General features: G+C 41.1%; 1 protein-coding gene and 1 long non-coding RNA gene across 29 annotated transcripts; both read right to left on the bottom strand.

Annotated features, from left to right (window-relative positions):
* Positions 1 to 131,300: 131,300 nt before the first annotated feature.
* ptprda (protein tyrosine phosphatase receptor type Da) lies at positions 131,301 to 549,586 on the bottom strand. 28 transcript variants are annotated; one of them, XM_085267046.1, is made up of 46 exons: positions 549,464 to 549,586; positions 549,146 to 549,261; positions 548,936 to 548,971; positions 431,135 to 431,158; positions 378,840 to 378,912; positions 375,674 to 375,783; positions 362,320 to 362,363; positions 338,411 to 338,458; positions 298,098 to 298,135; positions 236,386 to 236,571; positions 207,642 to 207,787; positions 205,440 to 205,581; positions 185,801 to 185,989; positions 184,625 to 184,633; positions 183,861 to 183,878; positions 181,768 to 181,878; positions 177,852 to 177,863; positions 174,705 to 174,974; positions 172,995 to 173,576; positions 172,521 to 172,666; positions 171,982 to 172,126; positions 169,948 to 170,253; positions 168,841 to 169,034; positions 168,473 to 168,499; positions 167,321 to 167,438; positions 166,373 to 166,960; positions 165,808 to 165,908; positions 165,417 to 165,673; positions 164,251 to 164,344; positions 162,395 to 162,604; positions 160,941 to 161,101; positions 158,203 to 158,214; positions 157,348 to 157,460; positions 154,458 to 154,499; positions 153,779 to 153,876; positions 150,966 to 151,089; positions 147,665 to 147,840; positions 145,894 to 146,013; positions 145,239 to 145,393; positions 138,511 to 138,796; positions 137,385 to 137,563; positions 137,131 to 137,257; positions 136,498 to 136,623; positions 135,400 to 135,554; positions 135,042 to 135,177; positions 131,301 to 134,639 (listed from the first exon to the last, which is right to left on the bottom strand). In XM_085267046.1, the coding sequence occupies exons 10-46, from the start codon at positions 236,486 to 236,488 to the stop codon at positions 134,571 to 134,573; spliced, it is 5,847 nt and encodes a 1,948-aa protein (XP_085123172.1). In that variant the 5' UTR covers positions 236,489 to 236,571; positions 298,098 to 298,135; positions 338,411 to 338,458; positions 362,320 to 362,363; positions 375,674 to 375,783; positions 378,840 to 378,912; positions 431,135 to 431,158; positions 548,936 to 548,971; positions 549,146 to 549,261; positions 549,464 to 549,586; the 3' UTR covers positions 131,301 to 134,570. The 28 variants fall into 28 exon arrangements, with proteins under 28 accessions (XP_085123172.1, XP_085123174.1, XP_085123181.1 ...); XM_085267048.1 differs by having other exon boundaries at positions 165,808 to 165,905; XM_085267055.1 differs by lacking the exon at positions 154,458 to 154,499.
* Positions 471,062 to 473,739, bottom strand: LOC146580357 (uncharacterized). The gene is made up of 4 exons (XR_014891685.1): positions 473,581 to 473,739; positions 473,040 to 473,118; positions 472,566 to 472,661; positions 471,062 to 471,802 (listed from the first exon to the last, which is right to left on the bottom strand). It is a non-coding gene; the product is annotated as an uncharacterized LOC146580357 (long non-coding RNA).
* Positions 549,587 to 576,716: the final 27,130 nt, after the last annotated feature.

Genomic DNA, 576,716 nt, shown 5'->3' with positions numbered 1-576,716 from the left:
GTTACCAAGAGCTCATATGTGTGAGTGGTTGTGTTCCCCTTTTAATATTTCCTCAATGAACATCCAAATTCTGAATTATTGCAGCATATTTTATCAGTTTTTTTCAATTTTTAACTGCACCATAAAACAGATTCTTGAGGAGTGCAGAGTAATAATGACTATATTATTATAAAAAACACAAGCAAAATGTTCCATGATCAAATTTACATTATTATCAATATTAATTATTTATCTGCGCAGAAAATAATTTAGATGGTCATTACATGTCAGGAAATCTCTGATGCACTGCATATAACTCTGAATATTAAATGGTCTGAATATTAAATGCATGCAGGTACACATAAGTGTATTTGCTAAAGGACAAAAGAGGAAGATCTGCAGGTGGGCTAAATAAAAGTCATATTATTGGCAACAAAAAAACACACACCAAAAAAAACAATCAAATTAAAGCAAATGACACCTTTTCAGAAAGCCAGCAAGGGGTCTGTCAGCCTGATGGAATCCTCATTTCTCTGGACCATTTGGCAGAGAGTTGCACCCCTCTTTTCCTCGTTCTGCCTTAATGGCCACGCTGACAGTGACATGATATTCCACATAAAAGGAGCCAAGAGGAGCGAGACCGGGTGCAAAACTTCCATTAAAGTGATCAGAAGTTGTGTTGCTTCGAGGCCTTGACAGGGTTGCCCATTATCGCCTTGTCTGTTTTCCCCCCAGTTTAGATTTGGCTAATGCTCAGATTCTGCGTTTAAGTGCAACACGCTTTGCTGTGAGGTTTCCTGGATCTTTATATGAAAAATGGGTCCCAACCACTGAGGCCGTAGCCACTACAAGTACGACTGACACTTGCGAAACTTAATGAGGAACCTTTTCCCCGTGTCTCTAAGTATTTGACCATTTATACCTCATGTTTGTGTTAATGATTTTATTAATTTCTTTGCAGGAAGAAAGAGAAGAAGTTAAAGTCTTATTTAACTAAAAGTAGTAGTAGTTGTATTGGATTTTTGTGTGTGGGGATATTTAAGAAACCATTTCACAAGTGTGTACTTTATGTCCATATATGTGACATTTGTTTGCAAAAATGAAGGGGGGGGGGAGGAGGGAGTTCGTTCCGTCGGCACAACTTCAGCAAGCTAATTATAGCCGTCAATCACTGCTGTCTCCCCATAGTTTTTTTTTTTTTTTTTTTACCCAGCAGCCCCTTTGTGCCCTTGCCCACTGCCGCCCACACTGCTTACAGCCAGATTAGCTACAGCCAGGCGCCGCAACGAGCTCCACTGCATATGAGAGCGCGAGAGAGTGTGAAAAGAGGAGGGAGGGGATTCGAGGTGCTGTTGATGGGTTTTGCTGCATGCTTTGATGGAGATAGTTGCCCAACATCCATTTGGAGCCCTGTTGAGCTGTTTCTATAACAATGTAAGGTGGAGAATGTCTTAAATCTAACGACACGAATCTAGGAAAAGTTGTGGCAGTGAATGAATGTTCGACCTTTTCTTTCTTTTTCCTCTCATTAGCCTGTGTCGCTTTCATTTACATCAAAGTCACCTTTCCTTTGAAGTTATATCTAAAAGCACTTGTCTCGAGTTATGAAATCACTGTTTGCTTTTTCCTTTGTTGTGCTGCTAAAATTAATTAAAGATTTGCCACTATTTGGAACGCTAGATCAAGTTCAGTAAAGACCACAATATCGTTAATCAGCGCTGATTAAATGCTAGGCGCTATTAATTAAAACAAAGGCAACAGAAGTGGATTATTATAGGTCTCTGTAGGTATACTTGCCTGCTGAGATCTCCTCCCTCTCACCCTTCTTTATTCCTCCAGCTTGTTATTACATTTTCTACACCTGGGGGGCAGTGTTGTCTTTCCTTGTCTCAACTCACAATTACAGTTGCAGTGATATACACAGAAGCATGCTGCTGGATTTCATTTTCATATTACCATATTGGTTGGCCCTCGCTGTTGGTGAGAGGGAAATAGTGAGTCTCCCCCTGACTTCAACATCTTTAGAGTATGTGATGAGAGGGATGTCTGACCCCACTGAGGTAAGATGAGGTTTCAGACAGATGGAGGCAAAACGCGTGCATACATGTATTCAGGATGTGCATCCGGTATTTAGTAATTTCACGTAGCGCTGAAGCTTGCGACAGCCCCCCAGATTTTCTCTCATGCTTTATTTTAAATATGTGTTACTTTTTAAGGAAAACCACAAAAAAGTAGTGGCGAAAAAAGAGAAAAAGAAGGGGGGTTTGGACCTCTAGAGAAAACCAGAAAGTTTTCGATTTTGAAAAAGGGACTTTTTTGAAAAAGGACAATTGCATTTGAATGTGTTTCCACGTGACTCGAGCAATGAATCGCCGCCGTCCTAACTTGTCCTAGAGGGAGCAAGATGAAGGTCCAAGAACCGTCTCTCCCATCTTTAATCACAACAACAACCATTATGACTGCTGGAACAGAACTGATCTGAAAACAGCAGCTTGCTATCTGCACCCTGCAGTGGCTCCACTGTGGATACCATTACATGATAAACACCTTTCACTATCAGAACCCAGGCGCAGTGCAGTACTCGGAGTCCAAGAAAGTTGGACTCAGAAATAGCAACAGGAAACTTGTTGGACTGATTCTGTAACTAACTTAAATAGAATCACGCATGGACCTAAAATCAAATTCGCATTTAACGCGCTGTGAACACATCAAGCTCCTGTTATATACTCTTTGAAATTTACTCTGGTAACAACAATAATAGGAGTGCATTTTTGTGATTGGAGGACCCTAATGATCAAATGATACACATTTAGAGAAGGACCATCTAAAAGCACCTGGATTTTTTGTTTTGTTTTTTGGGGGCCTGGAATATGCCAGACAATTTCAAAAATGTGGTTTAGACCATGACCACGCATATGCCATTACTCCCCGAGAGAGAGAGACACCAGCTTTTAAGTGTGATTGGCTCTTTGGCCACCGTGGAGACCATTTTATTACCCTCACTGGTCTAAATCTCAGCAGGCTCATGACCATGAGCAAATGAATAGATAGTGATGTTCTGTTTACCTGCTGGGTGAAGAACTTCCACCATCAACAATTCAACAAGGCTCTGCTTGTACCTACTGTGAGATTAACTATGCATTCAATTTCTATTAGAAGAGAAAGTGATTCCAGCAGTTCATGTGCTGTGAGTGCAGGAAAAAGTTGCAAAGGTGTGCAAAGAAGCAAACTAGGTTCCTGTCAAACATAATATTCATCCCCCGGTTGATGAACACGATAAATCCGACTCACCTGTCAGCTGTTATCAAATCCTCGAATGAACATTTTGCCACTTGCAGACATTATTTGCACATCTTTATGACCTCTTCGCACGTTGCCAACAATGACATCATTTCGAATACACTTCCTATACAGGTTTTCGCAGGTGCATGGCCAAAGATCTTTGTTGTAAAAATAGCCACTGATGGTTAAATCAACTAATGCTTTAACTCAAGGAACTAATTCAAACCATAGGTATGATATAGTTTGTGTTCCTAGGGTGAGAAGGGAGGTTTTAAGCAACAACGTTCCCACTCTGTTACATTATAGAGGAATATAAAGCCTTAATGTGTCTTTGACATGTAAATTTTAAAAGAAAGAACTAATGATTATGAAGCCAGTGCATAAGTTTAATAAGGCTGATCTGTAGCTACTCAGCTGCCTACATTCTCAAGTGTTTGGGCTGCTGGCCTATTCTTTATATCACTTTTGCTCTCTGCAAGCCAGATCCTGAGGATCAAGGTCCTCTTTAAATCCAATGGATACCAAACCTTAAAGCTGTCCCTTCATAGCCTGGACTCCGTGGCATGCTTTAAAAAACATCTTAAATCTTACCTATTAAGAGAGGCATGGAATGTTTTTGTGTTTGTGTTGTTTTTCAATGCGATGCACTTTGTGACTAGTTTCTTGTTAAAAGGAGCGAGGTCTCCTGTGAACAACCCAATAGAAATACATTTTAATTCACTGATGTTTCACACTTTCTCATATCTATCATCATTGCACTGCCCCAGTCAATTCCTCATCCAATGGTAAACGGACTGCTTCTTTTCTACTCTACCTGCTTTATATAACTTGCCTCATTTTATATGCTTTAGAGCAAGTGTTTCCTATCGAAGGTTCACACTTTGACAGATGCATTGCAGAGCAACTTGTGGATTGAACCACCAACCTTGTGATTAATAAATAACCTACCTCCGGAGCTACAGCCCCCCACTATAATTAGCCTCTATTCCATGTGCTTTGTGTCTCAGTGCTCTTCTGTCATTCTGCCTTTTAGACTCTTGCTCAATACAACCCACGTCCTTCACATCTGTACCCCATCCTGGCCAGTTAGAGACCTTTTCCAAGACTCTGCCACTTGCCACTGCCAGCAAGTGGATTTCAGGGGGTTCTGTGATACTTCCTACCATCGTTGGACAACATCTGGTTTGTAACAGAGCTTCATCAAAGTTTAATCACCAAATTGTTTAATTTTTAAACTCAGTTCTTCAATAAAATAAGTTCTTTCAAATGAGCTTTCCTCTTTGAACTGAATGCAATCCAATAATCAGTCAGCAGGAAGGTAACAGGGTAACACAACACCCAATTTTCAAATGAGTATTCATGTTCTCACAAAGAACATATACTGTCAAAATAAAAGAATTATATCCTCAGTATAGACAATAAAGGTTTGTTTTATCAGTGTGTTTAAGTTTATTAATAATTAAATAGCCCAACCAACCCTGTTTTTTTCCACAAAATGTACAATATACTTGGAAATGAGTGATATCATACACTACATTTGAACTTTAAACCTTATGTGTGTGTTAGTGGTTAAAGTGTGAGCACAAATTAAAGCCAAGAGGATTAGAAAGTATAAAAAAAAGTACATCAAAGTTCTTAACATTGTAAATCTTAACTTTTAACATTGTTCTTGAGGTTCCATTACATGAAAGCATGTGGTAGCGTTCCATAGTGCCAAATACTAATGCCTCTACTGAGTTTTATCTCTTGAGCAGTGAGGTTCTGTTACTCTTGTGTGGCCCTGGCAGTTAATGAAGGTGCCAGGTCCGAGCCCCGACAGGTAAAACAGTGGTTTTTACCAAGATGAACATAAAGACGTTCAGCCAGAGGCTGTGTACTGTTACAAAAAGTGACATTATTTTAAAGGTTCTGTTCTTCAGCTTCTTTTCCTTACATCTTTCTCTCTCTCTCCATTTTCTGTCTTTGTCTTTGTGTTTTTGTGTCCCTCTTGCAGGCTCTAGTGAACACAAACAGCTTTTGTCAAGGGATTTGTGGATGTGTACGACTTGAGACTGAGACTTGGGAGCACTGGGCGTGCCTTTTGTTAATAGAATACGCATGGTTGGGTCTCCCTGGGGCTGTTAGTGATGAGGGGAATGAAAATGTTAATGTTTTTGGAGCTGTCGTGGGTTCTCAAAGAGCTCTTAAATTAAACCTATGTACATATACCCTGCCCGAGAGGAAGCATGCATTTCTTTAGAAGTGAAATATCTACGTTTCAACCCATATTTAATTGTTTTTACTGCAAAACTAACTCAAGTCATCGTTGCAAGTTCTACTGAGACTTTGTAGGTTAGGCTATTACTAAGATACATACATCTATGTAGATCCAGAGAGGAAATATATTGCGGTCAGATACATAGGTTAGACCAGAGAGGCTTCAGTGGTGCAGTCGAAGAATGTCTTCGATTTTCTTGTCTTCATCAAAAGCAACACTGGCGTGGACACACCGGACTGCAGAAGTTGACTTTTTATTTACGGTCTCACGAACATCATCCAAAGAGGACCTGGCAGATATTCAAGTAGTGTCGGGTTCCTCAGTGTTTAGTGCTCGCTATAAATAAACATGTCACATCAGGAAGATATTATTACTGTTGACCACTATAGTCGGGTAGTGTGGTAAACAGAGTGGCCACTGTTTAATGATCATGTCAGGCTGACAAAAACGACAAATCAGCACAAGGCTGACACTAGTAGCTGCTGTTAGAGTGCAGACAAAGACGAGGGGAATGACTGCTGTGTGATTTGTGAAGAAAATGCAGCTGCGTTGCACACATTACTCCAAAGGCACAAGCTAACCACTAGATATCTCTGTACTTTCCTGAGTGGAACAAACAGATAAAGTGGCAGTCTGCTTTAAGGATGTACTCTGAGGTTAGCCTTGTATAGCCAGTATCCACTATATGAATCATCTTTTCCAATACAACGATCACACAATCATCCAAACATGCACTTGGAAAAAAACAAAAAAACCCTACCATTCGGTCATTTACACCCGGCTGATACTCGTTCACTTCCCCTTTTCCATTTATGCGCCCTCACCAAAAGATTTAATTTATACACAGTCGAAAAAAAGAAGAGTTGTGTGGTTTCTCTAACTCCCTCTTTCCTGCACCAAGTGTCAGAGGCAGTTCATATTGGTGCGGCAGAAACGGGATAAAGTATTTCTGCAAATATCCATCTTGACAGTCCATAGATCAGAGAGGGAGGGAGCACTTCAATGCGTGTTCACCAGAGTGAGCGGCAGTGTCACAAAGGACGTTTTCCATGCTCTCTCCTCTTTTCACCTCAATTTATTATTGTCGGACAGGTTTTTCTATCAGCGAGTGTCCTGAAATGGAACAATGTAGATTTTCAAAGCTTTATTTAAAGCTGTGTTCTATTTTCCCCCTAAGCTGCTAATTTGTTTAGCGTATATTCATCAATTAATCAATTTCTATCTCATGAAACCACAGGGAAATGTCTTTGCTGTTATATGCTCTTCCGTTGCAATGTATGGGAACAGAGTCATGATTCATGCAAAATGGTTGGGCTGATGCCAACTTTATCTAAAGCCGGATCATCAAGGTGAATAAATGATTACATACAAACAACGATTTTGGCAATGCTGTCGTTCTTTTTAACCATTAGTTCCAAAAACCACAACAGTGATAGAAAAAGGAACATCAGGGCAGAAACAACATAAATTGGTAAAAAATAAACAACAACAATAGAACAGGTAGATGTTAGGATGTGATTGTGTGTGATAAGTGTTGCATGAGCATGAGTGCTGTGTGGGTGTGTTGCCTTTTAGCACCTTAAATACCACGCCATTGTCATCTCTGAGTACCAATAGGTGGAGCTGATCAATCTCCAGGCCCTCCACACACCAAAGTGCACCCCCAGCATTTGAGACGCTAACCCCCTAGTTGCTCCCGATGGCGGCTGAGCATTTTGAACGACAACTGTGTCGTCAGACGTGAAAGTCTGTACGTGAATGGTTGAATGGCAGACATGCTTTAAAGCACTTTACTGAGCTGAGGTTAAAAGTGCAGATTGCTTAAAAAAACAACCAACTACATTATTGACCACAATCAGTAAAAACCCTCTTTATGAACCCTGAAGCAGCTTTCTTTTCTTCTTTTTCTTTTATGGTCTTTTCTGTGTAATGCAAACCAATCTGAGCAGCGTTAAGGCACCAAAGCACCAAGACCGGGGAATTATTTTATCTATTTGTAATCAGTGTCTGATCCTCACTTTTACAAACATTCAAACAAGCATCGTTACTTGTGCCTATTCTCCAGTGAGCCATAACTGTTCCACAAACAAGCTTGGAGATAAACTCAAATCTCACATCAAATTTTACTCAGCATTTCATCAGTGCAGTCTCACCATCAAGTTCCCAAATCCTGAAGAGAATGCCAGACTGTGTCCTGCTGACATGTGCAGTCGTTTGTAAAGTATGCCACAGCTGAAATGGTAGGATGATGCCAGGATGTGGCTGGTTTATCTTTCTCAGTCATTAAGCAAGTGTGCAGTGCTTTCAGCCCACCATAATTAGACTAACAGTTGTAAAAAAAATTTTTTTCCTGAACTCTAGAAATTCAATATAACATCAAATAGTGAGGATACTTCAACGGAGCTGCTGGTTGAATCAAAATGGCAGTGAGTGTCCAATTAGTTTCAGATATCCTATTCTTTTCCGCTTAGTATTAATGCCATGTAAACCAACAAACTGATATCAAAAGAGACCGTCTGGAGTACCACACATGACTGAACACAGTGGTACAGTAATTCTACTTTGAGAAAGCACTTGCTTTACTTACTAGGAAGTACTTGCAATCGACCTCCAACAGGAAAAAAAACTCAACGCCATGACTGTGTCACATTCCTGGGTCTATTGACCCAGCGTTTTGAGTTTTAGGTTGTTTTAAGTTCTTTAGGGTAGCTAAGTTCATTTGTTTATTAGTTTCTCTTTGTGTTTTTCTACCCCTGTATTTAAGTTACCTCACCCTTTGTGTTTCATGCTGCGTGTCTTATGTTATCAAGTTTGTATTATCATGTCTGTCTCATGTTTCCTGTTTTATTTTGAAGGAGTCGTGTGTTCTTTGTGGAGTTTCACTTCCCTTGTCCTGTCATTAGGCTCATGTCAGTCAGCTGTTCCTCCATGTGTTCCCACTTCCCCTAATCACCTCCTGTGTATTTAAGTCCTCTGTTTTCAGTGTGTCATTGTCAGGTCGTCTGTTGTTCACGCCAAGGTTTCCATGTCATGTTTCATGTCTAGGTTTTTCTTGTTGTTTATTTAGTTCTCCCAGTTTAGGTTGATATTAGTTTACTTCAGTTTGCCTTGCCCTTTCTTTGTACCTTTTTACCAGCCTTATTAAACGGCTTGCTTTTTGTTAATACTCAAGCTTTGGTCCAAGTTCCTTCGTGTCTGCATTTTGGGTCCACTCTTCACAATTAATACAGTCTGCCACCGCCAGACTGTGATAGACTGAGCAACCACCAATTTTCCTTAGTCGCACGTAAGCTGCCATTCTAATTTACCTCTAGTGTCACTGAGCAAGTAAAGACACTACGACTATTACAAAATGATCGTGTATGCTATCATTTATAGATCACAGAAAAATGAAAACGTAATATTCAAAAAAAAAACAAGTAACCAATACAGTACAATGATATGGTGTAAATTTCTTGTATTTTTCATGTGTAAAATCCCTGCAGTGAAGCAGACTGTATGTTTGCTGGCACTGGAGATGCATGTGCTGCCTCATGCAGTCACTTCATCTGGCACATTTTCACCGCCTGCACATATGGATTGTCTAAATGAACAAACTCTGGAAGTAATGCCTAACATAAAGTGACAGGTCTCATTACACTTCATATCCTCATTAAGAGTCCCAATCACGATTCAGCCCAGGTTCACATCACCAAACTCAAACAAATTTATTTCCTTCACTTATCATATTCCATTCCTAAATGATATCCCAGGGTCGGAGATATCGCTGATTATCTATCTCATTTTGGCAAGTTGTGAAATAATCAGCCTAATTGCTGTAAACTTATAAATGCTGTGCAGGTAATGTTGCATGATGGATGCACTGACTCTGACAGAGGTGAATAAAAAGAACCACCGATGAGTAGGTTCAATATACATCAACATTCCTCAGGGCTCCACGTGCACATTTCCATATAAACTGTGACTTTACAAAGGGAACATTGCCTGCAGATGCATGAGCAGTTTTATTAGTCTGATCTTTTAGTGCAGCCCTTTTTTTTTTTTAACTTTTGGTCCACATACACAATTTTTGGATAGAGCAACAGTTCATCCTTGATTCCTCTGCAATTAACAAAGCTGTCTTCCAATGTTTGTATTTGAAAAAGACTTTAGCTTAACCTCAGAGAAGAGCCCTTTGGATTTTACTCTATGAGTTATGTACAACTAAAAAAAACAGAACCAAGGTGGGTGAAAGGTGATAAATATGTGCAGTCTATTTCATATTTTGTAGCTATTTAGTTGGTGTGTTTTCGGTGTGAGTTCAACCAGTTAGTTTAGCTGTTCTCCATCTATTGCACGACCAACCAAAGTGACATCCAGAGGTGGCAAAAGTAAAGGCATTATGTACTAAAGCAGAAGTACAGTACTCAATATGTACTCAAAGTAACAAAGTAAAAAGATAGCTCTTTGGATTTTTCTGCCAGCCATTTTTTTTGCAAAACTAACTGAACCTTGTACAATATTGGTTTGATAATAAAATGATATTAATAAATGAGAATACAAACTTTACTTCAGTTTAAAATTGATTTCTAATGAATGTAATCCACTTGAATCTGTTAAGTAGAAAATGAGCAGAGAAAAAGAAGGAAAATTTTAAAATATCTCTATTTTCTGTTGCCAACATTGTCGAGGGTGACTTTGCCTCTAAACAGAAAATGAGTAGGCAATGGTTTAAAGTGGGATTGAGCAGGTGGGGGAACTCTAAAATCGGTCGTTGTGGCTCAGCAAGAGGTAAAGAATCTCAATTTCTATTCAGAGCTCTGGTAGTTTTTCTTTGTGTACAGGCTGTGATCAGCTGATCTGGGCTGCTGGTGCTCTGAGGTTTATTCCTCTTTGTCGATTTACACATCTGAATTTAACAAGATGTAAGCTGGTGTTTTATGAGTTGTCTTGGCTGTTTTCCATCATCTACATCGACAGGACACTGTTTATGCTGTGTTCACACTGTTCACATCTCTGAGTGAAGTTAGCTCTCCTCCTTTTCTCTCCCTGTGAAAAATAGCATCTGGACGCTTAGCTAGCAACACAGCTAGCTACCATGTTGTGCGAGAAAACTGCACACAAAGTTTGTGTTTGCTGATGTTTGTTGAGCTGATAGAAACTCTACGTTTGAAATAACCTGCAACTTGAAAAACATTACGCCCTTTACGCTTTCTCGCTCCTCACCTCTCTTTCGCAGTATTTTAGCATCTGGCGCTAGCCAAATGCTAAAATACTGCAATACTGTAACCTATTGACACCAGAATTTAAATACCTTGGACTCCCTATCAGGTTTTGGAACTGAAGAAGCCTTTCGGATGAGTGACGAAACATCTTCAGGAATATAAAAAAAGGAGTTCAGTTGGCTTCAACCATGACCTGAATGTCTGAAAGCCTCACAGGCCATCAGACACCATATGACTTATTGATATTTCTGTGACAGTCTGATATAAGCCTATAATAACCACTGATTTCATTTCCAGTAACCTTTTAACCATGCACTTGCACATTTCCATGGAAGTCCATCAGAGAGATTAGGGGCTGTGGTCTGCACAGGATTTTATCATGATTTTATTCAATCATGGCTTTTGCTGCAGGCTGTCTTAGAAGTGTGTTGTTTTAGTTTAAAGAACACACTTTGAGTCTGCAGGAAGTGGAATAGTAAGACCATGAAATTCCAGATATATCGGACCAGTTGACCACATACAACACTGTAACTTCCAAACCTCAAGACATACTTGCCAAGCAAACCACAAGAACGACATGACTGCTCTCCAGTGAGCACAGGCCTGCTATTTGTCATACATACAAGTAGTTCCCACGATCAAGATCAAACATTCATTATAATATTATAACTATGTGTGGGGTACATGTTATAAAGAGTTGGATTTCAGTTCTTTTTCTGTCCATACCATACTTTGTCAAGTGGTAAAATTATCTATCATTATATTCTGAATGTTGTGTTTTGACATGAAGGGCCGTTACACATGATATGTGCTCTTCGTACCAGTTTTTTCTCCTGTTGATGTAGAGGAGATGTTGGATTTCTCCATAGCGGATAGCTGAGACGAGGGGATATCAGATAGCCTCAACACTCCAAGTGATCAATATGGGATGGTGCTATGCGATAACAAATGACTGTCATGGGGCACTCATTCAAGAAAATGAAAGCCCATTCTCCAACCCTGAAACAACAGAATTCAGTCATTTTTCATCCTTGGGGGGGGGAATGTGTACCTGTTATGGTTTCCTTATTTTCTGTCATACTGTTACAATGGTAAATGTTTATATTAATCATGAACAAAGTTTCAGATAATAAGCTCAAGCAATTCCTTTGACCTAATAGGGAGAGAACTTGTTTCGGACATACGATGAATAGGAAATATTTGAACTGTTAAATTAACCAAAGCTACTCCTCTGAAGTTCAAGAAAAAAATATAGAGCTGGAAGTTACCATAATTTTTGCTTACTTAACAATTGTAGCTTTTATGAAAGCCACAATACCAGAGGTTTAGTAGCTAGTACCAGTACCTGTAGAATTCAGTTCTACTAACACCTGTAGCAGCTTTTGCCTAAAACAGAAAATGAAAACCCCCAGTGCATAGGCCTAGTGGGGGGCAAACTGAAGCTGCTCATGCGGATAGCCGTAAGCAAAGGAGACGATTTTTATTAGCTTTCTGGTTTCTGTTTGTAGTTCTCTTGTTGTCTAAGCCATCGGTCTAGTAGACTAGTTGACAGATTCCGAGTTTGTACCAAATAGACTTCATTGAAGGCAAACCATGATGCATGTTGAAAAGAATAAGTGCATTTTGCTACTGTTAGCAACAAAAACACTGAGTTTGGACCATTTCCTACTTGGGCAACAGAAGAAAAGATTATGGCCTTAACGGGCTAAATAGAGACGTTTTTGTGGCTCTTTTTGGCCCCCTTTTCTGTCATAAAAATTGTTGCTTTTAGGTGATAAAGTAAATCATCATGCCCCTCCTTCTTCTAGCTTCTCACCAAAGTAAATGTTTTCCTTGTACAGTTGCACAAACAATAAATCAGTAGTGGTGGGCTGATGTTATTTGCCCTCTCGTTCCTCTCGCTCACGCTCTCATATATTCACACACGCACATCACAGACACAGACAGTAATCCTCTTAAACTGCTTTTTATGCAACCATTTGTCATCCCGCTGTTGCATCTTGGGAAAATTGCAGCCCTACAGGAAAAGAAGGCAATGAAGAAAGACAGAGAGATAGCAAACAGAATCACATAGCAACCTTTTGTAAATGGCCACTTTTCAGAGTCATTAAAGAGGATCCAGTAGCTCAGGACTCATACTGGCAGTGAACGTCTTCCCACGCATCTTTCCTCCTAATAATCACTGTTAGCGTCGTGTAATCTCTTTCAGCTATTGACATCAGGGGGAATAAGGTGGACCTGAACCAGAAAGTAGTTATCCTTATCATTATTCTTCAATTAAAGGCCATGGGCATTAGTCTACAAGAAAGACTGGGTAAATAAAAGCCTTTTTTTCCATTTCAGTTGACTATAGAGTTAAATCTATCAGATATTTGTAACACAGTATGGATAGATCATTTCTAATTTTGCAGCCTGCTATTATTTTATTTGTCTGTGTTGGTAAATCCACTTGATTAACTATAGAAGTGAAAAACTGAAACATACACAGTACAGTAGATCATAACATTACAGTTAGAAAACCAAACCAATTGTGGCTTGTTTGGAAGGTTTCCCAAGAGAAAGTTTCTTCCCTCTTAAAAGAACGTGGCAGCATAGCTTACATTTGCAAAGTTGCATCTGAACAGACCCCAAGACTTCTAGAACAATGCCTTTTGGACTAAAGTGCAGATATTTAACCATAATGCGCAGAACAAGTATGGCATAAACCAAACACAGCATATTGTCACAAACATCTCATATCAAGCAGGATGGTAGAAGGGTGATGATTTGGGCTTGTTTTGCAGCCAGAGGACCTTGACAACTTGCGATCTTTAATTCGGCCATGAACTCCAATCTGTCCAGCAGCTAAAGATTGGCTGAAATTTGGTCATGAAACTGGATGGTGAGCCCAAGAACAGCAGCAAATCCAAAAGTGAACAGTAGAAAAGAAAAGAATCAAGGCGCATTGATCGAATCAAAGTTCAGACCTCAACCTGACTGAAATGCAGTGGTGGGAACCTAAGAGGGCTGTGCATGAACAAATCTCGCAAATCTCAATGAACTGAGGCCACATGGTAAAGACGAGAGGGCAAAAATTATTGAGTGACTTATAAAGTCATGCAGAAAATGATTACTACAACTTCTTGCTGCTAAGGTGGTTAGCCCTTAACAGCAGTCAGTTTTTCAGGGGAGCCCTGTGAAAGCTTTCTTTTTCTCATGACTGCATGCTGCTTTGCTATTTTCCTTTTTCTCTACCTCAGGCCACCATACAAACTAATGGCTGCAAGTATGGCGATGTTGGTCAGCCACCATGTTGGTCCAGATGGAAATATCTGAAGCCATTAAATGGCCCGACATAAAAGAAGTGTCCAGAAAATAAATCCTAATGACTCTGGTGATCTCCTGACTTTACCTCTAGCACCACCATGAAATGGTGATTTGTCATATTGGTTAACTACCATGGCCATTACCTCTTAATTTTAATGTGAGTTTGGCAGACTGCAGGGGCTCTCACAGCCTGAAGGGTCTATAATTATGTGTGCTTTGGTATTTCAGTGTTATTTTTCAAAATAATTGACAACCTGAGCATTTATTTTATGTTTTGGCAGCCCCACTAAGACTCTAGTTGACTGGAGACATTCAGGTAGTATAAATGGATAGACTCACACGATGCTTCATTAATGCATGCCAGCATAACAGCTGTACTTAAAGGGCATTCACCGAACAGACTTGGTTAGTGCAGCTATCAGAGTTCTCCAGAGAAAGAATAGCACTTTTGTCCCTGTTTTAATGCAATGTCAACACACTTCTTTTTTTCTTTTTAAATCACCAAACTTCTTTACCGATAAGCCCGAATAATCTAAAGCAACAACAGAGTGAGCTGCGACTTAACTCAATTTATATGCAAATGTAATATTTTCTGTGTAATGAGCTTATTGTATTATGTCAGCACTGACTGGTGTTGTTTTGTGTCATTCGGAATGAGAACCGAAATCAATATCGGTACCTTATTATTCCTGTTCTTCAAGATGGTCAGAGATTTGCATTGTGCGCTCTGCGTTGGCCTTAAATCTATGACAAGAGCTAGCAGTGCTGAACATAAAGGGGTGAACATAAAGGGGGATTATGTTTGTTAGCATTCAGTTCACACAACAGTTTCCTTCGGTGGCTGTGAGTTGCAAAGCATTGTGCCAACATGTGCTGTTTAAAAGTGTGGATTATTTGTAATGTCATCAATACACCTAATTGAAAAGTCAGCTAAAGTAGATGAAAACTGTTTGGAATGATACCTTTATGCAGTGTGTGCGTATGTGTGTGTGTGTGTCCCTTGTGGTTGTACAATGCGTAAATGATCCATGATGCATGTCGAACTCTTGTGTCAGCACTTTGCAGCGAATAGGTGTGATAAAAAGTGAAAGAGTTGTGATTAGTAAATGTGCATTCTTTAGATCATAGCAGGTACTGTGCACGTTTGCCTGAAGTATCATCAGTTATCACTGTATTGTTCTTTATGGCGTTGTCCTTTCATCCAATTCATAACTAAGGTTCAAATGCTATTAACGTTATTACAGTGATAGAACACACAAGAGATTTAAAGACGCATTTTCATCTGTTAACTAGCTTGATCTTGGTGTTTTGTCTTTTATAAAGGGAGGCTCACTCAGGCAGTGTTTTAAATGTTTTTAATCCAGGAGCCTGGCAACACAGCCTTATGTTAACTGTAAAGCAAAGCAATTAAGCTCATTATTGTGTCTTCATTTTGCTTGCCAACACAGGAGTGCAGAAAACGCCACAGAGCTGTGACATTTCTTATGGTAATATTCTCACTTTGTACAAAAGTGAAAATGGAGATTGAAGGTGTCAGCAAAATGTAGGCGCACATCGACCACTTAATGTCTTTGCTCATGACAGCAATATTAAAGTAATACCTGGTATACTTTTGCCATTTCGTTTTAGCAGAGTTCTGTCTATGTGGTGTTTTTCACAAGTGCGATAAAATGTCTAACAGGAAAAAATGCAAATAAAAAACGACATATTTTAGATGTAAGGAACGACTGCTAGTAAAGCGGGGTGGTGTATTAGCCGAGCTGTTACAGGAACACATAGCGTGATGACTGTATTGACTTTTAGTGGGTAAAAATTCTGATATCAATAACTACATTTACTGCAGACAGTGCAGGGAGAATTTTAAATAGTGAAGTCAGGGCTGCTTTGCATACAAACACGATTGATTGCACGAGCTGTGTTCACAGTTCCTATTTCTGTTATTTTATATAAAGCAAACATAACTACATGGAATAACATAGGTGGATGATACCTGCTGACTTTTTAAAACTTGTTTGTAGTTTAAGTCATACTGACTTGCCCCTTTTAATAGTGGTATCAGAGACTGTCCTTCTCCAAGGGTCATTAGTCAAAGCTGTTATTATGACCTACTGTTTTTTATTATTAGTGCTCTTAATCTCGTTAAAACGACGTTAACGCCATAACTGCATTAACGCGGCAAATCTCCGTTAGTGAGTTAGCATGGATCGCCCCTGTGTGGGGGTGCACAGTGTCAGCGCGTTAGCTCGGTTAGCTCGTTAACGTGTTAGCGTCGTGCAGCCCCACGTCATTTTAACGAGATTAACGCTGGCAGCACTAATTTTTTTGTTCAGTTTCAAACAATCTTAAGATTAAGAGAGTGAAGTTGTATACTTAAAATGCACGTGTGTTATAGATAAACGTGCTAACTTGCCAAGCTAATTTGGTGACTAATGCTAACCAAACAACTAGTGAAAAAGGATGTAGTGAGTTAAAGCAAAACTTAAAAATCATCCAAAATGGGCCTGAAATTCAACTTGTTCCAGTCTAAAGTCTGTTATATTTGTAGCTCCTGTAGCTTCCTAATAGACTTTTTTGCTTTATGTTTTTTTAAAATGTATTTTATGAAGAGAAACACATTTACATTGTTTCAGAAAATGCATACTTAGCCTTATCTTGTTTCAGAAAATCAAACAAACAACTGAGATATACTACTGTGCAAAGCTCTTGAGCCTCGGATGGTGTGTCCAATGGACTTGGACAGTTACCCAAGTCCATTCTGGCTCCTTGGGCAATATTCTGGCCTGAAGGTCTTTCAAATTTTGTTTTTGGGCATTGGCTGCTTTCGCTTAAGACTAGAACAATACTGTATAATGTCTGTCTGATGGGCACATTTGCCCTCCTACCAGCAGTACTGTGACTTCAAGGACAAACAACATTATTGGTGATAGGCGCAGATCATCTGTCAGCTACTAGCAAGAAAGAACTGCTGGTGCCACAAACCTCGTGAAAGTTGAGTGATTTTCCCTCAAACTGCAATCAGTTTCCCCAGTTTGAAGAATCTTATAGAGCTCAGTGATACCAATCCTCAATCCCCCACTGTTACAAGGCTTACAAGACCACCCGAACCACGTCAAAACATACTTTTTTGTGCTGCCTGTCTTTATTTTTTATGCTGACCGTCTCCTTCATCTTGCTATACTCTGCATGGAGGTCATTGCCTTTCTGCCATCATTCCTGGTTGAAGATTTGTAAATTATTATTACTTCTGCAGGTATCATCTAAATATTTATTATTACTTAACAACGATGAGTGGTGGAGGACCTTTATAGAACTATTCCTTCAGGAAAAGTACTGATAAAACACCTCTTAGGTGAGAGGTGAAACTTATGCACGAAACCTAAAGAAGTCCAAAGGCTTTCTTGTCCTGTGAGGACCTCATATCGCAAAATCTCGCTAAATAAACAGCTTTTAATTATCTTGCTTGCCCTAACAGAACACTATAGTTTACTATATGGAATGTTAACATCATGTTAACAATTGTTTTGCACACTCACCCTGTGTAACAGTGTGCAATACAAATACACTTCTTCTTTTTTTATTACTAAGTTAATATACTGTGTTGTGTTGTTTGTGTTGCGTTGTGATGTGTCATATCGTGTCGTGTTGTGTTATATGTAGTGCTGACGTAGGACAGTTTTCCAATTTCATTGTACTACTGTACTATGTATGACTGTGCAATGACAATAAAGAGTTATCTTATCTTATCTTATCTTGTATGAAAAATCTACTTCACGTAAGAAGGTCTGTACTTTGCTGAATCCAGTAGATGTTTAAGTAGGATGAGATTCTGAATGTGATGCTTGTTTTTTTGCTAGCGCGCCTCCATAGTATAGTGTTTAACATGTTTCATTTGACAACCAAAAGATTGCTATTCTTTAGGGTTGCACCAGGACAGCCATTCAGTGTGAAACTCTGCCAAATCAAACTTGCAGAGTAACCTGTTGTGACAAGGAAGCAGCTGAAAGTAGTTTTATCCCAGTTAGTTCTTCTACTGACATAGTAGAAGTACCAAAAACATTTTGCCATCTATTTCATGATTTTATGTTTTTTGGATAATTTTCTGGAGATCGTGTGAGTAAACCGGAGCATTATATCACAGCATAGTTCCATTTCCCCCCCAAAACCACTTTGTGAACATAACCACTCTGGAAGCTGTGATTCACTCCTTCCTTAAGCTGTTGCTTTTGCAACTCCAGTCACGAAACAATAAACATCTCTGACAAAAACTGACATGTTGGCTTACAAAATGCAAACAATAGGAGTTTATAGAGGCTAATTTAGTTGTTTTCAACAGCAGTGACACATTGGAGGTCTGGTTCCATTTCTGCCAACAATGCTGTAAACAGCTGGTACTGATTCAAGAGGAAAATTTAGAGATTTATCTCAAGTGTGTGATGTTTAGAGAAACATTGCTGGGAGAGGAAGAAGCAGAGAGAAGAAAGCTAAAATAGTGCTGAAGAGTGAAAATGAGGCAACAGTAGAGGTGGACGGACAGAGCTGGTCAACAAACCCTTAGTTTCCTCTTCACCTGACACTGTCACGATACAGGCAACATGGAGGAGGCTGAAGATGGAGGGCTGGAGGAATAGCAGTCAGGGGAAAGGAAAGCAAGCGCAGGCCAGACCCTGATAACGGAGAGCTGTCGGGGCTCAGGACAGGAGTGGGAGACATTAGCCAAATCCGGACGGATCACAAGCCTCTGGATGCAATCCAGTTTTGCGGGGCTGCGATAAGGAGGCTGATTATGTGTCACCCATCAATTCGCCCACCTCCTGCCGCTGTCTCCCTAGCCATAAATCCACTCATGACAAGCTCTGCTCCTCGGCAAATCACCCCTCTCTGCTTCGTCATTCTGTTCACTTCTGTCTGTAGCATCCTCTCAATGGTTTGCTGCTAAGAGAACGTAAAGATGGGGATTAAGCAAGTCTGGAAGTGACTGCAAGGATTGGTTTCAATGTAAAAGAGATTAATTGATAGATCCTTTCTGAGGGAGTCAATCTTTCTGATAGGCAGGAGTGGAGTTTCTGGTTGTACTGAGAATAACACTTTATAAGCAAAGCATTTAATAAAATGTCAGAATCAGTAAAGGCACTTTCAAATGTATGTACAATAAGGTTATGAATCTTAAAATCTGATCCAGTGGGCAAATCACTGGAAAGAAATGTTAAACAAGAACTGATTATAATCGCTAAAGATAATCCTTTATTTCCCCCAAATGATCAGACAAATATTAACAGATCTAGAATTAGTTTTTTCTTTTTTTTTCAGCAATTTCCAGATGTCTGAGTTCTGCATTATTACATACAGCTTTTTGCGTTCCTATCTCTTGGCAAACTAATATTTTTCCTTCCTGTTCACACAAAGTTTTCCTTAAATAGTCACTTCAAAGTGGCATCCGCAAATTACAGCTGGTTAAATGCTTTTAGCACTTATTAATTACATTAGGAAACCAAATTGGGCAGCCGAGCTTTGATTTATTACTCAGCTAACTAGTTTTGTCACTCTGGGAATATGCAGATGGGGGCGGATGTTAGGATGTTCGCCATGAGAAAGATGGAGAGAGACAGCATGGCCAAACTCGCCCTGACCCTTAAACACATCCCCGTGCTAACCTTCATCTAAAGCAACAGAGTCCTCTCGACCCCCGCGGGGTGAAGATGAACACATTCTAGAGTTGAATAAAAGCAGAGTGATGAATAACGTGTAATTTGTCCCTCATGGGTCACTCGTTTAATCCCTCCTCACTTATGATTTACCAGGTCTTGCAGGCCTACATCCTGACCGTGGCATAAAATGCCAGTAATTATTTGCAGAAAATAAGCACAAGAGCTTTATAATTTCAGTTTGCTGTACTATAATTTATCAGCACACTAAGTGTAATCAGACACCAGTTAGATTTAAAACTATACTCTAACCATCAAACCAGTGATGCCACTGATGACATAAAATTTAATCAACCATTTAGAAGTATACGTATCTTTTAAATTAATTAATTTCAAAAGTTTCACCTCTTATCCGAGAGGTTTTTTATTAGTACATTTACTGATGGAATAGTTCTATAAAATTCCTCCACTGCTTATAATTGTCAGCTAATGATAAATATTTAGATGATACCGATTCAGATTTCCATGCAAGTCTTGTAACATTGGGGGATGTGGGAATGGTATCACTTAGCTCAACGAGCTTCTTCAAACTGGGGACACTGATAAAGAAATGGTTAAAATTCCTTTGATTTTAAGTAGATGTCAAATCTAAGGTCCAGTACTTCACTGAATGACATGTTTTTGCAGTATAAGGGAAAATCACTCAACTTTCATGAGGTTTGTGGCACCAGCAGTTCTTTCCAGCAAGCAGCTGACAGATGATCTGGTCCTATCACCAATAATGTTGTTTGTCCTTGGAGTCACAGTACTGCTGGCAGGAGAGTAACTGTGCCCGAGCAGAGTATCAGTGATAAGTTTGGTTTAACCTGTTGATTCAACATAGACGGCTCATGAGGAAGTGGGTGGATACTGTGCACTTCTAAATCATTTCTTTATTTTTTGCAAGGAAAATAGGAAAAAAATGAAACAGGAATTCTGATATTTGACCCAGACAGACATTAAACAATACTGTGCAAAAGTCTTGAGCCACCCCCCACTTCCTTCTATTTAATGCATGCGGAGATTTAGGAAACACTTGTAAAGATGCATGTATTCAGTGTATAAAAAAAAAACCTAGTTTGTACAGTTCTAATGAGGTTTATTTGGTATGACGATCACTGCCATGCTGAAAAATGACGCTCTTGCTAATCAGATGCTTTCCAGATTATTTTCTATGGTGGATCAAAATCTGATGGCAAAGATTTTACTGGTATAATTTCATCAAGTTTGTTAATCACCACCTCTGGCTTAAATGCAGTCTCAATGGCTGAGTCTCTACCATGCTAAACAGATCCCTGTCCACTGTTGTGCCTCTCTCCTGACTTCATCTGTGCATGTACAGTCCAGAATGGAAATATTCATTTCACTTCTGGACTGATAAGACTTGCTACCATTAATTTTACCCTTCTTGTGCAGTTTAGCAGAACTCAGCCTTTTCTCCCCTTTTCTCTTCCTTAAGAAAGCTCTTGGCAGCCACCCATCCACTGAGACTATTTCTGATTATTTCTTTGACATGCAGTTGATAGAATAGCTCAGATATGCTGAGAATAGCTGAGATATGCCCAGTTTTCAACTAATATCTCTTTGGAAATCACCTTGTTGGTGCAAAAATACTATTTTATGTCTGTCAAACTGTGTGATGTGACTCCACTAAAGGAATAAGAACAAATTATGTGTTTTTATGGCAAAGTCCTTGAAACAAAGTGTCTAAAGATGCAATTTAAGTTTCTTTCTCCTAAGTCGTAAGTTGTCTGTTGCTGTGTATGTAGACACAACACTGGTTCCTCGAATTTTGTGCTTTTTGTTATGCTTGATTCATAGGTCGGTAGTAAGTGGCTTAACAAATCCCCCCAAAATTTGGTCAGCTACAAGGACGGGACTGAAAATGAATTAAAAACAAACAATATCCAAAGAAAAAACGATATCTGGGAGTGCTATTGCTCAAGACAGCTTCAAAAAATATCAAGAAACTTTGACTCTTTGGATGCAAAATAAACTGAAATGGGGTGGCTCAAGACTTTTGCACAATACTATATAGTAAATCTGAGTCATAGACTTGGTTAAGGCTCTTTTGCTGAAGTACGGAAATATACACATATGTCAGGAAATTGGCATATATTGGTTTCTGTCATCATTATTTTGCTGTATCCTCACTATACATATTTGTTATCCAGAAGCAGTAGTTTAATTACCAAAATCACAATGTGCTCTAAATTTATCAGCTCTGATTATGGGACTTCCAGCCTATGTTTTCTTAGACTGATAAAAACATGATTTCTCTATGTGCATGTTTATTTTGTTTAAGGTTACAGTCCAATGAGCTCTCTCAGCCACTGATGCTAAGGCACCCTTGTAATGTTAATAAGTGAACATGCTTTGCATTTGAAAATCAATTTGTCAAGTTATCGCTGGTCTTTCCATCCCAGCGGTGCTCTAAAGGTTGTTTCACATTCCATGCCACTGAAGGTGAAAAAATCCCCAAGATGATCAAATATCCTAAGTGCCGTGCTCGTTCACTGACTGACCCTTCTGTTCTCTCTTGGGGTTGTGGTCAGCGAACATCCAGACTGTATTAAATAACTTTAAAATGCTCTTATATAAACTTTTCTGAAACCATTTTTAGTTTTTTAATGTTACCTGAGCCAGAGATAACATTTCTTACAGTGCTGTTTGAGTATGTGCGTTGGGTTTCACAGGGGTTAAGTGCCAACGCCGCCAATAATTTTCATTAACTTTAGGTGATGGCTTTAAAGAACAAGTGCACAACACAAAGCAGAATAGCTAGATTATATCTGATAGATAACTTAAACAATTTTTCATTGAAGATGTTGTTGTTGAAGTTGTTGAGGTGCGTGTTTATCAGCTAAAATATGCTATGAGTGTTTCCGGACCACAATAAACCTTGTGAATGGTGAAATCTTCTTAATGGACTGTGAGTTTGCTGTAGCCTTGAATTTCTCATACTACCTCTGCATGGATTCTTGCATCTCTTTCTCAGATTTGCTGTGATAAATGGCTGTCAAACTCCACCCCGTTTCTCTGCTCAAATGCTGCTTTATGCGCAGCCCCCAGTCACCGCTGCCCCGTCTAATAACTCTTCCCATGTTTAAGCAAAGCGTGTGCCTAATAGACTGATCTCAAATCACACATTAGGGGACGCTGGAGTGAGCTGAACGTCACAGTGCATTTATCTCCTCCTTGCCCCCCAACCAACCCATCTATGCTGGGACCATTATTTAACCTAAGAGAGGTCAGATCCTCCCTGTGAGGCTCGAACGGAGCATGAATTAAGCCGAATAGTGTTTCCATCATTAATGTAGCCATTGGCTGCTTTAAAAGCTCTTGGAACGCTACCGTCCTGAACTGCTTTATGGGTGTCACCGACCAAATGGAATGACGGCGGGTGGGCCCGACAGCATGTGACTCCCTCACCTGCCAGGGGAGGGGGTTGAAGGGCAAGAAGAGGGTAGAGAGCTGGGATGCTGCTAGGTCAGCACTTGGCATTCTATGAGGAGAGTAATGATCCTTAGAGAGAGATCTTCCCCTCCCTCCTTCCCTCTGCCGTCTGTGCCACATTATATATTTAGCAGAGTTCTCTTGGAGGTATTTTTTAAATTTCACTTGCTGTTGATTTAAGTTTTTCTTACAGTTTCCTTAAAAGAAGAAAAGGGGTTGTTTTTTTCCCCAAGAAACACCTAAAGCGAGTACAAAAGAAGAATAAACATAGCTCGGGGCATTTCAGTCCATCAATAACAGAGATTTTGACAATAGAAATGTTTTATAGACATGTTTGGTTTTTCAATCAACCCTAAAATGTGCATCAATTCAATGCACTTTGGCAAGAAGTTTGGAACTGGAAAGAGAGCGAGCTACAAAAGGGATATTTTTTTATTTGACGCTAAAGATGTTTGAGCAATGAAAGGAACAGAGAAAAAAGGCTTTTGTATTCTGACTTAGAGTTTAGCGTTCAGTCGACCAACGGGAGTCAACATCAAGTGGAACAACCTGAGAAATGTACAGGTTGCAAAACAAGGCAAGTCGTGTTCTTCCTTTATCGACATTAAACTGGGTTTCATTGTTAAATTTCATCAGGCTTATAACATAATCGGTGTACAACATTCCTTAGCATTTTGGCTTCTTAGTGAGAGAATTATGCTGCAGGCTAGCTTTCAGGAGCCAACTGGACAGCTAAATTTGGATTTACCCAACAATGAGACCAAGATCCACAGCTGTGTGACCATATTGCATAGAAGACATGGCAAGACATGGCTTATTTCATATTCCCCCAACCATCTGTGATGCATAAATAAAGCTCCAGTTTTCTGACATTCCAGCAACCAAGAACTTAGTTTGTAAAGACAAATGGATTAAATAATGAAAACACACAGAAACCTCAGTCAGGTTTAGTGACTGCTAAAAATAGTGCAAATCTGATCATAAGCAGACGACTTAAACAGATGTTCTGGCCTCTGTTTTTTCCCCCTTTCTTTGTGTGCGTGTGTGGTTTTGGTTTAATTTCCATCTGAGTGTCATGGTGTAAATTAAAAGTTTATCTGGGAACACAATGTTGCAAAATTGAAAAAGGAATTATAACACGGAATAAGAATAAGAATAAAAATGCAACTATGTTGGTTCTTTTGCAACTTTGTAATTAGCTTGGCTGATATCCATGTCTCACGGTCTACCAGGGTATCTGGATGGTATTGTTTTTAATGCACTTTTGACAGTAAAGTGACTTGGAGACACTGTATTGACTTCATTTTTTGTAGTGCACTGCATAGCTTAAACCAACAGGGGTCATTCTCTACCGGCAGATGAGGCCAGCTGAGCTCAGCGAGCTGTGAAAGATGGCTGTCATCAATGTTCCCTCTAATTTTTCATGTGTCTGAGCGAACACACAAACTCCCTGAGCGGTCCCTTGGACCACTGTGAGCAACAGCAGACGTGTGCACTGTGGTCACGCCAGCATCGAATCCATCCAAGTTAATGGTTTATTAAAATAATCAAATTACAGCATTTATGTTAGACTACTTTTCATTAACTGCTTTAGCCCACATACAATGAAAATTTTAAAAAAATCTTGTTCATGACTTGTGTAGTATGTTAACACTATTGGAAGTAAAAAAATAACTTGAACTCCAATTTTGAAAACACAACTTTCTTTCTTTCTTTCTTTCTTTTTTTTTTTTTTATAAAGATCTGACTTGTATTATGAGTCTGTGGTCTGGGAGAGAGTCCTTTATCTCTGTCTGCAAAATACAGTATATAATGACCAATGCTGGGCAATTAATTATATAGTTACTTCTTCAAAAAAAGTAACTGAGTTTTGCAAACAAAGTTTTTTGCAGCTGTTTACCTAAAAACTATTAAAACTATTTACAGAACAATCAGCTGTTCTGCATCAAATCTGATGCCACACAAATTATTTGTGCCACTCCTGTTGTTCTCCTTTATCTCATATATGAGATAAAGGAGAACAACAGGATGTATCACTCCTGTAACACCTGTAACATTCAGCAGTCGCCTCATTGTTCTGACACACGCAACAAAACTACTGACTACACTACACACTAACTACACAAGATTTGCGCTAAACGTGGCAAATCTCTCACATCTCAAACCACCGCCGTCACTCCTAAAACTTCCCCCCGTTTCTTAACAACTAAATGCTGCCGTGTTGCTATATCATTTTTTGATTGGTCGATATGGTACATTTTTCGCCCAATTGGAAAGGGTGGGGGTTTATTTGGTTTTGTTTTTTGTTTTTGCTCACAGGTGGAGAGTGCTTTCAAGCGCTTTCCTTATAAAACGCCCTTTTTACCGTTTCTTCCCGCAGTAAATATAAACAACGATAGTATTCAGGAAGAAAACCAAACATTGCATATATTTTTATCATAACTGTTCCGTCTGTCCTGCTTACATCTCCAGTGGTTGTACACGTTGTCATTAACGTGGCTTCACTCCACATCAGCCACGCCGCTTTGCCAGCTAAAACAGCGGTGTCGGCATATAAGGACGCTGTCATAGCCTGTCAACCACGTTGATTAGCTGCGTATATAGCTTATACAACACTTTTTTTTGTAATGGTGGACATCACAGCGTTTACTATGTCATCTGTCCACATTACACCCTCCTGGATTACAGTAACCATTATAGGTCATAACCAGAAGCTGTCAGGACTCATATTTCTGGTAAGGTTTAATAAATTTATTTAGCCATACACTCACATCCCTAAATATGACAGAATCCGTCATCTACCAGGATCTCAGCCTTTTCATTTTGTTTATTTTTTTTCTCTCTTTTTTCCCCACACAGTCATAGCCATGTACTCCATGGTAAGTGGCAAAGCAGTATGATGGCATGAAGGGATAAAAATTACACACTAATTCAAGCATGAATAATAATTGGTTCTTGTTACTCTCTTCTTTGAACAAAGCTTTGCTTTGTTGGATCAAAAACATGGATTCTTGTGCTGATTTAGGGCCAGTGAAGCTAAAGCATCATCCATTCTGACTTGTCTGAGTTAGCTGTCACAATGGATGTTGGCAGTGTCAGCTAAAAGCTCAGCTAATGTTTGGGGATGAAATAAAGCACCAAATAACACAGCTGCAACATAATAATCAAACCACATTATGCCCCTAAGCTCGAATCTCTGAGCAGGTCTTTAGAAAACGCTTTGATCTAGTTTGTCCAACTAGATGTTTTTAAGCTTCATGTGAAAGCTGATAAAACTGGTTCAGGGGGTCATCTTGGATCTTTGCATGTGATGGATCTTTACGAGGGTCCTTTGAAAGGAAGTTATTTATTATACTATAACACTTCACTGGTGACCTGTGAAGGTCTAGCTTAACAATGATCTACACATCAGCTGATTCACATGCAAGTAGAAAAAGGTTTGGATACAGAAGCAGTAACATCACTGAGGAGAATCAGAACATAGGGAGCTGTAAAGGTTTATCGATGAGTTAAAGGAGCTAAAGGACCTGTTTCCATGCTTTGCATTGACTCTGAAAACCAAATAAAAAACAGAATAAAAATACAGACTAAATGACATATTGGCATATGTATGTCAGCTTTCCCAATGCAATTTTGCTTTTGCAGCTGCTCAACAACAATAAGATCTGGCAACCTTCCATCCAGCAAATGGCCCTATTATTTTTGCTCCTCACTCTCCAGTTACTCTGAATAAGCAGAATTTATCTATGTCAAACAGCCTTGTCTGTGTTGTTCCTTATTTTACCTCTTCTCTTGTTGTCGCTCCACCGCTACTGCCACCCACGTACACAGACAACCCAGCACAACCCCACCACGTCAGCCTTTGCTCTTTAGAACTTGCCTCTCCCTAATGTTGTCTTTGAATTTGCAGTTTTGACTTTTGTTGTATCTTTACCTCTCCACAAGTTTCCTTTCTTCCTATTTTCAAAAAATAATAATGAAATAAAACCAGTTTCAATGTATTTGCCAGTATTTGGTTGTATTGTGGTGTACCACAGTATTCGATGAGTTTGAAAAACAGCACAATAAAAATGGGGACTTGGACTGTTCTTTTAAGTAACGGGCAGTTTTTCGATGCCCAATGTGTGGTTTTAAACATTGTACTAAAGTGTATTCAAATTACTCATTTCCACGTCTCTTCCCTAGTTGACTTTTACATCCACAACACACAGATAGACCATGCATTTGTTGCATAAAACCACAATATAGTATAGAGACAAGACTACTACCCCCAATACTTAGGAAAATACATTAATGTAATGAAACACATATAGAAAAGATACATATACATTTAAGTACATTACATTATGGAATTATAGTATAATTACTTTACACATCTCTGATCTGGCCAGTCCTTGACCTTTGCTTACAAGGATTTAACATCTGTGATTAATTTGATTTCTGCTGGACGTGTGTTCCACAGACAGGCTTCCTATGGATAACGCCAATTATCCTATTTCAGAGCTACAGCGTGGTATTTCACAATCACCATGCTCGGTGTGATGCCATCACTATCTTGTCTGTAAATGGAAAAAGGCTCTCTGCAGCAAAGCTGTTTATATATTTGAAAACTAATAAAAACTCTCAAAGATAAATATTTTGGATTTGACATTTATATCTGACAATGTGACAAACAAATGGGCTCCGATGCCACCAAACAGGCTTTTGAGTCATTATTTTCAGACTGGCTGTGTAAGGATGCCAGGTGCTTAATTGTAGACGGTGAGCCCATGCTGTCACACAATATGAAAAATTAGAAAATATCATGGGGATGTCTAAATAGCTGTGCTGCTGGAGCGAACGTGCGGTGTCACATTAGTGTAGATCACCTTATGTTGCAAATTCTCAACCATATTTAAAAGCAACTTCACGCACTTATCATATTTGAGTTGTCTTAATTTATTTCTATGAACTATGAATCTTAACTTTTAATTCTTCATTCTTAAGTTAATTTTAAAACCCTGAAGTGGGCTCTGTTTCTAATGGAGAAAACTTTTTCGTTTGTTTTGTTTTATTCAAATTACATTCAAGATAATTATTCTGTAGCAATCGGTGGACATCATCCAAATATGCAGTTACAGTTGCCGCTGCCTTACTAGGAACAAGTACACATCATATATGTGTGCATCATCTGCATAAAGCTTACAGCCAGTGTTGAGACGCTGACAGGCAGGTCGTAGACAAACACTAACAGCGGTGAGCTGAGATCCTTGGGGAATACCCATTCTGTTTTTTGGTAAAGATGACTTCTCTTGGCCAAACCTCAGACACTGTTCCCTTGTTTAAAGATATGACTTGCAGTACTTACAGGGAACCACAGGTTTTGAGTCACGGCTACAACAGTCCCACTCTTTAGATGATTGTTGGCAAGGTTTTTTTCTTGTGTTTTTTGTGCCTGTGTGCTCAGTTTGAACTTGATGATGGTTTGAACAGAGCAGCTATCGAGTGGTTTTAGTCTTAATGGATTGCATTTATATGTAGCGCTTTTCAAGACCATCAAAGCGCTTTACAATTCCACTATTTATTCACACACTGGTGTAGCCACAGCTGGCGCACAGCTGGGGCAGACTGACAGAAGCAAGGCTGCCATATCGTGCCATCGGCATGCCAACACCAACAGAAATTCTCTTGCTCAAGGACACAACGACCAAGACAGACAGAGCTGGGGATCAAACCAGCAACCTTCTGGTTATAAGATGAGCTTCCCAACCCCCTGAACCACCGTTGCCCCGAATTTATTTCTCAGTTTATACTCAAGAAGTGCTCATTGCTCAAACTGCTTTATTTTCTGGTTTCCTATAAATTCATCCCGAAATTGTAAAATAATGTTTGAACAGCTGCTTAGAAAAATACACTTTTATGTACAGACCTGCCTTCGTTTATTAATGAGAATCGGATGAACATCAGTGCATGCTTATTCTTCCAGTGTGGACATTCGAATGACTTCATATCTGTGAATTTAAGCAGCAGTGTGCAGTGATGTGTTTGGTGGCGAGGCAGCACCGTCTGTATTTTTGCAGATGCGAGTCTGTTGCACGCTCTTTGAAGATAAGACATGCTCCCTGATCTAAGCTCAGTGATTATTAAAAAGATACCTCAAGTCGAATTTGGCAGCGCACATCACCATCTTCATAAAACTACTCAGCAATGTATAAGCACGCATAATTTAAAATGTTCTAACTGACTGTGACAGTGGTCCCATTTTCCCTCTATAGCTTAACAGTTTTATTCATAAACCGACTATAAAGAAGCAGATCAATGTGTGATTGCTAAGTAATCACAACGCTTTTATATTTTTATACTTTGTCAGTGTGTGCGCACCTCGAGTCGAGTGCCTCCATTTCACTTTTTACCAATGCGGTGCCTGTGACTGGAGAAGCAGATCGAAGCTAATGTCTGTTCCATAAACACTATCCGAGCGACGTTCCACTTGATGGGTTTTTTTATATATATTTTTTCAGACAAGAAAAGTATTTTCCTATGCTCTGTTGAGTTGATGCATAACTATTATGAAGAAAAGCAAAACCACCCAGTATAGCCAACCACCAATCAAAACTATAATGCACATATGAGTCATTCATTCTTCCTCCCACACAGTTCAGCCGAGGTGAAAACAAGTAAGGTCAGATGACAAAGTCAGGTCGCGCACGCAAAGTGAAAACCCCAAAATTAAACATAAGATCATTCTCTTTGTTTTCCTCTCCTCATATTTTCCTTTTTATCTCTGTCCAAATTTACACACAAAAACACTGCTTGAGTTTTATAGAACTGCTTCTCACTCAGATCAGAAGATGAACACAGAGTTGAACCCGCACAGGCTTCACAATTGAAATTGACGTATAGTTTCTCACATTAGAAGGGAGGTTCAAAGGCATCCTTCCAATGCATTCATATTTTATTTTTAAGGCGCCCATGTTGGGCTCACTTAGAGGTTCAAAAGCTGTTCTCTCCAGCTCATATTTTTTATTGCTGTTACACCATTTTTCACACATGACAGTTTGCTAATTCACCTAATTTTCCTCCTTTCCAACTGTTTACGTATCACCATCATCACATTCGAAATCGATTGCAAAAGCCAAGGTAAAACTTCTTTGGTTCAAACAGCTAAAGTCTAACAAAATGGGAATGTTTCAGTATAACTAAAAAAGGGCGATCGTGGCTCAAGAGTTTGGAGTTCGCCTTGTCCTTGGAAGGTTGCCGGTTCGAGCCCCGGCTTGCACAGTCTCGGTCGTCCAAGCCTTCACCCGTTGCCTACTGGTGGTGGTCAGAGGGCCTGGTAGCGCCAGCCTCGCCTCTGTCAGTGCGCCCCAGGGTGGCTGTGGCTACAATGTAGCTTGCCATCACCAGTATGTGGATGACTGGTTGTGTAAAGCGCTATACAGGCCATTTACCATTTTAAAAAAAAAACCAAAAAAGGTCCTCAATGATAATAGAACAGCAGGTTTTAAGGAGGGTAAGACCAACGTTATCTGAATAGACCTACATGATCAGTATATACTACGGGTTTTGTGTTTGAACATTTATATAAGTGGCAGGTTTTCTGTGTTGTCCAAAAACAGCTTTTTTCTGCTCATTGATGTTGAAAATGAAGGACTGCTTATCAGCCAGCATGTAGCCTATGGAGCAAACTCTTAGCTCACATGTGTAGAATCACATGAATTCACAAGGCTACAGCATAAAAATCTCCAATCAAAAATGGTCCAGATTATGATTATTATTACTCCCTAGGATGCTTTCTCCTAGACTAATATTTCCTTCACTCAGCGTCCATCAAAGTCCTGAAAGTACCACCAACGCTATAATTTGAATACAGGAACTTCTTGCTGTGAGGCAGCACTACTAATAAATGAGTCACTTTTCTGCTTTGGGAACTAACTTTTTATATTTTGCATCCAGTAGCCTGGATGCACAAAGTGTTTGCATACACATTCTTTCCATGTCTTTTGTTTTAAAACAGCTGTATAATATTAAATTGTGGTAGATATTCCCACCATTAAAGCTTCTCCTTCTGCCATATTTTCACAACAGCAAAGAAGAAAACTTGTCTGCAATTTGATTTTTAATTGTTTTAACAAAACCATGCATCTGCTAATCCTGTAACTATTCCGTCATATCCAGGGCATCTGCACTCATGACTTTCGTTTCCATTCCCTAAGTCTTTCAACCAAAATGAAAACTACAACCCAGTGGAATTTGTTCCAGTCAATGCACTTGCTTGGTGTTTTAACCATACTAGGAAAGGTGGTGTAAATGTCTGCATTTTTCATGGGTGATGCAGTAAGGAATGCTGTGGAGAATTGAGTGTTTAGTGGAGTAGCTGGCTGAGAGGGTTAGATCTTCTCTGGCGAGCTGTGGCGACGTCGCTGAAACAGAGTAACCATTTATCATAAACTAAAAACTTGTGCCATTCTGCTGACTCTCAGCATCTTACCATCCAGCCAGACTTGGGAACGTCTTGCTTCATTTTTATTTACTTATTTCTTTAGATATCTTGGAACCCACCCCCCACCCCACCCCTATTTTTAGTTAATTAGGTAAAAGTCCTCTGATTGGCTGATATTCAACAGGACACGCCTTCTTGAAGCTTGGTGAAGTGAATCAATGAAGGTCATCCTTTTAGGAGAGGCCATTATTACAGTATTAATTGTTAGTGAATTAAGTAGCAGTCTGCCTTCAAGTTCTCGGTGTGTTATAGACAAAGTGACGGCAAAATAGAGATAATGAAGCTTGTCTTACACTGTAAATTAATATTAGTCAAGTTTATTTACACTGCTCATTTAAAAACAACAGCAGCTGATCCAGTCCACTTTCCCCATGTTTTTCATATATGAGTGATACTGTTAGACTTGTGACAGTAGAGTAAAGATGTTAGCCAAACTCACCCACATGATTGAAAACCTTCCATCCCACCAGAGATTCTGGTCATGTTTGTATAAAAGTGTTATATGTGTTATTGACATTTCTCTGTCTCAATGCATTTAAAGCAGAATTCTTCCTTATTTGCTCTCTTATATTATATTACAATCATGAACACATGTTAAACTTGGCCAAAGTTTCAGATGATTATTCAGTAATCAATCGTCGTTATGAGGATTCGACCAGTGTAAACACTCTGGCTCTGCATCGTGTTAAAGAATATATGCATCCTCCTTAACGTAGCCATCTCACACACAGTTCAGGCCAATCCAACTGCTATTCAGACCTTCTGTTTATGAGGAGCAGCCAACCAGAAAACAATGTTTAGGAGAGGGTGTAAGGCATGTAAGGCAGTGTTTGTCAGAGACCGCTATTAATGATTCAGTTCTGAATCATGCATAAACGTGCATAAGCAATAGAAAATGAGATACTTTTTTGATGAGGACTGTAGGTTTATTTTGCACAGTTTAAATTTAGTGTACAGTGATTGGTCTAATGAGCTGTTATCCATCTTCATTTATATGTAGCTAAATTATGGTTTACATGAAATGGCAATAATTACATTGTGTGAGTAATCACTTTATCTTTGAAGTAGGGGGAAAGATACATCCTACTGATGTGCTGGGATGTGGCCTCCATGATGTTTCCGGGGTTCGTGAGGCTTTTTGGGTCGTAGCAGCACAGAGCCGCAGCGCTTGATCCACTGTGTTTTTACTGACCAATCTTAATGACTTACTTTCTGAGTAGGGTATAGGCTCTGTAAAGACAGATTTCCACTGGATAGATGCTTGCCATCACTTTCTACTCCAGAAGCCTGTATTTGGCCAGCTTCCTTTCAACAACTTCCTCTTTAAGATCTTCTCAGGGCACAGTGCGATCTATCAGGGCAGAATGACAATGTCTAGTTGCAATGATGCTGCTGTGATATGTGCTGGAAACTTAAGTTACTTTCCCAGGTTTACCATATCTGCCGTTCCTTAGCAGTGGAAAGGACCTGCAGCAGTTCTAGGCTGTGGTTTTAGTCACTCTCCTGCCTTGACAAATGTTATGTGCTTTCTGGGGGACAGCCTGGCCTGCTTATTGTTATGGCTGAGGTAACACTCTCAGCAACTGCCTTTAGCTTCTGGTCATGGCACCATCAGTGCCAACTCTCCCTTAAAGCTTTTGGACGGCTGCTCAGGTCGCGTTCGAGTGTCCTCTCTCCAACAGTCTGAGGTCTACAGGGCTAGGTATGGTGTCTTATATAAAGTATGAGTAAATCTTCATGAAATGAATGTAGGTCAATGTAGTCTTTAAAGTGAAAGATGTTAATATGCCTGTCACACAGTCAACATAAACTTAAACTGCTTGGTTTACATCCTTCCTCCCAAATCACCAATCCCCCTTCACACAACTTGCAGATGATATCCAGCACCACTTTCCCTGGACTCTGCTCTTTACATGTATGCCAGGTTTTCAGTGACCATGCGTAGACAGGTATTCTATTGTCTTTAGGAAAACTGACATTTTGTAACTCTTGTATTGGACCATAAATTGCACAAGGAGTCATCGCATTATTATTATTTTTATTTTTATTTTTATTTCTACTCCACCTCCAGCGTCAAATAATATGTTTTTACTTTTAAACTGGCTTTCATTGTCTTCTTCATTGCAAGATTTGCACGACTGAATCTGCAAACAATTCTTAAGCAGATTTGTCTGCTTTGGGTTTTGGGTTAGGAAGAAGGAGACGATTCAGAAACGAGATTCATCAGGAGATATTACACATGCCTCAGTGAAACAGGGTAATAAAAGAATGATGAATTCCCGGCCTTAGGTGGACCATAGGCGTAGCTCAGGACTGTGACCCTTACAAATCACAGTGGTTAACACTACCTCAATTTGAAGTGATAGATTTGAAATAAGGCCTTCAGTTCTGCAGATGAGGCGAGTACAGCTCTTTCAGTTGACAGATGTGGTCTTCACGCTCAAGCCTGTAGCATCAAACATATCAAGAGAATGTGAAATAATTCCAGGTGAATTGTGATGGCTGTCATTTTGAAGTAAATTAAACAAGAGCAAATTACCCTTGTGTGTATTTTATTGTGTGTTTCCTGCAATAGGAGAATTTCGACGGCAACAGTTTACAATGAATGTAAACTGTTGTGCTGAAAAAGAGCGTAATTATCTTTGTGCTTACAAAAAGTAAAGGAAAAAAAGAGAGAGCTGTTTCAACATAATCCTGTTTTTCTCAGCTTTTACTAACTTCATGGGGGGTCTTATTGTGAACAGGCAACAATCTGCAGTGACACTGATTTAAAGTGTAATGTGATGTAGGTCTATATACAGAAATGATTCACGCAGTTTACATCCCTAATTGCACATTGTCCGCACAAATTCATCCAAATCCACGTCCTAATATCTTGCATGATTTTCAAAGGCATTGCATTGAAATTGCAAACATTGTGGGATTGGATATCTATGTTTAGAACGCGGTAAATACTGGGTGGATTATTAGCTCGAGGAGCCTGCTGCAGCAACCACCTACATAGGGTGGATTTGAGGCCTATCTTTGGATGCCACCCTAGAGAATACATTGTTTCTATTTCCCTGAGTGTTAATGATATGCTTATGCTATGCAAATTTTTTTGCACTGTTTTTAATTGTAGCGTCTGCAAGAGCCCACCTGATGTTCCACCCCCACTTAACTATAAAAAGCTAAAAATTCAATATGATAAACATGTCTGTCTCCTTACTTGAAAACTTCAGAGAATGTGGTACTTTTGAAGTTTGTTTTTTTTTCTCCTGGGCTGTGGGCTCGCTTCATTTAGTGCCTTTCTAATTGCACACGTCTAAACTTTCTTGTCTTCAGTTGGCTCTGCTACAATTTTAGCTGTTGATACAATTCAATGGTAAAAATGTGTTTATTTTCTGAGGATTCTGGAAGATGTCATTGTCCAAAAGCTGTGCCGCAATTCCTAATAAAAGATAGCTACGTCAAAATCTTATGGTGTAGTAAAGCCACAGCACAGTGTAGAGACACAGTAACTTATTGGCCAGGCTGGGTAAACCAAGTGTGTGGTTCCCAAAAGGCTTCCTCTATAAGCAATGTCATGAATTAGGATTGTAAAAGCTTTCCAAATAATAAACCTTCAAGCAGCAATGAAGAGGCCCAGCAGTTCAGCAAGGTACAGTCACCATGGCAACTTGATCTGATTATGTTAAAAGCATGGCTGCATGAATTGAAAGGAGAAAATATGTTTTTGCTGATTGCAGCGCCACCATAATGTTCAAATGAAAAGTTTGGAATTAATACATGAAACAGTGGCTGAGGTGCTGTATAGTATAATCCACAGTCTGAAGGCTTCCTCTGTGAGTTCAAGTGGCTATAACAACAACAAAAAATCTTTAAGGTAAGGCGCCGGTGTAACACATGCCTATTTCACTATTATATGGTATCAGCAATGCAAGCATAACAATAAAACATATTAAATATACTGCCAATAATGCAACAGTACATATTTACTAGGGGTGCAACAATACTCGTATCGATATTGAACCGTTCGATACAGTGCTTTCGGTTCGGTACGCATATGTATCGAACAATACAAAAAATTTTATTTATTTTATCAACTTTTCTTCTGACGATGCTGTCTGTGTTGAGAGCTCAGTGGATCTGCGTTCGACTACTCCGCCTAGGCTGCACTGTCGAGCGCAGATCCACTGAGCGCAGCGCAAGCTAGCAAGACAGAAGCTAAGCTCGTTGCAACATGGCAAATTTAACCTCCCCCACCCTCATTCAGATCTGGCCTTTGGAACTATTTTGGTTTTCATGTGACGTATGACCCTGATGGTAAGAGCATCATGGACAAAAGTAAAGCAGTATGTCGGATGTGCCACGCAATGCTCAATTACATGGGTGGGAACTACTGCGTTAGTGCAGTTTGCTCGTTAATGTGTTGACGCCGTCCAGCCCCACGCATGGGGTGATCCGCGGTAGCTCGTTAACGGAGATTTGCCGTGTTGTGGCGTTAACGTCTTTTCAGATTAACGCTGACAGCACTAGTGGGAACACAACGAATATGACTGCACGTTTACTCCGACATCATCCTAGTGCAAAGACAAGTGGAAGCAGACAAAAACAACAAGCACGCATGCTACAAACTTTACCTGAGTCATTTAGACAGCCGTTAGCACAGGATTCTCCTTATGGGGACCTGATATGTTTAATATGCTGCTGAGAATATAGCCCAGAAGAAGCGTATAGTATAGCTTTTATTTTGGAAAGAGACATTTCTCTGTAATAAACTGTCTTTTCCAAAGATGAGTGATTCCTCAATCAGATAGATTTATTATTTTATCCCTTTGTTGTTTCAGCAACATTAAATTTAAAAACTGTATGTTTGAGTTAAAATATATATTTATAATTTTAATAAATGACAAATTAAAAAGGCATGAACATTTTTTTGCAGCGAAAAAATATCGAACCGTGACACCAAAGTATCGAACCGAACCATGAATTTTGTGTATCGTTGCACCCCTAATATTTACTGGAATGTCAACAAACATTACACTCAGTTTATACAAGTCTCTATTGCACACATTGTAAATAAATGTTTTATAAGGGCATATTTACTTGACAATGCGAAAAAATAATTTGGTCCATGCCAGAAAGATATGAAATTTATTTCAGTTACGGTGAACAACTCACCTTATTGAGATACTAAACATGCAACCTAGCTTGATATACTCACTTTTGTTTCATGTTATATTATGTTTCCTCCCTCATCCCAACCGGTTGCAGCATATGGCCGCCCCTCCACGAGCCTGGTTCTGCCGGAGGTCTCTTCCTGTTAAAAGGGAGTTTTCCTCCCCACTGTCGCCAGAACACTTGCTCATAGGGGGTCATATGATTGTTGGGGTTTTCTCAGTTTTCTTTGTATTATTGTAGGGTCTTTACCTTACAGTATAAAGCGCCTTGAGCCAACTGTTGTTAGGCGATTTATAAATAAAAATGAATTGGATTGAACTGTTAATTCCAACATATCTTCAACACTGTATTTGTGAAAGGTGTGATTGCCAGCATGAATCATTATTTGACTCTGCGTGTTATGCTTAATTTGTGCCAATTTGATTGTGTCCATTTGTGGATTTCTTTGAACCTACAGAAAAACCTTTTCAATCACAGCAAGCGTTCTACTGAGCAGTCCTCCGAAATGCCAATATGGATGATGTGGAACTGTGAGAATGCACCCATTTATTACTGGATATTTTTGGCAGGTAGACGGCCACTCCAAAGCAGCCCACCCACTGCCAGCAGACTCCCCATGTTTCCACCATAATTTTGCCTTTAGCCCTGCAATAGATTTGCAGCCTGTCCAGGGTGTACCTTTTGTCCTATGTCAGCTAGGACAGTCAACCCTAAAGCGGACAAGCCAAAAAAAAAAGAATGGTGCAAGAGCTCCGTGACCCCTTGGTGGCATTAGAGAGCTAAACAGGGCAGAAAGAATCAGGGAAATGCTCAAAAAAATCAAAGTTCTAGAAACTGTTTTTACAGTACGATAGCACAAGATGAAAGAGGGTAACAGAGTTTTACCTCAAGTTTTTGTTATTTATGTTTTATCAGTAGTGTAAACCACATGAAATTAGCCAAACTTTTATTTTAGGCTTATTGCAGGTTACCGGTAACTTGAAAGTTCTGCTTTTGTGGCTCATAAGTGCACTTCAGTGTCAGCGTTCTATTCATGCTGAGGCTGAAAAGAGGCTGTCAAAAAAAAAAGAACCCTTTCCAAACCTCTTTACATATGTGCCAGCACTCCTTTCTCCACATGCAAACTGCTGTAACACATCATTCACATTATATTCAGAAGAAGCTGTAAAGTTACGCTTAAACGTAACATTTAATGCAGTTTGAAGATGATGTACAATTTTTTTTAGCTTTTATAATCATAAGAACAGTCATGGTGTTAAAATGACCTTATGACACGTGAGAAACATGGTGACACATGATTTCATATGTACAATTACATTCATTCAAAAGCAACCGATTGTCCCAATAGTAATCTCAAATTTGTACAGAATGTTCCTCAAATTTGAATTTTCCAGACTAAACTGATCAATCATTGGTTGATTACACACTGTTTGTAACAGCATGCTACTTTGAGATGACCTTCTCTTCAGTCCTCTGAAGTGATGTTTTAATGATGCATGAAATGTGCAGATTTGCAGCGTTAGTTTTATTTCAGTGCCCTGCGCCAGCGTCAAAATTGGTCATAGGTGCTTCTATGTCATATTTATGAGAGCCGAGCTGTCTATTCAAAGAGGACCTTTTATACTCTGCACATGGGAACAGGTCAGCAAATGTCAATTGCAGTGATTCATATTTCATGTCAGGATTGAAATGTCTCCCCCTTCCATCATACCGGATCCAACAAAGTGGTAGAGAGGACATATTTTTTAGATATTGGTTTTTTTAAAGGAAAATTAAACTCCAGTTTTATCAGCTAAATGCATGTAAAACACGTCGTGCTGCATCAATTCTCTAAGGAAATTCTCTCCACACCTGACTTGCTAGGGGTGGGGACAAAAGGGAAAATAATTTTCTCCCATTTACGTAAATTAGAAATCCAACAAAGGAGGTGCCTTCTGGCAATATCAACAATTAGAAAAGAAAGGAGGTCTGAGTAAAGCCATAAATTACATTTTCCTTAGAATTTCAATGAGGTGAGCGGTTACTTGGAAGTTATCCGTGATTGTATCTTTAATATTTCGCTGGGGCCACGAGGGTTCATATTTTTATGGTCTCTTGCTCACCAAGAAAAAAATATTTAGCAAATTAACTTTACATGTTATTCCACTGCCGTATTTTCATTAGACTTTTTAATGAGCTTTAACTACAGCCCTCAGCAAAATCTTTGGAAGGGGAAGTCTGAAGTCTGTCGTCTGTTTTGCACCCGGCGTAGAAAAGAGTTCAGCAACTGTGAATGGTTTCTATTGGCATTTCGGCAAAACAAACAAATAGAAAAATAATATGTGATATTTTTAGCCTGATAAATATCTAATGTTGGCTGGAAGGGCTTTGAGTTGTTTGGGAATTGTCATTGGTCTTTTAAGCTTCAATAAATTTAGGGACGAATGAATAGATAGATGGGTAAAAAGAAGCTATTTTTCTACCAACCATATTATAGACCATGTTTATTCACTCCAACAAGATATGTGAATCGATGTCCCTGAGTTTGTGAACCACACCCCTCAAAACAGTGTAAGATTTCATGCTGGGCAGCTAGACGCAAACGCGACCCTGTGAAAGAGAGAGATGTCTCTGCTGCTGCTGCTGGAGTATTGGCACCTGCTTAATGGATGTGTGGTAAATGACCCTCATTCTGCAGTGTTTGTCAGCATTAACTGCGTTCCTCTCTGCTGAGAGTAATGCCACAAAACTGCTTGGGTGACACCCTGCAGTGATTTGTCGCTTTCCAAACACACAGCATCATGACACTTCAATAATGGACCTGTGTGTTTTACCCAACAAATGGCACAATGACTGCCACGATGGATAAAACTAGCTTCATTTTTATTCAGGCAGGGCTGTTCAAGGCAGTACAACGGGGCAAGAAAAGTGCAGGTGTGCCGTCATCAACACGAGATAGATCCACATTGATGACGAATTAATGAAGAGGAATGGAGCACTATTGGAGTGCACGCACCTGAAGGGCCTGACTCCTCTGAAAGCCTGCCAATACCTGCTCAATAAGACACAAAGAGGACACAGGCCTGGAAGTTTTCATCAGAGCTGTTGTTGAGAGCTTCCTGTTTGACTTTAGGGTCATCTTAAAGTTGCATTTAAGATCTTTATAGTGACAACGTAGCAAAGTATGACGAGTCATTTTGCAATTGCTGTTGCTTAGATGTGCTGTGATTTAAAATATATAAATAAATGAAACAGAGAGGCATGACTTCTAGATTCCGTTTTGGATCTGCTCCAATAAATTACCCTGATTTGTTCGGCTCCGTGGCCAACAAATCCATTACTGTTCCCTTCACTAATCTCTTCGAGTTAGTTAGTACTTTTGCCTCTTTCTTTCCGTAGACACAGTGACAAAGGACTGATGACATGCATAAAATTCTCGCTTTCTCAGCAACTTTAATAAAAGAGCGCCACGCTTTAAAATAAGCATGCTCTTTATGCGCATGCAGGAACAACATTTGCTGTCAAATCTCCCATTCCACCACATCCCAAAGGACTGAGTCAGTGAACAGTGAACTCAAGAAACAGCAGGTTGTCTTGACCATGTCTACAGTAGTAGATGCACTGAGTTGCTACCATGTGACTGCAAACAGCTGAAAAGGCGTACCTAATGAAGTGGACGGTGAGTATACATAGTGTAAAACAAACATTTCAATACATATGATGAACATTCAATTCATTAGTGCTATGTTGAAGTTGATGTTGTTTAGCCTTCATCTCAAAATTATACACAATCTGGAGCCATAGTGATCACATTTTAATGCACTTGGTAGCCCCTTTAATATAGTTTTTCTACATGCATGGTAGTTCGAGAGCCTTCAGTAGACCCCTGAGTCAGACACCATGGCAGTCAAAGCATATATATATATATATATATATATATATATATATATATATATATATATATATATATTAACTGCCATAAATGTAAATTATGTCAGTTTGTTTAATTTATTGTGTTCATTTATGTTATTTATTTTCTTTATTTATTGTTCCTTTTGGGGTAGGAACTAAGGTTCATTCTGTGTTGCACACAGGCCTTTTTAAGTGACGTAAAGGGAAGTAAAAAGCATGTGCAAGAAGCTAAGTTAATAAGTTAACTAAGGCAGAAGAAGGAATAAATAAGCAGTTTAAAGTAAAAGAAAGCTGCAAAGAAGAAGAAATTGGGAATTATTTTTGTTAAGTTTTGTTCCTGAAGCGGACTCATTCCCTCACGGTTACGTGCAGCCAGCGAGGTACGTTAACTGTGTTTGTTTATCGCGTATTTGTTAACTTGGGTTTAAATGTTTATTTGTAATATTTATGTTGGTCATTCTGTACTTTTATGTAATAACTGTTTGACGGTGGATTTTATGGTGTTTCTGAGGAGAAGTGTGACAGAAGAATAAATCCATCTGTGAATGAAGAACCGTGGTGTCGTGTATTAACTGGAGGGAGTGATAGTCAAACTCGGACCTGCCCAGACTCACCCTATCAGCGCAAATTCGACAGCTCATCAAGACGGGAACACAGATAAGCCACTGTTTAGGACACACAGGTTCATAAGGTTTTCATGAAGAAGTCTATAAGCCAGACTCTAAAGTTTTTGGTCTGAAAAGTAACACAAGAGTTGGAAACTAAAAGGAACTGTGTATAGCCTGGCAGCCACGCTGTTTCACGTATATGAATGTGCATTTACGTAAGAGATGTAAATTCATGTTCAGCTGAATAATTATAGTTGGCTCTGAAAGGGCAGAAGTAAACTTTGGACATTTTGACAGAAATTCAGTTTGTATTTATGGTTCAGTGTCTTTTAAGAACTCTGTTAAGTGTACTTACTCTGTAATATTCTACATGTATGGGCTAATTTGAATGAGAGTGACTTCATTTAGTTAAGCTCATTCTTTCAGTATTCACAAATGTTGTTGCAGCTTGCTCTTCTATGCTGCCTGTGTATATCTGTGTCTAAATAATCAAAATGTCACATACAAGTAAAGAAGCTCAGGGTGCAGTAGCTGCTCCGGAAGAAGAGACTGAGTTAGAACAGACAGGTGAATCAAATATCGGGCAAAATATAGCACCACCTGAAGAGCCTCGTAGAAGTGAAAGAGCCCGAACATTAACAGAAAAAGGAAAAGAGTTTCAGAAAGAGCAAATCAAAGGGCTATTGCTTCGCTTTGACAGCAAATATGAACGATGGAAAGCTCTGATTAAGTTAGCTAAAAGATCTGTATTAAAACAGGATCCTAGTGACATCCTACAAGAACACATCACCAGTATTCAAAGGGAATTATCTGAGTTGAACATTGCTTATGATGATTACAGAAGAATTGATCAACCAGCCCATGACATGCGTCGCAAGATGGATAACTGCATCTCGATCACAAAGACTGTAGTACAAAATGCTCAATCTGAAATGCAGGGAACAGCGGAGGAGTTGATTTGGCCAGATAATAGTTCTGTATTCTCATCGTCAGCCTCCAGTGTTTCACTTCCTGCCTCTAATGGTTCTAAAGCTTCTTCTATTCACTCAAACGTATCTTCACTTAGAAGACAAGAAGCTGCTGCCGAGTATGCAGCTACACAGGCTGTACTGCAGATTATGGCTGAACAAGAGGGCCACCAAGAGAAACTGCAAAACCTTGAAGCTGAAGAGAGGTTGATCATTGCAGACCAAGAAGCAGCAGCATTAGCTCGTCGTCTTGAAGGAGAAAGGGAAGAAACTGAACGTAGGCTAGAAAGAGAGAAACAAGAGGCTGCTCTCTTAAAGAAACAGCAAGAAGAGAATGCTGCAAGAAGAAGGTCTGTAGAAAACCTAAAGAGAGAACTTGAGCGTTTGGAAAATTTGAAAAGGCTGAATGCAGCCAAAGCAAGGCTTCAAGTATATGATGAGAGTGAGCTCAGTCCAGCCCAAGGGAATGCTGCACAGAGCCTGGATCTACATAAGGTTATGCAGCCACTCAATCAGGTGAAGCCTGAGGACCAGCACTCACAACCACCAAAGGATGCAGTGCTAACACATGTGCTCCACGATAGCACAGGAGAGCTCGTGAAGGTCTTAGCTGAGGCTATATCAGCAAATAGGCTACCCATTCCAGAGCCCACAGTTTTTAGTGGTGATCCACTCAAGTTTAATCATTGGAAGTCATCCTTCCAAACTCTTATTGAAAAGAAAAACATTCCAAGCTCAGAGAAAATATTCTTCCTCCAGAAATATGTTGGAGGAGCAGCTAGAGAGGCATTAGAAGGTTATTTTCTGATTGGTTCAGATACTGCATATGTTGCTGCATGGGAACTCCTCAATGAGCGATACGGCCAGCCTTTTATGATTGCCAAAGCCTGCCGAGACAAATTACATGCCTGGCCAAAGATAGCATCAAGAGAGAGCGCTGACTTAAGGAAATTTGTGGACTTTTTACGCAGTTGTGAATGTGCCATGGCTCACAATGAGAGTCTGCGTATTCTTGATGATGGCATTGAAAACCAAAAACTGACAGCCAAGTTGCCTGATTGGTTAAGCAGCAGATGGAACCGAAAAGCCACACAGTATCAGCTAGAGCATGGAAGGTTCCCAGATTTCAAGTATTTCGTAACTTTCCTGACTTTGGAGGCTAGTATTGCTTGTAACCCTGTTACATCTTACTATGCTTTGCGGCAAGGGGAGCCAGAAAGGACAAGATCTAAACCTCAGAATGTAGTGACCTCTAAGAACCAAGCAGCAAATGCAAGGATTTTTACAACTAACACCACTGAGAAGAGCATAAGCACATGTATGTTTTGTAAGAAAACAGGGCATGTCTTGCACAAGTGCCGTAGACTAACTGCAAGGCCAGTTGCTGACCGAGTGAAGTTCATACAAGGTGAGAAACTGTGCTTTGGCTGTTTGAGTCCTGGCCATCAATCGAAGCATTGCAGCAACCGGATGGTCTGCGACACCTGCTCAAAGCGCCACCCCACATGCTTACATGAGGGTCGCTCAAAGCAAAAGGAAAATGACGAGACAAGTTGCAGTAAAGAAAGAAAGCCACAATCGCCGCAAGACACCACTCACGAAACCACATCCAATAGAGTTGTGCATGATGGTAACAGTGCTCAGACTTCAGCAATAGTTCCTGTTTATGCATCAATGCCAAGTGATTCAAACAAAGAAGTCCTTGTCTATGCTCTGTTAGATTCACAAAGTGATTCTTCATTCATTCTTGAAGAAGTGGTAGATGCTCTTGATGTTAATGCAGAGCCAGTCAAGTTGAAGCTGTCTACAATGTCTTCCAAGGAGACAATTGTACCATGCAAAAGACTCAAAGGTCTACAAATAAGAGGGTTATCTTCTTCTAAGAAGATCACAGTGCCAACGGTCTACACTCGTGAATTCATACCTGCCAATCGTACACACATTCCAACACCAGAGACTGCAAAGGCATGGTCTCATTTAGAGCATCTTGCGGAACACATTGCCCCGCCGAAGAAATGTGAAATCGGTCTTCTTATCGGGTATAACTGTCCACAAGCACTAATGCCTAGAGAAGTTGTATGTGGTGAGGACAACCAGCCCTTCGCACAGAAAACTGACGTAGGCTGGAGCATAGTGAGCTATGGTGATCCAGGTGAACACTACAGTGATGCAATAGGAGTAAGTCACCGCATCATTGTAAAGCAAGTGACCCCTGAACCCAAAGTAACAAGTAAGTTGAAGAGCGAAGTTCATTATGTTTGCAAAACAAGAATTAAGGAGATGACTGCTCCAGAAGACATACTTAAGGTGCTGGAATCTGACTTCAGTGAAAGGCTTGGAGAAGAGACAAATCTCTCGCAAGAAGATCTCCGGTTTTTGACTAAAATGAAAGAAGAAATTAAGCACAAAGAAGACGGACGTCTTGAAATGCCTCTGCCTTTTAAACAGAGCAGGCCAGAGCTACCAAATAACAAGCCAAGTGCTGTTCAACGCCTCATGTGCTTGGAAAAGAAGCTCAAGAGAGACCAGAAATATCGGAGAGACTACATGAACTTCATGGAAGACATTATCAGTCGTGGTGAAGCAGAAAAGGTCCCAGAAAAAGAGCTTGATAAACGATCAGCTTGGTATATTCCCCACCATGGCGTATACCACCCTCAAAAGCCAGAGAAACTGCGAGTGGTCTTTGATTGCTCGGCAAGATTTCAAGACATGTCATTGAATGACTACCTTCTTACAGGGCCAGAGCTCACAAACACCTTGGTGGGAGTTCTTTGTAGATTTCGAAAGGGCCCAGTCGCTATTATGTGTGATGTGGAACGAATGTTTCATCAATTCCATGTAAAGCCTGAAGACCAAGACTACTTGAGGTTCTTATGGTGGGAGAATGGTGATCTTGAGTCTCCGCCATCAGTTTTTCGGATGAAAGTCCATTTGTTTGGAGCAGCTTCCTCACCTGGCTGTGCCAATTTTGGACTTAAACATCTAGCCACAGAAGGTCAAGATCGATTTAACCAAAGCACTGTCAAGTTCATCCGAAGAAATTTTTATGTTGATGATGGACTGGTGAGTGTAAGGTCTGATGCTGAGGCAATCAAGCTGATCAAGGAAGCAAGAGAGCTTTGCAGCACAGGCAAGCTTAGACTACACAAGTTCATTTCCAACAGCAAGAAGGTATTGGAGTCAATACCAAAGGAAGAGTGTGCAGACAGTGTCAAAGAACTGGACATAGATTTAGGGGAGCCACTCCTAGAAAGAGCACTGGGCGTGCAATGGTGCGTATCCTCTGATGACTTTCAGTTCAGAGTAACTGTCAAGAAACACCCAATGACGAGAAGGGGAGTGCTATCCACAGTAGCTTCCATCTACGATCCTTTGGGTTTCGTAGCACCGTTTGTTTTGCGTGGGAAGTTGATCTTGCAACAGTTGAGTCGAGAGAAAGCTAGTTGGGATGAACCACTTTCAGAGGAGTGCAGATCACAGTGGCAGTCATGGTTACAAGATCTCCATAACTTGTGTCAAGTAAAGATTAAGAGGTGCTACATACCAGCAAGCTTCATAGATGTCAAGCAGTATGAATTACATCACTTCTCAGATGCTAGCTTCACAGGTTATGGGGAGTGCACTTATCTAAGAGCAGTGGACTCTAATGGCAGCGTACACTGCTCACTTGTCATGGGGAAAGCACGTGTTGCCCCCACTAAGGTCACAACAGTTCCAAGGCTTGAGTTGTCTGCAGCAGTGGTTGCTGCGAAGATGGGTGCCATCTTAAAACATGAGCTCGAAATAGACAACCTTAAGGAATATTATTGGACTGATTCAAAGGTTGTTCTCGGGTACATTAATAATGATTCCAGACGCTTTCATGTTTTCGTGGCAAATAGGATCCAGAGAATCAAATCCACCACAGATGTCAACCAGTGGTATCATGTGCAGTCCGAAGACAATCCGGCGGACCATGCTTCGAGAGGGTTATCGGCAGATCGGCTCGTTGCTTCAAATTGGTTCACTGGCCCAGACTTTCTGTGGGAAAGGGAGCTACCCACAAGAGATGCTAAGGTGGGAGAGGTTAGTGATACTGATCCAGAACTTCGAAGGGCTCAGGTGCTCAACACCAGCGCAAGGATAAATAGAACATTGTTGGACCGCCTGACTAAGTTTTCTGACTGGAAAAGAGTTGTTAAGGCTATTGCTTGTCTTAAACGTCATGCTAAGCAAGTTAAGGGTCTTAGTCCCAAACTCAATGGAAGTACAAGTGTTGAGGAAAGACAACAAGCTGAACTTTTCCTAATCAGATTGGTCCAAACAGAAGTATTCAGCAGTGAAATCAAGAATTTACAGCAATCCAAGGACATAAAATCCAAAGACAAATAATAAGCATGTGTTAAACTAAATGCTTATAACTTGAAGATGCAAATCTGTGAAGAAATCTCAAGTTGAGATTTGGTGGGAGTTTAACTGCCATAAATGTAAATTATGTCAGTTTGTTTAATTTATTGTGTTCATTTATGTTATTTATTTTCTTTATTTATTGTTCCTTTTGGGGTAGGAACTAAGGTTCATTCTGTGTTGCACACAGGCCTTTTTAAGTGACGTAAAGGGAAGTAAAAAGCATGTGCAAGAAGCTAAGTTAATAAGTTAACTAAGGCAGAAGAAGGAATAAATAAGCAGTTTAAAGTAAAAGAAAGCTGCAAAGAAGAAGAAATTGGGAATTATTTTTGTTAAGTTTTGTTCCTGAAGCGGACTCATTCCCTCACGGTTACGTGCAGCCAGCGAGGTACGTTAACTGTGTTTGTTTATCGCGTATTTGTTAACTTGGGTTTAAATGTTTATTTGTAATATTTATGTTGGTCATTCTGTACTTTTATGTAATAACAGTTTGACGGTGGATTTTATGGTGTTTCTGAGGAGAAGTGTGACAGAAGAATAAATCCATCTGTGAATGAAGAACCGTGGTGTCGTGTATTAACTGGAGGGAGTGATAATATATATATATATATATATATATATATATATATATATATGTCATCATAGAGTTTTTCAGAATCACTCTTTCTCTGACCTCTTAGACAGGACCAGTTTGCCTTGAGAGACCTGATCATGGGCAAAGTGCTCCCTGGGATCAATGAAATGCACAAATCCTCAGGGCATGTCAGGAGTACTACCTGGGACAGACCCAGAACTTGCTGGAGAGATTATGTCTCTCGGCAGGCTCAGGAATTACCTGGTGTTCCCTCTGGATGATCTGGAAGAGGTGGACAGATTGAGGAAAGTCTGGACCTCTGCTTAGGCTGCTTCCCCTGTGAAGAAACCTAAATAAGCAGTACGAATGGATGGATGGATGGATGGATGGATGGATGGATGGATGGAACCAGGTGAGCGGAATCTGCCCTGAAACAATAGTTTTTATATTGTAAAATGCTGAATTATAACTTAAACTAACCTATTTTCCTAAACATAATCAAGTCAATTCAGTGCCTGGGCCTAACCAAATAATAAGAGAAAAGAAAATGTGAAAAAGAAATGATCAAAATTATAGCAAATGATGATCAAATGATAGCATAAAAATAGCAGCCCCAGAAAAGGGAGGATAAAGTGATAGTCCCCCTGCGTAACAGCGCCATTGGGGGAGTTGTTTTGGTGGGACATTTGCATGTTTTCAGCGAGCACTGTCATTAAAGTGGTCAATTACCCAGAAAAGAAAACGCCATAAAACCGGGAAAAGATGTGTGAAAATAATTTTACCAATAAAAATGGATAAATGTGCACACTGTTGAGGCTGTGGCTGTTGTTTTGTATTTTAGGAAGGATTTTTACAAAGGCAACACACACACATGCATATATATACACATATATAGTGAAAGGTATTGAAGGAATACTCCATGCAAACATCAGCAATTTATTTCATAGTTAGCCAATAAATTTCCAAGTAGAATGAATTAAATTTTTACTGTGTTGTTTTTACTTTACTGCATGACATGTAGCCCCCAGTTGTGGAGTAAATAAAATATGATGCACTTTATTTTTCCCAAAAGTTTGGAAATACTTTTGGTTTGTTTGGTTGCTGTTGTTGACTCTCTCCAGAAAAACAGAAAAGAGTCAGGAATGTCAAAAGTTGAGTTTGTATTTGGGAGCTAATTAGAGTGGTTTATAGCCGATGTCATGCTAAAATAAAAACACAAGCTAATTATACAGGCAGCAGAAACCCAGAGAAAGAAGAGGAGCAAGGAGAAGAACCATCATGGAAGGACCGGCTCCTGCACGGTGTGTACCACCGGCTGATAGAAGAAGTCGCTGACATCCAGCTGGACAAAGCTGGACTGGAAAACAGCACAGAGGCACTAATCATGGCAACACAGGAACAAGTTAAAAGGACAAGATCCATAGAGGCTGGGGTCTACCATACAAGGCAAGATCCCAGGTCCAGGCTGTGCAAAGATGGCCCACATACCCGCTATAAATATAAACCCAATCATCTTGCAGATGCAGACTTGTAATATATGGCACAGTATGGTGTTGTCCTCATGGCGAGTTTAATCAACGAACCAGAGTGGAAACTTCGTCAACATCAGCAGATCTCAGTCAAGTGAATCCAACGGCAGGTAGTTAGAAGGACACACATGCCTCGTCTACTGTCACTCCTGCAGACGTCTCCTGCCATTATGTCAGACATCTTCCTCTGTACATATAACACACTGCTGCTTGTGGCAGTTAGACAATCTTTGTAGGCTTGGGTCAAACAAAAAACAAGGTATTTGATTAAATCATCACATTAATAATTAAAAGTAAGTGACTGACTAACAGAAAGGAGAGCTGCCTTTCACACATCTTTCTGCTGCCTCAAGACGATACCGGCATACTTTTTTGAAGCTTTGAAGTGTGCTTGTTTATTATGTATTAAGTGTGCAGGAAGATCATTTTATTGCAGGCCAAAAGAAAAATGCATTTAAAATGATATTGTTCTTAAGCACAATCTTCAAGCTGAGACCGCTTCAAGGCATTTAGCTTAGTAGCTATCAAATAGAAGGACAACAATATTTACAGCAATTATAGAAAGACTCTATAATCAGTGTTTTTTAACTGAATTTTTATCATGCAGAAAGTGCGCTCAGTATGTTCTTGAACACCTGTAAATGATGATGAAATGCTGTTATAGGAATCAAAGGAAACAGTAATTCTAAATGGGTGCCCACACAAGGAGAAATTAACAGCAATCTACCAAACAGAAACTATGAAACATCAACAGAATTCACCAGCTTGTAGCAAAAACAGACAAGATCACTTTTAGTGACACAAAGGAGGCGGGGCCTGTGTTATACTTATCTCAGCTCTGAGGCAAGCAATTATAGTGACTAAGAATGCGATCAAAGAATACCATTGATATGACAGGAAGGTAAATACATTAGAAGGTAACCTATGCAGCTACAGGCTGAAATGCCCACTATTGACCAATTGACAGCAACAAAGTAGCACTCAGTGAGTGAATCACTTTATATTGGAATGGGGGGTTTCACACTATTTACCTTCAGGAAGCATAGAATGTACATAAAAGATGGAAAATGCTTTCTTCCATTTATGCAGTATCTCTGAAATTAGAAATATCCTGTCTCAGAGTGACGCTGAAAAACTAGTTCAAGCATTTATTACTTCTAGGCAGCACTACTGTAATTCATTATTATAAAATTGTATCAAACTGAATTGAAAGTAACATTTCAGTGTGAAAAGTGAAACCAGTGATGAAGTGCCTTACACCTGTATTTTGTCAACCATTGTTACATAAAGACTTTTGATTATCTGTGTTAAATGAGAAAACAGCTCCTAGATCCCTTGCACGTTGAGCTCTGCAAGCACTTTCCTGATGATTTTATCAGCTCAGTTGCGCATTTTCTAAAATTCAGTCCTTATTAGGGTGAGATCAATCAAACGGAGTATTCTCATTGGTTAATAACCAGCAGTGTTGGGAAGGTTACTTTTAAAATGTATTCCATTACAGAATACAGATTACATGCCCCAAAATGTATTCTGTAACGTATTCCGTTACGTTACTCAATGACAGTAACGTATTCTGAATACTTTGGATTACTTAATATATTATCATGCTTTTTACAACTACGTGAATGTACTATTGCTGTGTGATTTATTACTATTACTGAAGGTCCGCGGCTCCGAACTGTAGTAAAGGGACCTCTGACTAATACGGCGGGGTCCCTGTCGGCTTGTAGCCGAAAAATAGCTTTACTTTGTTGTGTGACCCACACAACCCGCGCAAGAAAAGTTGGGTCAACTTTTCTTGCGAGAGACAGAGAGAGGCATTGAAAGACTGCTCCAACGGAACTTATTGTTTTCGGAGGAAAACACGAACACGGTGTACAGTCGAGTCTTAATAGCTTACTTACAACTGGGCTCGTCAGGCACTCTTCTTGGCTGCAGTGGTTATTATTATATTTACATGCTTCCAGCTCCCGTTTTTTCTCGATGACTGCTCGTACCTTTCCATTATCCTTTTTTCTCCCTCCTCGCGCTCACAGACACATAACGTGTATGGCAGTCCATTCTCCCTGCAACACGGACTACACTGCCCATGAGGCTACATTCTTTAGAGCTATTCTTGTAGCATTCTGCCTGTTAGCTTAGCACAACAACAACAACAACAACAACAAAAAGGTGCTCTCTCACCCAGGAAACACACAGCCGCGCGAGAGATAGAGCGTCGCCCTGTAACCATGGCAACCGTAACGCTGGCGCCTGGAACAACGGAACGTAGCTGTCAAACAAAACCCAAACAGTCCTGACCCGCGACAAAATGAAACAGGAAAGTACCGCAGTGTAATCCATTTATTTCAACAAAGTAACTGTATTCTGAATACCACCTTTTTAAACGGTAACTGTAACGGAATACAGTTACTCATATTTTGTATTCTAAATACGTAACGGCGGTACATGTATTCCGTTACTCCCCAACACTGATAACCAGTCTATCACAAGTCCCTCAGTTTCTCAGTCAGATCAACTCCTCACTTCTAGTTTCAGAACACCAAGATCTGTATCCCCTGAGCTAAGGTTTTATTTTGAATAGTTCTCTAATGTAGTTTTAATGATGGATTGTATCAGATACAGACAAATGGACTTTGAAGACCGGCCTGATCGTTGACATAATGCCTGAGCAAAGAAAAATGCAAATGCAACCGATTTAAATATAGCTAGATTGTATTCATTAAAAACTCATTTGAGGGAGAGAAATAAAAGAAAACATTGGCTTATCAACGTGACAAAGATGGGAACTTTTCAGTGACATCAAATTTTTAGATCTTCATTGTTTGTGGCATTTTTTTTTTTTACTAGTTACAAATGTTACACAGAGAAAGTAAAACTCATCCTGGGGAGGCCTTGACAAGTTGATTTGGCTGCCTGTAATGGAGAGCCTTTTTATACCTGCATTTTCTCTAGCTTGCATTTCGTCTGTTCCTTTGCATGTTAACGCAACAAGAAATCTTGGTAATTTTCGGCTTTTAAGTTTCTTTAAACTATTCTCAAGACTCCTCTTTAAAGATTGCAGTGACCGTACAGCATACATCTTTAATGACTTTAAAGAACAAGAATTGGGTTTGAATTTATTTTGTATCAAAAGCATACATACATGCTCAAATTTATACATTACCAAGGTGCACCTCGATAGACACTTTTGGTAGCCATGAACAAGCATCTAGCATAATTCTGGCTGGATATTTGACCAATCTCCTTAGCAGAATTGGCAGAGTTGATTTAAATTGGTTGGTTTCCTGCCACAGACCCATTTCACAAAATTTCAACAGGGTTGAGGTCAGGAAGGACATTCTAGAAATGAAATGTCTGCCAAACACACATGATCCTAAATAAACATTAAAACCAGTTTTGACGTGTGTTTGGGATCACTGTCCTTTTGAAATATCCAACTGTGTCCAAGTTTCAACCATCTTGTTGTTGATTTGAGGTGACGTTGAAGAATTTGTAGGTAGCCCTTCTTTGCCATTATTCCATCCACTTTATGCAATGTACCCATACAACTGGCAGCAACACAGCCCCAGAGCATTAATGCTACCACCAACATGCTTGGCTGGTTCAGTGTTCTTCGGTCTGAAATCCTTATCTTTAGTCCTCCAAACACACCTCTTGTTATTGTGGACAAATTACTCAGTTTTTGTCTCATCTGACCATAAAACTTTTCTCCAGATGACATTTGGTTTGTCTGTGTGGACGACTGTAAATTTGAGTTGAGCTTGAAGGTGTCCATTTTGAAGTAAGGGCTTCTTGGTTTGCACCCTCTCTGTTCACGGCGATGTCAAACTGGCCTCACTACGGGTAGTGATGCCGGTCTTCTAGCATTTCCAGTTTATGGCAGGCTTTAGCCTTGGTGGTTGTTGTATTGTTCCTGAACATCTCTCAGTGGCTGGACATAGCTGGACTGAAATACAGCACAGAGGCACTAATCATAGACATAGACAGCACAGGAACAAGCTCTGAGCACAAGATCCAAAGAGGCTATCACACCAGGCACAACCCCAGGTCCAGGCTGTGTAAAGATGCCCCTGAGACAATCAGGCACATAACAACAGGGTGCAAGATGCAAGCTGGCAAGGCATACATGGAACGCTATAACCAAGTTGCTGCCATAGTATACAGAAACATCGAGTGCCGAGTATGACCTGGAAGTCCCGAGGTCAAAATGGGAGACGCCACCTAGTGTGGTCAAGATTTAAACCAGATGTTTCAAACTGGTGGTGGCTAATCAACTGGACACAGTAGTGGTACACAAGCAGAGGAAGACAGCCGTAGTGATAGATGTATCGATACCGAATGACAGCAACATCAGGAAGAAGGAACACAAGGAGCTGGTCTGTTTGCATGAAAGAGTAGAATTGACTTTCACTCGCTGTTTTTAATTAAAAAGGCAAAGTAATATCTAATTATAGAGGGATTCACTATCATGTGTATCATTTTATTGAGTAGCACAATGATGGTTTATGGTATTGAACACTGAGCTTAGATCCATAAATAACAGCCATTATAATAGCTTATGCACAAAGGAATTATTTAAAGCCCAAAATTACCATGACATTCATTCCCACGATGAGTTTATGTAAACTTTTGACCTCAACTGTAGTATTTGTGGGCTGTGGTAAAATGGGTGGTATTTTGTTAAATACTGTAATGCAACATTTTGATACTGCACCCACTGCTTTTGGTTCGTGTTGACTACTGATGTTGACTAGTGTTGCCTTACTAACAGACACTGAAATGAGGACAATTTTCCAATTGGAAATCTATGTAGTTCTTCCTGCACTTTTCATGGAGCATTAAAACGAACAGCTAAATGCACAATTTTCTTATCCTTCAATACCTTTTTAAAAGTCTCCGTGCTGCCAACTCAAACTATTGAACAGGTTGTATTCTCTTTTCTTTTTATTTCTTGTAAACAAAATAAATCCTCGGATACAAGGTTTGCAGAACTGCAGCGGAGCTCAGACTCCCGCTGGCCAGTAATTTGTATTTGACAACTCAAGCAAGCAGCGTACTTTGTGTACTCACTTTGTACGAGCAAACATGTTGGCCGAATGAATGTATAGAAGCCAGATGCTTTGCCGGCACCCGGAACATTGTGCGTATGTGCCCTCTGTGGGAGCGAGATAGTGAAAGTACGGAGGGAAAAAAAGGACCTGAGGAAAGGGTAAGACAGAGGGGAAAAAGTGAATTAAATGAGGTCGAGGAGGAACATATGAACTGCGGCAGAGGAATAAAAGAAGGATCAGTCAAGAGAACAAAGTCAAGCTAACAAGGTGGGAGTAGAGAAAAATGATTAGAAAAAATATTTTAAAAACTAGGACCAGTAGTGAACATTGTCAGCTTAATACCAGTGGAAAGCAAAAGTTACTATGAAAATGTACAATGAGGAGTTGATTAATTTAATTGTTTATAACACATTTAAGTGCTTCATGTACTTTTATGTATTTACTCGATGCAATAATCGGGTAGCCGGTGGTGGACAGAGTGTCATTCTCTTAGCGAGGTTTGTTTGCCAGGTGATCAATTATCAGTACTTTTGCTGTATAATGCAGAACACTTTTCCATTAGGCCTTAGCTCCTGCATAAAGATATACAACTTTAATTTAAGCATAGGTCTCATAGGCTAATGTGAGTGTAGGAGTGATGTTCCTGCACTGTAACACTATTTTATTCCCTTTTTCTCAACACACATTACATATCTATACGGGTCTTTGAGGCCAAATAGCTCTCAAGCAAACAGAGAAAATGCATTTATTATGACATTCAGCCTACATGTTAAAAGTTCCTCAAGGTGTTTTTGAAGGCGAGTTGTGCTCTGGGGTGTTTATGTGTGTGGGTCCTAGCTTGGTTATTTAATGCATATACACAGAGTGAAACAACACAGTCTAACAATGGAAGCATTTCAGCAATAAATACTAAACTTTAATGCTAAGTAAGTATGTAAGGTTTGTAAAATGTTTCGGAGAATCAAAACTGAGCATTCACATAATCCATGTAAGTAAATCAAAATCACACGTAACGTTATTTAACAGTACAAAGGGGAGTTGTAGCACTAGCACAACTGTAGTTTCACACTGGCAATGTGCCGCCACCTTGTTTGATTTTTGAGCTACAGACAAAATGAGCTTAACATTCATTATAATAGTTTTAAGAGTTTACTAGGGTGTTATTTAATCTGTTCATCAGCTCAGTGCTACAAAGTCTTTTTGGATATAAATCTGATTTATAATTAAATGACTTGGTGTGCAGTCAATTAGACATGTTTCTCCTTACTGGCCCAAAGATACAGATATTAATTTCACATTTCAGAGGGCATCGACAATGTCTGCTAGCAAGTCTGTCCCCTTTAACAGGCTTTGAGATAGGGAGACAGAGCAGCATCTGATGCTCCTTAGTGGCTTAAATTAGATTTCTTTGTATGAAGCAATATTAATAAAATATCCTCTTCATTCTCTTTTCTTTTTTATTCTCAATTCACTTGACAAATAGCTTCTTTTCAAGGATGGCCTGGACCACGTTTGTGAAATACTGCTTCAGGCATTGCTGTGTATGTCACTGTTCCTGTTTGCTCTGCTGGCCATTCTATTAGATTGCATACAATCGCGAGACAGTATATAATTTGATTTCCACTATGCTGACTGCGCCATTAGAGTCTTAGATCAATAACATAGCAGTAGAATTATTAAGAATAAGAATAAGAATGGCAATGTGTGCTAAAACTGACTAAAACAAAAATAGCAACGCAATGAACAGAGATGTTCAATAAGTAAAATTTCATCGGTCATTTTGTTTCCTCCTTTTGGAAGACTTGTTGCACACAGGCAGTGATTCTCTGATGGTAGAATGCACTTTTATAATTGTTTGTTTGTAAACCAACACTAAATGCATTTCTTTGTTGGTGATAAGTGCATCAGAAATGCAGAACAGTTATGCCACCGAACTCAATCATATTCCTCATCTATGAGTTCTATTCATTTAGACACTTTGGGCTCCGTCCCTAAAGATGGTCTAATGCTATCCATTCTTTATCCAGGCAGTCAAATGTCATGTCCTTCCACTAAAATCCTAACGATTCACTGACTGATTATTCTTCATTATGCTCTCACGCCTGCCTGAAGTCTGTCCCATCATCTTCTTTTGGCAATTCCTATGATTAATTGAATCTATTTTTGTTTTACATGGCGGGTGACGTGGTACGACCGCTTATCAGTTTCTCGTCATTAGGTGGTAGGGCTTGACAATAGGGCCGCTGGCTTGGGTCGACATGACTTATCGGGATAATATATGGCCTCGGGGTTTCAGGTTCAGTATCCTTCCCCACAGGTAATAAGTCTTCGTTTTTGCAGCCATGGTTGGCCCGTCAGTCTGCCGGGTATCCGATCTTGTAGCGCTATCCCGCTGGGCCGCAAGACGGCTGATGACATAATGTGTAATTTTCTGACCTTAGTATAATTATAATTTTAAGCGATATCCCTGAAAAGTTTCACTTTAAAATTGACATTTTGTGCTTTTGAATGCGTTTAAGAACGAATACTGATACTTGAGTTATGATGATGATACTATGATGCTAAAAAAAGATATCTAGATGTTAGTTCATGTTTTTAAAGACATTTCAATTAATTTGAGCATGACAGCATCTGCCACTCCTCCATCCTGGACTCTATGGAAGTGACTCTGTTTATGAATTATTTATTTACGTTAAATTAATTTCAAATGATTTTTCTTTCAAAGCAAGTAGTTTTAAAGGTCCATTTCTAATTTGACTTCTCCTTTGTGTTTCAACACATGCCACACTTTCATTGTTGTGAAAAGAACTCGCAGTATGTGGCTTGTTTTAAACGGGAGGCCTGTTTTACCTTTTAATTCGCATTTTAGTGCCTTTATGGTGATTTTTCTTTCATATGCCTTTTTCTTTCTTAATGTTTTAGTTCATTATGTAAAGCACTTTGAATTGCCTTCATGTAGGAAATGTGCCATACAAATAAACTTCCTTCCTCCGCCTTTTAATGAATAAACCTGACAGCAGGATCAGACTTCACATTCTCTTTGTACTCTCTCTAATGGCATAGAAGTTGTCCCCGCACCAGCTCAAAGACCTCATGACAAGCCTCATTCGAGCCAAAGTACAAAGTGACTGTGAGATTAGCCAGACATGACATGCCAGGGAAGGTGGGGAAGCTGGTGATAATGCCATCGGCAGCAGTCTGGGTCAGCTTAGTGCCAGAATAGAAGTTGGCAGGATTGGCATCCCTTACATCCTGCACAGAGATGCCAGGTACCTGTGGGACAAGTGATGTGTGACCAATGTCATGTCTTCAGTGTTACAATTTGCATTTAGCACGGGCTGTCTATTGTACTGCATCATCACAAAGGAATGGTAGGCATAAGCACATTGTCATTTTTTACTGTCAGAGATCTTACAGAGGCAGAAACTGGTTAAAATTGAGAAACAAAGGCAACTATTGCAAATATTTTAAATGTAATCTTCCTATGTTTGTGTGAAGGGAAATATGCAGCTTGAGCTCCATCATGTCCTGTTATGTCTGCTTGTAAACTGGGACGAGAAGTGCCACTGGCTTCCAGCCTCTTACCCCTTTACCATACAGAATGTCCAAAAATAATCTAGCACTTTATTTTCCAAGTATTCCTCTAAACAAAACCTGTGCATATGTGACTTGTTTGAAACCTCTTGTCATGTAGCAGGTGAAAAATGTCACACCGATCTGTGCATCTCGCACTTCCCAGCTCACATAATCCAGTGAGGTTTTTGAGTGGTTTCACTTGAATTTTCTGTGCTACACAAGATGAGTTTACTGGGCTGCAGATAACTCGAATGGATTGGTGCAAGGCATGCCAAAGCTCAAGTGAGCAGCACTTCATTTTGCAAACTATTTCACCTTCTCATTCACCATCAACAGGGAGATTTCTAATGCTTCTGACGTGGACATTAATGGTTAGATGTTGATGATGATAATAGAATAACAACACTTTATTTCATATAATGACAAGCCATTGTTAGGGGGGTTTTTTGTATTCTCTTCACCACAAACACAATGTACACAGAACATAGAACTACTTCAAGCAACTGACTAGCATGAGTTTGAGGTTCCTGCTCAGTATCTAGGACTGAACTCTTCTGCACAGATATCTCAGGTGTTGTTCTTAGGATCAGTTAGAGCTACTCGTCCAGTTTGGGGTCACTGCCACGAGTGTCCGCTGGATTACTTTTGCCCTAACCTTCCACATCTTCTGTAGGTCTTCTTGCTCAGCCACTTCTGCTGTCTGCTGGTGGGAGGTAGCATGCATTGGCTGCTTTGAATGATGATTCCTCTCCTTGCTCTTCTTCTTTCTCGAGTTTCTGCTGCCTGAGGTATTGACTAAGCACACGACCAGTTATGGCCATCTTCCTGATGTACTGGATATTAGCTGCTTCATCCTGGACACTCACTAGTCCTTGGCCTCCTTCCTTCTGCTTAGTGTACAGTGTCAGGGTGCTGGATTTGAGATGATACCCTACATGCAAACATGTGACCTCTCCATGGTTTTCCTGTGGGAATCCAAGGTACCAGGTAGCTTTCCTCAATGTCTGTAGTGTTGCCTCCTTGCAGTGCAGTCCCCTCATTTCTGACTACTTTCCCTTTTTGTTACCATCTGACTAATCTTCTCCAGTCCAAATGACATTACAGTGTCATTGCTATAGATCCTAGTGGTGTGGATCACTGAGTCGATGTGTCATTCACTCATGGCACACAGCTTTATAGCATCCATGTAGAGGAGGTTGCTAATAATTCTTCCATTCTGTAATTGGTATCCGTAGCCAGTCTTGTTTATGATCTGGATGAGGGGTTTAGGCTTATGCAGGACCCCAGTAGGGACAGAGCATCTCCTTGGTAAATCCTGCACTTGATGGTGACTTGTGTAACTGGCCTGCAGTTGGCCTTTAGTGTTTTTCTCCACATTCCCATCGAATTCATGATGAAGGCTCTTAGGATCTTGTTCATCTTGTACAGTTTTAGGCTTTCCATGATCCATGTGTAGGGCATGAGTCGTTGTTCAGTCTGGTCTTACAGTCTTGAGTGACTGCTCTATCTAAACTGCCCCTCTGGTGTTTCTGCCAATACCTTTTTAGACCCCGCTCATGTGCCTGTTCATTTTAGTCGCTTTGATGCCTGACAGGAGCTTCCATGTTGTTCTGAGGCAGGTTATTGCCCAGTAAGTTGATGAGACTGGCCCCTTATGGAGATCCTTGGGGATCAGGACTGTCCGGCCTTCGGTTACCCATTCCAGATGCGTTTAATCCATTAGCAGCTAATTCATTTGTGCCACCAGACATTTCTGAAATGCAGTTAGCTTTTTAGCCAGTAGGTATGAAACATGCCATGTGTCAGATGCCTGGTGCTGTCCAACAGTTCATGCTTGAGGCACTTTCTTGGATGTCTGCCACTGTGATGGTTACTGAATCTTTTTCAGGGAGGTTGCTGTGGTCAACTCCTGTAACCTCTAGCTATTGACCACTGTTATGTGTACTTCTCCTGTATCCTTTTTTAGTATTACTCAGTTTCCAACCTTGGTGAGCTGTATGGGCTCAAAATGTGGTCATAAATATTTTGTACTTGTAAATCAGGATTTGTATGTGTAAAAAGAATTTGTGTATGTGTAAAAAGAATTTGTGTCTGCGTAAAAAAGATTTGTGTGTGGACCAAAAAAACCGTGTGAATCTCTGCAAGTTACAATTACAGATTTTGACCCTATTTTTCTTCCTTTCATCTGATTGGTCAATGTCATGTCAATCACAAATGTAACAATCCAATCAGAGAACAGATGGGTTTGGCTGTCGGAGGGGAGCTTTTTTGAACTGCAGGTCCTTGAAGGGTAATACAGTTTGAAGCTGGAGGATCTCTATATAAATATCATATAGCAGCTAGGTCCGCTACACAACACAAAGTCAGGGTTGACCAATCAGATGAAAGGAAGAAAAATAGGGTCAAAATTCGTACTTGTAACTTGCAGAGATTCACACGGTTTTTTTGGCTAAGTCCACACCAGGGTTTTAATAGTTTTGCAATTTTCATTAGTTTTTATTTTTATTTAGATTTATTTTATTCAGATTTTCAATTTTATATCAGTTTTAATTAGTTTTTACCAATTGTTTGCTAGTTTAGTTTTTATTTTTTTGAAAATCCTTAGTTTCAGTTTAGTTTTGATTAGTTTCAGTTATAGTTTTAGTTGTGTTTGCAATAATTAAGTGTGACAAAATCCCAGTTTCATCATATCAGTCATGCTCTTCTGCTTATCCTTGGGTATGTTGCTATTCCAGCTACCATACCCTGCACCCTGGACAGGTCGCCTGTCTGTTGCAGGGCTAACACGCAGAGACAGACAACTCACATTCCCACCTATGGGTTCTTTAAATAAATAAATAAATTAGGGCAGATGAACAACCATTGATACCAGGCAACTATAAAATTTATATCTTGGCCCCAATGAGACTATTAACTCTTACAGCACCGGGTGTTCGTAATTTTGTTTCAAGTGAATTGATAAACTTTTTGAAGGCAATTGACTCACACAGTTATGTAGATATCCCAGTCCTGTTGTCTCGGGATGCATCACGCTGCCTTGCCTGGGGTTAGCTTCTGTTTTCTGGGGATGAGGGTTGAGTGTGCTCCCTTCTCAAGGTAAGCTAGGTTAGCCTTCTTGTGTGAACTTTTTAAGTGCACTTTAAGGTTTGTGGGATTTTTTTCCCCCTTTAGAAATGTCCCTCATAATTTGTCTCTTTCCACTACAAGACACTTGCTTTATCCAAAACACAGTCATATTCAAAGTAATCCCAAATTGGACTCTGGCGCTTTCTCCCGACTTTTCCTGACATGATTCTGCGCGTGGACGGAGCAGCAACACAGACGACTCGACTAACGTACTGCCACCTGCTGGCATAATGAGACACAGCAAGAAAAAAATCTGGAAACTAAACTTCATTTTCACCCTTGACTATTGTATAACACACACACATCTACGAAAACTAAACACATTTTTGCTATAAATTCAGTTAATTTTAGTTAGTTTTGTGAACACTCATTACAGTTTTAGTTAGTTTTCCTTTTTTTGTTTTTATTTTTATTTCCGTTAACGAAAATGTTTTTTCACTTCTAGTTTTCGTTATTTCGTTAGTTTTCGTTAACGATAATAACCTTGGTCCACACACAAATCTTTTTTACGCACACACAAATTCTTTTTACACATACAAATCTTTTTTACACACACACAAATTCTTTTTACACATACAAATCCTGATTTACAAGTACAAAATATTTATGACCACATTTTGAGCCCATAGAGCTTTGAGCCCAAATGTTGTTCCCCTGCCACAGAGCGTACACCTTGGATGGTTCAGTGGACAACAGCTGGTTTATTCTTCTGGCTTCTATCTCTCTAGTATACCTCTTCAGGCGGTTGGGCTTGGCAGTTTCTGAGACCTAAATAATGGACAGTTTGCTGTATACTTAGGCATCCCTTTCTGCAGCACCCCATATTTCAGACCCCTTGGGGCTCAAGAGGTTAATATGATCTGTTTATTGCCTATGTAAGCAGTTTACCTTGGGTTTCTGAGTTTTTTTCCTTTTTTGCTATTGTTCTTTGGTGTGTGTGTGTGTGTGTGTGTGTGTGTGTGAGTGAGAGAGAGAGAGAGAGAGAGAGAGAGAGAGAGAGTTTCACGGTATATTTCTCTACCTCTACTTTACTTTTTAAACGGAGCTCAATAAAGGTTCTTTGGAGAGGATGAAGCAACACACACACATGTACACACAAACACACACAAACACTTTTACTTTCCCATTTCTGTCACTAATGGCTCAGTCCCACTAGAGTAAAAATAGCATAGCAACCTTTTTGTGACCAGGGAAAATCAGTGGTTGCCAGGTAATTGCATTTAATTTTTTCTTATTTGGTAACAGAGGTAGTTTTGGAATCCTGAATAGTTTCAGAATTTTTGTTTCAAATCTATGAGGTTCTGTCTGGACTCTGCATGTAAGTAGTTAATATAAATTTATTTTTAATGTGAATTTTTGACAACAACAGAAATGCAGCAAACAACAAAAAAATTGCAGTTTTTATCAGTTTATCCCTGTTAATTGCTGTATTATCACAAATACATTAGAGCTAACTGGCAAAGCAATTATTTGACTGCATTCAATTATGAATTGATGTCAGACTTATTGCATTTTTCAGTGAGTTATTGTCGTCTTGACTCACCCGAGTTGCTTTGAAGATGGTAACTAACCATGATCGGTCATAGACCTGGTCCCCATCTTTAAGCAAACATGATCACAGTAATTTTGGTTGTGCCACAGTCACTGTTTTCACTAGTGTAACTCCTGCATGAAAAGTTAAGATTAGGTATATTTTAAAACCCCTAATTTAAAAATATATATAATTATATATATATATATATATATATATATATATATATATATATATATATATTTTAGTTTAACCTATGATCTATGATCTACTCACCTCACAACTAACCCTGTGCTATTAATTTAAATTTATTCAGTTCAATTGTATTTACATAACACCAAATCACAGCAACAGTCTCAAGGCGCAGTTGTAAATATATGAATATTGGTTTTTGAAAATTATCGTTTTGGCAATCAGGGATCAAAATAAATTATTTTAGGATCACTTCTTATCAGTGATGATGCCTTAGCTCTCACAGGGTTAAATAACTTGATATAATCTACTTCATAGTTAATGAGTTTATATGATACATAACATTCTGTGTTTTCCAGTTATTAGACTCTCTTCTCTTGCATGTAAAGACATAGCCACATAGCCACAAGCTTCAGGGTCAGTATTTCAGGAAGTGAGTGTAGAAAAACCACACAGTCCATACATTATGCATTAAGATCTCACAGGTTCCTGGCATGAAAAAAAAAAAAAGAAGGATTCAAAATTCATTCACAGCTGCAGCAGCCTGGTCTGCTTTTCTCAAGGTGTAGAGTGAGTTAGGTTGCTGGTTGGATAATGAGACAGATGGACAACACAGATTGCTGACATTAGCTTGCTCTTGATCTAGATCATGATTCCTCATCAAGCTAATCATTTATCAGAAGAGTCCATCTTGTTTTTTTGGAGGGGGGGAGAGGACAAGCTGTGCAGCCCTGGCTGCTTCAACACTTGACCGCATGAAAAAATGGCTTCATGGAGCGTGTTGAAATGACAAAACATTAGGGGTCTGTTGCAAATGCTGCATTCATTGAACACATCCTAACACACTTTGGAGCTCAAGTAAAGTGGCTGTTTATAAAAAAAAATTCCAATTTTCCACTGATGTGTATATATACATAACTCAATGACTGACTAATGTGCTGATGCACTTGCATCTAACTAGAAAAAAAAACCAGATAGAAAATAACACTGTTCATCAAAGACTGCCCCTCGTAGTTCTTTTAAAGCCATTCATTGAAAATATTTAAATATATTTAAATGTATTATTGCAGCTTTAGCAATATAAAGAGCTCAAGATTTCCTTACTCAAGTGCTGTCACTGCAAGCTCAAAGTCTGAGAGTCAAAGTATGAATGAGCCTTCATTTAAGTTGCAGGGAGTAATAATAATATTTCTCTGTGTTCCTCCATGATATGTAATGTTTTAAGTCGACAGGTATTTAGATTAACATTATTCGTTTAGGTAAATTTTAATCAAATAGCAAATATTTGATTGAATATATAATTCAGCAAAGATGAATAGCTGCTAAGTTAGCTAATAGTTACACCTCTATGTACGCTTCGCAATTCAATAGCTGTAGAACAGCAGCCCTAACTTGGACTAATCATTTTCTGTTTGGCTTTATCAGATCATTTTATTACATTATTATGGAGGAATTTAGGCCCACTCAACTAATTGTTGATTAGTATCAATAACGGGCTTAGCTAATAGCTAACCTAGCTGTTGTTCATCTTAGCTAATAGCTAAATTAGCTGTTGTTCATCTTAGCTAATAGCTAAATTAGCTGTTGTTCATCTTAGCTAATAGCAACAAGAAAGACTCTAAAATGCAAGTAAATGAATAACAACTTGCCCAGGATTACAATACCAGAAGTCCAATGTCCTTTCAAACTAAAGCAACATGTGCCATACTGACTTAACCTGCATCTCTGGCCTTTGTGGCTAGAAACTTTCTACTGCCTGAGGATGACAGAATTATTATTGAAAGAAGGAAACATACAACTACTGCACTCACCGACACTGAGTGAAGGACCTGGTGTGCCTTCACCTTACTGAAGGTTTAAAACTCAGCAAGATAACTGTTGTTCAAGTCTATACGATAAATAAAACGTGCTGAGTATGATAGCATCTGAAGATAATTTAAGACGTCATTACCGATTTTAAGGTATCATTAAGGATAAGCACTCAGAGATGGATGGTTTTTATTGGCAACAGGCACAATGAGTAGCTCTGCCCTGACTTCTAGCCTATATTGACGGGGTTCAGACAGACCTGGCATGCATAGTTTGTTACAGTGGCTAAGCCATGAATAGATAATCACCCTTTGGGAGAAGGGTTTAGCAAAGGGTCAATTGAGTTTATTTGATTTCTTCAAGCCAAACAAACTTCCAGCAATACATTATTCAGATTTTAGCACATACTGTTGTTTCTGTGGAAACATATTGGGGTTGTGGTAAGAGACCTGAAAACACTCCACATACTGTACGCTGTCACTGAAGGATAGATGTGGTATATTTATCAGTCTCTCTCTTAGACGTGGTTCACCAGAGTGATTTCGACTTGGGATGTGCATAGCATGAGGACATACACTTTAAATTTTTTCACCAGAAATGGATTTTATTTTATTTTTTGGGCAATATTTTGATTTCAGCATTCCACAATTTGTATGATAGTAAACACTGTGCTATCAAAGCAGTTCTCTGGGTGCTCACTGCATCTTTACTGTGTTTATTGAATCTGAACAGAGTACACCACAGGGCATAATCTTAATATTTCTTGAAATACGCCATCAGGCCTGACATATTGGCCTGCTCTGTGCCACCCATCTGTTCACAGCTGGGCATAGTGGCAGCAGCCAGTGCAGACCATAGTCAGTGCCACAGGGGTTAGGGCTGGAAAGGAGGGGAACTGTTCTAATGAGAGGCATCTGCACAGACTCCCCATCTATGGAAATATAACAGAAAACAGACCAGTGTTTCCCCTCTGAGTTTCCCATCTCTTTTCGTGACCTAGTGGGAGATGAATGGCTTCATTTTCTTTTGCCCTCGGTTAAAGCAGCATCTTGTCCACTCATTGCCTCTCTCGTCAACTGATGTTGGGAGAGTAAGGAGAAACGTGCTGGTAACATGCCAGGGATTGCTTTTTATGTGTCAACAGAAAGACACATGAGCAAAGCAGGCAACATAAAGGCTTGCAGGCAAATTGGATTTGAGTAATGACTCACACTGTCACAGCAGACAGAGACGTGAAATGAACACCCGGGACTTTACCCGGCTGTAGCAAACTAAAGCAGACCACAGTAGTCAAAACAAAGCTGGGTTATTTAGTTATTGGTCTGAGTTTCTTCAACCTTAAGGTCAGGAGTATAAATGTCTTGATGATGCTGCGTGTTGCGCGCTGCAGTGATCAGTTAACCACTGAAATAGGACAATAGCTTTCTGAGTCCTAGGAACATTTAAACCAAATACACTCTAAATATGTTTGAAAAAGCCCACACCGGAATCTCAATACTTGTCATTCAAGCTTTGTCCTTCAGTGATCACCAAGCTTAAAAAATGATAACGTATTCGTAACAGTAACTAAGAATACTGTTTTGTTGTTACCCTTCTTGTTCAAAGCATTTCATACAGAAAAAAAGGCTTCACTAACAAGTGACACCACCATCACAGCCCAAAGGAGAAAGCTGCCGATCCTGCCAGTGTTACGATGTGGACAAACAGAATTTAAGATTAAAGAGTCACTCTAGCCTGGTGTCATTCTGAATAGACTGACTTCTATGTCACGGGAGAAAGTAATTGCCATAAACAAAAACAACAGTACAGACCACAGACTAAACCATAGCTTACAGCTCATTTCAAAGCTTGGTTTTGCCTACATTATGAATTAAAGCTGTTATATAACTATAAGCTATATGTAAAGAATTTCCATTACTGTAGGAGAATTTCCAGTAAATATTGTGTTCTTTAAATAGGCTCGATGGCTGCACTCATCCTAATCGCTTCATCTCTACATCTCTTCTTCACTCAAATCAAGGATCCAGACCTAACCCCCCACCCTCACCTCTTTCACTCAAGTGCGGCTGGCCGAGAGCTGATGAAGTGGTGGCCATTTTTATGTAACAGATACGAAATGGGGAAACTCCTCTGATGCTATCATGGACTGTGTTATTATCAAGTTCACTGACACTCCAGGAAAAGTGGAAGATTAATGTTTTTCACACGGAAGTAGCACAACTTAGACAGTTACAAAGCAAACAACAGCTCGAGGATTCCCTAGAATATATCTGTGGGACTTTAAGATATGTTCTACTGCACCTAACCTAAAAACCTAAAACATAGCATTAGCAGTGGATCATAGCTACCGTGAGCTACCTACATACATAAACCCTTGCCTGTGAAGACATCTGTAAAAGAGATTTGATAAATAAAGGGTGATAGGGAGTCACATTGTACTGAGGCAGCATAGACTCAGTAAATACAGAATGGCAACTACTTGGGGAAAGGCTTCATTTTCATTGGCAGCTCACTGAAACTTGCCAGCATTGATTAGTCATAATCACCTCCAACCACACAAAAGAGAATAAATGGCAAAAGCTCCTTACTCCATCTCTTCTATTCTTTCTGTAGCAACCAGCCTTCTAATCCAATTATGGTCACACGGTGCTCAAGGAATCTCGTCTGAAATCAGCCTTTGTTGTTTCATCCTCACGAGCTGCATTTACTCAGCAAATGTGAGTACCACATTTCTAGTCTCTCACATTCAGCTGAATGTAATATTCTAGGAGACTAGCACCAACTGTTAAGTAGGTTTTTGTTAAGACCAGTTTTGTAAATGGACCAACCAAGCATAAGCCAGGCTTTGTGATGCAGTTGTATGAACATGCACACATCTCTGTGCCCATTGCCTAGTAGCCTGCTCACTTGTAGCCACTATATACAGTAGCATCAACTGAAAATACGTCATTGATCCACTGGGACACATTTTCAGTGATGTACTCGAGGTCCCTGGGTGTTTCTGGTCTTTCAACATCTTTCGCCCTCACTCAGACAACCTAGCCAGGTGTTCCGGCAGCACTAGCCCACGGGAATATTCTTCCTAATCCAAAACCAACTTGAGGCCCTTTTTCACCTCCATTGTGAACTTGTGAGCCATAATGCTACTCTGCATTACTTTAATGCAAAGTAGCATGTAGAATACAGGAGAAGGATATTTGTTCTGCAGATCCTCTGCTCCTCTTTTCAATAGGTTTGCAGCGTGACTCCCGGCCTCTTTTCTTGCAGAGCTCCATGAGCTCTTGGTATGTGGATTACTTCCTTTCATTCACTCCCTCCATGCGGTCCTCCCTGGAAGCTGGAAGCTCTAATGAGAGCACCTGCTTGGAGGAGATTGATGCCAGCACCACATCTGGCTTCAACAAAGTTTCCACACATGGTCTGGGAACTTTAGCTGCCCTCCCAGATTGACTCATAGCTCCCACCCCAATGCTGAGGTAAGCAGCCCCACTGCTGGTCTGCGCTGTGGTTGTGACAGTTCCTCATGATGAAAGCAATATTCCTATTTAGGAATACAGCAGACATGTTTGTTCTAGAATAGCTTTGGAGATAGTATCAGCAATTGTCTTTAGCATCTGGTCATGCTACAGTAATGACTTTCCCCCCTTGCAGGATCTGTCTGTCAGATGTTGGTCCACAAGATCTTCTCCAAACTATAGTCCCTGCTTATCCATGCACTCTGCTTCTACATGTCCACCATCCTGCTGTTCCTCCTTGACTCCAGCCCACACATCCTCCAGGACTGGATGGTACCGGTCCTTGCCAAAGCAATCACTTTCACCTGGGAAGCTGCTGTTTATCATAAATGAAATCGAACACAGTTATGGATTATATTTAGTCCCATAGATTGGCGATGAAATGCCAACAACTGCTCCTATTAGAAAGCACATTATCATTTATTTTGATTTATTGTGATTTTGTGCGAATAAATGCAGGTAAAATCCAATGGAGTCAATAGATTAGTAACCTAGAAAATGGAGCTTTCTAACATGTTTTTTAATGTGCACACTTTGAGAGCTTATTTTAACCCAAATGCTGATCTTTCCCTAAAACAGTAATTTTGGTGCTTAAACCTAAAACCAAATGTAGGTTTGCATGGAAACAAAACTAAATAGCAAGTCAAAACATTTACCTGTGCTGTTTTACTTCCTTATTTATGCAAATCATTTTTGAGATGTGGAACTACACTCGCAGTGTTCTAAGCTGTAAAGCCTACAGGGCCAGAAATGCTGCAAACTTGATTACTTTAATTGATTTGTAATTGAATGTTTTGGCCCTAAGTGGGATTACTAAGAGGGGTCTTTGGCAGCCAGCCAAAGTAGTAAGTGCAGCAAAAACTCATGTAACTAACCTTTTCACTGAACGATAGCGCTCAGCAAAGATACACAAGAGCCATTAGAGGGCCAGAAATTACGTTTCGCAGGCCAACAACATTTGGAACAGTTTGATGCACTGGCAGCATCAACCAGGACTAACAAGAACAAGAACTAACTTTTAAGGAAGTGTGTGCAGGAATTCACACTTCTATTTACGATGTGTGTGCTTCTTTTGGCTGCTCTCTTATTCACAAGGGGTCACCATCGCACATGGCTCCACATATTTGACTTGGCAGATTTATACGCCGGATGCCCTCCCTGACACACCTCCCAAGGGATTTTGGTCTCCTCCTGATCTCAAACCAGGGATCTGTCATGTGTTAGGCAAATGTAAACCACTACACTATAGAGATGAGATTTTATCCTTTGGTCTTTAGAAAATGTCTGTGGAGATCTAAGAAGCAATTTAAGCAGAGGATTTTTGTTGGGTATTTTTGGCCAAATCCAGTCTGCAGTGCTGAGGGTCAACACACCAAGGGCCCCCATCTTCACCTGCTGCCTAGCTCACAATGAAGGTGAGCACAATGCCCGTCCACAGGGTGGCGGATTCATGTAATTTCTTCAGGCTGTGCCGGCCAAATTCCTTGAATCCAGGCCTGGCCACTAGATGCTCACCTGTGGGTTCCTCTCCTGGCTCTGGCTCAAGTAGGAGGACCCCGTATCCCATTTCCAGGTAAGGTTAGAGTTCCATTTCATTGGGGTTTGTCAAAGTGCTCTTAGTCTGGTCCCTTCCCTGGAACCCGTTTGTGTTGTGAAACCCTGCTAGGGGTTATTGCCCGGACTACATAGCTCCCAGGAACATAATGCCATGTAAAGAAGTTGCAAACTCACTAAGTTAGCGATTCATTGGAGTGAGGGGGTAGTTCATCTGGAATGCCTCACAGTCACCTATGAGAAAGTGGAAATTGCTGGGGAGAAGAATGTCTAAAATAACCTGCTCAACCCGGTGCCAACACAATCCAAATTGGGATAAGTAGATTTTTTCCCTGCAGCTCTAAACCAAGAGAGGTGGAGTTCACGCTAGGAGGGTTGCCAGTCCATCACAAGGCTGGAACAACAAGTCAGACCCACCAGTTAACCTAACATATGGGCGATCGTGGCTCAAGAGTTAGGTGTTCGTCTTGTTCATCGGAAGGTTGCCAGTTCGAGCCCTGGCTCCGACAGTCTCGGTCATTGTGTCCTTGGGCAAGACACTTCTCCCGTTGCCTACTGGTGGTGGTCAGAGGGTCCGGTGGCGCCAGTGTCCGGCAGCCTCGTCAGTGCGCTCCAGGGCGGCTGTGGCTACACTATAGCTTGCCATCACCAGTGTGTGAATGGGTGGATGACTGTGTATAGTGTAAAGCGCTTTGGGGTCCTTAGGACAAAGTAAAGAGCTATACAGAACATTTACCATAACATACATATTGTTGCACTGTCTTTGGTGAAGGCCCTAGCTAACCACTGCACCACCATGCCATCTGCCATAAGAATCCATTAACATTTTTAGTGTCCCAGTTATCTTTGAATGCTCGGCACTGGCCTGTAATGCTATGCTCTTAACCCACAGCTTTCAGATTTGGGTTAAAGGTGCGAATATACGAAAGATCACAGAGACCCTATGTGTTTGGCCATTTTTTCAATTCCAGCCAACAATCAATGAATATTCACAAACAGTCCCCCACATAAAAATCTGAGGCTCCTTCCAAGATCAACTCCAATTCAACAAGATGAGAGTTGAAATGTACTGTATTTGCTGTCGCTCAAAGTGATGCTCGCACATGCTGAGTCATTTTGACAAACACATTCACAAATAAACTGAAACATTTCTTGTAAGAATAAACTGTAAAACTGCTTCTTCTCTTCCTATCTTCTTCTTCCAATATTATTTTTTCTTTAGAGAAAAAATTCAGTCTGCTCAAAGCTGAATGTTAACTAATTATTTTTGTTATCTTTCACTATGGCTAGAGGCCCTATCAGACTTATATGCATGCAGTACAGATAAGGGCTTATTGGCAGAGAGAAGCGGACGGTTTTTAATCATAAATACAGGCTGCTCTGCTCATCAAAGTACCACTGTCTGTAGTTTGTCTAATCTGGTCTTTCCAAACTCACCCTACTTCCTCTGTTTTACCAACAAGATTTTATTCACCTACTACTCCCCTCACACTGTCACTGTTCTTCCATCTTGCTCAGTGTTTACATGTCTTTACCACAACAGATGCTTGTAAGTGAATTTGGCAACACTGATTTAAAGCCACCTCCTCAGAAATGACAGCTGTTATCCATAACCAGATTAGGATAATTTTGTGCGCATTCATGTTTTTCGGGGTGCTATTTAATTCAAGACACACACAGGAAACTAATGGCTTCATAACTCATGGACAACTAAAATAGTGATTTAATTCTTCTAAAGGGCTTTCAAATAACACATGTTTTGTTTCACTCTTCTGTTGAAGAATGCATCCACTTTCATTTATTTATTTTTTACTTGTGTGCTATGTTGTGTTTTTGCTTCCTGTCTCAATTCTTTCCCTGCCCTTGTTTTTTTTTTTTTTTTGCTCCAACCACATTTATTTCACTTGTATTTGTTTATTTGGGGCACAACGAGGTCTTGTATTAGAAATTAAGAATATCTTTCTGTTATCTTGATCCACTCACCCATACATCAAACCAAGCAGTGCTAGAAGCTGGCTATTAAGTTAACCGAGGGTTTCTCCTATGCGTTTACATCTAAGAGGTGGCGTTGGCAGCATCTGACCAAAGTTATGGATAAGTCTGCTGGCAACAGAGCAGCAACAAAGGAAAATAAAATTATACTGTGGGGAAAACAGGAGGTTAAACGCATAACACAGACTGAAAGCAACAAAGCTGCTGCAGACAAAGCAGCACGATGAGTGTCTTTAACAGGAAAAGAACCTAACAGTAGCATTGTGTTAAAAGTTTTGCATGAATGTATGTACACTGCAAGCGCTGTGGTCAGTAAGACTGGAAAAGAGCAATTGGGCAAGTTAACTTACTTAATAGATTGTAACCATGTATTTCATTGAGTTAATGTTTCTAAAAGAGTTTCAGCTTTCGGTGTTTAAGAGCCTGAGAACAAATAAAGAATACAAATAAAATAAAGTGCATTCAAACACTGTAGGCTTATAGTCTATGTGCAAATTTGATATAATGTCAGCCAGCACAAACTACATGCTGTTTTAGAATGATGTGTTATATTGCTGTATGTAGTTCCAACAGGAAAAAAAGACATGGAATAAAATCGCATCTAAGAATTTATATTTATTACTAATGCTCATCAAAGACACACAAACACATTTGATGTGATTTAAAAAATACCCAAAACTTTAGCCACTGCTACTCTAAGGCAGCGCTCCCCAACCCCCAGGCCACAGCCTGTCCGTGAGTCATTTGGTACCGGGCCATGAGAGTTGAAACTCGGGTGTGAAATTTATGGTTTTCAGGGTTTTTAGTCATTATTTTTTTATCGTTTTGATCGTTAACTCGGTTTCCCCAGGTCTTTTCCCGTGTGTTATGAATAAATCTTCTTCTTTTTGGTACTTGTACAGGGTTTTTTTTTTTTGTTGTATTTATCCACGACATCTTAAAGGCCGGTCCATGAAAATATTGTCGGACATACACCGGTCCGTGGCGCAAAAAAGGTTGGAGACCACTGCTCTAAGGGATCTTCCAGGTGTGGGCGTCAGTATTTTTGGAGATTGGTCAGTAGATGGTGATATGCTGCTGATCACTAAATCACCTAATCTGTTCTGGAGCACTTAAGTTACCATGCAGAATAAATTACCATGGTGATATGCCTGAGTAAGCCCAGGGTTAACCTTGACATTAGCTGGACACGAAATCCTGCTTCGTAGCACAGGCCTCAGGTCTCCTCTCCTTGCTTTTCCTCTAACGTCTCTGTGCTTATTTTCAAGACCCCGGTAAGTTAAGTGCACAACCTCACTAACGACAGGTACTATTTATTGTCAGGTGTCAGGCCGTGTTTAACCTCTTCTTAAATTCATTAAAAATTATTTGATTTTCTATCAACCACCTGACAGCTGTTGGCCAGTTTCAGTATGAAAACCCTGGTTTGGGGGCATCATGAAAACAAAAGTATATCCTCTGAGGCTGGTCATAAAACTTAAAACACAGTTAACCTGCACTTAAAGCATTATCATTTCTTCAATTATGTTTTATTATTTATCATTACAACACAGATCTTAACAGTATATGAGTTAGCGATGATCGCTCAGTGGAAGGAATGTTTTTTCTTTTTTATGAACACGTCTTAGGTGTAATGTACATTCTCTACAGGATATTGACTTTAGGTGGAGTAGATTATTTCTCAGTTAAGTCATTAAAAATGATGACAGTGCTTTATTTTATTTCTCTTACACTATTACGGTTCTTTTATCCCACTCCTGGAGGGCATATGAATCAAACGACAGCATCAGTTATTGAAAAATCTGCATGAGGTTGCGGTCTGAAGGATGTATTAAGGATACAGTAATTCATTTTCTGTTTTTAATTAGTAGTTTGTTCAGAATACAATTTGTTGAGTCATCTTTCAACAAATTATGCAAAATGTAGGATTAATAAAGAAAGCATCCTTTAAAACCTACATAGTCAGTTACTATCAGCCCATTTTTGTACATTTAAAACAAATGTTTTCATAAATTTTTCATCACATTCTTTTTTTAACTAACAACTAGTGTAAGGGACTGCTTAGAAAAGAGAATAGCTTTGGTTTGCCTTAAAAAGCCTTAAAGGTGATGTGGGATGGTCCGTGATTTCTCCTGCTCCTGCTTTAGTTGTAGTTTAGACATTTCTGATATGAACTGTAGGTGCTGGTGGCAGGCCGGTAAGGCAGATAGGATGGAGCACTGTAAGCCTACACGTCTCGGTGTGAAAGTCTGTCAGTGAGGCTGCGCGTTTTTTCTTTTCGGTGTGCTGATGCTGACATTGGGCTGAACAGCACTGAGGATGCAGACACTCTTCCTTGGCTTGCATGTGCACAGTGTCACTGTTGTCTTGCCAGCTGTCAGCCATGTTGTTGAATATAGTTTTCACAATATGCTGGTTTTTGCGAGGAGGTGACAGCTCCTGTCTCGTTTTACTCGTGGTTGTGAGCAGACCTGTCTTTTTGGCAATTAGCATGTTGGCCAGGGAGAGTGATGTAAAGAACTTATCCATGCTGACATTTTTCCCTTTTCCTGTGACACACATTCTATGAGATACATCATGATGTCTCGCAAACGCCTGTGTATGTGAGCATATCTCTAATGCCTTTGTATTACTGACTTTTTCTGTATTTTGTACTTGTTTTTGGTTTTGTGTACATAAAAATGATAACAAAATAAAGATGATGGATCACAACAGTCTTTCATTGTAGTACAATAGGGTATATCCCCAATAAGCAGCGGGCTTCGGTGAGTATTTGGTGTCTAAAGTTTGACACCTAATTTGTCTGTGATGCTGCTTCCTAACTGTAGTCAGTACTATATACTTGGACACAGTTTGTTCCAAGTAAACGTCATGTCAATTGTCTCTGATTTTAAAAAGCACCAACTTTGTTTTTGTCCTCGTCCAGTGTCTTCCCATTTAAATAGTGCAGGATGTCTACTGCTGTACATATTATACACTCAACAAATGGGAAGAGTTTACAGCATGCTGCTATTTAACAAAACTGGAGTGGGGCTCAGCATGACAGGCTGGGTCAGATGCACATCATCCCACACGCATCATCTTATTTCTTTGTAAGCCCTTTGATACCGCTCGGTATCACCAAATGAAATCAATGTTTTATTGTTCGGGCTTTTCAACAGTGGCTGGCTTCGCTGAACATGACAAATCTCTCATAAGCTTCCTCTCAGTTTGTGTGATAAAGGTTCTATTAAAATGGCCTTTTTTTTTGTCTCCTGTGCTAAAACTGCCTTTGCTTTATTCTGCTGGCATAAACCTTGTGAAATGAAAAAGGTAAAAAAAATGACAGACACAACCTGGCGCTGACGTCTGGGATGACTTTGCTGGTGAGTGTTGTCACCTCTCGCTTCAAAATTCTGCTTCTGCAGCACTGTACTGCAGGGATGATGCGCTAAAATAGCTTACAACAATCACAAACTGTATGTAGATGTCGCCGTGCCTCCCTGTTGGTTTATGCCATAGTTTGCACTATGGCATTATTTGCTGAGTATAACGTTATGGCTGTTGCTTTTATTTTATTTTTATGAATTTATAATATTTGGATGAGAGACTGCTAAGCTCTCAGCAAACCCAAAGTAGGTTGGCTAGCAAGGTGCAGCCATAGACTGTATGGACACAAAAACGTGCTAATTAGTGCTAAGTAAGTTATACACTTACTACTTCAATAATTTTACCTTGCTAATACAGCGTTGGCCCCATTTTGCCTTCAGAACGCCTTTAATTCTTCAAGGCATCGATTCAACAAAGTGCTGGAAAGATTCATCAGAGATTTTGGTCCATTGTGACATGCTAGCACATGCTAGCGTCACACAGTTGCTGCAGATTTGTCAGTTGCAGATCCTGTTCAACCAAATCCCAAAGGTAGATTGAGATCTGGTGACTGTAAAATCAATTTGAGTACAGAGTACTCATTGTTATAGTTCTGCTCTAAGTAGCCATCAGAAGATAGTTCACTGTGGTCCAAAGAGGATGGACATGGTTACCTACAATAACCCAGCCAACATTTATATGTGGGGCCCATATGGTTTGGAAATGGGCCGAAAAATGGGCCCCATGGTGATAAGTTGTTACTAAGGGCCAGAAATGTGCAAAGAAAGGGTTAGGGTTAGGCTACCCTTAGCCTTCTCAGAACTGAGGTTATGAAGAGTCTTTAAGGGCCCAGTCACACAGTAACTCCTGAAGAAACCCCTGGGGAAAGATGTGTATTCCCTGACTGGCTGGTTCCTGGCAGTCGTTATGTAAAGTTGGTTGCTGGTCCAAATTCTTCCTTGTGACTGATTTGCTCATTGGCAAAATGTTGCAGGTGCCCGTGCTTTGCATACAATGCAAACTCTCACCAACTACTAGCCAAGTGGTAGTAAAACTTAAAAGTTCAAAACGAGAAAGGGAAACCATTCACCTTGAAAGGAAAAGCTAAAGCTCAGCCAACATGTTTCAAAAGGCGTAACAACCAGTTTTTGCAGACAGCTCGGTATGTTACACAAACTACAGGCAACTGGAGGACTCTGCAAGTGATCAATGCAATAGATCTAGCCTAGCATAGCTTTAGTATAGCTTAATAAAACACAGTTGGTGGTGCCAGGGATTAATAACAAGATACTTATATTCTGTCATTACCCAGAAAATACCATATTAGAATAGAAAGATTAATTTCAAAATGAAAGTACTATAATGTTTGAAAAGCTATTTGGATGCTGTCAAACAAAAAGTGGTCAGAAGTTTTTTGGGGGTTTGGAAACCTCCTGTAGTTCGGCAATAGTAATAGCAGCTATGATGGTGGTGATAGTGCATGAACTCCCGCTCACCTTTCTGGTTGTCGCTAAAAACCTATTCATTGGCAGCGGGCGCAGATAGGACGGACACACACTCTCACTCACTCTCATGCATGGCTCCCGTGGATCCGCTGGAATTGGTAATGACACAATCCATCTCTAACCTATTTCCAATTCAGCTCTGGGAAATGAGATAGGATGGTAATGGAATCTCATTGATCTGAGTTTGCTCTCATGTTTATGGTCCATAAGTATGAAAGTCATTTCTAATGTTCTTTCCCACACTGGATCTTTTTTGCATGCCATTACATTTATGCGAGGTTTCGGTCAGCATTAGAGTTGAGGGCAAAGTGCAAAATGATTTAATTTGGACTACCTTAAATTGTGTAATTTTAGAATTAATATTCAGCAAAAGGTAAAATGCTAACAAGCATGTGAGGTGTTTAAACACCCATAAGCTAGGACACATATATGACTTTTTATAGGTTTGTGATACAAAGTAAGATGATACAGAGCTAGCGCTAAAAGGGCTGAATGCAGTAAATCAAGTAAATCCCTTTAACTGGAATTGTGAGCAGTGGATAGCGGGAGCGCTGTAGTGTTGATTTTCCCCATGTTTGGGTCTTACATTTCAGGATGATGAAAAAGCTGCATAAATAAGAAACAAAGTGAATATTTTGTTTGACTGCTGTATTTCAGATATTTTTTCCCTTTGGTGACAATCAACAAGTTCCACTGCTGTTTGCAGTGACAACAAGCAGCGACTCTGTGACAGCACAGGCGGATTGATCTTCATATTTTCCTACAGTATTACCACATCTGACGCAAATCCAATCAGAATATCTAAGCTTAGCATGAAAAGATGTATGAGTCATTTTGCATGGCATGCATTTCACCTGTAATGTAACATCGTAGGATTGCCAAAATGTCACGTCATTAAGACTGGTACTGTATTTTATTACTGCATTAAAATTAATAAGGAACTGGAAAATCCTTGACAACTGTATGCCATGGTGGTTGCTGATGTGATTTAAAATGCAGGTTGTAATCTTGACTTGGCAGGATGTTGCAGTGGTCAGCACACCAAGAAGGTCCTTGTTCAGCTCCACCAGCTTGAGTCTTGCTATGCCTGTGGTTATTGTGTCTCAGTACTCCGGCCTCCTTCTACAGGTAAGTGTTAGGTTATTTCTAACCTGTCCATAGGTGTGACTGTGACATCTCTGCAATAGATGGGCAACCTGTCCAGATCGTACCCTGTCTTAAAATCTTTGGCAGCTAGGATAGGCTCCAGCACCTCTCCAGCCCTGAAATGGGTAAGCAGAAAGAAAATTGATGGTGGATGATTGTCATTTAGTCTTCACTGAATGCTAAATGTCAAATGGATAAATGCATACAAGTTAATACAAGTATGGAATAGAGCTAAGAAAAGTAGCATTCCCATGACCTACTTCAAAGAAGGTGCCATCAGAAGATGAGCCGGCCTTGCAGTCATAAAATCATGTGACTGCATGATAAGGAGAGCCCTATTACTTTGGATGTTTTAGCAGCTCCTCCGGATCATCCCAACCACCCCACACACACACACACACACACACACACACACACACACACACACACACACACACACACACACACAGTACCCTTACCTTATCTACCTCACCCTCAACTTGCTTCAGTCCAAAACTATTATGCTACAGTCCATTCACTAATTCCAGCCACTCTTTTACATACTCATCTGCTTCATATTCTTGGCGAATGTGATTGGGCTGACCGCGCAAGACCGCAGCAGTAATGCTTCCCATTGCATCACAAAGTATCAAGCGAAGTGTGAAATTAACTGATGAGATGACGTGTCTCGATTGTTCCCTGTACATGAGGAGTGAAAAGAATGGTCCGCATCAATCCGTGAAAGGTATAGACAGTATAGTCTGTATTAAATATGGTAAAAAACCTCTTTGAAAACCATGTGGATGCGATGCTGGCTCTGCAGTTTTATCCCATGGACATAATACTATAGTGGAAATGTATGAATACTGTCTGGTAGTCCATTTTTATTGCCGTGCCAGCTGGAAGTCACTCTATGTTGTGTTACGGGGAGTTGGTGTAGGCGTGTTTGTACATAGATTTCATTGTTTACCCCTCTGCGGCCACCTTTTGGCTGCTAGTTTGGTGATGTTTGGGCGACTATATTATATATTCCTTCCAACCCAGCACTGCAATAACAGCGCAGCACTTTGCAATGCTACGCGGCAACAGCATTACCCCAGAGAGCTGCATTAAACATAACAAATCCTAACCTGTTGACAGTTGTTTTGTTATGACAAATCAGTTTCACATTCTGCAGCGCAGTGTAATTTAAAATGTGCTGGCTGTGTGCTCCTGCCACTCAAATACACACACACACACATGCACATCGTCCCTAGATAAGTACAATCTGTTGTCCTTTCATGGTTCAAACCAATTTGTATACAAAAAGATAAGTGTGTTCAAATGGTCTCTATTGGCAGATTTGTCAGAATGGGAGGGCGGGGGGGTACCCCAGAGATTCAAGGACAGATGAATATATCTGAAAATATACAGAAGCATGTGAAGACTGTAAAATTGATGAATTTACAGTAATTTTACACTTTACAATTAAAGCCCAAAGCAGCTTTTCTCTCTTATGTAGAATATCTGAGATGTGTTGCTAAAATTGCACTTCTTTTTTTGTATTAAAATATCTCTAAACGTCTTTACGCTTATAGAAAGACACGTTTCACTGGTCCTGCCCACTTACAATCATACACGGCCCACAAGGTAAAATGAGTTTGACATCCCTGCTTTAACCTTCATCCATATGACAGCTTTTCCTCAACTACTTTTCTATTTTATTTTATTTATCTTCTCTGTGACTAATGACTTGCTATATCTACTTAATATAAAAAAATCAATGACATAAGCTACTTTTGCACACATCACTGCATTATCTGTGGGATGAATCGGAACACCAGTCAAAAATCACAGCTCAAAATCCCGACGCCTGCATGACCTCCCGTTATTCAGTTAGACCTTGTTTAATGAAGATTGTTCCCATCTATACGCTACTGGCAAAGTCTTGTTGGCTGTTTTAACTGAGCTCATCGATCCTGTTATGTTTAAGGGGCAAAGGTTAATGTGTTGCCCATCGATCTGAATCGGGCTTTTACATAACTCTGCAGGTAATGTGTTCAATAAAGCCCCGCAGGTGCCGCGTGCACCTTTAGCTCATTTTAGCCTGATATGCTGTTTTGGATCCAGTGCATGGCTTCAGGGAATTCTGCTGCTGACTTCATAGAGACTTCATACGCTCTAAGAAATGTACTGATGCGGCTGACATTTGTTGCATAAGGTTTCAAGCTGATTTGAGCCTTTTATAAATAACCAAGACTACGAATGAAAGAGAGGAATCACGAAGCAGAAGTGTTTCAGTGAATGTCTGTCTATCCACTGTGAGTCAGTGCCAGACAACGACCTTATGAATAAATCCAGTTGAGGTGGGTAGGGTATAACAAGAGTATAACCAAGATCAGCCAGCGTTTGCAATATTTTATTCAAGTAAGGACACTTGGATATTGATGTGGACGGTTTCTATTCTTAGGTGAGGCATTCAGAAAAGCTTGTTTGCGGTCACGGCAAGAGCACAAGAGTTCTCTCTTCAGTGAATACTACTCATACTGCAAATACACACTCATTGCGCTGCGGTTTGTATGGACAAGACTGCCATTGCTGACCTGTGATGCTGAATCCTTGACTTACCAAAGCTGGATATTACACTTTAATGTGTTTTTTAGTGCTTCGCTGGAGGATAAGCAATGCTGGTTTGAAATGATTTCCTGGATGGAAAATTAAACTGACCAACACCAAAACATCAAGCTGTAGGAAAACCTTTGAAACCGGCAAATCTAGTGAACAGATGACGGAACGGGATGTAAAAACTGTTATCACAGAAAACTAACTGTCAAGAATACAACATCAGATTGAGTTCTCTGTGGAGTCCTTTTCCCTATTACAGAAATGAATGGTTTCAATATCTGTGCAATGGTGTGTTAAGAACGAACGGAATATCATTAACAGGAAAAGAGGCTATTAAAACATTTTATTTCTCAGAAGACTTGGAAGTGAATCCTGCCACTGAGCAGAACTACTTTTGTTTACAGAAGTCATGCCATATTCACACCCCAACAACTGATCATAATTGAGATTATCATATTAAGTACTTGCAGATTTGATTTCATTAACAGGTACCTTGGATGAACGAGCAGCCGAAATTCTTTTGAATATGGTAACTGAAATGCAGGTTTGATGCCAAGCCAGGTCGCTGTAAAGATGAGGTATGGACATAATCCGGTCGTTAAGTGATGACGTGACGAATCCTACTTCCGGGCCTAAAGTAGTCTGCGTTTAATATGGCTTTTGTGTTGTTAACATGTTTAATGTTTTGTATTTTCTTCTATTTAATCTCAAAAAGCTCCTAAAACAGTCAGTGATCACTGTTGACCTCCCTTGGCTTTTATTACCGCTAATCATTTATTTAAGCTCAGTTTTTAAAACCTTACGATGTAACTACAGCCCAGCCCATGCAGCAGTATATGAATGACTAACCTTGTATTATGGATGGATTATCTCAGTTGTTCTCCTGGCTGAAGTTTGGTCCTTTTACAGCATCCTGCCATGCGATTACATTTGTTCCTGACCACCGAGAACACTCACGTTAACTTTTATCGAGTGGAAAAAAAGTTAGCTTGTTTATATTATGCTAACATAACTGTGTCACTAGCAGTCACGTAGCACATCATTATATACCAGCTAGCCAAACTTCAGTAACCCTACAAACGTCACTGCTGTTTAGTTTTCTGTCTTCATTTATGTTGGAAGTGATAACAAAGCTGTACGTTTTAATTTGTTTCCAAAACCCCGCAGTCAGGACATGCTATATTGTATTTAGATAGAAGCTAGCGAGCTAACTTCCTGCTAACTTCTAACTCCGTTAAATGTCATAAATTCCGTTTTCATGGATGCCTGGATGTTAAACTCAATTGTTACACCTAGTAGAGCAGAACGCTGATCATTTTATTAAAGATCAGTAATGCCATAGTGATCGTTTGATATGTGGACCTGCAGCGGAGTTTAGGCCCAGACACGGCTAGTGACGTCAGACTTAACGACCGGATTGGACCGACAACTGGTCAACAGTTACACTGCATATCTATATGCAGCTTGTGATGGTGCAATAGCTAATCTTCACCATACTGCAGGGCACATTAAGTTTGCTTTTAACATCTTTAGAACACGAGAACTTCCCTCATCCTCGTAGCTGAAGCTCTGAAAGTCTTTTCTCTATTTTTAAAATTAAAAAAAGAAAAATTAAATACAAACAAAAAAGCACTTCAAGAGAGCAAACCTCCACCAAGGCATCTTGTTCTCTGGGCAGTATTTACTTTTAAGGGATCAATATTATAATTTGTATATATTCATTTTGTACGTTAAGAAGGTTGTAGTGCCATAAAACAAGAAGAACACTTTTGCCCTGTTTAAACTCATTTTAACTTACAATTGACTGACATTTAAATGGTTGTCATTTGTTACTGTAATATACATAATAAAGCCATCGTAAAATAATGCAAAATCCCCACAAAGTCATGGTTTGTAGTCTCAGTGATTCCCTGATTATATATTAGGAACCTAACTAATAATTGTATGAGGGTTTTTTGGGGGTAATATACAATTTTTCATGCGTTTGAACCCCAAATTATTAAGAACAATAGAATTTACTAAATAAATGATACATTTTAATTAGAAATAAACATTAATTTACTAAATAATTCTTAACATAAATTCAGCTAAATTTTTATATAAAATATAATACTGTATACATTTTTTTAGTACTGTAGTGAAAACACAAAGCAATAGTAGAAAAACACATGGCTTGGGATGGTGAAGTACCCCTGTGCTCAGAGGGGGGAGCTTTGTTTGCAGTCCAGCATTTCCACGTCATTTCCATATGCAGCTATCTCGAGTGTCTTGCTGAGTTTTCTCATGTTTTTAATATTGTCTTTCCTAAAGCTCCAAGATGCCATTCATATGCATATTTAGGGTTTAAGCTATAAAAATAGGTATTTTTGTGACCGCATCCAAAATTCACAGTTTTTCCCAGTTCGTGGGTGCTCTAGTATACTCAAAAACATAACCGCCTTGGCAGAGGTAAAAATGATGAACTCATGAATAACCTGGATAACAGCTGGTATCTCCTTTGTTTTCAGAGCAGTTAGAAATATTGAATCAGATCTTACATCGCTAACTTATTCTGACTTAAGATTTCTTACCCATAAATAAACCCATGACCAAATATGACTTTGAAAGGCTGTGTTTCTCTGGCTAACTTTAATGTTCATGTTTCTTTGATTACCAGCTGTTAAACCATAATTGGCTTACCTGAAACCCTGATACAGATCCGGATCATCTCCTGCCTGCTCCTACTCCTTGTAGACTATAGTTGTGATTTAGTGTCTGCTTTGTGGTTAGCATTAGCTTTAAGAGCTGTTCTCTGAGAAACTGTAATTTATTATGGAGGGAAACTGTGAAATATTTAAAATATACTTGTTTCTACAATAATTAAAACTGGCTATGTATTTCATATTAAACTTATGTAGGTGTAAGTTTCAAAAGTTTTTAATGATCTGATTTAATAGGATTTTTAAAGAGTACTGATCAAATTAATAAAGTAAACGTGCAAATTATATTAATCGTGAATTATTTAGCTTTTGTTTCCTGCACACGGGAACAATATTATTTATTATAATGAACTGCCATAACATGTAGTTGGTTAAGATTTTTATTTTTTGCTGCTTGTGGGAGGGGAATGTTAAACCAAGAGAATCTGTAAAGCCGAATACATTATCATTTCGAGTAGGTGGTGAAAACCCCGTCTCTTACATTATTATGAGACACAGAAAAACACCTGTTGCTGAAATCAGCGAGGCTTGCAATTTAATTTTATCAGCCCACAAACAATCACTCATTAGGAAGCTGGAATGATGATAGAAACCAGTCAGCTGTGAAGCTCTGCATTCGGGGGGCACAGCACATAACAAGAGAGTGCTTTTTTACATGGGGGAGGAACCCGTTTGGCTGAATCCTCTTTGGCAGGGCTGCCCTTGTGGCAGCAACACTGGTTATTCACAGCTAATGTCATGGTCTTTAATCTTTTTAATACCTAATGAAAAAAAAAAGAAGCAAATATATGTCCAACATCAAAATTCCCAGAATAATTAACTCGGCACTTACTATTTAATCAAACAAGCATTTGAAATGAACTCAGCAGGCCAACTGTTTTGCAGACAGATACGGGATAAATGCTTGGCTTTCCATTATTATGCACCTCCCAGATGGGATTTGCCTTTGGCTGATTGGCAGATGTTTAACAACTGGGGCCCAAGTTCAAATCTAATATAGCTGAAGCTTCTTTGTTGTTTAGTTTGTTAATAATAAAGAACACCTTTGATTCTAGCCCAGTGTGAAAGCTCGTTTTTATACTTTTGTATATGAATTAATCCAAAAACACAGTCTGGAAGACCTTTGGAAGTCTGTTGATGATCAGCTAATTAGCTTCGGGGTCTTGATCGGTTCTCCATATTGGATTGTTAGGATGGTGTTGATAAAATTACACATGTACTGCACCAGGTTACTTCTTTGATTTTAAAGAGACTTCAAGATGCTCCAGATCAATCTGACATTAGACCTAAAGTCATGAAAATGAATAGGTATTAACTATGATAATGGTAGCACTTTCTATTACAGCTCGGTAATAGACGGGTAACAGTAGGGTAACAACGAGGAAACAAGATTATACAAATGTGGTAATTTAATAACCTAACGCTTCTTTAAGTTAATTTTAATAGGTTATCAATATGTTACCACTTTATTACAGAGCTGTATTTCAATATTATTACCCCCAGTTTTTGGGCTCTTATTATCCTGTTAGATAGATTTCGGGGTAATATTACTCAACTGTAACCATTGTTGCTACCATGATATTACTTGGATGTTACACGGTAATTGCTTTGGTAATTGCATAGTAATAACCTAGGAATTACCATATTATTACAATCTCCCCCCCCCCCCCCCCCTCGTTACCTTATTATTACCTCTGTATTACTGAGTGCTACCAGCACTATTAATCCGTGGATAGTGGAAAAAAAACAACAGTGTGTCTTTCAGGTATCATTTAAATTATTGATTAGTTCTTGCAGTATTAAAATCATCCGACCCTCCCTTGACAAATAAATCCCTTCCCAGTGGGGCTCGCTCACTGTTTCAAAGTACAGCCTGCCTCAGTGTAATATCTTCCTGCTCTAGGCTCACTTGACACCCACAAAGAGACAGCTGCACGTCCTTTGAATCTGCTGAAAAACACAAGTACACACAAATACTAAAGCGGGGTCTGTCAGTTTCCCTTTAGTTACTTGTGACAGCAAAATAAATACATGAGCTCTCTGTAATCTGAGCAGGGCGACTTGCCTGATTTCTCCCTCAAACACACAAACATACACAGCCCTCCCTGAAACGAGTCTGCGTGGCTTTTTCGGTGAAAAGTGGAGTCAGACTGAGCAAACTGCATGGAACATTTAAACTGTTGATATTGTGGCTTTGAAGTGCTCTGGATGAAGTAGCAGAATGGAAAAACGAGATTTCATAATGAAAGTCGAATCAGTTATAGTTTCTATTAAACATGCTGTCGTTAAAAGAGAGTTAATGTATGAGCCACACGGCAGCTCTTGAATATTAGCAATGGAAGCTGGGAGCAGCTCTTTCAGCTCATTATTGTTGTTCTTAGGTTAACTACAATATCACAAATAGCGTAATCAATCCTCACCATTGAAAATTAAAAGAAGTAATAGAACTTTAACCATTTAAGTTTATTTAATCACGTCGTCGCATTTACAATAGATGAAAAGACACCCTCTTATCCTGCTGAGTTTTAAAAGTGAGTTGTTCGCTTATTTTCTGAATAAACAAACTGTATTCTAATGTGTCTGAAAAAATAATAACGCTGTAAAAAAGAAGTCGGTGGGCAGCACGGTGGCACGGTGGTTAGCACCGTTGCCGCACAGAAAGAAGGTCCTGAGTTCAATTCCAACATCAGGCCGGGGTCTTTCTGTGTGGAGTTTGCATGTTCTCCCCGTGTTTGCGTGGGTTCCCTCCGGGTACTCCGGCTTCCTCCCACCATCCAAAGACATGCAGCTTGTGGGGATAGGTTGATTGGATAATCCAAATTGTCACTAGGTGTGAATGAATGTGAGTGCGACTGGTTGTCTGTCCCTGTGTGTTGGCCCTGTGACAGACTGGCGACCTGTCCAGGGTGTACCTCGCCTCTCGCCCTATGACAGCTGGGATAGGCTCCCGCGACCCTGAAAAGGATAAGCGGAAGCGAATGGATGGATGGTTTAAAAAAGAAGTGCAGTGTCTAATTTTGAGAATATTTCCTAAGATGAGTTAAAAAAGGAACAAATCCTTAGTTGGGATTCTTTTATCACAGATTACTGGATCCATATAATAGTAGACAGTCGTGTTGACTTTGGACTCAGTAAAACACAGTAGACCAACACCAGCAGATGACATGGCATTACATACTGACAAAACTTCACACTGGATTTCAAGCATCTTGGATTCTGTGCTTCTCCACTCTTCTTCCCGACTCCAGGTCTCAATTTCTAAATTAAATGCAAAATTTACTGTAGCCTGGAAAGAGGATTTTGGACCACCGAATAATAGTATGGTTCTTTTTCCTCTTTAACCGAGGTAAGGTACTTCTGACGTTGTCTCTTGTAAAGGAGTGACTTTATTTTAATGCAACAGTTGTAGCTCCTTTTCTGAAGATATCTGTGCATATTGGCTCTTGGTGAACTGACTCCAGCCTCCTTCAGGTTCGTGAATTTACTTTTCTTGACATTCCCTTCAAGGCTCAAACCATCCCTATTTCTTGCGCACTTTTTGCTAACACTCCTTTCCCTTCTACTCAGCTTTCCATAAATCTGATTCAAAACAGCCACTCTTTTGTGTTTATGTGTTTATGATGGTCACGTACCGAGCCCAAGAAATACGCAGTACTTATGGAGAATAATCTGTTCAAACCCAAAATGAAATATTCTAGTAATTTCAGTTTTTTGATTTTCATGAGCTGCAAGAGTTTGCCTTGAAATTCCACACATCGGCACACTGGATTCTCTCAAATATTGATCAATTAAATTAAAAACAACGTTGACAATATGAATTTAGCAAAAACACGAGGAAGACTGAGGCTGGCTATCCAAGAACTGGTCAAATGTGGTTTGGTGTCACAATCAACACAAAACTACAAATGACTGCACATGTATTTCCTGTTTGTCCACATTCCATAAAGTGCCTTGAGTGCTCAGGTAGACTGGAAAAGCGCTGTATAAGAACCAGTCCATTTACCATTTACCATTTAAAGCATGGCAATATTTCTAATTTTAAAAAATGTAGGTTATTTTATTGCCACATCTTCAACACATGGACCTTTTGAGTCAAAAACCTCAGATCAAATTCCATCTACGATGCCGATCACAACAGCCGCTGTCTGACATCCAAAATCCATCGTATTTTCAATTGTCCCCGCCAATCATCACAAAAGAGGCAGCCTACAGTGTGGCTGCGTGGTGGTCGATTGAAAGTGTAATTTCTAGTAATATGAGCCCCAGCGGTCGAGAAGAAATTGCCTTGTCTAGATTTCTGAGCAAATGTGAAGTAAAAATGGATGCTCTATTCCAATTAAGTAAGATGGGAATTACAGTGGGCAAATAACGTTGCCCTGAGATTAGGAAGGCCTCATTGGGCAAACCATATGGGAAAGGGACACTTAAAATATGTGCTTTCTATTGCCTTCCCATACTTTTGACAGCATGTGCCCTCTCATCTCAAAATTAATTGCCAAATAATGTGCATTTGAAAGATGGTTTTACTTGACAGCAAAGAATAAATATGTTTAAAGTAAAACAGCTACGATTGTGTGTAACTTAGGCTGGGCTGCTTGATTCATCCGTTTAAAAAACTACCAAACTACATCAGGGCAAGTTGTAAAACTTTCTACAAATCATTGAAAAAGGAAGAAAAATAGACATAAAACTGGAAGTTCCATCATTCAATATAACAAACAGTATTAAAAAGACATTTTCCTGATAAATACAGTAAATTTAGCTGTACTTCAACCCAATATTTATTTGTGAGTTTTGTATAATAACATTTTCATGCTAATTCCTGCCGACGAATTGGGTTTGGTTGAGTTTTTAGTTGTTAAGATTAATCTGAACATTCCAAAGTCATTTAACAACCCAACTGCTTTCAGCAACCCCAAATGTGGTCTTTGCAGATTTCTTCACAAATGGCTGTTGTCAAAATAATGGCATTCAGATTAAGACTTTCCATTTGTTTCCATGAGTGAGGCTGTGGCTGAGCTAATAAATAGCAGTCAGATTCTCCTCTCCAAACGCTTCATTGCAGTGCGTGCGCTCTTGAAGAATTTGCCTGTGCGGTTTTCTTTATTGCTTCATATGTTTCTATCGTTTTCGGAAAAAGGTATGTAGTGTGGTGGCATGACTCATCCACGGTATTGAAAGTATTCTTGATTAAAATCTGAATTATGTAGTAACACTCATTACCTCATGTACGGCAGGTGGCTGGAGCAACTTGCATAAATCGAGGCTGAATAAAGGCAGCGCCGCTTAAGAGAAATAATATTCTTGTTTACTAGTTCGGTTCCAGCCTTTGAGAAATGTAACAGCAGGTAAAAATCTCTAAAGACTGAAGTGCTCTCTGCAGCTGGATCCACAAGAATATTTCACATGAATAAACAGGAAATCATCTCATTTCAGTTGGTGTAAGCCCCAGGAGTAGATTGAGCCAAACCAACTAGTTACATGATTATAAAAAAAATAAAACAAAAGTAGAGTAGAGAGAAAGTGGGGCTCTAGACATCCATTTTCTGCTGCCTATTTGGATGTGAGCCTAAAGGGCAGTAATCTATGCAGTAACGCACAGATCTTCATCTCTTCAGCCACCAACTCCAGCTCTCAAACACCGATGTATTTCCAGGCCAGCTGAGAGATATGTTTTCTACATGTTCTGGGTCTGGCCTAGGTCATCCTCCTGGCAGGACAATGACCTCACCGAGGTGGCTTCCAGGGGGCATTCCAGTCAGATGGCCAATTCACTTCAACTGACTCCTTTCAATGTGGAGGACTAACGGTTCTATTCTTAAGTCCTTAGCGCTGGCTGAGCCCAAACACCCTTCAAGGAGACAAATTTCTGCCTATTGTTTAAATCAGCGGTCCCCAACCACGGGCCTCGGACCGGTACCGGTCCGTGAGTCGTTTGGTACCGGGCCGCGAGAGTTGAGGCTCAGGTGTGAAATGTATGGTTTTCAGGGTTTTTATCGGTTTTCAGCATTATTTTGTTATAGTTTTTATCGTTAACTCGGTTTTCCTTGGTCTTTTCACGTGTGTTATAAACAAATCTTTTTTTCGGTACCGGTACTGGTTTTATTTTGTTGTATTTATACGCGACATCTTAAAGGCCGGTCCATGAAAATATTGTCGGGCATAAACCGGTCCGTGGTGCAAAAAAGGTTGGAGACCGCTGGTGTAAATGGTTAATAGACTGGTTCTTATATAGTGCTTTTCTACTCTACTTGAGCACTCAAAGCACTTTATTCAACATGCTTCGTTCAGCCATTTACACCAATCCATACAAGCGCTTTTTCTATGCTTAAGTGCTCAAATGGATGCGTCAGAGAGCAGCTTGGGGTTAATATCCTGAGGTTGCGTGTTTGTGACACTGCCTCATATTTGCATGGACTGTTAGAACATGTGTATTATGTATTGCCAGCTGTGTCTGTGAAGGTTCTCAGTCATCCAGGTCATCGTAGTCAAAGGAGCTTGCAAAGAAAAGCGTCTGGACTTCTTTAAGTTGCTTGAAGACGTTTCACCTCTCATCCGAGAAGCTTCTTCAGTTCTAAGGTCAAATGGTGGAGAGTCCCAGATATAAACCTAGTGGGAGTGACCCCCACAGAGGGACAAAAGGACCCCCCGATGATCCTCTAATCACCTGAACCAAGGTGTGAAATTGGGTGTGGGACCCAATCAGCCAGAGTTTCGGGTGTGTTCATTGTGAAACCTGGCCCCACCTTGTCATGCGAAGGTGGGGCCAGGTATGCTGTACAGGTCATGCACTGTACAGCATACACCACGTTGTTAAGTTAACACAAACTTAACAACGTGGTGTATGCTGTACAGTGCAGCGAGGAATGCTCAGACCTCTACATTGGAGAGACCAAACAGCCACTTCACAAGCGCATGGCACAACACAGAAGAGCCACCTCCACAGGACAAGACTCAGCAGTCCATCTGCATCTTAAGGATAAAGGACACTCTTTCGAGGATGCCAATGTTCACATTTTGGACAGAGAGGACAGATGGTTTGAAAGAGGAGTGAAAGAAGCCATCTATGTCCACTGTGAGCGACCATCTTTGAACAGAGGCGGGGGTTTACGACACCAACTCTCTGCCATCTATAATCCAGTTTTGAGATCCCTTCCCAGACGCCTTAACGCCCACTCACATCCTGGGCCATCTGACCTCAGGAATTCGCATGATAAGGTGGGGCCAGGTTTCACAATGAGCTCACCCGAAACTCTGGCTGATTGGGTCCCACACCCAATTTCACACCTTGGTTCAGGTGATTAGAGGATCATCGGGGGGGTCCTTTTGTCCCTCTGTGGGGGTCACTCCCACTAGGTTTATATCTGGGACTCTCCACCATTTGACCTTAGAACTGAAGAAGCTTCTCGGATGAGAGGTGAAACGTCTTCAAGCAACTTAAAGAAGTCCAGACGCTTTTCTTTGCAAGCTCCTTTGACTATTGCCAGCTGTATTTTTGTGGCATTGTCAGGGACCAAGCAGTAAAGCATAAAGGACACAGGTGGTTTTAATTCAAAACGGGTTTTATTGACCCAAAAATATGAAAATATATTTAACAAAGCCAAAACTTAAACAGGCAGACCAATAAAAGAGGTCAACTCAATAGACTAAACTCAAGATAATAATTACCAAAACCTCAAACAAACATATGGTAAACTGACCTGCTGAAATGACACACAGGGGGACTTAAATACTGGTTTAGCTAAACCAAATGACACACACGGGGGAAAACAAGATGGCTGCCATATAACCAACTAATACAAAACATTTAAACAAACATGAAACACCCCCCAGGCAATGAAGCATGTGGTGCAATCCAATTAGGCTGTCAGTAGTACTTTAGGTCTCCCAGCCCTTTGCCACACCTTTTGCCAGACAGGAGGAGACACCAACCCCCAGGTAACTCAAACAAAGAAAGATGTATTAATATAACATAAAACAGAACTTTGACCTTGCAAGGTTAATATTAGTGATGGGCAGATGAAGCCCCATGAAGCACTGAAGCTTTTCATCCAATTGGTTCACCCCAACGCGAAGCTTCATGAAGCTTCATTTGCTCTAGCAGGACACCTACTGGACGTAAAAATAATAGCTGGCATGAATTTGAAGAGTGTGGCATTTTGCACACAGCCTGTAAATGTCAACAACAAAAGGAGTGTGTAAAACATGTATATTGTAGTGATGGCAGTATACTGTGTATATTTATAGTGGCAGTATGGGAAATGATTATTTGGAAATGCTTGAAATGGAAATGATCATTTACTGTGAGGTGAGGTGTGGTTGGGGTGTGGACAGTAGTTGTGCTTTTGTAACGTTGAGGTATGGACAGCTACACACTGAGGCTTTGAGCCTCAGTCCTGCCTGTTCACATTTTATTCTGTAAAAACTAAATTTTCACTGCTTTTACGTCCTTTTTAGTGGGGAGAACATAGCTAGGATTTAATGATTTAACAAATCTTTTGAATCCTTTGTCCTCCACAATGCTAAATGGCTGTGAGTCCTCAATCACCATGCTGACCAGGTCTTCATCTATTTGAGATTGTTCTCCTGAAGAAAGACAATAAAGACAAAGCACAAATATAAATATCACACACGTAACTTATAACAGTTGTATAATATTGTTATATTATTTAGTAACATTACTGCATGCTATATTATCATTGCATTTGATGGCTCACCTGGTCTTGCTCCACAATCGGTGTTCCCCTTATTCTCATGCAAAGCTCTGTAGTGCCTAAGCATGGATGAGGTGTTGTTGTTATATCCCAGCTCCCTGGCACATAGAAAACACTTCACCTTGTACAAAAGTCAAGACAGCTCAACATAAATTGTATTGCACCATCAGTATCATGAAAATACATCTTCTGTAGAAATTTACACACCTTGTTGGGAGGAATAAGATCAAAATGTTCCCACACAGGGGAGGACATCCTCCTCTTCTTAGCTGGCTCCATTCTCTCCTGACTTTCTCTCCTCACTCTCATAAACCTCCAAACGGTCTCCAAACTCTCACTAACCGCAACTCTCCATCAAACACCCACATTTTTGAATGAAGTCTGAGGGGTTTATATCGCTGTCATATCTCGCGGCAAAGTTCGAACCACTTCATGAACCAGTCACGTGGTACAGCCGGGCAGCGAGGCTTCGGACGTCATCATTTTCAGCTCCTCCCATAAATGAAGCAAGCCTCGATACGCGCTTCGCGGAAACGCCCCCTCCATTACTCGACACACGCTCCGAAGCCTCGATACAGAACGTCCCATCACTAGTTAATATGTGTGCACGCCATATAAACATTGGAAGGTGTGATGGAAAAATGAATACATTTAATAAAGAAACGATATTGAACAATAAATAGAATATTTTCAAGTAGTGACTGTAAATTAAACTAAAGTGAATCAACGGGTGGTGAGGTGTGGAGCTTACCATGTGTGGCATGCCATCACAGGCATGGTCTGCTTTAAGACTAAAAATTCTTTATCATTGTTTCAAAGTGCATTGTGCAAAATCAACAAAAGCAGGCAAAGGCCAAAAAATGTCCTGTTTTTAAAAATGATTTGTGTGAGGAGTTAGTGGAAGACCATGTAACTCTAGGGCAACACAATCTATCCATTTAGTGGGAGGATGACACAGTCCAAAGACTAACATCACTGTGATACAGCACTTGCCTAGTCTGTATGATATGATCCAAACAACTCTTTCTTCTGGTTAAATTTGCAATGTTTCTATTATTTTCTATCCAAGGTTACTTTCAGACTGTTTAGTCACTGTCCAGAGGCTGAGTCTCGAGCCACGGGCAGTGGTGTTGATTTATTTAACACTGAGCTGTGTGAATTTAGATTTATAGGTGTATTTATGAAATTAAAAACCTCTGAAATTCAAATAAAAATTGTCTTATCTAAAGGCATCCACAGGCAAGACATTTCATGGGAAATTAAGGAAACAGGAAGTGAAGTATTATAATGACCTCAAGTCATGTGTTCACGATTTATCATGGAGATTAGAATCATTAGCAGCGAGAGCAACGACGGCGAGATATGCGGAGGAGCAAATGGTAAATTCCAGTCCAGCAAATGGAGCAGGGACACAATCATTTGAGAGAGATATCAAACAGGATCTATTCTATCATGGAAAAACCTTAATATGTGTTATTCTTGGATGCTTTTTTTCCCCTAAAGCGACCAGCTGGATACATATGAGATAAATTGTCTTAAAGTGCTTTCTTTCAACTGCCAAAACCCAGTCCCTAGATTGGAAAACATTTTGAAAATTGATAAAGTGCAGTTATTTCCCAGTGCAATGACCCTTTTCAAAAGAACATCTCCGGGTGTCCCTCTCAATTAACATTTGTCCTCCTGATACCAGTGACAAGTTGTCACCCAAGGGGAAAAAAAAGTTAGTAAAGGAAGAAAATGGTTCTGTCCTCGCTTGCCTCCAAGGATCAAAAAATGCTACAGACAGTTTTTTCCCTTTTCATAGCAAACATACACACTTTCCCTCTCCCTGTCCTCTGCCAGATAGCCCTGAGGCTGCCAGAAGGGAAGCCATTGATTATTTAGCTCACAAGATTTACTTTGTGATGTTCTGAGTGAACATATAGCACGGGAAAAGACTATCTGACTAGAAAGATACATGTTTACCTCTTGGGTGCGATCCATTAAATATGGCGCTTTGATGGTGTCAGTGCGACGGACTCCACTCCATTTCTCCTCAAGTCAATCACAGCAGTGCAGACACAACAGCAGGGGACGCGCATTTCTCTTCTGGAGAGCTGGAGCTGGGATAAATTGTAGTTTAGTAAAATTATAAAGCTTTACAATAAGGCTTATCAACATTTCAACATGGGTAGGGACACAGTTGTTTTCCTTTTTTGTGTACTTTTACTATGGACACTTGTATTATGAGCCACAAGTCTGACAAGTACAGAGATTCATTGCATTGTTGCCACTAGAAGCTAGTTATTACTCCAGAAAAAGTATATATTTTTGAGCTTTTTCTGCTCTCAGCCATTACCCAACGAAGACTAATTGATCCCTGCAGATGGCAGACAAGGCAATAGGTTATAAAGCCCAGCCACTTTGCTTTCTCACAACTTGCTATCACTTTCCTCCCAAAGTGCCATCAGCGGGCGCTGGAGGAAAAAAAAAAATCGGGACATAATTTGAGGCAATACATCTTTGCAGACGGCTACTTCTGTCATCTTAAGTGGACAAAGGCAGAAGAAGAAAACACCAAGAGCCAGTTGTGAGATTCAGACAGAGAGCAGCTCTCTTAGAGCCATTGTGAAAATGTGCAGTGAAGAATAGGAGGCAACACGTGAAAGCAGCTTTATAAAGCTTTTAACAACTGACTTCTTAAAATTGTGGTTATCTACCACGGTCGCCTAAAACAAGCCTCTGAATGACTTGTAAAGCATACGCAGGACATTATGTTAAGTATTATGTGAGTCACTCATTTTCTTTTTTTTTGCAATAATTGTTCTGTATGTTCATGACAACCCAGAATTCATCTCGTGTCTGAAATGTTAAAAGTGAAACGGGGACAAAGTAAGCACGTGTTTAATTAGTACTTTCCTCACTCGGGCTGATTAAAATCGTCAGGGTGTTGGCAGTCAGCTGACGCATTATCAACATTTCTTGTGAGAACTTCATTTCATACTTTTTCACGGACCAGCTGATAAGGGTTTGATTTTCAAAGATGATTTAATGATAGGATGGGATGATGGGTAGAGGGGGAGCGAGAGAGAGAAAGAAAGATGTTTCCCTGGAGATGGAGACTTCTGGTTATCACACAGAAAAATGTAATTGAGATGAGGACTCTGTATAGATGTCAAGTTCCCAACACACAGCTTTTTCCTCCCTATCATCTGCATGTAGGGACATGTCCATCTTGTCACAAAAATACTCAAGGAGATGAAAGGATGCTTGAACACTTTGTTACTTGTCACCTGGTATAACTCTTATACATCTTTTGAGCTTTTATTACTAGTAGTTGGTGAATAAAGGGTATTTGCATCGAATCGCTGCATATGACTATATGCCACTGGTGTCTCCTTGGGTATTAGTGAGACCCATCTCACGCCCACTACATGCATGGCTGTAAAGGAACCCTTGATGCGACATTTAAACATGCTGTGTAAGCATCATATTTCAAAGTGCAGGGTTAAAGGGGATAATCTTTCATTTAAACCACAATGTTTTCCTTAACCTTATTACCGAGACGTTTTTGGCGCCCAATCCAAACAGCAGTCTCCTGGCTGGCAAACTTGTGATTTAGTGCACCTCCACCCCTACATCTTCCAAATATTGACTTTGTCGCTCTTTAAGCTGTTATCTCTCGGCAGCCGAGGCTAAGGTACACCTTGTGTATACACTGTTACCACTGTTGGGGTAAAACAAAAAGTAACGTCTTATACTTTTTTAATAAAAGTACATTATGTATTTAGTCTATGTGGAATGTAAATCAATACAGTACTCGTTACATTTCTTTTGTGCTATTGTGTGGCGTTGACTGAGAGGGGGAAAAAACCTTTTTGTAAAGATATACCCAATATCTTAATTATACTGTTTAAATACAGTATAACACAAGCCAACAGAAAAGATGTGAACCAGCACAAAGAGCATTTGACAGAAGAATGTGCCCACTGCAAAAACAGGTCAGGGGACAAATGGAGGGTATCCAAGCAACAAGCTTTAAAAGTGTATTGGGTCAAAATTCCATTTCTGCTAGCTTAGTGTTAGCGTGCTATCTTTACAGATCCAAATAGTGGATCTGCTGTTTCCAACCAATCCGGTCGTTAAGTGATGACGTGACGAATCCTACTTCCGGGCCTAAAGTAGTCTGCGTTTAATATGGCTTTTGTGTTGTTAACATGTTTAATGTTATGTATTTTCTTCTATTTAATCTCAAAAAGCTCCTAAAACAGTCAGTGATCACTGATGACCTCCCTCGGCTTTTATTACCGCTAATCATTTATTTAAGCTCAGTTTTTAAAACCTTAGGATGTAACTACAGCCCAGCCCATGCAGCAGTATATGAATGACTAACCTCGTATTATCTCAGTTGTTCTCCTGGCTGAAGTTTGGTCCTTTTACAGCATCCTGCCATGCGATTACATTTGTTCCTGACCACCGAGAACACTCACGTAAAAAAAAGTTAGCTTGTTTATATTATGCTAACATAGCTGTGTTGCTAGCGGTCACGTAGCACATCTATTAAATACCAGCTAGCCAAACTTCAGTAACCCTACAAACGTCACTGCTGTTTAGTTTTCTGTCTTCATTTATGTTGGAAGTGATAACAGAGCTGTACGTTTTAATTTGTTTCCAAAACCCGCAGTCAGGACATGCTATATTGTATTAGATAGAAGCTAGCGAGCTAACTTCCTGCTAACTTCTAACTCCTTTAAATGTCATAAATTCCGTTTTCATGGATGCCTGGATGTTAAACTCAATTGTTACACCTGGTAGAGCAGAACGCTGATCATTTTATTAAAGATGAAAGACTTTAGACAGTTTTTCAACTCTCAGTAATGCCATAGTGATCGTTTGATATATGGACCTGCAGCGGAGTTTAGGCCCAGACACGGCTAGTGACGTCAGACTTAATGACCGGATAAAAATCCGTGAATGTTCATATCTACACTCACAAAAAGCTTTTTGTAATTTTTGCTAATGTCTGTCAATCATCTGTTTTTCTTAAATGTAAGGGGGAAAAAAGACACATTTTGTATTTTATTTCTCTATAAGCCCAATACCCAGATAACTTATGAACTGATGTAGTGCAAGTAACAACATCATCTTTGTTTACTAGCTATGATTACTAGAACTAACTAATTTAAAGAGTTCCCAGTAGTTTTTATAACTTTGAGCAAAAACCCACCCTGCAGCTCCTTTTTTAAAAAATTTAAATTCAATCAACAAATTCGACCACGGATTCAAATTTTGGGTGACCATCAGGTTGACATGAAATTAATGCAAACCAAAAACGTAACATGACATTCACAGTGGGACAATGTAAAGAACAAAATATATAGGAGAATCAAAAGAATTGTGATTTACATATGTTAATAATTGCTCTATGTTTGACAATGTTCATGCAACTTGTCCTTAGGTTAAGAGGTGGGCCAATCTCACCGATCATCTCAAATAAAAAGGAGACAGTGTATGTATATATGTCTGTATGTACCCTATGATCATTATTGTAAAAATACCAAAACAAACACAAAGCTTTGAATGAATGCAAACCTCTTACTGATAAATCTGGAATTAATACCTTTAACCTTGTTAAGTGGACTTTGTAAGTTTTTAAAATAGGGTGATTTGCTCTAGCAGGACAATATTGCAACAAGACACCAACACCAAACGACTCCATGTGTTGACGCAGCATCTAACAAATTGGCATTATGTGACACCGTGTGATGGGAACATAATATTTGACCCCCTGGGATGCGAACACACGGAGGCCCACGTTTTTCTGTCAGGCAGGCAGGCAGCCAGGCCGTGTGCTACACGGTACTGTTTTCTGCATTTGCTGTCGCTCTCGCTCGTAATAAAGGCACAAAAATGCCCTAAATTTTTCTTCTCAATATATTTTGTTTTCTCTCACTTTGTCTCTACCCAACCTTGCAATGCAATTACGTACATCTCCCATTGCTGTATATAAAAGCATTTCCATAGTAACCAAATTCCTTCCATAAGGACAATATGACTTAAGGGCTGCCATAATTGTAGGTTGTGGTTGCTAACTGCTTTGGCTCTCTGTGTGTGATTTTTCATATAAAATTGCACCTCTTTCTGTCTGAGGTAAGTACTTGGCTTTTTAACTGTAGGGGGAAAAAAACGCTACGGGTTTTACGGATCTATCGAGCATCCATACGCTCATGCAGAAACCTAGTTATAGAACACAGCAGGAGGAATATTACTGTGTTTTTACAGACTGCAGAGTTTAAACTAGGGCGGTTGTTGCTTCCTTGCTTTGAACATAGATCCTAATGTGTAAAAAGGTTTGCTAGTGTATCTGTAATATAAGTTATTTGTGTCGCGGACAAAGGAGGCTAAAACACTGGTCTTTTATACAGAGAGTAGAAAATGTTACAGCAGGTTAGATACTAATGAGACCAACTAGCTCAGGGTTTCAACACAGGAGTCTGTTTTTCCAAGTTTAACTTAAAAGGATAAAGTATGGAATTTGCTTCTTTTTTTTTTTCATGCTTTCAAAGAACACTATCAAGACCGGGCTCTGAAAAGGCGCTCGGCTGCTGGAACGGCAACTACAGTACAGAGCAGCAGCCCCTGTGCTGTTGAACTCAGATAATTCAGCCATAGCCCGCCTCCCCTCCCTCCATGTTTCTCATCCTTTTCCTTCCTCCCTCCCGCTCCATTTCTCTCTCCATCCCGCTCTCTCCCTCTCACCCGTGCTGTCTCCCTCTTTCTTTGAGCAAGGCCTTGGAGGGTTCTGCAATTACTTTTGAGGCCGTTCAGAAAAGGGGATCACTCCAGTGAAATAAATCGCTCCATAACAGCTGCGGTGAAATGGTGCTAATTGCCGATTGATTTGAAGCAGAGGCAGCAGATATCTGCAATGCAGAGCCGCATCTGCCGCACTCTCCCCATCATTCCCCTCTCTGATTATCTATTGTTCGGGCTGTTTACTTTGTAGTGATGAGTGGTAAATGGCAGGTTAAGGAAGCTAAGGGGGCCAGACACCAAATTGGGTCCCTCTCAAAAAGACGGAGTGTAAAATTAGACATAATTAACACTCCCCTTAGGCAGATTCTCCAAACCTCACAGAGATGGCAGAGATGCAAATTAGCTGTAAAGATACACACTTTATATACAAAAACAGTGATTAAGCTGCCTTTAGTGTACAGAGGCTACAGCCTGTCTTGATTGAGAGCAAATTAACCATTGAGCAACTCATTTTGGTTTTCAGGACTCTGGATGTTTTGGTGCATTAAGCACCATGCCAACAGAGAAAAAAGGAAACGGCACTAAGTTAAAAGCTTTGCTTTTGTAATCAGAGTGAAAAAAGCTCCACTCTTTTTATTTCCATTTTTGAAAATAAAAAAAGAAGAAAGAAAAGAAGAAGCAAACACGTCCCTGCTAGGAGCTGAATGTGCTTTTCAGAACCTGGCTGATTCGACCAGATATGAAAAGTGACAAACTCACTGTGTACCTGACTCAAAGAGCAGCTGACACATATATAAACCAGCTGTATAATTGGTATGCTGTACACTTGAAACTTCGCAGTGTTTACTTACTACTTTATTTGATACAATAAGTGTTTTCTTGCTGATCTTTGCTGTTCTACAGTGACGTCCGATCTCTTTTAAATTTGTAGCAAAGCATATTTTGCACATTTTCTAGTCCGACCTGTCAAATACAGAGAAGATAGTAGGCGTTATCTCTCAGTCCAACTTGGGAAACATAAAGCTTCTAGTAAAAAATTAGAAAACTGAACACGTAAATAAATCTGAGACACAATTAAGCTGTAAGTGTAACTAATTCTTGACATACTCTCTTTCAGTAACACAACAGAAGATCTATTTTTCCTTGTACTTGGTCCAACAGCAAAAAAAAAAACTTTGATGTGGGGTCGAAACAAATCATGTACCGCATATATACTGTAAATGCTGCTCCTGCCCACTAAATGTATCCCATGCTTGAGTAGTGGTTGAATAAGTGGTGAGTACATGAGTCTTGCTTTGTGTTATGCCAAACAGAACTGCAGTGGCAACTGCTGGATACTCAAGACATGGACATGCTTCAGTTACTGTAAATTGAATCAAACTACAAATGTAGTACGTTTTAAAGGCCTAAAGTTTGATAACGCTGTCAACACTGGATGTTGTATTTCATGAGATATTTATTTAGAGGAAGGAACAGGAACATAAAACAGGTTTAGACCAGAAATAGCGTGATTTGGGGGGGGACCAAATGCACATGATCCTGATCATTAATACAAATGCATGTTCTCTGGCTGATTTGTCATCTTCAACTTGTGAACCATAAAAAGGCAAATAAGCACAGCCAGTAACTGCTGAGGCTATAAACAACATTTTTCTAGTTGACGTTAAATAGATTAAATCTTATGCTTAATAATGAGGTGTGGAAGTACTTATAAATAGATTAAATCCATCTAAAGTTGATTGGCAAATGTTATCAGTCTCAAAGTGTTGATTATACATTAACATTTTTATATTGAAATTCTATCATAAAAAACATATTTTATTAAGAGAGCTCATAATAGAGTGCATTGTGGATGGTGGCCCCCCGTGGAACAGATTGTCTTTTCACAGCAGGTGGACTGCCATTTGCTGCAAACTCTTGGAACTGACATCATTACACCTCAATTTTGTGATTCATGTTTGTTCGTAGGCGGCGAAATGTCTTATTTCCACCGAATTGGATACTGTTTCCCCAAAAGGTTTTGTTTTCTTTTGTGATCATTTTTATGATTCTCATTGTCATCAGCATTTAGAGCATAATGTCGCCTCTGCGATGACTTAGGCAAAGAGGGATCGCTTCTGTTTGAGCGAAGAAGTGTGTTTGAGCAGAGGGAAAAAAACGCAGCGAAACAAAAAAAACAATATGTTGGCTCTTCTCACTGTGACAGACTGTGGGTACACGTCCCACAGCTACTTCAAAAATAACATAATTCCTACAATCCTGCTTGACAATTAGATGAAATTATGACAATTACAATAAGTGAGGGGTTTTGTGTTTTGTATTATGATGTGGGCAGGTGTGTACCTTCGAAGGAGAAAAAACAAAACAACAACTTTTAAACCAAAGTAGTCGCACACTCTTGCTAAAGACATTGCCACTGAGACTGTAGCGTCAGCTGATTCTTTTGTGCATGTTAATGTTATCGTTCCCTGTTCTCTAACGTCACGTTTACATTAAAAAATGGTAAACTCTTGTAAACATTCATGGAAACAAGTAAGTAAATTTGGGTTTTTTGTAAGGTTTTTTTTTTTCAGTTGCAACTAATATATTTACTACATGGCTGTAAACAGACACCCACTTACACAATAATCTCTTTATAGAGTCTTTACGAATTTTTTAGCTCTAAATTCTAATTCATTTGTTGCCTGTTGCACTGTCAGCATCATAAACTCCAAAATACCACAGCTTACATGGAAAGTGAGTTAGCTTGGTAGGCTAGTTGATTGACCAACGAGGGGTGGAATGCAAGTTTTGAGTTACTGCTGGAGTAAAGTTTTTATTTTCTATCAAGAAACAATTTTTCTTTAGTTTTAGTCTTTTTGATGCAGAGAAAGTAGAAAAAAATACTATGCAAACCTAATCAATCTACCAACAACACTTAGATGGCATTCAAGACATTGTGCTAATGCCCTTGGTGTAGGTTCAACTTTTATTTTGGAACAATTTTTTAACCACTATCAGAACCTGAGTAAATAACGTTTATTTAATGTTAAAATGAAGCAATAATGGATTGCATTTATATAGCACTTTTCGAGAACCTGAAAGCACTTTGCAAATCTAGTATTCAGTCACTCTCACATTCACACACTGGTGGAGGTAAGCTACAGTTGTAGCCACAGGCGCCCTGGGTAGACTGACAGAAGCGAGGCTGTCCCTCTAGTCCAGCGGTCCGCAACCTTGTTTGCGCCACGGACCAGTTTATGCCCGACATTATTTTCATGGACCGGCCTTTAAGGTGTCGCGGATAAATACAACAAAATAAAACTAGTACCGGTACCGAAAAAAAGAAGACCGAAAAAAACAACGCTGAAAACCATACATTTTACACCTGAGCCTCAACTCTCGCGGCCCGGTACCAAACGACTCACGGACCGGTACGAGGCCTGGGGACCGCTGCACCAGTAGGGTGAAGTGTCTTGCCCAAGGACACAACGACCAAGACAGACAGAGCTGGGGATCGAACCGGCAACCTCCGGTTACAAGATGAGCTTCCCAACCCCCTGAACCACGGTCACCTACAAGTAGTTGTACTGGTAGTACCTGAGTACTGGGAAAACCCTCATGCAGGCCTGACTGCATGATATCTTTTGACCTCACCCCAACCAGTCGCAGCAGATGGCCCCACCCCTCCCTGAGCCTGGTTCTGCCGCAGGTTTCTTCCTGTTAAAAGGGAGTTTTTCCTTCCCACTGTCGCCAAAGTGCTTGCTCATAGGGGGTCATATGATTGTAGAGTTTTTCCCTGTATGTATTATTGTAGCGTCTACTTTACGTTATAAAACGCCTTGAGGCGACTGTTACTGTGATTTGGCGCTTTATAAATAAAACTGAAGTGAATAGAGCCAGAACACATTTTTCCCAATATTTTGAAGAAATAATATTCATTTGCTGTAGTTAATCATGGTTAACATACTGCTGAAGTCCTGTAGCTACTCAGTCATCTTTTTTATAGGGGTGCAACGATACACAAAATTCACGGTTCGGTTCGATACTTTGGTGTCACGGTTCGATATTTTTTCGATACAAAAAACATGTTCATGCCTTTTTAATTTGTCATTTATTAAAATTATAAATATATATTTTAACTCAAAAGTACAGTTTTTAAATTTAACCCTAACCCTTGTGCGTGTTTTTTATTTTGACAGCGAATGCGCACCTGCGGACCACTTATGTGCAGCCCTGGTTATTTAGCTCGTCATATTGCAGCCACAGAAATTCTTTTGTCCATGAAACCATAAAGCTGCACTTTCTTTTTGCCTTATAGTCTGATTTGTCATAACTTCTCCGTTTTGTGGTAAGCTTTTCTTTGGCTGTCACTTCTTCACCCCGACCTGTCTTATTTGGCTCAGCAGAACTAAAATATATATACTGCTGCTTTTACACACGGACTCACATAAGCTCAGCGATTCTCTGCGCGATCAATCTCTCACATGTTTAAGCTTGCTGCGGGAGATTTCACTTGTCATGTTTGCATAGTAAGCTAACGATTAATAAGACGATGTCAGAGGAATTGGTGCACAAATTATCATCACTCACAGATCAGTGCTGTCGCTCTCTATACACCGTTCGCACGATTGCAAAGTGAAAGCAAAAAAACAAGCGCAAATTCAAACGCGATTTCAATATGTTACATATTGACAGTGGCTCACCGATGCCAATGACATAATTACCCAGCTACATTTCTGAAAGAATGCAAAAGCATTGACATATATTTTTCCTTCCTACAATAGCCCGACGGGCAGGGAAGAGATAGATTTTGGTAGCCCGACTGAAAAAATCGCTAGCCCCAGGACGTCGGGCTAGCGATTTTGCGAGCCCTGTATCTGATTGAGGAATCACTCATCTTTGGAAAAGAGAGTTTATTACAGAGAAATGGCTCTTTCCAAAATAAAAGCTATACTATCCGCTTCTTCTGGGCTATATTCTCAGCAGCATAAGGAGAATCACGTGCTAACAGCTGTCTAAATTACTCGGCTAAAGTTAGTAGCATGCTTGTTGTTTTTGTCTTTGCACTAGGATGATGTCGGCGTAAATGTGCAGTCATATTCGTTGTGTTCCCACTAGTGCTTTCAGGTTAATCTCGTTGAAATGACCTTAACGCCACAACACGGCAAATCTCCGTTAACGAGCTACCGCCGATCGCCCCGTGCATGGGGCTAGACGGCCAACACGTTAACGAGCTAACTGCGCTAACACACTAGTTCCCACCCATGTAATTAAGCATTGCGTGGCACATCCAACATACTGTTTTACTTTAGTCCATGACTCGCTTACCTTCAGGGTCATACGTCACATGAAAACCAAAATAATTCCAAACGCCAGATCTGAATGAGAGTGGGGGAGGTCCATCTTGCAAGGAGAGCTTAACTTCTGTCTTGCTAGCTTGCCCTGCGCTCTTCCTTCTGACTATGCTGTCTGTGTTGAGCGCTCAGTGGATCTGCGCTCGACAGTGCAGCCTAGGCGGAGTAGTCGAACGCAGATTCACTGAGCGCTCAACACAAACAGCATTGTCAGAAGGAAAGTTGATAAAATAAATTACAAATGTTGTATTGTTCGATACATATGCGTACCGAACCGAAAGCACTGTATCAAACGGTTCAATATCGATACGAATATCGTTGCACCCCTACTTTTTTAGTGTTTGTTTTAATATTAATTGAGGGTCCAAAAATGATGAGGCGCCCACATCAGTTTAAAAATTATTCAGTGAAATTAAATTTGAAAGTGGAATTTTGATTTAATTTCAGCAATCGCTATCTGGGACTGCTCTCAGTGTTTAAGCTAAGCTAACAGTCTTCTGGCTGCTATCTTCGACAAGAAATCAAATAAACACATTTTCCAAAGATTGATTTATTCTATTAAAATTTAAAACGTGGCAGAAATGAAGCAAGCTGAACTAAATGAGCATTTGTCTTGAAATGGCTGTTTTTTTAACTCAAGCTTTAAACTACCCAACACAAAGCAAACACTGAGTTTCTTTTTGCCACCCTGGCACACAATGATTCACGTTTTCCTTGCTGCCAAAGCTGCCGCGGATCCAAGTTTGATCCCACACAGCTTCTCCCATTACGTAAGCGTGTCCCCAACCCCTGGCCAAGTCCGAGGACAGTGTGGTCAGGCAATAATAGTCTCTCACATAACCAAAGTGCTATGATGTCAACATAATCACATTGTTTGTACAGTAACCACTATTTGGAGAGGTGCAGTGTTAGGTTAGTCCTTCCCTGTTTACGAGACTCTCTGTGTGAGGAAAGTGAATGATGGCATGCTATATCCTGCATGCATCCAAATGTGTCCTGCTGTTCCGCGCTGAATAGTTTCACACACACAGCCCCTCCACCGATCATCGCTAATGGCCTCATGGTGAATTTTCTATGTGTTTCATCTCTCACAAATAGGCTAATTTTAGACCACCCACAAAGTGTACACACAGGCACCCACGAAACCAAAATATTCATCAGACATGATGCAATGCAACCGCAGAAGTGAACAAGAAATGTGGGAATTCATTCACACAATATTCCCAAGGCCCAAGTTTCACCCTTTACAATCTTAAGCCTGACACTCTAATGGCTCACGAGAGGCAGAGCCACTGAGTTGGCGCACCGCTTATGAGAAAAAGACAAACGTCCTGCGGAGAGCATTGAGATTGGAGCTTCTGTTTTCATTACTTTGGTTTATCGGCTCAATAGTCACCCCCTTTCTCCCGGTGCTAACTGTCCCCTTGATTTGCTCTTCTCGTGCCGGCACCTGAAACAATTCATTAAAAATGAATGAGAAGAAGCAAAACACAGAGGGCTGAGAGATGAGAGGTAGCAGTAGACAGGAAGAGAGAGCGCGAGAGCAAAAGAATAACACCTGCAGTCTGAGTACAGGTAAAGATTATTTAAGCTATTCACAAAAATCTCTCTCAGCATAGATCCTGTTCTATAGCTTGTTCTGAAATGTGACATTCCTATCATTTTTATGCCTTTCTAATGAATTTATACGACGCGTGCGGATTCAAGAGGAAGGAAGGCATTGAGACCCACGTCTACAGCTGAAGGCAAACCTAACTTATCATTCCCACAGCTGTTTCTGCCATTGAATGTGTGTTCTTTCTCTAAATTGAGAACGACTCTCAAGTACATTTTCAGAGAGGGGCAATCACAGCTTTCAAGTGACATAATTTCTCCAGTTAGTTCATAACTTCCCTTTCTGTCAAAAGAGCCCATACTTAATAGTTCCACAATGATTTTTTATGCTTATGTACCATTAAGAAATCACTGTGGGTGTTTTGAGAATTTATGGTTACATGTAAGTGCTATTCCACTCTGCTGGGGTATTAAGGTTAGAAGCATTATTCCACAAATGATGATTCATGGAAAAGAAAAAAAGGGGCCTTTTTACCTTTGAAGTTAGCGTTTCATGTTGTTGAGCTCCTGAACTCGATGTAGCAGAAAGTGTTTACTTTTGAAATGGCCAGTTGTTGATTTTGTGTGATGCTTTCTCCTAATTGTGCTTTGTCTCGTTTCCCACTAGGAAACCTTGAAAGCAACCACCAGACTAGCTTTTCCAGTGTCGTGCGAACTCTCGACGAAACATTTTCTTTGCTCTTTAACTTTGATCATACATACATGAATAGTTAAGGAAAACACATATGGTTATTTTAGCGACACTAAGACAGCCGTAGAAAAACAAAATCCTCTGTCTTTACATGAATAAGCCTGCAATTTTATGTCAGCACAACTCAAATCTGTTTTTGTTTTGTTTATCTTTCCCCATTTGCATCATTATGAGGAAGAAAAAAATCCATAGTAGGGTTTGAATAGCTCCGTAATGAGGAGGAGGAATCAATCATCCTTTCAAAGTAGGCCCACTGCAGCAATGAGAATATAAATTCATGCTCATAAATTCTACACTTTTAGGTCCCCACATCCTTCTTAATGTCTCTAGAGTTTACAGCGGCCTTGTGTGTGATACTCCACTGTAGATGGTTTGCTTGATTTATGGCTGGTTTTTTCCCTTCTCACTGGAAGGTAATGGTAGAGATGTCCAAGTTAGCCTCCCATGAGTGAGCTATAAAAGTGCTGTAATTACCGTGTTAATTTTGGGCCGAGCACAAAAAGATGTTCTGCCGATCCATCCAACTATCAATCTACCTATCATCTCAGCATTTGTTGTTTGGCGTGTCGGCACCATTATTACATATGTCACATAATTGGGCATAATTAAAAGGAAGTGCAAGTACTGTAATTAATGTCAGTTGTCAAGCACCAAAAGGCAGGAAGAGGATAAGATTTTTCAGAAGCTGGAGCTCAAAGACCTCTGAAATGAAGGCATTTCTGACTGACGGGTTCTAAACTTGGCACACAACATGAATGATGATGCAGATATTATTTGGACTTGGGTGTAGATATGCACTTAACTTGTGTTTTAAACATGCTGGGATTAAAAAAAAACAAAGGAAATGCCAAAGTAACAAAACATGGGCAGGGATAGCTCAGTAGGTAGAGTGGTGGCCCCATGATCGGAAGGTCGGGGGTTCGATTCCCCTGAACAGCTACCCTGAGGTACTCCTGAGCAAGGTACCGTCCCTACACACTGCTCCCCGGGCGCCCAGTGGCTGCCCACTGCTTCACTGAGTCAGTGGGTTAAATGCAGAGAAGGATTTTCCCCACGGGGACCAATAAAGTACACCTTCTTCTATGTAGTTTCTACAGTGTCACTTCCAAAGACTTTTGATGTTGCTCATGTAACATTACGTGCACATTGGTCTAGAGTTATCTGCCAGATACAGCGCTCCCTGGAGGTTGTAGCCTCTTTGTAGGTGAAATCAGCTGCAATAAAGGTGCTGTAACAAAAACATAATCACCATGATCGTCACATATTCAGAATAAATGTCGTTAGTGGTCACATGCTAATGGTTGAAGCATCCTATTGGCCTCTTACCTTTTTTAAAGCAGGCATCTTGATCATGTGATAGCTGATAGCTTACAACACACTTGCTAAAATTTGTGATTGATCCTGGAATTATAGAAACCATAATTTACAAAATGAATTTGCTACATTCAGTGTGACCTGAAACTAGTATATCATAAAGTGACCATTAAAAAGAATCCAGGTTTAAGGAACTTCCATACTGGCCCCAGTTAATGTGCACAGTTTTACCACAGAAATGATTAAAGTTAGTCTGATTTCTTAATTAGGAGATTTTTGTTTTATGTGATTCACCTGTTTCAATATTATTAAGCTTGAAGTCACGCATTATTAGGGGCATGGTTGTCTTTGAATCACAGGTTAGTCCAGGTTACTGGTCTTCTAGACCTCATTCATCTATTTAACCTTGTTTGATAACTATCGTCAGTGGTGACAGTCTAAATACTCCACATGTTTTAGTGGGTAGATCATCTTTTATGGTGTCTAGTGGTTTTTATTTGCCATTTCTTTTGAAAAAAGACAAAAAAAAAACTGTCTTTTGAATGAGGTGACCATTTACAAACCTTCTAACACTAGTTTTCCTGTCATAGGTTTCCAGACAGTGTGCATGGCACTATATCAAAAACAGTACTTGAATGCTAATAGTTTGTAAGATCGTGACTTTTTTTGGTCAACTTCTTCTAATTTGCTTACTTTATAGCTGTCATGTTGGTGTCAAAGCTGGTGCTGCAAACGTTGTGTGCTGACTATGAGTCAAGGGTGCCACAACATTTATTTCACATATATGTGCTATATACTTTTGATAACTTTTCAGCACACAGAGAAATATGCAACATGCACTGTACATTAACCACAATTCGTTTCTCACTATTAATCATATGTCCGTGGAAGCCTACAGACTTCCATGTCTAAATGTCTGAATTTAAAACACCTGTATAAAAAAATACATCTAAGACCTAGACTTAGAAACACTGTAACCTTAACACAGAGAAAGAGCAACCTAAAAGAAAGCTCGGTCATTTGTTGTGTTCTCTTTTTGATTAAAATCAACATAACAGCATTATATGCAGCAGACGCAACCATATCCTAAACAGAGAGGTTTTGGTGAGTGTTAAAGTATTTGACCATTCAGAGCAAGGTTACACGTGGCACTGAAATACTAAAATAGCTCAAATAAAATAAGAAAAGATATGGTGCCCATTATTTGTATTCATGCCCATGACCTGTAGGAGGCCAAAGAAAATAGGAAGGCTTGAAGCACGCAGTTCAAGGAATACCGTAAGAAGGGAACAAGCAGCAGGAAATCAGTTTAATGTGGAACGTGCTGTCATCACCGTTCGGTTTGTTTTATTTACTTATTAGTTTTCTTTAAACTGCATTTGACCCTTACCGCCATGCAAGCTGTGGAAAAACAACTTCACTTAGCTGGGTTCAAAAGTTTCAAGATTTTCTTTGCGAACAGCTAAGAGAGAGCTAATATTTTTAATGTACGTCTTCCAGCAAAAGTCTGGGGGCTGATAATCCAGTGTTTGATGATAATATTTGGATTTGACAGGCCAGTGAAGATCAAACCACATAAATAAAATCCACATTGAATAACATGACTTGATTGAGATTTTATTACCCCAAACTCGTGGTTTATACGACACTTGATGGGTGGCATTTTACTGTATTCAGGTGCAGAGAATTAGACGGGGGGGGGGTAACATTGGAGCCAGACTTTACCTCCTTTTAACATTCGTTATATCGGCGTGTTGCTGTGTGCAATCAGGATTCCCTGTGGAGCGGAGCCAGGCATCAGAATGATACTGACATTGCTTTCCCACATCATTTTTGACCCAGAGCTGCCTGCCACATTCAGTTTGTGAGTACAATGCTGGATAGCGCTCTCTATCGTAATATGAAGCAGCCTCTGCAGCCGATCAAGTGGTGACCTAATGCAGGGAAAGAAGAGGCAACGTCCTTTTTGAAAAAGAAAAAAAAATGCATCCCACATGGGATCTATTTCCTCTCAACATTAATAATACTCTGGAGCATTAAGGCATGCAGCTAAAGCAGATGTATTCTTCCTCAGGCTGATTCAACTTGTAAGCGTTTCCTTTCTCAACCCCCCGCCCCCCAGACCTGAGGCGAAGCATGATTACCCGATTTTAATGAGATTTTTAATGTGATTTTTTTTTTCAATTCCTTCAAGACAATCCGGCTCTCTGTTATGTACATATAATGGTTAATGTTTGCAGTTTGATGGTATGCAAAAAAGAGCTAATGTTGACATTCTTCCTTCTGATGCTTTTTCTCTATGATGGGGTAGGTTCTGCTTTCTACTTTTCTTTTCGTGTGTTGTTAATAATTAACCTGGGACTTTTCCATCACCTTGCTGCACTGGTAATTAATCAGTGCAAATACGAACAGGTTGCACATCACAGAAGACAGATGTATGATCATTAATTTGAGCCACAATTGTCTAGTGCAGAGCCAGTGGCATAGGTTATAATCTTGTGTCATTTGATTGTGCTTGAATCAGATTTATCAGACTAACTTTACTAATACTGTTGAACTATAATAACAAACAAAAAAGTCTCTTCTCTTTCTAAAACTATCATAGCTCGGTATCCAAGAATAAGTGAAACTCTCTTGTGTTTATTAAGCACCAAAAACATTAAAGAACTTAAACCTGGAATTGTAGAAAGGGAAACACCTCTGGTTACCGCTGAGGACAGCATTTCTCAACTTCTCCCAGCAGTGTAGCTCTCTCAGTGTGGATGTTATTACTCGTGTTTCACCCTCGAGAGTTTGCTCACTTAACTGCAGGAAACATTTTCTTGAGTGCATCTAAACTATAGAGGGGTCTGCTTGTATACCCCGTTTAAAAAAAAGAAAAAGGTACGTGCTCAGAAGTTTAACAGTCAGAGAAAATTCCTCAGACGTATGATAGTAAATAATGTTGGTAAAAGTCCAGAAAATCTTCTGTGTATTAAACTGACAAATTAAAGTGTTTTGTTAACCAGTCTAAGTGATTCCCAGACGATTGAAGTTACAGCCACTTCGTAAAAATGCATATAATCCAAACGGTTTCTTTTTTTCTGAACTTATTCACATAACCAAATGAAGTTGTACGCGTGGAGTGGTGAAAAAGAGCAGGACCCCTTCCAGAGGGGTGCACCAGATGCTGACAATCAAATGCCTTTGATGAACTGATCGCCTGAGCACCTGTAAGAAAGTTTTGGCAGTTTGCTGCTCTGGATAATCAGGTGTGTTAACACAACCCCACGGAGGAAAGACATCAGCTTCTTGATATTGAAGGAGTAATTCTTGCTGCCTATCAATATGGCAGCTGTTTAAAGTCCACTATTTTCAAGCGAGAACGATCATTCCCGAGTGGAAACATTCTAGCAAGTTGGGGTCACACAGGTGGTTGAGGGGTGATGACTGGGATTGTTTTGCAGTCATCGAGTCAACCATGAACTGCTCTGTACTGTATACCAAAGTATTCTGGGGTCAAATGTGAGGCAGTCTGTCTGACAACTAAAGCTCGGCCAATATCAGTCAGCAGGACAGTGTTTCCAAGCGCGGCAGCAAATCTACAACACAGTGGCTGAAAAAGAAAAGGATCGAGGTGCAAGTCCAGATGGTGCGGAGTCAGGAGAGAGCCAAAATTCCTCCACAGTGATGTGAGAGACAGACGAAGTACAGAAATACAGAAAACAGTTTATCCGGATCCACATGTTATTGAAACGTGAACTGTAATTTTTCACTGAACTACACATAAAACGTTCTTTTTCCCACGCCTTTACGTAGATTATGTCCTTGAAAGCCAAATTGGAAAATGCATATTGTTTAATGCATTAGAGCCTGGCTGTAGGAAGTATGTGTTCAGAGATGCTCGACAGTCCAGCCCATTTCTGTTTTCTCAAATCTAGCACAAACTGGGACTTAAGGATAAAATTGGTCAGAGGTAAAGGTCACTGTGGCAATGTGTCCATCCACCTCCTGTGAACAAAACACATTAAGAAATCGGGGTATTTCCAGATTTATTTTTGCAGAATTTCCTACAAAAACCCAATAAGATAAAATCATGGCACGGGAGAAAGGTCAAAAATCAGTTTATCTGTACTTACAGTGCAAAGATGTGGCTACAGAAGCTAAAACAAAACCGCTGTCTTAAAACTAAAATTCCATGTTTGCGTGAAGTGAATCCCTGTGCAATGATGCCTGCTGCACTGCCAAGTTTTGGGGTTTTTTTGTGGTTACAAGTTTGCTCAGAGGTTAGCCTTTCTTAACTGTACTTGCTCCCACTTTTGCTCTCCTCTTTCTTTCCCAGTCTCCATTCCTCGACAATGGGGTCACGGCTCAGTGTTAAGCACGTGTCATCCCAAATAACGGTGAGAGACGACAGACCTTTGGCTTCCCGTTCACATACTCGGCTTACATTTGGACTAGACCATGACATCACTGAGGCAAACTGCCTAGTTTCCGTGCCGGATTTGTCCTCCCTTTCAGTTTACCTTTTATTTCCCACTACTAAGACAGCAGCTGTTCTCGGTCCTTTTTTGAATGAAACCCAGGATTTCCTGTATTTCTCTTTAGACTAATGGTCACCATATGCTTGGACAACAGCCAGAGCAATAACAGTCACAGGATTTGAATTTATTTTCTTGAGATACTTCATCCATCAGCTCTAAAGTGGCGAGATCGAGCAGGTGCTAAAAGCACACCAAGACGGAATACGTCGTGCCGTAAGCCTGAATAAACAAAAGCCTGTCATAAATACAGGACTCAGTGTCACCCCATTAGCAGGTCATTTAATATTAATCTTTAAAGAGAAAGCTCGGGGTATAATACGGGTATTTTGTGCTCACATTAACTTTTTAATTAGATATTTTATTAAAATCCACTCTGTCCTATTATTTACAGTTTTATCTGCTCTAATTTCTACTCATGTAAATTGAGTTGCTGTTTTTTTTTCCTCTCTTTTTCCTCTCAATCAAAGATGTAACAACAAGCTATGCCGTAACACTGTAATAATCATATAAAAACGTTAAACACACAACTTTGGTTAAGATTTTTTTTTGGTTAAGTCTAAAAATGAACTAGTTACATTACTGTGGTGGTGACAATGAAGTTTAACAAACTGGTAAACAGTTACTGTAATACTGTAAATACTGTGTATCCGGTCGTTAAGTGATGACGTGACGAATCCTACTTCCGGGCCTAAAGTAGTCTGCGTTTAATATGGCTTTTGTGTTGTTAACATGTTTAATGTTTTGTATTTTCTTCTATTTAATCTCAAAAAGCTCCTAAAACAGTCAGTGATCACTGTTGACCTCCCTCGGCTTTTATTACCGCTAATCATTTATTTAAGCTCAGTTTTTAAAACCTTAGGATGTAACTACAGCCCAGCCCATGCAGCAGTATATGAATGACTAACCTTGTATTGTGGATGGATTATCTCAGTTGTTCTCCTGGCTGAAGTTTGGTCCTTTTACAGCATCCTGCCATACGATTACATTTGTTCCTGACCACCGAGAACACTCACGTTAACTTTTATCGAGTGGAAAAAAAGTTAGCTTGTTTATATTATGCTAACATAGCTGTGTCGCTAGCGGTCACGTAGCACATCATTATATACCAGCTAGCCAAACTTCAGTAACCCTACAAACGTCACTGCTGTTTAGTTTTCTGTCTTCATTTATGTTGGAAGTGATAACAGAGCTGTACGTTTTAATTTGTTTCCACAACCCTGCAGCCAGGACATGCTATATTGTATTTAGATAGAAGCTAGCGAGCTAACTTCCTGCTAACTTCTAACTCCGTTAAATGTCATAAATTCCGTTTTCATGGATGCCTGGATGTTAAACTCAATTGTTACACCTGGTAGAGCAGAACGCTGATCATTTTATTAAAGATGAAAGACTTTAGACAGTTTTTCAACTCTCAGTAATGCCATAGTGATCGTTTGATATATGGACCTGCAGCGGAGTTTAGGCCCAGACACGGCTAGTGACGTCAGACTTAACGACTGGATTGTTTAAAGTAGAACAGTATTTTAAAAAGTTGTAAATGATTTCTGCACTGCTGGTTTCAAAGGCCTTATAGAGTGAGTATGTTTAGGGTCTTGCATGTCTGGATACAAGGTGATTGCAAAGATCACGTGGTGGGAAGCAACCTGTCTCCAAGCAATCATGGTCCGAATTGGACAGACAGATGGCAACACATTGTAATCTCACGGCTCACAATAATAATTATATTTTAGAGTTAAAAATATTGTTTCGATTAAAGAGCACGTGCACGTTGGTGAACCAAGCATTACAGAAACATAAAAAATGATTTGGGTAATTATCAGTGCTGTTAATTTTGCATTGGTTGGCGGGCTAATAGATTTGTTAAGCACTGCAATGCCAAAGTTTGCGAGAGTCAGAAAGGAGGCAGGAATGTGACAAGGATTGTGACTCCCCCGCCACAAATTTGACGTGTATACAGAGGACGAGTTTTCTTCTGTGCAGCTTGGAGACACTGAAGCATGGAAAAAAGAAAAGTCTCCAAAGCAGACTCACTGTTTCTACTCCACTAACCCTAATTCCTTGCTCATATGTAAGATAAATGTACATACCATGCAGCAGTACACAGTAAGCCTTTGGGTGACAGTGAATTATTCTTAATTCTTGCTGAGGAATCTGTATACAATAAGCAGGTTTAGGTGCGTGGGGTTTTTCAACCCTATAAACTGATTTTTTTTTCCCACCACAGAGGATTTCCGGGAGCTGTCGTTGTAGCTCTGAGACAGCTCTGAATTTATCTGCAGGCTGTCGCTGGAATTAACACAGATAAGGTGAAAATATGACAAAAGTTTGGGAGTGTAGTCGAAAGGCAGCTCTCTGAATGCCTCATTATATCAAAGAGTAAGAGGGGGGTACACTATATCTTTAATGGGCCGCATTTGGAGGCTTAGAGTTTGGACGACACCCACAGCCAATTATATCTGCACTCCGGCCAAGCTTAATCAGCACCCCAAGCTCTTTGGGCTTATACATTAAATACTATAACACACTATAAAAATGTTTGTCATGACACAGTTTTCAATTCCTTTTTTTGTGTTTCTTGTGAAGGAAGACCCTAGTTGTTGGACTATTTTTTTTGCCTTTGTTTCTCTTATGTTAACAACTCCAGGCCCTTCAGGGTTTTAATGGTAGCAATAAAACGAGTGTCAAGTTAAAGGGCGAAAGCTTTCCACTTCAAATAGCAAATCCAATGTCCCATTCCCGGTATTTATTGCCATTACGCTGCCATTCAAATTCATGAGTCCCGGCGATCGTTTGTAAAGTTTGAGGAGAAAAACAAATGTAAATCTTGAAATATTTACATTTAATTGTAAAAGCAGGTCCTCCTGCTGCCTGATCATCCACTCAAATAATTAGAAAACTATTTGAACGTGTAAGGCTCACAGCAAAGAGGGCAGACTGTCAATGTTTCTCCTGAGGGGAGTTTGTGGTGTGTTTTCCTAAGCGTATAATCCAAACATCCTTTCTGCTGTACGTTGCCTGCTTGTACTAGATAAATAACAGTCTTGTTTGAAACCTCCAGCATTTTGGTCTCGCTCATATGTACATCACAGCACATGACAAAATCACTTCCTCTCGACGTATTTGTGCGAACTTTACCCATGACCTTTAATTTGAATTATTCTCTATGGCTTTTCTCCCACGAAGACAGAGACGTCTTCTGAGCAGCGCTTCGCAAAGGCAGCTCTGCAGAAGAGCGGTTTATTTTTAAATATGAAATAGTTGCCCTGACTCCAAATGTGACAGATGCCGTTGGGTATTCAGTGAGGCTTTTTACTGCGCAGCTTTACAAAGACTGACTCTTCCTACAGCTACCATGGTACTTTTATAGATACTTCTGGAAACACTTAACTGACTCATCTGTTCTGCGAGTAACATAATCCAATATCTGGGTGGAATAGCTACTGTAATCTTCACGGTGTTACACTAAGAAGACATGACATCACTTTCAAGTTCTCATTGTCAGCAATAATTCACTTCCTAAAAGATCAACGGATAGCTCTTGTTCATGATAACATGACTTTGTTGTATATTTCATACATATACATATACACTAGTTACTGTAATATATGTCTATTTTAAAGGCAGGATAATATCTTCCTGGAGCAAAGCAACAGACACATTTTTCTCAAAGAAGGCATTTCTTAATCCATATTATATATCTCTCATCCCTCAGATGGTGTGTTGGGAGGAGGAGGAATTGCCAAAAAAATCTATAAAATCAAATCCTATTAAAGCGCAATAAACAAGAAGACACTAATCCATCCCACGCGTGCCTCTGCCAACTCTCAGCCCGGCTCTCTTGGTAAGACACTGCCTACAGTTGTACTGAGTATTTACCACTCACTCGCCCACTCTTTCTCATCAGTGTAAATTAACTGTAATTTAGGTGCTAACGCACCGCAAAGTGGGCTTGATGCTCTCAGATAGGGCTACTAGATGGGCTTGATTTTGAGTGTGGCACCGTTGGACGTTGTCTGACTTTGATCAGCTCTGTTGTGCTTTGGAACACAAGAGCGCAAAAGCCATCGGTTTATTTTAGGATGCGGGCAGATGAAAACAGCATTTGTATGTGTTTGATGGTGAGCGGGTCCGAAAGCAGGTAAAATAATGTTTTATTCAATATCGTGTGATCGCAGCAGAGGGTGATGGCTCGGGCAACTTCTGTTGGAATTTCTTTGACACCAGGATGAGCTGACGTGTGGTGCAGAAGGACTCGCAGAGGTCTTGGCCTCGACAGCTGCCCCTTTTAGTGACGTCGCTGTTGGTTCCAGAGTCCCTACGGCAGCATTTAAGGCTGACCTCATCTTCAGGATCTCATGAGTCAGCAATATTAAATTGCTAGCCGGTCCTCCAATGGGGTAACCCCACTGTGGACATGAGCAGAGCTGCCAATTCCATCTCATACACATTAAGTAAATTGACTTCATCAGAAACACTCCAGGCTGTATTGGATGACATCATACCTATGCTTAGGTTATGATTTCCTCAAGCTCAGGAGGATGCAAATTTGACTGACCGTACACTGATGACTGATGTTGGTGGAGCCACAAATCTTTAATTTTTTTTTCTAATTGCAGATATTTTATAGTCTGGTCACGCGTCTACATAAGCATTATATAGATGCCGCAGACCAGTCTAGATAATTGCATCTGTCGTGTCTTAAATGGCTTTGCACAATATCTTTTATTGACTTTTAAATTATTGTCGCTGATGATGGCATTGATTCACCTTTCTGAATCTGCAGAGATGCCACATGAACTCCATTAAGGAAACCTATAGAAATGTTAGTTGTTATTCAACACGATCTTCTGTATTATAAACTCTCACTGCAGCAAAATGCCCTGTTATTTCTGCTCAGCTGGAAATAAGAAGGGGAAAGTTTCTGTTTGGCTCACATGTGCAAAAGAGAACGTCAGATTTGTCCGCTTGGCTTTACTGGTTGCTTCGACTGAGATACTGCACCGTACCTGCCTGTGCTCTGCTAAAGCCAGACTAATATTGATGGGCTCCTATGCACTCAGCTAATTCAGTAAGTGTGGTGTTTTTTTCTCAAGTAAACCATCTGTGACCAAGAGGAATATTTCACCAGAGAGCACATGAAATAGACAACAGTCAAGTTTGCCAGCAGAAAGGCATTAATCACAGATGATGAAATTTGCCACTAGCAGATACAGCAGCTCATGATATCCCCATAACCATAAGGTGGCCGTTTTTTTCTTTTTTTTCATCATGTAAAACATGTTCAGATGATGGGAAACAGCTAATTAAACAGTGTAGTGTAAATCCTTTACAGGTGCCAATAATAAAGCATCTTTCTGAAGCCCCTTCTGGGGGGGCTCTGTTTTAATATGGCAAACTGTAAGACTCTACAGTGCTGTGAAAAAACATTTTTCCACTATGTTTTTCCTATTTGTCACAGTTCCAAACATCAAACAAATGTAATAATAGACAACGATAACCGAGTGAATATAAAATGCAGTTTTAAAATGACACTTTCATTTCAAGGAGCAAAAAAAACTCAGTGAAAAGGTAATTGCCCCCTTTGTTAAGTCATTAATTAACTATAATGAAGCACAGATGTTTGAATCACTTAAATATAACATGCTGGACAAAGAGAAGTAGACAACAATCTAAAGAAACAGCTGAGAAGCAAAGTCACTGACATCTATCAGTCTGGAAAGGGTTACAGAGCCATTTCTAAGGTTTTGGGATTCTACTGAATCACGGTGAGGGCCATTATCAACAAATGGAGAAAAATTGGAACTGTGGGGAACCATCCCAGGAGTGGTCAACTCATCCAGGAAGTTACAAAGAACTCAGAACAATCTCTAAAGAACTGCAGGTCAGAGTTCATGATTCAACACTAACAAAGAGACTGGGGAAAATGTCCTCCATGGGAGAGATTCAAGGAAAAAACCACTGCTGACCAAAAAGAACATAAAGAAGACATCTTGATGATCCCCAGGACTTATGAAACTAACAGCGTTTCATAAAAGAACCTCGTGCTAGCTGACAAACATGGTGGTGGTAGCATAATGGTCTGTGGCTGCTGTGGTGGCATTCGACTTGCACGATTAAACCATAAATTCTGCTCTCTACCAGTAACCCCTATAAGTGTGTGTCTGCTTAGCTCATGGGCTAGCAGGTGATCAAGTGACACAAGGCTAAATTCTAGCAACCTAGGTTCAAGTCCAACCCACGGTTCTTTGCCTTCTTTGCCTTTTGCTTTCCTGTCCAATCTTTACTATTTATTGAAGGCAAACACCTTGCCCCCCCCAACCAAAAAAAGACTCCTGAAGGCAAATACCCAACCTGAAGCTCAAGTACTTATGTAGCAAGATAAGGACCGAAAATACAGCAGCAAGTCCAGCTCTGAAAGTTTTTGGAGTGAGTAATTAGGCCCGGTATGTCTGGATAAATCTTTTCTCCTAAAAAAAAATAAAACTATTCTTTTAAATCTGCATTTTGTATTTACTCAGTTTGTCTGATGTTAGATAAATAGATTAAAAAAAATCAGGAAGGGGGCAAATACTTTTCCACAGCACTACAGCTCATTTGAAGAATCGGTTATCTTTGGCAATGAGCTGGTAGAAGCAAATCTAATTCTGAAAAAAAGATATATACCATCTAGTTCTGCATCCGTGAAACTAAAAGCTAAAAAGTAGAGTGTAACAATGTGCTGGTATTGGCCGAAAAAAAGAGGGGGGAACTGTTGTTATGATGTGCAGGATACAGCTAACTTTTTCTTTCTCCTACAAATCTGGTAAAACCATTAAAGCATTCTTTTCTCCTGCATATGCTGTGAAAATGTTGAGTGAGACTTGTTTAAGGTAGTCATTTGGTTCATGCCTTGACAAGGCAATAATAGCTCTTGTACATACCCGCAATGTGTTGCTCGGCGGTATGGCTCCAGTGCAGCTTGTATGATTTTATTTCCCTCTCTGAGGTTCAGCATTAATTCACTGTTATCACTGTCACACTGACACATTTCAATTACCGTGACAATTACAATGATAGAAGCAGAGACAGGTGGCAAGAAATATGGTATCATTCAGCTCACACCACCTTAATGTCAGGTGTTAGAAAAGGCCAACGTATGTGTTGATGAGTTTGTTCACAAGTTTCCAAATTAATTTAACTGATCAAAACTGGTCCTGTGTTTAATTTACCACTGAGTTAACTTCAAAAAACTCCACCGTTCACCTGTAGTGAGTGCACTCAGGTAGTAAAGTTACTCCGGACCAGATGTGTCCTTGAGTTTTTCCTTATCTGTGTTCAGTTGAGTATTCAGTTATCAGTTGACTGTTTACCTCAGCTGTCAGTGTTGGGTGAGAATCCTGTAAAAATTTGTAGAAGTCCGTGAAGCTTACATCTGTCCAATGAAACTGATACGGACATGAGTTGTTGTCATGAAGTTTTCTGTCTGTTTTTGTCACTGTTAGCTGCTGTTAGCCTGCGTTAGTGAAACTGTATTTAAAGTGAATGCAACACTTGGTAAATAAACTGTTATATGACGTCTAATCAAGCTGTTCATTTGGGGGAAAGTGTGACTTTTAGAATACTCAAGCCTAGTGCCAGCTAGCATAATGTTAGCTCATAACTAGCTAATGTTGCTGTTTAGCCAGCTTGTCAGCTTTCAAGAAGGGAGGGTTGCATGTCTAATCTGAAAAGGAGAACCTTTTTCCCACCCTGTAGGTTGTGAGTTATATTAACTATACAACCCTAGCTCTCAAAATCCACTTTTTGGGACTGTCATTAATCAATTGTAGATCCATGGCGGCGTTGCCTAGCCATAGCATCGATTGTTTTGTTGCATCTAAAAAAAGATACACATGGACATTTTAATGAGGTTAAAACGTGATTTTAATTGAAGGGGAACTTTAATGTAATGGCTCAGTAATGACTGGAGCCAACAGCTTCCAACCCGCTGTCTCAGCATTACAATTCAACTAGATGGTACGTTTTCCAATAACCATCACCGTACGCTAGCGTCCATACTCACACTCACAAACACTCACATACAATCAAATGAGGCCTGCAATGATAGCCAAATTTCTCATCATCACTGCGAAGAGTGAAGCTTCTGCTATACCCAGACATTAACCCACACGCATCCGCAATTTTCTCAGGCTGACACTTCAATTAGGCTAATCCTGCCTGCATACAAAATGCTGCACTTCTTCTCTCTGAACCAGCAATGCTGGATACATGCCATATTCCTGTGCTTTCTCTCCTGCTCTGCATCACAAGTAGAGGAGCTTTATTCAGTGATGGAGGAGAGAATCCGGAATGATCGGTTCCACTTCCAGGCAGAAGCACGGAGAGGGAAGATGCAGGGAAGCAGAGATAGAGAAACAGAGCGGAGGAAGGATGAAGGGAAAGTGGTAGGCGGGTGAGGGAGGCCAGAAAGACTAAGTATCATTGCTACATGTTTCCTGCATCCATATATTCCACTGGAAAATGGAAGATATGGCGTAAGGAACAACTCAAGGGTGTGTCCATAGAGGCATCTACTGTCCTCAGTTGCTGTTAAGCACTTAAAAGAACTGCAAGAATAACACAGCCTTAATTACAAAGCCAGAAAAACCTGAAAATATGATCAACAATCCTCCCAGACAATGATAATCTCACTGCAATGCATTATTATTTGTGCTTGTGTGATTAAGCTGTGGTTATACTTGATTGCACCTGAAATTTGTTGATTTTTTTGAGAGACACAACACATGTTAATCTTGAGGCATTATTGATTACTGTGTGCAAAAAATGTCCAACTATGCTTGATATGGAACTGAAAAACTCAGTGTAACAGGGAAAAAAAAGTTTTCCCAGGAAAAAAAAGTAGTTTGCTCAGGTTCACTTCTGTAATTGCCTGCTCCGATGCCTGATTTTCAAAATTAACTCACAGTCATCTTAAAGTTGGGAGTGTGGGTTTTTTACCATTTACCTGGATGACTGCTGATTGCAAGGCACTGCAACCTTGGATTTTGTGTGCATGTGTGTGTGCCAGAGAGAGACTGACTTGAGTGAAACATATCATGCAGCATTATAACATGAATGGCAGTGGGTACGGCCGTGACGTTATGAAGGCTAACGAGAAATGGCCCGAGAAGATGTCACAGAAGGAATCAGGAGCAGTTTGAGGAAGTTCCACAAATATGTCCATCCGAGTTAGATCGACTGCTGTCATGTGTAGGCTTGGTCAAGACAGTGGGGGAAAATGAGAGACATATTTTGGGAGGGAATAAATTGACTTGTGAACACAGCTGCTGTGCCATTATTTTTAAAGTTTAAATAAGGTGAATTCAAGTTGAGGTCTGCAAAAGGATGTGTATTCCATCATTTTATTTTCTTTCTTTTTTTTTATTGTTATTCTCAATATACAGAAGTCATTAACACCATCCTCACCCACCAGGATTGAGATGATTTCTTGTGGCATGCAGTAATCAATATGACAAAATAATCACCACCTTACAGAGCAACTCAAATGGTCAAAACACATGGAGGCTGAATGCTTTTGTTCTGTTTCACCTGTGACTCTATAATGTCAAGTTTTCGAATCCATCTCCACGATATGAACACTTCACCCCACATCCCTCTTCTTTTAGGCCTTCCACCACTGTAGTGCTGGCATCGCTCCTCCCTGAGGTGCTACTCTAGGACATCTAGACTACCAGTGGAAATACAGTAGTTAATCTCTGCTAGTTAAATACTCTTGTATGGCCTCGAGCAGTAGCAGTCAACCGTCCACTCTTTTGTGTTTTACATTTTCTCTGGGGAATTTGCTCAGCCTGTTCTAAAGTGTTATATATGGAAACAAAGCAAACATTTTTCAGTCCTGTTTACGGTATCTGTACTATTCTTCTGCCTGCTTGATTATGCACAAAGGTGACCCCAGTGGAAGGAGCCACATGTATTTGATTTGACATAGAGCCTGACTGATATATTGGCGAATATTAGCTAGTTGCCAATCTGTCAGCATTGGGATTAGTAGGTGAAAATTTAAAAAGTAACACTGCACAACAAGAAGGTCCTGAGTTTGGCTCCATCATCTGGTCGGGGCATTTCTGGAGTTTGCATCTTCTGACAATATTTACATGGGTCCTCCCCGGGTACTCTGTCTTCCTCCCTTCTAAATTGCCCATAGATGTGGGTGTGAGTGCGTATGATTGTGTCCAGGGTATACCTGCCTCTCGCCCTATGGTAGCTGGGCTTAAGGACCCCACGACCCTGTTAAGGATAAGTGGAAGAGAATGGATGGATGAATAGAAAAAGAGGAAGTGGGAGAAGCACCCTTTAACCATGTTATGTGTGTTGATGTTGCATGATTCACCCAACAGAGGGGGTTTCCCAAGATGTGTATTACTAACAAAATGCGAACGAGTGATGCAATAGTTGTTGTGACAGTAAAAACAGGGTTGTTTCAACCTTCATTGTCATATTTTTAAATCACAAATTTTGGCATTAAAAGTCCTTCATGTTGAAGATTTGTACACCTGACACAACCCTCCCAGGGATACATGCCTGCTCTCAGGGATCTTTTGCAGTGACGTCACCCACTACACTACACTTACACTTCCAACTGTGCTAAACTGATTAAAAGTCATTTCAGCTACAAGTCGGTTTATTTTTGTTGCAGTTTTGCGACATTAATGACATTAATTATCAGTGAAATAGTTTCATTGTTTTCTGCATGATCCTGTTCTCCTTGTGTCACATTTTTAACAAACTAGACCCAAATTTTCATGACTTGTGAAACTAATTTCTGCAGTATTTTCTGCGCTCATTAGCAACCACCTATTGAGTCACCACTTTTGATCACCACGCACAGTAGGCTCACAGATGAAGGTGCTTCTGAAAGTTTTTTTCTTTTTGAAATGACAACAATCTCCATGCTTTAGCAACTTCAAGGGGAATCCAACCTTACTAAAGTAAAAACTGGAATGTGCCGTGCACTGTGATGAAGGCCAGCAACTCTTAGCCTTGCCCTGCAGTACTCGATATGCAGTGCAAAAAAGAAAGTATGAAAACAGCTGAACTAGATTAAAGGTTGACTCAGTAATCCTATTGAAACCACATTTTTAATCGGTGCTTTTTGTTCACTATTCAGTGTGCTCAAAATCTATGATAAACTGACTGAAAATACATTGAAAATACTTTTGAAAGTGAAAAACATTAGCAGCATTTGGACTCTGAAGTGCAGCATGTAGCTGAAGTTGCACAACCTTGACTTTTCTAGCAAGTGCCTTTTCCGTTGGCTCCAGTGTTTGGCAATATCGCTGACTGACTCTGTAAACCTTTATAGGACAGCATGACAGTTTCATATTATCCCTGATATAGCTTTGTGTAATGTCAAAAGCAAAGCTATTGTGAAAAAGACATTGGGAAGAAGATGGACAACGTGAAAGCCTTGTTGTGTACGAGGAGCCCCCTAAAAGCACTTATAAATGGGGAAAAAAAATTGTTCCCTCAAGCGGAACTGTCTTCACTATCAGCGGAAATTATATACTCCCTGACAGTGAAATGACTACCAGCTGGTGAAGGGAAAAAATGAGGGGGAAACGTCTAATTTTATGACTGCTTTTAATGACATCCCATTCCCCCACCTCCAACCCCTCACCCCACTGTGGATTGCTCAAGACCACACTAAGCTGTAATAATGCATTCAAGTTTGAACTTCTTCCACGTTTCTCTATTATATGCAGTAAGCTGAATTTTCCTATTACAGTGAGTTAGTCACAGCCACTTTCAGTTAGCGGAGCTGCCATATGCACAGCGGAAGGGTTTTATCATCAGAAATGTATTATGTAAGATTGACTCTAGGGTGCAAAGGGGGAGGGGGGCAAAAAAAGAAACCCCTGTTATCAGCTCCCGCGTCTGAAACGGAAGGATCCTGTGGAGGGTGGTGGTCAAAGGTTTCGAACCATTCAAATGGGCCAAGAGTGCTGATGCGTCCTGTTTACCTTGTGGTAATGGATTTGTTTGCAGCCCAAACCAGCCCTTCCACCCCCCCGTCTCGAAGGAATATTGAGGGCTTAGCTCCATTCACTTTCTGCTGCCCTGGCCATTTATTTTGATTAGGGAATGAAGTCCTCCACCCGGCCCTACCCCGAATAATTGACACTGTGTCCTCCTAGGTCAAGAAAAATATACCCTTAGTACTTATCCCCTTGGTGAAGTGGCAGTGTATGAAAAGATTGTGGCTGAGCACTGAACTGAAAGTGTATTATTGCTTTAGGTTGCAACAAAAAAAAGGAAAAAAAAACTGTCGGGGAGCTCGTAAATTATATTTCCGGCTCTTTTTGTCCCCCAAGCTTGACAGGATAATTGATGTGAGCTGTGAACTTCAAATTGGCTTCAACTAGCCTATATATTATATATTTTTCTTTTGTTGTCAGGAAGATCTAAAGTCACTCAGATGTTGACGGTTTAAATAAAGGACATTGGAGAAAATAGATGAAATATGTTAAAATATTTCTTATACTGGGCCTTGGTGCAGCTCCTCGGGTCATTTTTTCTGAAGCGAGATGCTTTAGCACTCTTTCCTCTTCCTTTCAGCAAGCTTTCTTCTGATTGGCTGCCCCTCAAAAACACAAACAGTAGGTGGGAGGAGCTTCTGAGGTGACCACATTGGGGATATCCTCTCACATTCATACCACACCAGAGCCGAGAGAAGAAAAAAGCTAACTTTTGTGTGCATAGTGATTACGTGTACCTATCCTGACCTCGTTATTTGAAACCGTTACTGTAAGAGAAGAATGCGTAATATGCTCCTTTTATATTTTCTTCAGCTTATGTACAAGCTGCTAACAGCAAGTCTAGAATTAACTCGCTGATTAAAAATCGGAGTTTTTGCCTAATCCCTTTCCCTTCCTTCCTTCTACATTGAGACATTAGTTCCTAAAACAGCACTGATGCATGTCCACTCCCTCATGAAGCCAACTAGGAATCAGCAGTGCAGGCAGAGAGAAAAGGGGAAGCAGATGGCTGGCCTACAGAGGTTCTGATCGCAGGGATATTGGCAAGATGCTGAGCTGGAGAAATTAACCTTCGGAGGTTTATACACTGCGGCAACTGTTGGCTCAGGCTGGATTGCTCCCTGGCCCTCATCTCACTACCGCCCCTGTTTTTCCAGTCAACCTTTTCACGGAAGTTGTCTCTTCCTTATCGGTCTCGATTTTAATCATTTAACTCCCTGTTTTCTCTGTTTGCTTGGTTTTTTCTCACTTCGTCACTCAGTTGAAGAAACCCAATCTGATAATATCTTTTCACTGAGATAGCTAGCAATAATTTACACTTCAAAAACAAACAAAAATTTGCAATCGCGCCGATAGCTGCAGCCTTTTATTTGTCTCCCTTTCCTTTCGTTCCTGCCGCAGTCGTAACTAAAGGTCAAACCTTCCGTCTGCCTCTGAAGTAGCTCTAATATGATGTGCGCATGAAGTCAAAGCCTTGGCAGCGGCGTCAACTCTTTTCTGGATTCGTTTCTTGTTGATCTGGGAGCTGGCTTGATTGAGGATCCCCATATGGATCGTCGTCATCAGTCTGCTGCGGGGCATGCTGCCTGTCTAGCTGCTGCAAAACAACAGTCTCCACCATTCTGCCGGCAAAAGGCCCCATAGCTGTGTTTCATTTGCAGCACACAGTTGGTCTACATTGTACCTTTAGTTCATTCTGTTTGCTCAGCTGTGTAGCTTCCAAGTTTAATATTGGTTTAACATTAGCTTTGCTGGAAGCCAGCAGCAACAGTGAAGTAGTATAGCTCTGGCCTTAACAAGTGTATAAAATCTCTGTTACGGTTTGGTAATCGACGTTGTACTAACAGTAACGATATGTAAAGTATAAAGTGACTTTAGTTTAATAGGGTAATCAGTGAGTACTTGGAAATCATTCCAAGTTACAGGCAGCAGTGCTCCATTTAAATTCACTGTGATCTTTCTGTTTGGCTATTTTTAACATGTCAAAGAAACTACTTTAAAGTGCTGTAGAAAGGGCTTAAAAGATGAAACGAAGACCTATCAGTTATTAATAAAACACCCAAAGATGTTGAATCAAAGAATGTGAAAAATTTGTTGGAAGTGCAAATGTGTTCATTGCCAAATCTCATCAATAAATGAGATAAGAAACTGAAACAATCCAGACACACATAAAGGAAGAGGTGGAAGAAAAACATCCAGCGTTTTTATATTTGACTATTTGAGTCCCCTTCAGATTCAGGAAATAAGTTCTGTGCATCATTACTAATATTAAAATGGAAAAATATTAATTGAACAGTGTTTCACCTTCAGGGCAAACATTTGGGAATGTTTTGCACTTGATAACTAGCATTGCGAGACAAAAGTCAAATATTTTGTAAATGAAAAATTTTCCCTAAGTAAATAGCCAAATCATGACTGGCTCTATATCACAGTTATTTCTGAACTCCTCCATCCATCCATCCATCCATCCATCCATCCATTTTCTTCCCTTATCTGGCTCCAGGTAACAGGAAGTCTAAGCAGAGAGACTCAGACATTCCTGTCCCCAGCCACCTTAATAATAATAATAATAATAATAATAACACCAGAACAGACCTCTACCTCCCAAACCACCTCTTCCACCTCTTCCGGGGGCCACCAAGATCTTCCCAATTCGGCCAAGGAATACAAATCTCTTTAGCATGTGCTGTGTTTACTCACCTAAGATGCACGCAGGAGGTGTCCTGGTCAAATGAATGAGCCTCAACCTTTCTTTACCTTTAAATACGAAGGAGTAGAGGCTCTACTCCAAGCCTCTCCTCCTTATCTCTAAGGGAGAGCACGACCACCCTTTGGAAGAAGCTAGTTTCTATCACAGGGATTTGCAGTCTTATTATTTTAGTCACTACCCAGAGCTAGTCCATGACTTGGAATAAGAACTCCACCCTCTCTTCTGACTGACGACCATGGTTTCAGACTTGCAGCCGAGGGTTCCTAAAGAGTCCAAAAGAGCTGCATTGTCTCTGGAGAACAAACACGTGATCCTGAGGTCAATAAAGTGGTGAAAACGTCCCAACTGGCTGTATCTTGAAATTCTGTCCATAAAAAGTATGAACACAATCAGGGCAGCCCTGATGGATACAAACTCTTAAACTCTCAAACCTCACCTGACCTCAAAGCAAGGTCTCACTACAGTTGTACAGGAACTGAATGGCCTATAGCATTGGACCCATCAACTTGTACTCCCCAATCACTCCTCACATGATGTCCAGAGGAACCTGGTCGAATGCCTTCCAAAAAACACACATAGATTGGTTGGGCAAACTCCTGTGTAGTTTTGCACAACCATGAGACAGACTCTTCTCTCCAGCACCCTGACATAGACCTTCCCAGTGAGGATGAGGAATTGGAGTATACCTCCAATTCTTCCTTCTTAAAAACCCTCAGCAAAGAGAGTAGACGCCTGTACCATGAACTTTAGTTTACCCTTGGGGTGTTCAAGGTTACAAATGTAGCTCACTTCTTTTTGGGGGTACGCCACCATAGTTAGTCATGCTGAAGACCAAACAGAGTAAGTTTTGTTTGAGCTGAAAGCAGCATGTGCTAAACTACTGCCCACTGATCAGTCAATCCTCTGGAAAATATAGTCACCGTTCATCTAAAGTCTTTGTCGTTTCTTTACAAACATCAATAAGAAATTCAGGTTATTAAGAGCAGCAAGATTAACACTTACGACTTAAGACTGCAGCAGAAAGAATCAGGCAATCTTTTCAACAGGAATACTTTTATTTTAAAAAACATGTTAATAGAACTGAATAAATAAGTCAGTAAATATGATCAGATTTTGCAGTCTGCAATATTTTTGGCAAGTTTTCCCTCCTGGCTTTAAATAGACTTCATTAATGTAACATTTTTACAGTCATAGTTACCACTGCACACAACATGCCCACACATTCATACGATGTTAATATGCATACTGTGAAGCACTGTCTTGTTTTGTTTTATTCAATCACGCTCACTAACACAGCACTACTCTGGCTGCTGCAAAGCCTTCTCTCAGTTGCTCCCTTTAAAGGTTACCACGTGGGTCTTGCGCCTCCATCTCATCCTATCCTTAGCATCCTCCTCTGTCACACAAACCCTTTGCATGTCCTCCTTCACCACACTTCAGTCAATCTTTTCTCTGGTCTTCCACTTGTTCCACATACATCCTTTGTCCAATATAGTCACATTCCCTCCTCTGGCCCAGTCTCCAACCTTCTCACCCTAAGCTGCTTTTCTGAGATATCCATTTCTACCTCATTTCTCATCTTTTTAAGTTACTTTTGCTCGTAAGACATCCTGCTACCAGACCTCTTTGTGATTAGCCCTACTCTGCAGCCACAGACAGGGAGGCGGGGTAAAGAGGGTTGCAAATTTGCATCAAACCAGAACACCAAGATTTAAAAGCCAGTGGTTTTTGGCAAAGGGTTGAAGAAGCTAAAGTGTCTTTTTGCACCTCGTTTGCACCTGCGGAACCTATATTTGAGAACTTAGCAATCCACAGCAATGTTCATATGAAAATAGATGCAGAACGTAGCTGCCAAAGTGCACATTACTGAAAACCACAGGAAGATGAGTCACAAAATGCACGAGTTGATGAAGTGGTAACAGGTGATTGTTTATCAGCACAGGGACGGAGCTCCGAGAACAGTCAGCATCTGAGTTCTTGATCGAACTGAAGTGACAATATAATTGAATTCTTTTAACACTCAATTATGTAGTGTTGCTGCAGTAGAATTAGGCACAGACGGCCTTTTCTTCTTTCAGAATTGAGAGAATTAAAATAAATGTCTTTCTTAAATCCCACTCAGTACTGCTGACAACAAAGCCACGCAGCATTTGGACATGTTTCATCAAATTTAGGATGTTGAAAATAAAGCACCAGGGGACTGAGGCAAGCTGTCGTCGTTGAATGTGTGTGTGTGTGTGTGTGTGTGTGTGTTGGAGTGGGGTGGTGGGTGGGTGTAAATGAGAAATGACTTGTGCAAAGTGTTGTGACTGGCTGGTTGGTTTCATAATTCTCCAAAAACTGCTGAGAGACGGAGACGGAACATCTGCTCGACACATCTGAAGTGCAGTCTCCGGTGAAAAATAAAATCTGATGACAGTAGAAGTTCCTTATTTTGTTGTACTCTTGACTAGTGTGAAGCAGACATCTGCACTGGCACGATTGCCCAAGAAGTTTGGGGATTCGTTTTAGCCAATTTCCACGAAACTGTCAGAAACAAGGTGAAGCGATAATCGCTCTCGCTGTGCAGTAATCTGCGATCGTTTCCCCCGCATGTCATGTGAACTTTTGCGTGCATGGTAATATAATACTCAAGCATTCAGAGCGTTCGGTTTGTTCGAGCTTTCATAACGTTGTCTCTAGTCTTGGCAGTGTTTTTCCTCCATAGGGAGTAATGTTCTAAGCATATGTGGGGGTTGCAAGGCTGAAATTAATGTAAATTTATGTGATTCCAATGCTTCATAACGCAGCAGAAAACATCCGAGCGCAGTAAACAACATCCTGTACATTATTCGTCTTGAGTTTTCAGGTGCGATTTGTAAAAACAAAGAGCGGAAGGCAACGTGTCACTCCTGTGGAAATCACTGCCGCACATCCGCTCTGCATTTCTTGTAGTATATCATTGTTTTTGACACATAATATACGGCGCGATTTTCTCTTTAAGACAGGTGCTTGTTATCGGTTGCATTCCAACTCTGCTGTGATCTGACACGTGGACGAAGGCTTTGTTAAGCTTGTTATCAGAAAACACGTTCAGTAGTAAACTCGGGAGTAATGTTTCTCCAGCTCACCGCCAAAGCTGACGGCATCTGTCATTTGCTATCATGTGGAATGATGTTTTCTAATTGAGCGCATGGAGAGCTTCCTGAGTAACTTCTCCCAGCAAGCAGTTATTGACTGTGCTCCCCAGCTGTCAAGTAGTTTAATACTGTTTTAAATGCTCTTTTTAGTTCCCGCACTTGCTTTTGCTTCAGGTTATTGACATTTTATTGTACTTGTGACATTCTAATTGATGGAGGAACATCCGCTAATGTTATTGTGACTAATAAGTAGTCTAATTATAAATAGATTTTGTGTAGTAAGACTTTAATTAATTCGCAGTGACTCAGTGAAGTTACTGCAGGTAAGTATTCTGTCTGTAATAGAACATTTGTGTCCAATTGTTACCAGTAAAACCATATTATGTGCACTTAAATGAATAGCTACTTTTTTGGTTGCTACTTTTATGCGTTTGCGTTTATTTTGGTCATTTAGGCTTCAGCCTTCTGTTAGTATCTACACAGGATGCGTTTAGGCTCAGTGCATTAGCAGGTCGCCTGTAATTGTGGCTCTTTCTAGAGCTCCATACATAATCCACAAAGTCATACATTTACATTTTAAGCCTGGAAACATGCTAAGCTTGGGACCCCTCCGCATCTAAAGTGAATAAATATTTGGGACTCTTATGTGTATTTAATGCATTTCTGCAATTTTACTGACTTTCAATATGCCTTCGCTTTACCATGTTGGGAAATGTCATCCAGGATAGAACAATGTCCAGCACGCACGTTCAACCCGACTGATGATTAAAACTGTCCTATTAGGTTTGATGCAGAGTAGCAGATATCCAATATATACTTTAGCATCATATAATATATTGTCAAAAACATGGATTCTCAAATTTTATTCGTGATATATGGATATCTCGTGTTATTAAAGAGTTCCAGCATTTAAAATTTATATAGCACCAATTCATAACAACAAAGAAACCCCAACAATCACACAACTCCCTATGATTTGGCGATTGTGGGAAGGAAAAACTCCTTTTCAACAGGAAGAAACTTGCAGCAACCAAGATTGTTGCACAGGAGGAAACATGTCACCAAACAACTGGTAGGTCTAAATTGGTTCGACTGCATTCATTCTCCGACAGATTGGTGAAGGTTTGCAACTAATTGCTCTGTACTTACAAGCTTATTGCACACAGTAAGCGTAATTTTGATTGTACCTTGTTTTCCCCAGTGTGACTGCAGCATTAGGTAGCCAGGGTCTCATACATCACCAATCTAAAATAGCAATCTTGTCTCTCCTCTGCTCACCGTTTCACCACGTGTGCCACCTTTGCTCCCACTCCTCTCCGTGTGTCACAGTGAAACAAACACACACAGAGCAGAGATGCTTCGTTTAGCTTTTGTACACAAGCCACTGTGGAGCTTTTGATGTATCCCATGACTTGCTTGATCTATCAGAACAGCACTCTGTATGTACTATGGGACTTGCAGATTTTCAGAATAGCGAAACATACACCTGGATAGTGTGGACCAGTGTGGATCTCCCTCTATGCAAGCAAGGAGCAGAAGGATGAAGCAAGGATTAATTTGTATTTTCATGGATATATGGACGCTAAATGAGCCAAAGGTAAAAACCATTTAAACATTTAAAGGGATTATAACCTAATAAGAAAAAACCCTAGTAAATATGTAAATTTGATGAAGAGGAAAGTGTTTTTTAGACATTTAATCAATGCCATAATAGACTTTAAGTTCACAGACACTTAAACAATAGATTAAATGCATAAACTTGGAGCAAAAACCTCAACGTAGCAACAGGGAGCTGCATTTTTATTTAAATGACCGAATTGAGGTTTTAATTCTGAGTAATAGTACCATTCCACCATGTTACTAGGGTGAACAAAGTCTGCGTTAAAAAACAAAGCAGCTTCGAAAACATCGCACTTCATTCGTCAAAGGTTCCCCCGATGATTCATTGTGGCTGACATCAGTGACAGAAAAACCAGAGCGATGGAAATCTATTCAAATGTGGTGAGGCTCAATTTCCCCTTTCATGAGAGAACTGTGGATAATATGTTGGACCCAGACCAGTAGGGGGTAAAATAGCTTCATCAGTCTTTTCAAGTCAAAGTGAGGTGGAGGGAAACAAGTGAAACGCCGATGCATAACACTGACATTTTTTAATAGAATTCATTTATAACAAATGGAACTCGTGTCAGCAAAGAACTGGTTTTCGTACAGACTTCTTCCGCCACCAATGTAACCTAAGTAAGAAAATAAAAAGCACTCCTTTCATTCAGAGAAAGAAACATTTTACGCTAACAACTAATCAGAGGTAATTGTATGATCTTTTTAACAAGCCATTTTTTTCTTCTTTTTTTTTACAATTTCATTATTTAATTTTCAGTCTATGCATCCAGACGAGAGATAGATAGAGAGAGCAGAGAACACAACGTTTATTTCTGTTAATGACACTCCAAGCTTGAATGGCAAAGCCACGAGAACAGATGGTCGGGGGGGACAGATTGTTCTGAAGTCATCTGCTGGAGTAACCATGGCATCAGAATGGATGCTCTTTTTGCCACAAACTTTTTTTTTTTGTCTTTTTCAAGAGTTGATACCATTTTGTGTTATTTACATACACACAAAGTGAACGTTTAAGGAGATTTTTTTTTCTTTTTATAGATGGGTTCAAGTAATATATTATTGGGTTTAGAATCAATAGGGCAGTGCATAGTACAAAGATAGAGAAAGTGCAAGTCTTCCTACCAGGCCAGCTTTGGCCGTTCTGCAACGTTTAACCATGCATATGAAAAACAAAAGAAAACAAATCGATAAAAAAAAAGGGGGGGGAAAAACACAACGTGTTCTGAGATTAACATAATGTAACATTAGCCACCATGAGGTTAAATAATAGCACTTTTATATCTCAAAACTATGACAAAAGTAATCAGTTAAGCAGACACAAATATAACACATAGCTGCTTCAGTTAACAAGGGAAAGAAAGCACCTGGAATGCACATCCACAAAGCCATCAGAGAGGGTACTGAGAAGTTATAGATGCTGCTCCACATGAAGACTGAAACATAACCCAGCTAAACCCCCTGTCTCGAACTGCTATGCCAGAAAAAAAGAAAAGAAAAAGGGGGCTTGAAACACCGTTTAGGATTGTCAGGATAACATAAATGATGTTTTGTTTGCAGTTTGTATTTCTCTACATATAAAGTAAAAACCTAAGGCATGAAGAAGAAACGCTTCGGTGACGACCTGTGCACTTGGCTTTTATTTGGCCTGATCGTTTTTTATTTAAAATCTAAACAATGTTGGGAAATGTGACTGTAAATGGTAAAGAATCGGTTAACCTTAGGTTGGGCCTTAAGACATGATGGATATTATCCTGTTTAGTTCTGACACCAGTCTCATCCCTGTTTAAAACCTGTCTGGTAATTGTTCGCAATGTTGCCCGTTTTCTATAAAGGCCAGTAGGCCAGTATACATGTTTTCCTCTAATTCGCTAATTCGCTTCACAGCCACAATAAGGCCACTGAAAATGACACGTATGACCTTTGAAACGTTCTTATTTGCATATATATAATCTCATCATGTGACAAATGAATACTAAAGGTAAATAAACTGTACATTTACACTAAATGCCTCGATTACTCAAAGGATACATTGACATGTTAAATGAAACATTATAAAAACAGGCATAAATATAAGGCACTCTAAATGCAAAAAGAAAGAAATGTCCTTACCACCGAACGCTTCGAAGAACCACAACAAAGTGACGTCTTTGTACCTTGCCCTATTGCGTGGAACGTGAGTGCGGCTGCGCGACCCCTCTGTCTCTGAATACAAAGTGTACGAGAGCTCGGAAAAAAACACCGGGGCGTTCCCACTCCCACGCCTCGCTCGCGGGGGGAAACGACAATGTCAATGAGTGAACAACATATCCACGTAAAACCCCTATCTAAACACACACATATTTATTGCACAAGAAAAGATGCACTGAATCAGAATACAGTTTTGTCCTACTGATGTGCATTCCAGTGAAAAATCTCTTCATTTCCCCCACAGCACACAAACTCTCAATTTAAAAGATTTCATAGATGATCCATATTTCATTTACATTTTCACTCATAAATTATGTACTTTATCAATATATTTAGAATGTTATTTACTTTAATATATATATCTATAATATATATTTATATATCTCACATATTTGACAATCTATACCATATATTTATATAGTCGTGTATGTCATCGAATTCATCAGGTTCTCTCTTATCATTGGAACATGGAAGAACTAAGATAATCGGTAGCAGCAACTTCATACTTTGCTCATCCCTGTTGATTCCACAAAGCCCCAGTTTATCTCATGGGAGTAATTAAGTTACCATGTAGGTGATCATGGACAGAAAAAACAAAACCAACAGAGGAAAAGAATCAATTGTTTTAGAAAAAAAAACAACAGAAAAATCAAGACCAAAAAATAACTCTTTAACAAAGTTACATTTTGGTTGTGTGAATTCTGTTCTGTGCACTAAGTGCAACAAAATGCGCGGGGGTAAAAAGAAAAAGCAAAGAGACCCTCTGCAAAACAGCACATACTGTACGTTAGAACAGTTCTACAGCTTTGAGAAAAAAATAATGAACCTTTACGTAAATACATTTTATCACTTTTTCCCCAAGCGATAAATTTGTGTAAAAAAAGGAAATTCACACAGTTCAAAAAAAGCACATCAGCTGTATAATAAAGTACTAAAAAACTAAATCAATAATTTGTATTTATTTCATAGATCATTTACCCTCTTCCCCAAAATTTAGATGATGAACATTGTGACAGAAAACGGGGCTATTTATTCATTGTTACTTTAAGTCTGTCCTGCTCTTGTGGACCAAGCATTGTCTTCTTTTGTGATGGGTTGTCTGTGTGTACTTGATTGTGAAACAGATTTTTTTCTTCTTTACAATGTGCATTCAGTTTTTTTTCCCTCCCCCGCAATACTGTGTTCTTCCGATGCCTCTCGTAATGGTTCATAATCACTGATGCATTTCTGACGATGTCATTATTGTTCATTTACTTTTTTGTTGTGTTGGTTTCGTTCAGTTTTATGAGCCCCAAAATGAATCCTTGAAGCAAGAGAAAAGGTAATTCCGTGTAATGCTTCAACAGTCAGGATTCCCTCACTCTGAGTCAAGGCGAGGTTTTTATCGGGGTTGGGGAAATACTTGGTCCTCCTGGGAATCATTTTTTTTTTCTTTTTGTTTTTTGACAAGTCATGTCGCACATCCAACATGTAATGAGTTGTTAGCAAGGAGTTAAGGAGTACTTTCTCAAGCAGGACTTTATGGCTCAGAAGAGAGGCTCACTGGGTTTTCTTTTTCCAAAGGGCCCTCTGCTTTTATCTTCCAATACTGGGTCTTTTACGTTGCATAGTGATCAAAGCTTCCCAAGTACTCCAAGCCAGCTCTGTAGCAGAACTGGTATTGATCCTGGAAACAAAGAAGAAAAGATGGTTACATAGAATCATGTTCGCTACATTTTCCATTCCAGCCAACCAAGAAATTGTCTGTACTGTAGATACAATTCATTTTTTCCCAAAAATAAACACAAACTACATTCTCAAAGCTTGAAATTTGAAATGGAGAAGTGGAGAACTGGCAAAACTACTTTAATTCCACTACTAAATTAATCATAGTCGCTTTAGTTAATCTGTTTGGCTAAAGAGGCTGCTTGGAATCTATCCAGACCTTTCAGGCAATTGGAGCTAACTATCAAATTAGTAACATAGTAGCTAGTTACAGTCAAACACCTATAGTACAGTATGTAGGTTGGGCTTTTCCTAGAGTGTGAAAGTACACCAATAACAAAGGATGGGGTTGGAGACAGCTCACCTCTGTCTGCACCATAGCTGGTCTTTGCGTCCGTAACATTTTCACTGTCTGAAAGATGTCTACTACTCCCTCATATCTCATTCGTTCCAAGACGATGCTGAGGGTGATGAAAACTCCGGTTCTACCGACGCCCGCGCTGTGGAAAAGAGATCAAGATGGCAAAGAGGTCAATGCTCCTGGCCAGAACCTTAATGAACCTACAAGTAGTGTTTTTTTTCTCCCTGAATGGAAATTGCTAATTTCATCATAATTTATCCCCTAATGTGAATATGTTCTTGCATGTTTTTCTTTTTTTTTTACATTTTATTTGCCTTCTGAAAAGACAAAGATGGTTTGGTGCATTATCCTGGTCACTTACCTACAGTGGACCGAGATAGGGCCATCTTGGCCGAACTGCTCTTTTGTTTTATGTACTTGGCCGATGAAATCAATGAACCCCTCTCCTGATTTTGGCACTCCTTGTTCAGGCCAGTCTGTGAACTGAAACTGCCTTACTGTCCGTGACTGGCCATCCTGCGAGAGAAATAATGTAGAAAAACGGTCATGACAATGAGAATTGAAGCTAGGAATGTAGCTGAAGGTATTTTGCAGGTAGCCCAGTTCATTCCATGATCGTTACAGTGCAATCGTGAAATCTTGAAGAAAGGCGGTTGCGCAGATGCCAAGAGTAAAGCATCAGAGAAAACGTTTTGTTATTAAACAAGACTGTAATTTTACCTGAATGTATTTAACATGAACACTAAAGATGCTAATTCCTTTGATGTGCTACCCTTGACAGGGTGCTTGGAGAATCGACTTTGAGGATGTGCATTACTTAAGTGATGTTGTATCCCCTTGATAAGGAAAGCAATCCCATTGACGAGACAGTGTAACATACTCTGCAAAGAAGGGAGTCTGTGCCATTTATCTGTGTAAGCCTTTGATGGAATTAAAAACTCTGGCAGCTCAGTGCTGCCGGCACCACATTTGTTTTTTTTTAAACACATTGACATGTGTCATAATTTCCATATATTTATATTTCTTCACATGTTACACTTAAGGCCATAATGGTGTTGTAAACAAATATTTGATACAATGGCAAAATTGGAGCAAATTACTGCTGCTGCAGAAAAAAAATCGAGTTAATTACAGTTCATCATCCAGCGTGTTCAACCCCATTAGTCAAATCTCCTTTCTTGGTAAATAAAATCATGTGATTAACAAATGGCATTATGGGATTTGAGACATTAAAATAACCTATTGTGTGCTCGAACGCTCACTTGGTTCTTTCTAAATTGTCTACACCTGCACCTCTCTGTAATCCACTCAGTGTCCTCCATGACCCTTGGGTAGGTCACAACCCAGACGTGGAGAAACAATAGCACTAGTCTAAACTGTAAACAGCACTGATCTGAAGCAATACATTCCCACAACCTTTGATCTTTAAACCATGTTTTATGAAACAGTGTCTGCTTACCCTGGCATCAGTCACTTTGAACTCTCTCAGGATATACTGGGGCATGTTATACTCGGCCATGGGGTCCACCACAAAGTACTGGTATCTGGCCGACCTTTCTGCTGGCCAGTACTGGTGGCACTTTTCCTGTGGGAAGTGAAAAATAGAATACCACAGTGAGCCACAACATTCTCTTCACAGACTAGCTTCATTGTGTTCGTTCCCAGAAATGTCTGTCTTTCAATTCACACTGTATCTGCTCTTTCAAAGCTTTTCTTCCCAGTTCCTGAATCTAAGTATAGCTGTTTTCACACATGCACTGCAGCCCTGAACTTTTTCTAGACTTCTTTAACCCGGCGGAGCTGCACGTGAGGACAAGATGCAGTCGGACCAGAAAATAACCTGTCTTTAACCTGCCGTCTCCCTAGCACCAAGTCTATATAATGTCTGTTTGTGTCAATATGAGAATGGCACAGGTAACAGCTGGGTCAGCACTGCTTGCCCCTACGTCTCAGCTGCTACGTTCTCTAAACTTAAACCAAACAGAGTATTTCCTAGAGGAAAGCACTGCTAAAGTGGACTATACAGCTTATTGTATTTCATTTCTTTCAAAGATTGCCAGAAGAAAAGAATAGCAAAACAGTGTTTCCGTACCCTGCCCATTTCTCTAAGCTTGGTTAGCATTACAACAATAGTAGAGTTATGCTCCCAGAGCATCCTCCAAAAGTCCTCCGTGGTCTCTGCCAGTGGTCCCTGTGTTGCAATGTAGGCTTTCTGTTGCCTGCGGAAATGAATCACATGACAAAGGGGGGAAATAATCAACGTGGACGCATATCTGAATGTTACACGGAACTACGTTTGCACTGACGTGAAGCCTTGTGTTGATTCACTTTCATTTTAGCGCTTACCTGTACCCATCAATGAAACTGGCATTGATGTAGTCAGAGCCCTCAACTCCTCGAATGGGCTGTAGACACACTCGTGTGGACTCGTATGGCATTATGTTAACAAGGCGGTTCTTGAACTTGTTGCAGGGGAGATTGGCACTGATGAATCGTGATGTATGGGCTTTAGTGTTAGCTAAACGCTGCAGGGGAAAAAAGGAGGAAAAAAAAGAGATACCCTTGAGTGTATGGGTATCAGGTAAGAACAATGGCATTCAGATGTTTCTGTATTTCCCCGGTGACAGATTGTGTTTGACAACAAAGGTATTTTGCGAGCGATAAAGATCTGAGCAGTCTAGCGAATTGCACACCTTGAAAGCGGTGAAAAAGAATCAAAAGTATAATATGCTGCACACAGCTGGGTCATGTAACCATAAAGTATGGAAATGGCATCAAAGTGATTATTATCACAGCTTGCCCTTTGCCCATGTTATGATGAAAAGACAGGGAAATGGATACACCAGGAAGATTTAAGTAGTCAGAAGAGCAGTGTAATCTGACCTGTTTACAATCTCTTGGTTGAATCAGCATCCATCAAAGAGAATGAAAGTAGGCGCGTGACAAGCAAGGCAATAGCATATATACAGCAACGCTGGTGGAGCCTTTCATTGTAAATGCAGAGTATATTGCTCAAGTTCTTCTGGCAACTGCTCTGTGGTGGGGAAAACCTGTGTTTGCTGTTTTCATGTAAACCAAGACCCCTGTTTTTGAAGGAAATGGAGCTATGGAAGGGGGAGCCAGAAAGGGGGGAAATTTATCCTATGTCATGTTACACAAGTGAGTCAACTAACTGGAATAGAGAGGAAACCACAGGCCCCTTGCTGTCTAGTGGGGCCTAATAGTGGCTGGAAAATAGTTTGGGAGTTGTATTGAGAATGGGGAAAAAAATTACAATGACTCCTTGGTGTGAAGTGGGGTACGGGATGCCAGTGGGGTGCAGGTAAATTCTAAATACTTTCAAATAACTTCATCAGGTGTGGTTTGAAAATGTAATATACGATAAAACCGTCTTTAGCATTATTTCTCTTAATCAGCCCTTGACCCAAGCCGTTTTGCTCAGTGCTTATCCTTTGGTAAAGAGTTAAGATACCTTGAACTCAAGTTCCATGCCGGTGACATTCTCTCCACCCTCTATCTGGGTCAGTTTCTGGATGTAGGCGTATAGGTTTCTGGCGGGCACTTCGGTGGTGCCGCAGTTGACGGCCTCCTGGAGCGCGTCATGTATGAAGACATACTGGTCCTCTGTCTGCACCATGTAGTTGCGCTGGGCACGCATTAGCGTGACGTGCCCGTAGATATCCACGGTCTTCTCGTGCTTGATACGTTCAAGCATGGCATCAATCACGATGAAGCAACCTGTGCGTCCCACGCCGGCACTGGAGCCACAAAGGAGACAGAGATGGAAGGATGGAAGATGGTTATTCATTTATGAAATAAGGCTTTAGACTTTATTCAGATGAGTTTTATGGCAAACTCCCACCAGGGTCTATAACGTCATGTTTTTATGACTTATATCATGCTGATGTTGGCATCACAAGCTTTTTATAAAACCGGGATAAAGCCACCATGACATCACCCACTGGTCTGCGGACTGGTTTTGAAACCTAGAAACATTTTGGCTGTCACCAGTTAGTTGTTAGAAACCATATGCCACGAGTCATGGGTTGATATGACTGACACACTCATTAGTGACACAAGCGCCTTGTCAATTACAAGATCTCCCCACCGCTAAATTATACTCTGGCTCATCACTTTTGAGACCAAATGTTTTTAAGCTAACATCATGCAGTACTAAATGACACTTGAAACCAGAAACTGAGACCACAATTTCATCAAGCGCTTACAAAGTTATTAAGCTGACTGATATTGTTTTTTTTAGCCCGATATTGGCCGATACTTTTTTTGTTTTAGTAGTTATTTATTTGTTTGTTTGTGCTCTGCTAAGATCGCCTAGTCGTTGTGTCTGTGGCGTTCCAAAAACAAGCGCTGCCAAGTAAGAAATTGCATAGTGCCCTCTGGTGGAAAAACTGTGCAATGTCAACACTCATATTACGTTAGAGGAGTGTTTTTCTCCATGTCTACTTTAGTTTAGTTTTACTTAGTTAGCCTAGTTTTCATTTATCGGCTGTTATAAATGTCGATATTGACAGATTAGAAAATAGCTATTATTGGCTGGTAACACCAACTTGCTGAGTATTAAAGTGAGAAGCCAGGTGAATTTTTATCTAATGAGGCATTTGCAACTGGATTTAGAAAGAATGCAGGTTTAAGTCATTTTGATCTGCATCAGCCCAGTGGAAGGAGAAGTGTCTTGTCCAAACAAGGACAGGGAGCTTGAATAAGTTCCCTTCTTCCGGTGATGAGGCCAAAAGGTAAACTCTCTTTGCCAAGTTTTCCACTGTAGGATGGACCATTTGGCTTGGAGTGTAATTAAATCTGAAGTGGCACTATGTGGAGAAGAGGGCCCGGTACTCACAGCCTTGAGCGAGCTCAACACTGGCTTTGCAATCCAGTCCTCCTTTGGACCCCACCTGCACTCTTCAACCTATCGGGACTAATAACTTACGCAACATCAACATTTAACCTTCATCTCGCAAATGAGAAAAGTGCCACTAGAACAAATGTGAACACAAATGTGGCTCCCGAGTCGCAAATTTGAGGTGAACATTTTTTATTAATGTGCCGGGCAACTTCTGAGAAGTGCAGCTGACTACAATTAATGCCATTAGATTAGTACTGTGCACCTAAATGGAATAAGAGCTTTAGAAGAGGCACTGAAAGCCAGGTCTCCTCATTAAGATTCACACAGGTACATTTGTGCATTAGTGAGCAAAATGCACACGTGGAAAAAAAGACATCCTGCCAAAAACAAAAATGTTTTACTGTTTCACTTTGACCTCTCCTTGCAGGCCAGCTTGAGACACGCTCTATAGATGTAGCGCGTTGGCAGTCTGCTGACGAATGCTCACCCCTGCACATTACATGTTTTAATATTGCATGGTTCAGCACAAAGATGTTTTCTGATGACAATTTATTTACCGCGGGGCGACGGGGTGGTGTTAAATCTTGTTCGTTAACTCTCCTCCCACCTCCCGCAAAGCTCGGCATTGACGAGACAAGTCCTTGCACTTGGCACTCCAAAGTAAATAGGTTATTCAATTCATTAAGCTGACATGCCTACGAGGTGTGAACCATGCTCTTGTGCCTCCTCCTGATGAAGCATTTGTTTTTCATTTGCTCTGAGGAACAGAGAAAGGCTTGAGAAGGAAAACTCAAGAGGGAGTAAAGTCAGTCCCCGGGGGCCAAGTCTGGTTAATGTGCCATGCTGCACTGGAACTGTGCTGCAAATGGAATAAAGACACGTATGGGAGTCATTGGCTTTAACAAATGATCTGATGATCACTTTCAAAATGGCTGACATTGGCTGAATGAGACTGAACTTTTTATTTCTTTCCTGACAAAACTCTTCACACCTTTAGGGCGGAAGGGAAAAAGAGTCAGTATGAGTGAGTGAGAGAGAGAATTGGGCTGCAAAGAAATGTGAAATGTGTCTCAGGGTTATTTGAAGAATGAATCACTTCCAGGTCTGAGAACACCTCAGCTCCTGGCCGTGGGATATAGAAACAAGTCGAGATTTTTCCCTCTACCCCAGCTGTTTCCAATCTGAAGGCATTTTACAGTGCAGACTTGAATGTGGGAGAGTGATGACCTGCAAGAGAGTAAGTGACAGAGTGACAGCAGAGAGCTAGAGAGAAGGAGACGGAGGACGACGGGGAGCGCAAGGGCGATGAGAGCGAAGGCAGACTTGTTTTAGCTAGAGATTCTCCTCGTTTGTCTCATAAGCATCTGGGATTGCTATTAATTAAAAAAACAAGCAATGCTAGGAAAGTGTAATATTTCTTTATTGACAGGTGTGTGTGTGTGTGTATTCAGGGTGGGGTGAGACGGTGCAGAAAGCTGTCGGTACATTTGGCAGTTGAAGGAGAGCTGGCGTACTGACTGCACTAATGACCTGACACTGCCTTTTCAACCAGTCAAAACCAGCTGCTCTGGACGTCGATACACATTAAGTGTCAGACTAATATGCTTTCCAGGAGTTTAGGGAATAAGGGATGGGAAAGAAAGTTCAGCGTGAAATACAGCTGCAACGAGTCCTGTGAAGATAAAGCGTGAGCAGCAGTGAAAGCAATTACATATGTATTGTTAAAAAATCTCTGGCTGTCAGCTAACCTGTCACCGTTCTGCTACTCTGCCTATAAAACATGCACACATAAAGCGCAGCTCACCAGGACCGCTGCACTGCTGTTAATGGGGTCGATAATCATTTCAGTCGCGTGCGTGCGCGAATACTTGGAAATGTGGAAAGTAAATCAAAAAGAAAAAGAAAACGCGTTGCTTACTTGGGGAGTATGGAAGGTTGGTCTTTTAAACCCAACCCACTGGCTAGTGTTGACTGTCCATTGGCTTGGCTATAATCCAAACCATTTGTATAACTGTACTGGAATCACTGGGAGACTCAGCTATAGCTTGAAGGAAAAGAGAGGACAAAGAAGCAACGTAGCTTAACCTAACAGCACCACTGACATTTCATTATGTCTTCAGTCTTTAACACTGGCTTCTCTATCATCAAAGAATTACTAGCTTTAAAAACCAGTACTGGTATTAGAGTATGACTCCGACCAGATGTGGTGTGGAGGAAAAGCACTGCCACACTGAGCGTTATAAGTCTCTGACCACGTGAATGCCACTGGGTGCAGTTAGGTGTGGACTGTTTTGTTTTCGCCACGCCCTGCAGCTGTAACACCTCGTCACAACTGCACAGACTGTGGTCACCACTAGTAAGCAACGCTGACAAAGTTGGTTGCCTGGTTTTTTACTATGAAAACTAGAAGCTTTTCAAGGCAAGCCTCAGACTTGTGCTCGATACAGCAATTGCAGTTTGTTATATGGCCACTTGAGGCTTGCCCTAAAAATCAGCCATTTATTATTGACCCCACAGATGTTGTAAAACATGGATGTAGCCACTAAGCGACCTCTGCAAACAGTATCCTTCTGATTTGATGGCCTCATTCATTCCATTTGGGTCATACTGAATCAAAAATAAAGTCTGTTTGGCAAATCTTGGTCATACCATGTTTCAAAATAGGGGAATTGGCTGTGGTATGTAAAAGCACCCTCATTGGCTAACGACTTGTCAATCACAAGCCATTAAGCAATAAGTGTGTTGTTTCACAGACAGACCCAACATCACTTATCACATCTGGGGGGTTTTGCAACAAAGATGGCGGTGGAACAACTCAAGGCTTCAAAACTGGAAAGCAGTGGGAGACTTCATGGTAGCTATGTCCACCTTTTAAACTTCTGAAATTACTTTAAAATGAGTTTGAATATATATACAGTTGCTTATTTATATAAATTACTATGAAATTTATAAAAATTAATCTGTCCATTGAACTTTTTTTGTGATTTTCTCCCTTCTATGGAGCTAAAAGAGGCCACCCAAACACATGAAATATCAATGGAAAGCCCAGGATGTTCTCTATTTAGGACATCAAGACTTTGTGTGGTAGCTCAAATAAGTCAAAAGATACAGACCATAAACAAATGTCCATTACAAAGGACATAAATGAATAGGCTGGTCCTCAGGAGGATATTTATATCACACATTGGCCTTAAAATTTTGCATATGAGCGGGTAGCATTAGCGATTTATAGCCAACAGCCTGTGTTGTTTCCGGTTTTTGAATAAAGCTTTCTTGGAAATGCATCACTTTCTCTTGTATTTTGATTAGAGTGAAGTTTTAAGATTGGATGGACCCCATGGGGTTCTCTGGTTTTTGGGTGGGCCGCAGTACTCTGATACATGGTAAAAAAAAAGAGGATTGAAATGGTTTGGCTGTTACTTGTAACTGTGAGTTGTTCTGACAGTTTTCCTTCTGAGTCACTGGGAGAGGCCAGAGATCACTGTGACATTTAATCATGTCCTTTTGACCTCTTCTGAAACCTCACAATGCCTGACTAGCCCTTTAGCTACAAGAGCAAAACAGCCCCTGACCTGTGGGTTACTGAAAACAGCAGGACCTAGGAAAGCAAGAGGCACGCTATAATGTCCCCGGAAGAAAATTCCTCTAGTCTTACCTTTTGACAAGTGTTCACTTGGCAGTGGAAAACAGATGAATGTATTTTGATTGATACTCTTAAATACTCCTGCGGGGGACGCATTAGCCACCCACTAAACCCATATTAATGATGTTTCATAAGCAAGCGCGACAAAAAAAAAGTGCTCCCTGTAGTGGACATTTCTTAGCCTAACTGCTTTATACAACAGAGGTATAGCTTACGAGCATGAATGCATTTCGCAGCGTCTGTATGGATTCATCTAGAATCCGAGAATGTGAGCGACAGGAGGAGAGAGAAACGTGCTTCTAATTAGCGACTCGTGAGGGAGGAAATCCTGTGCAGTTGATTTTTAAAAGTTCTAAACCCTCTCATTTAAGCTCCTATTCATTCCCTTACACAAAAATAAATAAAAAAAATCAAAAGACCTTGATTGCTTGTTTTTATGCCTTTATGGTCTTTACATAAGGCGCCTGAGCACATGCAAGCTGATTTTTTTTTTTGGGTGCACCAACTAATCAGTCGACTGCTCCGTAGACTGCACCACGCTGTCAGATGTGGATTTTTTTTTTTTATTTTGGCCTCTTTTCATGTGCGTAAACAGCTTCAGGAAAACAAAAACCTGCACAAACTAAAGGAGAAAATATATATATTTTTTAAGTATATCTGCTAAACTGCTTTTTTTCTTTTTTAGTGAGTGAAAAAATGTATTGGAAGTAAGTAAATATAAAAGATAGCTCTATTTAAAACTGTAAAACAGAAAGTTAGCTTTATAGGATTTGAAGCTGGGGCATGACTGTATCTGATAGGGTGCCAGAGGAATTAAAAACTCCCATCTGCACAGTGACATTAATTCCTGCATTCTGCTTCACTGTAAAAAAAAAGAAAAAAGTCAGGGTTTTCAATTGGAAGCGATTCGCCAACTAGCACTAATTAACTTCAGCATGTGGTAATTCTAATTCTTCAGTAATCCCCCTACCCTTTTTGTCGCTTTCTGACAAAAGTTTGTATCTGTTACACTCGCTATCGCTGCTTCTTAATTTCGACTCCCCCCCTCCTCCTTCTGTCACTTTTCTTTTTCTTCTTCTGTGCAGCGCCTCTGATGACTTCCTGAGTTAAAGGAAGCCAGAAGTCTGTGTTATAGCTTTGTGCTCTCTGCTGGGAGTCTGGCCTCTTATGTCGCCGAGGGAAGTGAAGTTGGCATGAAAGTTATTTGTTTCAGATGCAATAACCCAGGGGATGAGCCAAGGACTTGTGGGCTGCAGATGCGCGACATGTTAGCGGTGTAGTGAGGAAGACGACAGGTCTGCGTGTAGCTTTGTGTCACCGCGTGGGAGGAGATGTTTAAGTTTGCTGAGGGCAATGACACCAGTACACTTTGTTCTGCGATGTTGAAAACACCTTCTGATTTAAAGTGTTTTCTGTGAAAGCTGGTGGGCTGGATTATTTTCTTTATTTTTGGTTTTTCAGATGGGAGGAACAACAGTTTACATCCTATCAAACAGTCGTCCTTTCACTGATAGTTCATGTCTAATTTCTCTTTCAAGTGTTAGTCCAAAAAGAACTCAAACGTACACCTCTAAATAACCAAGAATATGTTGTGTTTTTGCCATATGTATTCATATATTCATTACAGCAAATGGAGAGAAGAAAATCAATTTCATGCTTCAGGATGTTTTTGCGAAGCCGTGTTGTTTTTTACCTGCAGTGTACCACCATGGGCCCTGCATCTGGAGGATTGCAGGCTTTCACCCGTCTCAGGAAGGCCAGGAATGGAGTGGGGTGCTCGGGTACCCCGTGGTCTGGCCAGGCCGTGAACTGGAACTGCCTCACCTCCCTCTTCTCACTGGAGCCATTCTGAATGTTAACACGGAGAAAAGCTCAGTGACCGAACACAGCTTACATCAAATGATTTGACCTGCAGATGCTGCGAGGTAGAGCTGCGCAATACTGCAAATCCTGGTATCGATCTGATACCAAGTAAAAATCGGGCCAGTATTGCAGACATCAATGTTAATAGCAATACTCATACTTTTAAGTTACAAAGGCAGCTTATGTAGAGCAGTGTGTCATGACATATGAGATGACACCTTTCAGCTTTTCATGTATTTTAAAACTGTGTTTTTTAGCCCTGGAATGTAAATGTGCCGGTCTCTAAAGCACTTTGGGTCAGCGTCTGTTGTTTAATTGTGTTATAGGCTATAAATAAAATAAGGAATTTAGAGGACAGAAACAAAGTATCGATCCTGTTACACTAGTATCGATCTGACACCAACATCGATGCTATATTTGCATAGATCTTCCCTCTACTGTGAGGTTTAAAGTGCTACTACACAGCATACAACAGAAATACTCACTTTAAAGAGTGCAAACGTCCTGACACAGTATGTGGCCAGCTCTACCGTGTCCAGCAGGGTCACTTGGATTAGACCGTATGTCTCTGTCCCTCTTGTAGGCCAGTACTGGTCACACTTTACCTGTAGTGGAGAGAAATATCGCATTAGGCGAGGAGTCAATAAAACCTTTATGTATTTGGTGTTTGTTCACAAAGCATGAAGGCTCTTTACAGCAATTCTCTGGATCTCAGTTACACACTCAGTACAAGTGCACCAAGTCAAATAAAGGCCAAATTCCCCTTATTCTTGCTGACTAGGTTTGATTTTCTAATCAATGAAATAGCTTGAGATATTTGTAGTGAACCAACAGGGCTATTAATTGTCCTGACGTACTCCATAATTACAAAGGTAAGCACGGTGTCCACTCATATTATCGTCTCAGCTTTATTGCTATTTGAGTGTACTCTTGTTTCACAGTAAACGGCCAATAAAACATTGCGTTGCAATACTGCTTAGCTGACAAAGAGAAGAACTATTGGCTTTGGGGAAAGGAAAAGCTGGGTTCCAGTGCAACTGTTTTTCTTCAGATTGCCCCCTAGCACTGATGTGGTTTTCGGACACATGCTTCACCAACATATCCTGCTGTAGGATTCTCTGCCACTGATTAATATTACAATTGAACAGCACTCTGGAATAATCAGGTTTTTAACCAGCCGCTAATTCAATTTCCCAAGCATCTGTTATAACATTAACACAAAGCGCAATGAAGTGTCTGTGACACCGGGAGTAATGTAATGATTCATAATATTGTTTACTTGCAAATAGTCGAGCTTTAGATATGCAAAACATACAAAGGCAGCATGAGTGAATGATTTGACTGATTAATATGAAAGACGCGCACTTTTAGCAGCAACAAAAGAACAATATTTGCAACAAATGTCAAACAATATAGGCAGATTTGAGGGTGGGGGTGGTCTCCCAGCAAACAGCATAGTAATGTGCTTACATAGCACTGCTTCTATAGGCCAATGCAGACACCTGGGCTCTTATTTGCTTTGCAGATTGTGTGAATGCTCAGTGAAACCCGCTCTCTCGATTGAGTCCACACTCCTGTTAACACTAGACCGGGCTCTTAAAAAGAGGCATAGAAGTGTGAAGGTCAGTAGCTGATGGAGTCCAAGGAAGCTTTCATATGCTCAGTCGAATATGGCAAGACGTTTGGGGTAGGGGGAGGGGGGATAATAGCTTTTGACTGTGTCAACCTTAAAGAACTAGTGTGTACTGCGGGGAGATGTGGCTTTACAGTCTGTCTTTTTTTTTTTTTACCACGGATTGTAATCCGGCGCCTTAAGCAGTATGAGGCCGATGAAGTAAGTCTGGATACTAATCAGTCAGGACTGTAAGACAAGAGTGTGTGTGGATCGAGGATATCAGTGGGTAACAGAATGCTGCTTGGCTGCTTCTTGTAGTGAATAAATACATAAAAACTGTCCCAGAGGAGACAGGACAGTGTCCCAATTAACATTATCCCTGCCAGTGATGAAATATTCCTGCAATCAGGGATTCCAGTGCATCAGTGGTTACAATCTAACAGTGAGCTGCTTCTTTTTATATATGTGGAGCTAAAATATTCTGGGAAGCCTTAAATGATTGATGATTCATGAGTCACTAGCAAAACAATTCTCTGGTGGGAAAAATGTTAAACGGTGTCACAAAAAAAGTTTATAGATGCTGATGAAAGAATATCGGCGAACTCTAGCACGGGCTTTAAAAATGATTCTTAAAGCTTTACCCTGGACCGCTCTTCTAGTTTGGTCATCATGACGATGGTGGCACTCCTCTGCTCCCAGAGCATCCTCCAGAAGTCCCCAAACGTCTCGGGTAAAGAACCCTGGGTGGCGATGTAGGCGTTCTGCTTCCTGTAGCCATCGATGTAGTTGGAATTAATGTAGTCGCTGCCAGGGATACCTGTACAAAAAGTTTACAGTGGGTGAAAATGGATTAAAATTTCAACTTTTGTTTTGTTTGTCAAGCAGACCTTAAATGTCACACAACAGTGGCATTTGTGGCTAGGTAAATTGGTCCAGGCCTTTATTATCCCTACAGTTTATTGGAGGTAATTCTCCCCCACCGTGTGTTCGCACAATGCCACGTTATCGTCCGTGGGTCCCAAATTTATGCCAGTAAAGCCACTGTTGTTTTGTATTAAAAAAAAAAAAGCACAGCAGTCAGTTTTGGAACCAGTGTTACAGCCCAAAAGGATTTGTATTTGCTATCAACAACACATTTAAATCAACAGCTCCACCCCCTCACCCACCCCTCACCCCCATATGTGCAACTGAGTTACAGATAAAGCTCGGTCCCTAGAAGTCTATCACCTCACACGGAGAAAAACAAACCAACAAAAAACTCGCAAAACAATTTCCCCCCACCGCTCCTCACTCCTCCTTTCCTTTGCTTATATTAAATGAAAGGCACAGCAGCCTTTTCCAATCCAGGGGAAAGAGACAGAGCTGACAGCTAGTCAATGCTTTAGGACTGGCAGTTTAGGGGCTTCGTGCACACATGGTCGACCAAGATAAGTCTCATCTGCATGGGCGCCACGTCTCAGAGAATCCCCTCACTCCAACCGCTTCCTCTCTCCCCCCCATCTCTCTCAGACTCCCTTTTACTCCCAGGTAACTTATTCAACAGAAAAAAAGGGAAAGAAAATGGAATATGAACACATTCAAAAACCCACACACATTATTTTTATTTATTCTTTCCCCAAAACTGTCCACCGCCCGCTCATTTTGCTGTTGAAGCTGTCCACGCAGCCAGGCGGTTGTGCATTTCTGTGATGGACAAGGGATAAGTACAATTAAGCCCAGTGTGTATTCAATTTGAAAAAGGGGGGGGGGGGAGAAAAAGCAAAAAAGGAGACATCACTGTGGTTTAATGAGAATGAAGCAAGTTGTTTAATGCACATTTGCAAATGGATTTTGCCTTTGTGCTTTCTGTCAGTCAGGATTTGTCTAAATTCGACCATTTTCTCTGTAAATAGTAAGAAATAAACATTGCCACGGTGTTGTTCCGGCACTCAGTCGTCGGGGAAAGGCAAAGTAATCTCAGAGAGCTTTTAAAGTACAACACTGTAATTACTGTATTAATGAGGAATAGTCACTACCAGTCGTGGTATAGTCAAGTTCAAACAGGTTAACGCGTATAACGTTTCCGTTAAATTTCGATTCCCGAGCTCGCTTATTATAGAACGTGTGCGTCCGGAGAAGTTTTCTCGTGAGAGTTCCACTTTATTTTCTTAATAAACGACCTCTTTGTCGGTCAGGCGGCGACGAAATCAAGAGCAGAGTATTTTTATTGCTTGCGACAGCTTCCGCGCTTGAAATAGATCAATGGAAAAACTAGCGAGCTCATTCATAACTTTGCTGTTGCGAAATAACAGAGCTGATGGGAAATGGAGCGCAGATCTTTTAGTTAGTCTGTTATATATTTTTTTTTAATTAACTTTCCAATTTTACATTTTTATTCAGTTACATGTACAAATACCTGACACGAAGTCACGCAGATGTCTTGTCACCGGTGCCTCCTCGCAGTGGCTGCACTGACAAATATGATCAAACTCACTAAAAGACTTAAATTAAAGGTAATTCCTGTAGTTCATCTATATATTTTAAAAATATGGTTTCACGAGCACGCAATGACACTACTATGGAGTAAACGCGACTTTCGGGTTTGATCTAAAACTTTTCTAAAACGCTAAAGTGAAAGGAAGAAAAAGTTTTAGGTTCCAGTTTAATCTTGCGAGTGTATGCTATGTACGGTCAGGCGAACGGTCAAGAGTCAGCGAAAGTGGAGCAAATTCAGCAACGTCACCGCAATTAAAGGGCCGCCTGTTTGCCAAAGATTCGGTTGATCCGTCCCCCCACATCAGTGAATTCCGTCTTCAGACTCTGATGTGAAATCCCAAATCCCTTTCATTCAAAGAACTCAATCAAAGTAAACAATAGACACATTGCTTGCCGAAAGGCTTTGTTTAAGCTTTAGCAAGAATAGAGGAAGTCCCTGATGTCCCCCTGGCTGAGAACTACTCACTTTCCGCAGCACAAAGTCTCCAATGTGGTTGTACAGATGTGTTTATACGTCTGGCTAATGGAGCTCCATCAGTGCTCAAGCTGTGTGCTGTTTCTGAGAGACTTGCGAAAAGAAGTGTGGGTGTGGGGGGCTCTATAAGGCTGTTTCTATCTGTTGTTGTCACATTATCCATTTACTAATTTGTTTATTTGCCTTCGCCCCCCCGAGAGCAGTTCAGTGGAAATGCTTAATTAATAGCTGTATGTGAAGTTGTGTTTAATCCAATAAAGTGGTGAAGGAGTCGGCACTTAACTGTCCATTTCAAAATGTGCTTTCATTCATTAGAAACTCGTGAGCAACGCGTCTTTAATGTAGTGAGCAGCGTACTGGTGGGGTTCAAATCGAGCCTGTAATGGGCTCAAGTTCGACTCTGAAAGTACAAAACCATGAATGAGTCCTTTCTGTATAACTCTGCACTAAATCAGCACCAGCAAGCTTGTGGGTTGTTGTGAGTTTGTCGAGTTCGACTAGGTTAAAAAAGGCACAAAAAAAGTCACGCTTGTGTGTGTATGCTGGATTCAGCGTGCAAATTCTGCTTAAAAACAGGCCTCGGCTTAATGCAAAATGTAACCCTGAAGTGTAATAAAGCAGCAAAGAAACAAATGCCGGTGAAACACACTTGTATCCCTAACTGTGGGTCATTGTTTAGTTTCATTTGAATGCTTGCTTCAGCATTTTAAGACAGAAGTGCCTTTTTTTTTCTCTTTCTTTCTTTCTTTCTTTCTTTCTTTCTTTCTTTCTTTCTTTCTTTCTTTCTTTCTTTCTCCCGAGGCCATTTTTTTCCCTTTTCTTTGCAAGCACCTGGGGTATCAAAACAAATAAGCAGGCTGCCATGCTCGTGAAGGAATATAATTTAAAAGTACAGTCTGGTTGCACTCCCGAGGTCCCAAAGATGAGGCTGCACCGGCTATCTGCAGAATCGATACAGCAGTTAGGAGCGAGGATGTAGGTGGGCGACATACCGTCAATAGCTGAGAGCAAGACCCTGGAGTGGTCGTAGGCTATCACGTTGGCATATCTGTTCTTTGGTTTGTTGACCTCTAGGTTGGAGTGCTCCCATGTGAACTGCTGGCCAGGGTCGATGGACTGTAAGAGAGAAGATATTTGTTTTGTGACTGCAGTGAAACTATTTGGCTCCGTTTGGCACGTAAAACAAGATTGAATTTCACTCTTTGGCGATTCCTAGCGCGTGTTGTCAGAATGCCCACTGAAAAATGCATTTCACCTCACAACGAGTGAAAATGAAAATCATATCTATTACATTATGCGGGTGTTTAAATAAACCGCTTTAAGAGTGTGCCTGGGGCTCGAGGTCACGTCTGGTGCTGTTGTTAGACCGGGGATGCTGAAAGGTTGAAGGGTACTGTTTTAACATCATGTGTGTGGAACACGGACTTTATTCCAGTGCGTACAGTACAACACCCGCTCTGCATACACAAAGATGTGAAGTTGTTGAGTCCATAGATCAGTCTTACCCACACATTTAATCTCCCATACTTGATTTGGGTACTACTATCCAATAGCCTTTTTAGAAAGTGGGGTGTCTACACACACTGGACACAAAGTTCACTCTTTTGCTGTGCAAATGTTAAAACAGAAATGTGGGAAAACTATTTGAACTGTGTTGTTTTTGGCATGAAATAACCTCTAGATATAAAAGATTAGATTAACAAAATAATGCATTCTGAATTGGTCACAGAGGAAATTGCTTGTGTTCACATCAGCTTTTCTTATTTGATTAGCAGGATTTTATGGCTCATAGTAGAGCGCTACACTCGAGACTAGTTCAGTTTTGATATCCAGGCCCTCCTTCAGATTTGTTAAGCAGGGCTTGATAACGGTCCCCTGTTGCAGAGAAATGAACTATAAAATGTAATATGACAAAGGGAAAACATAAAGACATGATAGATAGAGTTTCATTTCGCATTAACAGGAAAATATTGTTCCTGTGCTATTAATGATTTTTGTTTTTTTTGAGTTAATCTCCAATGAAGGCGACGATAGACCAAGTGCAAAATAGCAAAATATGAGAATGATCGTACTTTTTTGATCAATAAGATCAAAATCTGGCATTTTGGTGCAATTTATTGCTCATAGTTTCTTTATCTTTAACAAGTATAAACATATAAGCAGTTTAGGGTTAAACAAATATTACAGAGGTGTGTATGATTAACTTGGTGTTTTACATTTAAGCCCAATGGGAATTTATTTTAAGACCGAGTTCTTTGTCTGCAGAAATCACCTAAGCATAAATATGTGGGAGACAAACCGCAGGCTTAGCCTGATATTTTATCAAAATATGTTGAAACAGTGGGCTGCAACATTGCTCATAATAGGAATCTTTATTTCATTGTGCTCGCAAAATTGCTTTCCACTGCTCTCGAGTAAGCACTATGAAATTGGAATTCAATGTACTTAAGCTGCAATAATGATTGGGCAGCTTGGCAGGCACCCATGCAGTGACCTCATAGATTTTGGAGTTGTTGAAGGACCTGCAGAGAGAAATTGGCAGGGAAAAGGTGACCGTTCATATCTCGTACAGAAAGCACCTCTTGCTTGCATGTATTTTGAGGAACCATGAGTGTTCTGCCAGTGTAATTTCATCTACATGGCAATACGCAGGTAACAATTACAACTGCCTGAATACAGTCAGCAGGTAAGGGAACCCGAAGGCCTGATTGCATGACACTTGTTCATTAATGCACTTTTATCCTGATGATTGTCATGGTCAGTATGCATAGGTGACAGTAGTTAATGTTTAGATGGGAGTGTTTTCCATAGCATTGATACATGCACACATACAAGGAGACACACAGCTATGGCTTCTATTAACATGTTCTTATCATTAACTTTGTTTAGGCATCTCTCTGCAAATACGTTCATTGTTATGTACTTAATTGTGGCCTGCTATGCTCCACAGTCTGACTCCAACTACAACGTATAAACTGCAGCCAGCGATGGTAGCCCATGCTGCTCTGTAACCTCGGTGATCTTGGTGGAGTCGCACATGAGCCAGTTTTCCATGACTCCATGTTCTGGTGAGAGTAGCTCTGCAGCTCACAGCAGAGCAGAGCAGAGCCAGCGCTGCTAGCTGCAGTCCAAAACAGTGGAGTTGGAGTTTGTCTGACTGAGGATGATGAAATCTGATGAGTCAGCTGAAGACTAGAGACACCCCTTCAGCCCTGTTCATTATAAATTAATATTGGGTGACAAAATGAGCCACCAAACACAGGATATCATTTATCTATCTATCTATTTTCCCACCCACTTAGATACTGGAAGCACCAACAGCATAATTTTTAATGACGAGAGTTCACCTTTAAATCATAAAATGATATATGTTGTGGCTGCCGCCGTAACATTTTAGTCATGTAGGCTTACTTTATAGCATACACTTGTCAAAGCGGAAAAAAGCACAGGTGTTACTAATGAAATTAATAACCCATTCAGCTGCCTCGGGAAGCAATGTCACTGAGCCAGCAGGCACAATAGCAGGGTCCTGGAACTAGAAATGGAATGTGCCATTATTAGTGTTATTAATTATACCTGTGTTGACATGTCAAACAGCCTAAAGCCTTAGTTTGGTGATGAAAGTAGTTGCCAACACCCCTACCGGCAAGCCAGCCACCAAACACATGCAGCTAAATATCATTAATTTAATATTAATTAAGTAAATTTATGTGATTTGGCCAACACTCCCCCAAAAAGTTGCCGTTTAAGCAGCTGACTCACACTCACAGAGCTCAATCAACATTAGGAATTTTCCGACACTCACCTCGTACTCCTGTGAAAACTTGAGGTTATCGTTGGCTTTCAGGCGCTCCAGATGATCCGCTAATTCCATGACAGGGATTGGAGGGTGGCTGGCCATACCTGCCAATCACATTGGACCCAAGGTCAGTCCCCAAGTCTTTTGAGAGGGCATCACCCAAGCACAAGCAAATGGTGAATCATTAGATAAGCGGCATGTGGTTACAACAGGGAAAATGGAAGAGCGGATCGTTGTTAGGCTAGTTTGTTCACTCAAAGCAGTGACCATGCTGGTAAAGAGAATATGGGCACAGAAGCCAATGAGGAGTCACCGAGCACACTTTGCCCCCACTGGGACCTCTCCCTACTGAGAGAGAAGAACGTTATTCACGCTGCAGTGGACAGTTAGCATGACATTAAAGCACAGACACGAACGAACATCCCAAAACAAACAGAACGAAACAAAACGAAAAGACATTCAATGTTAGGCCAGATGTTGACGTCTGCTTTGAGTGATGACATGGTTTCAAGGCTGTCATTTCAAACTCCGCCTCCTGTGATGATATAGCGTTAACATAAGATGGATTAGATGGGGATGGAGATACAAGGCTTGGCAGAAAAAAAAAGAAAAGAAAGGAGTTAAAGCTGAAAAAAAAGTATTCCAAAAACAAGTCGTGTCAAATGTGTAATCGAGACCAACTAACTTGACAAATGGAGGTTACTGGGGTGACTGGGCGCACCTGAACCTGTGGAGGAAACGGCGGTGGAATTAAATATATTGCAGACGTCAGAGCAATGTGATGACTATTGTCTTTACAAAGAGAAGGTAGAAATTGAAATGTGACAAGAGGGAGCTGCATGATTATGTGTTTTCTAAATGGGACATTCATTAGTAACATACAAATCACCATGCCAGAAGCTTTGCTATGCCACCATGCTTATTTCATGGAAATAAGAAAGCATACGAGGAACAGAATCGCAAATCACTGCGAGCGCTTTATTTGCCACTGTTTTTACACTTGACCGCCGGCATTGTAATGTATCAGCTGATTCTCGATCCTCCCTCAAACTCTGCTTTTGTGTCTCACAGGTGGCCTTTGTTGTTAGTGAGACGACACTGGCTTATGACGATAGCTAGACCAAGCATTCATTCCCAGCTTGTCCAATAATGTCCTTTTTAAAACAAGCCTTTGGAAGCGGCACATTTTTCGACTTGCAGGGTTTGTTGTGGGGTTTCACACATTTATCCAAACTATAATCTCTTTCTCTTTATGGTATCGAAAACTAAGAAGCATAAAGCAAGTAAAAAGCAAAATGAAATCAAGCAACACAGAGTCCAAAATGAGATACAAACCGCTATCTCCTGGCAGGCTAACTTATGTCGGTACCATACTCTGCAAATGTGAGCATCGTCATTGCTTAAGATCCAGTGTTGCTGCAACCAGTGCATCAAGAGATCAATGCAAAATAACAGCAGATAACTAACTTTATTAAAGCTGATACTTTTGCCCTGCTGATATATATCGCCTGATATTACCTGTTTGCAGATACACCGATATCGCCATTTATAACAGCTGATGAATGAAAGTTAAAAAACTATAGAAGAGATTGGAGAAGCACCCTATTAACTATGTGGATAGCCTGTCCACCACAGAGCAACCTCTCTGTTGGCTACACTACTGAAAAGGGACTTTTTCCTTCCCACTGTTGCCAAGTGCTAGCTCATAGTCTGCCATCTGATTGTTGGGGTTTTCTCTCTATTAGTGTGGGGCCTTTACCTTACAATATAACACACCTTCAGGGGAATGTTATTGTGAATTGCTGCTATATAAATACAACTGATATGAACTGAAACGCTACAAACAACCCGCTAATCTGAGCAGTTTAGAAGAGCTTAAAGGAGTAGCTTTTTGTGACAGTACAACAAGATTATTTTTAAGCTGCAGTGTCACACTATCTTAGCAAGAACTCATCAATACACAGACGAAACGTCAGGGGATCTGCTTATATTTTATGTGTCTGAAAGAAAAAGAATATCGGCAGATTTTTGCCTCACCAAGTGTCTTAAAAGTCCTGTCTCTTTTGCTCTAGTGTTTGATGCTCTGGGGTGAGAACGTATTGAACATGCTACTTGGAGGCTTGTCAGTATAATAGCAATGCAATAGTTTATGTGTAGGTGTCAGTATATTTAAGAGCTTAGATAAAGGGAAAAAGATGAAAGAAAATTCAACAAGACTCCTTAAGAATTTATGTGCCATTATGACACACCAGCTGGGTGTTAGTCTGTCTCTGCAGAGGTGATATCTCATTTTGGTTTCTGGCACAAGTGGGCATTAGCTAATGGAAGCTGCAGCGTTTTCCCACCCACTCTCGCGTCTCTCTGAAAGACGGCAAAGGCCGTTTCTATTGCAACCCACTACTCAAAATCCATTTCCACCACTGGGGGACAATGAAGGTACCTTTTCCAACACACTGTCGCTCAAACATCAAGCGTCCTTAAGATGAAAATGTCCATTGACGGGGTAAAGAGCTGAGAGAGAGTAGGGGAGAGAGGTGGTCTAATGTAGAAGCTGCTTCAGGACTTGAGAGAAAGTGGTCAGGTGGTAGGAAAAAGAAATGTTTGGCCCTTTTTGAGCCAAGATATCAGCTCTCAAAAAGGCTGTTTGGGGGGAAAAGTGATGGCTTGAGAGGCGAGCGAAATAGTGGAAGGATAGTTGAGATCACTCTGAGCCAAAAGGAAAAATACCCCTCTGCTGGGATGAAACACTCTGTAATGGCCCCTAAAATCATTGAAGAGCATTCATAAATATGCATAATCTTTAGCAAAAATGAGCCTGCGGGGATAATTCATCCTCCTTTCATACTAGCCGACCTGAAAAATATGGCATTATTGGCAGCCTCTGAACACCTGTCCCAAAGCAGCGAGTGCCAGAGGAACTCAAACGGCAGTCAAGTGTGCCACTCTTGGTCAGCATGGAGGCAAAGATGCATGCCACCTTTCCAGGCGATAAATGGACTGTGACTCCCGTCTTTTCCCGAGGCGAGAAACGGCCGCACGACTGAGCCACGGCGCGACCGCTCACCTCAGCACTAAAGGTCGGCGTGAGTAAACATCGCTGTTTACAGCTTGTCACCGCTTTCGTATCCCTATGGCCTGCATACCGAATGAAACACACGGACGTTCTGTATTTTGCTCAACTTCCGCGATGTTCCTTGTCCTAACAGGACTACACCGCTACAGAGTGACAGGTCTGGATGACCTGGATAACCCAGGTGCAGAGGAAGATGACAGATGTCACGAAACTGTCAAGCTCACATTTCTGCCTCTCCATTTCCTCCCTAAGAAATGTCTCCAGGGAGGCCCGTGTCAGTGCTGACCCTCTGTGTCTTCTCAAGCACCTGTCCATTATCTACCTGCAAACTGCTCACACAGTCTGTGCCAATCTCACTGCAAAGATGATGTGTTTTCTTACAGTGAGGTCATATTAGGCTAGCTGAATTAATTAAAGCAAGCACTCAGTAGCACTGACATCCTCAGTCTTAAATTCACACCACACCAAGACGACAACATGTGGCATCGTTCGGGATACTTACCGGGTGTTTGGAAGTTGAGACGTCGCAGCTCAACTGGATCAGTGGGATGATGAAGTGGCATTTCCTTGCTGTTGGGGAGACTACCTTTTCTAGCTTCAGACTCGGCTCGTTTTCTGTGGAGCAAATTGTCAATTTTAATTAATTCCGGGAGATTATTTGACTAATTTGTACTCAAAACTCTTAATTGTTATTGTGTAACCTCAAAGCTTGCCTCGCGGTCTCATGAATAATGAAGGCACATATGTAATTAAGGAAGTGACAGGGCTACATTCTTGTAGTACATAGGGCTATAAGAGGTAGGCAAAATAACATCACGTTATAGTATAAAGCCATCAAGTACAATACGCCCTTAGACAGTAAATACTACCTTTAGCAAAACCTTTTGTTCACTTTTCACTACTAATGTCAGGCGAAGGTTTGGATACAACTTTTTAGTAATTTGGAAGCTGTAGCTGGGGTTGGTTTAAGAGTGCATTACATTATATATTGATAGTGTTTTTTGTTTCAGAGAAAACTTGCTCCACTCCCTTTTTAGTTTTGTTAGATTCTCGAATCAAGTGCCACTTTCACAGATGTAAATGTAGTTCATTCTTTAAAAAAGAAGCAAGTTAGGGGGCCATGTTGCACCACGAATACAAAGTTAATTAGCAGTTGGAAAGGTCAAGCTGCTTGTGCTTTGATCTCCTCCTATCATACACAGCAGATGTAAGCAACATGCTTCCCAGGTCATTTCAACTCCAAATGAGAGACAGCAGTTTCTATAGGTTTAGGTATCATATGCACAGCAAGGACGAGGGGGGAAAAAAAGGGTTTTGAAAGGAATTAGGTCTTTATCTATTTCTTTCTCACTCTTACCTGTCCGGCTTGCTGCTCCATTGGTGAGCAAGAAAAGAAATATCAACAAAACATTAGGTGGTAAGACCGTTGACTTTGTATACTCGAGAATGCCATAAACTTTTCCTTAGAATAAGTAAATGGCTGGCTTGCATGAGAGACAAACGATACCAATCATATCTCAGTTTTTGCTTCGCGTGCGAGATTAGTGATGCTTCACTTCAGAGATTATGCTCAATTATGCAGCCTTGGGGCTCTTTGTTTCAAATGCTACAGTTTCCCAGGTGCATCCAAGATTTGTACATTGTATCTCTGCTATTTCAAGCAGTTTCAGCTGATTGCTTCTTGTTCGAGCATAAAAGTCATCTCTTGACTCTTAATTGCTGTGTCTGCCTTCTCCTGCCTACCACTGTTGCATTTATTAAAGTCACGACGTCGGCACGTTCAAGTGGGATCAGGATCTCGGATGAATGTGTGCAAGTCAAGCACATAAGAGTGTTCAAATTTGTTTTATTTAAAACAAAACGATCGCGCTCTATTGATTCGGCAGTCCGACCATCCTGTCGTCCCCCCCTGCAAGATCGCTAATAACGATAACATCAGCGGGGGTGGATGTGCTCTCGTTAAGACTGAGATATCCACTCTCTGTAATGTATACGGTACACTGTGGCCCAAGCACACGAAAACAGAGTAGTAGTACTGCTGCAAGTCAGAGAGAGCAATAAATGAGCATCTCTGCAAACGCAGTAACGTTAAGCACCAATTTAAAAATCAAACAAACACAAATGAGCACTGCCCTTCTGTTCTATGTGTTAAATGCCCACATGAAACTACAGTGAGGCAGATTAATGTGATATGACTCTAACAATAATGATAATACTGATTTAAAGCACTGATGAGGATACCTTGCTTGCGATCGCACCGCAACCCTAGTTGGCCCTGACTTCTGTTTCTCTCTGCTCGTCATACCCGCGCCCTTTCCTATAGCTCAGCAGAACATGCTTGTTTCCATTTGTTTTGCACAGGAGGCGACTTTTGTCACATAAAAATTGATCTTGACAAGAGAAATATATGCTGGTTATGCACTAAATGTTCCCTAATGTGGCAGTGACACTGGCTGGGTAATCGATGTGTAAATCTGCCTGCCACGAATGGAAAGACCAAAGCCAGCCGCATATGCAGTCCATGCTCACTTTCAAGTCACCTTTGTATTATCTCAAATTTTATATGAACGAATGCCAAGGACAATAAAATGCAAGAGCCAGAATAAAGCTGTACCTCTAAACCTCTTTACATTACACTGATAGTATTGATGGATTTTTTTTTGGTCTTCGGTATTGGTACTGTTATGTGATTTGGGCTTGTGCTGACTCTTCAGTTACTAATCTTACCCTTCCAAAATTAAACCTTGAGGACTACTGTTAAATTCTGCTTAGGCCTGGACATTTGATTGAATGAACACTGCAGAAAATCTGCCTTATGTAAAAGGTGAGAAGGGACAAGATAGCAAAGTGTGTAGATGTGTAAGTGTGCACCTTCAATATGTGCCTGTCCCGGCAAAACAGGAGGGCAGCATAAGGTCAAAGCCTGGATCAAGAGCTGAGTCCCCCCTCCCGTGGAATAGGTAGTGGGATAAAGGAAGAGGCTGGGAAGCTATCCCAGGCCCCAGGGCCTTTCAAAGGCTGCACACACACATGCGGTGACATGCAGCAGATAGTCAAAGCTCTCCCCTCCTACGCTTGACTGATGAGCAGTGACAGCACGAGGTCTGACTACCACTAGGGGGTTTTATGCAAAAAAATAAAAAGAGGCTGTTTTGATTCAGTGTGAAAATGCACTACAGCAAGTGTTTTTTTTTACAGTGTTACATGGGTTTAAGAGTGTGTGTTTGTGCGTGCAGGGGGCGGAGGGACGTGTCTGATTAACTTTCAGTCAACGCACGTGTCTGTTTGAAGGATCGTGGGCGACTGCACTTCATGCCTTGACAGCTTGGGTAGCTGCATTCTTGAATTCACTTACAAGAGATTAAAAGTGTGTGTGTGTGTGTGTGTGTGTGTGTGTGTGTGTGTGTGTGTGTGTGTGTGTGTGTGTGTGTGTGTGTGTGTGCGTGTGTGCATGCGCGCGCAACTGGCTTTGACAGTCACGGCTTGTCTGAAGATCAATGAACCTTATGGTTTTAGCTACATTCTTACGTTTAGCATCTGCACTCAAATGTGCTAACTGCAAATTCATGTGTGGGGTTTTTAAAATACATTTAAATACTTATTGGTAACACTTGAATGCTCGGTGACTATAGATGACATGAATTTAAAGTGCACGTATGCGGTCTATGTAGTAAAGCGTGTGTACATTAGTGCATTGTTTTATACCGTCTCCTTTGCAGTCAATGTGCACTAGCACAGAAATAGAGTTCAGTGACTTCCCACCTACACTGAAGGGGGAAAAATACATGGCTCTTTATTGGCTTTGTATGCAGCTGGTATTTCCAGTGGAATGTGGAGTTTAAAGCTACGGCTAACTGCCTTAGCTAATCACAGACATTTGCTAAGAAACACATCCCTAACATTAGCTGTTTGACAGCTAACTAGATACAGAGATATGGCGCCAGAAGTTAGGCCAACCCCATTAGCGTGCGTTGGTATCAGAGTCTGACGTGTTTGCGTGTTAGTCTGTCTTTTCACGCTAAGCTAGCTGTATATTCTGAATTGGATTCTCATGCTTGTGCTCCCTGTGTGTTAATTAGCTTTTTAAATCCTCACCTCTTGTAAAGGAGGATGGCAATAACGATGCATATGATGAAGACAACAGCTAGCACAGGCCCCACCACCCAGATGAGGCCCTCCTCCTCATCGATGATTGGCTGGGGATCGATGTCGGCTGAAATGACCGAGTCCGAGTAGGGGCTGGTAGCATACATAATCTGAGCCAGGGAAAAACAAATTAAAGGTAAATGTTCTGAAATACGCGCCATTTTTAAAAAAAATGAAAGGTTTGTCCAGTTTTCTGTGCATCATTTCGACATCAAAAGTGTTGGCGGGTACAACAAACCCAATCTAAACGCTTTCCAGGGTGTCAAATGTGCTACACGCAGTCTGATACCCTCTTATATCCGGATTTAACAGTTTGTTTTGTTTCCGCTTCTTTTTACTCTAACTCTCGTTGGTTAAAAAAAAGTGTTAGGGGGTGTTAAAAATAACATTTATCCACAGAGTGGTCTCTAACACGCTCCATATGTGGGTAAGGACCTTCTCGCTTTTCTCTGACGCTAAATGACACCTCATGCGTGTCTTTTAGATGCCAGCAGCTTTGACAAAGCGTCAGTATTTGACGCCCTGGGAATGAGAGCGGGCTAGTACATCTAGACCTATTTTTGGGTGCCTGAGGTAGTTATAGGTATTTAAAGCAGCACTGCAAACCTTCAGTTAATATACGGCCACTGCTGAGCATATCTTGGCGAAGACAGACATGACCAACAATACATATTAAAAGCCAATTCAAAGTTTTTCTGTGTAGTTCATTCTAAGCCGGACTTTGACCAATCAGAATTATCTTTAGTATCTCTCCTATACTGGAGCCTTGATTGAACTATTCCACAGTCCAAGTGAAGATTAAAAAAAAAGGTCCAGTGGGAAGAAAATATATGCTTCAGTGGGCAAATTAGAGATTTCCCTCCGTCCGTCATTATCGTTTTTGCTCTACCTGAACTCAGGGTTAGTGGAGAGAGTGTGAGGCAGCACTATAGACCCTGCAGCTCATCAACTCCATCATCTTGCCTGCAGCTGCCTAATCATGCAGCTTTCTGGTCTTCAGTACAGACAGACAAATGCACACACACACACTAGCTGCAGCAGCGAAGATAAGGCGGACCGCACACTGGATGCAATTAAAGAGGAGCGCTGTTATCGAGGTGTTCTCGCGATCAGCTAAGGTCTTAAGGGGCTTCTCTCCCTAAAGCAGCAAGGGTCAGCTTCTTCTGGCTGCAGCTTTAAGTTTTAAAGTCCAACGCCTCAAAAGGACTCAGAGTAACACATCTGACCAGAAGCCAGCTCCGACCCTCAGCCAGGACGCGGCACGGTTAACACCTCCTCTGCTTACCAACACGGACAGCTGCTTTTTATTTTTTTATTTTAAGAACAAAGAATGTGAAATCACTAGCAAGGGGGCTTCCTAATGGGAAGAAAACTTATACTCGAGTATCGCGGGGTAGACTTACATTCTCGGACATCTCCAGAACAGCAAGCACAAAGAAGATGTATTCCTGGCCATTCTGAAGTTGCTTGTTCTCAAAGTCCCCATAGATCTTTCCATCTCCCAGGGTGAACTGTTTGGGCAGGTCTTTGAAGTAAGCGGCGATATAGGCTTTGGGTTCTGCCTGCCTCTGGAAACGAAGGCCCCTGCTCGTTCGGTTTATCTCCTTCAGCAGCTACAGTGAGGAGTGAGAAGCAGACAGTTGATAACACACAGGCACACGTTCCAGTACACACATGAAAACAAATCCACACAAACCAAATATCTCTATCTAGATTTTTTTTCTTCTTCTTCTTTTTTTCCCCCTGATCGCTGAGCTGAAAACGCTGATTGCAAAAAAAAAAAAAAAGGCCGGAACATTACAAGAAAAGATCAATGACTTATTTCGTGTTTTTTTGGACTACAAAAGATTGTCAGATTAAAAGATTGTGTGGATTTCCAGCATATAAAACAGCTGAGGATTATCCAACAGCTTCAAACAGTAAAAAAGACACCAAATTAATTCACAACTTACACAGCTCAATTATTCTTCTCTTGCTGATAGCATCAGAAAGATTTTTTGATGAAATATGTAGACAAATAGAAGAGAAGAGTTTTCTGTGTTTGACGACTTCTGTTATGCGTTTTTAATTCTTTGCCTTCAGTTCGAATGAAAGATGTGTAGAGCTGGATTATATATATTGAGATTAAATTAGCAACATGTTCAAATTCACGTTTAATTTGTGCTTTATTTGTTTGCCGTTTTTCACTCCTCTGTTGCCTCCTTGGGCGATTAGTTTTAGCGCTTGTGACTCTAATAGGCTGAAGGACTGTGCCCTTCGTACGAGCCATCAGATTTTAAATTTCTGGTACAAAGCGCGGATGATAATTATGCTAATCGGGCCTGGCTAGTTGTTTCGTCGTCTGAATGCATATCCACGGCCTGTGCGCGTGTGCGTGCGCGGTTGTCATTCACTTTAGAGAGGGTGCGCTCATTGTGTGTGCTCTGTTTTGGCTGCGGGGCTGTTGGTGCTGCCCGATAATGTCTTCAATCATCTCTCCTGTCAACACAGCTAAATCTAGCTGCCCTTGGGAAAAGTTGTGAAAAGGTGAGTGCCAATATTGACAAACAAATAAATTCTGACAGAGGGGTGACTTTTGGCCAATCGGTCAAGGCTACAGACACATCGGCACGAGCTGGAAAGCCGATACCAGGTGAGACACCGCGTGTTTTTCTTTCAGCCTTCCAGACACGTGCGACATCTCAAGATTTAAAAATTGAGGTATAATTATCAAGATTCGATTTGCGAGTGCTATTCTTCTTGTTCCACCTCGAATTGAAACATTTGCTTACACATACATCAATGCATAGCCCAGACCCCCCACCCCTCACCCCCCTCGAATTATCCTGACTGGCTAAATATAAAAGTTGTCAAGTGTTTTGTGGATATGCAGGTAGCCTAGCTTTGCCTGGAATGAGAAGAGACATGAAGGCCTGATGCAGCTCTTCAGGTAATTACCACAGACATAAAGAGGAGGAGGAGGAGGTGGGGATAGGGGTTTGAGTTTGCAGTGCACTTGATGGCTACTTTATGTTCTCATTTCCATATGAACAGTGCTCTCTGCAGCTATTTGCGTCAATCAGCGGGACTCATCTGCTGTTCTCCCAGCCCCTTATTTTTTTTCCTAGTTTGAAGGAAAAGACGTGTGCGGGCTGCATGTGCGCAAAGTTTATAGGGCTCGTTATGAAGCCGAGTATAATAAGGAGATAAAAAGAAAAAAAAATTATAGCCATTATAACCAATTATGACAATTAAAACCAAATCATCCTTTTCAGCATACCTCCTCCAAATTCATCTCGTCAGGACTATCCCAGGGTTTGAAAAACTTGCCGGTGCGTTGCTTCTTCAGAGGTACCACCACAATATAATAACCCCTGCAAAATATAAAGTGTTATATAAATACAAATTGTTCTGGACTGGGTGGAGTCAGTGGAATAAACAACACAGCAAGAAGAGCCACGGCAACGGTGTCTGTCCGTATTAGAAAGCGTAGTCTGCTGACCAGAAAACAGTGCAAAGAGACTAAAATCATGCTTTTAGCAAGTTACATGATCTCTTATCATCTGATCAGGGATTTCTTTTCTGCATTAATTCAAGCATGTTCATTGAAGTCAGGCAATATGGTTATACCTCAGTTAGGCCCCCTGTGGGCTAATTAGGAGAGCTCAGCAAAGCGAGATGGGTTTTTCATCTCTTCATCGCGGTGGCAACAGAGATAACGACCTCCTGCCAGATTTGGGCTTCCTGGTTTGGGCGCTGCTCTAGCTAGCATTAGCCAGGATAGCAGTGTGGCCAGCTAATGGGAAACTAATTAGCTTAAGCTCTGGCGTGGGAGATAGTGGTCCAAATGTAACCACCGATTTAAAAAGGAATAAAGAAAACCCCAAGATGGGTTTGGAGCTTCAGTCTGCAATCGGATGTGATCCTTGGCCTTCTGACAACCCTGGGCTTTGTTGAAAGGCTGTAAGAGACTTTATAGGGCTTAGAGGAGTGTGCTTAAATGAGCCGGGGTGCTCCACTGTGTAATGACTCAGGTGAAGTGGATATTACACTGAAATGCAGGGATGAATATAAATGACTGTTTTGGAAGAATTACCCCTGACAAGGTCAGCTATCAAGTTAACTTGTTTATTTCCATTCACAGAGCAACAGTAGGAAATACAAATCAGTAATGTGGATGTGGGAAACGAGTTAAATATCCAACAAGACACATTTTGATACACTACCCAGGTCAGGAAATTCAGAGTTGACTCAGGAACGCTGCTCCGAGCTAATCTGTTGGCTTATGTTGTTATTATGTGTTTGACTGCATAGCTGCAATGGATGTATTGTATCTCACTGATGGAGCTCAATTCGGGACTGAAAACAATACTTCTGATCTATGCAGTACTAATGAATCAAAAAATAAAAGGAAAACACATGTGCACGTTTTTTTTTTCTGCTTACCTTACTCTCTCAGAAGTCTCCACTGCAGGTAGCTCCACAGTCACCATACCGTCTGAGTTGGTCTTGTCGACCAAATAGGGTTTGGTGCGGAGGACGTCCGGGGCCGTCATGGTGGACACGCGGTGTTGAAGACCTCCCGCGCTGTTGCCGCGATTGGTCAAGAGGAAAGAGTACTGAGTTTCAGGCTGAAGACCCGTGATTAGCTTCTGGGTTAACTTCCCATCGACCTCCACACTCTGCCCGTTATCGTAGAGGATCTGTAAAAGGATGATTCACTTGAGGTTTCATGTAGAATACCACATGATTTCTAATGTAGTGTACATTGCAAGTATTTACAAGGCTTTGTGTTGCGTGTATATGAAAGTGCCATACTGAGCTAGGCAATGCTCACAGTGAAAGGTTGAGCAGGGTTGTAGGTGTCTGGAATTTCCCATGTCAGCAGCACCGACGACTTCATGGCAGCTTTCACGTGAAAATTTTTTGCAAACACTGCTAAAAGAAAGGGGGAGCATGTGATTTAGACACAAAACATCCTCTCGCTCTTTTTTTTTTAAAACAAATCTACCGACAGAAGTCCCACATCGTTGCTTACCTGATGCCTTCTTTAAACCAGGCTGAAAGCAGCAGTGCTACTCTGAACTCAACACTATCCTCTTACCTTCTTACCCACCAGCTCTTAAAATTAATGACTGACCTTTGCTTAACTGACAAGACAAAGAGACGTACATACTTACTCCATGTGCATTTCTTAAATGACTGTTAGATTAAAGAGACTAATGATAGGGCAGTATGTCAGAACCAAAGTCTTCGGGTTGACTCCGTACTTTGACAACTTCTGCCTTTTGAGGTTTTTAGGGAAGTGATTGGAAAGGGCAGAGCAGGGAAAGGTCGGCTTGTTATTGTTTTTTTTTTTTTTTAAGGGAAAGGCCTAAAAAAAATTCAGGGACTGGTCCTACCTTGATCCACAGGCTGTGTCCTGAATTGGACACTTGGGCTATAGGGACCAGCGCCCTTGCTGGTGAAGGCACACATTTTAATATCATAAGTAGTATCGGCCCTAAGGCCATCCAGGATGACTGTCGACTCTGGGGCAGTGATGAAGAGTTCTGAGGGACTGCGCGGGCTGTTGATGTCCTTGTACTGCAGAGCGTACTTCACTATTTGCCCGTTTCGTTCTGCCAGCAGCACAGGTTGCCAGCTAACCTGAATGGTGGAGGTGGTGGCGCCCTCCGCTTTAATGTTCTGAGGGTAGCCGCTTGGAACGTCCTCGTTTGTGGTCACTTCTTTGACCGTTTCTTCACCAAAGCCCACCTTGTTGCGCGCCGATAGGCGAAAAGTGTAAGAGGCTCCCTTGTGGATCTCTTTGGTTGTGTAGTGGTTCTCTCTCTCTGCGAACTCAATAACAGTCAGAGGATCCACATCTTTACGGCCGAAGCGGAGACGATAGCCTTGCAGGGGCCCGTGAGTTATTGCTGGGGGGTTCCACTGGAGGAGAGCTGTGCCCATGTTGGTTGTACTGACCTTAAGCCAAGGTTTTTCAGGAACTAATAGCAGCAATGGAGAAAGGGACAAGTTAGAAATATTTGCAGCACACAGGCATTCAGTGTTAGTCAATCTACAGTCAGCTATCTCTGTCTTTAGTGTGGCATGACGCAGTACAAGAGGCGTTTCCTGGTTTTTTGTTTTGTCTGTTTACGTTTCTACAATAAAAGTGCCTTCAGCTTTGCCATGTCATACCAGTGGGTAAGACTTATTGTTTCTTAATGAGACAGTAATTAGCCGTATTCGTGCTCACTGACAAGTGTAAATAATGCTTAGGATATTACATAATAGTTTGATTGTTATTAGATGCAATACTATAGCATTGCAAAGTGGAGATGTGTCAGCAGTGATGGTTCCGTTACCTGCACCAGTGGTGGTGATCAGCTTGGGCTTGCTGCGTGCACCGTCGCCCTTTGTCGTGAAGGCTGCGACAGTAACAGAATACGTGGTCTCAGCCTGCAGTTCTGTGATGATCATTTCCTGTGAAGACACAAGACTTGAGTTGCAGGATGCTCATGTGTTATTATGCAGATGCAAGCAAACAGAAGTGGGATGTGATATTAAAATAACCTTCACGAACACATTCCTTTAGCATATGTGAGGCAGCACGCTAAACAGCTGGCCAAAGATGCAGATCGAGAATCCCAGCTGTAGCCAAGCAACAACACAATCAGGAACAACCTTTCTTTCCAATATTTCCAGTGTTTATTATCTTGACTTCACTGTCAGATAAACAGCTCTTTGCAAATCGTCTCTCCCTCCTCGCTGACAGGAAGAGACCCTACTGAGCGCAGCAGCAGTTGGCTGGGGGTGTGACCGGGCTGTTCGCCCAGCGAGATTTACCCCTTTGGTGATGGTGGCAACTTTTCCGTCTGTAGAAGGTGAATTGTGCTTGATCAGCAGCTTCTTTTAAGCCTAGTTGAGTTTTTATCTGAAGTTTAACCATTTCCAAACATACTACACGTGACTATTTATCCATTTGCACATGAGTAAACCACAATAATTCAAAGGGCCAACACAGTTTGACATCTTGAAGTTAAAAAGTCACCAAAAATAAACGAAAACGTCACCCCCAACCAGATGGCTGCACCTTCCTGAGCCTGGTTCTGCCAGAGGTTTCTTCCTGTTAAAAGGGAGTTTTTCTTTCCCACTGTTGCCAAGTGCTTCCTCTGAGGGGTTGTTTGATTGTTGGGGTTCTCTCTGTATTTTCTCTGTATTATTATTTGACCTGGTTTTGACATGCTGCATCACATATACTTCAGCTCGAAGCATGTGTGACTTGACAGGGATCACAGTGAAAAGCTTTACTTAACAAATAACTACAAAAGTTCAAATTTTATTTCATGTTATGTTTTGTTCATCAGCACTTGTAGTTTGGTAAGCTTCAGATGAGCTTCCTTTCTGCAGTTATTAAAGATGAAATAACACTCAACCTATTAGTTAACATATGTACGGGCATGCAGAGGTTGACAGCAGCAGAAAACATTTGTATTTCGTGAAGTTGATCTACTCACATGATCAGTTGTATCATCATATTCCCACTGATTTTGAGATCAGAACATGGAGAGAAAAAGAGACAACAAATAAGGCATAGACACTAATCACTGGAAATAAAATGCACACACAGTGTTTGTCTACAGCCACTAAATAAATTAAATACAATTTTTTCATAGAATATTTACAGAAAAAGCAGAAATGATCATCCACATACAGATAAACAAGCTTGTGTGTCCAACTGAATTCTCATTAGTGGCAAAACAAGTTACAACTAAGCTGAATAAATAATCAGGCTTACATAACAATAGTTTGTAATTGTGAGTGAGAAAAACATTATGTGTCTCAGATGTGGTGGCTGGCTGAGGGTGGGGTGGGGGTGTTGTACCTGGGCATCATCAATCAGGATGTCCTTGATGGCTGGCTGTCCTGTGGGCTCCCCATTAACCATCCTGACATAGTGCACCTGGTACCCTCGGATCTGACCGTGCTGCTTGGTGGGCATCGGTGAACGCCAGATCACTTTAATTGATGAGGAGTTGACAGCCTCCACCTCAACTTTACGAGGTGGCCCGCTAGGAACTGGAGGAACACCATGGGATAGAAGAAAAAAGGTGAAAATTATAGAGAACCCCTTCACCCCCTTTTTTTCTCTCTCTTTTTCTTTGAATCTCGCCCAAAGCCGAAGCGCAAAATGCTGCAGTGACCAAAAAAATAAAAAATAAAAATCACAAAAGTGCAGCAAACTGCAACAAGCACTGCATGACATCAATATTTCAACAATGGTAAGGAGGGGGGGGGGGGTAAAAACCAACCGCAAAAACAGGTCTGACAACTGACCTAATGTCGAAACATTAAAAATGGGTAGAGTGGATTTTAAAAACATGGAATAAAAATGCCTTTTTGCCAAAATAGAAAAGTGGAGCCAAAGGAGACTTCAAGAGTTTCGACTGCTTGAAGCACGGCAAGAATTTTGGCTATGGAGCAAGAAAAAAAAATGGGTTAAAAATGACTGTATCACATGACGAGAGACAAAAAAAACTTTTTAAAAAATGGCCTTCAAAAAAAATCTTCCACCTTTTGTTTTGCCCACTGTCCTCAATTTGTCAAGTTCTCAAAAAAAAAAGAAAAAAGTGAAAAATACGATGACATTCGGTAAAAGTTTCAAAAATGACAGTTGGGACTGGAAGTTTGGAGGCCTTCTGCTGAAAATGCCATACCATGTGTTGAAATTGAGCAGCGTACGAGGTGGGGGATATAAAAAAGCCAAAAAATTGTGCTTTTTGCAAAGTGAGTTTCTTTTCTTTTAAAAAAGCATTGTCCAAAAATAGGGTTAAAAGAACTGAGTGTCGACAGTCATATTAGAAGCAGGCAGAGAGGGTAGAAGAGAAGAGGGGGGTTTGTAGATATAGGCAAGGCTGTTAGTATTTGACAGGGTAGGTTAAGAAGGGTAGACTGGAATTGCAGCTGGAGCTTTGTTTTAGCGAACACATACCATCCTCCTCTGTGCGGATGACCTGCGGCAGGCTCTCCGGTCCTGCTCCAACATCTGTATGAGCAGTGACAGTCACACGGTACTCTGTCCATTTTTCCAAGTTTTCCAAAAGGTACTGGGTGCTTTCCGGAGGGATGTTGACGATTTGACGAGTAGTCGCGTCCTCCCCTTCGGTCGCAGCGTACTGGATGGCGTATTGCGTTATGATCCCGTTTTGTAATTCGACAGGTGGTGGCCGCCAACTTACCAGGATGTTGGTGGAGCTGGGGCTATAGCACTTGACTTCCTGAGGTGGGCCCGAGGGTTCTGGTTGTCGGGTTGGATTTGGAGCAGGTTTTTTGGGGTTTGGTTTTGGTGGGTTTTGGTGAGGCCATTCATTGGGTTGGATTTTTTTTTTTTTTGGGATTTTGTGTTTTGAAAGGAGTTTCAGTTTTTTGTTTTTTTCAGGGTGATGATGGTAAAATTGACCAAACCAAGGGAAAAAAAGAAGAGGGAAATAAAATGATAAAAAAAATGAGGCAAAAACACAAGGACACGTGGGTAAATCAAAAACATTTTAAATCAGTGAAACGTGGAATACACAAATAAAGGCAAAACGAAAGGTAACGACAAACACAAAAGTGTACCAACTCGTGATGAATGGATGGTGGTGACTGGGAAAATTAAATGGACTGATTTACCATATGTAACCTACCTTTGTCATGAACAAAAAATTTTTTATAAAAACAAAGAAGACAAAAATCACATATTCTAATATTCTTAGATCCCGTAAATATGAAAGAAAAAAAAAAGCTACACCTACTTCAGATGACATGTAAGTTAAACCATCTTAAAACAGACTAAGAAAAATTTGGCAAGCAGTTACCATCAATCCAAAAACATAAAGGTTGATGCTGTAACTATTTTTAAAAATAGAAAAAAATATATATTGTGTTTGTCACCAACCTTTCCGAAGCCTGTTGGTTTGTGGTAAAAGCCTGATTGTACAACAGAGAACTTCCCAAGGAGACATGACTGATTTATTACATTCTGATAACATTGGCATGCACTGTTCTTTCCAAGTTAACTACATCATTTACTACATCATCTGAGCCAAGTTAAAACTTGTGATCTTTTATACCTACCTGATCCCTGCCCTTGTCTTTCAAAGCCCTCAGATTTAGGTCAGATACACAGAAGTTTCCTCTTCTTTTTAAAAACATTCATTTATTTTTCTATAAGAAATCTAAGGCTGGTAATTCTCTGCATTTCCAATTTTTGTTTTTACCCCCTCCCCCAATTTTAACCAGCTGCATAAATCTGAGGTCTTTCGGGTGAACATGTCCCTAACTACAAAGGCAGTACTCGCTTTGAGCTTTCTATGATATTGAAACTCATGAACGCTCTTCGTTCAAATCTGAATTGAGTATTAAGGTGAGAGTTCTTGAAGAAAATGGAAAAAAAAGTTGCTTTGGTTCTCTCCGTTGTAGCCACATAGAAAGCTCAGACAGACTCCAAAACATTTCTATTCTCCTATTTTTTGGCTGACATGCAATTTCAGGAGACAAGGCTTCCTAAAGGCCAGCTATGCCCTTTCATTTAGGAGAAAAAAAAGGAGACACAGATGTGGGCATTCACATAAATAATTCAAGGCTTTATCATTCATTTACGTCTGTTTTTGCACAACAAAGGTGGAGAGCCCGCAGTTTTTTTTATAACCTCGTCTCCTGACTTTACAGGAAAGCCCCGGGTACACTGCCCATGCAACCTTTTCAAAGGGGGAGGGGGATACAGCATGGTCAGGTAGATTTTGTTACACTGATTTTCCATTTTAAGTGTTTACAGCTTTGCTATTTTCAAATGCATCAAACATTTAAAGGGGGAAAAATCTTATTTGGTTTATCTGTGCTCAGAAGGACCTTTCTGACATTTTTGTCACATCTTCGATTTTTTATTTTTTATTTTTTTTGCGGCCCACATAAAACTTTGAATGCATTTGAAAATGTGTTCCTTCCCAGATAGTTTCAACCCTGTCAGATAAGGAAGAAGACCTACGTGTCTGTGGAGTTTCTGCAGAGATTTCATTGGTGTAAGCTCCAACTCCGTGTTTACTTCGGGCAGCCAGCCGAAAAGTGTAAGTAGTGAAGGGCTTCAAGTCCTTCAGTAGGTACGTTGTTGTCGGCTCAAAGCTGACTCGTTTCTGGGAGGAAAGGGTGGCATTGTCACTTTGTGTATAAGATTCGTTAAACTACAGCAGAACAGAAGGAAAATCAAATGATAGGTTTTACTAAGACAGCTTTAATTTGAGCTATTGTCTCACTGAAGTCACAGATTTTACCAATAACAGTTATATCCATAGTTAAACCTCTGAAATAAACAATATCTTAGAAGTTTAACAGTGGAACAACTGCATATTCGTGCATTTACTTGGTAAGGATAGATCAACTATGCAGACTAATAACATGATAAGTAGGCAAATAATAATATTATTAAACACAATAATCCCAAAAATGGTTGGAACCTTATTAATGTGTTAAGGAGCATTATGGACTCTTAAGTCTTAGCAAAATAGCTTAATATTAGAAAGTAATTACCTCCTCTTTGTCATCTCTCTTTCTGTATAAAAGCTCGTATCCTGTCACTTGATTTTCTTGTCCGGTTTGCGTCTGAGCGTTCCACGACAGCAAAATGCTCGTTTCTGATTTGGCTTCTCCTTTGAAGTCGGTTGGTTGGGACGGAACTGAAATTAGAGTGAAGAGATGAATTCATTACTCGTCGTGTCTTGCACTATCCACTCTCATCCGAGTCACGCGTGCACACACACACGCCACTTGGCGGTCGAGTTATTGCGATAGTCTTCACAGGACTTTTTCGTGAGACATAAACAACGAGGCATTTGAATCGCTCCTTCTCACTTAAGATTACTGGCTAAAAATGTTTTTCACACTCAAAATTTTCATTGCGGGGTTAAGAGCAACGATACTTTTTAGCAGCCTTTTTCCGGTTTTGTATTTTCATTCATTGTCTGTTGCCGTTTTTTTTTCTTAATGATTTAAAAACAAACCCACCTCCGGTCTTTGCAATGATTTGAAGATCTGGAGAAAGAGGCCCATCACCCACTGAAGTGTAGGCTAAAATTTTGATATAGTAGGTCTTATTTGGGATGAGGCCCTGAATGGTGGCAATATTAGACCCCCGGACGATCTGCTTCTCCCAGTGGTTGGGGTGCTGGCTGGGATCCATGGTGTAGTAGACTCGGTAGCCCGTGATCTGTCCGTTGGCCTCCTCTGGCTCATCCCACTGGATGAACGCTGTGGTGGCGCTCATCATGTGACCTCGGACCTGCCTCGGTGCGGTGCTGGGTGCCTGCTCAGCAGTTTTGGCCTCAATGCTCTCGCTGGGTGGCCCTCGGCCGATGTTGTTTACCGCCACCACCCGAAACTCATAGTCGGAGTAGGGGCTGAGGCCCCCGACGCTGTACCTAGTGGTGGCTACGCCATCAATCTCTTTGTACAACTCATCCGAGTACTTGGACTTGTGCTGGATGATGTAGTAGGAAATTGGTTCAGGGTTGCCAGAGTCCCAAGCCAATGTTATGCTTGTGGCTGTGCGCTCTTCCACTACAGGAATACCAGGAGCCTTGGGCAACGCTGTGATGATAATTATAGAATGAATATTAATAAAAATGCAAAACACACAAAAGTCACATATTGGTAGAGGAATTTATTGTACATGCCGTAGAGACTTTATTTTAATTTGTTGATGGTTGACTTTTATTGATAACTTTCATTTACCAGACCGCTGCACATGAAAGTGATGAGCCACAGTGTATGTGGAGTCATAAGAGACTGTGTTGTGCGTATTCGATTAGGTGGGTGGATAGTCTTAATATTACTTTAGTTTTCCTAGTTTACAGTCGTGTAAAAAAAAAAGAAGAAGAAAAAAGCGACATATCATCTAATGAGTGAGATTTAAGGCTTGTACACTCCACGTTCGGCATTTCGGAGCGATGTTGTCGTTAATCTTGGGTTTCCCAGTGTTTATCACTTTAATAATTAAACAGGTAAATTTATTACTTTAATTCCCCACACCGTGGCACATGGCAAAAAGATATCAGGGCAATAGATTGTCTTTATACACCATCTGAAGTATGCTTTTGGGGGAGCTCCTGCCAGAGGGTTATATTGTGACTAATATCTCTGTGTTGTGTCTTGGAAAAACAAAGCTGAATGTCTGTGTGCGTGGCTCTGTCCCCGGTGTGCTCGTAAACATGGCGGCACCAATCGGGGGTATCTTTCTGACACACTGCAGTGTAGATATGATTACGCACAGATAAGTACCATGTCTACACCAAAGTATACTCACTATGTTTCATTCTCTAACATGCCCCCTCCTTTCTTACAAATTGCTCGCAGAAATGGTGCGCTTTTGGCTCTGTAGCTCTCCAGCTGAGAGATAAGCACTTCACTATATTCTCAGCCTGGCATCTAATGCACCGAGGCTGGTGCCAGGGCTTGTCTAAAGCTTTAAGGAATCCTCTACAGATGACTTATCGTGGCAGTGTGAGGTAAATAAGTTCCTTTAAAGCACTGCCAGTAGTCGCTGCTCGGATAGATTACTAACAAATATTAGCTGCAAACTGGAGACATACTGTATTTTGAAGTAAATACACACTCTAAGAACTGAACTATTAATACCTTTGCCTCTAGCATTGGCATTTCTATGAAAATTACAGTCTTTAATTACAGTATTAGAAGAAGAATTAAAGGCACATGTACCTTTCACTGTTATCTGTGCCGCAGCCTCTATCACCCCGAGGGTTGACATGGCTACACATGTGTAATTGGCCGATTGCCGTACGTCCGTAAGCTCCAAGACGTTACGTCCAATGGGCATATCGTCTTCCGGCGTAAGATCCTCAGCTCCCATCATCCACTTGACATATGGCATGGGGGAGCCCACAGCTACACATGTGATATTGACACTGCCGCCAGGCATGATCTCATTGTCTGTAGGTGGAATGGAGAATCGCGGTGGCACCCGTCGCACTAAAAAAAGACAAAAAAATAGCATGAAAACCAGGCAGAATCTGGGGAAACCTTTGCAGAAAAACGGCATTCACCCCAAAAAGAAGAAAAAATTCTTTAATGAGAATATTAACAGACTCTTAAATGTTTAATAGTGTCAAATTCTCTAAGATTTCTCCATTTATGAATGTTCTCATGCGATCCGAGACTTCGATTAAGTGGCGAATGGATTAACAACAACACAAGCACCATGCACAAAAAAACTGCATCACCATCAGTACGGATGTACAGAACTGCACAAAGTGCTGGAGAGTCGACAGCACTCCACAGTTGTGTGCAAACAAACAACTTTCAGGCTGCAAACTTCCAGCTGATGTGAGATAATGTGCCGCATCACATTCTCACATCACATGGACATGTAGGTCATACACTTAAAGGCTTCACGCGCGACAAACGGGAAAAGTGTCTCGTGTTTTTAAGGTCACTACAATGCACTGTTAACAATGCTATAAAGATGGCTAAAAAGGTAACTGACTGTGCTATACACCTCAGATAAATGTGAAATTTATTAAGGGGAGTAGTTATACTGCCGCTCAAAGCATGAATAATTACAGTTAGTGATCCTACAATTCAATCCATGCCTGGGAACGAATCAAAATCATTTATGATGCTAATTCAAACTGTTTTCAGTATGACTATACGCCTCTCAGTACATTTTGACAGAAAGGGCTAAGAAACGTCATTCAGTTTGACAGCTGTGAAATGATGTGCCATGTTAGGGATTTATAGGAAAGGATTCAATCCTAAAAGGAGGGTAACACACTTAAAGACGGATGCATCTGCAGGGTTCGAACAATGCATTGGTGCAGCCAACTTATCGGTCAATATCAGCTATTGGCTCTTATATCGGTATCAGCATATATAATGATGTTGCATAATTTGTCCACTAGAGGGAACTCTGCAAACAATCAGCAGATTAAAGACTTATTTTAAAAATAAAAGCTTATTAAATAAAAACTACTAACAAGGAGTGATAAATAACTAGGCATAAGCAAATGTTACAGAAATCTGTCTGAAAGAAAAGTATCGGCCGATATACTGTAGGGTTAAATCATCAAATATCGGCATTGTATCTGCTTGGGATCTGGGAGGGAATATCCCCTCTCTCAATGTAATTTTACTTTTTTTCTTCACTAATACAATGAAACCTCCGAAACTAGTTTTGCAGCACATCAATAATGCATTATAATGTGCTATTCCTGCAAAAATGTGATACATTTCACTCTTACGGCAACTCTTTTTAAAAATATTGTTAGATTAAATTACTCTTAATTGTGCAGGTTTGCTCCAATAAAAGATGAATGTTAATGTGTGACGCCGGTAACACATGAATGGTATCGAGGCCTTCTGGAGGAGAGCAAGAATCAATCATGCATACAAGAACAATGTTGGCTTTAGGAGGCAACCACATGAGGGAGTCTAGGGAAAGGGGGCTGCGGGGGCAAAAGAAGCAGTAACAGGGTCAGAGGGAAGACATTGTGTCACTCGGTGTAAATGGAGAGGTTAGCCTGACACTGTTACACTGCTCTAACTGCGGCTAGCACAAGCTAAGGGAGAACAGAGAGCCACAAAAGAAGATAACATCATCTTAGCACTCAGGTTTATCCAGGGGACGTAGGCACAAAGGAAATGAGGCTGGTGCTACCAGGTGCTGTTGTACAACTTCTAGCAAGGATTTAAATAAAACGTAAAGTCAGTGTTACTGCTCATGGAATTCAAAATAGATTACTCAATAAATTATTTAGCAAACCTTGAAGAAATAAATGAAGGAATAAATCACTTCTAAAGATTATAGGAATATTTGCAGTTACACTTTCGCTGAGTCTAAGCTAGTTACTTGTGCTATATTTGACTAGAACTCAGACGTGCTCTTGCAGCTGCCTGCTACTAATTCACAGAGCCCATTCTGTTGAACAGGCGGCAGCTCTCCAGACAGGAAATCTAGGGGAACTGCTTGCATTATTAAATACAACGTTTCTCTCACTCAATATTTAATTAATATCCAATTGGATCACGCTCCCCACAGACATAATATTATCCTGCTCATTTGAATATCATTACATTTGTCAAGTCTTGTGGATAACGCTCTAAATACATCATTCTTTCATGACTTCCTGCGCAGAAACATCCTCATCTGAGGAAGTGGATCATCTCTAACGGCAGGATTGTTTTTAGAGCTTGATGCCTGCCTTTGGTTCCAATTACAACAAGAGGTGGATTTCGGTTAAAGATGCTCTTATCTGTGACAGACTTCTGTTAGAGGGAAGTTTTTGTGTAGACTAAGGCTTAAACTCTTGTATGCAGAGAAACATTTGACATCCACGTGAATGGAGGTGGTTTTAGTTCTAAGCACCGATAAATGAAAGACAGCGATCTTCCTAATGCTGTTTGTCATTTAGCTCCGTTCTTTTCTTTCTTGTTTTTAACCACCTTACCCTATTCCCCTGCTGTGCTGTTAGTTATCAGAGAAACCAAGCAGGAACACTGACAGGGTAGGAGCTGGGGGAAAGGGGTGGCTAGTCCAAACATTAACAGGTGACCATGCAAATAGACCGTCGGACAGATGCAAATATCATTCCTAAAACCCCACCTCAAGATGCAAAACATGCACCACCTATTGGACAGTCAAGCAAGGACCAGAGGCATTCTCAATGGGAACATGGACACTGAACGTACAGCAGAGAAAAATAATATTCAAAGGAGCAAAAAAAAGAAAAAAAAAAGGCTAAAGTAATACATCAGTTTTTTTCATTTTAAACGTCTCTAAAATGTAGCTAAAAATAAATAAAATAAAAACACTTGTTTCTGTTGTGTTCAAAAAGTAAAAAACACACCAACCTTCTCGCAGCTCTGAGGGATGTGGGGAATTTGATGCAGAACAAAATGAAATAAGGAAAGGAGAAAAACAAGGGAAACACAGAGAGTAAAAAGGCCATGTTTTAGGTGTTCAGATGCTACTTGAACAATTAGAAGGACCTTCTGTTTGGAGGGCACAGGAAGCTGCTTGCACCCAAGAGCACCAATGTTACCAAGCAAAGTCTTAACCTGTCTAATTTCAATCCTCCTAAATAAGAAGAAAAAAAACATATCGTCTGCTCAAGTCATGTGGTTAGCTTCAAATATAGTAAATATTAATGTAAGTTGATTATAAAAAAATACTTTGAAACTATAATTAATGAATGCTACCCATAGGACTAAAGAGCACTGTGTATATATATATATATATATATATATATATATATATTAGGGGTGCAACGATATTCGTATCGATATTGAACCGTTCGATACAGTGCTTTCGGTTCGGTACGCATATGTATCGAACAATACAATTTTTTTCAATTTTTTTTTTTGTTTTTTTTTTTTTGTGTCCAGTTTGGATCTATAGCCATCAGAATTGTTGTCTTGAGGCCAAGAAAGATGCCAAGAGGATTTATTTTAAGTGGATCATCATATTGGTCCATTTGATTGACCTTTATTATAATTATGAATTTATTTTATTTTCAGTTGCAAACGGGACAGACATGACTGTGGGATAGGACAGGGGGAAAGAATGAAAGAAAGAGGGGGAGAGAAAGAAAGAAAACCAAAGGGGAGAAAAAAAAAAGAACAATACAAAATTTGTAATTTATTTTATCAACTTTCCTTCTGACGATGCTGTCTGTGTTGAGCGCTCAGTGAATCTGCATTTGACTACTCCGCCTAGGCTCGAGAGTGCAGCCTAGGCGGAGTAGTCGAACGCAGATTCACTGAGCACTCAACACAGACAGCATGGTCAGAAGGAAGAGCGCAGGGCAAGCTAGCGAGACAGAAGTGGACCTCCCCACTAGGGCTGGGCGATATGACCCAAAATTCATATCTCGATATTTTTTAGCTGGATGGCGATATAAGATATATATCTCGATTTTTTTTTTTTTAAGCCATAAGTTAAGAACAAAAAGAGAGTTCTTAGTCACACTGTGTCCCAGATGTCACACGGGCACTTTTATTTACATACAGCGTAGATATTACTCAAAAATAAATTATCAGCATATATTAAATAATCATGGTCCATAAATAAAAGAAAACAATGTTGTTTTTGTGCATAACAAAAAGCTCACAATTGTGCAGTCAAAATGTAAACTAATAGACGCTGAGCATAATAACAAAGAGACAGATTTCACAGCTGCACCACGTCTCTGAACAGGTGCCATCCTTATACACACACAGTACGTATCACTCCGCGAGGCTCCTCCTCTGTAGCCGTAATTCTCCGACAATCCATCAAGCGGTGCAGCTCCGTAGCTTAGCAAAGTCATATTAAAACATTTTTTGACAGATTGCTGAGCGCTGTGTACCACATAAAATCGGTTCGCGGTCAGTAAGCACAACCAGAATTCATACATAAGGCGCACTGTCGATTTTTGAGAAAAGGAAAGGATTTTAGGCCGTGCAGCCCCTCTGGGCTGCATGTCGTTAGCGCGGTTAGCTCGCTAACACGTTGACGCCATCCAGCCCCACGCACGGTAACTCGCTAACGGAGATTTTCCGCTTTCATCTTGTCATTGCCTGCAGGTGAAGCTATGGGGGAGTTGTGTTCAGTGCAGGAGAGGCGAGGCCGAGTAACGTTGCGTAGAGACAAAAGTGGACGAAAGAGAGGCAAACCTGCGGCTCCACAAGTATAATTATAACGTAACATAGACTATATCGATATAAACGATATTGTCACATCTTATATCTCGTATGAAAATATATCGATATTTTTTAAAAACTCGATATATCGCCCAGCCCTACTCCCCACCCTCATTCAGATCTGGCGTTTGGAATTATTTTGGTTTTCATGTGACGTATGACCCTGAAGGTAAGCGAGTCATGGACTAAAGTAAAACAGTATGTTGGATGTGCCATGCAATGCTCAATTACATGGGTGGGAGCTAGTGTGTTAGCGCAGTTAGCTCGTTAACGTGTTGGCCGTCTAGCCCCTCTGTATAGGGTAGCTCGTTAACGGAGATTTGCCGTGTTGTGGCGTTAAGGTTATTTCAACGAGATTAACCTGAAATCACTAGTGGGAACACAACGAATATGACTGCACATTTACACCGACATCATCCTAGTGCAAAGACAAAAACAACAAGCATGCATGCTTGGAAAGAGACATTTCTCTGTAATAAACTCTCTTTTCCAAAGATGAGTGATTCCTCAATCAGATACAGGGCTCGCAATATCGCTAGCCCGATGTCCCGGGGCTATCTCTGCCCTGCCTGTCGGGCTATTGTAGGAAGGAAAAATATATGTCAATGCTTTTGCATTCTTTCAGAAATGTAGCTGGGTAATTATGTCATTGGGTGAGCCACTGTCAATATGTGACATATTGAAATCGTGTTTGAATTTGCGCTTGTTTTTTTGCTTTCACTTTGCAATCGCGCGAACTGTGTATAGAGAGCGACAGCACTGATCTGTGAGTGATGATAATTTGTGCACCAATTCCTCTGACATCGTCTTATTAATCGTTAGCTTACTATGCAAACATGACAAGTGAAATCTCCCGCAGCTTAAACATGTGAGAGGTTGATCGCGCAGAGAATCGCTGAGCTTATGTGAGTGCGGCAGGATATATATTTCACTACGATGACCTGGATGATTGAGAACCTTCACAGACAGATATATATTTTAGTTCTGCTGAGCCAAATAAGACAGGTCAGGGTGAAGAAGTGACAGCCAAAGAAAAGCTTACCACAAAACGGAGAAGTTATGACAAATCAGACTATAAGGCAAAAAGAAAGTGCAGCTTTATGGTTTCATGGACAAAAGAATTTCTGTGGCTGCAATATGACGAGCTAAAAAACAACACGCACAAGGGTTAGGGTTAAATTTAAAAACTGTACTTTTGTGTTAAAATATATATTTATAATTTTAATAAATGACAAATTAAAAAGGCATGAACATTTTTTTTTGTATCGAAAAAATATCGAACCGTGACACCAAAGTATCGAACCGAACCGTGAATTTTGTGTATCGTTGCACCCCTAATATATATATATATATATATATATATATATATATATATATATGGAAAGTTTCTAGATTACTGGAGCAAAAACAGTGGGTTTTGTATATAAAAGGAAAAAAAGCTTTGCATACTAAGTGCAATAAGAAGTAAGTAAGAAGACCAATGAGCTTTATATTTCAGAGGCTGTGCAGCTGTGACTGTTTTCTTTTGTCAGCTAATTTCATCTTTATTGCAGGATAACAAAATTCACAACTGTTACATAATGAAATATTATATTCCAGTTTAAACTCTCGAATTTGGTGGTTTAACATATTCATCGTCAGCAGCAAAGGTAATGGGATTAAAGGTGTCCTTCCATTGTTGACCAGTGGGTAGAAAAAGGAGCTGTTTACTGCTGGGAAAAAAAAGTCAGGGCTGATGGAGGGGAGGGAGGACATCCGCCTCCAACAGTTAGGTTTCAAAAGCAATTAGTAGATAAAAACAGCAAGCAGTGTTAGATTCAGGATAATCGAGAGAAAAGGGCCAGAAACATGTAAAAGAGCACTTTAGGTTCAAATCAGTGCAGGTAAGTCAAGTGCAAAAACAAAAAGACCAAACCAATACCAAAACCTAAACTTAACAAATCAAGCATACTTACAATAGAGTCACACGATGTGGCCCCTGCAGACTTTATTGGCTAATTTTAAAAATTCCTCTTGAATCGTAAAGAGAAAGTTAATGTAATGTTTGACAGAAGCATGCTGGTGGTGCTTAACGCGCGCTTCCTACCTCTGACATATAGGTTTGCTGGGGCAGAGTAGCGGGTTCCATCGTTGTTGGTCGCCACGCATTCATACTTCCCCTGGTCAGACTCTTCGCTCTGCTCTATCTGGAGGGCTCCTGGTTGGGAATAGCAAACGGGGTAGCAAAGTATATTTGGTTAAAGCTATGTCGTCAGCATCAAGTTCACAAGCAAAAAAGAACCAAACAAAAAAAACAACAAACAAAAAAGCAACGGGCTCGTTTGACCTCATGGAGGTCAACGTCAGCACCCTTCATTTCTAGATTTCTTTGTCCTTCTAAGCATCAGTAGATCAGTGAAATGAACCTTATAATTGATCGATATCCAATTAAATGTATGAATAAAATGTTTATAAACTATATAAATTATATTCGATCATTTATTGTCACAGCCTGATCCACTGGCTGAGGGGAAATCGAGACTGTGCAATCGCACTGTAAGTGAGGCAAAACACTGCGATGCAAATAGTTTCCTTCAAGAAGCCTAAAGTAGCAACACGAGAAAAGAAAGGAAAAAAAAAACACATCGTCAACCAAATCCAAAGGGAAAAAAAAAGAAAAATAACACCAAACTCAGTCGCTAATATATTTACCCTCCTAATCATCTCTTAAAAAAAAAAAGAAGAGAAGCTTTTTTACCTATAGGCTCTAACAAGACACTCATCCTAACGCCAATGGAAAAAAAAATGTCACTTTGAAAAATAGGGGCAAGCCCGTCAATGTACAACATATCACTGGACTGGTCAATATGGGGATGAGTGATACTACTTCAGGGAAACATGGATCAAACAAAAGAGGTTTACAGTATAAGAAAGCAGCATAACAAGGGAAGACAATTGAACAAAAGAATTTTAGGTATGAACTTTAGCATATTCAATCACAAATCAGGTGTATTATTCTGCCTGCAGAATAATTTGGGACTTCATTTAAGTGAAGTGACTTTTCAAAAAAAATGCAGCTCGTACCAAAAAATTGAAAAATGCTGCTGAGACATCTGGAAAAAATGTAATTGAACGTATTATGCAAGGCAAAAGCACCATATAACCCTCTGTAACAAAAGTTTTGACATGCAAATCTTAGCGAAGAAATGTATGTCGACACAACTTACAACCTTCTGACAACCCTTAGCTGAAAAATAAAATGCAATTGTATTAGAAGACAAAATTCAAAATACCGGCCTGAGCCGACAAGAAGGTAACCAGCCACTGCTTTAGCTTGTGAAAGCTACAAAAGACACCCATAAAAATCCACCAATGGGATCAGCAGTGTGGTGTCACATGACCCAGGGAAAAATGGCTTTATGCATCAACAACTCTCCGGCTCCATGTCACACGGCAAAAATGAGCCAATCGGGTCCTCGCCAGACTCTACTTGTTTGCCTTCCCAAACCCTGAAGAAAAAAAGTCAAAAAGTAAAATAGTCTCCAAACCCAAGAAAAGTAAGAAAAATAGGTGAAAGAGAAAAAAAGCACCGTAGAAACTTTATCAAAAAAGTGGTTGTTTGGGCTTTTTTGTAGAGGTACAGGAGAGGAAAGCAAATAGAAGAAATGGAAAAAAAATAGTTTGCAAAGATAGAAAGAATTCTTTGGGAGAAAAAAGCAGAGGAGAGGCAATGTTGTCGTCAGCATGCCTGCGTGATTCCACAGCATCTGTGCATATTTTTAGTGCTGAACAAGAACAGCTAAGGGGGAAAAATGCTTGGTTGTTTTAGTTGGACAAAAAGAGGGACACATGATTCGCTATGGCCAAAAAGAAAACAAAAATGAAACGTAAAAAAATAGAGTTCAAAAAAATAATTGTCATTGGATATGCTTATTCGAGCCAGGGCAAGCATATCGCAACTGAGCTAAACGGGCTCTTAAAACGAGAACATAAAGAGTAAATAAAGCGTAGACAGAAAAATGAAATACGAACATAGTCAACGAAACAGGACAAATAAGAAGGAAGGTCCATATGAATGAAATGGGATTCGGTCTTGGTAAACAGGACAGAAATGGAGGTGATTCAAGTGAATGGATGGATTGACAGCAAGAATGAATTTGTATTATTTTCATTCTGTGAACGTCAGTTCAGCACTCTTACCTCTTATTGGTGTACCACCTGGGTGGATAATATGAATGCAAATAAGATTAGAAAGAAGAAGCATTAGTACGTGTAGATAGAGGCTGGGGGCTTTGGAAGAAGAATCAAATTAGATTTAACAGGGTACGTAAATAAAGGTACTACAGGAAAAGAGAAAGGAGAGAGAAAGAGAATAAGAACTTTTTTTCTGTACTCTACTGGCAAAGAAAGACAGGATTCATCATAGAAAAATCACTGGTCAGAGAGACACATTGGTGTACCACGGGGAGGTGCCATTTTGGAAGTGGCAATGGCTTCTGAAGACCATCTACTGAAGGGAAAGACTTTCAGGACTTTGTGGTGTGTAAGATTGAGAGCAGAGATACTTAAAGAAAAAAAAGTGTGATCCCTTTGCTTGACCTGAGCTAAGAAGAGCTGGTCACCTCTCTAAAGGTTCTTTAAATTTCCATGCCTAAGATGTGCTGGTGTTAAAAGATTAAGTGAGTAAGCGGTGGGTCAGTAAGTGAGTTACAAACATGTGAGGACAGATCATTATCCAGGTCAGTATATGACAATGCTAAGCTAAACTTTGGATAACCGCCAGATTGGGTGACGCTACAGCTGGTAGTGACAGGACACCGTGGGGTGAGGGGAGAGTGTATGTGCCTCTAGTAGTAGCCCTGAGACTAAACTATCTGTTAGTAAAATGCATGCCATGCATTTTAATAGTTGTTGGAACATGAAAATTAGTGGAGGTGATGTGCGCTTTAGAGCTAAGCACTTACCAAAGGATTCTGTAGATTTAAAAATATAGAGAGAAGAAAGACAGCATAAGAATATGATTATATTCTTTAGGTAAGTTTAGTTAACAAGGTTTTGTTAATGCTTTATAAACTCTGAGTTGCACGTTAGCAAAAAGGATTAATGCTACACAGTTCTGTTGAAAACAAGTAGGCAAAGAGGTAAGGTTAACACGATGATTTAACAAAGAACAGCTGTGAAATCTGTGAAGACAGGGGGTCAAACACACAAGACTTAAAATTTAAGTAGTTAGGTTAATGCGCTGATATTAGCTGCTAAATAAAGTTGCAGGCTATATGTATGTATAAGTTCTATATTGCGATATTAAAATCAAACTTTAATAAATATATATATATATAATGAGTATATTGGGGTGTGTCACAGGCAAAAAAAGCAAAGCTGGCATCTAAACATTAAAGCAAGGACTGCTAAAGTCAATGAATCAAGGGGCTGGGGGGAGAGGGAAAAGCTTTACGAAGTTTTACGCACTACTGTGGCTGAATAGTCTCCAAAATTAAATGTATTTCTTAAACGTAAAAGGCCTTAAAAACAGCAAATATCTACCCCAAATTAGTTTAAGATACCTTTTGGAAAGTAAAATTTAGACAAAAGTACATTCATTTGATTTTTTGGGGGGAGGGAGCGTGTTTTCCTGTTTTAAAAGTATGCGCACTCCGTTGCAGATTCTGAATGAAGCCGAATGTTGAATATTAATTGTTAAAAGAAAAGACATAAGAACATGAAGAAAATGGTTCTAAAAAATTCTGCACCAATGCAGTGGAAAGGAAATCAACAGAAAACAGCAAAAGAATTCATTGTAAAAAAGTCACAGCAGTGAGCAATGAGGGCAGAAGTTGGGGCAGAAGCCAGCAAACACAGAGGGAGGGGGAACAATCCCAACAGCCCATGACAACACTGGAAGACAAAGGGAGACACACAAACGGACACAACACACCAGGGTGTACAGAAAGTAGAGGACAGGAAATAGTAGAAACAATGCCATTACCTACAAAATTAAAAGCCAAATGAGAAGTTAAATTATGGGAGGAAGAAGTGGATGAAAGAACAGAGGATACAATAGGGGGAGCAGATCAGATAGAAGAAAACAAGAAAGAAGACTTCCCTGTCCGGTAATTAGATTTTCAGCAGAGGAAACCTACCTGATCTGAGCTGTTTAATGCGCCCATTGTTGTTGCTGGTGTTGACAGGGAGGAAGTCTTTGAACCAAGAGATATCTGGGTCTGGGTTGCCGCTGGCAGCACAGAGCATGGTGGCAGTGCGTGTTCGCTCCACAACTTTCAACTGTGGGCCCATGTCTATGGTGGGGAAACCAGGGGGCAGCTGGTCCTCTGCAAATAGGTTATACAGACATTGGGGCATATATCAGAACTGAGCATAGCATCAAACCTTGTGCTAGGGAGGGGGAAGAGATAATTGGAAAATAAAAGAAGAAAAAAATCTTTACCATTTAAAGAAATAGCTTGTATATATAGCAGCATTTTTGAATGACAAATACGATACAATAAGCTAAAGCTAGCAGCTAGTTAGCTTAGCGTAAAAGTTAACAGGCAGCTACTGTAAATAAACCTTGGTTTAAGGAAATAAATGAAGAAAAAGGAAAGAATTTTATAATAGGTAGCTTGGGGTAAATTAAAAATAGGAATCAATTATATGTTTTGAGTCTTTATGCTAAGCTAATTTAAGCTAGGTTAAATGACTCCTGAGAGTAATAGATATGAGAGCGATAATAATGTAATCCATCCACAGCATATAAATGCCACTCTTTCTTTTCCTGGGGGAAAGGATGGGGCTTCGGTGGCTACACGTGCAGCAGAGCTTCGATGTCCTTTGGTGATGGCAGGTGGATTTGCCGTGTTGTAAAAGCTGTCTTGTTCCCGCGCACGTCTCAACTTTCTGATTGAACAAGGGCGAGCAACATCTTGCTGCCGTTTGAGAAGTGAAAGAAAATAACTCACGCTGCACTTTTGCCCCAACCATGTTCTTTGAGCAAAACAAAGAAAATCAAAGCCCAGAGCAGTTTTGTCTGAAGCTCACAGCTCTCAACAGGAAGTATTTTCACTTTGAAGCAAGTGATGATCTCTGAGAGGCTGCAGACTCAAACACTGTCTACACCACAAGATCCCCCATATGCAAAATATCTGCCACTCTTCAACGTTGGCTAAGTCTTAACCTGCAAAACAAGACCTGCTTGCTGCCAATGAGGTTTATGTACATCTTTAAGCTTTGCTTTCCCTGCTGCGATATTGCTAACTAGTGTCTTCTGTTGCTTTCGTAAACGGCACCTTTTTGGAAACTATTTCTTCATTAAATTTTCATGAGGCGACATCAGACTAGAAACAGCTTTGAGATGCCATAGTCTGCAGCACAGCCAAACGACAATTATGGCTGCCTTCCAACAATGCTTTTGGGTATCTGGCATGAGAAGCCACCGCCATGGATAAATCTTCTCAGAAACACACAGTATTGCAAATGAGTGATTTCAGACTGTGCTGCAAAAGTTTTCCAATGCAACTCTGTGTCCCCGACTGAACTGATGTGTAAGGTAAAGATTGCTGCATCTTTGAAAATGGACAACTATAGGCTTTTTAAAGGGTTTTGATCATTTCCAAGCCTATGGAGTGCACTCACTCCTTTTAAAAGAAGTTGTTTTCTTTGCCAATATGTGCTTTTAGATATACAGGACATCTTGTCAGGGCACAGACATGGGTGGCATCTGGTTTCTGGAACTGGAACAATGACTCCAAACGCTTTGGGTTCTCTGGGTGGAGGTGGGGGGTTAATTGGGCTTTTCTGGCATATCCCATCGAAGCTTGTGTGGATTGGGATCTGGGGCGTTTGGAGGCTGGGTCAAAACCTTGAGCACCTTGTTCTGCTGTCAGGAGGCCTCTGCCATCAGGGAGTGATGCTGAAATTGGTATATAGTTAAGCTGTGTGTCATACCATGCAGCTAAATGCCAGGAAACGAGGATTCCCAGCAGAAAGCTACATCGTAGGGTTATTCACTTAACCTGTCAGTAGTTTTAATTTTGTGGCTGCCGAGAGCATACGTTATCTTTATCATTTCCAGCTTCCATTAAGGTAATGAAAGATGCTCTGGCTTTACTCTTGTTAAACTTTTGCAGTTATCTGGCATTGTGTCTGCTTGTTGTTGGCACAGTACAGATGCTCGTAAAAACAGCAAGCACTTAATCAAATCGCCTCCGTCACACAGTGGCTTTATTTAATTAACATTGTAAATACTAGAAAAGTATACAAGAAAAAGAACAGGGCTGATTTTTGGATAAAGTACTTAGAAATTATTCAAATATTATTCTTTTTCCCTTGGGAACTTGTTTTTGCCATGATTCATAACCCACCGAGGGTGGCTAAATGATTGATGTTCAGTCTATTGTTTTTTAATGTTCATTTAATAGTCTTCAAGAACTATTAACATTTTCCATCAGCATATATCACCTTAGAAAAAACAGGTCTACAAATTAAACACTGACTCAGTCTGAAGTGTTTAGAAGATGTAAACATGCGATACAAATCTCAGTTGTCATTCCCATAAATATAAACTGGTAATTCAGCGTGAGTTCGGTAAAACATCAAAATAAAAATGTAAAGAATGGTCACATATGTTTAATATATTGATTTTGCAAAAAAGGTGCAGTACTTGAAGTCTATGCCACATTTGGTCCCAATCACTTAGCTCCAATAAAAGCTCTAGGTTAACAACTATTAAGGAATGAACGAGCAGTTTAATGTGAGAGAGTGCGCTGCTCATTCAAATGAAGAAAGACACGAAGGGAGGGGAAATGAATTAATTGTACATGGTAGCTCCTGTCCAGGCTCCCTCCAGCCTGTTCAAGGTCGAACAGACAATTAGTTGATTCTACAGTGAGTCCAAAGTATACCTGATCAAACACAATAGCCAGAGGCAAGCCTATGAGCAGGGATGCGTGTTGAATATAGTAATTAGATGTGACAATCCATGCGAATTAAAATGCAACGCTCACGAGATTGCAATGTATTCTAAAACAAAGTGCTCAAGAGATCATAATTTAGCTATCCTGTAAGTTGTTAGAACTGTTCTCGTGCTGCAGCTTTAAGGACTGCAAAAGAGGGGCAGGAGACATTTCATTTTAAACTAAGTGGTGTACTCTGCAAAATCATGAGGAATCACAGCCGTACGCCTGATTCAGCCTACTGATTAACTACAGCATCACACAGAAGAATTGTGTGAGGGGGAAAAAAAATGTGGGGTCAAGTGAACAACGTGCACTTTTGCCAAACCCATATTATCTAAATGAGTGTTACATTTCGCTAAACCATATTTTTAGTGCAGTCAGCCGGTGTGCGTCCAGACAAAATTAATGATTTGTTACAAATAGTTCTGGCCTCGTGCATGTATTCCCACTTTGACCAGAAATGTAATTTACTGCTGCTTCGTGAACCCGCGCTCATCAAGAATGGTCACAAAGTCACGACATCGACAGTGAGCTATCTGAAAACTTTCCTCGCACAGATCCCAAACTTTAGATACAACAAACGCAACTACATTCATATTCTCAAGCCGCTTGTAACTCTTAGCTCTACCCTCATTTATTTCATAGTGAAGTGAATTACCATTGTGATAATAAATAAAGGAAGGGGAAATTGAACACAATTGGAAGCTGCTGCTGTGATTAACAACTCATATCAACAGCGCTGCTGCAGCGTTCTCCTTATAAGGCTAAGAGAGCAAAATTAAATCACATTAATTGCTCTTTAATCGCACATGTTGCACATTTTTGAAGAACGTGGTTTATTGACAAGGCATTAGAGGTAAAGACTGAAATAATTAGTCAAGCAGAGACCAAGTGGTTTGCAGTTTTTTCGACTTGCAGAGATTGTCAGTACGGAGCTGTTTCAGTGCCACTTAAAAGGTCTCAAGTGCATCCTGACAGGGGGGGAACTGGAAAAGTTTGGGGCGCTTGCATTTGTTGTTGAATGTGTAGGCTGGGGTGAATACATTATGTCCTAGGTGCCATGAAAACAGTGCTAAGCCGCTCTGTGCAATAAATGAAAGTCAAACCTGAAGGGTGAAATTAACAGGTAAAAAGCGGAATGGTTTTTACATAATTTTTCTCGCTCGCTTATTCTACCTGGCTCCGGACTGCAATCTCAAGGACACCCTAAGACAAGGGCACTTCCTGCTTTACAGACCCATACTGTATATTCAACAATGGATCTACACACTAAATGAGATGGAAGGGAGAGAAATGCTGAAGTCACCTTCTAAAGAAGTGCTGAGCACTGGTGCTTGATATAAAAAGACTCCCAATGACAATTTGCACACATTAGCCACTGCCAGGCTATCAGGCCATATGAGTGTGTGTTGCCAAGTATTGGATGAGTATAAAAAGGACATTGGCTCAAAAAGTACCTCAGTGAGCAGATTTCTGCAGAAGACATAAGGCCATTGGACATAAACTCAGCCCATTAGCAGATTATATCTATTGATCACTCATACAGAATACGAGCATAAGTGAAATCACATTTTCCTTGTATGACAACAGGGGCCATTAAAGTTTCTAAAGTGTTGCTTCAGTACAGCAATAAATTCAATTTTTTTTGTCATTTTTCACTTGTAACTTAAAAGATTTAGTGACCAGAGTGACAAAAACCCTTTTTTTCAGGATTTAATTAAATAGACTTGGTGCGGTCTGAACTGACAGAGGCGCCGTTTAGCCAATCAGTTACTCACAAGTGTACTTTAGTTGATGCAACACCGAGGTAGCTGTACAAGGCGACGTTTACAGTGTCTTAGAAAACTAACGTGGTTAGATCTATGGACACGAATTCATTTGTGAGGCATGGGGACCTGCACATGAGGCCAGAAACACTGCCTAAATTTGGCACGCACTTACATGTTGACAGCTGTGTGACACTGGGTTCAGACATCAAAATGAAAAGCCTGTTTGTTTCTCCTGCTCAGCACCTACACAGGATCAGCAGACGTTCAACCGTGTCTTCGCTATCACTTTCATTTATCCGGTTAATGTCAAGCTGTGCACACAGCACAGGTTTTTTAACAAAGCAACGCTGCAGTGTGCCGGTGTTGCCTGGCATCACATTTAGTTAAGTTAACAGCTTCGCAGCTTTAAGCAAAGTAAGTTTGACAATTTATGTGTAGTAAATCTTGATAGTCATGCACTGGACTAGAGATGTCAAGAAGCTACACACTGTTCTAAAAATAACCAAGAAGTAGCACACATTGGTTGTGAAATGAAGTGTAAATTTAAAAAAACAAACACATTCCCCATATCGTGAGTTATGGATGCTCTTTTGTGACACTGAAATCACATTTGGCAAATCACAGCTGGCTCCAAAAATACCCGATGAAGGAATCCGAGAAGAAAATAAGCCTTTGTTGCACCGGACTTTCCAAGTAAAGCCATAAAAACATAAACCTTTCCAGTCACATTCTGGCTTTAGTTCTGTGGTTGCTGCACAAGGATTGGATTTGGTCCGACCCCTTTTCTCCCCAAGCGGAACAAGACTTTTCACCCTCGTGGTTGAGGTTATTCTTCGGGGAAAATCCCCCGGGGACATAATAAGGTATATTTGTTGGACATATTTGAGTGGATACAATCCACTCAAAGAGGCTGTCACAGGTCACTTGCTGTGGCAGCAGCACGGGAGTCTGTGTTTTGGTATCCCGTCTTCGCAAAAGATTGTCAATTATGAACGTGCAGGAATTTGGCTCAGGTGGACGTCTTTAACTATTTACACCACTTCTTGTCGTCGTCCTAAAGAAGATTTTTGCCCAATTAAGGAAATCCATCTGATCCTCGCTACCCCTCCCAAGATGAGACTAGCAGAAAAGAAAAGAAGCCGCAAAACATCAACCATGTTGAGTGTGACAGTAGTGCTTATTTTTCTCAGCAGTCTGAGCCCAAACCATTTTTCCCACCACACCATAGCATATAATTTGAAGTTGAGGGACACTGATTAAAAAGCTGTTTCAATGCTCCAAAATCCAAAACAAGTGAGAAAGAAGATCAGAGAATTTAGGAGGGTTAGAGTGCTAATCATATTAATCATACAGTGATTTTACTCAATACGAGAGCATTGTTTGGAATCGACTTTGCTAATACATTAGCCTGCCTCGACTCGGTTTTCTAAAAGAACTCTGTGTACACAGTTTAGGAGAAAGGACAGAGAAATTTAAATAAAGTATGTAAAATGAAAAAAGGAGGAATAGCAAATAAATTATTAAGAGGCAGACTTGCTCCAGCGCTGCAGGCTTGAGATTGTTCATATGTTTATGGATCTTTTTAAAATTTTGGTTAACTTTGTTTTTGCCTAAACGTGATTTGTGCTAACGCTCTTGATGTTTAAAGAAAGCAAAATAAAACAAGGTTTTATGAAAAAACAACGTTGTTGATTTCGTAACGGTGACCTGTGTGATTTGTTCACGTTTCTCTAGAAACGCTGCGAGAGACGACCTAAATCCCCGTCAATAAAATGTTCTGTTCGGCTCCTGTTCCACTGACATATTCATTTTTTTCTCCCTTTGGCACGGAGAGGGAACTGTTAATTATGCTTTTGTTTTCACACAAACAAAATTACTCAACCAAACGTAAGAGCTCTTGATTAACAAAAGAAGGCAGCAATTTCATTTTGTGCCAATTCTATGACGGCATCTGTTCCGTTCTTCTCTCCCTCCCCTCCGCTCTAATGTTTCACCACTTTCACCCGCATCGCAGTTGATTTCCTTGCTCTATTTACAAGGTACACTTTATACTGTGGTTAAAAAAAAAAGATGCACTTTACAATCCGGCTCCTAAAGAGTGACAGGTTCTGAATCTGAGCCCACCCTTTGCTTTATCAGCTACCTGCAGCTTGGTTGAACAACCTCAATCTTGAACTTGGACATAGTTGCTTAGCTCAACACACCATCCATCATTCTTCCCATTAACTTTGGGCAGAGGTGAAACGTGTCCCCAAATTAATTTTTGATCACTGAACTAGGACATTTGATGGTGTTTTCCTACTTTAGAACCTCTTAAATATTCCTTCAAATCATTTTTCTGCTTTAGGATGCCATGCTAGCAGGTGGCATGAAACAATATTTAACCCTATAACGCCAACTGAATCATATTTGAGAGTTTTTGAGACTTCTACATCAGCCTGATGTTTTTAAGCATGTTTTTAAGCTAAACTGTGAGCAATAAATTGCACAAAAATGCTGCATGTAGCAAAAACGATATGAATTAAAGCTCATATATGAATACTGAATGACTTTTCAGTCAATTTTTTACATTTTTGAGGCTTTGCAGAGTTAAAAAATAAATAAATACTCCACTAATGCCTTAAGATTGCTTTCAGCATATAAATGGGCTGGCACTGCCTTGGGTAGAATACTTGGAATAGTTGAGATGCAAGTGAAAGCGATGACCCCTGACACTGGGAGCATAAAGTAACATTCATGAGTGGCAGGTCCAGCTATTAAAGCAACAAGTCTGAAAAGCACGCAGAGTATAAACATAGATGCGCGCTTCGTCGCAATTCTTAAGAAACTACGAATCGAGACGTCTAAATTCTCCTCGAATGCCCTCAGAGAATTCAGAGCCAGTATTTATCTCGTTGATACATCCCAGTGCTGCTTGGCACATATGTTGTCCAGGCTAAATAAGATTAGGTTTTTTTCACTCTAGAGCTTCCTTTGAGCCTGATTTTCCAAATAAGCCTCCTGGCACCTGCATTGGGCAGATATTGCTTAAGTAATCCAATAATGGAAAACAAAATGCTCAGCACTAGCGTCTAATAGAGCACATGCTGCTGTGTCGAAGGGGGATAATTCTGAAATTCTCCTTCCTGTGTTGCTCTTTAAAGGATTCAGGCTACTGAACTCTGAGTCAACCTTCAAATTGTTTTAAAACATAGCACGTAGCTTTATGATTGTCTAGACTGGAAGAGACTTTTCAAACATGAGAGTCTGGGGTCGTACTTCTGTACGTCCAAAAGCCTTAGATCAGCCGTATGGGAAAATCTTAAGCGGCAAGGGGTTGCTGCTTTCTACTTCAGGTTTGCAAATGCGTCCGTGCAGGACCTGCATGTCAGATCTAATCCTTTTGTATCCAGCAAAGAGCCCGAGGGTTCGTGTTTTCAATGAAAGCCCATGACTCATTTATCTCAAATGAAGATACATTTGCGCGTTTAACATTCAAGATCAGAGAGTGGTGCCTCTCGTTTTGGACGTATACCTGCATGCGCCAGATGTGTGCCAGAGCCTCGTGTTCGGCATTAACGAATCATCTGATGTGAGGTGAAGAAAACCGCACGAGGAATGTCAATTTAACAAAAACAAAACGTGTTTCTGCAGTTGTTCCTTTATGTTTCATTTTGTGCGGTAAAAACAGCTCCTTGGAATCCTGGCTTGGCTCCGGAAAATATGCTTCAGTCTAGTTTATTAGTTGATTCAACAGGTACCGAGCGCGCTAATGAATATTACCGCGAATGTGCCACAGTTGGCTCAAACCGCTAATTTCAATTTGCTGTAATAGAGTTTTAGGAGGAACATTCCCACTCTGACACAAAGTGGCATTAAGTCTCTCCAGCTTGGTGCCTCTAAAAGGTAGTTCAGTAATTTGCTGAACAAATACAGTCTCTTTGAGAAAACTGCTAAAACCCCAGGGCGGACAACGAGGGACCATCGACTATCCACTAAAACTTTTATTTCCCCGCTGTGGCCTAAAGCAGTGAAAAAAGGGAATTGGTTGTGAAATACTATCCTGTGTGTTCTTTAAAACTCCTGCGATGATGAATGTTGGAACGAAATATGGGAGGAGGAAGGTGAAGGCGCAGAAAGCTCTCTTAACCCGAGGTTCACGGCAGTCTGTCTCGGTGAAAAATAGCTTCTTCTCCCCCTTTTGCCCCGCACTGATTGTTTCTTCCATAAATCCCCTTTGAGATTGTGTAATTAATTGAATGCTGCTTATTTGTCATTAAAAATCCTCACCTAATGCCTGAAATTATGAGGAAAGCATTGTAGAGTCGATCTATTAATCACAGGCGACCCCCACCCCCACGAGAAAGCCTTCACACGTGAACAATTTCCTCATTCAGAGTGACTTTGGAGAAATAGTTGTAAAACTTTTAAGTCAACATTTTTCTTTCATTAAAGGATTTCATTATGCTCATTTCCAGCTCCAGCTAGATTAGGCTTGCATGATTCACTGTTCAGAATAATCTTAGTTAATCTTTAGCCTCGGAGCTGATCATCTGTTACCTGAGGTCACTTGTTTTAGCTCATCTCGCTTTAAGTCTTGCCTTTTAGTCAGCTTTCTACGGACTGGCTCCTCCAAATCAACAGCAAGAAGGTGAGATCACATGATGCAAAAGCCAAATTACACATATTTCACATTTGCAATCCTGACAAAAACAATACCCAGGTTTCAGCTTTCAGCCTCTCCCTTTAGGAGTCGCCACAGCGGCTCATCTGCCTCTATCTCTTCCTCTGTCACATCAACCCTCTTCACGTCCTCATTCACTACATTTTCTCTGTGGTCTTTCTCTTTCCCTCCTGCCTGGCAGCTCCATCTCCAACTTCCTGTCCTCCTCTGCACATGCCCAAACCATCGCAGCCTTGAGCCTCTAAGAATAAATTATGTTGAGCAATCAAGTTAGAGTATTATTGTTATTAATTTGTCCACAACGCCCTTAAAACACAGCTGGAAGGTTTACACTGACACGAAGTGAGGTCCACAGAGAGAACAGCTTTGGTTTTTACAGTTCGATAGAAAATATTGGGTGGAAAAATGATTTCTTTTTAAAAAAAAAAAAGCTTTAAAGTGACCCAACAAAATGTCCCTCCAAGCCTGCCTTCCCCCATAGACTTTGTTTTGTTTTTTTTATGGCCACTGCTGCTGGGGCAGATTGGATCAGCCAAGCAGAGGGCATGCAACAGAGATGTACGCCACTTCTGGCAAGGCGACCCAACTCTCCGTAGGCCCAATGTCATTCATAAACATGACGGATTAGCTGTGATATTCCTCCATTTACAACATAAGCGAAGGGAGTGGGAGGAAGAGAATGAAAGCAGAGAGGGAGTGTTAGTGTCGGATGCCCCTTAGGGGTAGCGCTAAAATGGATGGGTAAAGAGTGAGATGAAAAGGAGAGATGAAGCAGGAAGGGCGGAGAGGGGGCCTTTCTCTACAGGCCTGGCTGGGCAAGCAGCAAGACAGGCAGGAAGCCAAGCACAAAGCTCCATTTACACTCAGATGCCCCCCCACTTCTTTTTTTTTTCGTTGTTGCTTTACAGACTACATGTCAGCTCAGCCAGATGTACTGTTCTGAGTAAAGATCACCTAGGGGCAAGGTAGAGAGGGAGGTTGAGACCTGCTCTACCTTCAATCAAGTCTTTCTTCGTCTTTTGCGTTCGCCCCTGTTTACCGGCTCCATCAGTCTTGATCCAGTTCATCCCGGGCTTTAAATTTGCTTTACGTCGAGGACTCTCTCGATCAGTCTTTTTGCGTCTCCCGCCTCCGCTTATGTCCTTCTCCCGCCCTCTTCAGGATTTTACTTTGCATATTCCATTTGCTGGTTGTTACCCTGAGCAATGATTCCATTTACTCCAGAAAACAGTGTCCCATTTATTTAGTTGGAAAGGAAGAAAGAAAAAAGAAGTATTCTTGTGGATGTCTTCCATCCACATTTTTTTTTCAACTATTAGTAATCAGCAGAGGAGGGAGCAAACTATTTGACAGCGCTTTCAGCTATTTGCCAAACACAAAGGCAAAATGGATGTCATTTAGTCCCTCTCAACATCATGAGATGCACCTTAGGAAGCCTCTTCTTCTTTTTTTCCCTTTATTTTTTTTTTTTTTTAGCTTTTTCTTAACAGTCCATCAACCCTCATTTGATCCTCCTGAGTGCATTAAGCATTCACAAATAAAGAGGACGTGGAAGGGAATATATAAACAACCGCACGCTACCTTCTCCTTAGAGACGCCTCCATTCTCACCAACGCTCCTGTCACTTTGAAGCACAGACATCTGTTCCGCTTTTATGTCTCAGGCTTAGTCACTGTATATTTACCCTCTCGCCGCCCACTTGGGATAACTATATGTTTGAAACTTTAAGTTTAATAAAGCATCAACGTTTATCATAAAACAACGTTGCCTTATTCGTCTTATCGGTTCAGGGGCAGCTGATAAAGGCCAAAGCCAGAAGCCAAAGCTGGCAGGGGCTCAGGAGAGCATCGGCGACTAGGTGAGGTTTCCTACCAGGCAGCAAAAAAAAGACAGACGGCGAAACCGTGAGACGCTGAGTTGCTTCATTAACCTTCGTGTACTGTACATTGAGAAGCAAAGGCTAGGCTATCTTTAAGGGTTATGCCGTGGTATCGGTAGACTCAGACGAACACTCTGGGAGAAGTATAAAAGGAGTGGTATAAATGTCTGAGGAAGCTGACTTTTATACAAGTTCACTTCCTCCCGAGAAAGGAAAAACCTAGCACCAGCCATTTCAATAATTTATATTTCTAAAAGCTTACTAGCAGGAGAGGGGGGTATAGAGATTATTCATGCTTGCTAACATCCTGCAGAGAGGACCTCTTGGCTCTCAAAGAGCCCTAATGGAAAATGGGGTTGTATCAGGCTTTTCAAATTTAGCAGACAGGCATTCTCCTCCAAAAGTGACTGCGGGAGATGGGTGTCACAGCAGGCGGGTTCTGACATCGTTTTATCACGGATATTGCTATATTGCTTTAAGTTTTGAGATTTGACAGGTGCGCTCAAAGATGATGAAACAGGCAACGACCAAAATATGAGGTTTTCTCCCCCTTTGCTTCGAATTAGTCACCGCATTTATTTTTAATATAACACATGTACGGGGAGGGTGCAGCAGCACAAAATTAATTCTTGACGCATCACTTTTCACCAAAGTTGTTTGGTTGTAATTAGCAAGCAACCTTACATGGCTTGAGAAGTTTCTCAAGATCATTAGATGCATTTAGGATGACCCTGCAGGACCAATTAATCTAGTAGAAAATTACTTTTGAGTGCAGCTAAGATCAAAGCTGCTAACATTAGCACCCCTCGACTACCTGGCTCAGACTTACACACTCCTCATTTTATGACCTTGTGTCCCTCCTAGTCTAGCCAAAGGAGTATTCCTGATTAAATATACGTTATGCTCTGCCATATAGTGCAGCGATACCAGCTGCACCCTGTCTTTCAGGCCTTTGGGTAACTTGTGTGTTTGAGGTAGTAGAGAACTCTTGTTTTTCCCAGTGTGCAGCACAAGTAGCAGCAAGTAGCAGCAGCCACTGTGCAATGCATGCTGATAGGGGTAGTTAAGTTACTGCAGACAGCTATAAAGTGTTTCCTAGGGTTTCATTATGACAGATATTGCATTTAAAAGCTAGCCTACAGGTCATGCTAGAATTAATTAGCTGAAAAACGGAGGTTTCTCACAGTCAATGATATTACGTAATGTGCACAAACAGTGATTGTATTTTATCGCGCTCGCGAAGTGACGGTGAAAATGTATGAATTAATATCTGATCTCATGGTCGACATAAATGTTTCTCTAAACATGTAGATGATATAAGAAACGTTAGCATGTTAACAGATTCATATAAGATGGTAAACATCCTCAACAGAATGCCCTCTAAGCAGGGTGTCAGATGCTAGTTTGTATTATGCTCGGTGCTTAAGCTAAACCTTACAAACTTCTACTGAAGAGTCTTAGCACGGTTGCCAAATCTCAGACTACAGCTTGTGAGACATGCTTTTTATCTGCATTATTATGCTCTCACGATGCCCAAACAAGTCTCACACCAAATAGGAGGAAGATTCAAAGGAAGCCCATCATGAAAAGGGTTAGATTAAAAAGCTTTTTTAGCATTTGCCTCACAGCCAAACACATAATTTCAACCCCAGTCCTTTATAGATGTGCCTGAAACGCACAAAGACTTAAATTGTTACCTTAACTCAGTGGTTTCCAAACTTTTTTTTGCTGGGCCCCCCTTTGTTTTACAAGAAAAAATGTTGCGCCCCCGGGTGCACGCGCGCATGCACGCACATACACGCACACATCCTCCAACCACACACACCCATATTTTGCTCCATTGCGGTTTATTTCACACTTCAAACATTTAGTAAACAATTAAGCAAATACAAGTAATCTGCAATAAATGACAGGTAGTAATAAAATAAACTACTAACTCTTTTACTAACACCTACACGGGTACTTTTGAAAACGCAGCTGTTTCGTCCACACGTAAACGGCGTTTGGAATCACCGAAAATGGTGATTCCACCAGGGGTTTTTTTGTGCATCATCAAAGGTATGTGCCTTTTCTCACGTCACGCTGTGCGCCACATTATTTTTTACATGAGATGAATTGCAGAATGATAGAGACAAAATACTGTTAATCTGACTATCTTCAGGTTTTATACGCTTACATATACACGCATTTAATGTCCCTCCATTTAGAAAAGCAGAGGCGTCACGATGTGATTATTTTACATGTAGTTGTTTTTTTTCCTGTGTAATAATATTCAACATTGCTATCAATACATTTTTCAAAAAATGTCTGTCTGTGCAAAATGGGTTTAAAAACATAAACAGCTGTGGGATTTGTCCGTGATTTGGAGAACCCAGCGCTGCTCCCAACGAAGGGAAAACCAATTCTGCAGGGGAGACCTACCTCAGCACTTGTGCAGGTGAAACCAAAGGGCAGATATGCTTCACCATATTTTCTAGTCTTTGGCTTAGAATGAAGTTGGTTTGGAAACATATTCAGCGACGCGTCATCTCCTGCTTTGCGTTTCTGTGGGCGCCCCGTGGGGGCGGGCCCCACACTTTGGGAAGGTCTGCCTTAACTCACTGTCTTAGGTCATGTTATAAGTTGCATGAGGTTATATTATATTAGGTTTAAAACTGGAGATCGACCATAGGTCTCTTATTGCAATACATTAGATCTAAAATAAGAAATAGGAGACTGCACTAGAACATCTAATTGATGTGGATTCCTGAAAAAGAAGTGAGTATTAAAGGTCAGCATTGAGTGCTGTTTGATCTGGTTACATTACAATACCTCTCATTTATATTGCATTCAAAATCAAACCAATTTGATAAAGTTTGAGAACTCTATTTGATATTTTTGGAGCCTGATGTATCCAACATTTTGCTGCAGGGATTTTTTTAAATTATTCATTTATTTATTTATTTTGAAAAGCCCCGATAACAAAGGGCTTATTGTACATTACTACTGAAGTTTTTCGCGTTGCAAGAAACAGAAACGATTTGTTTTGTTCTACCCCTCAGCCTCCTGGTAGACACACCTGTGGCATCAATTTCCAAATCCTAGGTCAACTTGTTCTCAAGTTATCGAGATTTTCAGACAACGTGACCTTTGACTTTTAGGTCGAGATCACTGAGATTCAGACTCATCTGAGAATTTTAGCAGATGCATCTATGGTATCAACTTGAAGCTCCTACGATGCCTCGTTCTCGAGTTATTGCATTCACAAACGTAGGTGCTTAACCTGTGCCCCCGGCAGGGTGACAACAATACCCCACCAACCTTTTACAGCAGAGGGGTAAAAAGTGTTGGATGGATCAATTCTTTACTCATAAAACTGAAAAACATATAAACATATTACAAGACCTTTGTCGTTATTATGCAAGCATAGAGAAGTTACATTTATTCTGACCTCACATGTTGAGTAAAAATTATGTAAGTTTGAATAACAGACAAATGCTGACACACAAAAAGTGTCATAAAAAGCACTCATACATATTTCTTTTAATAAAATTCTGGAGTTACATCATTAAAAAGGAGACAACAGCACAACAGGAGCGTATATAAAATATATATTTATAATAGTGGCCATAATAATGAGTTATTTACAGACTATGTAATGTAGAAAAAGTAGATGATAGGACTATGCAGGGTTTTATCTTCAATATGAAGCTTTTTCTGCAAATTCCAGTTTGATTTACATTTTTTAGGTTTTCAGCTGTGACACAGAGGCCGTTCTCAGCATTAAATTCAGCACAAAAATGGTGCACTCTGTACTCTGATACTGAATGAGGAAACTGTTCACACAGTAAAATCAATCGTGACCCTATTACGGGCCGGTGGTGCTGCGAGGCCTCTGTGGAGGACAGCGGCATCTACGGCCAGGAAGCAAACACAAAATGTGCATTCCTCATTTGTCTGAATCAATAATTATTAATCTGTGTGGCCGAGTTTCGTTTTATTAAAATAAATACAAAGCCGAAACACGTGCAGAGTTATCTATCACGGTCTGAGTGCAGTCACACAGCGTCTAAGGCACCAGCAGATGTTTTCTCACATGCTACGTGGCTGCAAAAGTCCCAACATCCATCTTGCAAGCAGCACTTTTTGTTTTAAATCATCCTGCATACAATACAGATAATGATCGGCTCTCGTGATTAACCACGCGGTACGTTACAGAGGGGTTTGAGGGATGATCTTTTTTTTCTTCTTCTCCTTCTCTTTTACTTTCCCGTGAAGATCAATTTCGTCGAGGACAGTCAACTCCATCTTTTTAATTACAATAACGAATAACTTGTCATTACGTGCTCCATTTTTGTGACGTATGATGAAGCGAAGTTGAGAAGTAGCATCAAGGCCAAATCCCCAGCAATGTGGCTATTTTATGAAACATCTAATGATGATAATAGACTCTCTGTGACGCTTCCAGCATTGCTAGGAAAAGCTGTTTGTGAGGAAAAAAAATATGCTGCAGATATAATGACTAGTTAGCAACCGCATGAAATGTTGGTGGCCTCTGAAAAGCCAGAGACTGCGAAGAAAAGGAGTTTAACAATCTAAGGATGAATCTGCTTTGACTGTGCAAAAAAACACAAAACAGAAAAAGTGTTCGGATAAGTTTCATACTTAAAAACTCTTACAACGAGTCAGCATGTCATCCCAGCACCATTTCCTTGGAGGAAAAGTGTACTTTCCTAACAAAATTGAGTGTTTCCATGCGGTAGCTCAGGTCTCGCCTTCTATAGAGCTCCCGCCAGTAAACCAGAGAATTGCATGGTAGCTGCTACTGCTCCCCCTCCTCTCCTGTTTTTTTCTTTTTTCTTTTTGCAAGCCACTGATCACAAACACGGTAATTTTACAATGGTCACTTGCTTTCTACCGACTGCTACGCTTACTCTGGCGAGACAGCTGACACAGCATTTATCTTCCCGAGCAATTTGAGCATGCAGACCAGTTTTTGTTCATCTTGCACTCTGCACTTGTTAGAAGCGGTGCAAGAGCATACAAATGAAAAATGGCATTTAGGCGGAGGTGTTAAGGTACATTTTAATCCTTATTATGACTCCAAATTTGCTCATTTTTGCTTCACAGGCAGGTTTCTGTCGACCCACGTGCTGTGGATGTCGGCGTATAAAGCCTGGAATATCAATTAGGCAGGTATTGGCGTCTTTTATTAAGAGAGGAGACTGTTTCTTTTCCCCCCATAACAACGACAAAGAGCCCGGAGTATACATTGTCTATGAATAATCACTGATCATGTAGCGGCGCTTTCATTGCATGTGGAAAGATCCGTCTCAGCTACACAGCCCTGCACCATTCCATACAAATGGAAATGATGCATTCTATTTTTCCGTCACAGGAGAGCGGCTTCCCATTTTCCGCTCCCACTGTCAAGTTGTGCACAGCTGCATAAGTTTGCCTGCTTGTGTGCGGGGCACAGGAAATGGTTGTTGACAGCATAATGGGAGTATGAGGATGAAATATAAATCCTTAATCACGCCTGAATTGTGAACTGCAGCACTCAAATGTACACATCATTCTGCTGGAAGTGCTGCTAGCAAAGCGTCTAGACACCGTGCGATGTTTTGTCTACATTTTCAGGTGTTTTTCATGTTTACTTTCAGTTAACCGTCTAAGGATGTATACTCGTTGTAGACGCCTCGCAGTGAGCATGTCCACGCTCATGGAGAAGATTAAACATCGCTTTTACTGAAATCGTATGCCGGCCATGACACCCAAAATGTGCTGCTTCTTCATTTTTCAATCTCTTCATGTCATTCTCAATTACGGAGAAAATCGAGACGACCCTAATTCAAAGACATGAATCACGTATGAGTCGGGTCATCTCACAGTTAATCGAAACACAGAACCCCCCCCCCCTAAAAAAAAGAAAAGGAAAAGAAAGTGCAATAAGTAAAGCCGCACCTGATGCCGGGGCCTGGCGGATTTGACTTGGAACATCATTACGTTTCCGAGTTCGCCTTTCATGCAAATCGCTTCTCTAAAGCTTGGAAGTTCATTACTAATGGCGCTTCCCATCAAGTTGGAGGCCCATTGGAATACTAATATCCCCTGGTATTTGTCACCTCAAGTCCCCTCTTCTCATAACACGGCAATTACAAGAATGTGCTTTTCCTTCATGGAATTAGGCATCGCCCCCTGTGGCGAGCTTCCCACAACAGATGCTTTGCAGTCGTTTCCACAGACCATTGGAGCCTAAATGAACTACATGAACAGTCGCTTTATATGTATTAGGCCTGGTGCAGTAGCACTTATCTTTATTTGCTTATTTATCTCTCCAGGCCTGCATCACACACACTTGTGTGTAACTTCGGTATTTCTCCAGTGAAATAAATTTTTCATCTTGGTGACAGACGAGCGTTCGAAAAAAATCTGCTGAAGTTTATGTTGTGTGGAATGAAACTAGCAGTGCCGTACTGTACGGAGCACTTTTGGAGGTAGGAAGCTTTTTGGGCTTCTAAATCATTTATAGCACACTCTTGAGGTAACGCTGTGCGCTCGCAAGCTCTTCATATAGTACTACGCTTTTACAATACGGCGTGTCGGCACATTTCCACCTTGCACCGAACACAAGTCAGCTCGTCTTTGAGTAGCGTTTGCAACTTGAACACGTGTGCGTGGCACGCTGTGTGTACTTATAATCTGCAATACCAATAAAGGAAAATGTCTTATTACATTTATCACAAGTACATGAAGCTGTGACTGTTATGTGTCCAACTGGTGCTACTGCTCATACTTATCATTAATGTATTCATTTATTATTAGTTTCATGACCTGTGCTCAATCCTCAAACTCACTGTATATTAAACTCCTGTTATTCCACAGCAGCGGGCGTATACTGAAGCAAAATCAACATATTTTTTATATTTTTTTAAATTCCAGATTATCAGCTAAATCCTCACAGAGTCAATATTTCACGTATCTACAAGAAGCAACGTGAAAGAGCACAACTTTATATTTGCACCAAAGCAGAGGTGGAAAAAGCTCGGCACCATTTTTCTATTTTTTTTTCAGCCGTGATAGGCCTCTACTCACCTTCAATACATTGATGGGAAAGGAGAGCGAGCAGAAGAGCAAAATGGAAATGGTAATAAACATGCTAATGCTAGGCCGAGGAGGCGGGAAGAGCAGCTTCTACCCATCCCTCAGCTATCTATGTGTGTGTGTGTGTGTGTGTGTGTGTGTGTGTGTGTGTGTGCGTGAAGGGAAAATACAGAGATAGAGGCAGAGCGAGAGTGAAAGGGAAGGGGAAATGCACAATATTGCATGTGAGTGAGAGCATGCACACGTGCACACGCGTCACACACACACACACTCACTTTGTGCTCCAGAGTAAACAGGAGAAAGCTGCATTTGAACGTGCCACCTTTCTCTTTCAATCGGCCTCTGGAGACAGTGCAAAGGGCCTTTTGTTGGCTCACTGGTGAGATAAGAAGCGAGTGGAGGGAGGAAGGGCTGGGTGTGTGTGTGCGTGTGTGTGTGTGTGTGTGTGTAGGGGGGTGCTTCAGAGACTCGCAGTGCCAGCTTTTTTTCTATAGGATGGAAGCACCCCTCTCAATAGGAACTCATTTGCCATGTTGTGTAATTGTGGCACATAATGGAGCGCACCTCATTCAAGCAGCCCAAGGCTTTTTCTTTTTTTCCCTTCTAAAGCCATTTTCTCCATTCACAGTCAAACAAGTCATGTTTTAGAGAGATATTACGCAGCCTTTTGAGCTCAGGGCCACCACATATTTGCCTCTGAATGGGATGTTATGTGTAATCAAGATAAAATTTTGTTCACTGCTCCTTATAAAAGAGGCACTGTCATCGCAACTCGATATTTGTCATCCGGCTTTTACCCGCACCGCTCGCTGAAAGTAAACAAAGTGGCTGACCTTTCCTGCTCGGGTTGCTATGCACGTTCGTGTAGAGGGGTGTGCGCGGCGTGTTAACAGCCACTGGTCCGCTGGAAGGCGCTGACTTTGAGCCAACCTGCCGCCGCAACGCCGCCCGGAACAATATACAGCGGTTAATCGCGTGAGAACGCGCCGCTTTGTTTTCTGCACGGTCAAATGAATATCAAAGCTGGAGTGCAGGAGATGAAAAATGACTGATTTGAAAATTATTGCTGAGCTTTTCCATTAAACCACTGCAGGCTAGGAATAGATGGCTATTTGCATAATTTAACTGGCATCTTAATTATTGTGTCAGAAATCTGTATGCAAATGACTTAAGTCACTTAGAAACGGAAACTTAGTTGGCTAAATGGCTAATGGACTAAATCTTATCAAGTTAGAATGCACAACGTGAGTGTAATCGAAGTCTGTGCAGAGTGACGGTGAAAATAAAGGAAAATTAAAAAATTCAAGCTTACCTGGGTTAGTTGGAAGAAAAGGGTGCATTAGTAGTGTGTGTATGTGTGTGTGTGTGTGTGTGTAGTAGGGAGGGTTGGTGGTGGCTTTTTCTTTGCTTGTCGGGCTGTTGAGAGGGACCTACCACGTAAAACAGTGAGTCTGGTGGTAGCGCTCGTCTCTCCAACACTGTTGGAGGCGACGCATTCATATATGGCTTCGTCTCGGGGCGTGCGCAACGGCTGAATTCTCAGCACTGAACCAGAGCCATCGTCGAACTCAATCACCTGCAGGTGCGAGAGACAGGATATGTTAAAGGAGATTTTTTTGTTCACAATGGGTGAGGGACCTTCTGCAGAAAAAACAGAGAAAAAACAACAAAACAAAAGAAAAACAAGAAAGAAACAGAAACAACACTGTCGAGGACATTTAGCTAACAACACTGATGGTGACTGACACAATGTGCTGTCTATGACAGGAAAGCTGCTGCCTACCTTACGCTCAACCCTAGTGATTTATGTTCTGATGAATGTTGCACGTTGTTGTTATGTACATATAGAAAGAGTATCTTTAGAATTTATGCAGGATTATTTTTCTTGTGGCTAATTCGTAGGTGCTAGTTATATTTGATTTAAACAAAAACTAGCATACTCTTTGTGGTTAGGCACGGAGTCCATTTGTTATGTGTTCAGCTGTAAATTGCTGGATATCTACTTAAGCGCTGTGCAAGACTTTATAAAATAATCAATGAGGCTGACTAACTTTAAGAATGGGGAATTTTTTTATTTTATTTTTTATGTTTTTTTTATCTTGGTCAGACAAATTTTTGCCTGGACTTTAGGTGGCAGAGAATTGAAACCTGAACGTGTCCCACTCTTAAAGTTAACTTTTAAATCCTTTGAAGGAAATGCATCACACTGGATCGTGTCAATGGGACAGAAACAAGCACAGACAGTTAAAGGTGGCTTGATAAACGGTTACGGACAGTTGTACCATGAGGTGAGGTAGTGGTACAAAAAGACAGGATCGACTGCTTTGGACGAACGACACATAAAATGCTGACAAACAGGTGTGGGTTTTTTTGGTAGCTTATTCAGCTATGGGTTTGGTTTTTTTTGTTTTGTTTTGCATGCTACACGTTGTATACTCACTGATTTTAGAAAGATCTGTGTGTCATAACTCAATCTCTTTTAAGCATAGAGGTAGATTTCAATAAAAAAAAAGAATAGGCCCGAGAGCTCTGTTGCACACACGTACACGCTCACACACTCACTCACTCACGCACGCACACACACACAAGCGCACAGGCCTACGGACATTTTTAAAGTTCACAGTATATCTGAGCATATGTTAGTTAACAATACATTTTAAACATTTCATTGGCCAAGCTAAAGCGGGCGATGTGCAGAAACAGCCTCTTTTCTTAGTCAAAGCCAAAGAGCAAATTAAAAAAGGAAGTTGTGAGACTTCTAAAAGGGAAATGGGTTTTTGTTAGAAGATGAAGCGGCAGTGCATGATTGAATCGGTGCAGAATGGCAGCTGCCAGCAAGTCCTGTGAGGCGGTGGAGGAATGAAAACTAGCGTGTTAGCATGCAGCGCAACGTGCGATGCAAACGCGATGAACTCTGATAAGATTAGATTTCTGCGGACATGAGATGCAAAGAAGAGGTGGGAAGAGGTCTCCAAGCTCCCTTAAGCCATCTTGCTGTGCAGTAGCAAGCAAATATGGCATCTAGGGCAGAGAAGGAGGAAAAAAAAAAGTGACACTATGATAGTCCCGAGAACTGACACAGAAATTAATAGAAATCTTATCAGTGTTCTGCGATGATGTGTTGTTTCTCATGGGTATTGAGCCCAAGTGCAGATTAAAGCTGACCAGAAATCAAAGCTTCAGCCAAAATAAGGAGGGCACGCCATGCATTTAGATAAAGATGCCACAAAGCAGAAGGATTTTTCCGAAGTGAAAGCGCTACTTCCCCCCCTTTCACTTTGCACGTAGCTGGCAAATGTGGCGCGATGCTAATGGAGGTATCTGGGTCACACCACAAGTTGTGTTGGGTTTTTTCGTGTGTGTTTTTTCTCTTCTATCCAATTGCTCTTTCCTTGTCTTTTATTCAATTACAAATTTGTCCCCAGATCTTTTGTGTACTTGCTCATTAAACCTCATGCATGTTTAAAAGCCTGGCCAGCGTGATTATTAGAGCCTGCTAATGCGTGGTGGCAAGTCAGGGCAAAAGCAAGCGAGGGAGGCTTGGCGGAATGGATTATGTGCGAGCGGAGCCAAAAGCAGTGCTGAAGCATTCCCATTTTTGTCGAGCATTTTACATCAGAACAATAGACCTAATACCTCAAATCTCTGGTTGCTGACTTTCTTCCCCTTCTTGTTCCACACGATCTTCGGCCGTGGATCGCCTGTAGCTTGGCAGATGAAGGATGCTACACCTCCTTGCACGCCTGTTTGGTCATTGGGGGTTCTTAAAAACTTTGGTGGTGCTGAAAAGAGAAGCAGAGAAACAAGAAAAGATTGTTTTTAAATGTGAGCATGCTGAGCATCGCAGAGAATGAGCAATTAATCTTGTATCAAGCCACACACACACACACGCTAGAGGAATAAAAGTCGAGGATTTTGGCATGTGGCTTTTAAGAAGATTGACTTTGGAAGTCAAGACAAGAGCTTATAGAGACTTTATTGTGCAAGTGCAAACAGATCAGCTGCTGAGATCAGGAGTAAAAGGACAGAGGTGTTGGGAGCAGAATGTATAAAACATTCTCCTGACCCTGGAAGGATTTTGTGAAATCTCCATTGAAGGTTGACTGACTTGAGACTAAGGGTGGATTTTGTTGCGATGGAAGGGAGAAAAGAAAGAAATTAGGCTTATAAAAACCATTTTCCACTTGTTGTTTTTCATTTGTTCTCAAGAGGAAATTTGGATTTAATTGCCAGTTATTTAGACATAAAAGACTTTGACTTGTGTCAAGGCAGAAAAAAGACCACCTCTTATTTCTCTGCCTGTAAACTGTGCTATTGTGATCGCTATGTGATACTGTCATGAAATAAATGGGAGGAAATGCGAGCTAGATGCATGCAGCTACTCCTGTGGTGATTCTGTTGTTCTCTATACAAGCTTTCAAACGAGTCAGTCTATTTTCTGAATTCTTTACTTTGTGAAGAAGCAGTTAATTTAATCGGAACTAGTTGGTAACTGAAACGAGACTCTGATTCAATCCAGTCCAATTTTATTTGATATAGCACCAAATCCCAACAGCAGTCGTATCAAGGGGCTTTATATTGTAAGGTAGAGGCCCTACAATAACAGAGAGAAAACGATCCCCTATGAGCAGCACCTGGCGACAGTGGGAAGGAAAAACTCCCTTTTAACAGGAAGAAACCTCCAGCAGACGGGCAGCAATATGCTGTGACAAGTTGGGGGTGTGGGGAGGGAGACAGGACAAAAACACACCGTGGAAGAGAGCCAGAGATTAATAGTAAGTATTCAAGTTCAGGTTAGAAGTGATTAACACATGAGCTAGTTTTTTAGCATCCCTCTGAGACTGGGTGTTTCTGATCAGTAGCATTAGTACCAGGGCTAATATCTGTATGTTATAACATTTCCCCACTTGTTTTCAGAAAAAAAGGAGCCTTTTAAATCCATTTAGTTGCAGACATTGCTAATCTGTAGAACATCACTGAATAATAGTGGTGCCCCACACAAATGAGACATAAACCTGATAAGAGCTTTGGAATTCTTTGATTACTGTTCTTTTCGCTCTTAATTGGCCCTTTAATTTGACGCAACAAGTGAAGCGTAAAGGAAATGAGGATAAAAATGCAAAAAATGCAGCAGGCGAGTGCTTTCTGTGGTCATGGTATGGACGTTTTTTCAAACCCCATGTGGGCTTTGCAGCGCCGTACGCTAGTATTTGCTTTGGTTTGCACAACAATGAGGTTGTTCCAATCTTATTCCTGCAGAGTGCATTTTTAGAATTACAAGAAAAATGCTCCCCGGTCTAAGTCAGGCTTTGTCAGCCATTACAGCCAATCTCAATCCATATTCACTCGCAACAATTCAGTTCTGTCTTGCCTCCCCCCACCCCAGGATGCCTCACAAGCTGACGTTTCTTTTACAATCGCACAAAAATCAAAAAGCATGAAAGTGATCGGTTATCAAAGGGACCTGGCTTCCCCTGATGAGATTTTGATTGATTTAGACTCCAGCTTTATCATGATCAAGGCTCTTATAATTTCAGTAGCAATAATGTCAGTGCTAAGTCAGACCCCCACCGCCAGTGTTTTCCTCTGAAGCTAGAGTGCCGGCTTCAGTGGGAGGTGCAGCTCCATCTGTCCCCCTGCAGAGCAACTGTTTGCCTTTTATCAATCACTTCAGAAGGCCATTAGAAGCCACACAGCTGCAGTAATGCCAACCATGTGAATCACCTCATCCGAGTGAGCGTGTGTGAGCGAGAACGTGCGACCGTGCTTATTCGCGTGCCTGCCTGTGCACGGGCTGAATGCCTAGCAGCAGTGTCGGTGACGGCGCTGCGAGTGTGGGACAAATTAACCTGCGGGATTCGCGGAGAGGTGACATAAGATATGCGAGTGGCAATCAAAAGAGTGAACAGATAAACGGGCAAGCAGCTGGGCTTCCACTGGGCCAGCGAGTCTGGGAAATCGCCTGATCGCCCCTCACGCGCACGCACATGCGCGCAGGTTTCTCAGACTCGCACTCTGGTTCACCTGCTGACAGATCAGACAGGTGGGCAGCAGAGTTGACACTGTGTAATTTGTACTTGGCCTAAAGCTCCATTATATCTGCATTTGCGCCTTATCTCATTGACTTGGCCGGGGTGTGGTGCACGTTGGCATGCAGCCAAGAGGGCGCTGATGGGTAATTGATATGCTATTGGGGCTGTTTTCGCTCCCAGGCCATCCATTACGGCTGCGGCGCGTCTTCCTATGCTGCCTGTAATAGACTTCTACGACATGTACGGGAGATCGGCGCTGGAGGTGTGTGTGTGTCTGCATGTGTGTGTATGTGTGTGTGTGTGTGGGAGGAGGGGAGGTGGGGCGGGGGGGCTAGTCATAGCACAATGGGGAGTGATTGAGGCGTGACATGGAGGTAATGGTGTTTTCACAGACATGGCTGCTGATATCGCCATCATACCCCCATTTTAGATCTGCGGCTGACAAACATCCATTTTGGTAGGCTCCTCGTACGGCTCCGCGCAGACAGAGGCTGATTGAAACCTCGGCTCTTGTCCGAACAATACCGCGGCTATAACCTTGGCAGCGAGTAGAGGCACGGTCTGTGAGCAAACAGTGTGCAAATTTCACACGCCACAGAGAAACCTTACCAAAGAAGCACGATTTCTTTTTTTTTTTGTCAGCGACTGTGTCAGAAAATGACTTTTGTTGCGGTATAAAAGCATACGACAGCAGAAAGCAGGGGAGACGTGTCACTTTTTAACTGTAATCATGTTCATTTAAACCAAAAAAAATTTTTTTTAATTAACACAGATTAGCTTTTCAACGCAAGGCTAACAATTTAAGAGGCTCCTTTTACCTCGGCTGCGTGTGCACGCCTCCTTTGAGAGGTAGCCACAATCTACATAAATTAATGCCATGGCTAGGCACCTGGTAATCCAGTGCTAAGCTGTCAGTGGCAAACAAGCTGAAAGCTGAAAGGCTTGTGACACGGGCCTGTTCCTGCCTTCCCTCGAGGTCATTATGTAACCTATCCCATACATAGCCACGGGAAAAGACGAAGCATCCCACAGCTCCATTTTTCATGGTTCAATGTTGTGTTAATAATTTGATGTTTGAGTGAGAACCACGATTGTTCTTCAGAACATCCAAGTCCACAGGGCTGAGGGGGCAGACCATTCCCTGACTTTAAATATCTATATTTTTAATGTGTGAACAGAAATGAAAATTGGAAGCCTTGAAACAATGTGGGCTGAAGATGAAATGCATAACTGCTCCTGCTACTGCACACTACCTGATTATAAAGAAAAAACATAAATAAATAACCACAAGGAGTTACGTTTGAGCAGGCACAACATATTACCTACTCTGGAATCAAAAACGGCATATAGATGCCAAAAATTAAACTTGTGGCCGGTATCTTTTGGTAGCCTGTATATAACCGTTATGGTCTGATCTGTGCTGACACTCTGCACCCTGCTGTTTAACAATATGGTGTTACATTGGTGCTAGGCAGCACTAACAAAAAGAGGTGGCTGATCTGCACGAGTCCTTTTCTGGAAACCTATTTAAAGCACGAAGGGAAACTCTGGGATTCATTTGATTCTTTCAAGTTGCAACAGTGCATTGCATTTCGCCCTTCCTCTTTTCTCCAGGGCTACGGCAAATGCCCCATTCAACCCCACGCAACTGTTGACCCTCAGAAGCGCTGCATTGGTTTGACCTTAATACGGGTTACCAGAATCAGTCATTCACAGAGGTGATGTAGGAGCAACCTTCAGTGCAAATAATTGTTGTGTGATGTTATCTTCCGATATATTTCCGGGGCAGTGCACAAAGAGCCAGTGACACCGGCACTAATGGAAGGATTGGGAGAGCCGCTCCATTTTCTTTTCTGCTCAAACTTGGATTTCAAACAGAAAAGTAAGAGGTGTTGGACCTAAATGGAAATTTCTTCTCTTCTTGATAACTCCCAACCCAAATGAATAAATGATGCGAACGTGTTTATTAGCTGCAAAACCCATTTAAAAGTCAAACTCTGACATGACACAGAAGGGGAAACATTTCAAGAAACGCTGTCGGTAAACTGACACTGCATAAATAAGCTCACATCTTCAGGTTTTTGTTGGTTTGGTTTGATTTTTTTGTTTTCTGCTTCAAGTACCTGCTACAGGAGAGCTATCCGAGCAGTCGATGGTAAAAGTGAGGACCGGGGCTAATGATATCGATTCTTTTTGTATCATCCCAGTGGGGTTCAGAGGATCTTGGAGATGTGCATTCATTACAAGCCTGTTTGATATTGGCTTAACTCACAGTCAAACACTGCATTTAGAAATGCTGGTTCTCAAAGACATCCGAGTCTGGGTTTCGTTCACAATGGCCAAAACATTCCCAGCTATCAGGATTCGCCGTAGACTTAAGTTTGATCTGCCGAGCCATTAAAGAGCACGAATCAAAGAGAGGAAAGAAGAACATTAATAAACCGACTTTTAGCTGAAACCTCTATTGGGTCCAAGATGGCTTGGTTTTCACAATTATACTGACTGACATATTCAATTTCATTTGCATGAAAGGGGCCATTTCCTCTCTGAATCTTTAACTTGCAGGGTGAGGTGGGGTTGCAGAGGGCGATAATTAATCCTAACACATTGGGTGGCAGTCTGCAAATACTCTGCTCCATTTTGGACGTACGCATGGAAGAAAGGAACATTTAAGGATGTCATTAACCTCATTCGACATCTTTTAAGCCCCAGCATATCAGCTGTGTGATATTGATGAATTGTCACAATTCGAGCAAGCAACACAAATTAGACTGGAAGGGGCGGCTGGTGTCAGGAGAGGGTAAAAGTGACACATGTGGTGTATATATTTATATATATATATATATATATATATATATATATATATATATATATATATATATATATATATATATATATATATATATATGCCTCAGATGTTTGACTTACTTATGACTTATAATCCTTTGAGTATTCTGCAAGTCAAACAGCTGCAGTAACTTTGTTATAATAGTTGAAAAAAGGAAGGTAAACAGTGACGGGCTCATTGGTGATTGTAGTTCAGTTAACTGCCTGCACAAAGTCTAGAGATGTCTGACCTCATGCCAAAAACCAAAGCAGAATGTCTTAACAGCAGATGCACAAAAACAGAGCCAAACAACATAAAGGGAGGGCGGGGAAAAAACCACAAACCAAAAAGGAACCAAGACAAACCGCACATGCCAATCTTTGGCCACTTCACAGCTCGCTATCTGCAGTGTTATGATAAAAAAATGTATCTCTTATAATGCGGGGGAAACAAACTCCACATTGTACGCGCTGACAAAGGATCTCGGCAGAAAGAGCGAGAGAGAAAGAATCGGAGCCCAATTAGAACTGTTGGCTGATTTGCATTGCATGCTCATCGGTAATCTTGCCTTAAATGGAATCTGAAATTCTTATTGCAATTAGTGATTACTTGAGAAGGGATATGGCCCCCGAATGATTGTTAATTACTAGATCAGGAATAGTACATTAATTCACTGCAGAGGTTTTAATGCAGTGCAATGATGGGGACCCACTCTTCCATCAATATTGTGCTGCTTGTCACACATAATGAAGTTCATAATGCAAGCCTTCTCCCACACTGCCCCCACTGCCACCAGCCCCTCCCCACTGCTTAAATGTGCTCTCTAAGCAAAATTTCAAACAGTCATTATGTAAAACTAATCCAATGGAATATACAAAAATGCAGCCTAATGACACATTAATATAGAGACTGCATATAGGTAATAGGGCTGCAGGTCCATTTCCTGATAGGGTCACGGTCTCTTATCTGGCTCATGAGCTAAAGAGAGGTGGATATGAATAAATAAATGTATATCAGTGGCTTTAAAGCCAGAATAAAAGCAGTAGGACACATAATAGCATGCAAACTCAAATACTCAACCCAGTGACTAAGGCTGCTTAAAAAAACATATTCCGATGGGACTGTCTTAACCCCGGCCGGTGTGTATTACTCATGCTCAGTGGCGCTCCTATGGAAGGTCTGAGCTTCTGGCTACAACTCTGCTGGAGTAAGGGCACTTGTGCGCAGACAACAGCAACCGCTTCAAAAAGAATGGCTAATGCTCTTGTCCCACATTCGATGCACTGACAGAATCTCTGATGGGGGGGCAGAAGCGCAAATCGTGCACATATACATGCATGCACAAGCACATGCTCTCACGAGTATTCGAGCATTCCTGTTGGATGGCGGAAGCATTGCAAATGGGCGAACGATGTTAATAAATTGACTGACGTGGGGCGACAGAAAATCGTGAAGGGGTCCATTAAATAAGCACATATTGAAGAGAGGCAAGTTTGGATGAGATGGAAGCCGAAGGGGTCCCTGTTCAATTATCATCGTGGATTCATAAAGGTAAAAACCTCTCAGTTCTGGAGAAACGGAACCGCATGGGTTATGCACGCCTCTTCTGCGGCGTATCCCGACATTTGCATAGGAAAACTCTCTCTCTCTCGCTCTCCCTCACTTCCCGTGCTTATCTTTCTACCAGGCACGCACCCGAAAACAAGCTACCGCCGTCTCCCGAGGGGCACATTAGCGAGGCAGAGGGATCCAGTTTGTCACTTAATAAAACGGCCCACTCAAACAGATGGCTTTGTTCAAACGGCCCCCGACGCTCTAAAAGCTGGGACCGGATCACCGCCGAGGCAAATCAGACGCAGGAATGCCCACCTCCCTTTGCGGTGGAAACCAAACAGAAGGAAACATATAAATATTGAATTGCACCACTGTTGGTGCGAAACCGTCCGCCTGTGAGAAAAATAAATAAATATGAAGGCTGAAGAAGAAGTGGGAGGTTGGGGGGCGGGGCTGGGGGAACACTCAGCTTCCCTGTTGGAAATTCTGAACATCTGGGCTGAGGTTGTCAAAAGCCACTGCAAAAGAAAAAAAATATAAAAAATAATAATAATACAGAGGGTTCACTTTCAATAAGACTTCATTTTCATCCCTGCTCATTCATTATTTGTTCATTTGTGCATGGATACACAAATCTGGGGCCAATTGGTGTGTGACCATTTGAGGAGAAAACAGTCGAGTAAGAAGTATGAAATTTGGATTTGTTTGTCTTGTTTGTTTTTCCCTCTAACGTCTGAGGGGAGGGGAGGTGGGGGGTGGGGGAAGGGAAAAAAAAAGAAAAGAAAGAACGTAGATAAGCAATTCTAATTGTGCAGGCTTACTCTGTTTGGTAGTCAGTGCAGTCTATTTGCAAAAAGTTAATTATCTGATAGGATAGGCAGTGGCAGCCACTAACACAGAAAGCCATTCGTTCATTCTGTTATCCACTAGGCAATGGAACGATTCATTAAATGGCAGTGCTGCAGCAAAATGGCCAGTAGTTATCATGCTGAGGCTGCACAGACTTGAAAAGATGTAAAAAAAAAAAAAAAAAAAAGATAAACAGTCTTTGACCGTGTCAGATTCTTGTCAATGTAATGATGTGTGTGATTCTTCTAATACAGAAATAATAATAATAATTGTAATAATAATACAAAGAAAAGATTTTAAACGATGATTTCATTTGTTGAGGGAAAAGGCTATCCAATCTGAGTTGTAGTTCACTAGCCTCACCCTGATTCCTGCCAAATCACTTAAATAAAATCTGTCTGGTAAAGTGAACAAGGCTAGAAGACCTCACAAAGCAACGCATCATGCAAAGATCTAAAGAAACAGATGAGAAACAAAGTCACTGGCATCTATCAGCCAGGAAACTGTTACAAAGCCATTGCCACAGCTTCGGGACTCCAGTGAATCACTGTGACAGCCACTACACCACAACTTGGAACAGAGGGAAACCTTTCCAGGAGTGGCCGAATTTACTCCAAGAGCACATCGACGAATCATCCAGGAAGTTACAAAGAAATCAGAACAACAGCTAAAGAACTATGGTCAGAGTTTATGATTCAACCATAAGAAAGAAACTGGGCAAAAATGGCCTCCATGGGAGATTTCCAAGGACAAAAACCACTGCTGACCAAAAAGAACATCTTGATGATCCCCGAGACCTTTTGGGAAAAAATATTCTGTGGATTGACAAGACAAAAGTTGAGCTTTTTCAAAGGTTTGTGTCCCGTTACATCTGGCATAAAACTAACACAGCATAAAAACAACAAACATGGTGGTGGTAGTGTGACGGTCAGGGGCTGCTTTGCTGCTTTGGGACCTGGAAGACATGCTGTAATTGACAGAACTAAGAATTCTGCTCTTTGCCAGAAAATCCTGAAAGAGAACGCCCGACCACTATTTCATGCCTTGAAGATCAAGCACAGTTGGGTTATGCAGCAGGACAATGATCCAAAATGCACATGTCCGCATCTGAATGGCCACAAAAAAACCCCCAAAATGATCGTTTTGGAGTGGTCTAGTCAGTCTGGACTCAAATCTGATTGAGATGCTTTGGCAAGATCTTAAAAGGCCGAATATATCAAAAATTCTCCAATGTGGCTGAATTACAACAATTCTACAAAGAAAACTGGCCAAAATTCTTTAATAGCAATGTGAAAGACTCATTTCCAGTTATTACAAATGACTGATTGCAGTTCATGCTGCCAACTGTGGCACGACCTGTTATTAGGTTTAGGGGCAATTAGTTTTTGCACATAAGGCCAAATAGATTAGACGACTTTTTTCCCATTCTAAAAAGAAAACTGCATTTTGTATTTTGTCTAATATTAAAATTTGTGATCTGAAACATGTACATGTGACAAATATGAAAATTAGGAAATTAGGAAGAAAACAAATACTAATATATTATTCAATTCCTTTGTGTTTATTGTGTATTTTATATTGTTTCCTATATTGTGTATAGGAAATCAATATATAGGAAATAGGAAATGTATATATATATATGTATTGTGTATAGGAAATCAAATAACTACCATGTTCAGCCGGCTCTAATCGAGGGAGTATTTCACTATTCTTGGGCCTGCCCTATTTCTTTAAAGCATAAACTTCACATAATTGTCTTGCCCTCAACCACAGAGCGGAAAAGCTTGCCTCATATTTGTCTCCGTAGGAGCAGAGATGGATTATGTAGCAAATAATTCCACAGATTCGACATTGTATATTTAAACAGACTCTAATTTTATGGATAAGCAGTGCCAAGCCATTTCCGATGGATGCCAGTTGCCGGGCCATAAGAAGTGACACATTCCCTGCACTGTGTTTTCTTAGGCGCTTACAGGCAAACTAGCTCATGCTCCAGCAATCCTGCATGATGACAACTGGCTTCCTTTCAGCAGCTCAGCTATCCTGCAAATGCTCCTAAGTTCAGCAAACCAGGTTATATTAATAGCAAGCTTTTTAGGAAAATAAACAGACCTTTTATCCTGGTTTCTCCACATCCTCTGTACACCCAACCATTACATTATGCTAGTCTTCACATTCTCATTAAAATAAAATACAAATTCTTAAAAAAAACACACACACACAAAAAAAGAACAAAAAGAAGAAAAAAAATCCAAAATGAGCTCGTCTGAGTACTGTTCTCTGCAACCAGCTGTATTAATGGCTATCCTCACACCAAAATCCTATTACTGGGACAAATGATATAAAGGGGAGGTACCACAAACAGTCACTCAAGGACCAAAGTGACCTTTCATAGGCCACTAATTTTATGCAGCAGTGAAGGAATAGTACTGCATATAAAAGAGAGGAAGAAAATGGTAGTAAGTGGAAGGGTACTGAGATGAAAATCACCTTTTCCTTTATGAAGCCTGCAGTGAGTATGATCTGTCAGAAACCAGTGGCATAGCTGTTAGTGACCAGGAATGTAATGACATGTCAATTATGACATATCATGTTTTCTTCCATATGTGAACAGAGTGGAAACTCAACGCATTGCTGTGTTTTGTGCTTATGTAAGTTAAGAAAACCTCCAATAAACCAGAGCCAGATGACTTGGGTTGTCCAGAAGTTTTGGACCCAATGAGAAGATCTCACCAACAGAACAGTGCCACAGAAGCCAGCACTGCTCGGAGCCCGTTCAACCTCAGTGCAGAACCAGTCTGCATGTTTCTTCCAAGACTGGAAGAATAAAATTCCAGCCAATTAAATATTTTGTGGAATTCCTTTTGGTAGCACCACAAAAGGCCAATAACAGCAGCTGTTCCAACTTTGGGCCCATCGCACCAGTGCCAGCTTTTTGGTACTGATGTTTGTTTAGGCGAAAATGTAAGGAAACTATTATTATGTCGATGGAAATGAGTTCTTTCAGGGTTCAAATGAGATTTGGAAATCTTGCGCTTTTACCTGTGAATGTTAGATTCAAACACGTAATAAACCATAATTGTCTAAAATCTTATAATAGCTTAATTTACTGAGTGAGGTTTATAGTACAACTGGCTCATTTCGGCTCATTTTTCATAAAGATATCAGTTACTAACTACGTCAAAGTTTTGTATCTGATCTGCTGCATTTCATTTCATATCCGTATATATGAAAATGCCACGGGATTGTCCAAAAGAATCATCATTTGTAATTAGTTTGCCTTACATTAACTTAGCAACATACCCGATAGCAGGATAACACATTAGCTGTGTCTTAGTGGATTGTTTCTGTCAGCTACACATTATTAATATGTCGCCAACTAAACTGCATGCAGTAAATCTAAGATGAAGTCTTTGAATTCTTAATTGCGAACCCCTGAAGAAAACAGTTGAGCTTGTATGAGTGTGTGTGTGTGTGCGTCTGTGTGTGGCAAAGTCTTTGAAGAGCTACAGATGGGAAACAAATGAGGGCGGGTGGTATCAGGGTCAGTCTGGCGAATGGGGGTTTTTGACTTGGAAGCAAACAGTGCAATGTCACCCCAGGAGCAAAAAAACACCAACCCTCAGGGGGCGTAATTAAAATAATCCAGTAAAATTAAGTGCTTCAGATCATTTTGGAAAGACTCTTCCTTGATGTGTGCGCGTGTGGATGTGACGATGATTCATGGGGAGGTGTAAAGAGTATATGTGTGTGTGTCCATGTGTCTGTTTACACTGACTGTGCGCTACTAGAGTCTCTGCTTTTAGAGTATTTGTATTTATCATAATCATAAGCCCGCTGCCACACATATCTGTGCAACGTGCCGCAACATCGCACTTCTGCTTCCATAATGTTTTGCTTTTATTTTTGTCCAAACTTTGAAACTAGTCTCAGGTTTCCATTGAACTGCTTGCATTTTGCGATTACCCCCCAAATAATTGCTTTAACCTTGGAAATATTTGCATCACTTTAAAGTTAAAATGAACACGATCAAAGTGATGAAATTACACAACCAATCACTTTTTTTAAATGAAAGAATGGAGACAAACAATATAAAAGAACAGCTTTTTCTGAGTTGGCCTATATTATAGCCTTTCATATTTGTTTTCATTTAATGGAATATTCTGCGGTGAAGGGATATGAAAAATCTGGAGTCGATTGCTGATGATTTGAAGCCTCCGCAGGGCATGAGACTATTGGGGGCCGGAGATGTGGCCTCTGGACTGATGGAGTTGGTTACCCTTCCCTTCTTAGTCCTTTTCACCCTTCGCCAAACTGAGCTTCAGTTGACAGAGTGAGAGAGTACACAAAGGCGCCACCCTCAAGTGCAAATGTTTGCTGGCAGTAATGGGCTTTAGTCCACTAGGCGAGTAAATGTGGGAGTTTTTTTTAATGTGTGCTTTAAGTGTATGTACATAAGTGTGTGAACAGAAATACTGTACAGACCACGTTTATTTGTGCATCCAGACATAAGTGCATACTTGTGTATTTTTCACAATACAGCTGAAGTGTTTACACCCGTTCTAAGTTAACAATTGGAGTACTTCCTTGTACCCTCGGTCTATTTGTATAATAGCAGCAGACATTCAAGCAAAAAACATCCTTTTTGCAAGGATGGAAAGGTACCACCTTAAAATCAGTACAAACAGGACCGAGACAGTAATCAGGAGACCATGCCCCTAAAATGATGCCATGGACTGTGCCCTACTTGGACAATCTTTTTCTGAAAAACAGATGGGCAAGTGCCTCCAACTCGTCACAAGGGTTATCAAATGAAGCCAGGGCTTCTTTGAAAGCTCAGACTGTGCATAAGAAAACAAACAAACTGAAAAAAACTTATTCTTTGGCACAAAACTGCAAGACTAACTTCGATAAAGATCATTAAAAAGAGCCCTGATGAATATTGTGGGGACATTCTTTGATCGCACGATGCCAACATGAATTTGTTCGGCTCAGATGAGGCCCAGTGTATCTGGCACGAACGTTAGCCAGGACTACCACAGTGAATACATAATCCCAACAGTGGAAGTGTGATGCAATGAGCAGGGGCACAACCAAGGGGGGGCCAGGGGGGGAACTGGCCACCGCTAAAATTTACTCTCTTTTTACCTATATTTGACAGCAGCGTAATAAAACTGGAAATTTTGTTTTTGTTGTGTCACCCTAATATTTATAGTGGCCCCCCTAGGCAAAACTTCTGGAGGCTCCCCTGTCAATGAGGTTGCATGAGTACAAAAAAAGGTGTCGGGGGATAAAACCAAAAGACAACAGCACGAATCCCAGTGAACACACCAAGGTAATGCTTGACAAGATGACTCAAGTTTCCCAAAGCCTGGCAGAAAAGGAATATTCCAGAAAATAATGATCCAAAACAGACTGCCAAAAATTATGAGAGTTTCTAAAGAGGGGAAAAAAGTAGAAACTATGACCAGGCCAAGTGTGTTGCCTGACTTGAATCAAACTAAAGACATTTGTTATACTTGTATCCTCCACACTGGGATGTTTTTGCCATAAAAGTTCATATCTGGAACTTTAAATATATTCAAATGTGATAAATAATGTTTGAATACCAGGATCGAAATGTGCTTTGGCTGTTTCTGCCAGATTCCATTGTGGATAAAGTTTTATCCAAGTTTCAAATCTGCTATTAATTTGTTTTTCACTCTTATCTGAATCATTCTAACAGCGCAAGTGGGTATCGACTGGAGTTATTTTATTGTGGAGCAGTGAAACCGCCAAGGAGCGAGAGATAAAGTTAAAAGCCGGTGGCATTGTCACAAAATGCCACGAGGTAATGACTTCATTTGTCTTCTCACATTGATTAAAGGATAAATAGTAAGCCTATTTTTATTTTTATTTTTATTCCTATTTATTCTATTTATCCCCTTCGTATATTTTATTTATATTGTCTCTGTATTTATATATATGTGTGTGTGTATAACTCTGTAACTTCTGTCGGTGCTGTGCTTTTTTGGAAATCGAATTTCCCAGAGGAACCCACCCGAGGGATTAATAAAGTTCTATCTAATTCTAATTCTAATTCTACAAATTGACTTGGCGTGAACATCGTGAATACTCCAGGAAATCTAGTGCACTTGAAGGTTTAAAGTGTGAGACTTGTCAAAGATAGGACTGAACTGATGGGGAGGTAGTCGGTCACGTCAAACAAGGGTCCTTTACAATGGTGTGAAATGGGAGTTATCCAACGCATCGCACGGATACGATTCAAGTGTAAGATCTCATAAGGATGTAAAGTATCTGCAATTAATAGTCAAAGTCGCAAACTGCATCCATAATTGTCGGGACTAGCGTAGCTTTCTGCATATGAATAAAACTCGGATGTGGCTTGCAAATGAGTCTCCCTTAACACTTGTGTATCTAAAAAGTACTGACATCACTTCAGCACGCATCTCATTGAATGAGATATCAGCGCTAATGCAGTTTTATCCACTCATTCATCCCTGTATGAGAGGCTTTTTCCTTCCATTCCTCTCTCATGCTCACTTTTTTCCCCCCATCCATTTTTATAGTAATCATCATACATTAGTATAGATGGCTTTAAGAATAAACGAATCCGATGTAATGTAGTGTATTCACCAGTGAGAAACCATCCGGAAAGTTAATACAGTAGAGAAAATGCAGCATTATAAGGAGAAAAAAGAAAAAGAAAAACAGGTCTGCGATGAATGTTGTTTGCCTTTAAAGGAGGCCTAAAACCTACGTTTGTGTAATGTACCGGTAAATAGCAGAAGAATTATGTTTATAGCAGAGTTCTCCTTGTGTTTTTGGAATGGATATTTTCACTCTGCAGCATGTGAGGCGAGTGCGCCGCCATTAATCATTCCACAGGTGCGGCAGCACTGTCAGAAGCCATACGTCCCTTTGCCTTTCCAACCTGGGTGGAAAGTGGAATGGAAAGGAAAAAGGAGGGAAGGAGGGTTGGTGGCTGGAGGTGGAGGGTGAACACATCCCTAAAAACAATTTCACTTCCTCTTCTTCCTCTGCACTGGATTTGTCAGTGAGGGGGGTTCGAAGTCCAGATTAATTAGATCCATTTTGTGGTCCATCTTTGTTTTTGTTTTTTTTTGCTTTGTTTTGTTTTTTTCCCGCCACTTCCATGACTCTTTTCTTTTCTTTGTCTTGCCTACAGTCCTTACTGCCATCCCAGCGCCATTTATCACGTTGCCATCTCGACAGTGCCTTCCCCCTTCCTTGCTGGGAAGCCATTAGAGCATCTCTGCATCGTGGCGGCCAGATTGCATTCCGGTCCCCGCTTGCGACATTTATCATCTTTTGTCCTAAGTTTTTATCTGCCCCTGCCCTGTGTGAAGCCCTATCTGCAATGCCCACTATAATGAAACACTGGGAGGTGAGGCTCAAGTAAATAACCTAATTAAACCTAGCAAACAGGGACAAAGGGGGGGGGGGAAATTCACAAAAGGCCTTTGTGAGAATGCCAGAGGAGGAACACTCACAGATGGCAGCGAGGAAGTCGAAGCAGCGATGTGGCACGCAGCCCATACCACCTTCTCATCTCAGTATTTATAGTACTCCTACTGGTGCTGTTGTTTGTCCAAAGATGTCCTCTTTACGTGATTTGGATCAACGCAGAATGACAGTTTATATTTAGACCGGCGATACGCTGATTACTTGTCAGGAATCGGGTTTGTAAGACAAGAAATGTTCCTGTAAAGCAAGGGGATATATCTGTGATAAGGACCCAAAGCACTGAGTAATGGGTCCTAAGAGAAAATCTATCCTCCCTTCTCACTCGCTTTCACTCCTCTCTCTGAGTCTTAGGCAAAAAGTCGAGCCAGCTCTGATTGGTCTCATTAGGGACAAAACGAGGAATACTAATCATCAAAATTATCGACGGCACCCTTGCAAACAGTATCGAGTCAATGCAGTAAAATGTCAGGAGGGCATTAGTGGACAATTATTAATCCATATCAAGCTGGGGTGGACAATTTAATTATCACCTAATCAATATTTCCAGATCTTGTACAGATGTAGAGCAGTGACTCGATGGATAGATCTGCCTTTTGAGAAGCCCTTTATTGGATTTAAAAAAAAAAGGCAGCTGGGAACAGTAGTAGGGTGGCAGTAAACAAGAAAGTGCTTCTCTGCATGGCTGACCCAGGGCACACACTACAGCTTCTTCCGGTGATGAGCACCAGCTCCACTGCACATGGATACTTTAGGGAAAATTCAGCTTGTTTTTTCTGGGCACACACAGACACCTTGGATGCTTTTGTGCTCATAATTTGACCCATGCGTTTTTCTTTTTGGTCTAATCTTGTTATCTCAAGCAACCTTGACCAAAGACGAGGCTCCGTTTGTGTTTATTGGAGCCTCTAACTTTATCATAACCTCGCAAAGCTCAGAAAGCCACAGCAGCGGTGTGCTGACTGCATTTCCTTTTTTCTTTTTTTTAACAATCCCCAGCCCCGTGTCATTATTTGTGCAGCTCTTACTAGTAATTTGTTGCCATATTGTGTCATTGCCAGTAATGTTGCTTACTTTCTGCTGGTACTCTCTGTTTTCTCAGTGCAGCCTGAATAATTACTCTCATTGTACCTGAAACAAACTATCTCAAATATTGTCAGTCAAGGCTTTTGTGGGAGTGATGAGACAAAATGAATGCTGTGTAACAGGCCCTCGTGGATTTCAAAGACACTGCACAATGAGCCACGGCAAAACAAAAGTGGCTGTCTTCTATGAGATAGCAGTCATCTGAGATAAGAATACCCTCCCGTGGTTTGGTTTTGCTTTTTTTTTTTGTTTGCTATTATTGTAACTCTCCGTCTCCATCCCCCCGAATCACTTCAGCCACTACACAGCCTACTGATTACTACAAAGTCGCCTGGACCTTCGTTATTTTCACTATTTACTGCCTTACTGTGTGTTGCCATGGATTATTATTTTGGCGTAAGGCTGCATTTTCAGAGCACTCTTTCCCCCCCCCCTCACATTATAAACCTGCAGTACTCTTATCTTTTTCCTGTAATGCTTCAGCGTCTGTCCGCTATAATGCCACAAGCCGAGAGGACCGCGAGCCAAAGTGCTTCTCTTTGTGCAAATGCTGTAAATAAAAACTCTCTTGGTTCACACAGTGTTGACTCTGAGCTCCGATGGAAGTTGGCTGGAAGTTAAATGCGGTGGCGCATACTTTCAAGATAAAAGTCAACTTTTTTTTTCTTTGCTTTTCATTGTGTATGACAAGAGACTTGAAATGAGATCAAAATGTGACATTCAATCCTAACTGCAATATCTTTAATCTGTTTACCTTTGACTTTCATTACCAAATTTCAGATCCTTAGAAAAAAACGGGGAAAAAAAGAGTCGAGATCATTTCATAAGATGCCGAGAACCTAATCATATCGGCGGGATTAGAGTTGTAGGCTCCAGGATTACTTTTTGAAAATTATCTCTGAGCTTTGTAAAAGAAAAAAAAAACCTCACTAAGCAGTGAAGAACTATAAAAGAAATCCCTGTAACTTGTATTAGCCTCCCCTTCACTTCAGTCCTATCACCTCATCTGGTTCAAATGCCTTTAAAAGTCAATCCATCCATTCTTTTAGTTAATCGTCAACTAAGCTCTTTTCTCTCCCGTAGCTTTATTTTCTGTCGCCCAACTTGTAATCTCTCAGCATCCGTGGTATTTTGACATTAGCACACTGTACATGCAGCACATTGATGTGGCAGGCATGGGTCAGCATGGATTTTGCACACCATCTGATCTATAATGCACCACAAGTACTGCCCATCTCTTGGTTCCATTAGGTGTCTAACATGCATGTGTGGAGAACATGCTTCTTTTATATACATGTATGCCACAGAGACAGTGAATATGTGTAATTCAACCCTGCACAGCAGCTACTTTTACCATCTTATGCTTTAGGAATGGGTGCTAGGATTGTGGAATGTGTTGCGAGCCAACAAGCTACCATTCCCTGCACACTGTTTGCACAAAGATTACACCTGTTAGGGATTATTTTCACTTTAAAACAGACAAAACAGGTGAGCCAATGGATTCAAATGAAGCAATCACAGGAAGACCACCTTGCAGCCTCAAAATGAACAAACAGGTGAGGGTAACAGATGCTATTAAATGATCAAGAAACATCTGTGACTACAGTATATACAGGTTGGACGGGTGGTGATTAAGGCTTTGTTTTACAGACAGACAATGCCTGCCTCGAGTCGTAGTCATGAGAATCTCCCCCTATGTCTGTGTACAAGTCTGATATCTCACTCAATGTAGCAAAACCACCATGCTGTGCTATTTAGCGTTTGGGTTTTCCATATTAATTATTTACCAAGTTGAATACTCAAAGAGACAAACCACTAAATTAGCTAAATAAAATCCCAAAAAATCTCACTGAAGAAAAAAAAAATCAATCTTGGCCAACAGGGACCAAACCCCAGGGAGTGTTTTCAATCATCTGACTATATTTACTATATGACTATTCACATAGCCAGATGCAAACCTTCATAGTATGTGCAAAACATTGCAGTAGTTACAAAAATAGGGAAAATTAAATTCTTTTCAGTATTTAATTTCTGGCTTTTCATGCAAAGACTCTCTTAAATTTTCTATTTAACTGGTTCATTCTGTGGCACTTTGCTACCTGCTAACTCATTAGCGTCTCATGTCCTCATTTGCCAGATACACAAATAAGAATTTGATGGTAAAACTAAAGCCTATTGTTCTTGAATGTTTCTCCTTAAATCCCAGCAATGAGAGGGAAAGCACACGCAATTAAATTGTGCCATTTAATGAAAGGCGACAACAGATCGTGCACCGTGTGCAATTTCTGTCCCACCCGGTCACGGGCAGGGAGAAAGGTGAAGGGGTGTAAGGGGATCGTTGCGAGGCGCTCTGATCATGTATTTTTCTGCGCTCTGAGAGGCAGGAAAATCTTATTTGGAAAGTGTACTTAATGAAATCCATGTAGGCACAAATCCTGACATCACAGAGCACACTCTGTGCCGTCTTGTACCGACTATCAAGACGCAGGGAAAAGATAAAAGTGCAGGAATGACTGTTTAAGGAAGGAGCGAATGAGGTTGAATTTAGGAGGACTAAAGCAGTCCACCATGTTTTGATGAAATATTCCGGACTGCTTGTTTACCTTAATGGGGCTTGTAAAAGCTAACAAGGTCCCGCCTTTTGACTCAGGATTCCACGGTCATTCCAGCCTCTTTGTTGTACATTAATTATCTGCACTTAACTTGAAATATCCTTCATCGTGACTCAAGTGATGGGGGTGATTGGGGGTAATTAATTAGCTGATGAGAGGGTGATGAATGACATGAAAGATGGCACCAGGGGAGTATTAAAACTAAAGGGAAACAGACTGGTTATGGATGCTATGATGAATGCTGTCTAAACACTGCATAAATGTCCAGGGACCCGTCTGTAATTGTGTGTGTGTGTGTGTGTGTGTGTGTGTGTGTGAATACATATGATGTGATGGGCAGTTAGAGTGCTCCACCATTAGAAACAAGAGCTTGGCTCAGGCTCAACTTGAAAAGCCTATGGGTCTTGCTGTGGCGTGAGAGCATTTTCACCTCTCAATGGAGGCTTTCACTCTCATTTGCCATAACTAATAAACCACACTAAAGCAGTGTGTCACAATAAATCTCAGCTCCTCAAATGGCATGACTCATTTGCCGGTGCAGAGGAGCCAAAGAGGGAGAGAGAGAGAGTGTGTAAGGCGCAGGGTGTGTGAGCCGGTGTGCGCGAGAGTGAGTTAATGAGTGAGCGGGCGCGCAAACAAGAGAGAGGGCGGAGTGACAGGAAAGACTGACAGATGTAGTGTGTTTGAGAGGGTATTAGGTGAGAAAGATGGCTCTCCTAAGACGGACTTTGAGCACTCACTCCATCACAGCGCTGAATGTAAATCAGCTGTGACAGGAGGAGCTCGGGGCATAAAGATTTCCCAATCTGCATCACGCTTTGACGAGTGCTGTAGGTAAGAAGGTTGGGATGTAAGCTTTTTGGCTAGGACTGAGAGATCGCCCGGAGGCGCTTCATGGAGATGAATGGTTTAGACCATTAACCCCACTGCAGAATCCCAACACCCCCCCGAGGCACACAAATGTGCTGCACTGAGATCAGTGCAACGTGTCGCACTTTTAGGACCCCCCAGTGTGAGACCAAAGCGCCAGCCTAGGGCCGGGTGTTACCCCCCCCCCCCCCGCGTGCACACACGCGCCCAAACCGCACGCAGTTCTGAAGTGGGGAATTCAAAAGTGATTGCTACCCTCACAAGTCAGGGATGGGAGGGTTTCAACAAACAAATTAGTGAATTTAGCAACATTTATTTCCATTTTTCATGTGTAGTGGTTAACACAGTCGCAGGAACAAACAAAAGATCCCCAATTAAAGGGCAGAAGGATAGGCCCAGCCTAAGAAGGTCACAAGCTAGTGTACTCCTAGTGCTCATCCCAAGCCTGGATAAATGGGATGGTTGGGTCAGGAAGGGCATCCAGTATAAAAGCTGTGCCAAATCAAATATGCAGATCCATCTGCTGTTACTACCGCTTGGGAATTAAGTGAGCAACCAAACAAAAGTGCAGATTTTATCTTCGGAGATATTTTCAACAATTTACTGAATGACATGTAAATCCTGTCTCTGCAGCACAGTCATACTGTACACCACCGATTTCTGCGTACTGCTTATGACGTACAAATTAAACACTAGATTTTGGATGAGTTTGGTTGTGAATGATGCATACTTTTGTTTATGTAAATCGCAAAGTTTTGGTAATCATCAAATTATCATCACTGGCCTGATTTGCTAGCGCAAAATTGATGAACAAGTCATGAATGTGGAGCAGATGAAGGAACATTTTAGCCAAATGTACTGCACTAAGTAAACATGTATCCAGAAAAGTGCTCATTTCCAGCTTCATGATTTTTTTTATTCTTGGACTCTGTAAGAGGAGTTTTGCACGACTCAAAGTTCAAAAATAATGATCTCACACTGGGCTTTGGTGCACCCCAGAATGATTATAGTTTTGTGTTGTCTAATTAGTTGCCTTTTTTATTTATTTAAATTTTTTTTTGAGGTTTTGTTGTTTGTTCAGTTCACTTTAGTTTCAGTTCATTTTTCCAGGGTAGTTAATTTCCATTTAGTTGTCAATGTTTGACAAAGTTTACTTCTAGTTTAGTTCTGAATAAGTTTTAATCATTATAAAATTGAGTCTTATTAGGGGTCAATTTAAAAAGTTCAAAACAGGTGCCAATTTTTTGACAGCACCTAACCCACAATCATGTGGAGACCCAGTCTGGTTTATTTTAGCTTATTCAATTCCATCTTATTTCATTTATACAGCACCACATCACAACAACAGTCACCTTAAAGTGCTTTATATTGTAACCCTTCAATAACATAGAGAAAACTCTAACAATCAGACAAACCTTTATGATCAGGCACTTGGCGACAGTGGGAAGGAAAAACTTCCTTTTAACAGGAAGAGACCTCTGGCAGAACCTTGGTAAGGGGGCAGACAATCTTAAGATAAGAAGATTTAAGATAAGGCTTAAAACTTTCCTTTTTGCTAAAGCATATAGTTAGGGCTGGATCAGGTGACCCTGAATCCTCCCTTAGTTATGCTGCAATAGGTGTAGGCTGCTGGTGGATTCCCATGATGCATTGAGTTTTTCCTTTTCAGCACCTTTCTCACTCAACATGTGTTAATAGACCTCTCTGCACTGAATCATATCTGATATAAACCTCTGTCTCTCTTCCACAGCATGCCTTTTATCCTGTCCTCCTTCTCTCACCCCAACCGGTCGCAGCAGATGGCCCCGCCCCTCCCTGAGCCTGGTTCTGCAGGAGGTTTCTTCCTGTTAAAAGGGAGTTTTTCCTTCCCACTGTCACCAAAGTGCTTGCTCATAGGGGGTCATATGATTGTTGTGTTTTTCTCTGTATGTATTATTGTAGGGTCTACCTTAAAATATAAAACGCCTTGGCGCTGTATCACTAAAATCAAATTGAATCTGCTGTGACCGGTTAGGAGTGAAGAGAGGGAGACAGGACAAAATATGCACTGTTGATCATTTCACGTCATTACGTTCTTTTTATTTTCATTTTTGAAGCCTAGTTTTTATTGTCACTTCAAGACTAACATGAAAATAAGTCTCAGTATTATAACCTTCGTGCCGCCCCCACAGTTCAAGCAGCTGTTTTAGCCTCCTGTTCCAGCTCTTTAACTTTCATCTTATCAACAGCCTCTTGCAAACAAAAGATTTGAACAGCCTGTGGTTGGGGGCAGAGCTGTGTGCTCAGATGACCACATAAAGGACATCTCTCTCTATTAACAAGTCAATCTAAAGTTGGGAGATAAATCAGGTAGCATATGGGGAGCAGACAAACTCCAGCATGTTTTGGGAACATTATGACTCAAATCCACATGGAACCATTTTCACTTCTCTTTTCTACTTAAAAGACTTGAGTATGATTTTCTGTACTGTGAGTATAAAAGCATCTTTAGTAAGATTGCTGTGCAGACACAGAGGTTTTGTTCTCTCCCCTTCACCTGCACACTGCAGTAAAACATCATCTGGTCTGTGAGCGCTCGTGTATTTCAGACTTGACTAGCCGAGTAATCCCATCGCCACAGCTACGGCATCAATCCATTAATTGCACTGTCACTGTGGCAATGTCATGAAACACCTGCATTGTTATACAGTTCACTGGCACAGTGTGTGAAGGGTGATCAGATTTTAGTACGTGCGCCAGCAAAGCCCGAATCGTGCCAAGCGTAAGCCCGGCAGATGCAGAACAGCTGGCATTGTGTTCGTCTCACTGGCTGATCCCGGCTTCAAAGACGTGCTACGAGGTCCTCTTTCAATGAGAGTGTGTGCGCATGAGGGAGAGAAAGGGAGAGCAATTGTGTAAGAATCAAAACAAAACAAAAAAAAACTAGCATGACACACCGTGTTAACGTGGCCCTCTATTGTTTTGCTGACACCATAAACGCTCAACGGACAGATAAGGAGGCGCCAGGTTGACTGAAATCCATACCATTTCACAGTACGACAGACCCTGTCGTTTCATGGCGAGGGATTCAAATCTATGGAATTAGAAAAAGGGATTTGTGGAGTTTGTTGATTGCCACTCCAATGGATTTACAATTTGGATTAAGGTGCTTTTGTTCTGTCAATATTCCCACTCTGAGACGTGAATGGTACAGCATGCTTAATTTGCACCACCACTTTTTAGTCGGTTATTTCTTGAAGAAATAAGTGCACTCAGATGTGGCGTTACTAACCGTGGGGGCTAGCCTTTAATTACCTTCATCGGAGCCTGTACAACTTCTCCATATAGCTTGTGATTATCTGCTTTTCTTGAGAGTGGGAGGGTCAGGGGTGTGATGAAAATTGCTTGGCTTTTGTGCGATTTTGTGGTCTAAGTGCGAGGCGAAATGACTGCGATCCATAGATGAGGCTAATGGCCTTAAATAATACACTTGGGCAAAGTTGCCGGAGAACTCGGCATCCATGGAGTTAATAATGGGCCTGATACAACCTTTACACATAATTGCACAGCACATTGTTGACAAGGAGTTGGTACAGGCCTTTACAGCCAAAGAAAATGATAATGACTTCTTACTCGTTCAGTTCAACCTGCAAGCGAGCATCTTGCATTGCACCGATAACATTGTTTTATCTCAGATTCCCAGCCTTGTCACAAGGTCTTCATCCAAACAACTAGGTGGTAATTAAATGCTGGCACTCTCAGCCGAAGGTGTTCTCACCGCATTTATTTGAAGTGTGAACATGATGCATGCTCTCCCCTTGTAGATATCGACGCTAGTTTTTAAGGATGTGCTGCGCTAAGATACGTTTTGAAATGAACGAGTGGAGCCAACAATGAGATTTCCACATGAGCAGCGTCCGGCAGAATGATGAACGAGGTGGTAGACTTGAAGAATTACAGTGATTTAAAGTTGGATCAAAACCCCCTCTGAGAGTACGGTTCTCCTCTTGCTTTGATGTCATTTCGTGTGGCTACACAAACATGTAACCTCGGCGCGCGCTTATTTGTGTGCCTAATTCCGCGTGTGCACCGCAGCGTGTAGGCTGCAGCTCTTAAAGAGTGCGTACTGTGCATTCACGTGTGTGCGTGCGCACCCGGTTCCGTGGGTACGGGCGTAAAAGCGAACGGAATAGACTCAATTTAAATCAAATTAGCATGTAGGCAAATTAAGCAGACGGATTTAATTTGAGCTGTTGTAAAAATGCTAATTTCAGTACAGCCCGCAAGCTTATATGCAAATACAATACTATTTTACAATAATTCATATTAGGCAAGGCATGCATAAAACACACATTACATCCTAACGTCATCTGGGGAATTGAGTATCATTAGCTTTTGTACTCCTAACAAGGTGAAGCTTTTTAGCTGGTATGTGGGGCGAGCGTATGCATTAGAACTTCTCCACTTATCTGTGTGCATCGCTGCTGCTGCTGCAGCTTTATTCACAACACTGTAACGCTCATAGGAATGACAGTGTGTCTTTGCGTGTGTGCATAATTTGTTATAACTCGTCCAGCAGGCATGCCTCAAATTTTTTCGCATTCTGTTGCTGCATTACTACTAAACAGATGACACTTATACTCTCCTCTGCTGTCACAGTAGATACTGCTGGGTCATAACTTGCTTCTGCATTTAGTTGACTTATGGGGAAAGGACAGAATCTACTAGCATGGAAACATGGCTGCCTTTAGATGTTGTTGTATTTAATTCTGCCCTTAGCCGCCGCCCCCCATCAACTCTACTATGGCTTGCTTTTTTCACACTGCTGCAGCTCAGAAGAAGCACCACATCAATAGATGATGTGCTGTTTTCCTCCCATGTGGTTCACCTTTGATTGCAGGCTCCAAAGGTTTGCACATACATTAAGGTGTCTGTGGATGTTGTTAGCGCTTGGGTGGGCATGTTGCTCCATACTCGTGCGCGTGAGCGAGATGAAGTTTGGGTGTTAACATCTTAATGTGTAAAGAGGACGGAGCCTTGTCGATACTCGTTTGACGTGTTAAAGAGAATTGGGCTGGCTCGCTGTGACTCACCACGCCATCCACCAGCAATGAGGGCAATCAATTAAAACACTATTAGGCCAAGGGTTTGACATGGTCCAACACAGCATGGGCTAGAAAGTGTGTGAGTTGGGTTTCTCTACAGACGTAACTGAGCAAATTTGCAGCTGAAAGACCAGCTGATTTTTTACCTCCACCAGGGAGGTTATGCTTTTGTGGTAGCGTTCAGTTGTCTTGTCTTTCTACCGGTCTTTAAACACGACAGCTTGAAAGGTTCTAAATGAATTCTGGCGTCCATTAAAATGTGGCTCATATTCACCAAGGACTTTAAGTTCAACCTATTGATTTATTGGCTGAAAATGAACAAAAAGCCTGATAAATCAGAACCTATGAATCGTGCAAGTGTGCTTGTCAACACATAGAAAGTAGTGTGTAAAAATGTAAAATATGATGTCACACTTCATGAACATTGATAGACTGATCTGAAGGTCACAGAAATAACAGTAATCTGTACATAACATATCAGCATATATGGAGTGATATATGGGGATTCTAAAAAGATGTTACTTTGAACCTTTGACCTCGTCTCCAAGATCAGATGAGATCAAACTTTCATAAAATGTTTATATAGATAGTTTGCATCCAAAATCATGTCACATTTGACCTCTGACCTCACTTTTACATTTCACAATCCACCTTTCGTTCAAGTTGACCCAAAAATGTATAAGTAAATATTGTCAACAGAAAGAGGCTGAGCTGCCTAGTTAGTAAGAACACTACTGTACACTAATACTAAATAATAAGCTCCAATTATGCACAAATCAATCCCTATTATCCTAAACCAACTCCCACATACTGTTATTAAAAGTGCAATCAAAGTAAACATCTGTTATGCTACCCTTATCAGATTTTTACTGCACTACAATCTTAAAAATACATTTAAAAAGAACAAATAAAACTAAATGAATATATAAAATATAATGCTGTTTCCCTTAAAGTAATTAGAGAGTGAGCTGTCTTGGGGAGACAACTAGGTTTTTGATGTCAGTGATGTGTGCTCATTGAGAAAAGAAAGATACAGTAAATTAGTTCGCAATATACACATCTGTAGCTGAATCAGTTTAATGATTAAGCTACATATTATTAAGCAGCCTGCTCTAAAAATACAGTAAAATATCACTCTTTGTCATCACAGCTGAGTTTTGAAACTGTTGTATATTACGATATGATTATAACATTATTACAGCAGTATGTTGTTACAATTACAGCACTATATTATTGTCTATTTCTGTTGTATATTGTGTTGTACATTATTTTTGTTGCATGAATGCCAGCCTTACCAGCATTGAACTGTTATCTAATAGTTTGACGCTGGCAAATTCTTCCTCTCTGTAATCTAAGTTATATTGCAGGTTGACTTGATTTTTCTGTGGCCCAGTAGCAAAATCAAGCCCCACACCTTGTGGAGACACGATCCAGTCCAAACCTGGTTTGGTTTTGCTTCATATCTGTGTTGGGCTCATGCAGCAAAAGCTCTATCGAGTTAAAGGAGGCCCGAGTTATTTAGTTCTGGTGCCCACACCAAAGTTTTCGCTTTAACTTCATCCCTGCGCAGGTGGAGCTGTTTAATGCTTTAGGCTGTCCTCTCATCTCCAGTGAGTCCTGTTTGTATTACTGCTCAGTAAAAGACAGAGAAATTGTTTGTTGCCTCTCTCGCACTTTGTCCCCCCTTGGCTCGCTGGGGACAATTATGTCCCCCGCTCCTCCCCCCTTCGAGCTATTGCCGAAGCCCAATTTGCTACACAAATTAAACGGGAGGCATTTGAAGAGCAACGGGAACAAGGTGAAGGAGAAAACAACAGAGAGCAACAGAGAGAAGGCCAAAGACACACAACAGCAGACCGAACAGACCTGCACAGAGATAAGGAAATACCCTTTTATATTTATTAAGAGAAGTGCATGTTTACTAGGAGTCCTTACTGTTAATTTTCTTAAAGAGTGCCCAACATGTGAGGTAGGACTGGCTCTAAGGCTCGTGCCATCTGTTGAACAGGCAGACTCAGCCATTTTCTGCACTCGTGTGTCTCATATCCTCCACCAGGTCCACAGCCTGAGGCTAGCTCACATCCAAATGGATCCAGAGCAGCAACAGTAGGGTTTTGGTGCTGAGGGGTTAGTCTGGAACAGACTAAACTGATGTGCACTGAGGTTCTCAGTGCACAGCACACATGCAGGGAGAGCCTTTGAGTGTCAGGGCTGGGCATGCACAAGCATCGGCACAGTGGAGGAAATTAAGGAGCTTCCGAGTCGCTGGAAGGGGCTATTGCACGGCTTCCAAACAACAAGGGAAGAAGGTGGGGAAAAGACAAAGACGCTGGCGGGGGAAACAAAAAACAGAAAGGAAGAAAAAAACAATACAACATCAGAAAGAAAAAGCCAAAGTAAGAACTGAGGAGAAAATTGGCAAGAGAGCGATTAGGAAGAAAAACAATAGAAAGAAGCCGGGGAAAGAAAAGGAGCAAACACGTGCATGTGGGAGATCAGGTGGCGCAGGAACAGAAAGGAGCAAATATAAATCCCAGAGCTAAAATGTACTGCCTGAAGTGGCTCTGCTTATGAGCAGCCATGTTTTCGCACACCTCGGCAGCAGACACAACAAGCACCGCGTCTCCGTGACCTCCCTCACTCCCACACACCCCTTCAGTCATTAGCAGACAGGCGCTGTGGCTACCTCGTGATAAGTGTGTGTGTTTTGGCTTTGAAATGATGACCCCGCACAGCTGTTAAAGTAGGGTACGGGGGTAGCCGCAGCTGCTAACAACCACACAGCCAAATGAAGGGAATTAATCGGGGGGTGGGGGTGGGTTGCAGGGGAATGGCGAGCACTGAGGCGTCAAGATTTGGAATGTCTGGAAGTTTCACCGAGGCAGTTGTCTGAGGTTGTCTGAGCAAATGTTATGTGAATTCACACTACGCCGAGGAAGATGGGAGTTTGTGAAAAGATGGCTTCCGAAGAGCCCGCTCAATGGTAACGTTTATCGACCGTTAATGCCATTTTGGGAAGGTCCCATAATTAAATTGTGTCAATAAATCCCGGAGCTGCACATAAAACCGGGGAATAAACGGAGAAGACGTTTTCAACTGTTTGCCTCTTCCCTGCTGAGAGACATATGTGGCTTGGGGGTAAGGGGGGGGGTTGGGCACAGAATAGAAAAATAAAACACAGTGGAGCGGATTGCAGGGAACATTTCTCAAGCACAAAGTTGAAAATTTCGCCCATCAATTCCACTTTGCGTTGGCTCCGTTGTCTGTGACCTTGGGTGAACGAGCCCTTCGTTCTGAGATATTCAACTGAACTGAGGGGATTTCAGGCAGTGCAAAGGGAGCAATAAAATTTTTTATTCATCTCACTGTGACTCCAGTAGCTAATGATTCATGGATCTTAGTGTAAAAAAAAAAAAAAAAAAAAGTGGTGGGGGATGATGTGGGGGAGGGGGAGGTGGTCTTTTGGTGTAGGACCAGAGCTCAATGAGGTTTGAAAACGGTTGTCACACATCAATGGGCAGGTGTCTGATGTCAAGTAACTCAATTCCAAAGATTTCTCATTGCTAGATTCTTGGCTGAGGCGTGAGCGTTTCTGGTTTTTACTGCAGAAAGAAGTAGCTGGAAAATAAGGAGTTGAGATGAAGAGACTGATCATTGTGGACTAAAGGTGTGTGTGTAAAGGAGGCATAGACACAGTGGGAACAGTAAAATGGGACTGATGGAAGAGGGCCTGTTTTCTCATCACTGACTGGGATCACTTTTTAAATATGTTTCAGGAAATAAATAATAACACATTATTAGACAAACAGTGTCTCTTACCCACAGGCCTGTGAAGTTTTTACAAACGCAGTACAGGAAGTATTTCTGCGCATGATGATGTTTAAACAAAAATGAAAGAGATGACTCAAAAAACAGTCCCCATCCCATAACCAGCGGGACACCACACTCGAGGCCCGTGGGGAAAGCGGACGGTGTACTTACTTTGAGCGTCGGCGAGGTGGAGGAGCAGACCCAGGACGAGCAGCAGCGGCAGCAGCAGCGTGGGTCTGGCTCTGCGCATGGTGGGACAGCTTGGCACCAGCATGCTTTGGCAGCCTCGGTGGCACTGGCTCACAGAGCCCTGTGAGTCAGTCTGGTCTGATTTCTCAGATGCAGGGTATTCACAGCCTATGCGAGGCAAGGAGGGAAAGGAAGAGGGAGAAGGAAGGAGGGGATGAGGAGGGGGGAAAAAAAGGAGAGAGAAAGAGAGAGGAGAATGAATGAAACAAAGCTGTTTGGCTCCACGGGTTTTATCTATTCCTGCACATTTCTGACATACCCCCACACAGCCTCGGCTGGAGCTGACAGAGGATAGGAAGAGCCTGATGTGCTCACAGGGTATGTTCTGACAGTTCTCTAAATGGAATAGTCACTTCACACAACGCGTGTGCACGTGTGCATGAGAAGGAGTGAGACGCAGAGTGCAAGCCACAGAGAGAGAGAGGGAGAAACCGCCCAGATGAAAGGGCGAGTTAATATGATTTTGTCTTCACAGCTCCGGTCACGAGCGCCAATTAAATGCGCTCCATAATATGAGCACCTTCCAAGTCCACCTCAGATCAGCAGCGATATCTGTTTCACATTAGGAAGGCCTCGCTCCCATGAAGCAACAGCCAGGAAATGCAGTAAGAATCCCGAATTGCAAAAGCGATTTCCTATTATTCAGTAAAACTGCTTAAACTTTTAACATCACTGGACATAAAAGTTGTCTGTAAATGACACTGTGCTATCTTGTACATGTTTGCTAAACCCGTTCATCTGTAGCCCATACACAACATTTCCATCAATTCTTTAAAAGCTCTATACAAAGTAGAGTAGCTTAACTTGGAGCCCATGTGTGTGTGTGTGTGGTTCAGTCTTTTATCCGTTTGCTGCACAAACAACAAATAAAATCTGTAAGACAGAGCGACGAGCCGTTGCCATTCATGTTTCAGCCTTTTATCTCAGGACCACTACATGGCTGTGAAAATCAATGTGATACAGTGAGCTAGTATTAGCCGCAGACCGGCTCCATCCCTTGTCATCCATTTGCTTAAGCCCGAGCTTGATCCTCAGTGATGGATGCTGTGCGGTAGTCTTCGGCTCATAACACGGCTCCCGGCTAATCCGAGTGTGTGAGCTTTGATGACACACTGTACCGCTGGTTAGCATCTTAGCTCGTCTGCCTGCATTGTTCGGCGGGAAGCCGCTGTTGTTTCAGCTGCGGTGGAGACTGGTGGAGTTGGATGCGCGCACGCTATGCGCACCGTGACATTTCAGACACTTTGTGCACCATGAGATCAAAAGCGCATCCGTTTTCGGATTGTTTTTGGTAACTGTGCACATAAAGGCTTTTGCTAGAAGTATTATTACGCTGGGGTGTTTATCTGCAGATTTGACCGCCACTCACTAGTAGGAAGCAAAGAGGGAAAAAAAGGGAAAAACGCAGCCCCTAAGCACAATCACTAGGCCCGATGATGACAAAGTACCTCATTTCCCTGTTACCAATCATCCTCTGTCTCGTTCTTAGCCTTCCCTCTTTCATTTCTGTGGGCTGTAAATGGCAGAAAAGACGGGAAGATAGCACACCTGTCACACTCGATTTGTGTTGGGGGGAGATAGACACGACTACCTGTCTCCAAGCATCGCGGGGCTAGTAGCGAATGCAAGAGCGGGGGGGACGGGTGGCAAAGGGAATCAATTTGAGGCAATTTCATCCCCGCTCACACCACACACACACACACACACACACACACACACACACACACACACACACACGCAAACAAAAACGTGTATGCATATAACATACATCTGAGAACACTAGACAGAATTTTCACATGAGCAGTGTTTGTAGCGACGGTGAATCTGATTAGAATTAACTGGACTGAAAAGCCCCGAGCAGCGGCGCGAGGGGATGGAGCTGCAGCGTGATCCATACGTGGCGCGGTGCGGCGTACGGCCGTCTGTCTCCTCCGGTTATTGTTTCACGCATCTGCCCCTCCAAATCTAAGTGATAGCCTTTGAGTTAATTAATGAAGTGTGAATTTCCATAATGACACGACATTAGGTAGCACACAAGAAACAGTACTCGGCAGCCCTCCACTTCTCTGTTTGCACCCTGCGTGCATACACACCCATTTGCGCGCACACACACACACACACACACACACACACACACACACACACACACACACACACACACACACACACGCGCACGCTGATAGAGGCAAACAAAACCATCTGTATGTTGTGTAACTGCTAGTGAGACAACCAAGAGGCTACGCCATGTGAGTAAATAGAAGGAGAAGCTAATGTAGGCTAAAATGCACCCAGCGCAGCCATAATTTATACCAACAATGAAAGCAATTATAATTGCTGTTGATTTGTAGTGTTCATTTTTACAAGTAAACTGTGCTGCAGATTCCTTCCTAATGTGCTATGGGGGTGACGAGCCACCTGCCAGACCTGGCAGAAAGGCAGCAGTTTGCCAACTGCATTGTTAACCGACAATGGATTTAGCTTAAATACTGCAGATTTTTTTATTTATTTTTTGGGAGTGGAAGCTTCTACAATTACATATACGGGCGTGCATGCAAATCCGCATCATCGTCTCTGCATGCATTAGTCGGTGTAAACCAACAGCATCACCTTTGATCGTTTCATCCTCAACGCGGCCATTCGGCGTCACTCTGCGAATCTTCTCGTTCATATATTTGGTGGCACTGATGCTTGTCATTGAACATTTATTACAATAAAAAGGGGGAGAAAAAAAAAAACACCAACAGTCTTGTCTTTCTTCCTGAGCCCCCGGTGGTATTATTGTGTTCCCATTCAGTAGTGTTTCATTCAAAGGATTTTGCTGCTGATAGCAATCATGCATTATTAAACAAAGCCTGACAACATGCACAATGTTAATTAGAAAAAGGGTGGTGGTGGTGGGGGGGGGGGAGTGTGTGGCAAGAAAAAGAAAGGGGCCGTTGAGCTGTCTACTCTCTCTCTCTCCCTCCTTCTCCATGATCCTTATCAGAAATGTGAAAGAGAAAAGAGGGTGGGATGTTTATATTCTCCATAATGGCTGGGCTCTATTCTCATTTGAGCATGCCTGTTTGGTATTCTGGTCTATTTAGACAAGCAATATTATTAAGGCTCTAAAAAAACCAAACCAAAACAACAACAACAAAGAATCAGTCATATTTATCTCATATTCCAGCCATACTCCAATAAACTTGTTATAGGGACAAATGCAGGCAGAATAGTTTATGAGCTTCAAAAACAGCGTTTTCATAACATCGGCGTGTCTTTTGCGTGCCCTCCTCCACGTTTTACTGTTTTAGCGAGCTCGATACAAACCAAAGGCCCAAACCGACGGTGCAATTTTTTATTATTTATTTGTTTTTTAACATTTTCAACATGAGCTTGAGCGTAGCATTTGGACTGCATTATGCTCATCCTCAGCGCGAGATGACTAATTTCGCTTTGGCCTACCCCGGAGAATGTTGAAATGGGGTGTTTTTAATTTCAGGCTCATGCACAAACTGAACTGAACTCGAAAGGAAACGGCGGACTCATGGTATGTTATCCTAACAGACCAGAGCGGCCACAAAAATGCCACCAAATCTATTAAGGCCAATCCCTCTGTAATTAGCTCAACACATGCGAGGACAAAAGCACAGCAAAACTACGAAGGATGTGAACCGAACTGGACCGGGTTATAAAAAAGCAGTATCATACCCAGACAGGCACAGCCAATAAGAATGCGTTTCCTTTTACGAGGCAGGGCTTTCTATTTATCTTCAGACTGGCTAAGTTAAAGAATGCCATAATTATCCTCCACAGCCACACTTTTAAGCTACAGTGATATGCAAGGCTGTGAGAACAGTGGGGTAAACTGCTATGCTATAACTGCACTGGTCTCTGTGATTTCTGCCCTGATGCTGGGAGACACGGCCCGTGCCTGAGAAACCGCATCAGACGACCAGCTCTTGTTGTGAAGCTAAGTGGCAGCGAAGGGGACGCAAGGTGGAGAGCAGAGCAGAACTGCAGTCGACACAGATTCCACCAGCCTCCAATTGCTGTTGACTTAATATGCATGAAAATTGTATTCTCCAGCTTAACACCATGATGAAGGCACCAGTAATAGATGGCTGGGAATAAAGCTTAAAGAATTCAAGGAAATAAATCAAATCACTTTTTTTTTTTTTTTTTTATTGTCACATCACATGTGCAGGCACACTGGTACAGCACATGCGAGTGAAATTCTTGTGTGCGAGCCCCACAAGCAACAGAGATGTGCAAACACAACAACACAAACGAGCAAAATACAAGAATGGCCAACCTGAAACTAATAAATATATGTACAATATATAATAGTGTATGCATTTCTGGATGTGTATACTGAATATTTTCCTACGTGTGTGTGTGTGTGTGTGTGTGTGTGTGTGTGTGTGTGTGTGTGTGTGTATACACATTTTTACAAATTAAATAGTAAAAAAATAAAATAAAATAATAATAATAATAATAATAATAAAATATATAAAATATACAGAGTTGAATATGTGCAAAACAAGTGGCATTTATATACAGTGTGGAGTGCATAATGTTGAAGTTCCAGTAGTGAAGCTGAGGTGTCTATGAAGTGTTCAGCAGTCTGATGGCCTGATGGAAAAAGCTGTCTCTCAGTCTGCTGGTACGGGACCGGATGCTGCAGAACCTCCTTCCTGATGGAAGTAGTCTGAACAGTTTATGGCTGGGGTGACTGGAGTCCTTGATGATCCTCCCCGCTTTCCTCAGGCAGCGCTTCCTGTAGATGTCTTGGAGGGAGGGAAGCTCACCTCCAATTATCCGTTCAGAGCACCGCACTACTCGCTGGAGAGCTTTGCAGTTGTAGGCGGTGCTGTTGCCATACCAGGTGGTGATGCATCCAGTGAGGATGCTCTCAATGGCACAGCGATAAATATTTTGTCTTGATAGGGTTTAACCATGTTACTGATGATTTTCTAGGGTATTCAAATGAAAGATGAGCAACACAGGTGCATCAGAGCATATATGTTTATATATGAGGGAACACATCATTCATTTGGATATTAATTAAAAATATGGCACAGTGTGGGTGCCTTACGGAGATGCTAATGTAAGTTCTAGAGATGAAATACTGCTAGTAAACAACGAGTATATTTGCTCCACCACGCTGTCCTTGAACACTGAGCAAGTTCATAAAGTCATGTCAAGAAGGCCGATATTCAGAGTCCGGCTTATCTAATCCGTTAGCCGTTTGTCGATATATAAACAGAGTCCGGAGCAGCTTTTTCCCCCAAGACGTGGCCTCCATCGTCCCCCCATACACTACAATAACTTGCACCAACTCCCATTGCGCCCTGTATAATCATTCCCTTAGGAGTAATAACGTATTTGTTATTGTTTTTATTATCTGATCTTTTTTGATGGGTATAGCAGAGATGCTATTCTGTTCGATTCTATATCAGCATTCATACTAGCCAATAAATGCAAATGTAAAACGTAAAGAAAAGACGGAATGTTTGGAATACCACAAACGACCAGTCGATCCGAGCAGAGCTGGGCAGTGTTTCAACTGCTTGCTGTGACAATAAAACAAGATTTTTTTTAATATTTAAATAAGGACACGGGAGGATAGCAGGAATGGGACTAAAATTCATTTACATCCAGATCCATGCTTGTACTTTCACAATCAACCACAGTAGCTTTGCATGATACAATCCAAAATAATCCTTAGTGTACCCTCCATCGACTGCCTGAAATGGGACGTCTTAAGGCTACACTTTGGTTTGATCAGCAGGTGGGCGGGGCAGCTGTAAGATGACCATATAAGGGACAGCCACTCCCACTGACATCATACAGCTCTAAGAGTAAAAACCAAAAGAAGTAGAAACAGCTCATACTTCTCATACTGATGACTTCTACATCCACCCAAGTCATCATTCGAATCTTTGGCCACGTTTGGTATTATCATCCACGATTGTCAGATCATATATATACACACACAAACATAATAAGCTCCCTTTTAATGAGTAAATACCAATCAAAGCGAAACCTCTGTGGAGTGGCAGTGTATACAGAGTCAGATTGTCAAAGGGCAAATAAAACATCGCAAGCTGCTGTGTACTAGCACCGCTGCTCTTTTAATAGCTTGCGTCGAAGAAACACAAGGATAGCTGCGAAGGACGCCCCAAGGATTTTCCCAAACATCAAATGACCAGATTTACAGCTATACAGCTAATATGTTTTTGGTTTCCTGTAAATTTTAAAGTCTCTCTTCTCTAAAAAAAAGGCCATTTTCTTATGTGTACTTCTGTCTTTTCATGAACATTCTTCCCTTGTGTTAGTGGCTTCTGTTTTTCCTTATTTTTCCTTTCTCCCCCTCTTTACTGCTACTTTCTTTCTCTTGCCCGCGATGTGATTTAAGACCGAGTGACAAGGCCTTTTCTCACACATCGCTCTCGATCAGCCGGCATGTGTAATAACATTCCTCAAGCTAAGCTAAGCTATGCCCTCAAGTGCAGCCTCCACATGAAAGACCCTGACAACTACACATTAGATGAGTTTATTTTCTATACTTATTTATTTGCTTCTACCCCCTCGCCTCCCTCAAACAAGCCTCTCATGGCCATAAACTATTCTCCGGGTGGTGCCGGCGGACTTTTTGCTTGAGAAAATCGGGGTTTACGCCCCTGCCTCGGATGCCTGACGAATTTTTCGGACGAGCAAAGGCTACCGGTTGCTGGGGCTGATGTCTGGTTATATCTTGTTTTCCTGTGAATGGATCACCCAACATGAAACAGCACAGCGGGAAGCTAATTGGCTCTGATGACATTTGTCTGTCTAATAATTGGTTTAAAAGCACCTGCTGCGGCTGTAGGACGCCGAAGCTATCGCGACCCCAACTCGATTGTGTGTCCGTGGCAAATTACTTCCAGGAGATTTCAAACCACTTCCTCCCCCCACCCTTCTTCCCTGTCAGCAAAAATGATTGTGGACTTTAAAAATGTCACAGCAGAAATAGTGTAAAATACAAATTATTTCTCCTGGGCCTTTTCTGTGATTGTTTTTCTGTTACATTAACCGCCAAAATGGGAGGTTATGCATCTTCATCGAGCAAAAAAAGGGAAAAAATAATATTAATAAAAGTACACAATTGAGCAGACAAAAACAAAAGCTGAGTTGCAGTTTTAAGACCATTACCTTGATGGGTGCAAGAGCAAGCTTTTATCATTGCGTGAACTCAGCCCACCCAGACTGACCTTGATGCTTTTTTGGTATGACTTAAAGGAGCGCACGGCGTCAGCTCAGGAATGCCTCCACTCTGTCTGTGTGTGTGTGCTCGCTTTTGTTTTCAACAGCCTCTCCTTGACTTTTCTCTCCACCTGATCTACCTTGCTACTTTTTCCCTCTCTCTCCCCGTCCTCACCCATCTTTCTCTCTCATCTCATTCCTCCCGCCATGTTTCCCAGCAGCTGCTTGGTTCAGATGGATGGTACCAACAGTGCAAGACCCTGACCTGTAGTCTAGTGACTGATTATCCCCGTGCCCTGTTGTGCTGCTCTTTGAGCGCATACCAACACACAGTGCACGCACAGGCATAACAAACGCACACACAAACACACACACACACACGTGTGCAAGGTTATGGGGCTATTGGGTAAGCTTCGGGGACACTTGGGAATTTCAAAGTGAGGGTTGAGGGGGAACAAAGAAGCCAAAGTAATCTATTTCATCTTTGTCGCCATTTTTGGATCACCTCCGCTGACCTTGTTGACACAACAAACACACTTGCTATTGAACGCTAATGGACGTCACTAATGCCGTTTGAATGGGCTGCGCATAAAACCAGAGCAGAGCACAATCAGCCTTTTGGGATGCATGCGAGCTGTGTAAACTATTCATATGACTGCCAGCTCTTTGGGAGGCCTTCTCTTGCGCTACATTTGCTTGTCACGGCGTGGGCGGCTTCTATAGTACAAGCATGTGCCACTTGGGTCGTGCTTGACCTTGCGTATCAGCATTTAGCATAGGGAAAGAACTTGTTATCATGCAAACAGGCTGAATCATGAGGAGTCTATTGTGTTGGGTGCACAAAGTGTGGCGGGATAGAGAGGGGGAAAGAAGAGAAAAATTGTAGACGCGGCAACAGCAGCAGCAGCAGCAGCAGCCAACCAGGAATGGATGGGATTAAATTTACGCCGCATGAACTGGGGAGGGCTAAATCATGTTACATATTATGAAGCAGGAAAAAAAAGAAGAGGGAGTGAGAAGAGGGCGGAGCAGAGGGCTGGAAATATAATGGATAAGGGGAGCAACGAGGCAGAGAGGTGGCAAAAGAAGGGAGAGGAGGATAGGGGAAGGAGGCAAGGAAGGAAAGGGGAGATGAAGAGGAGAGCACGCTGTAGGGTGAAAGAGCAGGAGAGGCGGAGACCAAGGGGAGGGAAGCGAGGGAATGTGCCTCACTGCCAGCTTTTTCACACTCCGCCTGTGCTCGTACGCCTGACGGAGGCTGCGTGAGGGAGATGGGAGAGAGAGGAACGAGGGATAGAGGCAGAGAGAAATCACGCGCTGCCGAAGAGGAGAGGGCGGTAGCCGTGAGACCGCTCTGGCAGTGTGAAGGTATTGTTTCCTGAAAGGGAGGCAGCTGGACAGATGACAGCAGGTGAAAGAGAAAAACAAAATGTGAATAAAACACATGGCAGACTCTTCTCACCCTCAAATGTGCACACTCTGGTTCAGGACTATGTCCAAGCAAATCGATGCGGCTCAAAGAAAAAAAAAAAAAAAGCCGAAACAAAACGCACAACTCCCACACAAACACGCTCGCAAACGTGGACTCGGGCACACACGAGCAGAAGAGCGGGCACGCATACCCTTTGCACCGCGTGCTCTTGGCACTCTGACATCTACCCCCAACACAGCAACGGTCTGTGGGAGGATGAATAATCTCACTTCCGTGAGGCAGAGGAATGGGAGAGAGGAAGGAGGGCGAGAGGGAGGTTGTTCCCAGCCCGAGCTCACGCCGTTTTATGGAAAGTGCCGAGCCCTCGAACAGACAAAACAGCGTTCCACTGCCACTCGCCGACGCGGCACAAAACATTAGAACAGAGCTCTATTGAAAATATCGGAATAATACAGCGCCGGGAATTGTGTTGCCCCCTAATACGTATGGCATAAGTCAACAGCAATGTGCCTCCTTATCTTTTCGAAACAATTGACACACCGAGCTACATTGTGCGCTAGTGACATTTTAGTGGCTTTTGTACGCACGCCAAGCCGTTTGGTATGTAAATACACTACTTAAGCGCACATGAAGGATGTAAGGAGGCGCTGGGGGCACCCACGCTATACTCATAGGCCAGCAAAATAATTAAAATGCCAAGTGTCTTCCATTATCTAAATGCTAATTTGCCTCGATTTACCCTGAGCTCAAATGTAACGCCACATTATGGCTGTGCACTAAGGCGACGATGGGTGAATTTCCCTTCAATTAGCCTAGCACACTGTACGCTATCGTTTACCTGGGGTGAGATGTTTTCATAAGCGGAGATCTAGTCTTATGAAGATATTAGGGGCCGTTTCATGTCAGTTTTTGGCACTTGCCCCACATCTGCACATACACGGACATATCATCTAAGCTACATTACAGCGGACCCTGTTATGATGAGCGTTGCTCACATTAAACAGTTAAAAAAAATCAGCTTTGTAGGACGTCTGTTAGCCTGGATATCCCCGATATGATCATCTAAGGGTCAGAGCACAACATATAAGCACTTAATCTCCTCACGCCTGCTATTCAAACTTTCTGTTTGCAAGGATCAGCCAATCAGAAGAAAGTTAGGGCGGCCTTTAAGGCAGTGCAGCTAAAATGTTTACTTTCAAGAGCAAGAATGTTTGTCAAAGCTGACAGCCACTCTTGTTTCTCGCTGGACTTCAGCCAGTGTTGTTTTTGCCATGACTGAGATTTAATAAGAAAGCCTGAGTCAACAAGTAAAAGAGCAGGCAGGGTCCATTAGAAGCGGCAGCTTATCGAAGCTTTCTTTTTTTTGCATGAAAATTCATCAGTGCATATACGGAGGGCAACAGGACAAAAAAATTATTATCACAGATATGAAATGTTTTTGCTGAATACACAGATAGGGGTGAAATTGTGTTGTTCCTGCCTTTCCATCTATATCCTGATAAGACTGTCAGAGGACATGCTAGGTGGGGGTGGGTGATGACGAGCATCGTTTTAGAAAGCTGTTTCAATGTTTCTGCAGCTCGAGTATCCTTACTAAAGTTTACTGAGCGCTTTGATGCAGGAGCTGCTGATTATAACTTTTATTAGTTCTTGGACGCCCTTGAAAGGTGTTTTAGCCAAGCTAAGCTATTGTTCTCATGAAAAGCAGTTTAGGCTGCCCGTGCACCTCGGTGAAGAGAAAGAAATGGTTCACCCCAAGGCAAAAGCAACAATTCCTCCTTTGTCGTTTCACCAAGACAAATGTTTGCCATTGCAATGTTACCAGACACACACACACTCACATGGAGGGGGGGGGGAGTAGTTCCCTGTCACTGATGGTATATTGTAGCGCTGGAACGAGACATTTTATTATGCTGCCGAAAACAGATGGATAATCCTTTTCCAGCCACAGTTTGAAGATTGAAATTCAAATCAAATGCCACCTTCAAACAAATGTCAGAGTACAAAATCAAAACCGTTCTGTCAATGCCTGGATTCAAGCAAAGAAAAAGCACAGTTTGACATTTGGGAGTGATTTTCTCTCTCCGTGTCTTCATGCCTTCATATAAAATTAACTTGGTAATTGTCCGGGGGGGAAAAAAAATTCAAAAAATCTGCATGTGAACCCACGCTACACAAACAAGTCTTTTTTTTTTGCTCTCACTTTACATCCAACACCCTCTTAGAAACCTTTCTACATGCTCCCCCAACCCAATACAAATCCGCCCCCGAACGCTCGCAAACATGATTAAGACACTGTCAAGCCTGACATTGCCATCTCTCCCGTGCTGCCAGTGGCCCTCACTGTTGACTGACTGCGTGGATGTGCCTTATCATTAACGGGGCCGCCCGTGCCACCACGGAGGGGCTTTGATGACAGAAACTAAGGCCCGAGTGCCTGCCCCTCCCATTCCGCCAGCCCAAGTGTCATCTAAATGAGATAGGGCCTAGGAGCTAGGGGATTAGGCTCTGCATAATTACCTATTTAAAGACCCTAATTGAGCATTTCATTAAGAGACTGGCACTGAGATTTTGCCAAGGAGGGCACTACAGGGAGAGAGATGTATTTGTCTGTGCATGCTTGCTGTGTACTGATGTGTACGTATGTGTGGGTTAGCGAGGACATTGGTGTGCATATGCTTGAGTGTGCATTTTGGAACCACAGCAGACTGTAACCTTGAATTCAAGGGTTACCTTGTTAGCAACAAGGTCTCTCACTTAGTTTTGTTTACATTGCACTTAGGACTGTTTGCCACACGATTGTGTAAGTATATCCAGGAGATGTTCACCCTTCCATTCAAGAGTACTATTTAACCTTCAATAATCTATGTTGCATTACATCTTTATGTAACAGTGCTGCTACAAAAGTCAGTGCACTGAAAAAATACTGTTGGTATTTACAAAGAAAGAAAGATTGACTTCATTAAGAATATATATCGTTACAGGTGATAAACTCCAGTATTTGCCACTTGATTGAATCCAAGAATACTTGTTCAGTCGATTTATTTATACAATGCAAATTCTGCTCCAGTTGTCCCAACTTCTATTTTGGGATAACACCAGCAAGGCCATTCACAGGAAGCTACAAATCAAAGGCTAACAGCTGAGAGTACCAGGATCTGAAACAAGCAACAAAAGAGCTACACTACAAAGCTGTAATGATTTCCTTGTCTATTAAGCTAACCTAATCCAACAGAAGGCAAATGCGTGTGCATATTGTTCATTTCTTATATTCACTGTCCTTCATCCCAACAGTAAAAGACAGTAAATGAGTTACTGCCACTAACACTGTCAGCTGTCAAGCTCGTGCCGGCTCCTCGATTCCCAGTGGCATATCTAAAACAGCTTTGTCAAACACGAGATGAGATACAAGACCTATGTGTCTCTTATTTCAATTTAATACTGAAACTCCAGTTCTGCTGTTCAGGTTACCTAAAAGTGTTTCTCAAAAACACAAAAAAGACCACCACAGTGATAGTCTTTTGTGCGCAAAGCTTTCATTATATTCACATTCTATGGGTCAATCGAAAAACATATGAATGCCAGTTCAAATCATAATTGCAGCATGTAAATATGAGATATACAATCCTGCACCGGCCAAAATCAATGAACTGCACTGGAATCTGGACCACACTGGGGTCCCCAGATCTTTTGTGATTATAACCAGTTTCAGCAGTGACCATCATTAGCAGAGAATGCTAGACCCAGATAGTTTGCTGGGTCTACCATAGTTCGACCTGATTTCCACGACCTAGCAGACCGCAACTCTGCTTTGCCCCCTTGTCATCATATCAGGGATCGCTGGGGACACCGAAAAGTCACTAGCAGTTGCTTGCGCATGATTGACTCGTTTGCTAAATGACTAGCATCTGAAGTGGCAATGCTGGCTGGAGGCTGTTAAAGTCTTTAGGGCAGACACCAGCTGCTAGCTGCAACAGATAAACTGTCCCTTCCTCCTCTCGGGATTCATGTGAGTAGAAGTCTGGCCAAATATGCTCAGGGCTGTGATGACACTGAAACATCATGTGTTGTCTGTGTTGGCAAAGCACCAGACTTCCATTCTTCTCTGACATGCCAGGGTTTGAGGGAACCAGGACTTAGTGGAGGACTGGAGGAGAGAAATCTGCTGCTCAACCTCCGATTGTAACAAACTCAAAAGTCAACGTAGCATCAGTGTGATTGACGGACTCTACTAAAGCACAATTGCATGATTTGAAGTTTAAAGTAACTGATATTTATCACCAAGTCTTACTGCAGCACCTCAGTTCATCTCTGTTCAATCTTCAAACGCACTCTTTCTTTTCAACCAAATTTTTCTGAATGGGTTCACCTTTGTAAACAGAAGGTTTTACCATCAAGTAGGTGTACTTGAGACCACCACTTTTATTGACACGCCACAGAGCCAAGGGTAGGAAAAAGAGCCTGAAACAACACATTTAGAGGATCTGACACCTGTGATTGTGGCTCACATGGATTACTTGTGCTCGTTATTTGAAAATTTGAATGTTAAATGTGAGCACATGCCATTACAACAATATTTCTATGACAGAAAATTTTGAAAAAGCATGAAAGCTTCCCTTTTATGTTATTAACCTCTGATGCACTGGGCTTAATAAAACAGGCAGATACTGTGTCCATGTAATCCGTAGAAATAAAGAAATTCGGGAAAAACGAAACAGCAGTGGATGCCGTCGGTATAACTGGCACATGAACCTTGTTTTCATCTGGCGTTCGAGGTGCTGTTTTTTCTGTGACCGCTTTAATGTAAGCTTGGATAGGTGGGTAGGTTAGTTTGTGCAATGCCTCATCCAAATCACTCACTTGAAGGCTCGTCGTATGACTCTCTCTCTCTGCCTTTTGTTGCTTTACAATGACCACGAACAATGAAACGTGCAACAAGCTTCAGAGTCTGGAATATATTCACTTACACAAATGGAAGATTGGCAAGGGATACACAAGAAAGCAAGAGTCGTAATCTCCAAGAGAAAAGCCCTTTGTGCAACAAAGCGTGCCCATGTTTGCATTTCCTTCTGTAATGAAAATTTTGACGGCTATGCCATTGCAGTGACTGTCAAACGCTATATGCTGCCATAAGATGCCGAAATCCTGAGGTTGTACCTTGCGCCACATGTTCAATTTTTGATAACATCAGTATATATTCAGAATATTGAATTAACTAAATTACCCCCATGACCGGCAACACATCTCGAGGTAATCCCATCATACATGTGCATGTGACCACAGTTTTACACCACAAGCATGAATGCAGACTGCTGCTATCTTTTTGATATTCTTCTACATTAATGGATTTGTAGAGTAACACTCTATACAACAAGAAAGCCAAGCTGTTGTATAATTTAACATTTGTGTGTGGACAAACTACCTACTCAACTTGTGTTCCCCATCTGAAAACGCCCACAGCAGAGTATCCTCTAAAATAGGCTGTTTCTATTCCAAAGTTCCTGAACAGTTCTGGCAGCCCCGGTGGACTCAATCTAACAGGAGGCCCAATGTGGGCCCTATCAGGACCCATCTTGGCATTGCGCTTTCGATATCCCTCCATCTCTGCTAAGGAGACATCTATCTCGATTTTTGCTGAGTGCCAAAAAAGAAGTAGTAGGAGAACCAGACGGAGAGATTGAGAGGAGGCTGGAAGAAGGGTGATAAGGCAGCTGAGAATCAGAAGAAAGGATCTTGGGGAGCGTGGCCGGAGCGTGCCAGAAAGAGGAACTTCATCTTTATCTAATTACCACAGGGCCATTTTGCCAGGGTAGATAGCGCCAGCGTTTATGGCGGCCTGTTCGGTATCTCGGGCAACTCGTGCAGATATGATTAACATTCAAATACACTTTGAGTCACACACATACATAAGCCTGAAAGCGCGCTCTCGCGCATACATGCGGCCCAGGGCTGAGTGCCATAACAGCCCAATGAAATATATTCAGATTAGAAAGGTGTCGCATTACTCTCCAGTCGGATGATAAATACGCGGTTAGCACCATCATTAATCTTGTACCCCTCCCCACCTTCTGCCTCTAGACGCGGCGATGTAGAGCAAGCATGCACTGGATGGAGCTAGTGGCTCAGTTAGGGGCTGCGGCGGCGTGGCCGGTGCATGCATGGAGCAGTGGCACTCTCTTCTTGTTCTGCTCGGTCTCACAAGCACACAAGGTCAGGGCCAATCTCACTTCTGAGATCGCTGTTCACAGAAGCAGGGTGGTGGGTTGGACTGAAGTCTTGCTGGCAATTTCTTCTATAAAAGGATCCGCAAAAATGTACAAATGCATATAAGCCCCCTTGTCATTTGTTAAACACATGGAGCATTTTCTTCTTCTTGAACTCTCGGTGCACTCTCCCTATCATTCCTTTCACATTCACCTCTCCTTTCTTTCTGAGCACATGTCTTTGTCCTGCCCCACTTCCGTCTTTCATCCCAGGGGTTAGCTGACACAGTGCTCTGAATGACATTTCATTGTAAGTAGCCATTGTCTGGCTAATGAGCAGCATGCATAAAACACACGGGAGACAATGATAGACATACACGCACGGAAACATCAACACATGCTGGGCACAAGGGTGGAGCCACCACCAGTGGCTTAAGCAGCATATTTCTCCAGCAAACACTGCCGTGTCCCTCTAGAGAGATTTCAGACAGACAGTTCAGACAGCGGCACCTCGCCTTCAATACAAACACAGCCCTAGGGAGAGGTCAGAGGTCAAGAGCTGAGGAAATTACGTGTGATAAATTGGCGCTGGTGCCAGGAGTGTTGTGTATATGTGAGGAGGGTCATCCTCCTCTTCCCCTTCATTGGTGTTTTTGATGAAATGTATAGGTTTATAAAGAACAGCCTGTATGTTCGACATGCTGAAAGTCAGGATTTTGAGCAGGTTCCTCCCACGTGTCCTCATTCAAGCGGTGTCTCCCGGGAAAAATGCAAGAGGGAGTGCATCATTTGATTTAGTCCAAAAGGAGGACTAAAACGCTCAGGCTTAAGCAGCATTTAGTAGCTTAGTCTAAAATACCCTCATGAGAAACATCCCTAATATTTTACCTAAAAAATAAGTAGAATTTTTGTGTACCAGATTTTTCATCCATTCTAAACAGAAAACACATCCAATTCAGTAGCGCACTACAAACTGTGCCCCTGAAAAGTGGCTAGACATCATATTTACACAACGTTCTGCTGAATCAGAAGTTGTGCAGGAGGAAAGTCGGACTGATTATAAATTCACAGCTAATCTCACATTCCAAGGACAATGTTTTTCGAGGGACATTTACTCATAGTTGTGTGAAACTTCTGTCCAGTCTGGAGCTGCCAAAATACTTGGGGCCTTTTCTTTTTGTTCCTCCCAGATTATGGCATTATTTTCCCCTGCCCACATTCAGTGATCACCATGACAGCAACAGGATGAGTTTTATTCTTGCCAAGACCTTTGAGCCCAACAACAAGCGTACACTGGGACCATTGTGTGGGAAAAGCCAATATAAACTCCTGTGTTTCATTGCAAGATGGCTGATTAGCTCTTAGGGGGGCCGTAAAGAATTTGGTGCCTTGGTTCCGGGCCTTCGGTCATAAGACAGTTGTTAAATTTGGGTGATGACAACTATTGCGTGCAGGCATCACATACGCTGGTATATAAAATTATGCTGTAATCGAGCACAAACTCCACACAAAAATTGTCACGCTCTCAGTTACCTTTTGTTGGGCCAATTGTGTTACCACATTTTTATTGGAGCTCTCAGTCGCCCCCGATCACTCTGCGCACCATAAAATGCTGGTAAGTGAATTGGGGCTACTATAATGGTGGCACAATACAGAAATAAACTACTTTTACTGCTGCAAACAAAGTGATGTGACCTGGAAAGGTTGTATTTTTTGCTGCGATAATGACTGTATTTTAGAGTCAAACCTCAGTGTGAACTCTAATTACTTGTCTGGGGCCACTGAGCTACATTGGTCTCAAGCACTTAGTAATGAAGTCCATATTGGGTCCATGTTTATCACATACAACATGAATGTCCTGATTGCTCAATCTCTGTACTCACTGTTTCAAGACTGTTTTCTGTTTGTTTACACGATAACATGGATCTGATATCTCCTGTTAGCATTGTTTCTATATCATGACAATAATGTTAGTCCAGGGTCATCAGTGAAACTGACCAATTGCATTGTCTGAACATTTAGTTAACATTAGCTGAGAGGTTAGCTAATGGTATTAACAACTATTACTAACCAACCAACATAGGTAACCTAAATGTGTTTAACAGCAAACCTAACTTATAAATTATAAATTAATAAAGAAACCATTTAAAATGCTGACCAATTGTTCCAAAAGAGAGTTTTAAACAAAGTTTGTTTTCTTTTTCTACCAAGTTCAGTGTTGATCCTGGACCAAAATTATTTTGATGATGCAGGAACAACACCAACATGGGGATATCAGGCACAGCCTGAAGCAGGACCCTGCTGTTTACACCCTCCTTTTTCGAGGGGCGGCGTATCAGAGAAACTAGCTTAAATCGATGAGGGAACTATAGGGAACTATACTGGCTTGCTCTCTAGACACTGAACGCATTGAGTGGCAGCACCACTGACAAATATTAGATAATAAGGGATACTTATTATGAATGATGCAAAGCAGCTCTAAAAAAACACTTTTTTTAAAGTACAGAACTGGAAATGAACACAATAGATCCTCTTCAAGTTAAAAAAAAAAGCACAAGATAGGGCTGTTCGATATAACGATATATATTGGAGTCGAGCTGCCCGAGATTCACAGAATTTACAGAAAATGTTAGATTTTTGTGATTTATATCGTTATCGGGACAATAGAATTCTTATGTCGGGATATGAGATTTTGGTCATATCGCACAGCCCTAGCACAAGAGCATATAATCAAGTGGATATTGTTTTTTTGTTGCCATTTTACAACCATTTACTGACCCATTTGAACTTATCCCAGCTTACAAATCCACTACACAAGGGACCAATAGTTCATCAAACTCGACCAAGTCTGAATAAAGTTAAGAGATATTTTTAAGAAAACGTCCTTTGACTTTCAAATTTTATATGATTTCATTATCCACACTCCGCAGAACTGGCTCCCAGTTAACTTAATCACTGTGACACCCATTTCTCATAAATATGCAAATACAATTCAGACGTGTTGAGCACTTCGGAGAGGAGAAAAAAAAGTGACTTCAGGCGAAGACTTGCTGAAGACCCCTCCTCAAATCACGAGTCCTCTAATCGCCTCACGTGCGGCGCTGTTCTTCAAAAACTGCGAAGTTTCGAGGTTCCCAGAGCAACATGTTGTGCCAAAACAAAGCATGCTTGCTTGTCAGAGTAAATTTAATCATACAAAATGGGAGCACTCTGTGCTGCTCTCATCACTGCCACTTCTTTTGAGTGGTTGTGTTTCCAATGTGGTTAGAACTGAAGCAGATATGTTGGTAAGGGGTGGGGCACAACAACAAAGACAGGAGACTTTTCCTGCAATTTCAAAGAAAATATTAAAAAAAAAAAAAACTGTACAATGGACGTCTGGTTATATACAGCAGCTTGAAATATAGTTTTACACTCAGGTTCTTTGTATCCCTGTAGGCCAGTCGCTCACCAGTAAAACAGTCCTCTACAGACCAAAAGGCAAGCATGGGTTTGTGAGATGGTGGGGAAAATAAAAGGAACGCAGGGCAGGAGAAAGGGATTTGTAGGGGTATTAAGGCACTGCACGCCTGCTGGCTTGTGCCTTATCCCACAGCACATTCCAGTGGCGCAGCGGGCAAAACTTTACAGTGCTCATCCTAAAAGCAACTTCAAGAGTTGGGTGTTCCATCGACAGCTACTATCGCCCTTGAAGGAGAGCCATCTCAATCCATTTTCTCTGAGCTGTCTTGTCTCACCTATTGCATTCCCGCTGATCTACTTAATCTCTGACAGGGAAGCAGAGCTTGCGGACTAACAGCTGGGAAATCTGTGCCCCCTACTGCCCTTGCACTCCTGCCTCCCACTCTTTCTCCCTCTCACCGCCCTACCAGGTTGGCTTGCTGACGGCTAATAAAAGAAGCGGCCCTTGACTGTGAACAGCTGGGATCCTGTGATCTAACTCGACAAGCGGCGTGCCGGGTTTTTTTCTCTGTGAGTGGAATAGTAAATACATAAGAACAGCGCGAGGACGAGGGCGATGAATTTAGGACATGGAGAGGGATTCGATAAATGGAAAAAAAAAAAGAAAGGGAGCTTAAAAAAACGAGAGTAAAGTGGAAAAACAGACATACAAGCATCCACTGGTAGGAAGAGAGCTCAGTGGCTGTCTTGTCCCCAGCTTTTCATTGCCTAACCAGCTAATCAATAGCACAGAGAAACACTATTTCAGCTGGCTCGCTGAGCTCTCTGCACAGGAGAAATACCGCAAGTGCCAACTCAGTCTCCTTTTGTGGAGTTTCCTTTTTGTTCTCCACAGCATGTGACAGCAGTATTTCGTTAAATATATTTAGCTTATACTCAGGAAGTGATGTATCTTGTGAAGTGGGGAGTGTGCACCTACGCATAACCTGAATTGGACTTTAGAGAGAAGGGAGTGGGTGGGAGCAGCTGAAGTATGTCATTGATATTAACAAGAGAAAGCTCTATTGTTCATATAGGATGGACTGCAGCTTATCCAAAGATTTGGCACAAACAGAACAGCTATTTCAAAAGAATTAGATCATAAAAGGCAAATATATATAAAGACTCAAACTCAAATAACTCTCTCTGTTAAATCAAGCATAGCTAGATCAGCCTACGGCACGCTTGCACCCTTCTACACATCTAATTGGCAATCATATAGGTTATGCTATTTAAGCTACTTTACCCAGTCACTCTGCATATGCATACTGCTTTGCAACCCACCTTTTCCCCAGCTGCCCCCTTCATCCTCCATCTGATCTAACAGTGACATATCTGACAGCGCCCTGCTGTTACTCCCTCTGCATACATTGAAAGTTTCCCTTGTATGCGTGCAAAAGGTCGGGGAGGTCCCAGAACAGAGTCCTGCCGCCGAACATAAATGACTGGCTGATAAAAATAATCTTCTTTTGACTCTTAACTCTTAATAAAAGTGCACAGTGAATTCAAGAGGCGCTGGATTATTTTAGACACTCTTTTTATTGTTAGGTAGCGCTTTGATGCAGCTCGGGTGCAGAAGCTGCTGGGAATGGATGCGGTCCTCCCCTCTTGGCTGTTGGCATTCCAATCTCGAGAGAGACGTGAGAGTGGCACCTCTAAAACAAGGACTCCAGTCGGTGTGTTCAGTCGGGGGCTGTGATGTGAGGGAGGCTTTAAATGTTGGCAGACTTAAATAGCTGCTCATATGACCCATCATGCCTGACCTACGTACTCTTATCGCACTGCTGTTCCATAGATATCTTTTCTAATTTCACATGCCTCTGCGTGTGTGTGTGTGTGTGTGTGTGTGTGTGTGTGTGTGTGTGCGTGTGTGTGTGTGTGTGTGTGTGTGTGTGCATATGAGTATCTGTGCAGCAGGGAAGTTGGTGAGTATGAAAGACGATTCCAGATGCTCCCAGCTGGCTGTTGCCCAGTGAGGCTAATACACTTCTGCCTGCCTAATTAGAGCACACACTCACACAGGCATGCACAGTCGACCCCTCCTCACCACTCATGTCCCGCTGTTTCAATGGGTTTATGGTAGGAAGAACATATGCCCCCCCAGTGTTTTATACAGGACACAAATGCAGACAGCTAAACAAACAACCAGGGGCTTAATTACCTCATAAGTGAGGCCAGGGGTGAGGGCTGCTGTTGAGTCACAGTGGCATAAAGGCTGTGCAGTGTAACATGGGAAAATGTAAAGCTATGCTGTAAATGTAACTGGTGTGTGGATCTTGATAAAAGCGGTGGGAAAATATTTAGCAAAATATACATATATGTGATGGCAAGCAGTGTGGGAGTCTAACCAGCTCGTTCAGTACCTCAGCTGCTTTGTGCAAACACAAACTAACAGGACTCCATTTGACTCGTTGTAACGTGGGGGTGCAGCTCTGGCTTCTGAACCGGCCGCCACTCCATGTGTCCTGTCAAGTGTAACGTGTTTATTCAGGACGTGCACTCAACACGTGTCTAAATGTGTTTACCTTGTTGATCCTTTCTTTAGGCAACCAAACAACAGCCTTGCAAACAGCTCTGCTCTTTAGAAATTACAAAACATGATCTATCTGGTCTTGCGGACGGCCAAGGAATCACATTTTTCTCAGACCCTTGGTGGGCTCGAACTTTAGTGCCTTAGGTGACGAGCCTGTGACTGATGTCACCGCCACCGTCACTCACGCTCTGAGGGGGAAGCCATACAATTTGTGTCTGTGAAGAACAATGAATAGAAGAAACTTTGCGACTGTTTCACAAACTACCTTGTCACCGCGCTGTCACAACACAGGGTGTCAGACGTCTCCTACCAGCCTGTCAAAACTGGAATGTGGTTGGCAGTCTGACTTCTTCTTCTTTCTTTTATGCAGACAAAAAGCGGCAATAAAGACTGCAATCATCAGGAAAAACTAGGTTTGGTGTGTATGCTTCTCTTCATTGTTGTAACCGCATCTCTTTTTTTGTGTTTCTAAGATTTTATTTGCAAAATAAAGAACCCTCCTTAATAATCAAGCTGTCCCGACGTACTAGAAAATGTCAAATTTGGCTCCTTAAACTCATTACATAAACGCCGAAATCAAACAGGAAGAGTTTGTGTATGAATTTGCAAGTCATGTCAGCCCACCAACCAAGGTCTAAAAGGGTAAACAAAAGCCTCAAAGCAACACACACTGAAGCAGCGCCAAATGGGAACAACTGAAGGAGGGGGAGATCGGTTTGGGGCACTGGAGCAACAGAGAAAGAGATCCCAAGGTCGGTGTTCTAGTGGCCGGCTACAGATGAGGGAGGAGAGATGGCGTGGACAGATGTCAGCAGTGATAAGCGTCAGGCCTGACGGGCTACAGCTCAGCTATCAGTTACTACTCTGGGCTTGAGGTCGGGCCGATGCCAAGATGATGCCAACGCCTCTCCGTGATGATCGGTGCCTCCGGAGGTTGTGCAAAATGGCTGCCGCCGTGCCAGTGCATTACTACGAGTCACTGGCTCTGCAGTTTTTTTTTTCTCTTCAAAGGAAGTGCCATCTGTGAGTGACAGCGGGGTCTAAGCCATTTATTTTGAATGCAGTAAACAAAGCTGCCATTTTTGCATTTTGGGGGTCTATATGCTTGGATATCACCGCGGGCGAAACTGTTCGCTGTCATGAGAGATATTAAACGCAGTGTGATGTATACCCTTCCTCTGTCTCAATTTATCTAGTCAAATCCGTGCTCCCTCACGAGCATCAGTCAAGCGGCAGGACAAAATAAATCCTCATTTTCGCATCTGAAAGCAGGCCGGACAAAAATCCAATACACAGGAGAGTGCTTGGTCTTGCTTTAAGCACAACAACTCCCGAGAAAAAAGAAGCGGGGCATTGGGAAATAAATCAATATCAGACCATTTACTATCATATTCTATGGTCATCGATGACCTGTCAAACCATTTATTTCAGAGTCTGGACTGCAAACCAAAATCATTTTCCAAAGAACTTTCTCTACATCCAAAACAAATAATGAATAACTCGCAAATCGATACCGTGTGCTTTATTGAGCTCACATGCTTGATTTGAGTCTGGCATCTGGCCCAATTGTTTTTCATTTGCCAGACATCCTCCTCTCTCCCGCCTTTATTCGGCTTTGTGCGGCGCTAAATAATAGCAAAAAGCCCTTGAATGATGCGTGCACGCAGCCATAGTAGGAGGACTATATATTTTTTGAGGATAGCAAAGCTCCCTTGCGTTCCGCCAGCTCCTCTGAGTCATATGTTTTAAGAGACACAATTTTAGCAGACTGATTTGACTGTTGAATTCACAGAGGCTCAACAGCGCAAAGCAAAAACATCCGCCACCCTTGATCAGTGCCTCTCAATAGGCCTCGGGTTTCTCAATGGAATCCGCGTTGGCAGTGCCACATCGATCCGGGTCGCACCCCGCTGTTATACTGAATGGGGCTGAATAAAATCATTGCAGACAGACTCGGAGCTCGCCAGGGCAGGGTCAACCGCTTTGACCCCCACTGGGAGGCCAGGCCCCGTCTTCCTGCAAAAAAACAAAAAACAGAAGAAAAAAAACTGCCTGCATCAGCAGGACGCTCACAGAAATCGCTGCAAGAGAGGTTCCGCTAAGAAGCTTTGACTGACAGGCAAGCTCGCATTTTGTGCAGTATTTGACAGGGATGCATAACCAGCTCTTTGAGGAGGTTTTCTTTCAGAAACGCGGTCCCAAGCCAAATCAGTTAGCATGTGGAACGTCGTGAAGGAAATGAAAGTTGTGAGAGAAGCGAATAAGAAAGGCAGCAGTCTTATTTTATTGGAGTGAGACTTTGAACCTCCTGGCTATTAAAGCAAAAAAAAGAGGAAAAAAGCTACATTTTTTTGCCTTCATCTCACCTAGGGGCAATCCCCGTCTGCCTAAGTATGAAAAAACAGCTGAAAAAACCCCCGTCTGGGGGGGGTCACGGCCTCAGTGAGTGAACGAGTAAAGGATATCGATTACCAATAAATTCATTAAGAACTAACGGGAGGACTTTCTGTGAGACGCAACAATTTGTTTCTGTCAAAACAAGAGTTGAGCGGTGAGGCCGTCTTCACCAGGTCAGTTTACTGTTTTGTAAATAAGGCATTGATAATGTTTTAAAATCAGCTGCCCCTTGACTAACCCCCAAACCTGCCAGACAATTAGGCGAACAGACGTAAAACGTTCTAACACGCGGACACCACAGTGACTTCTTTGAGACAGTGGCCATTATTTCCCAAAACGAGCACTTGGTAACGGCGTCATATATCTGCTCCTCTTGCGTCGTGCATCTGTCACACCTGATGTTAGCTGGCAGCCGACCAGCAGGGCTGTTTCCATTCTGTCTGCATTTAATGTTTAATATGAAATGAAGCTTTCAAGGTTGTGAAATCTGGCACACGGCGGTTAACTGTACTTATTTTATTCATTTTCTTAATTCACGCCTGCACCGGTGTCCGTTTAGGGACATCTTTTTTACATGAAAGCTCAAACTGTATTCGCTACCCACCCCTTTTTTTTTTCTTTTTTACCTGCCTCCTAATCCCCCACCCCACTCGGGAAATCCTGTTTGCTGTATTTGAGATGCAGGGAATTAAACTTTCCCAGAACATCAATGATAAAACTGCCAAGTTTGTTGCCCCCTTTTGCACCCACTGTGACGCCTCTGCTCTTCAGGCCTTCGGAAAGGATGCGCCTGAAGATCGAGATACCGACTGAGGATGTTGACAACTGCCGTTATCGCAGCTCCGCTATTAATAAGATCGTCTGCTAGCTCGCGTCCCAAGGTTTGCCGCTCGGCGTTATCGTGCTCCGGGACAATCTAAAATGAAACAGTGCTGGAAATATGGTGCAGCTGTGATTGGGGGGGTGGGGGGTGCAAAAATAGGAAGAAATGTGATGGGCCATAGTGTCAGCGTGGTTAATCGAAAATAATGGCCGGCAATTTATAGTTGCCATTCCGAGCAGCGCTGGATGTACTGATGCAGGAGATCGAATTTTAATGTCTGCGTTCCATCACTTTATACAGGCTACTGATGTTCAGGGCCCCGGCCAAACAGTACATGAATGTTTTGACGGAGGTTATCATAGAAGCGGTTATAAACAGCACTGTGTGTTCAACCTGTAGTGTGTACATGTGTATGAGGGCACATGTTACAGAACGCTGGTAAACATCAGGATGATTTGACAGTCATCTGATTTCCACCGGCGGCTATTTTAATAAATATACACGAGGAGGAGGAGGAGGTAAGCTCGTGGGACATGCAAATGACATCCACCTGCGTTGTTGTTGAGGCCAGGGGAATTCTGAGACCCGCCTGTATTTTTCTTTATTTGAAACAAGTCAATCGAATCGCCCTCTCTTCGCTAGGTCCTCTAACTTACATAGATCCAGGGGAGAAAAATAAATAATTCCAGATGCTCGATAATCCTATAATAATTTGCTTTATAGCTGCTGGTCTTTGTGCCCCACAATAAACAGGTTAACCACAGAATTTGTTGGTGTTTTATCAGCAGATCAAACCAGCTTGATCGCCTTTCAACAGATACACTTTTTGTCGGTTTCAGGACTAAAGAAAAGTTTGCTTTTGATTTAGTTCATGCAAATACTGCATTCAGTGCACATGCAAAGCTCATGCAAATGTTTGGAAACTGACATCACTCATTCCCCTAAAGTGGGGCTTCATTTAAATCCCCCCCCCCTTTTTTTTTTTTAGCTAAATGAGCCATCGCTTGCAATCTGCAACATTTGTGAAATTTATGTGTTTTTTATGTTAATTGCATCCCATACAAAGCGCCATTAATCAATCTGTGCAGTCACATGTAGTGATGGATTGAGTCATGACTAACTTATTGATAAGCTGACCTCAGTTGGCTCTTAATGCACATAAATTGTGCCGTGAAGAAGAAAGGGGGTGGGGAGTGGTCTCCATTTCTTCAGTCTATGTTAGCTCGGCACAATCAGCACCTAACCAAGGCGTTACAGAGGCACCGGGAAAGGCCTTAAACAGGTTCTGTTGTGTTTGCTGAAGAGAGACCACGAGTGGCAATAGGTGATTTCCATACCATTCAACAGCATGTGATCTGCTTTGTTTTGTATCATGTAAAAGAAAGCACAGCACATCTTGACTAACCAGGAAAGGGGCTCGCTCAGACTGGTATTTAAAAGGGCTTCTAAGCACTCCATTCAGATACAGAAATTACAGATCAGCTATGACTCATGCTCCTCGGTGTTAGTTTTTTTAAATTTTTTATTAAAGTCACTCATTAAGCTCAGACTGTATTGTCGGTTCCCTCGGCTTACAGCACAAACGCCAAATAACCCACCTATAGAGCACAAGAGGCAGAAATCAGCTGCATACAATTTTTCCTTTTACACTGATCGTTTTCAGCATTTCACTCCTGACGTCAGAGCCCTTAATGAAGACAGCGTAGCTCGCCGCCGCCGAGTTCTACACAGCCAGTCTAAAGATTTTATTTCACTGCTTCCACAGCTTGCCTTATTTCACTATGGCTTAATGAGAGTCGTTTGGAATAATAGGCTTCCATTGAACAGAGGCATCTGCATCCACACAGCTCTAAATGAGTGAGCTAATTTCCAAAGATAATCACCTCTCCTGCTGTGTTTTTATGCAGTGATGCTGTAGATTTTTAGCCCTGGATTTAATGAAGTCAAAAATTACCTCCAGTCCTCTGGTAAACGTCTACAGACGCTGAATGTGTCACTGAAATTTCTCTTTAAAATCGCGAAAGAAAGATGTGATTTTCCGCATAAAGCTGGCAGTTTATTCAAGGTCCCTATTCAGGAAAAAAAAGTAAACTCTAGAATAGGTTATTACATTTCTATGAGCAAAATACAACTTCTTTTGTAAGAGAGAGAGGGAGGGTATCCTTGATGTGAAGCCCCGCCCACCTCCTGTCCAAATTTTCTGTTTGCGAGGGGAAGCCAATCAGGAGGGGAGCTAAAACAGCTCATTTTAAACAGTAGATAAACTAAAGCACTGCACTAAGGCTCAATAATAATGAATTATGCAAAGGAAACTGTAGAAGACACCTGAAACTCCGCATAACAGGTACCAATAAGTAAAATGATCATTTGATGTTATGTGAAAATCTGCTTTAATTCGTGGCATCCATTAGGTTAACGCGTAATCATCAACATGTTTTTTTCTTTAAACGTAAGTCCGTCGTTTCACTGACTGCTTGAAATCGGCCGCAGAGAAATTTCGACTCGCCCGACTGAAACACTTCACGCTGCTACAGAGACATAAAAAGAACTACAAACACTTTTTACATGTTTCCCAGAGCAAACAAGTGAGATTTCTTCGCATGCCTCGGTAATGAAGTCCACCGGGATATTCGGAGATACAATTAAAGGATGAAGTGAGCTCTCTTTTCGCAGCCTATTCTGTCTCCCCACTTTATTCCTCCCTGCTCTCTTGTTTAGTCCCAGTGTGCGTGTGAGCATTGTCACTGATGACACAGAAGCTATGGCGTCACGCAGTCACTGCAGATGGCAGATAAGAAAAAATAGGGTGTGTGTGTTTGGGGGGGTCAGGAAGGGAAGAATCGCTTACAAACGCTCACAGGCCATTTCGACAGAGAGAAACCCCGGCTTGTCAGAACAAATAGGAAAGGTCACAAAGTGTGACAATTTAGTAATGTCTCATTCACTGCGCTACACTCTCTTTTATTTAACTTCTCGCTCTCATGTCAGCGAAGTTGCCTTTAAAAAAAAGAAAAAGTCGTGCCCTTTTATTTCTGTAAAGGTTGCGCTTACAGGCAGCCACAAGCAAGAGAGACTGAGCTGTTTATCACATTCGCGGCGCATTTATGCAGCCGGGGCTCCAGAGGAGCTGTCAGTAATTTGGCAACATTTACAGTACTTCTCCCCTCGCGGCGGAGTGGCCATCGCAAAAAAAAGAAAAGAAGAAGTTATAGAATATGAAAGAAACTGAAATGGAGGTTAATTCCTCGATGCAGTGTTATGCAGGCTGGGGATCCAAACAGAGGAACGAGGCAACAATATGGCCAGCAGCTAGCGCAGGACACCGTCCTTGCAGCTTTGCGCTTAGCTTATCACAATAGATTTCCAAATAGCGGCGGAGGGTGGGAAGATGGGGAGAGAGAGCAGCAGGGGAGGGGAAGAAGCAGCTGCATTGTATATGTGTCTTTATGGCTACTAAATGAACCCTTCTATAGACTGTGACACAAACAAACCAGTACTGAAGAGCACACAAACACACACACTTATTGGGCTGTCACAGGAATGACAATCAGCTGTGACAAAAGGAGGCGATGGCCAGCATCAAAAGCTAAATCGGCATCCGGCTGCACATTTAACTGACACCCTTTCTCCCTTTGTGCAGACCTGAGGTGAGCATCTAAACTGGGTAATACTTATAGTTAGTAAGTCTGAATCTAGGTTTCAGCGACAATCATGGCGGTAAGGTTTAGATTCTTTTATCTGGAGTAGCTTTCACACTAATGCACACTTGCATTCTTGGCCAGTTTTTGCGGTGGCGGGACACTTGTCCTGCGGAGGGAGGCTGCAGCTGGCAGCCATCACGCAGAGCCTTTGTCATGGGGGTGTTTGGGCTGCACCAACATTTAGGTGGGTGGTACGTGTAAAAGCAACGTTTATATGAATGCCAGCTTAAATCCCAGAGTACGCTGTTATAGCATCTGCAATCTGGGCAACTTGATCTCAGGCTTATTTGGTGCTTTGGGTGATATATGAGTGCCATGTTATTTTAAACTTTAAGAGAAAAGAGGAAAAAGATATATACATGAGCATTCCAACTCCTATTTAACAACGTTCCCTTAATTCTGAGTTCTGACGGTTTTATTTTGTGATTTTGTGGGTCAGCACCCATCTGACTCGATAAAGAGCGTGCCAGCTCTTTAACTCTTCTTTTCTCAGCATTAAGGAAGAATGAAAGGCGATAGATGGTGTCCAGTTACAGTGATGCTGAACCTCTCTTGGAATGTTTCTTTAGGGTAGCCCGACAGGAGAACGCATGCAAGGACAAGGTAGCGGTAGGTAGAGGATTAAGCGTGGCAGCTACAGTTACAGTGCCCGACACCTGACACAGACTCCCCCGAACAGCATGAGAAATTCAGTGGAAAATAAGTTATATTAGAGGTCACAGGATCTGTAGCTGACTGTACTATGTAGTTTCTGTGAATTCAATGGACTGATGATGGTATAAAGGTTTGCACCTGTGAGATTTGTACGCAGTGTGAGGTGTGTCCCTGAAAATATAACGTTAAGGCAATGAATGAAACTGAAAAATGTGGATAATGTGGCGCTTTAAAGCTACAGTATGTAAAACTACTGTAGGTTATGTAACAGAAAAAATGATAAATATACATTACATACATATTTGTGTGTAATTACATATTCGAACAAACTGAAGAATTCTCATGAACTTAGAATGAATCCATTAAACATACATAGGAGCAGGCACCGGTTTGTGTAAGCCGCCATGTTCCCCTGCCATCTTGAATGCAGTCGCCGAGAGGGACATCGCTGTTCTGCCTAGTCGTGTTTTATGTCCCACACACGTAGTAGGCTAAAGGTGAAGGAGAAGAGAACTCGTAGGCGTTCTCATGCCTCGGAGGCAAATTTTAATCCGTGCCTGCACCTTCAGATTTAAAAAATGAAGGACCAAACCAATGTTTTCATAGGTACGATTTCATCTGTGAATAGGTCACACAGAAGTGAAAATGCAAAGGAAAGAGACACACGACGGGCGTTGGGATAAAACAAGGATAATTACAGGTACAGTACCCTTTTCCAGATGGAAGGAGCTGCAGAGGGCGAAGGATTTTAAACGCGACACTGAAGTTATCTGCTTTCCGATCGAACGGTAATTCAACCTAACACCTGGACACGTGGGGTTTGAAAAAAAAAAAAAAACTCAAACTTTTTAAACATGTTTGTCCTGCAGCAGCCACCATAGCTCGAATGATGCACTTGAATCTGGTGGTAAGAAAACTGCATGCAATCTGCAATCTACTGACATCTAGTGGTGAGATGTTGCACATCGCAGCTTTAAGTGTGGCAGCTTGGCCCTGGTGAATCTGATGAATAAACAACGTTTACAAGACACACAGCACTAGCATGATATCATCCACTGGCTGGTGAAGTCCTTGAAGCCTTGATCTTGGTGTTTTGAAACTGGACGTGACAAACGAGGGATGGTTCCACCCGAGAAACTGAGGACACACTGTGCATCAATCAATCGCAACATATACTGTAAAGCACTGTTTAATGTTTTTTGTCTCGACTGAGACCATGAACTTGTCGAAACGTGTCGAGATCACAGGGCAAAGGGTCATTTTCCCCTCAGATTTCTATAGAAGCAGAAACCTTGTTGCAACCAGAGCAGTCACCCCCTGCTGGCTTGAAGTACAAATGCAGTTTTAAAGCACTTCCACATAAGCTTCGCTTCTTAGAACAGAAAGCTACAGTATGTCTCATCAAGATGAAGATACATGGATATCTTGGTGACTTCACCGGGCTCGGTATGCCTAGCTTATTTATGCTATCTAGCACTCTTAAACCATTTCAAACATCTTAAGCCATTCCACATGAACTCCATTTAAGAGTAACCTAAGTCTGCTAAACAGCTCTGTCTAAAACTGTCTTTCTATGTTTAACTGTTGCCATCTCATCTCCCAGTAGATTTGTATATGTACAACACCAAATACAGTTAATTGCCCAAAGTGTTCACACGAATGTGGCAGCCTGGAAGATACCGACTCCTCGTTCGCTGTTTTTTATACTAGCGCCATGTCGGGTCCTAATGTTTAGATGCTCAGTGTAGATGAATGGTACACTTGAGAAACATGCAAATGGAAATAAACGAATAAACAAATTTAAGTATTACTTTATACATCCCTGGTAGCCAAGGGAATTTTCACTATAAATACATTGGCGGGGTCATGTGTGGCATAGTTTTCTAGCCTGACTAAATATAAACAAGGCCTGTCTGCACAGTGTTATCTATAACAGTGTGATGCAACTCTCCGAAACCCCTCTGAAATAGTTCCTAAAATATACATGAAAAGGGAAGGGAAAGATATACCCATTCTTTTGTGTCGGCTGTTTGAAGACCCAGCTACAACCTTGATCTGTCATCCCTAAAATATCACAATGAGGTACGAAATAAAGGATGGAAGGGTGGGGGGAAGACAAAAAAGACTCATGCGCCGAATTAAGTTGTCAGCATTGCTAGCACCGTCGAAGCGCATCTGTTTAACCAACATTGTTATTCTAGTATAATGGCGGGGATCAGAAGAAGAAAAAACAAAATTTCCTTTGGGTCTTGGCAGGTTTGAAATAGGCAGGACAAGGAAACACTGCAGCTCACGTTAATGCCTAATACTCACTCACATTAATGTCTAATACGCACTCGTTTCTTTCCCACACAGAGCTCTGTATTCCCCCTGGGCTACCATTTGCTTTGCAAAATGCATGCATGAAATTCTTGAGACCAGGCTCCCCGTGAGAGTCTAAATAATAGATTACCAACACAGCATCCAGCCTGAGCTATAACTTCAGCCCCAACTGTCTGGCCTCATTAGTGAGGGGGGTGTAAAAGATAGCCAGCTGCTAGCCCAGGTGACGGCCCACAGCTCTGGCCTTTGGCTGCAGCGGCCCACCCTAAAGAGAATATACGGCGTCTCGCTCTTTGCAATTCATCTTGTAATCCGCCTTAAAGCTGCTAAGCTTCCGCTGAAGGCAAATGAATGGTGACCAATGGCAAGAAAGAGGAAGACGAAGAAAGAGGAGAGAGGAAGTTTGAGTGAGAAGCGCAGACAGGGAGGGAAAAAAGAAGAAGAAGGAGAAAATGTGTCCGATTCAACTGTGAGGAATCAAAGGTGGTTGGTTTGGGCTGTCTGGGCAGAACCAGAGGTGACCTAAGCCATTTTCATCCACTGATTGCCCCCCCCCCCCCCTTTTTTCTCCCTCCTTCTGCACCTCCCTCCATCTTTTTTGCTCTCTCTTCTTTCTCCTCTGTAGCTCTGTCTCTCTCGCCCTCTCTCTCCATGTCCGCTTCCAAATGGCAGTCATTATACCGGACATGAAAAGTCATTTTAGTTCCGCCTGGCTTCTTCAAAGCAGCTAGCTATAATTGCACAGTGAGTAGAGAGAGAGAATGCCGGGGTTACACAGAATTTAAACGCTCGCTCGTAACCTTGCAGCGATGCAGGAATTTGAATTCCGATTTAAAACGAGAGACGTAAACGATTAATAATAAAGGAGACATATTCCCACAGCGTTGACGCCAGTACGTCCACATGTGCAGGACTTTTTTTCTACTCTATTTCCCACCTTCAGCGTGAGATTTCTATACGTCTTCCGAGACCTCTCCGCGGGTGCACTGGATTCCACTAAAACACGCGTCACTTCAAGAATTATGGCACAAATCGGGGAAACATTTCCAAATGATGAAAAATCCATCTCCTATTAAAGGCATTCCTCATTCGTGAAATTGCTATGTGGCAATGTCACTGAACTTTTTAATGGAATCCTCTGCTCCTTGCCAATTCCGGTCGGAGTCCGGGAAATGCAAATGGGCGACAAATTCAAATCTTTACACCCTTTGTTCCGAAACTTCATTTAAGATAAAAGACATTTTTATTTGTGGTTTAATGTATATTTTTTCTGTAGCACTGCTGTTGCAATAAATCCTGCACGTTGAGTCTATTCTTAGGTTTCGCTCTACCATCTACATTCATACGCGCATGTGTGTGTGTGTGTGTGTGTGTGTGTGTGTGTGTGTGTGTGTGTATGTGTGTGTGTGTGTGTGTGTGTGCATATATAGACACACTGGGCGTCTGGGTGAGCACAGAAGTGCTTGTGTGTGTTACAATCTCAGGCCTGAAACAGTTTACAGCCCCTGAGGGTCATATATACGTAGCTCTTTACCAGTTTACGAGCTAGCCACCAGTCTGAGCTGAGCACCCCCTCCCTTGCACTTATCTCTTGCACCCTTATATTTGGCACAGCAGGTAGCGTAATTGTTCCTGGAAAGAGCCTATCAGCCAAAGCCTTCCATTTTTGACTTTTCGTCTCAAAGACCTTTATCACAACACCCCATATTTGCCCGGCTGCTGGCTCTAACCACAGAGTGCCTCTGAACAAAAGTGTCTCCGCTAAGTCGTTCCCTTTTGATGGAGAACGACGGGGTGAGTGAGCAGGGAGGTGAGTAGACAGAGAATACAGACTGGGAAATATGTCTTCTGTACAAGACCAGCAGCCCACCCCCACCCCAGCCCCCCCCCCCAATCCACCAAACGTAACGTGGCTCTCTCGCGCGCGAGCAGAAACAAATTCTGAAACTGTCATACTTTAATTGAAATTCCATCACTTGTGTGGCTGCTATTGTGGAATAATTTGATAAAGCTGTGTGACATGAATGCACACAGGCCGCCCGCCACTTCCATTTCTTCCTCCAGCTTTTATTTCCTCATTCTGCCGGTTATTCAAATGAACCTCGCTGGATTCTGCTCTCAGCCTTCCCCAAAAATTAAGATAAGAGGAAATGAGACAATAGGAAGGGCATAAAAAGAAATGATGTTTTGGGTTGCAGTACAATCAAAATGAATCCCTTAAAAAAAATAGCACCAGGCTACCGTTTCATACTCCATCGCCTTCTTTCATGCAGCATTTGAAGCCAGAATTATCATGTTTCACTAGCACTCTTCAGCTTTCTTCTAAGTAGCCGCAGCTTTCCCAAAGTGTGGATAGTGACAGACTCTTAGTTGCTAGATGGGGGGGGCTGATCCAAAATGGAGGTCAAGGGCAAAATTATAATACTCTGCCAGTGCTGCTGACCCCGATCCAAATCCATACCCGCATACTTCCACCCCATGTACGTCCTCACAACTGGCTACAGGCGTTTGGCATCCATCATATCTCCTGAAACACAATCTCCAAGCAAAGGACAGCTGCAACAGAAAAGCACTCCTCCGTGTTTCTGTCACTTCGATAGTTCCCCTGTATGTAAAGGCTGGAGGCAGAGCCTCAAGGCGAAGCACTCCAAGCTGTTAGAAATGACACTGAGCGTTCCGCTTTTAACGCTTACAAGTGCATTTTACAAAGGGAGATGAAATCGCCATGAAAGAATGGGGAAGGAAGGCAGAAGAACTTTTCTTTCTAAAATTACACCTCATTTCAATGAGGCTAATTTGAAGCAGGGAGAACACGGAAACAAAACAAGACAAGGCATTTAAATCAGTCGCAGAATTGGAGAATGGGCGCAAACGGGGAAAGAACAAGCTCAGCTTCTCCCTCCATCCCCTCCGCTGCCAAAAATATTTACGCCTCAGCTTTCTGCCCTGACAGGGTGATGGACAGTAGAGGTGATTTTGCTTGGGCGTGAAAATAGGCTTCTTATTATTCCAACCCAATGGCAACTTGAATATCAATAAAAACTGCTAGCGTTCCCCTATGTGTAAAACCAATGCCCCGTAGCGGTGGTTTTTATCAAGCAACCCACCCTTGACGCTAGTTATGCAGTACTAGAGGTTACGGGAGGAAATGCTTGCCAAGTAAATAAGTGAGTGAAGCGATTGAATAGAGAGGAAAAACACCGCGGGACCACAGCCAAAGTGAACCAAGGGTAAAGTCATGATCACTTCATTATGCCGCGGTGCAGCTCAGTGTTGTGCGAAATCAAACTGCTTTCTCATTTGTCACAATGCATCAGGCTGGCCTCTGTGAGGTGGGGGTTCTGTAGTCGAAAGAGGACCCCGAAGCACAGCCGCACACGCCAGATTAGCAGGAAGAAACTTTTAAGTGTGCCATATACAAAATGCACGTGCGAAGTACGGCGTGAGCTTCGTGGACGTGAACCTTCGTGGAAGCGTTTTCCCTCCAGAGCCCATCAAACTTCTCTCTCGCATCCACCAGCCACCCACCCTGCCAGCTAGCCTGCCTGCCAGTCAGTGGGTAGCTGTTAAGGGCCATTGTTGGCACAAAACAAGCTAGAATACACCCACTGGATTACAGGGGGCAGGCAGCGAGGGGGGGTGATTGCTAACAGACATATTGGCACTCCATCTCACCCAGTTCCAACACCATGGCGCCTGATAATTGCGGCCTCTGTGTTTACGTATCCATTTTTGTAATGTAAGTGTTGATTTCTCATTCCACACTTGTAATAGGGGCCCTGGCCTTGGAATTCCTCAAGTAGAGCTCTCTCTCTTTCACACACAGAGGCGCATGTAAAAGCACACACGTAGTACAAAAAAAAGTTTTTCCTGACATTTCTTTCTTTTCTTATTTTAAAGTCTTGAAAAAACAAAATAAAGCAGTGAGTCAGAGCTACTTATCCGTGCTGAGACAATGGGAGTGTGCGGAGCAGGCACACTTGTTTTTAACCGGCCTCGGCTGTGTGCCAGTTACGGATGGTGGATAAGGAGATATTTAAAGCTCCCGCAGTCCTTCCAGACATCTCTGTTACACCGAAGGCTCTGCTGTCAATTAGCTTTTATCGGCGAGCTTAACATTTAACCAACCAGTGGCGTGGCAATCAAATCGCACAGCTAAGCAAATGCGCACTGGAAAAGGAGCAGAAATAATAGAAGCGTCTGAAAGATCTCGAGTTCCCTTAAAACATGAAGTTTTCAAAACACCCGCTTTTCCCTCCAGCCACTGTCAAAAATGTAGGATGTGATTTCAGAGTGTGCTTCAGGCACAGAAACTGAAGAAAAAAGGAGCAGATCGGCAGGCACGCTAAAGATGGCCCAAGCCCCTTGTAGGCACTTTCCAACCCCTGATCATTTTTCAATTTAGCAGCTTGAATGCCACAAACTCTTTGCATCCTTTGCGCGTGCACGTTCACACAAACACGTTCGTGTTTTCACAGGTTCAGACTTTGCTCACCAGCTGCATATCGTCTGGGAGGCTTTAGAACAGCAGAAGGTGAAGGATGAGGGGTTGGAGTGCAGATGGCCGCGTCGGTGCCACTTTTCGATGACTGAGACTCTTTTCTCCCTTCAGCGACTTTGGGAGGCAGCACTTAAAACGCAACGCCGCCTCGGCGCGTGTCCATTTTGCCTCCCTCTTTCGAGTGCTGCTGAAAGTGGAACTCGAATGTGTGGTGACAGCATTAATTGTGCTGTGTCAAAATCGGGCTAATTGTTTGAGCCTGGAACAGTCGAACGTGAAGGTACAGTGCAGAGATGCTGGGCGTGCTCTTCCCAGAGTGCTCACTGTGCGATGAAAACGCCTGAGCAAACACCCACATTCACTCTGATTTGAATGTTTAAATACACACACACACACACACACACACACACACACACCATACTGGCCTTTCAAATCACCTCACTAGCCGACTCTGCCTTCGATCCCTGCCTTTTCATTTACCCAGACAGCAACACCACAACACATCTTGTCACTCTTTCATCCATTTTTTTTACACTGTAATCCCACCTAACGTGAATTGCTGATTATGTAGTTATACACATATTAATTTCCATCAAGCTGATAAACTATCATTTCATCCTTGGGGACATTTGTTACATTTCTAACACTGGTTGCTATACCTTGGATAAAGTTTTTCTTTTTTTTTTTCAAGCAAAAGAGGAGGGATCTCTAATCATGGCTTGTAGCCCCTCTCTGCTGCATTCTCCTCAGTGGCTGGAGAGAATGAGTCCCCTAGTGGCCCAACTGGCACACTGAGCACAGGTGGCATGTACTCCTGGAAATAAAGGCTCGCTTTCACCTGACTGACAGACAAGTGCTGCTTTTATTATTCTAATTTTTTAAAAGCAGTTAACTGTAACGCCTCCTCGTCAATAAACACTAAAAAAATGTTCTAAAAAAAGACAGGTAAGATGAGGGACCTCTGGAGAGTTTTTAGAATGCACTTTGAAAATTCCTCGCACTCCACTCGCTGCCTACAAAGGCAGGATGCACTAATACGAACCGTATACTCACGACAGCCACTCGGCTTATAAAGAGGGCTTAAAATAACGTGTTTTTTTAGGATAACACAGCGCAGAAAAAAATAGTTACCAGTTTATTTTAAAATAAATAAAAAAATAATGTAAAAAGCAAACGTAAATATTATAAATACATTAAGTGCGTGCGGATAATCTACTGAACACCTCAACGCAAACCCCACGTCATGACCAAAATATAGCACAGACAAATTTGCTCACGTGCAGGTGCATTTTAAGGTTTTTGTTTTTTAAATCAGCCAGTCAAAGGAAGCTATTTCGTGTCATTCCGCGCGAATTTCTTACTGTAATGTGGCCCTGAAAGCAACATCGCGTCGCGCGAGTTCACAAAAACTACAAGTTGGACACACGAACACGGCAGCGCGAGGACAGAAAAGCCCGTCCACATACGTGTAACGGCCCCCGCTAATGTTTGAACCAACTTCGCGAGCCTGTGCGCGCACCTCAAATCACTGCGGCAGCCACTTCACTTCCCACCGTCACAACCTCCAAACTCCCAGGCTCGTCAAACATCTCTTACCTTATCACCATTTTGCAGTCACTCTCAAACTCAGTCTGTCCTTTATTTTTTTCTGCGTAAAGGGAAGTCGAGTTTCTTTTTCTTCTTTCTGTTTTACATCCACTAAATGGCAGGCGAGTCCCGGGGAAAATACCGTGGAAGAAAGAAATCCGTCCTCAGGTCCTTCTTCTTCTTTCTTTCTTTCCTTCTTCTTTCCTCCCCCGTCTGTTCGTTCTTATTTCGCGTCTTTCCTTGAGATGTCCGTCACCGGTGATTGGGGGGGGAGAGATGGGGGTGAAAAAAAAAACACGCACGTGGGGCGTGTATAATATATTCTCTGGTTTGGGTCTGTCTCTGTTGTGCTCGTTAGATCTTCATTGAATTGAACGTGGCGAGACTGTGGTTGTGTTTGGAGAGCGCGGTGTGCCTGGGACACACTGCTCTCTCTCTCTCTCTCTCCCCTCACTCATCCGCCTCGGTACGTCTGTCTGACTCTCTCTCTCTCTCTCTCTCTCTCTCTCTTCACCGAGACCTGAGCACGAACTTGGTGTGTGCGTTTGTGTGTTTTTGCGTGTGTGAAAGGGTGGGTGGGTTGGGGGGAGAGGTGACGTCACTCAGCGAGGTCCCACTCTGCCAGCTCTCCTGGATCAACTTTCCTTCCCAAGTCCACTGCAGGAATGTCCATTTGGACATGGCTATTTTAGAGGAAGATTGGTGTGAAAGGGAAGAGCCAGAGTGGGTGTGAGTGTTTAGATTTGACCTGGTAATTATTTTCAGATGCTAAATCAAGACAACCTCTTTAGCTCCCATGTGTCTCTGTATGTCAGTTATTTTAGAGTTGTAAATGTGTTGTAAAGATTTCCCCCCCTTTTTAAGTCATTTTGAATCAGATTCCAACACGATGTCTATCAGCAACAGACTGTTTAATACAAATAAAAAGATGTGTCTATGCTGCACATATTTAGAGAGAATCCACAGAAATGAGGTGTGAGGTCAAAAGGGGGAATTGAATGGCTTTGGTTGTCAAGGAGGCAGTACATTACAAACAAGTAGAAATCAGTGCAGTTGGTCAGGAACATCTCCCTCTAACCATCATCAGTCAGGATAGTTCATTGCTTCATCTACAAATCAAAGTTAAGACTCTATAATGCCCTCATATCAGACTCCGCCCCCCCCAAAAGTAAGTATGTTTCTTTTTGTGGGTCCAAGCCTATTAAAACTGAACTTAGCTTAAATAGGCTTGTGAGCACGGGACATGGTAGAAGTAGAGAAACGTTTTTCTCGGGTCCTACCTACTTCCTGTCACCATTACTTATTTCATCTGTAGTTGCATAAAGTCACAGAATGCCACTCACTTTCTATGATCTCTGGTTACAGCATTGCTCTAAAGGACTTCCATTGTGGATGTAGTTTCATGGTGGAATGTATGCTACCATCCAGACATGTTTGTTTTCAGGGAAGGTCTTGCTTATTTTAAGCAAGCCTATGTTAAACCACAACAGTGTGGTAAAGGTCTGGTAACTGAAAGGGGCCTGTCTGCAGTCCAGACCTGACACTCGTTGAAAGCTAGTCTGATTATAAAACCAAAACAATACAACAAATGAGGAACTGATGGAAAGAAACACCGCAATGGAAAGAGACAATCTAACGAGCATCTGGATAAAATGCCAGCCACTCCACTGAACTGAAGTTAGTGCTCTAACACACAAAAATGTCCACAAACATGCTTATTTATTCATGACATTTTTGCAGTTACTTATTGTCAGTAATTGACCTGCAGTCTTCCCAACTCTGGACAGCTGCTGGCTAAACAACAACAGCCTATTATAAGCTAACACTATGATGGCATAGTGCTAGCTTGAGTGTCCTAAAAAGCACACTTTACCTCTGACAAAAAAAAAAAAAATTACAATCTTACATCGTATGACTTTATTCACTACATGTTTGACTCTATCATTGCTAGATCCAACCTCAGAGAAAGTTTTACTAATTCTAGCTAACATAGACTAACAGCAGCTAACACTGGCTAACAACCGCTAACGGAGGCTAAGAGCAGCACTTATCGACAGAAAAGTTCAGAATATCCTCAACAACTCACATCAGCATCTGAAGTTAGCTTCACTGACTCATCAATTCGTAGAAAACTCCTTCCACAAAGTTTTACAGCCACCTCCAGAGTAAATAGAGTTGGACAGATTGACAGCTGAGGTAACAGCGGACTGACACCTTACACTCACTACAGATGAAAAAAGAGTCTTTGGGGTGATTCAAGGGGTAAAAATATAAAATACTGAAAAATATATAATTGGCACATATCTGCTTTTTTTTTTTTTTTTTTACTGATTTATTACTAAATGTTAAGATTATTCAAATATGCTACAGCATAGTGTGTAGAAAATTGCTCAGAAACACTGGCTGGTCATGGCTGTTATGAGGTATAGTCTAGATTTAATGTTTTTGATATCTCTTGGCTGACTAAAATATATTAGCGCTACACCTTAGATGTACTTCTTTTGCAGGGGTAAAAAAACAGAATTCAGTTGCAATCTACTGACAGCTAGTGGTGAGATTTTATACACTGTACCTTTAATTTCAGCTATGGGTTACCAGTAAAGAGGTAGTCTCCAAAATGATCAGTTTCTGTGCTAATACTTGTATAGATGCTGTATTATGTAAGCAAGACAAGATGAATCTGTTACAAAGTGCAGTACCTGAGTAGTAGTTATAGCTTTTATAGCTAGTAAATGCAGCTGCCAAGCCAAGAATAAAAACAATACCATAAAATAATCAATCTTAAATACGAGTTGTACTGTACTTGTGTTTGTTACTTGATTATAGATGGTTGCTTTTCCCCACAGTGGACAAACAGAGATGTAGCATTACCTACATTTCCTGACTTTGGTTTGGTTCATAATAAATATCATTGTGTACAGTAAGGTGCCTCTAAACCCTCCTGAGAGACACAGATCCCTGTAGGGATCTTATATTGATTCTTTTGTCAAACTGAACCTAAAGTGCATGCATGCAAGCATTGCTTCTTCATGTAGGAAAACTGCCTTTACATATGCAGGAACTAAACCAATGCCAGCCTGTTGATCAGGAACCTCCAAGTCTAAGAATTCCTAGATGTGGTTCATGCATGTCTATGTCACCGCCTAGGCATAATGTCACACAACAAGGGGATAATATTGCTCTTTATAACACAGTGAAGTGAATGGACCTCTGATGTAGGGCTACAGAAAATAACAGCAATGGCCTGGGGAGACAGATGACTAAGACCAATAGTGTTTTCAGAAAAGTTGCCTCTATGGCAGCAAGCCAAAACCTCTGATGAACAACCTGGCCCTGCAGACACGTAGATCTAGCATCCAACAATAGTACACTGAGAGACAGAGAGACAGACTACTGCAGTCAGCAGATCTGTTTTCTTACCTGCACTCAGGCACGTCATGTATCTGATTGAGTAACCGTGATGGTGATTTACACCTGCAAATTATACCCAGCTTCATTTTGTAAGGGCAGAATTAGATTCAGTCTATGCATGTAGAAAAAGAAAGTGTTGGTTTTCTGACAATGAACCATGGAGCAACTCGATGAAATTACTGTAAGGTGAACTATTGGCCTCAACTGCTGGCTATGAGAAAGCATTGTGGGAGTGAGACTGTTGTGTCTCAAGGCACAATGCACTGTAGATCACAAATGTGTGGATATCACGACAACACTTTCTTGGATTGTTTGGAATATTATTCTTATGTAAAAGGAGTAGAGGTTGGAAAGCTAATTTGGTTGTAACAATGAGGTGCCAGATTCCAAACATTTAAAGATTCAATTTCATTCATAAAACTCAATTTGCTTTAATAAAACAATTTTGTTGACATTCACCCTTGATGCATGACTGCAAGAGATTTTGTTTTTTCAAATCTCTCAACAATATTGTTGATCTTTGAATATAATTGCGTGGCACTAGATATTAGATTTACAGTTCTGCTCTGCTTCTAACCTTGTTCTTTTATATTCTTGGCACCATCTATAGCAGTAATACAGCAGCACTTGTTGATAAATGGGGGCAAGGGTAGGATTTATCAAGAGGCTGCCTTGCTCCCCTATCGTGGCTGAACTTTGTTGCCCAACAAGACACGGTAGTCTATAAACCAACTGTCCTTCAATAAGAAGGATCCAAGAGAGACCTGGGAAAATAGATTACCACCTGCTGCAGGTTTACCTACCAGCACTGACAGGAAAAGGACAATTTTAAAGACTCTAGCAAGGGAAAATTTCTTTGTTGTAGGACAGTGATAATGCATTAGTGTTACATGCGTCAGTAGTGTTTGAAATCCTGCAGTGGACATATTTACATTTATATGTGCGTGGGGTCATGCAAAGTGAAGCACTGATTGACATTTACTATGTAAATACAATGCAAATGCTAGTAACGATGCTAAAGGTTATCCTGTATCAATATGCATTCACTTTAGATGAATAATGTAAATAAACCCTTTGATGTATGTGCTTCCCTGTGTACGTACCCACACAGTAAATCTTTGGGGATGATTCTGACTTTAGAAAACTAATTAACATTAAATATTCTCAATACTTTGAAATTCAGTGGAACTGCTTTTTTCTTTTTCAGTAGACAAAAATCAGCAGTTGACTGTTGAATAATTTGAATGCCATATTCAATTATAAGCAAAGTCAGCGCTGTGGATATTTAAATAATGTGCTACGCAAGCTATCTGAATTCTGGTTGAATATGTTGGCAGCTATTGCAGGTACTGGCATGATATTTTACACAAACATTAGGCAAATGTCATTCTTCTTCTAGTTTTGCCGACAGGTCAAAATTGTTCACATGTCCTGTCAAATATCTCAAAACTAGCATAACTATTGGCACCAGTTGGTTTATAGAACGACTCGTAATAACTTCGGACATATCCTATGACTTTTCAGTCTTATACTGCTTTAAAGTTGAAACAGCTTCAGATTTTAAACAGATACTTACATCTGTTAGTTTTCAGTTTTATATGTCATATGCAAGTTAGCACAGGGTCAACATTGCAATGAAATGTGTTTGATGAGCAGCAGTAAGAGAAAATATAATAAAATATAATAAAATAAAATAATAAAAAAATAATAAAAAAATAGAAAAATAGTAAGGAGCAAAATATTAGAGAGACATGGTAAAAGAGAAAAGATGACTAAATATATATGTATCTATAAATATAAATATATGTACACTAGTGATTAAATAAGAAAATCTTGAAAAGTTATGTTGCATGTTAGCATTTAGCCCCTATATGCTTCACTAGTATCGTAACTGTAGAGTTATTCTTTGTTAAAAGTACCGCAAGTCCCATTTAGCCTTTCACAGCTCCTTTGTGCCATGGTGCTTGAGTTGGTGGATCATTTCTGCTTAAGTTAAACCTTTTCCCTCTGCAGGGTCGTCAGCAGTGTCCTTGTGGACAGTTTAAGCTACTGTACAAAGCAGATTAATTCATTAGATGATTTTTTGTACTGGGTGCATTGTTTAGTTCTTTGGGATCACACCTTAAAGTCACATTTATGTGTTGTGTTTCAGCTTTGAACCAGCTTGATGAGTGGTTCTATAAGTTGTGGGGAGAGAAACAAAGAACCTTTATTTTGCTTAAAGAGGTTCTGAGTAATGTTTGTCAGATGAATTTGAAAAAAGGCTACTGTTGACACACATTATCATTGCTCAACAGGTTTGGGTCAATTCGAGTGCAACTCAATCCAATAACTGTTATATCAGTAACACTTCAGTTAGTGTTTTGATTGCAGATAATTTGCAGAGTAACTCTGATTATACAGACTATTTATAATTCAGCAACCACATTTAATGCTAGATTTAAAAAATCAACAACAACCAAAAAAAAACCCAATATCTTTCACTGTCAATCTTCTCATACCCCGAGGTTCAGGCCTTCTCACCCTTGACAAGTTGCTGGCACTTTACAAATGACTGTCTGTCAAATCATTACTCTGGTTTCTGTGACCAAAGACAGCACCATGTATAATGCTGCAGAGAAGAGAGGCAACTTATCTGAATCAAAAACAAGGAGTGTTGTTTTCAGCTCCTCTCGCCCAGGAGTTGATACATTTATAGCCCCTACCTCCCCCCACAGTCCCGATCAAGTAAACCAGTCATCGTAAAATTAATTTCCCCATCAAGCGAGACTCGCGCTCTTTGGGATAACAATCTATCTTAAGCGGATAAATCTAATCCAATGTGTTGAGACGGATGGAGATTGACTTATTTATGGCCGCTGCCCATGCAGTTGAGAAAGAGAGGAAGGAGGGTGGTGGGTGGAGGGGGCTAAGTGCAACAAATGCCAAGGTGATACTGCACATATCTCCAAGGCACGAAAAATGTAAACCAACACCCAACTCTAGTCCTTGGCCGAGACATCTAATACTTCTCTCCTTCTTGGAATCTGTCAGATGTGATGAATGGCTAAGCATACAGTCATGCCTTCATGAGCAATTAACATTTAGTCAAAAATTGGAAGACTTAATAGTCAAAGAGTTCATCACAGACAAAACAAGGTTTTTATGATGTCGCCGAAACGATTGTGATGTTTAAACGTGAGATTGATTGCCGTAATTACGCAAACGATATGGAAGAAGTGACTAATTTACTGGTCAGACGCCAGACAGCTGTATAGAGACTTAAACAATCACTGATAATGCCTGCACAATTCACTTACTGACCTACATAACTTGGAGACTACACAGTCGTATCACACGTCTCTGAGGACAAATCACACTTTAATGTCTCTTTTAATGCCAGACCATTAAATTAACCCTGTTTATCTTTTTCAAATTGCTGCCTTCGAGAATTACCTTGACCCAAGATGGCTGTCTCATGACGAAGGGTGAAAATTGTGTATTATTATTAGTTATTTTCTTGAAAAGTCATGATGGCACAAAGAAAAATTGTAACAATCAGAGTGAACTTTGCAACCTTTAACCGAATTAATAATTTTTAGGTTAATAGTTTTCTGCAATGTTAAGTTATCCTGAATAAATAAGCTACAATCCTTATAACTCTCTGTCTCTCTATCTGATCCGATTTGACTGACACTGCAGCGAATCCAATTTTGATCTAAATGTTGACAAAGTTCACAGACACTGTGACACTGACATTTTTTAAGGTTCAAATGCATAAATCTCATGCAATAACATCCGAAAGATATTATAATATTAGACGAGCTTACTAAAGGTCTGCGTTTCATGTTTGATCTGTTTTCACTTGCTATCAGCTGTGCAGCACGTTACATCAATATGCCATGCAAAAGGTAGTGAGACCAAAGAAGCACACACGAGCGCAGACTGCTTGTTCATTGTGTATTAGTTGCATAATCCATAGCTCGGTGTGCAACAATGCGTCAAATATTGCCCTTCGCACAGAGGGTCGCAAGCATATCGACAACGGGAACGCAATGGGCTGCACTCCTAAGGAGGTAACTTGAACTCTTATGTGACCTGAACAGTTTTTCCTTTCACGGGGCATGTCATGATGAGAAAACCAAAAGCTTAGTCATCTGTTCTGAAACTGCTGAGTCATGAGTAGTCAATATCACCTTATTATGATGTCAAGCGGAATCAGATTTGCAATGAGGCTTGTGGATGGGGCCTCGGTTTGATTTAGTTTAGTGCTGGCATGGGGTGCAATGAGCTGAAAAGCAATTAGGTCCATTAAGAGATCAACTGGGATGGCGTGAGCAGCCGCGGTGTGCAGCGGCCTGCACAGAGACAAAGAGAGAGATAAAGGTAGCAAGGGAGAGAGAGTTGGACAGATTGAGTCAACTCCTGCCTGATGGAGTCACTCTGTGGAACCTAGCTCAGGACACCGTCCACTAAACCGGCTAAAATGTGCATTTGGATTAAATGTTAAATTTATGTGTGAGTGAAGTGAGTCGGGCACAGTGTTCCCCTTACAAGTCTGCATCAACACTGCTTTCATACACTTGATATGGTAGGAGGAAGATTAAAGGAAGTGGAGGTGGACAAGTGAAAGTGGATGACAGGGGCTTTCCCCCAAAACTAATCTAACCGCAGCAGCACTTGACTAATATTCAGTCAGCGTGAAGTCACATTTGCAGCTGTGGAGGGCCCTTCTTATGCAGAAGGAGGGTATGCATATGCAGGTAAGCTGTGAGAACCCACTACTCTCCTCCTTAAGTAGCAAACAGCTGTCACGGTGAATACCAATACCTAAGTTGTTGTGCCTTTGAGTTATGTTATGTGCTGTTTCCATGCAAATACAGACCTTCTCAAAAGAATGAACATATGGTCTGTATACTTTATGCGCACTATAAGAAAATACAGGTAAGAACTTAGTAAGCGCCAACAGGCAGGGTTAAAAAAAATAAAGTCATAGCAGAAGTGCAAAAATGTGCAATTCCTGGAGTGGCCACTTGAGGGTGACCCAATTCTGCTGGATGTTTCTTCCTGTTACAAGGGAGTTTTTCCTTCCCACTGTCGCTAAGTGCTTGTTAATTAGGGGGTTATCTGATCATTGGTGTTTCCTCTGTATTATTTTTAGGGTCCCTGCAATATAAAGCGCCTTGAGTTGACTGCTGTTGTGATTTGGTGAGCTATAAATAAAACTGATTCGAATTAATTCAGTGGATGACTTTTTAAAAATAATTTTTAATTCTTTTATAAGTTAACTGTTTGGATTTTGTTAGGGGACCGGCCGCTTTGACCTCTGTACATCATGACTGTCTGCTAGACACCAACTCTACTTTGAGCCACTGACAAGTCAGGACTCCAGCCTCTCACCCAAACACGATCATTTATGCCCCCTACAAAACCAAAATGGTAGCAGCCAAAATGTTATCTCCCTGCTAATGGTTCAAAAACTGGAATCCAAACACCTGTGGGTGACATCACAGTAACTGCGGCCATCTTTTATTTTCATTTTATGTTAAAGACATATTTAATGAGCTAGGTATACAGCGCTTGGTTGATTAGTGACTCAACAGTTCTGCTAATCCCTGAACTCACGTCATTATTGTTTTTCTTTTCTTTTTTTCTTTCTGTTGTATGACAATGGAAACAGTAAATATTAAGCTCTGGAAAGTTTTGGCTGAATTTTGTCTCATTTTAATTATTTATCATTGCAACAATAAAACAATGTGAAAAAAAGCTGTCCATGGGATGGCCACTGATATAGCGAACCATCTACAGGACTGAGTAAAAAGACCGAGTTAAAACAGGATGAATCATTGCAACGATGTGATAATGTAATATAGCTACGATCCCTTTGTTTTACATTTCAGCTCTTTTCCTGTTTCTTTGTGATTCTCCCTTCCTGCCTGAATTCAAATAGGTGAGTCTGAGGGCGAATCACACACTCCCCCTTTTCTGTCTGTTTCCCCTCTATCCACTCCCATTCTTGTCTTTTCATTTATTTAAATTCCTCCTTACTCTAAAAGCCTTTTTACCTTGTCATCATCTTATACCACTTGCTCATTTATCTCCACCCTTCTCTGTCTTGCTCTCTACCTCTCTGACTTTTCCTTGCCAAACTAATAGTGACACATACCTCATTTCTTTCTGTCTCTTTCCGTCTGTCTCTCTCTTTATCCTGCCTTTTCTCCCCTCTCTTTTTCTCTCTTTTAGCACATGTGGGCATTTACGAGGAGCCTCTCACCATAGCCGATTGATCATGGCCATTGTTTGCACTGGGTCCTCCATTTTACAGTCCAGTGTTCATGAAAAGGAGTGTCTGCCACTCCTATCCGTCACTCTCTCTACTCCCCCTTCAAAAAATATACTCTCCCTCACTCTCTCTTTGGCCAGTGATCCCCCACTGACATTTTCACAAGCACACCTTCATCAATTTCACACCTCCGATGCCCTTCTATGCCAATGTGGGAGGCAGGAGGAGGAGGAGGTGAATTGATGGGTGAAAGCTGACAAAGCTCGCGTGAATCTGAAGCCGGGGAGTGGCAGAGTTATTTAAGTGTAGGACAGATAGGACATGGAGGGTGATCAATATGTGTGTTATCAAAGTCCAGGAAATAAACAGCTGCATGACGTCAAACAAGTGCCCCAATTCAAAAATGTCCAGCAGTATGCAAAAAAAGAAAGAAAGAAAACAGTTTCATGATGACGACCACACTGACAGCTATCGGAATCTCAGCTTACCATTTGCTGCCCCCTGTAGTTAGCACCGTTCTCATGTACTTCTCCAAAGATGAGTGAGGCAGCCTGTGCTAAAACTTCAATAATGCAACAAAAGCCGAGATGAATAAAAAGCCGTCCAGAAGGTAAACATCCTCGGTACTCTCTTCCTCCCTTTAGACTCTGGAAATTAGGCTATTCTTTCATCAGCCAACTGGTGCATTTACGAGCCGCTAAATTAATTGGCGGCAGCGTTTAGATGTCAGCTGAAGCAAAGGTAGTACATTCACCTGAACAGTGAACAGAGCCTTGAGCCAAAGACTTCGATGAAACATCAGAGGAGATGGAGGAAAAGGAGGAGGAGGAGAGTGGAGCAAAAAGAAGAAGAAAAAAGAAAAGAGTCACAAGGTGGCTCATTCACTGGTTCAGGGGTTTATGGGATTGCGCCCAGCTGTCACTCTGTGTAGTGAATTCGCAGCACCGTAATATCTTAATTGTTTCAAATTAAATGCTCGTAAAATGGCAAAGGAAATGAGTTTTTCTCGCTGGCTAATCCAAAGCAGCCCCTTGACTTACATCTGGGCCTGCTTTAAGTGAGAGCTGGTTTAAAAGGTGGAATGGCTCCCATATGAGATAGCTATGGATAGCTCAGTGTGGAATTAGTTTTTAAAGGCTGTGAACTACGAGCCGATCGCTGCTCGACGCGTCTCCTAACTCTTTTTTCCTCTTTCCTTTGTCTCCTCATCATTTTTTTTCCTCTCCGCTTCCCCGTTTGCATTTTCATCTTTCTCTTTCATTCTTACTTCACAAGTTTATGTGTGTATTTATTCATGTTTATATAGAGGATGCGCGCACACAGGAGCTTATCATAATAAACAGTCTAAATATCCTGTGGGGATTCACACATTTAGTTTCCCTCTCATCTCCCTCCGGCACTCGGAGTCGCAACTCATTCCGCAGCACACGTTCGGATCACTCAACCTGCTAAAGCGTCCTGAATGACATCAGACTCGCTGTCAAATACACACACACGCAAATATATCCTCCTGTATGCATGCATGCATGCACATACATTATGCATGTACACGCTGACACACATGCAAGCTCGGAAACATTTAAACCACTCCTTAGTCTATCACCAACTGGTCTATATGCTACTAGAAACTCAAAGCGCACATAAACACATGACTTGTGTGTTAGCACAGTATGGCATCCTTCTTATGGCTATTCTGAATGCAATATCCGGTCCTAATGGATATCAGAATTTCATATTAGCCCCTGTTAACTTGACATCTCCCTCTTTTCATTCTTGTACAAATACCGGCTCAGAACGAAGCCCCTAGCAGGCAAATCCAACAGACAATTATGTGTCATTACATTTGCAAAGTGGTTTTGTGGTGGGGGGGGGGGGCTTTAGGTAGGGGCAGTGAAGTAGATTATTGTAAAATGAATCACCAACTGAGGAGGCCTGACACCTCTCCACGAGGAATCAGAGACTGGTTAGAAAAAAGAAAAGAAAAAAACAGAGGAGAGAGGGAGAGATGAACAGAACCTAACAATACAGTCTTCTTTTTTTAAATCACATCCCATTATCTACAGCAGCAGATAGTTAGTATCATTAAAATTAGAGATAAAATTGCAATTAATATTTTAAAAAAATGTAATTTTGTCATTTGCTAAATGGACTACTAAATGAAGCTTGGGATTGTTTCATCAGTACATCCAAATTACTTATGCTGCTAAGGCCAGAGAACCGTGCAGCACATCTGGGTGAAACTTGTCCAGCAAGTGCGCTAATTAGAGCTTGACTGATATAAGATTTTCAAGACCGATGCCGATACTTTCGGCGATTTAAAAATCCGATATATTGGCTGATATTTTGTTTTCTTACAGACACATAAAGCATAAACAGATTTCAAACATTTGCTATGTGTAGCTAGTTATGTCGTTAAAATATAAAAAAGGAAGACCATAAAAAAAAAACAGTTGGAGCAACCCACTGTTCCCGCAAAAGTAGCAACAAAAGACAACGAAAAAACCCCAAAAACAAACCACAACTTCAACAGGGAAGTTGCAGGGCGCCCTCTAGTGTACAAACTATGCAACATCAACACCATGACATGGTTGAAGGGTGTTTCTCTTCTTTCTTTCCTTTTTTCCCCCCATTTTTATTTGTTGGCTTTTACAAATGCTGATACTGATATATTGGTGAACAGCTCATATCAGCCTCTAACACCAATACATACTATGTAATTTGAAAGCTAGTGATTCTAGGAAAGATAGAGTAATGCATAGCAGGGGAAGAATAATGTGATTTGAAAATTAAAGCATGTTAACCTATTCTAGTCGAATCCCCCCAAAATTAATGCAGTTATTAGCCTGAAAGTGGAAGTACACAGATACTCAGACACAGAGATTTTTGTAGACAGCCTTGCCTCCTTCAGTTAATGTAGCCTTAAAACAAATTGTAATTTCTGTCTTTCTTTTTTTTCTAATACTTTTTATTTTGTACTTTTTCCAAATTTATAGTACATACAAACAAAAATAAGAAAAAAGAAGGCAAAAGAAACAAACTAAACAGAATGAAACACACATAATCTGTGGGAAGAAAAGGGGGCTGCTACCAGCCGGGGTATGCCCAATGTACCGTCCTATCGATCCCGTCCCAAAATTTCTGTCTTTCTTTTAATGAAAGAGAGAAATATTAAATATATGCAACATTTTTTCTGCTCAAATTTGAATCTTCGTGGAGTGAAAGGGACAGGTGTACGGTACAGTGATGATCTAAATACAAATCAGCTTTTAGACTATTGTGACAAAACGTCTTCAGTGACAAAGGTAATCGAGATGATTCTCTTTGAAATGAGCAGATTGTGACAGATGTTAGCAGCAGGGTATGTTTGTCTCTTTAAATTGACATTTGAGTAAGCTACGTGTAGCGCCAAACACGCCAAACCCTGGCTGTAATAATATTAGAATTCCTGTGGCTACTGTGGGTGAAAAATGTGCGAAATCAGCTTTAAAATGTTTTTTTTTCACTAATCCTTTACATTACGGTCCATCTTCCACTTCTTATCATCTGCCTTTGCTCGTCTGCTGCATGCTGCATTGTTTTTAATATACTGCAGAGAATTCTCAACCCTGTCCTCTGATGCTTCACATCCCATCTCTCCCCTCTAATCTCCACTCCTGCTTCTGTCATTTCCATCTCCCCTCCCCTTCCTTTTCTGTTTTTCAAGCGTCCTTTTCTCTCCCCTCTCATGTCTCTCATCACCTCCACTCCTTTTCATTCCCCCCCTACCTGTACACTACACAACCCTCCCTCTTCTCTGGACTCTCATGTGCTCTTGGATCCTTTCCCACCCCTTTCTCTCTTTTCTGTTTTTCTCCGCGACTCTCGCTTTACCATTGTTATTACTTTTTTTTGCCTGTCCTGTCTCTGTGATTATCTTGTTACCATTGCTCTGGCAACAAATTCTCTTGACAATCACTTTTCTTCTTATCCTTACATCTTCCCCATTCAAAATCTACTACGTGTGACTTGTTGCTTTCTGCGGTCGCCATTTATTTTCCCTCCTCTTCTTTTAAGTTTAAATTGTCCTCTATTAACTGTTCCCGTGCCTTACTCCAGACTATGCCTTTTCATTGCCAGCCTCACACTCTGCCTCACTCTCTTCCTCTTCTACTCTCTTGCTACCATGTTTGTGGCCTTTCGCTCTGTGCACATCTAATGGCTGGGGTGTAATCCACTGGCTAATCTGCTGACAGCCTGTGTGACAAGGCATTAGCTTTGTGTCACTGCCTACCATGCTGCTTCTCAGCATGTGTGTGTCAGAGAGAGTCAAAAAAAACGGGGGGTTGTGGGGAGAAAAGGGCGAGTCTGTGGATGTTGTGCGTCTGCATGCATACATTTCTTTGTGTATATGCTTGAATGTGTGATGGGGCACAAGTAATGTGTCTCTGTTGCTTGATATCAGCTGGATGCCCAAGCGTAAAATTGATACCGAGGCTCCCGAGTTTTCCGCGAACTTTCACCTTTCCATTTTTTTCCACTATTTATGTCCACCGCTGCTCCTATTTCCCCCCCCAGTCCATGTGTAATAGCAGTTTTAATAAGATGCCAGGTCAGAGTGTTAACAAGAGGCAGACTGGGCAAGACAGGGCAAAACAGCCTTGTCAGGGCGCCTCACTGCTCTGTCAGGCATCCAGCCATGTCAAATAGGGCTCAGTTTGTAACCAAATATTGGATTTTCTATTATTTCCACTATAATAGCTTGGACATGATTGTATTTCTTTCAGCAAAAGCTTATTGTGCTGCATTTAGCTCTAAAGCCGGCTGCTCATTCTGCTGCAGCTGTATAATTAGTACTATTATTGCCATTATTGATTAATCTGTTGATTGTTATTATTCTGTCCGGGATCGGCTGTTTTGTCTATACAATGTCTAAAATTAGCAAACATCTCAAAAAAGATGAGTTTCTCATGACTTGAGCGTTGAGTGATTTTGCCTCGGTCATTCGCTCGTTTTAACTTTGCTGTTGTTCTTTTGTGCTCATGCACGTCCATGCACGTCTCATTTCTTTGCATCTTTTGTACAAAAAGAAGGTATTCTTTCTCATTAGAAGAACCAGCCCTGCTGAGCGAGGGGGAGCTCACCTTGCACTTTCCTGCATTTTTCTCCTTTTAGCTTCTGTCCCTTTCTTTAGCGGTCTCCTCCCCCCGCCCGCGTCTCCACCTGAGTGATCCTGTTATCACAGCTGACCCCTTTGCGAGATCTGTCGACAGCCAAAGAGATTACACACAAGGCCACGGAACACACCGGGCTACCCGTTTGAAGAGAGTGGGAGAGACTGCCTGATCCCTTGATGCTGATAAAATGCCCAAGGCTTTGGGGATTCAGGAAGGTCCTGTTGGGAATGGGTGGAGCTTTAGGGTGGGAGGGTTGTTTTTTTTTAGGGGTTTCTTTTGCTATAGTCAACTTTAAGTCTACTTCTAATCACTTTGCTTTTCAGAGGGGATCAAGGAAAGGAGAATAGGGGCTTGGTTTGGACTGAAAGCGGGCCCTGATGGAGCTGAGGATAAGGTTGTTGTGGCTTGATTCAATAACAGTTTGCAGGAAAACGTAGGTGTAGCATATTGATGGAAAATGCTTTAGTGCTTGGATGAAACACAATGATTTAAAGAAATGGTTTCGTGGCCTTTCCTACATGGATTTTTTAATTCACGCAGCTCACTTGAACAGCTTGTAGATCCATTCCTTGCAAGAATTTTTCTTTGAACCCTGTCAGCAAAAGACTTGCTTCATCTGTAGTGTAATCTCGCATTTCATAGCTGCTCAGGCTCATAAAGGACAAGTTATATTAGTTTTATTGGTTGCCACCAATGCCTCCTCTGAACATTTTCCAGCTAATGAATCATACTCCCTGGAGAAGTGTGATTCATTTCATTCATGCTAATTCGTGGGTCTTCCTTCGTACATCCCTCCAAACTTCCCGTTTTTGACTGTTTTTGCCGCACGGGGGATACGTCTACCATTCAAGTGAGAACACAGCACAATTATTATTGCTTCATGCAGCACAAAAGCAGAACGGAGAGAGACAGACTCTTATGAAACACGGCTTGCCAAAATGCTGTCAGAGACGGAGGTTTGATGGCTCACTCGTCCGTGGCCTCCGCATCATGTTGTCTTCACCAGCTGTTGTTTGACAGAAAGGGATTCTTCCCGCAGTGTGCAAAGACACAGCTATCAACTTAAGAGACTTGACAGGAACACACTATGGGGCCGTTTCTCTACTGTATCATAATAGGTATTACTGGTGGAGCATCTGCAAACGGCACCAGATAAAACAACGGCAACAAATTGCAAAGAAGTTGGAAAAGTGGAGCCCTGGTGGTTTCTTTCTCTTTAGAATAGAATCATATTTCTTCCTGACTTCAGGCTGACACTGTAAAAGGTTGTTGCACTGAGATACCTATGTTCATAAAATACATCATAAACCTTCTGGTTCAGCTTTTTAAAGCAGTTCTTTGTCATCGCGTTTTGCAGTGGAACCAGGAAACAGAGAAGCGCACCAACGAATGCAGTCCCGGGAAAGCAAGACTGTGAAAGAAACTGCCTTTTATTGATCTCTCCTAATTACTCGAGTCAATAAAATTTATGGCTTCAAGGCTTGCCAGAATCCACTTATATGGCATACTGAGTTAAGCAATCACTTCTAATGGCGACTGATTAAATGATATACTGTTGTGTGCCAAACAAAAGCAGTACAGAACAAACACGGTGGGGTTTAAAGCCCAGTATGGCGCTACACTGCCAACGAAGAGCATCAGAACTGAGCATGAAAAACCTCCAAAACTGAACGACGCAAATAAAATGAGCCACTGCTTATTTCCCGTGTAGCTTCCTAAAAGTCAGTCATGTGTTCAAATTCCCATTGTGTACATCAGCTGTAACCATGCCAGTGAAAGCGGATCACGACAGATCACCATCCTCTGTGCAGACACATGTATGTATAGAATTGAATAAAATATGACATACTCTACCGGGCTTGTTGCTGCTGATTGTGAGAGCAGGCCAGAGCTCCCTACACTTAGTAGATCATCGTAATTAAAACATAAATAGGAGGTATTGAACTGCATGCAGTCAACAGAGCTAGTTCCAGGGAAACATTGATTCATGCATGCACTTCGAACCAATTGCTCTCCTATGCATGGTGAATTATAGAAATAAAATATATAATATAAAGGGTAGAAGCCTTCTAAATAAAATCAATAGCAAGCTGCCTCGACTTCTCAAATAGTAGACAGTGAATTACAATCAAGCAAATGAAGCCGGTGGTGGTGGGGGTTTACAACATTTTCCATGAATGCAGAATAAGATACAGAACACACATTTAAGCTGTGAGTCTGATGAAATATCTCATAGGAATTAGAAAAATTAAAACATTTTAAATGCTTACTGGTTCAGTTTTTTTTAAAATATTTGCAATAACTGTTAGCATCACAGAGTGTAATGTGTTAGCATAAATACATACTCCACCTTTCAAAATGTAGCAACTAACTACTACTACTATTATTATTACTACCAGTGTTGGTCAAGTTACTTGAAAAAAGTAATTAGTTACTAATTACTAATTAGCTCTGAAAAAGGTAATCCCATTACTTTACTAATTACTTATTTTCAAAAGTAATTACTTACTTTATTACTTAGTTACTTTTTAAAAAAAGGATACACAACCTGAATAGGTAATAAAGCAATAGACCTTTCACCCCATTCTATTTTTTCTGCATAATGCATCATATAAAATGTAATCATTAGTTTTAAATTAGTTTTAATCTTTTAACTTTATGCACGTTGCATCAAGCAAAAATTAAATTATATGCAACATTCTCTGACTGGAAGAAATTTGTTTAACATTTAAACCTATTTTCAGCATATTCCAGCACATAAAATAAAATAAGTTTGTGTTTACACTCACTCTTTCAAATAGATGCAAGTAAAACGCAGCAAAAGATAAATACAATCAAAGATTCTGCGGCACTAAGTCCTGTCGCTCTTAAATCTATTGTCATCTGTTTAGCAGAAGTGGGGCCGGGGGAGGTTTGCCCGGTGCCGCAGAGGTCATTCCCGTGCTTGCTCAGATTCGAAGCTTAATTTTTCACTGCAGAAGGAAGTTTTCTTCCCACGCAGAGTGTACAGCGGACGCTAATGTTTTTGTCACTTTTTACAGACTCAAACTCAAAGTAATGTGAATACTTCCAAGCTTTAAACGCTGCATGGTCGTACTCTCTCCCGCGCTCCATATTATCCACTGTTGATCCACACATGTCTGTTGCTGCCACGGAGGTCGTAATGACGTGCGTTACTAAAATCACGGTTTAGTAACACAGTAACGCAGCATGTTTAAGGGAAAGTAACAGTAATCTAAATCCTTTTTTGCAATAGTAACTCGTTACTTGAAAACAATAGTAATCGGATTACGCGTTACTTCCCATCTCCGATTACTACTACTACACTAAAAAACCACTACTGTAAAAATACTGGGAATTGTAAACAGTAAAAGACACTTCTTTGTGAATACAGTGCACAGTAATGTAAATGCTGATGTCTTTGAGGAAATAATACTGACGCCAAGCTACTATAAATTTTTATGGGATAATGAATTAAGAGTGATCAGCTGTTATCGCGTCATAGTTCAACATGAACTATGACGCGATAACAGACATGAAAACAAACTTAACGTGTATTGTGCATGAGCAAAGACGTGCACATGCATTTTTACAATAATAAACCATTTATGAAAATTACAGCAGGAACAGCAAAACAACGCGGCAAACAAATAACTGACAGTAGAAACTGTTGTTGCAGTTGGCAGACTGAAAAGAAAATACTGTTAAAATGTAGCAAATGCATCTGCCTGTACTTTCCTGCAATTTAAAAGGGAAACTTCTTACTTTGTACCCTAAGTGCTTTTTGCTGTTGTTCAGTGTTAAGGATCAAAGACACCTGTCTACGACTAACACAAAGAGGGAGCAAGAAGCATAATTTGTCATTTGCCATAGACACCCGAATAAAAAGGCATATTTTGGTTTGCCATGTTTTGTTTTTTTTTTGCTAAATAGTGAATTTAAAATGTACTTCTAAATGTTTCTTTCACCAGACATGTTTTCTTTTTCCTTCCTCTGGAGTGAGCCCAGCCTGGCAGCGTGGAGCTTTATCTCAGTCAGCCATATTTGTTAGTTTGAAAGCATTCCTAATTTACCCCGAATACAGAGAAAATTAGTCCTACTTAAGATAGTCGGCAACAAGAAAGCTTTGTGCAAACACTGGACTTTGATGTGTATCTGTAGTCTGAATAAGCCACAAGCCTGCCTTGTGATGATGGTTAATGGAAAAGTATAAAGGTCTAGAGTAATACCAATGCAATCTTTTTTTTTTTTTTTACATGACATTTGTGCTAAACAATAATATCAGTATAGCTACGCATGAATTCCAGGTGCTTTAAACCCAGATTTGTTCAATAAGAATACACACGTGCTGCAATGCACCAAAACTAATTCGTTTAAGTGCATTTACTTCTTCATCACCTAACACAGTTATCCGAGTAATTCATTTCAGTTAACCAGAGCAGAGAGTAAAAATCTGTATGTTCTCTCACCTTGGAAGTTTAAGGTTCACCTCGAGGGACGCTGCTTTTTTCCCCTCTCTTTCCGTCTGTAAAGCTAATATAGCGTGATGAAGGAACAGAAGCACGTGGATTGTAATTTTGCATAGGTGCCATGTGTTACAGCTTCAGGAGCATTCCTTAAAATGGCTCTGGGCATGCACCTGCACCCCATGTTCCACATTTATAAATCTACATCTTAAAATGACTTGTAGGTTTAAAGCAACAATCCCACACTAACTACACAAAGTGCAAAGTGAATTTTTGCAACAGGAAAAAAACAAAAACAAACCCAAACCCATTATGGAACTGTGTAATCTTCACTTCCTGAAAATGTGTCTAATCATCAATTTGCGAACAGTGTCCTTAACTGCTGCCAACATCATATGGGGGAAAGTGGGGTCAGGAATTAATGGTGGGAAAAAAAGAGCCAAAGAGGGAGCACACAGAGCAGAGCAGTTACAGATGAGTGCAGGTATGAAGACAGCTGTGGCAGGGGAAAGAGGCTACACAGAGAGTGGACTGGATGTATGGGGAAAATTGGATAGGGAAACAACAGAGGGAGGGGAGAGGCAGGCGAGAAGAGATAGGAAGGGTAGAGTGGCAGGAGAATGAAACAGGGCAGAAAGAAGGGAAATGAAGGAGGGGGATGAAGGAGAAAGGGAAAATTGGAGAAAAGGCAATGGAAGGGAGTGAAGGAAAAGCTTTTCCTCCCAGCCGTATACTGTATCCTCAAAGCAGCTTTCATCCACCCCTCACATCATCAGCCTAGGTTGAGAAACCACTCTGCAAACTCCACGCATAGACACATGCCCAAAAAAAATGGCCTTTGACTGTAATCACCAGTCTACCTTTTGGCATCATGCAATATCATTTTTTTTATGCATTTCATTGCTACTGGGATCTACTTAAAAAGGAAAATGAAAAGCCCCAAAAGGTTTCCTCTAATTATAGACAAAGTGAGCTTCATGAGCCAGCTGAATACTGAAGCCTTTCTAGCTTGTAGGACTTGGCTAGAATTGAATGATTTGTTTTTCTTTTGTTCAGCTGGAAATCAAAGGGGCACTTGCACAGGTATATTAGTACAGACAGGCGCAGACACAAGAAAGACAAACATGAGCATATATTAGCAAATGTTCATACAGATAAATTCTATTTTCTGAACTGACAACACAATACACTCGCCAGCCACAATATTAGACCGCCCTAGTGCTGGTTTTGCTTTCAAAGCTCGTTTAATTATTTGGGAGACAGATTCAACAAGGTGCTGGAAACATTCCTCAGAGATTTTTTGGTCCATATTAACATGATAGCATCACACATTTGCTGCAGATTTATTGGCCGTATATCCATGATGTGAATCTCCTGTGCCACTACATCCCAAAATGCTCTATTTGGATTGAGATCTTGTGACTGCGGAGGCCGTTTGAGAACAGTTGCTGTCATGTTCAAGAAACCACTTTGAGATTATTAGAGCTTTGTGAAATGGCACATTGTCCAGCTGGAAGTAGCCACCACAAGATAGGTACACTGTGATCATAAAGGCAAGAACACGGTCAGCAACGATAATCAGGTCGGCTGTAGAATTTAAACACTGCTCAAGTGGTACTAAAAAGGGGGCCAAAGTGTGCCAAGCAAATATCCCCAACATCATTACACCACCACCACCAGCCTGAACTGTTGCCACAAGGCAAGATGGATCCAAGCTTTCACGTTGTTTACATCAAATTCTGATCCTACCATCCAACTGTTGTAGCAGAAACTCTGGAAAAACGTTGCCTGATCTGAGGAGTCAATCTTTTATTGTCCAGTTAAGGTAAGCCTGTGCAAATTTGATCCTCGGCTCCTTATCTTAGATGACATGAGTGGCTACCTGGTGTGGTCTTCTGTGATGGCAGATTCAACACCAAGTTGGCTTTATTGCCGAACAGCAAAACTCTTATTACTCACTCCAGACAACAACTCTGTAGCGCCCCACCTTCAGGAACTATTTCCTGTTTTAGCCCTTTCAACATAAGAGTATGTTGCTCTATAGGATTCCATCACAAGATGCTCTTCTGCATACCGTGGTTGCAACACGTATTTATTTCTACATCATCATCAAGACACTTTTTTAAAACCCTAGAGATGTTTGTGAAACACTCAGACTACCCCATCTGGCACCAACATCCATGGCACATTCAAAGTCACTTAAATCACCTTATATCTCTCATTCTCATGCTCAGTTTGAACTTCAGCAGGTTATCTAGACCAGGGGTGTCCAACTCCAGGCCTCAAAGGCCAATGTCCTTTTAGATCGCACCCTGGGTCAACACAACACTGAATCAAATGATTAATTTATTACCAGGCCTCTGGAGAACTTCAAGACATGTTGAGGAGATCATTTAGCCATTTAAATCAGCTGTGTTGGATCAAAAACACATCTATACCCTGCAGGACACCGGTCCTTGAGGCCTCGAGTTGGACACCCCTGATCTAAACCATGGCCACATGTCTAAATACACTGAGTTGCTAACATGTGACTGTTTGATTAGATATTTGCACTGACAAGCTGTTGAACAGGTGTACCTAAAAATGTGGCCAGGACTTATATAAGGCAAAACAAACCTTTACTAGATACATTAAGCATGCTCATGCACTGTGATGCCTGTGTAAAGGCACACAACCTGAATAAACTCTCGGAGCAGAGAGGAGACAAAGGAATTAAAGCGAGGCTGACTAACAGAGTATGACATGTCCAAAGCCTATCACTAATTATGCCCCCACTGCTACAAACTGCTCCCTTACTATGATCCAGTGAAACACGACACAGCAACAAAGGGCTCCAGTAATTACTGCTAAAGTATCCTATAAGTGAAGTGTGTGCTTTTTTCCCTGCATGTTATAAAAGAGTTTGAGATCCCAGTGGCATTAAGTTTCAAACTTTAAGATTTAAACTAAGGCTGATTTCAGTATTGTTTTTTTTGTTTATTAACTATTGTAAGTATGGATGCATATTAAATGTAGAGTTTGTGTAATATAGTGGGAAAAATCCCTTTAAACATTATTTGATTGAGATAAATAAAAATACAGTACTTTCTGACAATGCTTGATTACTTCATTACTGTGTATTGTTACAGAGAAAATAAAAAATGATCTCATCTTACTGTTTATCCTCAAGGATGGAAAACTCTTGTATTAAACTGCATTAGGTCATCTTAATGGCTCGCAGACCTACAGTGCATTTCCCTGTTTGGGCTAGATGCTTTGATTACGTTCAGCCTAATCAGTTCAAACTTTTATGGATGCTGTATTTGCTTGCAGGTAATTCATGTTAACATCGTGTTTAACCTCTATCTGGTAATTTCACCAGTGGCAATTGAGAGCAATCTCTATCTAAAAATATTTTTACCTCGGCACACTGGACAGATCTGTGGAGTCTCCGATCTTTGTTCCAACCCGACTTTGTGATTTAAGCTTGAAACATAACCTTTCACACTGCGAGTCACAATAATGCTTGCTGCCTGGATAAGTAGTGCTTGAATAAGATGAATCACCCCTCAAACTTTGCTTCCAAGGGGCCAGACTTTCTCGTTCTAGTTATCCAGGCTTTCTGAAGGTAAGTATTTTTGCGCCAACAACTCAATTTGCAAAGAGCTATTAACTGAAAACTTGGGCTATCTCGACATGGTGTATGTTGTGTCTTTTGAGGAAACTGGAAACTGTCCGATCAGTCGTGGATTGGCCTCCTCTAAGTCCAGACCTCAACAGTGTGGGATCATCTTCAAGTCAAGTCAAAGTTTATTTCTATAGCACATTTAAAAGACTGGCGTACATCAAAGTGCTTCACAATAAAACCGCAATGCGGTATAATAATAGTACAATTATAATTAAAATTACATTTACATGGTGTAGTGTAGGCCGAATGAAAGTCAAACTAATTTGCTTCAAAAGCTAAGTTGAACAGGTATTTTTTAAGTGTGATTTGAAAGACTGAATTGATTCCGATGTCGACTGGGAGATTATTCCAGAGTGGAAGCAATGGCCAAAGCACGGTCACCTCTGGTTTTTAAACCAGACCTTCGTTGGATTAGGAGCAGTTGGCTGGAGGATCTCAGTGCTATCGTTGGGTTGCACAGATCAAGGAGATCAGTTAAGTAGCTAGGGGCCAGATTACTTAGAATTTTAAAAGTGAGCAGAAGGATTTTGAAATCAATGCGATATTTGACAGGAAGCTAGTGTAAGTTAGTGGGGACAGGGGTGATGTGCTTATGCCTTCTGGTGCCAGTTAAGAGACGTGCTGCTGCATTTTGGACTAATTGCAGAGAGAGTTGCAATAGTCCAGTCTAGAAGTGATGAAGGCACGGATACGTTTTTCGAGTTCTTATGTGGCAAATAGGCTTAAATAGGGCTTAGCAGAAAACAGAAAAGGCAGACAGCATCCAAAGAAGAGCTTTGAAAGTCTTTCAAGAAGCCCGGAGAACTATTCCTGAAGGCTACCAAAGGATATTAGAAGAAAGCTTGAGTAAGAGAGGTGGTCAAAGCAAATAGTGACTTTCAAGCTCGTTAGAATAGCACAAACTCTGCTTTTGCCTTATATACTGTATTACCATTTCACCGATTGCACCTATTTCTCATTTTGATAGCCGAATAAAAAGAAATGAGGGGTGGCTCAAGACTTGTGCACAGTACTGCATGTATTTTCCATACTGTATTTTAGTGGAACATATCTATTCATCGTGCCTTTCATGGATGAAGAGGTTGTTTAACGATTGTGCCACTCTTCTTGCAGCCACCCAAAAATCCTTCATTTAATGAAATCTTCGGCATTCTCTCATCAAGCAGCAGAATGTAATACATCATTCTCCGAGTCTTTCCCATCTATTGAACTAACCAAGCCCTAGAATCTCATCCGGGCGAGCCAGAGCAAATGAATAGAGCATTTCAATTAGGAAATATTCGCTCCTTCTTTTTAATGCAGCGCAGCTATGTGGTTGAGGTTAATAAGAGAAGTGTATTTTTACCTGTGCACAGTGCACTCACTGAGTCTTGTCAACATATCAAAGCATGCACACAATGCAAAGACAAGCACTTCTAGTTCTTTTTGCAAACAAAACAGAAAATGCCCACATAGATTTGTCATTATCGAACGACCCACATGCCCACTTAGATTTCTGCCACTCCACATGTCTTCCCACAATGCAATATTGCACGGGTAGCAGAGAAGACGGGCGAGGCGTGCCATTTATCTCTGCCAGACGTGGTTAAAAACAAGTTTTTAATGTTTTTTTGTTGGCTGGGCAGGATTTGCGATTGCATAAGCGGCACCCTGATTTTTCAAACCACGCTAATTAAACAGCGGGGAGAAAAGAGCGAGAGGCCTTTTGCTCTCTAACCTCTGTGCTTCCACTGAAACCAACGTTAGCACAGTTCTAGGAATGAGCAGAGAAGGAAACTGAATTTAAAATGAAATGAGCCTATTTTTGTTATTTATTCAATGAGTCTTGCATGTGAATGGACTTTAGCAGCTTACCTTTCAGCACTCAAGCAAACTTCCAAAGAGTTCAAGAGCTGCAGGACAACAACACAACAAGGAAAAGCATGTTAGATTACGGTATGTTCATGTCATCATGAAAGCAATTATGATAAAAAACAAAGGTTAATGTCATTTTGGGAGAAGTTTCAAGAAAGGGAACTGGTGAAGACAGCAGGTCTTGTTGTCGGGGAAATAATTTTAATCAGAGCTACGGCAACGCAATGATGTGCAGCCTTGAGCTGAACTAATTCAGTCCTGCCATTGCTTTTATAGTGTAAAGGGCAAACATTTATTACACACTGATTACATTTGGCAGGCATATGTGTCTGACACTTAAACCCTTGTAATTTTCCACGCCGTTACAAAAACCCCTTCTTCACCGCCGATATTCAATCACGGCGTGAATGCGGTATATTTCCCATGGAGCCACCAAAAAAAAAAGAGTCACGAGGACAAGAGAAGAGGAAGGAGAGTGAGGAGGGGTGCTGAGCAGCTTTTTAGTTTAGTACTAATTAAATGTGGGAGGTGCTCAAAAGGTCAGGGATCGACCAAAGAAAGAAAAATAACACTTAAAAAAAAAAAAGAAATTGGGATGTGTCATGGCTGACGGTGTGCACGAGGCGCTCAAGGTCTTGTAGATTATTACCAAGCTCACTTTCAAAAAGAGGGAACTGGGGGAGATGGGAGAGAAAATTAGTGGTGTGACTGATAAACAGCATATCTCCATGCTCTGTTCCCCCTTCCACCCCTCCTCTCTTTTTTTTTCCAGCTGAGAGATAAAATTCCAGCTTGGCAATGGTTGCCAGCACAATTGATTCTGGCAAAGGGATACGACTGCAGAGCATGAGGGCTAAGTGTTTGAATAGCTGCTGTCAAAATGCTGAAGGGGAATTTATTTCTAGTTTATATGCGAGCTATATCATGGAGTTACTGAGACTAAATGGCTACAGTTTGATGTACAGCACGCTGCCATTTCTCTGGTGTGTAATCATGGCGCTGTGCTCGGGCTTATGGGTGCCGTGCCTGGATTCAGTGAATGGACTGAGAGCAGGCAGTCGTTTTCTGGGACATGACAAATCCTTTACATTTCCAAACACAAAATCATCTGCAAACCATTGTTGTAATTACTATGAACTTAATACTGAGCTACATGTGTAAAAGCTGACATCCCTAAAAAAGCCCGCCAACTATTTCATGTTAATCTCTCTTCAACATGGCTCTCAGCATCAGTCATATCTTTCAGTAGGGGGGAAAAAAATCTGTTGCAAGCATAATTTGGGGTGAAGCAAACGATGCACGAGCAAATCAAAACAGATTTAGGACAGGGAAAAATCTGTAGTCCCATTGTGTCTGATCCATCCCTCACCTAAAAATGTTTCCTGACCCGTGGGGGATACAGAAAATGATTAATAGGTACACTCCAGCAATCAGCAGGCAATAAGAGAGCCACCTGTCAGAGGTTCCGCTGCCCTTTTTAGATTTATGGCTAATTCGGTCCACGAATGCAGCCACTCAGGTAGCCTCCTATCAGAGCCTTATAGAAGGAAATGTGTGGGTTTGCAGAACATTGTGAGAGTGTGAGGAAATACGTGAAATAAATCAGAACTGGAATGCGTTTAGCATATGGAAAACTGGGAATGATGAAGGATGCAAAGTTCCCTCATTAAAACAGAGGCCAGTTAGTGCAGAGTCTGTTTGAAGAGAGTGTAATCAAGGTTATCTTCTTACAACTACAATTTACAGATGTCCATTGAATGCGTCAATGAGAGGATAGTTGTAAAGATGCACTGACTGAAGTGTGCTCTGCATTTTGGAGAACTGCAAATCCAAAATATATCTTTGATATGTAAGTGAGATCCACTTTGAGTTCTAGAGTACTAAAGTGATTAAATTTTGTCAAAATAAGAACCTTTTGACAGCGCGAAATTTTTTTACAGTGAAGTGTAAAATTCTTGAGTCACACCCATTTTTTTATAGTGTGCTAGGAAAACAGAAGTCAGATGCAAGAACTGATTGACAAATATGCAAACATACATATATAATAGAGTATATAAGGCAAAAACACTGTCCCATTTTAACAAGCTTGAAAGTCAATATTTGGAGTTATTTAAGAAGTCTGAACTCACTTAGGTAAGCTTATCTGCTTTAGAGTCACTTTGTTGGTGCAAAAATACAATCATGTCTGTCAAACACAGTTATCTTTGGCATTGTTCATAAATTTAACTAAAGAAACTGGATCGAATGATGTATTTCTGGAGCAGGTTGCTTGTGCACACTATTATATATCACTTTATAATCCTTTTTGAAGGTGTAAGTCTGACTTTTGGGGTTAAAGGTACAATAAGGGTTACATTGCAGAAAATACAGAATATTTACTTCAAGTTTTCGTTGTCTGTTGTGATATAAAATATAAGAAGCCCTTATCGAAATTACATTAACTCTGCACTGCACTTGCTTAAGTCCAGCTATACTTCTGCAAAGGTTAAGCAGTATTTAAATACACACTGATAGAGAGAGCTGACAGCCATAAAGAGGTTTTGGGAATTACTAACAAAACTAATAGTCTTTGCAAAGGTAGATATTACTGCTCGTCATTCTACAATAGACCTTAAGAAGTATATGTGGGAGAACTATTTAGTTAGTATTTAGTATTTAAATAGCTTCCTTCTTGTTGTGCACTCAGTACAATTCTTAAACACTCCACAGAGGTCTCTAAAGCGTCTAAGCTGTCTAATACCGGTTGTATTTATTTAGCTGCTGTATGGCAGCACTTTGACAGATTCTCGATGATGTCTTAAATATCCCCTAATAGTGAAACTAGGGGAGACAGACATGATGACCTTCTTAAAACACCATCTGTTGCACAGCACAGCCACAGCAAGGCGAGATTAGCCAGTGAGATTGAAAGACTCCCATTACATGACACCTGCTCTCCCACTGCACTGTAAATGGCAAAAGACAGTGCTTTCACTTCACTTCATTTCAGATACCATTGTGTGTTCACAATGATTTCATTCTGAAGCCAGTGGAAACATGTCGAAGCTTTTGTAATTAATGGAATTGTAAGACTTGATGGGCACAAAAGCTAATGCGAGCCGCTCTGAAAAGGAAAATGAGAGCACTGTCCTTTGACATTTTCCATTTGTATCTCTGGCAGGTGATTAAGCTCTGAAAGAAAGTGATATTATCCTGCTGTGTGTAAACAGCCTGGGAATATTACACTTGATGAACAGAGATGATGTGCAGCCTACCTAAATTACCTTAGTGCTCCATTTATTCCAGCAACATCACCTCACACCATTATTTCACGGCCTTTGGTTTATACTGCCATTTTTTTTTGCCCAGGATTTGAGATCTTTTTTCTTTTTTGTGTAAATCTCAGTGTCAGGGTCACTATCCTCTGAGCTCCACACTCCCTCTACCCTCTTCTCCCTGACCCCCACCTCCCTTTCCTTGGAAATTCTCCGTCCATTGCCCTCCTGACAGCCACCCATCAACCCGGGTGCAATTTAAAAAGCCCTTCAACAGCTGCCATTCCAAAGGAGCGGCTATCAGTCCAGCTGCCAAAGCCCAGACAGGGACTCGGCATCAGCGAGCAACTTTGAACGTCAGGTCGGTATCCCCCCACCCGCCAATTCCAAATGGACTGAAGGTGAAAGACTCTATTTCTCAAAGATTGCTTCAGCGGAAGACAGACGGACTTCCTGACATGGCACAGCAAACATCAGGCATGCATAGCGTTTTTGTGTGGAGACAAATAGGTTGACGTCATTTAGGCTGATGTGTACGATTTTGAAATATCAGCATAAAATAGTCAGTGAGTTACGTTTGGAAACATTATGATACTTTGAGAAAAAAATCCTCTTGGGAGAATTCCATGAAGGGGGATGTTTATGTTTCCATAGATATATCACTTTCCTCAATGTCAGGCTCAAGCAGTTTGTGTGTGTGTTTGTGCCTGCCTGCCTTCCTGCATCCTGCATGCAAACACCGCATACGTAGCTTGTCTAAATGTGCATGTTGCCGGAAACTATAAAGCGAAAACATCTCAGGCAAGAGGCTGGGCAGCCTGCTGTTGTGCACTTCTCTCCACCATATGTCTTTGTCAGAAATATTTGCTGTGCACCGAATGAGGGATGAAATCAATCCAAACGCTATTTTTTCCCCAGTTGCGCCTTCTTGAAGGTGGCAAAAATTGTACTGATACTTGCCAGATAAGCCAAAATTGTCAAATGTAACAACTGGCCGCCGGTGACACTCACAAACAGACCATCTGGTCTCGGGTGTCCAATAGTCGTTTAGGGAAAAAAAATGGAATGGCTGAATCCTTTTTTTTCTATCACAATTAGCAACTGGGAGGAACGGATGGGAAAATGACTCTGCTGCTGTTATGGACCACTCAAAGATGAATGCTATGTGCCAGTTGGGAAATATGTTAAGGTGCTCCATAGGCACAAGTGGAGTGAAAAATGTCTCTTAGAATTACTGAACAGATGCACTCGCTGGCCTTCATTTTCCTAACTCGCACCCACTCAGCTGGACTTCTGCTCGGCTCTACGCTGCCTGAAGATAAAATCAACGGCGCAGCAAGATTGTGTCAGACACAAATATGGTCAAAGTGAAAACTTTTAAAATGTATTTTTAAGGTGAGTTTTTTTAAATGGGTTAATGTGCACAATCCTGAGCCACCAAGAGTGTTTTCTTGGACGCTGGTATGTAGTAAATGGACTGGTTCTTATATAGGGCACTTTTCTACTCAAGTACTCAAAGCGTTTCATTCAAAATACCGGATTTCCCATTTACCAAAACATTTTCTTCTATTTCTGACCGCTTTCCGTCTAACATTCACATTCAGATAAATGTTAGAAGCATTGGAGATCAATATCTTTCCCAACGACACTTTTGCATGCAGGCTGGAGCAGTCAGGGATCAAACCATCAACCTTCTGATTAGCAGATGACCTGGTCTACCTACTGAGCAACAACCACCTTTTGATCAGCTGCTTTTCCACAAAGTTTTCGCCAAGTTATTGTAATTGATAAGTGTAAGAGAAATGTCTTAATTATTCATTTATTTATTTGATGCCAAGCCAGTTAACACTGACCTATGAATCATTCAAGCTTAAAGTACTTAACTCAAGGGCTGGACCGGTCTTTTTATACGCATAATGCCCAACTTAGCAAAGAACCAATTTCAGATGGTATCATTAGGAAAACATCTCTTCTTTTTAGGCTGAATCAAAATGGCAAGACTTTTGCACAGTATCGTGTCGCATATCTGCTTTCCATTTCAATAATGGTCTTATACAAATATCTAGCTGGTGCTGATGCTGAATCCATTTTGCATTTTAGCTGAAACACATAAGTCCTGTATGTAGCTGGAGGAGCGAAGTTATTTCCAATCACTGTTTCTGGACCAGCTTCAACCATTGTGTTGGGGACTCTTGCTGTCCGCCAAAGCTTTTAGTTCATTGTGTAGCAGCATCACTTTTGCCCATAGCCACGAGACTGCATGAACAAAAGCGCCAGTTGGCTGGGTCACACTGCGATGCACCTGGGGGATGTATGCATGTTTTGCATGGACTGTGGAGGGTAATCGCTGGGTCCATTAACATGAGAGGGAGCTGCAGCTTCCAAGCTGGAAAAAAAAAAATGCCCCAAGCGAGCTGACATTATGAGGAGGCATCTTCCCCCGATCCCTTTCACTGCAAAGAAAGTTAATGGAGTTGAAGTGGGTCGTCTAGAGTTAAATTGAATCTCCTGCCAATGCAAAGGCTTTGATGTGGCAAAGATTAAGGAGTTGTTGTAATTTTGAGTTCAAACCCGGAGTACCAGCATCCACTGAGAGCAACCTATTTAAACCTTTCTTAGTCTATCAAGGGCTGGTAAAATACAGCTACTCTTCAGCATATATTAATGTAGAGGATACACGTTGCATATTCATGTTGTACACAGACTGTGGCAATATTGAGCTATTAATCTATAGATGTTAAACAGGACAAGCACAAACACACTAACTGATGCTACAGTGAAGCTGAGTGAAACTTCCACATGAAAAGCAAGATTTTAGTTAAAAGCAACACAAGTGACAGGTTTTTAGTGAAAGTTTGTACATCCAGTACGTAGGTTTGCTTTCCTTTTTGATGAATGGTTTTGAGTGCAAAGAAGGTCGTGTGTCTTTTTTTGTCAGTGTTCTGCTTCTCTGTAGCCAACAAGTGTAGAAAAAAGTCACGGGTTTGTGGTTCTATACATCAGTTAATGGCAGAAGTGTCCTTCCCATGCCCTTCTGTAATAGCCAAGCATCATTAGCGAGGGGGTCAAGAGGGGGGGGCAGCCATCCATATGTTTCAATAATTACCCTGCTCTTCTGTCAAAGCGCACACTGTGCTTACGTCAGTGTTAGAGACAAAATCAAATTGGAGAAAAAAATATTTTGTTTTATTTTTTTTAGCTGTAAGAAGATTTAAGTTGGAGGTGAAAGGTGAAGATGCTACATTTTTGTCACGTGGGACAGGCAGCCGGTCACGCCTCAGCCTCGGTTCCAGCAGCAGCAGTTTCAGCACTGTGAGTGACACATTATTTCTCTGTAACCTCCACCCCTCCCACCCTAACGCTCCCCAAATCATAACCCCACCCCAATCTATTTTCTGCCTGGCTAGTCTTATGAAACTGCATATATTCTGTCAGATTACTCCCATCAAATTCCCATACTGTTTAGTTCTCGGCTGTTTGAGGAGCAGATTTGGATGTTAGGGCCAAAACAACGCAGGATATGTGAGCTGATCAGAGACATGCTACACCCTTGAGATTTCGAAGGGGACCTTTGTTTTTAAAATATTAAATGCATGGTTTTCTGATCCTGTGATGTGGCGAATATATTTGGAATAGTGCTTAAAGCCTCAGTGGCACATTATTATGTCTGAATCATATTAGAATTGTAATGCACACTTTATTTTTATGCAGTATTAGTTTACAGTACGTAGTAACACTATAGTAAGAGTGACAAATATGTACGTGCAAGTTCAACTAAATCTTTCTTAAAACTCTCCTCATTCATATTTGCAGTTTCTTTGAAAATGCATTTTATTTTGAAAGGTAAACGATCAATGTCAGTAAAACCAATGAGCAAATTAAAATGACCTTTAGTTTCATAATTTGCTTGACTGGACTAATTACTTGTAATGTCCATTAATATGATCTCATTATGATTTTTTTCCTTCTAATAAGCATCCTATATAAGAAAAAGAAGTGCATTGAGTATAACCAAATGCACAAAAGATCACTGCAAAAATTTCATTTGCCGGGAAATTACCTTAATGTCTGTATTCTGAGCCTGAGCTGGTGTTACGCATAAAAATGGCTGCATAAGAGATAATCGCTAATAAAAATGCACATGAATGGAAGGGTGTACCGGGGCAGAACTAACGGGGTAAAACTAGTTTTATCTGCAAGAAATCACCTTGCGTGAGGCCCCTGCTGCAACTGAGCCAGATGGATGGGAAAAAAATATGAAAAACTTTAAATGAGTTATTTGTTTTAAATATAAATAATATGGTCCCAAAATGTTGTAAGGAAACACAGGGTATGCCCTAAAGTGGCTGCCAGGCTATTGCGGGGGTAACACAGAGGCACAGACTGTCACGGCCGGGATGGCTAATGTGTCTGAGGTGTGGACTCAAAAGCAGACACAGGAGAGAGAAAACTAAGGTGTAATAAAAAGCAAGCCATTTATTAGGCTGATAGCAAAAACAAGGCAAGGCGAACTGGGGACAAACGAAAACATTAAAACTAAGACATGAACATGGCCTGAACAAGAACATGAAAACCATGACGTGAGACAATCAGAAGCATAAAATTTGTGACACGAAGAGCCGAGAATCACAGAACAGGTAGCAAAACAAACAAACGACCCAACACTAAACAAAGGGAGACAGAGGACTTAAATACACAGAAGAGTAATGAGGGAAGTGGAAACACCTGGGAAACACAACTGACACAAATAAACCTGACACCATGGAGGAAGCGAAACTAAACACACTGAACATGGAAACGCAAGACTTTCAAAATAAAACAGGACACATGGAGAGAGAGAGGCATGACAACAAAAGGACGTGGAACACGCAGACATGAAATACACAAAAGATTTGGGGGAATGGAAAGGAACACAAGGAGAGGAACATTGGAACAGATAAGGGGGACAAGGCACGGGCATAACTAAAAGTATACACATAGGACAAGACAGACTTAGACAGGAAAATGACACATAAACAAGGCAGCATGGAAGATAATATTAACTAGACTAAACCCTAACTAAATATTAACACCAGAACTGAACATTATCCACAATGCATAAGAAATCAAAATGACCACTGCAACACCATGCTACCCTAAGAGGAATGCCAATAATATTATAGTAGGATAAGCTACTTTGGATTAACTTGATCCAAATATATTCCTTAACTGTGATGTCACATAACTTGAAAAGCTGCTGTAGCTCTAAACAAAAAAAGAAAAAAGGGGGGGCACAGACCTTTTGCGCTATTGCATTTTTGAAATCTTACACTAAAATAAGCCTCACTGTCCAGTAATGCTGATAACTCTGGACCTTTAAAAAAAACCCAGTGGAGCATAAAAGTGAAAATGGCAAATGCATCTGCTCACCAAGTCAGCATTCTTCCCATTGTCTATGGATTAGCTACAGTGCTTGAAGCCGCGTGACTCCACTGCCCTTTGCTACTGCAGCGTCATGTGACTGGCTTTAACGCAGTGGTGTTAAAACCAACTGCATCAGCTTAATGGACATTCAATAATGTGAATTTGAATGAGACTTCCTTCTGCAGTGATTAATGCCGATTAATGCATTTGGTAGCGTGGCGCCGATTGACCATTAAAACAATTTATTGATGTGTTTTGATTTAGGCTTCACCGGGTATCAAAAGGAAGCAAGAGATAAGAAGTTTTGATCATGCAGAGAATCGAATTTTTTTTATTGTTAGCGTGCCTCGCTGCTGATTAAGTGAAGGGAATTAAATCAATTACTCTGGAATTCAAAGTGCTGTATCGCTCAGATCTTTTTAATATTGTTATCCCGTTACTCATCTGCCCTGTCAAAAGTTAAAACAGTGTTTAAACAGGGACATTTACTCTAAACTCGAGCCAATTAATTTCTGATTCAAGGAGATTTGCCTTGAAGAGTTTGCGAAATGTAATCCTTAAAAGCATTTTTGCATGTCTTTACCAGAATGCGCTGATTTCTTCCTCTCTTAATCTTGCAGTCAGGAATAAAGTCACTAGTTATCATCATCACCATCGTCGTCTTACATTTTGCTGTCACTCCAAAAGGAAAAAAAAAAGTGAAAAAAGATAACTTTAAAACAAGATATAGAATGAATGATGCAGGGTACGTGGAATGCATCTGTTTACCCTACACAACTTGCCTCTTGATGCATTCATTCAATCCCCGTCCCAACTACTCTCCCATGAATGAAAATCTCCTAACAGCACGCCACAAAAGAACTTGCTAAGCCATTTGGATCAAGAATCTCCCCAGGCAAATCAGCAATTAGAGCCTAAGCTGCCTTGTAAAATCAATTAGGAGTTGTAGTGTGTGTTACAGGTACAAGAGTGGCTGGCACCTCTCTAAATGGACCAGGAAGAGAGCTTTAAGTCTGCCATGCAAGCAACTGTAATCTGCACCATTTAGTCACCAAATTTCTATGAAATCCTCCTCTCTTTGTGAGTAATGCTTCGTGCTGTTGTTTTGAGTTGCTAGAAACTTTCAAAAGTTTTGACAGCCGAGTTGTATTTCAGAGATAAGGCATACGGCGCTCAGATAAAAGGCTTTCGTTTTGTCTTTAACATTAAGTGAAGTTGTTCACCGCTGTTATTACAACAGGAACACTAGCTTACGTTTGATTTGTGTCGCATCTTGTGGTTTTCTTGTGTGGAAGTTTGCGTCTGTCTGTGATAACGCTGCCACAAATGCTCTCTGCAGAATTCAACTCAAATTTACTAGGTGTGTTGAGGTGCTTTTATATGCATACTGCTGAGTAACTTTGGATATTTCTTCCTAGGTACCCCTACGTGAGAAGTGCTCTTGAAGAAGTACCTGGTTAAATAAATGTTATATTGACTCACTTCAATATCTTGTGATAAAAAAACAGAATTTGTGCAATTCTAACAGCCTTGAAAGTCAATATTTGGTATGACCACCTTAATTCGCAAACACAGCCTGAACTCTCTTAGACAAGCATTCTTGTAATTTCTTGAAGTAGTCTTCAGGAATAGTTCTCCAGGCTTTCTGAAGGACATTCAACGCTATTCTTTGGATGTTGGCTGCCTTTTCTTCTCTAAAGATGATCCCACACTGCTTCAATAATGTTGAGGTCTGGGCTATGGGGAGGCTAATCGATGACTGAGAAGTGTTTCATTGAGTATTTCTCTATCCAGGTACGTTTTTATTGCATTAGCAGTGTGTCTGGGATCATTGCCATCCGTGCAAATGAAGCTGCTGTCATTCAGACTCTTTCTGGATGCGATTGCATGTTGGATAAAAACCCGATGGTACTTTTTGCATTCACAAATCCATCCATTCTTCATTTGTACTCAACTTCTCCAGTTTCCTCAATGAAAACAGTGCACACCATGTCAGGATATTCCAAGTTTTCAGCTAATAGATCTTTGCAAACAAACTTGTAGATGCAAAAATATATATAATGTATTCCTGTCAAGCTGTGTTATCTTTGGAGTATATAAATAAATGAGGGGTGGCTCCAGCTTTTTTCACAGTACTGTATTTTTACCAGCTGGATGTTAATAAGCCCTAAAACCCCAAAATAAGCTACCCTGTAGGGGAACTGAAAAGCTTTTTTGATGAACCGCTCTAGGTATGACTAACCCCCTAACATACACACAGATACTTGATGTGATGTTAAAGCATTGATAACTGGTGCCTTAAGCCATACAATATGATTTTGCTTTGTAAGCACTCAGGTCTGAATCCGAATGAGCCACTTATTCCCTAAATGAAAGCTGCTTCTTCAACTTTCACCATGATAATTAATGAGATCGACATTTTCAATTATCCGTTTCCTGCCTTTGCCGTTTGAGGGAACAGCTGTTAGTGTCGACGGGGTAGGAAGACGGGTGATAGAGAACAAAGAGGGCAGCATCTGGCTTTTTGAAAGATGGCGTATAATTCTTCGACAAGATCTTTGTGTGGCGCACCACCACCAGAGCAGATTTCCACCACGTGTGTCTAATAAAGTGGGACGGTATATACCAGCGCCGGCTGAATTAGGCAGACGTGTGGTTTGTTTATAAGATAAGATAAGATAACCTTTATTAGTCCCACACGTGGGAAATTTGTTATTGTTGCTTCCTGGAACTAATAGATTGTATGGAGACCACAGAAGCTGATAATGTTTGATGCTCTTTTGATGCCATATTTAGGCATTAGTAAAGCACTGCTTACTTCTTTTTACACTTGTGCTGCACAAGCTGCTTTCCTGACGTCCCTCCCTACAGTATGTAGTAACTGAGCGCAAATGGGTCCATTCACAACAGCCTGTCAGAGTTTTTTTTCAATGCCCAACAAAGATTTTCAGTGACAAAATGGGTCATGTAGAGGCATGGGGCCCATTTTAACTTCCACCAAGGTCAGTAGGTCTCTGTTGGCTTATGGCCTATTCAGCTGGGAGCTGCAATTACGCTATGAAACCATGTATCATACTGAGTTAGTCACCAGCTTCAGTTGCTCACTAGTACCATACATCACCCTTGGTTGCACCATGTAGAGTATTTGGAAGGCCACAGTGAGCCCACGGGGGAATCATTAGTTCATATGTAAATATGAGAAAGTGGTGCAGATTTCACCTTGCCTGCACGGATTGAGAGCGTAGTAGCTTGGGAATGACAAACAAGGGTCATGTTGCCCAGACACTACAAACGCCTGTGGTTAGTATTGTTGTTATGATCCTGCATGATAATTGGGGGATGAAAAACTGTGGCGATAAGGCGATCAGCGTGAACACGACCAAAAGTAACCGAAATAAATGGCACAAAAGGCACGAAAGGACTGCCACACTGAAAACGTAAATAAAGTCAAGACATTTTTGCATGACTATATTGCTTATCTTGTCTCAATGGAGTTATTCATGTGCTCCCATTAAGGCCTGGCCACATCTTCATGCCGTTTTGCATATGTATAATTTTTGTGGGAGAAGGCATGCCCCTTCTGCAGCGAAATACTTTCACGCTGAGATCAGTGGAGCGCGTGCAGTTCAGTGAATGTTGTTGTACATTCTCACTTCAGCACATCACAGGAGACGTAACAGCTCATTCTTCCTCACTGGGCCAGACCGAGTCAGAGATGCAAATACGGGTATTCAAGCATGGAACTCCTGACCTCAGTAGGCAAAGCTAAAATTTTAGAACAGCCAGACAGCACTTTTCCTTTCCCCTAAAATAACTTGAAATATGCATTGGTTGTTTTATTTTTCTCTTTTAATACCATTACAGGAAAAAAAAGGTCTCTCTCGGCTGATTTCCCCCATCCTTGTCCCCACCTTGCTTATAAGATTTAAAAAAAAGAGACATGAGAGAGAGATCAGAATCATTGCGCAGAGTGACAGATTCAGTGTAAATTTCCATGCCAAGATCATATCTGGAACACTGCAGTCATAAGATTTTACAGTCAGCTCAAAACAGAGAAGTCTCTCCATAAAACATGAAAATGAAAACCAGTTCAGAGTCTAACTGTAACATTGGTTTGCACGTGTACAAAGTACAAACCCATTTCATGTTATGGCAGAAAGCAACAACCCCAGGCAGCAAGTCTGAGCTTTTGAGGGAAATGTAAAAAAAAAAATATTGAGCCGAAAAATTCAGCATGACAAGAAATACAATGACACCCTTCTTTTAGACTGCATCGCTGTTCTGCCTGTATGTCAGTGTATGCTGCTGTCTACAACAATTACTAGTACACTTGCTGAATTTATATATATACACATGAAATTACCTGAAGATCAACGCTGTGAGAAGAAAATCTTACTTGGCTGCAAAAGCTAAGAGAAGCAAACGCTCCGTCATCGGTCATAAAGCATTTTAAAATAGTCAATAATATTTAGAAACCCTTGTGTCACGCACTTGGGAGGAGTTGGGCTGAGGTTGTGCGGTCAGAGCCGCGAGCCACTCAAGTGGCGAAAAATAATTAGCACAATAATGTGGCGAAAAGGAACTGCAACTTGAGGAAATCAAGTGTTAAGGAACATCTGAGACTGCAACAAGCTGCGCCTATGTTCTCAACAATGCTCAATCATCAGTCCCTGCGGGAGAAAAGCTTCTATTTATAGAGCAAATTCACTCATCCAACTTTAATGATTGCTTAAGTCGGACTGTAGCGTCTGCTGTCGGTGTGGGCTCGTTTCACCAGCACTGTTGCTTATGTGTGAGGTGCAGTACCAAAGGATATAAACATGTGTACTTGTTTGTCATTTATGTGGGAAAATAAGGAAAACCCAAACATGTGGATGTGGTAACTGTGAACTCACTTGATGTTATCAAGTTAATTAAAACCTGGAAATGTCGTAGCCAAGTTGCCCTTAATTGGAAGCTCAAATGTACTCACAACCACATAAGTCTGTTTGTTTTTTTTACACAACCTCTCTTAAAAAAGACTTGACAACATTCAGGCCCCATTTTACATGAAAAAAAAACACGTGAACCCGTAAAAAGTTTCCAAAAAATCTGGCTAGGGTGGTCACGGTACTAGAATTTCAAACTCGATGCCATTAGTGGCAATTCTATTTTTATGCTAAAGTAATACAAAAAGAAAAAAAGATAAAAGAAAGCCCCTTAAAATGTAGCAATGTTCGGTAGGCTACCATGAATGCTCCCAGTTGATGCTAGACTTTTCCCAGCTTCAAACTGGGACTTTAAAAGAAACTTTTTAGACAGAAATACGTGTGCTATCCAGTTAAATAACCACCGTCTATTAATGTTACAGATTATACAGCTCACACAGTAAGGTTATCATTTTATTATTAGCGATTATTAGCTGCTACGTTAATGATAGCTTAACAGTTAGCTAATGTAGATACTGGGAAAAGGAGGTTTGTTCTCGTTTTTGCACATGTTTGATTTTCCAAAAATGTTAAGTCCCTCCGGACGCAACTTGCCCAGTTCTCCAGGCTTGGGACCAGAACTAGGAGTACACTAGTTTGTGGTCTCCTGCAATTGGCTAGTTTGCTAATAGTTATACGGCTAACGTTAACATCTGTGTTCAAATGGTCAAAAGGGAGCTTCTTCCTGAAGCTGTGTTTAGTGTAATGGATGTCAACTATGTCAATGGCGGTGCCCCTCCCTGTCTGCAGAGGTACTGTGTGAAGTTGCGTGAGATGTGGGGAAGGCAAAGATAGCACCACATCTCGCACAACACAATACTGTTGCAAATGAGTATCTAATCTGATTAATTTTCAGCACTGCTTAGTATCTGAGCACTGACTTTTTTTTGACCACCTACATTTAACAGCTCCTCCATGCTACCTTCTTACTGTACCATCAATTGGTACTAAGATTGAGCTTAACTCTAATTTTAAATAACCTGGAGTCATATGTTCTTGGCTGCATGGAGTGGCAAGACTGCAGTCTTAGTTATCTTGCATTAACATCAAACAGACCGGCCGGGCTGTATTGTAGAGATAAAAAGACACTGCCCTCGCTATTTGTGAAGTGATATTCAGTTAACATGACACTGCTGCCAAAACTGTGATATACTTCAATCTACCACCTCGACAAAGTTCATTTGGTGTTATTTGGAGACAGTATGTTGGCCACCACCCCATATAATCAGGAGTCCATAACAGTGAGTTGTAATTATCTGTACCTATATGGTTCTCCCACGCAGTCTATTCTGCTGGTGCTTACTGCGGCAGCTTGCCTGAATTGGGGGTATTTATACATGAAATTAAGGTGTAATTAAAATTGGTCTGGTGCTAAAGGGGCTGAAGGTGATTATGCTCATTTGCATAGTACACAGATTTCTTTTTTTAATGCTGCCTCCACAATTACGGCTAGTTCTAACACATTTAGACATCCATCATTTTTAATATTTCAAACAAAACCCAAACTTGGGGATGATTAGAGAAAGTGTTTATGCGTGATAACATTTTGCATTCTTAATGTATCTCCAGGGTAAGACGAAATGATTGACATGCCACCCGTGTTAGTTAATGAAACAGACTTAATTCTAAATGTGCAGTTCTTATTTTCAAGGCATCTGGCAGATGGTTTTTTTCCCCCCCTCATCCTCCTGAGTCAATTACCTCCATGTTGCTCAGGATACGCTTGGAAAACGTAAGCAAGGAAAGATTCTGGTGAGAATCAGATGAGGAATCACTGAAACTGGACGTCCAAAAACAAACATTAGCATTCAGCTCATTTTTCACAGGCACAACATTATCTAATTTGCTCCATTGGGCTTGTTTTGAAGCAAATGGGGGACTATTATATGGGCTGCAGACCAAGGAGAAACTCATTACTTCTCACATTATCACTGGAAATGCGTGGCGGAAAAACTGAGCTCAGCCTGCTCGCAGGCTAAAGCCTTGGCATCTCGTCCAGGTTGTAAATGGACCCCTCTCGGCTGATACGCCATTGTGTCCAAAGCCATTCCTGATATTTGGTGAAGGGATGTCATGACTGCTCCAGCTGTCACAGGCACAGCTGTTCACTTTCCCCTTGAGTGAGCAGAGCTGCCTTTGCCTGGCGGCTCGATGCTGCATGTATGTATGGGCCAGTGTGAGTCCAAGCACAAGCATGCAGGGATACTGACAAGGTGCACTAGCAACACAGCTTATTCCAAGACACGGGAATAAAAACAATTGCACACGAGTAAATAGGGAGCTGCAGGCAAGTAAGCTGCAACTATGAAGACTTATTATTTATGTACTACTGATTTTACTGGACCTGGGGGGTGTGAGGCTCAGCATCACTTCATAATGTACTGTAAAGATAATTATATTAATAAACAGCAAACTGGTAGTTAATTAAACTTTAGTTAAACATTAGTTAACAGTTTAGAGGTGCAACAAATACAACTTGTAAATGGTTAACAAACGCTGTGTAATCATCTATAAACATTTATTAGCTAGTTATTAAAAAGAAACAGATGTTTAGAAGTTGTTCTGAAAAGCCTACACAGGCCGCTGTGAACCTCAAAAAATGGGTAAGTTCTGTTCTTTCTTTTCTTTTTTTTAGTATCTTTTTTTAAATTAGGCATTGACACCAGAACAATTTGGCCTGGTTTAAGTAAATATGAGTAGTGGTCAGAAGAAACCAAAACAGGTATACGGGGGACAATTCCCCTATGCCTAGTGCGAGGGGAAAAATGATCAATATCATTTTTGTGACATTTTTGTTTGGTGGTGTGCCGTGTGATTTTTTCAGTATGTGCCGTGGCTCCAAAAGGTTGGGAAACACTGGCCTATTGTATACACCAGCAGTCCCCAACCCCCGGGCCTCGGACTGGTACCGAGGTGTATTTCACACCTGAGCCTCAACTCTCGCGGCCCGGTTGGTTTTCAGGGTTTTTATCGTTTTTCAGCGTTATTTTGTTATCGTTTTTATCGTTAACTCAGTTTTCCTGGGTCTTTTCACCGTGTGTTATGAATAAATCTTCTTTTTTTCGGTACCGGTACTAGTTTTATTTTGTTGTATTTATCCGCGACACCTTAAAGGCCGGTCCGTGAAAGTATTGTCAGGCATAAACCGGTCCGTGGCGCAAAAAAGGTTGGGGACCGCTGGTATACACCATAGGACCAACAGTAAAGATCAACTTGTGGGCAGGGAGGCCGAGGAAAGGCTAACATCAGTAACGAAAGCTTTAGCACGATTTTAGAGCTAATAACTCCTCCATAGTAAGCTGGTGTCCTCCCAGAGCTCTCACACTTCCTGTTAAGCTTTCATTTGCTTTTATTCTACTCAACTGCAGTAGTTTGGGGACTGACACGCATTAATTTGTTCTGATTGGGTTATCTATTACTAATTACTAAAAATTTATTTTGCCATAGTTAAACTGGTACCGATTGGAACTCCCTTCATCTAAATGTGTCAGGCACATCAAGCAAAAACGCACATCATTACTGATCACTTAATTGTTTAACACTCAGTAAAGTTTCCTTAACTAACAGTTTCCATTTATTGTAAGCAATAATCGGCCATGTGTTTACTCTTCACGAGACTTTTGATGACTGGGCCTTTGCTTCTTGTGCAAAGAGGCTCATCAGTAGGACCCGAGGAAAAAGCGCTTTGGATGTATGCACTCATATGTGATCGATGCTTCTCCACTTTGGCCGGGGCAAGCATTATTTTATCATAACACTCTCCACAGCGTGACTGTGTACCTCTCGAGGTCTAGGTGACCGAAGTGCAAAAAGGGCCATATTGATTGCATACTGAAAGAGTCAGTTATGATGAATGGACACTTGCTAAATCAAATTCAGAGATTAATCGGCCAGCAGCAGTGTCATTAGGGCTTTGTGATGGGTGAATTAATACGGTGATTAAATGAGAGGTTGCTACTATGTTACCATGTCAGCTCCTGACAAGCTGACCCAGTATCAGCTGGAAACGCAGTAAAAGATACTTCATCATATTGCACCTTTAGAGTGTGTCTGACCTTTGGCATTAACATTTATCATCCGGGGTTTTCCTAACACTTGTTTGATGGAATAGTCAGTCGTTCACATGAATAGAAACAGCTCATACCCGCTTGGCAGTTCTGGGTTATAGATGTAATGAGAAAAAAAAGAAATCCCAGCGCACTGAGAACACCGCCATAGTGCTAGTTCCAACACAGCAGAATGTGAAAAGACTATGGACGTTTTCTGCATCTATATTGGTGGAGCTAATAAAAGTATTCTTAGCTGGCAGGGAAAAGCAAATGCTGACAAAATCAATGCACCCTACTGCCAAATCCACAAATACTAGCAAGCAGATTTGGCTCATTTTCCAAGCAGGCATATACACGAGAACATGTATACACGCACACACTCTGTCACACACACAGAGACAAATCTGTGAAACACAGTGTCCCTGTGACCCTTATGCTCCATATGGTCAAGAAGAGGGCAGAGAAAATAAGCACACGGCTCTGTGGGTGATTGCAGCTTGGCAGCCAGCTAAGCCCCGAGGTTCGTGGTGTTGAAGCAACATAGCGATGGCTGGTACAACCCTCTTTTCTGTTGCAGTGCTCGTGTCCTGCTTCGTATAGTGTGGTGTAATGTATAAACATGGTGCCTGAAGGGGCAGAAAAACAAGAGCGGTTTTTCTCCCACCCTCCTTTTCTTTTTTGGCCTGAAAATCAGCACTTAGCTGAACCTGATCTGCACAGCTGTAAACATGGCAAACATAACAGCAGAGCATGCATAAATCATGTACAGTGTATACACAGTGTGTGGCTATAAGCACAGAGCTCCCACAGGGCACCATATTGACTGGAAAATTATCTTGATGAGAAAGAAGATTAGGTGAATGGCTGCTAGTGAAAGAAGCGAAGACGTTTCATCAATGGGATTTGCAAACACGCCGTTATGTCAGCACATGCACACTTTGGATTCACCTTAATACAAGTACATATTTTAAAAAATACCTCAAAGGTACTGTAACATAACTGCTACAGATGCCGTACTCTAACGGCCAGGATAAATCAGATCTTTAATGCAAACAGCTTCTAATGTAACTACTGTCTATGAACATGGACCCAGTGAGCATTTGAACTTTTTAAAAAGCTATCGTGCTATGTTCTCATTATTTGAAACTTTGGCCATGTTTAAACATGAGTTATTGTTAATTATTGACAGAAAATAGGGAAAAGCAAAAAAGGTCCATTGATTGATTAAAGAAAAGGCTGGAAGTAATGATTTATTGATTTTTCTCCAAAAACATATGGAAATAGTGTATAAAAGGCAAAACAGAGTCTGAAAAATGAGCCTGAAAGTCAATATTTGTTATGACCAGTTTTATTCTCAGACATAGCCTGAACTCTCTTAGGTAAACTTTCTTGGGATTTCTTTAGGTAGTCTTCAGGAAAAGTTCTCCAGGCTTCTTGAAGGACATTCAAAGCTCTTCTTTGGATGTTGGCTGCCTTTTGGGGAGGCCAATCTACGACCATTGTGTGTTTTTCTATCCAGGTATGCTTTTACTGCATTGACGGGGAGTTTGGGATCATTGTCATGCTGAAAAATGAAGCTGCTTTAAAGAGCAGAGCCTCCGCCTTGTTTCACAGATGGCTGTAGACAATGACAACAGTACTTCTCTCTTCATTGCCGGATCATTTGTAGTGTTAAATGGTTTAAAAAAAAAAAAAACATTCCTCTGACAGTGGCCAGGTGCAAGAATTGGACTGAAAATGAGTCAAAAAACAACCAAAGTCCAACAGAAACCTTTAGAAATCCTGGAAAACTATTGCTCAACACTAGGTTAAAAATGACAAGAAAGTCTGACCTCTTGGAAGAAAAATATAAAGAACTAAGGGTTGCCTCAAGACTTTTCCCACAGCAGTGCATCTGACCAAATAAAACAGAAATTCAAAATAAGCCAACTCAGTTGCTGTCAAACTGTCAGACAGGCTGTAGTCTAGACTGCACGTCCATGCTTTTTTTTGTCTTATTTAGAGCAATAATGGTGGGAGCTCTAAGCACTCTCTTTATCTTTTGGGGGAAAAATATGTGCCAGTCCCACTTTGGTCAAAATGCATGCACCCGATAGCAAAAGCTTTTATGTCTTTATGTAATTTGTGCCCCAGAAATTTTACAGCGTCACTGCTGAGTTTTGCCAATGAAGGCCATACAGTGCACTGCTCGCAAACTACTTTAGCAAATGGGGTTTGCCCCGACAAAAAAGATCATCGCTCGCATAACAAAAGTGCTGGGTGACCTCTGGATGTTTTGATGTGTGAAATAATGCTATTGCCGTACAATATTCATAGAGTGTGACTGGCCATTCACATGTGGCCATATCTTCCAAATGGTTCCCTAATTTGAGCAGACAGGTCCACCACTGGGTCACGCACCAGCACAGTCATGCATCTGACCAGGAATAAAGCTGAAATCAATTTCCCCTAGTGTCTCTTTGAGGCCTTTTGAATGGCCTTCAGTGTTTGTGCCCGAAGGAGCACTTACTCCACTTCTGCTGACCTCTTTGTCCCTTCCCCTCTGAGCATATTGCCCGCATTGAAATGATAACTGCCTTTCAATCTCTGGTCAAAACAATTGGATGCACTATTCAAAACCCCGATAGCTCTCAGAGCACTCAACCACAGTTACCAGCCAAATAAATTTTAGGTTAGTTATCAATACGGGCATAGGGGTTGCAGGAAATCAGCGTACTCCTTTTGACCTCTCTGTCGGTTGCTCAACAGTATTCACCTCTAAACGGATGGGGCTCAAATAACAGCATCCGTAGTTCACAGTAAAGCTTCATGCCTGCTGTTTCCAATCAAGATCATAGAATATGTGTTGAAATCAGACTACGTACGCTTCACGGCCTTTAACTGTGTGCAAGGTCGAGCTTAGTATGTAACATGGAAGGAACAAATGGAAACAAATGCAATCGCTTTTAAACTTTTTATCATATGCGATTGTAATTCAATTACTGTACCACCAAGGAGGAATGGAATCTGTGGCAGAATGGCTCGTTACGACTCGCTGCTTTGGGTAATGGTGTTTTCTTTGCTCTGGAAATGAAATATAATATCATTAAATAGAGAGATGTAGAATGAAGTGTCGACAGATCCATCTTGGGTGCCTGCTCAATTTGTTTGTGGGTGCTGAGTGGCTCCCCAATGACAGATCCAGCTCATCATTGAAGCATCCGGCTCGTGGAAATCTGGGGATTTGACTCATCCGACATTTTCAAGATTTATGGTTGTAAATTTGTAGATGTAGGAAACAAAACAGGCAATTAAGAGAAAATCCCAAAGAATGCTGAATGGTTTAATGAATTTTTTCTTTCTTGGTTTTTTTCTTTTCGAGGGCCATGGATTCACAGATCAGGCGACAAATCTTTGCTAGCAATCCACGTGCATGCAACCTCTTTAAATTCGTACCTGTGAAAGGATGAAATCGTCCTCGAACACGGCTATCAGCTGTGACTGAGACTGTTGACAAGTAGCAGCTCGGATTTTCAGTGTTTGCACTAACCTCAAGATAATATTTGCAATGGTACCACTGCTTTTAGCTTCAGATAACAGTTAAGGGGGCTCAGAAAAGGGGTGGGGGAGGGGGGGGTGATGAAGAGGAGAGGCAATAAAGAAAAGCTTTGATGTTGTCATGCATGATTGTGCGGAGGCATCCTCGGGCTTGTGTCGAGTGTGTTGATTTAGTGAGTGCTGCAGAAACGAGAATACAGATGGCTACTGGTGCTATTTGGGGCCGGGCTCTGAGAATTAGAAACCTCTCCTACATCCATTATCTTGGGTGACACTTCAAATACTTCAGACACGAGCATCAGATTTCCTTTCACAAGTGTGGCACTATGCCATTTTAATTAATTTACTTTGGAGGGTGGGGTGACTGTCATTAGGAAAAGGAGCACAGGAGCAGTTTAGGGATTTTTCAGCTCTGAAAAAGCCAACTAACAAGCACTGGGGTATTTTTTTGTCTTTTTGGTTTCATATCCTTCTATAACACTCATTTATATATGTTTCTGATTCGATAGGCCAAAACATGGACGTCTGCTCAGGCTTCAGACGGCCTTAAATGCTCGTTTTTTTTCTCCTTCTTGCTCTGTATGATGTCACAGAGTGCAGATGTGCTCGATATGGACATCTCAGACTGTGCGTATGCACCATACTTTCTTATAGTTTTTTATTTTTAACTCAGTTTAATTCAGGTTCAGTTTCCAGAGTGGGTTTGATCATTTCAGTGTAGCTCTCATTGGTTGAAAATGTTTCTTTTTCATTTTGTTAGTTTTAGTCTTTATTACTGATTATTTTATTTAAGGCAAATGCCAGAGACAAGATTTGGGGAAATCAGTATTGAGATTAGAATATAAACAGAACTTTTTGAAAGCAGTTGACTCACAGGCTTATAGACATCCAAAGCCTCAATCAAAACATCTGTTAAACCCCTCATCAGGCAGTTTGTGATAACAGATTTTACCAAGTTAAGTCATACTAAGAATTGTTCCTCTATATTTTTGATTTTAACTTGTTTTTCAAATATCACAAAATTGCAGCCGTAAAAGGCTGATAGCATATTGTTGTAACCCTGGTGGGCAGGTGGGGGGGCGGTGTGGACACCCAAGTTTGTAAATGCGATAACATGAATACAGTGGTCCCTCGCTATAACACGGTCCACCTTTTGCAGTCTCGCTGTTTCGTGGTTTTTTTGTTTTGTTTTTTACAGCGCATTATGTTCTGCGTTCTGATTGGCTGTAGACCATTGTCAATCAATCTCGTGTCGTGTCTCCTGTTCAGCTTGTCAAATTTCCCTATATCTTCGAGCACTAACAGCGGGACTCTGAAGTGCTGTACTGTATGTTTGTTTGTAAGTTTTCTCCAACAAACAGAAAATGTCGATGAAACGTTTTGCACCATCAAAGTCAACTGCAGGTGCCTTTGGTTTCATTCTACAGGGTGGGAAATTTATACGGATACACCGTAATAACATGGGAATGGTTGGTGATATTAAAGTCCTGTTTGTGGCAAATTAGTATATGTGAGGGGGCAAACTCCTCAAGATGGGTGGTGACCATGGTGGCCATTTACAAGTCGGCCATCTTGGATACAACTTTTGTTTTTCCAATAGGAAGAGGGCCATGTGACAGATCAAACTTATTGGTAATGTCACAAGAAAAACAATGGTGTGCTTGGTTTCAATTCCCATGTTATTATGGTGTATCCATATAAATGGCGCACCCTGTATAATACTGGACTTATATTTCTACGAAGGTTTAAACTTTGAGAGTGTTTAAACAAGAGAGAAAAGTGTGGAAATGTTTGAGCCTGTCGGAGAAAAGTGTATAAAGTGTGTAGTGAGGGGTTTTACAGCATTAAAACATCGACAATAATTGTTAAAAAATTAAGTTAGCTACTTTGCGTATTTCACCTATTGCAGGTTATTTTTGGAACGTAACTACCGTGATAAACGAGGGACCACTGTATAAGGAAACATAGGATTTTGATATTCATACCAGAGGTACATCTGCTAAAAATGACAGATAGCTATGAATCTCAGTGATACTGAACTTAAGGTCCAGGTCATGAGTCAAGTTTTCTTAAAATCACGTAGGATTTTCATATTCTGCCATAGATGCATCTATTAGGAAGCTGAGGGGTAGCACTGGTGCCCACCATTATTTTTAATGCAGTTTCAGTTAACTATAATAACCTTGTTGCACATGCATCAAAGCTGCTTTTCAGATTTATTTGTAAGAGGCAAACAATGACAGCAAAGTTATCCTGAAAAAAGGATTCTTTTGAACTGGTAATCAAGATAAGCAACTTTTATAACTATTAAAGCGAACTGATGATTTGTAAGCAGGTTGTAGCGAAAGCTTAGATCAGTGTGGCACAGGTTTAATTTAACCACACCAATAAAGAAATAATCTACAAAAAGAGTGATGTCAACAAAGAGCACTGCAAAACAGAGATGCATGCTCTGTTGCAACAGCAGGGCGCTCCAAATGCCTCACAGGATTCTGCACCTGAGCTGCAGACTAAAGAGCCAAACAATGGGAGGGTGTTTTGTTCTGAAACGCAGTCTGTGTATCACGCAAGCGGGCACTTAGGCAAAGGTGACAGATGTTTCCCTGTATCAGACCCGGGAAATAAATAAATAACTCCAAAGTGCAACAAATGAGATGCGTCCACTCCATGTGGCGGACATCTGTGCGGCACACTGCCTCTAGTCGTGGCCGGGTCCTTTCGCTTTAGCATCAAACAACGATTTTTATTCTTCAAGATCAAACGTGTCGCTTTTAGAAGCAGGAAAAAGACTCCGTTTGTGAGGGGAAACACAGTTTTTATCTTGGACTTTGCGTGTCTGTGCATGCATGTTGAATTAAGACCTGCGAGAATAAATACACAAAGAGAAAATGGGAATACACCACTGCGACTAAAGAGACAATTCTGCGAAGCTTAAGAAGTTGATTCAATATCCAAAACGCTGAAACACAGAGTTAAGACTCAGTCATTTTCGACCTTCGACTATTTTAACAACCTGCTGTCACTCTGTTGCAACCGAGCAGATGTGAACTCAGCTCAGTTTTAATTTCCAGGGATGGAAAAAAATCAACTTAGAGGATTTCATTTAAATGTAGGAAGTCTGATGAAAGCAGACCTCTATGTTCTGCCTCATTTCCATCTTTTTTTTCTTAATATGACACACCAGCAGCAGTCTATTGTACATTTTACTTGCAAGTCATGCACATTTGGCTAAACACAGCTCAGAGGCATAATGTAATCAGGGAAGCCATATTCTTGTTGCACAGAATACCCAATATTTTGGAAAATGGGATTCAGCGCATTCTCATCAAACCCCTGGAATGAAATATGAAGAATTTTTATAGCTGTGGTATTTGCTAGAATAATATGCTCGCCAGGTGAATAATCACACTGGCTGCGAATGACAAACCAGTGTGCTGTGCCATAAATACGATGGGAATGGGACAGAGGAATTATTATTATCCCTTTAGGAGAGTGTTCTGCTGTTACTGGTCTAAAATATAAGACTAGTGATTATACATATAAATTTGAACTAACCCTGTTTGGCACTTTATCGCAATTCTCAAAGGCCCTTTCAATCATTCACAGTTGTGGCGACAAGTAGTCCTAAATACTTAAGCCACTGCTTGATAACTGTGATTCACCACACACGGTGACTGAGGGTATAGCTGATACAGCTGAATCTGCAAAAGCTGTAAAATGAATCTGGATGTGTTTTTTTTCCACTAAAAAACACACGACACTGCTTCTATGAGCTATAACGTGGAGTTCAACCTCTCCCAGTTTAAGTTAAACAAGTTTTGAACACAAATTCAAATTAAAGCTGATTTAAATACCAAGTCTTTAAGGGCGCCAATGAAAGATTTAAAGACCCTTGATCTCTTTTTTCCCCCTTGGTGCCAGCTTTTAGAGTTAATTGCTAATTTGTTATTAATAAACATTAACTGTGAAGATATTTCAGTCTTTACCAAAGTGTTAAAGTGAAAAATTCAAAACATTTTTAGAACAATGAATCGTGGATCATTCATGCTCCTAAAGCTTTGAAAAGAATACGATGTATTAGCTTGTGGTGCTAGACCAAAGTCGTGTCACACTCGGGAAAACTTTGTTGACTGTGTGCAACGAACTTGAGATCTTGTTGTCTTTCAAATTATTGTCGAAGCCACATACATGCATCAAAACAGTGATAGAAAAGTAACAAGGCAGCCAGATAGTCATTCAATCTGCTATCAGCCTGCAGTCGAAGCAGTCGTTTGTGATAATAAGAAATTCACATTAGCTACTTACATTTGTAATCTCTGATATAAATTCCTCCACAATTAGTGATGCGGCTCTTGCAGGACAACAATTTAACTGCAAAATAACACGTGCCTGGCAACCTTGCTTTCATACAGGTGATAGTGTGCAAAAGTCTTGGGCCACCTATCACATCCGCTATGGCAGATGTGTGAGACACTGATGACGGACTTGAACTGAGAGCGAGCCTTTATTTCGGCAGAGCAGAACACAAACAAAAGCAAAAGGAGACAAAGACTAAACTAGCAAAATTTTAAACTGGGAAAACCTAAAAAAAATAAAACTAGAATAAAGAAACTAAAGACCTGAGACGTGGAATACAGAACACTGATGCCTGAAATGCAGTGGGAGGTACGCAGACGATCCAGCAACAAACGGAGGAAGGCAGAGGGTTTGAATCGACAGAGGGATAAAGAGGGAGTAAGACACAGGAGGAGAGCACAGCCGGGAGCAATCACAAACAACGAGACTGGGGGAAGCAAAACGTAGCACACGAGACTATCAAAGTAAAACAGGAAACAAGAGACACTCACAAAGACACAGACTTGACCCTGAGACATGACTGACTGGGGAGAAAGGGCACATGAAACTTAAGAAGAGCACAGAGACAGAAACCAAGAGACTAAAAATTATAAATAATAATGAAATCAAAGACTATCAATAATTTAAAACACAAAAAAACTGGGTCACCGAGGACCATGACACCACCCAAATATACATTGAAATACAGTACATAAGGCCTTGAGTTTTGTGCCAGTGCTAGCTTTTACACTTTGGGTAATGAATACTGGAATATTCACCTTATCATAAATCCGCTGTATATAAAATAATGCCTTGGTGAATCGAATTTGCTTTAAACCATCAGAATATTTAACTATCATCAAGGTTTTTTTTTTTTTATTCTGCTCAAATGAAGATGTTTCTTTGGTAATTTGAAATTCCACTTCCCATCCTACCAGAGGTGATGTCAAAACATTTACACCCTAGCTTGCAAATCCGATAAGAGCAGATTAAAAAGGATAGTGATCTCGAATCTGTTATTCATAGATTCCTTGTGACAGTCCTGCTTGAAGAGCCAATAACCTTCAGAGTCCCCACTTTGTGATGGAAAGAAAACAGTTAGCCTGAATTAGTGAACCACATCCAAAGGTTACACAATGGACTTCCACCACTCTGTTACTTGCCAAAACAGCTGATTGATAGGGAACCTATATCAGTTCAAGTCTTTGAAATGCCACAAAGAGGCAGCTTGAAAGAGGACGGATTATGTCCTCTTGGAAACTTGTGATTCCACACCACTAACCTGAGCGTTAAACTGATGGATGATTTCTGATATGTGTTTGGAAATAAAGAAAGGGCAGCTGTGTCACACTAAAGAGGTCAACGAACTCTAGTGAATCCAAAAGGCGGCGTAATGCTTTTGCAGGGGTCCATTTCCTAAACTAGATAAAGTGCGCCGTTGTCGAGGTAAAAAAACCAAAAGCCTTGTTTCTCATTTTCCAAAGGTTTCATTCAGCTGCGTTGGCCTTATCTTCCATCCACAGCCAACTGTATGGACCAACACAGCCTTGATACGACAAGTGTAAGATAAACTTGACAGATCAACTTTTTCGATAGTCACAGCACCCATAAACAACTGGGGCCTCTAATCTGATAATCCACCAATGAAAGATTAGACGCGGGGAGTATTATTGTGTTGTCACTCTTGCTTACAGGGTCACACGGGCTTTAACTGCCAGGGTTAGACATCCCTCGGCAAATCCTGGGAAGGTGTCACATCTCAGCAGGTGAGGTGTGGCGATAAGACAGACCGGGGGGGATATTAAACGGACAAACTGCAATTATCACAGGCATTAATGAGAAGCCAGGGAACTACAGGAGGCTGGCAGGGTGGCTTTGCGATTAGAGACCCGTTCTGTATCTGAGCACTCAGAGATTTGACTTCAGAAACAGTCGCGCATCTATCAACGGCTGTTTGCGCAGTGATATATCCTAAAACCGACCCCCGTAAAATTCACCTAGATTTCACTGGATTTCGAAGGCTCGTCGCGGGAAGCATCTCAAAATCACTTATGTTATAAACGCCATTAGCGCGACATCCTCCTCCGTTCTTTTCGGTTTTGCAGTCCTGCTTCTCTGTACATTTCTGAACCTGACATTAACTATCCGAGCAGCCCCTGCATATGCTCGCTGCTATCTCGCAAGACGAGCCGGGGACTTGGAGTAATTCAAACATTCTTCAAACTGCAATTTATTTTCCCTGAGTTGTAATTATGGTCTATTAAAATGCAAATGATGTCAATGGCAGAACAGCACTAATCACTCAATGTCTGTTTATGGGCAGTACAGCCACATTAGAGAGAGAGAGACTCACACAATGAGGACTGAGATGAACAGAGATCCTCTATCAGTGAGGGATCCAATAAATTAGAGTCTCAATAGATTGCATTTCCCCCGGGAATATGAAGATACCGTAATATTCCATTTAAAAAAAAAAAAACAGGTTACATACACTGTGTAGCACATTCACAGGCATGCATCAAAAATTCTGTATCTACAACAGTTTCTTATAATTATACATTAAGAACATTTCCATTGGTGGACTGCATTAAGCTGCACGAACCGTCTTCAAGCCATCTCCATGCACACTATTACAGCCGCGTATTATCTGTTTGCAGTGGGTGCAAGCGTGCGCGTGTTAAGCCAAATGTCACACACAGGTGTTAAATATAACAACTTTTCGAGGATAATAAAACCAACAAACACAAAAATGAAGGCCAACGGTTGCTAAAAATGCACGCGATACTTTCTGTCATTCTGAATAAACCAGAAACAGACGATAATGCTACAAGCTCAGTGTTCTACACTTTATCTCAATAACAGCCTTCTGCAAGTAACGGGCTAATTTGGGGGAATAATCCGCACTTTTTTAATTTGTTTCGTTTTTCCACGAAATTACTTTCTGTTTTTTTTATCTTTCCAAATTATGCCTTGCATTATTCCGAGAAAAATCGACAACAGTCGTTGGAACTAATTTTCTATATCATTGACGTCGCGCATTTAAATGTGCTATGTTTTTTTTCTCCCCCTGAACGTCATACGATCCAATTTTAATGTTGTTTAGCTAAAAGCTAAAGTCTCTAATCAAGGAACCAAGACAGAAAAAAAGGCTAAATTTAGGATTTAATCAGCTGTTTATCCTGTTTCTATATCATTTTTGTCTGGCTGCTGATGCCCATGTCAGCTGGATTCTGTGAGCTATATATATCTATTTTTTAAACCATCCCGTATCCATAAATAAAGAAAACCCCGAGGCATACTATAACTATGATGATACCTTATCTTTGCTTCATCCACAATTAATCATCAATGCAAAATCCAACAAAATTAGGGCTTACCCATCAAAACTGTAAATGTTTGAAAATTAGCACCAATTACTGACTACATAAATGCAGATTAAGATATGTTTGATATTTGATTCCCCCCACCCCCACCCTGTTCTAGTCCCAATTTTGGGATGAGACGCCACAGTACGGATGGAGGTCCCGTCCTAAACGCATGAGGTCAACAATGATCCATATTTGAGTTTTATTCATGAATGTGTAGCAGAGGGGCAGAATGTGGTCATGCTCACTACACATGATTTACTGTTGCACCTCATGTGAGTGAAAGGCTCACAAGAGCTGCGCTTATGGAGTGATGACTTTGATGAGCATGAATTACCTCGCCGTTGTAAGCAAGCGGCGCGCTGCGTGCTCCTCTCTCTCTCTGCTGTGTCATTTCAGCACGCCGCTCCTTCGGCGGCTGATGTTTACACATGTGCATGTTCTCCGCTTCCATCACTTTTGCTATGCATTACAGTGAGCCGAGCGGGGGATTAAAGCTTATCTATAATACTGTTAACCATACGCCATGACAACAACCTCATGTCCCCCTCCCCCCACCCTTTACTTATCGGGAGGTTATGCTGCTGACAAGACACGGTGTTATTAATAATCAGAAACTTCTGAAGCGTTCACAGGAATGCAGCGCAACAATGCGGTGTTTCAGTTAAAAAAATGGCAAGAAAATAAATAAAGAAATGAATCTATGCTGCAGATGAAGGGGACGCTCCAAAGTAAAATCAGGTTCATGTTTAGATGTCTGTCCAGAAATACAGCCTGATTTGATTTGAAGACGTGTGGCGGGAGCTTGCATGCTAACGTTTCACTGAGGAAAGGCTGAAAAACAGGCACGTTAAGACAACCCTGCATGCATATGACACGAGCAAAATGTCACAATGTGCACTTAACAAATTGAGAACGAGCTAGCCGCAATGGTAGAGTGCTTTTGTAATCACTGATTACAGGATTTGTGAGTACATAAATAGCACTTTGGCCAGATCAATACTGTCATCGCTCCTTCGTCAGATCACATTAAAAGCAGGAGCTGGGTAATAATGGAAGAGCGGTCGGACACACGCAGTCGTATTCTGTTTGATCGTAAGGGGGTGGGTGTCCCCTAGGGCGCAGTCTCTAGCCTGTTGATAAATTCATCTTTCTCGCCGTCCCCATGGGAGCTTGCCAATGAGTGAGGGGCATTGACTTTTCATTAAGGAGATCACTGCATTGGAAATTGAATTTATTTTGGACTTACAAACAGCTCTGTTGTGTTCTTGAGTCGGCCCGAAGGCCAGAGCAGAATTCCAATACAAAGGTGACGCGTTTGGCTGAGTGATAACGCTCTCCGTTCCCTACAGTTAAATACACACAGGTGTCAAGAAATAACATGCAAAATTGAGGACTCTGCTATTATAAAGGATTGAGAGTGCTACAGTCGTGCTGTGCAGTGGGCTACTCGTTGCTGTTTGCCTAGTTTGAATTGATAATGGCAGCCTTTGGCAACAGCGATGCATAAAAGAAATGCACAGCATATGAATGTTACTAGAGTGGTTGACACGGCCGTGAAGTACTTGCTTTATACTACCATCAGTATACTGGCGATTTCACTTGGCAGGAGTTATAAGAGAAAATGCATAGGCAGAGACCACCCTCACTAACTTCTCATGCTTACTCATGTCCTGTTTTTATATAAGCAGGCCTGAAAAACAACAGACACCACACAGTTGGTAAAAGAGCTTCAAGGGTTACTCCAAGGAGGCTTTCAAGAGTAAAGAGGAGAAATAGGAAGCACACTGTGTCCCGTAGTTGTTTTAACCCTTATATACATGGGTTAAACAGCGGTCGCCAACCTTTTTTGCGCCCGGTTTATGTCTGACAATATTTTCACGGACCGGCCTTTAAGGTGTCGCGGATAAATGCAACAAAATAAAACCAGAACCTGTAACAAAAGAAAGATTTATTCATAACACACGGGGAAAAGACCCAGGGTAAACGAGTTAACGATTAAAAAAACAAAACGTAAAATAACGTAAGAACCCTGAAAACCATAAATTTCACACTGGAGTCTCAACTCTCGCGACCCGGTACCAAACGACTCGGTCTGTGGCCCGGGGGTGGGGACCGCTGGGTTAAAACATGCATGAGTTTTTGAGACTTCTACAGGGAGTGCAGAATTATTAGGCAAGTTGTATTTTTGAGGGATAATTTTATTATTGAACAACAACCATGTTCTCAATGAACCCAAAAAACTCATTAATATCAAAGCTGAATGTTTTTGGAAGTAGTTTGTAGTTTGTTTTTAGTTTGAGCTATTTTAGGGGGATATCTGTGTGTGCAGGTGACTATTACTGTGCATAATTATTAGGCAACTTAACAAAAAACAAATATATACCCATTTCAATTATTTATTTTTACCAGTGAAACCAATATAACATCTCCACATTCACAAATATACATTTCTGACATTCAAAAACAAAACAAAAACAAATCAGCGACCAATATAGCCACCTTTCTTTGCAAGGACACTCAAAAGCCTGCCATCCATGGATTCTGTCAGTGTTTTGATCTGTTCACCATCAGCATTGCGTGCAGCAGCAACCACAGCCTCCCAGACACTGTTCAGAGAGGTGTACTGTTTTCCCTCCTTGTAAATCTCACATTTGATGATGGACCACAGGTTCTCAATGGGGTTCAGATCAGGTGAACAAGGAGGCCATGTCATTAGTTTTTCTTCTTTTATACCCTTTCTTGCCAGCCACGCTGTGGAGTACTTGGACGTGTGTGATGGAGCATTGTCCTGCATGAAAATCATGTTTTTCTTGAAGGATGCAGACTTCTTCCTGTACCACTGCTTGAAGAAGGTGTCTTCCAGAAACTGGCAGTAGGACTGGGAGTTGAGCTTGACTCCATCCTCAACCCGAAAAGGCCCCACAGGCTCATCTTTGATGATACCAGCCCAAACCAGTACTCCACCTCCACCTTGCTGGCGTCTGAGTCGGACTGGAGCTCTCTGCCCTTTACCAATCCAGCCACGGGCCCATCCATCTGGCCCATCAAGACTCACTCTCATTTCATCAGTCCATAAAACCTTAGAAAAAGCAGTCTTGAGATATTTCTTGGCCCAGTCTTGACGTTTCAGCTTGTGTGTCTTGTTCAGTGGTGGTCGTCTTTCAGCCTTTCTTACCTTGGCCATGTCTCTGAGTATTGCACACCTTGTGCTTTTGGGCACTCCAGTGATGTTGCAGCTCTGAAATATGGCCAAACTGGTGGCAAGTGGCATCTTGGCAGCTGCACGCTTGACTTTTCTCAGTTCATGGGCAGTTATTTTGCGCCTTGGTTTTTCCACACGCTTCTTGCAACCCTGTTGACTATTTTGAATGAAACGCTTGATTGTTCGATGATCACGCTTCAGAAGCTTTGCAATTTTGAGACTGCTGCATCCCTCTGCAAGATATCTCACTATTTTTGACTTTTCTGAGCCTGTCAAGTCCTTCTTTTGATCCATTTTGCCAAAGGAAAGGACGTTGCCTAATAATTATGCACACCTGATATAGGGTGTTGACACCCCTTCTCATTACAGAGATGCACATCACCTAATATGCTTAATTGGTAGTAGGCTTTTGAGCCTATACAGCTTGGAGTAAGACAACATGCATGAAGAGGATGATGTGGACAAAATACTCATTTGCCTAATAATTCTGCACTCCCTGTATATCATCAGTGTGACTTTTCTTTTCCCACCGAAAAAATGAAATAAATAAATTGCCTGATACATTTTTAAGAAATAAACTGCAAAAAAGAAAAAAGAAAAAAATGCCTGATGCAGTAAATATATGCAAATTAATATATATAGACATAAATATATATACATACAAGGTTAATTTCTCCTGGTATTCTCCACAATGTTTTTCATTTAATTAAAAAAAAAAAAAATCTCCCAGATGTGAAGAAATTCATTCATGAAAATCACTGTTGTAACCGCTTTTATTTATTCCGTAGGACATCTATCCATTCAAGCGAATGGGTTTGGTTAACCCGTAAACGAGATTAATTTAATAGCTCCACTGCTTCTTAACAGTGCATTATTGGCCTTATGGTTTCATCGCTGGGTAGTCAGTGTTATTTAATGCTGGGATTTTACGACCTATGGGCGTTCGGGAAAATATCAAGGGTCACTCCGCAGCACTGTACCTCCCACCTATGCAAAGCTTTTCCACTTCATCCATTTCATCAAGGTGAGCTAAAGTGTTTACCCCATTAATTTATTTCAGCTAAAGCCAGAGCACTGACCCATAAAATGAGCTAAGATAATACTGACCTTAACATGGTCTTCTGCACATGGAGGTAATTGCTAAGGCTCCAGATCAATCAATATTGACTTGCCAGTTTTTTTTAAACCTCCTTTTTTCCCACCCTCTGTTGCTTGAGCTGAATGTGTAAAATTGGCTTTAGACGGATGGAGAACATATCCCTGATAGTTTAACCTTTATCTAGCTAACATGTTCACTTATCTGTACAATTATAGATTTTGCCAGTCAAGCTGTTTTACACCAAATCTGTTAAGTGTTAAAAGACGGGAGTACAGCTTGGATTATTTTGGATACCCTCCCTGCGTGTTCGTATGTGTTAGCTGAATCTTCTGTATGATCTGTTGCCACATGCAACGCCATCACATTCAAACAACAAATTCCACACGCTACATCTTTGCAGGCGCACATGCATGCCTTTACATCACAATGTACTCGAAGGCATTTAATGCTTTTTTTCCTTTAATTTTTCAAGGTAGGGGCACAGACTTAGCAGGCATTTCCATCTTGACTTGATAAATCTCACAATCTTCTTTTCCTTGCCACACTGAAGTAATTTATTTTCTATCTCTCCGAGCTATATTTTCCAGTTAATATTTCTTTTTTTTTTCATACAACCTGACAAAGGATGCCACAAGGGATGATAAGAATTCTGAAACCTTTGCACTCTCTCTCTCTCCCTAGATACAGGGTTTACCTTGACAAATGTTTGAAGAAGTAAGGCCTCTAAAATAACTTCGATTCTAGTGTTTTGTTCTTCTTTCGTCACACACGAAAAAAAAAGCTATACGCTTGTCTTCACTTGGGTATGCCGTTCAGGAATGGCGAGGATTGACGACAGATGTTTACGTAAGTGCGTTCGGCTTCACGGGTGATTCCAACCAACCACTGGGTTACAACCTGCACCGAGTATCTGATGATAACATCAAAAACAACACACGCGCTACGAACATCTACCTCCTTCAGGTAAAGATCACAAAGGCTGGCTGACTAGAGACGCTATTTATGGAGTTCTCAATCAGCAAATCCTGATTGTGTCAGTCAGACCTATTTTCATTCCTGCCGGCTAAACATTCATCATTCATTCGCTGCAAATGCGTGCAGTTTTGATTCGGGATTGTGAGGGGCGATTTTAAAGTATTAACGTTCTCGTACCAAAAAATAAACCTACTGTCCAGTGATTTCCAAAGCCTGCTTGTGCAGAACCAAACGACTTGTTCCTTGAGTGATGGGTAGCAGTTTCCTTCTGGCTATTCAACTCGCCCTTAATTTGAATTTGATAAGATTTCCTTCAGAGACATTGTTAGGCTAATGTAAATTTGGAGGCACGACTAGAGCCTACAGCTGGCTTAACTTTGATGAGGTGTTAATATCTAATATCAAAAAGCAGATAAAAACCCTTATTAGCCCCAGTGGTCTTGCTAGAGTGGGAACTTATTACACAGAGTAGATGAGATCAAAGCAGATGAAGTAATAAGACTGCCGGGGGCTTTGTTACATGTCCTTAAGCTTTCCGACGGGGTCAACTTAATTTTGTGACTTAAATGCTGAGGGTTTACGAATGCAGACAAGCCGACATTGTTTGAGAAATCTAATTCAGACTCTCGTATTTCATAGACTGCAACATCTGGGGGATTACAGTGTCTCGAGCCAGAGGCAGTTTGATAATCGGTTGTCATTTTAGGAGTTGTATGCCCTTCGCAGCTTCGGCGGTTTCTAAAGGTCTTTGGTTCAATCAAATATTTGTGAGATTAGCTGGGCTGCACTCCTTTCAAGAACTATTTCCATGTGGGATGGGTTTTAATGTTTGCCTTTGGGCTTTTGTAGTAGAACACTCTGAAAATATGCCGGACGAGTGATAATTTTGGACTCTGAAAGTTATTTTGAGAGAAAAATGCGGCCCTGTTTTAATAGCCAGCGAGGAATAACATACACTATGAACTCAAACCAGCTTGAAACGTGATCGTAACGTAAACAGACACGGACAGGGACCACTGGGGCTGCGTTTGAAATGCAGCAGATGTGGTAAATTTCTTTTAATATGTATCGTTATTGATTTCTTGTAATCTTACAGCCCCCTAATCACTGGACGATTGTACAGTAGATCCACTATTACACACAGCAGGCTGAAGACATGTAAGTAATAGACTTCCTCGATCTCACAAGAAAGCACCAAGTAAGCACACTGTTTGTATGCCAGCAATCAATGCTGTGGACTTAGAGGAATGAGCTTTTGACTGAGTGACTGAGGGATGGCATCAATACCAAACATTCACCCTAAACAAGTCGGAAAACACCTTCGGTTCCTGCACCGTGTCCCATTGATTTCTATTCAGCTCAACGCAGATTCTGCAGCATTTAGACATTTAATTCCCTCTCAAGCAAAGTCATTACACAGTCGAGCATTTAATTAAGCAATCACAGTGGTGCAATCTGAATGATTCAGTGTCTAAATGAGGGCCAAGTTTCCATTATTGTGCCTTTGCAGTTCCTAACAAAGCCGCTTGTAAAATGTTCAGATTTACGGAAATATTTCATGTCTCCGAAACGCATCCCCTCCTTTCACATATCAGTCGCACATCTTCTCAGCATGTCAAAAAGTTCACAAACAAACAAAACAGTCCACTTCTCTCACACTCAAAAATCCACACAGTTACGTTCTTAATTAAGTGTGTTAAAGGGTTTTTTGAGATAGAAGGAGCCAGGTATTCACGGCTGACCTATTTCCACTGCAAAAGAAACATAATTTTAGGGGCATGGGCACAGATGTGTCTGAGGATGTGCTGGGGAGGTGTTCTCTCCTTTCCACGCCTCTGTGAACAGGGCGACAGTTTATTATGTCTGGATATAGCCTGTGCGTGTGCTTGGTTCGCCTTTTCCCAAATGAGCTCAGCTGTAGTGACATTGAAATTCACAAAATGTTCAAAGCTGGTCAGTCAGTGCAGCTTGTGGTGGCTTTCGTAATGAAATTTGGACAATGCCAAAAAGGGGATTTATCTGAACCCCATTGTTTTTATTTATTTGCAAATCGAGTAAATCTAATTTTCTTAAGACTGTCGAGTCATTTTTTTCACAAGTAATTATCCTGGAAATTAGTCCTGTGATGCAAAACGGACAAATTTATGCCCTGAAGTTTGGAAGATAAAGAAATGTGTATAAATTATAATACCCTTACAAATATACATCTCCAGTAAATAAGGGAATTACATTAATTGAAAGTTTGTCTTTGTTGCTTTAATGCCACTTGCCCAACCAGTTAAAAGTTAAGAAAAAACAAGTACCAACAATGGAAAAGTAGGAAAGAAAATGACTATTTCTAACTTGTGATTGGGTGGGCAGACTGCAGCCGGCCTTTCAAACATGCCCACTGCTCAAGAAACACACAGAGCTCTGAAGCCGGCAGATTCCTCAGCTACAAAGAATTCATTCTGATGGCTCAGCATGCATGCAGACATTTCTCACTGCTTGAGAAAAATCACATGCATAATTTCCTCTAAGTCATGTACGGAATGAAACAAATTACTGTTCTAAGATTTTGTGCATGACATTTGACAGCTATTATATACAAATAATAATAAAAAAAAATTAAGATGTTAGAAACTGGAGACCATTCCAGCATCTAGCCCTGAAACAGCGACCTACTGCTCCTGTTTCCCATATGTTATTTCAACGAGTCCGTCCTGATCTAAAAAGCGAAAATCACAGCTTGTTTTTTAAAAGAAAAACAACACACTATTTAGTAACACTTATATCTGATATCTGTGCTTCTCTCCACCTCCACTGTTCTGGGTGTAATCACCTGCGGAGGGGGGGTTACATGGGAAATGGGTTAAATGGGGGTTAAAGACAAAAGGAAGAGATTAAGACTAATATATAACTAAAAGAATCAAAGGATTCAAAAATGTGGGCATTAGTTAATTCAGAAATTTGACATAAATTGCCAATTATATTAGTTTGCCTCTTTTTTATGTACATTTCCACTGATTATCCTGTTTGTTTGGTTACCGACTGAACTGATTCACTTTTAAATTCATTTTTCTGAGTATATGATTTTCTGCATTCTTTTAAACTTTTTTTAACACTCACCTTAAACCTCCCCTTATCACCTTATTACCTGGGCATTTATTTGTATACGCTTTTGTACACTTCTGCATTTTCATTGTCTGAAACAGAAGCCTGTCATTGAAAGTGTTGTATGGAGTTAACTTTCCAATGTCCTCAAACATATTTGCACAGACAGTCTTACATATAATAATAATGGATTGGATTTATACAGCGCTTTTCAAGGCACCCAAAGCACTTTACAATACCACTATTCATTCACTCTCACATTCACACACTGGTGGAGGCAGCTACAGTTGTAGCCACAGCTGCCCTGGGGCAGACTGACAGAAGCGAGGCTGCCATATTACACCATCAGCCCCTCTGGCCAACACCAGTAGGCGGTAGGTGAAGTGTCTTGCCCAAAGACACAACGACCAGGACAGAGAGCCCGGGGATCGAACCGGCGACCTTCCGGTTACAGATGCGATTCCCAACCCCCCTGAGCCACGGTCGCCTATGTATGTCTGATTTATCTTGAGGAGTTTTTTTGTTTTGTTTTGTCGTTGTTGTTGTTTTTTTTCTATTGTCACATCTGTCTCATTTTCTCTGTATGCACTCATGCCATCTTTAAAATTCCCCTTCAGTTCTTTGCTCATATATAATATTACTTCAGTATTTGTGATGATTCAACAAAAATGATTTTAAAAAGTCAGCTTTGAACGGTATTCTTTAGAGTAGATTTTATTACTAAAGGGCGAACTGACCTTTGACCTACTATACAAATCTGATGCTAAACTAAGCTAATCAGTTTTAAGCTAATGTCACTTTAGCTTTACTGTATGATTCTCATGCAACTCTGGAATAAAATAAATAAACAATTGTATTTAATAAAGGATAGAAAGTGTGCCTTATAAAAAGAGAGATAGACAATTTACACACACACACACACACACACACACACACACATATATATATATATATATATATATATATATATATATATATATATATATATATATATATATTATGGATGTTTGTATATATAAATTGTCTATCTCTCCCTTTAAGTTGAACTTTGACATTCTAAACTCAGACTACAGATGTTAATCAAAGTCAAAACTTAATCCAGGCCTGATAAGATGCTCTATTTAACAGCCTCCTTTTAGCAGGGGGCTCGATCAGGTGAAATGAAGAGGAACTGATTGCTTGTGGTGATTGTGCTGATTACATTTTAAATTTAAAACTTTCCTCCTCGTACATGGTCCTGAACACTTTTCCAGACAATGACATGGCAGACTTAGTAAATGCCAAGGTCCCTGCAATCGCATAGACTGACAGTGAAAAACAACACTTCTATTTCATCTACAGATGTCTTTATATTATTACATTACGAGTGTAAGTATATGTGTTTCTAAAACATTAGTTATGTGCAAATAGCCACTTTCCTACTTGTCCAAATCCTAACCTCTACCATTGGTAAAATGTATAAAATAAGGCCGAATTATTCCCAAAAGATGAAAATGCTGCTATAGTTTCCCAGGGAAAAGCATTTTCCGCAGTATTCTGTTGACGTTTTGCCACAGCAGCAGTAATCATGAGCATGTTTTCAAAGTTTGATAAAACAATCATGTTTTGTGGGAAGGAGAGTTCAGCCGTGCTGACCTTCCTTTCTTCTGACTGCGCCCTGAATTCACAATGATTGAGATCCGTGTTGCAATTCCCCCCCTAGTTAAAACATTATGGATGTTTGTATTACAAGTGTCACATAAATGACATTTGAAAATGTACAGCGCGTGTTGTGGGAAGCGGGTAAAGGCGAGGTTATTCTTTGCCAAGTGCTGAAGTACATAAATGAGTTAATAAAATTACAATTTCAAAATGAGAACAATTAAAATATTGTAACGGATTACAAGCTAAATCTAACAATGCTCGGTGTAGGCACAGCAGGCAGTTGTAAGCATGATCACAAGCTTTACCATCAAACCTCTTACTGTGACAGAAATGGGCGGAGTGACAAATCATTTTACACAATCTTATAATGTTTTCGGAACTTTTGCATCCTGGTAGGTTTAATGTCATGGCAACAGTATCAGTTCCATTCCATGAAAATCAACCAATCATTTTGCATCTTTTGCAAGTCATACTCCAAAAATCTATGTGCTGGCTTGACATCACACATTACAGAGCTGATGGCAAACTTACATGTGACCTTTCTGCATGTGCTACAGCTGTGAAAAGTTAACTGTGAGCAGGAACGTATTCATTTCCAAACACTTGGAGCTAAAGCACAGGGAAACACTGAAATGACTGTATGTATTAGTTTATGTCTCATAAAACAAAGCAGCTCAGGACTTTATGCGTCATGCATAAAAAGCCTTAGCCACATTGTTGGAGGGGGAAAAATATAATTCAATAAAGTCAAGATCTTGATGTCAAATAAATGAATAACTGGGATAAACTATTGCTTCATATTATGCATCACATTAGCATTCAATTTTGTCTACCTGAGCCTGCTCGTGTAGTTAGAGCATGTAAATGCCAAGATTACACACAGGGGTTACAAAATACTGGATTTTAAATTGGTTATCTAAAGTCTCCTATAAGTACAAAACATCAAGAGTGCTTGCAGACACTTTTGCTTGGGAAAATGACAAGCTGAAGGTTACAGCAACTGCTAATCTACAACATTAGCTCCATGAGCAACTTGACGAGAGGCCAAGATTAGCATTTTTTCCCCGTCTGCTGTCTGTTAAGTGTTCTTTTCAAGTCAGTGAAGAACCTCTGTGTATTTTACAGAGTGTATCTCTAAGTATAAATATATTACGTAGAAAAATTCTTAAATGAATACACATAATATAGTCTATCGCATCTATGACAGGAAATCAGTCGTATCAGTGAAAAATATATTTCATATTTATTCAAAATCTTAACTTACCTGTCCCCATCGCCATTAACATACATGCACAAACACATGCATGAGTGACGATAATCAGTCCAAAACCTGATAACGTTAAAGATAAACCCCAAAGGGAAGAGTAAAATCCTTAGAGGGGCCTACCTTGAGGTCGAAGGTGTGAAAGTCATGGAGCATTCTCTCTCCCGAGACCTGTGACAGAGCAGGGGGGGGGGGGAGACGTCAGTCATGATTACGCCTCAGTGCAATTACAGGGCAACTCCCCTGACAGTGATTGATCAATGAGGAACTCCTTTAATGAAGACAAGGACTCAGGGGCTTCCAGGAGCAAATTGGCAAAAGTAAGAAGTGGGAATAGTGTCCCAGATTGCCGAGCCTATAAGAGGATCATCCCGTCTGCAGCAGCAGTTCTTTGGTAGTGGCAGAAGTACAGTATTCACAGGTACATGCCTGACTTTAGCCAGCTGAAAGTAAATTAACTGCATTGATATTTAAAGTTAGATTATGATTGATTCTTGTCAACAATTTCTGTTGTGTAAGAATTTGTGCTGACACTAAGATAGCACAATTTTTGCAGTGTAGTGTTTAAACTATGGAGTACTATGTGGATATTTTGTGATACAGTACAACGTCTAGGATTGAAGGATGATAGTAATACGAGCTTGGAAATGTAACGATGTACTATAAAGAAGTCTGCTGTTAACATGCAAAGATGCATCTTTGAGAAATCATCTCTGTGTTGTCTTTGAATGAAAATGCACATAAAGCTTTTGTGTATATATGTTTAAATGGGCACTTAAATGAAATGAAAATGTTTACCCTTACTGCTAACTCTGAGAGGTGTCCAGAGTTCGCTGATTCTATTCTAAGTTCCTTTACGAACTGCTAAGTTTCAGACAAAGTTGACACAGGGCTATGCCCACTATTATGATGTTGGCTCGCTTTAACTTTAAACAAAGAATGTGCGAAAAGAACTGAACCGTAGTCTAAAATAGCGCAGACAAATCCCTTTCCAAGTGTTGCTATATAAATGTGCGTGTAGTCATATTTAAAGCAGACTTTAATTAGTATAACATGGTTTTAATCTTCAGCCCTGACAAATGGAGCGATCCAATTATTGTGTTATTTGTCATCATCATCATCATGTGTGCCACATTTAACACACACACATAAGTTATCTGAGAGGATAAAACTGTAATAGCCACGTGTGGTCATGGTAAAGATTCACAGGGAGATGCTGACATGGGCTAGAGCAGGGGAGGGAAATTAATTTTCCCAAGGGGAAACATGGGAAACTGGGAATGTTGTTGGGGGCCACACTAAAAAGCTTGTAAAGACATGGGAAGAGTATTTGCCCACCTCTGGCCCAGAGGAAACCTGACCCCAGATTTAACAGGGGGGTAGTTTAAAGTGCAAAACTAAAAGCTAAGAAAACGTCAGGATGGATACAACCTGACTTTAGAGATTAAGACTCGCAGTAGTATCTAGCCGCACCATGTGTTACCTTCTAAATGAAAGTGGGCTTCAAGCCACAGTGCTTCTGGGTGAGTTTTCTTGGGACAGCTGAAACAAAATTGGAGCTTTGTGCTAAGTCACATCAGCCTTGTGGTCATGGTAGAAAAAAAAACAACTTTTTAAAAAAAAAGAAAAGTACACCATCACACACCATAGGGTCGTGTTGCTGCATTAGGCACAGTGTGCTTGAATCTGCAAAGGACACAATAAAATCAAGGTATCCAGGCAGTTGCTGGTCATGGTTTTTCCAACAGCATAATGAGATATAAGATAAAATGAATGAAAACAAGAATAAGTAGAAAACACTGGACCATTCTGAGTCTTGATCCTAATTCTATTGAATATCACTGAGTGATAGCTTCAAAAGAAGGTAAACATGACATTAACCATCTTTAGGCTGATCAACGAGGTAATCTTTCATGTATTTTTTGTTTTGGTTTGATTTTGCATTTGGAAGGACTGGCTTGATGATATTTATTGGGCACATATCAGTAGTCCTGATGCACTTTAGTGCTTTTAACTCTGTTACACAAAACAGGCTGGGCTCAAGGGCCACTTAAACATGACTGCCTCAGTTGGACTGTCAAGAACAGCCTCATTGTTAAAACACCAGAGAACAAGGAAATCAGGCCCTTGAGGCAAAAGCTTCGTATGCCACTGTGTTGAAATTCAGTTCTTGATTTAGACCTGCAACACTGTGTGCAGAAAAGTGGACTGCCTTGTAGTCTGACCTACCATAAGGGAGGACATATTTACTTTGTGTTCTATTCATGCCATGTACACAGGTGAGTAGGGCACTTGTCAAAACCAGACAGCCCTTCAAGCAAAACATCTGAATGACCCTTGAGGCACGTGCACAGATAATCAAAAGGACAGAGAAAGATTAATATGGAGACACATATGTTGATACTGCCAAAGAGGAGAAGTTCATACTGGAAGTTTGGACCTGAGTGGTATTCAAACTGGGAATGTGGGACTGGAGACACTAATTAAGAAGATCCACTTGTGTGGTATTAATAGGTGCATCTGCACTTGACACAGTATTTTAGGAAAACTCAAAGTGATCACACCTACACCTATCCTGAACTCTACAATTCAATTTTATTTAATGACACACATTATTTGTGTTATATGCAAAAAAGAGATAAATAATCCTGCCTCAAAGCTGCTTTTCTGGTAGTTCCCGATACAGCCGATGACTCCAAGACCACAGTTTTCTGTGATGATGCATATGCGCACACAAGAGGACTGAAAGAGATCTAGAATGAACACCAGAAGGCTGAAATTGAATAATTTAGAATTCAATTGCCTAAGAAGAGCTAAAGTTTAGCTACACAGGATCTATGGCAGAGAGGGAAAAATGTGTGTTTCCTGACTAAGTGCGGTTGGCATGTCGCTGCTGGAGGTTTAGGCTTTTGCTAGGCTAAATCTCTCACAAAAAGTGGATGCCAAGCGGGTAGTAGTTCGCATCGAAAATGCCAACTTGTCTGCAAACATTTGTCAAGTGGTAATAAAACTCGAATCACAGAAAACGTTCACTGGAGGGGGGGGGGTCACTAATCAGTCTCTAGGTCCGCATTAATCGGACTTAATAAACTTGCCTGCCTCAGCAACTGTCCTCATTGTCCAGGAACCACACGCCAACCGATCGAGAAACACACTTAAATGGGTCCTTGGGCTGGTGTGACTGGGGTCTAATGTGATATCATTTCTTTATTGTTGATGAAGCACAAACATCTGAGTTATTTAAAGCTGGCTGTGCAGCTGTAAGTTCATACTTTAACCAGCTAAGACTATCTAAAGCGGTGGCCCCCAACCCCCGGTCCTTGAGTCATTTGTTACCGGGCTGTGAAATTTATGATTTTCAGGGTTCGTTATTTTATTATCGTTTTTCTCGTTAACTCTGTTTCCCTGGTTGTTTTCCCATGTGTTATGAATAAATCTTCTTTTTTTTGGTACTGGTACTGGTTTCATTTTGTTGTATTTATCCGCGACACCTTAAAGGCCGGTCCGTGAAAATATTGTCGAACATAAACCAGTACGTGGCACAAAAAAGGTTTGGAACTGCCACCTAACTCTGCTATCATTGAACATTCAGAGTTTAGCATAGCAAAAGTATGAAGCTCAATCACATATGTAATGGATTTTGTCATCTAGTGCTGTTACCCCTCCCCATCCGGCAGCAAAAAACTATGAGTATATATACTATAACTATAAGCTGGGATATCTTTAGTGTAACAGCTGCTCAGCTCGTAGCAGTTCTAAAACAGTCGGCTTTACTTTTGCTTTATACCGTTTGTCTGAACAACAACAGCTGTATTTTCATTTTACCAGTGTGTGTTGCACTTTGGTTCCCATAGAAACTAAGTCCAGTCACCCACCGATAGCGAGGGTACAACTCTGTGAGTGTCTGTAGAGTGGATGCATTATAATAGATCTGACTGTGTCAGCCGTCTCTGGACATAATTGCCAGTAATCAGTACTTAGGCAGCGTGTTATGCAACATCAGGGCTGCCGTATATAGATCAGTTCTATCTCAAGTGACTTTTTTGAAACTGCGAACATTTAGTGCCATCAAAAAGTGTAGGCAGGACTCCATCACACCAGACTACATACTGTGATCATCGACTCTAAACACACGATTTGTCTGGGGGTTTGCTGTGCACTGTATACACAGTGTACTGTATAATATGGTGTAATATGGTGGTGAAAATACAAAGGATTACACCATTTGCTGTAAAAGGTTTCACATTTCTCACACACTTTATTTTGGTAAAGTCACAGAGACTTTGATAGAACAATCAAATTAGTTTGAAACATTCATGAATCTACGAGAAAGGTTGAATGTTTTTTTAAGCTTATTTCTGAATGTGGATTCTTTCAAGTTTAAAGCTATGATGCTATCAGATAATTTAAAACATGACTGAGGCGCAATTAGAACTTGAATAGCATAGATTAAAAGTATTGGGCTTTGACAGCGACGGATTAACTAAATGTGTCATGATCTCCTTCATGAACAAAAATTGCCCTTCCTAATTTACATTTTTGGTCAACAAGATTAAAACAAACTAGCAAGAGTCTGTTTTAAATCTGCTGGTTCTCAATCTATAAAATGTGCTCCACTTAGCGTTTACAGATGATAATTAACTTAATTTATATTCTTATTTATTTTTAGCTTTTGTTTTTGTCATTTAAAATATTGCTGTATAATTTAGACTAACTGGCTATTAGGTGAATGTAACAATTTTATTTTCACAGTTAAATGGGTCCTCAGGAGCTTCAAGAGCTAAAAAGGGCAATCATTTGCCCAGCGGACCTGCTTGCCTCAGCACTTAAAAGGGACACGTTTAAATGTCCAGCTTTCACCTGGGAATGGCCCACAAGGGGTACTCCTGAAGGGGGCTGGTGGGGCTGGGTCGATGCTGAGGTCCCAGAAAATTGCAAAGTCATCCATCACATTAATGAGTCATGTCACTTTATTTATTTAAAAAAGAAGACTTTTTCCATCCCTTGGATGTTCCCCACTATCATGATGCTGCATTTCATCAGTGCAGGCTGGAGTTAATCGAGGCAAAAGCAGGGCAAGACTCAGGCTACAGTAGTGCAGGTAGTCAGCCAAGTGGAGCTGATTACAGCTAAATGTCGCTCACTTGTATTCGAAAAGCAGTAATCCAAGTTTGGCTGAGCTTTTGGGATGCATATGTGGATGTGGGGTAATTTGGACTTGAAATCAGCTCTGGTTATTAGCAGTTGGGCAAGCTTTGGGCCAAAGGCGGCCCATTCATCACACTCGCAGCACTGGTCTGCGCAACCAGTTGTGCCAGATTGAGATCAGGCCAGGAAAAAGTTTGGTTTATGTAGTAAATGTCAGTTGAATAATGTCAGAAATTTTAGGTTATGGGGTTATAGGGGAAAAATACATAATATTTAGACTTTGTTTAAATTCTATATAACAATAGTACCAGAGCAGAAATTACAGTCTGAATTAAAACCCTCCCCCAGAAGATTAGTTGGAGGTTAAAGCGGAGTAGAGAGTTGCAGCCGAAAACTGCACTGCTGTCAGGATATGAGCTACCAAAACCGACAAGTATCAGGTTATAGTACATCAGACAGTGGCTTTATGGTGTGGTAGTTAACACAGCTGCTTACAAGGGAAAGCTTCCTAGTTCAATTTCGCCCCCCAGGGGTTACAAGCTAATGTATTCTTAATGTCGATCCAGAGCCCAGATAAATGATGTCAGGAAGGGCATCTGGTGTAACAAACATGAGGATCCATCCATTGTGGCCTCCCCTTGGGAAATAAGGAGGTAGCTCAAAGTATCTGTGAGGTTACACAACATCAGACCGGACAACGCCGATCAGTTTAGACAGCTTTGAAAGGGGTTGTTATTTAGCAAAAATGAAACAGCTCATGCAAGCACAACTTAACCTACTTCCTTCTTTGGACAGAAAAAAAGAAGAAAATATTGCCTGATATTCAAAAGGTTTTTTCCCCCTCGTCTAGTCTACATGTGCAAAGTTCCAGCTTTGCTTACAGATAGCCGGTATTTTGATATGATCAGCGTCATACAAGATCAACATGCTAGTTCATTTCATGGATACAGTAAGACAGGGATATTCAGCCTACATCTTTTATATTGAAAAGGAGAAGATATGCTTTACAGACATCTTGCTAGCCCACAGCTGAAATTCACAAACCTCAAGTTTACACGTGTCAGTTTGACGACATAATTAGCTTGTTTAGCTAATCACATTTTTGCAGCAATATGCTAGCAACCAAGGCAATCACAAGGAGGTTTTTGCAAACCGGTTTGAGAGAATACATTTTTCCCTAAAGGGTCACTAGGGAAAAATAGGGGTCACTGAATGGTCTCTGAGTTTTTAGCAATCATTTTCCCCAGAGACTGCTATCAGCTTCCAGCAACCTCTTGCAACTGGTTGGAGAGTGCTAATTTTTCCCTCACGACTCGTGGTTGCCAGATAGTCATGGGCTAACCTCTAAGCCTGTACGACTGGGGGATTAATCGCTTGATCCTACACTGTCAGCATGCTTATCACTATGTCATGCGGTTTACATGTGAGCAAAATCTCAATTAAAGATTTTCTGACTCTTTCACAATGTCTGTGTTTTTCCTTTCATTTGCTCTGCTTTCCTTTCTACAATGTTGTTTTAATTACCAAACTCCATTGAATCAGTGAATTCATAGTCTAATTTACTGGTACAAACTACATGTTCATATTTGTGTAACACGTAGTAGCTCTCAATAATCCAAATAATTGTGCATAGTAGCAGCTGGTGAAAGTAACGCATAGAGTTTGCATCCCACGGGTAGAACAGTGGGTTGTAAAAGTTATGGCATTACCACCTGTGAGCAACGTACGCCTTGGCACACTGCTGCCAGAAAAAGCCAAATCCAAAAGTCTTGCAAACACACTCTCTGTAAAGTTCCAGCTACAATATAATGTTTATAATATCACTGGCTTCCTCCCATGCTCCGTTTGCCTCGTGAAAACTCTAACACAGACAGGGTAGGGAGATTTAAATAGCAGTGTGAGGATATTGGAACTATATGACATTTCTCTTTCCTAGGAAATCCAAATCTGTGATATTACCATTTCAGGGCTGAACGGATTTAAAGCACGATAGACTGATATATCTCGGGACAGGGTGAAATAGATGAATCTCAAGTTATTTACCCTTTTTAATTGGAAATGTCTGTCACAGGGCAGCAAGCTGAATCCTATTCCAAACCATTACCTGTCTGCCTTGATTATTTCAAGGTATTTTAAAGAGAGTGAAGTGCTGAGTGTCAAACGTAGCTATTGAATTTATTCCTGTTGGATTTTCTAGGCTTAAAAACACAAGTGCTGAAGAGTAGAAAAGCTCGCAAAAGGTCAAGTTGTTAATCACATCACTACGTTTACTATTCACTGATTCACAGATGACGACTGACAAGATTTTGCTGACAGGAAATCCAAATAGTCTAATTTACTCTGAAGCTTAACTCTTTAGTTTTGACAACCCCTTGGAGTTTTTATTATTAATCCGTCACCAGTTGAGCATCAAACTTTTTTGTCCAACAATCTAGCAAGAAGTGCTATCCCTTAACAGGGGTGCGGGTTTGGTTTTTAATCGACTTAAACGAGCTGTGGTTTCCTTTGAGCAAGCCCGTGGGGCTTTGCTCATAATTGCTCCCCAGGGTCCTGTCAACAGTTTCTACCTGCTCTTGAGCTCTCATTCCAGGGCTGTCATCCTGGCTGTCTGGGCCCGTGAGTGACACTGTGGAATCACAGGATGAGCTCTGTCGAAGAATATCTCTGGCTCCAAAGGAGAACACCACTGGGACACTGCCAGCCCAGCTCATGATGTCACACTGTGACAGCGGCAACTTCTAAGGCTCAAAGCTGTTGGATGTAGACTGCCCAGGGACTGTGAGGGTTATCACAGGGCTGCCTTTGTGTACGTGCACAGAGTACGAGCAGGAAGTTCTCAGTAAAATGAGACTCAAATCCACACAAATGGAAACTGCCAAACATTGTTGTTCTCAAGAACTGTTTTGCTCTAAGTGTGCTCGGACGACAGTTTGACTGCCTCTGCAAAGGAACGGATGTGCAGCAAGCAGTTCAATGATCTCATCTCTTATTCATAAAATACTACAACTCTTGACAGTACCAACATCTCAGTATATGCTACTAAAAAATATACAAATTACAGCAAGAGCTGCAACAACAGTCACTCTAGTGTGCAGGAAAAAAATACTGTAGCTGACAAAAATCCTGATTTAAGCACTAGTAGTAACATGTTTTCTTTTTCTTGTCTTTTTTTTTTTTTACCTCTCAGGCAGCTGAAAATGTGTTTTGACTCTGACAGAACTAAAAGCAACACTTTTGTTTGAGTCATCTCTCCATGCAAACATGGATTGCGATTGGGCTTTGGCTGCATGTCCACAGTCTCCAACAGCAGCATATAAAGGCTCATTTGCACCATCTGCAGTAGAGGTGACAGGGGCAGCTCCACTGCCAAGGAGCTATTAAAAAACAGCAGAAGTACAGCTGCCACAGTCTACCTGCTCCTCTGTTTTGCCCTCTATGGATTTTTGTTCTTGGTTCAATTGCTCTTTGGGCAGCTTTTGAAGGGCAATGGTGAAGACAGAGACAATGTCACAGCAGGGATCAGCACTTGTTCTGTAATGTAGTGAGATACACATGGCGACAGGAGGTTGTGGAAAAGGTCTGCTTCACACAAGTGTGTCTGCATTTGGCTCCGGTGTTGTAGGTATAGCTGATTGGGCAGTATGAACAGGAAAAATAGCGTTTAGCTAGCATTTTAGCTAGCATTGTGGTTAGCTAGCATTGTGGTTAGCTAGCATTGTGGTTAGAAAAATCTCAGTAACTAAGGGATTGCTTGTCATGAAATTTTGTACAGGCATCCATTGGTCTCAAGAAGATAATTTCTGAGACTTTGGTTGTCTTTAGGATTTGTCAATAAAATGCCTAAATAGCTATCCCATTGAAATTTATAGCAGCTTTTAGCTAGCATTTTAGCTAGCATTGTGGTTAGAAAAACCTCAGTAACTAAGGGATGGCTTGTCATGAAATTTTAGACAGGCATCCACTAGTCTCAGGAGGATGATTTCTGAGACTTTTGTTGTCTTCAGGCTTTGTCAATAAAATGCCTTAATAGCTATCCCATGAATCGCATCGAAATTTACATCCACACTAACACTTTAACAACTTGATGATCCAGTTGGCACTAACTATATTAGTTTAATATTACATTTTTGACCAAATGGCTCCAAAGAAAAAAAACAGCACTTCAGTCATTACTAATATTAGCATTTTATAACAGTGACGCAAAGCGGTTATTTGCCTAAGTACTGTGTTGCATCACAATGCCGTTAGCATGACTCATATTCTTGTATTAGATTCTGTGTCAATGCTAAATTTCTGCCACATCTTTAGTTTGTTTAAACTCTGAACATCGGCGTCAAAGAAGAGACGAATATGTGCTTCAGCCTGCAGATGAACAGCTAGACAGCTGCAGGCAAATGTTAGTGTGACGTGCTTCTTTGTAAACTGCTGATGAAGTGAGGGGATTCCACTTTGACGGTAATTTAAGCACAGACATTTGAAGACAAGGCTATTCCACAAGGGTTGATTTTGTCCCTTCACATTTCTGTCAGGACCTCCCGCTTCCAGAAACTTCTTAACAAAGTTAGCGATCATCGGTGCAATCTGTCATGCTTTTGACGGTTTGATTGTTTCTGTGTTTTCACATGCAGAGGAGCGGAGAGGAAAAGAGAGCTTCATGTGTTGCTCAAGGTCCTTTTAGATACTCCCCATCCCACATCTCCCTGCACAATTAATTTTATCTTTGGGGTATTATCAAGAGGAAGCCTGGCAAAGCAGCATGACAGAAAAACGGTCCAGAACCCCAAGGCCCAGGGTGGGAATTAATCTGTTTGACAAGATCTCTCACAAACGATTTGCTTGGCTTTCCTTCAGTTGGATGTTGCCACTACCCTGCATATCTGAGGAGGTGAAGAATAAGCCTGTTCTAAACGCAACGCAGACTGAAATGAGTTTAAAACAGGGAAGTGAGCGGTGGCAGGGTGATGCTGATGTGTTGGCTCGACAGGTGTTACAGCAACCTTTATGGTATGCCTGTTAAGTGAGCATTAGCATTGTTCAGATCAACCATGCGTTCAAAATAACGAATTCCCATCGTGGCAGGCTGACATTGGCATTATTTTCGGAAACAAAAGCTTACTTTAGTCCTAAATCAAAACCCCCCAAAATCGGTTTGGCTTGTTTTACTCATGCTTTCAAAACTATTGACGTCGAGCAGACGTTTGATGCATTATCTGGGACGCAGAAAATTAATCAAAGTAATGATTGAATAATTATCTCAAGTGCAATTAATTAAACATGCCAATGAACTCATCTTGAACAGCTGTCCTTGCTGCACCACTTAATCACTTGTGAGAATTACCAAACACAAATGGAGGACGCAGAGTGCATGCAATAATCTCTGCAAAGTGCATTGTTTACAAACAGTAATTAATATCACACCGTGTATTAGCAGGCTAAGTGACTGCAGTGCACTTCTGTAATTGTACCAGTGAGACTTGGGTTTCTTCCCCACTCTTGCCTCAGACACCTCTTGTTAAGACAGGAGACAGATTACGAGACCGAGCAGAGACTTTCCAACTATTCCCTCTGATTTACAAGGTTTTTGATTCTGTATTTTGCGGGTGACTCGGTGCCATAAAAAAAATGCAAATAACACGTCATTCCTCATTGCAAAATCCCTAATTTAACCCAAAATGGCCTGGACACCAGTAAAATGATAAATCACCCCCAGCCCAATTTGTATCCACACAGTGTAAAATTGATTTATTTTATGATCCAGCCTCAGAATGTGAAATACTTCCTGCTATATTTGTTGGCAAGAACTATCTAAAAGTGTAACTGAACTTTTGGCATCTCTAGTCTCTGGCTGTGGCCATGCCAAATATGGGAGTCTGCAGAACTGTATGATGAGGTAATCACATATAAGGCTTTCCTGGACCATGGGGCTTGACAGTCACAGCAGACTTCAGGAAATGGTCTGTGTGGTTCTGGCACATGCCATACGGTCCTGCGAAAAAGAAAGTCTGACTTCTGAAGCTTCGCCCAAACTGGGTCATGCAACAGAACAATGATCCCAAGCACAGCAGCAAATCCACAACAGAATGACTGAAAAAGAAAAGAGTCGAGGCATCGCAATGACCCAGTCAAAGTCCAGACCTCGGTCTGATTGAAATGCTGTCGTGGGACTTTAAGAACTCTGTGCATAAACAAATACTTGCAAACTTCAGTGAACTAAAGCGCCACTATAAAGAAAAAGTCCCCAAAAGTCTTTTACAACCAAGTCATGCAGAAATGATTCTTCTCCAAAGATTCTACAAGCTATTGAATCATGAGATCTACTTAATTTTTCACAGCACTGCATTGAGCCCTTTGAGAACAGGAAGAACGGCACCGAGCAGTAAACAGTCTTTAAAATGAAGAAATTATTAGCACACCTGGACAGCCCATCGGGAACAGCAGGTACAATTTGTTGTGTCCTCAGGGTGGGTTTGGACTGTCACAGATACTCAGCATGCCCGGCATTATTATCAAAAGCAGGTGTAATTTAATATTCCCGTTCAAATCCGCACATCCGGCACAACTTTCACTCTTGCTGCTGCAGTGACACTGATCCAAAAGCATGTCCTTAAAAAGTAATCATCACATTTCCTGGCGACAAATACAGCGACCAGCCTTCCCTTGTTAAAGCACAGTCAAAAAATAGTGTAGCACACTGTAACGCCTAACAAAAGTTTTTTATTTATTTTATTTATTTATTGTTTGCAGTGGAGGTGCCTTTTGTATTTTAAATTATATGCTAAAGTTTGATACTTTCATACTTTCTAAAATCTTTTACGCTTGACTATACAGTGCTAATTTAAACATGTTACCATGCTAACTCTGTGCCTCCTTGGTGTAGGCAAGATTTTGGGCTTCGTGCATTAATCCATGTGTGATTATGTAGCCTTGGCCATTTGTATACGTTTTGACCATGAAAATGTTCCTTCCTGATAAAAACACTGACCAGCGGTTTGTTCAAATCACTGGTTTTATGTGTTCAATCACAAGTTAAATGGATTAAGGCCGTGCTGTAGACTCGTAGCTCAGTCACGATGAACTCCTGCATCGTAACATAGACATCAATTACAATAATATCAGCAATTACATGCACTTATTAAAGCTTACATAAAAAGATGCTTTTATCATTAGAATATAAAACCACAGCTGGGTTCTGAATATAAAAAAGGCTAATTAGCATATTCATTATGGTTTTAATATGTTTCACAGTACTGTACTTTCAGTGAGGACAGTAGCAGAGTAAGATACTACAGTAATTAAAATAAGCTTCATGCAAACTGGGCGACTCACTGTTTCTTCTCTCTTCTGAACTTGACAAAATGCACATGGATAATGACAGCGTGGAAAATTAAATGTCTCAAAAGCAAGGTAAGGGGTTGATTAAATGCAGCAGTGGTGGTCTCTTAGAACCATGTGTGAGACAAAGGTAAACCGTTAATAATTAGAAAATGGCGCGTTTTTAATTGAGCACAGAATGTGCCCGTGAATAATCCGCTGAAGAACAGTGCCGCTACACCTAGCACGGGAAGGATTTGCTTTAAATTGTGTTAGCAATCTTTATTATTTGAACTTTTGGACAAGTTGATACAAATTACCAAAAAGAAATGACAAATCTATTATTATTAGTTATTAGTAAATTTGCACGTTCTGTCATAACATCAAAATGTGATTTATTATGCATTATGATATGTGAAAGCTACAGCAAGAAGACTGCACTAAGTATCAGTTTCTTTAAATAGACTGTGACCAGCTATGTCACTTACTGTGTGAAAAAACAATTGTGCCTACGGTAAAACTCTGTGGACTCGATTGGGACAATTTGCAACAAAACAATGAGATGTCCTTCTGTTGTTATAGCGAAGCAGCGTTCGTCTTTCATCTTGTTTCTTCCTCTTTGTTGCTCTTGCTGCTTATTTAGCTTTCTTTTTCCTCTCTGTGTGTATATCCATGTCTTCATATCACGCTGGAGAACACTCTTTAACAGCTTTAAGAATTACCCATTTTGACCGGGTTAAAAACTAAGCTTTAAAGTACAAAGTAATTTTGCTGCTTGTTGGAAGAAAAAAAAAACCATCCAGTCACTTTGATCATTTTATTGTTTGTCCAAGTAGAGAGCGTTGTTGGAATCGATTTCCCTCCAGTATAATTGGTGTCATGCATGGTTTGGCTAAATAAGCCGTCACACCAAAAGATAAAAGGGCAATGTTGACATTTTGCTTAAGAACACACCGAGCTGTTACGCTGACCCCAAAAATAATCGCATCTACTAGAAAATACCTGTTATCTAATCAACGACAATCGGTGACTAATTCTGTTTGGGATCGTTAAAGTTCATCCGCTGCTCTGTATGTAAGGTTGCATTGTTTTCCCTGCTCCAGCTTTTCCAGTCAGGCGTAGTTCATATGTCATTCAGATCAACAATGGGAATAATTTGCCGTTACCAAATTCCCTAATATATCTTGCTTGAGCTTATGTGTTTTTAGCAGACTTGCTTCTGTAATTGAAGTGCATTACCACAAAATAGGTCCACCTCATCATTCAGTCATGCTCAGTCAAAGTCTGTAAAACCCCAATTCGCTGTCAGCTATCCAGCTTAATGTATTTTTGTTAACAGAAAGTACAAGGTTAAAAGGTTAATATCTGCCACTGACTACAATTCTCTGTGCTATTGTAGCGGTGCATCCGGTCTCTCTCTCTCTCTTTCTTCTTTGCTCTTCCCCAATTGTGCTATTGTGTAAGTGCACACTCACACAGATGCTCACACACGCGCGCGCGCACCATACGCACTCACGGCACTCTCTCTCCTCCCCTCGGTGTAAAGGTTGCAGCAGAGCCATCCATCCAAACCCACAGACCATGAAATTAGGTTAAGACGTAAGGCTGTGAATGACACAGGTGTGGATACAAATGAGAACATCCGAATGAAGAAGTACAGATCCAAGACGGCTGATACTGTAGTCGTTTTAGGCATTTAGAATTATATTTCACAGGTTTCTCCTCATTTTTATTTAGCCCCACTTTTCCTCCTGTGTATTAGTGGTCAGGGCAGGACATTAGCATACATGCTGAGAAGCTGTGCATGAGGATATTAGGAGCGCTGTCATATTCCAAATCTCATTTCCTTTAAAAAACTTTAAAGTCGCTCATGCTTGTCTGCGCTCCTCTGCTCTCTTGTATAAATCAGAACGCTTCTTTTCTTTCTTTTCCCTTTTCTGAATGCAGTCAAATATTAAAAATTTCCCAGCCCCGCTTGTTATAATAGTTTACGTCCATGTACGACCAGGAATTAACAAGTGATAAGCACGCTTGCAATAATTGGTTCCTGCTAATGTACCAAATATAACAATAACCATATTAACTCTGGCTTTGAACTTTTCAGCTAAATTACAGAAAAAGACAATGTTTTATTTTATTTTTTTTTACAGGAAATATTTAAATATGTAAGACAGAGGCAACTACAATTACTTTTGAGAATGTTAGGAAAAAACATTTAACTGCATGTTTAATTTCTAGCATATGCTAGCAATGGCTATCAGTCAGTGCATCGTCTGCTCTTGAAATAGCCTATATGAACACCATGTCAGGAACTCCTTTGCACTGATATGTTAGTCCAGTGTAAACCGCCATTGCATTTTTTATCTACTACATAAGCAAATTCACTGTAATATTTACTGTACCAAGTGCTGTAAAAAGTAAATGTCTTCCTTTTTATGACCCATTTTATAGAAGGAATCTTATATTTAAAGTATGGCTCAGTAAATAAGTAATTAATAATTTTATTCAATAGACACAAAGTATAGAGCACACGAAAGAGAGGAAGACATGCGGCGAAGGGCCGCGGGCCGGCCGCTGTTAACTGTATGGTAAGTGGGCGCCTGCTCAATGCACTGAGCTAAATCGGCACCACAATAACAAGGTGTAGTTTTAATTTGTAAACATGAAGTATGGCTGAAAAAAAGAAAATCCAAGAAATGATAAGAAACAGAAGCCAGCCAAAAAAACGAATACAGTTTTGTAAAACTTTGGAATTATGCTTGAAAATTGCTAACAAAACCAAAATGTGCCACTTTTAATGCATCGGTACCAAAACAATGACTGGAAATTGATGAAAGGATTGAAATGATTTAATGTATTTATTAAAACAACTTTTTTTCCTCTTTTGCATTAGTGTAGCTTTTATACTCTTCAACAATTAAGGAGTGAGTTGTAATGGAAAATCGTTTCCTCAAGTGCTTTTTGAAATGGAGGTTGATAGGAAAGTAAAGTAATTGACTGGTCTTCGATGGTCCCAAATTTAGCTATTAAGCATCATGCTAATGGATGTAGTACTGCATTAACACAGAAGCCAAGAACAATTACTTAAATACGATAAAGGCAAATAGATATCAGGAAGGCTTTGGCAGTTTCAAAGAGCGCTGATGGCAAATGTCCAATTTACACTTTGAGAAAAGCCGACCGTAACACAATTTGCTCTACGTATAGTGGAGACACTTTTTCAGAGTGCATACCTTTTATTTTTCTGCTCACGTAGTACAGAAAGGAGTAGAGAAACAATCAGAGCGCTCTTAAACCATCAGATTTAGCATCAAATCACTATAGAAAGTGTCACAGCTTTTGAAGGCAACAGCATCTGGAGCTGGTAATGCAGGAGCACTACAATGACTATTGCTTTTACTATAATAGGTATTGACCTGTGCATCAGCAAGAATCTGCTGATATCTGCAGTCTTTCAAACCCCACTGAATTCAAACATGAAAAGTTTCTACTGCAATCACGGCACGTCTACATTGACACAAAAGACGGCCGGGCACTTAAAAGAGAATAAAATACGTGCATCGGTGAATGCGATTATCAGCTGAATCGGATTTTGATTGATAGTCCCATCGGGGGCATGTGGGGTGCATGAAAGAGAGAGTCAAAAAAGAATTTGCTGACTAATGGTCCGTTCCGTTTTTTGAATTATGTTTAACCTGGGTATTCAAGATACCATGACAGTGATAATTAAAGACTGGAAGTGTGAGTGGAATTGGAATGCCAGTCAAGAAAAACAAAACCTATACATTCCAACAAAGCTGTGATTAATTTCATTGAAGGACTGAGAAATAATTGCCTTCCAGAGACTCGAACACATTTACATAAAGTGCAAATCGAACTCTGCATTGAGTTGTGTAATAGGAGAAAGACACTGTTCCCCAAAATGTTGCTGAAAACATGGTTTCCACCCATAGCAATAGCATTCGTGTAATAGATTCAGAGAGCAGACAGTTTCTAGGGTTTTTCTTTTCACTTTTAGAATCCACAGTGACAGAGAGCATGTACATTACTAAAACAGTAATCGCTATTATTATGCTGGCACCCTTTTTTCTTACAGCTTCACATAATCACATTGTAATAATGGGGTAGCATTGTGCATTTACCTACATTTAACTGTAAATATCCTGCATAAATATTATTATTTAATAAATTAAGAAAAATATTGCATGGTAATTACATGGTAACAAGTTTGTAATATAAAGTTCTAACATTGTTGCTATTATCATTATTGTTGTTTTTAAAATAACAGCTTCTGATAACATTGTAACAGTGGTGTAACACTGTGGGAACAAAGAGGTAATAACCACACAATAACCGTTACTTACATACATATAAATTGTAAGTTGCATGGTAATTACATGGTAACTAAGCAGTAACTATGGTAACTTAAATATATAGTGGTAACTATAATATATAGTGCTTATCATTATTATCATTACTATAATTATTATTATGAAAGCAGTTTATCTATCTCTTTTTAATGATGGGTTTGCAACCATCAGCTGACTTGTTCTATATGCATTCTTCCAGTGCCGGTGTGAGCAGCTCCTGGTGTGACTGTTTTTGGCACAGGCAAATGTGGACTAAGGAGGCCGTAAAGAGCTGTTGACTTGTGTAAATCAGTGAGGTTTGAGGGCATTCAAGGGGCTGCCAAATACAGTTTGCGAAATAAGAGCCCATGCTATGAGCAAGAATACAGTATATCTTTGCCTCTGTAATATAGTATATATAGTATGCCTTTTTTGGAAGATGCAAACACTTACCACAAATCTCAGTGAATGAATGGAAGCAATTTTAAAGAAGGTACTGACAATATGTACAATAGCAGCACTTACACAATATATATAATATATAACAAACTAAATAAAACAACCCTTGCATCCTTCTAGGCTGTGTTATTCCAGCATTGCATAACGATATAAACAAATACACAGTGCTCCTATAGTTCTATTCACAGCCTCAGAATGCACAGTTTATATGGAATGAATAGGAGTTAAGTGGAGAATCGGCTCATTTAAGGTGTCGTCTGCGCTTGCTTTTACACACACACACAGACACACACATTAAGTTATACTGTATAAGCACTTGCGGGATGCCAAAGGGTCAAGTGGTTTTCACTGCGCGCTAAGAAAAAGTCCTGATGCTTGCTAATATTTCCTGATGTGTTCTTTTATTTGAATACCGGGTGCTGCCTCAGCTAGCTCCTATTGTCAAAGCTCTCTATTTGAATGTCAACACTATTATTACAGCAGGTGATGCAACAGCAGGTGTCTCTCTGCCTGTCTGTCTGCTACGCCCTGCCTGTCTCTCTGTGTCTTTGTGTGTCTCTCTCACCCTCTCCTGCTTTACTTCCCTCAGTTTTGTTTAATAGCTATCATTATGTGTCTGCCAAATGGAATCCATTTGAAACCCGCTTTTTCTACCCTTTGCAAGCATCTCTATTTTTCTAGGCTTGACATTCTACCACTCTTTCACACTTAGACTGTAATGGGTGAAACGGAGAACGTTCTCTGTTGCTGTCTCGCCTCTCTTTCCCAATTGTTTACAGCTGAAGCCCTGACAGTGGAGCCTCTGACTAGCTTGGGGAGAATGGACACTTTGACATTTCACACCCTGAAATGTGGCAGCGCACGGTATTACTAGTAAATGCTGTTCATTATGGCCTTGACAGCTGATGACCAAGATTCAACCTTCCCACACCTGCCTCTGCCGAAACCGCACAAAAAAAGGACTTTCGAAAATCGAGATGTTTGGCGCGATCAAAGCTGAGAGGCTGTGTTCTTTTCCTCTGCTCTTCTGTCTCCTTGTCCTTACGTTCAACCATGTAATCAAGTGCACTTTATTGCTGTCATGTCTGCATAGGCCTGACTATATTTTCAACTGAGGCTTCATTGATGTTGAGAGACTCGAGACGGCGAGAGGGGAGGAAAAAGCACCGGGGCTATGGAGATGGGATGATAAATTACCTTATAGAACAAGGAGGAGAGCTAAATAAAAAGTTTATAAGAATTTGAATTGTCGCCGTAGAGTTTTGTAATAAAGGAAAAGTAGCAATGAGGGTTAAATCAATTTGTGTGTCACACTGAGATATATATCCTTCAATATGAGGTTAGCTAAATTTCTCGTCTACATTTCCTGACAAGCAGCGGAGGCGGCAGGATTGGTGGCGCACCTATGAATCGGCAAGCCTCCGTAGGAATTTATTGGGACATATAAGTGTGTGAAATTAAATTGTAAAACTGTACTTCATCTCTACACATCGGCGTATGTTTTCTAACAAATGATTAAAGCTCAATTATGACACCACTGTAAAAGCTTTATTCTTATGTGATACGCAGAAGGAAATTTAGTTCAAGTGCTCGTGTATTTCCTGGTTCAAACTAGACCCTTAATGAATTGCTTTTTCATTAAGGTATTGCTTTTTTTTTTTCAATTTGTTCAGTATGTCATTGTAAGTCAGCACAGATTTGGCAAGCACACTTTAATGAATCTGGTGTGGTCTGATTGCTTAGAGACTACCACTCCTTCATGAAGTACAATAGGGAATAAGGTGATTTCATTTATAATAGCCTAATCTGTACTTAGGCTGAGGTTTATAGTTGTTTGCTGTGCTTACAGGAACTCTATAGACCAGTGGTCCCCAACCCTCGGACCACGGACCGGTACTGGGCCGTGAGTCGTTTGGTACCGGGACGCGAGAGTTGAAGTTTTCAGGGTTTTTATCGTTAACTCGGTTTCCCTGGGTCTTTTCCCATGTTGTAGTTGTGTGTCTTATTTTGAAAGAAATATTTATGCGTTACCATAGCGACCAGAGAGCATTAAGGGGCAGAGAGGAGGATGTTACTCTTGATGTTGTTGGCACATTTCAGGAGGACGCTGCTAATAAAGTTACACAATCACACAGTGAATTTGCGTTTATTATTATATTTACAAAATACCACCGTTTTTGTCTTGGTCGTATCATTTTATTTTGTTGTATTTATCCGCTACACCTTAAAGGCCGGTCCATGTAAATATTATCTGACATTAAACCGGTTGGGGACCGCTGCTATAGACTATAACAATGACACCAAGACAAAATTAGACCAAACTGGGAAATTATACTCAGTATGGTAGCAAAATACAGTATCCTCAGCATAATGGGAAAAGAGGAATAAACGTGCAAGACTGCCCCCATGGTAAACAGACTGAAGCAGACTGCTTGGTAACATTTAGTCCATCAAAGACCAATTCCAAGTTCTTCCTCTAGTAGGGCAGGGGTGTCCAACTCCAGGCCTCGAGGACCGGTGTCCTGCAGGTTTTAGATCTCAGCCTGGCTCAACACACCTGAATCAAATGATAAGTTTATTAGCAGGCCTCTGGAGAACTACAAGACATGTTGAGGAGGTAATTTAGCCATTTAAATTAGCTGTGTTGGATCAAGGACACATCTAAAACCTGCAAGACATCAGCTCTTGAGTAGGGATTCTTTAATCTACTGTTCTTTGGCATAAAGGGCAGAAGGTTTATTAGGCTCTACATTTGAATCATGATTCAGCCATCTGAATTGAAAATGGTAGTAATTTGCCTCAAAACAGTATTGCTCAATAGCCACTACTCCAAAAATGTAACTCTTTGAAACAGCGTGGCAAACACAGACTGCTCAGTTTTCAATGTGTTCATACTGTAACAACGATACATTCATCTGCCCTTGACTTCCACGCGGATGTTCAAGATTTTCCTGTGAAGAAGGGACATGTTTGTGCTTTGACACAGTTTTATTTTGACACAGAGTTTATGAACTCTGATGAAGCCTGAGCAAAATATTACAACTACTATACAACTACTGCCCATTTATTAAATACACAACTCTTGAACGAGTCAAACACGTAATTCAGCCATGTTGCTCAAACCACAGAAATCCAATGTGTTTGTCCAGATGTGCAGCGAGCAAAAGATTTATGAAGCTCTTGACATGTTTATTTAATAAAGAGCAAAACAATCAGAGTATTAACGATGCTTTTTATGATTCGTTTGGACATTTGGACAATAGATCTGGCCGAACGCTGGCCTCTTCGCAGCCGCTGACTGATTATTTAAATATTAGCCTTACACAAAGGCGATGACAGAATCATCTGCAGCAAACATGATGATTGTAAAGGTTGTGTTTGCACAGTGTGGACAGAATTTGTGTAAACTTTTTAATGCTTTTACTTCCATTACATATATATTTAAAAAAGCCATTTTTTGCTGTGGGTTATCCATGTAATAAAGAGATTAATGGTGCATTATTACAGATATTTTGCAATATAATATGACTATGAATGACTTTTTCTTCATTATATAAACAGTTAGAGTTTGTTGTTATTTCATTTTTGGCTGGGCTTACACCAGCCCTCCTCAAATCCTGATTTATTACATGTGGAAGGACAGATTACCCGTGAGGAGCAAGAAGGCGTACTAGACAGTGCAGATGCAGTGTGCTGGGGGAGAAAAAAAATCACTGGCTATTGAGTGCGATCACGAGCTGGAGAATAAATCTACATTAGGCACATTTTATCTCACAGTTTTGAACCTATGTTTAAAACTTGCTATGCTATAAACGTCTGACATATGAGCCTCTCACTGAAGAGGTATGGAATTCATTTCGGCACAACTAAGCATTTTAATATGATTGGTGCTAATATCATTCATATTGGAAAAATTTCCAGTTGAGCAGCTGAAAATTCTCATATCCGGTGGGACGGGGACCGGCACTTTTTCTTTTAAAGAGGAACAGCAATATTGCATGTCTTTTTGAGTATATGCAAAGCATTTCCCATTTTCCTCCAATAGCACTCGCTCAGAGCAGCCATGGCAAATATCATTAAATGCCCTGCTAACACCCTGCCTCCCCCCCTACACACTTTCGTGCATGTGCAACCTCATATGCAAAACCACCTCTGCCGTCTCTCTACCCATACTCATTTTTCCCCCTCCTTTTTTCTTCCTGGCTATCACTCAGTGGCAGTGCACAAGGGAAAGAGAGTGCATTGATCTGCCAAAGTGAGCAGCCATTTCACAGGGTGAGTCTGTGCAGCATTCCTGTCCCTGAATGGGAATTGCTCATTTCACCTGGCCGCCTTGCCAATAGAAGACTAGTGGGAAGCCCTGCTGGAGACGGACAGAGAGGGAGGGAGCGCAGGAGTCAGGGCCCTGGTCAGGGCTTGGCAGGCGGCAGATAAGAGCTCCTCATGTTGCTCCTGCATGCACTTACCACTACTGCTAGGGCTCAGCCTGCCTCTCTCTGTCTCTCTCTCTCTGTCTTCCACACACTGACATGCACATACACATAGCTTTTCTCCACACATGTGAGGCACTAATAATAACTTTGGCGTTCTGGTGAGTCAGCCTTCTTTCCTCAGGCAAGGATAAAACTAAAACATGGTGCTTTTATTGAGTCTAAAATCACTAACTGTGGAATTCCCAGAACAGGGCTTTAACTCAGCCTGTAGTCCATTCATTGCCAAGATGCCATGTGTCCTCAAGATCTAATATTGTGACCAAAGCAGGTGCTGATGAACCGATAAACAAGGCAATAAACTATTTAGGATATTCACATGGCCAACATACAGTGCAAGAAATATAGTTTTGGAAATTAAAGTTGCACAGATGAGAACTCTCATGATCAAACCTGATATACTACAATGTGCTAAAAATGTGTAAAATCTGGGAGAGAACCCACGCAAACATGGGAAGAACATGCAAAAAGAACATGGCCTGATGGCGGAATCTTCTTGCTGTAAGGCAACAGTGCTGCTCACCGTGCTGCCACCAGCACTCAGGTTTGAAAGTTGCAAACGCAGTGATGTGGAAACCTGTCACTGGATGGTTGATGTAATATTGTAGAAGCAAGCGAAAGTATGTAAGACTTCAGTCTTCCTCTGACGACTTTCTTAGCTAACAAGTTATCCCGAAGTAGTAGCTATATTAGCTACATTTTCGCCATTTCATCCCCAACTTTGTGGCGTGTTTCAAGTTGGTCACACTGATTATTGAAGAGCATTTATTAGCACCCATCCTCAGTAATTCATTCATTTATTTCCAGGCTGGTCTTTCAACTTAGTGGTGCAATTAACTCCCACTGCAGAGTTATTATCATTCTGAATTTTCAAATCAGCTTTTACTTCAATTTAATTTTGACTTTTTGTTTTACATTCAATTTAGGTTCAGGTAATTTTCAGAGGATTTTCATATTTCAATTTAGTTTTTACTGACTTTAGTGTTATTCTTTTAAATTAATATTTTAATTACAATCTTTTATTATTGTTTGGAGTGCACGTGTCAGAGGCAAAGTTTAGGAAAATCAGTAAAGGTACTAGATTATGAACACATAACGTTTTGAAAGCTTAAATTAACATGTTCATCAACTTTTCACATTTAGTTTTTAGTTTAGTTTAACTTTACTATAATGACTTGCTGGATTTGCCCAGTAGGGGGCATTGTGGAGCACACAACCTCCAGCTCTTGGCCTAATGCTAGCTGCTTGGAACGTCTGAGAATATTCCCCAAGCCCATCAGAATATACTATATGTGCAGACCAATCTTTTGTTTACCTTTGCTTTTCTTTAAGAAATAAAAATAACGGCAAGTGCTAACATATTGTGTTGCAAGTTACAAAAGATTTTTTTCCATTATGTAAAAAAAAGTTTTTGTTTAGTAAATGGAGTAAATCCAGCCCTAATAAATATCAGCCACAATTTGTCATGTGATATTTTTGCTTGCATAAAAATAACTTCTTGCCTTTTTTAAAAGTTTTATCCTGTTTTTGCAGATATTCATATCAACTAAATCTGTTTATGCCAAGTATATCTCGCTCAGAAGCAAAGCTGTAAGCTTCTCAGTATCTGACTCACCTCTCCAACATCAACCCCCCCCCCCCCCACCCCACCCCACGCCCCCAGCGCTCCGCCTCCCCATCCTTCATATGTCCACCTTCCATCCAGCCACTTCATTTCCCCACTTCATCCTTCACATGTTCTCAGATTTATTTCTCTCTATCTCTCTCCCCTGGTCAGCCCACTTCCCTCCCTCCATCTAGCCTATCTCTCGGCTTCTCTCCTTGCTCAGTGACAGTCTCATCACACTCTATCAATCAGGCTCTGAGGCCCGGGTGCAGTGCAGCACGGCATCGCGCAGTCCCGGTCTGGTCCCATCAGTGCCAGTCAGTCTCCCTCACACTCTCAGTCACTTTAAAAAGGTTTAGGTTGCCAGATATAGTCTGTTTCCTCCGCCCCGATCCAGGTCAGGAGATGGAGCTGAGTCGAGATTCAGCTTAGCGCTTGATTTGATGTCACTTGACATATTCTTGGGCCTGTCTCTGTACTCAAAACATGCAATTTACTCTTTTTTTTAAACAAAGATGGTTATTTGGAAACATTATCAGCTCACATACACAAATTTGAAAGTAGAACAAAGTAACCCCGACTTAACGTACTGTGTGAAATTTAAACAAATGTATATTTAAAGAACAGTTAAAATCCTCTTGCATCAAGATACTCTGCTCAGTTTCTTACCTGCCGCAGGCCTCATCCTGTGGTTGACGTCTCAGGAAAGAGAACTACATGCACGAGAAAAACAGAAATAGAAAAAGTATAAGAAAAGCATTTCTCTACACAACGCAATTAGCTCTTACTAAAAATGAATCAACCATGAATTTTTGTATACAGCTTTTCAACATTGTTATGTTGCTCATTTAATTAGTTCATGTATTCGGCGCCATTATGTACAAAATGTATAGTTAAGAAACAGAAAAGTGCTTTTGAACCAAATTTCAGTTGAAGGAAGAGAAAATTGCGCGTGCGGTAGAGAATGACTTAACCGCAGTTATCGATTGACTTTGTGAATTATGAAAACAAGTGTGATTACATTTTCCTTTAAGTAGCACAACAAATTAGGCTTGTTAGTTATTCTGAAAGCAAAAAAGAAAGAAAAAAGAAAAAAAAGTCTTTTTAAGTCTATTTAATGTGCGCGGAAGATTTTCTCAGGCTATTTTCCTGCTAAATGCATTAGCAGATGCTGCTGTGCCCATACAAGCCTGTGGACTAATATTCTTGTAAATGATTTGCTACTTATTTAACTAACATGGAGAAATGTGCTTTGGGTGGTTACAATAAAAATGAGCTGGTTCTGGGACATTTCTTTCTCTTTTTTTTGGATGAGTTTTAATTTGACTCATTATCTTTTGAAACATTATTGTAGAACTTTATAGCGGTCAAATGGGATGATTAGCAAAGATAATTGTGAATGTCACGAGCAAAGTAGTGTCTCTGCCCGACACTTATCACGCTGACTCAGAGGCAATTTTCCGTGTGAAAACCTCTTCTTTATTTGCAGAAGCTAAAGGAAACAAGCTAACCTGACATTTAGTTGCATTAAAAAAAAAGGTTTTCGGTTTTACGGTTCTTACATGTAAATTAACGTAATTACCCAGGTGAGGATATGGCTGGCCTCTACAAACTGACCTCATCACCGGTGTGTTTTGCCGGGTTCCTTCTTATCAGCTTTCTCTCTATACACGCCGGTCATGCTAATGAATCCACAAATTAAATTGTAGAACAGAGGAATATTAAGGCGCCTGGCATTTTGATGCCGGGGAGGAATACTCAATTAGGCCGGATTTGGCCTCCGTAATTATTACATTATAGCTAAGATAGCGTTCAATGGCAACAAATGCTCGGACGCACTCCGTTCTATGACGACGGCAATGGGCAAGCAAAGATGAAAATGCCGGCGCCGAAGAGTGAAAGGCTGCAGGGGAAAGAAAAAAAGAAAAAGGCAAGTGAGAAAGTGACAAGAAAGCTATCGCACGGGAGCCCCCGTCTGCAGCAGCCATATTTCATTACACAGCACTGAAGCTTAGGAGGCAATCAAGCATATTTAGCCATCCTCGTATTGCCGCACCACCCACCCCCCCAAAGCAATTATTACTCCCCAGTTTTTTACTGTGCTTTGCCATGGGGAAAATGAGCCGCAGTACTTATCAGCTCAATGCATACACAAGTGAGTGAGGCGGAGGACATGTAGGTATGCATATACTGTATATGTAAGTGTTTGTGCAAAAAAACCCCAAACAAACGCAAAAAATGGGCATGGGCAATGGTGGTGCTCAAAGTAGGTATTTGGGAGTGGAGTGCCGGCCACTCCAGAGCAATAGGTTACCTTCTTTCAATCCCATTAGCTCAGTAACATCAGCACATTTAGGTGCAGCGGGTGGAGCGAGAGGGGGGATACAGAGATAACCATAAACATGTCACCAAAAACGCATTGTTATTTGCATTCATATTGGAAAGAGCCAAATTGATGTGGGGTCAAACAAGGAAGGTGAGGGTTTATGACCTGTGCATAGCTCTGCTGTCAGCAGCTCTGATCTATCGGACCGGCCAGCCTTGTCAGTGCTTTACGCCTGATTATATTATCATGGCTGACGATCAATGGGGATGAATGATCGTTGGTCTACGGAGAGGAGCAGAATGAACAAAGCAGAACGCAAAGAGTAGATTCTTTAGTAATACAGTGAATGGAAATGAATCCGCCTGGCTGAAGTCATCTAGTTAAGTGATGCATCGCATGCCAGTGCAACACAAAACACTTTCAAAATACTCTGGCTGTGTGTTGCTCTTGTATTCAGTAAGTGGTTTTTTTTTCTTTCAGATTTTTTAGTAAAATGGCACAACTATGAAATTTAGGGGGGGAAAAAAGGAAAACCTTCACCATCCTGTGTGCCGGGTTTTGAGCAGCTAATATGCAGTCATTTGGGTGGTGCAGCCGCCAACTGCAGCATTAGTCCCCATCTGGGGACTTGTGTTTTGGTGAAAGTGCTTCTGCATTTGCGAGACTCTTCAGTTCTGGGCATCCTCCCCAAGTCCATAACTCAACGTCCCTCTATCACTCCCATGCGACTGGCTGTCATAATCATCGGCATTATGCTACCTCAATGGGCCTGATTTACAAGTCTGGACATCGCACCAGCTCTGCGCCAACGGGTAAACATGAGGCTGCTTGCTAGCGCCAAGCCTATTTTCTCCATACAACATTTAATGAGCATCAGAGACTGATATTCAACAGAGAAAAGTAGCTTGGATTTATATCTATACAAGATTGCAAACAAAGTCCTTAAAGAGGTTTTAGCTTTTTGTTTTGGAAAATGTGGGATTATCTTTGCTGCTGCGTAGGTATGAAATCATTTTGGACTGCACTTAGTGGGTGTTTTCATTAGAGATCATTTGACACTTGTTGGATTTATAGGGAAAATCAAACACTCATAAACGATGGTAGACTGTGTAGTATTAGATATATATAATCCATCCATCCATCCATTCACTTCCGCTTATCCTTTTCAGGGTCGCGGGGGTCGCTGGAGCCTATCCCCGCTGTCATAGGGCGAGAGGCGGGGTACACCCTGGACAGGTCGCCAGTCTGTCGCAGGGCCAACACACAGGGACAGACAACCATTCACACTCACATTCACACCTAGTGGCAATTTGGATTATCCAATTAACCTATCCCCACTAACTGCATGTCTTTGGACGGTGGGAGGAAGCCGGAGTACCCGGAGAGAACCCACGCAAACACGGGGAGAGCATGCAAACTCCACACAGAAAGACCCCGGCCTGATGGTGGAATTGAACTCAGGACCTTCTTGCTGTGCGGCAACAGTGCTAACCACCGTGCCACCGTGCTGCCTGATATATATAATATATGGACATATTAGATGTTTGCTTTGGTACATTCAGAGTAATTTGATCTTTATTTGTTTATCATATTCAAATGATAAAGCTTGTGGGCCCAAAATAGTCAGTCTCTTTACTGATTGGTCAAAACAACTCAACCCCAACTTGCACCTTGCATCAGTTAGGCTGATAGGTTGGGCCAAGGTCTCACCGTGGTTTCACCTGAAACCTCTGGTGGTAATGACCTGCACCTTTTTTCACAACTTGGCTCCTGCGACGATGCGATGATTAATAGTGGGTCAGCGAACACCTCCAAAGGAGCCAACTCCCAGTAGGGTTTAAATACCTGGGACTCTCCACCTTTTGGTTTTAGAACTGGAGAAGCCTCATCCTGTTAAATCCAGAATTGAATTCAAAATCCTGCTCCTCACATACAAGGTCTTAAATAATCAGGCCCCATCTTATCTTAATGACCTTGTAGTACCATATCACCCTATTAGAGCACTTCGCTCTCGCTCTGCAGGCCTACTTGTTGTTCCTAGAGTATTTAAAAGTAGAATGGGAGGCAGAGCCTTCAGTTTTCAGGCCCCTCTTCTGTGGAACCAGCTTCCAGTTTGGATTCGGGAGACAGACACTATCTCTACTTTCAAGATTAGGCTCCAAACTTTCCTTTTTGTTAAAGCATATAGTTAGGGCTGGACCAGGTGACCCTGAATCCTCCCTTAGTTATGCTGCAATAGACATGGGCTGCCGGGGATTCCCATGATGCATTGTGTTTTTCCTTTCCAGTCACCTTTCTCACTCACTATGTATTAATAGACCTCTCTGCATTGAATCATATCTGTTATTAATTTCTGTCTCTCTTCCACAGCATGTCTTTTATCCTGTCTTCCTTCTCTCACGCCAACCGGTCACAGCAGATGGCCACGCCCCTCCCTGAGCCTGGTTCTGCCGGAGGTTTCTTCCTGTTAAAAGGGAGTTTTTCCTTCCCACTGTCGCCAAAGTGCTTGCTCATAGGGGGTCATATGAATGTTGGGTTTTTCTCTGTATCTATGAAGCACCTTGAGGCGACTTTTGTTGTGATTTGGCGCTATATAAATAAAATTGAATTGAATTGAATTGAATTCTTGGATGAAAGGTGATGCATATTTAAAAAATTTCAAAGTGATCGTGCTCAGAAGTTGATACAAACTTTCTGACATATGTATATATATATATATATATATATATATATATATATATAGTCCTTTATCTTAATATAATGATTTTCTCTCTTTTCTAACTGAAATTAATTACGTGAACTCCACAGAAGATGATTAGAAAATTGAATTTCTTGCTGTTATTAAACGTCTTTTGCCTTTGATCTCGCTCTCCTTCTTGAGGCGTCACCTGGCCCTTTCTTTATCCCTCTCATTCATCCTCTATTATTATATTAGCCCATACTCATCCACATTTTGCACCTCCTAAGTGATAGGCCACATAAATCAATTTTTTTAATATATATATACACACACAATAACAGTTATATGCAGCTTCCAGACCGCTTGCTGATAGCTGCCATTTCTTATCACCGCAGCTGAATATAGCAGCGTTATGAAGGCACTTTTGCTTGCTGTCTAAAGGGAGGCGACTGAGGGGAGAGAGGTGATGCATTTTTGTTCAAATTACTTAAGCTGCCTACAAAGCTTTCTGGTAAGTTGCAGGGTTATGAAAATTTACTATGAAGAGAAGGGACTCTTAGACAGAGGGGAAAACACAGTCTTTATGACACCTATCATGTGCATTCCTGTGGATTTTAATCATTCTGTTATGTAAAGATGCTGTCATTCCTGGCTTTGTGTGCTTTATTTATTTATTTTTTTACCGTAAACTCACGCTGCTCGATAAAATCAAGGAGCACACAGAGAAATTCACTCTGCTTCCTTACAACTCTGGCAGAGGTAATAGCAGCAAACGATGTCCAAAATGTGCGCATTCCTCTTGCACTCTGTCACGGGGAACATGCCGGTCCCACGGTTTCTTTTACCAAAAATATTTCTTGGAGGGCGTAATCCTGCCATCTGTGCTATTAATATGAAACTTATTATAAACAAGCTAATCAGGCTTGTTTGTTTTTCCTTTTGTTGAGCTTTAACATTCGCGCGGAAACGGGGCTCAGGTTGAAGCTGAGACGAGCTCTCGTTACAGTAAAAGCACACAGGTGTTACAAAGGCACGGAGAGCTCATCAGCACACAGCGTGATGCTGTGAGACCGTTTGATAGACAACAGCACAGCAGGAGAAAGAAGAGCGGAAGTGGGATTCAGAACTAAAGAGCCAAGAGACACTTTCTCTGTCTTGCTCTCAACTGCTCCCAGTGCAAGAGACACGGGCCGCTGCACAGACAGATGGCGAGGAGGTGTGTGTGTGTGTGTGTGTGTGTGTGTGTGTGTGTGTGTGTCTGCGCGCATGAGTGAGTGTGAGTGGTGGGTGGTGACGCCATTCAGCTTTGTGCAAGTGTGAGAGATGGAGCGCAAGAGATATAAGGGGCGAAAATGAAGGAGGAAAAAACACTGCAGAGGTGTGTGTGTGAGTGCTGACTTTCTCATGCAGCCATTAATCCATGATATATATATATATATGTATTTAAACACACACACACACACACACCACATCCAAATAGCTTGCGTGTTTCATTACACCATCGATAAAAGTTCATTTGCGCTGTCACTTTGCATTCACCCGTCATACTGTGCAGAGACATAGCAAGTAAGGAACCTCTCCTGATGATGAGAGGCACACCTACTGTGGGTGTGTTAAAAAAAAATCTGTATTGACAGACTGCCACCTACTGGATTTTACTGTAATTTCAATTGTACTATCACCCCATCTAATCTCCTTCTATACTGCATAAGCATGTAAACATGCATTTAACCTGTCACGTGCTACGCACATACATAAAGCTTCCCTGAAAGCAAGTCGCCCGACAACTAATTCAATATTTCTTTTTTCAATACAATCTTTAAAACTCAAGTTTGCTCTGGTGGTTTTCACATCTTCATGTTAGTTTTACTTTGATTTATTTAGATGATTTGGGATTTTTTTTGTGAAATGAGAAAATGGAAAATGTAATGTAGATAATGTTTAATGTTTAGTTTTTCTTGGATTAAATAAAATGACTGCAACTTTTTGTCATTTGAGGATTGAGATTTAAAATAACTAGTTTGGCATCACGGTCAATCCTGATCGAGCGATTCAAAAACAATGTATTTCGTTTCATTTTTCATGCAAATGAGACTTTACTGAGTTATTAAATGGAAAGCAGTCATTCTAATGACGCAGGTGAATCACGCCTCCTCACGTGGAGGGACTTGGGGAAGGCTTGGAAGGCAAACGGTGATGCATAGCACCATCTTGTGGTTATATAATGCTGGATAAAGGCTGGCAACAAAAACACACTTTGGCTGAAAAATATCTGTCTGTGTAAGAATGATTCGGTTTGAAGTTTCATAGACAGTCCAAAGTCCTGAGATAGCATTCCCTTAACATGTGTATCCTGACGCACGTTTAGACTCTTCTTTCATTTCCTTTGGAGGTTGCAGTGGGATTAAGTATGCAGATTGTTTGCCGCACACGTTTACACTATGTTAACTAATGAAAGAAAAAGCTGAGGTTATCCATTTGCATGACCAGTGATGCTGCAGCTCCATTTCTTCATGTTTTTCCTCTTTTTTTCCTTTTTTTTGCAAGCAAACAGTATGCGTGTGTTTAAGCCACATCTCAAAAAGCACCAGAACATTACCTGTCACAGGACTAAATGAGCAGCAGGTCCCATGAAACACCTCATCCATAACACCTCGAGACAAACCTGCGCATTGCATTAAACATGCGCACAGGCTCAGGGCTTTTGCAAAATTCTGCCTTTTTTCTCCACAGAGAATAAGACGAATCTCCCATGTTCGCTTCCTCATAATCACAATACAAATGCGATATTTAAGAATGAGCATTTCAATCACGACAAGTGAGGCAACGGGACTTATGAATGTGCTGTATTTAAGAAAGTAATTTGGAGGTTATCGGAAATTGTCGCTAATCATTTAATAATGCACCTTTTTAGTATTCTCCTGATCCACTGTGGTCACTGCTTCAATCTCTAATCCAGTCTGCTTGTGGCTTAGTAGAGATTTGTCCTGAGAAACCGCTAGCTGCTATCTGACATGAAACAGATTTGATCCATTCTGCACTGCATATCTGTCTTTTTCAGACAGCCAGTATCCAAAAGAAATATGTCAGCAGACTGGGGATTATGCATTGCTGCTAATCACCAACCTGCCCAACATATCTTTGGTTTGACAATCCAAAAGTCATCCCCTCCCCCCTTTTTTCCATTTCGAATACTTATTTTGATCTTCGTTTAACCTCATTGTGCTGGTACAATCAGCTGTGTTAACTATCGACTTCATGCTCCGCCGGGTTACGTGATTATCTTGTGCAAATGAAAAGTGATTTAGCAGGAAAAATCCGAACATGGAGTAATTTCACATCCCTGTTCTACTGCTGTTGAGCAAATAGACTCATCATCATCACCACCATCATCGTCGCCATCCAGATTTGCTCTTCTGAGAGCGAGAACGTGAGGGTGGCACACTTTATTCGCTTCGGGGATCACCATCTATCTAAGCATCATGAAGCTGATCACCAAGGGAAATAGTTTGTCTCTCATTCCTGCCTCCTGTAAATGTTGACTAGCTAACGCCGCTGTGCCTCATGTGTACAGAAAAAGAAGAAAAAAAATGATAATACAGGAAAAAAAAAAGTGGAACTTCATTAACTTTTCCTCTTTTTTTTGTCTACCACCTGCTGTGTGCACTTTCATTGTTATTTACACCCTTTTAGCTAACTGGATATTGCTGAGTCTGGCCAAATGTAAGCACACAACCTGTGGGATGAATGTGATGGATTTCTGGTATCACTGGTCTTTATTTGTGGTGTGACTATAACCACAATTCCCCAGTCACAGCTTATTGCAGGGTGAAGCTGAGCGAGATATACTCCGCGGCTGGCACGAACCCACTGGACTTTGTAATAATTCATTGGCCAAAAAGCCCTCCATGTACTCACTGTGCAATATTTATACCCCACTGAATGTATTTCTTCAGCTACATCACCGCGCAGGCTTGGGTCAGGGATTTTCTCTCCTCAAAACGGGTTCTAGTATATCAGATGCTGGTTAAATGTGGGAAATGACACTAGGAATTTGCCCCAATCACACTCTGGCTGCTTACAATGCTGCACAGCTGGTAGCTGTTAAAATTGTTTTATGCTTTGTTGTGTTGCAGCGCCAACATCTAAAACACTGTATGTAGTTTTTTCTCTTCCTGACAATACAACTAAGTTAAAGAGATGAAAATGATGATGCTGTGTAAATATGCAATAGCTTGTTTTTTATGTCAGGTTGCTGTAAGCCTGTAATCTTGTATTGATCGCTGACAGCTTGTTGTGATATCCTTGCATAGGTACTATGATACTCTACAGTACCTCATTTATTTAAGGTTTTAGTTAGTCATTTCTTTGTTTTGTTTTCTTATTTTCTCATGTATTTTTTTCGTTCTCTGGTTCTGTCGGAGGTTTCTTCCTGTTAAAAGGGAGTTTTTCTTTCCCACCGTTGCCAAAGTGCTTGCTCATAGGGGGTCATATGATTGTTGGGTTTTCTCTGTATGTTTTGCACCCCACTTTGCAGTTATTTATTTGTCATGTATGATTTTCGTTCCACTTCTCACGTGTACACCACTTTGTGTTGGTCTTTCACGTGGAATTCCAATAAAATTGATTCATGTTTGTGGCTGTAATGTGACAAAATGTGGAAAAGTTCAAGGGGGCCGAATACTTTTGCAAGCAACTGTATTATTGTAGGGTCTACCTTACAATATAAAGCGCCTTGAGGCGACTGTTGTTGTTATTTGGTGCTATATAAATAAAACTGAATTGAATTGAAAGGTGATTCACACACAATGTAAACATCTTACATTGTGATTTAAATAAAAAAAAAAAAAGCCTTTTCTGCTGTTGATGAGGCTGAACGGACACAAGACATTTATTGAAACATCACAACAATACACCAACTAGGCTGGCTAAGCATTTGACCTTGACCTTTTCTGTTCATGCCCAAGGTCAAAGCTGACCTTGAAAAACAATTGCAAGAAACCATATTAACTGATCTTTTATATGACTATGGAGAGGGCTGTACAACACAGTGTTTATTTTTTCAGTACAAAACCCTAAGACATCACAATGATGACATAAAGTTTCACATAATGACATAGTAATTGAGAAATCTGCAAGCTTTTTACAGCTTGAACAGGCAAAGGATTTCAGACAGCTCTGCTCTAATCATATTTGTAAAATTAATAAAATAGACCATATTAGAAGTAATGCTTCAAGGTCATAGGTCAAAGGTTAGGATCACATGAATTTGGGGTGGCCGTCGCTCAGGTGGTAAAGCAGGTCACCTGCTACTCGGACGTTTGGTGGCTTGATCCCCGTCTGCCAAATATCCTTGGGCAACATACTAACCCCAAGTTACTCTCTGATGCATCCATCTGAGTTTGAATGTGTGTAAATGGTAAATAGAAAAAAGTGCTTATGCGAATGAGTGTGAAAACATGAATGAGGCAAGTTAGTAAAGCACTTTGAGTGCTTGGAAAAAGTAGAAAAGCGCTATATAAGACTGGTCCATTTAGCATTAGGAAAAGGCTTTAGTTTCCACTGGATCGTCTTCAAACTTTAAGCAATATAACAGTGACTGGGAGACATAAGCACTTCCTTGAGCTCCTTAAAACATATGTTTTCATTACAACATTACATGACTTCATATTGAAACCAAAAGATTAATATACTACACTAGATTTCCATTAACAATGCTGACATCAGCACAAATGATCTATGAAAACAGTGCAGACGTCACTATTGGGGGTTTCAGTATTACGAATGATGACATCAGCATAAATAACATCAGTTTTAGTATTGCTGTTCCCTGTCGGGGATAGTTAGCTCTCTGAGTGCTCTCGTCTTTATCTGTGTCTTTGTTTGTTTATTTTTCTGTTTACTCCTTCTAGACTACTGAGAGCTCAACAACCAGGCCTGGCACACAACTACATCTTAGGCTTCAGTAGTTCTTATCTATATCAGATATTATGGTCATTATATTGCCCCAGTCATTGTTTTTTTTCTGTGTTGAATTATGACATAGTTAATATTCATTTTAGATGTTAAGCAGACTTTCTGTGTTACGTTTGCATTTTTGCAGTATGTACAAAGCTGATTAAACCAACTTTATGCTGATTATGCACAACTTTTCACGTACTTGTTATCAGCCTTAAATCACTAAATCTTGTCCCATTTCACATATTCGGTCGTTAAGTCTGACGTCACTAGCCGTGTCCGGGCCTAAACTCCGCTGCAGGTCCATATATCAAACGATCACTATGGCATTACTGAGAGTTGAAAAACTGTCTAAAGTCTTTCATCTGTAATAAAATGATCAGCGTTCTGCTCTACCAGGTGTAACAATTGAGTTTAACATCCAGGCATCCATGAAAACGGAATTTATGACATTTAATGGAGTTAGAAGTTAGCAGGAAGTTAGCTCGCTAGCTTCTATCTAAATACAATATAACATGTCCTGACTGCGGGTTTTGGAAACAAATTAAAACGTACAGCTCTGTTATCACTTCCAACATAAATGAAGACAGAAAACTAAACAGCAGTGATGTTTGTAGGGTTACTGAAGTTTGGCTAGCTGGTATATAATGATGTGCTACGTGACCACTAGCGACACAGCTATGTTAGCATAATATAAACAAGCTAACTTTTTTTCCACTCGATAAAAGTTAACGTGAGTGTTCTCGGTGGTCAGGAACAAATGTAATCGCATGGCAGGATGCTGTAAAAGGACCAAACTTCAGCCAGGAGAACAACTGAGATAATCCATCCACAATACGAGGTTAGTCATTCATATACTGCTGCATGGGCTGGGCTGTAGTTACATCCTAAGGTTTTAAAAACTGAGCTTAAATAAATGATTAGCGGTAATAAAAGCCGAGGGAGGTCAACAGGGATCACTGACTGTTTTAGGAGCTTTTTGAGATTAAATAGAAGAAAATACATAACATTAAACATGTTAACAACATAAAAACCCTATTAAACGCAGACTACTTTAGGCCCGGAAGTAGGGCTGGGCCATATTATACCGTTCACGGTAATACCGGTATAATGTTAGGCAACGATAGGAAAATGAAATATCGCGATAGAATGGGAGTAAAACGCGCGTGTGCAGTGCCTTTGTTTTCATACGCACATGGCCGATTGTTGAGTGAAACAGATGAACCAGAATTGGTTTGTAAAAATGGTGCAACTTCCGTGATGTGGAACTGGTTTGGTGTTTGTCCATCAGATACACAACAAAGCACATTTTTTGCAGAACATGCAAGCAGCTGTTGTTATTGTCATATTTGTCGGACTAAGATGCTCTTAAATCTGGGAGTAATCTGGGTCCTAAACTCCGTATGCTTCAGGTCAAACAACACTGCAGCATCACTTAGAGTTAAAAACTGTCTAAATTCTTTCATCTTTAATAAAACGATCAGCATTGCTGCGTTACCAGGTGTAACTATGAAGTTTAACTTCCAGGCATCCAGGAAAACAAAAGTTATTACATTTAACGGAGTTAGAAGTTAGCAGGAAGCTAGCGGAAGTTAGCTCGCTAGTTACCTAAGCATGATATTGCATGTTCTGACTGAGAGATTTCTGAAAAAAATCAAACGTACAGCTCTGCTATCACTTCCAACATAAATGAAGACAGGAAACTAAACAGCAGTGACATTTGTAGGGTTACTGAAGTTGGGCTAGCTGGTATATAATGATGTGCTACGTGATCGCTAGCGACACAGCTATGTTAGCATAACATAAACAGTGAAGCTGGAGGACGAACACTAACACTTTTCCACTTATAAAAGTTAACGTGAAGGTTCCTCATGGTTAGAGACAAATGCAATCGCATGGCAGGATGCTGTAAACGGACCAAACTTCAGTCAGGAGAACAACTGAGATAATCCATCCACAATATGAGGTTAGTCATTAATATACTGCAGCAACATGGGAATAGAGCAGCTGCCAGAGAATTCAACATTAATGAATCAATGGTACAGAAGTGGAGGAAGCAAGAAGAATGAGTTTAATAAAGTTTGATTTATCTGACTGCTTTGTTTCGCTTAATGTGCCTTATAATCCCGTGCACCTTATGGTCCGAAAAATGCGTACTGCACACTGCAGTTTAATGTTGCAAAGCACCTCTTTTTAACTTCAGTGGATATTATACATGGTTATGCTCAGGATATGTCAGCCCATTTCTACTGGAAATGCCTTTGGGTTAAACTTTCAGCAAGGAATTTGCATTTGCACTGTTACATTTTTATAAAGCTTTAATGTACATAAAAACCAGCTTCTTGTTTACGTGAAAATAAATGGAAGGTTGTCTTTTTGCGCTAGTAATGTTGTGGAGTTGTATTTTGTCTCGCATCAATTATATCGTCGGTTATATCGTTATCGCAAATTTTCAAATATATATCGTGATAAATATTTTTGGCCATATCGCCCTGCTCTACCCGGAAGTAGGATTCATCATGTCATCACTTAACGACAGAATATTTTAAAGTAACTGTTTTCAAATTGTTTTCATTGTGAGAAATATGTGTAGCCATACATTGTAGTAAAACTTTTAGTGTCTTAAAATGCAGGAGTAAAAGAGTTTAGGCTAATTCTTCAAACATTTTGTAGTTTTCTTTAAAGATTCAGATGTACTTTATATCATTTTAAATAAAAAGTTCAAGTGTACTCTGTATGTTCTGTAACGAATAACACAAAAAATGAGCACATGAGAAAAATTAGCAAAAAAATAACCTTATCATATTCCTCCTTTTATACTTTTCAAATGCCACAACTCAATTAAAAACAAAGTCAATGACGTGGTGTGGAGAGCTTCTGCTGCAGTTTTATCCATTAGCAGCTTAAAGTTGTGAGAGCGATTCTTCTGCTTCTTTTATCATTAAGATGAATGACAACGAACTAATTGAAAAGTGAGCTGACAAAAAGGTTAGGTTTAATATAGAAAATCCAAAAACAGATGCCCTTGCATGAACTGAAAGAACATTTATCCGACTCACCGAGTAATGAGGCTTCTTTGGTGGGATCACGCAGGTGCCAACATGCTGCCCGATGCTGCGGTTTTACCTCACCGACACACCAGTGAAATTAATGCCCCCTTTGCCCCCACCTAGAAGATGAGATAGTAACTGAGATAAGAATACAAACCACATGAGTGTGTGCATATAGCCTGCCAGGCTGACTCTGTCTATTCTTTATTAGCAAAAGGAATCGGTGGATAATTCTAATATTAGCATCACTTTCATGTACTATTTTCAACAATGCGAGCAGTTACATACGGAAGAAGCAGAAAATAATATATATATTTATATACGTATATAAATATGTTTGATATAATCAGATTTTCTTTGTTCACTTTAAAACTGTAAAACATCGTCTCCAGCTTACAGCTTTTTTTGTAACCCACTATTTTAATATTGCAAACAAAATGATGAAAGAAACCTGAAGGTGCACATAAGAAAGCCGTAAAAACAAATCTATGGTGACTGTATCTTCAAATTCATCAAGTGCATCATCAATAAACATATAAATTCACATCTGGTAGGAATATGCACATTAAGAAAAGAGCATGCAAATGAACATAGCTATGTTTAATTTTCATTTGAATTTTGCAGATTAATGTTGGCCAAAAGAAAAAACGTTGTACTACCTTTAGGCTCGTAATGATTACCCCAGGTCAATCTGAAAGACTCCACTTTGCATCTAAGTGGCTTCCTCTTAGTGTTATTAGAAAAATACCCATCTCGTTTTTCAACTCGTGATGCTCTATTTGCATAGAATTAACCTCTCAAAAGACATTTTAAAGGCAGGCTTAAGCTGACGTGCCTCTGGAATATTTTACGTGCATTTGCATAACGTCTGCCTCCTGCTCAGGTGATAAAGCAGTGCTAAGCTGGATTACAGTATTTGGTTCTGTAACTGTGTGGGTGTGGGTGTAAGACTGCGTACCTGCTGGTGTACCTGAATATGTGCTGGAAACAGGATTTTTTTCTTTCTTTCTGTTTTGGCATGCCTACCAATTGCCAGCAGGGCCAAAGAGAACACTTTGCTATGCCTGACTGACATGCTACTCATGTGACCTCATGAAATTACAAATCCCTTCAAGCAGTGTAATAAATCATTGGAGCCAGGTCTGGCCCACAACACTTGGATGGATGCACACACACACACACAGTGCCAACCATGATATAATATACTGAAGCCAGTTTAGTCTTAAACGCTACACCTACTTTTGTATCCTTGACAATTTAACCTGCTCCAAAAGAGCTTAAACCTACCCATCTAACAGTTTGTGCCAAAACACAAAAATAAAGACTACTTTTGTATTTTGCAACAAAAAGCTATTTTAGTATAGCTATTTTAGTACACGTCAATGACGCAGTAAAAGCCAGCAACACTGTACAGTTTTAAGTGATTCGGTTGTTTAATACTCCAAAGACGCATCATTTTTCAGTGCTAACGGGTCACTTCACAGGTACTGTAAGCACTATGAGGAAGTAGACTTCCTACTTTCAGGAAACTTTTTTTCTTCTCGGCTGCTATTTTAAACCAGGTCACCTGCTACTGCTGTGAATTCCACTTTATATAACACGACTCCATCTGACAGGCGTAGGGCACCTATGTACCCGCAGTTCTTGGTAAAAATGCATTACAGCATCTTTTTAACAACAGTGCCCCTAATGTTTTTTTTTCTTCCCTGAAAAGAAACAGCAAATTCGATTTAAATTTAATGACTTAATGGCTCTTAAACAGGGCACTCGAATGGCTTCCAACAGTAGCGAAGCGTGATAGTGACAACTCTGCTCCTGTCATTGACGCAAAGTTAGCCTTCCTCACTTATCTGTATTTAACTGTCTTTGCCTAGCCTTTCCACGCATGTCGCATTTGTCGCCGTCACCTTTAATTTGAATCAGTGTGCCACCTGCGCCTCCTGCCAATTTTTTTTACAAATGCTCCCGGTAATTACAACAAGGCATTGAGTAGCATCCGAAGCCTTGTTGAAAAAGATCTTTCATTCTTAGTGCCTGCGATCTCATTTAACACACTTAGGGATATATGTGATGCTGCCAGCAGGGACAGGAAATAAAAATGAGGGTCTCAATCCTCCTTAAGAACTGAGCGTGTGATAATTTGATCTCAACACGCTTCCCCTACGAGTGTATTTGATGAGTTCATTGGAAATCCTGTGGACATGTGGAAGAATGTTCTGGTGTGCGCTGGCCTCTGCCCGGGGAGCAGTAACTCAGAGCAACACAAACGCTCCAATTACAGCTGCACCCGCAAGTCCTCCGGGGGAAACCACGGGACTGTTCATTGATCTGAAAAACACCGCTGTGATAGAGGGTAAAACTTGGCTTCATTTCCAAAGGACATGAACTGTACTTTTAATTATCCCAGCTGGAACGTTATTATGATGATGATAATGAGAGAGACATCATGATTTAGCCGAGGACAGTTCGGCGTTTGCAGTTGTGGGAACTTTAGTTAGTGCAGATTAAAGCGTTAGTGTCACGACACGGCTTTACAGCATAATTATACACTGCAATAACGCTATTTTAATACGGCAGGTGATTCTGAAGATTCAGGGTGTTTGCAGGAGCAAATATAGTGAGAAGTGTGAACAGCGTGCATCACACAGTCTTCATATGAGAACAGCTTTGCTCTTAAAACTGTAGAGTAGCAGCAGTGGAGATCCCTGTACTGCAGAGGGCACCGTTAGCATGCTTTGTGTGTCATCAGCCCAACATGGTAGCCTACTGACAGCATGAGTGGAATTAATCTCAAGCTGTTATTGAATAAAACTGCCTTTGCAAAGGCACTCATTTATTTTTCTATAGTTTGTGCAACATTCATCCCGATTCATAATAAAAGTCAGACAAAGAAGAAAAATATTATCTACAAGTGAGCAATGCATCATGTCCTGACATGTATTCTACCTTTATCTTAATCCATACTAACATCATTTATTTGTCTGACCCCTGATTTGATTTCTGTGGGCTGACATTATTATTCTCCTGCACTGCTGACATTTGAACGCTGGAGGTAGAAAAAAAAGAAATCCCCCAGTGGAGTGGCTGTCATCAGTGGAGTTTCTCAGATTAAATAACACAATTGTAGGGTTTGAGTTTTTGTTGTTGTTGTTGTTTTCTTTTTTTTCAATCTTACCCGTTTGGAATAATCAGCTGCGATTGCTGCCTCGGACCAGAGCGACGAAAGAACAGAACTCCTCCGAATTTCCCTGCGGGTAAAGAGACAAAGAGGTCAGGACGTGTCACGCTTTAGTCCATTCACCACTAAACACTTACATCGGTGTACCGAACGCCAGTGCTGAGTTTGCATACAGAGTCACCGCACCGAGGTGAACGGAGACGAGCATGAGCTGGCACACACTGTAGTGTCTTCGCGCTGATGCGTTATCACCGCAGCCCTATTAGGTTTGTAAACATGCTTCATGCACTTTGAGAAAATGACTTTCCATTGTGCATAATGAGAGCTGCTAAAAATAAAACTCCTGCATGAATGCTGACAGTGTCTGCACCTTTTGCTGAAGACAGGATGGCAGGATGTTTGGTTATGTCTGCTTGGAAGTAATAATTTCTGACAGTGCCTTGTTTTAAAAAGCGTGCAAGAAAGCATAAGTATATGCTTGACACACACACACACACACACACACACACACACACACACACACACACACACACACAGCCAGTTATAATGACATAGTGCATGTAATTGGGGCTTTAATTGAATGTGGTTTCAGGTTGTGTTGTGAAAAGGGACACAATATCCAAGCAGTATAAAGGCTGATTTTCATTCTTAGGTAGAGGCATAAATATTAAGTCGTCTACGTTTGCTTCAGTTAAGTAAAACACGTGCCCTTGAGATTGTCTGACTACCCTCAGATGTCACAGTGGCACAGGTGATTGACAGATCTCTGGCTGCGTTTGCCTCCCGTGGAGAAAAAAACAAAAAAAAACACCCCACACGGATAACTGGATGTTGGACACCGCAGCACAAACTACCTCCCCTATCCGCAATCTTCAAAGCGCCACAAACGTGAATCTCGCTTGACTTTCTGCATCTGCAAACCTACTTCACATCATTTTTTTTCTTCCCCACACCCACTTTGCCGAAGCACTTGATATGCAAAAATCATATGTTTACTTTTGAGATCAAAGTTTCTTTCTCCCTCCCCTTCTCCATTTTTCACCCCCATCTAAAAATGGACCCGTTTCATTATGCAAGCCAACAAAGAGCAGCGTCTGCTCGCGCAGCCCATTCCAAGCATACTGATTAATTAGCTTGTATAATTAGCTTAATGATTTAGAGAAACATGGCCAAGGCCACCCAAGTAGCTATGCTAATGGACCCCTGTCTACAGCAATTAAAATGCCCATAACTTAACAATGGTGGTGTAGAAGTCCACATAAGAGCTGTTGAGGAAAAAAAAGTAGTTGCAGTAATCAATGCAAGCATCACGTTAGCTGGCGCTGTGGTAATGAATACCTTTGCACTTATCAAATTGTGAAATTGTGTTGCAAGAGTAGCATTTGTACACATGCGGACACCGCTGGAACTCTAAGCGCTAATGAAGTGTTCTCATTTGTCTCTATGATGATTAGTTTTAGCGCCGGCGGTACACTTGGTGCATTTATACCGCAAATTAGTCCAGAAATGTGTTGCAAGACGCTGAAAATGTGAACCCTTCTCTGGTGTCACGCAGAGCAAATTTATCGTCCGTCTGCCTTATTACGCCTTTCTATACAATTTCTGTCTGCCAGTTATGCTAACTCCGTCCCTGTGTGAGCACATACTGGAAAGTGAGTGAGTTAGGACATGCAGTTGTGGACTTTATAGTTTCCATTAAATGTGAGTCAAACCAGACAGTATCTCTGCTCTCTGACAGTAGCATCAGCATTCCTGGCTATACTTCAGACATAAATCGTCCATTTATGACCTTCCCCCTGAACAGTAACCAACAGAGACACCAGCTCGTCTCATAAAACCACCAGAATGTTGAACGAGAGAGAGAGAGGTGAAGACATCACTTCCATCGATACACGGCTTCGAAAATGCCAGTCAAGTGGGAGCAGTTAGAAAAAAAAAAGAAAATCAAATTCCTATTTGTATATTCTTTTAGTGCTATGACTGAATGCTGGAAAGATCTCACCTAGTCATAAATGAGTGGTAACACACTACGCACTGTGCCGCTGACAAAGCGAAAGGAATCACGGCGCCATCGAGCTTGTATAAGCAGAGCAGGAAATGGACTGGGTATGGAGGGTGAGCTCAGAGTTTGTTGCAATATTACTCTAAAACAAGTTCAGAGCTTCTGGCACCAAGATACTTTAGAAAGGCAGACTAAAAACATTCTGATGCTGAATGCAGGACTAGTTAACGATTTACAGACCAGTTATAATATTTATACATTTATAATTTAAAATGTGATATACGAGTTGCAACATCAGAAACATCAACACTGATAACTTGGTAAAAGTTGGTTTTCTTTACCTTTGAAATTTTAATTTATTACTAAGACTTGCCAAATCGACGCTATCGGCTGATAATATCAGCCAGCTATTATACATTATATTATATTCACCCATCCAGTTCATTGAATTCAAGTGTTGGAATCACTTCCATACATACGTATAAATCATACATATTAAGTCAAGCATCTAGCCATGCTGACTGCTTCTACAAACATTTGTGAAACGATGGGTCGCTCTCGGGAGCTCAGTGAATTCCAGCGTGGTACCATGACAGGATCCCGCCTGTGCAAGAAGTCAGTCATTAATTTTCCTTGCATTGTAACAGGTGTAAAGTTTGGTGCTTTACAGGAGCTGGGCTCGACCCCTTAGTTCTAGTAAAAAGAATTGTTAATGCTTCAGCATACCAAGATATTTTGGACAATTTCATGCTCCTAACTTCATGAAAACAGTTTGGGGTCGGCTCCCTCCTGACTGTGCACAAAGGTGCACAAGCAAGTCCATAAAAACATGGATGAACGAGTTTGGTGTAGAGGAAGTTTACTGGCCTGCACAGAGTCCTGACCCCAAACCAGCAGAACACCTTTGGGATGAATTAGAGCAAGACTTTGGGTGTCTCACAAATGCGCTTTTGGAAGAATGGTCAAAATTTCCCATAAACACTCGTAAACACGTGGAAAATCTTCCCAGAAATGTTGAAACTGTTATAACTGCAGAAGGTGGAACAACATCATATTAAACCCTGTGGATTAAGAAGAGGATGTTGCTCAAGTTCATATGTGTGAAGGCAGACAAGTGAATTCATTTGGCAATATAATGTGTCAGACGGGCTCTAAAACTATCAAATAAATTAAAAGCAATATAAAACTGTCAAAAACAACAATAAGAAGACGAGGTGATGAAACAAAATAGGAGACGGCATAAAAGTGGCTCAAAGTGGAAGCATTGAAAAAGCCTACTTATAAAAATATGTCCTTAAGAGACATTTAAAAGACAATCAGGCTCTCAGCAAGCTGCCCTCCTCAGGGAGATTCTTCCAGACAGTGAGTGCCCTAACAGAAAAAGCCCAGTCACCCTTGGTCCTCAGCTGAGACTGTGGCGTGGCTAACAGAGCCTCAGCCAAGGACCTCTGCAGAGACTGCAGCCTGGAAAATAAATGCTCCACTGGAATGTAACTCATGTGATTTCTGCTTATTAACCCTCTGGAGCCAACAGAGGCGCCGGTGCGTTCACATCACATGACCCATTTAAGACGATCCAGCAGCAAGATCATCTTCACTTGGGTCAAAAGTGCAGACTTTAAACCATATACCAGTATATGGTATATGGTTTATACACCATATAACCATATACCTAACAGTGCAGTTATGTGGATTTTATCACAGTTTGATGCATAGAAGTCGTACATGACAAAAACCAGCCAACATAACAATCGCGCTTATGTCGCCTATACTGTGGACACATTTTACTGTAAATAACACAGAAGCTTTTCAGATGTTTAATGTGATGCATGATAATGATAAACTATGTAAAATGATACAAAAGCAAAACTTCTGAATCTCATTGATCGTTATAGTTAAGATAATTTCATTATTCAGGCATTTGTTTTAGTTTGACATTACATAGCATCGTTTGCTAGCAATGCTAGGTGCTGCTTTCCCAAAGTGTGGGGTGGGATTAGGGTTAGAGTTGGCATATATGAGGACTTAGATCAAAGAGGGTTATTATCATGAATATCTCAGGATCAGGATTGTTAGGAACTCATTCCTAACCATGTTTGTCACTGAAGACAGCTGCTTGAAGCAAAGGCGCTAATTAGAGCGGTGACAGCTAGCTATAAAGGGAGCTGCAGGGAATAACACCAAAACACTGAGCTGAAAAAGGGGGAAAATTCATTGTAGAGAAACAGCATTGGGTGATAACTTACTTCATGTTCTTGAGTACCAGGTTCAGTTGATTAAAGCAAAAGAAATTATTAGACATGGCTTAAATGAACGGGCTTGTTTTCTTACACAATTTAGAGAAAGATTAAAAATGAAAATAAAGAGGATCATAGTTCAACCTAGCGCTGGCCCCAGTGTGGCACTGAAAACACAGAACAGCCCATCTGCTAAATGCTTGATTAGACTAGGAGTGAAGAAACAAAACTCTGACAGAGACAACAACTTTGATATTATAATTGTTATCATTTTAAAACGGATGCTTAACAGCACTGCCATTTCCAAATGGCTTCAGCATTTCCAGTAGGTTCCATATGCCATGTCTCCGAAAGCCTCTTTAATGAAACAATGTAAGGCAAATGAGTCATTATGATTCGCAGCACTCCCAAACACACTAATTACCACTCAGACTTGATAACAGTCTGTTTGTGTCTGTGTCTGCGTGTTGCCAGCAGGTGCACCGCTATTCACTTGTGCGAGCTGAACATCACAGTCCCGAGTTTGACACCATTGTGTCAAAAACTCTGTGCTCAGCTCGTCAGCTCTGGTGCGCTGTGCCCAAACAAGCCAGCTAAAAATGAGCATTTGGGATCTGCTTTTTTTTTTTTTGCTTCTTTCACTTTCTCTCTCTGTACCCAGAGCTGCCTCTGCAGCACAGACGCAGAATTAGTTATATACTGCATCATGTGTCTGTTCAGGATTGCTGTCATCCTACCCAAAAAAGGAAAAGAGAACAGAAATAAAAAAAATAATAAAAAAAGGTATGTTTTTAGGAGAGAGGAGGTTTGATATTTTAGACATATTTGCATAGGTTTGCAACAGTCGGGCTGATGTTGACGGATATCAAATTTACCATGCGAGCTGTCTCGGTGAGGAATTCAAAGTTTCAGGTATACGGAAGTCACCGATGAAGCACAAACTTGTTTTTCTCCCCCTCATGGGTTGCATTTGCACATTTGGCTTTATTAGTGGAGCTACCCAGTGATATCCTTTGATACGACAAGTCAAATGTCGTAGCTCAAACGAGTTTTGTTCCACGTCAAACCGCTCCGCCGCGCAGCTTCGACGCAAGCTCTGACGAATCGGAGAGGCTATTGGTGTTCGGGTGGAGAACGAGCGAGCGGAGACGTCATCCCTTCCGCGCTCCCCTCTCCCTCGCTTGCAGCCGAAGCCCACTTATCAGCGGAGTTTCTATCATGCGGAAAACTTTCCATCACGCTCAAACCGCTCCTCCCCAAAGGCTATCATAATCTGCTCAGCATGCATAATGGTAATCGTTCAAATATCTCATCAACGCAACAGGATAAGCATGCTGTCGGTGTGAGGAGGGGAGTGAGTAAGATGGTGTGCGGTAGACGGGGAGCAAAAGAGGAGGTTCGGTAGAAAAGAAAAAGAGGGGGAAAGGAAGACATGCGGAAAGGGGAAAAGGTGAGAAATCAGATGGGGTGCAACAGGGAAGAGGGAAAACACATTAACGCTAGAGTGGGAGACTCTAGAGGAAGAGAATGAAAGAGGAAGGAGGACAGAAGAGGAGGAGGTGGCGGTGGTGATGGGGGTAGCTCCACCAGTCTTTGGCACTCTTAGGAAACTCTATGCCACTATATTCTGCCCCCTTTTTTCCCAGTCAGCCTTAGAGAAGATGATAGCATTGATCATCTTCTTAAAAGACCGCTTTTCCTGTCAGTGTATCACCTCTCGTCATTAAGATGACTGCTTGAGTTGCCTTAAAAGGTCTCGTGTCTGGCAAAAGCTGCAAGCTGTTCGATTGCCTTCTACATTCTTTTCCTCCCTATATTCGGACAAGACCGCTGACAAACCTAAGAAGTGTTGTTCATATTGGTTTTCGGCAAAGTCCAGGAATGAAACCTAATCATAACTGTGCCGAACGGTGCCACATCCAAGGGCGGTGGGCGTGCGGATTGAGAATGTTTGCCACCGGAAGCAAGCGCTCATCAATCAAAAGTGGGGAATTCCACCTCATTTATTGCCTCCGTGACGGATGTTCCCTGCTTCTTTGACGTTTGCGCCCCCCAGGGAGGGTGAAGGGGGGTGGGGGTGTGCCCCTGTGGAGTTTCCATCTCAAACCTCATGAGCATCGGTAGTAAGAATAAAGTAAATAGATTTAGTTCTCCAGATCTTTCACATTTCCTGCGCTATAAATCCACTTCTCGCCCGCATAAATCTTTGGGAAGTTCGGGCCGCCCTGTGCCTCTGCTTATTAGCCGACCGGGGGATCAATTTATCACCTTTGAGGACAAAGAAAGGAGGCATCGGGGGGATTCTCTCTATCCCTTTGATTTATGGAGTCAGAGAAGAGGCAGGGCATTTTTGGGTCATGCAAATCCTTCCCAGCACAAGTGCCAGCCCCTCCCACCTCCTCTTTGTGTTGAATTAATTTCTTTGGCAGAGAGAGGAAGCGAGGGATCCGTCAGGTGCTCGGAATGCAAATGAGGAGGTTTGGGCTTGTTTAAGTAAGTGGTGGTGATGGAGTTGCTTAAATGCAATAACCATATGTCAGTGGAAATTACACACATTCAATGATGGCTGATTTCAGGGTTGTTGAGTTTGACTGAATGTAACTGAAAATGCTAAAAAAAAAAGAAAAAAAAGAAAATAACGCACAGATCCAAGACTTGCAGCTTTCATGCAATTCTAAGCATTCACCACTAGTCTGTGCTATTGGTTTAAGCAAATCTTCCTGTACTGCTGTGATCCATTTTTTCTGCCCTCTCCCACAGAAAGAGCTGCAAAAATGTGGCTGCCCCACCTCACCTGTGCTAAGTGGCTACCTCGTCTGGGCGAAGCAACGCCTACCGCCGCCGCTTCCTCATTTGCGATAGTCCTCATGCAAAACGACGGGGCTGGCAACTGCTGGCTTGTGGGAAATGTATTTTATGTGAAGCAGACTTCTTTTGAGGCTGATGGAGTGTTGATGGTTTCGCACAGTGGTTACAAGGCAGGTTTGAAACATTGCATCACGTATTGTTTGGATCTAAGTGTGATTCAACCTACTATCATCAGATGTTTAGAAAAAAAGAAGGTGGCAACGGGAAAAGGCAGCTCTGTCTTAACGTTACAAATGCACTTTCATGCCAGAGCGCTTGTTGCGTTTGTGTAAATTGCGCGTGTCCGCGTTAGCCACGTGCAGGATTGTTTGAACAAGCGTGATGGAGAACGGGATCAAACGCAGAGAGGCGTCCCGTCGCGCCGAGTCTGGCTACTTTTTTTAGTTTGTTTTTAATTATTCAGATTGTGAATTTTAAAACACCTTCCAAGTTACGCGCATTTCAAATCAAACTCGCTGCGTCCTAACAGCAAGCTGCGGTGCAGGCTCCACTCCACAACCCACTCGCCACTGCCTTGGCTCTCGTCCACGCTCATCCCTCCTCATAAAAAATGATCCTGCACTCGCCAGTGCATTTCTCCAACACCTACCAGTACTGCCACATCTTTGTCATTTCCCCTCTCCTGCATTCCTCCCTTCCACTTCCTCTCTCCCCCCCCCCCCCCCCCCCCTCTTTTTTTCTCCTTCTCTACCTTGTTTAGGCATGCTATCTTTTCCTTGTGGCAGAAAGCATAAGACTCGCCGTTTGCTGAGTGGGCAGCGGGGGAGCGGAGGAGGAAAGAGAAGAAATAGAAAGACTCAGAAGGAGGAGGGAGAAAAAGAGTTATCTAACAGGATTAAAGGAGAACAACGGAATGGAGAGCACTTAAAATACTCATGACATGAGCCCTCTTGCAAAAAGGAGGGGATGAGTAACAATGGCTGAATCACTCTTGAGGTTCTCTGGCTCTAGACAACATGCCCCTCTCTCTCTCTCTCTCTTTTTTGCCATCTACGTCTCTCTTTCGCCGCCCTTTCATCTTCTCCTTTCCGTCTCATTTTCACTTACTGGTTAGAGGTCTCGATGGGTCGCGAAGGAGTCGCTCGCGTTAATATGGGAAGCGAAAGGAGGAGGGTGCGGGTTAATTAACTATTGAAAAGGAAGACATTCGGTTCAGAGTTAATGGCGAGAGGATATATTCTGTGGTGGAAAATATTGAGGCTATCAGCGTTTGTTGAGTCATTTGGTTGGGAAAAAAAACCCACCCGGAATGAACGACCGAATGATGGATGCTGGCTGAATGAAAATATTAAACTAACAGGAGAAGGGGAAAAAATGCAGCGAGGCGAAAAACTAATTTCTTAGTTACTTTAACCAGTGTTTGTGTGTATTGAGACGCTGACAGCAAATAAGGACAAATACCCTTCCACTCAACCCCGCCATATGGGAATCAGAAAGGTAGAACAACATGACAAATTTCCTCGGGGTGGATCGAACTTCTGGAAGAGAATAGCACTTCAAACGTTTGGCGTGCCTCGGCAGCCTCTCTGCCCGTCTGACTTGCAAAGATAGCAGCCGTCTGGCAGCGCGGCCGAACACACACACACACACAAACACACTGAGAAGTGCTCCTTCGCACACAGGTGTGGGAGCACACTGGATCTTTGCATAAGCACACACAACAAACTCTCTACTGCTAGTCTCTTCAAACACTCTATCCTTCACCAAAGACACACACACACACTTCACCTATTGTAAAGGAAGACATGGCGTATCTTTTGTCCAAACCCTGACAACTGCCAACATTTTGAGTGGATTTTAATGCAGCAAACTAATGTGTTTATACTTGCTATAAAAAGAATGCGCTTGGCGCATAATATATGGGGATGAGGTCTCTGGAGTTGCCGCTGTCTCTCTTTTTATATCACATAACAAACATGTGATGGCAGTGGGAGAGAAACTCTCCAGCCTATGTAAATAGGGCGCCATTTGAATATTTCACACAGGGCTCGCGCTTACCGAGCATCCATTCCTTTTGAATCACCGCTTCTGCCAAAATGGGGGAGAGTAAATAAGTGTATAAAAACATAAAAATAAACTGCAAGCGCGCATGTGTGTGTGTTTGTTTGCACACACTGTGTATTCTGTTCTTCGCAGCGAGCGGTATCGCGTCCTTGATGGTTATGTAAGGGATGAATTTTAATGATAGTAAGATCATGGCAGCGAGCGCAAAATAATGACGACTAGGCTGGCTGGTAAATTGACTGAGAGATTTGGCTTTTGGTGCTGACTTAAGAGAGGACTTAAGGAGCTTCTGGGATTTGAAAGTTGAAAGATAAAGGCTGAGTTACACTGGGGGATCTGAGAGAGCCTCAATTTTCAGCTCGGTGCCATGACAAGAATCATTAGGTTGGGAAAGAGAAAAAAAAAGGACGTGATGGAATAACTCAAAGGCATAATCAGTTGTTTACAATGGCAGGGAAGAGTGGAAGAGAAAGAAGAAAGAGACATGTTCACAAATGAAGGTTTCTAAAAACCCAGCCACCACACATCATCCGAATCCTTAATGAAAGAACCCTCGTGTCTGACGATGAGGGATGGATGGGAAAACCACATATGGAGAAATAAATGGAAACGTGAAGGGAAGGGAGGATTGGCTGGTGGATATACACGAATCCAAGGGGCTATCGGAAGTCAACTCAAGATTACTGAGGGTGAAGCTGTCTTAAGACTTCTGCTTTCAATGTAACGCTTCTTTGTGACAGGAACTGGGAAGAACTTCTCAACTGCTCCAGGAGTAGCAGCAAGCTAACTTTGGGAAAAAAAAACTAGCCTTTATTTCAAAGACGAGCACCCTGGTACAGACTGTACACCTTACAGTCTGTACCACCTGGGTATGCAGAAGATCAAGAAGTTTGCCAGAAGTGAATTAACTCAAAAGACTTTGTTCCCAATACCAGTACTCCACATCACAGAGAGAAGTATGCAGCTGCTTAACTTCATTCAAGCTGTGTCTGACCGAAGCAGTCCTGATGTTTTAATTATCTGACTTCATCACTGCTTTATGTAACGTTTTGCTCTTCCTCACATTATAAGGTCAATCATAAGGTAGGCCCACCCTAAAGCATACCTTGCTCTACCTTTCTTTTTGTCTCTAAAGAGAACCTCAACTTACAAAATGATCATCTTGTATTCAATAATAGTTAAAGTCAGGAACTGTGACTATAAACTCATCTGCAAAGTGTTTACTGAGGTCATAGATTAACAGAGCTAAGGCTTTTTGCAACCAGTGGGAAGCTGCCCCCTGATGCTCATTAGAGTGTCACTTCCTCCTTCACTTTGGAAGCTACGTCAGAGTCTGTGAGCATAATATTGCTCATGCATCTGTGTTTAGAAGCCAAAACTATTGCAAACATGTGCAGTGAAGTTGCAGCTGTGATAAAAATCAGGAGTCTACATACACAGTCCATACAGAGTCCAGCCAGAACGTAGAAACCTTCTGTTTGCTTTAAAAATAGTGATGCATCTGCTGCAGGACAGCAATTTAAATGCAAAATGACACAGGCGCTTGGCATTTTTGCTTTTTAATATGGATATAACCAGGAAACAACCAGATGGAAACTAGCTGATTCATTGACACGGACCGACTCCAACTAATTGCTGTGTGTTAGCAGTTGATGAGTGACTGCAGCCAGTGGCAATTGCAATTGTTTGGAGACAGGCAACGTGCAATCGCTTTGCGATCAAAAATGAGAGGTGGTGGGTGTTGCACGCTCAACCTCTGGGTGATCAGCTGGTCGATGTAATTACTTGCAATCGGTCTTTAAATGTGAAAAAAATTCATGCCAATCACTAGGCAACCACCAATTTTACTTAAGAAGAAGATTGCCATCCTGTATTTTCTTGTTTATTAGTAGTAGGCCGAGAGACTCTCTAAGGATTGTGATGGCCACACAGAATAACCACAATCACTCAACCTTCTGTGCACAAAGCTAGCATCACAAATGGTACAATCCAAATAAGACCAAAATAAATACAAGGTTCTTTCATCAGTAACTGGAGGCAAACGCCCAGTATTGTCAATCCAACTCCCATTGCTACCAGTAAACACTGTCGCCATGACATGCCCCTAATGAAATGGCGGCGTCGCTGTACGGCAGAACACAGCTGTGTGCTGGTCCGTAAGAAGAAACAATGAAAGGGTAAAAGCAAAAATTGAGACACCTCTTTGAAGCACTCCTTTAGAAAGACACTCCATCTGTTCCAAAGAAGCTCGTCTCAGGCATCTCCCAGGTGGGTGTGAACCGGCCCTTTCTCTCCCTGGGCTGCTCTTGTAAATAAGAATGTGCTCTTAGTCGGCGTGTCCTGTTTGGTAAAGGATTCAGCTCTAAAGACTGCAACAAGAGTGAAATAAATCACTCGAAATGTTGGGAAATAATGAACGTAACATATCGCACGTGATCGCTTTAGGTGAAGATGCACCGGCATTTATAAGAGCAGACAGTAAAGTCAAGGACGCTACGCTTTCCGTGATTGCAGGTGATCTGGGACCTGTGATGGAGTGCATCACCATTCACTTGGCAATGACTGACGGAATACTAAAGAAGGAAGGAGAACGTGAAGGAAGGCAGGGAGGAGACAAAGGAGGATGGATAGCAGAATATTAAAGCGAGTGCAACTTGAAAGCGGTGCAGAGTGAAACACAAGCAGGGAAGGAGAGGCAGTTGAGAAGAAGAAGAAGAAGAAGGGGGACTGTGAATGGATATTAGAGAGAGGAGCTATTCACCTGGTGTTGATATGGATGAAGGAGAGAGTCATGGGAGGTGGGGAGGGAGAAGACAGCCTAAAAGTGAAGAGAGTGTGCAAAAGAGAGATAGGGGTTCTTGCTATCCTCTGGGAAGCTGTGAAAAAAAAAATGAGAAAGACAGGTGAGATAGAGGAAATGGGAGAGAATGGCGAGGGGAGTAAGGAGAAATGTGGGATAAAAGAAAAGTAGAAAGCGGAAGAAAAATTTGGAAGGAGAGCGGAGATAAAAATAGCGAAGGAGACAGAAGGAGAGACATTCTGAACAAGTCCAAACTATCGCGCCTGAACACACTTATCTCCCAAAGTGCAGACAGTACATTATCACTACTGGCACTAAAAACAGCCTGAATCATCAATAAATGAAATCCGGTGCAGGTAAACACGATGCAGTGTTTTAAGCGCAGAGGTATCAGCGCTGACAAAGGGAGCGTGATTGTGAGGGGATACGGCCGCGCCGTACCGCTTCTCATTATCTGCCGCGCGTCAGTTATTAACGCTGTGTCCATTCGAACATCTAATTAATGCAGATAGCCAAATGCCAAACCTGATGAAACGGTGTGATGAGGGATTAGCTGGAATAACAACCGCTCTGACTGGCATAACTTTGGCTCCCTGATTAGGTGGTGGAAGGAGGAGGAGAGGAGAAGCATTTCTAGATCACTTAAGTCTCCCCCCCCTCGCTCTCTCCTCCCACCTCTACTTCACTGTCCTTAATGAAGACTTTTTTTTTTCCTTCAGTCATGTGCCCCCATTCTCCCAGCGTCCCTCCCCTCAGCCGCTGAGTGCTGTCCTAATTCCATTCTGATAGATGGAGAGAGGAAGAGGCTCATTAAAAATGGCTTTGCTGATTGTGCTTCTGTCTCCCCCCCAGTCAAGTGGTGTGTGCATATGTGAACTGTGTCTGGTCAAGTTTCTTTTTTTTCCTCTATTTTTCCTGTTGTTTTGTTTCCCCTCTGTGCTGTCAGGGAACGCTGTGGGGTGATACAGCATGTGAAATAAAGGAAATCATTATTTACAGTATTTTAGTGCAATTTTGCAGCAAAGCTTTCCCCTCCAAAACATTATGTGATGCCTTTCATCAAAAGTGTGTGTGAAGGGGCAAAACAAGTACGGAGCAGGGGAAAAAAACGTGTCGAGCAGGTAAAGGAAAGTGGTGCTTCTCTTATATGTAAAAAAGAAATAGGCACAGGAGAGTTACAGGAGACGAACCAGACTGTTCTATTCTCGCACTGTCAAGAACAAAAGTATCAGCTGCTGAACAAAGTGCAGAGATGGCTGGAGTGTTAACACGCAAGAGTCATCAGGGACTTTGAGACGAGTCTTTAGATAAAGCCGTGTCTTAAACAAATATCAACAGAAAAAGAAGAATAAAAAACCTGTATTTGCACACTTCAACAGTCAGATAACATCTATATGTGCCCCCATGTCTGTGCATTAAATAGAACCCTAGAGCGAGCAGGTGATCAGCCAAGCTTAGCAAAACAGGCTGGAAGCAAGGGGAAATAGCAAGCTTGTTGGTAGGTGTATTTTTGAACCTTGGAGAGGGAGGCTTGCTGTTTTCTTCTGCTTCCAGGACTAATACCAAGGTAATCAACTCCAGGCTCGATTTACAGTGTTGGCGCAGAGGCGTGAGTTATATCAGTCCTTTATCAAATGGGGGCCGATCAGGTTTTCTTGAGTCGGCAGGTCTGCAAAATACCCCAGCTTTAATGCAGAGCAAATGTAAGGAAGGAGGTCAGACTAAAGCAAATGCACTCAGCGGCCACTTTCTTTCTTCTATATCTAATCAGCAAGTCACGTGGAAGCAAACCAACGCGTTTAGGCGCATTGAGACAACCTGCTGACATTCAAATCGAGCATCAGAATGGGGGAGAAAGGTGAATTCAGGCACGGGGAACGTGGCATGGTTGTTGTTTTCAGGTGGGCTGCTCTGAGTATTTTAGAAACTGCTGATCTGCTTTTCCAACACAACAATTTTGGGGGGTTTAGAGAAAATGGTCAGAAAAAGAGGAAATATCCAGTGAGCTGCAGGTCTTACGGTGAAAATGCCTTGTTGAGGCGTTACTGGCAACAGTAGCTCAAATAACCACTTGTTATGTATGCAGAAGAGCATCAAAGGACAACATATGCAGCCTTGAAGCAGATGGACTACAGCACCAGAAGACCATATTGGATACCTTCAGATGTTAGTGTCAGAGTCTGGTGTGAAGAGCATGAAAGCATGGATCCATCCTGGCTTGTATCAATCTTTCAGGCTACTGGGATATTTTCTTAACACACCCTGGGTTCTTCACTACCATGTGAGCATTGTTTAAATGCCACAGCTTACCTGAGTATCGTTGCTGACTATTTCCATCCTTTTATGACCACAGTGTACCATCTTCTGATTCCTGCTTTCAGTTGGATAACACATCATGTCACAAAGCTCGAATCATATCAAAGTGGTTTCTTGACCATAACAATGAGTTATCTGTACTCAAAAAACCTCCACAGTCACCAGATCTAAATCCAATAGAGCACCTTCGGGATGTGCCGGAACAGGAGCTTTTCATCATGGATGTGTGAACTGTGTGATGCCGTCCTGTCAATATGAACCAAAATCTCTGGGGAATCTTTACAGCACCTTGTTGAATCAGCACTATGAAGAATTAAGACAGATCTGAAGACAAACTGTGGTCCAAACTGTATCAAGTGTTTTTGTGTAATAGAAGTTTTTACTAGTATTTCTGTCTGATGGAAACTTGCTGCTTAAATGTGCTTTCAAAGGCCACGGCTGACGTCATAGGGGAGCTGCATGTTTCTCTAAACCCATCTGTATTTTGGGAGCGTGTGACAAACATAATTTCTGCTGTGATTGCTGACATTTTGTAATTACCAATTTGCAGTGTCACTGTCTATGAGAAAAATGACAGGTATAGCTATTAGCAACACTGACACAGGGAAAAGGGTTTGAGTAAATTCTTTAAAAACGTTCATGAAGGACCACAGTTTAGGTGATTTCCTCCGTTGGTGATGATTGTGTCCAAACAATCATAGCTCTTCATTATATCACATTCTGAAATGATATTTTTTTGTAAGTTAGCAATGTATAATATGAGATGCAACACAAATGGATACTTTAAATGATACAAAAACACCAAAACGGCATGTATAAGTAATTCCGGATTTGCTATTATAATTACATTCAAATTAATGATAATGTTTAATTTAGGACAATTCCCAAAAGACAGTCTCAGTGGTGAGACAGTATTTAGAAATACTAACAATGAGCAAAGAAGAATTCACAGTCTGGCCAAGGTCACCTCCGCATGGCTCACAGCAGACCTGAACACGGATGTAATTAGTAAAAATCAACTTTACATATTCAGACCCCAAGTTTTTTTTAAAAAATTAAACATATTAGCAGTATGTTAACAGGTTATCAAAAAATGGATAACACTTTATAATATGAAACACAACTAAGCGCATACTTTCCCTGTAATGAAATTTAATTTCAGTGCATTTTATTTGAAATGACGTTGTAATTAAATTTACTCACAAACATTGTGTTTTAGAGGAAACATAGAAATAACTATACTGTAGTTTGTAAGTAATTTTAACTAATGTGTAAGTAAATTTATGTCTTGCATGATAGGGGTGGGCAGTATAAACGGTATACGGTAGAAACTAGGGATGCACCGATACCACTTTTTTGGAAACGAGTACGAGTACTCGGGGTCTGGGGGCGGGCACTCGACGCCTGTGATTAACCCCTTACATGCCGCTCAAACATAGACAGGTCTCAGACCGTGGTATCGGTCCTCGGTATCGGGGGACTTTTAACGAGTACGAGTACTCGTTAAAAATGTGGTATTTAAAGAAAGTGTGATATCGAGGCTGATACCCGATACCGGTATCGGTGCATCCCTAGTAGAAACAATATGAATTTGGCCAAAGGTCGAGATTTTGACTATTCCACTCTACCGCGATAGCGCATGTTGATGGTGTCATCAAGCTGTGCCTGTTTTGGTCGAAAGCATTGCAGCTGCTACAAACAATATCATCTGCAAATTATGCCGGGCGACAGTAATAGCGAAGAAACGAAGAACGTTTTGGAATATAATTAACCTCGTATTGTTCTCAGTTGTTCTCCTGACTGAAGTTTGGTCCGTTTACAGCATCCTGCCATGCGATTGCATTTGTCCCTAACCAACAGGAACCCTCACATTAACTTTTATCAACTTGAAAAAAAGTTAGCGTTCATCCTCCAGCTTCACTGTATTTATGTTACGCTAACATAGCTGTGTCGCTAGTGATCACGTAGCACATCATTATATACCAGCTAGTTCAACTTCAGTAACCCTAAAAAAGTCACTGTTGTTTTCTGTCTTCATTGATGTTGGAAGTGGTAGCAGAGCTGTACGTTTTAATTTTTTCAGAAATCTGTCAGAACATGGTATGTCATGTTTAGGTGGAAACCAGCGAGCTAACTTCCTGCTAACTTCTAACTCTGTTAAATTGAATAAATTCTGTCTTCATGGATGCCTGGATGTTAAACTTAATTGTTACACCTGGTAAAGCAGCTACGCTGATGATTTTATTAAAGATGAAAGAATTTAAACAGTTTTTTTACTCTCAGTGATGTCGCATCACTGAAGTCGAACCAAAACATTTTTGACAGATTTCTGAGCGCCGTGTATCACATAAAATTGGTTCGACGTCAGTAAACACAACCAGAATTCATACTTAAGGTGCACCGGATTATAAGGCACACTGTCGATTTTTGAGAAAATTAAAGGATTTTAAGTGCGCCTATAGTGCAGAAAATATAGAGATAAAGCAATATAGAATATAATATAGAAATATAGAGAAGAAAAGAATATATCGCGATATATATCGTTACCGCACATGCTTCAAATTCAAAACGCCCAGCCCTAGTCCACGAGTAATTTTAAGTGTTGCATAACTTTTACAGGAAAGGAGACAAATTATTGTGCAAGTAATTTTACGTACTGCGGAATTTCTTGGTAATTTTGCAGATGAACAAACAATATTTTCCTATCTTACATCATAGATACACAGTATCAGGGTGCAGGCTATCCATTAATTAGTCCATTAATTTTGGCTTTTTATATTTTTGTTTTTTTCCGTCTATATTTAATAAGCATTATATTGATTTGCATGATGGATGTTCTATTATTCTGTCATGATAGCTGTGTGGCAGGCAGGATGAGGACCCAAAATGCAAACTCACGGACTCAGGGGATAAACTCAAAATCACAGCTTTAATGCTGGAAGGCAGATCACAAGAAATACAAAACTTAAACCGGGAACAATAACTAATACTTGCAGAGAGACACAGGGAAATCCACGCAGCTATGAGGGAGACTACGACACAGAACTGAGGGAGACGCAGACATAAATACACAGAGGGTTAACGAGGGAAGTGGGAGCACACGGGGAACACAGCTGACACAGATAATCATAACGAGACAGGGCAGGAGTGAACACAACATGACGCATACTGACGAGAGACTGTCAAAGTAAAACAGGAAGTACAGAGGTTCAGACAGGAGGAGAGAGCACGGGGAGAACACAGACATAACAGGCTGGGGAAAACATGGAATAAAACACGAAAGGGGACAAGGGCTCATGAATACATAGAGGGGCACACAGGGGGTGAGAGTCACAAAGGGAAAGCACACAGGGAACCACATAACAGGGCAACTCAGGAAACAGAACCTAAACAGGGAACTGAATACAAAAATACAAGAGAACTAAGAATACTGGGCCAACACGGCCCAGGACCATGACATCACCCCCCCCCTTAAGGGCTGGCTCCAGACAGCCCAAACACAGGAAAACAAAAAACCAAACAGAAAACGACCCAGGGCGGGCGGCGGGGGCCCAGGACGGAGGGCACGGAACAGAAAACAAAGGAGCACAGCAAACACCGGAACCCAAGAAAAACAACCCAAAACACAGTGCAGTTCAGGGGGCCGACCATGCGGACGGGAACGGTGGAGACGTGGAAACAGTTCAGGGGGCCGGCCGTGCGGAAGGTAACGGCGACGAAGTGGAAACAGTTCAGGGGGCCGGCCGCGCGGAAGGCAGCAGCGGCGGCGAAGGAGACAACGGAGCAGTTCAGGAGGCCGGCCGCGCGGAAGGCAGCGGCGGCGGCGAAGGAGACAACGGAGCAGTTCAGGAGGCCGGCCGCGCGGAAGGCAGCGGCGGCGGCGAAGGAGACAACGGAGCAGTTCAGGAGGCCGGTCGCGCGGAAGGCAGCGGCGGCGGCGAAGGAGACGGAGCCGTTCAGGGGGCCGGCTGCATGGAATGCAGCGGCGGCTCTCCAGTGTTAGGCATGCTGGCCATGGCCTGGTGGGCACAGGACCAGACGAGGCAGGACCAGACGAGGCAGGACCAGACGAGGCAGGACCAGACGAGGCAGGACCAGACGGTGGCGATGCGGGGGCCGGACCAGGCGTCGCTGCAGAGGCTGAGGCTGGACCAGGCGACGGCGAAGCAGGAGCTGAGGCTGAGGCCGGACTGGGCGAAGCACAGGCCGAAGCTGGACCGGGCGACGTTGAAAGCGATGCAGAGGCCGGACCAGATGGAGATGGAGCTGCAGCAGGCGAAGCGGAGGCTGGGCCAGACGAGGACGAAGTCTCGGACGAGGCTGGGCCAGACGAGGACGAAGTCGGGGCCAGACCAGGTGGAGCAGAAGCAGATGGCGGCTGGACGGGCCCTCCAACGGAGACAGGAGGCTGAACGGGCCCCTCGGACCCTCCAGCGGAGACGAGCAGCGGCTGGAGAGGTTCCCCTGAACCCCCAGCGGAGACGAGCAGCGGCTGGAGAGGTTCCCTAGAACCCCCAGCGGAGACGAGCAGCGGCTGGAGAGGTTCCCCTGAACCCCCAGCGGAGACGAGCAGCGGCTGGAGAGGTTCCCCTGAACCCCCAGCGGAGACGAGCAGCGGCTGGAGAGGTTCCCTTGAAGCCCCAGCGGAGACGAGCAGCGGCTGGATAGGTTCCCTTGAAGCCCCAGCGGAGACGAGGAGGTGCTGGCCGGGCTGGGCAGAGCCGCCAGCGGAGACGAGGAGCTGCTGGAGGGGTCCTCCTGAACCCCCAGCGGAGACGGATGCAGAGCCAGCGGGTGCGGGGTCCTCTGGCACCGCGGGCGCTGACTGTAGCGGCACAGGGCACGCAGCCGGCTTAGGATGCGACGGCTGGGGCTGTGTAGGGCAAACAGTCAGTTTAAAGTGTGTCAGCACCGCGTAATCTTCAGCTGGTGAAGAAGGCTCACTAAGGCTTCCAGCTGAGGTGGGCAGTGACTGAACGGGTTGCTGGGCTAAGCACTGAGCTGGTGACAGAGACAATAACTGAGCTGACAAACTAACAGGCAATGAGGCAAAGGACTGAGGCGGTAACGGAGCGGATGACTGGGCAGACTGTGGAGCCGTTAACTGTGCTGAAGACTGAACTGGTGACAAAACAGGAAACTGTGCTAATAACTGAGCCACTGACTGAGTTATGGACAGCAATGCCAGTTGTAGTGGTAGTTGCGCTTGTGGTAGATTAGGTGTCTGGCTCTGGGTTGCTCTCCTTCTGGGAACAGGAACAGGTGCTAGGCCTGGCCGAACACCAGTCATCCCCACCCGAGGAACAGATACGGGTGCAGGGATGAGCTGGTCTCTGGCTGCCTTTACCCTGGGGGCTGGTGTAGGTGCAGGAGCTAGCTGGACCTCTGTTGCTCCCACCCGAGGAACTGAGACGGGTGCAGGAGTCGACAGGGTCACGGCTGACCTCACCCGGGGAACCGGAACAGGCACAGGCGACGGCTGGGTGTCCATCAACCCCACCCGAGGAGCAGGTACGGGTGCCGGGAGCAAGGGAAAGCTGGGCCTGCGCTGCCCTGGTTACAGGAACTGGAGTTTGAGAGCAGAGTTCAGGAGCAGCAACAGACACTGGGAAAACCAAGTTATTGACGCCAAACTCAGTTTTAGGAGATCTAGGTTTAAAGCAAGCAGGTCCTAGGAAATCCACTGCTATAACACTCTCCAGGTTAGCGCTAGCAGTCCTGGAGGAGGTTAGCTCAGGGACAGTCACCGAAGCAGTTTCAAAACAGACAACATCAACAACTGTCTCTTGAGGAACGGTGTGCTGTCTAACACAGGTCAGAGAAGGAAGAACGCCAGAGACAGTTCTTTTCAGAATCGAGGCTGGAAGGACAAACACAGGTTGAGAAACAAAGTCAATTTTCATATAGTCCATAGGTGAACCAACTCGGCAGGCTGACTCAGATTGAACTGGATGGGGAGCCACACAGTCCAGGGACGAAGTAACACCCACAACCGTTTTCACAGCAACAGGTTCAGAGGAGTAGCGAACAGGATCAAGCATGCGTTGCCGTGGGTCACAAAACTTGACCTGATCAAGCAACTCTTTAACGCTTAACCCTAGTCTTTCAGTTAGCTTAGCAAAGGAAGCGACCATCTTGTTACCGCTCACTCGAGAAACTGAATGATTAAACACTGGTTGTGGACCTGACTGGGCACCACTGGACATGTCAAAAGACACAACGGGTTGGCACATGAAACAGTTACTAGAAGGAGCATCAGTTACAGAACACTCAGTCTCAGATGGTTTGGCTGATGATGGTGGTGGTGTGTGGCTGAGTTCAGACTGGAAAACCCCAGAGTGTACAGGCTGGTTAAAACAGTTCTGTGGGGCTGCAATGCTGGTAGCAGTGTGTGGGTGAGTCTGGTGTAGGATAGCTGTCTTAGGTTCAGCTGTCTCTACATGTAACACATTCATATCGGTTAAATCAAAGGACATACTGCGAGCTTTACAAAAATCAGAGGGCTCAAAAACACAAAGGTTGCTAGCAACTGGTGAATGATCCGACACCGAGGTGCCTCGCTGTATAGTGTCTCCAGAGTCCAAACACACAGTGGTGGAGTTATCCGATTCAGGAAACACAATGGCGGGCAAAACAGAGTTACTCACAGTGGTGGAAAAGTCATGAAGTCCGGGTCCAGAAAACTTGGGCTGAGAGTGTGACGCACAGTCACTCTCACCCAGGGATGAAAACTGCTCCGCTGCTCAGGAACGCCGGCGACGTGAACGCCGTTTTCTCCGGGAAGGGGGAGGAGACGAGCCGGACCGCGAATCCTCCAGCGGACCGGGCTGAACGTCCTCCGACTCTTCACACTGGAGAGGCAGCTCCGGGCGGATGCCTACGGTGGAAACGAGGAAGTCCCGGATGTGGGGGTGCAGCGCGCCGAACAGCCACGGGAGTCCGGACACCATCCGCTGTAGACGGACGGCTACGACCTCCCGGTGTTCGTCTCCTGGCAGCACTTCCCACTCCTGACAGTGATATTCCACCGTGTAGATTAAATCCTCCCGGAGCTCAGCGGAGGGGTTGTGAGTTGCTGGGTCCATGTCGTGGTCGTAGTCTTCTGTCATGATAGCTGTGTGGCAGGCAGGATGAGGACCCAAAATGCAAACTCACGGACTCAGGGGATAAACTCAAAATCACAGCTTTAATGCTGGAAGGCAGATCACAAGAAATACAAAACTTAAACCGGGAACAATAACTAATACTTGCAGAGAGACACAGGGAAATCCACGCAGCTATGAGGGAGACTACGACACAGAACTGAGGGAGACGCAGACATAAATACACAGAGGGTTAACGAGGGAAGTGGGAGCACACGGGGAACACAGCTGACACAGATAATCATAACGAGACAGGGCAGGAGTGAACACAACATGACGCATACTGACGAGAGACTGTCAAAGTAAAACAGGAAGTACAGAGGTTCAGACAGGAGGAGAGAGCACGGGGAGAACACAGACATAACAGGCTGGGGAAAACATGGAATAAAACACGAAAGGGGACAAGGGCTCATGAATACATAGAGGGGCACACAGGGGGTGAGAGTCACAAAGGGAAAGCACACAGGGAACCACATAACAGGGCAACTCAGGAAACAGAACCTAAACAGGGAACTGAATACAAAAATACAAGAGAACTAAGAATACTGGGCCAACACGGCCCAGGACCATGACATATTCAATGTTTGTACTCAAAAACCTTGTTTTTAATGTTTGTCTTACAGTTGCAGGCTGTAGTATAAAGTGTTAGCAAAAAAATGTGACCAAAAATGACAAGCAGCCACAGGAGGAGGACAAGTTTAAGCATCTGAAAACTAAAAAGCTTGTCAGATTTAGTGTTACCCAGTATGAGGTGCACAGCCACCCGTCAGACACAACCCAGACAGTGGCTCTGGGCTACTTCTGTCTCCTTGTCAAGTACCCATAGGTCAGAACATATCTGACATCTTGGCCATATAATGTGGGCCTGTTGCTAAGCCTCACCCTGAGTCAACACTGTCAGGAAAGGCCAAACGTGGCCCATAGAAAACTACACAAGTGGGTCATGCTTGTGCCAGGCATTCATCGCTCTGGGAGAGGGCCAGTGGATAATAAATTAATGCGCTACAAGATGCTTCCTGAGAGATCAGAAGACAACTTTTGATAGTGACCACTGCACCACACTTAGAGAGCACTACCAAAGGATTCTTTTTAACACACAGCATGCGGTTTCAGTTCTTAAGCACAGTAGTAGATCTTTGATATTATATGCAGCCATCTAGTGGGTGTTACTAAACCCACCAAGTGCTCCAAATAACCATGCAGTCATACTAAATGCAGCCACTCCGTTCCAAACTAATGCGCTCTTTTCTTTGGCTGTGATGCTATACACAAAATAAAACACGTAAGTTGCAGAAATCGGGAACCGATGTGATACAAAAAGATCAACACATGGAAAACAAGAAAGAACACCAAAAAACTGGGAACGTTTGAGCTGGAACCAGCTGTCTTTTCTGGAATTTCCACTTAAATATATGACCTGAATTAACCCTGGATGTTTTTAGACGGTATATCAGTCAATCTTACATATAGCATATCCCCTTCCACACCTTATTCTCAGCTATAATCTGTATAAATAGCTTTGTGCCCCTGTGTCTTCCCACATGAGACCTAACACGTATAATACACTTACTCTTAAGGGCTGTGCAGCACAGACGTAATCTCGCACATATCACTACTGGGGACAGGCGTCCCTTTATGCAATCAATGCCATGAGACCATGAGCCGCATACATCACTTAAATCTATATAAAGCCTTACAGCCTGCGCACGGGATTTCAATACATTGATGCAGTAATACAGATGTAATTTATGCCCGTTAAGCAAAAATGTGTTACGGTGCAGTTGAGTCACCGCACACATGTGGTTAAGTGAACTATTTTAAATACTCGCACGCCAGTCTGAGATGGCTCCGTCATTCTGTTGCTAAAATTACCACCCCTCTGTCATAAAAGGGATTCAGTACACCATTTAAAGCCTTCGTATCAGTAAATGAAAGAAAAGACCCATGGGAATTGTCTCTTCACTGTCAGCTTGTCTTATTCAGCGTTTGTTTCCCTCTCACAGTCTGAATTTGACTGTTTCCTCTGTTTTTTTTGTCTTCCTGGTCCGCACTGTGCACACAATGCTGCCAATTAGTAAATGTTGAAGAGTGAGGCAAAAATCGAAGCTTTCCTTCAAAATTAATTCCTCGCATTTGCAGTTTGGTGCTGCAAAGAACGTGGGAAAGTGCTTAACAAGCCCAACGCATATATGATTATGGCCCGGGATGTGACAGTGATGGGTAGTGCATTGGAGAAGACTGCTCACACAATTCATAATGCACACACACACACGTACAGAGAAACGTGGGCAAATACTTAAAAGCAAATGTTAAATTCACCTGCACTTGACAGCCGAGGCAGTTTGCAGTGTGACTGTGAATATGAGCACAGCGGCAAAAAGCAGCCTATAGCTGGGTGGATTTTAATTCAAGCCGGCTTTGATGCTTTTGTGGAGTTCATGGGGCCAAAACCACTCAGCGGCATAACATTTATTCTTCCTTACATTTTCACAAACACACGGGAACATCTGCACGCAGAATGAAAGCGTGTGCAAACACCTCTGAAACCTGTATTTTCCTGCATTATCACCGCGGCCTTCGCCGTAATATTTTTCTAGATGAGAACTGACGACTTTATGAAGACCGTGCGTTGCGCGAAATGGTTTAAATGGCTCACGGAGTGGGGCGGAGCTGTGCGGTGATGTAGTGCTCAGAAGGCCCAGAGCTTTATGCTTCACAGCTCATACTGTCATGCCCAGTCCACGGATTTATCGATGACCCTTAATAAAACTGTAACATTTGATAAATTTGCTGAGCGAGAATGATCAGGGTGATAAATAAAACAACTTGTAGGCTTGGCTGTGGTGCAGCAGCAGTTGTGGAAGTCTGTGTGGTGGATTTGGGGCGTGTGTGTGTGGAGGGGAGGGGTGCAAATGGAGCCTGCAGAGTGAGCTGCATGCTTATTGCCTGGACGGGAGCCCTAGTTAACAGCAGTAATGTATTCTCGGGCATCAAAGGCTCAAAGTTGAGAGTTTTAAAGGAGCTCGTCACTATTGATTTTGAAAGAGCAGCTTCCTGGGTTCATTATATGGGAGCTCTCAGCCTTTACTTTAGGCAGCGGGGCCATATCACAAACAACAGGGAGCTCGGGTGAGCATTCCTTTGTTGTTTAGAACAAAAATTAGTTTCAATCATTCGCTGTTTTTGCATTCACGAGCTATAAAGTATAAAACCATGGCTAATGAATACTACCCAAATGACTTGAGGCCCTGGGGCTTTTTTCACAATTAATACACGTTTTAATTGAACTCAGGGAAAAAAGGCACCGTTTGGTGTTAAGCAGTAAAGAAGAAGTAGAAGAAGAAGAAAAAAAACCCCACAAGGACAAGGGCTAAGATTGCTGTGGTTTTCTCAAGCTCGTCTCTCAAGGAGAAATTGTTTTTGTGCTTGTTGCCTTTGAGTCTACAGATTTGTCAAAACAGCTAAAAATCTTGCATTTTCGTGCTTTTTGTTGGGGGGGCAGTATGTACTGTGTACGTGAAGTGTCACATTTAGTTGTGAGAGCATCGCTACGGCGGAGTCACTCAGTGTGAAACTGCTTAAAAACACACATGCATATTCATTCAGCTGTTTGAGGTTGTTTATGTGCAGGGAGAGTACATAAAAGTACGAAAAGTAGGTAAAATTGTATTAATTATCTGTGAGACATACCAGCTGAATTACATATCAAAACTGGGACTTTAACTCGTTCAAACATCTGATGCATCTAAATTGCACAGCAGAGTTAAGAATGTGCTCGAACAGATGGCTGATTGTTTTTGGTGGACTCGGAGAGCATTAGACAGGCAAAAGTGTAAACATCAGTGTGGGCAATCAATATCTCATTAGGGTGTCTGCTTTAGTTCATGTTTTGTCGCTTTGCATTCTCCACACACACTCTTTATCGGATGGGTAACTACAGCCTTTTGGTGGGAAGGGCAATGCAGTACATGGCATAAGATACAGGAAAATGGGCCTCCGCTGAGCTCCTCATACTCTAAGCATGCACTTGCTCCGAGTCCATCATCCTGCGATATGATCGGCAGTTTGAAAAACATCCATGCTGCACAACTGGCTCGCACAACTGAATTTCTAGCAATGCCATCATCCTTTTTAGCATATTTTTAGACGCAGGGAATCAGGGACACGAGATAGCTAGTGGTGCTGGTACACTGGGAGATAATGCAGGATGAGCCTCAGGCAAAGGAGGGCTGGAAAACTCTTCTTGTCACTTTAGATAAGAGGAAGGAAATGGGATTGGTTGCTGAGGGACCAGCTAAGTGCTTGTCGCTGTCCCTTTAGCTTAAAACCGGCAGGGTGCTATAGTGCATCTGGACAGGCAGATGCCCATCTCGCTGCATTCAGTTGTGTATTGGGTTGACTCCTAAAAGGGCAGTCACAGAGCAAGGTGGATGGTAAGTTTGCAACTGAATTGTGCTTCAGCTGTCACGCTTTGGAAATATTATCTCATGGAAGTGGCAGGGAAGAATATTGGTTAGACAAAGTGTCCGTCAAAGAGAATACACAGACGCGAGGCCCATATTTTTCCTCTACACTGCTGAGCAGTTAGTTAAGAGAAAAAAACGGCCACACTGCTTTGAGATGATAGAAAGGTAACTCAGATAACTAGCTTTTACATCCAAGGTATGCATCTACAACATTGAACTGCAGTAGAAGGCCACATCAGGTTCTGCTCCTGTCAGCCGAGAACCAGAAACTGAGCATACAGTTCACACGTTTACTCTAAAATTGGTCAATAGAAGCTTAGAAATATTTTGCTTGGGCCACTTATGATCATATAAACACCACAGTATACCTGAGTATCTTTGATCACTATGTCCATCCACGTATTCTGATGATAACGCATCATGTTTAAAAGCTCAGATCATCCCAAACTGGTTTCTTGAACATGACTTCACTGCACCTGAACGGCCTCCACAGTCACCAGATCTCAATCCAATAGAGCACCTTTGGTAAATGGACTGGTTCTTATATAGCTTTTCCACTCATCTGAGCACTCAAAGCGCTTTACACAACTTGTGCATTCACCCATTCACCACCATTCGCACAAGCACATTTTTTTAAGTGCTTCATAGCTAACATTCACACACATTCATACTCCGATGGATGCATCGGAGAGCAATTTGGGGTTAGTATCTTGACCAGACCAAAATCTGTGCGGTTCTGAAAGCGAGAGGAAGTCCAGCCTGGTACTAGAAAGCTGTACTCAATAAAGTAACCAATGAGTGTATTAAGTACATTGCCAAGTTTTCGAAGCAACCCTTATATTCAATGCACAAGCACGGGCAACTCTCGAACTCCTGATCACACAGAAGAATTTAGAAATGTCATTTTAGCTCTCTTATTGTTGATTATTGATTTCTCTCAGTGGTGTTCATTGTGCTGTTGGTTATAGAGTCACTTAGAGGATGTCTGTAAAAGATATGTTGTGGAATACTTGTTGAAAACTGGAGAAAAAAGTCTTAGTTCTTAGGCTTCGTACTTACAGTCTACTGTGATTTTCCCCTATGGCAAAGACAAGGGCTAGGTCGATCTTAATATGAAAGTAAAAATAATAATATATATGCTCTCCTTACACTTGCTTAAATGCAGAGTGATTGCAACACATTTCATTATTCAATTTAGCAAATGGGTTCTCATCACATTACTTTCGTTTTAACTGTTGTAATATTCTTCCCAGTGGCAATTTTTGTTTCTTAGTGCTTCATATTATTGTGAAATGATCTGAATGGTTCTCATCTAGAGTCACATATAAAAATAATTAGGAAATGGGTAGTGAAATAGTAGCACTTAGCTATTTTAAACCTTGTGGGACATTAAAGTCTTTCCAGGAATATAAAGGAGCCACTGTTCTCTCCTTCGACACTTTACACAGGATATGTTTTCTTTATGATGCAGCTTGATTGATGGCTAACGCCCCTCACATAGGCATATTTAAGTGCACAAACATTCCACCTACCTACCTTCCTTCACTGGAAGGTCAGCTGCTATCCAAAATGTGTTTATTTTCAGGGTAATTGCATCAGATTGAACGGTGAAATACCGTCACCTCTTGTCGGTCCCTTGGAAGATTAGCACCAAGGCCATCAGCGGGATCGATCAATGCGCAGGCCACTTGAAGGATGGGAAGGTCAGTGGCAGTGATATTACTCACACTGGGGGAGATCTTGTGTCAGGGGCTTTAATTTTGAAGAGGCTAAATAATAGTGATAGGTTATGGACAAGGAAGAAGATTGACATCAGTGATAAGACAACACAAGTACAAGAGATTAAGAACTGTGACTGCAAACCAAAGAAAATGTCCGAACTGCATCAGGACAGTAACACAACAGTAATCCTAGGCAATTATTACAAATTTTATGCACTATCCATCTTAGTGTTTTCATAAGAAGGTGTACATGATCCCCAGCTATCAGCACACAGAGAACAAACCCTCCCTCCCACGTCTTTCAGTCGAAGATGTGTACATTTTTGTTTCCTTCTGTGCCGTTTTTAATGCTGAGCACATCCTCTGGCGGACTCACATCATCAGAGAGAAGGAGCTGACTAATCTCAATCCCTAAATTTATTCATGTTCAATAAAAGCTATTCATCAGTTTAAACCAGCCTGTAAGTTCAAACTAAATTTGAACCACTTGGGAGAAATCTAAATGACTCGAAGGCAGCGTGGTTAAGCAGCCTGGGTGGAGGGATTGTGAAAGGACGGGAAAAGAAACGGCAGGGGGAGAGGAAATCGTCCCCCGAGTGTGAAGCTCTGCTAAGCCAGCAAGCAAAGGGTAGATCGCCGAGTGCTTCGCTGCGTGTTGATAAAGGCTTGGCTATTGTTCAGTCACTGTAAACAGGATAGCAGGTGACTTGTCTTTGGCACGCTACGCACATTGATTATTGATCGCTTAGAATGACGTGAGAAGAAATGTTGTGAGGAAACAGGGAGAAGGGAGTAGAGGATGAATATTGAGGAGTGAAATCAAACCATTTATTAAAGTAAAAAAAATGTTTGTTAAAATGAAAGCTGTTATAAAAGCGTTTCAGGCAGCTTGAATAGATCACGAATATAGTAAAATGTTATTCGGCAATGTGATAAATTCATAAGACAAATTGGTAGATATGCACCGATTCCAATTTTCTTGGGTGATTTCAGCCTGCTAATACCAATTTTGCCTATTCTGATTTTCAAGAACTACATATACACACATACAGCACATATAAGCAAAAGATAATATGATAAAAAAATAAAGTTTTCTTTATTGCCGCTATACTTGAAACTGGAGCAGAGCTGTTTCAGCAGACTAGCATACATACATTCTTACATTCTTTCACTGATGCATTTATTCCACAGAATAAAATAGTGACTATAAAAGTATAAATATACACAAAATCCAGTTCTACTAAAACTGCATTAAGCTACAGGATCTGGTACAACTTAAAATAAAGTACTCTGTTACTGGCTAGGTAGAAATATTAAAATTAGCTACTTTGAGGCTACGTCTTTTTGAAAACGCAGATTTTTCTATGTGTTTGCGCCTTTCGTCCACACGTAAACAGCGTTTTCGGTTACTGAAAACGGAGATTTTTAAAACTCCTGCCAGGGGGGATATTTGCGAAAGCTCAGTTTTTGTGTTTACGTGTGGACGAGGTAAACGGAGAAAACGCAGTGTCAAAGGTGTGCGCCTTTTTTGACGTCACACTGTGCACCATGTTATTGTTTCGGTGAAATGGCGGACGTAGACAAAATACTGTTACTGTTAATTTTACTCTCTGCAGTGTTTAAATGCTTACATATACACACACAGTTACTGTCCCTCCACACATACGACTCAGTTCTGCTTCTATGCACCATCTTTGTTTACTCTTTCCCACTCAGGCTTATTGACTTCTGATTGGCCAACATTTCTACACGGATAGGAATATAGTGCCACCTGCTGCTTTGGCATGTTCCTAGCAGCGTTTTCCTTCGTTTTTGGCTTTTATGTGTGGACGGAATTTTTTTTATAAACGAAAACAGAAAATCTTCGTTTTCAAAAATACCCGCGTACGTGTGGACGTAGCCTAAATCCACCTTCGCCTAATATAGTTTACCTTAGCTTATGTTAGGTTTATATAACAAAACAAGTAAAAACAATTATTTTCCAGTAGGCTTATACATTCACCAGATTAAAAGATATTGACCCTTCTTTTTTTTCTACCTGTCGCCATATTTCTCCTGGCTGCTAGCTTCTGGCTAGCTCTGAGCTCTGGCTAGCTCTGAGCTCTGGCTAGCGTTAGCATTGGCCACTCGGCCTTTATTAGCTTCTTTAAAATGGCTGTGTTCAGCTGTGTAAAGGTCATCTGTCTTCTGAACCACCATTTTTCTCTGTAGTTTTTTTCTGTATTTAGTTTGGTCAACTTTGTGTCTTTATTCACAGTGAACAGCTTGCCCTATTATGCGCATGTCTTACATGGATAAAATGGAAATCAGATATGCGTGAGATTGAGTGGCCAGTTGCCAGCCTGACTACACAGACTTGTACTTTAATAAATTGGAATGTAACTAAAATTTAATAAAATTTTAAAAAAGTATATTTTCAATTTAAATCACTCTTGCAATATTCCCCAGAATTAGAACAATGAAATATTTTCTTCAAATCACTCAGCCCTGAAAAGAACATAATGAAGAAAGAAAGAAACTAAAGGCATGAAGGCTAACTGTGGAGTCTGTGCTGTGTGCAGTGGACCGTGAGACTGCACTCTCCACCTCAGTCACACCCTGCTGTTCTTCTCAGGTAAACACACTACTGAAGCCCAACAGATGAAGTGAAAAACACACAAACTATCACACAAAAAAATCTCTAAAACTAGGATTCCTTAGACTATGTAGTGTGCAGTAAATTTGCACAGGTAAAGAAAGGCACCATAAAAAGAAAGGGCTTTCCTTGTTTTTAGTGGCTTAGTAGTTAATAAGCATAGCGTGCAATATTTTCAGAGATTGTTTGTTTAGTTTCATTTTTTCATGACAGCTTGAAGTTCAAATATAAAGTTTGCTGCAAGACTTTCAGAGCTCATCAAAAATGACCACTTTCAAGTGTTGTTATTACTTCTATTGTCTGCGGCTTGACCACCTTCAGCTTCAGAGTGTGAGCTAAGGGGTCTCTCCCTCTCTACCCATATGGAAAAGAAATAGTAAAAACTTATATGTGATTACTCATGAAAGTGGCCACTTTCATGAGTAAATCATGTAAGCCTTATATGATTTACTCATGAAAGTGGCCACTTTCTCATTACTTTCATATATTGTTTTAGTAAGTATCCAAAACATACAAGTTTCATTGTATAATTTTTCAAGGGATCTTATATCTGTTTTCACTCTTATATGCTTTTCATACAAGTTTCACACAAGGCAGATACAAACTTTATAAGATTTATATATATCTTTTCCATATGGGTATCTACTGCTCTCTGTGTCCCTTATTGCATTGCGGGAAAATGGTAAACCAGAAACATCAATTATTCCAGTAAACAAGTTTGGCCATGTAGAACATTCAATTACACATTAAACATTAATAGCCGGTGCTTATTTCACACATCCATTAGATTGCGCTAAACATGGATACTCCATCTTATTAATAGAGCTTGAGTGACTTGAGTGTTCTTTTTTTTTCAACTAGAAATTTAATCAGGGAATAATAATGGTGTGAGTGGTTGGCATTTTGTTATAGAGAAGCTTAAAGTCAGAGAATCACCATACAAAGAGACCAAGGATGAAATTTATGAACGTGGAAGGAAATGAGGAAACTATATTGTAAGGCATGGTGAAATAGGGTGGCAAAAAAGAGGAGAACACTACACCATGAGCACACACCTTTTAAAGTGCAATGTTGGATGAGAGCTATGGTAGTAATCCCCATTTCTCTGTGAATAATACACCTCTGAGACTCTACAGCTAGATCTTCACAAGCCTAAGAAATACAGTGCAGGGACTCAACGCCCAGCGGTGGTTAAGCAGAAGTGTGGTAAACGTGCTAGTTGTTTGCTTTAGCCCTCTGTGTTAACACAGTTAATAATGGTATAATGACTCTGATTAAAACTCGTTGGCACCTTGCTCACTTTAATAGTGGCATTACTCATTATCATACTTGTAGCTGATGAAAGCCATTCAGTTAAAGAGGTCTCTATAAAGCCATATAATATAGTCATTTTTCTAATTCTACATGGAGTCTGTGTGTGTCATTAAAGTTATACAAGATAAAATTACAAAGATTAGGGACAAATAGGAAGAGACTGCTAATTGACATTGAATAAACAGCAGAAAATCCAAATTGCAAAAAAACATCACAACTTATTTATACATGGATAATGTCGGATGTGGTACCAGTAGGAACTCGTAGATAGTTCGGCAGTGTCTGAGACGCTCAGAGCAACCTGTCTGCCACTAACAACCATGATATTTTCTAAGTTCGTTGAATCATCTTGCTTTCCCATCCTGATCTTGTTTTGAACTTAAGCAGGTTGTCTTGTCTTGTAAAAAAATTTGACTTGTCTTCTAAAAACGGAATAAAAAAGCCCCCCAAAACAAAATTTCATTATACAAGTCCAATGACAATAAAGGGTTATTCTATTCTATTGACCATGTCTACATGCCTAACTGTACTGCTACTCCTACATGTGACTAGAAAAAATTGTGTTAACAAGAAACATATACATATGTACATACATATTTCCTGGTAACCTGAGTCAATAAAAAAATTCAGTTTTTAAACTATGTTTTCATTAATTAAGGAAAAAAGCTATCCAAACCTACCTGGACCAGTGTGGACATGTAATTGCCTCCTAAACCTATTAACTGGTTCTGACACCCTTGGCCGCAAGAACTGCAATCAAGTGTTTGCAGTAACTGGCAGTAACTCCAGTAACTGGAGTCTTTCAGAGATCTCTGAGGAGGAATTTTATGTCCAACCTTCTTTGTAGAATTGTTTGAATTCAGCCATTGGACAGTTTTCAAGCATGTTATTCAGATTTGAGTCTGGACTTTGGCTAGGTCATTGGAAAATCTTTCTTTTGGGTTTTTTTGTGCCATCCAAAGGTGGCCTTAGTGTGTGTTTTGGACCATTGTCTTACTGCATAACCCAGGTTGAGCTTCAGGGCACGAAATGTTGGCTGGGCATTCTCCTTCAAGATTTTCTGGTAGAGAGAAGAATTTATGTTTCCATCAATTACAGCAGTCATCCATCCAGTCATCCAGGTCTGTAAGCAGCAAAGCAGCACCCCAAACCACAACACTACCACCACCATGTTTGACTGTTAGTATGATTTTCTTTTTATGAAATACTGTGTTAGTTTTATACCAGATGTAAAGGGACTGAAACCTTCCAAAAAGTTCAACTTTTCTCTAGTCAGGCATCATCAAGATGTTTTTTTGGCAAATGTGAGATGAACCTTTGTGCTTTCTCCTTGTTCTTTCCCATGGATGCCGTTTTTTCCCAGTTTCTGTTATTGTTGAATCATGACTTTAACTGAGACAGCTGAGGCATGGAGTTCTTTAGTTATTGTTCTGGGTTCTTTTGTGACCTCCTGGATGATTCATCTGAGCAATTTTGGTAGGCCGGCCACTCCTGGGAAGGTTCCCTACTGTTTCAAGTTTTCTCCATTTGTGGATAATGGCTCTCACTGTGGTTCACCGGACTCCAAAGGTCTCAGAAATGGTCTTGTCTTTCCAGACCAATAGACGTCCGTGACTTTCTTTCTCACTGTTTCTTTAGATTGTGGCATGATATATTTCTTTTTAGCCTCCTTCATTTTGCAGACAGGTTTTGACTAATATTCAAATTTGTTTGATCTGAAACATGTACGGGTGACAAATATGCAAAAAATGGCTTGATTGAAAAGCCAGACAAGTGTTGTGTAAAATGTAGCAGAAAGGTGTATTCAGTTTAGTTTATGACAGACAATGTGCATATATGACACACGCATCAGGCAGGTCCTGGCAAGGATGTCATTGAAGTCCAAGGATTTGATTTCTTATATTATCTACAAAAGCAATAGCACTCCTGTCTCCTTCTCTGAAGTGAACATAAAATCTACGTTAGTAACGCTAATCTTTTCCAATCTGCATACTATGCCCAGACAGATTTAAATTTAACTCACTATTTCTCCCACTTGACCAACCTCTTCACAGGAGACGCAAAACATCTGCACAGGTTCTACATTTTTGCAAGGTTTGGAGAAAAAACAAAAAAAAGTTAAGTATGTTGTGCAAAGTTTTTGACAAACCATGAAGAAGGATGAAAGCATATGGCAGATCTGGAAAGTCATGGAGATGTGAGTCGAGGTAAACAAGAGGCTTACACTTTTGGAAAGGTGCGGAAATCAACATCTTACACAAGGAGAAAAAAAAATGGCCCTTTTAAGTCTTCCAATCCACCCGCCACTGCATCAGCAACAAGGGGAAGCAATGTGCAAAGAGGAAAGAAACTAGTGTGTTCTCAAGCTGAAAGGTTGTTAATTAGTGTTCATCACACATTTAGTGGGCGTCATTCGGCATTCTAAATTTAAAGATGTTGCGACTGCTATTCTTGTGAATGTGTTAGAAAAGTGTTTTTTCCAACTGCAAAAGTGCAAGAAGAAAAAGTTCCTTGGGTATATTGTGCAGCACCTCTATATGTTCTGGTCTCTCGTGTGTAATGTATAATTCAGTATATTACTGGCACCATAAGTGTCTGTTCTCCCCACGGCAAATTTAGCGCCTCATGTTGTTTTGTTGACAGCTGTAATATCTGCTTTTCCCCTCTCGCTACTGCTTTCCGGAAGACTCTGGATACAAGACAGAAACTTTCAGAGGCCGTATAAACTGTACTTAAGATACTGTTTCAAATCGCCACAGCGGAGGTAGAGCACACAAATGTCTTAACAATACCGTTGCAGGAAGTCAGTGCCACACGAGTCCTGTAACCTCTTTTAGGATAACAATGTGGGAATTGAAAATGGAGAGAACATTTTACAGCACCGACTACACAAACGTTAAATTCAGTGTTGAGAGTTATTGGTTTGGGCTTTGGTTCCCGTCTGTGCCTCTCCGACTGTGCTAATCACCGACTCTGTGATTCAGTAATATACACAATGGACGCGTCGTTGGTGGGACGGTGACACACAGAGATTTGGTTTTCATCCACTTTCTGTTTTTTTACTAGCTGTGCCCACAAAATAATATTCTGGCACAAAACCAATGAAGTGATGCTGGAGAGTTGGCTCCCTACAGTAACAGCTGCCCCATGTCTGAGGCATCACATTAAATGATGTCAGTGATCTGACACTAATCATGTGTGCGGCTGACTGCTGGCAGTCCAGTCATCAGATCGAGCTGCCTCCAGCACCACATCACTTCTATGTCAACTGATTGTTCCACAGCTTAAGGCTTGGCTTTCTGTTATTAGATAACGCAGCAAATGTTGTGCATAAGTAAACATGACACTAAGGGCCAGGTTTACAAATGGCTTGCTGCTGCACAAAACTCTTTTAACATAAAAAAAAAACAAACAAAAAAACTACTGTCAGGATTTACTAAAGATTATGGGCCTTTGTTTGCATGTTTTTAAAGTTGTAAGAACTTCGGCATTACAAATCAGTTTTAATGGCTACTTCTGTTGAATCAAATCTATTATAGCAACATATTAAAATGTCCATCAAATACAGCTATCAATGCAAAGTGCTGAACGTTAGAGTGGACCAATTGTGCTTTGACTTACTTAATCACTACTTTGTCGCATATGTGCACTGTTAAAATGATGAAAGCTTGCAAGGCCAAAAAATCCCAATCGTAGCCATCAGACTGCTCTAAATGCTCTGAAGTCGCAGACAGTTGTTCATTATACTGCAGATGTGCTTTGTGTGGTCATCTCAGGCGCCCAGCTCTGGCCATGAACAAAGCAGCCCCACCTACATCCAGCCTTCTGATTCTTCCCTTTAAGTTGGTCTTAAAGAAAAAGAGGCTAAAGATAATTTGTGTCAGATAGATGATGGACTGGAGCTGCAGCATGATCCAGTATGAGATAAATAAGAATTATTTTTAACTGTAAGTCAGCGGTTGGTCAAGATCTGGCAGCAACTAACGTTCTGTGTCATTTCTACTCATCTAACCAGTGACTGGAATCCAGGAATATGCCGACACCCTGAGGTTAAGCGAGTATAATGCTTACCACATTCACTATTCGAGTGTTGCAAATTAGCACGCTAACACAATGCTAATTAGGCCAGTATGTTGAGTAAGTATTTGATAAAATCATCCAGCAGAATTTTGGAATCTGTTACAATATCTGTCTGCTCAGTGCAAAAGGCAAACAAATAGATACTCTGACCTAATGATCAAACATGCTCTTTCACTACATCTCTCTCTATATATATATATATATCGATATAAGCCAACATGCAATCTTAGCTTACTGCTTTAGTATGAAGACAAAGATCACAATGACGGACAGCAAAGAGAAGAAACACTTAGAAAAAGGAAAACTTGTTGATTTCCGATCCATCAGGTTCAGACTTCAGCTGTGAGACTGAATAGGAATTCCCAAAATTCAATGCAATGACACGCCATGCTCAAAGCCAGTTGTAAGAGCCCAGGAAAATAGACTTCGCTCGTCTTGACTGTGTGATGAATCCTCCCAGATCATTTCATACAGCAAAGAAACAAGTTTGGTGAGAATGAATCTCTCCTTCTAAGACAACTTTAGAGGAATTCTTCCACAAAGACAAGTATTGATTGAACATTCTTGAGTTTGATACGCAAGTCTTGTCTCCTCAAGTCTCGGACAGATACGCACTCTCACCTCAGTCTGGCACTGAAAAAAGAGTCACATCGTTATACCTAATATGAATAAAAAAAAGAAAAGTACAACAATTAATCTGGATAAGTTAAAATCCAAATGATAATAGAGGTTTCTTTTTTTAAATATATATCGATAAAGGCCCCAAAAAATGGAATTCATTCGTGGAATGAATGAATAACCCAAGCTCATATACGCTGTGGTCACTTTAGCCTTCATGCCTCCCCTGTAATGACATGTCTTTTCAATAACCACTCTCCAGTTCTAATCTCCAATAAAGTTGAGCAGCTGCTTCCACTGGCAGTGTGAAAGGGTCCCGCACCACATTGTTTTGTTGGATCATCTGGTTTTCTTTCCATTTTCCCCATTTCTGTTTCTTCTGGCAATGTTGCACTTGGTGCTAACACAGACCTTCGCTGGCAGTCGGGTGTGCAGCCGGGGCTTGTGTGAGCTCAACCCTGACTGTCCCTCACACACCCCGGGGCTTTGTGAAAAATGAGACCATGGAGAATGAGATAATAACATTGTGGAATGGGAGTGTGTGAATTTGCAGCCGACTTGCGCTCACGGGAATCTGTGTGTGTTTGTGTGTGCGCGCATTAGCGTGTGCACGTGCGGCCTGTGTGGAACGTAATTGTGTCCTCCCATGTGTAAAAACTATTAATCAGGTTCACTTAATGTTATGTCATTATGGGTAAATTAAAATTCCACAGTGATCGATAGGGTATTGACTATCATATTACGCGTGAGCATAATGAATAATCTTTTTTAACTCGTTTCATTCCCAATTTATTCTGTATTTGGCTTTTGTTTGCATGTCCAATGGGAAGCAACAACATGGGCAGAGTGTCAACGCTTCTGAAAGCATGACCAGATTAAAAAAATGGAAATTAGTTCATACCTGAATTAGCATTGTATGCTGACAGATAAGACAGTGAATGGTCCCCCTTGGATTGCTGCCTGTGATTCTGCATGTTAGCACGCATGCCAGAGCTGCTCAGAGTCTCTTTCTCCAGCTAAGGCTGATAACTGTCACGTATACGTGTGTTATTACAAAACACGACAACAGATCAGCCAAAAACAAAGTAACACGAGAAGACGCGCTCTACTTTTGAAGCACACTTGCGGTCCATAAATACATTAACAGTAGTAACTGTTAAAATGATATCTCGTCTTACTTTAACACATCAGAGCAATCACGGTGACTCACTTCGTCTTTTATGTTTCAATAGCAGCACCCAGCTATTAATGCTCCTCATTTCGGGAGCTCTTACAGTCACCGCTTTATCATTTCTACTGTAGCAACATATAATTTATGCGATACTTAAGCACCACCACTGACAGCGGTGTGATTTTTTTAAAAAATTATTATTATTTTCAAAACTCCCATTTCATGTCAAATCTTGGAGTATCAGCTGGTCTTCATTCCATACAGTTTCCCAAGAGCCTTATAATGATGTGTTTGAAAATCCTTCTGGCTTCATTACAAAGTGCTATTCATCTGAGAGAGGCAGGAACAGAGACAGAGATTGAAAGCAAAAGTGTGTATTCCTGAGTGCGCACAGGGGTGTGTGTGTGTGCGTGGTTTCTGCGTGGGGTTGGGTCTTTGTAATTGTGCACATGACACCAACACAGAATGCAAGAGAGAAACTGAGTGAGACAGACAGATAATCTCTACCTGCAGTTCAGTCTGAGCGCTTGCTTGTAAGTGCTTCCTTATTTCTCATTAGGAGTTAGACTGAGAGGAATTAGTGGCACCGAATGAAAGCTTCGCCTGCTTTAATAATATTGCTGATCCAATTTAACATGACCGGATTATGTTAACATAGTCATTACGCACCCAACTCAAATGTAACTTCGCTGAAGGTCTTCCTCTGAATTACCTGTTCTTCCTCAGTCATTAATATGATAACGTGATTTCATCACCAGAGCCACCGATATCGTTCGTTTTGAATAATAAATGGATCTTTCTCTTTGATGAAGCTGTGCTATTTCATTGTATGTCCAAGGCGTTTTCTCTGGGGATTTGGAATAATCCCTGTATAGTTGTACAAATCTTTATGATGAATAAAAACCGCTGCATAAAATTGACAGGTTACCTGCTATTGCATAAACTGCTACCGAGGTGCGTATTAGTGTGCAGAACAAAAAGGGCGCCGCTCGAGTGCAGCTCACAATGCACGGCTCCGACTAGAAAGCGTGAGACAATAGAAAGCTGAATGGTGAATTCTGGCGAAAGAAGAAAAGAAATAAAACGGGCTAAAAATAGACGTCGGACCGTGTTTATGGCGGAAATCCAGGGGGAGGAATGAAAATGTGGGAAAGATTATTCTCTGCCGTTGACAGTGCAGTGTCAGCTTGTTATTCTTGCATACAGTATCTTGATTTCTTTTCTTTGCCTGCCATCTTTCAACCGAGGTGATTACCATGCCAGTTCGAAGAGGAAAGTTTGAGAGAAGGAGAATGAAAGGAGTGAGAGGTGGTTGTATGGTAACGAGATAGCAAATTAATGATGGGTGTAATGTCGCGGTGACGCATGTTAACAGGCTCCGAAAAGGGGGGAAAAAATTAATACAGACTTGTGATGCTTTCTAAGACTCTGCTAGTCATCTAATGCAATTTAACCTCTTAAGCCCCAACGCCCCCTGATACGGGGGAAAAAGGCAGGAGATCAGGTAGGCTTGGGGCTTAAGAGGTTAAATAGCTTTGTGTAATTAATGCTGGCTTAAATTTACCTGTGTTAACTAAGTTCAACAATATGAATGCCTCCAGCGAATGTCTTTTTTCCCTCCCACACTATCTAGGCTTCTTATTCACATTGGGTCACCACAGCAGATCCATCCGCGTATTAGCTTTGGCACAGATTTGCAAACTCTGGATGTGTTTCCTGATGTAAACCTCCATGGGATTTCTGCCTCCTCTCACTCTTGAAACTGGATCTTTTCTGTGTTAGGCAACTGTTATGAACCACTACACAAGCACAGCGGTCCCCAACTTTGTTTGTGCCGCGGACCGGTATAATGCCAGATAATATTTTCACGGACCGGCCTTTGAGGTGTCGCGGCTGTATACAACAAAATAAAATGATACGACCAAGACAAAAATGGTGGTATTTTGTACATATAATGATAAACGCGAATTCACTGTGTGATTGTGTAACTTTATTAGCAGCGCCCTCCTGAAATGTGCCAACAACACTGAGAGTAACATCCTCCTCTCTGCCCCTTAATGCTCTCCGGTCGCTATGGGAAAGTGTAAATATTTCTTTCAAAATAAGACACACAACTACAACACGGGAAAAGACCCAGGAAAACCGAGTTAAAGATAAAAACCCTGAAAACTATCAATTTCACACCCGAGCCTCAACTCTCGCGACCCGGTACCAAACGACTCATGGAGCGGTCCACGAGTCTAAGCTAACCCTATCAGTTAACACTATCAGTTAACAGTGGCACACAGTGCGTACAACCACCAGAGCAACTTGTATGTAGATAGAAGTTAAACAGTTAGAGGAGCCAGTAGCAAACTAACAACAACTAACAAATAAAGCTTTAGCTAGCTAAACTATTACAATAATCACGTGTCTGACGTAATCCTAAAGATTTAATATGATAGATGATAAAACAGCTGTTGTGTATGTGTTCATGCAAGATCAAATATTATCATTTACTAGTTTGTAGTATTTCTCTTAATTGGTGTTTTTTCCTGTCTCTCGTGTTGATTTAAGGTAAAAAGGAGCAACTCTACTATCACAGTTTTTTAATAGTTGACTTAACCTTTTGTGCTTTTTAGCAATGCTGAGTATGTGTGTGGAAAACAGAGCCTGGCCTACATTTGCCTGTGACACTGCATTTGAAAATGAGTCCTTCTGAGTCACTACAAGTCCCTTGACCGAAAGCATATTTGAAACTGACCGTGCCAGCATTAGAGCAAAGGATGTGGGAGATGTTAGCACTGCTCCGGGCAGCCAGGTTGGAAAGTTTTTCCGCTGTTCTGTCCATAATTACACATGGCTGGTGATTTCTGAATAGCACTTGCAAAGCTTTATAAGCAGAAAAACACAGAATGTGATCAAATCTAGCCAACAATTACATCGCTGCTTAAAAGAAAACACCCTAATCTGCAAGGCACGTTTTGATTTTAATTAATGAATTGCTCAAATCTATAGCTAGTAACACGTGTTATGCGAAGTTTGCCAAAGCAAATGTAACTGGAAGAAGCTGCACTCTGGTCATTTGCATTAAAATCGATCTCATTCAGTCACATCCTTCACCTTCACACCTTCGGTTTCACCCCACTGCCTCCTACGCTTCTCCTGAATCCTGACACTGGATGACTTTAACATAATAAATGAACGCACTGCTCTCAGTTATTATTGTGATGTCTCATCTGCGTAGTTTATAATGCAGTTGTTGTGTTATAGTGAGGGTAGTAATGAAATTACGGCCCTTATTTCCTCCTCATGCATCTAAACCTTGAATCCAATTGCAAGGTCATTCCACTCTCCTCGTGCCAAAGGCTTAGCCTTAAGCAGAGCCTGTGATTGCTTAAGGCTCAGAACAAACACGAATTCTATAGACAGTGCCTTCTCCGACCAAGACTATGCACACGCAGTAGCAGCGAAAAAATAAATAAAAACAGCCTGGCTCAAATTTCCCATCTGGCTCCAGGCCTTAATCTGTAACAAGGGACATTTGAGGACACTTTCTCTCCTGTATTTACAAACCTGGGTTCTCAGTATGGCAGGCCACAGAGGACTAATTAACAGTAGTTTCTATTTTGGTTTCGGTGAAGAAAGCACAAGCAGTATTGCACTGGGACATGCTGGAGCAGCTTTCCGTGTACACAGAGCTCTGGTTAAATATGGCGAAGCCTCTATAGATCCACGCTTTTACCACGGTGCAGAACCACTACACTGTTAATGGTCACCACATGGTTAAAAAGAAGAAAGTGGGACACATTTTTAAGGCTTCACGTCAACAGTCTGTTACATTTTCCAAACTACGACTGGATACGGCATCCTTTATTGTGAATGATGACGTATTCGCATGTTCAATTATAACAAATACGAGGCTGAACATAAACGATAAAAAGTTACAGCATGACTAAATGTTTGCTGAATTCCAATGTAAAAGAGAAATTTGACGTTTAAAGAAATAGTGTAAACCTTTTCAATCTTATATGAATGATGCATTAGTAGCTTGTTTTTTTAATCGCCCATAGTCAGAATACTGTGGACATCGTAGGAGTTGATGCGATGGCACACTTGTAAAACTCTTTCTGACCTTAAGACCATCAGTTTCTTTCTTTAAAAGATACAAATGTGACACGTTGTATCTCTGTCAGAGCAGCAATGGACAGAAACCGTAAATAACATTAGGCAGGGAGAAAAGCTAGTGGGATACATTAGATTTAGCATTAAAGGCAGTTCTAACTCGGTCTCAAAACCAATTCTTCTCAAAAATAGATGAAAAAAATGAAATCAAGTTACATGTCATTGGGAGCATTTTCCGCTTTATTTTTTTGTGGCTTTTGAAGAGGTAACAGAAAATATTTGTGTGCGTGCGTGCATTATTCATATAACTACGACCCATCAGCTTTGGCTTTGGTTCTCAAAGTAAAAACCAATAAAGGAGGCAAAGTTACTCAAGAAGTTAACTATTGGAAAATCTAATGGGTAACTTTTTTTGACATCTACTGTCACAATAAAAAAAAAAAAAATCACCCTTTCATTGATTCTTGAAGCACTGAATAAAAAGAAAATGTGTGCAATGTGGTTGTGTTTTCTACATTTGCCCGTTTCCAACCAGTGTAGTAAATTTGCAACATGTGCTAGAACTAAGTAAAAACTGATGCATACCAGTCAGTTTTATTCTTTTCTATCCATAATGGTCGATCTGAGGATGTGCTGGTTTAAGACAGCGGTCCCCAACCCCCGGGCCTCGGACCGGTACCGGTCCGTGAGTGGTTTGGTACCGGGCCGCGAGAGTGTTGAGGCTCAGGTGTGAAATGTATGGTTTTCAGGGTTTTTATCGGTTTTCAGCGTTATTTTGTTATCGTTTTGATCGTTAACTCGGTTTTCCTGGGTCTTTTCACGTGTGTTATGAATAAATCTTCTTTTTTTCGGTACTGGTACTAGTTTTATTTTGTTGTATTTATCCGTGACACCTCAAAGGCCGGTCCGTGACAATATTGTCGGGCATAAACCGGTCCGTGGCGCAAAAAAGGTTGGGGACCGCTGGTTTAAGATGCAAAAGACTTGAATGCTATTATTGTGCCCAATAACATTTTTGCCACAGGAGCTGACCCTGATCTCATCCTTGGGCTCAGTTTAGACGGTTATAATAATTCAAGTATAACTGTCAGTTTCTATCTACACCAAAGAAGCATGCAGTGTTTTAAACTGTATGGTAGTATTGCTGAAGCTTTTCAAGCATATGCTTTTACATTACATACCTCTAAAACCTTGATAGGCCACCCCCCCAAAAAATACATACATTACTGTCACTTTGCCTCCATCAAAACATTGTTTATCGAATCGGCCACAGTGACATAATCCGCTGGCACGCTCTGCGGTGATGTAGATGTACAGTATACATCTGAGCAAGCCGTGAACACAGCCTGTCTCTGCTTAGACTCCCACGAAACATGCTGCTCGATTACAAACAATCCAGCCTGTACTTTATGTGGTAATGCCAGACCGACAGATGGGTTGGTCACCCAACGACCTCTGACATTGAACCCTCAGAGAAGCGAGGCCATGGATTTTGTCCAGCGGTCTTCATCATTCTCAAATGTTCAGCCAAAATGGATGTATGATGCTTGAGCCAACTTGGGCCAGATGCTGTCTCAAAGGAGACCATATGAATTCGGCTATTATCCCAAAAGATGTGATTGGAAATAGAAGAGATTTTGGTCTGGATAAAAATTCAGGCATGAAAACAGCAGTGTGTTGGTAGCATATTCTTATATGTGCTTAACAAATCTATTAAACCACCTTTCACAAGAAAATACAAAAACATCTACTGAAAAATATATTGCTATTTGATAGTTGAATAATACTGAATTCATGGTTCTATGCTGAAATTTGAACACTGGACTTCTTTGAGAAAGCATTAAATTCAATGACTAAAAGCATTTTTTTTCTTAAGTATGCAAGTAAATAACTTTAATTTGGCGTGTTAATCGAAAAATATAAATGGGCTTTGCTATTTTTTCCTGCTTTTTCATGGAAAGTTCACGGATAACATCAACAATCATATTGTGGCAGTAGAAATATCATTTTGATTGAAGAGCTTGTGAGCTTACTGGTAGATTAACCGTTACAAAAACATTAAAAAAGTGATTTTGGCCATTCGTCAGGGCTGATAATTTAGGGCAGCTGTGGCATAAATAGTGGTAGTGGGCTAGTAAATTTGTTAAGCAGTGTGTGTATCTAATCGCATACAAAAAATGGGCTTCTGTTCAAAATTAAGAGTTCACATGTGCAACATGTGCAACAAGGTCACGTGTTTTCGCAAGCCGAGTGGAAGACAAAAACAAGAGATAACAGGATGATGTAGAATCAAGCAGGTCCCCTCATTGTTTCTCAGCCACATTTTGTCATGGCTGCGCCCTTAATCAGCTGAGTGTATTGTGTCAGTCGTTTGACTGCTTTTGTTCGTTTAATGACCAAACCCCGAAGACACAATAGAAAATTATATTTTTGAGGAGCGGGCTAATTAACGCTGCTTATTAGAGAGAGACGTAACATGGAGTAACAATAGGAAAGGGAAGGCTTGGGGGGGTTTGTGTTGGATCCATGCTGCGGCATATCAGAGGTTTTATACATGAGTTGAAATTTAGCATAAAAAGGGTGTCAAAACTGGGAGTGAGAATGAGAGTTAAAAAGCACCGGAGGTGATTATTACACAATGTTAATTCATTCCTGAAGAAAAGAAAAGAAAAACAATGACAAATGTAGTCGGCACAGAAATAGCACTGACCTTGAGGCAACCTTGTTACTAGCCCAGAGAACTTTGGATTTTTTTTTATTTCAGCAAGGGGCCACTCCTTAGACACACGAGGGCATTGATGTTTCGCGAGAGACGCCGGTAATCACGACAACTGCCGCCGCGCACTTCTCCGATCTGCATGAGGTGAGTGTCGTTTTTGTGCACCGTCTGATTTGTGTCCAACACCGTTCTGTCATGTTGGTCTGCAGAAGACGAAGCCACTCGCTCGAGCAAACAAGGCTTTGATTGACGTTCAGCTTAATAGGGATGCAACACATGGAGGAGCTGGTAAACAAGCTCTCCTTCCAATGTTGGAATAGAGCGCTTTACTTGGGTGGTTAGGTTGGAGAGGCAATGGAGGTTGTTAGTCGGAGAGAGAGGAAAAACAACACCCTCTTGACACGGATATGGTTGCTAATATTTCCTTGTGATTTCTCTCCAAATGGATAAAAAAACATTTTATTTTTTTATTTTTTTACCAAGACTGGCAACTGGCAACTGAAAATAGCCTTGAAACTATGAACTAGCAAAAACCAGATTCTGAAAAACAACAAATAGGAAAACAACAGAGGTAGGTAAATAATGGGGTCCTGGGTTAGGTGTAAAGCTAAACCAGGGGATATAATTAATGAATGCAGTCAGTAAACAAATGTCTGGAGAGTTTAAAGGGGGAAAAAGAAAATTAATGAAACAGGAAACTGAGGAGCTTAAATCGGGTGCCCAGTAACCCTCACAACACAAGCACACACACACACACACGCTGCCTTGTGAAGTTAGCATCTGATGCTTGGCTTCAGGACCACTCACAGAACAGGAAGGCAGGGAAATAGAGGGAGAGGACACCTTAATGTGCCTACACCATATGCCGTTAGCTACTGATGGATACAGCTCTCCCTCCAGCTACTGGAGTAACTTATTGCATTTGCTAGCGACGCTTCCGCTGTTGATAAAGTTAAAGATAAGCCATCTGTTCATTACAGCAGCCCGGCTTCACTTACAGCGATAGGTGCGTCCAAGCGAGCTCAAATCTAAATGTTGTCTGCCTAAAAACTACTGTTCCACGACATCCCGAAAGCATCTGCATGCGCTTAGAATGGAAACTCACATGCGTGATCATCTGCCAATGATGAGGGATTATCATGTCAATGTTTTTCTATCGAAAATTCGAGGGGAATAACTGACATGCTGCTACCACAATGCAACGTAAGCAGATTTTCCCACAGGCGGGAAATAAGAGTGAACGCTTGCTGAATCTGTCACTCAAGTGTATGCAAAGGCACACTAACAAGCTATCAGTCACATTTCTTATTAACAACTCAACCAGCTGTTGTTGGGAAAAACGCGGGGGGGGTGAAAAAAGCACAATCCACCACAGGGACCAGTATGATTGACTCTGGGTTACGGCTTCTCATATGCTCGCCTTACAAGAATTCCCACGTTGCCTGTGAACTCCAAATCATTGTTAAAAACACACAGTCCCTCACGTATACCTGCACTTATAATAAAGTTGTCATAAAATGCACATATAAAAAAAAAGTGAAGTTTGTATTTATTCTTGATATTTTTTGAATGATATGCAGCGCGTCGTTGTTGTTTTTTTTTCCAAGGGCATGATAAACACAGATGGAGACTTGAAAGTGCTGCATTATCCATGAATAGCATTGTTCTTATCCTCTGAGAGATGGAAAAAATATATATATAAATAAATAACTTCAGATGAATCCACTGTGGACTATTACAAAGCTGCCAACACTCTGGATGCTCTCCAAACTTGCCTTTTCTAATTTTCACCAGGCATAGATCTACTTTTAGACTTCTACCACATAATGGTATTTGCTTAACTGAGCAGCCAGCAATCACTCTCCTCTCTGCCAGTGTCATATCACTGATCAAATGTGGCTCAGTTCCTGTCTGAAAGGAGGGCTGCCAGACATAATGCAATAATAACGGGAGCACAGCTTGCCTAAGAGAACCGAGGTCCTATTTCACTGCTGACGATGCTGGAATGAACTCTTTGTGCTCTTTCTTTCTCATTCTCCCACTACGAAACCCTTGAGCTTGTGAGAGCATAATGAGCCAATTGTAATTCCTTGCCTATAGCTTTATATTGAAGAGTATATGGATGGGGTGGGGGGGGGAGTGTGGAGGCACTGGACATTTCTACTCCGAGTCAAAAGACGAGGATTCGAGGATTATCTCAGGCAGAAACTGAGGCTTTTTATTTTTTTGAGTGATCATTTTTGGAACAGTTACAGAAACAATCGCCTGTAACCAAAATTTTGGGGCGATGTAGGAGAAAACTTTGCATAGGCAGACACCTGAAAACGTCACACACTAATAAAAGAGGAATCTCTGTCTTAATCTCCATCCTTGCATTAGCAATACAGTCGAATCTGGCTAAAAATTGAGTACAGTGTTCATTAAGAATAGGTTTGTATTAAATAAAGAAAAAAGCCAACCTCCACAGCACTTAGAGACTGTATTTGCAATGGCCCCTACTATCAAGTGATAGATGGATCCTTAAAGCATCCATAATCTAGACATTATTTAAAGCTTTTACTGTAACAGGTGGCTTTAATGTAATGTGAATTGCTGACCTTGTGAGAAAAAAAAGACGGTAAATGCATCAACTAGATGTGATACGTTAAAAATCTAACAGCTTTTAGTCTCGACAAAGAGCACTCCTCTTATCCGGCATAGTGGATGTGAACCTGCGCTGCTCCCCCACAGATGCCTACTGTGATGTTTGACAGATTTCTCCCTCTCCAGCTAGGCTCACAGTAAACGTCCATCTGGCAGCTTCCCATGGGTACTTATTATTCTCAGCTAGCCAGGGGTTTTCTGTTTCCGAGCAGTCAGCCAGTGCCTGCCTCAAAGAGTTGAGAGCAGGACCAGAACTGCTTGCAGATGCTCTGCCGAGTAGCCAAACTGCGCGAGTGTAGTGGCATGGCGCTGGGTATTCAATTACACAATAACGTGGCAGTCTGTCCGAGTATGAAAAGTCAACTGCATTGAGAAAAACTTTGTATCTGAGCCACAACACCGGTCAAGTAAGAGTCGCATCAAGGTGTGCCAGTTTTCTCATTTGTCCAATACACCTCCTACACCTTGGGGGTGAGATGATTGATTTTCCCCTTCTGAACAGATGCTTGGAGCCATGGGTACCACTGAAAAGTCCCGCTGTCCTGGTCTGATGCCCTGCTATGGTAGATTCAGTCATGCAGTTAACCTCCATCACTCTCCTGCAGCCTGCTGAGTGTCTCTAACACACACTGACAAAACATAGGATGCTACACTTCTCTGGACATCCAACAGCCAGGGATATTTTTGCACGTACCCTTCTTTTACGTCTAGGATTTTTTCCACGTAGCACATTTAACAAACTCCCCAAGCTCTCGGTTCAAGGACGGACGATCCGTTAGTTAAAGTAAATCTGCGGATGCTCACTGAGTTGTCCAAGTGCATGGGTAGTAAAGAAAGGTAGCAGCAGTGGAGCTCAGTGACATTACTGGCAGGGTAATGAGTGAATAAAGAGCAGAGTCTGCAGCGATTACAGGGGAACTGGAAACATAAATGCATGCCTATCAAGACACACAAAGACCATATGGGGCCTGTTTAAACTGCACGGCAATCATCCTGATTTAGAAATAGTCGCTTAATCTAGAACATGAGATGCTATGACAGGACTGTTCAATCAGTGTGACTAATCACACCATGACAAATACCGATGAATGATCACTAAATCTGCAAACTACATATGTTGACATCGACTTTTTTTTAAGGAGGAACTGAAGCAGACAGCTGCTACAGGTCGGCATCACAGAGACCCTCTGAGTTTGTTAAAAATAAAAATAAGAAACGGAGCAGGTTAAGTTCACAGATTCAGTTACCACGTTCAGCCCATTCTATTCTCAAGGCTTCACATCCTGCCCTTTGGCAAAGCTGCCGGTGTCTCACAAATGTACAATTGTCCTTTGGTATTTTTGGGTAGGCGGTAGTGGGCTTTCTTTCCCTTCCTAACTGATCACATAAGGATGCTTGAAAAGAACGTGCAAGCATTACATTTAAACACATATGCAGTTGAGCATACTTTTTTGACGCGTGAGGATTGTTGCACAAGTAGTCTTTTGTGCCTAAACAGAGAATCTGAACACAAAGGGGGGGAAAGTTCAAAATATAAAGCTCACACAGTCTTGTGAAGTAGTCACTTCCAGCCTCCAAATGTAGATTTTGTCACTCGCAGTTGAGAAACTCCGAGTTTTAACAACAGTACTATGCAAAAGTCTTGATCCACAACTCATTTCTTTATATTTTTCATCCAAGAAGTCAGTCTTTCTTTTTTTAAGTGGTCTTGAGTGATAGTTCTCGAGGCTTTCAACTTTTTCTTGGAAAATTGGCTGCGTTTTTCAGTTATTTTCAGTCCTGTGATTTAGGGCTGAACGATTATGGAAAATAATCTAATTGCGATTTTTTGCCCCAATATTGCGATTGCGATGCGATATGCGATTATTTTTTAAGGTCTTTGTCTTCTGTATTATTAAACAAAGACAAGCAATACATCATATAGTATGGCCAATACTATATTACATTAATTTTAAACTGTTCTTTCCTGGAAGACAGACCTCTGTTATGATGACATGAGGTGATGCATGAATTGATGACTGACATTTTTATTTAACTTCTTCAATCACAACAGTATATTTGAACATACACAATAGTTTATTTTTAGCTTACAAACATCTGAGCATAAAGTGCTGGCAAGGAACCCTGGTGTAAACATTAAAATGAAAGTCAGTACAATGTGCAGATTGCAGAAATATACATAAACAAAATCAGTGGCTTTACCACACTCAGTTTTTCGACATCTGTGAACTACTAGACAGTCATTCAATTAAAAAATAATATTAAATAAATAAAACTAATAAATAAAAAATACACACATCTTACTGATCTCTGCAGTCAGTAACATTACACATAAAGTGCAAACATAATAGCAATTGTATAAACACACACACAAACACGCCTTTAAAATTTAAAGGCGTGAAATTGGACGGTCTAGTTCTGATTAGCGTCACCGCTGTCTCGGTGGAGTTTAATAAACTCGGCCGTCTGCTTCTTGCTATCTAAAATATAACCAGACACTGGCGTAAATTCTCGACTGTCTCATACTTCTGTTTAATAAGTTTTCTGTTTGACGTTTAGTCAGCTGTGTGAAAACCAAGGAGGAACCCACCCGGGGGATTAATAAAGTTTTATTTTATCTAATCTAATAACTTTAATCTCAGCCAAACCGATTTACTCACGAACAAACAAAACACTGAAAAAAGCCCAACAATAACATTTTTAGGTTGTCTAAGTGACTTATATATTACGTTTAACCCGAGCAGCGAAACTCCGCGGTGATCTGAAAATGATGTGCCGGGAGTTGTGCCGTTCTCGGCCGCATCAGTAACCCTCGAGCTCCCGGCTAGCTGTCGAGCTGGTGGGTAGCAGACGCCTCTGAAAACGTCGAAGCACTTTTGCAAATATGGGATATCTTGATAAACCGAGCAGATATTTGATGTTTACACAACTACTTTCTCACCTGAAAATATGTTAAAAGTTTATTTTGTGACCCAGAAAGATTAGTATGAGTAATTTTAAAACTCAGTAGCGGCCGCCATTGCTGGAAACTGGAGTTTGGCTGGGCCGCGCTATGAATTCTGGGATATGGTAGTAATTTGGACAGCCTTCGGCGCGTCGCTGTGACGTAATCGGTCTACAAATGCGGCCTCAGGAGGATGCAGCCCATAAATTGTATAATATAATCGCAGTATAATCGCAGCCTTTGCGGTTAGAAAATTGCACTTGATCATGTCGCGATATTATCGCAAATGCGATATATCGTTCAGCCCTACTGTGATTGTACCTGACCATAATCAGCCCATTTTTGTTTGCTTCTTCAGCCACTTAACACTGGCATATGAGTCAGTGAAGTTTAGAAAGGCACCTAACTCATGGGATGAGCCAGTGTTGTGTCTATATATAACAGACAACTTGGCAAAGAATCAGTTTTAGGCTGTATCTTTGTTCACTTTGTTAACATTAGCCTAAACCAAAAACACGTTTATTCACATTTGTTAGCTGAATCTATGAAGACAAAAAGATAACAACTTGATAGACATAAAATATTATTTTTTTTGCATCAGCAATGTGATTCCCAAAGAGCTATTACCTGAAAACTTGGCTTATCTTGACACTGTGCCCAGTGTGTCCTTCAAAAAATTAAAGAAACTGGACAAGTGGAGGGCAAATGAAGATGTGACAGACCATCTACAGAAGATGAACAGTTTCTGAAAGTCATGTTCTTAAGAAATAGGAAAAAATCCATCAGAGAAGAGCGCCGAAACGGTTGATCTATGCCACATTATACAAGACTTGGACTGAAAATCACTGGCAACAGGTCTTATGAACAGATGAATCTAAATATGACAATTTGTCATCATTATATCGGGGGGGGGGGGGGGGGGGGGTGTGTACAACAGTGTGTTTCTATAGACATCTGGTTTGATCTACCAATGTCTGACGGCCATGGCATCATTTTTCACCATGACAATGATCCCAAACACACATATATAGAAAAACACACAGTGGAACACCATCAGTCATGGATTGGCCTCCCCGGAGCCCGGACCTCAACACTATTGAAGCACCGTGGGATCATATTGAGAGAACACAAAACAAAAGGCAACCAATAACCAAAAAAAGAGCTTTGACAGTCCTACAAGAAGCCTGGAGAACTATTCCTGAAGACTGCTTCAAAGAATTATGAGAAAACTGACTAGGAGAGTTCCGGCTGCGATGAAGAATAAAGGTGGTCACACTAAACATCAAGCTGGTTATTATTGTAATCTGGAACTTCAATAATCCCTGCACCTATTTCCCATTTTCCTAGCAAAATATAAGGAAACAAAGGGGGCTCAAGACTTGTGCACAGTACTGTGCACCTGCTTTCTGGAACAACCCCCCCTATAACCCTGACATCCACATTCAGCCTCGTTTTTTCTGCAGTTACAATGCATGGCTTTATTAGATAATCTTTGAAGCAGTTTCCACCACTGTGAGGAAAAGTAATTAATGCAGTTCTGACATATGCAGGAAAAAAGCAGCATCCATCAGACCCACATGAGCACAACTGCACTAAGTATGACCTGCGCAGGATAAACGGAATTATAAAGTGAGCCCCTCATCAGCTGTCTTTCTAGGTTAAAAAACAAATGTGGTATTGAGTCGGAATTGAATTATTCTTTCTTTGTGCATCTGTGTGGGATTTCTAATTAATGCTGCAGCAGATCTGAGAACGCCAGAGTGCAATGCAGTTTGACTACAGAGAAGGAGTGTTCAGTGGGTTGGAAGCAGGAGTTATGGCGTCTTTTTTTATGGCTAAGAGTGTAAAACTGCTCCAAGTCTTTTTACCAAGTATAAAAACTTTTGTCCTTTTCAGCTCTTCAGTACATGGCAGACCACCTTAAAAAGAAAAAGAAAAGTTGAAGCATGGATGAACTTTCAGAGGAAAGTTAATTCCGGGAACAAGAAATCCAGGTTTCTCTCACTACATGGCCACTATCCACGCTACCAGCGGTTTCATGTTGACACGTGGACTTGCCGAAACAGCAAAGGGGTTCACAGCTTAGCACATGTGAGATTTCCACACACTCACCATAGAGTGGAAACAAACACCATCCGTTCAATGCTTGTTTAAGTCAACACTGCTGGCGTATTCTTTGAACAATCTGGGACATTTGATTCTCATTTGAATAAAACTCAAATTGAAGGCACAGAGCACACAATCCACTTGCCAGAGAAAGCCACCATTGTTTATTCTCATGCACACATATGGGAAAATGGGATGGGTGGGGATTGCAGGGCATTGCGTACCTTACTGGGCAAACATCAGCATCTCGGTGTTGCGTTGGCTCTTCCCGAGCCCCACCCCACCCGTCACCTAACCCTTTTTCTATATTCATGCATTTGCATCACTTCCATAGACACGTGACAATTCAAACAGCGCTCTCACTCTTGGGAATAGTGCTATGAAAAATGAAACAAGTCTTACCTAGTGCGGAATGGTTGGTCACATCTGTAAGCAAATCATTTGGGAAAAGTGGGGGAGGGGGGGGAGGAGGAGAGAAAGCGAGAAAAAAGAAGAAGAAACGTCAGCAAATTACAATGTACAGCAAGCTAAACTTCAACGCAGGCTGAGGCTTTCTCCGGCTACCCTGAAAAATGATCGTCTCCCAGCATTGTACAGAGTCAGGGGGTTAAGAATAGGCTGTGTCAAGAGAGGGGGACATCATTTATTAATCGAGGGACATGAAACGTCTGAGATAGTCTCCCCCGAGGATCCCGAGTTTGCACAACTTGCATTAATATTTGTCAGTGTTTCAAAATTTTAAAGGTGGAGGCAGAAATTATGTAAGCAGAAACCCAATCCATTACCTGCGAGTCATCGCCTTTTTTTCCCCTTCTTCTTTCGTTCCCCCACTAGTGTAACACAACCACAGAACAAACAAATGTGCTCACACAAACCCACACCCAGAGTGTTCCTCGCTCTCTCTCCATATGTCTCTGAGGTAATTAAGTAGCCCTCAGATATCTCTCACCCTATGTCCTGGACCTTTTACTACACTTCCCCGAGCTTGTTAGTCCGACAGCGGACATCCAAGGTTCCGAAGGCGTAATAAAATGGCAGTCTTGTGCACGCCACAAAGACCCCAGGCAGCACGCCAAAAAAAGGCCACCATTTAGCCACATCTTCACTAGTCACTGCTACCTGACATTCCCATGAGTTACAGAAAGGGGTATTGAGATAGGCCTGGTCCCCAACCCTCCCCTCTGCTTTCCTGTACTAATATTCCACCATGCTGAGAAATATGTACTGGATTTCCATTACACCGTGCTTTTTTTTTTTTTTTTTAACATCGGAAGTGGTCCCTGTACAAATGTACTCTTCTAAAGCACAGTTTTGCTTTCTTGTAAATGTGCAATAAAACACGGAAATGGAGTGAGCTGACAATAACAGGGAATAGTGTGAGGGAAATAGTAGACTCAGGACTAATTCGGAGTTGCTGTTGCTTACAGTGCAGTCTTGTTTTGTTGCTAAGCAGAATTTGCGGGTAATATGATTTATCACCGATGATTTCTATCCCCGCCCCCTCAGCCCCCAAAACTCCCTGCATTCATTTACATTTTTGGTAGGGATGCAGCAAATCCCCACGAGGATCAACAACAAGTGAATGTGATTGCAATATCTGTTTTGTGCGTGAGAACAAATCTATTTTCAGGCAAAAGGCGGAGGAAGATTGGGGTTCAATCTCTGGGACGCTCATTACATTCCGCCTGACACACATCCGTGCTCGCTGCTACTGTTGTTGCTAAACAGAGAGCTCAGCTGAGGACCTTGAAGCTTCATGCCAGGAAAATTGGACCCTGGGGAAGGGGGGTAGCAGGGACTGATGTTGGACTTGAAGTGCCGTGGAGAAGCACCTGGGGTTTCAACGGCATTAGCATCAGTTTTGGGAGAAAGTGAGAGACCAAGCCATGCCAGTAATAGGCAACAACGAAAATGTAAAAGATACAGTTGTTGTGGCAAATGTTTACATGCGGTGCATTTTGCAATGAAGTGCAAATGCTTGAGAACAATGAAGCGCGTACAGTTAGATGACTGTACTTTGTCAGGAAGGACAAGTCCTACGCTCTCAGCTATTCCACATTCCTGTTTTTAACAGAGAGACTTTTTGCAGTGCAGTGAAGATTATTGATTTTTTTCCTTCTGAGTCCTGTGGTGGAAATTTAGGATGCCCAGCCAATCAAAACTAGTGGAGGTAGCGTGGGCCTAAGTGGATTAGACTAGTGGGTATGGTGGAGGGAGAATCTAGAGGGAGAAACTGAAGCTCTGGTGGCTTCAATAAACCCACTCTGTGAACCAGGAAATAGATGGAAGACTAAGACACTTTTTTCACCCTCTCTCACCCTCCTGTTTTAAGCAGATAAGCTGCTTCCAAGGTCTTAGTTATGCTGTGTAGAACCCAAAACACGATATGGAAACTTTTGACAAGTCAAATAAAAAGAAAGAAGCTGAGAAGTCTGTTCCCCGTGTTGTCTTTTCTCTGTTGACAAGAGGGATTTGGGTATGTTTGGAGTGGTCAGTACTGGGGGAATTACAAAAAGCCTCTGAGATGTGGCATAGTGAGCATGTCACAGCACCAACGTGGGTCTTTAGTGAAGGCCCGGGCTCCTTTTAAGTTAAGCCTTGACTAGCCATTGCAATAAAGAAGAAATGGCTTTGCTTTGATGAGCAACTGGCAGCCTCACCGTGAACCCTTTTATGTTTTCTTTTAAATTCAATCTTCTTTTCTTTTGGTTTCTTTTTCTCTGTTTTGTTTCTTTGTGGTTGTGGTGGCAGCTCACTATGACATCACTTGTACCAAAATAGCTTCAAGAATTAGCAGAAAGTTAGTGCATTTCACGAAGAGTCCTGTTGACATTTAAGCTTTCATTGTCTCAAGTCTATAGGTGTATAAATACAGTAGTTGCCAGTTATAGACTCCATATTTATTCCGGTATTTTTGCACTTTGTAGCATTGCACATGCAAATCTGTACATATGCCACACATGTCTTTGTTATCTTTTTTAAGCACACAGAAAGCAAAAAGAGTCCAGCTCCTTGTAGCTGGCCAATAAAGCTGATTTTGATTCTGTGTGTGGAGTGTTTGCTTGAGCTGTATCTTAATAACTGGCTGTTTGTTATTTAGGTCTTTGGTTTTGAGTTTTAAAATTTGGGTGATCATCTTTTACCATCTCAACTCGGGTGCACGTCATAACAGTAATCCCCACACTTTTGTTCCCTTCATACGTCAAACTGTTTTAGTGGGTAAATGCACAAAAGAGAAATATTTACCATCTCTTTTCACCAGAGAAACTTCTTACTCAAAGCAGCGATAATCACAGCAGCTTTAGCTCACTTTGCTGTTGCAAACTTCACAACTTTCTTGCCAGATTTAGCAACTTTTCGTAGTCTTTCATCCTACGGTCACACCCGGGAAAACAGTTGGTATGAGAACAAAATTATCGTGAAACATTGTCATCTTGTTATCTTTGAAATAGTTACTTCGAGATCAGGGACTAATCCTGCAACCCATCGCGGCCCGATGCCATTTTCAAAGTGAGCTTGTTGCGTCAAGGCAATAAAACTACAATAAGAAAAAGAAAGTCTGCAATCAGTTTGCAATTGAATGGGATTAAATTGGTAATTGCATGCAATCTGTTTGTGATAATATATCAATTTACTGTGATAAATGAGCACACAGCTATGTCATTGAAATTCACATTAAACAGAAATTCAAAGAGAGGCCTTGCAGACAATGTGGGCTCATCAGTGCACACTGACTAAGACTGAATCACTAAACTGCCTCAGAGGGACTGCTGTCAGTCTATGTTGGAGTGTTTGGAGACAGACTGCCTTTCACCAGGCGATCTGTGCAAAGGCCTTGCAATCAAAAGTGTCTGCCACAGCTAATTGCAATCAGTCGCCAAATAGGAAAAAAATTCAGTGCTATCTCTGGGCAATAACCCATTTTTTCTAGTCACAAGAAGGTTGCCATCCTGTTTTTACTCTAGTGTGAATATGTCTTGTTTTTCAGAAGATCTAAACCTAGTCAAAAACTAACACTACTAATTGCTCTAGCTTGGAGTCAACTTAGACAATTTTCAGACAACATTGTGGTTATCAAAGTCACTACACCCCTGCGTTAGGTGAAGCTTCAAATATCTGCTGTTGACTCAAGTCTCCGAAGCTCAAAAAGTGGTATTCGGGATAGTCAAAGTAGTTGCACTGTGAACACAGTCTCATTTCATAATGAATTGTTGTGCAGAGAAACAATGGTGCCAAAGATTACCCTTTATACAAGAATTTGGATTAAACTTAAAGAGGCATCATCTGCCCTTGGTGGGATTTTTGGTGTAGGGTACAGTATGGTGCGTCCTCTGAGATTTGGCAGCTCCTGGACAAGGACATCAGTTTCCCCGAGAGAGACTCTGTTTCACGCTGCCAGTGTTGAATTTTGTCATTCGTCTCATACTGCACCACATCACAGAGAACACTGCTGTTTTAGGGGGGGAGTCAGGTGAGCTTTGGTTTTTTATTTTTCTTCTTTTTATTTTTTTCCCCAACATAAAATCCCCCACCACATCTTCTTAAATACATTAGCTCAATATTACAGTGATGTGGTTTCAATCTGATTCGTGGATCTCTCGCAGTACTAATTCCAACAATGATAAATCAAACATTATCAGCCAAATGACTATCTAGAAAAGATTTGCCCGCTGCAGATCAAGCCTTAAAACCCTTAAAGATTAAGACTTCTATCTCTTAACACCAACCGCCACAGTAAATCTTTAAAGGTCTGATCAAATTGCTAAATAACTTGTGGCTAAATTATCCTCTAGCAGCCACTAGAAATTCTGCACGAACCTTTATTGCCAATTTTCAGTCTCTCATAGACGGGCGAATAAAGGTGAATGGGAAAATTTGTCTCTCGGGTCAAGTAAGGCGGAGGAAAAGCAACAGTTTGATTTGATATGTATCTATTACTGTACCTCTTATTGTAAGTATTATTTCCTCTGTAATTATCTATGTTTCCTGTTTCAAATACTCAAATAACATGCTGCAGTATTCTTGCAGCTTATGTACAGTATAATGGTATTGGGTGCCTTGTACATAGAAAAGGCGTTATTGTTAAAACAGTATGTTACTAATGGGACCGATACTGACCAGGAAATCAAACTACCCACCGCCCTATCCCCTGTTCCTCTGTTGTCTAGTTCCACAGGGCACCTTTTCAGTTTAATTGCAGTTAATCAGCGAGTCAGACATCCCCCCCCTCAAATAAACAGCTCCACTTTTTCTCAGGGGCACAAGGCAATACACACATGCACACAGAAAGCGAGAGTAACAGCAAGAGAGAGCGAGGGAAAGCTCGCTCTCCTCAAATCGGCTACAGGAGTGAGTGCCCACTAATTGGAAATCAAAAGCAATGGAGCTGGAAGGCAGCCGAGAAAGAACAGTGAAACCTCAAGCGCCTGTTGTCGGTCAATTTAGACCATGACAAAAAAGGCCCTGCTTCTTGTGTCACCATTTAACCTATTCACCAGTGTGGAATGAGAGCAGCTGTTTTTTTACAGTACCACATAATGGGACAAAATGGCTCTGGTTGGCCATGCTCCAGCTAGCTGCAAAAAGGCTCCGACGCAGAGAGAAAAAGGGAAAAAAGGTGCAAAGAAGATACGGCAGGAGACGGGAACGCTGCTGCCTCGTTATCAGCGATGCAGAGAGAGAGCGCTCACACTCTTCCATCTGAGCTGAAATAAACATTACTTCTTTTTTTTTTTGTGCGTGTGTGTCGCAACAAACAATTAGAGAAGCCACCACAGAGGCTACAGATGGCCTGGGCTCACACAGACTGCGGAAGTATCTAGAAGTTTACACAAGTCAGACGAAAAGCCAGATCGGCTCCAGAGCCGAGGCTGTTCTCCGACTAAAAAAATAAAATAAAATATTGCTCAGTTGTTTTTAATCCCTTTCCGAGTTGAGGTGTGAATAAGTACTTTGTGAGTGACAGCTTGATGAGCGCAGTTATAGAAACTCCAAACTTCATCAGGCAGTTGTCAGACTGGGGGGCTGTCCGGTTTAAAGGCTGCTCAGGCATAACAGTACGGGAATGAGGTATGCTTATGTTAGCACAGCAGCAGATGTTCTGTTTCTGTTCCAGCTGTCTTCTTTTTTGAAGTGCCGTGCTCGGTATATCTCAATCCCAAATCTTTATTACTATCCTCTCATCCACCCCCCCTCGCCTCCCCGGGTCAGGCGGGAGTCAAACTAAGCAATCACAGGTAGACTAATTACTAATAGATGCCTCTTTTTTCCTGAAACAATTATACTTTCGACACATTTGTCACAGAGTTTCAACAGACTGCAAAAACATTGTAAAAAGAGAGAAGAGAGAGATCACTCATGTTTATTCCCAGTTTTTACCTGCTATGCTAGAAAAGCACAATAGAAAAAAATGAATGACATAACAGAGCTAACTCAAATGAAGCCACATGTCTGATGTATCTTCCTGGGGGCTTTGCCCACCCTCTTGTGTTTAAAAAAAAAAGAAAGAAAGGGAAAAAAAGAAAAAAACAAAACACTGAAGGGATTTAAGGGACTTTTTCAAATGCGGCTTTTTTCTGGAATTCAGCCTGGCAGACCTTGATGAGTGATCAGAAGTTGGGAGATCATAGACCCGTGGGCTCTATGCTGAGTTCTGACCCTGGGTTCAGCTACGCAGAGGTGGGATAAAGACTCTCTTGCCTGGGGAGAAGTAGAGGGAGGAAAGGGTAGAAAGGAAGAAATAAAACGAGGGAGCGGCAATAGCCTTGATGCCTCTAGCAGTGCGGCGCCGGCTCGGCCCTTCATATCAGCCACTTGTGAAGACGGGAGGGGGGAAACCCTACAGGCACTCGTATGTCGACCGGCGTGATCAAGGCCAACTAAGAAAAACCTGGGTCTGGAGCTGCTGTTACTTTAGGCTATGGTGTGAGCTGGAGAAGCTCAAAGAGAGAGACTTTAATGATGTTTGACACTTCACCATTACCGCAGGTCACGAGGACACGCCTCACAATTGACTGCATTTCCAATTGAAATTCTTCAGGTCTAAAGATCACAGTCATTTACGGCCCCATTGCACGCTAAACGCTCACGCCGACAATCTGAGGAGCTTGTACGAAGGAGTTCCTTAAATCTCTGACTCAAACAGATAATTAGACATAATGAGTAAACAATGTGGCTGCAAGATGTGAGCGGGCTTATTGCTTTTTAATTGTGTTTCTCTTGGCGAGCTGAGCTACTTCTGCGAGCGCCGTTTACCTGTGTGCGTTGGCCCGTGTGAGGCCAGGTGCAGTCATTACCACGGGACAGATGGATCAGCAGAAGCGTTGCTCGTCTCTCTTGCAAGGCAACATGGTGGCTGCCATATGTAAGCTCATCATTAAAAGTGACCTTTGACCCTCCAGCGGGTGCCTGTCATTCTAATGGAGTTAATTAAGAACGTCCGCCACAGCGCGGAGGATGTGGTATTTTCCTCTCTTTGTGTTTGTGGATGTTATTGGCTCGCAACGACGAGTAATATTAATGTCTGCGCGTTGTATATTTGGGGGCTGGCATCCATTCGCACGTTAGGGCGGTTTGCATGTAGTCGTGCCTCGGGTGTCAGACGTGTTTAAGTTTGGGGGTATCTTTTAATATTGCCGACGTAGCTCCTTTGAAAATTCATTAAAGTGCTTCGACCCCTCTGCCATCTGCGCGAGCAAGAGGTAGGGTGTCATGCAGCTGGGGAGCACAGGAAGATGAAAATTCTGACACGGGCAAAAGCAGGCGGGTGAGCCCCTGGACACAGATTGAAGGCCAGTGATATGCCAGCTTTGAACTGCTGTTTATTTATTCCTAGGCCTTATCTAAAGGTTCCATTCAAATTTAGATTCAGAGATAAAGACTGCTGGCAGCAGTCACACATTTCTCTGGCAAATGGCAAAATGTTATGTAAGCGTGATGCTTATAAAATAAATTTTTTTAAAACAATCCCTTAGAGGGCTAATTAAAAATGCTACACTAATTGCTAAGTGTCAAGCTAAAGTATAATTAACTCCACAATTACATGCAGTGTATTACAGACCGATTACAGCGATAAACCTCAGCTGCTGATGCCAACTGAATATATACAAATAAGCATAGCCAAGCCAGATCATCCTCATTAATATGTCGGGATTTAATGTACATTTGGAGCATTTAGGCCTCCTTGTCCGACGCTTCCTCGTTAATCCGTGTCACTTCTCTATAACTACCAAAAGTCAGGCTCTTGTCAAGCGTTTGATCAGCACGGTCTCTGGCGCACTCTCTGGTGCCAGTTACTTACTCACAATGAAGCAATATGAGTAGCGGTGTTTATGCCCTGTAATCACTTTCTCCTACACCTGATCCCCTCTTCATAAACTCAGCGCACCAACATTATTGCTGTTATAGTCGGAAATATGGAGCTATGTATTATGCATTAACAATCATCTCCCGGAGGGAAGGCACACACACACACTTTGATGCCAAGACACACACACACACACACACGTGCAGCGTCATCACTGGCGAATGTCTGCAGGTATGCTGGAAATGCATGCGAAAATAAGCACGCATAGACATTTCCTTTGCTTTGTCTCCCCCCCTCGCATCAGTGTACACAGATGCGTCGACGCTCGCTCACTTTAGCATATGCCTCGAAGCATTGGGGTGTAATAGAGGCTGCCTGCACTTTGCCTCGTCTCCCCTTCCCTGACACTAATCAACACCTCTTCTGCTATTAAAAATTCCTCTCCATGCCTTTTGATCTGCTAACTATCTCATTTACATGACTGGCGCTCAGCAAACCAGCCTGCTGTTGGGGAGGTGTGATGAGGTGAGGTGGGGCCGGAGGGAGGGGCTGGCGGCCGGGGTGAGAAAAAGGAAAAGTGGAAAAGTGGGGGCAGGGGGGAAGAGGGACTCTCTTGTTACTGAAACTTATTTCAGCTGCTTAAGGAGCAAAAGATCACGTGCGTGAGAGCGAACGTTTCGGCTGTTTCGTGATTTCAAGTTGTTGCAAGCAGTGCAGCGATCCAAAAATAGAGGGGCTGAAAATAACACAGGGGGGGAAAAATCTCAAACAGGTGGAGAAATAAAACAGCCGAACCCCTGCGTCCTCCTCCCCTCCACGCTTCTTCTTCTCTCCCGTTCTCCCGCCTCTCTTTCTCCTCTTGGCTGACTTTGTGTGGTGCCGTGGGGCTTCCACTGAGCCTGAGCCTCTTTGGCAAGAGCTGTGAGGCTGGCATTGAAAAGGCTTGGTTGTAGCTGGGCGAGAACGCGGGAGCGGGCAGGTAGAGAGGGAGAAAGCGGTCGACGAGTGAGGGAGAGAGAGAGAGACAGGGAAGTTGTGGGAACCATTGTAGGTGGTTTCAATCATTCTGATGCCATCTGTTCCACTCCATTTTTCGCACTGACAGTGGATATTTTCCCCGGTGAGACGAGAGGAGTCTGCGTGCGTGTGTGTATGACAATGAGAGATAGTGAAGGACAGACGAGTATAAGCACAGAGCACAACATATTTATCTTTTACACACTATACAACTCAACTGTATAACCAGGTGTCTGAGTCCAAACTTTTACTTTGATGCAACTAATGACCACTTTCAGGACTCAGTAAGCGGCTGTCAGTAAGTAATCAGCTACTGTTCATTATTTGAGGAGATATCAATCATTGGTAAAGTCTTCTTGCTTTATTTTTCAACTAAAACTACTTCATTAGTGCTTGCACATCAGTGCTAAACACTCGAAGCTGATGAAAATATCTAAGGAAAAAACCTAAGGGCATTGCAAAGTATTAAAAAATTCACCTGACAGATGAAAACCTTTAATTATTGCAGTTCATCTCTAATATATGCCAGTGTTTTTACATCAAATCATAAAACCAAAATCAGACAATTCTTTAAAACCTGGACCATGAAATGATTGCCCGAATATTTACGTGTTGAAAATGGAGTGTTTATTGAACCTTGTGAATTTAGTTAATTTAATATTATTTGCATATATGAGATTTAAGTAGTATCATATTTGCTAAAGTCAGCACTGTTTTGGTTTTTTTTTTTTTGCAAGTTATTGCTTTAAAAAATTATCTTGCAACTTATTTAGGCTTTATGGAGAGGGGGGAAAAATCACACTGATTATTTATAAGTCTCAAAAAATCAAACAAATCTAGTTTATCACATATGATACACTTGGTGTGAGAGGATTAAATCAGTTGGATGTATCTTCTGAGGACCATGAACGGCTTTTGCACCAGGTGTCATTGCGCTGGCGGGGCACTGGGTCCTTCATTCTATGAACTTTTAACTCGTGTTTCCTTTCTGCTTAAACATGCATGAAGTTATTTTATCATCCACACACTTTTAAGTGATGACACTCTTCCCTCTCTCTTCCTCATTGGCTCTTTCACCTCAAGCCCTTTTTGTCACTTTCTGTAATAGCCTCCTTATGACCCCCCCCCCCCCCCCACCCTCCTTATTACCTAGCCTGTTTAGCAGGTGTTTCTCTTCCTCTTTGTATACCTCATTTTTATTTCTCCTTCCTGAATAAAAACTAGCACTGAAAATCCCTCTTAGTGTCACCCTGCTTGCTTATATAAAAATCCAACTCTTCAAGATAAAAGGCTACTGAAAATAATACCGGCATTAGGGTTTCCTATTTCACAGCGTTTCAGTTCTGAGGGGTCAGTGAATCTGCGTGATGTGGAATATTGAATATGAAGATGGGGAAGCGCCACAGTGTTTTTTCAGCATGTTTGCTCAGTAAACTCAGTGTTATTGGATCTACAAGTCTGCCGTAGCAGTTGAAGGAAAAGGCCACATTCGGCTTACACTGCACCTCGAAAAGAAATTGGCGGGGATAATGGAACAAAATTCAGGAGAACGTAAAGACAGAATTGTGCAGAGTAAGAAAACAGAGACTAAAGGTTCACCCCTTCAAAACATAACACTAGAGAAATATGAATTTATGCATAGGGAGATATTGCTTTACCCACTGAATTCTGGTATCATATTGTTATCTTCAATGAAAGCAAAAGGGAGTCTACGCTGTGAAAATATAATTTGGCACAGTGGATTTTTGAAATAAGCACTGATATCTATATATCTATATATATCTATATATCTATATCTATATATCTATATCTATATATCTATATATATATATATATATATATATATATATATATATATATATATATATATATATATATATGTATATATAAGGATGCCACCATTCTAGCAAAGATGTTACTAATTTGCTACTATTTCACATTTAATGGTTAGCCCTAAACAGTCTATTGAGAGTGTGGGCAGATACTGAACCACTTGAGTTACTGGAATTCATTCCTAGAGATACATGAATATTTGTATTGAATATTATATTTCGCCATTAAACTTTTAATAAGACATTTATGAAATCTAGAGATATTATCCTAATAGAAACAATGAAGATCTGTTCAAAACTGTATATGAAAAATTCTTCCAGTTCTCCACAGTTAAAATTCTTAACCTGCCTGATATTATATGAAATTTTGGGGCCACATTTATTAATGCCCTGCTCCAGCACAAATTAGGCTTTGGTATAAAAAATAGTGACAAGATTACATGCAAGATGTGGGACATGCAGAGATTTTTTACGACTAAGCCTGTTGCATTTGTATGCAATTTGTATGCAATATAAAGGAGAATATTTAAATCAACCACACAAACTGATTCAATAACACATTCAATTCTTATTTTTTTGCACTTTGTAATGAAATAAGTTGACTGCGCCTGGGTTTAGAAATTAGGGCAGCCTCACCTTTAAAATTAGCCACACCCACTGGTATTTAGAGTAAATCTGGCCGTATGTGAACAGCTGAGAAACACAAAGTCATGACAATTCATCTACATCAAAAAAGCCTAAATATATCTCCCACTACCCCTCCAATGATGAATAAAACGCCAAATCACAACATTAGTCCAGTCAATGCACTTTATTATTATGAGGTCATGACCTTACAAAACCTTAAACCCAATCCACTGATTCCCTTTGAGCAAGCAATTGGCAACAGCAAGGTGACAGAACTCCCTTTTAACATGAACAGACTTTAGGTCTAACTAGGCGACGGAGAGAAAAAGCAGCAACATATGTTTGCAGTAGCCATTACTAACCAGACATCGAGTCAGGCAAACCCTCTTCTCTCATGTGTAAGATCTAACCAAACAACATCAATAGTCACAATACTCCAACCTCCCAGCATGCTGCACTTTCAGCAATCAGAAAGATAAACAATAAGACTGCTTAAGACTAGGAAGTAGTCTGCTGGGACCCAATCCCACCTAATAGTCTAATTAAAGCCATTGATTGCTTATATGAGCACACATAAGCAGTGGACATTTCCCACTAAGAACCACCCACAGGTCTAGTAATTAGCACAAATTCTGAGCTATGAGTCAGATTCTGCTGCCTCGTTTGCAGGGCAGCGGTGTTGTTTTGTTTATCGACGCCCTTTACTGCCACGACCTTTCCACGTCGTTCGCATTGTACTGAATGCACTGTCACTCACCTGCAACTGTCCCTATCAGTCCTCAGCATCTGTGTTGAATCAGTGTTCGAATCTCTGTCCGTTTCTTTCTTTCTTTTTTCTCCCCCCTCCAACAGCCACAATGCTGCAGATGATTTGGAAGGACCAGCTGGGATGTGTTTGTGAGAGCTGTCTGGATTTGATGGCCTCCAGTGACATCCATTGTCAAGATCACAAAAAAGTCAGACGTTTTACCTCTTCAGGCTGTCTTAGGCATGATTTTATATCCTGCTGTTTGTGACTCTTGAACTTACCAAAGGGGAACCATTTTTAATGAATACCGGTTGTCCCGAGAAGGCAAATAACCCCCCCCCCCCCCCCTTTTTTTTGAAGTGAATTATGTGATATAAATAGAGTGTGCTCCAACAAAGGACAAGACCTGTCTTGGGGCAGTATATATCCGTGGACTCGTATCCTACAATTTGAGTTTTATCTTCTAGAATTGATAGTAAGGGGGGCATACATGACGATAACAGTATGATTATATCTGATTACTTATGCGTAACCCGAAACAAGTTGTCTTTGTTTGCTCCTTAACCAGATAGCAAACACAGAAAGAGTAGCGATTGCTAGAGCCAAGCTAGGGGTCACTTATTAGTGAGTTATCTTAGTGGACAAAGGAAAGATTTATTTGAACGATGCGGCAAATTGATCCTTCCAGTCTGAGTTAAGCGTCAAGATAAGAAAACACAGGTTAAGCCTCTACGAAAATATAAATTCAGAATTTCATCACAGACAATGAAATTTAGTGACAGAGGTCAAGAGGATTGTTTTGGCACAATGTGGGCTGACAGTGCCGTCACGAAGCATTCACTGGCAAGGACGCAAGTGGTTCTCTCAGCACTTTGAGTGCTGAATTTTAAAAAAAAAGCTTGTTGATTTATAATACAAGGAGAAATGAAAGAAGACTTAACGGTGAACAAAGAAGACATTTTTTAAACTCCTTCTAGGCTTAAACGCAGCTACAATAAATTCAGCAGCTACAGAAAATGCTTTAATTTATTCTGGATGTGCCGAACACAAGGAGATATTGCTCAAAACTGTAACCGCTGTAATTTCTGCAGAAAGTCTGCGGTAGATTGCACCATTTGCTAGCTGCCATTTATTCAGCAGGCCAATAAACCCTGTTAAAAGTGAAAGCACTTTGATTTTGTAAAATATTACCTACTGTATACCAGCAGTAGATCTACACAATGCTTAATCACCATGTGAAAGAGAGAAGAGAGAAAAGAGAGGTTTGCATTTACTGGCAGAAAAAAAGACCGGTATTATAGCTGAGCTGGGCACTAAGCTGCGTCCAGGTGTTCGACTCTTTCCAGGTGGCCATGTAATACTCTTGCCGACCCAGATCATGGTAATCATGGAGCTGGCGGAGATGGCTCACTGCCGACACCAGTGTAGCGCCTGGGTAATATGCCAAGTTGGCAGCGACATGCCTGAAAAGCAGGCGGGCAAACAGGCAGAGAGTCTCGAATGCTCCTGGAGTGGAAAGATGGTGGTGAACCTTTCATTTTCTTTTCAGAATTCATGAAAATGTCACAGTCTGGTACAAGGCCTGTCTGATTTTGTGACTTGTCAGTGTTAGGAGTGTTGGTACATCATGATCAGAGCTCTGTGTAACAGTAATTGTTTCATCATTTCACTTAGCCTGTCTGCATGGATCATCCTGAGGCATTATTTTCTGTTTTTCTGCTCTGCTGTATTTTTGCGTTTCAGTGACCTACAACTTAGCCGCCTACAAACATATCTTCTGTCAAAGACTGTCAACATGCTATATCATGTTCACTCTAAATCACAGCCAGAGATATGATCTTTATTAGCCCAGGAAGCCAGAGTTATATGAAGCCTGACTCTAGCCCGTAGTGCCCGGGCACTGTGTGTTCCACAGTGTAAGTAGCTTGGCTGGCAGGCAGCCACAGACAAGCGCTGCTGTGTTTCTGCTTGCCATCCTCTTAGTTGACTGCATGGTAATTACCGTCTCAATGCAGGAAGAAAAAGCAGCTTTTAGTAGGAGGATTGAGACAGAAAAGCGAAAAATGTGGGAGTGTGTGGCTTAGCAGCTTAATGAACATGTCAGATGTATTTAAACAAATGGATTACCACATCAGTATACACTCCACTGTATCATGCTCTTCTCAAAAATACTCGTGAATATGGGAAACATCTACAGGAGAAATCCCCAAAATAGCAGGGGGAACTATCATGTCTGCATTTTTCTATTTTTGTGACACATACAGTACTTTATATAAAACTTTACAATTTCCTGCTCATAGGACGCTATCCATTTACACTCCCACCAGGGCTGTCAAAAAAGAAGCAAAAAATAAATCAAAACTGGATGCTAACTGATACTAAAAGTGATTATCCAATTAGAAACCTATTTGCAACAGCATCAACGCCAACAGCATTGTCTTGGTCTTGTCCAGTTAACAAGCATCTTCACACAGCTCTTCTAGCGCTTCACTAGCGTTTTAGCTAGCTAACGTTCTCAACTCTAAAAAAACCCTTTATGAGGAATTTTGAAAGGTCAGTAAAGCACCTGTTTCATCAACTTTGAGGTATTAAACAGTTATAATAAATGATAACCTGACTGGTGCACACATTAACGTTAGCTATTTAACTGTAAGCAATTATCCGATAGCCACATTAGCTGTCTTTTAAGTTATCATTAAGTTAGCAGCTAGTGGCTAAAGCTAATAATCAACCGATAACGTTATCGTGTGAGCTAGGCATCAAGCTTTATCATTACTAGAAAGTCTTAATTCAACAGGATAACAGAATTAGAATTCAAATAAATAAAGTATTATTTTCTGCTGTTCTACATTAAAGCAGAGAAAATTCTACGAGGAACTAGAAAGAAACAGTGGCAACGTACAGCTACCTCTTTAAAAAAATGTCCTTTTTTTCCTTGTATCTAAAAAGGTCGTTTTTAGATACGAGTGAAATTCTAGCATCATGACAACCCTGAACGCCTTGCATTTGCATTAAAACATAAATGACAACCTGCATTTTCTCCAAACAGCAGGATTTCTACTCGTCAGCCTCAGTAAGATTTTTCATTTTGAAACCTTATTTTTATCCCTAACTGTGTTGTTCCTAGATTCCATTTCTTGCAGCTTTTTTGTCCTGACCCTACACGGATGTTTTACCTGAGCTGTCAATGTCAATACATTGACTAAATGAATAATAGATGCTCTTTTGTCATATGCTTGTGCCAAGGCATCTTCTCAGCTCAAAGATGTTCACATGCCAAAAAAAAAGCAATTTGAAAGTTGACCTTAACATTTGTTATGCTGAGAAGTTGTTTTCTTTTTCTTTTCATTACTTAATGGCAATGGTAATTATTTACTAGACAGAGTCCTTCATAGCGTTCATAATCAATGGGGAGAATAAAAGCTACACAGTTTGCATTGACTGTGTGCAGATCTACATCCACAGATATTCCCATTTGTAAAGAAATGTTCAAGGTGTATATCAGTACACTTGGCATTTGCTCATGAACCTCACTTAAGCTGTGGGCATGTATCTCAAACCTTGTTTGTAGCCTCAAGCAATGTTTGTCAAGACGCATTATCACCAGTTGGCTGTAGTAAAATAATGTTTCACTGCTAGTTAGGAAATGTGTAAACGCTACACTTCCTAGCATGTGAGAAGGGCAAAAAAGTGGCTTGGAATAACGTATTTATGTTAGTGAGTAAACTTGAAAAAAATGTAGCTGTAGAGAGCTGTCGTCTCTTACAAATGATGATAGATTATATCAAATATTGATATTTTAATAGAAATGTTAAAGTTTCATCAGAGACATTGCTAATCCAGACTATCACAACTATCATGTTGTAAGCTTTGTGCCATATCGCATGCAAAAGACTTTGACCTCGAAGAGATAGCCAGTTAAACTGACCAATTGGAAGTGAGTGAGCCTGGATGTCTACCTGTTGTGGAGTTCAGAAAATGCCACTTCTACTCATTGCTCATTCTGGACGATGCAAGACCCATTATTCTTGCAGTCATTACTAAGCAGAATGTCAATAGCTTATTAGAGAGAGAGAGAGAAAGAGAGAGACATGGGAAGGGAGATGGATGTATGGAAGAGTGAGGGAGCAAGGTGGGAGGACAGAGGAAAGGAGGAAACCATCAACAGAAACCTGCAACATACACAATTTCTCCCTCAAAATCCCAACAAGCCATTCCCGAAAGATTCACCCAGGTCAAAGCTTAGTGTTTTAGCAGACATGCGACAACAACAGATGTTAAGTTCCATGTTTGTGCCTTAATTTGTTTTTAATGGGTTGATAATGTGCCAACCCCCACATATTTCCCAGGCTTTTACGTATATCCCCAAGCAACACGGACGTCTAACGAAAAATGCCGTTAAATCCTCAGAACGCATTTTCATCTGCGCCCGGTTGCATTAACACCAAGAAACGTCACATAGCAATGACACGACCTCCCTTTTCCTCTGCTCTGTCGCTCTTTCTTTTCTTTTTTCCCCCCGCTCTTTCTCTTACTCTCGCTGTTTTGCTCCCGTGTCTGTTTCTCTCACAGCATTGTGCAAATGTTTCTCTTGTCTAAGGAACCGTTCCATATGTTTGCAATCACTCTGGCTCCCTTGCCTGCACAGATCATTTAGCAAGCTCCCTCATACATTTCAATTAGGCCCACCTAGCGCAGCCACAGACACGGGAAAGCAATATTGATTTCTTGATATCCTGTGCGTGGGTCGGCCCAAATTAACGCTTGTACTGGGGAATATGATATATCCATAACAATTCACTTGTGTTTGTCACCATATGTGTGATATGTTGCATGATTGTTAATACGCGGGGAAATGGCAAGTATTTAAAATCATGTCACTGTCAATGCACTGCAGTGGACGTCAGTGGATACAAACATGAGAGAAGAAAAAACTCTGTTGCAAGTGCTGCTGTATAACGTTCCCTGCAAAAACGAGCATTTATGTCTTTAAGCCACAAAATCTGCCTTCGTCCTGATATATACTCATGATTTAATCATTGCCAGCTATTAGATGGGTTCGGTTGTGGTTTGTTGGGGGAGCAGCTACTTAATGTTGGCTGTCAGTCAGACTCTACCACCTCATCCATTCATGGCTCTCTGTTAAAGCCCCGAGAGAGTGATCATTCAAAGTTCAGGAGATAGGGATATTACATCAAAGTGCTGATGAGACTTTGGAATCTGGGGACAAGGTTGTTTACACTTAAATTCTACATGCTCTCCAACTCTTTATTACTACTCTTGCTTAAAGCTCGGATAGGATACACACTTTTGCCGCCATCGAGGAAAACAAATCCATAAAATACTGAATGGAAGTCTTTCAGGAGATTGTAATTCAAGTGTTCTGAGAGGGAATTCGATTTCTGCACTTCTTTACAGTTTTTTAATTTTTAAATCTAACATATTATTTGAGAGTTTAAACCTTTAAGACCTACCATAGAACCAGGTCCGGCAGAGCTTATATTTTATTTTTACATGCTGTAGTGCCGATTTTGGGAGCATTTCAAGTTGATATACATTAATACAACTGTTATAGCCCAAATTTTAATAATATGTCTGCATTAAGTGCATAGTAATTACATAAATTGCAATAAACTACAAAAAAATGTAAAATCATTTTTGTTTTTTTAACATATATTTCTAGTTAGAGAAATTTAAGAGGCTTATCCCTCAAAACTGTAAATACAAAAAAGATGCACAAAATATTTTCCCACCACAGGAAATTTATTTTAAGTGTCCTCATAGTTTTATTTTTGAAATACACCAATTTTTATATACTGCAGGAAAAACGAAAATAAATATTATAATGCAAATTTCCAAAAATAACAGCATATGCATCAAAATAAACTATTTCCAGCAGTGCAATATGAGTCCTAAGCATCCCAGAAACGACACAGAAAGTCATAAAGTCAAACATAACTTTTAAAAACACCAGTATAGGCTCATAAGGCTCCGATGGTAAAAAACTACATTTCCGCAAAATGACGTCACTTCCGGTTTCGGCCAGGACATGGCGGACATGCGATAGTTCGCGCTGATGGACGTAGGAAGTGTTACAAACAGCTGATTGGATCGGCAAAGCGTGTTTCCGGAATATTGTGTTTTTGTTGCTGCAAGTGCTTTTTATGCAGTTGGAAGGAAACCGTGACCTAGGACAAGCTGATGGCATAAGATGTAAGTACAACTCCTCCGGTTTCATATGCAAAAAAAATTATTGCGCTAGCTTACGTGGTTGCAGAGCTACCAGGATTTAGAAATAGTTAAGCAAAACTGAGCGTGCCCGCTCTGACCGGCTTTAAAGGGTTAACCAACTGGATATCTATTCAGGTCACTATCAAAAATCAGAAAAAATAATCACAATTTTCTTTCAGACACATGACACATAAACAGATTTCCCCAGCATAACGTAGAAAAACTAGTTCAATAATAATCTTGTTTTATTGTCACAAAAAGTCGCGGCTTATTTGTTTACACTCTGCCCAACTCTACTCAGAACAACCGGTGCTAACAGCTGGTTGAAAAACATGCGACGTCATCACTGAGAGATCTCAATGGTGTTTCTTTTGCCTCTTCTTTATACATTTTTTAATTTATCAGCTATTATAAATGCAGATATATCAGTGATTAACTGATAACCCCATTAAATATTGGACTCAAAAGCTTATACCTTATCATACTTCTGTATTCAGAAAAGGTCTTGATCCTTTTTTTAATATAGTTTTTTGCCTGCTATCTAAAACAAGTTAATGACTGAACTATCACGGCTGTCCAGCCATTTCTATGAACAGCATACAGTATATTGTAATTAATTTTAATGCCTCTAATATCTAAAGACATTCCACCCAGACTACCCTCTAGGTTTCACCACATAAAAGCCTGGCCAGCCTCCATGCACTTCCTTTGCATACAGATTATATCAAGCAAAGATATCCATGAATGTTATTATGAATATACTATAAATAGTATATCCCAACTTCTTCTATAGAGATATAAAGGGGATGATATATAGTAACGTAGTGGCATTTAATTGTGTTACTGAGGTCATTTGTAGCTAATGTTGAATAATTGTTCCAGTCAGCTAGACGTCTTGGCACTGCCCTCTTATAAAGATACATGTCCAGCCTTGCGGTTTATCACTGTGGGTTAGATCTATGGGAGGGGGCAGCACACATAGAGTCTGACATTTCCAGTAATTATCTTTATGAAGATGGGAGGCCTCTCAATTAGAGTGGTGCTTGATTAAAAGTAATGGTGCTCCCTCTCAGGCCAGTGGCAAGCTGACAGCCGTACCATCAAGCTCCTTTTTAGCTGGCATGGGACACTCTGTGACCTTAAGCAAATGATATTCTATCTTGTACAAAGAAAAACAGTTAAATTAGAAACTGGTATCTATTTAATGTCAAGATAATATGTAAATGCACGTTTCTAGGAGGAGTCACATGGTAGATATCTTGAGTCCTTTTTACTTTATCCTTTATTCCTTATGTAATGAACACTAAAGCAACTATGGTTTGACTTTATTATGTTTAATAAAGGTAAATATGAGCACATTGTTATCTTTCCTACAACCACAAATTCAAGTTTTTTTTGTTTATAACAACACAGCTTCACGTGAAGGCTGTGTTGTACCTCCCTGCGTAATGACAGTCTTAATGGAAAACAAAACTGGCTCTCTCGGGAGTGTGATGGTCAGGCTGGCCATTACAGAGTCACTCAATAGCAGCTGATTGACTCGCTCCCCTGCTCCTCTATAAGCCTGTTAAGCGGCTACTCAGCGTCAATGCAGTGCTCTGGGCACTGGCAGTATCCCTGGTCCTTGCTGCTATAGGCCACTGGATAAAGTGCTTACCTTGATTTAGTAAACTAAACAGCTGTGGACCTCATTTGGGATTGATAGGGATATATATCATATTACGAGAGAAGATGTGAAAAAAGTCAAGGAGGCCGCAATACAAGCACGAAATTTCAAAGGATACAGCCGACCATAGGATTTTTAAGACCGATACTGATATCTGTTTATCTGATGGCCCTTTTTTTAAAATTCAGGCACAAGACTTAAATAACATTTGTTATGTGTTGTTATTTATGAATTCTTACTAGAATAATAGGACAATGCAGTTTAAAAATAAACTAATTTTGCTGTTATAAGAATTCTGGATTACTCGTGTTGCTAACACGGAAGTCGCAGAGTGCCCTCTGGTGGACAATTACTGAACAGAAACCTGAAAGTGAAGTGCGTTCCTTCCTTTTCTTTGCTTTTTATATTTTCATTTATCAGACTTTTTAAATGCTGATATATTTGCAATTAGCTAATGTTTGCTAAAAATGTACTATGTATACAGCGAAGCAGCTAACACAAACTAGAACATGATAGATAAAAATTGTTTGTTTCAAGGATTAAGTTAAGATGCTAATGTGACAGCATCACGGGGCTACCACAGATTACAGAACGAAGCTTCAAATGCTTACTGCGTGAAGGTTTAGGGACAATAGAGACTGTTATTAGCTGAAGTCATAGCCATGTCCCTGCCCATGGATGCAATTAAAGATGAGTGCTTTGTTACATGCTGCATTATTATGCTGCTAGTACAGCATTGACCATGAAATGGTGCACCTTGTCTGCAATAAAACTTAGATACACTGTTGCTTTAGCATGACCCCTGATTTGTATTGAAGGCCAGGTTTGTGCCAAGGAAACACTCCTGGGACCATTATACTGCTGTGTGGCTCATTTGCTAGAATGCAGGATGAAGCCATGGGCTGGTGCAAAATTTGGTTTATAACATTCAGCATCCTGTGCAAAAGCTTGATAAAAGAAGAAAAGTGGATTTAAATTCTTTGGCGTTAGCTTGAATGATCCCGGTTGATGTCTAAATATACTGTTTTTTATATCTCAATGCCAAGTTTTCCCCACAAAATCTGCTGCCTTATTTATTTTTCTTTCTTTTGAGGCGTTGTGTGAAATTTAAATAACATAGTCTGTGAAGGAAAACAGCTATTTCTGCAATGTTGCCACACTGTCATTGTCACCACTCGCATCATGCTGGTGTTTGTTAAAATAGTGCATGAATTTCTCTTTTAAAAGCATTTCACATTGATGCGTGTTTTGGTGATTTGACTGCACACCTATGGTGTAGAATGTTTCCTGAGGTTTCCCACTGTACGTGTGGTATAAAACCATACCCTGCCTCACACAAACAAACAAACAAAAAAAGCCTGTTCAATTGTGATTTAGTGAAAAGTAATATCTTAATGTTCACCCACAAATATATAGGCATGCATGCGTGCACACTGGGAGATACAGCGGCACACTTTCTGTCATTCCTTTCTCCATTTCCCTTGTTCCTGCAACTTCAGGGAATCTGATCACCTCCTGATGTGAGGCTTAGAAACTGTAATGCAATAGACAGTCAACATATATTTCCCCAGCGAGACAGCCACAGCTAAAACTTCATATTCTTCAGCGACCGCGCGGCTGAGGAAAGAGATGGCTGCAGGACATCAAGAGGAAGAGTCAAGGAGATGGATGGATGGATACATAGATCAATGTATATACATATATACAAGCTACAAGCTATTCTTCAATACTTCAAGCTGAACTCGCTAGCTGATATAAGTAGGATGGTTCAGTTCGAATCAAACAAGGCCAGAGACTGGAGCCAAGCATTCTAAAATAGAGCTGAGCAAGACCGTGAACCTCTCTTACTTGACTAGTGTTTGGCTGTCCTAAAACACTGAACTGGCTAATGACACCCAATCATATCAGTGGGAGGAAACAGAGCTTGCCCCTGCATCGTCTGGCAAGGAGGAAAGTGAAAGAGAAAAACTGAAAGAGAGTGAGCCAGAAGCATAAGGAGCCAGAGAGATGCAGAAACAAGAAAAATAAATAACAAGAAAACAAGAAGAAAAAAGCAGACCAACAACAGCGGCTCGGTTTAGCCTCGCAAACAGGGACACAAAGAGTCAGAGATGAAGATACAGACGAGTCCCACACATAACTAAATGATCATCATTCAGCGTACTCTTTGTAGTTTCTGTGGACAAAGCAGTGCTTTATAATACCCACATGTAGGCAAAATTAGTGAGCTGTTTTGCCATTTTTTTATTTAGTTATTTAACTAGGCGGGTCTCATAAAAACACAAAATATTCAGTACATTTTATAAAAAAAAAGAGAAATAGAATAAATCTGAATAAAAGCTGTTTTTATAACACAAATGTCAAAATTTCCGATTCTCAGCTTGGCAGGTGAGAGGGTTTGCTACTTTTTTTGTGTTCTGTTAGGAAGTAGCATTGGGCATTTAGTAATTGTGACATTTAGAGGCACATAATTGATGGCAATTATGGTAATATCAATCCATCCATAATCATTATGACAACAGCATTTGAATCACAGAGAACATTGTTAAAACTAGGAAAACCCAAAGCCACGTGAAAGCTTTCCAAACTGGTTCCACTGGTTTAAGCATCTTTAGACACTGGTTTTCTTTATACTTGATAACACTTCATCGTTTCTTGACTTGCTTAGATTCAATAATGACACGCTAACACACACACAAACGCGGTTTTAAATAAGTTTAACACTTTGTTAAAGTTGTGTCCCTGTCCATAGACACGTCAAGAGATGTATATGTGTGAACACTGAAACAGACAAAGCATCCCACTCACAATAAGTTGATTCCGACTGATGGAGATAAAGAAACGAAAGTCAGATTATCCAGTGAAGGAAACCATATGTGTGTACGTGAATGTGCGCATGCGTATGGTTCGACGAAGCCTGGTAGTAAGAAGGAGGAGAGAGAAATGCCATCTGAGCCAGAAGCGTGGGAGCCAAGGCCTCACATAATACTTGAGGAAATGCATCGGCAACAAAGAGGAACCAGATGTAATACACTCATGAATAAATATGCTGAGGGCTGGAATTGATCATTAGTGCTATCTGGAGGAGGTAAAAAAAGAAAAAAAGAAACAAGTATGAACAGAGCCCCTGCAATTTGGTGAGTGGTACTGAAGCATGTGATGATCCTTGAGAGATGCTTTCTATTGTTGGTGATGGTACTTTTTGGTTTTTGCCTCTGCAATCTGATTACTGTCTTTTTTTGTTCTATGTAAGTACTATTAGCCAAATAAAAAAGTGTCCCAGCTTTACAGTGTGAATTATAATGGTAGCTTGTGCATTGGTTTGTGTATCTCTACTATTTTTTCTCATACATTATGGTGATGCAAGCACAACATAAGCCACTTCCTCATAGTGCACCACTTATACTTTGTTTCATGCTGCACCAAACCTAAGCTGGACATAAATGCTCCTGGGCCCTCGTGTCATACGCTGTGATGTAAAGCCAGGGAACAAAGGTTGTCCATAGCCTGCCTCAGCTAAAGCGTGGAGCAGCACGGTTCTTAATTGGCGCTCTGATTAGAGCGGGATCTGGGCTTTGGGACCCACAGCGCTCAGCAACACTGTCTTCCCTGAGATGTAAGGGTGTTGCTCCTGTCTGTCTTGATTAATGACCTCTCCCTCTGACCTCTCCTGCGATTCCTGGCAGGCTCCTCGCTGAAGCCAGCTAAAGCAAAAAGTGTATACAGTTACAAAAGCAAGCTTACGTGTCTGTTTGCTGGAGCTAGTATACATGCAGCCATGTAGTTGGGTTTAATGAGTAGAAGAAGTAGGGCAGCGACTCTGTTCGAAAGGGAAACCAAGCTTGTTGGCCATCGCTGACGGCACACGCGCACCACAAACACGTGCGCACTCTAACTTGCATTCATCATCCTGCAATGGGTGCTCAAATGAAATATAGATGACCTGAAATGCACCTGTTGCTAAGCATCTGCGGGAAACTGAAACAAACACTGCACTGCATATTCCCCACGCAGCCCTATTTTGTCATTGGGTCAGCAGCATTTCTGTTAGCTGTTATTTATTCTAAGGTTCCAGTAATAAATCTCATTCCCTTACGCTGATGTACTTGTACTTTGGGCACCAGTGAGCATGAGGCAATATGCAAATTGAGAAGTTGGAGAGCTTTCTTTGGGGCAATCAAACGGCCTACTATGGAATATTTAACTGGTAAATAAACTGCAAGAGATGCAAAGAAATCCAGTTTACTTTCAGTCTTCTAGTATCCCATATTCTCCAGGAAATTTTGAGGTTCTCTTTAATCTCATCCTTAAATTAAAGAATATCAATCACTGTATGATGCATAGTATCATTATGTTGGTTCCGGTGTAGGTATTTAGTCGGCGTGTAAAACTGTATGACCGTCTCTATTCCCATGATACACTGCATCACTTTTTGTTGTTGTTTTTACGTAAGGCTCTAGACTCAGTAGTAAACTGGTTGGGTTATAAGATCTCGTTAAACAAATTCACACTGGTTGGACCGACACCAGCGTTACTCTTGTAAGAACAAAACCAATACAATAGCGCTCCAGAAGTCATTCATTCAAGATAACCTTGGGGTCGCCCCGTCTTAATAAAGACTGCTTGGACTAATTTAATTGAAAGAATCTAAACTGCCCATAGCTATGAATGCGAGTGTGAATTGTTGTCCGTTTCTCTGTGTTAGCCCTGCAACAGACAGGCAACCCGCCCAGGGTGTACACTGCCTCTCACTCTATGACTCTAGTCCCCCCTTAACCATGAATTGGAAGAAGAATAACAATGGATAGATCGATGTTCATAATGTTCAACGGATTTAGAGCAACTTCCAATTCACCCATCCTCTTATCTTGATCTGGGCTGCGGAAGTAATAGGGTAGGAGGGTGGACAGGTCACCAGACTATCACATAGAGACAAACAAATATTGGCACTTTAACACCTTTGGGTAATTTAGAATCACCAATTACCCTTACCTTAATAACTGCATGACTTTTAACTGTGGAGGAAACCAGAGTACGCAGAGAGAGCCCATTACAAACTTGGCCAGATTGTGAATTTGAACCCAGAACCTTCTTGCTCTGAGGCAACAGCACGAACCACCGTGGCATTGAGCTGTCAATACAGATTTAACAAAAGTAGGAAAGCTATGCTTGATGCAGAATCTTTATGGTTTTGTCCTTGACAAGTTAGACCATAATAAATAGTAATACATATACGTGGTGTGTGTATGGTTATCTGCCTCTTATAACCAGGTGATTTCCCTGTGGTTTGACATCTCATGTGATCTTGACAATTTCGTGAGTCCAGGCAACTAACAATCCATTTTTACAGATATATTGGTATCAGCACTGACAAACAGAAGAAACACCCTTCAACAATATTATGAGAGTTTACGTTGTTGTGCTTGTCCACCAGAGGGCACTCTGCAACTTATCTGTAAGCGACATGCGTTTAGAACAAGCAGCTTATCTGAGAATAACCAGGCAGAACGTAAAGGCGCAGTGACTACTTGTAACAATTGTAACTAGTAATAATAAAGTTATTCATTTACTCCATTTCAGGGTAACGACTCATAAATCACTATACATATCAGGGAAATCTGTTTATGTTTTGTGTGTCGGAAAGAAAGAAAAATGATTGGAAGCTGGATATCAGATTTTTAAATCACCAAATATCAGTGATGATATTGGTCTGAAAAATCATAAATCAATATGCTTTTCTCTGATAACAGTTTTATAACTGTAGCCTTGTCTAGCAAAAGCATCGACAGCTCCACTGTCTGTCAGCGCATCATAGCAGACACGTACACATCCAACCAACGGACTGGTCGAAGAATTGGTCCGATTTCTTTCATCACCTTCTGACACAGAAATAAAATGTGTTGTGTAACAGGTAAGGACACACAACTGTTTAGCCATTATGTAAGCAAATTCAGAAAATGTGAAATCCACTGTATTTGCCTTGAGACAGTAACACACACCTAATAAACACAACCTCTATCACAGTAAAAGGAAAGAGCCTTCATCTGTAACGGTGTACACCACCTCCTCCAACCCCCACCTTCTATCCCCTCACCGCTAATTATCCAGAAGATGGATTACATCATGGGATCTAATAGAGAGAGGCACCATTACACAAAAACCACACCAGAAAAAACACACACACTTCCCCCAAGCCCTCATGAAATCACTCAGCTGATCTGCCAATTTAGTTACACATTCTTATTAACCAAAAAGGTAGAAGCCACTCACTGTCATCACTCAAAAACGTGAACATCACCAGTCAAGCCTTCCTATTGTTAAGATGGATGGTGTTCCATGAAATAAAGGGGCATATTTAGGATAAAATACAATACATGAGTTTGGAGTGGCATATTTTGAACTGTTAAAATCCTAGGCGATAAATACGGCGAGCATACTGCATGTCATATATTCTTTTAGAATTCTGGCACGGTTGTAACTTTTAATAAACCAAAAATAAAACTGTAACTGCTACAGTTCTGTTTGTAGACCAAAGAAGATGCACTTTGGTTCTTATATACGGCTTTTCTCGCTCAATTTACCATTTACCCTGGTGAAGAAGGGACATTTTAGAGAAGTGAAGTGCCATTTACTATTATTGGTCCTGCTTCTGCCACCTCTACCATGATGCTGTCCTCCACGCTAATGTGATTATTTGAAAATCACCAGAACACTGCTGGAAAATAGCAACGGGTTGAAAGGAAAAAAAACCTTCCCCCCCCCTTCATCTTCTTTTTTGTCAAAGGTAGGATTGGCAACATTTAAAAAATCTCTTTTTCCCCCCACCAAATCCTCAACTTCTGTTGCCGTAGTAACCAAGAAAGGGTGAGTGAGGGGGGGAAAAGAAAATCAACATACAAAAACCTCATGTGAAACCACGATGTTGAAAAACTCAACAAACTTGGCCAGAGATTTTTATTTGTTTATTTTTTCTGATGCCCCAAGGCAAAAATGACATGCATGACAAGTCGGTATACAGACTTGTTTATCACTTCAGAGCCAAGGCAGAATGCATAATGTATTGTGTTTGCTCTGTGCTGCTGTTAATTCATGCTGTAACTAGCTCTCCAAAAAATAAATAAAAAAATACATTAAAGAAAAAAACTCTTCTTAGAGGAAGGAAGTCAAAGCTAAGCTGTTTGCAAGGAGTCTGCTCCAGTGATGATATAACCCATGTGGGGAAGTACTCACCAAGATCAAATCACCTCCTGTGGCACTTCACCATATCTAGCCTCCTTTCACTCATCTATTATCTCTAACTTTCTCTCTGTCTTTGTATCCCTACTTTTTATAACTCTCTCCCCTTCACTGCCTCTCTGTCCCCTCTATCCCTTTAATCCCCTTATCCTTCGCTCTTCTCCCAGATGAGGTGGTCTGGCCCTGGCCTGGCTATTTCACTCCCTTCTAATCACTGTCCCTCCCCCTCCAGTGTCACCTGATTTGCACACTTCATGAACTGGAACATCTCCACGGCTGGTATTCCCCTTAGCGTTCGCCCAATGGGCCGTCCCCTGTGCTCCCGTGCCACCTTGAACACATCATCGGCCCCGATGACCGTGAACGCGGGAGGCGTACGCATTTGCGCACACGCCGCCATGCTCAAAATAATAATAGTGCTCGCCTCGCTTGCTCTCACCCTTTGTGCCTCACAAAAAGAGCGATCACAGGCACGCTGTCTAAGTTGCCACGGGCTCTCCCTCGCTCTCACATGTGCGTACATCCTGTCGGGGGACTACATGTTAGATGAAGTTTGAAGCTTGATGATCATCATCAGAACAGTCAGAGACGTCTACCTATGTGTTGGGGGAACTAAGCTGCCACTGTCTGTGTAGAAAGCATCTATGGATGAAGTCAGACATTTATTCCCACGTCGAATAGTGGAGGAGGGGTACCACGGCTAATCATACGTATGTCAGAGACAGATACTGAATCCTTCTTTCCTAAAGCAGAGTAAACTGGCTGACTTAAAGCTGAATATTCCATTGCATGCTGTAGTCCCGTCAACGAATGGCTCCCATGCATTTTTCACAGTCCAACCAGTGACCTCTGGTGCTAATTCACCAGTAAGCCATTCACCAAGGACAACAGTCCCCAACGGGCTTAGTGCAGGATGCCTGCTTGTGTTTTTGTCACAGTGGGGAGGTCTGAGTCATTGTTCACTTGGCCTAAGCCAGTTTTGGCCAGGGAGAGTCAGGCTGATAGGATGCACTGGAGAATGCTGCCTGCCTCATGATCCAAGGGCTGGCCTAATTTGTAATTACCTTCTGCAGTGTTCTGGAAGACTGCAGTTTGTGCTTGTCCAGGATGTGGATTATCTAGTGTACTGAGATGGCAGGGTCATGTACATGCGTGCACACATGCACGCACAAGCACATCCACACTCCCCTAGCAAGAAACTGATGACTTTCCACAGCCTAGCACCTGATTGACTGAGGCAGCCATGTTCGTAATTCGATTTTCCTGCCATGGTATTGTTAAATTTTTAATCAAACCTCTGTGTGCTACCTGCATTCCCCACAATGGATTACATTTAATTGTATAAATTGAATTTGGAGCTAAGAACGAGTGAAGAGTAAACTTGTATCTAGGCGAGGTTACCATCTTGGCTGTTCTGTGCAAGCCTTTGAAGTAGAAAATTTGGTCCACAATCCAGTAGATGCTGTTTTTTTTTCAGTTTTTCATTAAAAGAAGACGAGTATGGTTATGTAGAATGAATTGAATCAAAATGCTCCACAGATTGTCTGTTCAGTTCATATGGCTATTAAGCGGAATTGCCCTGCTAAACTCAATTTTTAAGTCATAAGACACTCCACTCTATTATGTGTGTGCACATAGGGGAACTGTTACACAGCAATGAGGCTAGGGATTAAATATGGATAAAGTAGCAGTTCTGTTAAGTCGAATATGTGAGGGGAAACGAGGATCTCTTGATTGATCTTATCTTGCAACTGCCTACCTTTTGATTTTGAGTGTCAGACAAATTATTTGACTGCACTCGAGGAACTTTAAGTGTAGTAAACCATGCTTATTTATAATTAAACGATTTATAGCGACAGTGAACTGTGTTCCTTTTACACTCCTGCGTTCTACATCAAAGGATGAAGAGAAAAACAATTCATATTTGGCAGGTGGAGCCGGTTAACAGAAATCCATCGGCCGAGTTTAAGAAGCTACGACTGCGTTGCAGACAGTTAGAGAGCGAGGTTCGGAGGCTTCCACCTAATTTTAGATGATCGAGCACCTTGTGTGGAAAGAGGAAGGCACTGACATTGCAGCCTCCGGTGGCCTTAAACCAAAAGCAAATATTGCCAGAGAGAACAAAATAACAGGGGGAGGAAAAGAGCATTACTTCCTGGCAGGGTTGACTTCACACATAAGAAGGTGCATGCTGCTCTACTGGCTCTGACCCACATAGAGGCAGAGCAAGGTCTGAGACACCAACAATAGACATGTACAGTAAACGGGACCGCATCAAGAAGAGAGCGTGATGGAAGAGGTGAACTACCAGAGCATGCAGAAACCTAGGGCGTTTCACTAAAGGGAAGGACTCAGCCCTTGAGAGGGCTTTGTGACACCAAGTGTGACACAAGTAGCCCAATTAGCCACAGCGCCACAGTGGGAGACCTGGGAAGGAAAAAAAGGAAGAAGAGAAAAATTCCACAAAGTCTCAGTTATAGGAAGTGCGCGATTAAGGAAAGAGGAAAAGAAAACTGTCATAACATATCCAAGTTCTGCTTTGACTGATTGACTTGAGCTTATGAATTTAGATTTGTTTTCGAGTCTCAGTTAACAGGGGCAACAACCGAAACACTTAAGTAATTCTGTTTCCCATCTGTTATCAACACGATTTTTAATGAGTAAAACCTGACAGTGCGTAGTGTTGAAACCTTTAAAGGATGCTCCACGACTGCAATCTGCTGCCTCGGATATTCACAATAACATCCTCAATTGGCCATTTAAGAAAGTGTAACTGACTGTCTGCGACATTCGGGGGTCTGAAAATCCCAGGGTCAGCACTGGGAGCACTGGGAAAGGCATTTAGCTTCTGCACGTGGTCTCGAAGAGAAGATGCTGGCCTTTTGATTCACAGCTTCATTAAACTGAACGCTCTTCACTGCGAACCACCTGAGTCCCGCCTCCTGCTTCAGACATGTTTAGATGCGTAGAAAGGCGATGAACGGCATGCAGGCCGAGAGTAATTTCCATCTTCAGACAAAGAAATAAATAAATAAAAATCAAATGCACCATTTATTTGTTTATTTTTTTGCAATACAAGGAGTGTTTGTCATGCACTGTATTTATCCGCATGTTAATTAGACTGTGTTGATCATTCCGTCATTCCTGTGAACAAGCAATAATGATTATACATGTTTGGATCCCTCGGCAACTGCTAATAATACCACTCAAGGGCATAATTCAATTGGATGGCATAATTGGCACACAGAGAACAGAGACGCTGGGGAGTGGGCTCCCTACGGTCCGTTCTGGAATTATAGTGTGCCGGCGCTGGCAGTGAGGTGCCCTTTAGCTGAAGCCTTTTGCCAAGATTCTGTCTAAGCTCTGGGACCCTGATGGCATTGCTGTCACATCACATAGTGCTGTACCCCGTATTTTAAAATCCTTATATCATCCATTTGAATGAAGAAAGCCATGTACAGTACTAATAACAAAATTAGAGAAAAAAACAATAGATTAAAAGAAAACAGAATTATATTTTCCCCACACGAGACCCTCTGCTTGCCATTAACAATAGCTCGTAATGTCAGAGCTAGACACACAATTAGACAATGTAATCTTTTTCAGACCACACAGGCATTAGGATTAATTTTGCAGTAGACAATACAGGGATGCGCTTCTATTCAGCAACAGTGAAATTATGTCACTTTGAGCACTATCCAATCTGCTGGCATCCTCTCGTAACCTCACAATTATGTTAAGGTTGCTCGTGCCTCTCAGGAGCACAGGGGTGACTTTGGACACGGGGAGGTTACAATGAGAGGTAATTGCCAAAATCCACGGCGGAATAGCATGATCTCGTTCTGACACCGATGGGAGGCAAAAGACAAAGAGCCTTATGAATATTTAAATTGCAATTTTCTTCATTTTCTTCAATTGACCCTTTTTTGGCATTAGCAGAAGGGAAACACTGAACGGATGAGGGTGTCAAAACTGCAGCATGTAACTCAAGACGGAAACCGGAGCAAAGCATCAAAGATGTAGTTTGTTTTCCGAGACGCGCACAAGACATAATGCACCAGGTCAGATTGCAGAGTGATAAATCCATATTTAAAATAAGCAGTATTTACAGATGAGGTCAGAAGAATGTCTATAGCCACCATAAAACACGGTGGAGGCTCTGTCATGATTTGGAGCTCCATTTCAGCCAGTGTTGTTGGGGATCTTTTCGAAATTTAAGGACTCGTGAACACAAAAAGTACCACCATGCAATATCATCTGGAAAGGCTTAGCTTCTCAGCATGACAATGATCCTAGACACACTGCAAGTGAAGTAAAAGCAAGACTGATACTGGAACAATCTGGGACTCTCCAGTTGCTCTTAGAAGTGAAGAAGCTTCTTGGATGAGAGGTGAAACATCTTCAAGAAACCTAAAGAAGTCCAGACGCTTTTCTTTCCAAGCTCCTTCAGAGACATACGTTCTATGAAATATTGACCACCAAATTTGTACAAATTTAGATTAGTTACTCCATATGACCTGTAATTTTGGTTCATTTTTTGTAAAATTTGGCTTCCTGAGCCTTTTCTCCATGTTTCAATTCCTTATGAATGGCTTTTTGACAGCCACCCTTCAACTGAGATTGATGAGGCTTAAGTGAATGGTAGATGGATCAACTGAAGACTCATTGACATTGTCAGGGCTTCTCCTATTTAAAGTCATGACTTTCAGATACTATTCATCTGCTGTAGATAGTTTTTAGGACAGTCACTCCTTCTTTTGCTGTCCGCTTATCCAGTTTCCTCAAAATTTTCACAATTTTTTAGCTAATAGCTGTTTTGGGAATTTTTCGTAAAAAGACACAAACAAATTACGCTGCCAGAATATTTTATTCTTCGTTGTCTGTTATGTGTAGACACATTGGTTACTGCTTATATGTAGCTTACCAAACAACAAAAACATTCCCTAAAATTGTCAGGTACAAGGACTGAACTGAGGGTGAGTGAAAAAGCAGCCAATGTTCCAAAGAAAAAGTCTGAAAGTCCGAGGACTACTGTTCAAGACCACTTTAAAAGAAATGACAAGAAAGTCTGGCTACTTGAAAGCAAAATAGAAAGAAAGAAGGGCAGTTCAAGACTTCTGTATCATGTCATTAAGAATATTCTTTAATTATTATGATTAAGCCCTGCACACACAGAGTAGAAATTTACACATGCAGTTTTTGTTTCTTTTAAAATTTGCTCTCTCATATGATTGCGCCAACTCAAGGACAGACTTCAGTGTCTTTAGTCAAAGGTTTAAAAAACAACAACAACAACAATAATCATATCAGCAAACTGGCAAACTGTCTTGGGTGTACCCCACCTCCTACCCTATAATAGGCTCCAGCCCCCTGTGATCCTGAATTGGATAAGTGAAAGAAAACAGATGGATGGATAGTGTCATGTAGGAACAGCACAATCACAACAATATTACATCCTTTGAAAAGGAACTTCTAAAACCTTTGCGATTATTTGACTTGTATTTAATTGGGTAATGTAAAGTCTCAAGAAAAGCAGACGACTCGCTGATGAACTATTGATTCCTGCCTCTGTTAATCCCCGTTAGCACCACTGTAAATCTAAGTGAAATTCCCTGATTAACAATGTCATGTTTAAAGCACAATCCGAGATTCAGGGCTCCACTAATTTGTGCAATTACTAATCATATCATCTCCATCAGGCACTAATTAGAGCACATGCACAAGAATGTTGGGGCACAGCTGATAAGGGAAAGGCATTAACTGATACATACTGAAAGTTGCAAGCATAATGAGCACAAGTGCCCACTGAGAGCAACGGAAAACTTTGCATGCAAATATAGCTTGAGGTCAAACTGTGTCTGAACACTCAAAACCATATGTCTCTTGTAACAAGCTTTGGTTTATTAAGACATGTAAAAAAATGAAACATTCAAAAATTATTAGGATTTCTGTTCAATGAGTTCACGAAAAACAGCCCAAACCAAAAAAGCAGTAAAGCGGAGTAGGAGTAGCAGTGACTACTGTTTGGTTATTGTTTATGTGAAAAAGAGTCAAATAAACAATGTCGAGTAACTGATACATACAAGATTTGGCAAGCCCCTTGCTGATTCTGACAGTCGACCTGCGAGACAGTTGCTTTGCCTCGGTTCACCGCATCTGTCTGACGTAACATGACTCGCAAACAGGCCCAGCGTGACCTGGCGTGCTCAGGAACACAAGCGCTCTGTCTCAGTGCCACGGCTGCCTCGCTCAGTTGCTAACCTCAGGCGATGCTCCATGTTACCGTCACGTAATGACCCCACCGGGCCATTCGAAAATGTCTTACCTCTGCACATCTCCGCTTATTTAGAATGAAGAAACAAGCTCATTTGCAAATGCATTTGAATCTCCGGGTGCTGCAGAGACGGAGAGAGGGGGAGAGAGAGAGGGCTTTGCCCCGGGCGGCATTTACTGATCGGCGGCCCGAGCAGAACAGATTAGCAGGGTTTCATTCACAAAATCCAAACTCACTCAGGGGAGATTGCTTGTACCACTGTAAGCATATTGGAATGGCTCCGCAACCGCCGTTCAATTCCTCCCGCGCTCACCAAAATCCCCTTCCTGCCTTGCATTTTTGTGCATAAGCCGTGAATATAAACCGAGAGCGGCACGCTTCATACAAACATCTAATAAATGAAATGCTGGTCGGGAAATAAACTCCATTTGGTTTATATCAACCGAAACCCCCCCACAGTCCACCCCATCAACACTCGCCCGGATAACACAGCATTGTTATTCACCTTAAGACAATTATTTGCCTTCCACAGCTGTTTTGCAGCCGTGTATTGCCAATAATCCTCACAGGCGTGGAGGCCTCCCCGTGCTGTTAGCCCAGCGCAGTGTCACGTAATAAAGGACCGCAAATGCCGCAGGTAAGGCTCAGACACACATTCACACACTTGAACACATTTCCCGGTGAGATATGACAATGAAACACCTTTCCCAAGTATCTGACGCCAGTGTCAACTAGCTGTATAAATAATTGTTTACAGTTGTGATATCTAATGGGTTATTTCTTATTTTCCTCTAAGCTGACAGATGATGGTTGAGTCCAGGTTAAATAGCCATTATAACCATGATGCTCAGGCATAGTCACATATTTTCTTTGGGGTGTTTCTCCCTGTGCTTCGAGAGGATGGATGAAGGTCAAGCCCCAAGCTTAATGATCATTATCACCATGACTCTCGAGCATATTCATAGTTTCCAAGAAGGTTCTCCACTCCAGCATTTTAACTTTGTTCCTTTGTTTTTTTTCCTAAAGATTGTTGTTTGTATTAGTGTTTTTCTTTTTGCATCTCGGCATTCGCTGAGTTAGATTTTGCATTTTAAGCGTGCTGTTTTGATCATGCCAGTGAGCGCATCATTGAGGCATCTCGGCATCTTTGATGTATTGCATACTGATGGCGCGCATGCATTTTCTCCCCGCAGGTTTTAACAATCTCGCAGACTTCCAACTGTTATTTCAACATGTCAATGAATCATCTGCCAGAATGCGCACCCAGGGAACAGATCTGGGCGCTGATGAAGACATCCTGCAAGAGCAATTGTCATTTAAAGTGCTGCAGCCCGGGCTAAAAATGGACATCACAAGGCTTACAATAATTCTGCCTTTAATTAAAAGACAATACGAAGGAATCATCGCACAAGGCGTGGCTTTATTTGAAATGCTAATCATTGTGCGATTTCAAGTGACAGCAATGACATCATGACGAGGTGTAGCAGCACTGGAAATGAGCCTGGTGGTTTATAATGCAGGAATCCGTATCGATCCAGATCTGTGTAGAGGAAAGAGATCAATAAAGCTGATCCCTCTCAGTTGATCTTAAGAGAGCTGAGGTGCCAGGTGAAAAATGATCCATTAGAGGGATGTGAAGCAGTCTCAGTGGAGTGCATTAAGTCACTGTTCAAGGCTTTGCTACTGTCCTGTACAGCTGTATGTGTTTAACCGTTTCACTGCATACTCAGAAGAGGAAAAAGCAAAAAATCTTGCTGATTTATGATTATTGTTCACAGTGATTATTAACAACGCTCTAATATAAGTTACAGTTTTAATATATAAACATTGCTGGTTAATTTGAGTTAATTAGCACTGTGCAGTTGCCAACCTTCGTCCCCATATTAATAAGGATATAAATGTACTGTGCATATTTAAGAAAAATCACTTAATTTGGACACAAGTGTCTTTTAAATCAACACAACATAAAATAAAAAAGTACTGCACCTTTGAATCATACAAATTGCATATAATAATGAAAAAATAAATAGGCTTGCCAAAGTCAAAAGTTCAAAGATAGAAGATAAGCTGGCTTGGCTACTTTGGAATAGTTTCTAAGCACCAATATTTTCATGTAAAGTTCAAACAAATGTATGCTGCCTCTCCTGACACCATCACCATTGGGAGGTGGAGAAAACAGGTTAAAAGTCTTCCATCGATCAGTAATATGACCAAAAATGGAAAAAGCACATTTCACATTTCTGCTACTTTACATTCACGTGTAGCTTCAAAGGTATAGAGAAAAAATTCCAACTGTTCTGGGTCAGTTTGACCCAGTATTTGGAGTTTTCATGTCTTGGTTTGATTTTGTATTTTTGGTTATCTTCTTGTTCTAGATGATGATGATGATCTAGGTTCCAGCTTATTCTGGTTTAGGTTTATTTCTGCCTGTGTAAGGTCCGTGTTTCTTAGTCTGCGTCCTTGTGTATTGTTTCCTGTTTTATTTTGAAGGATTGTGTCTTAAGTTAGTGTGTCCAGCTTCGCTGCCTAGTCTAGTTATTCTGTACTCCCAGTTTAGTTAGTGTTTTTCTGTTCTGCTTCATCCCAGCAAAAAAGCTGTGTATATTGAGTTTCTTCCACCTCCATGAGTCCTGCATTTTGGGTCCTCTCTTCCTGCCTGCCTACATAGAGACATGACACCGACCATTGAATTAACCCAAATTCTAGCATATCTGGCTAAGGAAAAGATTCCGAGATCCTTTCTACTTCAGGAAAATAAATAAATAAATATATATGTTAGAACTTGGACATTGATTTTTTTTTTTTTTTTACTCTCAGGTGTCCAGTTTAAAAAAAAAAAAAAAGAAAAAAAAAAACAGCTGGTGAACGTGAGCGCTCGTTTATCTGTGTGCTAGTGCCAACGCATGATTTAACACGCTGCAACATCTGCCCTGGTGTGCGATCGCCTCGCGAGGACATTTCCTGGACATTAATCTGAGATTAAATTTGAAATCTGCAGCAGGACGAGCAGGGATTACCGTCGCCTCCTGTCAGTTTCACTTGGCACGAACATGGTATGATCAACACCTCAGGTATTATCAGGCCCACTATACCGGGTCTCTGCACGTGGCACTGGCACAATATACTATAGGTGTCTTTTCCATTCGATTGTTTAATGGAAATATGGTTGCATTTCTTAAAATCTGCCTGTAATTTAATGAATACATTTATAATATTCTGTGCTCTTAAGGCCACAGAATATTTACACAACATGGTTAGACTGAAATTGTACAGTAATTTAGAGTTTGTGATCACAAGTAATGTTTACTCTCATAATTTTGGATCCATTTTTATCCATAAACGGAGCAGTAAATATTCTAAGGGCCTAACTGAAGAGGGGAAACAAGCTAGCTAATTAGGACCTCGATATATTTCTGATTTTCTCTCTATAAGAAACAGACTGTATCATTTTACAGCACCAAATCTGACAAAGGAAAAATAAAAGATGAATGAAAACATCCATGCGGGTCCCTGAAAGCATACTTGAGAGGCGATAGCTGGCTCTCTGTACTCGGAGACTGGCAGCTTTGAGAGAGGAATGAAAAGGCAGACATGTGAAAGTGTGAAAATTCTTCAGAAAGATAAAACCGAGAACGAAAGATTAAAAAAGACAAAAAAAATGAAAGGGAGCGAGAGAAAAAAAGCCATGCCAAAATAAACATCACCACCCTCGCTCTGGCCAGTTAGATCCATTATATCCCGCAGCTTCTTTCTCCACCATTCATTCTTGCAAAACACTGAATCTTATCTCTGGAATAAACATGAAATCCCGTTTAATGAAATTTGCTTGTCTTTTCACCTTTCTTTTACTCTTGTTACACCGTCAAATGTGTGCGACACAAAGCAGCGCAAAACACAATATCTATCCGGGTGAATCACATAAGTGCAACAGCTTTGGCCAGACTGATGTTTTAGCCATCGCTTTAGATAAGGGTTCACCCTGCCGTGACCTGGAAAGATTAAGGTACTGCCCACAGATGACGGACCGCCTCCCGACTATTGCCTCCTCAGACCTTCGTTTGCTAAGGATACCTCATTTTGATCATCTTGTGATCTTATTGTGCATTGTTTGCAGACTGAGTGAAGCTTGCGTTAGGCAGCGTCTTGGAAAGAAAAGGTGAGAGAGTATTGATGTAACCTCTTATTGAACAGCTTATTGAACTGTTATTGCAGGGTGGCAGAGAGGTTGCATCGCAATCGGCAGCCTCTCTCTGTTTCAGCAAATGCCTTGAAAGATAAGTGAGCTGTTCTCTTACCTCTGTAATTGTCCAAGAAAGAGCAGGCGGTAATTACCTAATGTAGAACTGATAGTATAATAGCTGCTTCTTTAGTCACTGGGGGTCTGTGTAACGCCTCTCAGTTACAATCGGAAAGCTGCTTCCACTTTTATTTCATTGTGTCACAAAGACACACTCTCGGTTATTTTATTTTTTAATTGTTCACTGGGTTGTTGCTTCAGAATTTGAATTTTGAAGAAAACACAGAAAAGACTCGTTGTACTTATTATCAGTGTCTGTGTACCGTGCTCGAGGCTAGACTGTACCATTAGCACCCTGAGTCAGCAGCCAGCATAGGCCCACGAGCTCATTACGTATTATACAGCACATCTGACCAAGCAATAATTTATCAGCTATAATGGGTATTAATAAACTTCTTCTTTTATTTATGAAGCCATTATTAGTTTTTTTGCAGGCGTACAAGTACTTTGAGGAACTGTATCTCTTTACATCTGAAATAGACATCCATAATCCATCCAAACTCATTATGATAGCAGCCTTTGAATCATAGACAACACTGTTCCCTACTCATTCCACGGGCTAATACTTCATGATTATATTTCTGCTTTTCACGAACAGCAGCCACACACTGACCAGTGGCTACAGCCAATATTTAAAGACAGACAAGCATTAATCCATTGCCTCTTACAGGCACTCAAGGTGGTCCAAGGGTACACTTGATGCTCTGCAAGTAGCCTGCCTGACGACTGCCCGGCTCCTTCCTCAGATCCTGCTCTCTGCTGCCGAATTTGCAACCGCGTTTGCACCGAAAACACCCGGAAAGGAAGAACTCTGACTTATCACGCACCCTTTAGACAAGACCCCATCAATGGCTACCTTGACCTTCAGGTGTAGAGGGAAACATCGCTGCTGTCAACCTGCAGTTATGATGGAATGCTTGTCTTACAGGTCACAGTGACCTAAACTGGGAATATTACAGCATGCCCATATCCTCCAGGGTAAAACACCAAAGACAGAAAATGTTTTATGCCTTACATACAGTGCAAATAATTAAACGATCAGATGCAAGGCTGGGTTCATGTCCGGCTCTAAGCACCTTCCCTAAGAATATTAATAATAATAATAATAATAGATATTATTATTATTATTATTGCTGTTGTTCTCTAATCAAATGTTGAAGCAATAACTCAAACGCGAGCAATTAAAAATTAAACTGAGACAATTATTCATTTGTGAAACACAGAGGGGGGAGGCAAAAAGAAAAGGTATAATTAAAGTTTTTAAATCCATTTTTCATTTGATTCACTTTGATTGAACAAAGCGCTGCAAAGCATTGTTCGTCTTAATGTTAACGCCGCAAAATGTCCCGCTTTCTGGTCTTTCAATCAGTTGCGCACTCGCTGCATGAATAAACAATGACGCTGTGTTCTGTACGCCACTTGAAAAGTGAGTAATTTTAGAGAGTCATTTAATCTAGGATGTGACAAAAAGGCATTTTGACCGAGGCATAACTCCAGGTTTGGAAAACAAAAACTGCTCCCGAATTACTACCGGTGGGTAATTTTGAATTTCCTGTGAAAAGCAGCACAAATTGATATAAAATAGATCAATACAAAAATAAATAAAATTGGTCCATATGAAGGAGAGTTGTTACAATGTGAAGCTTTCAAAAATCGTGTCACTTCCTTTCCCCGCGACTTCGTCATTAGTTCAGTTCAGTTCAGTTCATTTTTATTTCAAACATTTCAAATATGTGCCTTCACAATCATTACACTGTAAACCCGAACAAGTTGACTGAACTTAAAACTTTTGTGGAAACTGATTACCTCAAAAGATTTAAGTACAAAAACTCATATCTTCTAAGTATGGGGTACTCAAAATTTGTATTTATTGTTAACCTAAAATTTTTAAATTATATTTTATATTTTATTAATTGAGCTTTACTCAAAGACTGTATACTTTAATTTCAATATTTTTGTGTTTCTTGTAGTTTATTATTTTGATGCAACACAATGCAATTATATTACAACCTAAACTCAAATTATCTGATTATTAATTAAAAGATATGTTGTGAGTGTAGACTACTAAAAAAAAAAAAGTACGGAAATTCAGTTACTTTACATTTTGTTTATTTAACATTTTTTCATGAAAATTTAAAAACATCACAAATGTTTTTATAAAACAACTAACATGGACATCGGCACCATAAAGTGAGCATTATAAATTCTGTGTAGAACATTTATCTTTTTATAAACTCACAAAGGACGACATCAGTCCTAATTGCATCTTTCTCAAAATACACAAAAATGCAAAACAAAAAGTCAAATACTAATCACTTTTTTTTAAATAGAAATGAAAAACAATTTTTTAAAATGGGTACAAAGATGATCAGCTTCCAAATAACCAGATAAGGCAGTCAAGTATAGGAAAATTAGGTAAACTGATGGAGTTAAATCCACCCAAAGCCTGTAGTAAACTTAAAGTGCTTAAAGTGCTTCAAACAAAGTGCTCAGTAACAGAGTGCGTGTCCTAACAAACATTGCCTTATATTCCTTAAGAGCATGTAGGCAGGGGTTTCAGGGGTTTGCCGTCATCAAGCCCCATGAAGATATTTTGGACTAAGGCAAATGTGTGAACCAGCTTCCTGGGGTAGTCTAAATGCAGAGCATAGATCAAGCCAAACAATAAAGCAAATGCATTTGCAAATCTGGGAATATCACGCATCACCTAGTCGCCTTTCACCAAAACAGCCATGCTTGAGGAAGTAAAATGGACTGGACTGGGAAGCGCCGTCGGTAACCACTGTGAGAAGGGCAACTGGAGTGTCAATGAGGGTCGACTCATCCAATGCGTCCGCCTGGAATACACACAGTATCAGTGGTAAATGGCCTGTATTTGTATAGCGCTTTACACATTCAGTCATCCAGACATTCACACCCATTCACACACTGGTGATGGCAGCTACATTGTAGCCACAGCCACCCTGGGGCGCACTGACAGAGGCGAGGCTGCCGGACACTGGCACCAGCGGGCCCTCTGACCACCACCAGTAGGCAACGGGTGAAGTGTCTTGCCCAAGGACACAACGACCGAGACTGTCGGAGCCAGGGCTCGAACCGGCAACCTTCTGATTACAAGGCGAACTCCCAACTCTTGAGCCACGATCGCCCCAATTAAATAAGTAAGGTTGGTTTGAGAGAATGTGACAAGCATGACCTGTAATCTAGCAAAACATTCAGCAGTGTAGTGGGTTACTTTGTAACGAGTTAGGGTACTCTACTTTTTTTGAAAAATGTACATTAACGTGTTAGCTTCTTGCATTACATAATTTGTATTTTTATTATTTTTCTAAAAAAAAAAAGTAATTTTTTATTTCATGACTTTATCTCAAAAAGAAACTAAATCTTGACTTCAGCCTGGTTTTTGGGCCACCTGCAGCATAGCCATAGTGCTGTGATACGCCTGTGCCCTGCTCCTGACCTGTGTGTGTGTGGGTTTTCTACAGAGAGGGTATTTTGTTTGTACAATTTGGTAGCTGCTAGGGTATTAAATTGTATTTAAAAAAATCCATAGCATTTTATCTTACTGGCAGAATGTAAGTAATGCAAAAATACACTTACATTACATGTCTAAAAGAATTCTGGGTCCTCCTCCCGCAGGTATACAGGAAGGGCACGAAGTACTGCAGTGCGTTTCACATTGATATCAGGCGCCTCCTAAAAAGGGAAAAGAAAAGTTCATTTAACGCAAAGTTTTCAGGTGTCATTCTTTGGGGAGAATACATGTTTATGAAACTGCATGACATCAGACTCTACTAAATTTTGGAGACTTTTCTTTTAAGATACAACCTTTCTGTCTCTTGTGACAGAGAGCATGTTTCTTAATCATTTGACAAAAACCCTACACAGTATTTTAAAATAGTGTTCTCCAGATCAGAGCTGTGATCTATATAGAACATGGGGTTCAAAGCAAGGAAAAATTGTGTGTTTATCAGTGAAACTTTTAATTTGTGTTAATTTTATCATTATCAATATATGAAATCTTCACCTTAAGGGACTTAATGAATGGTTTCTTCAATAGATCTTTCAACTCACCTGTGTTTACTGTCTCCACCTGAAATTAATTGCAGTCTGAATTTTTTTTTCTTCTGTCTTTTTGTCTTTGGCCTTCAGCCTTGGAAGAAAAAATAAAAAATATTGAAAACCTTATCAGCACACTAAATATACAACACCTTGCTATATTTCAATTGTTTTAGATAGAACTTGCCACTGCTAGCTAAGTCACTTTTGAATGATGCTAATGAGACGGAAAAAAAAAACCTGCCGAACAATGAGGCTGCTGTTGTAAAAACGCCAACTTTCTTGCGTTGGCAAGGGGTCGTTAAAATATCACTAAGACCCTTTCTTTATGTGTGATTCTTTGTAAAACTGTGTTTTAATCGGTTAAAACTGTAAAACTGACGACATAATCTATGTTTGAAAAAGAGCGCGAACAACCGCGAACAACTATTCACCACCTGGGTCTGTGCTTTTTAACACAACAGCGCATTCGAAAACAAGTTATTGGCTGCAACATATTAATATACTTGCTTTTTTACGGAAAAAATAAACATAACGAAGGTTCAGTTTTACTTACAAGTTTCTCCAAATGTGTTCTCCAGTCGCTCGAGAAGGGCAGCCATATTGAACAGAATTTTCTGTCAACGTCGTTCAGGTTAGAGAGAAGACGTCATGACGTCATGACGTCCACATGCGGAGCTCGGAAAAAAACATTTACTCAAAAATCATAATTAAGAAAGCAGTATTTACTCTTAACTTCTAAGCCATGTACAATTATAACTGTTTGAATCGTTAACCGAACAGAAAAGTTTTAAGTTGTTTCAACTTTGTGAGGAATTTTAATTGTTATATCCACAAACTTTATAAGTCAGGTAGACTGTTGGGGTTTACAGTGTACAAAATATCATTCCATTATTTGTTTGAAAAGGAGTAGGCTGAAGTATTTACTTATTTGTCCCTACCCCCTCAAGTTTTACCTCTCATTCATTTAATTTTTTTTTTGTCTTAAATTAAACAAACAACATATGAAACATATGAAGTAAAACAAAACATAACATACATAAATCAAAAACAAGAAATTAGCAAGCCCCACCACAGTATAGTTTCTTTCATATGAAAAATACAGAATGTGTATATTTGCAGATACACAAGTTATGGAAAAACAACAAAACAAAACAAAACAAAAAAACAAAAAAGAACCGCAACACCATTACCAGCAACATTACCGTCCTGGGTTAACCCCGTTTTCTTCATTCTTATACTTATTTAAAATTAGGTTTTTATATTTTACTTTAAACTGTTTTATGTTTTGACTGTCTTTTATTTCTTCTGTTAGACTGTTCCATAATTTAACTCCTGCAATTGAGATAGACATAGTTCTTAAAGTTGTTCTAGCACTTTGTATTTTTAAATTCCATTTCCCTCTTAAGTTATACCCACCTTCTCTTTCTATGAACAATTTACAGATTTCTTTGGGAAGCAATTTATTTCTGACTTTATACATTATTTGCGCTGTTTTAAGCTTCACCAAGTCTTGGAATTTAATAGCTTGCATTTTGACAAAGAGTGCATTTGTATGGTCCCTGTACCCTACATTATTTATTAATCTAATGGCCCTTTTCTGTATTATAGTTATTGTTTGTGTGTTACTTTTGTATGTGTTTCCCCAGACCTCTACACAGTAGCTCATATATGGCAGTAGTAAAGCACAGTATAAAATGTGCAGTGCTTTCTGATCCAACATATGCTTTGCTTTCCCCAGGACGGCAATGCCCCGTGCCAATTTCCCCCGAACATAAGTAATGTGTGGCTTCCAACAGAGCTTGTGGTCAATGATCACCCCAAGAAATTTTATTTCATTTACTCTTTACATTGTCAACACATATTTCTACTTCGATGTTTTTCTTTTGGTTTCCAAACAACATAAATTTGGTTTTATCTAGATTCAATGATAATTTATTTATATCAAACCACTTCTTTAATATCGTTAATTCCTGTGTGATCATTTCCAAAACCTGTGGCAACTCCACACCTGAACACAGTATATTTGTGTCATCTGCAAATATTACAAACTTTAAAATCTCCGATACTCTGCAGATATCATTTAAGTACATAATAAACATTTTTGGACCCAGTACTGAACCTTGAGGTACTCCACAAGCTATATCCATCAAATTAGATTTATATTCATTTATTTGTACATATTGTTGCCTATTCCCTACATAGCTTTTTAACCATTCCAAAACCACTCCCCTAAACCCGTACTTTTCCAGTTTTTTTAATAGAATTTCATGATTAACAGTATAAAACGCCTTCTTTAGATCTAAGAAAACTCCGAGCGCATACCTCTTATTATCCATACATTCCGTTATCTTTTCCATTAAATCTATCAGTGCCAAAGCTGTTGATCTGTTGCTTCTGAACCCATACTGACTGTCATTAATTCATATTTTTCCACAAAACTGTCAAATCTTTTTATGAAGACTTTTTCCAGTATCTTAGAGAACTGGGAGAGTATTGACACTGGTCTATAGTTTGTAAAATGATGTCTTTCACTGGTTTTGTAAATGGGAATAACTTTAGCAACTTTCATTTTTTGTGGAAAAACTCCTTTTTGAAACGACAAGTTGAATATATATTTTAATGGTTTTACGATACCATCAATAACTGTCTTTACCGTTACCATATCAATATCATTCCAGTCTGTACTGGTTTTGTTCTTAAGTCCTCTAACTATGTCATAAATCTCTTTCTCTTCCACTGCTCTTAAAAACATTGAGCTACTATTCCTTTCAATATTTTCACCAGTGTCCCTTTCTATTCCATCAACCTTTATTTCTTCTGCCAGTTTTGGCCCTATGTTTACGAAGAATTCATTAAAGCCATTTACTATCTCCTCCATGTTATTAATACTTCTTGTCCCTTCTATAAAGTACCCAGGGTAATCATTATTCCTTGATTCATTTTTGATTATTCTGTTTAATACATTCCATATATCTCTTGTGTTATCTTTATTGTGTTCTAACCTTTTAATGTAATACTCTCTTTTACAGGATCTCATTATATTAGTTAATTTATTTTTGTAAGTTTTATACTTCATTTCAGTTTCTATTGTTCTCTTTTTTATGAATTCTCGATGTAGGGTATTCTTTTTTTTGCTGGCATTTTGTAGTCCTTTTGTCATCCATGGTCTTCCTGCATAGCTGTGTTTCCTATTGATTTCAATTACTGGGCAGTTTTTATCAAGTAATGTGTTAAATGTTCTTAAAAATCCTTCGTAAGCTTTATTAACTTCTGTTTGTTCATACACAATATTCCAATCTTGCTTTAAAAGTTCATTTCTAAGACAATTTAAGGTCTTCTCTGTTCTTATTCTTTTGTAAATAATCTTATGTCCATCGTTGTTCACTTTATAATGGCAATTATAAGATGCAAAGACTGGTAAATGGTCACTTATATCATTGATTAACAGCCCACTTTTTATCTTTCCTTCTATTATATTTGTAAATATATTATCTAATAGAGTTGCACAATGAGATGTTATTCTGGTCGGTCTTGTTATCAGTGGAAATAAACCGATGCTGTACATGGAATCAATAAATTCTTCTGTACTCTTATTATGATTTGGATTCAATAAGTCAATATTAAAGTCCCCACAAATAAACATTCTTTTCTGATTTATATTTGTAAATAAGTCCTCCATATTATCCTTAAATATCTCAATCTTAGATCCTGGTGTTCTATATATACAACTGACAATTAGGTTTTTCCTTTTTTCTATACTTATTTCCACTGATAAACATTCCATCACTCCATCAATAACAGTTGTCATTCTTCCCATTCTTTTGTACTTTAGGTTTTTATCAATGTAAAGTGCCACCCCACCTCCTTTCTTGTTGATCCTGTCTACATGAAGGAATTCATATCCATTCATTTTAAAGTCTTCTTCTTTTCCAGGAGTTATCCAGGTCTCCGATATGGCTATCACATTGAATGGCTGTTCAAACTGTGTTATGTAGTCTTTGATGGATTGAAAGTTTGCATATAAGCTTCGACTATTAAAGTGAACCATTGTTATACCCTGTTCTACCTTGAATTCCTTTTTAAGTTGCTCATTTGTATAATAATTGCATTCATTTGTCTTATTGTTAAAGAAATTACAATCAGGATCTATGTTGCTGTCATACATCAATGTCTTATTTTCAATATCTATATAAGATGAGAGATAAGATAAGATAAGATAGAACTTTATTAATCCCTCGGGTGGGTTCCTCTGGGAAATTCGACTTCCAAAAAAAGCACAGCAACGACCGAAGTTACAGTTACAGAACTGTTATATATATATACACACACACACACACACACACACACACACACACACACACACACACACACACACATATATAAATACAGAGACAAATATAAATAAAATATACAAAGGGGATAAATAGAATAAATAGGAATAAAAAATAAAAATACAAGTGAATTGCACATTTCAAGTATTGAGTCTATTGCACTGTTGACTATTTACAAAAAGTATTGCACAAGGTATTGTACAGTGAGGTGAAGAGGCACTACAGCTTAGTTGTTCCCCCCTCCTTTGTCCTCCTGTTTCCCCTCCCTCTCCCCTCCAGAGAGGAGTTAAACAGTTTGATGGCGTGTGGGACAAAGGAGTTTTTAAGTCTGTTAGTTCTTGTCTTGGGGAGAAGCAACCTGTCACTGAACAGACTCTTCTGGTTGTTTATGGCCGTGTGCAGAGGATGCCCAGCATTGTCCATAATGAGTTGTTAGTTGAAAATTGTCAGACATCTGCGTTGGTTGTGCACTTGGACGGTCCCATCATATTTAGTCATTAACTTTACTTTTGCATAAATTTCAGGGATTTCGTCACAAACGCAGCAGCCCAGAGAGAACAAATCAAAGTATGCAAAATGCTGCCGTGTTACGCAAATAACTGTTTAACAGCAGCCAAGCGTGAGCACTGAAAAGCAGGTTTAAAAATGCAAAAACACAAAACAGAGAAATCCCCTTTGCTGCTTCATTGATGTTTTTTTGGGGTTTTTTTGCCTTTTCATTCATGGAGTCAATCAGCAGTCGCATTTGCTTCTAATTAAACCAAGGTAAGCTCCAAGGAAATACTACTACAGCAGCATACACATCCTCTTGACATTACGTCTCTGAGCCCACAGAAGGGCACTCTTTCTTGAAATAGATGCCTCCTCCTTAGGAGCTGCCCAGCTGTCAAGGAGAAGGGCACTCACTGTATAACTGCATATAAACATAACACAAACTGCCAAGTGTGATAAGAATGGGAAGGAGGCTTCAACACCAATTTCGACAGAAGACAAATGACTGCTGGTGGACTTATCGTTGTTGATTCGTGTAGCTGGAAGAAGCTTTGCTTTTGTTTTTTCTTCCCCTCTTCCTTCTGCCAGGCTGTTATTTATAGTCTGTTCACTCACATCACATGCTCGTTTTAGTTTAGTTTGGGGGGTTTTTTCTGCAAAAGAGCCGAGTGAGAGATTGAATGTGAAATATTTTCATTTTCAACGTCCTTAAATGTTAATGAGCAAATGTTTCCAGGTGGCTTTACAATGTCGCGGATTCGAAAACAAGCCACCTTTCCTCTGATCTTATTCATATATATGCATTTATATACATATGTACAGATTTACAGTACTTCCACCAGATAAATGGCTGACTTTGTGGAGATGCACACTCTTTTTTTTTTTTTCCTTTCTCTGCAACTTTACGCTCTAAAGTCTGACCACATGTGCTGTTTTCACTAAAGGACAATAAGCTGAAAAAGCCCTACTCCTTGGGTTTCGTGCATGTCCAGTCAGGAATACTGAGCAGCCCTCGCTTACGAGGATACGTGATTTTTTTTTAATTTTTTTAAATTCTAGCGCCTGTGTTTTATCTACTCGGCCTGTCAACGCCGCTTTGTGCAGTGACATAGCTACATCGCGAGCAGGCCCCCGAGGCCGCCGTCCTCTCTGCCACTCGAGCTCCCCTTGTTGTTGACTCAGCATGTTGGACATGCTCCCTGGGTTGCTACACTGCCATGGCTGACACACTATTGGTTAGTATGTATGAGTGTGAGCGCGCGTGTTACGAGGTCAACCGTTGCCAGAGGCCGATTGCTTCAGAAACAGGAAGGTTCCCGGCGGCCACCTGCCGTGCAGACCCTCACCGACCCCCGTGCCCTGCGCTGTCATACGCTATCATTGCTAAGAGGAGGTGGAGATAAGGCAGGGTGTTGCATGAATTATGCAAAGCTGCTAACTGATGTTTACGCGGCCGCGCTGGGGATAGCGTCAGCGTACAGTAATGGGTTGCCTGTTGCACTCAAAGTGAGGCAAGATGTAAAAATGCTAATTTTCCTGCCCAGCTACAGTTACATCGGCTCCATTTAACATCACTACTGAATATGTAATTTTCACTGTTTTAACGTTCAGAGTTGGCAAACTGCGCCACGCTGTATGCGAACGGGCTCCTTTCTAAAAAGCACCTCTGGTATCTTAATGAACTACAGTAATGAACTGTGTAAAATTATGCATGCGATTAGAGTTTTGTTGAACAAGCCATTTGAGCACGAGACATAATAGCCCCCAATTTTATGGCTAGATTTACAGGCAGTAATCATCTCAGAGTCTCCTCGCCAAATCTCATTCTGTGCGACTGGTGTTCAAGAGTGATTATTTTTTTGTTAATACTCCTGTAATTAAATGCATGCTTAGACTCGGAGTGATTACAGTTCCTGACGAGTAATTGCTCTGCGGTTCAGATCGCTGCTAAGAATGATAATCAAATCTGCAGAGTTTTGTCCGTGTGTCCCGAGAACAATCGAATGGCATGTGAATCACCGCCCCGCGGGGGCAGTCGGATGATAGTCGTTTGCACCGCTACAAGCGCTGACTGTAGATGCTGCCATTAATCTGTGTTTTACTTTAAATGCCTATTTATTGATATCAATTTCAGACCAATTATTAACCGAATACAAATATTGGACTCCTGCTGTCCACACCTCCGAGCTACCACGGCTTCAAGTGAGAAACAGCCTGGCTGCTTGGTAGTGTCATGCAACACCTTTAGGACACACTGCCCACATAATCTCAATGCATAAGAAACTTCACACACAATTTGTCAATATAAAGGCACAGTGCAGAATGGCATTCTCGGACAACTCAAGGAAGCACACAAACGTGGACACAACCATAGCTCGGTAGGAAAATCTTGGAAGCGAAACATGTTGAACGACTGCCAAAACAGCAGCACAGAATCTAAAGATCTACTCAAAGTGTAACTGATTAAAGAGCAATCCCTTTGGTAAAGACTTACAGTTTTCTTTCTTTTTTTCTCTTTTTTTGTCTATGATATTTTTCAGTAGCCCAGAAATAATTACAACTCTCTGCTGTCAATTCAGCTCTGCCAACGTGCCATTATAAGCTATAGTTTAAAGCCAAGGACTGTAAGTAGGCATCACCTTGACGGTGCTAGAAATCTCACAGCTTTATCAGCTCAGCGAGGGCTCAAGTGGACATTGTGTAAGACAGTAAAGAGGACAACAGAGAGACATAAGGGCGAAGAAAGAAAGGAAATGTTTCAATCGCAGCAGTGTCGGGTACAGTTGCAGGACTGAAGAACGTGATAATGATGTGCGTGTTAGAGAGGCAGATTTGCAAACATTGTGCTGCAGCATCAAATTGCTTAGTTCATTTGCACGAGCATAAAGCGGCAATTAGAATGGGATTCTCTGGGATATTTATAAAATCATCCAATCACATAACCATATTATATGAGAATATCCTTCAATCCTCTAAATGGGGACAAGTTCAGCGCAAAATTATTTGTCATGAGAATGTTTTGGTACAAATGAAGGACTAGAAGATACTTCAGAATGAAACTTTCAGGGTCGGGCCATGTGAAATGTTTCTTTAGCAGGTGTATAAGCGGCTCTGTCGTCTTTCTTACAGTGGGAAACGTTTTTGTTTTTGTTTACAATGAAGAATCTTTTTCTATATGTGTACAGCTGCGATGCAAATTCAGAGGAGACTGATAGTCCTGCACCTCGACGGGTCGCTAATTAACAGGTTATGTGAATAAGTGGAGAAATGAGAAGTTGTGTGCTGACAGAAAAGTTACGTGCTGGACAATTTCTTAGCCGGGAGCAGAAACTTCCCGGAGTCTCGTTGTCACTGTGGAGGTGGATAATCTAATCTTTGAACATAGCCGGGCTAGTTTTGTCCTTCTGTTTCCAGCCTTCAAGCGTCCCCTGACTCCTGCTTCATAATTAGCAGGCAGACAAGACAGCAGCATCTTCTCAAATTAGCCTCGCTGCCAGTAACTGAGCAGATTTACCCCCAAAATGTGGAACTATTCTTTTAAATTTGTTAGTGGAGCCACTTCTTCTTCTTCTTCTTCTTTTTTTAAAGTCTATCTGTCGGTGATTGAGTGAGGGTTGTATTTCAGGCCAAGGTGACCACATTGCCAAGAAAATCTACCTGATGCACCCTGCAGCATTCCTCTTGTCGATTTACGGTAGAGCCAGCTTAGTACTAGACTCGGTGTGCTTTAACTTTACAGTACAGTTGCTTAAAAAGTCTCTCCTCGCTCTATATTGTGAGTCTTGGAAGGCATGGCTTTGGTGAATAAGGCCCTATGTTCGCTCCCTTCTCCAAGCATCCCCAGGGTCCAAGCCCCATCTCTTTGACCTGTTTCTTTCTGTATTTTTTTTTTTCCCCATCAAGGCTCACTCAGCTGTATCTGTCTTATTTCAGCTCGCAGACCTGCTGGGATGCTCTCATTCCCATTGCTCGGGCTACCTTTGACATTATCGATACCTCACCTGCACACAGGTCCACAGATAAAATTGTACCTCGAACACATACGAGGCAAATTATATCTCCACGCGGTGTGAAAGCAGGAATGCGCTATTAAACGCCGCACATTCATCCGCCTGCATGCGAGGAAGAGCGGACATGAAAACCGCATTTTCCGTACAATAAATAACCTGATTTAATGACGTGATAAATTGTCCGGCTTGAGTTTAATACATAAACATTCGACACTGCAAAGAAGCAGTCTGAACATTCCATTTATTTAGTGAAAAGTCAGATTCAATCCGTCAGCTAAAGGGCTGCATATACAACAGAATTATTCATATATTAACTAGGGATTTCCATGCTTCCATTACTTATAGGCTCAGCAGAGGACATGTACTGTGGCTCCACCACGTGCAGTGAATGCTAAGCATGTCGAGTAACTTTCCTTTGAGTGTGACTCCACAGAAACCTTATTTTTCGGAAGATGGTTGATAAGTATATCTCCAGGTAGGACCCCGCCATGAAATAACCACCAGTTTATTACACCCAACACCCTTTCAGCGTTCCCAATGTAAGAGTAACAGGATTTCACGCGATATAATGTCTGGAATGTGAGCAGCAGTAGCAGTGCATCATGATTAAACGCTTGCGTGGGTAGGAGCGAATGATCTCCGCATTTGTCACCAGAAGAGTTTAGCGTCCATCAGAGCTGCCAGCGGAGGTGCGTCTGCCACTGAGTAGGAACAGAACAGGCCAGATTGTGTGGGGAGGGAGGCTTTGGCACATGACCAGGTGCATCTGAAGCCTCCTCTGATCCTCCAATGTGCTGTTGAGCTGCTCTATTCCCTCGACACAACGCCAAACACCTGCTTGGCCCGATTGTTAGACTGAAAGCTCTGTTATCGGCGTGGGCCGTCCAAATGGTGAGGCGCCCTGCTTTCATCAGCACGTAGCATTGAGCTGGGTAGATAGGCAATAGATGTCCGTCTGAGGTTTTCAGTATACGCAGACTTCATGCGGTCGGGGTCGACACCTCGTCGGACAGCCACTGCTTGAAGTAATGAAGCGAAACCCTGAAATGTTGGGAATTCACGTATTTTTTGTGCGAGTGCAAAAGAAGGCCTTAAAATGAACCAGCACTATACATATATGCATATTTGGAAGTAAATAATTTATTAAAGCAAGTTCATTATGTTTTTCAGGAAAGAACGTGCTATGAAATGGAAAACCGCCTATGTGTTCTGCTTCTGTGGATTCCAACACAACATATGAATTATTGGAATGTGCTGCAGTGAAATATTTATGGGTTTATGGTAATTGATTGGGCTTTAATTCAAGGGGCGTGGGTCATCATCAAAAGGATGGACGGTCAACAATGCGAGCTTCCTGTGATGAAACAGAAATGCGTTTGACTAATGAGAAATTCCAAAGGGAGGCATCCATCAGATGGCAACCCGATTCCCTCTCATCATTCGTTGCGATGGCACGAGATGACTGAGGCGCGGCAATATGACATTCTAATTGAGGGCATATTACAGAGGGGAGAACAACAGCGCGCGCTTGGGAAGCCTATAGGTGTTTTTGCCACCATGTTGCAGGGGCAGCACGGGGAGATAGGAATGACTAACGCAGTCTTAACGTCGAGCCTATTGGTAAGTCATTAAATGACAGGACTCCAGTGACAGCCAAGATGCGAAGTCGCTGGGGCAGCAGGCAGCTTTTCAGAGTGGACGATCAGAGCGCTTGGCAGCAACGTAATTGATGGAATAAAAACAAAAGTGACGGGAGTTGTTTCAGCTCAATGGCGAAGATGAAGGCGTGTTAGACAAAGATGTCTGGGGTGGATGGCGGTTGGGGAGGAGGAGGGGTGGTGACAGATAAATGAGGCCATCGCTAGCTGAGGGAGGAGGAGGGGAGGAGAGAGTTGCTAGCGAGCTCCCTCGCGATCTGTACCTGCCAAGTCCCTACCCTGAACAGCTGCTAGCAACTCCGAGGATGTGTAGCAGCTCACACCCTCACCCCATCCATCTTTTGCAGCTTCTAATCCAACTGCACCGAGATCCGTTTGAGGTGTTTGGTGCTGCATTTTTGTACGCTAAGACCTTTGAAACTTTGCCCTATTGCATACATTATAAGAAATCTATGAAACAAAATAGCAGCATTTTTTCTAATTGTCACATATTCTTGGTCATGTGCATTACACAGGTTGCAAGTCTATAAATTCACACATGTTCTCTGTGATCTCTGCTGATAACCCGTCACGATGACGCTCGATGACAAACTGGCGTCCGCCTTCGCCGCTGTGAAAATACTTTACTATTGACTATCATTATCAGGTCTGAATTTAGCTTAAGCATGCGTGCCGATGAGCAACACTTCTCACTTGTCATTCATGCGAAGCGCCCCGCGCCCCCACTCACAAGCTGATGGTCACTTACAAGCTGCTGCCTGCCATTCATAGCCGCCCTCTATGAGACGCACCTGCAGCGGTGGGTTATGTAACAGGCCAGTGAGAGGGCCGCTCGACGTGCCCTGCATTTGCAATGATGCAAGGCCGTTAAAGACGTTCTGTCATCCGGGGCACAGGGGTGTTTTCTTATTCATAAACTCAAAAGGGTTTCAATTAAGCATTTGTGGCTGGCCTCCCAGCGGTTTGCATGTTTAAATGAGAGGCCTCTGTGGGGACGACAACAGAGGAGTTCTCTTAAAAACTGGTCAGAGTCTCAAGATAAAGAGATGATGAAATGTATCTTCAAATTTACAATACACGTGGAGTAATTACAGCCTTATCCGAACATCCCCTAACCACCCAGTTTTTTTTTTTTAATACATGGAAACATTTCTACAGTTTCAAATGATTTCGTTGGGTTATTTAAACTTTAAACAACTTTAAAAAGGTCACGCAACTTTAAAATATTTACGACAAGAAAGAGGTTGATGCTGAAGTAGACTCACCCTTCAGATGCTCTAATTTGAACAGAAGCCAGCTCTATAGTAAGCGAAGCTCCACGACAACATGTAGCACCGGCTAATTAAACTACAAAGGGAGTGGAACGCTGCCACGACTGTGACCCAGATGTTAGCACAAAGAAAAAAAAAGACCTTTTTTTTTGTCTGGAGAGGTTGTAGCTGGGGGGATCAGCCATGTCTCGTACTGTGTGCTATTTAGGAAAGAACTTCTGCATTTAGCCCCCGGTTCACACAGTCTCTACCACACAACTCCTCTGTAGATCCATGGTGCACTTCAAGCAAGGCTGTATTAAGTGGGATCAGGTCATCACTCTGGCTGTGATTGCAGCAGAGCTCTGACCTGAATAGAGAACACTGACAAGACCTTTGTTGTGTGGAGGCAAGAAGACATGTTGTTAGAAGAAAAAGATCAGATGGGATGGTCTAGTGTGGTTGTCTGTGGACGTATTTCAATAGGAGAGAAATGTTAGATCAAGACTATGGAGGATATAAAAAACTACACTAAATTATTGTGATTCTCTGACGAAAAGAAGTACACAAGTGAAGCAAGGGGATTATTGAAATAATGTAGAGGTTCGTGGACATGACGTAAGCCTAATGACAGAAAACAGTTATGAACAATAAACAGTTTATTTTTACTTAGATTGCATTTTCTTCCAAAGCCAACATATATTGTTTCTCTGTGCTGTGTGGTCACTTCGAGGGATAGAAACAGACTTCTTAGCATCTGTTTTGACCTGCTTGAACCACACAGTCTAGAACATTTACACGAATCAGAAGTAATATTCTTAGATTCAAATAAAAACCCAGCATGTTGTTTGTTAGACTCACTAATGTTACATGCTGGGTAGAAGAGGACCTTACTTGTGCAAGTTTACCAGGAAAAACATTTCTGTTTATTGCTAAAAATAAATAAATAAATAATAAGATTCAAAGCAATGGTGCATGATGTTTGATGATACAGCACTAGAGCTCTGCCACTTAGGATTTTTAACTCTTTCAAGGCTGAACACAAAATAATTGCCAGAAATTTTTTGAAAAACGTGTTTATTGAATCTTCTGACAAAAATAAATCAATCAATAAAAATTGATTTAGAGACACGAGTTTTCATTTGTGTCATATTTGTTACATCTGGCATTTTCTGCAATTTAAGACCGATGCCAATATTGATGTTTGGTGATTTGAAATCTGATATATCAGACACACAAAACATGTTTCACGAACATCTATAACGTCTACTTATTTATGAGCCCCTACTAAGATAATATGACAAAACAGTTTAAAAATAAACTTCTTCTGTTCTCAAAAAGATTAGATGGCTTGTTTACACTCTGCCAGACTCTGCTCAGATCTGCTGGTTGGTGAGCAAAATATCAGCACAAGGCTAATATCTACGGAAGAGGATTAGGGCCACTGGAAAAAAAAAGTGGGCATGTCTCTTTTTTCTTATTTTCCAGAATTCTGAGAAAATAGTCAGAATTCTGAGTTTAAAGTCAGAATTCTGAGTTTAACCTCAGAGTTTAATCTCAGAATTCTGACTTTTTCTCAGAATTCTGATTTTTTTCTCAGAATTCTGACTTTTTCTCAGAATTCTGACTTGTTCATTAGAATTATTTTTTTCTCAGAACTCTGAGTTAAAGTCAGAATTCTGAGAAAAAAGTTAGAATTCTTAGAAAAAGTCAGAATTCTGAGGAAAAAGTCAGAATTCTGAGAAAAAGTCAGAATTCTGAGATTAAAGTCAGAATTCTGAGTTTAATCTCAGAATTCTGACTTTTTCCTCAGAATTCTGACTTGTTCATCAGAATTCTGACTTTAACTCAGAGTTCTGAGAAAAAAAAATTCTAATGAACAAGTCAGAATTCTGAGAAAAAGTCAGAATTCTGAGAAAAAGTCAGAATTCTGAGAAAAAGTCAGAATTCTGAGAAAAAGTCAGAATTCTGAGATTAAAGTCAGAATTCTGAGATTAATCTCAGAATTCTGACTTTTTCTCAGAATTCTGACTTGTTCATTAGAATTATTTTTTTTCCGAATTCCAACTTCAATATCAGAATTCTGACTTTAATCTCAGAATTCTGGAAAAGAAGAAAAAAAAAAAGACGTGCCCATCTTTTTTTTCAGTGGCCAGAATCCTCTTCCATAAATATCATCTGACATATTGGGCCCCAGAGATATATTGGTCGGGCACTAATGAGCTTCTACCTTTAGATTCAACTGGAAATTGGTGATGCTGGCTCAAAAGGGTTGTAATAGTGATGTATAATTCAGCTTAATCCTTAGTTTTTTTGCCTTGGAGTACCAGAAGCACGATTTTACAGCTATAATTAAAACATAAATTATAAATAAACTTCCATCTCAGCCTTTACCTGAACAGCTTTAGCTAGATTAGCATGCTTTTACCATGCATTAGCCACTACGTAGCATTATACCTGATTTACCTGCATAACCAACATGAATACATGGCGAATTTGTATACCATTACATAATGCTATTTGTCAGCCTATAGTTACACACATACCACTTACACCAATACAAAATGTGCTCTTAAAAAAAAAAGACTAAACTGATGCCCAGCTAAACTGTGGCTAATGCAACAGCAACAAAATATGTACAGCTATCACAATTTCCCATTCTGTTCTTTGGAAATAAAATCCAATGACATAACTCGTGTGAAGTCAACATATCTGGCCATGACTGTCCTCTGCATGGAAGGATAATAGAAGGAAGTAAATTGGGCAATTAAACAAACGGGGCTTTAACCATTTTAAAAGACAGTTGTGAGAAAAAATAATTGCACAAAGTACCACCTTCCAAAAATCTGACGGATGTTTTGCATACCATTGTGTCCCAGCTCACGGATGATTTGCAAGGTATTATTACGGTTTGTAGAAATTAAAATTATGTTTCCAAGACCTCACCGTAGGGTACGATACATGCTGGCATTTTAGAAACGTGTCTGAGCAGTCTTGGACAACAGTCCTTTATTCATGACTATAATGTGATAGAACTCTAATCCACGAGTGCATCTGCATTTATATCTTCCACAAACAACCCTATATCTGGATCCCACCACCGATTTGCATAATTGGAGATTGTGGCCGGGTGCTTGTTATTCATTGACATGACACTGTAGAGAGGCAGATGGAGAGATGTACTGAACTGACTGTTCCAGTTTCTGTCGGGTTAGGGTAGAGACATTTTTGGCGGGGTGGGGGTGGGCTTGTTTTTCAAAAGGTTTCCTCAAGAGAAAGAAATCTTGCTCTCAACTACTAAAAGCAACACAGAGCTCTTAGCCTATTTATTTATTTTCACTTTATTTATTTATTGAGTGCTGAATTGTAAATTTACATATGGGCCAACATCTAAGAAGCACCAGTCAGAGCAGCAGGAAAACAGCTTAAGCAAAATGGGCTCAGTTCAGCTTTTCCCAGACAAATTTAAGATTTTTTACCAAAACGAACCACGTGGCGTTTACCAGCCAGCCTCTAAATAACCTGAAGTACACAGAGCACCTGACTGAGATGAGACAACGCTGACTGACTGACTGACACATCCATCTCCCCAGCTATCTGTCTGTCTGAGGGAGGGAGGCGAATGGGCCCCTCATGCATGAAGAAGAGAGCACTGCTTATTAGTGAGAGGAGACAGAGAGAGAGCGAGAAAGAAGGGTGGGAGATTGCATCGTCTCAATTTCGGTTTGATGAAGGACACAGTGTCTTCTCAGGATGAGCAGTAATCTACATCATGGCTAAGACTTCAGAGGCGACAGTAAAAATGTGCCCTGATGTCCAACGGTCTGTACAGGACATTTTACAGTGACTCCGAGAAGGCTATTGGTTCTTAGATTTATGACAAAATGTAAAGCCAGTGTGATTGGTAGCCTATATAAAGGTTTTTACTATACTTTACCATTGTATAACAATTGTTTTGCAAGGAAGGGGTTCAGAAAATGAGTCACATGTACGTTTTGTTCCAACCTTTGCTTACCTATAAATTTCATACATGCTGTTTTTACAGACTTGTCTCTGTTTTCTGGTTTTATAACGTTATATGTAATAAATAACAAACCAAAACAATGTGTCTGAGTTCTCCACTCGCTTATAACATGTGCTCAGCGTCTGGATAATAACATTTGATCCATGGGTCCTTGCATTTACACCTAAGGTTAAACTTCTTTCTCATTATCACAAGTGGTTGGCAGGCTCTCCTGCTAAAAATTGTGTGCTTGTTTAGCCATTTAGCCATCCTTTTAAAAACATTTTAAGTGTAAAAATATCGGAATAACTTCACAGCAGCAAGGCCGAAATTAAAAAGGTGAGTTCTATGAATAAGAGAGAATTTTGAAATATTTAAATATAAAAAAAACATGAATTCTCTCCATACTTATTGGCAGACATGAAAAATTTATAAACTCAACCTGTTCTAACCTGTTCTAACTCATTACGTCTGGCATGCCGACAACAGATGAAAAACCTCTGGCATCATTTTTAGAGCCTCTGTTTGCCTAAATTAGATGCAGTGCGACCGCAAGGAAGCACGCTTTGGTAGTGTTGTCACTGGTGCTGGATGTGCGAGCAATATAACCAAGTAAATGGGAAATGCATACCAAGCAGTTTTGGTGCATAAACCAAAACAGCCACTAGTGTAAAAACAGTGATCTTGTACAGGAATCAAAGTCCTCTATGTTCATTGGAATTCATGTTATTATCATTTGGAAACAAAGTGTGCCATTTGGGCTAGCTCTTCTTTCTGTCGAACATGCCATGGGAGTTTTCAAAAATTGCTCTGGGAATTTCCTGAAGGAGTGAAATTAACCGCGGTATCTAAGTGGCAGTCATGTCAAAAGCTGCTGAAATCCACTAAATGCTAATGAAATGTGCTTCATTGCTTCCTTTCTTTTCTCAGTGGGCCAGCCTTTACAAAACGAAAGGACGTTAATGCCATCCCACAATTACTGGTAGTGGCGCTATTCAAAGCCATCAATAACATCCACCATGTTTAGTGTAAGGAAAGTCAAATTCTTTCAGCACCATGGTGGTCTTATTTAAGGTCCTTTAAAAACGTTACTTCACATTATCCATGACGGAGCGCGTGCATAGACATCAAAGACATCTTTCTAACTATATGTCACACTTCACAGATATATAACAAAAGCCCGGCCCGCCTTAACCCTGTACCAGGAGGAAGTAGGAGCAGAACCAGGTGGAGTAAAGTGACCTTTCCATGCAGGCTAGGCATTAAAATGTCTTTTGTTGACACATATTACCCACATTTTGTTATTTTGGTCCAGGTTTGGTTATTTTTTTCTCAAAACGATGCATAAAAGTGTGTTAATGAAGTTTAAACTGGGACGCAGGATCACAGGAATTCTCTCACAAGTTGCTTTTTAGTTATTTTGACATCTAGTGGTTGGTGTGAAGCTGAGAGTATTCCCATTTTTAATGAAGAGAAAACTATAAAGTAAATATTAATGACACCAGGGATAGCTCTGCTTTTTTAAGAAATAAAACATGAGATTCGGCCTCACTGACAATTTTGTACAGTCTCTAATAATTAATCTACTGTATGTTTCGGAAGTAGTCGAAGTGGCATTTAAGGTGATTCGAATCCTTATTTATTGAGAAGATCTACATTTCCCGAGTGCATGCTGTACACACACACACACACACATGCACAACAACTAAGTGAGCAGTAAATGTCAGTTTGCAATATAGCCTTAACATTTTATTATTGCCTAGCCCTGATGGCTGGCGCTTGCTAAATAAAAGAATCTTCCTCCAATGTGACAGCAGAGGTGAGACTGTGGTTTGTGGTCTGACGTATATGTATAAGAGGGCGCTTTATAGTTTCAGAAATGTGAAGTTGCTGCAAATTATTTATAGCGCACGTCCTCTCAGCCAACACACCTTTCAGAGCTACGTTTCCTGTAAAGGAAGCACTAGAAAGACATTAAAATCTTTACCCGGACACGGGTAAATCAAATACATCTTCAGCTATATGTTTTATACATGGACATAACATTTTACAGAGAGCCATCCAAAAAAATGCGTGTTTATGAACGGATCAATCAATACATCTGACCTATTACCTGCAAGGGCTTGTCACGGGTACTATTTCAGGTTTACAGCCTTTCAGCGTGAGAGCGCTATTGATTGCTTGCCTTCAGGAACACTTCTGGAGTGAGGACATGAAGGAGGAAGGGGACGGATGAGGAAACGGTTCGTCTCCTGTTATATTGGAGTTGTGGGGTTTTCGGTCTGAGTTTCAACAGATCCACAAGGACGCTAATTTGTGTCACAGTGTACATTTTAAAGGGTAAAAGTAAAATAGCAGTATTTACAAGATGATGTCATTTGAATAAACTACAGCGGCAAAACTATGAACGGCTGCCAATGCTTGGAGGTATATAGTTACTGTAGTTCCACAAGGGACAAGTCATACAGAAAATGAGAAAGATAAGGGTTGACGAGTCTTGTGTTCTAAAAAGAAAAGCCATCCGTCTATGTAGTTTGACAGTTTGGGTACAGAATGACACTCCACGCTCAGAAGTACAAAAAAAAAGTCTCTGTAGTTCAGAATAAAAGATGCCATCCTTACTGTCCATTCTCATGCTATTTCACAGCGGCTCTTGAACATGAAGCTGTGCACTTCAGAACAAATGTTGTTTTGTCTCGCCCTGGGATGCGGGCACTTTGATGAAATCAGTCCCAGTATGTCTGAGGCGTCATGGTCAGAGGGATGCCTACCTATCCAGCGAAACGCTGAGCAGTTGTGTGCTGTCTGGCTCGGCAAACCATGTTATCTTTCAGATCGGTGATTCCCATGGATAGGCCGTTTGTGTTTGAAGAATCCAGACTGGGAAAATTTGTTTTTAAAAACTGCAGCAGTTCTCTGTTTCAGGCTAACATGTTGGCTTTTAAGGTATGCACTTTACCAAGCATTACTCATTTTAACTGAAATGTTCCCGGATGGAAACTACTGTGTGCTGCAGCCCATTGAAAGGCTGCACTAATTGTTCTTCGTCATACTGGATTTAGTTTAGCAGCCGTTGGTTGGCAGGCCAATCCCCGCCCCCCCAAAAAAAATTAAAGGGCTCTGAAAACAATACCTCCAGCACACACGCTTACACCTGGCAGTTACTGCTTATTGGAAAGACTGGAGGTTGGATTTATGTGCAGAGGAAACATCACATGATTATGTTGTATAGCCACTGTAAACGATGAAAGAAGGAATTATGTCAACAATGACAAAATGAAAGGAAAAAACAAAACAAAACAGTGAAACCAATCAGCCCGGCTGCTTCCTTTATCAAAATATAGGCAAATTTGTCATAAATCAATTTGCTTTTCACTGCCAGTGAAGTAACTTTGAGGCAGAGCCAGTGCACTGTAGAAATAACCCATATGGAAAAGATATATATAAATCTTATAAAGTTTGTATCTGTCTTGTGTGAAACTTGTATGAAAAGCATATAAGTGTGAAAACAGATATAAGATCCCTTGAAAAATTATATAATGAAACTTGTATGTTTTGGATACTTACTAAAACAATATATGAAAGTAATGCGAAAGTGGCCACTTTCATGAGTAAATCATGTAAGCCTTATATGATTTACTCATGAAAGTGGCCACTTTCATGAGTAAATCATGTAAGCCTTATATGATTTACTCATGAAAGTGGCCACTTTCATGAGTAATCACATATAAGTTTTTACTATTTCTTTTCCGTATGGGAAACATCACAAACAAGCTCAAAAGAGATTCTTCAAAGGGTCTTTCAAGCCAAATGGATGGATGAGGGAAATTAGTCTGAGTGAGGAGGACTGGGCGGGGGGTGTTCTGCAAACAAGAGGCACTAAAACACTATTTACATTTTTGCAAGCATTTATTTATTTATTTTTTCCGTTGGTGTGCTTCTCAGCTTGCAAACATTTGTCACCATTTAGAAAGAAATGTGTAATGGTTTGTGGTTTTGTCATACAGCTCTCATATGTACAGTTGTATGTAAAGAGGTGTTGTAGGTAGTGACGATACTGTGGACAGTGTAAAGAACAGTTGGCCAAACAATCAAACCACAAAGCTCATTAGTTATCGGGGCGTGTTTTTCCCAGCTGCTCTTTCGGTGGTCAATGAGGCACTTTCCATCCCATGTTCGTCCGTTTATCTGATCTTGTTCAGGATATTACAGCCCTGTTATTCTTCTCGAGAGTCATTTTCATGCCATTAGCATGTGTACCAAAAGACTCATTCTGAAAACCTCTTACGATTCGAACAAGTTTTCTATCTCTTCCCCCCCCCCCCCCATAAAGCGTCGCTTTATAGTGTTTTATTCCGTCATACTATAATTTTTCTGTTGCATTTTTCTGTTTTTGAAGCGAAGAACAGAAAGAAAGTTTGAAGCATTTAATTTCTCCAATGAAAGCAGCTACACTTGTGAAGTTGCGCCTTGAGTAAAAATATTCCAAGACAACTCCAAAACATTTTAATCGTGGCTGTAATTGATAGGGAGGGCCGACTCTGTGAATTAATGAATCCAAACGGGGCCCTTTGATGTGAGCAGGACTGTGACATTCAGATTTGTGCTTGACTGAGCCTGAACCAGATAGCTCCTCAGAAATAGCTGACTTTGGCATTGGCTGGCCGTCATCCATCACATTTAATATCAGACGGCAGACAGGTAGATTAATACCCCCGATACCGATTCTTGAGAGAAAGGAAGCACGCCTTTACTTAAGGTCAGCACATGACTCTTGCTTCTAATAAAATTAAATGTTTAATGACTGTCACTTGCATATCATTGAATAAGTAGATATCTATATCTATATTTTAAGATGTGGCACTACATGCCCCAGAGATTTTAGGCCATTTTCCACATCTCCATTTAGACTAACAGAAAGAAAATAACCAAAAACACATTTACATGTTTATTTGACTTGGTCTGTTGGGCATTTATGCTAATGAATGCATATTTAAGGAGGTGTCTTTTTTTGCATATTTATAAATATACAATTTTATAAAAGTTATTGTAGGTATTCAACTCGGAACATTTTATGGTAATATCTGAATAACTGAAATATCTTTTATATTAAATACTGGAAAACTGCTTTAAAGGTAGTTTTCTGAATCTGCGCCAAGCTTGAAATCTTCCCTTCAGCAGCATTTACATTAGCAACATTTTCCAATTCTATCTTTATTTTGAGGTTTGTTTATCTGTCATTCAGAGTCCAAACAGTTTCTTTCTACAGACACTGCAAACAGTTCTTATTTTTTTCTTACTTTTTGACAGTGTTTTCTCATTTATGAGGTGATTAAAATCCTCTCTGTAAAAACGTTTAACTTAAAAGACGCTGAACCAATTACACCCTTTTAAAATACCTTTAAAAGAAAAAACTTTTTCTCTTTTGAAATTCTAAGTACAATCATATTTATGAGTCGTCTCCATCACAAAATGTACACAAAAGGATTTATTTGGGTCTTTAAATAGGCTAAATCATCACTAGAGGGAAAAATTGACCACTAATGTAATTTCCAGGTGAATTTAATGAAAAGGGAAAAAACGGACCCAGTTAGCAAACAGGCAGATCCTGGATGGAGGTCTGGTGGAGGATACATGTGGATTCAAAGTTTAGAGTCATGGGCAGGCTAACCAAAAAAAAAAAGATTCACTTATCACTCTAACTCAACCTTAAAATTGCTTCTATTTAACATATTTGTGTATTTACACGGTGACATATTACTGTCATTGGATATCTTGGATTAAAAAGTGAACGCAATGTGATGAAATTAGCACTTGCTACAAGCAATATACATTGCAGAAGTTGCCTGCTGCTCTTGATCTCTTTAATAAGGTTAAGAAAGCAGACTCAAAGATTCCTCCTGATGCAGCTAAAGACAGATGGTAATAGGACATGACCTCAATAACTGCTGAAAGCTGAGGGTGTTCTGACTGCAAAAGAGATCATCTTGCACTTGAGAGAATTCTGCAGCCGATGGAGAAATAAACATAAGTTAATTGACTCAAAAAAAGCGTATTATTGCACTACGCTAAATAGGCAGATGCACAAGTGGAGTTATTTCATCAACAGGTTTGCCACAGGGCCAATTTCCAGACTGCTGGCGGATGTCAGAGCAAATCCTATGTGCACACTCTTAAGGGGGACTTACATCATTAGCTGGATGAGACTGCATGGTCTTGGACATGGCGTACCTCAAGACAGAGCGCGTTTTGGCACATTTAAGGGAGCTTGGCAGCGCGGCGTACTGTATAGCCTTTGGGAGAAGCACGCGCCCCAGACAACATGGGCCATAATCTGTGCTAAGATAGAGGTTTTCTCCCTTATTGGTGGAGATTTATGTTCAAAGTCAGTCAAAGCGGAAAGAAAGGTGACCTTCATTCTCAGAGTCTCCAAGAATACAGCCATCGTGAATATCAACACGGCTGCGTGCATGTTTTTTCGTCCAGGCTGTGCAGATGATTTTTAAATTAATGGAGAGCTTTCTCACCCATGTTTTTAGCATACACCGTATTCCCTCAGAGATAAATCATTCATCCATTGATTGCCCTCTTAGTAGGTGATTCTAAAGGGATCCTGACCTGTCAAAGCTGATTTGTTTCAAATGTCAAAATGCCCACTGAGGTGCCCTGACTTGAACTCTGTCTGATGAGAGAACTTAGCAAAAAGAAAGGGAAAGATTTACCACCAGAGATAGAGTTTAGCAGCTCAGCATAAACTCGATTTATCATCAACACATTATCCTACTCTCTCCTGGAAGAGTAAAGTGGGGGATGTGCCACGCTGCCTCTTCGATTAATGACTATTCCCCAGTGCATTCAAAGGCATAAAAATGCATGTTTTCCCCCTGCATGGCTCACAAACAAAATAACATCTTATATTGTCAGTGATCTATAGGTTGCTCGAGTTTTATGGGCACAAATTAATTTTCTTTAGCGCAGTTGCGAAGCGCTCAATCTATAATTACTCAGGGTTTTTGTTTTGGGGTTTTTTGCTAAAGTGAAGGCTCTTGCGCTCTTTTCTTCTCAAATGTCAAACATCATACTGACCTGGTAAATATCCGCTGTGGCAAAAGAAGTCGTTTAAGGTTCAGCACGGGGAGAAATACAGCACACCGCATGGTTAAATGAAAGGGCTGCGAGCAGACCTGATAGATACACTCATTCATCCCTGAAACCCACCTCACTTTGTCAAGTGTCAAATTACGCTGCAGAAGAGGGGGGGAAAAACTCTCTATCCTAAGCCCTGCAAAAACCTGAATGATCTTTTACTATGAAGTCAATTTTTTAACCATATGAAGAATGAGAATTGTCGGTGCAAAGGGTGGTAAATTGATTTGTGATATTCCTCAAGATTTATATTCTAGGATATTTGGTATAGCATCTGTAAAACTGCACACAATATAAGCCTGTGAGATCTAGCAGTTATAAATAAATATTGAAGGCTGTAACTGCTGAGAAGTGGATGGGTGTTTTTCGAAACCCCATGGTTTTTCTGTTGCACCCAGTAATAAACTCTGAATGGCTTTGTAATTAAAGAATAAAGTTTTTTAACGACTTTCCGCTGAATGCTAATGTTACAACAAAGCAGTTTTTTTGCCAAAATATAATTTGGGTTTGTTTTTTTTTTCATCTCTTGTAATTGAGTTTAAAATTAATATAAGAACATTTCACATCGTTAGCCATACGGAGGGAAAATGACATGATAGCTGTGAAAATGCCAAGAAAGGCAAAGGGGAAAATCTTTCAGGTCCCGGCAGATTTTTAAAGGCCTTGATGATTCTTCCCAGCTAAACTTGGGATTATTTCACGAGTTGGCAGTTCATCACACTTGCATGCGGGAGACGCTGAGGGTGAGAGACTTGTCAGGAAGGCGTTCTGCTGCCAATTAGTATCAATCGGGAGAATATAAGGGCTGCACTGTTGCAATTTTTACAGGGGCTTCTACCCCCTCCTCGCAGCTCAACTCCTCCTGGGGCATTAGAGCTGTTCCCCCCCTTTATCTGAGTGATCAAACCTCTGAGCCACGACACTATCTGTGACACGGTCTGATCAAACCACTCTGTGTGATATTATATTATCACTCATTTGCTCAGCTGGAAAAAGATTTGAATCAAAGTAAATTTCGGAGCAAATTTTAAAGTAGGACCAATGGCGTGACAACACCTGCATTTTGAAAAGGTGCATGCGACTATATTACTTGTGTATATTATATTTTTGTCGCTTTCATTCAATTCTGTGATAGAGTTTAGACACTGCACGATTGCAGACACATGCAAGTACAGAATATATTTTCAATATAAGAACATTTAAAGACTCCTTAATGGGGCGTTGGTGAACAAAAAAATACATTGTTGTGATAGTGCAATACACAATACTGCCATTTGTGCTTGCAAAAGACTATAAAATAGCTAGCATCGTTATAAACAACACATTTCGAATGCTTTTAATTAAGTTATCAATTGTCTGTGAGGAGGAAGAACATTCAGCACATTTGAAAACATTTCAAAGGTACACATGTGTAAACAGACTAGCTTACATTTGGGTTTACATATTGTTCTTGTGATAAGGTTTTCAAAGAGTCATGCATAAGCCTTACGAACCATCAACCAGTATTGGCTTTTTGTCAATATATAGCCAATCAGCATATAAAAATTGTTGTCTATATATAAAAAAAAATATTTATATATTATCATTTATATATTAGCATTTTGATATATTTATCATTTTTATATAACATTTCTTTAATAAAAATAAAAAATAGTAAAGGAGAGACACCCTTCAACTGTGTCATGGATTTCATGGTGTATAGTTTGTCCACTAGAGGGAGCTCTGCAACTTCCTTGTTAGCGACATGAGTTGGAATACTGCAAGCAAAACAACTGGCTGATCTGAGCAGACAACAAGTAATCCCCAGCCTGTAACAATGAAACTGTATTTTTTAAAAAGAAAAAAAGCCCTTTTGTATTTTTTTTGGAAGGACTCCACATAACAAACGTTAGGGAAATCCCTTAAAAAAAAAAAGAAAAAAAATATCGGCTCTTAAAATCACCAAATGAGTGACCCCTAGGACATGTTTGCTGAAGACTGGGATAAATCAGTGACAACTATAAACCCTGTTGGGATGCTTGGGTTTGAGTTCAAATGTTTTAAAAGAGTGCTTTCTCTGCCAGTGTTAGCAGCCAATGTTAGCTCATAACATAAGAGCAACCTACTCAGTTTTGACTCAATAAAAAAAAAAATCCAAACATAGAATCATGTGGCTCAGATACTCACGTCCCCACTTGGACTCATCTCTTCAGTGTTTCCACAACCGTCATCATAACTGCATAAATAGACATACTGTATCTAGTGGGGACTGTCAGCAATAGTCCAGAGGTTACATTTTAATGAGAATTTGGATGTGCCTCTTCTCTAATTTTACTACTAAACTAAAATGATGTGGGCTGTGTGGGAGGCTGGTTCTCTGCTAATACAGGTTCAAGTATACTGTCATGGGTTGACATGGACACACATTGTGCTGTTCCACCTATTGCTACCCCCAATTAAATACAGTGTCGATCTTGTTATATTTGCTTGAGACTCAAGTGTGCTTGGCTCCCAGGATGCCCAAGGTGCATCGCATGCCAGAAAGCAAAGGAATAAACAGCTTCAACTATGGATGGATGCTTCAGCCTTCTGTCTCCTGTGGATTCAGTGAAAGCACGCTGCCCAGTTAGCAGAGAGGAGGGGAATTATTTTGTAGAGGCAGCATTGTGTAGGAGTTGGAAGTATCCCTTTTTCTGGTAATGTGCTTAGCATTTTGTGCTTCTGCTGTTGTAAGCCACGCTAGAAATGACGAAGGCTTGTGCTTATTTGCAGGCAAGCTAGACGCCTGTAATCACATTGATGCATTAAATATAATTTCTGTAAATTGTTGCTATGTCTAATAATAAACACTTCAACATGCATGAGTTAGATAAGGAGGTCAGCATCAGTCTTTTGTCTGTCTAGTACTTTTCTTGCTGGAACAGGCAGCTGATTAGCTTAGACGCACATACAGACTGGAAACTGGAATGAGTAGCTGGGATGCAGAATTTGAAGATGATTTATCAGTGGTGCATTTTATATAAAAAGCTGCCGGCAGGTAGTTTCTGTTATTGTTGTTGTTTTCTGTTACACATAGAGCCAGGTAAGCTATTTAGCCTTGCTCTTTGTTTTGAATCTATGCCACCGAAATGGAGCTCTGAAATCAAGCATTATGCCGCTGAGAACTAGAGGAACCCTATTCTGTATACATGTATTTTGGCATGTCACGATGCCAGTATTGAATATATGGTGCCAGCACTGGTGCATGAGTTATAAGATTCTCAATTTGATACCCAAACACAATGACGAACACAAAAGTCACTATTTAAATCACAGATATGGTGGCAGATCATTTATTTAAAATGTTAATATTATATTTTAGTGACAGGACACAGACTGATAGCTACATTATGTGAGTTTAAGCGTTTATATAGCATTGGCAGTTGGACACCTCTTAACCAATTCAGCGTACTTCATTTCATAAAGTTTGGTGTGTCAGGATAACAAGAAGGAGAATACTTTGGAAGTTGTTAACGTGATTTCAAACTCACTTACTGTGAATTCTTTGAACAGACCCAGATACCGGTCTTTTAGGAACGCCACTAAAGAAGTATTGAACCGATTTACCTAAAAAGCACGATAGCGTTGCTTGAATATGGGCTTTGCAAATCATTTATCACCCCTCGGTCATCCACCTTGAATGCAAAGAACCTCCATACCCAACACTAACACAGAAAAAGAAAAAACTTAAGTACTGTCACATATTCAAAATATTGGTATCGAAAGGTATTAAAAGCACTGGGTCCCAGAGCCTTCTCATTCCCAACGAGTAACATGCCAACGATGTGTCACATAGTAACGTGAAAGGTACCCCTCTGCATCCTTATGAAATGCTCCGGATTCTCAATAGAAGTGCGGCTTTTTATGCGCTTGCCTTTTTGCTCACTTTGCGGCTTTCTCTTGCAGCCCTAACACTAACCTTAACCATATCCTTACATTTATAGATTCATTCCAACCCACTCTAATGCCTTGGAAAGCGTAACACACAGACGGGTTGGGCGCCCGAAAGCGTAACATAGCGACGATTTGTCACATAGCGTCGGTATGTCACGTTTTGGGATGAGAACATATTGTGGGTCCGGTGAGATCCCTTCACAATGATGCGATCTTATATTCCTCCCCAAGTTTAAATTGGTGTTTGTGAACAACCACATGAAAAGGCTGTTGCTCCATTGCCTTTTTTAACCTTTACTGACAATACTTGGGAATCCAAGGAAGGCCGAGATGTTTTACATTCAGAACATGTTCAGTACATTACCCATCTCGCTTTAAATTCTAGAGTAAATGCTGCAATTTCTACTGAGCCTTTCACAAGTGGCTTGTTTGATAAGGCCACCACGGCATCACTTTGCCAATAACCAGAGCACCAACAGCACTGCCAGTGGTCTATTATATCAATCCATCCTTTTATATTAAGCGCTTGACAACATCAAATGAATTCAATAATTCACAACAGAAGCAATAGATTGCCGAGGATAAAACAATTAAGCCTTTGTCAAGCAGGATCAGAATACCAACAACTGTCTCGTCTTTACATACACAACGCAATCAAGTGTAGCATGTGTTCAAAGTGTCCAGAACTCGGTGTTTTTCTGCTTTAGGCCAGTTATTGAGATGGAAAAAGAAGGTCAGGAGGAAGATTATTTTCATGACAGCGCAGGCTGACAGGTCATCTGCCCTGAGTACAGCTTCACCTTCTCTGTTCTGAACTTATAAAATATTCAGTCCACTGGAAGACAAAGGAAGTGCTCCAGTGACATCGACCAACACGAGCTGTTCTCTGTGGCTCTACCTGCGAGCCACGGGGTGCGACTACACCTAGCAACCTTTTGAGCTATTAACCTACCCTCAGTGCCACTCACAAAAAAAGAGGTCAGTCCTGTAACAGGCTATGTGACTGATCATTCAGCTTTTTGAAAATAAATATTAAGTGGCCACAACACTGTTGTTGGACGGCCTTGTGACGAGTGGAATGATGATTCTGGGCTAAAATGGATTATTTCATCGTGCTGCAGGTGCAGAATTATTATGATTTATTCCGCAAGGAGATTTAGACAGGTTATTTAGTTTCATACTGATCAAAATAAAGACGTTGTGTCTGTAAGAGTACAAATTGCTATGGAGATCGGCGGAAAGGGATATGTCACATACGTCGCTCGGTCTGTCAACAGCCGTGAACGCTGTATAATTTGCAGATGTCTTGTTTCTATCAGTTTAATATCATGACTTCCTTTTTTTCTAATACCCACACTGACAAGAAAATATAATGCTTTTCAGCGTGTCACATTCCTATGCAAAGGTGCCATCTAACAGCCTAAAAGCTAAATCCATTGGCGGTGTCACTCAAAAGCGATGTATTTTGGGAGGCAAATACAGCTTTAGATGGCTTCTCGAGTTTGGAGCTTATGATGTATGCAGCCAATGTTTTGGCCCAGACTGTTGATATTCTCAGACTGCTCTGCCGCAGCAAATTGTCCTTGCTGAAAATAAGAATAGTAGAGCGCTTAAACTGTTTTGTGCCCCTAAAAAAAAGTCATTGTGTTGCCTCAGCAGGAGTCAACAACACACAGTAAAGAGAAGGAATTGATTTGTCTTTTGCTGTAAGTCAACAGTAATTGACTGTGGTTGAGTACTTAAAAGACATTTCCATCTGCAGAACTCATCAGGGGTAAGGGAATTAGTAGCAGTGGGTTGTCTTTTTTTGTATCGGTGTTAAATGAGCAAGTGAATATTGAATAAAAGGCAAGTGTTTTAAATGCTCCGGTTTTACCCAGGTTTGTCGGTACAATAACCTCAGTCTGAAACACGTCCGGTTCAGCTGCTCTGCTCCCGATTTCACTTTTGATTTGCTCGGATTAGTACTCCACAGTTTGGACTCTATGCTCTGTTCAACTTTGGTTTTACTGCTCTGCACAGTCTTAACCCACCCTAATCACCATGCATCAAGTCGCACACTTTTCCCCAGCTCAATATTACATCTGCAGTCCAATCAGCCTTATATATAAAGACAATGTGTATCTATCTACCAGTCATAACTAGCTAACTCTGGTGAGTGCAGCATTTTCCACTTATTTCAAAATCACGTCTTCGGCAGTTCTAGGTACAAGTGACATTTTGATGTCAGACCATGACACCAAAATGTCATAGCGTGCCAGTTCACAGTTTCTATTATTATTATTTAAAGCCTGTGTGCATTTCCCTGTGCATGGTGTTTGAGTTCTAGTTGTTTCTACGGAGTTTGGTACTTGAATTTAATTCCTTACCTTGCTTGATATTTTAGTTTACTTTCCTAGCCTCCCCGAGCACTCCTGTGAGTCAAGTTTCTGAGTGTGTTTAATTATCTAAGGAGATTGGAAAGAACAGCGATTGGACCTCTAAGTTTCTTGAAGATGTTTCACTTCTCGTCTGAGAAGCTTCTTCAGTTCTGAGACCAAACGATGGAGAGTCCCAGGTACATAATCCCTAGTGGGAGTTAATCATGTGCCTCATCACATTAGCCAAGATGTGAATAGGGTCGTGGGTGATTATCAGTGGAGGATTCTAGTGAAACCAGTGTGACACCATAAGGCCCATTGAGATCACCTGACGCAGGATGTGAGTGGGCATTAAGGCGCCTGGGAAAGGAATCTCAAAACTGGATCGTAGGTGGAAGACAGTTGGTCCAGTCGCTTTCTTTCCAAGCTGAGAACCTACACAGACATTTTGCTTAGTTATTTACTTCCTGTGTTAGTTTGCCGGGTTATGTCTCTTTTGTTTGCTTCTAGTCCCAATTTAGTTCAGCTGTTCCTCGTTCCCCACCTGTTTCCTCATTCCCCTGATTACCCTCATCATGTCCGTGTATAAATAGCCTCAGCCTTCCTTTGTTACAGCATCTGTTTGTCTGCTCGTCTGCTCCCTGTCCAGTAGCAGAATTAGTTTACTTTCTTTGATGGACCTTTTTTTTCCAGCTTCTTCGAGTCTGCAGAACTTAATGACGCTAGAATCCTCACTATTTACTTTCTTTTCTTTGTTTTGTATGGCATCACTGACAGCAGATCTCCTTAAAACCATCATCTCGTGCACTTGGTTATGCCGATGAGCAAAGGACCACCCACTCACCTGTGGGTCAAACCATTTATCTGAGAGGCAGCCAATCAGAAGAAAGAGGCTGCACAAAGGCCCAATAAACTGAGATTCACCCAATGCTACTTTAACAGGGTCCATGAATAAAAAATATAGAGATAACAATTAGCATAATAGTTCCCTTTTAAATTCAGAGTTTATAGTACATGACATGACACTTCTAACAACTTTGTAAACTACAAAATATTTCCTGTAAAATAACTACAAATGTAGCAAGAAGCTATTACCACGGTCTCAGTTATTAGTACTTTACATCAGCGCTTTTTTATAACAGCATTTAAAAAGTGAAATAAAAGAAGAATATGGAAAGAGCATAAAAGTCATGCACTGTGCAAAGTTTTCAAAGTTAGCAAATGACAAAATGGCTGCATCCTCTATATTTCCCTAATTGCGCCTGTTAACTTTTTTTTGTTGTTTCAGCACTCCCATGAAAACTTGTGCAATTAAAAGATTCAAAAAATAGATAGCTCTGATAAGATGTCCTTGGCAGCAACAATGACCATCTTTGATCTCCGCGTGCTGCTCTCTTGGTGGAACGACTGGAAGTAGCTTGTTAACTCTGCAGTCCTATGTTTCCTCAACAGTCGGCTATGTGATTCATCTCTCTGCTCTTCGGCTACCCCCCTTAATCTCCTTTTCACACAGTGCCCTTTTTTTCCATGGGCCTGCTGGTGAGCCGGCCAGCCTGCCTGTGCCTGCTGATGTTTATCATTAGTTCATTAGGGCACAAAATGGCTGCCCACATCCAGACATTTCCTCACACTCTCCCAGAATTCCTTCCTTCCGCACAACACAATTAAAACCGTCACACAATCCCGGTTATATAAAGTATACCCAACGCTTTGTTCTTTCTTTGTTGTCCTTTTTGTCTTTCATATCATTCACAGCTTTGACTGTAACGCATTACACGCATAAATTAGAGTTTAAAAAAAAGTCTCAATCTTGCTTATTACTTTGAATGCTGAGACCGAATTGCTGCTCTTGTCAACAAAGTGATCAAAGAGACGTTTGAAAAGAAGAGGCTTTCTGCATGGGATTCAAATCTGCTAGCATCTAATTGTGCTGTTCTGTGAGAGCTTTAGAAAGGCTGCTGGTGGCTCTCATTTTCTTGTTATTCATTCACAAGTAGGATGTATTCTGGCAAAATATTTATGCACTGGGTAACATCAACATCATTTGTACTGTGCCCGTTATGCAGAGATGATATTTGTACTGCTCAATTTCCTTGTGCACTCCAAAATCACGTTTTTTTTGTATGTTGGTGATTTGCAGCAAGCTGATATTTCTATTTAGTTGAATGGAAACAAATTATTTAAATATCCCTCCTGTAGATATGACACTATATGATCAAAAAAGGACATGATGTAGTGTTAACAAGGTGTTTTTTCCTTAATTCCATAAGAAACTACAGAAAAATATTTCATGGAATAGTGATGCTTCTGCGCTGCCGGGGTGGGAAAACTATATATAAAAAATAAAGTTTGCAACAATTCCTCAGGCCTGTCGGGATGTGAAATATTCTTTTTGCTGTCTGAACTAGAGATGGCACGATACCACTTTTTTATGTCCGATACCGATACCGATATCATAAATTTGGATATCTGCCGATACCGATATGAATCCGATATAGTGTTTTTTAATCAACAAAACTGTTTTTTAAAATATCTTGCTGCATTTTGCAAGTCTGCAAGTTCATACTCAAGTTTAAAACAACAACTACACTAAAGCTATTCTGTTATACCTGTATACAAAAAAAATATTTCATAGTTCAGCAATACTGATCAATCTAATAAACTTAGACCTACACCATCCTCCCTATTCTGGTATTTTAAAGAGTACTTAGCGTAAATATTAAGCAACCTAACTAATAGGGTTCCAACTCCCAGCAACAACAAAAATAAATAAATAAAAAATAGGGAACCACCCCTCACGCTCCACCTCATGATGCTTAATCAACGTAATCAACCTTAATTTGATGCAGTGTGAAAAAAAATGCACAGAAATCAATTATTTTTCAAGAAATATTAAATAGATTCAACATCTTTCTTCAACAAAATTGCAGACTGCACAGATGGTACCTTCCCAAAGGAAAATGTACTATAGCTTACTAGGGTATATATATTAGACTTAATAGTCACTATATACAGTAATTGACTTCTATTCATTTTACATCAAATTAAAACTTTGGGTGTCAGATAATTATTTATTAAAAGCTCGACATTTTAAATGAGAATAAGAAAGAAAAGTATGTCTTTGTGCCCCCTTTTCCCAGTTAATGCCCTATCGGCCCCCCTGGCTAAACTTTGCTAGATCCGCCCCTGCACAGTTACCAGCCGTCAGCTACGTAGAAAAAGATCCTGGTGTAGAAAGTAATATTAAATAAATTCTAACAACAGCTTATCAAGCTTAAACGTGCTGCTGTTGTTCAGCCGCTGGTTTCCTCTTTCTGGCGCAAAGTGGACCAAAAACAAACAAGAGAGACTCACGACAGAAAAGCCGATCAGCTGATCATTAGCAGTTTCACGATTGAAGTAGCAGCCGGAGAGCGAGAGGCAGTCGCTAGTTAAGCTTAACGTGGGAATGCTTTACAAACATTCAGAGATGGACTTACACACTTGCTTTACTTCTCTCGGGGATAACTTTGTCGGAGATGAAATGCCAGGTTGCTAGCGAAGCTCCACATGCTATCCAGACCACCGACAGGTCCGGCATGCCACAGCTGCTCTATCACGTGATGCATACTGCTCCGACGTTTTGAGGCGAGTTACGGCGTGTTGCAAGTTTTGTGAGGTGCTTTCGTGATATTTAATGGATCGGATTACATTTTTTATTTTTCTCCGATATCCGATCCAGTAATTTAGGTCAGTATCGGACCGATACCGATACGTAATATCGGATCGGTCCATCTCTAGTCTGAACATGGCTTTTACACAGCTATCATCCTACTGAGAGTCTACAACATGCTGCTTTGTCTTGGGGCCTGAGTCTTCTGCAGATAAATACCAGATACTTAGAACACAGGTTTAACAAGAAAAGCAGAGCTGGACCTCTCACTCAGGTTCAGACACAACCAATATCCCTGAGCATTCAACAGGGGAGCTGGAATAAATAAAATAAAAAAAGCTGGAGTGGAAATATATTTCCAAGGGAACACACACACAAGCAGAGAGGACAGGACAACCCTTTGAAGGGCTCTTGCTGGCTTGCTAGTCTGCCTGTCAGCCACCCTCAGCACGTCACAACAAAGTGGAAGGCATTCCATATTCGACTCCAATTGTCTTGTGAGTCATTACATTCCGCTCAACATAGGGCCCATTTCACTGCTGACACGACTTGCTGTCACCACTGAATCGCATTGACATTCACAAAGTCATTCTCCACTGGGACCACAAGGCCTTTACATATGTGTGTCTGTGTTTGTGTGTACGCGCGTGAAAGACACAGCAAGGCTGTGTCAATTTTGAACGTATCTGGATTGGGGAAATACTCAAACAGTACCTATTACGGCTGTTTAGCAGTCACTCACTGGAGGCGGTAGAACACTTGCGGACTTAACGAAACTATTTCCGTAGATTTGCAGTGATATTGCTGGACGTGCCCACTTGGGTGACCTATTGAGGAACGTGAGACTGCAGCAATACTAACCCATGGGCCTTTTACATGTGGATGTGTGCAACAATTAATCCATTATGCATGAACTTCCTCCTGGAATGTCAAAGAAAAACTTGGCCAGAATATGAACATAGTATTGCAGAGTCTCACTCACTGTAAAGAACCACTCAGTCTCATCATTTTAAAAAGACAACCAAATCAATAAAAAAATAAATAAGTCGTATTAATCTGATGGATACTGGGCTGCGTAATGAGTCCTAAGCTGCAGAAAATATGGTGGTGATGCAAATGTTATGAAACGGGTGCCATTAAAATAGGAAGTCTGAAGAGATTCAATACATAAATAAATATAAAGCACTTTTAATAGAATAGCAGGACTTTTCTATACAAAATAGCACCATTAGAACATTGGATATGTGCCAGTCTATCAGTATTTATAAAGACCAACGTGTTTGAAAGTAACAGTGTCATAATCTTTTTGAGCTTTAATTTTTTTAATTTGAGGTCCCAACCAGATGTTTTTGCTGTATAGTTTGTCCATGAGAGGGCGATCTGCTATTTCCCTGATGGCCCAACAAACACAACAACCATCTGATCTGAGCAGAGTGTAAAGGAGTCAAAAAATAACTTCACAGAACAAAAAGCTAGGGAAATCTGTTTATGATTTCTGTGAGTGGAAGAAAAAAATATTGGCCAGTATATCGGAATGTTTCATATCACTAAATATCGGTGTCAGTATCAGTCTAAAAAATCCTTTATCGCTCAAACTCTACACAAAATGATTGATCAAACGTGATTAAATATTTTTCATTTTCCAGTTCAGGAGCATCCCTAATGTCCTTTATTTGGGAAATCAGTAACAAAGATCATTTATACTCTAGAAAACTATGCGTTCCCTGAGCCTGGTTCTACTGGAGGTTTCTTCCTGTTAAAAGGAAGTTTTTCCTTCCCACTGTCGCCAAAGTGCTTGCTCATAGTGGGTCATGTGATTGTTGGGTTTTTTTCTGTATGTATTGTTGTAGGGTCTTTACCTTACAATATAAAGCACTTTGAGTCGACTGCTGTTGTGATTTGGCGCTGTATAAAAAAATTGAACTAATTTGAATTTAATTGAATGTGTGTGGTAAACATGGGGCAAAATAAAGCCTCCCCATCATAAGCAATATTTAGCTTATAATGGATTGGTTTTACATGTTTGCAGACCATTTTTTGATTCATATTGTTTTATATTTTTTTGTTTTTCCCCCAACTATGATCATTATCATTCTTTTTTGCATATTTCTACTTAGAAATCAGTTATTTAACTGTTCAAGATAATTGTACAATTAACTGTTGTGCATAACAAATCATTTTAAGATGCACACAATGGAAATAAAGGTATAATAACGACATAGAATAAGGCAGGCGTGGCGTATGCTTAAAAACACAAAAGCATGTTAACCAAACTCTAGAAAAGACAATAGAATAATTGTTCACCTACACTGCTAGACTTGTACTACATGGTAAATGGCCTGTATTTGTATAGCGCTTTACTAGTCCCTAAGGACCCCAAAGCGCTTTACACAACCAGTCATCCACCCATTCACACACACATTCACACACTGGTGATGGCAGCTACATTGTAGCCACAGCCACCCTGGGGCACACTGACAGAGGCGAGGCTGCCAGACACTGGCACCACCGGGCCCTCTGACCACCACCAGTAGGTGGCAACGGGTGAAGTGTCTTGCCAAGGACACAACGACCCGGGGCTCGAACCGGCAACCTTCCGATTGCAAGGCGAACTCCCAACTCTTGAGCCACGATCGCCCCATTAGGAGCATCCCTAATGTGCATCCCTAAAATTTTGATGCAAACACATGTCTGTGTCTGCATCACAATTTGTGAGCCTCTAAAAATTACATTCCCATAGCATTCAGCATAAGAGGGCAGGAGGTGGGTTGCTGGCATAAGGCATCAGACTATCATGGGAAAATTGAGTGTGACTCTTACAGGATGGTTATTTTTTTAGCTCACTTTCGCACAGGTCACTCGTGGGAGAATTCCAACTCATTTTCACTTTTGAAGTCACTTTAGGGACATCCTAAGGATTGGGATAGAGTAGGAATGGGAAAGCAAGAACATAAATAGCAAAATATATATTGAAAATAAGCATTTGTAAAAAATAGAACTCATAAGAAAATATGTTTCTCTCAGAGTATAATTGAGGAACCAGTTTAAATGACATATTTAGGACGCAGGGCTCCTGTTGTGAACACATCATCATCACAAATCCACATATGCAAAGAAGCAAGTTATGCAAAAGCCTTAACTAACTTACACTGACACATTTAGTTTATACTGCACTCGTAACACCTTAGCACCTAAAACACTAAAACCAAACACTGTCATCAGCTTAATCTTAAAATGGAAGCAGTAAGAAGATTTCAGCTGCACTGTAAAGTAAGCAGAGTTGTCTTTAGCACTCCTGAGAAGTTGTAAAGGTATTTTCTAAAACACACTGTAAGTTTTTGTGCGGCACAGAGCAAGACGTAAATCCCAATCACTATGCTATTTTTGTAAAGGTACTGTTTAACGCCATGGGAAATAAGCTTTCGCTATCACAAAGATGACTCTTCCCTTTGAGCTGTGACGGTACTAATGCCTGTAGGTGTATCATGCTCCAGAGGCACCGAGGGGCATCATTAAAAAGTTAAGAATTATCTATGGATCACAATGAAAATTGTCTACAGTTCATTTACTTCTTCACAGCACATCTGGACATGTTTAACCTATTCCACTGAGCACAAAGTGTAATCCACGGGGCGTCTAAAAAGGAACTTCAAAGAGGATGGCTTTTTTTTTTTAAGATATCCTTAAAATCACACAGAACAGCATGAATCATACACCCAGTTAGCACAGGAAGAAAAGTGTAGGGGTGGGATAGCATAAGGTGGATGTGAGTCACTGGATGTGGAGAGTTCTCCTGCAGACAGAGAATTCCACAAATGGATCACGGTAGCCCACAATCAACCACTACTGTACAAATAAAGCAACAGCCTTTCTAGTTAAAATTAAAAAATGAGCCTTTGAGCGCCTCGACAAATTAAAATTAGTCTCATGCTTTCTTTTGTATTGTGGCACCGCCGCCTAGATGTGTGGCGAAATCCCGAGCTAGAGACGCCTGTCAAGCTTAGTTACATTTACTAAGCTATCACCGGATAATTCAGCTCAAACAAACAAATTCAGATGGATGATTGTGCTCGTTCATTTGCTGCCACAGAGGTGTTTGGTATGCATCACAACTGTATCTCAGGAAATTAACTCACGCGAAAATAAAGTCGAGGATGTCCCGACACTTAGAATTTGTCTGTGTCACTTGACTGAGGTAACATGTTTTCAAAGAAGACCTAAAATGTTTTTTTCTGATTATCTGTCATAAATATGCCGTTACAGCGGATGCTCGTATCAAACGTGGCTAAAGATTCAAATAATAACGTGAGCAAATATACAAGTAGACCCCGACCCACAATACCTTGCTCCAAGCTGCTCTAAATGTTGGGTTTTAGGCAGTAGCACCCACCAACCAGCTACTGAAACCTTCTGTTTACACGGGGCAGCCAATCAGAGGAAGGCTGACAGGAGGGAGTTAAAAGGGCTTCGAACACAGGATAAAGGGAGTGTCTTAATATAATACACAAACCCTTTTCTTGCCCGCCAACGCAACCTAACTTGGCACACAGGTATATCTTAGTTCCTGTCATTTTGTTGCCTAGCAACCACCTAGCAACCTGTTTTTTTTAAGCACCTGTAATGCCTGATAAAGGCATCGTCATGACAATAATAAGTAATTCAGAGCCTTTACATTTCAGTTATGCATGGCAAACCATGATGGCATCACGTTCATGCAAAGCTGCTATAGTAGAGTAATAATATGGAACTGAAAGCAAGTAAGTATTCCCATGAAGGGACAGAGAAGTACACGCAAAATGTTGACAGGCGAGTGACAACAGCTCGGGCTTCTGAGAGTGTTCCTTCTTGCAGTTTTCTGTATGAGAAAAGGAATTAGAAAGATGCTCTAACTTGTGAAGTCCATTGCCATGTCAGCTACAGGTGATGCAACACGAGGTTAGCAAGGACACTGCAGCGCTGTTGCTGAATGTCGGAGTGCTTTCTCAGGGACAAGCACTCAGAGATCATTCACTGCTCCATATTGAATTAAAAGCAAAAGTGCGACTAACCCCACTTTCACTCCTATTTTCCTTCAGTGTGCTACAGTGATTGCATTTACACGTTGCCAGCTTATGTACTTGTATGAGACTGACTCAGAGCAGCATTACAATCAATCAGTCACACTTTTTATGCGGCAGTTGGTCTTTTTTTACTCTACTTGCCTGTGTATTAGTTAGTGTGTGTATGTGTGTCTGCTTCTTTGTGTGCATTCACTTTGCAGACATGCAGGCAGGCGGCCATCCCAGCAGGAGGCAGGCTGGGGAAGGTGGCAAGCGTGGGGGGGGGGTTGTATGAGGGCTGTAGTGCAGAAGTACAGAGAAGAATTATTGTTAGCTCTTGCCGTGTCAGCTGTGGCTGTGGCGAGGCCAAAACAGCTGCAGTCTATCCACCCTCACCTCCTTCTCCCGCTCCATCCCACCTCCCCGCTCCTTCTCATTCCTCTGCGCTTCCACCCGACATCAAAGGAAGTCTGTGACATGGCCTCGGCTGAGCTGGCGGGTCGGCTGGAGCTGCTGCACTTAGGGCCATCTACGGTTTCATACCGTGTGAACATCCAACAGGGAAGCTGAAAAGCCAAGCAACTTTGTCCTTTTTTTTTCTTCGAGTCTTGTCATCTTCCACTCTGGCTGTCTGACACACGCTAGCATGCTCCCAGCCACTTCGCCGCCATTTCCGTTTCTCGGAGATCATGGTGCAACAGATTGTGTAATAGCCACTTTCTGGCATTGTTGGACACGCCATCTGAGAGACGGGCAAAACCTGCAGTGGCAAATGTTGCCCCAAACCTTTCTGTGATCTTCACTAAAGAGGGCTTGTGAGGGAGGGATTCTGTGACTCAGCATGGCCATCGAGTTTTTTTCAAGGATTAGTCATCTTTGTAACCCCACACCTGGATAAAACATGCCTGTCTGCAGCGGCGACAACATGGAGAATTCCTTCAAAGGCCAACTCTGAAGAAGTTGCACTTTGTTCCCCCACAGTTTTACGGTTTTGTCACAACGTGGTTCACATTGTTCAAGGGTTCCAGCTTAAGGGAAGTGAGGTCACTTCAGTGCACCGTGAGAGACACAGTGTTTCTTTAAGGGAGGCGCCAGGGCAGTCAGCCAGCCAGGCACCTGCTGGGAAAATGAGAACGCACCTGGGGTTGAACTGTAGTCAGTGTTCGTTTGGGCTGCTGCTTTTGTACGAGGCTGCGTGCACGAGTCACAGGTGGAGAAGCGCATTTTGTGAGAATTCACATTGCTTAAATGCGACAATTAAAAACATTTTCTAACAGCTGAATGTTTAAAATTAATACTGCATATAGAAACATGTATGTCAACATACTTAAAGCGCAAACTGTGCAAAAACTGTGACTGACATATATATCTTTTTAAATTTTCTATCAGTTAGAACTGATTCAATACTGGGAAGGGTGAGAAATACAAGCCCTGGACCAATGACTCCAAGTAGAGAGGTTATCTAACCTGGTGCTTGTTCATCTCGTTTGATGAAGACAACACGAGTGAAAAGACCTTTACAAAGGCAGACAGACAGATGCTTTTAAATTTCTTAGCCAATGCAGAATTCATGGGAAGATTACACAGAAGTGCACATCAGCAGAAAGGAAAGCTTTTACTCTTTTTTTTTTTTTGAAGGGATAAGGGTATGGGGGGGGAGAGAGACTTGGGAATATGAGAATCTTTCTGTCAACTGTTCTGACACTGGTAGGGATGATCGATGGCGAGGTGTAAGCTTAGACAGGTACTATAGGCTAGACACAGACTGAAGAAAGAAGGATATGTTCAAGGGACATTGCTCTGCCAAAATGAGATCTCTTTCTTTGTCTCAGCAAGCGTCAAAAATGTGTCATAGTAATGGAGTTGCACTACCCTTTCATTAATTAAATTTCAACACCTACATAATTAAGCCCCTACTTTAATGAAATCTCTCACGCTTGGAGCTGTGAAGAGAGAACGGGAGACAGCATCTATGCAGTGATAATGAGGGGGAAAATGTTCATCTATAGGCAAAGTCTTAACAAGGTGTTAAAATACAAGATCTTCATTTTCACTTAGGAGTAACATGAAAGGTTCCAGCAATTCTCGCAAAGTAAATCCATTACAGAAGATGTCGGCTGCTCCCGATTCTGACTGATCTACCAAGATCGAAAAATGTAATTTTCGGAGAAAATATGTCAAATCATGTGAAACTAATTAATTTAAGCAGGGGAAATATTCTTCTTTTCATGTGTCTTGTACCGCAACTCTTAAGTGTTTCCCACACTATTATATTAACGCCAGCCCGAGTACATTTGGTGACTTATTTTATCTTTTTTTTTTCTCATCCATCTGAGAGCTCAACACCATCTGGGATCAATTCAGTGGACAATTCTTACACTCCTATTTTAAAAGTTCCTCTAGCCCCGTTGGTTCCTGTCTTGTGTTTTCCTTATGAGCTGGATCGCTGGCCAACTCTCTGTACTAGCTGTCCTTGATATTTCTCTGCTACTTGTAGTCTTCCTTCTGCTATGCAAATCTACAGTGAGCTGGAGAGCCGCTCTGGGAAACTGGTTCATATGGCACTATGCCGAGCTCACTGAGGTCGCAGAGCAGAACAAGGACTACCAGCTGCAGTCCGAGAGCGTGGAGTGAAAGTTCATGCACGAGACCAGAGACTTGCTGGAACTGAAGATGAGTGTCACTATGTACTTGGAAATGACAATATTTCAAGACAAGAATCTCATCTAAGTGAATTATTAGGAGTGCATGTGCCTCCATTCATGCAGATATAGCATTTAAAATAAATCAATTAATAAATAGCGTGGGGGGGGGTTCAAGTGGTGATAAAGTGTCTCTTTCCGGAAGCTGGCATATGAAAGTGCAGCTAAAGACTTTGGGCGTTCTTATTTCCTCGCCACAGCTGATCTAAATTACGCAAACAGGTTACCATATTGACTTTACCATTAGCCTTCAGCCTCCGTGTCCCACAGCAGCTGTTGCAGTCATGTTGCATTTGTTATTGCATAGAGGGGGGTGGGGGGAATTCATTGCATTTTTATGCTCCATCCCGTCATACCTTTAGTGACTTCTCAAGAGCAGTTAGGATTAAAAAAAGAAAGCAAAGTCAAGATCCATTGTGGGGCTGTATATATTTGTATATGCCTGTGCATGCAGATCTTCAAAAATCCCTGATGCTTTCTTATTATTGCTGACTAGAATATACTTGAGCTCTGTAATTACTTACAGTTTAATGTATTATACACTGTGTACACGTATAGGATAAAGAGCATGAACATAGCGCAGAGTGGTAATATATATACATAGACAGGTATATATGTGTGTGTGTGTGTGTGTGTGTGTGTGTGTGTGTGTGTGTGTGTGTGTGTGTGTGTGTGTGTAACCTTGCGTATTCTTCTCATTTCCCCAGTTTCAGCTGAGCATTGCCTGTCTGCGTACACCCTGTCACACACGCATCTAATCCTAGGAAGGGATTGTCAAGAGTCCTATGCATAATGAAGGTGGATATTTCTCCTCTCATAAGTAGGCCAGGTAATATGAATTGTAGCAATGTGTTGCAGTTAGTGCACCTTACGCAGCTACACAAATAAAGTGTTGTTTGATATTAAACATGAGCAGGGATGGAGAAATGTAGGAAGGAGTGCATGCAGCGGTGTGAGAGGATTATAGGGCTAGGCTCAGTGCCCATTCAGCACATTGCAGCAAGTTAAGGCTCGGGAGAGCTACGGCGCACAATAGTGCATGACTGATGATGTCTCTGAACAATGGGTTTCAGTCAGTTCAGTGAAATGAGTATAGGTCCTCTGTATTATGCAACTGATGACAGTTTTCCTGTGTATACTTTCACCCTTAATGAACACAGAGATAAGGGTGAAGAGGTCATGTGTCAGGGGTGCAGATCTCCAACCTCAAATCCTGTGCTCTCAACAGAAGGACATTTGGGAGTCAGGACGTAATGAAAAGAAGGTCAAACAATGGAGACAGAGTTCCTCTGAGATAGGTTCCACGTGAACGATTGGGCAAAAAAAGGGATCTCAGGAGAGCCAACTCTGAGAAAGGAACCTGCTCAGGAAATGAGACAACCTATGACCCGAGCTGTGTGCGAGTGGCACATGGGGTTTTCCATTTCGGCAGTAAGAGAGAGCCAGCGCAGAGGTCTCGGGAAATATTGCCATTGGATAAAAGTTCAAAGCTCGGTTGAGCCTCCCACCAAGGCATTATATTTTGGTCAGTGGGTACGTCCCCAAACAAGTAATCCAGACACCCTGAAACTGAAGTGGAATGAGGTTGTGACAGTGTAGAGAAAATTTGCAAGGAGCCTTTATGTCATAAAAGCAGTGGGTTGTGTGAGTTTGCTGTTGTTAGTTCACAATGTATATGAATATTATCTCAGTGGGATACGGTGGGAAAAGGCAGGTCCATGACCAGCTCCATGACCAGGTCCATGACCTGCCTTTTTTCCACTGTTACTCCGAAATGGTCCTGAATGGCAGGTTCAGGACCATGGACAGTGACTGAGCTGAAAAGTCCTGCTGCAGTTGTTGTTCTTCTCTTATTCTTCTCTTATTATCATTATTATCATAGCTAGTGTTTTAGGAAACAAGGAAGACATGTTTATAAAATTAATAAAACTGTAGTTCTCCCAGCTGGAGCATCATCTGCCTCTTTCACAGCATATCGATGCAGAGAGTACAGCAGGATCACAGCAGCGGTGTTTCTGTTATGTGCAAAGTGAAAGCTGGATGGTCGTGATGGTATTGGTGATACTTGTCCAAATAAATAAATAAAAAAGAAGCAATAATAATAAAAAAACAAAGTCATATTTTTTCACATAAACATGTATCTAATTATCAGAGACTTACATACTGCAGACTAGGAATATCTAAAGCTGATTTGAATTAGCAGATACTAAATGAATTCAGCCTCTAGCAATTTGTTGTACCGGCAAAGCATTTAACTTTAAAAAAATGAATGCATATGTAAATTATTTCATGAATGAATGACTTTTACAACCTAGAAAATGATAAGGATGGGTTATAATTCGAACACATAAAGTGTTTTACTTGAAAGTACACTGATGGATTACTTATAGTAGAAGATAAGCAATTCACACAGCCTAAATTTGTCAGTGAACCCATATATAAGAAAATAATTTAACAGGACTTTCTTTCCCATAAGAGATCAAGCCAAGATGTTGAAATGCACATCACAGCGAGATGTTACAAAAAAGTGGGTAAGTTGCATTGACTCTAGCAAGTATTTTTTAATTAATCTGTGAGATGACAAATTTGTGTGGCCTGTCCTAAATAAACACGTTGTCCTACATACACTTCCTGGAGCTGTATTGACACATTTAGCGCAGGAGCTTTCTCATTAGCTCAGCCACACATACAATTTTTCATTCAAGCGTGCACATCCTAGATGAAGGGTGTGAGTACAGGAAGCTCCTATATTCAATATCCTCACAGATGCTTCTTATGGGAATCCTTCTCACCCCTTGGCCTACATTAGAGAACTAAAGTGCCCTGATTGTTTCTGGCTCATTTGAGGATGGAAACTTCAACTAAGAAAAAGAATATGCACCCCAAAATCAAAGTGTCTGCTCAGCTGGGCTGTGTACTGGAGCTCACTGCAGGGTGCTTCAGGACCTCGGACAGCACACCTTCTGAAATGTATGAATTCTGTGGGCGAAACGCTCTTAGCATTTCTTAGACCATGTTAGCATTACACTAGGTCTCCTATTACAAGGTCTAATCAGAGATTAAAGGTGAATTTCATTCTGAGATGTGAAAAAGTCTTGTGTCATCCCCTTTTTCCTTATATTTTGCTATGAAAATGAGAAATCAGAAGCTTTCCGGACAGTACTCAACAGCGGATCAATTTTCAGATTTGGATTCATCACTCCATCAGACCTGTTGCCACTGATTTTCAGTCCAGTTCTTGTGTAATTTAGCATACCTCAGTCTTTTCTTCCTGTTTCCCTTCCATAACAATGGCTTCTTAACAGCCACCCATCCACTGAGGGCATTTCCAAAGGTTCAGATGGATCTCTCAGGTCCTGTGTCAGCTCTTTGCTGATTCCTATTTCCTAAGAACAAGATTTTCACACACAGCTCATCTTCTGCAGATAGTTTTTAGTTCTGTCATTTGTCCAGTTTCCTCAGATTTTTTTAAGGATACACTGCACACCATGCTTAGACATCCCAAGATTTTGGCTAGTAGCACTTTGGGAATCACCTTTTATTGTTGTTATTGTTGGCTTTTTTCATAGTTTCAGCTACAGATATGGGAACAAATAGTTTGTGGGGTTTTGTTTTACAAGGTGCTAGGCAACAAAGTGCCTAAAGATACTAAAACTGTCATATGATATGTGCAGACACAACACCGGTTCATACTTTAAATCGAGATGAAACACTACACATATAAGGCTAATTTACAACACTGAGCCTTGATTTCACTAACTAACATAGATGTAACACTGTCTGTAAAACTGGATTTAAGAAATAAGGCCTTAAAGTTGACGTTTTAAAAACACATGTAGTGTAGCGCCATCTTCTGTCAGTACAGGACGCTGCACTGTTTTAAGTCCACTTTAAGTTAGATGCATTTTTATGCTTGAATGACTCAGAGGTCAAAGCCTGCAGAATTATTGCTCAAAAACTAATTTTAAAAATGACAACATAGTCTGGCTCCTCAGAGGCAAACTATAAAGAGCTGAGAGGAGGCTCAAGACTTTTGCGAATAAGCTAATACATACTTAACCTAATTCATATTAATATTGATCAAGACTGCTCCTGTTTTCTTTGCCAGTACATCAGATACATACATACTGGGTTGCTTTCTTCAAGTACATTCACACACAAGGCTTCTATTTGTGAGTGACTCATTGGAACTGATCAACAGTGGACACAAAAGAAGCCATAAGCCATATTAAAGTTATTGTTACTGCCCTGTGAGGTTTTTTATATTATTCTCAATGGTTTTTGATTGCTGTGGCAGACTGCCGGTTTGACTGAGTTTTTCAAGAGCTTTTCAAAAACTTGAAAGGGTGATTGGCTATTTAAAACATACATCCAGGACCTATTTTACCTGGGGGAAAATGGAAGACTCAGGAGTGGTCCATCACAATAGAGGCCAAAGGAAACAAGTGAATAACAATAACAACAGGCATAAAAGCTAATGGCGACAGAATCTGAAGAAAGGGACAAAATGAAATGAGGGTAAATTGGGTATAGTGAGAGCGATAAGAATATAAGAGTAAGTGGGTCTAACAAAAGAGCGAATGGTAGAAGGAGGAGGGGGAAGTGAGCCTTTCTGCCCCATGTCACAAAGAGTTAGTGAGCCGTTAATCCTCCCAGAATTAATAACCATGTGATTTGACCATGTGTGTATAACTGCACGCATACAGTAAAGACCTGTGTGCAATGTACAGCTGAGCTTGGCAATTAATATTTAAAAAAAAGAGTACAATCAGTTGAACAACTGCTGCTATCAACTAAGTTTGATAAAAGGAATACTCTCTGATAAAGGGAATTTCTTGAAAATTGGGTTAGGAGTTAAAACAGGTTGACACAACCACATTACACACAGTATAATATATAAGCTAGCTTAGTGGAAAAACAGGAAAGACAATCTGGCTTTGGCCAAAGCTAAAAAAATCTAGCTACCAGCATATCTAACCCCCGCTTTCTCACTTCCAGCTCATCACTTTCTCTCATCATATTTAGAGAAAGAGGGCACCTCTTTAGAGTCACTCTCCAGTGCACAGGGGTCTTTCTTTATTGTTGATTTCCCAAAATAATAATATTAATAATGATAATTTGGTCCACTTCTGGAGCCAGGTTGCACAGTGGACAGTGCAATCATGTAACCCTCCAACCAGGAGACATTAAGACCAAGTTCTGTCTGCGACAGCCATTTTCATTCAACTGTTTATCCGCATCCATGGTTACCACAGTTGTGCATCCCACAGCAGCGACGACGCAAGCAGAGACTGACTCACGTTGTCCATTTCTGACGTTGAGGGGCTGAAGTTCGCGGCACTCCCCTGCATGCTGAAAAATGCTTCTCAATAAGCACCCAGTGCAACTTAGGTGACAGGAAAAAGGTTAAACCTCACTACAGGCTACTTCTTGTTTGCTTCCAGGCATATTTTGTGGGTATTGGCCAAAATGTCCATCAGTCGCTTTAACATTTAAACCTAAATTGCAGACGAATCAAAACAGCCATTAACACTGCCTTATGAATCAAATTGCCCATGACCATTATTTACTGCCCAGTGGCTACAGCTGCGATACAAGCTGCAAGTGCACCAATGTGCTATGTGGCTAATTAAATTTTATATAAAACACGTGTCTACTTAAAATTCAAAGTGGAGGTGACACGGAGGTGAAAAGTGCAGTGCATCTGTATGGGGATAATTCAGGCAGGCAGAATTAGGAATTATTTAGTGTAAAATCAGACATGGTGGGGAAAGATCTGGAAGCCAAGTGTTAAAGCAAGTGTTTCGGTTTGGAAATGGGTTTATAGATAAACATAAACAAAGCCAACATTAATGGTTGACATTTGTACAGGGAAGCTGAAAGTATGACAAAAACGCTCCAAGAGTAGCCGTGATGGCTGAGTAACTCATGAAAGAAAAACATGCAGCAGGGCTGCACGGCATTGTCTTCGAGCCGTCCCTGGGTGCTTTCCTAAGTGCTCGGTCTTTTCATGTGGTTATCACCTGTGTTGATAATGCTAAATGACTTTGTTTTCGGGTGACTGCAGAGAGAGCACGCTGCGTACATGCCTCATCCTGTCACCTTCTGATTTTCTGAAGCACGATGAGGGGCCCGGGGAAAGGAGGAACTGTTGTGTTTGCGTGTGTTTGTATGTATTCAGGGATTTGACTGTGGCACACTGGGAGGTGAGAGGAGGTTATACTTTTGCTGGATAATTAGCTTTTGGGTTTGAAATTTAATGAAGGCCTTGAAAGCATGAGCCCTTCACATGAGTGTGCTAACAAAGTTTGTGCTGATGAGTGGGAGTGACTGACGAGCAGAAGCAAAAAAGAAGAAAGGCAGGAGGTATTTCTTTCTTAAATCCATCTTTTCCATTTTCTCCCTGCTGCATATATAGTTTTTCCTTGTTTTGTGACCACGTATGCATTTCCAGAAATACACTGACTGTAATTTTTTGCCATTTTCATATTGGAATTGTCTTTCCTAGAACTCCTAGTTCTCCTTCCTAGAATAACACAAATTTCCTTTCTTATACCGAGGCTGGTGGCTTGAAGCTGGCTCTAAGCCCCAGGTTGCTTTAGCTTTAACCACCAGGCTCTATTAGCTTCTTTAAAATGTCCATTTTCAACTGACTGAAGGTGATATAAGTGTCAAATTAGCTTTATCAAGGCGATCCCAAACAGTTTACGTTTTGGGGAACCTTGTGACTTCCCTCTAGGGATGTCACAATACCAAACATTTAGTAGTCCTTTCCAATGCCAGTGCAATCACATGATTATCGATACCCAGTTCTATACTAAAACAAAATGATCATCTCATGTAATGAAATTGAAACTCCTAATTAAAAATTGAACAGTGAAGTTGTGGCGGATAATTTAGATAAAATGTTAGCATAATATTTAGTCAATGGTGCACTGACTGAACCGTTCGTTGCCAAGTAATCCACTAATGTTACAGTTGCATTATGTTTGTATAAGCTTTTAATGTAAGCCCCTGCAAATATATTTGATTACACAATGGCAGTACTGGCTGATACCAACTGGTATTAGCATCAGCATTACCTAATAACCAGACTACATCATACTGCATAAAAATAGTGACTTATGCCTCTGAAAAAAATAGATGGAGGAACCCAAAATATTCAAAGTGAGGATTTAAAAGCGACTTCACAAACCACTGGGTCATCACATATATACAGTCTTTAACTGACCAGACAACAACTTGCAAATTCCACCAAATGCAACTGTTCAAATCTAGTTTATCCAATTATTAGTATTATTGTTATTGTTATTAAAAGCACTACTTGTTACATTCCAAGTTCATATTTTATTGATGTCAGGATACACATTATTAATTAAAGGTTACAAATTGCTAGAGCACACACAGAAATGATAAAAAAAAATGACTCCTTTTAAATGTGGTGCTTCTTCCAGTGAGGCAAAAGCTGCTAAATCAAATTCCAGGATTCAAATACCCTGACTACAAGGGAAATGGACAATAGAGATGCAATAAAAAACTTGATGATATCAATGCTCAGGGCAAAAGAAGCTCATAAAGAGAGCAGTGACTTAAAATGTGGGCCACTGTGTTTTTTCTGAAGTAATGAGAGCTGTAATATAGCTGATGAAATCGAGACCCCATGGGCTGGAATTCAGAAAGAAAAGGCATAAAAGCCTTTGATTACAATGCCACAGGCTTTTTCCTCATAATGCAATAACCTAAAATGCTACTGAAATCAGGTAGATTTTTACATTCATGGCATCATTTCTGCAAGACGGGTCACATAAACTCAATCGGTACTATCAGAACGACGCTCGGAATTCTAAATCACTGCGTGGTTCGCCTTGTTTGAACGCCAAGTCGTCGCTGCATGCATCCATCCGATTTTCTCACCATAAAAACCTATTAAGAAAAGCCAGTCTCAGGATGCAGCGGTGAAAGAAGGCAGAGAGGATTGTCTTCTATCCCACACATGGCAGCCCAGTCACCACACTGAATTAGACGTGGAATGAGATGTTTTGTTGGTGTTATTATGCTCACATTACGCGGATTGCTAGATCTTCCCCACTGGGCCCAGTGGGCTCGGAGCCTGAGAGAGAGACAGAGAGAGTGGCGAGGAAAAGGGGTCGAAGGGAGGAGAGAGGAGGCAAGGGAACCTGCCAAAAAAACAGCTGCCTGGCAAAATGACAGAGACTCCAGGTTTATTTAGGCAGGGGAAAGGAGGGAAGGAAGCAGAACTGGGTATGGAGATGGAAGGAAATTGGAATAATCAGGTCCTAATGTGCTGGGGCTGGCAAACATTTCTGCCCCTATTACACTGAAGGAAATAAAAAAATAATATTGTCAGGCTCCTCACTACTTTTCCCTAAAACATTAAGATGATTAAGCCTCTTCAGTGGTGGGGGGAAAAAAACAATGGCACTTGAAATAATCTGTGGCAGTTGAGCCATGGTCTTGGAATATTAATTGCAGCTTGAGCGGCCAGGGTTTCAGTTTTGTGGGCACACAGCTGTGAAGCTTTTTTTTCCCTTCATTTCCTTGCTCGGCTGTTTGTTGTCTTCGCCTGATTAATTCTATTTCTCTTACCACTGCATTAGTTCTAAAAAGGCACTTGTGTTTTAATAGCTATAATGGGCATAAGTGCATACATTCTGCAGGGATGACACTGATATAATTGAACTACTTCACTCTTTCTCTATTTATTAACCAATTAAAGTCCCAATCAGCTATCATACTAAACTGAGGTGGATACTAAAGAAGAAACTAAAGCGGAGCATGGCTGTATCTATGCAGCCATGCAGCCATGCTCGACAGAACAGGCGGAGAACACAGACTGGCACCGAAGCGCTCGCTCACGCCTTTGCTTCAATACAGCATGTTTTGTGTCACTCAATATTTAATCAATGCCAACTTCAAAAAATAACTTTGTCATGCAGCACAGAATCAGCCCCTGGGAACTGTGCTCAGCGGGGACAGTCGCATTTGGTATTATTCCTCACACCCGGTGACTTTGCAGGAAATGGTACCCTGTCTCAGGTGAGGCTGGTTATGGGTCCGATTACTCCTGAGCAATCACGTCTAAAGCAATAGCCTGTGCATTTACGATAGGGTGTTCCACAGGAAAAAAAGGGCCAGACAATTATTTTTTTATGATTATGCCGTCATGGTGGATGTGAATGATAATCGCCATTCAAGGTGAAAGAGAGTTTTTTTTTTTGTGTGTGTGAAATGGAAACCAGAGGCTGTCACCGAGCAGTCACTTCTCACTGAAAACACTTCACTTGTGACATACATACAAAAAACCCACCCGCAGCTCCTCTTATGGAAGAGGGGAAGGGGCGGGGGGTGGCTGTGCACTTCAATGCTAAGAGATGAAAAATGTCCTTAAAGGAAGGCGAGCGGTGTCTGGCACTGGGCCTGTTAATTGGGAGCCATGCAGGACTGCTCGTAACTTACCTGAGATTCCCATCGACAGAGGGATCCTTCAGCGGGGGGGGAGAAGGGGGGGAGGGTGACAGGGTGCGGGGTGGGGCAGGGCGGGTGTCCAGATGCCCTGATCAATGACTGCCATCTTTTACACTGCAGGAGGGCAGAGCCCACAGTGATGAAGACCGTGAGAACAAAATTATGGCTATTTGCACGCAAGAGAGTAATGGGAGGAGAGGGGGTGGGGGTGGGGGTACTGAGAGAGATGGAGACCAGTGAGAGAGGCCCCTCCTGGAAAAATCAATGCTAATGACTGGTGAGTGTTGCCATACACTCACACACTCAGACACACACCCGAGTGCACATGCTTGTATACACAATTTCAAAGGACACATTATGCAATTATACCCATACCCTGTACTTAGGGGCACAGATTCACACACACACACACACACACACACACACACACACACACACACATTATTTTGTCTTTCTCATGCAAGCACACAGAGCAGAGTCTAGGTGGGTTGCTGCAGCAGCAGTCGTAATGACTGACATCCAATTAAAACACTGTTAAGGAAGCTGTAGTGATTACTGTCTCTGGAGCTCATCGATTGCTGATGGGCGCAGCTGTCTCATTACGCTGCTAAGTACCGCGGCCTATTTTTATTTATCTATTTCCTTATTTATCACTCCCTCCTACACGCACTACAGCTAATGGTGTGGCACTGACCTTTTCAACACCCTCTGCCACCTTTGACTTACAACTCTCTAACTCTGCCCTCCATCTGCGACGGCAGCATTAGGCCGGAAAAGTGAAGAAGGGTTTAAGTGGCAGGTGAAAATTGTTCCCACCTCCTCGCTCGGGTCTGTTGGTACAGCGAGCGGATGTGTTGGCGAATTCAGAGGAGATCGATTGATGTATGCACGCGCTGCTTTTTCAGCAAACTCTCTCGGAGTGAAGAAGAGCCCGAGCGGAGTGACATAAGAGAGGCGAGAGAAAAGAACTTATTTAGCACGTTGTCCCATATGGACAAAAATACAGATGGAGAGAATAGAAAATCCGACTTCCTTCAAGCATTCATAAATTTAATGAGAATCTCCTGAAAAATGAACTTGCGGAGAGATTGCCAGCAGGTGGTACACAAAATCTGCAGAGCTGCAAAGAAAGGCTTTAATCTTTAGGAGTCTAAAGCTCCACCATAACATCATCATTAATGCCGAAGCACAGGTACAAGCAGTCCAACTTTAAAATTAACGAGACTTCGTATAGTCAATATTCAAATCAGTGTGTGTGTGCGTGTGTGTTTCACTCTATGATTACACTCTCCACTGCCCCAATTTCTCAAGCGACAGAAAAGAATCAGCTGTTTCCAGTAGTCTGCTATTTCAGTCTCAGCTAACGTAGCTCTCAAGACAAAAGACCTTTGTGCTAATAGTTTATGCAAATATGCTAAACATTTACTTGCCATTACGTATGCTGTATCACCTGCAACAATACTGTTATCTGTTTTATGTGATGGACAAATATCCTATTGCGATATCATTGTTATAGCCATGCGTTTACATGACCTAGTGTGCACGTCTGTGAGTGTAAGCTGCCTTCAATGATGATTTAGCACCTAAAAAGGAAGCTACTTCAACAACACACCAATTAAGTACAATAGTCTGCCAAATATGCCAGGAAACCGTCGCTTGCTTCTGCACTTAAGCCAAAACCACATCACAGTGCAACCTGGATAGCAGCTGGTGATGTTGCAACCCAAATGTAAACAAATGAGCGTCACTGGAGCACTCACTAGCTCCACATGCTAGCTGCAGTTGCTAGCTGCACTTGCTAGTTGCACTTGCTAGCTGCACTCCATATGAGAGGAATAGCAGGACTTTAAGCATCTGGTTAAAAAATTAGAACCAAGATACAACATCCCAGGCAGTTTTATTATGTGACAATACTGTGCAGGCTCCTGACCAGCTACATGACTAAGTTAAGCAGTCATTTTATACTTTACTTAAAACTTCCAGGGAGAACACTACCTAGGATACTTTTTGTGCTTACATTTGATGTATGCTGTCACTGCTATTGCACTGTAATGCTGTTGCTGCTGGCACCTTGTCTCAGTAGATTCACACTTAAAATTAAGAAGTGTGTCATCATTGACAGCAGCTCATTAGAAAAGAAGTATGGAAAATACTCTACATTTACGCTTCTAAATGCTGCTGCCTGCAAGCATCAATAAAATGCTCTGTATACTTTTTTTAAAATATTGTCAGAAGTATTGTTATCCTATATTTTACTTAAATATCATGAGGTAATTTAGAGGCTGTATCGCCCGGCCCTAGAATGTAGTAGGCAGGAGCCAAAAACACATTATTCAGCTATAGGTTTGAAACTTGTGATAAGTGCAGTGGCACCTGCAAAAACCATTTTAATTGGGAACAAGGCCAGAAACAGTTCCAATTCCAGTGCTGGTTTGCAGCCGTACCTTAAAATTTAAACATGTAAATGTACTGACATCTATCAGAATGAAACATTTGAACCCAAATATGTTCAGCAGATGGTGACAATGCATCATACTCTACAAAGCTGCACAATTTTCTGGTCCACAGTCCTCACTGACTTATAACCCTTTTCACATCATTTCTTAAGACCAGACATTTCCGTCTCCTCAAATTATGACTTAGACTCAAAACGACATAATTGGCTCTCGGGAACATATTTACAGTAGAAATAATGTTGCACCTCAGGGCTGCACACTAGTAATTATTTTAACCTTTTATTTCTCTGCCAGTCATGATTAATAATTTGGTCTCTATGATTTTAGAAAGTGCAGAATTTGCCAATTGCAATTTTCTGAAGTTCAAGGTGACATCTTCACATTGCTGATTTTTTTTAAAGCAACAGTCTAGACAGTAGTAGGTCTAACTGATGAATCAAATTAATAATAATAAATTCAGCTCCACTGTGATACTTTTCATAAAGTTGGTGTGGACACTCTTGGCCAATTAGCAAATGATCCATTGATTTTAAATGGTATAAAAGAAGCTACACTGACTGTTGTTACTATAAAGCCCACTCAGACATCACCTGACACTGCAGTGTATTAATAGTTCAGTGCATTATGGGGTTTTTTTTTGTTTTGTTCTTACACTTAAAGGATTTGTGCAGATATTTTCCTGCAGTATGTACACCAGTCTTGGTTTAAAACAACCAGTCAAAGCTGATGGCCGCTTCCATCTGAGCCCAATTCTGTTCATACTGTTAAAAGGGAGTTCTTCCTCCTCACCATCACCAAGTCCTGCCTCAGTGTCTGCCCACTGGGGTTCTCTCTTTTATAATGTAGCGTCTTTACCTTACAATATAAAGTGCCTCTGGATCTTGACGAGTTGAACTAATTTTAACTGAATTCACCTGCCTAAAAGGGTTCAATTCAAGCAAACTATCCAAAAGAATCACGCTAGGTAAGCTAGGGGCCTGCTACCTCAACAACTAGTTAATGACATTTTAATCTCACCAGTTTGCTCATTTAGAGGTTGCAAGATGTCTGCTTTCTTTGTTTAGCTCCTGCAGCTTGCAGGTTTAGTCTGGTTTAAAACAGAACAACTATACCCTACCCTAAAAACCTTTAAGCCCATATTAAAATCTGCATTATGACCAGGGGTGCACATTCGCTGTCAAAATAAAAGACGCGCACCGGATAAGAAGTTGCAACGCGCGCACATGTGCACCCCTGATTATAACCACTTTTATGGTTTAATTCTTAACTAATTTAATTACAAAGACCACTGTACTGAGGACTGTTTCTTTTCTGTGATGCCTGCTGTGTTTGATTGTGACAAAACCTATGAACTGCAGGTCAAGAAGAGAGCATGAATAATATGATTTAATAAAACTTAAAAAGTGAAAATATTCAGTATCTGAGTGCATGTGTGCAAACATTTGTCACACAGCAATTGTTGGGTACAATACACTTCTTGCTAACCTGCTGTTGATCAATGTGCAAATTGAAATACCCAAACTACTAGCTGCTAGTAACTAGACTTACACTATTAAAGCTATTTTTCACAGATTCAGTTGACAGTTCCTGTCAGTCACTTTGTGCACAAATTTATGTGTTAATAGCTTGCCTCTGTTTGTTTATTAACAGGGATTTCTCATTTGAGGGTCATGAAAAATTACCAGTTCATGAAACATTAAGTTAACTGGCAATTCAAATGAAAAAAATAAATAAAAATAACAAAGAATAAAAAAGCAAAACTAAAGAATCAAGAGCACAACAGCACCAGTAATGTGGTTTTGTCTTTTGTGAGGCACCTGAATAATTCATATCCACACAAAAATATTTATTTCTTTGTTCAGCTTTCTTTGCTGCTCATCCACCTTCCATCTTCCTTTTTTCTTAATTCCCTACCCCCCCTGCATGCTCTCTTCACATCTGTCTGTGCAAGCCCAGGTACTAGGTGGCTGACTTGGATGCAACCACGGTTAGTCAAACATGAGCACATGATTACTGTGCAGCAGGAAGCACACAATTACGCAGCCCACCATTTCGGCATTAGCAATTGTCACACTTAAATCTGAAATTTGGCATTCTTAGTATAACTGAATGAATATTTAATCAATCTGTGGCGGTGAGTGAAATTGGGAAATGAAGGGGTTTTAGCCCGTGCTATAAGCTTGTTGCAGAAAATGGACAGTGAGAAGACAAAGAATGCACGTGTAATTAGAGGGAGGGATTGCCAAAATGGCTTTGTGAGGCTGGATGCAGCAGCGGTGGCCTGAGGCATTAACACAGACATTGTCATTGGCAGGGTTAGTATTGATCTGCAAGCAGGTCCAGTGTAACTGAAGCAGCAGTGGAATCTAGTGACATGCTTTTTCTCTGTCAGATGGTGTGACTATAGACTATTTGTCTCGGGTCGGCTAAACACAGAGCTGTAGGGTTACAGGTCTGTGCGGTCACTCGCGCTCCCTCTGTTCAGGAGTTTCTCAAACTTTACGTGATATACACACCAAAAATCTTTTTGTAATATATGCGATTACCTTCATTTACTACAATAGGAATATGTTTGAGCCATGAGGCCTTAAGCTATTTACACAGTTTACTCAGTTAAATACACCGACTATATATATATATATATGAAGATAAAACCCTATAATAAAACACAAGTAAAGAATACCATCCACCCCACATCATCCACCTCATTTTAAATATATTTCCTGCTGTGTTTCAAATAATCACGCTAATTATTTACACTTCTAATTTAGCTTAAACCTTGGCTCTTACCCTTTATCTTTTATCTCTTCCTTAAGACGTATTATCTTGTCTATCTATTCAATTAATATATGTTTATAAAATCTCAAATTGAGACTTTAAAGTATAAACAAGAGGAGCACATGGAATAAATTCAGTGGCTCGTGTTGCGCCACACTGGCGACCAATCGGTTAGATTACAAACGCGTGTCTCAGAAATGTAAGAAATTGCATTCACTTAATAGAAGTCAGCTCCATAAGCCACCAACTTTTTTTAATCCCAGCTTTTGGCTTTGTTGCTGCTGTTAGCCAGCAGCAGCTGTGGAAAAACTTCCCAACCTCAGCAGCTTAGCTGTTTCTCCTCCCAGCTGTTTTTCCCCTCCAACACTCCCTGGACCAATCTTGTTCTTTTCTTCTTCTTCCTTTTTTTTACACGATTGATAATTTAACAGTAAACAACTGCTGGTTATGCGAGTGTATGTGATATGGTCCAAATAGTCTTGATTATAGCATTCTGCACATAAGCCTTTGAAAGAACTGATGTGTTGTAGATATTATTTATTTATAAAGTCTGGCGAGGGCATTAAATGACACTAAACAAAAGTCAAGTGATATTGGTTATCAATATTCACAAGGGCTTCAAATCAAACATATTTCTTACTCTGTACAGTTTGCAGCTATGGAGCTCTGAGTAAGCTACGTAATTGCTATACAGCTGTAATAATAATAAATGCATTACCTGGACTGTTCTAAAAGTCCCAGAAATAAACCCCATGGTAAGTTAACTGCTTTGTTTTTCTGCTCGCACAAAAGAACCTATGGTTATTGTCAGACTATGTTGTAAAGAGATGTAGAAAAAAAATGTGAGCCGAGCTGGATTTAAACAGAATCTCGTTTCTTTTTTTTCAAAGCTGCAGTCACAGCCTTTATTTTATCAGGAAAAAAAATATTGTGAAAAATATTTTTGCGACTCTGGACTCAAAATTAGGTTGCAAACTTTTTGACACTGCGAAAGATTAGATATGTTTTGCTTAAATGCAGGGTCTAAACACTGAAAGGCGTAAACCTTGCAAAATATCAACTACCAACAAAAGAATCACATCTAAAAACTCGTAAGCTAACTTGTCTGTTTAACGATTTAGACCTTGAGTGCTAGCATATCAGAATTTAGAGCCCAACCAGTTTCTCAGCTGTTTATATTGTTGGCCGATATTAATTATTTGCTATTCGCTGATCTACGGGTTTCTGTATTTTATATTGGTAAATAAATCTTGTTTTGTTGTTTTAAAAAAACAAAGACGGGATAGGAGAAACACCCTACATCTATTTTATGAGTGTTGACGTTGCACAATTTGCCCACTAGAGGGCACAATGCAACCTCCACGTTGGCAACAACTTCACAAACACAAGAACGAGCTAACTGAGCAGAGTGAGGCCAAGCTTAAACAAGTAAATAAACAACAACTACATGATAAATATCAGTGAAATAAGTGTATATTTTTGAAAGAAAAAATATCAACTGATATGTCAGATTATCGAGTTTTTGGACTTAAATCTTAAACAAATCTTAAAAATACTAAATTGGTCGGCCTCTATCATAATTGGCATAGTTAAATATGTTTGGCCTTTTTTTCTTGATAAAGCAACGTGGATCCAACTACCCCTTGCCCTTGTCTACAGCAATAGCTCCATTGAGACCAAGCTATGTGAAGAGGCTCATCTGTCCTTAAAATTAAAATTTCTTTTCTTTTTTTTATTGATTCACTATGCGGTAAATATTAGCTTAGGCTATTTGGGTTAAAAAGGCTATTGACTCCAGACACGGTAGCAGTAGGTATTCCAGTTTCACTCCGCTGTTGTCCACAGATGCCTAAGGGCAGATTACACTTATAGACTTTCACTCTTTGCCTAATACAGACAGTATCAGGACTATTAAAAATAAAGCCTGCTCAATTTATACCACGGTGGCATTAATGCTAATTAGTATATTAGCTTCAGTCTGTCACTGGGAATAAGAGGCAACATTGATCTCTCGTCATCATGCTCATAATAGATTTTTTTCCCTCCCTCTGCATATATTATTGTCCCGCTCTCCTATGGCTTCCTCGGAGAGTTGCTTTCACATTTTAATCTCTCCACTTTAGGAAAAAGCGAATGCGCTTCTCTGCACAGTCGATGCTAATCACAACAGTTGCTGTGCAGCTTCTTTGCATGTATTTTTAGTTGGTTGTGAATTTGTATGCAGTGCAACCTTTGAATTATTGCTGGGATTCCTGTTTAGTTCTTCCTTACCGAGAGCTGTTTAGAAAAGTTGCTGCTGCTAAATCAGCGGGAAAAGAGCAATTTGAAATTTAAATCCCTGAACAAGACAAGGCAATGTCATTATATGTGCTTCCTTAGTAACACTTTATACAGCGATGTAGCACCTGGAAACTTTAATAATCTGCTAGTGAAGCTATACTCACGAATAACTAAATGACCCAAAACGTCTATGCGGATGGACAGTGATCACGTTCATTTTATCTAACTGCACTCCTCAGTTCCTATAATTAACAAAAATGCTTCAATTTTTTTCTGTTTTTATTATATTATTGATTTAAATATATTATTAAGGCAAATACAACCAAAGTCATGTCAATTTAACGTATTACTCTAATCATCTCAGGGCGTATGGTAAAAGCCAAAGACCAACAGTGTCTGCAACAGTATAGCACACAGTAATGCATTCAAGTGGGTTTGCTTGCTTGCTTGCTTGTTTGTTTGTATAAGTGCATCTAATTAAGACATCCTTTTAATAACAGCATCCTGCATCTCTAAATTATGATTGGATGGAAAATTTAGCAAAACAAAAACGACCGTCGCTGATTGAGCTGTATTATTTTTTTAAAGGATGATCTCCTTTTTGTGGAAACACTCCTGCCCCCTGTTATCTCTTAAACACACACTCAATGTATTCTCTATGAATAATCACTTTATGAACATCACCATCAGCGTAGCTATCCACTTAGCCCAGTCCTTGATTGAGTCTATTTGACAGACTGTAGAGGACAGTGAGAGTTTTGGCCTTACCCAAGGGACACACTTGGCCCTTCCAGTAAAAAGAGGCCACTAATGGAAGCAGAGGCCCTCGTCTCCACTCCACATTTTTATGCAGGCAATCCAGGCATTTATGGTAATCATAAAGTGGGGCCAAATGGATGGCAGGGTCAGCTCTGAGCACAGAAAAACACTGAGTGGCGAAGTCTTGTTGACAGCTGCGAGTGCTGCCACCTCCCTGTAAGTTCAGCTACAGCATAACTCTCTCCACGCTCGACGCAAAAAAACATCTCAAGACCTCAAAATGGGACCCCCCGCCCACTCCTCCTGTCTCCTGCTAACGCAGTTTTTCTTGCTCTCACTTTCGGTGTTTATGAACCTCTGGGGACAGTTTATGAAAAATTCATTGGCTCAGTGGGGCAGGTAGCCGGCTTAATGTTGGATCTTTCTTCCCTGCCTTCCTTCCTCCCTTTCACGACACTGCCCGTTTGTCAAGTGTTTGAGAAAACACCTTGCTTAAGACAGAGCAGAGGTGGAGCACGAGGGTAGGGAAAGTGTTTCTGGTGAATCATTACTGCACTTAATTAATATGCAAGTGTAAATGTGAACGCTAGTGTTTCTCAGCTGAGATGCACCATGATTGTGGCACAGCCTGGAGCTGCATGCTAATTTATTTTCTCATCTTCCCTGGCTTGAAACTCGTAATTGCTGTTAGCGCACGCTGGCCTGCCAAAAACCACAAGAAGCTACAAACATTTGTCCTCAGTGTGCCTCAGCGGGTTAAAGAAGTAAACAGGAATAACCTCTCCAAGAAAAAACAAAGAATGAAACCATATTTTTGCACACTTGTGTCGTTTGCAAGGCACCGCCGAGAGTGTAGATTTTCCAGTGTGTTACTGTTTTAAAATTGCCTCTGCTGTGTGCTGATGCCTGGAATGCACATGACACATTGATGTCTCCCGATGTGACGGATACAAAAAAAGCAGGAGGAAATGTTTGCAGTGTGTGTGGGAGAAAATGTGCGAGCCTTAAAGCGTCATTTAAGAGCATTATTTTCAATTACAGCAAGTAAAAAAGAAATAATTCACAGTAGGTCAGCATTAAATAGACCGCAGTGATGATTTTATAGTGAAGGAAGCATCGTGAGAAATTATGTCATGATACAATAATCTGATGTAATTCAATAGAAAAAGTGAGGGGGAGGAAGGAAAGTAGCTAAAGTCTAGACATCCCTGTGGGAAGTCTGTGTGATCGGTGGAGGGAAAAGTTCCTTTGGAGCTTATATTCTTCATGGCTTCCTATTGCTTCAGCCAGACAGAACAAACAGCCAAAAGTGTTCGTCGACAGTTTATGGGTAAAATAGTTTGGAAAGCCGACGTATTTATGTTCAGTAAATTAACGAGATTTCATCGATACCTGTCCAGACATATAATATTATATAATATTAGGCAGAAAAGACTTTAAAGGAATTCAATAGCAGGGAACCACGAAGATGTCTATCACCAATTCAGTAAATTTAATTGTTGCCAGTTTTGTGAAGTGCTATGATACCAGAGTAGAGTCTGACGTTTGACCCTTTTTATTTGGATCATCATTCTCTCCTATTAAAATATCATCGGTTTTACTGTGTCCAGCTAAACCGTGAAAAAAAAATCAAGCGGTGCAATAGTTTTTCAGCTTTCAAAGTTTGTCTTTAAAGATTGTCCATTTCTACAATCATTTTAAGTCCTTATACCAGACCATTTTCAGGCAGTTTTTTTCTTTGTTTGTTAAGCCACTTAACACTATCCTATGACTCATTCAAGCACAAAAAAATGCATCTAACCACTGTGACTAAATATAATGAACAACTTACTGGCAGTTTTTGTTTATAACTGAAATTTTGATATAAAATAGTGTTTTTCCACCACTAGGTTGAATTTCTCAGCATGTTGTGCATTGTGTCAACCAAGTACTAGTCACCGAAGTGTCATCAGAAATGGTCTCAGTGGAAGGGTGGCTGTCAAGAATGGCTGTCATAAGCCATTCTTAAGGAAGAGAAACGGGGAGAAAATGCTGAGGTAATGAAAATTACACACGACACCTGGACTGACAATCAGAGGCTTTATGAAGTGATGAGTCCAAATTTCAGGTAAGGAGGGAGGTACAACAGCGTATGCAGCCTTCTGTAAAAAAAGTCTCTGAGGTGGCTTTCAGATACATATCAGCCTGTGGTGTTGGGGATGTTGTTGAGATTGATGGAATTATTGATGCAGAAAAGTAAGTAAGATTTGGATCCATCATGCAACAGCATATGGAAAATCTCTGATTGTCAGCAGCTTCATTTTTCAGAATGGCAATGATCCCAAACACACTGCCAATGCAGTAAAAGTAAACCTGGATAGAAAAACACACGATGGAGCGCCATCGGTCATGGATTGGCCTCCCCAGAGCCCGAAGCTCAACATTACTGGAGCAGAGTGGGATCACATTGACAGAGAATAGAACAAAATGCAGTCAACATTCAAAGAAGAGCTCTGAATGTCCTTCGAGAAGCCTGGAGAACTATGAGACTGGTGCACAGCACTGTATGTACCGAAGTAAATAGTTGTGTGTGGAGGAGCAAAAAGTAAATAAAAGGCAAGAGGCAGGAATAGTAAGCGAAACAAAACGACTTCCAAGCCAGTTGCCACCAACTGCACTACTCTACTTAATAAGTTTCAGAGCTCTTGTAGATAAATTATGAGAGCAAGGCTTCATTTTGCCATTCGCAACAGAGTGACAGGGCCAACAGCAGTGCGGTTTGTTACAGCTGGCTCTTATCGGCTGAATTTTATCTTAGTCCAGTGGAATTACATTTAGAGACCAATTCAAATATACTGTTAGACAGTGTAATCCATATCCATGGCCTCACAAATCCCTCAGAGCATTAATTCATCCCATACATTCTACAAGATTAATAGCAGGACAGGGCAAGATGTGATAAAGCTAGCAGAATACATTGTCCCACTGGCCAACAGTACAGAGACTAATTTGTATGGTTTTCAATAGGCTCACACAGTGGCCATTGTTAAGACTCCCAAAATTCCCAGGCACTGGTGTTATGATTAGCTCGAAGAACAAGTTTAACCCAGGTTAGTCCTAAAGGCACATGAAAAAAGACATTAAAGACTTTTTTAATTCTAAGGGCAGACAAGGTCGAGCTCTGTGACAAACAGTTTAAAAACTGACCAAGTGAAACACTTAACAGAGTTTGTGATAGCAACCTGTTATATCATTAGCCAGATTTTAACATTGTCTCCACAATGGCCTGTTTAATTGCGTCTTCATTGGTTGACCTAGCTTCTTTAACAGCATAAACTCACATTTTGCAGTAAAAGAAGACTTGTTACCATGTTTTAAATATACAAACTATAAAGTTCACACGGCATTCCATGTATTTCAAATAATAGCTTACATGTTTTCATGAGAATTCATGTCCCAAGTAGGTTACTGTGATGCAAACTTAGCCAAAATAGCAGAAAAACAAGAAATATAAGGAATTTATTAGTTAATAGATATCTAAAATTAACATTCAACTTCTTTGTAACATTTAGATTTATGTTTTTATTCAACTGAAAGATTTAAAAACTGTCTTGATTTTTATTTGAGTCTTACAATACTACTATGCTACTGGGCTTATCTTTGAACAATAAACCCAAAGCTTAACTGAGATTAAAATTTCTCCTGCTTGTCTGAAATCGCTGTATCAAACCAAAATGACCTGATGAAACAAAATGTAATTTGTTAGGCTATAGCACGCAAGAGCTAGGCTAGCTGTTTCCTTCTAGTGCCGGTCTTCATTCTAAGCTAAGACAACTGCTTGCTACCAATAGCATAATCTTTACCATATGGAATCAACAGCACTGTTTATCAGGTAAGTAAAATAGCCAATAATAATAATAATGCTTATTATTAATAACTGTCTTGATTTGTATTTGATTTTTACAATACTAGTATGCTACTGGGCAGCTAGCTTATCTTTGAACAATAAATGGTAAATGGCCTGTATTTGTATAGCGCTTTACTAGTCCCTAAGGACCCCAAAGCGCTTTACACATTCAGTCATCCACCCATTCACGATGCCAAGCTACATTGTAGCCACAGCCACCCTGGGGCGCACTGACAGAGGCGAGGCTGCCGGACACTGGCGCCACCAGGCCCTCTGACCACCACCAGTAGGCAACGGGTGAAGAACGACCGAGACTGGGCTCGAACCGGCAACCTTCCGATTACAAGGCGAACTCCCAACTCTTGAGCCACGATTCGGGCCCCAATATGCCCAAATATCAAAGAGAAATTAAAAATGCATGCCGTGGAAGAGTTCGGGTCTTAGGAGGTTAAACAGGGTTGCAAAATGCTACATTGTTACTACAGTATAAAGCTTCATATCATTTTAAAAACAAACACAATCACAAAAAAAGGTAAATAAAGGTAAATACAATATCTAATTCCATGTATGGACTTTATAGCAACTATGCTATGAGTGTTCGTGCAATAACTATGGTCTCAGTTTTTACACAGGCTCGTACAGTCGGTTATGTCCACTAGCAAAACTGCCAGATGTACTACACCCCCACATCACACCAACTGAAAACAGTGTAGCTAAACAGGTCTACTGTTCCGTGTGTGCATCACAGAACAAGAGAGAGTTGAGACGAGGTATTCAAAGCAATTCCCAGTTTCTGGTTTAGGTGGGTAGCCTCATACTGTAGTACTGATAAGTATCATGCTTCCAAAAGTAAATTGTTTGTGTGCGAGTGTGTATTTGAACATATGTTCCTGTGGGTCATGTGGTGTTCTCTGGTGTTTAACCCTCTGCCCTTTCTCTACTTAATGGACTCCTTTGAGGCCTAACCTCTCTCTCACAAACACACACTCGCATACACACCCGCTCTCCCTGACTCCGGAGGTTTCATAATCCTCTCTGCTTGCTCGCACACTTAGCCATATCTGATGATTTTCTGCAGTAATGAAGTTAGCATTGGAGGGAGCACTGCTGTTACATTTTAACATTGATTTGTTCGATACGTGGTGGGTAGTGTATTTGAGTCGAATTGTTCTTGTAAATGCACGGGCGTGTAAACAACATGACGCTTGATGGGTGATGTTTTAATTTCTCGATGTCTGACAGGGACAGGTTAAGCAGGGAGTAAAAAATGATTGGGCCCACAGTAAAGGCAGAGAGAAAAAACTGCCATGTGCATTAGTATGTAGCATGCAGTGTTTTTGGAGGCTCTCTGAGGGTCACAGTATGTTTTGCATCAAATGCAAAATGAGGGCAAGTTCTAGTGCTTCAGCCTCACTCGAGTGTGTGTGTGTGTGTATCTATGTATTCCCACTCAGTGGTTCAGCACTAAGATACACTGAAAAAGTCCCCACAAGGAAAAAAAAAGATGATGAACTGTTTGTCAGGTAGTTCAAAGGCAAAAACAATCCCACATTCAGACCACACTACGTAGTAGTGGAAAACACGCATTCAAGTTGGAGGAGAAAAGAAAGAAAAAAGATCTGCTGTAAAGCCATAAAATACAATTCATCTTGTCGCGGTCCCTGCAAGGAGCGTGTAATCACAATGACACACTGGTGTAATCCATTTAAAACACTTTGGCTCAGGCCTAGGCTGCTTTGACTTCCTCTGCAGGCTTGTGCCATCATCTTCATTTCAGATACGTTTCCCTGACTGCCTGCTATTAGCGAAAATATGTAAGCTGCCTTGTCGTCCACCTGCTCAGGCTGCCAGGCGAGCATCTTGTCCTGGATGCATTACATGACCGGCGAGAGCACACAAAAAAAAAAACCACGAAAAGATAATAACCGGCTCATCTGAGGCAGAGGTGAAGTGCAAGCCTATTCGCTTGTCCGCAGACATGTAATCTGTCTCGAGAGGTGCTCTCTCTTCTGGCGCCTTTGTGCTTTGACTTTCGGAGGCAGGGTAGACCCACCCAACCTGACTAGGCAATGAGCTTAGAGTAATGGTGTCACCAGAGCGCTGAATCTCATTGAGAGTTGCTTGAGCAAACATTATCTCACGCTGAAACCACTGCAGCAGTGTCTGGAGGGGAGGCTCCGGTGAGTTATTACACAGCGAGTTTTAATCTTACAGGAGGAAATACACGCTTGCCATTTAATGTAAAAAGATCAGAGGGCAACCTGGGTGCATTCTGCATGCGCTACTCCTTGCAGGGTTGAAAGTAATTGAACTAATTAGGCACTCAACGGGACCAAGTTAAACATGCAGTTGGCATTAAACCGTGGATGATTTATATTTACCTATAAACTTTGCCCAAGACTGCTGCTCACCACCGGACTGTTTTATGCATCGTTGGTTTAATTATGACTATTTGTTAATGGGCATTCTGAGAGGCCTGGCGTACTGGTTAAAAATATTCAGGGTTGTTCAGGAATGAAAAGAATGATAAACAGCGGTTTAACAAGAGCGGCGAAAACGACCTTTTTCTTCACAAAATATAGCCAAAAGTGTAATAGATTTAAAATTGTATACAGAGCTCAATAAAGACGCGTTCATTGCAAAAAATAATGACAGCACTGCACGTTTGATCAGCATTAGTTGTGACCTTGCACACAAGATGCTATCAAAACAGCTTAATGCACGAAACTGAAGCGCTGTAAACAAACTCCAACTGTACGAGGGAAGCCAAATTATATGAGGGAAGCCAAGCGTTAAGCAAAGTGCAACCACTGGATTATCTTTACACCTTAGGGCTGTGCGATATGACCAAAATCTCATATCCCGATATAAGAATTCTAACGATATAAATCATAAAAATGTAACATTTTCTGTAAATTATGTGAATCTCGGGCAGCTCGACTTGCGGGAAGTGTTTCCAGCTGCGCGTCATGTAGCTGGAGTTTGAGTCTAAGGTCTATTTTTTAGCACCTGACGGTTCTTTTTTAATTCTCATCCGTAAATAATCTGCTCTTTCACGTGATTCAGTTTATTTTGAAAAGTCTCAACAGGATCTTGAGCTTTATTGTGAAAGGTTTATGTGGAACATAAACAAGCGGACACGCGATGGTGTCGTTGTTGCTAACCACAACACATAAAAACAGGCGCTTGTCCGTCCGTAGTGTGGTTATATAAAATATAAGAGAAAGAGAGAACTTTAAAAAATTAATGCAGCCACTACAGTGACCATCAGAACGGTGAAGAAATATTGCCGTAAACAGTTTATTTTGCGACACCACGAAACAAACGATAGCGTAAAATGAAACAATAGACGTTTTTATATATCGTCATCCGATATATATCGTTATATCGAACAGCCCTATTACACCTATTAGAACACAGCAATAACACCGCTAGGCAGTGGTGGCCACCACAAAGCTGTTTTTCTTTCTTTTTTTAAACTACTCATGTTGTTTTTGGAACAGTCCGACCAACTCGGAACGCACTAACGGCTCATCTGTGTGCTAGTCCGGTAGCTTATAATGTGCCAGAGCTTCTCAAATAATTGCACTTATCTCGTGAGCTATAATGTCAACTCTCTCTTTTTTTTCTTCCCCTCTCTCAGAGCATATTGCATTCCCCAAGTCAACAGTTCAATCTCACCTTCCCCGCCCACTTCTCTCCGAGCAGCAGATGCCATAATTTTTCTTTGCCCCCACTTCTCTTTCTCCTCACCCACCTTCCTTCTACCCACTAGATGGATCAGCTCTCTCTCTCAATCCATGCTTCCTCTGCACCTCCTCAGACGGGGAGATTGATTTGTCTACAGGACGCCTCTGACCTTTGATATGATCCGATAAGGGACGCACGGCCCTAACCGAATTAGACAATCAAAGGGGAGGCACATTAGAAGTGAGAGGAGGGTGTTTCCCTTTTTTGCTTGCAACATGCCGCTGCTTTTTTTTCTTTTCTATGACCGTTAAATCCACTGTCCATCTCCTGCCAGCCTCAATCAGACACCCGGGGGAAAATAAAAGATGTGTTTTCAAATTGCACTCTGCCTAAAGGCTCTTTGGGCCAAATTTAATTTTCACCTTGCATCGATTTTCCCTTACTCCCAACTCAATGGATCCTAATGTTATCTATGGTGTATTTCTGTGCTACGCAGGAATAAAAGGGAGGCCTTGTTCTGGACTGCTGCATGTCAGAAGACACTGCATGCAATATGTCTTCCTCGTAGCATCCAGGGACCGAAATGATTGAGAAGCTGCCCTTTTCTTTGTGTCAGTTCTGGCATCGCTTTGTGTCTTTGGGATATTTCCCAAATCAACTTTCATCCGCATGTATTGACTTGACTTGACTTAATCTTCCAGTTTGTCTTTAAAGCTGATGTTCAGTACTGTAACTTTTAACCAGGAAAAGATATTTGCTTAACGCATCATCCGCATTTTTCAGTCCAGATGCATCCGACTGAAATAGCGGACTTCTGTTGTGATGCCTTCTGTTGTGAAATCTAGACGGCACACATGCAGCGTGCTAGATGCTTTTACTAAAAATACACCTGACGTCAAGGGATGGTAGGCTTTTGTCTTATCTGTAGCTGGATGCAGTGTTGCCATCCCTGTTACAATGAGTCTTTGCCTGAGTTGGATTGGCACCTTTGGGCATCCAGGTTAAAAATCAAGAAGCCTCACCACCTTTAATCACGATTAGGTAAGTTTGTCTCTCAGCACAGATTGTGAATGTGGTGTTTGTTTTCACTTTTTCTTTTATCCCAGGCTTGATTTCTGTAGAAATAACTACAGAAATAGCTATTTATAAAGATACTTAAACTGGGTTAAGCACATCTAGCTCTATTTATAATGCTTTAATAATTAATGAAAGATAATTTAATTCCTCGGCAAGCTGCAGTCAGGCTATGATGGGAATCACATCGTTAGAAACGCTGCATCGAGTGGAAACAGAAAACACTGATGGGAAAAAAAGCGAAATTAGATTATCCAAAAAGGACAACGCTTTAGCGTCCGTCTTTTTCGGACGTTTTTAGAACCACTCTGGTGTCGAGGCTGAGGGAACCTTTGCGGCAGCTTACCCTAAAAAACCCGTTAATAAATAAATAAATAAAGATATTTTTGGGGGGGAAAAACAGCTGACAAGCTGGACAGAAGAAAGGATAGGTTTCGACAGATCCCAGCCTTCTTTCACTGGAACATATGAAGAGGAAAACAAAGAGTGAAGAGGATGACGAGGAAAGGCAGTGGCTTCAAAGTGGGCTACAGCGTTGCAAAGCCAACAAATGGCGTGAAAGCACACTCGACTTGCACGGATACACATGAGACCCAGTATCACAAGCCACAACACATAACCAGGCGCGGGTATGAACAGAGGGAGGGTGTTTGTGTGAAGGGGGGGATGAAGCAGTGGGGAGAGCATGAGGAGATGCAATCCCTCCCACCCACCCCTCTGGCAACGTCGGTATCCTCGGTACCATTTGTTTGTCGTCTTAAACTGGCAGAGAGCTCAGGAAGCCAGGGTCTTACATAAACCCTACCCAGTATGGCTCTTTGCTGGGGAACTGATCCCTCCCAAAACCCTCATTGTTATTCTCTCATGATGCCGAGGGATCTGCCGAGCACCCACAGCCAAACCTACAGCAGGACTGAGTGCGAGGTTGGGGTGCTGTGTTTACATGTGTGCTCTGTCAGGGGGGACTGAGCTAACTGTACACACAGGATTACAGACAGAGTACAACTTTTAAAGCTGAAATGTCACTCATTTATTGAGGACGTGGTCATCGTTTTTCCCTCAACTTCAAATCGCTACACAGGGGGCAAAAAAAATCTTGTTCATTAATCCTTCCAGGTCTGTTACATTGCTGACTTTGCGCGATCATAATCGCTTAAAAGACTCCATGAGACAGGTCTTCTTTGTCAAATTGAATTTCCTCTCCACTATCACCAAGTGGCAGATATTCATCAAGGGGAAAGGGGGAGAAAAAGATTTCAAAAGGTACAATATAATAGGCTCGAACACACTTCCAGGGATGTCCACATTCTCCTACGTGTGGAGATTACACTCTGCAGCCACGGAGCTGCTGACTCTGTCAGGGGTTTGATTTAAATGTCCAAGGTAGAGCTTGATCAAAACATGTCCTTTTTCAGTCTGATCAAAGACAATATGGCCGCTGGGGTCTATGAAATCCATGCTGTGCACTCTCAACCTCTGTATTTACAGAACAGAGCTCAGCTTCATTCAATAAAATATGCATAAAGCACGAGCTGCCTCATGTGATTGCCTCATCTCCGGCAGCTATTCAAGAATTTTCTCTAGGATTTTTTGGGAAATTCACGTATAGAGTTGAAATATCTATTTAGTCAAATTTGGGAAGTGGACTTTACGGGATCTCTATATTTGCCGTGGCTCTGCATATTCTTACATTACACTCGGGCTGTTCTTTAGCTGGCTGTAAAATACTATTAATAAATTATATGCTGTGGATACAAGCCTCACTGATCCTACCACAGTGGTTGGACTATTTCATATCCAATATGAAGATTTTTTTTTTTTATCTTAAGGCACCTGAGACAGTTTCCCCCCCCTATAAAAACCAAATAAAAACTTTTCTAAAACTAAACCCTTAAAAAGTTTAACTTGTTTCCTCTCTTCAGCAAAACAATAATGTGGAGCCCATCACGGTGTGCAGAAGAAATATTGTTCACAGTGACCTCCAAGTGACTACCGGAATGGGTTCAAGGTATGAATATAAAAATCTAATAGTGTGAATCTGAGGCTGCTGGGACAACTGAGATTTCTTCTATTTGCAGCTAAGGCTTCATCAAAGTATCCTTTATAAGGTGCATTTTTGTCAGCCTTTCTTTTTTCTCATTACTGACCTGAAAGGACAGTAAGAGAAAAAAAAAGTTGGCATCGGTGTTGGAAAAAAAGAGAAAGAGAGATTGGAAAGTGTCTGGAATCATAATCAAGTCTGGGATGTACACAGAGAAAATGAATCTTATCTTTAGGTCAGAGGCGGATGATCTGACAAAGAAGCCCACAAGCTGCCACTCGAGTTCACTTTCCACTTCTGCTACTTTCTTTTTGTTTTTTCCAAATGCTTTGATTCGCTCTACCCTTTCCCATGGTGGAAGTCCCTTGGATAGCAACCGAGTAGGTCTAATTGATTTCTCTTGTTCATGTCGGGTAGAGGCAGCAGCATCGAACTGTGCAGAGTACCCTGGCTCCAGCTTGCCTGCATTATTCCTTTCTGTTTTCTTCTTTGCCTCCATATCCCAGTAGACTATAAGGCCAATATTCAACATACCAGTGCCCTCTAAACTCTCACAAGATGCCAGATGGCTGAGGTATGCCAAAGCAATCGCATGTATGGAGGTAAAATAACACCTTGGCGCTGTACACGTGGCTTACATAAAGGTCAGGCTGTAAGATTACACTGGCGTTTACGCTTCTGAAATCACACCAAGTCGTTATCGCAGCTAGACGCTATCGTGCCGAAATAACTAGCGGTAAAGGCGATGATATCATGAATGCCCATTCAGCCAACTCCAGTGCAGCAGCTTTGCAGAAAATAGTAGCTTTGTAGAATTATTCCAATCATTCATATTTCATTACTATAATATATTGATTTTTTCCCGACAATTAAACAAAAACAAGCCTGCAGTTCCAATTGCTTTTGCATTTCTTTGCATGACATTCAGGAATCCTCGCATTCACCCTACTTCAACAGGGATTGTGACTCAAGGCAGCACATCTATAGCATTTTCCTCTTGCCTTTGTCTTTGGTCGGTATCCATCAGTTTTGTCACTTCCTGCCATGTCAGGGGAGCAAGAAGGCAATGCTTTTCTATTTAATATTTTTTTCTGTTTGTTTTTTCAATTTTAACAGCACAATGCAGACCAGATTTTCCTTCTACAACAACAATACAGCCGACAGTCGAGCAGGGAAGGAAAACATCCACCACAACGTTGGCGGCTGAGATGAATTTCTAATCACGCATGATTGAGCTTGGATTAGAAGCACTGCTAGAGAAATTAGGTAACAGCAAATTTACAACAAAAGCGCTCTAACCAAACAGTGTTTTCTGCTGGTTCAAGATCAAGACAGCCATGGTCAAATTAAAGCTCAGCAGAAATACAAGGAACATCATCTCACAGATAGCATAACTGCCATCATATGGTTGTATAAAGAATACTTAGCACTGCTAATGCATCATGAACCATCCCTGAATAATTCATTGAAATGCCATGAAATTTACATATTACAGAATTGCATTTGTGTAGGTCAAAAATATGACACCCTTCAGTACTGCACGGAATACTGTGGACTAGCCAAAGATTTACATCACCAATGGTGGAAGAAATTAAAAGCAACTTTATTGACAGATCACATGACGGTATAGAGCTTGCATCATCTTTTAATAGAGGTGCTGAATTTAAGCTTCATCTTAAATCATGTATTACCAGAGAGTGGTGGCTGTCATATATGAGTAATTAATGCTACAGTTAGCAAAAAATAATTTAAAAAACCCATAATAAGTTTGATTAATTGTGCCTTTCCTGAATATAATAAAATAATAAAAAATAATTTAAAAACCCATAATAAGTTTGATGAATTGTGCCTTTCCTGAATATAATTCCATCAGATGTTTGTCTGCTACAAACATCTGCTATATAATCAGCAGCTTATGGTGGCTAATGCTAGCTGTTAGCATACATTAGCTACTTCTTCAGATAACACTGAGTCAGTAATGCATGTGTTGACGTATGCTTTGGCTATCAGTGTAGCCAAAGATTACATTACTCTGTCATGCTTCAGACTGTTATAAAAGATATCATATTTCTTGGACAGCTAACACTGAAAGCACCTATCATAAATTTACAGTCTTTTTAATATAATGTGCAATTTCAGCTAAATAACTAAATGAAAGAAAACAAGAGTAAATTCATCCTTTCCAGATCCTGAAAACTAGTTTTATTGCTTAAATAAACCTTTTTTCTTTCAACTTAAACTGCTCTAAATTTAATCTAAAAATGATTTGCAGACAGAGAAAACCAAATTCACCTTTGAAAGCAAAATAGCATGCTGTTTCATTTACTCGTTGTTAATTAGGTCACTCATTAACATGATATGCTTTTTCTCAGTTTATTACTAACAGTGATTTGCTACAATCGTACTTGTTTTGTTGCAGTACAGTAAGCAGCTTATGGTGGCTAATGCTAGCTGTTAGCATGCATTAGCTACTTCTTCAGATAACACTGAGTCAATGATTTGAACTGTTTGTCTTTTAATAATGCATGTGTTGACATATACTTTGGCAGTCAGTGTGCCCAGAGTTTTAAAAAGAAAGACTACATTACTCTGTCATGCTTCAGACTGTTATAAAATATATCTTATTTCTTCGACAGCTAACACTAGGAGCACTTATGCTAACTTTACAGTCTCCATAATATAACATGATATTTTTTTTCCTCAGTTTATTACTCGAAGCGATTTGCTACAGTCTTACTTGTTTACGTGCAGTATAATAAGCAGGTTATGATGGCTAATGCTAGCTAACGGCACATTTCATCTAACAACACTGTCCATTCAACAGTTTTCTTCCTTTTTCCTCTTACACAGTCTGGTTCAGGGTGCAAAGTTGGAAAAACATTACGATACATGACCATGCATCAGATAGCTGCTGCTACTGCAAAAACACACACACACACACACACACACACACACACACACACACACACACACACACACACACACACAAAAACATGTTGTATAACCAAGAACAGGTCTTGCACAGGCCAAGGACATCTTTTGAAACTTTACAGTATCTTCACAATAATACGTAATTTTGCCAGGAAAACAGATCTGTACATTCCCTTGTAGACTTCAGACTCAGTGTTTTTTGTTGGCGTGTTATGATGCAAACTTGTAGTCATTAATCAAGGCTTACTGGGCTCTAACCTGGAGAAGGCAAATATTGATTGCTCTCAGATAAGACTTGACATGTGGTTACCCAGCTATCAGATGGCAAAAAAGTACATTTCATCTGTGCCACTTATATAACATCAGTCTATCCTGATCACTTGTAATGCCTTTTTTTAATTTATTTTTTTATTGTTTAACATTAACTTCAATATCAACGCTGGGCTTTTAAATTAAAATGTGACCAGCGTGAAGAAAGAAAAGGATTAATAAACCGCTCTTAATTGGATAACATGAGCAATCTGCAACGGCTCACCTTCCTACTGTATCACATACATCAGACTTAATAGCACTGACATCTCCTGCACGAGGCAAAAGTTGTTTAACAACTTAATGAGTGTCTGATTTATGACTGGAGCCCGGTGTCTGATAAATAAACAGCACAGGTGAGAGGGTTTCATCTCACAGAGCGTTTTCTAATCAACAGCTAAGAAGAGACGAAACATTTAAGGTTGTACTTGTGTGCATTGGGCCTGCGAATAAATGTGTGCGAGTGTGCCGGCTTGCTGAAGTGAATTCCACTCATCATTCAATTCTTCCAGAGTGTGCATAAAATAACTGATTAGTTGCATCTATCAAATTCCTAAATCTCCAATATTTCACGTACGTATTGAAATATCATCAAGGAAGCGCAAAAGGTCAATACACACACTGTCGCGGAGGGAGGGGGGGATAAATATCATCCTGTTCTTATTAACAGTCATGTGACAAACCACATCTGAGACTGTGTGACGCGCATATTCGCGCACATCCACGCGGGGAATGGGTTTGTATTGTCATGTGGCCGTGTGTGAATCTCAATGAGATGCATTTTGTGCCAAGTAGCCAAGGGAGTTGTTAAATGTGACGGCATCAGAACATCCAGTTTCGGAGAGGCTGTGTCCATGAAGGGACAGCGACACCCTCATGAGTGAGAAGCTCGCTCTGCAAGAGACGTGGAACTTTGGCAGCCCATGCATCAGCTAGCACAAAATGAAGCCTGCCTCATCCAAGAGCATTAAGATGCGGATAAATAAATAAAACATTGCCACCATGAGAGGAGAGGCAATGTGACAGCGGGATTTTTTTTTTTTTTTGTGCTTGCTTTCATGTTGGCAGGCGCAGGCATTTTATTTTGGGATGAATCAAAATTTCCTGAAAACGCCTGCGCCAGGTGTATCTAATTATCTGACAGTGCATCCTCATTATAAAACGGCCCCTGGGAGCCGGGCGTTCGGCTTGCCGAGCCTTGGACCGCAATCAAGGTGCTCCTAACAGCAAGCGCACGAAGATAATATAGACACTACGTTTCCATAGATGTACTGAGCCCACTTTTTTTTCTTTTTTTTTTGCAGAGAACTAGCCAGTGTTTGCACTTTCACGATACTGTGTGTGCCCGTTTTCTTTAAAAATCCATATATACCTACACGAATGCTGTAGTTTTGCTTGTTTGCGGCGCATCCATGTGACAAACACGTGTCAGTACAGTTAGACAGTCTGAGGAATGAAAGGAAAAACAGCTATACATGTATTAGCAGCTGTTATGACAGCCCCTTGCTGTCTCAGCCATGCCCTGATTATGTCACCTGGATGAAGTTTATAAACCATAATTACAGCTTATTCCTGATTCTCTCCAGGGACGTGCAAGCAGGCAAAAGGAAAAGTGGGTGTGTTGTCAACACGGTCACACTAGAGCAAACTATGTTAGGGCATAATTAATGAGAGAAAAGGATCTGCAGAAGTGGCAGAAGTGCAGCTCTGTAGCTGGCAACGCTGGATGCTGATCTGGTGGGGGGGTCACCGTGGAGGACGCAACTGTGAGCAAGCCCACCTGTCTTTCTCCTGCTTATGATTTCCGGCCACAGCTTAAATCCCATCCAGCAGTGATTGATGTGGGCTTGGCGAGTGGGTCTGGGAGCATCACTCAAAGGCAAGATGGAGGAAAAGCTGCGGAATGTTTCCAGTTTATGAAGTGATGATGGCGAGGGAGGAGGGAGGGAGGGGGCAATCTTACCTAGGACTAATCTGTGGAAAGCTTTGCAGCAAATGATTCAAATCCGCTTTATGCTCAAATGTGTGTTTACTCACAGGGACACCTGAGCTGCGTGACCACTGACTTTCAGCATTACTTTTTCCCATATTGCAATTTGCTGGTCATCTAAAGAGGGTGTGAGCACTTCACCTGATGTTCCTTCTAGATTTGGCAACATTATTACCTTCATATAATTACTTCTACTAGAGATGTTTTTTAATGATAATACGTGATTACCTTCTAATTTGAACTGGTTTAAGAAAGAAAGACACAAATATTTAAACTGACAGATCATTAGGGATTAGAATAATGATAAGCAACCCTTAATTACATTCCAAACTAGGATGAGTAAAGTCTTTTTTCAATAAAGCAGCTTAATATTAAGACAAACTCATCTGCATGAATAAAAACTGTGTTGCTGAGCCACATTAGTGCCTTTTTTATGCGTTACATTTTAGTGGACCCTGTGTCACAGTTTCCTCTGCTTACCCATTTAGTTCCTTTTGAAATGCAACAGTATCTCTTGCACTGCCTCATGACTGGCAGACCGTAATGCTATTACCTCTCCTTGATGGTCATGCTCACTTAGCCCCCTGTCACTCTACACTAGCCAGCGAAGACACATCTCTCTGACTGGCTGTCCTTGCCCTCATTTGCGAATGCTTCTCTTTGCTACAAAATACCGAGGAACCACAAACTTTTCACTTCATTATCTTGCTTTTTAGAGGCTTTCCACTTTTCTTTTTTTTCCCTCGGGCTGCAAAGTATGAGTGCAAATCACGGGTAATTGGCTATATATGAATCACTTGTCAGTAGTAGTCTGAAAAAAAGAAAAACTCTTTAACGCAGGAAAGGGATCGCATAAATTATGGAACGCCCAAATCAGGCAGTGATGGAGGGAGGAAATAAAAAAATAAAAAAAACAAAACAAAAAACACAGGCATGTCCTGACACACTACTGCGCATGAGCCACTGTCAGTCACCAGTCAAATCTGGCATCAAAGCCTGTCAGATAACAGCAGCAAAATGGGTAAACTGGGTGAGTCACAGCCCACCCACCGGCTACACCACCTGAGTCAGGAGCTCTTGGGCACGCATCAACGCGCGCGCACACACGCACGCACGCATGCATTCATAGATAGACTAAGCAAATCGTCTCAGTTTGCAGAAGCAAACATTACACCAAACTTTCTCAACACGTCCCACAACTATGGCACAGAATAACCCCCCCTTAACACACACGCACACATTTCCAGCTTGTTTATGCGTGCCCGCGCATCCTCCGGAGCGGGCAGAGCATCGTTCGGGGCAAAGATGGCTCTCTCCCCCTGTCTCTCTCTCTATTTCTATTTTGTGTGTCCGTGTGAGCGCAGTACGTGTTATAAATGTTGACGATATAAATTCTGTTAAATATCTCGCCGCCATCTGGAGTGTAACAGCGAGCGGCAGCCCGGTGCACGTTGCGTTTGCGCCACATTCTCCACAACATCCCTCCAAAGCAAAGATGTGCAAAAAATGAAATTAAAAAAAAAAAACACCCCGGGCTCCTACTCACATCGCGGCACGACACAGAACTTGGAGCGGACACAGAAAAAAACGACACTTTATTCCACACATGGAAAACATGACGAGCCGCTCTCGGCTGCAATTGACAGAATACGAAAAGAAAAAGTACTACTTACTCTATACCCAGGCGGAAGAATGCAAAGCCCTCGCAACTGTAGATAAAAAAGGAAAATAAAAAAATGAGGGATGCGCTTCGTGTTGTTATTTTTCATTCAAAGAGACCAACTTAGTAATGGATAGCTGGGTGTCTTCTCAAACGTGAAGCCTTTTTTTTTTTTAAATAAATGTATATGTACATATCTCTGTGTACAAAAATCTCCACTTACCATGGGCTGTCCGAATAAATTCCTTAGGAAATTCCAGAGGAGTCCCTTCTTTCTTCACTCAAAGTCAGAAAACAGCAATGCCTTTTTCTTATTCCAAAAACAGGCCCCCGAATGAACTGAAAGAGAGAAGAGACCGAAAAAAGGAAGAAGAAGAAGAAGAAGAAGCCACAACAAATTCCGTTAGAACCAGGAGTCCCCCCCTCCCCAACACCAACACCACCACCACCCAAAAAGTGTTGACCTAACATCTGTGAAGGAGAGCAAACAATAAAAAAAAAAGGCAACTCGCAATAAATTGGCGGAATGGACAGATGGTACCTGCTCTCTTTATCACTGCCGACAAAGACAATGAGAGCGGCAATAAGACGGGCACAAAACTGAGAGCTGAGCTTTCCTTAGGAAACGCAGTCCCGGCGTGCTGTCGGATTCTACGCGCGCGCGTGCACGCACGCACGCACACACAGCTGCCGACGACGGCGGGAGCGAAAGCGAGAGAGGGAGGGAGGGGGGGAGAGAGGAGACCTGGGATGCTACGCTCCAAAGCTGCACTACGCAGTCTGGCCGCTTGATGGCCAGCTAGAAGAGCTGCAGAGACTGGGATGTTTCCCAGCACTGTGAAAAGCTGGAGCCAAGTGTATACCCTCATTATCAAATGTTTAAAAAAATCTCAGTGTTAATGTTAAGCTGCCATCTGAGCTACGAGCCCATCATTGTGCATGTTGTGCATTGACAGCTCTAAATTGTTCAAATAAACCCTGAAGCAGGGGCCTCACTTTAGTTCAGGAGCTACATTTAGCAACACAGATCACAAGCGGGTCAGCGAGGGAGACGCTTTACCAAACAGGCGACGCAACTTCTAAAATGTATTGCTGGTTTTTAAAGCATGCTGACGTTACATAACAATTTAACAGCATTACGTACCAAGACAGTGGGGAAAAGCACCAAACTTTCAAAAGTAGAGTTTTTGTAAGTGAAAGATTCAAAACAGCAACAGTGTTTCAAACAACTTCCCCAGATCTAGAAAAATACTTTCCATCTAAGCTAACGCTATCATCACTAGATCAGGAGCAATTTATTTTACACTTTATTTGAATTAGACAAGTTTATTATGGTGATTATGTCCTTGGGCACAGTTCAGGGGGACGATATTTTACTTTTATATGATGATAACCCGAGCATGATGGTGGCACAGTCCATCATCTGGGCAGGGCCCCATCTCTGCGTGGGTTCTCTCCAGAAGCTCCTGCGTCCTACCAGAGACATGCATTTAGTTTTTCTGTTAAATGGTGATTAGAAATTACTTGTAAATGTGAGTACAAGAGTTTTCTGTCTGTGTTTTAGCCTTGTAACAGGCTGGTGTTCTGTCCAGGGTGTACCCCCCCACATCAGCACCTGTGGCACCTGCGATAGGCTCCAGCCCCACAGTCTTGAACTGAATAAGCAGAAGAAGAAGAACTGATATATGTTAATATTGCAGCTTTCATTGACTTTAGTGATTAGGATTTCACATTCAAAGAAAATAATGACTTGCGATTTATCGTTATGTGCTGAACTAACAGTCATCTCAGGGGGGAAAAACACTATGCTTCCAATGGATGGATGGATAAGGAGTCTGGCAACACAGTGGCGTTTACTGAGAACTGGATCGCGCCGTAAGACTTGGTCTAAAAGTAGTTTTGACATGTTTTTGCCATGAAACTGGGTCAGCAATAAAATCCAGTGTTACTTACACTAAGTAAATTCAAGCCCACTGCAACTACTGTCATCTAGGAATAAGCACAAGTACAATTTTTCCAAAGACAGTGTGGTGTTTGCTGTCAAAATACAACTGTTGGGTTAGTATACCTTTATAATGATGAACATTGTAAAGGTATACCTAATATATTTGGAGCCCGCCATTGGCTGGAAATCCATGCAGTGAAATGCTCCACAGATAGAAAATACAAATATATATTATGGAAAATACACATTTTTAATAGTATTCAGTAAGACAGAATAACGGCACAGTGGCCTCTTGCATCATTTTAGTATATGATACAACTAGGAACACATTAATGACTACCATTTTTTTCACATTAAAGTCAGTGAATCCTTAAAAATTGCAGTGAGAAATGACTTCATGTATCTGTCAGTACTTGAGCAGCTAAAATGTAGTTGACTGTTTCTTAAGTATCAGTCCATCACAGGTTTTATTGTTTTCATCACAATAAAACCTGATGAGAAGTGAGAGGGGAGAAGTTCTTGCTAAAATGAGAAAAACACAATTTGTGATGGTGAATAGCAAAAAATTCTCAGTATCCTGGAAGAGTTCTTTTCGAGCAAAGATGGCGATTATTTGCTCATTACTATAGAAGCTGACATCGTTCCGCTATCAAGTGCAGCGTTTCCATTTATTCCGTAGCTCACCAATTCACAAGCACTGATCTCGAGCTGCTCCCGAGGCCTCGCTGAAGGTGCAAGTTTTTTTTTTAAACTAATTACGCTGCAGAAAATTCCTACTGAGAAAATACTTGAAAGTGGAATCATCTGATCTCTGCAAGTGAATTTGTTAAAGCTGACACTTTAGATAGTTGTAATTCGTGCTTGCAAATGATAGCTTAGTTTAGGCTGTGGATGAAAAGGCTTACTTTATCATCTTCTTTAAAAAACATAGCGAACTGGGGAATATATGTAGCCCATGTTTAAGTTATCCAAATTAATCCAAAACTATAAGAGGTAAGACTAAAGGTAACTTTAACCACATGAAATTTCCCCTTGTGGGACTAATAAAGGTATCTTATCTTATCTTATCTTATCTTATCTTATCTTATCTTATCTTATCTTATCTTATCTTATCTTATTACCTGTGCAACACGCAAACTAAGGATCTTACAGTTGTTGCATAGACAATGCATAATAAAACTAAAAGTAAACCTTGAGGTGTTTCTAGACCTTGAATTAAGTCAAACATTGGAAAGTTTGAAAGAGAAACTTGTCTGCACACAATATCTAACCCATGCATCCTGCTGGACTTATGTGTAGAGGCACAGATATGAGGAGGGCTACAAAAATAGGTCACGCTGAAGGTTCCCAAGACCACAGTAGCCTTCACATTTCTTAAATATAAGTTCCTCGAAACCGGTTGCCTGCAAATGTTGGAGAAGTACCTTAATAAATGATGGGACCAGGAACTTGGTCATTCTGCCTGAGCTCCAGAGATCCTGCTTGGAGATGGGAGAAAAACTTCCAGAAATGCAATCATAATTGTAGGCTTTACCAGTCTGGGCCTTTTATGGCAGATTTGCCAGACAAAAGCCTCTCCTCGGTGATAGACTGAGGAGAATGAAAACCCGCTTGGAGAAAAAGCCCCTAAAGGACTTTCGGACAGTGAGAAACAAAATTCTCTGGTCTGATGAAACCAAGATTTCCTTTGGGAGTGCACTGGCCCCACTACACCTACCCAATAAGTTTTGCTTTATTTTGTAGCTGCAGGCAGATGAAGGTGGATAGACTCAGGAAAGAAGCTGAAGAGATTCCACGTAGTGCAGGTGACGAATGACCTGCGCTGACTTTGAGATGCCGGTTTGGTGACAAGAACTCTGCTAAGGTGTGTGGGGTCAGCGGTGACCTTGCCAGTTCTTTTCTTCTTCAACTCATGCTAGTTTACCACCTGCACTTTCTTCAACTCTGCCAAGTTACAGACTTTACATCCTGTAACCAAAAATAAAGTGCTGAAGTTACTGTACACATTCTGCAGGCAACTTAGAGGTCAATCTGTCTGAAGCAGAGTAGCTGTTTGAAGTTTGTCTTTTTTCTTTTTTTGTGCATTCATTGACCCAAAGGCATTTATGTTCACAGTATGTATATTAAAACTATCAGAAAACACGAGGTACTTCTTAGTTTTTAAATCCACTGACTATAAAGATTTTCCTGTTAAAAAACAGAAGCCTTTGTGAGAACTGTTAAAGGTTACCATTAGGTCTACGGCTCAGCTTGAGTCTGTTTTCAGGCTGTTGGCTTCCTGCAGGTTGGGATGGGTCTGTGCCTACAATAATCAACACAGACTCTGAAAACTGTATTACTTTCATCTTTAAAATAACTTTCAAATTAAAACCTTATGTCTTAGCCTTGCATCATCTCACAGTCACTGCTCTGCGGTGGACTGATTCCTTTTGCTAAGGCACTATGGTGAGGTTTACCTACCTTATTTTGCCTTATTACATGGACAGATACATGTTTTGTGTGTGTGTGCGTGTGTGTGTCTTTGTACAAGTTATTAAATATATTGAGATTGGAGAAGTACAGCAAGCAAAAAGGCATTAAGGAGTTTAATTTACATGCAGCAGTTCTAGTACTCGGTTGGACCCCTTTGGCTTTCAGAACTACCTTAATTCTTCATAGCAGATTTAATAAGTTGCTGGAAACATTCTTCAGAGATTTTTGACCATATTAACATGATAGCATTGCATAATATCTGAAGATTTCTTAGCTATACGGCCATGGTAAAAATCTTATGTTCCAGCCGCATCCCAAAGGTTCTCTATGGGATTGAGATCTGGTGACTGTAAAGTCTGAGTGAACCCATTGTTAGGTTCAAGAAATCAGTTCGAGATGATTACAGCTTTGTGGCATGGTGCATTATCCTGCTGGAAGCAGTTATCTGAAGATGGGTACACTGTGCTCATGTAGGGATGGGCAGAGTCAGCAATAATATTCAGGCTGTGGGGTTTAATACATGCTACATGATGCTAAAGGAACCAAAGTGCAACAAGAAAACTTTCCCAACACCATTACACCTCAAGTAGCATGAAACACTGACAGAAAGCAGGGTTGATCCATGCTTTCATGCTGCTTATGGAAGCTAATCGGGCAGCGTTTTGCCAGTCTTCTATCATCCAATCTTGGTGATCCCATATGAACTGTAGCCTTGGTTTCCTGTTCTTAGCTAAGAGGAGTGATCTTCTGCTGCTGTAGTCCATCTGCTTCAAGATCTTGTGCATTCACAGATGCTCTTCTACATACCTTGGTTGTAATGAGTTATTGTTGCCATCCTATCAGCTCACAGCAGTCTGGCCTTTGTCCTCTGACCTCTAGTGTCAGCAAGGAACATTCACTGAACTGGAATATTTTCTCCTTATTTGGATCTTTCTCCGTAAACCCTAGAGACGACTGCGTGGGAAAAACCCAGTCGATCAGAAGTTTCTGAAACAGTCAGAGGAGAAAGGCCAGACTGCTTTGCAACGTCCATGTCAGATTCAAAGTCAAAGTCACTTAAATCACAGTTGTTTCCTATTCTGATATTCAGTTTCAGCTTCAGCATGGTGATCACCATGCCTACGTGCCTGAATGCTAACATTACCATGTGATCCGCTGATTAGCGAGCAACTGAACAGGTGTACCTAATAAAGTGGCCAGAGAGTATATATTTAGAAAAACCCCTAAATGTGAGATAATGTTTGGTTTTACAAAACAGTTTGAACATGAAAGAATTTTTGATAATGAGCCACGTATCACATCCTGCTGTGTGCAGTCACCACTCACTTGCTTAAAGTGGATAATATAACCTTTGTTTCCATTGTCCAAGGTTGCGCTCGCCATGCTGGAGAGCTGTGTTACAAAAGCCACCTTTTCTTCATGTGTCATGACTCGTTTCATTTCCTGAGCCTGCCAAGCTTGACTGTTATGTGATTTTTAATCTTTAACCCTTATATTATCCACACCATAGCACATTAATCTGCTTTGCACAGAGGGGCGAACATTTTGTATAAGCATTTTAAATGCACTGTACAGAGTACATATGTATAGAATTGAACATTATACGCTTTTTATGCCCACTACTTATTTTATTTCAGGGTTAATGCTCTCACAGTACTGGTGCAACAGACAAAAGGCGGAGGATAAGGGGATTCCTTTATATTTACATATGTATATATCTTTATATTTTTTTGACATTATTAGATTGGGCAAATATAGCTGAAGTTTTGCCCAAATGTGCAATATAAATACAAGTTGAGTGGGTGAAGCTATGCTCAGTGCTTTGTATCTGGTATTCACTTTGGTTCACAGAAGTTAGGTGATATTTATGAGTCACTGCATTATTCTGGGAGACAGGAATGATTTGGAATGTTCTCTTGCTCACACCCGCTTCAAGAGGCGCACTTCCACGACTCCACAGCTCTTTAATACCTCTTGTGATCACTGCTGGATTATAGGACAAAGCAGATTTGCATATTTTTCTTGTACCATGAAATAATGTGGCCATTTCCAGCATGCCGCATTCCAGTGTACAGTCTGTGTAGATTTACTCGGAACACTGTCGAATGTCTGATGTGAAATACAATCACGTGAGCTGAATGGGCAAGTACAGTAGAGAGGATGTAGATGAGAAAGAGGAGGGGGGGGGGGGGTAAAGAGATGGAGAAGTATACTACTCCTGTGATGCTATCATTAGCTCTCTTTAGATTAGGGAGCTAACCTCGCTCTGGCCTTGCCTGAAGAAAGAACGATGAGAGAAACTAAGAGATCAGTTGGCAACGTGCCGTGCTAAAGCAACAGCACAAATGCCTCTATGATGTTGGGTTTTTTTTAACAAACATGTTCATTTCAACAACAACAACAACAACAAAAAATTCACGCTGACAGCTGCAAGCACCAATGTGAAGTCGCCTGTCACAAGCAATTACAGTATATCAGACTGAAGTTCCTGTTGTCCTCAGAGATCACATCTCATGAGGCTCAGGCTGAAAGAGATGGAGAACAGTGACAAAAACATTCAAAAGCCCGTGCCGTGTTTGAACGTCCGCGCTACGTTGGCTAAGGGGAGCTTATAAGCCTCCAAGGCAGCCATACTTATTTGGCGCCTAGTTGGACAATCTGTATCTTTAAATCACGCGTTCTCGCTTCGACGCTCAGCAGGTGATCAGCGCTCGGCCGAGGAATTTTTAATATTTCTTATATGATGTTAACGTGGCGTCTACTGCCAGTGCAGGAAAATCTGCTACAACTGCAGCTTGGCTTTGTTTAGTTAAATGACTAAAATGAAATATTAGAGCTTGGAGTAATCCATTACATACACAGCCATCCATTCTTCTCCAAGCCTCAGAGGCCTTCGGCATAATAGGAGTCCTGCGCGAAAGGATCCTAAATGAATGAATTGGGACTGTGATTGATTCTAATTGGACGGGTCTTTTAGAGCCTTTCATCTTAAAAAAATAAAAAAAATAAAAAATTACAATAGTTGCCAGACAAACTTTTTCTCCAAGACACTACACAGCAGTCGGAGTACTTATAGCCCACACGATTAACCTCTTGATAGTGGCATTGTAAAGACACTGTCAGTTAAACAGCAAATGAAACAAAGTTTTTGCCGGGGGGCTGCATAGATCTGCACCAATTAGATGACTACTATCTGACTCCCTGTCACGTAGCGAGGGTCGTCCCCAGCTGTAGGTTTCTCTCTGTCTCGTTGACTCATTAAATGTGATTTGAAACATTTTTGGACAACGAGTCTTGCCCCCCCCCATCACAGTCCTGAAAGGACTGACAAATGAAAAGTGTTCTCCAGCCCAGTTACTTTTTTCTCTTTCATTTGCACGTCCAAAAGTCACAGTTGACCAGGCATTGTTAACAATGGCTTAATGAAATGGGATTACTCGTATGCCTTGCCAGAAAATGTTTACATGCTGTTTAATCTGAGCCAAGACCCACTGTGCAAAAAATTCCCAGACACGATGACATAATCATTCTGCACTGTACTGTTTAAATTGTATATGCGTTTTCATTCATGCAATATATGGATTTTATCAGTTTGCCTAACCAGCCTTAAAGAAGTCTTTAGAGTTGTTCACCTTCTATCTATTGAAAGTTTCACATTCACAGCAGTCAGGATTAACCTATGTTAACATTTGTTGGTCAGTGGCAGAACACGAGGCTGCAGGAGAAGATGTCATAGTCAGATGACATCAATCTTTTTGGCCTTACCATGTGTGCCACTTTGGGACTGAACCAGCAGTGCCACTTCTGTGTTGGCACGAGCACTCCAATGTTGGCTTCTTGGAACAGCCAAGCAGACTTGGTCCAAGTGGTTTGAAGCCCCCTAAGCTTAGACTTCAAAGGCCTACTTATTTGTCCCTGCCCTGACAAACTGCTGCAATTTACCCTTAGGCAGAGAGGAACAGCGAGGACTCGGCTCGTTTCTGACTCTTGATCGCAGGGGTGTCAAGTTTCTCTGCTATCTTAAGGGGAACCCCAACTCCGCAAGAGACACCTCAGTCCATTTAGTTGACAGCTTGGCCGTCCACTTCCATTCTGGCTGAATGGCTGATGTGTGAGTAGCATCATTTCCATAAAAAAGAATACGCTGTAATATGTTTTTTTTTAAAAAAGAGGAAAAACATGAGATTAAAGTACCTAGAATAACATCGGTATCAAATGAGAATGATATCAAATGTTTTTCTTAGTGCTGCAGATCCAAAAACTTGAAATTTCCACACTGACATTATGACAATGGCAGCTTGCAGTGTGTTTAAGTAGATGCAATTTTTCTAAAATAGAAGAAAAAATAAAGAAAAAGAGAAAAAAAAGTTTTTGTAGACAGAACAAACACATCTGAACTTTAAAGCATTTCAGTAATCAAAAGAAAGTCACCCTGGTGCCTTTTACTACTTGACTTCTGGCTTCTTGCATGCCACTGAAAGCCAGCTTCCCCAAGATGCCTTTCTTCTGACACTTGCCTTCCTCAGTCATTAAGGTTCAAGGGATGCCGTGGTTAAGTTGATGACTCATAGGAAAACCCTCATCTGGAATAAAGAAAGCATGAGTGGGGAAAGGAGCGGCTGACCCAGTGTGTGTGACACCCAGACTGTAAACGCTGATGGCCTCCCAGCACATGACCTGCACAGCATTACACAGCTACATTAACATTAGTTATTATTATTATTAAAGCTGTTATTATCACAGTGCTCCTGGTGTATTAAGTCGCCACTATTATTTCTATGTAATTATACGTTATAATCAAATTGTTACATATTGTGGGAAGTACAGTAGAAGGTAAGGTAGAACCTAAATTAAGATGGCGATAAATTTAATAAGAAGTGGCGTGGTGCTGTTTTTGGAATGACATTAGGGACATGTATCAACATTGCAAATAGACGGAGATGTACACTCTAACAATGTTAGTAAAATAGAGATACACCCAAGTGATTGCATTCATAATGTTTGATTTAATTATATTATAAGTGCCTACTCCTGTTGTTTATCTGGTGTTTTCTTGGAAAATGGATAAAAAGCTTTCCATCTTCCTTTGTAGCATAAATCTATCTTTATTGTTACTGTACCTGAAGCTAAAGATCCTCACATTGCCCGTTTATTTTGGTGTGGCATGGCTGCAACAGCTGCTGCTCTGTGGAGGCGCTTTTTCGAGGAAACAAAATCTTCTTCATGCTTTTCTGGGTTTGTTGGGGGGATGCTAGAGGAAGATGTTATCAGAACATACTGATATTGGCTGCCAGTCATTATATTCAAATAAAACCCTGGAACAACCAGCTAAAATAAGTCACGCAATGCCCACTTGCAACCTCTCATTTGCTGGCTTTTTTGTTTTTAAAGCATGGCTTCGACAAACTCCTACTTTCACACACTGAGTTAATTAGGTCGCCCTCCTTTTTTGCCGCCTCCACACAACAACAACAAAAAGAAGAAGAAAGACAAAAAGTCTTTATCTCCGTGACATTAACACTTACTCGTTTCTTCTCAGTCTCTCGTCGGGACACGACCCCGAAGTAGTTCTTGACTGCAGGTGTGAGCGTTGTCATCTTTATGACATTACGCACCACGCGCCAGCGTGTGAGTGTGTTGGTGAATAGGTGATTTGAAAGGCTGCACTTTGTATATGTGCAGACATTTGTTGATTCTATTATTTCAGTCTTTTAATCGTGTTAACTTTATTCTCATAATCAAAGGCGGTTAGACTGTAACATAGACATCCATACTCAGGCAGTGGAGATAAAAGGCTGTTTAGTGCTCACCAGTCAAAAAGATGATTAAAAAAACAAGGAACGACATGAGCAACATTCCTTGAAATGTTCGTATCGTGCTGATGGATCTCTGCAAAAAGCATGGATTATAATGACCCCAAAAATGTACACTGATGGCATAAATTAGAAAAAACAACTTCTGCTAACTACGTGACTTAGACAGAATTAAACAGCAAATCAGATCACACTGCATTAAGATTGCTCTCCATCCATTATCTGGACACTTAATATGAAAATATACAACGACTACCTACAAGGAAGAGCTTAAAAGTCTAAATCCATTTTCCTCTGTGTGTTCTGCGAATTCGAAATGAGCACCTGCGAAGCTTAAGGAAGCCTCCTTTGCTTAGAGAAAGCCTAATTATCAAACTGTCACTTGCCAGTCGTTTGTGTGTATGCAGATGAAGTGCATCTGCTGCATCAGCCCAACGTACTGTTAATTTTCTTCCCCATCTTTTTTTTATCCCCTGTATTGATAAAAAAAAAAAGAAGAAGAAGATGGAAATGTTGTTTGTTTTTTTTTCACTCCAGCTCGTTCTTGATGTATTTGCAAGTGAAGTGAAGAAAATTTGCATACTGAATATTTTCCAACTTTTTAATATCCTCCTATAAAACTGCCGGATATCACCTCACCCGTTGAGATCAGTTAAAAACGTTATAGAACCATTAATTTTCTTACCTATAGTCAATTTAGCAGCTGCACAGACTGAGATTATATTTTAAATACAGTAGCTTCAGCTAATTTACTCCAAACAAGAATGTTTTAAGGGGAGATCCCAATTAATGACTAATAAATAACGCTTCAAATTAACCATCACCAGAGTAAATGTTATTGGGGCATATTATACTATTTCTATAACAAATTAAGTTTCAAATGTTCCTAAATAAGTGTTTAAGATTTTAGCATAAACTACTTGACAGATCGTTCATTACACAGTCCCTGTGTGCCACTGCTTTTTAACTGGGCTGTGTGAGTGCCTGTAGCTGTAAATCCACTTTTGCCCACACCCCTTTCAAACAGATTTTTGTGAGTTACACAGAGGAGCAACCAAATGGGCCAAAGCATACAGGTGACCTCAGGGTAGCAGACACTATACGAGGCATTTTGTCACCTCTAAAATTAGACTTGCGTGAAAGATGGGTGCGTCCTATGGATATGCGAAGTGAAGTCATGTGTGGAAAATGCCCCAAACCTGCATTCTTTTCAATGCCGAGCAGGGGACGACTCTTCTGGTCACGAAAAGAAGTCAAATTCTACCAAAGTCTGTGGGAACGGGATTATTAGACAAAAGCACTGGGCCCACCTACACATTACACCTACAGGAGCTGCTCAGCCATGAAACCCATGCCATGAAGCTCCTGGTGCACCGTTTTTGTACTGATGTTAATGCCAGAGGAGGTTTGGAACTCTGCAGTTACCGAGTCAGAAGCACTGCAGCACTACTTTGCAAAAACAATACTTTCAGCTCATCTTGGAAGATCTAGGAGGGATGAAATCTTACCAAATGACTTGTTGCCACGGTAGCATCCTATTCAGCGAGCCCTCTGCAAAGGCAGACAGCATAGCTAGGAGCTTGACTTGAAACACCTGTGCAATGAGACTAAAAACACAAGGTTAAGAGGTGTAGCCATATAATTTGTCCATATAGCGTTAAAAAAGTTAAAAATTTCGTTTTGTGGTTTTTAATTTTGAGTATTCGATATGGCATTTTTGTCTTTTTTTTATAATAGAATGAAAACAAAATCGCTCGCACACAAACACTTATATACACCCGTATCTAATATCAAAGTGGTCTTAACGTTTCCTCAAATACCCTGCTGTCCCTCAGCATTACAGTGCTGTCCAGTGGACAGGCTACAAAGCAAATGATGAGGGTGGACGCATGAGCTGCAGGGTGTGCTAACAGTCCAAATTTCCTGTTGTCGTGGGGGCATCTTCGTTCATCTCAGAAATCAAAGCAATCCACTTCACCCAATCCATCCAATCTATCAGTTAGTATCAGTTACTGAGGAAATTAAAGCGTGGACTGTGGCTGCTCATTAGGTCTGTCGTCCCCAGGTTTTGCTCACCAGCAGGGGGCTAAGCTTATCAAGTATTCATGTCAAAACTGGCTGAAAAGCCAAACAACTCGTTCAAAAACATATTTAATGACCTTTGAAAAAAACGGAAAATGACCGAAATGGTTCGAGCTTTTTTGTCTGTCTCTAGACTCACTGGGAGCTCGTCATAATGTCCCTTTTAAAGGTGTAGGGCCAATGTTTTTGAAAAATGCATCAGAATATCAGCACCGCTCGGTGAGTCCACAGATACATCAAAACCATTTCAGTTCATAAGACGAATTAAGCAGTATGGGGTAACAATTAGTCAGCTCTGGTAGCAATGAAATATTTGAGCTTTCTCTCTTGCAACATTGGACGGAGTGCTTTGTGACATTTACCAGAGGCATAAATACATCTGCACAACTGATAATAGCACGGTTTAGAGCTTTAATGACAGAACAACCCATCGTCTTTAAAGTGATGTTCGTGTCTGTATGGGAAGTTTTAGCAGCACAAGTCATAATTATATTTTGATGGATGGTTATTAGGTGTTTTTCTTCGCTCTTTAGTTACCCTTTCCTCTAGCAAAGAGTCACAGCACACCAGCAGATGTTTCAGTTTGCTTGCAATCGCTTTTCACAGAGAACAAGAACTACTTCTGCGCTGGCGCTATAGACATTATGGATTCGCTAGACTAGAGCTTAAGTGTGTATGTGGCCAGCAAAGATCAGCAAAGGAGTGCTTTAGACGTGCTTGATAATGATACAAGTTCTCAAAAAGATGCTACAGTTGAGGCTATGTGACTGAATGTATAGATTCAGAACACTGTTCCACGGTCCATTTAAAGCAAGCGTATTTTATTAGCTTCTGTGGAAATATCAAGTCCCACTTAAAGAAAGAAGTCTTTAGTCCTCAGTTGTTGGAATCGTTTAAGCTTTTCACTGCAGTTAACTGTCAACAATAAATTGTTTTCACTCAAGTAAGGTCGTATCATGTAAGTTCATTTCAAAGATCAATGCTCAGAATGTGGTGGATATGCATTCGTGAAAGAAAAACTCACTTGTTTGCCTAACAGGGGGTTCTTTAAATGTATAAATTAAAACCGACTGCTCTTTCACGAGCTCCGGTTGTAATAGAACAGTGCAATCACTCTATGAGACAGCCCATTCAGCACCCTGGCTTGCCGCTATAATCTGAAAGTACGTGGCTTTCACGCAGATTATCATTCATGCACATCATCGGGCCCAGTCGTAAGACATGTAAAGCGGAGTGTGAGGTAGAGATGATCACATTTGTAGACGGCACTTTAGGAGGAAAGGCTCGGTAGCACAATAATGTACGTCTCTTTTCCCACATACAAATGCTCTCTGTGCACCCCCGCACCCACCCTTTCCTTGACTCTCTCTCACCTCCGAGCTGAACTCCAGCGACCTCCTTGCTATCGATATTGTAGCATAGCCTGTGTGCGTTCAAACCTCTTGGTTTGGCCAGTGCACCAATCAGCGTCACCCGTGGGCTTTCACTCCCTTAACCCCTGGAGCCACTGCCCAGCTGCTATTTGATATAGGCATGCTTGTAAGCCCAGCAAACATTCTCTGCTCTTTTCCCTTTACCAAAGAGACACATGTCTCGTATCGCTCTAAAAATCTAAACCCCCGGTTGCAATATAAAATCAAAGGATTGACAGAGTAGATTATAAAGTATCGCTTTATATTTTTTGAACTTTTGCCGCAGAGCCCTCAGATCTCTGCTATCTCAGATTCCTCTCGAGTGTGTGCTATAATGTTTACATGACGCCAATAGCCTTGTATTTCACCTAAGCCTGCAAACTCTTTGAGTAAACTTCAATAACTCCTGTGTACACAGAGAGCGGGAGAAGTGGGGCTTTTTTTGAGCCAGTGCACAAGTTAAGGGAAATTAGCTAAGTGGATTCCATGCGGTGGATAGCTGGAGGGCAACCCCATAGTGCTGAAGATCCCTGTCTTGCCTGGGTTTTGGCTAAAGTCTTTGCGCATCTTTGCCATGGAGTGGAGCAGGCATGTCAATAACCTAAGACAAGCTTCACTTTTCACAGTTCTAGGTGCTGCTCTGCACAGCATATCTCCATTACTGATGGGTGATGTGTCCCACTCGTGGCCACATAAATCCAACATGAGCGCTAACTGTCTTGGGATCCTTTCGGTGTAATCCCTCTGACCAAAGTTCTTTGGCAGATCTCGAGTTGATGGACAACTTCCTGTCAAACATCTGTGAATCTGTCAGCGCAATGCCACAACTCGGCACTGACATTTCGACCTGGCACAATGCCAAGTTGCATCAATCCATCCGCGAGCTTCTCGGCTCTGAACTGCCATACGACACACTTTGCTACGCGGCTGTCAACTTCCACGGAGCAGACGCAGCCAGAGACTGATGCATATTGCGTGGCTGCTGTCCGCGGGCAACACGAGTACAACCTTGACCGAGAGGCAAAACCTTTAGCCTTACTGTAGTCTAGCAGCAGAGACTTCCACCTAACATCTGGACACATCTGTCAGCAAGAAGCTGAATAAGCTATCCTCGGGTTATCGCCGCAACCTGAATCCCTGAACCCTAAGGATATTTTGCAGACAGCTTAAAGTCAGAACCGTTCAACTAATGATTTTTACATGAACTGCAACTGATGTGGCTCTTTTTGGAATCTAGAACATAATAATTAAACATTTAAGAAAAAGTTGAACCAAACAACATCTGCTCATTCCCCCCCGTTTGTTGTCCAATTTCCCAAAGCTTCTCCTCTACTGGATGAAGAGATTTAGAGTAAACAGATTCACTTGCGTGTGGAAATTCACCGAGAGGGGAAAAAAAAGTGCTGGATAATTTGTATCCGTTCTGTCCAGTTAAAGAAGATGCCAGACAAACTAGAGTCATCAGAGCGACATATGCCACAGAGGTTGGCCTCCACAGCTAGAGGCTCTCTTATTAATAGCCTGTCAGAGGCGGTTCTCAGGTGTGCCCGTGGCAGATGGCCTTTAGGGCTAGCTGAAGTGGCTGCTTGCATCTCTGTGTGCGGTTACAAAGAGATTGTGCGTGGCTGTTTTAGATATTCATCTGCATGCACCAAAGCTCTTAATTATCATGTCTAGGCTGTCTTTTTAAATATTTTTTTATCGCTGGCTCACATTTTCCATTTTAAAATGTGCGTCAGACACATATTAATATACTGGTCACTTTATTTTATTGCATGTGGATCTTTTGTTGTTGGATTTCAGCTGCGCCGGCTCCCCCATTAGTTTCAGAGTCCGCTTTAAGATTTCGATTTTGACTTTTTGGAGCTCTGCATGGACAAGCTCCAGCGAACATCAGGGAACTTTTACGTCCATACATCCCCCCAGCAGGTCCCTGAGGTCATGTGATCGGGGCCTGTGGGCTGTGCAGCATACAAGGCTGAGAACTAACGCAGACGGAGCTTTTGCAACAGCATCTCTCAGACTCTGAAACTCTCTCCCACTGAGCCTGAGATCTGTGGACTAGGTGATCTCTCTCTCTCTTCTTTAAAATAAAAAAATGTAACAAAGAAAAAGGAGCTAAAAAAAATCTCCTTTTCCAAACTTGCTTTTGGGTAACTTTTGATGTTCTAGCATTTTCCTTTTTGTTGCGAAGCACTTTGTGATATTTATCTTGAAAGGTGCTGTATAAATAAAAACGTTACTTACTTTTTCATGCGTTGACGAGCTGTTCTATCGCATCCTGTTTAAACCGTGCGCTGATAATGCCTTGGAAGGGACAGATCAATTCAAAGCAAAGACAGCGAAACACAATACCCAACCGAATCTGTACACCTGCGCTGTTTTTAAGTCTAAATAATTTAGCAGGTATTTCATATTTCACAGCTGAAATACAGAGATTCCAGGAAGGAAGTCTCTCAGATAGTCTAACTTTGATGTTAATGTGCAAGAAGTTGAAGCGACGCATAATATCGATAGGTGGGGGACAAATTAAAAGACAAACCTGGAGCCCTGACCACTACAGTGAGGAGATGTGTCTGATATCTCTGTTGGAGTGCTGGGGGAATTTCGCCTTTTGCTTCGAGGTAAAGGTCACTTCAAATCAATACAAAGTTGTTCTGAGTGATCATCATTATCCTGTGATGAAACCCCTTTCTTAAAAAACAATGATCAGAGTGGTCTCTTCCAGGAGAGCTACATCCACAAGGCGTAGGGAGTCACTGATCGCTTTGATGAGAATGAAAAGGAGGTTAAACGTATGTTATGGTCACCGGATCGCAACTTAAGTTAATGCAGAAGGAAGAGTTTGAAGCTTGACCCACGTCATAATTGAAATTGTCTTTTGGAATAATGGTGGTTGTTGCCTCATAGCAAGAGGGCTCTGGGTTCAAATCCAGCCTGGGGTTTGCATATTCCTCCTGACCTTGCGTTGGTTACTCTCACAATCCAAAGACATGCATTGGGTTTGATGACTCTAAATTGTCTGTTGGTATGCGCTTACCATATAGCGCTTTTCTAGTCCCTAAGGACCCCAAAGTGCTTTACACAACCAGTCATCCACCCATTCACACACTGGTGATAGCAGCTACATTGTAGCCACAGCCACCCTGACAGAGGCGTGGCTGCCGGACACTGGCGCCACCAGGCCCTTTGACCACCACCAGTAGGCAACGGGTGAAGTGTCTTGCCCAAGGACACAACGACCAAGACTGTCCAAGCCGGGGCTCGAACTGGCAACCTTCCGATTACAAGGCAAACTCCCAACTCTTGAGCCACGATCGCCCCTTACCTGTCTCTGTGAGTTTGCCCAGCGACAGATTGGCAACCTGTCCAGGATATACCACGCTTCTCACCCTATGTCAGCTGGAATGGTCTCCAGCACATCCCCATGACCCTGAATTGGATAAATGAAAGAAAATGGATGGATGGGTTTCACTGCTCCAAAAAGAATCAATGCTGAGACATGACTTGAACCCATAATATGAAACTCTTTGGTCCTTTTTTTCCCTTTAAATTGTCACCGTATCTGCAGTATATTCACATCTGCATGAGTATACACTGCATGAGAAATCAGTTAAGGAAAACAAGAGTAGAAAAAAATGGCCGTTAGATGTGGGATGTTTAACATTTGCACGTTCTTAGAGAGGTGAAATCAATTTTGCATTAGCGTTGTTATTGCAAGACAACGGTGGACCGAGGTCACAAATGGCCTCTTCTGCTGCATTAGGTCATTCGGTTGTCTGGCAGAAAAAAGAATGACAGAAAAAAAAGAGCTCAGATTCACACCTCTTAGTGCCTGACTTATGGGGAGACCGAGGGTTTACTTTAATAATGCGAGTTTATTGCTTTTAGTAGTGCATGTCATTATTGCTAGGAGTCATGACGGAAAACCCAGGGCTGGAGCGAATACCAATTGTTTTGGATGTGTGAACTGTCAGTCACATGGCCAAAGGCAAACAGTCATGAAAATGGCTGAAATTCCCTTTTGTAGAAATAAGGTCTAATAACTGGATGGGAGTTCGGATGAACAGAACTGATGGGTTGTTTCCAACATACACACACATACATAAAAAAAAAAAACAAACCACATCTCATAACAGATTGATTGCATCTTATTGCTGAATAGGTCCTTGAGTGTTCTGAACAAATGGCAGAGCTCAAGGAAAATTAGTTGAGTAGAAAGTATAGAGCTGTATTCAGTCATTTATATAAATTTTAGGCACCTCTGTCAGGCGAGACATTTCAGAAAGTGGTCGTATTCTCCTTTTTTTTCTTTCCTCTCAGCTCTATTAATTTTTTGACTTTTAAAAGCTGTAAATAAGAGTGACAAAATAATCCTTGGAGAGTGTAAATGACTTGTGACACACTGATGATCATCCAACTGTTCATTTGCTTTTATTTTTCACTCATCTGTGTCCTTGTTATGAATTCAAAGAGAAGAGCTTTTCACCTGTTTCTTTTTTGTGTGTGTTTTTTTTTAGAGCATTTTACTCCATGATATGCTCATTTATCTCCTCACTCAGTTTTCTATTTTATTTTTTTTACAACAGGATGCATTAACAGACTCGGATGAATTTCTCTGCGGGTATAAAGGAGCGCTCCACCCCCGGTGCATCTCTGTGTTCGACGCTTTGTCTCGAATCAGAGCATGACGGGGTGAAAAAAATCCATCTGTCTCACACATGACAAGACACTGAAAAAGATCCTTTCATGCTTCCCTGTCAAAATAACCAGAGGCGTTTGACGTTTATACGTAACAGACATTACGCGGATTAAGGTTATTACTCAGAGATATTCCAGAAGTCATTTGCGCAGCAAACCCCCCCCCCCCAAAAATGCAGGAACTGAAAAACCGATGATGGATTTCACAAGCGCCAAAACAGCGTTGTTTGTCACTGTCGCTCAAGCAATACAGACCCGAGTCAACTCTTTAAAAAAAAATAAAGATGAAAACAGCCACCCTTGTGTGTTTACAGAGGTCCTGCCCTTCCATTTGAGAGACATTGAACCGAGCTGAATATACAGCACACCTACTTTGCAGCGCACGGGCGATGTTTCTTTGAGCTCCATGGCCAGCATATATCTCCACAAGGTCAAGATGAACCACACTGCAAATAAAGCACCTCGGGACCCATGCTGACGCCACTTCCCAGTAACTTATTCTTGCATTCGTCCCACCAATGACCCACACACATGCTAATGCATCACATGACTGCAGAGTTGTTGTTATGGCCACTTGAGGGTATTATTTACATTCTGACACCTTCCACGATAACAGTTTTCACCCTATTTATATTTGTGTCAAGCAATGAAGCACCTTCCACTGCGTTAAAGTCTACAAAGCATAATGTAGTGCTGCTGCATGGAATCAAAAGGTAAACTGTGTGATTCTGGCTAAAAAGCCTCACGCCCAGATATATATATATATATATATATATATATATATATATATATATATATATATATATATATATATATATATATATACATATATATATATATATATATATATATATATATATATATATATCCCCCCCGTCAACATCTGAGGTAATGGATCTTGTGTTTTCCTGCCTTTGTTCATTCCTTCCCATGTTTAATATCTGATGATATTGGTCTGAGTGTTGGTGAAAAACTCTTGAGCAATATCTTTTCCAGCCCGCCCTCCACCCCTGTCAAAAATTCAATAACATACCACTAAGTTGGATCTTTGAAGTGACTATATCAACCGGCAGAGGTTAGAGGAGAAGAAGAAGAAGGGGGTGAAAAAAACAGAAGCTGGATGATGTGGAAGGGCTCATACGGTTTCCTCCATAAGCAATTATATCAGAGAAATGTGTCTAATATCACGTCAGAAGATCAAGCACCGCACTCCTCGCCAGGCTTCTCGCCAAGACTTGTCAAACTGTTAATGTAGAGAGTTTATTCTTGCTCCCTGTTTAGAGCAGTTTTTATTTTTATATCCTTTTTTCCCCTCCCTCTTCTATTTGCAGCCCACTTGCCTTTTTCATTTGAATATCAAAATGAAAAAGGAATATATTGTTATGCACGTATAGTTCATTACTCAAGGTTGTGTTTTGTTCCAGGGACTTTACTGTGCCACGAGCGCTGCGATCGGCTGAGGCATAGGAAATTAAATCTCTCCTCCCCACTCCCATTCTCGCACACAGTCCCTTTACTTTTTTCTCCCCCTCCTCCTCTGTGTGTCTCTCTCTTTCTCTTGCCAAACATTTACTCTGCTGGGCACACTTTCTGAAGTGTGAACTGAATTATAGATTTCTAATTTCATCTAAACTTGAGGCCAGTAGGCCTTTGGTGAATAGCATGGATATTTTATCACAAATGAAAAAGTAAATAAAAATACAATAGCCTAAGGGCCTCATGAAAAAAATCACACTTTTTTTCTCTTTTTTTTGAGAGGATAAATGAAGGGAATTTTGACAGTAACAAAGTGAAGGAAAAAAATGTCCATCCCGGTTTTCCCTCCAAGGCACGAGCGATAAGCAGAGTTCTGTCCTTTCCTTCTAAGATTCCTAATTATTTAAAGTAACACTCAGGTATGCCATTCAGCGTGTTAGTACGAGCTCGGGAGCAGCTTGGGAGAACAAGAAAACAGAGACTGCTTTAGGTTGCCTTCCCAATCGACTCAAAGGTTTATTAAGTATACAACAGCTTATATAGAGAAAAAAAGGTTCGTGTGTCAGCTTTCCCAGTTCAAACCGGTACAGACCAAATAAGGAAACGTCTTCCTGCCTTGTGAGCAGAGAAGTATCCTTTGTGTAGTTTATCAGTTCAGCTACAATTTATGATCATCCCAGCAAAATACACTCCTAGACATAGAATACAGAGTTCTTTCATTAGTGAATTCTGAAACAAACCACCTGGCCTTTAACGAGCCTTTTTCTAAGAGATAAAGAAAAAGGGAGGATGGGAGTAAGGAAGTGGTCTCGTCTCTGTGGTGTTTTCGACCTTGGGGTACCAGCCTGTGAGTCTTACACATTAATTCTTGGGTCAGAGAGAAAGAGAAAAACAACTAGTAAATGGGCCTTATTGAGTAACAGTTTTCACTACAAAGCAATATCCTGTAAATGCTACCGTGGTATCAAAATATCACAACACAAAGTTTCTGTCATTTCCTCTGGGTTCAGTCCAAAAATAATACAAGCAGGAAGCTGGCGCACTTCCTTATGATGTACAAACATAGGGTCACAGCTTAGACCTGTTCCCAAGGCTTTAACCGTTTGGTGACTCCTTTTACAACGCAGCGCGAAGGGAAAACGGCGCTAAATTTCCTGTCCAACAAGAGACTGGTCCAGACTGATGCATGACTAATTAACCTACCTGCAAATCCTGCTGGGAGGTCAGCTTAAGGCGACTCAGTGGCAGCCAATCGAGCAGGTCTTTGTTTTACATGAGCTTGTGGTCTTTGGGGGGAGGGAAAGCTTTGAGTAGTTTCTCGGTAAGCAGCAGCGTTAATGGATTGTTTTACTCGTTTCTTTGCCAACTGAGAACACTCAATGGGTTGTTAGCTAGCCTATGTCGCAGCAGCAGAAGCCCTAATTAGAGCAGCGCGCGGAAACGAGCATTAGCATACAAATATTTGTAGATGATACGGTCGAGTGTGTGAGACGATGACTCCGAGGGGGCTTTCAGAGCGAAACAGAAGTGGCAGAGGCAGAAAGACAGTAGGTGAAATGACAGAAAGAGACAGAGCAGGAGTGGGAGGGCTTTGAGTTGCAGAAGCAGGTGTACGATCGGCCTAATAAATGAGCAATTTGCATTCAGCTTCCTGATTGTGCCGCACGTGTAAACATTTGAATTCAATAAAATCAAAGCTTGTTTACAGAAAGCAATCAAAACATTGTTAACACAAATCAGAATCAGAATCAGAATCAGAATCAGAATGGGGTTTATTGCCAAATGTTGAGCAGGTTTACAACATTAGGAAATTGCTGCGGTGCTTCAGTGCAAACATGCTGTCATAAATAGCACTTAAATAGACATGGAAAAAAATAAAAGTAGGGATAAGAATTAAAAGTGCTACGTGGAAAGATATGTGCAGGAGATATACATGAGATATATACATGAGAATAAGAATTAAGAGTGCTACGTTGAAAGATATATACATGAGTGCAGGTGGTGATCAGTGCCAAACATGGAATGATGCAGTGAACACAGCGTAGGGTCATGTGTTAGTGGCGGGTACAGTCATATGGTTATTGTTCATGTGTCCAACAGCAGAGGGGAAGAAACTGTTCTTATGGCGAGAGGTTCTGGTGCGAATGGACCGGAGCCTCCTGCCTGAGGGGAGCAGCTCAAACAGACTGTGTCCAGGGTGAGAAGGGTCAGCTGAGATCCGAGCTGCACGCCGCAGTGTCCTGGAGGTGTACAGGTCCTGCAAAGATGGGAGTCTGCAGCCAATCACCTTCTCAGCAGAGCGCACAACACGCTGCAGTCTCTGTTTGTCCCTGATAGTGGCTCCAGCGTACCACACGGTGATGGAGGAGGTGAGGATGGACTCGATGATTGCAGTGTAGAACTGCATCATCGTCCGTGTTGGCAGGTTGAATTTCTTCAGCTGCCTCAGGAAGTACATCCTCTGCTGGGCTTTCTTGATGACGGAGGTGATGGTGGGCTCCCACTTCAGGTCCTGGGTGATGGTGGTACCCAGGAAGCGGAATGAGTCCACAGAGGTGATGGGGGTGTCAGTCAGGATGATGGGGGGGAGTGGGGCTGTGTGCTTCCTGAAGTCCACAATAATCTCCACTGTCTTCTGGGCATTTAGCACCAGGTTGTTGTGGCTGCACCAGGACACCAGACGTTCAACCTCCCTCCTGTAGGCAGACTCATCCCCGTCCGAGATGAGTCCAACAACGGTGGTGTCATCTGCAAACTTGATTAGCTTGACAGACTGGTGGGTGGAGGTGCAGCAGTTGGTGTACAGGGAGAAGAGCAGAGGAGAAAGAACACAGCCCTGAGGGGAGCCGGTGCTGATGGTCCGGGAGTCCGAGACATTCTTTCCCAGCCTCACATGCTGCTTCCTGTCCGTCAGGAAGTCAGTGATCCACCGGCAGATGGGATCAGGCACATTCATCTGGGAAAGCTTGTCTCGGAGATGGTCTGGAAGGATGGTGTTGAAGGCAGAGCTGAAGTCCACAAACAGGATCCTGGCGTAGGTTCCTGGGGAGTCCAGATGCTGCAGGATGAAGTGTAGAGCCATGTTGATGGCGTCGTCTACAGACCTGTTGGCTCTATATGCAAACTGCAGGGGGTCCAGGAGGGGGGCCGTGAGGGTCCTGAGATGGGAGAGAACTAGGCGCTCAAAAGACTTCATGACCACAGATGTCAGAGCCACGGGTCTGTAGTCATTTAGTCCAGTGATCCTAGGTTTCTTGGGGACAGGGATTATGGTAGAGGACTTGAAGCAGGCAGGCACATGACATGCCTGCAGTGAGGAGTTGAAAATGCCAGAAAACACTGGGGCCAGCTCGTTTGCACAGTGTCTGAGGGTGGCAGGAGACACGCCGTCTGGGCCGGGAGCTTTCCGAGCATTCAGGTTCTTAAACTGCTTCCTCACATCTGCTTCATGAATATGAAGAGTTGTGGTGGGAGGAGGTGGTGTGAAATCCTCTTTTGTGTGGGGTGAGGAGGGGGGTGTTGTAGGTGAACGGTTTGAAGGTGGTGATGGCTCTATGGAGGGGGGAGAGGTGGGGGAATTAGTGTCCAAAGTGTCTCTATTGTTGGGGCCGTTGGAGGTGTGAAGGCTGCCTGATGGCTCGTCAAAACGGCAGTAGAAGTCGTTAAGGGAGTGTTAAAGAAGCAAAATCAGATGTGGTTACTAAACGCGTGAGCGCGTAGCAGGAGTAATTACTTTGTAATAAACTAACGGGAATCAGCGGTGGTGTAACCATGTTTCTTAGCCATTCTAGTCTGATATCCAACCTCACTGTCAAGAAAGTGCTCTTTACATCAGACTCTCATCACCGAACATGCACCGTTGAGCTCAGACCAAGTAATACGTTTTTTGCACCTTTAGCCTGAAATCAGGCAACAGCAAAGTATCTGTAAATCGGTCACGAGCAGTTTTTACCTGTGTAAATTTCTCACTCTAACATCATCTCCTATGAATGAAAGTTGGAGTTATTTCGGCAACATAAAAAAGGAAAAAACTGAGAAACTTGTTTGTTTTCCATCTGATTATCAAACATTTGGACTCGCTGCTGCTCTCCGGCAGCAAACCAGCACTCCTCTCATGCGCCAAATGTTGCACAAGGACTAGGCTCTTCCTCTAAAATGTCTCGTCGTCTCTGATCAAAACCTTAAGGAATGCTGAATTATAGATTTCCAATTATGTAATCTGTGTCACAGACAAAGCATTATGTGACCTGGCTAACCTGGAGTGAGAAGAGGGCGACTGAGGTTACAGAATCTGTAATATATGATTAACGGTAAAGATTTGAGACATAATTCCTGTTGGTGTGGGCTAATAATTAATGCAAAATTCTACCTAGAAGGTGAATTTCTACCCCTGTATACATATATGTTTAGTTTTTAAGTAAAGAAAAGCTATGAATGTTCTGTTGTGCTGCAAACAACAGATAAAGGCTGCAGTGAATTTTACTGCAGCTACTATCAGTGAGGAAAGCTGTCACGTCTTCGATTCTCTTTGTATGAGTGCCGAACAGCGCTGCAAACTGATTAGTCTGGATAAAACCTTTGTATGTTTTTCTTTCTTTAATCCAGAAAGACTGGCATTAAAAACCTGACAAGTATGGTCCATGTTTTCAGTAGACAAAACGCTTCCTGTTATCGCAATCTATTTTTAGATGTGCTTGAAAAACCTGGCTATGACATCATGTGGGCCACGTTTTGGCTGGATACTAGTTGTGTGGATTGCTTGTATTCTTCACAGCAGAAATAGGTGTAATAGGTGAAAACTGCTCCGTGCTCAATTCAAGATACATGTTCTTTTACATACTCAGTAGATGTGCATCTTTTCATTGGTGTTTCAGGAGCTGGGCCTTATCTCTACCACCTCATCATCAAGTTTGCTACATTTGAAGTGGTTTGACCTCAGGGAGATATTATGTGTTTCCTTGCTTTCTGTTTTATATCTAGTTGTACAATGGCGACCATTCAAATGTTCAAATAATAACATCAGTGTGTGTGCAAATAACACCTGGGTGGGACCCAAGCTCAGCGTTAAAGGGCCTTAATGGTACATCTGTGCTTTGACACCCATTATTTTCCGTGGCTTTGGCCACATATATGTGGTTTACCGGTATGTCAAGCAAAGTAGAGTAAAGTACAAGTATGCAGTTAATAAAAGATCTCCATCTGGTACCAGATTAAAGAAAGAAAGCCAAACCAAAGGCTCCAGTGAGCTCCACTGCCCAGAAAACCGAACTCAAATGTGTTAATTCCATCCCGTGCTCTCAGGACATCCAGGTGGTCCCAAACTTTAGCATCCTGGATGAACAGGACTTTCCTCCACTAACTGGACCGGGCTCCTGAAAGAAACCTGCATCCCCACAGGCTGTTAAAGAAACACCTCAGCTCCAGCTTCTCCATCACCTCCTTCCTTATGCTCCATCAACAGTCAGGCCGTTCTGTGACCCAGACGCTGATCCCACCTTGGTTCTCACTCTGTCCTGCTCAACGGGGTTAAACGGAGTTTCCAACTTCTGAAAAATCAGGACAAAGACACTAAAAATGAACTGTTTTCCTGGTGCTTGTATTCAGGTATTAACTGGAAAAATCCCAGCGATTGCACAGGACCACCCCGAGTCGAAGGAAGCTGTAGTCCATGTGGAAAAATATTATATCCAACATCAACAGTCTGAACTACTTAAAGGAGACTTTTTCCATCTGCTCAGGGTCCTTGAGTCTCTGAACTGCCACGCTTTCATCTCTGGACCAACTCCTCCTCTGTGGGTTGTTTCAGTTGCCTGCTGAGCTAGCACACCTGGTTGTCATCAGTCTGAAGTGACTGCACGGTGGCTTTTATAGATAACTTTATCTTGTTTAGGGAGCACAGAGGGTTTTATTTCTTTACTCTTATTTTTCTTCCTCCCCTCACCCCCAGCCAGTTGCAACATATGGCTGCCCCTCCTTCAGCCTGGGTCTGCGGGAGGTTCCCTTCTTGTTAAAAGGGAGTTTTTTCTTCCCACTATCACCAAGTGCTCACTCAAAGGAGGTTGTCTGACTGTTGGTGTATTCTTCTGAACACTGTGGCGTCTCACCTTACAGAAAAAGAGACTTGAGGCGACATTTGAGTTGTTCTAATCTGGTGCTATATGAAAACAACTGAACTGCATACAATTCGATGATAGAGATCATTTGAAAGAGATGACAACGATTTACTGTGACACAGAATTCGATGAATTAGAATTAATTAATTCAAACTTTCTGTCTGGCATGGGGCAGCCAATCAAAAAGAACTTTGGCTTAAAGGGAGAAGGAATGGGGGTGGAAATGGCTCGTTACAGAGGCATGAAAATAATACTTCCTTTTTCAACCATCATCAAGGTGACCATGTAGGTCAGGGGTGCCCAATCCCGGTCCTCGAGAGCTACCGTCCTGCAGCTTTTAGATGCATCCTTGTTCCCACACACCTGAATCAAATGAATGGCTTGTTATCAGGCCTTTGCCAAACATGATGGCATGCTGAAGAGGTAATCAAACCATTTGATTCAGCTGTGTTGGAGTAGGGATGCATCTAAAAGCTGCAGGATAGTAGCTCTCGAGGACCGGGATTGGGCAGCCCTGATGTAGGTCATGGTTGCCTATAGGTTACAATAGAGACACGGAGAAACACTGCATTTATTTAAAGTCTGGTATCTGCCTGTCTTCCAGATACAAATGACTTGTTTACCATTGTGATGTGTCTGAGATCATTCCTTCTGCTTTATTATGTGAACAAATATCACAATTTTATATAAAATACACTTTCCATGCTTTTACAGGGACCACAGAAAATCCATGGGCTCATTTCATTAAATTAGATTCTGTAATGTCCACATAAATAACGGAGAAATGTAAAAAAAGAAAGAAAAAACAACCCCCAATCGCGCTTAAAAGGTAGCATTATTTTCAATAGGGGCATTTAAATCTGAGCGCATTTAAAGACGGCTTGCAAAAGTCTGTATAAAAGCTTCCTCCCCTGCTTTTATTGGTCTTTATACACCATCAAATCTCTATCTATCCGGCTATCACATACCACCTCTTAATGTTTTATTTCTCCATTTTCAACAACTCCCTGACCAAGGTTGCGGCAGCGCCTCTTCTTTCTCAGGAGACTGAAAAGATTCGGCATGAGCCCCCGCATCCTCAGGACCTTCTATCACTGTGCCATTGAGAGCATCCTCACTGGATGCATCACCACCTGGTATGGCAACAGCACCGCCTACAACTGCAAAGCTCTCCAGCGAGTAGTGCGGTGCTCTGAACGGATAATTGGAGGTGAGCTTCCCTCCCTCCAAGACATCTACAGGAAGCGCTGCCTGAGGAAAGCGGGGAGGATCATCAAGGACTCCAGTCACCCCAGCCATAAACTGTTCAGACTGCTTCCATCAGGAAGGAGGTTCTGCAGCATCCGGTCCCGTACCAGCAGACTGAGAGACAGCTTTTTCCATCAGGCCATCAGACTGCTGAACACGTCATAGACACCTCAGCTTCACTACTGGAACTTCAACATTATGCACTCCACACTGTATATAAATGCCACTTGTTTTGCACATATTCAACTCTGTATATTTTATATATTTTATTATTATTATTATTATTTTATTTTATTTTTTTACTATTTAATTTGTAAAAATGTGTACACACACACACACACACACACACACACACACACGTAGGAAAATATTTAGTATACACATCCAGAAATGCATACACTATTATATATTGTACATATATTTATTAGTTTCAGGTTGGCCATTCTTGTATTTTGCTCGTTTGTGTTGTTGTGTTTGCACATCTCTGTTGCTTGTGGGGCTCGCACACAAGAATTTCACTCGCATGTGCTGT

The sequence above is a fragment of the Mchenga conophoros genome, linkage group LG3 (assembly GCF_057382185.1).
Source record: "Mchenga conophoros isolate Kocher_MC1m ecotype Shallow Benthic linkage group LG3, M_conophoros_male_GT1.1, whole genome shotgun sequence".
NCBI classification, from domain to species: domain Eukaryota; kingdom Metazoa; phylum Chordata; class Actinopteri; order Cichliformes; family Cichlidae; genus Mchenga; species Mchenga conophoros.
This window is presented reverse-complemented; position numbering and strand designations above follow the sequence as displayed.

Coding starts and splice junctions, on each gene's coding strand:
- ptprda (XM_085267046.1), bottom strand. CDS start 236,488: ATGCTGGTGCCAAGCTGTCCCACCATGCGCAGAGCCAGACCCACGCTG. Junction 167,439..168,472: donor ATGATGATACAACTGATCAT/GTGAGTAGATCA, acceptor GTGTCTTCACAG/GAAATGATCATCACAGAACT. Junction 136,624..137,130: donor AGCTTAGAGAAATGGGCAGG/GTACGGAAACAC, acceptor CACTTCCCACAG/GAAAAGTGCCACCAGTACTG.